Source organism: Homo sapiens, chromosome 5 (assembly GCF_000001405.40).
Source record: "Homo sapiens chromosome 5, GRCh38.p14 Primary Assembly".
Classification (NCBI taxonomy): domain Eukaryota; kingdom Metazoa; phylum Chordata; class Mammalia; order Primates; family Hominidae; genus Homo; species Homo sapiens.
Window position 1 is genome coordinate 124906049 of NC_000005.10, and position 567242 is coordinate 125473290.

Consider the following 567242-nt stretch of genomic DNA (forward strand, 5'->3'; position numbering starts at 1 on the left):
ACCATGGATTAGAGTTTATGATAGTAATAACCTCCCTGAAAAAACATTTGTTACTATACTTAATGACCAGATTTTAGTGCATTAACCTTCCTTGGGAGGTCAACTAACAAAATGGATGTTAACTGCTTGTAACAACCAATTCCTCTGAAATTAATATTTAGATGCCTTTGGTGTCAAAAAACCTTCCTTCCATATCAGGGCATTAAAAACACTTCTAAATTATTAATAGCAGGCAGAATTCAATGCCTGAAAGATTTCCATTCCAGTGTTCTTTATCCTCAGCCTCTTCCCATTTTCTCTAACAAAGTTCTCTTATGCAGGAACAAGGAAGGCATTCAGGAAAATTAGGTCTCAAAAATGCATGTGGGTCAACAATGCACTGCAGTTTTGAAAAGGTCACTCTTTAAGTTCAACAGAAATAAACATAATAGGAGTGTGAAGGCAGCCCTGAGAGCACACTGAGAACCTGACAGGGACAAACTCCCTGCCAGGCCTCGGGCTGCACTGCCACAGCCCTATCACCACCTGTCAGGAACTCCTTAACGACATTTTTGCATCCCTTCTGCAACTGACCTCCTGGCTTGGCTCTCCAGCCCCTCCCCCTCCCTTTAAATTGGAAACAAACCACACTTATGTCAAAACGGCTTCTGAACTAGTTCCTTCCTGAGCAATCCCAGAATATAAAACATGTTCTGAAAAGCTGCACCATTCCCTGGAGAAACTTTATGATTTGGTTACTGCAGCAGGGCGCGCTGCTCCTTGGCTGTGGTAGCCTTGAGTCAGTGCCAAACAATGAAGCAATGCTATTATTAGCCTTTCCATTCAATGGCGACAAAACAGTCCATGTTTCTATTTTCAGACTGTTCTCTTCTGGTGCAATAGATTTGCCAGAAACCTAAGCCTCAGGGCTAGCACTGGACCAACAGGGCAAAGTAGGCACCTGAAGCCAAAACATGCACAGTGGCACAAATGTGAAAATGCTTTAATGGTAGTATTTTTAGGCAGAGGCAAAATACAGAGCTGGCCAAAGTTCTGTCTGCTGAAACCTGTGCTGGTTTTTACGGAAAGTTACTGCTGGGGTTGGGATAGAATACCTGGGATCTCTACCATGAAGTTGCCCAATTTAATAATTTTCCCAAATTGCAACTGTGTAGTAACATTTGTGACTCAGTCATTTAAACTGGCCTGTTGGCCAGGCTCAGTGGCTCATGTCTGTAATCCCAGCACTTGGGGAGGCCTAGGCGGGCAGATCCCTGAGCTCAGGAGTTCGAGACCAGCCTGAGCAACACGGTGAAACCCGTCTGTATTAAAAAATACAAAAATTAGCCAGGCTTGGCGGCGGGCACCTGTAGTCCCAGGTACTAGGAAGGCTGAGGTGGGAGAATCTCTTGAGCGTGGGAGGCTACAGTGAGGTGTGAACACGCCGCTGCACTCCAGCCTGGGCAACAGAGGGAGACCCTGTCGTGAAAATAAATGAAAATAAATAAATAAAAAAATAAACCAGCTTGTGTGCTGGCACAGAACGATAGACCAATATTGCACAGAGTTGTGACTTGGATGATAAAGGTGACAAAGTAAAATGCCTGTAAGAAAGGGTGATTTCCTTATGACATGATCAGTTAGTTACAAGCCCACCAGGATGTTTCCAGAAGAGTCGGGCAACTTGTAGGCATTCTTTTTGATTGTTACTTACTCTTTTTTTTTTGAGACGGAGTCTCGCTCTGTCGCCCAGGTTGGAGTGCAGTAGCGTGATCTCGGCTCACTGCAAGCTCTGCCTCCCGGGTTCACGCCATTCTCCTGCTTCAGCCTCCTGAGTAGCTGGGACTACAGGCGCCCGCCACCACGCCTGGCTAATTTTTTTTTGTATTTTTAGTAGAGATGGGGTTTCACTGTGTTAGCCAGGATGGTCTCGATATCCTGACCTCACGATCCGCCCATCTCGGCCTCCTAAAGTGCTGGGATTACAGGCGCGAGCCACCGCTCCCGGCCTGATTGTTACTTTCTGATGGATTACTTTTGTAATACTGGAAATTTCGTGTATATAGAGGTCCATAACATTTTTGGCCTGTTTCCACTTGTAAATAAGATTTGCAATCTGACCATTCAAGCCGTGCAAATTCTGTATAATAATGATTTTAATTTAATGCCCAGATTCTTCATTGCTTTGGGAATACTGTTCTTGCTAATTGGAAGGTCATTATACCATTACATATATATTATTCCTCTTTCCTATTGTAGCTGATTCTCTCCTTGTGTATATTATTTTAGGAAAGAAACACTTGCAAGCAGGAAGTAAGCAATTATTTCTTTTAAACTGTGACAGATTTTGTATATTTAATTGTTAAAATTTCAGATAATGGTATTTCTTTTAAGGTTTGGTGTTTTATTTTTGCATTTAAAAATAAAAATAAGACAATTAGGCTAAGTTTATAAAAGGAAAAAATGTGATATCTTGCTTTCTCAAATCTCTTTTGCTAGAAATTATTTTTAACAGAGACATTTGGAGAAAGAGCTCTTCCCAAATATAAAACTAAAATATGAACTGTTGACATTTCCTCCACTCCTCCTCCCCCATTTTCTACGGAAATATCATTTATAGGCTGCTGGAAGCCAGCTTTTAGTCACAGTGTTTTCAATAGTAGGAATGATTAAAACACACTTATTGCCTTGGTCTGCTTTATCTCTAAACTGATAAGATTTCTGAAAGCTATTTAACTGTCATGTGAATCATTAACTTCATTATGTTTACGGAGAATATGTTATCTCCCCTGCTTCTTGGGGACATGGATCCTTCATCAGCGACCTGGATGGCGCTGAGTGTGATGCAGGTAATGTACCTGCACAATTTACTAGTAGCCGGTAAGAGTTTCAAATCAGGATGTTGATTATAGTGTTGTTCACTTAATGAACTTCCATGCACTGCTTCCTGAAAACCCTTTTATGGTTTCTGTTGGCTCCATATGGCATTCTGATGAGCTTACACTTCTCCTTAAGTGCTTCTGTATCAGAAAACAAGAGCAAAGCTGAAACAAAGTGAGTCATCTGGTTTTGTCTTTGCTTTCACTGCATGAGATAATGTGGAGGTGTTAATTACAAGACTTCACTGAGTCTTGACTAATAACAGTGTGCAAACAAATGTATGTCAGGCTCAGCCACAGAAAAGCTTCTACTAATAAGGTAAAACTAGCAATTAGAGCTGACAATGAAGTAATACTTTCCGTTGAATATTCATTAATGACGTTCTTGTTTGGGAGAAGGGAGGCTTCTGATTGTTCAGATGGAAACCTAGAATAGGTCATTTCTTTTAAATGAATTAAACACTGTGTGGTGAGCCAGTGTACTGGATTAATTCCCTTTTGTACTAATGCACTGACCCTTTGCTTCAAAGGCAGAGCCTGGATGGCCACTAAGATTCTTCAATCTGTGACCTTGGCTTAATAGGGACAAATTGAATTTCCCACAAAGAGAAAAATGATAGTGACCATAGAACATCACTAACAATGTGCTGGAAATACTACATGTTTTATTGAAATTCTTCACTGCAGCTCCTAGGGTTGTAAGAATAAAGACTGTGATAACCTCACCTAACCTAACTCATATCACTTAGTCTACTGTTCTCTTTCCACTCCCCTCCCCTTCCTTTCCTTCTCTTCCCTTTCCCCTTCCATTCCCTTCTTTATTTTTCTTCCAGAAAGCAGTTTGACATACATGGTATAATATGAAATACATTTGGTCTGTGTCCCTGGTTTCTGCCTAGAGCTCCTAATCCCCCTGGCATTTCCTGATAGGAGTATCTTTCGTTGTTCATAATAAGCCCCTTTGATACTTCCTGAGTTTATGCTAATGATTACTTAGGGTAGGGCCCCTAGATGGCCTCAGGATGGGGCCAGATACCAGAAAGACCAGGTGATTAGATAATTAGGGGTTTGGAACTCTCAGCCCCACTCATGTATTATGTATCTCTGGGAAGGAGAGGGCTTGAGGTCAAGTTCTATAAAAACTCTTGAACAACACGATTTGATGAACTTCCAGGTTGCTAAACACGTGGAGGTGTTCATGGAAGCTCCATGCCGCTTCCCCCGTACCTCGCCCTATGGATCTCTTCATCTGTCATTTCATCTGTATCCATTATAATAGCCTTTATAATAAACCAGCAAATATAAGTGTTTCCCTGAGTTCTGTGAGCCATCCTAGCAAATTCATTGAACCCAAGCAAGGGGTTGTGGCTATAGCCAGTTGGTCAGAACTATGAGTGGCCTGGACTGCTGATTGGCATCTGAAGTTGGGGGCAGTCTTGTGGGACTGATCCTTTAACCTGTGGGATGTGACATTGTCTCCAGTTAGATAGTGTCAGAATTGACTTGAATTAATAGAACTTCCAGTTGGTGTCCAGTGGAGAACTGCTTGGTGTGGGGAAAAATCCTCACATATCCAGTCACAGAAGAGTTCTGTGTTGAATGTGTTAAAGTGTACCCGCAGCTGACAGACAAAATGGACTCCCTATAGCTAACTGAGGTGCTCAAAATTAAAACAGAATCAAGGGGCCATTGCTGGGTGAGGGTCACATACTCTGTGTTCTTAGAAAGATGTTGTGAAAGTGTCATAGGACCTCCTTTTCTACAATCAAAACAAACCAGTTACTGTTGTCCTGTATTCCATGCCAAGATAAACTGTGGCTGGAACCCTCTCCACCCCAACCTCCCATAGCTAGAAATATCTGACAGAGACTTCTTTGGGGCTTGGAAACCACACCATCAGGGCTTGAATATTTTGACCAGTCAGAACTGAACAAGTTTGAATCCTTCATTTGCATAAAATAGACCTGATTGAGAACCAGGGTGAGAACGTTCCCTGTTGAAGCCGGACCTTCCCTTTGATCTTTGGAGAGCACACTCTCACTTGTACTGAAGGCTGTGCCTCCCCAATCTGCAGATTATTGTTATAGAAGGTACAGCTTACCCTTTTCCTCCAAAGATCTCATGATCCTTTGTTAACAAGTGTGAGGTTAGAGTAAGGAAAAATGGTTTGTGTTTTTTCTTTTACAATGTTTCTTTGAGCACATGAGAGCCTCTGCTTTCAGACCAAAAAGAAGCCTTCCAGACAAGGGAATGTTAGGCATCTGTGGCTCTTTCATACGTGACATTGTTTCTGAAACGTGATCACAAACAAGTTATACTATCTGAATAATGTATGTCGTTTTAGCGTGTCAGTGAAGATGCCAAATGAGAGATTCTACTGATAAAAGCATTTCATTTAGTTGGTCTTTAATTGCTCTGTATGTATGTGGCAAAATATAAAGGGAATGTATTTTTTGGATGGGGCCAATACAAAATCTTCCATAAGAATAAATCCTCAAAATGTCTGAATTTTAGAATGGATCATGACCTAGGTGAAATAAAACAATCTTCTGTTACACTCTCTTGACAGCCAAAATCCTGATTTGGTGGAAGTGGCCCTATGCCCAGATTAAAAAGCCACAGTCTCAGACTTCTTTGTAGTTAGAGATGGGCACATAACACACATCTGGCCAATAGTATATAAGAGTAGGTTACTTAGAGCTAGTAGAAATAGGACAGAAGAAGCTATAGGTGCACATTTTGCTCTTGTGTGTTCTCCTGTAGTCGCTGGAACCAATTGGCAATGGATCATGAGAGAAAGGTGAAGATAATTAGCAAGTTAGCAGTGATGGTCCTCTGGGGCTGTCTTTATGTAAGCCGCCCACCCCCTATTCCAACACACACACACACACACACACACACACACACACACACACACACACTGTGCAAGCCACTAATTTTCAGTTTTGTGTTTTGCACAGACAAATGTAATTTCTAACCGAAATAGAATATGGTATCACAGCTGATGAGAACTGTGGGAAGAGGTTCTTCAAGTAATGGAATATAAAATGTCTCATTTCCACAATGGAAGAGGTGGAATAGTGAAGGCAGTTATTGCAGGCAGGCAGGTAAAAGAATGTGATCATATTAAATGGGGCCAAACATTTTTGTAGACTCTAGGAAAACAGTGCACTGACGCACACACAGAATGCTGGCATTTGCTGGACTTTCTTGTTTCTTTTAATAAAGCCCTCAGACAGAGTACCTTATTCAAGAGACACACAGTATAAAAACAGATATGGAATAAAACATACTACTGAGATAGGTACTTTTGCTCAAGTCCTGCAATCTAAGTTGTTCGAGAATTCCGAAAGTTGGAGCCTTTTATTTGCTGGTATATATGTTTGACCATTGGAAAAGAAACCCAAAATACCATGTACAGGAAAATAGAAGCTTAGTTCTCTCTTAGTAATAGTCTAGGTATAAGCAGGTCAGGCCTGGTATATGGCTTCATGTTGGCTTTCTATCTTACTGCTTCTCAGTCTCCAAAGTATTGTCCTTATCTTAAAGATCCCAGATGGCTCTAAACCATAGGAAGGGAAAGAGGGAAAGAAAGGACACATCTTTCCCTCTATAGCCATAATCTCAAAGTTGCACACATTATTTCTGCAGACACCTCTTTAGACATAATTTAGTAATAGGACCATCCCTTACTGTAAAGTTTTTTATCGGGGCTCCTATATTCTCAGCTAAAAAATCACGAATTCTATTTCTGTGGAAGATAAGAAGAACTGAAATTGGCTCCTTTGGTGTTGAAATGCCAACAGTTCTTCTACCCCAAATGGAAACTGAAATGGGAAAAGTTCCCTTGTCCCCCTCACACAGCGGGCGATGGGGGAGTGGCTCACTTCCTCAGTGCCCCACTGCTCAAACCTCTAGGGAAGCATACAGACGGGCAGGCTGTGGGGCTCCAACCCCACGGCAGCGTCTAGGGCTGGTTTTTTACAGCTCAAGCCCCAGTGGGCGTGTGTTATATGGTGCTCTTTTAGTTTAGCTGTCCGTAGGCGGCTGTTAGCTCAATTGGACCCTGCCTTATCGGAAGACAGAGGGCATTCTGTATCCCAGGGTTCTTGCCTTGGTATACCGCAAGAATCAGATCATGTGGGCTTGGAGAATGAGTGCAAGGTTTGATTGAGTGGAAGTGTAGCTCTCAGCAGATGAGGGAGCCAGAGGGAGATGGTTTTACCCTGGAGTCAGGCCGCTCAGCAGCCTGGGCTCTCCAACTGTCCCGGCCAAACTGTGTGTCATTCTGCCAGTCGGTGGCCTGCCAACATGCCAGTGCCTGTCGGTGCGTTCCTCTAGTCATCCAGCCGCCCGCATGTTCCTCCACTGATGTGCTCCTCTTGACGTCCAACCGCCTGTGTGTCTGCCTGCTAGGGTCTTGGGGGTTTTTACAGGCATTTCCAGGGAAATGCAACATTTGGGCAGGAAAACAAAAATGCCTGTCCTCACCTTGATCCGCGGGTACAGGCCTGGCAGTGGAGCCCTAGCCAGGGACCATGCCCTCCTCTACCCAGCACTTCCCTTCCCCCATTCTGTATCATTTAAAGGGACCATGCCCTTCCCTTCCCAGCACTTCCCTTCTGTATCAAAACCATTATAAGTTTAGGACCATACCATGCTTTCTTTTTCTGTTCTAAAAGAAACAAACAAATGGGCTTAAAAAGCTCTATGTACTGTTCTTGTTCCCTTTGGCTTTATATTCAAAATTATAATGAAACTTTAATAAGATCACAATACATGATATTTGTATTTTGTGTTTCCATTTGGGGAAAAAAGTGATGGTGTTGGAATGTTCTTTGGCAATTCCAATGAAGAAAAACAGCAACACCTAAAACATCTTTCGAAGAAATTGAAGACTGGAAATGTCTCAAGGTTTAGTTCTAATTAGCATCTAAAATTGCTCTTCCTTGAGCACAAACTGAGCTGAGACCTTGCACTCTGAGACATTGCATTTTGTCTTGAATGAGATGGATTAATAATTCTCTACTCAATGAGTGAAAATTAGGTTTGTCAAACAGCATAATTGTTCTTAAATATAATTCATAGGTAATTGTTAAAGAATAATTTACTATTACTGGACTGGATGTTAATTATATTCCTTGACTTGTAGAAGCATCCTATTAAATAGTGGAAAAACCTTTCTAAAACCTACATTTTGAGGAAAATAGGTAATATCCATTTTAGAAACCACACATTGGACAAATCAGTTGATTGAAACATTATGTAAGCAAATATGTTTCTACAGGTATGTCCACTGAGGCGTTATTTACAGTTCCAAAAACTTTCAAGCAACTTAAATATCCATCAAAAGAGGAATGGTTAAATACAATATTGTATAGTTATCAAAAAATACAATGTAACCCTCAAAAGAAAACAAATCTGCAGAGTAGGACTGAAGGAGATAGAGACATGAAAAGCCCTTAAAAGTATTCAATGAATCCAGGAGCTGGTTTTTTGAAAAGATTAACAAAATAGATAGACTACAAGCCAGACTAATAAAGAAGAAAAGAGAGAAGAATCAAACACAATAGAAAATGATAAAGGGGATATCACCACTGATCCCACAGAAATACAAACTACCATCAGAGAATACTATAAACACCTCTATGCAAATAAACTAGAAAATCTAGAAGAAATGGATAAATTCCTGAACACATACCCCCTCCCAAGACTAAACCAGGAAGAAGCTGAATCCCTGAATAGACCAGTAACAATTTCTGAAATTGAGGCAGTAATTAATAGCCGACCAACCAGAAAAAGCCCAGGACCAGACAGATTCACAGCCTAATTCTACCAGAGGTAAAAAGAGGAGCTAGTGCCATTCCTTCTGAAACTATTCCAAACAATAGAAAAAGAGGGACTCCTCCCTAACTCATTTTATGAGGCCAGCATCATCCTGTTACCTGGCAGAGACACAACAAAACAAGAAAATTTCAGGCCAATATCCCTGATGAACATCGATGCAAAAATCCTCAATAAAATACTGGCAAAGCGAATCCAGCAGCACATCAAAAAGCTTATCCATCATGATCAAGTCAGCTTCATCTCTGGGATGCAAGACTGGTTCAACATACACAAGTCAATAAACGTAATCCATCACATAAACAGAACCAAAGACAAAAACCACCTGATTATCTCAATAGATGCAGAAAAGGCCTCTGATAAAATTCAACACCGCTTCATACTAAAAACTCTCAATAAACTAGGTATTGATGGAACATATTTCAAAATAATAAGAGCTATTTATGGCAAACAAACAGCCAATATCATACTGAATGGGCAAAAGCTGGAAGCATTCCCTTTGAAAACTGGCACAAGACAGGGATGCCCTCTCTCACCGCTCCTATTCAACATAGTGTTGGAAGTTCTGGCCAAGGCAATCAGGCAAGAAAAAGAAATAAAGGGTATTCAGATAGGAAGAGGGGTAGCCAAATTGTCTCTGTTTGCAGATGACATGATTGTATATTTAGAAAACCCCATTATCTCAGCCCAAAATACCCTTTAGCTGTTAAGCAATTTCAGCAGTCTCAGGATATGAAATCAATGTGCAAAAATCACAAGCATTCCTATATACCAATAACAGACAAACAGAGAGCCAAATCACGAGTGAACTCCATTCACAATTGCTACAAAAAGAATAAAATACCTAGGAATACAACTTATAAGGGATGTGAAGGACCTCTTCAAGAAGAACTACCAACCACTGCTCAAGGAAATAAGAGAGGACACAAACAAATGGAAAAACATTCCATGCTCATGGATAGGAAGAATCAATATTGTGAAAATAGCCATATTGCCCAAAGTAATTTATAGATTCAGTCCTATTCCCATCATGCTACCATTGACTTTTTTCATAGAATTAAAAAAAAATACCTTAAATTTCATATGGAACCAAAATAGAGCCCGTATAGCCAAGACAATCCTAAGCAAAAAGAACAAAGCTGGAGGCATCACGCTACCTGACTTCAAGCTATACTCCAAGGCTACAGTAACCAAAATAGCATGGTACTGGTACCAAAACAGACAGACCAATGGAACAGAACAGAGACCTTAGAAATAACGCCACACATCTATAACCATCTCATCTTTGACAATCCTGACAAAAACAAGCAATGGGGAAAGGATTCCCTATTTAACAAATGGTGTTGGGAAAACTGGCTAGCCATATGCAGAAAACGGAAACTGGACTGCTTGCTTACACCTTATACAAAAATTAACCCAAGATGGATTAAAGATTTAAACGTAAGACCCCAAACCATAAAAATCCTCAAAGAAAACATAGGCAATACCATTCAGGACATAGGCATGGACAAAGACTTCATGACTAAAACACCAGAAGCAATGGCAACAAAAGCCAAAATTGACAAATCAGATCTAATTAAAGAGCTTCTGCACAGGAAAAGAAACTATCATCAGAGTGAACAGGCAACCTGCAAAATGGGAAAAATTTTTTGCAATCTGTCCATCTGACAAAGGGCTAATATACAGAATCTACAAAGAACTTAAACAAATTTACAACCAAAAAACAACCCCATCAAAAAGTGGATGAAGGATATGAACAGACGCTTCTCAAAAGAAGACATTTATGCAGCCGACAAACATAGGAAAAAAATCTCATCATCACTGGTCGTTAGAGAAATGCAAATCAAAACCACAATGAGATACCATCACATGCCAGTTAGAATGGTGATCGTTAAAAAGTCAGGAAACAACAGATGCTGGCGAGATGTGGAGAAATAGGAACTCTTTTACACTGTTGGTGGGAGTGTAAATTAGTTCAACCATTGTAAAAGACAGTGTGGTAATTTCTCAAGGATCTAGAACCAGAAATATCATTTGACCCAGTAATCCCATTACTGGGTTTATACCCAAAGGATTATAAATCATTCTACTCTAAAGACGCATCCACATATATGTTTATTGCAGCATTGTTCACAATAGCAAAGACTTGGAACCAACCCAAATGCCCACCAGTGATAGACTGGATAAAGAAAATGTGACACATATACACCATGGGATACTATGCAGCTGTAAGAAAGGATGAGTTCATGTCCTTTGCAGGGACATGGTTGAAGCTGGAAACCATCATTCTCAGCAAACTAACACAGGAACAGAAAACCAAACACCACATGTTCTCACTCATAAGTGGGAGTTGAACAATGAGAACACATGGACACAGGGAGGGGAACATCACACACGGGGGCCTGTCTGCGGGTGGGGGGCTAGAGGAGAGATAGCATTAGGTAGGAGAAATACCTAATGTAGATGACGGGTTGATGGGTGCAGCAAACCATCATGACACATGTATACCTATGTAATAAACCAGCACGTTCTGCACATGTATCCCAGAACTTAAAGCATAATTAAAAAGAAAAGAAAACATCTATATGGAAAGATCTACAAGATATAATTTTAAGTTTTAAAAAATTATAAAACAGTATGTTAAGTTTAAGTTCCTTTGTGTAAAATAAAACAGAAATCATAGATATAGTTGCATGCAATCGTATGTATATGATATATGGAAGATTCTGGAAAGGTAAAGTGACAGTCTCCAACTTACAATGGTTTGACAGCCATTGCTAGATGATTTTGCCCAATTATAAGCGAATGTAAGTGTTCTAAGCACATTTAAGGTAGGTTAGGCTCAGTTATGATGCATTAAATACATTTTTAGGTCAGGCACAGTGGCTTATACCTGTAATCTCAGCACTTTGGGAGGCCAAGGCGGATAAATCACTTGAGGCCAGAAGTGACACCAGCCTGGCCAATATGGTAAAACCCCGTCTCTACTAAAAAATACAAAAATTAGCCGGGCGTGGTGGTGTGCGCCTGTAATCCCAGCTGCTCTCAGGAGGCTGAGGCAGAAGAATCGCTTGAACCCGGGAGGCGGAGGTTGCAGTGAGCAGAGATCATGCCGCTGCACTCCGGCCTGGGCCACAGAGTGAGACTGCGTCTCAAAAAAAAGCGTTTTTGACTTACGATATTTTCAGTTTACGGCGGGTTTATCAGGATGTACGCTTATCATAAGTCAAGGAGCATCTGTACAAGAAACTATTAATAATGCGTACAACCAGATAGTGGGATTGGTTGTACTGTTATGAAAAATGAAGGACTTTTCTTACCTTTTACTGTATGACCTTATGTACTCTTTAGACTTTTAATCTTTTTTTTTTTTTTTTTTTTGAGACGGAGTCTCACCCTGTCCCTCAGGCTGGAGTGCAGTGGCGTGATCTTGGCTCACTGCAACCTCCTCCTCCCAGGTTCAAGCAATTCTCGCGCCTCAGCCTCCTGAATAGCTGGGACTACAGGTGCCCGCCACCATGCTCGGCTAATTTTTGTATTTTTAGTAGAGATGGGGTTTCACCATGTTGGCCAGGCTGGTCTCAGACCCCTGACGTCAAGTGATTCACCTGCCTCCCACTCCCGAAGTGGTGGGATTACAGGCGTGAACCACTGTGCCTGGCCTAGACTTTTAATCTTAGATTTGCTCTAGTTTTCAATAGAAAAAAATTAATGAAAATCTATAAAAACAACTGTGCTGCAATGTATATTGTCTTTAAATACTGTTATTGTGCAGGGAGTAAATAGCGTAAGGAATTACTGAAGTAGGGACTACTTTGAATCCTGCTTCTTTTTGCTTGTTATTGACTAAGAGTCTGCTGTAGGACAAAACACTGTATTTGCATATGTGCTTAGATAACATTATGACTTGAGACTGATTTGTTCAATTGATACTGTTGTCCTGGAAGCACAGCCATTGCAAAAGGGCACCATGCTATCTCTTAGTAATGCATTTAATATCTCACAAATTATTTTCCTTTCTTCTAAATTTTACTTGCAGAAAGAATTTGGGCTTAGTGAAATGCGTCCTACTCATCAGTTTTGGAACACATGGAGAAAAACAAGAAGTGCTTTTTCTCTTAAGCCAAATCTAATACTATTCCTTATAATGGTGCAGCCTTGGCCGGAACCTGCCAAGGAAGAAAACATCAGTAATTCCTTTATCTGTAAAGTAAAGAGCATATAAGGGACCTGATATTCATTTTGACAACCCAGAAACTTTTTTTCAAAAAATTCTTATTTTATCAAAGGAGAAGTACCCAAAAACCAGAGTTCAAATTTGAAATGAGTGAGTGGTAAATACCATTTCTGCTAATTTTATGAAAGGAAGTATATTCCTCTTATGAGAGCATGTGGCTGGAATCTGAAGAAGCATGAATTTGAATCTGCTGTATAAAATCAAGAAGGCCCAACTTACCTAGCCTCTGTATGCTTTAGAGCCTCATAGGGCACAACAGAGAAGTGTTTATTTCACGAGAGGTTACATAATAGCCACACTTCTCATTCTGGTAGAAAAACAGTTACTGGCATCTACTATGTTGTAGGTCTACTGGAGGAAGGGAAAAGACAGAAAACCTACTGTCTGAGATTTTATAATCTAGCAGTGGGGAAGACAGCACTTTTGCTGTGGAAATAATTCATAATCAAAAAGTTTTATGTCCATAGAATACATTATTCATTTGAGTCCTTAAGAAATTGAGAGCTGGTTGTGTTATTATAAAGACCCTCCATGCTAATGTGGTAAAATGATTTTAAAGATCTAATTTGCAAACAGAAGAGCAAGAATTGCTGAATAATAATGACACTTATCATTGATGAAAAACCCACTCTGAGTTTCTTACTTTACAGATATCTTTTCTAAACTTCCTATGGACCCTGCACAAACGGAATTATTATTTTCATTTTGCAGAGGGAGCAACTGAGGCTGTATAAAGTTAGTGACTGAGTCAGGAATCAGACCTATGTCTCCCAGACCCCAAGCACAAGTCCTTTGAACCTCTGAGCTATAAGGCTTTGTAATCCTGATGAAGGGAAATGGAGATGGGGAGGGGGTGAAGAAAATCTTTAAATTCTTTTTTTTTTTTTTTCCTCTGCAACACTTTAAAAAGAGACAGGACAAAAGAAGAATGCATGTTCTATATGCACATTTCTTTGCAGCCCTCTGATGAAGTACCTCAAAAGCTAAGCTCCCATCAATCCTGGAGAGATAGAATCAGCAGAGCATAGTGGCAGAATGAATGGTTTAAAAGGAACAGCAGCGACCAAAGAACTTTTTATGCAGAGAAACCCCAAATCTGGGGCAAAGCCCTCCTGTTCATTTTATCTCACACAAGGTAGGTAGTGCTGCCTGTCAAGGTAATGCATTACTACACTATTTGGAAAAACTACAGTTCTAATTAGATGAGCAAATAAATGTTCATTTCAATTTATTAATATAGCTGTAGGCCTTGTTACAATTTATCTCCCGGTTTTGAGACCAATCCATCTCGAGCTGGGAATCATTGTGGTGAAGTAACGGGTTTTAATAATGGATACAGGCAGTGAATTATTCAGGCAGAAGGGAGCAAGCCTTGATGCCTTCACTCACTTCTTTAATTAACTGTGAGATGCTGACGAGTCTGGGCTGTCTCGAGGCTTTCTAAGTTTGTCTGCATCAGAACTGTGAATTTTTCTTGGGCCATAGATATGTTGTGCTTTCAGGTCTATGCATAGCCAAGAAGTGACACCAGCTATCATATTCTCATTTTGTCTTCTTATATTCTCAATTCTGTGTCTGCTTAAATATTATTTTCCTGCAACTTCTTGAGCAACGAACATTTTTCTTGACAAAATGAACATCTTTGCTCTACTGCACTTCTGGATAAGACTTCAACACATGAAAATCCAAGATATTTCAATTCTCATATAAGTTTGGGAACTAATCAATAAACCACAAAATCCAGTTCTAGTCACTTCAGTCCATTTAGCTTGTTTTAAAGCCATTTATTTTCATGGCTTAGAAATAAATAAGCTGCTAGAAAAGAATTTTTCCTCTCCATTTGACATAGCATCAAACAAATAAACAAAACTAAAACTCTTACTAAAGGCAGGTTCCATTATTTGTGGAGCTTTGCAGTCTGCCCAAGTGGTTTCTGTAAACAAAACCTTTTAGGGCTTGTCACTAAACAAATGGCAGAATATGGCTGTGTACGTTGAATTTTCTTCTTTGCCTAACACAGATCTTCTAAGTAGAAAGTGCATCTAGCTCACAGTCTTTGCTCCAGTGTTAATCAATGGTTTTTGCTGTGAACACATTAATAACATGCTTAGATAATTGATTCCCCTTAATCTGGACGTTCTACTTTGCTATTACCTGTGACCATGAAAGTTAAAAGAAAAGTGCACATAAGCTGTTTGACAGCAATTTATTTATGCTGTGACAAGATAGTTCCTCTTTCAATTTTGTCACATCAGAGAGAAAGTAAGAATCTGGGGGAGGTCTGAGCTCACCACTTCTTGGTAGAAATTGAATCACTTTTTTCTATAAATCAAAAGTCATGTTAAAAGCTCTGTGAAGTAAACAATGATGTATATGAATTAGCAGCACAACCATAGTCAATACAAATCAAAGTGGCTTTATGAAGGTATTGATGTTTTCAGCTCTTCCTAAGGTTGAATACATTTAAGCGTTTATTCCCCAGGGCATTGTTGATCCAGATGAATGTATTCACTTTGAAACGAGACCATAGTCGCCGCTAGAGACAAAACTACATACACTGACCCAGATACGGTTCTTCCCCAGACCAAGTGACCCCAGCTGCAGCCGGAGTGCTCACAGTAAACTGAAATTACATGAATGACACCCAGGGAAAGACGCTTGTATTATAAAGAGGCTACATTTCTATTTGGTTTACTGATGTATTAATTTTTCAAAGTTTGGAATCTCTTCAAATACAAGGTAAATGCATTTTCTAAGAATTTGGCCCAGTGGCACTCGTCTGGATGTGATAACCTGTTTTTCCTGTATCATGATTTAACTTAAACTACTCTTGTAAGTGACTGATTCTGTATCTTCAAGTTACATTCATACATCCTGTGACTGGATATTGACGAATTCAGTAGGTGCCACAGGCATATCTTGCTTGTCTGAAAGGAAAGTTAATTTTATACTAAGATGCCACCATTAAAATAGATAATGAAAGCATTGTTAGGATTTACCAGATTAGCTAAAGCAACAAAACATCAGATTGTAACTAGATGACCTCGGGGAAAAACACAGGATGTATATTTCCACAAAACATCCCGCATCATTTGACATATTCAAAGTAAAGGTAAGCCATGTATTTTGGCCTTTATGTTGTTCACAGAAGAGTTCTTTGCACACTGGATATACATTGGAATTCATCTTCCTTTTCTTCTTAGTATGTTAGAATATCTATGTCTTCAAAAGGGTCAGCCTCAAATGAGTGAGCCAAAGGCACTTACATGCAGACCAGTACTTATTAGAAAGAACTGAGAAATGAAACATAAACTGATAAGTGAGTGCAAGTCATTCATCTTTTTAAAGCCCATAAAAAGAGAATTGTAAATTAAAATGTCTACAATAGGTTCAACACCTCTCTCTCAGCCCCTCCCTTTCCTTTGTCATGCTACAGCATTCAAGTGTGGGAATGTTTCTCTGAAACGTGTAAATCACACATTTAGTCATGCCATACCCAGGAGCACCGTACCGGGAGGAACGGGGAGGAAGGCCAAGGAAATTAAATATGAGTCCAGCAGTTTGTTAATGAAACATTTACACAAGCAGTTTATATGGTTGTAATAAAAAAGGGGGGCCTCTTTCATCGCACCTTTTCATTACTTAGCACAGTCTTTAAGAGGATTAATGTGGAAGGGGGGAAAAGAATGTGCTTATCAGTTGAGTCTCAGGATTGGTAATGCTGAGTTCTTAATAGATTGCCTCTGGATTTAGGATTACTGTGGTGCAAATTCTTCCAGGCTTTCAATAGAATAGAAAGCAGTTTGTTTTCCCCCCTTCAACGAGAAGGGCTATTGACTTGGTGATGAAATGACCTAGGACTCAGAGTTTATTCAAACCACTGCCTCCTGTTTCTGTCACTTCAGGGAGATTTATTTATTTGTTTGGGCTACTGGTAGCCAATGCATCAAAATATGCACTAATTCCACCACTACTGTGATTAAGAAGCAGCTAACAATGCAAGTTTAACAGCAACCAGCTGACTTTTATGATGCTTGTATTAAGGATCTAGTTTTCAAAAGGAAACAGCAGAGAAGACAAATCTATTTTTTGGACACTGTCAATTCCCTGCACCTCATTTTCTGACAGGTTTCCTAACAGCTCAGATAAACTACATATTTTGGAGGACAACTGAAGTGAATAAGTGGCCCTTTTAGTTTTCTGGGGAGTTAGAGGCAGCTTTTGTTGGCAATCTTGTGAAAGAGTACAGTACTGATGGATCATGCTGCTTGAGGTCCCGTGACTTCACACTATTTTTAGCACAAGGAAGATGTTAGTTGTAACAGTGTACAATGGGCTAATCAGCCATAATAGAACTCACACTGTTTTTCACTTCACATTGCACTTATTATGTGCCTTGAATGTAAACAGCTCTTTGCTTCTGACAAAGATGGCAGTTTGCCATGGTGGGATTCAGCCTTCTCTAAAGCTCAGCAAACATTGAATAGAGCAAGCCAGAAGACTGAAAAAGCAATTGTTTGAATTTATGTCACTTGCAACCTTAGACAAAATTATTTTTGTTACTTCCATCCTTTCCTTCCTACCTCCCTCAAATTAGCAAGCATTCACATATGTCAGTTATCAGCATATGAAAAATTATTTCCATTATTTCTCCACCCACATTTAGAGAATCAATAAATCATGTTTTATATAAAGTCTTGAATAATGACATCCCTGTGCATTTTATACCCATTGTGAAATATTTGGAACTTAACATAATAATATGAAGCTTGATCATATAAATAGATTGAAGTTGCTTTAAAGCATGATAAAAGATACTCTTTAAAATTACACCCAACACCCAAAAGAAGTTTATTGTTTTGCACCATCTGTATGTACCATTAGCAGATTCAATAGTTTGCTCTCAAAACAGATTTAGAGCAATTTACTATAAAGCAAATTGTTGTTGGCTAGGCTTCCTGCATTGTTATCCTATGATTTTTCCAGGCACAGGGGCATATTCAAAAGTTTTTTGAAATTTTATCACAGTAATACATGCACATGATAAAAACCATCAAGTAGTATAAGAAAGTACTTTATAAAGAAAAGTACCCTCCTCCACACTCAGGCCTATTACTAGCAGCAAAGACCTTTTTATTTTTTAGTTCTTCTTCTGGAGATTACTTCCTAACCCTAAATAAAAGGCTTATAATAGTATTTCTAAAGAATTTTTTTAAATTATTATTATTTTTTTTAGAGTTGGGGTCTTGCTCACTGCAGCCTCGAACTCCAGGGCTCAAGTGATTCTCCTGTCTCAGCCCCTCAGCCTCCTGAGTAGCTATGACTATAGGCATGTGCCACTGTGCCCAGCTAATTTTTATTTTTACTTTTGTAGAGTCAGGATCTTGCATTGTTGCCTAGGCTGGCCTTAAACCCCTAGCTTCAAACAATACTCTCACCTTGACCTCGCGAAGTGCTGATATTACAGGTGTGAGCCACTGCACCTGGCCTTATAATAGTATTTATTGATTGATTCATTCATTGATTCAGCAGATATTCACTGAGTGACTACTGTTTGCCACATACTGTTCTAAAACTGAGATACAACAGTGAACGAAACAGACAAAAGTCCCTGCCCCCTTGAAGCTGAACATTCCACTGGAGTGGAAATGAGGAGAGGCAGATAATAAATATCAATGAATAATTTATATCACATATCAAAAAGTGAAAAGGGGTATAGAATAAAAGAAATGAGAAAGGTGGGCAAGAGGGGTACTGAAGGTGGAAGGTGGTGTGAAGTTCGAAACACAGAGGTTAGGGATGGCCTAACTAAGAGTGTGATATTTCAGCAAAGACATGAAAGAAGTAATAGAGTAACCCATGAAAACATCTCAAAGGAGAGAGGCCAGAGTGGAAGGAACAGCCAGTGCAAAGGCCCTGAGGCAGGAGCATGGCTGGTTGGCTTAAGGAACAGTGAGGAGGTCAACTTGGCTGATGTGGAATGAGCAAAGGAAAGTGCAGTAGGAGATGGGGCTTGTGAAATGATGGGAGGAGGAGGTCCATGGGAGTGTAGGAAGGATTTGAACAGAGAATTAATTCAGTCCTGTTTAAGTTTTTACTTTCTTGAGGAAAGGATGTGTGAATGGAAGAAGGAAGTTATTTTGGAGTCTCTGCGGTGATCCAAGTGAGACAAGGAAACTCCCAACAGGTTGATGCCTCAGAGGAGTTAAGAAGTAGTCAGATTCTGGGTATACAGTGAGGCTTACTTGCTTTTCTGATAGATTGCATTTATAGAATATGAGAGAAAGAAGATTTGGCTTCAGCTACTGTAAGAATGGAGTGGCCCTTAATGGAGATAAGATAGACTGCTGGTTGAATGGGATTTGGAAGGAAGATTTAGTTATGGATATGTTGAGTTTGAGATGCCTTTAGACATCAAAGTGGTGATAACAGATAGATAAGTGGATATGAGAGGCTGGAGTTCTGGGGAGAGGTACAGACCTCGTATTTACATTTTTGGTCGTTAGCATATACATGGTATTTAAGGTCACATGCCTAGGTAAGCCCACTAGGGAATGAAGCTAAAAGAAGTCCAAGGACTTATCCTTGGGACATTCTCACATTAAAAGATTGGATAAGAAACTTGCAAAAGGAACTGAAAAGAAGTGAGGTCAGAAGCTACTGGAAGAAAGAGAGTTACAAAAGTAGGCTAACAAATGCATGTCAAGTTTACATGACCCACAGTGATATTCTCAGGTTAGAGAAAGAGTTATGAAGACAATGGTGATCCTGCAGCAAAGTAGAAGAGAGCACTTAAATTATAGAATGATGAAACATTAGAAGCATTTCCTTTAGAATTTAGAGTAATTTAGAAGTGTCTAGAATAAAGGAAAATATGTATTAAATAGCAGTGCTATATACTAGTAATAATCACTTTTTTAGTAGTATGAAACTTGGTGTCAACAGAAACTTTATATACCAATGAATAGCTTTAACAAAAAACGTGATAGACATGTATGAATACTTACAGTATATTCTGAGAGGTGTAAAAATGTAAAAGATTTCATGCAGATACATAATTGTTGATGTACAGGTGGACTGAGTATTGCAAAAGTGTTAATTTTTTTCTTGAATATATGAGTTTATCGTAGTTCAAAACAGAGTTCTGATGGGCAAATTTTTGGTACAGTAATGATCATAGCAGCACTATTTTTAATAGCCAACAACTAGAAACAATCAAATGTCCATAAATGAGTAAATAAACTGTATATTCATTCAATGAAATAATATACAGCAAGAGGATGATTGAACTACAACTACAGCATCAACATAGGTGAATCTCGCAAACATAATAATGAACAAAGAAGGCAGACACTAAAGAGTATATACTTTGTGATTCCACTCGTATAAAGTTCCAAAACAGATCCAAATGATCTATGATGCCTGGAAGGGATGCAAGGGAGACTTTTGTTCTGGTAATGCTTCTTTTCTTTTTTCTTTTGAGAGGGAATCTGGCTCTGTTGCCCAGGCTGGAGTGCGGTAGTGCAATCTCGGCTCACTGCAACCTCTGCCTCCCGGGCTCAAGTGGTTCTCCTGCCTCAGCCTCCCAAGTAGCTAGGATTACAGGTGCCCATCACCACACCCAGCAAATTTTTGTATTTTTAGTAGAGATGGGGTTTCACTTTCACCAGTTGGCCAGGCTGGTCTTGAACTCCTGACCTCAGGTGATCTGCCTGCCTTGGGCTTATTTCTTGATTTGAGTGCTAATTGCATGTATTCATTTTCCAAAAATTCTTAGAAATTACATGTATGGGCCAGGCGCGGTGGCTCACGCCTGTAATCCCAGCACTTTGGGAGGCTGAGGTGGGCAGATCACGAGGTCAGGAGATTGAGACCTTCCTGGCTAACACAGTGAAACCCCGTCTCTACAAAAACTACAAAAAATTAGCTGGGCGTGGTGGCATGCGCCTGTAATCCCAGCTACTCGGGAGGCTGAGGCAGGAGAATCGCCTGAACCTGGGTAGCGGAGGTTGCAGTGAGCCAAGATCGCACCGCTGCACTTCAGTCTGGGCGACAGGGTGAGACTCTGTCTCAAACAAACAAACAAACAAACAAAAAAGAAATTACATGTATGATTTGTGCCCTTTTCTATATGAATGTTTGATAAAAATTTAATTTAAAAATATCAATTGTTTTTTAAAAATGTGGACATACTAATTTAACCTTTCATCTGCAAACTAGACAGTAACAAATTAGCTTAGAGACTATTCAAAAAGAAAAGTAATGAAAACTGGCTGTATCATATATAAAATGTATAAGAAAGCAGGAATGAGTGAAATGCTCTGGCAATAGCAGGGGATCATTGGATAGAATACAATGTATGATAGAGATGAAAGGATAACTCAGTGGGGGGAAAGGAATGAATGATCAATAAGTGATGTTGTATTTTCAAATCCTCCATGCAGCTGGGTACACCCATGTGACCACATTTTGGCTAATGAGATGTCAACAAAATTGATAAATGCCACTTCCAAGTCTTGCTCCTTAATGAATTAGGGTTGTGTACCTTCCAGCCTCACTCTGCTGTCCTTTTAGTTTGGAGAAAATGAGATTTAGAACAATTGCCCGAGACCCAGAGACGGGAGCCACTTGTCAAGGATGGCAGAACCACCTTGTCAGGCCCACACCATTAACTGTGAGAGAGTTGATCTTTTAGCTTAAACAAGCCCTCACTCAAGGAGAGAGGATTACATAGAGGCATGAAGGTCTGGAGGTAGAGATATTAGAGGTTGCCTACCACAGGAAAAAAATCAATTTAGATCCTCACTTAACACTATCTCACTTAACACTGTACCAGAATAATTTGCAGATGAGTAACACATTAAAATGTAAAAACTCAAGTAATTCCTAAAAATAGATGAAAGTATATGTGTGTGGGTATTTTTTTTTATCAGATTGGAATGTTCTAAGCTTAAAACAATGGAAGCTCTCGCTCACAGGCTGGGTTCTCCAGGGAGCAGACACTGCAGTTGTCCTAGTATGTGAGGCTTATTGGTGAGTCATGCCTGTGAAGGGAGAAAGGGAGGAAGCAGGAATGGGCAGGGAAAGGTGAATCTGAAAAAAGTCGAGTAGTCCAATGAGGAGCTCTAGAACAAAGATTTCCCGTTAGAGGAGTCCCAGGTTGGGCGACATAGCTGAGCCTTGAACCAGTTTCTTGCTCCGTGAGTGGCTAAGGGCTGCCCTGAGTATTAGAGCAGCCTCTTTTTGAAAGCTGAGGAGAACCCTGAGGAACTAATAGCTAGAGGTTGTCTGCTGTCCACACCCTTTACCTGGGCTGCAGGCCTATTTTTGAGAGTGGATCTGAGCAGAGTGTTTCCGTCCCTGCCACAGTCTACCCCTTGCAATCTATGAATCCACTTTTCTGTACACACATAGGGAGTAGCTCCTGTGGGGCTCTTATAGGCTCCCTCCCCGAGGAGAAACTGAGAAGTGAGAAGTCAGTGGGAAGAACTGCACCCCCATCGCTGCAGTTGCTCTTCAGGACGCAACCGGCGCTCATCCTCTCTCTCCTCCATCATCCATTCTAAAACCCCTGCCACTCAATTACCACCTCTGCTGGTCTTGGTGGCTTATCTGAGGTGGGACTCTAACCCTCATCTGAAGGTTCGGAGCCCTGATAACCGAAATCTTCAGGCTGGGCTTCAGTGATCAAGTGATCCTCCTGCCTCAGCCTTTCAAAACACTGGAATTACAGCACCTGCCTATTCAGACAAGAAAGTATCTTAAGAGACACCTCAGTGGGTCACCTGCGTTCCATACATGGAGTGACAGCGGTTGGACCTCCTCCAGATGATGGCAGATGACTAGTAGCTGACTTTCTTTTTGCCTGTTGTTTCCTGGACAAAAGGAGCCCTAAGTGACTTGGTGGCAGTCATAGCTATTAGCTCAATGGGATCTGGATTCTCCTGTTAAGAGTGCTTCATTTGGGATCAGGTCCTCTAACTCTGGAGCTCAGAGTTATGGGGAACAGGAAGTAAAGATTTTTACAGATGGTCACTGGTGGTAATGGTAAGCAGAGCTATTCCTGCTTCCGCCTCTTGGTTTCCCCAAGTATTCGTCTCACTGCGGACACAGAATTATATACATGTCTCTGATTCAATGCACATACCCTGAAGGATGGCATTTCATCCTCACAGAGTGCTGCCTCGGATCTGGCACTTCAGCAGGCCACTCCAATGCTCTGTCAGGTTGGCAGCCTCTGGGTGGTGATTCAGCCTGTGGATGCTGTGGGCATGGGCTCACGCCTTCACCTCTTCTGTTTTAAAATGGGTTCCCTGGTTAGATGTTCTTTGTGTGGGATTTACTGTGTATTAACCATTCCATAACCCTTGAATAGCAGTGCTGGCTGAGGCTGTGTGGTAGGAAAAGGCAAACCCATATTCAGAATAGGTTTCTGTTCTTGTGAGAACACACTGTTAGTTGGCCCCTCTGGGATGGAATGGGTCCACTGTAGTCAGCTTGCCACCAGATCACCCATTCGTCCGTTCAAGAAATAATGCCATGTTTTAGGTTCAGCACTGGTTTCTGTTGTTGGCGGATTGAACATTCAGAGGTGGCAGTAGCTACAGAGGCCTTGGTGAATAGGAGTCCATGCTGATGGGAATATGCAGGGCCTCCCTCTCTGCCACCACTTCATTTATGTGCCCATTGTTTTATCACTGGGGTGCCTGCATGAAAGATGGCTATCATCAACTGGCTGCATCATTTTTCTTCCTTTCTTTTAGAGACAGGGTCTCACTGTTGCCCAGGCTGCAGTGAAATGATGTAATTATGGCTCACTGCAGCCTCCAACTCCCAGACTCAGGTAATCTCCCTCCTCAGCCTCCTGAGTAGTTGGGACTACAGGTGCTCACCACCATGCCCAGCAAATTTGTTAATTTTTTTTTTTTTTATTTGAGATGAAGTCTCGCTCTTGTCCCCCAGGCTGGAGTGCGATGGCACGATCTCGGCTCACTGCAATCTCTGCCTCCTGGGTTCAAGTGATTCTCCTGCCTCGCCCCACCACCACCCCCCAGCCACCGCCCCAATAGCTGGGATTACAGGTGCCTGTCACCACACCCCGCTAATTTTTGTTTTTTTAGTAGAGACAGGGTTTCACCATGTTGGCCAGGCTGGTCTAGAACTCCTGACCTCAGGTGATCCGCCCGCCTTAGCCTCCCAAAGTGCTGGGATTACAGGCGTGAGCCACCACGCCCGGCCTGTTAATTTTTTTATAGAAACGGGCTTTTTTTGCTGTGTTTCCCAGGCTGGTCTTGAACTCTTAGCCTCAAGAGAGCCTCCTGCCTCAGCTTCCCAAAGAGCTGGAATTACAAGCATGAGCCACCATTCCTGGCTCATGTTTTTTCATGGTTGTTTAGTGCCTCTTCTATAGTGGGTGCTTTCTGGTGGGCACTGATCTTGACACTCTGTATTCACATTGTGTGCATCTGCAGACTCCTAGCCTAAATCTCCTTGTCCATGATCTTTCCATCTTTTTTCTTTAGCTCTCTGACCAGCCAGCCATCCTATTCCTTCTTGTTTAATTTTTCCACCTTAAGCTCCTCATGTGGGACCACCATATGGCCATAGGTGTGAACTGACAGAGGGGTGCTGGTACATTGGTCGAGGGTGATGGGAATCTGGCTACTCATCCATACAGTTTGCTCATGCCCTCATGACTTGCTCTTGCTTGGTACTGGATGTATCATATCCATCTTATGATGGAATACTGGCATTTATGATAGTAGTCCATCATAAGATAGATATGATACATCCAGGACTTACTTATGACTTGGTGGGTCCAAGAAGGTCCCAGCTCATTTTCTGATACACAGTCACTTAGTGTTTTATGGTCAAGCATTTTTGTCTCTACCAGGACCCAGTAGCATGCTAGGAAGTGTTTTTCAACAAGTTTTTTTTTTGTTTTTTTTTTTTTGTTTTTTTTAGCAACAGATAACATGGGCTTGCTCTAGAACCCCAGGGACCTGAATTGTGATTCTACTGTTGAGGTTTGCTATAAACTCTGCACTACATCATCTTCCATCATTGACACTGACATTACCTAAGGTCTGCCAGGTTGTAAGGCCCAAGTGACAGGGATACTGCATCACATCCTGGAACTGCTGTGTAGTCTTCTCTGGCTTTGGGTCCCACTTAAAGCTAGAAGTCTTCTATGCTACTTGGTATATAGGTCAGAACAGTATTTCTAGGTGATGTTGAAACCAATGATCAGTAAGACATCATCATGTAATGGATCAATCTGATGTTTTGTGGGATGTCCAAACAGTTCATATCTTTTCAGGCTCTATTATGAGAGAGGGCAGAGGAGACAGTATAGTTCTAGGCAATAATGTAATTGTATAATGTTGTCCTTTCCAAGAAAATGTAAACTGTTTTTAATCCTTTCTCTTCATTGGGATAGAAAGTAATGAATTCTTGGCTGGGTGTGGTGGCTTATGCCTGTAATCCCAGCACTTTGGGAGGCCAAGGCAGTTGGATCCCCTGAGGTTGGGAGTTCGAGACCAACCTGGCCAACAGGGTGAAACCCCATCTCTATGAAAACAAAACAAAACAAAACAAAAAACTTAGCTAGGGGTGGTGGTTCACGTCTGTAATCCCAGCCATTTGGGAGGCTGAGGCACGAGAATCACTTGAACCCCAGGGAGTGGATGTTGCAGTGAGCCAAGATTGTGCCACTGCACTCGAGTCTGGGTGACAGAGTGAAACTCCATCTCAAAAAAAAAAAAAAAAAAGAAAGTAATGCATTGTCTATATCAGCGGCCATATACCACACAAGAGGCTATATTAATATCCTTTAACAATGATACCACACATGGTACAGCAGTTGTGACTGGGCAACAGCTTGGTTGATCTTACTGAAGTCTCAGTCATTCTCCAAAACCAATTTACTTTCTGCAGGAACTGGACTGGTGAATTAAATAGAGATATGCTAGGTACCACCATCCCTGGACCCTTTAGTCCTTTAAAAATGACACTAAGGGCTGGGCGCAGTGGCTCACACCTGTAATCCCGGCAGTTTGGGAGGCCGAGGTGGGCAGATCACCTGAGGTCAGAAGTTCAAGACCAGCCTGGTCAACATGGTGAAACCCCGTCTCTATTAAAAATACAAAAATTAGTGGGCACCTGTAATTCCAGCTACTCGGGAAGCTGAGGCAGGAGAATCTCTTGAGCCCGCGAGGCAGGTGTTACAGTGAGCCGAGATTGTGCCATTGCACTCCAGCCTGGGCAAAAAGAGTGAAACTGCATTGCAAAAAACAAAAAACAAAACAAAACAAAAGCACTAGTCTTTGGTGCTCCTCATTTTCTTACCTGGGATGCAGTAATGTTTTTGATTTGCTATGCTGACTGGAGAGTGGTGGTGGATTATTTCATAGCCTCCAATTTGGCTTTCCACACTCTGATAACTATTACTCCTATAAGCCAATGTCTCAATATAGATGGTTTTCTAATTTTCAAGTGTGTTAAATCTAATTATACATTCAGGGACTAGGGAACTGACCACCAGGAGGGTTTGTGAACCTAGAGGACATATTATTATTACTCTAGGCCTTGAAATTTCTTCATTCTTGTTTCTTTTTTTTAAATAGGGTCTCTGTCACCCAGGCTGGAATGCAGTGGTGTGATCACTGCTTACTGCAGCCTCGACCTTTCCAGCTCAAGTGATCCTCCCACCTCAGCCTCCCAAGTAGCTGGGACTACAGGCACGTGCCACCATGCCTAGCTGATGTTTTTTTTTTTTTTTTTAAAGAAATGTGTTGCCCAGGCTGGTCTCAAACTTTTAGGCTCAAGCAATCTTCCCACTTCCGTTTCCCGAAGTGCTAGGTTTACAGGCATGAGTCACTGTGCCTGGCCTCATTATTTCTTGATTCCTATGTGACCCCACTCTAAGAAGAGAGGCCATGATGACATTCCATGTCCCCGAGTTTCAGTGACCACTTGGACTCTTTATCTAATACCCCTTAAAGGGTCTGGTCATTCTTACCATATTATGTATTCACTTGAATAAATGGCCATAAATGCCTTTAGAGAAGAACTTGGAGTGTCAGTGCTCTGTATATTTGTCTCAGTGTTGGCAGGGTTTTCCCCCTGGGAACCCAGCCACTTCTTTGGTTAATAGATTCCAGGTCTGGAATTGCTCAGGTTCAGGAACTGGGCAAATGATCATGACATTTTTATTGGAGCAATTGCATTCAAGCTCCAGTGCTGGGTAAAAAAATATTAAAAATGCCCGTTAGAGGGGTCCTGTGTTTGGTGAAGATGGGTAGGCCCTTAAACAACTGCCTGGCTCAGTCATTGGTTGAGGACCACCCCCAAAATAATGTGCCCTCAGCTCAAAAGCTGAGGCAAAACCTGAAGGAACTGATAACTAGAGGCCATCAGCTAAACACACTCCTACTCACTGGACAGGAGTTCTTTCTGGAAAGGCAATCTGAGCAGGTCACCTCAATGTCTGTCACACAATCATGAACAAAAATATCCCAAAAAATTTTTTTCCACAAAAAGTAAAATTCTCAAAACTCAACAATTTGAAACAAAAGCTATTAAAAATAATATGAAGGGTTAACTTCCTAACTAACTTCATAAAGGATTAACACCCTTACATCATAGCATCACTCTTTAGGAAAAATCTATAGTACATGAACTTTATATGATATATTTAACAAATAGTTAAAGCTAAACACTTAAGATTCCAATAAATACTTAGAACAAGTACTAAGACAGAATAAATAGGAATAACCAATGGACATGAAAAAATACAGTCTTACAAGTAGTTGAATGCACATTAAAACAAATACATTTGAAGGACCTATCAAACTTCTAAATTTTTTTTTTTTTTTTATTAGATGGCGTCTCGCTCTGTCGCCCAGGCTGGAGTGCAGTGGCACGATCTCAGCTCACTGCAAGCTCCACCTCCTGGGTTCAGGCCATTCTCCTGCCTCAGCCTCCCGAGTAGCTGGGACTACAGGTGCCTGCCACCACACCCGGCTAATTTTTTGTATTTTTAGTAGAGATGGGGTTTCACCGTGTTAGCCAGGATGGTCTCGATCTCCTTACCTTGTGACCGCCTGCCTCGGCCTCCCAAAGTGCTGGGATTACAGATGTGAGTCACTGCGCCTGGCCCAAACTTCTAAATTTTTAAAGTTAACAATTTAATTTTGACTGGTGAGTGTTAAGTTAGAGGCGTCTCACACATGCTTAGCAGGAAGGTAAATTTATATTTCTATAAATAAATTTGGCACCAGGCTTCAGGAGGTGCACAAATTTATTTTCTTTCTTTTTTTTTCTTTTTGAGATGGAGTCTTGCTTTGTTGCCCAGGCTGGAGTGCAGTGGCGCTATCTTGGCTCACTGCACCCTCCACCTCCTGGGTTCAAGTGATTCTCCTGCGTCAGCCTCCCAAGTAGCGGGGATTACAGGCACGTGCCACCATGCCCGGCTAATTTTTGTATTTTTAGTAGAGACAGGGTTTCACCATCTTGGCCATGCTGGTCTCAAACTTCTGGCCTCAATTGATCCGCCCACCTTGGCCTCCCAGCATGCTGGGATTACAGTCGTTGAGCCACTGTGCTCAGCACAAACAAATCTTTTACTCAGTAACTCTACTTTGAGAGTCTATCCTAAGGAAATAATCAGAAATGTGGACAAAGATATATGTGTAAAGATATTTATCCTAGCACTATTTGTTATATTAAAACCCACAAGCAGCCTTAATGCCCCAAATTAGGAAAACAGTTATATAAATTACATTGAATGTATGTGATAGCGTAGCGTATAGCCATTAAATGAAAATGTGTGATAAGCCTTTCATGCCAAGAGGTTACGCTTAGGAAATGTTCAATGAAAGTGAAAATAATCATACATCGAGTAGTACCTCAAATATGTAAAAATCCATAGAAATATGTGTAGAAGAAAATATGACAGAAACATAAATATTGATTTGATGATCCTTGGTTGGGTGATTTATGTTCTTCTTTTAACTTTTGAATTTTACAAAGCAAACATTCTCGGAGTCATCTCAAGTAACATTGCTGAAAGGTTTTGTTGACTTCAGGGAAGGTGCTGGGTTATGGGCTTCTCTCTGTGTGCTCACTGCATTTTCTCAGTGCCTGCCTATCTCATCACATTTATTGCATCGTGCTCGACTTTCTCTGTGTATGTATCTGCAATGCCATTCTGACACTAACTACCTGGAATTAGGTCAAATTGCGGAAGTTGAGGGTGTAGTCCACCACGAGACTTCTCTCACTTCAGACACCAGCCACAGGCTCTGGGCTTTCCAGCCACCTGCACTTCTAACCAACTGGTGACAAATTTAGGCATTTCCACTACTTCCTCAGGCTCTATACTTTCCTAGAATAACTCACAGAATTCCAGAAAGTGTTACACTTAGGATTACAATTTTATTATAAAGGACATGAGTTGCCAGGCACAGTTGCTCATACCTGTAATCCCATCACTTTGGGAGGCTGAGGCGGGTGGATCACTTGAGGCCAGGAGTTTGAGACCAGCCTGGGCAACATGGTGAAACCTCATTGCTACTAAAAATACAAAAATTAGCCAGGTGTGATGGCACACACCTGTAATCCCAGCTACTAGGGAGGCTGAAACAAGAATCTCTTGAACCCAGGAAGCAGAGGTTGCAGGGAGCTGAGATGCGCCATTGCACACCAGCCTGGGTGACAGAGTGAGACTCCATATCAAAAAAAAAAAAATATATATATATATATATATATAAAGTCAAGACTAGCCAAATGAGAAGAACATATGTTGAGATCTTAGAGGGTCCCCAACACAGAGCTTCCATGTCTTCAGGATGTATCACCCTCCTGGCACATCAATATGTGTCACTCACCTGGAAGCTCACTTAAGCTTTGGGTGTCCAGAGCTCTTACTGGGGTTTCATTCTATAGGCTTGATTGGCTGAATCACTGGCCACATGATTGAACTCAATCCCTAGACCCCCCCTTCCCTCCCCAGAGGCTGGGAAGTCACGTTGATAACATATGGCTTGAAGCCCCAACCCTCTAACCACATAATTTTTCTCTCCAGCATGGAAAGCCCCCATGCTGAAAATACCTAGAACTATGAGTCACATCATTAGCATAAACTCCAGTGTGGTCAGAGAGGTCTACCATGAATAATAAAGACGCTTCTATCACTTGGGAAATTCCAAGAGTTTAGAGGCTCTGTCACAGGAACCAGGGGCACAAGCCAGCCAAATCCTCCATTATACAACAGTGTATGTTTCATCCATTGGCTGTGCCCCCAAAATGGAGAAACCATGCCTGGTACCCCAGCAGATCTTTTCTTTCAGTTAATTTGGCAACATAAAAAACTTTGCCTAGGCCAGGCACAGTAGTTCACGCCTGTAATCTCAGCACTTTGGGAGGCCGAGGTGGGCAGATCACGAAGTCAGGAGATCGAGACTATCCTGGCTAACAAGGTGAAACCCTGTCTCTACTAAAAATACAAAAAATTAGCCCAGCGTGGTGGCGGGTGCCTGTAGTCCCAGCTACTCGGGAGGCTGAGGTAGGAGAATCGCTTGAACCTGGGAGGCAGAGCTTGCAGTTAGCCGAGATCGCGCCGCTGCACTCCAGCCTGGGCGACAGAGAGAAACTCCATCTCAAAAAATAAAAATAAAAATAAACAATAATTTGCCTAAAGTCTATTAGTGTGACTTTCACTCTGAGTCCTAATGTGGCACTTTTCAGCTTCAGTGGCCTTAGAAGGTCACGTTGTAGGACTTAGCAATGCACCAACATTCTGGTCCTTTTAAAATGTAATCCATCACTGAGAAGAACAATAAAACAACAGCAAAAACCACAAAAACGTTTTTGCGTTTATCATCTTTCTTTTCCCTTGATTATATCTATCAAAACCATTAGCTAATTTTGAATTAATAAGGAAATTAATAGAAAAAAATATTAGCTTAGTGCAAGGAAAGGCCACAAAGAGAAATGCACGGATGGCAGTGGCATGGCTGTGTTTATGAATGTCTAATTCTGTCAATATTTTGTTGTCAATCTCAGGATGGCCCAAGAATTAGTTTTTATAACATCAATATAGTATTTGGTGAATCTGACAAATTAGTTGATTATATTTATGCTTACTCTTTTATTCCAAAAGCTAATTGCGTCTAGTAGGTGATATGATTAACGTTTAGGATCGCCTATTTAACCTAGTCCTTCAAGTCTTTGTTAATTTGTATTTCATAATTTATTAGATTAAAACCAGGATGGCTGCCTAGAGATATTATTTTTCAACTTCATAGGACTATGTATTAAAATTTTAGCCACTCAAAATTGAGTCAACTTTTTTTGAGACAAAATATTTTATAGACAGGCATACCTCATTTGATTGGGCTTTGCTTTATTTTGCTCCACAGATACTGTGTTTTTTTGACAAATTAAAGGTTTGTGGCAACCCTGTGTTGAACAAGTCTATGAGCGCCATTTTTCTAACACCATATGCTCACTTTGTTAGCATTTTTAGCAATAAACCATTTTAAAATTAAAATATGTACATTGTTTTTTAGACATAATGCTATGGCACACTTAATAGACTGCAGTATAGTGTAAACAACCTTAATACGCACTGGCACCCAAAAAATTCATGTGGTTGGATTTATTTTGAATTAATTAATTTATTGAGACAGGGTCTCAGTGTGTCACTCAGGGTGGAGTGCAGTGATGCGATCACAGCTTACTGCAGCCTCAACCTCCCAGGGCTCAGGTAATTCTCCCACCTCATCCTCCCGAGTAGCTAGCCTACAGATGTGTGCCACCAGCTTGGCTAATTTTTCTATTTAATAGAGACAGGGTTTTGCCATGTTGCCCAGGCTGGTCTCGAACTCCTGGGTTCATAAGATCCGCACGTCTCAGCACCACAAAGTGCTGGGATTGCAGGTGTGAGCCACCATGCCCTGCCAACTTGATGTATTTTGATGCTTATTTTATTGTAGTGGTCTGGAACTGAACCTGCAATATCTCTGAGGTATGCCTGTGTATGTGTGTATGTATATATATATATATGGTCAAGTGCTGCATAACAACATTTTGGTCAAAGACAGACTGCATATATGATGGTGGTCCCATAAAATTCTAATACTGTATTTCTACTGTATGTTTTTTCTATGTTTAGATATGTAAGACACCATTGTGTTGCAAATGCCTGTAGTACTCAGTACAATAAATGTTGCACAGGTTTGTAACCTAGGAGCAACTGGCTATTTGATACAGCCTAGGTGTGAAGTAGGCTACACCACCTAGTTTTGTGTAAGAACACTCTATGATAGTTGTACAGCACCATATTTGCTTATTGACACATTTCTCAGAATGTACCCCTGTTGTTAAGCAACATATATAATATATAATGATATACAGAGTGTAATATATGTGGACCAGTTTTACATGTTTGATCCAAGGACAACATCCGAAGTTCTCAAGCATCACTGATTCACTAGATCTCACTGCCAGGCATATGGAGATGCCTTTCTGATGAGAGCTGTCTCTGTGGGCTTGTTGCTACACTGTCTCTAGGTGTTGGAGACAGATCTGATATGGAGACTGGTCTGAATCCGTACCTTTTCTCCTCCTTTCTGAGCAGGCTTGACCCTAGGCTTGTGGGAGAAGACAGGGTTTTCAACAAGCAGGATGAATAGAATGCCTTCTGTGTGCGTTGTATTTGCGTGGTCTCCTATCTTTCCTGAGGGTGAGGGTCTCCTGTGACTAGAGTCACAGTAATTCCTAGGTACCATTGAATGCCTAATACATATTTAAATTTTCCTTATAAAATCAAAGGTTGGCCGGGCGTGGTGGCTCACACCTGTAATCCCAGCAGTTTGGGAGGTTGAGGCGGGTGGATCACGAGGTCAGGAGTTCGAGACCAGCCTGGCCAACATGGCAAAACCCCATCTCTACTAAAAATACAAAAATTAGCCAGGCACTGTGGCGGGCACCTGTAATCCCAGATACTCGGGAGGCTGAGGCAAAAGAATCGCTTGAACCCAGGAAGTGGAGGTTGCAGTGAGACAAGATCATGCCACTGCACTCCAGCCTGGGTGACAGAGCAAGACTCCGCCTCAAAAAAAAAAAAAAGGCTGTTTTGTATATAACAGGATGTATATACGTTTGTATATAACAGGATGATGCAGTTGAGAAGAAAAAGCTGATGATTCAGAACTGAGCAGAGACATTTACCAGAGTGATGTCCTTGAGCAGGGCCTTACACCATGCTCAGTATAAAGATAATGTCCCAGGGAGACGTCACGTGCTCTTTTGTATGAAAGGTGCCTCGTGAGTAATGCATCATGGGGGCCTGTCTGCACAGGCCGAAGGGGTTAGATTGAAGGAATTAGCTGCCCACCAAAGTGCTATGAAGACTATTTTAAACTGAAAACATCTGAACAGGCAGCAGCCACAGAAAGAAACATTATTTACACTTGAGTAGAACCCTCCCAAAATACAGCTGCTGTTGACCCCCATCTGAGGGAGTTTACCATTTGAAGAAAGGTTAACCCTTAGCACTGGGAACTATGAATTCAGCTGCCATAACACCCATCGCCTCCGTGGGAAAATTTCCAGCCAGGAAAGAGATAGACTGCCTATTCCCATTAACAACAAAAAGCCCAATAGAACCCTTTATACCTTCGCAGTGAAACCCTCCCCTCCTTTTGTGAAATCGTTATATAAACCTCTTGTCTCTGGCTATTCAGTGAGTTACTCGTGACTGAGCAACTCTTGCATGCACGTGAAAATAAACTTTTATCTTTTCTTCAATTAATCTGCCTATGGCTGGATAATTTGCAGGTCCTGGGACTATTCAGACCTAAGTTGACAGAGGAGAAGTTTTTCCTCACAACAAGATCCTGGGTACAAGTGGAGAGTTGGTCTTAGTAGGAGCAGAGACACTTCATCCATACTAACAGGATGGAAGGCGGAGGCATTTGCATATATTCAACATCTCTCTCATTCTCAAACCTCCTGGAAGTGTTGTCTACTCTTAATGATTCATGTCCTCACTTTCCTTCACTCTTCTACCTATTCCAATTTGGCTTCCAGGCTCAACACACATTCAATCATTCACCCATTCATCTAAAAATTCTTTAATCCTACTATATGGTCTAGGCCCTGGGGAGTATATCATTAAACAAAATCCAAAAATAGCTGTCTTTATGGAGCTGACTATCTAGTAGGGAAAACATATCTAAAGCAAATAAATAACACCATGCATTCACTGGTGATAAGTGTAATGGACAAAAACCAAACACACACAAAGCAGGCAGGAAAGTGAGGTTCTTAGTTCACTCATGCTGCTGTAACAACAAAATACCTTAGACTGGGTAACTGACAAACAACCGAAATTTATTGCTCACAGTTCTGGGCAGAGTCAGTGTCTGGTGAGGCCCTGTTCCTCATAAATGGTGCCTTCTATGTCCCCTCACATGGTGGAAGGGGCAAACAGGCTCCCTTAAGTCTCTTTCATAAGGGCACTAATCCCATTCAGGAGGGTGGAGCCCTCATGAGTTAATGACTCCCCAAAGGCCCCACCCCGTAATACCATTGCATTGGGGTTAGGTTCAACATAAGAATTTTGGAGTGACACAAACATTCAGACAATAGCAGGGAGCTGGAGAGTGTTGATGGCCTCACTAAGAAGGAGATAATTTGAACAAAGATGTGAGGAGGTAGGGAAAAAACCCTATGGATCTAGCTGAAAGTCTCTTCCAGAAAGGAGCAGATAAGCAAGAGAGTGTACCTGATAGAGTCAAGGAAAAGCAAGGAGGCCACTGTGGACTGAGCAAGTGCGAAAGGCAGAGCAGCAGGTAAAACCAGCAAGGTCATATGTGGCTAGATTGTGTGGGAGCATGTAGTAATTGCCACATATTTTGACTTTACTCTGAGTGAGATGAGGACGCACCGGAGGAATTTGAACAGACAAATGATGTGTTGAAAATGGATTGGGAGAGCAAGGGTGGAAGTAGGGGAAGCAGGACCAATGCTGATCCTATCAAAAGATAATGGGCGATGCTTTGGAAAACAGTCTTGCATTCCTCAAAAGGTTAAGTATTGAGTTACCACATGAAACCAGCAATTACATTCCTAAATACATACCCAAGAGAAATGAAAACATGTCTAAACAAAACATGAATATTCATGGCATCGTTATTAAAAGCCAAAAAGTGGAAACAACACAAATAAATGTCCATCAGCTGATGAATGGATACAAAAATTGTGGTATATCCATATAATGGAATGTTATTTAGTCATAAAAATGAAGGAAGTATGGATACATGCGACAAAATGGATACACCTTGAAAACAGTATTCTACGTGAATGAGGCCATTCGGAAAAGACCACAAAGTGTATGATTCCATTTATATGGAAAGCCCAGAATAAGCAGTTCTGTAGAAAAAGAAAGTAGTTTAGTGATTGTCAGGAGCTAGTGGGAGGAGGGATGAAGAGTAAATTCTCTTTGGGGCGAAGAAAATGTTTTAAAATGAACTGTGGCAATGGTTGCACAACTCTGCGGTTTTTAGTAAAAAAAAACCATTGAGTTGCACACTTTAAATGGATGAATTATGTGATATGCCAATTATATCAATAAAGCTGTTAGTAAAAATAAAAAGAGGTAATGAGGCTTGGCACGGGAAAGTTGGAGTGGAGATGGTGAGACATAATCAGAGGTGAGAATACTTTGAAGGTAGAACTAATAGAACTTGCTGAAAACTGGGTGAGAGGCTATGAGAGAAAGCAAGGAGTCAAGAATAATGCCACATTTTTTTTTTTTGACTGAGTGACTTAAAGGGTGGAGCGCTGACATTACGTGAGGTGAGGAAGAATGCTGGAGGAACAAGTTTCGAGAACTCTTTGGAACATGTTAAGCTAGAGATGTCTAGTTGACATTCAATATGCAACTGAAGGTATGGGTTTGGTGCTCAGGAAAGAACTGGACTAGAGTTTTACATTTGGGAGTTGTCAGCATAGGAATGGTATTTAACTGGCTAAGTTATCAGTGAACTCCCTGTAGCCAAATCTTCATCTAACTTGACTTTTCAATAATATTGGACACTACTGACTACTGCCTTCATTTAAAACCGTCCCTTCTCTTACTTTCAGCAGAGAAAACTTGTTTTCCTTCTTCCTTTCTGGCCTCTCCCAATCTGTATTGTTTGTAGGCTCATTCTCTTCCATTTCATCTTCTTTGTTCCTTTTATTATTATCATTATTATTTTTTTGCTGGGACAGGGTCTTGCTGTTGCCCAGGGTGGCCTCAACCGATCCTCCCACCTTGGACTTCCAAAGTGCTGAGATTACTGATGTGAGCCACTGTGCCTAGCCACCTAATCTTCAATTCATAAGTCTTTAAGTTTTGTTCCTAAAGTTTTTTGCTCATCTTACTCTACACTCTTTCTTTCTTTAAGAGATCTTATCCACATTCCTAATTTTAATTACTCCCTTACACAAAGACTCGCAGGTGATCTTCAGGTCTTTTAGATAAACACTATTGGATAAATCAAAAGCATCTCAAATTCAACCTGTACAACATTGAACTCATGACGTCTTCTTCCTTAAACCTGCTCCTCTTCCAACATCCTTTTTGTTCAGTAAATAAGTTATTAATACTTATTTTATTTATGCAAACCACAAACCAGAACCCCTTCTTGGTATCTCTCTTTCCTAGGATATCTAACCTTCATCACCAAATTCTGAGAATTGCATCTCTTAAAATATCCTCTGTCTCTACTTCTTTCTTTTTACTGGTGAACAATGCACATCTATTTCCATTGTATAATTTCTTTACATAACAATCCATGTTCACAGTCAATATTTCTACTATTCTTAAGCTTTAGAGGCAGACTATTACAGTGTTGTGGATTAAAAAAAGGGAGGCAATGGGTTCCCTACACAAGTTGAGGATTTTCATTCCAAAATGTTCTCTACAGTTTTTCCTTTTTTTTTCTACCTCTTGTCTCTTTTAAATCCAAATTATCCTACCAGTTGTCACCATACTAATTCTCTTAACATGTAGTTCAGTTCATTTTCTAGGTCAAAAACCTTCAAGAACTGCATTTTACCTGGGAATTTAAGAACAAACTCCAAATCTTAAAACTCTAGGTTCATGATAACAAATTCCAAACCCCCTTTCCTATGTTCCAGTGTTATGAGTAAAACAGCACTAGTTGCTAATAGAAGACAAATGATGCTGCTTGAAATTGTGACTTGAAAAGCAAGTAAACCATGAATCATCCTAATGTATAAGCTTGTAATCAGAACAATAGAGAACTGATATATGAATAGTTTCCATTTACTCTGTTCTTAGCAAAACATTGACCAATTCATGGCTATGCATGTTAAATGTTGTAACATGAACATAATTCATGTTATCCGAAACAGGGAACACTTCTGTTTCCAATTTGCTTTAAAAAAAAAAAAAAAAAAACAAACACACATATTTTGAAAAAAAGAGATACCCTAAATTAGCCTAAGGCTATCAAAGTACATCATGCTTCTCCATAGAAAGCCACCATATTAACAGTAATTGTACTAAGTATGTATAGTATTGTATAGTACTTTAAGATGTACAAAATACATCTTAATATCTAACCTTCCTCACCAAATTCAAATACATTCTCACTTTAAATAAAATATTTAAAACATTCTTGTGAGTTAAATATTTTCATTACCCCACATTTATGAATGAGGAATTATCCTTGGTAAGACGAAATGATTTACTTGTGGATATGTCCAGGTAGTATATGGCAAGGAGCCAGTACACACACCCAAGTCTTCACCTTCATACTTTAAACTCTGTATGGTCGTAATTCAAATGTGAAGTATAGCACAAGTAACTGAGGCTTCTCTATTTAACAATGATGCTGAAGATGTAATAAAAAATAATAACAATAGTAAAATTATTTATGTATTTGTCCCTATTAGAATGTGAGCTTGATGAGGACAGATGTTTTGTTCACTGCTGCTCCTAAGTACCTAGAACAGTGCCTGTCACACAATGGCCTCTCAGTGAAGACTTCCTTATAAATCAAAGAATGATACATTACATTTTCAAAGACATTTCACAAACATTATTTTATTAATTGTCACAGCAATTTCCAGGTTTTCTGACTCAGACTCTAATATTCTTTTTATTACTCCATGTTGTATAAAATAAGACTTAAAGGACTACTTAAAATTGGTGCTGAGGCTAGGTGCGGTGGCTCACGCCTGTAATCCTAGCACTTTGGGAGATGGGTGGATCACCTGAGGTCAAGAGTTTGAGACCAGCCTGGCCAACATTGTGAAACCTCATCTCTACTAAAAATACAAAAATTAGCCAGGCGTAGTGGCAGGCACCTGTAATCCCAGCTACTCAGGAGGTTGAGGCAGGAGAATCACTTGAACCCAGAAGGCAGAGGTTGCAGTGGGCAAAGATTGCACCATTGCACTCCAGCCTGGGCAACAGAGCAAAAACTCCACCTCAAAAAAAAAAAAATTGGTACTGAGAGATAAAAATAAGATATATTCATTCCTTGAGACCAGGACTATAGTAGGAGCTCAGTAGACCTAATGGACACTAAGTATTAACTTGAATATGTTGGCTTCTCCATGGATAGAAGGTATTGAAAGGCATGTAGAGAAATTCACTGTTGAGAAACATACACATTTATCAAGATTATAAAAGAAGTCAAACTTCCTCTATACAATTCCGGAATATGGGAGAAGTGGGAAGTTTGCCTTCTTTTCATGAGGAAATACAGATTGAAGGTCATCCCCTATTAGAGATACCACAATCCCTTTATTTACTACTATCTTACTTTTTGTTTTTGGGGTTTTTTGCCTTTATGGAGAATCAAAAAGTATTTGAGTTTGAAAAATTAGCAAACATTTTGTTCTGGTGTAAGGGGGTAACAAGACCTGGGCTCTGTGGTCACTCTTTTGGTGGCCTATTTTGGGGAGAAGGAGATGATGAATAGGTGGGATGCATCTCCGCTTCAATTTCTTGCTGTCAAACAAATTTGAAAACTGCTTCTGGCCGAACGCGGTGGCTCACACCTGTAATCCCAGCACTTTGGGAGGCTAAGGTAGGTGGATAACGAGGTCAGGAGTTCTAGACCAGCTTGGCCAACAGAGTGAAACTCTGTCTACTAAAAATACAAAAACTAGCCGTGTGTGGGGCACACGCCTGTAGTCCCAGCTACTCGGGAGGCAGAGGCGGGAGAATCACTTGAACCCAGGAGGCGGAGGCTGCAGTGAGCCGAGACCATGCCATTGCACTCCATCCTGGGTGACCGAGTGAGACTCCATCTCAAAAAAACAAAAACCTATTTCTATTTAAAGTACAATGCGAAAACTTTACGTAATTTAGGAAGGTCTTCTTTGTTTTTTACTGTCCATTTTGAAGCCACGTTCCTTCAAAGGTACAGTAGAGTATTAGTATTCCAGAGGTTGCTTATCTTGCTATCTCAGCTAACTGGAACTCATTTAAGAAATGGGAAAGAGGGAAAAGAGGAGGACTCACAGTTGGCATAGGCCTCACAAATACCACGGTAATACCATTCTCTTCATAATTAAGTTCTGTACTCACAGATAAGTTCTCCGTTTTCGTTAGGTCCAGCTCATTCCCAGTTTACCCAGAACACTATAGCCTCATCTCTCTGGGTTCTCTGGCCATAATAGCAGTATTGGGCTGCTATGGTTTGAATCTTTGTCCCCTCCAAAACTCATTTAATTTGAAACTTATTGTAGTAACAGTATTAAGAGGTAGGACCTTCTTCTTTTTTATGTTATTATTATTTTTTTTTTAAGAAACACTGTCTTGCCGTCACTCAGGCTGGAGTGCAGTGGTGCAGTCATGGCTCACTGCAGCCTTGAACTCCTGGGCTCAAGTAACTCTCCCACCTAAGCCTCCCGAGGAGCTGGGACTACAGGTACATGCCACTATGCCTGGCTAATTTTTAAATTTTTGTGTAGAGACAGGGTCTTGCTATGTTGCCTTTGCTGGTCTAGAACTCCTGGCCTCAAGTGACCCTCCCACTTTGGCCTCCCAAAGAGCTAGGATTACAGGCATGAGGCACTATGCCCAAAGAAGGTATGACCTTTAAGAGGTGATTAGGCCATGAGGGCTCCATTCTCATGGGTGGGATTGGTGCTGGGATTGGAAGCCTCCCAGGTTCAAGCAATTCTCCTGCCTCAGCCTCCTGAGTAGCTGGGATTACAGGTGCCCACCACCATGCCCAGCTAATTTTTGTATTTTTAGTAGAGACGTGGTTTCACCATATTGGCCAGGCTGGTCTTGAACTCCTGACCTCAAGTGATCTGCCCGCCTTCAGTCACCTGTTGTATTAAAGGGCTTTGTTATTATTAATATTATTTATAACCTTAGTTCACCTAAAAATTTATTATCCCAATTTATTAGAGGAATAATGCATTCAATATGTTCATTCATGAGTGAACAGAACTAATTCGGTATATATAGGTGCACACACACACACACGGACACACACATACACCCCTGTGACACTATCCAAAACCCACAGCAACTAAGATGCCAGCCCAGAAGTAGCAACAGCGATTGAGCAACACAATTAGAAACATGTTCTTTTGAAGAAATATTCCTTGTTTTTTTTTGAGATGGAGTCTCGTTCTGTTGCTCAGGCTGGAGTGCAGTGGCGCAATCTCGGCTCACTGCAAGCTCTGCCTCCCGGGTTCATGTCATTCTCCTGCCTTAGCCTCCTGAGTAGCTGGGACTACAGGCGCCCGCCACCACACCTGGCTAATTTTTGTATTTTTTTAGTAGAGATGGGGTTTCACCTTGTTAGCCAGGATGGTCTCGATCTCCTGACTTCGTGACCTGCCTGCCTCAGCCTCCCAAAGTGCTGGGGTTACAGGTGTGAGCCACTGCGCCTGGCCATTTGAAGAAATATTTCTTTCGCTTCCATCTTACCTCTCTTTTTTAAAAAACCACCTCTTCCTTGTGAAAAATGAAATCAAAAGAGGTATCCTAGAAAAACTCAAGCCTCAGTACACTCTGTATGCAGGAACTAAGTCAGAACACATGAAAAAGGCTAGATGTGCTATGATTTAATGCAATTGGAAAAAGAATGACTTTTTTCTCCACTTTTTGATGGAGAATTCTATGAAAGAGTGTGCTGGCAAGAACAAGTTCCTCTAAGTGACATTTCATTTCTTAGCAGCTAGATAGATTAATGCTTGCTTCTTGCAGCTCATGCATTACTAGCCCTAGTACTCCTGAAATGAAAAATCATGTACTCAATTCATTCTTTATTGCATAAATGTTATACAAAGAGAATGGAAATTTGCATTTGGGTGTTCACTCCTGTTAAAATATTGCAGTCTTGATAACAGGTTGAGAAATACTATAGTGCCACTGCCCTATCATATTTAGCCTCTATAAAATAGCTTAATGGATTATATGTATAAGGTGAGGAGAAATGAAAGAGTAGAATTATGTTAAATTGCGTGGCTTCTAAATAGATTACAAAAACTTTATCCCCTTTTTAGGGCATGACTAAAGAGACCCACCTGTAAATCTACTTAATAGCCAGATCACAGGGAACTAGAGACGTCTTCAAATTATCAGCAACAGAACTCAGCCAAGGGGCCAGTGAGGTGCAAAATTCAAAAGAAAGGCAAACTCTAAAGAAATATGTAGTGAAGAATTGAGAGAGTACTGAACAGAATATTTGAAAGCAGATCTAAGAGCCACATCTGATCTCTTCTCGTCCAGACGAGAGAAAGCAATTTTCACCCAAGCAAGTCAAAGAAGCCATCTTGGATTTTCATTTGTGAAAGTGAACAATTTCTGCCTTTTTAAGTTTTCCTGACCCATGAGGTTTAGGCCTAACTTCTAGGCTTAGTACTTTGGTTAAGCTGAAGCTTTTGTTCTTCAGATATGTATTTTTTGCCTTAATTAGGACACGAGGGCTAGAGTTGGGCTGGTGTGGAAATGGGAGAGGACTGGTTTGGAGAGAAGGTGGGGAAAAGTTGTTAAGCTGCCACTGCCTTCCTACAATTGTGGAAGTTACCTGCAAGAAATCTTAAATACTTTGTAGAAACATGGTTTGAAAAGTTAAATAATGGAATTAAAATAGTTAGGGCTGGTATGCTACTCTACATGAGACAGACCATAAAATTGTATGGTTAGGAATATATTTGGAGCGTGAAATAAGTTCTGGGAGAGTGTAGGTATTTCCAACTTAATGGGTGCACACGTAGTCTTGATTTATGAGTCATTTCTTTAATATATTTGATCTGATTGTGGTTTTATCCTGCGATAAATTTTTGACTAATAATTTCACATTCCTGCCCAGCCACACGAAACTTTGGGAAACAGAACCTCTCTGTCTCCCACAATCTTCATCTGCAACCTCTTCTTTCTACAAACACTCTGGCCTCCAATGTGTCCCTCACATTGAGCTGGACACTGGAGATTCAACGACAGCTGGATTGAACACATAAAACAAGACAAAAGTTTTAATTTCTGTTGTCTTGTGGCCTCATACGCTGCTCTGGAAGCTTGCTGAGTTAGACTAAATCTGCCACTCAGAGGAAGGAATTGTTTGTGGTGATAACAAAGAGAAAGGGAAACACTTGAGGGTTTAATTGAAAGTAATTATGGCATTGGCCCGCTGCCAATGGAAAATTTTCAGAAAACGCATCTTTTGCAAGGAAGTAAACTCCCAAATAGTTGCGAAAGGAAAACCTTTTTTGAAAAAAAGCTCCAAACCCAGGTAATTGTTTTTAGCAGTTTCCCTCCCATGGGTAAAATCTTTGTATTTTCCAAAACTTTCCTGAAACACAATGTAGAACAATAATAAAATACAAGGAAATGTAATACAACTAAAAATTCAGTCTTTTCCTTAGAGAAGTCATAGCTATTTACATAGTTCCATGGGCCTCTACCGTGAAGAAAATCATAGAAATGTGGCAGAAGCCTGAAGGAAATGAAACATCCTCTGTAACTCCATTCTGTTCTATTTCTGTTGGCTTTCCCGGGAATTCAGGTAGTCAGACAGAGAAACTGAATACCCTTCTTGTGGTTGTCTGAACGTTCAAGATCTCTGAATCGGCATGGGAGCAGTAAAACAAAGTTAGGATGTGTTGGTCAGAGGAACAAGGGGAAACTTAAAATGAGTTTGAAAACTATTTGTTAAAAAATGTAAAAGCCTTTTGCCTGTCTGGTACATAAATTTGCTGAAAGGCAAATTAATTTCTAATGACCTTTCTTAAATTATACAGTGTTTGAATTTGAATGTTTAGAGACCAATGGTTTGGTCAGGTAGGCACAGTGGGTTTGTTGTTGTTGTTACTGTTATTTGTAATTGTTTTGCTGTTTTTTGTTTTTGAATGCCTTCAGGTACATTATGTATTTTTCCGTTGGCCATAGGCCCAACTGCTCCCTGTTATTTTATACATATTCAAAGTTAGTATATTTATCTTTGCAAATCTTTAGTTAGCAATTTTAGAGAAAGCCTGTTGTTGTCAGGTAATAACAAAAGCCGCCTTTGTATAAGTGCCTACAGTTTGTTAGGCACTTAATCACCATTTACCATAACAGCAATCCCATTGGTAGATACTATTATCCCACTTAAAAAGATGTGGAGCCCACTAAGTAGTAATGCTGGAATTTGAACCCAGGTAAGTCGAGCTCCAACACCTGTCCTCTTTCCGTTATGCCTCAACTTCCTTTAGATTCAGGAATCAGAGAAATCACATTATATACCAACTTTAAAATATGTCTCTTGACACAATGTACAGGATAAATGACATCTGTACGTTGTTAAGTTCCAAGATAAAAAAGTGCAAGAACCTTGAACCTCAACTAAGATTCATAAAAGAAAGAATGAGGCATTTGTTCTGGAGAAGACCAGCAACTAGGAAGAACAGATTTTTTTTCTTTTTCTTTTGGTAATACTGCCTGAGGGCCCAAAGTGGTCAACCTTTGTCATAATTCATTTGGCAGGCCCGTAAAGATAGCTCAGTCATTTAGTCTAACAAAATATTTTTTAGCAGTCAGGGTACATACTTGATTTGGATCCAGGGACAAATGGCTCTCCAAGGGCTTGCTGGCAGGTTGATGACGCGATGCATCAACTGGATGTATCAGGACTTAATAGTACTGAACCATGGAGCACATTTAAAAAGCTCACATACGTTCTCAAATATCATAGAATATAACAAATTTCATTGCCTTCAACTCAAATGATATTTAGAATATGTGCTACATCAGTCTTTCTGCTCCGGGATTCAGTAATGGTCCAAGGTTGTTGTCTTCTTTTCAAATGTAAAAAGCTTAACTTGAAATATGGGTCATTTATCTTGGGCATGGTTTGAAATGGCATATATTCGATCATGTTGTAATACATAATATCTTACAATTTAACCATAAAGGAAGTTACAGCCACACATCATTTTGTCCAAAATCACTGAGAATGGAGATGCGCTACTTAAACACATTTTCTTGAATACCTTTCTTTTACTTTGAAATCCTCCAAAATTATAAAACTAACTTTTACTCATTCAGGCTTGATTTAAACAGAATCAGCTCCACAATTGAGCTTCCTAATGACTTAAAGTTTTTGTGTAATTAGCTTTTTTATTACTAAAGTCGGGGAAAGGAGCACTAAAGACAGTCTTACGGATTTGTCTGGACCTACCTTCAACCTTCAGCACTTCAGAGTCAGAAGGTGTTGCTTTTGCCCTGCCTTCTTGTCAGTGATTATGCTTTCTTCTTTTTTGCTTACTCTGATTTTTATCTCAGAAAATAGATATTAAACTTCTAAATCTAAAATTCCAAAAACAGAAATACCAATCCCATTTATGCTTTCTTCTTGAGTTATGTCTCTTGTGGAGATGGTTAATTGGTGACCCTTCTCCTTTGCCCCCATTCCCAAAAGATATGTCTACCTCTCAACCTGCAGAGCCTATGAATATTGCCTTATCCAGAAAAAGGGTCTTTGGAGATATAATTATGTTTCTTCAGAAGAGGAGCTTATCTTGGATTATTCAAGTAGCTTCCAAATGCAATGACAGATCTTTGTAAGAGATGCATAGAGGAGACAGATGTACAGGAGGAAGCCAAGTGAAGACAGAGGCAAAGATGAGTGATCCAGTCACAAGCTTCTGACTGCCATCAGAAGCTGGAAGAGGTGAGGAACAGAATCTCCCCTAGAGCCTCTGCCTACACACTGATTTAGTTTTTTTGTTTTGTTTTTAACTGTTTTGTTCTTTTTCTGTTTAGAGATGGGGTCTCGCTATGTTGCCCAGTCTGGTCTCAAACTCCTAGCCTCAAGTGATCCTTCTCCCTTGGCCTCCCAAAGTGCTGGGATTACAAGCATGAGCCACGATGGCTGGCCCTGAATTTGGACTTCCGGCCAAAAAACTGTGAGAAAATACATTTCTTCCATTTTAAGCCACCAAGTTGGTGCTAATTTGTTACAGCAGCCACAGGAAACTAATACAGGAGGTTTCTGTCTTTTCCAGACTGTGTAGAAGAGCTACATATTATTGGCTTTGCTTTTTTTAACAAGTAAATTTATATGTTTTGTTAAATTGTTCTTTGCTCAAACTCTGTAAACTTCAGACAAATTAAGTTTAACAGAGGTGAATTGAGCAAAGAACAATTTATGAATTGGGCAACACATGCCACATCCTCCCCTCACCCACCAGAATAAATTCAGAGTGATTTCCCTCCTGCCATGTGATCAGAGAGGATTTGTGGACAGAAAAAGGAAAGTGAAGTAGAGAAAATGGAAGTGAGGTACAGAAACACCCTGATTGGTTACAGCTTGGCGTTTGCTTTACTTGAACACTGAAAAGTTGGCTGCTTGTGTGTGGTTAAAGTAGCGCTTCTGTGATTGGCTGTGACTTGGCTACTTGTTACAAGAGTAGGTTGCAGTCCGTTTACACATCCAGCTAGGTTACAGCTCACTGCAGTATGGAGAAACCTCTAGACCAAACTTAAAATATGTAAGGAGGCAGCTTTGGGTTAAACTTTTTTTTTTTTTTTTTTTGAGACAGAGTTTTACTCTGTCACCTGGGCTAGGAGGCAGTGGTGTGATCACGGCTCCCCGCAGCCTCAGCTTTCCAGGCCCAGGTGATCCTCCCACCCCAGCCTCCTGAGTAGCTGGGACTACAGGTGTGTGCCACCAAACCCGGCTAATTTTTGTATAATATTTTTTGTAGAGATGGGGTTTCTCCTGTTGTCCAGGCTGATGTCAAACTCATGAGCTCAAGCAGTTCACCCGGCCTTGGCCTCTCAAAGTGTTGGGATTACTGGTGTGAGTCACTGCACCTGGCCTGGGCTAAACTTAACAGTTTTCAGTTTCACTTGTGCAGAGACACTTTTCAGTAGCAGTGTTCGCTGGCGCCCACATATACTCTTAAAGCGAACACACTAACACCTACTTAATACCCTTCATCTATTTGCTTGTTTTATTTATTTATTTTTTTTTAAGAATTAAGGTGAAATGGCTTTAAAGCAAAAGATTATTGCCAGAATTAGAAAGCACTCAGGATAAAAGTGTCTCTCTGATAAAGTCCATCCTAAAAGTATGTCTTCAAACTCTGTATGGCAGCAAAACTGCTCGTGATTTAACTTGCTTTGTCTCCACTTTCTACATCAGTTTCTTTCTCTCTTCATGTAGTTTCTGAAATATTTTTGTGGTAGACTTTACAAATCTTAACCAATGTATCTAGTTCAAATGTCCAATGGAAGATGTGCTCCCTTAAATGTAGGCATGGCTATCTATCTTGCTTTAGCCAATCATATATGAGCATCACTTGGCGTCAGAGTATTTACTTCCTAATGCTCAACCCTCAATTTCTTTCTTCCTCTGCCATTTCAGTTATGGAGGCTTGTGTTGATGTGGAGGTGCAGTGATGTGGAAGTGGCCTGAGATGCTGAGCTCACAGGTAGAGGACCGCACCCCCAAGAAATCTCAGCAGGCTAGTAATAAACAAGAAGTACACCTTTGTTGTTTGAAGCCACTGGGGCTTTGCCGTAGTTTGCTATTGTTGCATAACCTAGACTATTGTGAATGATACATTTTCTTAAGTTTAAGTTTGGTGATTAATTTTAAATTCTGGGATCTGCTCTACTGTTTTTTTGGAATTATTTCAATGACATAAATATTTTCTGAGATATATTACCTTGCAATGAGATGACCTTAGGGACTTGCACAAACTTAAAGTACAAAATGAGAACTCAGTATTGTGAATTCAGCGGCCTTGGTCTGGCAAAAAGACTAGCAAGTATTAAAATGCAGATTCTGGGCTGGGCACAGTGGCTCATGCCTGTAATCCCAGCACTTTGGGAGGCCGAGGCAGGTGGATCACTTGAGGTCAGGAGTTTGAGACCAGCCTAGCCAACATAGTGAAACCTCGTCTCTGCTAAAAATACAAAAATTATCCGGGCATGGTGGCGCGTGCCTATAATTCCAGCTACTCGGGAGGCAGAGACAGAAGAATTGCTTGAACCCGGGAGGCAGAGGTTGCAGTGAGCTGAGATTGCACCACTGCACTCCAGCCTGGGAGACAGAGTGAGACTCCTTCTCCAAAAAAAAAAAAAAAAAAAAAAAAAAAAAAAATGCAGATTCTGAGTTAAAAGTCTCCTCTGTTCCTTGTTGTGAAAACTGCTTGTTAATTGAAAAACAGTGACAAGGTCCTATAAGGTATTTTACTTTAAAATTATATACAATAAAAATGTTTGCTAAATGAAGAATCATCATAAAACCAATTTGTTTTACAGCTAGGAGAGACTTTTGTGTTTATCAAACCTGTTATTTTTACTTTCTTTGGCAAGTGGTTGATTCTTTTTCGGGGCAAAAAAAATGTACACTATGTACCAGGAACAACTTATCATATCAAGAAATCTAGGTAGTTACTAAAGACTACTGGTTAGGTCTAAAGGGCCTGGGGGCGTAACTAAAGATGCTGTCCCTGTCCAAATTAGGATAATGTTAGCATCAAGTTTTCAATCAATAGCTTGATCATATCAAATATACTTAAAATCAGGAGTTCATAACAGTATATAACAAAAAAGGCTGGACTCAGTGGCTCATGCCTGTAATCTCACAACTTTGGGAGCCTGAAGTGGAAGGGTCACCTGAGGCCAGGAGTCTCATGTCAGACTGGGCAACAAAGCAAGACCCCATCTCTAAATTTAAAAAAAAATAGAGAAAGAAAAAGAAAGTAACCTCATTGCTCCATTTTGAAGGATGCTGAGGAAGCAACTCACTATTTTGAAAATTTGTAAAAATGCAGGGATATATCCTGTCTTTCCAAAATGACTTGTACCTCAGGGCAATCCAGTAGTTAGCAAAGGGGCACTTCTCTTTCTTTTTTCTTAAAGACAGGTCTCACTCTGTCACCCACAATGGGAGTGCAGTGGCTCAATCTTGTCTGCAACCTCTGCCCCCTGGGCTCAAGCAATCCTCCCACCTCGGCCTCCCAAGTAGCTGCGACTACAGGCACGCGCCACCATGTCCAGCTAATTTTTAATTTTTTTTTAGAGAAAGTGTTTTGCCATGTTGCCTCAGCTGGTCTCAAACTCCTAAATTCTCTCTCCTCAGCCTCTCAAAGTGCTGAGAGCGATCCTCTCTCCTCAGCCTCTCAAAGCGCTGGGATTACAGGCACAAGCCACTGCACCCGGCCCGGGACATTTTTCTTTATAAACACATTTAGTTAAGAAGTGAAGAAGAAATGATATAACTACAGCATTACTGTTTTGCAACTCATAATACAAACATAGGCCTAGGCATTGATGATTAATGACTGCTAATTTTACAAAACAGAGATAGCCAGATACTATGGCCTCCTAATTCAAGTACATACCATCTAACAAGTGTTATTGTAGAAAAAAAAAAAAAGAAAAAATCCTGAATCTGATTGAACTCCAGATCTAACTACTAACTTTCTTGATTGCATCATAAGAATTAGTGTTGCTGAGAGCTGTATAATTAAACTAGGGACAGAGGAGCATGTTAAGCAACACTGTGAATATGCAATTAACAAAATCTAGATCGTGGAAATTCTACAGGTCTAAAGACTTACTTCGTTTAACAAATATCAGGAAAATTTGAATACTGTCTTGGATATTTGATGATATTAAGGAACTGTTAATTTATCTAGGTATGATAATGGAATTGTGGTTATATTTAAAGAAAATGGTACTGATCTTTCAGATATACATCAAAATATCTTGAGATGAAATAATATGATATCTGAGATTCGCATGAAATAATTCAGTGGGAAATGGTACAGTGGTGGATGAAAAGTAGCTGTGAATATAGATAAAACAAAATTTACTTGAGGTTTTAATTGTTGAAGCTGGGTGATGCATAGATAATAAGTAGTTCATTATGCCATTTTCTTTACTTTTGCATATATTCACAATTTTTAATAAGGAAAATTAGAAATAAATTCTCATTTTGAATATGTAAAAACCATGTCTAAAGCAGGATTCCTTGGAAAAATGCAGATTTGGGGAACTGTACAAAGATTTTATCATTCCAGAAATGAAGAAAGTTATTGAAGACTTTAGGGGTCATGTTGCAGGGACTAAGTAGCCTAATTGAAGAGGTTTCCACTAATGAAAATAATGGATCTAGACAATGATTATCAATGGCAGCTAACAACTCAAAAGGAGAAATAACTAGACATTAAATGCATCATAACGGAAGTACACAATACCACCTAAGAAGCATTCTTACAAAAATTTAATACCTGAAATGATCAAGCTTCTAGATCTAACTATAGAAAGTACAAGAGACAGAGGAATATATTCAATATCATTACAAGGAAGCAATTAGAAAAGTCCAGACTGAGAAACTCTATTGACAAATGACCTAGGCTCTTCTCCTCAAATGAACTGAAGGAGAGAAGAGGGGAAGGGGTGAAGAAAGAATAAGAGAGAGTGAGAGCAGAAGAGAAAGAGGGAATCTATAGTTTACAGGAGTCTTAAGAGACATTTTTAACAATTAAATGTTACGGACATCTTTTAGATTTTATTCAAAAAGTATTTTGAAAATTTGACAGGGAAATTTCAACACTGGATATGTGAAAATAATAATTATTGTTAATTTTTTAGTATTTAATGTTATTTTGGCTTTTTAAAAGCAAAGTAGTCCTAATCTTTCAGTAATATACTATGAAATATTTATGGATATAATGATATGAACTGTGACTTATTTTATAATAACCCAGAAGTTGAGTTACAGCATAATAAAAATTGACCACAAGTTGATAATTGTTGAAACTAGACAATAAGTAATCGAATGAGCTATTCTATTCTTTCTACCTTTGTACATTTGAAAGTCACATTATAAAATGTTAATAACAACAAAACTCCAAAAGCCAAGGCCCAAAGACATTTAGTGACTTGCCCGATACTATGTATGTAATTAGGAGCAGTTCAGACCTGAAACTGGACTCTTGACTTCCAATCAAATACTCTTTCCCTTATAACAAGCTGTTTTGCAGGGAAGCCAAACTTCTGGGATACCAGATACCTGCCCAAAGCTTGACAAGTCAATGGGTGAACTGGGAAATACACTATGGTGCTATCAAATACTCATACAAGCAGCTCATCAGCAAGCAGCCAAGTGGCAAATTGGGATTGCCTGGGAGTGCACAGCAGCTGTTGACTTTTGAAGTATTGCCCGGAGCTCTTGGCTTTTCCCCATTTGGTCTTTAAGAGAGCCATTTGAAAAACAGGCTAGCCTTCAGAATGCCCAAACATAGTTGAAAGGCTGCTTAGTTTGTACCTAGACTTTTCTTGATTGCATCATAACAATGTTTTTGCTGAGATTTATATAGTAAGACCAACATGATGTCTCATGATGATAGCTAAGGTTACAGGGCCTGGACATCAGAGATTAGAGGATAGTCAGGTTGGAGTTTATTTATTTATTTAATTTTTGAAATGGAGTTTCACTGTTATCACCCAGGCTGGAGTGCAATGGTGTGATCTTGGCTCATTGCAACCTCCACCTCCCGGGTTCAAGCAATTCTCCTGCCTCAGCCTCCGGAGTAGCTGGGATTACAGGCGCCTGCCACCACGCCTGGTTGATTTTTGTATTTTTAGTACAGATGGGGTTTCACCATGTTGGCCAGGCAAGTCTCGAATTCCTGACCTCAGGTAATCTGCTTATTTCCACATTTACTAAGTTGGCTGATTCACTGGACACTAAAGCTAAGTAACCTTTGATGTGGGTCTGGCATTGTTGAGACACCTGAGCTGGTGAGAAGGTCTGTGGGCAGATGAATAATGAAGATCATACCGAAATTCAGAAAGGTGACAAAATAGCAGTGGCAGCAGTACCCAATCAGGAAAAAGGCAGGCAAATCCTTCAAAGTCAGCAAATACTGAACCAATATTTAAATGCAGCTAGCTAGGCACATGCTCATTGCCATTACATATCATCCTTATTTCTGGGTTTTCTTACAATGTATTCAGAGGTAGACGATCTCTGTGGAGGGGATTTGTGGGAAAGAAAGGCAAGGTCATATTTTTCTATTGTCAGTGCTAATATTAATACTCTCAGCTTTTCAAAGTCGGTATTCAGGTGGTTGCTCCTGGTGGAGATCTATTGCTTTCTCCTGTCCAGTGTCCCGTTTGTTTTTCCAGCAACATCCCATACTTTCTTTGAAAAACAATCACTTCCCCATCATGTGCAGTGTTGGTAAAATTGTTAATCAAATGGGCACCTCAGTGAAGTTTTGCTAATCTGACTCTTTCTAGAGGAAGTTTGGATATTGCAGTTATGATTCACCCCAGCAGTGGCATCCTATAAGAGAGTGGCTATTGGATCATGCTCCTGGAGCTCCAGAACTTAGCTACTCAGAAACTTACCTTTAATTTTGTTATTTGTTCCCTATGATCTATAAGATTCTCTTTTTGCTTAAGTCAGAATTGGTTTATGTTGCTTAAAACCAAATCTAAATGACATACCATTCACAAATCATAGCCAGCTACTAAAGGAACAAATCAAGAATATTTAATATTCCTCTAGTATGAGGTAAGGCAGTACTTTGAGCCATACTTAACACAGGTTTTTGGCATCTAGTAGAATAAAATCTTTTTTTTTTTCTGAGACGGAGTCTCGCTCGGTCACCCAGGCTGGAGTGCAGTGGCGTGATCTCGGCTCACTGCAAGCTCCGCCTCCTGGGTTCACGCCATTCTCCTGCCTCAGCCTCCCGAGTAGCTGGGACTACAGGCGCCCGCCACTATGCTCAGCTACTTTTTTTGTATTTTAAGTAGAGATGGGATTTCACTGTGTTAGCCAGGATGGTCTCGATCTCCTGACCTTGTGATCCGCCTGCCTTAGCCTCCCAAAGTGCTGGGATTACAGGCGTGAGCCACCACGCCTGGCCTAGAATCAAATCTTTTTTGCTCTTTGACTTATTCTTAGAGAAAAATCAATTAGGATACTGAAATTTTGGTGCATTTTTGGTTTTCCTTTTTCTCTTGAAAAAAAATTCATTGAAAAGTCATATTTATATGAGCTCACAGTGCAATATACCAATTTCACACTCATATTTTTCTTTCTTTCTTTTTCTTTTTTTTTCTTTTTTTTGAGACAGGGTCTCTCCCTGTTGCCTAGGCTGGAGTGCAGTGGCACAATAACAACTCACCGCAGCCTCGACCTCCTGGACGCAAGTGATCATAGTTTTATTTCTATGCCTTCTGAAGGACTAGATACAGAAGACAGTAATAGCTTGAGCCTGAGATGGGAAAAAACTTTCTTAAAATCAAAGAAAATTCATGATGGCCAGAATTTACACACTGCTTCAATTCTTTTCATCTATATTTTCAAAAAGATACTTGGTCATACTTTGCAAAACTTGTCACAGAAAAGAAATTATAGTCTGGATAAACAAAGAGTAAATGTAAGTGATAAATACTTTTAGTTAAATATTCATTTGACTACAGAGTGAATCAAGACCATTTTTTGGAAACCTTGAGAGACAGGAATGGGCTTCTTACCAGATAAGAAATGCAATAAGCCTTTCTTATTTACAGGTCATGTGCAATCCCTTGAAGATGGATGATTATCTTTAGCCTTCGGGTAGGGACAAAGTAGAACTCTGGAGCATTTTTCATTTCTTAGGTTCATTCATGAAGGTCCATTGTGGCTCCCTGTTATAAACTGAATTGTGTCTCCACCAAATTCATATGTTGAAGCTCTAACCACCAATGTGGAGATAGGACTTTTTTTTGTTTGAGATGGAGTCTTGCACCATCGCCTGGGCTGGAGTGCAATGGTGCCATCTCAGCTCACTGCAACCTCTGCCTGCCTGGTTCACGCAATTCTCCTGCCTCAGCCTCCCGAGTATCTGGGACTGCAGGCGTGCACCACCACACCTGGCTAATTTCTTGTATTTTTAGTAGAGATGGGGTTTCACTATGTTGGCCAGACAGGTCTTGAACTCCTGACCCAGTGATCCTCCCACCCTGGCCTCCCAAAGTGCTGGGATTACAGGCGTGAGCCACTGCCACCGGCCAGAGATAGGAGTTTTAAGGAGGCATTTAAAATTAAATGAGGTCACCAAGGTGGGGCCCTAATCCAATAGGATGGGTGTTCATATAAGAGGAGGAAGGGACACTAGAGATTCCTCTCTTTCCGTGCTCACATGGCGGAAAGGGCACGTGAGTACACAGTGAGAAGGCTGAGGGCATCTTGATTCTGAACTTCTAACCTCCAGATCTGTGAAAAAATAAATTTCTATAGCTTTAAGCCATCCAGTTTGTGGTATTTCCTTATGGCAGTCCTAGAAGACTAATACATTCCCTGACGTGTTCTAACAACACATGGTATCGCCATATACAAACTGCCCTTAGGCCGCAACACTGTGATTTGTAGGTAAAGTCAATTTAACGATTTTTTTTTTTTTGAGATGGAGTCTCCCTCTGTTGCCCAGCCTGGAGTGCAGTGGTGTGATCTCGGCTCACTGCAAGCTCTGCCTCCCGGGTTCACGCCAATCTCCTGCCTCACCCTCCCGAGTAGCTGGGACTACAGGCGCCCGCCACCACGCCTGGCTAATTTTTTGTATTTTTAGTAGAGATGGGGTTTCACCATGTTTACCAGGATGGTCTCGATCTCCTGACCTCGTGATGTGACCGCCTCAGCCTCCCAAAGTGCTGGGATTACAGGCATGAGCCACCGTGCCCAGCCAATTTAAGGTTTTTATCAATAACTCCAACTTGACAGATTCTCCGTTTCTTCTTTCTCTATTATGTGCCATTCCCTGCACCCTGCAATTCCTGAGCTCTGTTGCTGCTCAGTGTGACCCGGTGATGCTTCTGGTACTGTGGCAGCAGATCACCACTGCTGTGTTCATGATGCTTAGCTCAGGAAGGTTCCTGGCTTCACCCAGGAAATAATTCAAGGGTGAGCCAGTGGTATTAAACCACAACTTCTCCTGAAGCGGCAGTGCGGTGGCAGCAGAGGTACTGCTCCTTGCAGAGCAGGGCTACCTGGTAGGCAGCATGCCCAGAGTGGCAGCTCAGATGTAGTTCCACACTCATATTTATACCGAATTTTAATTATATGCAAATTAAGGAGTGGTTTATGCAGAAATTTCTAGAATAAGGGTAACTTCTGGGCTGTTGGGTTTTTGCCATGAAAAGGAGCTATAACTTCTGGGTGTTGCCATGGAAATGATAAACTGATAAGGCACACTGGTGGATGTTTTATGGGAAGGTGCTTCCTCTCCCACTTGTTTTAGCTGGTCCTCAACTTGGTCGGGTCCCTGAGCCCCACCTCCTACTTCATTCTGGCCACGTGAATGGTGGTGCTTACCTGCTCTTAAACTCCCAAACTTTAGGAGTTCTGATACCAGTGCTTGACAGAGTTCCTTCACATTTTTTCCATAGTTTTGGGCTTTCGGGCCTTTATTCTGTCAGTTCACCTTCCTATTCTCATTTTCTTTTTTGAGACAGAGCCTCACTCTATCCCCCAGGCTGGAGTTCAGTGGCAGGAACTTGGCTCACTTCAACCTCCACCTCCCAGGTTTAAGCAATTCTCATGCCTCAGCCTCCTGAGTAGCTAGGATTACAGGCGCCCACCACCACGCCTGGCTAATTTTTAGTAGAGACGGGTTTCGCCATGTTGGCCAGGCTGGTCTTGAACTCCTGACCTCAGGTGATCTGCCCACCTCGGCCTCCCAAAGTGCTGGGATTATAGGCATGAGCCACCACACCCAGCCTTTCATTTTATTATTTCACAACCACATATAGCTTTTTTTTTTTTTTTTCTCGGCTTACACAAACAATCTCTGAGGGTAGGTCAAAATGTATCCAACTCCAGACTTCGTTTTGTATCTGGTCCGCTATGCAGAACTCCTTTCTCATCGTGGGTTTTATTCTACAGGATTTTATTGTTTCTTCTGCAATCTAACCTCCATTGCCCTCATTTGCACCAATCAGTATATGTCTAAACCCAGATCGTGAACAGGGTTCAAGATCTTGCCCTTGAGTTTGCTGTAACCTGTACAAATCAGTGGATATATGCCATAAACTGAACGTCCCCCCTTAAATTCATCTCCAGTGTGATGGTATTTGGCTGATGCCTTTGAAAGGTGATTAGGTCATGAGGTCAGAGCCCTCATGAATGAGATCAGTGCCCTTATAAAAAAGATCCCAGGGAACTCCGTGGCTACTTCCTCTATGCTGGGTGAGGAGTCAGCAAGACAACTACATAAGGAAGCGGACCCTTGACAGAGACGCTGAAGCTGCTGGCACCTTAGTCTTGGACTTTGTAGCCTCCAGAAGTATGAGAAATAAATTCCTCTTGTTCATAAGCCACCTAGTCTATGGCATTCTGTTATAACAGCCCAACCAAGGTAATACAATAGTTCTCCCTTATCCATAGGTGATATGTTCCAAGACTCCCCAGGGGACGCCTGAAACTCTGGATAGCATTGAACCCCATATATACTCTGTTTTTTCCTATACATACATAACTATGATAAGGTTAATTTATAAATTAGGCACTGCAGGAGGTTCACAACAATACCTAATTACAAAATGGAAGAATTGTAACATAATACTTTAATAACAGTTATATAAATGTGGTCTCACTCACAAAATATCTTCTTGTAGTGTATTCACCTCTTTTTGGACTATGGTTGACTGGATAAATGAGACCACAGGAAACAAAACTGCGGAGAAAGGGGACTTCTTTCTGTCTAGACAGAAGCTGAAGGATTGCCGAAGTTTTGAAGCTATCACAGCCAAGCCTCATCTCCAGCCAAGTGGTTAGCAGACTCCCTTGTGGCAGTTTTACCAATTGGATTTTTAATGTTTCATTCCATTTTAGCTCAGCTTCTAGGACAGAATCTGTGATATAGAGGTGAATAATATATTCAAATGAATGAGGACGACAGCTCTGTCAACAGTTCAGAGAGTCCCAGAAAGGGCCTACTGTCTTCTCATGGTTTTACATTTTCCTGCCTGCCACCCATCCTGCAGCGTCTTCCCTGACACAGCCTGAGCTTCTTTAGCACTCCCACCCAAATTTCCTTTTATTTCTGTGCCTTTGGCAATTGCTTTTCCTCTACTTGCCTCCAATATGAGGCAGAAATGTTAATATGATCTCTTACTCTCCTCTCCAGTTCTCTTTGTTTCTCAGAACATTCTAGAGAGCATCTAGTAATAGTGACAGCCCATGTCTCTGTATTCCTTGCTTTCCTTCATCTGATTAAATAATACTGAGGAACAGAATCTTGGTCCCTCTTGAGTTTGTCCAAATACCATGTACAGGCCAGCATGGCAGCTTCCACCCTTTCTTTGAGGCAGTCAGGTTGGAGGGGGTCCCCTGGAGAAACTCCAACCAGCCTGCCAATGCGGTGGAGCCTCCAGAAGTCGTACCGTTTGCAGCGGGGAGGAGCTTGGCCCTGCCTCTTCCTGTGGAACCTGGGATTCAAAGGGTGGGCCGGAAGTGCTCTAGCCAGGGGACTCTGGCCTTATGGAGGATCCCTGTTTCCTCCTTTTTTTTTTTTAAACCCTTTTCACCTAATAAAACCCTGCTTTTCTCACCCTTTAAACTGTCTATGAGCCTAAATTTTCATGGCCGTGGGACAGACAAGAACCCCATCTTTGCTAAACCAAGGAAAAGTCCTGCAACATTTTTGGCACGCAGAGTGGGGGCTGGAGAGGAGGTGAGTGAAATGGGGATTCAAAACCTCTCACTGTTGCTCCTAAGCATGTTCATCCTTGGACTTCTGAATGTGGGAGAAAGGCCCCCAAACCCTGTCGCTCCCAGGGGTCAAGGGAAAGGCCCTTCCCTTCTTTTTTGGGGACCGACAGGCGATGGGTTGGGCGGGGGCGGCCCTCCTCGCTCCCCTGTCCTCTCCCTGCCAGGCAGGGAGGCATAGGCCCAGGGTCCGCACAGCGGGCTGGCTGGTTGCCAGCCGCAACTGCTGCAGCCTTTCCCTTCCCCAGCCAAGGGGTTTTACTCCATCTTTCAGTAATTGAACTAATCTCCCTGGTAGAGGAAGCACTTGCATAAGAAGAGGTTTCTCCCCAGGCGTTTTTAAACTTTTTTTTTTTCTTTCCTCTTCTCCACCTTGACAGCAGCTAACTTTTAATTTTTTTTTTTTTTTCCTTTTAGAGGATGTTTTTACTAGGCCAGGCCCCACAACTACCACTGTTTATATTTTCTGCAAAGATTTGGTTGTGAAATCACGCCTCCATCTTTTTTTACATCCTGGGGGCATGGCCATAACCGCTTAGCAAAGCTTTGTTTCGCAATCCTGCCTTAGGGAGTAAGTTTCTCCCTGGTTTAATATCTGCCTGTTCTCCCAGCCCTGTCTCATGAAGAACCCCATCCGGGGACTGGGTTTTCTCCTGCCTGTCCATGTAGTTATATGTGTGTTTGTATATGACGTCTGTTAAAAGAGTTCTAATTAATTTGGCCTAAAGAAGGACAAGTGCTTGAATTTAGTTTTTTTTAATGGGAAGTGAAAAGCTGTGGTACCTTTCGGTTCATGTGACTTTAATCTTTGAGAAATAAAAACAGCCCTAAAGAAATATTGGTAAAATGCAGGTCAGATGCAAGGTTTGCTAAGTGTTGTGAGGTTACAAACAGCTTTTTGGGTTTTGAGAACTATTTGACTTGCCGGCTTCACAACTGGTATGGCCTGGGGATGTATGGAACTAACCACGCCCTTAATTAAGAAGGCAAACCTTGGTTGCAGTTAGCACACAAAGCAACCTACAAAGTTTTACCTTAAAGTTAAAAATTGCTAGGAGTTACCATTGTAACATATAATTGAGACTACTGAAAGTAGATTTACATGCAAGGTGTGTAAGAAAAGTAAAATGTGTTTTTTAGTAAAAGGGTATAAGAAGGCATGGAAATGCAAACTTTTGCCTAGGGTTAAAGGATTGTTTTGATTTAAATTAGGAAAAAGTTGAAGGTTCAATGAAGTGGTGGAAGAATTTTGGAAATTAATCTTGCAGAAGAGGTTCTTTGTGTGAACACATTAAATTCACAGGGGTTGTAAAAGGTTTTTGCTTCTTTACATTTCTAAGTCATCATTTTGGCAAAATAAATAATTTATGGTAATCTGGAACTCTATTTCATGTAATCTGGAACTCTACTTCATAATATCAAGTGTTTTAAACCTTGAACATTTAACAGCTTTCCCGAAATCAAACTTCAGTTTCAAAATTGTCTTCCCTGGCACCTGGCTTTTCGAATACTTCAGAGGGCCCCTGAAATATCCAGAAAAGAGAGGTAAATGGGATTATTTGACAGGTACATGGGATTGCCAAAATGATGTTCAATCTTTAGGTTATATTTTTGGTAAATAGTGCTAATATATATTCCAAGATTGTATGGGATTTCTAGAATTCTAATGTCTGAGTATATGCTATCAATCACGATTAAGGTTGTTATGTTAAGTTATTGTAAACTACAGAGATAACCAAACTTCTTTGTCAATTGTGTTTCTAACTGTAACTACCTTGGACATTTGCTATTCACCAACAATTGTCTTGTTTTAATCCTTTTCAAAAGATGGTTTATAATGAGGTATAGAACTTTAACAGGTGCTCTCAAATGTAGGCTTCTGATAACTTTAGAGATTGTAACATTGGAATAAAAGAAAATGTACAGGACTCATAAAGAGCTGAAATGCTCATGAATAGCAAGCAAACAAAACAATAGTTCACTAAATATAGACTGAACTCAGAAAGCTGAAGCAACCTTTTTGACTTTTGGTTGGAATATTGCTGATCCATGTTTTGTTTTTCAGAGTCAAGGAAACTTATTTTGAACTGTTTACAGCCTTTAATAATTAAGGTATATACTCCTGTGATCAAAATTTGGAGCATGTTTGTTTCTCTCTGCCTGGTTCCTCTAGAATTTGGTAACTATGAGTATTCTTAAGGCAGTATAGTTGTTTGCATCAGTGCAATAAGAATCCATTTTTCTTTTGCAAAAGGACACAAGTGGAGAAAGTAGTTATTTTACTAAGGCTTTGACTAGAAGGGTATGCTTCCCTTTAAGGAGTCAAGCGCGACTTGCAGAGCCAATAAAAGGCCCATGGGGAAACTGGCCTCATACCCTTGTCTATGCAGTCCCTGTACAGGGTTCCTGACCTGTGGTCAGTAAAGAATGTCACTTTCTAGCAGGTCCAGGAGCTCCAAGTTTATCTTGGGACCTTAAGAGGGAGGATCACCCAACTCGCAGGTATTTGAGGATACAAACCCATGGCTGGGCTGGGCTTTAAAAGGTCTTATCTGTGATTCCTCGTGGATCACACTTCCATCAAAGCCAATCCAAAAGGCCTATGTAGAAATAATTATTCTTGCTGCATTTTATGCAAATAATCAGGCCAAGTATAAGACTAAAGTCTATTTAAATAACTCGGTCCTATGATCATTTGTTTCTTAACAAAAATGAGGACTGGAGAGAGAGAAATTATGTTTCAAAACTTATATATTTGTCATTAAATTCTAAACTCACAAGTTGTTTTTAAGTTTTTGCCTACCGTTTAGACTAACCCTGCTTGTTCCTGTGAACCTACCAGTAATTTCTGGCTGCAGCTCAGAAAGAATGAAAGGGATGGGTAATGTGGAAATCTGGATCAGTATTTTAGTTCTGAGCAATTATTCTGCAAATCCTGCCAGGTGTTGGAATAAATAGGGTTCCCATGATGTGAAGGTTTCCTTTTGGGGAAAGTAAGACCAAGGGAACTAACCAAAGTCAAGCGCCATACACCCAAATCCTAGCAAGCATAACTATAGCTGCCAGCTAGCAGGGTGTGCCACAAGACATCCCCTTTCCTCTCCCTTGTTGGAGGAGGAATCAGTTCCACAGCTTCACCTTAGCATTTAGCTTATGATAAGGAGTCCATGCAACACCCCCAGAGACACATTTTTGTCCCAGATCCAATTCCAAGCTTTGGGTTAAAGATCTAGAAAGAAAACTGGATTTAAGGGATCCAGAAGTAGACAGCAATAGAGGTTAAAAGGCACAGCGCAGGTGAGTGTGGCTGATTCCTGCTGATTAAGCCAACCCCAAGCTTCCTGTTTCATGGATAAAGGCACGTTAGTATCCATAGCATAAATGAGGTCTAGGGAACTCCAATGCTACTGACAGTAGGAGGAATAGAGGCATATGTTAGAGCAGTTTCACTCGTATGCCTGTCAATAGACCACCAAACAGGCTTTGTGTGAGCAACAAGGCTGTTTATTTCACCTGGGTGCAGGCAGGCGGAGTCCGAAAAGAGAGTCAGTGAAGGGAGATAGGGGTGGGGCCGTTTTATAAGATTTGGGTAGGTAAAGGAAAATTACAGTCAAAGGGGGTTTGTTCTCTGGTGGGCAGGGGTTGGGGGGGTGGTCACAAGGTGCTCAGCAGGGGGTCTTTTGAGCCGGGATGAGCCAGGAGAAGGAATTTCACAAGGTAATGTCATCAGTTAAGGCAGGGACTGGCCATTTTCACTTTTGTCATTCTTCAGCTACTTCAGGCCATCTGGATGTATACATGCAGGTCACAGGGGATACGATGGCTTAGCTTGGGCTCAGAGGCCCTGACATTCCTATCTTCTTATAGTAATAAGAAAAAATAAAACAAAATAGTGGTAAAGTGTTGGGGTGGCGAAAATTTTGGAGGGTGGTATGGAGAGATAATGGGCGATGTTTCTCAGGGCTGCTTCGAGCGAGATTTGGGGCAGCGTGGGAACCTAAAGTGGGAGAGATTAAGCTGAAGGAAGATTTTGTGGTAAGGGGTGATAGTGTGGGGTTGTTAGAAGAAACATTTGTCATGTAGAATTATTGGTGATGGCCTGGATGTGGTTTTGTATGAATTGAAAACGTAAACAGAATAAGAGGAGGAGAAAAACAGGTATTAAAGGACTAAGAATTGGGAGGACCCAGGACATCCAATTAGAGAGTGTCCAAGGGGGTTCAGTGTAATTAGTTGCTTGGTTGGTGAGTTTTTGGCTCTATTCTTGACAGAGTCTTTTTTTTAAGTTGGAGGCTGAGCTTAGTGAGTTGTGTTTTTAAAAGACCATTTGTCCGTTCTACCTTTCCTGAAGATGGAGGACGGTAAGGGATATGAAGGTTCCACTGAATACCAAGAGCCTGAGAAACTGCTTGGGTGATTTGACCTAGTAAAGGCCGGTTCATTACCAGACTGTATAGAGGTGGGAAGGCCAATCCGAGGAATTATGTCTGACAGAAGGGAAGAAATGACTGTGGTGGCCTTCTCAGACCCTGTGGGAAAGGCCTCTAGCATCTTGTGAAAGTGTCTTCCCAGACCCAGAGGTATTTTAGTTTCCTGACTGGAGGCATGTGAGTAAAGTCAATTTGCCAGTCCTGGGCAGGGGAAAATCCCCGAGCTTGATGTGTAGGGAAGGTGGGGGGCCTGAACAATCCCTGAGGAGTAGGAGAATAGCAGATGGAACACTAAGAAGTGATTTCCTTAAGAACAGATTTCCATGATGGAAAGGAAATGAGAGGTTCTAAGAGGCGGGCTAGTGGCTTGTAACCTACATGGAAGAGGTTATGAAATGATGACAGAATAGAATGGGCCTGTGAGGCTGGAAGGAGATATTTTCCTTGGTCTAAGAACCATTTGCCTTGTGTGGGATGAGATTGATAGATGGAAGTTTTAGTGGGGGAGTAGGTGGGAGTGGCCAGATGAGAAGGAGAAAAACTGCCATGAGGGATAGAAGTTGGAATACTAGCTGCTTTTTTTTTTAGCTACTTTATCAGTATAGGCATTGTCCTGAGCGATGGGATCTGATGCCTTTTGATGGCTCTTGCAGTGAATGACTCCAGCTTCCTTTGGAAGTAAAGTGGCTTTGAGAAGAGTTTTTATTAAAGAGGCATTAATGATGGAGGACCCTTGCATAGTGAGAAAATCTCTTTCTGCCTGTATAACAGCATGGTGGTGCAGGATATGGAAGGCATATTTGGAGTCAGTATAAATATTGACGCATAGTCCCTTTGCAAGAGTGAGGGTTCAAGTTAAGGCAATGAGTTCAGTTTGCTGAGGGGTAGTGGACGGGGGCAGAAAATATATGCGTCAGGTGTGAGGAAGAAAATAGATTTTGGAAGTTATGAGAACTGTAGAGAGTGAGTTGAGCATAGTTTGTGATTTTGAGGGCCTGTGAAAGTATTAAGACAGCAGCAGCCACTGCACGCAGACATGAGGGCTAGGCTAAAACACTAATGTCAAGTTGTTTGGACAGAATGGCTACAGGGCATGGTCCTGGCTCTTGTGTAAGAATTCTGACCGAACTAACCATGCCTAGGAAGGAAAGGAGTTGGTGTTTTGTAGAAGGGATTGGGATTTGGGAGATTAGTTGGACACGATCAGCAGGGAGAGCACGAGTGTTTTTATGAGAATTATGCTGAGATGGCAACAGATGAGGAAGAAATTTGGGCTTGACTGAAGTAATGGGGGCTGTCTGTGAAGCCTTGCGGTAGTACACGCCAGGCAATTTGCTGAGCCTGATGGGTGTCAGGGTCAGTCCAAGTGAAAGCAAAGAGAGGCTGGGATGAAGGGTGCAAAGGAATAGTAAAGAAAGCATCTTTGAGTTCCAGAACAGAGTAATGGGTACGGAGGGAGGTATTGAGGATAGGAGAGTTATATGGGTGGCACCATGGGGTGGATAGGCAAAACAATTTGGTTGATAAGGCACAGATCCTGAACTAACCTGTAAGCCTTGTCTGGTTTTAGGACTGGCAAAATGGGGGAATTGTAAGGGGAGTTTAAAGGCTTTAAAAGGCCATGCTGTAGCAGGCGAGTGATAACAGGCTTTAATCCTTTTAAAGCATGCTGTGGGATATGATATTGGCGTTGAGTGGGGTAAGGGTGATTAGGTTTTAATGGGATGGTAAGGGGTGCATGATCAGTCGCCAAGGAGGGAGTAGAGTTGTACTAGTAGATTAAGGTGGGGAGATACAAGGGGAGGATGTGAAGGAGGCTTTGAACTGGGGAAAAGGGCAGCAATGAGGTGTGGCTGTAGCCTAGGAATAGTCAGGGAAGCAGATAATTTAGTTAAAATGCTCGGCCTAATAAGGGAACTGGGCAGGGGGAGATAACTAAAAAGGAGTACATAAAAGAATATTGTCCAAGTTGGCACCAGAGGTGGGGAGTTTTAAGGGGTTTAGAAGCCTGGCCATCAATACCCACAACAGTTATGGAGGCAAGGGAAACAGGCCCTTGAAAAGAAGGCAATGTGGAGTGGGTAGCCTCCATATTGATTAAGAAGGGGATGGACTTACCCTTCACTGTAAGAGTTATCCAAAGCTCAGCATCCATGATGGTCCAGGGGGCTTCTGAGGTGATCGGGCAGCGTCAGTCTTCAGCCGCTAAGCCAAGAAGATCTGGGAAGGAGTCAGAGAGCCTTGGGCCAGAGTTCCAGGGGCTCTGGGAGTGGCTGCCAGGTGAGTTGACAGTCCGATTTTCAGTGGGGTCCTGCAGAGATGGGACACGGCTTAGGAGGAATCCTGGGCTGTGGGCATTCCTTGGCCCAGTGGCCAGATTTCTGGCACTTGTAGCAAGCTGGGGGAGGAGGTTCTGGGGGAACCTCTGGCAGCTGCGGTTCAGGCATTTGGAGTTCTTGTGTGCTGGAGATGTGGCTGGGGTTTGTCTCACAGTGGAGGCAAGGAATTGGCAACTCAGAAATGCGTTGCTGCCTGGTGCCTCCTCTCTATTATTGTACACCTTGAAGGTGAGGTTAATTAAGTCCTGTTTTGGGGTTTGAGGGCTGGAATTTAATTTTTGGAGCTTTATTTAATGTTGGGAGCAGATTGGGTAATAAAATGCATATTGAGAATAAGATGGCCTTCTGACCTTTCAGGGTCTAGGGTTGTAAAGCGTCTCAGGGTTGCTGCCAAACAAGTGATGAACTGGGCTGGATTTTTATATTTGATGAAAAAGAGCCTAAACGTTAACTGATTTGGGAGAGGTTGGATAAAGAAAAAGGAGTATTAACCTTGACTATGCCTTTAGCTCCTGCCACCTTTTTAAGAGGAAATTGCTGGGCAGGTGGGGGAGGGCTAGTTGAGGAACAAAACTGTAAGCAGGACTGGGTGTCAGGAGGGGAGGTGATAAAAGGATTATAGGGTGGGGGAGTGGAGGCTGAGGAAGAATTGGGACCTAGCTCGGCCTGGCGAAGAGCAGCCTGGGGAGGAGGGGAGAGGTCAGATGGGTCTGTAGAAAAGGAAGATTAGAAAGACTCAGCGACACTTGGGGTTGGGACTGAGGGGATAGGCAGGAGCGAAAGAAGGAGGATTTGGGACGAGTTGCCTTGGGAACAGACTGGGGAGGGACCTATGTGTAAAAGAATGCCTGGACGTCAGGTACCTCAGACCATTTGCCCATTTTACGACAAGAATTATCTAGATCTTGTAGGATGGAAAAAATCAAAAGTGCCATTTTCTGGCTATTTGGAACCATTGTCGAGTTTGTATTGGGGTCAAGCGGCATTGTAGAAGAAAATAAGGCGTTTAGGTTTTAGGTCAGGTGTGAGTTGAAGAGGTTTTAAGTTTTTGAGAACACAGGCTAAGGGAGAAGGAGGAATGGAGGGTAGAAGGTTGACTGTAGTGAAGGAGGCAAGTCCAGAGAAAAGAGAGGGTAGAGACATGGAGAGAAGTGTTGGGGGGTGCTTGCCCCCCAGGAAAGTGGAAAAGGGGTAGAGACATGGAGAGAAGGGGTCGGGGGGTGCTTGCCCCCCAGAAAAGTGGTGCTTGCTGCTAAGGGTGAAGGACCAAGGCAGGTGTCCCCACTTGTGCAGACCCCTCTGAAACGTGGGTGAATAATCAGGCAGGCATCCCTGCACGATTAAACACCAAGGGAAGACTGTCTTCCTGAGTCCATGACCGGTGCCAGAGTTTTGGGTTCATGGATAAAACGCGTCTCCTTAGTGTCTACCAGAAAAGGAAAGAAACTCCCCTCTGTCTTTGCTCTCCCCTCTGTCTTTGCCCTCCCCTCAGTCTTTGCTCTTGCTCCTGGTGGTCTGCCTGACATCTGAGCTTCAGCCTCCATTTATGCACTGACAACTCCCAAATTAAGAGAAGGGAGAAATTTAAGTGTGGCGCCAAGATTGAAAGGAGAAAGAGGTTGAGGGATAGTGAGAGAGGTTGGAGAAGAGAGTAAAGAGAGGCTGCTTAGCAGTGTTAAAGTTGGTGAGATGTTCCTTGGGCTGGTCAGTCTGAGGACCCGAGGTCGTAGGTGGATCTTTCTCGTGGAGCAAAGAGCAGGAGGACAGGGGATTGATCTCTCAAGGGAGGTCCGCTGATCTGAGTCACGGCACCAAAATTTCACTCACGTCCGTGTGAAGAGACCACCAAACAGGCTTTGTGTGAGCAACAAGGCTGTTTATTTCACCTGGGTGCAGGCAGGCTGAGTCTGAAAAGAGTCAGTGAAGGGAGATAGGGGTGGGGCCGTTTCATAAGATTTGGGTAGGTAAAGGAAAATTACAGTCAAAGAGGGGTTGTTCTCTGGCGGGCAGGGGTGGGGGGTCACAAGGTGCTCAGCAGGGGAGCTTTTGAGCCAGGATGAGCCAGGAGCAGGAATTTCACAAGGTAATGTCATCAGTTAGGGAAGGAACAGGCCATTTTCACTTCTTTTGTCATTCTTCAGTTACTTCAGGCCATCTGGATGTATACGTGCAGGTCACAGGGGATATGAAGGCTTAGCTTGGGCTCAGAGGCCTGACAAGCAGATAATTCCTATTCTCCAGGCCCTCCCTGCTTCATGGGTGCAAGCCACTTTGGCACACGTGGCGGTGCCTGCCAAGGTTGCCAGGACTCGGGGATGCAAGGATGGAAGAGGGAAAAAGGATGCTTTTTCCTCTCTCCCTCATGTATCTTGGGTATCAGCTAGGATGAGAAGGGAACCAGGGATCCCTGCTTCCCTCTTTCTAGATGCGTGGCCAACCACTGGGACTCCTTTGAAAAGTGCCTTCTTTTCCCTTTCTCCTCCTTTGTTCAGTTAGGTAATTTTGTTTCCATACTGCAGGACACTCCCTTCAGATGCATCCTCCAAACTGGAAAGAGTTAATTTCCTAAACCTTCAACTGGTTGGCTTAGGATTGGGCTCAGGGGAAGGGAACCCAGAAACTCAACATGCCGGCAAAAGGGTAAAGATTTTTTGCCAATTGGTCTTTTGGCCTGTCTCTCCCTGTGCAAACTGGTAAAAGGCCTTGGAATTTTTTAGCTGTCCTTACCCCTCCCCCTTGTTTCATTTTGATGCATGTCTTCTAATAACCCTGTTTTTCTGTTCTTGCCTTCAGGCCATCAAATTCCAAACAGGCAACCAGAGCCTCTGAAGATGGCCCCTTCTTCTGGGGATCCTCACATAGGCCTCGGAGGAAGCTCTGACTGCCGTTTCCCCAAAACAGCGCCCCCGTCTGCAGAAAGTGGTTAAGATTGGTCTTAGTCCTTATCCTTAATCTAACGGGAGTTAGATATACTTCTTTAGACGGGGGAATGAGACAGCCAGGTGGGAGGGGGTCCCTGGAGAAACTCCAACCAGCCTGTCTACTGAGGTGGAGCCTGGGAAGTTTGAGCCCTTTGCAGTAGGGAGGAGCTGGCCTTGCCTCTTCCTGTGTGGAACCTGGGATTCGGACGTCGGGCGGGAAGTGCTCTAGCAGGGGACTCTGGACTTGCGGAGGACCCCTGTTCCCCCCCTCATTTTTCCCTGTTTCACCCAATAAAACCCTGCTTTACTCACCCTTTAAACCATCTGCGAACCTAAATTTTTGTTGTCGCGGGATGGACAAGAACGCTGTCTTTAGCTAAACTAAGGAAAAGACCTGTAACACCTTACAGGGAGCAAGTTTGTTTTCCAGATGGAAAACACTGTGCACAATTGCGTGCCTCACACAGGTGTCTCGTCTTCTCTTTATAGGTTAACACCTAAAGGAGATAATTACTTAAAATCCATCATTCATTCGTGATGTTCCTTCTCATTTTATTATTTATTTATTTATTGACATGGATTCTTGCTCTGTCGCTCTGTCTGGAGTGCAGTGACTCGATCTCAGCTCACTGCAACGTCTGCCTCCCAGGTTCAAGCGAGTCTCCTGCCTCAGACTCCTGAGTAGCTGGGACTACAGCCACCATGCCCTGCTAATTTTTGTATTATTTTTTGGTAGAGATGGAATTTCATTATGTTGGCCACGCTGGTCTCGAACTCCTGACCTCAGGTGATCTGTCTGCCTCAGCCTCCCAAAGTGCTGGGATTACTGATGTAAGCCACTGCGCATGGCCGCCTTCCCATTTTAGAGAACAGATAACATCACTGAAGAATGCTGACAGTACAGGGAAGGAAAAAAACCTTTCCCCCTACCGCCTAAGTCAGGCCCTGTAAATCTGACTCACAAAAGACAGATTAACATGAGAAAAAAATAAGTTTATTTAATGTAAGTTTTATATGACACGGGTCTTTATAAGGAAATGAAGACTTGAAGAAACAGTTAAGCCTTCTCACTTTCATACTAGATTTGATGTGCAGAAAGTCATGGAAAAACATGACAGGACAAAAGCTTTTGGGCTAAGGTTAATAACCTGGTGGAAACTTAGCAAGGCCTGTTCATTACTTTCCTCGTGGCATCCCTCCATCTTCAGAGATAGGAGTGCTCATTTTCTGGGAGTACAGGGAGGGCTCCTCTCACAGGAGGGTTCTGTGATCTGCTTCAGGGAAAAGAGGGAGGTCAGTCCTTTCAACACCTGCCATTTCTCAAATTCTGTTTAGAATATGCAGTATGTCAAGTTACCAAATTTGGGGGCAACATATTCTGAACCTCATCAACAGATAAAGCAGAAGTTACTTAAAGTGACTCTCCCAGCTTACTTTAGCTTTGTCTTAAGAATCAGCTGCAAAGACATCATCAACCGAAAAGCAAATATTCAATCAATAAGTTTCAAAGAAGTTTAAAACAAGAAAAAAATAATGGTGAGGGTGTTCCCTAAATAAACAGGAGTTTCCCATTTGCCTAATTTGTTTCAAATTCTCTAAGGTGAGAATATAAGTTTCCCCCTCACTGCTTCATTATGCGGGTTACTACAGGAAGTGCTGCATCTTACTGTTAATTTGCTGATGTTAAATTAGCACTTATATGTCTCTTTCTTTGTAACTTTAACAGAAATAATCATCACGTGGAATTTTAGGTCATTGTTGTTTGAACTGTTTGTTTAAATTTAGGAATATTTTACCTTAAACTCTGGTCCTACTAGTGGGCCTATTCTTAGTATCGTTTGGCTTTTGTGTGTTGACCAAACCTGTATAAACTAAGTAAGTTTTATAGCTGAAAGTGTGCTTTCCAAAGTCAATTACTCTAGATTTTTCCCTACTAATATTTATATGACTTTGGAAATTTTACTCTTCAAAAGTACAGATTCATAAAAGAATCCCAGGGTTTGTTCTGGGAGACATGGCACGTCAAAACCTGTCTCGTCAAGTTACCCACTTACCTGTTACCCCATATATTGCCCACAGAAATATGCCATGTGAAGCCACTAGGATTATTTTTACTTTAGGTCTTCAAGACAAATTTATATTTTGTGGCTATGAAGAAAGTTAATGTTCCATCCATCTGTTCTTCCTGGCTAACCTGCTGTTCCTTCCCAAATACCTATGCCTGATTTTCAAGAGCCTTTACTACAAGTGCTCAGTTTTTGTGGGGAAAATAGCTTTTCAGAGAGTGGTGGAACAAAAAGATAATGTATTAATCATTACAAAGTAGTTCTCCTTAACTTTGTCCAGGTTAACATCAGATTTGTCTTTTGAAAGAGCATCTCTCAACCTAGTGTGTCTGGAATTGGTGGGTTCTTGGTCTCGCTGACTTCAAGAATGAAGCCGCGGACTCTCGCAGTGAGTGTTACAGTTCTTAAAGATGGTGTGTCCGTAGGTTCTTCCTTCTGGTGGGCTCGTGGTCTCGCTGGCTTCAGGAGTGAAGCTGCATACCTTCGCGGTGAGTGTTACAGTTCTTAAAGGCGGCGTGGACCCAAAAAGTGAGCAGCAGCAAAATTTATTGGGAAGAGCGAAAGAACAAAACAAAGCTTCCACAGTGTGGAAAGGGACCCGAGTGGGTTGCCGCTGCTGGCTTGGGCAGCCTGCTTTTATTCCCTTATCTGACCCCACCCACATCCTGCTGATTGGTCCATTTTACAGAGAGCTGATTGGCCCATTTTACAGAGAGCTGATTGGTCCATTTTCACAGGGTGCTGATTGGTGCATTTACAAACCTTGAGCTAGACACAGAGTGCTGATTGATGCATTTACAGTCCTTTAGCTAGACACAAAAGTTCTCCAAGTCCCCACTAGATTAGCTAGACACAGCACTGATTGGCGCATTTACAATCCCTTAGCTAGACACAAAAGTTATCCAAGTCCCCACTACATTAGCTAGACACAGAGCACTGATTGGTGTGTTTACAAACTTTGAGCTAGACACAGAGTGCTGATTGGTGCATTTACAAACCTTTAGCTAGACATAAAAGTTCTCCAAGTCCCCACCCAACTCAGGAGCCCAGCTGACTTCACCTAGTGGATCCCACACTGGGGCCACGGGTGGAGCTGCCCGCCAGTCCTGCGCCACGCGCTCACACTCCTCAGCCCTTGGGCGGTTGATGGGACCGGGCGCTCTGGAGTATGGGGCGGCGCCCATTGGGGAGGCTCGGGCCATGTGGGGGCCCACGGGGTAGGGGTATAGGGCATGGCGGGCTGCAGGTCCTGAGCCCTGGCCCATGGGGAAGCAGCTGAGGCCTGGCAAGAATTCAAGCACGGCGCACGTGGGCTGGCAGTGCTGGGGGACCTGGTGCAACCTCCGCAGCTGCTGGCCCGGGTGCTAAGCCCCTCACTGCCCAGGGCCGCTCTGAGTGTGGGGCCTGCCGAGTCCACCACCACCAGGAACTCATGCTGGCCTGTGAGCGCCGGGCAGAGCCCCGGTTCCTGTCCGCCCCTCTCCCTCCACACCTTCCTGCAAGCAGAGGGAGGCTGGCTCCGGCCTCAGCCAGCCCAGAGTGGGGCTCCTACAGTGCGGCGGTAGGCTGAAGGGCTCCTCAAGTGCGGCCAGAGTGGATGCCGAGGCCAAGGAGGTGCCGAGAGTGAGCGAGGGCTGCTAGCACATTGTCACCTCTCACTAGGGGAGTTGGGCCAAATTGACAATGGGGGTGGGCAAGCAAAAAATGAACATATTAATGTTGGGTTTTTTATTTGTCTGTTTGTTTTTGAGGTAGGGTCTCACTCTGTCAGCCAGGCTGGAGTGGATAGTAGCATGATCATAGCTCACTGCAGCCTCGACCTCCCAGGCTCAAGTGATCCTTCCACCTCAGTCTCCCGAGTAGCTGGGACTACAAGCATGCACCACAATGCCTATCTAATTTCTGTATTTTTTGGGAAGACAGGGTTTCACCATGTTGCCCAGACTGGTCTCAAACTCCCAGGCTCAAGTGATCCTCCTGCCTTGGCCTCCCAAAGTGCTGGGGCTACAGGCATGAGCCACTGTACCTGGTGTGTTGTTAATTGGAACGCCATTAGGCTGAGATGCCTTCTGTACCTTGGGTTCCTAGGTAAAAAAACCAAAACCCAATTCAACGTAAACAATAAATGAAACTTAAACCTAACCAATCAAAAACTGCCAACTAACCTCTAACTAGGATTCCAAATAAGGCAAATGCCTACCTGTAGCCAATCAAATAATTTGTTTACTCTGCCTCTGAGCTCAGCCTATAAAATCCTGCCACTCATGTTGCTGAAGCAGAGCTCTCTGAACCTCTTCCAGGTTTGAGTGGTGTCTGGTTCATAAATCTTTAATGTTCATATAAACTGTGTTAAATGTATTTTGTCTAAAGTTTTTCTTTTAAGAGTGCTAAAGAAAAAAGTATTGTGACTTGTTAAAACAATAAGGTAGACTTTAGTCAGGACTATTGCAATAGATGTAGGGATTATTGCAATAGATGTAGGGACTGCTATGGGGTTTTGCAGTGGGGAAATGAGATTGGCTTCAACTCCACATACAACAAAACAGAGTGGGAATTTACAGCGAAGGAGTAGAGGTAGGGGAGGAAGGGGTTCTGTATAGAAAATTGTTATGAGGGTAGGCTAATTTTTGCTAAACTGCCCTAACAGGATTCTTGCTGAAGTCAGGCCAGGGTGATCAGACACCATCTGGAAAATGATGGGGAATGAGGAATTTGGTCAGATTATAGAGGGTTATCAGATATCAAGGGTGAAAGATTCTGGCTGAACTGACTTGATAGAATTCTTGCTAAAACTGGGCTCCTGAGGGCATGCCCAGCGACAGGGCCTAATTGAAAAATAGAGCTCAAAGGAGCCACACTTGGTCAAGGAGGTAGTCTTTGTCATTAGCACATTTTGAAATACCAATTTGCCTGTTATGTCAATGATAAATGTGGTGTCTTTCTCAGAAACTGGAGCAATATAAAGAAACATGAGCAGGTGCTGTAGCTCATGCCTGTAATCCTAGCATTTTGGGAAGCTGAGGCAGGGTGATTTCTTGAGCCCAGGAGTTCGAGAGCAGCCAGAGCAACATAGTGAGACCTTGTCTCTACAAAAAAATTAAAAATTAGCTGGGTGTGGTGGTGCACACCTGTAATCCCAGCTACTCAGGAGGCTGAAGCAGGAGGATCACTTGAGCCCAGAAGTTTGAGGCTGCAGTGTGGTGTAATCACACTACTGCACTCTATCCTGTGCAACAGAGTGAGATCCTGTCTCAAAAAACAAAAACAAAAGCAAAAAAACAAAGAAATATAAATGGCTCTTACCCCTTTTTAAAAATGAGTTTTGGAATTTTCTCATTTTAATACAATGAACACACATTACTCTCACAATAGCAAATGTTAGGAACAATCTTTTTTCTTCACAAATGGAAAGCTTTTGTCAAAGAACCATCTTTAAAAGCAAAATATGTTTAAGAAAAACAGCAACAACTTCCCAAGAAAAGCTTTCGGTCTTCAATTCTACGTCTCATCCCATTTCTCTTATAATTTTTGCACATTGATAGGAATAATTTTTGAAAGGTGATAGGATGAGAAAGTGGATAAGAGTATGAAAATTCTGGAAGATATGTATTTACTTTTTTAAAGAAAAAAATAGTATGGAATATAGGTGGGGCACGGTGGCTCATGCCTATAATCTCAGCACTTTGGGAAGCCAAGGTGGGAGCATCACTTGAGCCTACAAGTTTGAGAACAACCTGGGCAACATGGCGGAAACCCCATCTCTCCAAAAAATACAAAAATTAGCCGGGCGTGGTGGCATGCGCCTGTCGTCCCAGCTACTTGAAGGGCTGAGGTAGGAGGATCCTTTGAGCCTGGGAAGCGAACGTTGCAGTGAGCCATTTTGCCACATGCACTCCAGCCTGGGTGACAGAGTGAGACCCTGTCTCAAAAAAGAAAAAAAGGAAAGAAAAAAGAAATAAAATAGTATGGAATAGAGCCTCAAGTGTTCGCAGGGGACCATCTCTCTAACTGACGTGCAGAACAGGCTTAGCCATGCGAAATAGATGTGAGTTCAGATCCCAGACAAGACATCAAGGTTAGTTACAGGAGAGTGTCGGGAGGAGGATTCAAGGAAGAACTCAGAGTGGCCAGAATGCTTGTTTAAAGAGGAGCAGAAATTATCTGATAAACTGCGTAAACTGCTTGTCAGCTTTACAATGTAAATGAAACTATTAGCAAGGTGAAAAGCTGACATCTGCTTGCAGGACAAATCAAGTCAAATAATTATTTTTTAGATTCACTTATGCTAGAAAGCAGACGTTTACTTCCTAGTCTCTAATACTGACCAAGTCACCACACCCTCTTGGAATGTTTACTGGGGCTGAGTGAGTGGAAAGTGAGGGATGGGAGGAGGAAGGGGGATGGGAGGCTGACAGTCTCTCAGCATTGCCTTCAGGCTTTCTGTTAGTATTACCAGACATTTGAAATGGGTGACACAATGAGGATTTACACAGAAGGAAGAACTGTTTGCTTCTCTCTAGGCCGCAGAAGCTTCTGTATCTCAAAATTATTATTCCAAAATGATTTTGCTTTCCATTTACCCACAAGGACCTGACCCAAAAGGTATTTAGTTTTCAAATGAGCATACAAATAATTCAAAACAAAACAAGCTCTTAACAACAACAACAAAACCTTATTTAAAATCCCTGGAAGGCATCTAGTGAGAGCAGTATGTGACTGACGTGGTAAATTAGGCCTGCTGGAGAAAAAATCAAGACAAAATATGGATTCATTGTTATTTTGAAAGGCAGCCATCTTTCCAAGAGAATGTGTACACCACATTTTATTAAGAAATTACATCTTTCCCCATATTTTCCTTTTCTCTTTCACATGCTGGCAATGGCAAGCAGGTTGAGCAGATGTGATAAAAGAATTAATACCAGTCTTGGGAACACGTAGACGAAATATTTCTTTTGAAATACCTACCTTTAAATTCCATTAGTTCAATCTGATACTGAAAGAGCCTGGATTAGGGAAATGATTTACACAGCACAGGTTGTTTGTCCAGACTTAGAGCCCTTTTGTAATATGAAAAACGTGAAGATGAATTTAATATTTCTCCAATGAATTGGCACAGGGTTTAAAATCTTGCTTTGACTGAGATAATTGCGTTTGTTTTAGTGTTAATAAATTCACCTCGGTGAGAATTTTTCTTTTTTTTTCTTCTAGATTCATTCATAGCTGCTACACATTCATCTCTATATAAAACCTACTCTCCCCTCTGAAAAAGCAGCATAACCAGTCAACGAACAAGTATATAGGATTAGCACATTATGAAGAATAAAGAGAAGCTTTCAGCTCTCCGTCATGGATGATATTTATCACATTTTCCACGACTGGCTCTAATAACAGTGCAGAGATAAAATAGGCTTGATGCATCTTTCCTGTACAGAGAATTTTACAACAGCAACTGTAAGAAATTCAGGAGATGAAACACTTCTCCCCTCTTGCAGTTTTTATTAGTCTTAAAAATGGGAGGTGGGTGTGTGGGGGAGACTGTTTCTACAAAAGTGGGCTTGAATTTTCTGTCTGTTATGCTAATGTATTCATAGAAAAAGCTGGTGCTGAGGGCGGTTCTCCAATTAAGACAAATGAGGCACATTGAATTTCTCCCCCAGGGCACAGCAGGGGTGCTGGCAAAATCTACTTTATTCTTTTCTGTCAGGACTGAACTGGAAACAAAAGCATGAAAATTCAACACATCCACTTACAGAATAATAAAGGCTGTTGTTTAAAGCGTGAAGAGTTTTGGCACCCTTCTGGGGCCTTATGCAAATCGCTCTTCCTCTCAACTGCTACCACACCATCGGTCTTGGAAATTAAAGATGTACTTGGTCGGTTAACAGCTGAAAGGAGAAGAGCAGCCTGAAACTCAATTAGATTTGTATTAAGCAAATAAATCAGGACTGACTGATATTGGCTAAACTAAAATGCATTATGGGCTGACAGTAATTCTAATTTGATGGACAAATATATGTAGTGTGTTATTAACCTAAATGAAAGATGAGAATCCTTTTTTTTTCTTTTTAAAGGATTTTGTTCTAGTAAACAATCCGCTCTCCCTCTGAACTTACACAAAACAATAAACAGAGACTACTGGTATGGTTCTGTTTACAATCCATGCTCAAGAACACAGGAAATCTATTTTCTATTACGTGGTTAGAGTTTGAGACAAAATTATTGTGCTGAAAGACATTTGTTTTTATCGATTTATTTGGTGTAATGTAACATCTCAACACATTATTTATTTGGTACACCAAGCACGCTATTTTTATTATGGTGAGTAACACAAAAGCATAGACCTGGTATATGTCTCATTATTTATTCGGAACCCTGTAGTATAGGAGGCTTTTCCACACCAGGGCACATACAAAGGGGCCTCAAATATGGTTCAAAGTCATAAATGAAGATTTCAATAAAATCCTCCAAAGCTTTGAGGAAAACAAAAAACACTCAACAAATAGCATAAACGTGTTGGTGTGTGTGGTTGGATAAGACATTTCCTTTGAAAGAAGAGTTTTGGGAGTTTCAACTTACTTCCTTGTCTTTGCTGTTTACACCTTTAGAACTTACAGAAATGGCCAGGTGTGGTGGCTCACACCTGTAATCACAGCACTTTGAGAGGCTGAGGCAGGAGGATGGGTTGAACACAGGAGTTTGAGATCAGTCTGGGCAACATGGAGAAATCCTCATCTTTAAAACATACTTTTTGACAAACTTAGCCACGCTTGGTGGCACATGCCTGTGGTCCCAGCCACTCAGGAGGTTGAGGCAGAGGATTGCTTGAGCTTAGCAGTTCGAGGTCGCAGTCAACTATGATCACACCACTGCAATCTAGCCTGGGCAACAGAATGAGACCCTGTCTCAAAAACAACAACGAGAAAAACCTTACAGAGATTTAGGTCATTACATTTAACATCCTGCTAAATTAATAATTAACTAGTAACTTAATACTTTTGCTTTGGTTGTAACTATGTTCTATTTTCGTCACCTTTTCCTTCTGGCTATCAGATTAAAGACTCATTGACTCACTGTTGTCTTTCAATTATCTTTCCTTCTACATTTCCTACCTGGCTCTTCTTGCCAAATCCTGCTGCGTTTTGCTCTGCATAGGTGCCAGAAATTGTCTATTTCTCCCCTTCAAAACTTGTCCAAACCTTTGCCCCTGTGTGGGCAGCTTCCTGCCGCAGCTCTTGCCAGTACCTGTTCTCATATCTCCTTGTTGGGGCTCAGAAAGCAACACCCCAAAACATGGTGCTTTGGCACTGCTGAGCACTTTGAACTGGAGATCAGAAGGCCTTAGAAGCTGCTTCAGAAGCAAAATCTCTGACCTTCTCCTGTTCTCTCGTCCTCTCCCTCTCCTTCTCCTCCAAAACAAGTTATAGAGTCTAGAATTTCTCTTCCCCAAGGCAGGTTATAGAAACTAGATCTCCTCTCCCCAAAAAGCAAGCCATAAAGAAGACCCTCATTCCAAAGGAGTCCTTCCCTGTAGCCAGGAGGAAGGAATGCCACACAGAGAGGCCAAGGTGAATTGGAACAGACAGGGATTGCTGGGTTTTCACCCCTACAGTCTATTACCACTAGATCATTCCCTTTGTCCAGTCACATTTCTACGTGGCTGTCTATTCTTCATTGAATCTAAGCATAAAAACAGACAATTTTCCCTCAGTCTTTGACTCCTCATATCTCAAAGTTTGAGATATGAAGACTCAATCTTTGTCATGTAAAACTTGATTATATCAAGTAACTTTGTTATGCCTTTTTTTTTTGAGTTGGAGTCTCGCTGTGTCGCCCAGGCTGGAGTGCTGTGGCGCGATCTCGGCTCACTGCAAGCCTCGCCTCCCAGGTTCACGCCATTCTCCTGCCTCACCTCCCGAGTAGCTGGGACTACAGGCACCCGCCACCACACCTGGCTAATTTTTTTGTATTTTTAGTAGAGACGGGGTTTCACTGTGTTAGCCAGTGTGGTCTCGATCTCCTGACCTCATGATCCGCCCGCCTTGGCCACCCAAAGTGCTGGGATTACAGGTGTGAGCCACTGTGCCCAGCCTGTTACGCCTTTTTCTGGTTAAGCTTCCCCCACTCCCCACCTTTTTTTTTGTTTCAGAGGGTATATGTGCAGATGTATTACATGGGTATATTGTGTGATGCTGAGATTTAGGGTACAGATGGTCTTGTCACCCAGGCAGTGAGCATAGTACCCAATAGGTGGTTTTTCAGCCCACGCCCCCTTCCCTTCTCCTTCTAGTAGTCCTCAGTGTCTATTGTTCCCTTCTTTGTGTCCATGTGTACTCAATGTTTAGCTCCTACTTGTGAGAACACACAGTATTTGTTTTTCTGTTCCTGTGTTAATTCATTAATTCACATAGGATAATGGCCTTCAGCTGTATCCATGTTGCAAACGACATGATTTTTTTCTTTCTTATGGCTGTGTAGTATTCCATGGTATATATGTACTGTCTTTTGTTATAGGAGTGTTGGCCATGACCCTTATGATGGATGAGGAAAGGGATCATACCTTTCTGTCCCACATCCTCTACTGAACATATCAAAGATTCTTGGCCAAAACCAATTTTCCCTGACACTCTGTCTCAACTGTTCTTTCCCATTATAATTGGTGTTGATATGGACAGGAGGCAGAGAAATACTAGGTAGAAAAGGGTGGGGCTTCTGGCAAGTGTTCTACCCCCAAGCCTGGACCCACGTCCCTAAATGAGAACTTCACATCCCTGTTTTTCTGCGCAAATATTACCTTATGTGCTGCCACCCTCACATCCTGTGTCCATAAAAACTCCAAGCTCCACTGGCAGAGGAGCCCAGTGGTGTGGCAGAAAAGGAGAGAAGAGAAGAGGCAGCTGGACATTGGAGACTACAGTCAGAGAGGAGTTTGGCTGTCTCCAGCTGAACTCCAGGGGAAGATTATCTTCCTACTCCATCCCCTTTCCAGCTCCCCATCCTACTGAGAGCCACTTCCACTGCTCAATAAAATCTCCACATTGATTATCCTTCAAGTCTGTGTGAACTGATTCTTCCTGGATGCTGGACAAGAACCCAGGTACCAAGAGGGCAGGGTGTAAAAGCCTGTCACCCTGATCCTCCACTGACCTGGTTTAACACTTAGCCATCTGTGGATGGCAAATGCTAAAAGATCATTGTAAGACATGCCCTCTGGGGCTCTAGAGGTCACTAGCAACCCCTAGACACTGCCATGGGCCAGTACCAGGTTCGTTCCTTGCTCCTGCACCTGCCAACCTGCAAGCTTCCCCTCCTGTAAGGAGTTTGAGTGCGGTGGCCGAGCAAAGGAGACACCCCTGTTGCAAGTCCCATGAGGGGGTCAAGGGAACTCTCCCGTCTCAATATTCCTCACTGATAATGAGAGCAAAGAACACCATAGAATGAGACTTCATGAATTGCCATCAAGTTTTGCACACAGTTACTTTCATCCCAGATTAAAGTCTCTCTTTTTAGCTTTTCCAACAGTTGTCATCTCAGACCACTCAACTGCTGCTCTCACTTCTCTCTTCTCCTTCCTCTGCAGAGCTGGCCATACTCTTTTTTTTTTTGTCACTCTTTTTTTGTTACATTTTTGCTTGCTTTCTTGTCATTTCCTTTAAAATTCATCAACAAAATTAGTTTATTAAACTTTGATATCCATCCCAGTACTCATATATAATTTGATAGTGACAATCCTTCCACTTATTGTGAGTTTAGAATAACTTTGTTCTATAATATTGATTAGGTTCAGGGCACACTAACCCAAAATATGGCACCTTGGCATATTGAATATTTTAAGCTGAAAGAATCTGAGAAATTCCCTATGCTGGAAGGACTTTCTGACTTTCCCTAAAGCAGGTCATGTGAGAGGTGCCCTCCTTATACCTGGAGGAAAGGAGCATCCATATCTCCAAAGACACAGGGATGCTGAGAGGAATCTGAATGGACAAGCCTTGTCGTTTCTCCTAGTTTATTATAATTAGCACATGCCCATTTTATGCTATCATATTTCCCCATGACCGTCTACTCTTCATCAAACCTAGCATAAAGCAACCCAGTTTTAAGCACTTCTTTGGGTCTTCATTTCCTATTGAAGGCTCCAGTGTCACGCAAAACATACACATTTCTATGATTCTTTCTTTCTGTCTTTTGTTCCAGGGGCCCCAGCCAATGAACCTAAAATGAGTAAAAGATAAAGATGTTTTTCTCCTCCCCAACAATATTTGATTAATGCTTTTTCAGGTTTCAGACTTTTAGTTAACATTCTGTATTGTGAGATTACTTTTAAAAAATGAGATTCAATCTAATTTCTTAAATAAACTTGTGTATACCTCTTTGGTTGTTCATTTTGGTTTTTTATTCCATTTAGGAACAGTAATGTCATAGACTTTTGACATTCACTGGATGCCCATTCAATGGGCCTTCATAAATCTCAATAATTTTTTTTCATTTTAAAAAATCATGATAAAACACATACGACGTAAACTTTACCATTGTAACCATTTTTAAGTATACAATTCAGTGGCATTAAGAACATTCACAATGTTGTATGATGTGGTTCAGAACACACTGCCCCAAAATATGGCACTTTGGCATATTGAGTATTTTAAACTGAAGGAATTTGAGAAATAGGTGCTAGAAGGACTCTCTGACCTCCTGTTTTTCCCTTGAAGCAGATCCCAAGACCCTCATGTAAGAGGTGCCCTTGCTATACTCAGAGGAAAAGAGCATCCCTACCTCTGAAGAGGGAGGGATGCCGAGAGGAATCTGAATGAACAGGGCTTGTTGTTTTCCCCAGATTACTACCCTTAGCTCATAGCCTTTGTCCTATTACATTTTTCCATGACTTTTTACTCTTCCTCAAATCTAGTAGAAAAATGCACAGGCTTAACTGTTGCTTTGTCTTCATTTCCTTATAAAGTTTCCTTGGCCACATAAAACTTACATTAAATAAATTTTTACATATTTTTTCTTGTTAATCTGTCTTTCGTTAGTCTAATTTACAGGGTCCCAGTCAGATAACCTAAAAGGATAGAGACAAAGGATATTTTTTTTCTCTCCTACATGTGCAAGTATCACTGTTATTTCCAGAGCTTTTTTAAAATCTCAAATCATAACACTACCCATTAAACAATACCTCCCCATTCTTTCCTCCCAGCCTCTGGTAATCACGATTCCACTTCTTGTCTCTGTGAACTTGACTATTCTAGATATATAAGTGGAATCATACAATGTTGATTCTGTTGTGGCTGGCTTATTTACTTAGCGTAACAATAATGTTTTCAGGCTTCATCCCGTTTGCAGCATGTATCAGAATTTCCTTCCTTTTTTAAGGCTGAATAATATTCCATTACATGTATATACTGCATTTTGTTTATCCATTCATCTGTTGGTGGACATTTGGTTTGCTCCTATCATTTGGCTATTATAATAGTGCTGCTATGAACATGGGTGTACAAGTATCAGTTTGGGTTCTTGCTTTCAGTTCTTTTGGATATTGAATCTCAAGATTTGATAAGAAGTGCAGCATATGATTTTTCCAATAAAACTTACATTTTCCTTTTTCGACCCTTTCGTGTCTTCTTTCCAGTCATAACCCTTGTAGTTCATTTCCTCTGTGTGGCTATTTTCTGCCAAGAAATGCAGCTTTATATCCATTTGCGGGCAAAGGTAAGTCAAAACCAGCAAGGTGATAATTATTGTTCCCTTCCCACCACTGTGTACCTGTGCAACTAGTCTGCAAAGAGGAACATTGCCAAATTCTAGATCTGTGATCAATTACGCAATTTAAACCAAACTGTATCCTGCGGGGCATAAATTTCATACCTCAGACTCATACTCAAAGTATTTTTCTGCTTCTTACATTGCTAGGGAAGGGAGGGAAAGTAACACAGGAAGCCAGATGTGAGAGGACTAGATTGACACCTGGGTAATTAGAAGGCTTTGTTCCCTAAACCCCAGTTAAATAGTGTTGAACTATCACTCAGTACTAGCAGAAACAGTTTCCTTTTGCTTTTTTCTAAAACCAACTACTAAATAATATTAGGGTATCTTTGAAGCAATAATGTGTAATCACTTACAGTTCTTTTGAAGGGAATGTATTTAAGATTAAAAAAAAAAAAAAAAGCCCAAAGGCAGAGAGCTTTAAATAGTACCCATTTGGTAATAAATACCATTACTTCCCCTCTCCAACCTGCCCTACTCCCTCCCCCATAACGCTTAACACAAAGCTTCAGATTTAGTTTTGGAGAGAGTGAGTCTACATTCACTTGAAGAAAACTCTTGTTTTTCATTTGTTCTGTTGACTTCACTATATTTTAAAATATAAGTGTGTTGTGGAGAACATACTGAATTCTGAATTACTAAGTTGCATATCCATTTGTTGTAGAAGAGGATTTCAGTCCAACAGTAAAAGATTTTAGCTTGTCTCTATAGCAGGGGTTCTTGATCCCTAAGACAGGTAAAGATGAGATGAGAGGGAGAGAAGAGACACACACAGAGAGGCTTGTGATTCCTTGAGGGGCACTACTACTCACATCTCCTTTTGTTTTTCTTGCAGACATAGAGAAGGGATGGTGATGGTGATGGAGGGTCTCCAGGGGATTCACACGAGTTGTGGTGGCATCTCACTAGGCATTGACAAGGGAAAAAAATCCCACCCACATGCTTGGCACGCCTGGGCGAAGCCAGCAAGGACAGTCTCTAAAGTACCCTCAGATGGAAGTGTCCATGGAGCAGTTGTGATATGGTTTGGTTGTGTCCCTACCCAAATCTCATCTTGAATTGTAGTTCCCATAATCCCTATGTGTCATGGGAGGGACCTGGTGGGAGGTGATTGGATCATGGGGGTGGTTACCCCCATGCTGTTCTTATGATACTGAGTGAATTCTCACGAGATCTGATGGTCTTATGAGGGGCTTTCCCCCTTTGCTCGGAACTTCTGTCTCACCTGCCGCTATGTGAAGAAGGATGTGCCTACTTTCCCTTGCACTATGATTGTCAGTTTCCTGAGGCCTCTCCAGCTATGTGAAACTGTGAGTCAATTAAACCTCTTTCCCTTATAAATTACCCAGTCTCAGGCTGCTCTTTATAGCAGCATGAGAATGGACTAATACAAGTTGTCATCTAGACTAGTCTGCTCAAAGCTTGTCTTCAGTCAACTAGGTATAGTCCTGATTCCAAGTAGAAATAGCCAGGAGGTGGCCTAAGGGGCAAGGCATAGGGGCTATCTCTTCGGGCAGGTGGGAGTTCTGCCTCTTTCTAGTACCTCATGGGGCAGCTCTCCCAGCTCCTCTGTACCCTGAGGCCCCCAAATTGGCAGGTTGTTTTTTCTTAGTTCTCAACATCACATTTCTTTATTTCATTTCCCAAGATATACCTCAAATATAGACATTTTAAAAAGTGAATGCCCTCTCTGTGCATCTTAAGGGATTTTTCAGAGGTGTGCTCATACCCTTACTTCACACACACACACACACACACACACACACACACACAGTTCTATCAATCTATCTATCTACCTACCTGCCTATTGATCTACCTACCATCTATCGCCTCTCTATTGTCTACTTTTATCTAGGGAGAGCCCTGGCAGTGGTCAGTTAGTCAAAAATATTGCCAAGGTAGGAAAACGTGAAAAATGATATATATATACATTACACATCCATCCATCAATCTTTTTATGAAGGGATAAGGGCTATTCAACCTATTGAGAAATACAGCATAGTTTTTCTTGCACATACTTACAAATTAATGGTCTATAGTTTGCAGTTTTTGTTTCTTTCAAGTGAGGTGAGAGTGTATAGACAATGTGCAAGTAGAATCTTTCCAGATAAGTGATTCTCAAATGTTGGCATCTGGATTTCTTAGCTTCATCCCCAGAGTTTTAGGTTCAATAGATCTGGAGTGGGGCCTGAGAATTTGCATTTCTCACAAGTTTTCAGATGATGCTGATGCTGCTGGCCCAGGGATCACTCTGAAAACCACCATGGATTTTCATTATACTTTACAGAAAGCAAATATGTAACGTTTTATAGGGAGAAGAAAGAACATTGATTAATAGGAAAGTTGGTTAAGAGAAAGTAGGTTGAGAATGAATATAATTCTATCCCTATTTTATACACTTGATATACAGCAATCCTTGTTCACATACATTTTTTCCAGAACACTCTTAAATCTCACATAGGATATTGATAATGTGTTATAAATAGTTGAGTTTGCAGGGGGTAAAAGGAGATTCTTCCCGGAAATAAGAATGTTCTTTAAAACTTTTTCTCTCCACAATGATGGAAGTTAACTTCTCAGTGCTTCTTTACTTACCTGTAAATTGGCATGAACACAATTACATCATAGAGCTCTCCAGAAGACAAAAGGGGATAATATATAGTAGTTTTTCTCAGATGTTTTCACCATGATCTTTCGTGATAGGCGAGGGATTGGGAGAAACCCAAAGAACATATTAGAGAACAATTTCATTGAGGTCTTCTCTTTTGTATATTAAAAATGAATCTACAGGAGCCAAAAAAAGGAGAATACATATTTTGCCTTTTTTATCCATCAAAGATCCATTTGTTTTCATATAAAAATATTTCACACAACTTGACACTTAACCATGTTTATGTTTTGATTTCTGCTATGAAGAACAAGTACCTTAGTTTGAGAAACTTAGGGAAATGCTTTATAAACAGTAATGCATTACATAAAGTTTTTCTATTATTAGATTTTGTTTTATTTTGGCAAACGTGAGACACCCATAAGCAGATATACAGGCTTTGACATCTCATTAACAGATTCCTTATGCTGATGTTTGGATTTTAAATGATCAGACATATGATAAAGTCTTTTTCCCCCCAGATGTTGTCTACAGTGTTACAAATTTGCTTCTAAATTGTATTTCAGAGATACAACAAAGTCAAAGCCATTTTAAAAAGTGCAGTTGGCCCATGGATTTATTTATCTCTTAATAAAGTAATAGATGGTGGGGGCACGGGACTGTGAATTTGTAAAACAGGTAGCTAATGATTTCTGTGTTACATCATTGTTTAATCACTAGCATATTCAAAAATTTTAACTGTATATCTTATATTTACACATATGTACTGTTTTAATGCCATTTCTAACTAAAGCAAGCTGAAAAAATATATTCCCATTTATGGATGATCCATTTAACCATTATTTCTTGAACACTTACAGTATTAACATTTAGCTAGTTTCCATAAGGGATGCAGAGATATCTAAGACCCAATCCTCCATTTCTGCCCAGGCATGGTGGTTCACGCCTGTAATCCCAGCATTTTGGGAGGCCAAAGAGGGAGGATTGCTTGAGCCTAGGAGTTCCAGACCAGCTAGGGCAATAGAGCAAGACCCCCATGTCAAAAAAAAGAAAAAAAAATTCTCAATTTTTGAGAATTTCAGGAATTTTCCATTCTGTCAATTGACTGGATAGGTGCTGCACTTTTCCCACTTGCAAGTAGTAATCTACTTACAGCTAATAATCTTTAGCAGCATGGACAAAATAATTAGCTGGGCAGCTGTGGAGTCAAACAGTGAATCCCTACTCAGCCACTCCTTGGGTAGATGATATTGGGAAGATTATCTAACTCTTTCTGCTTGTCAGTGTTTCAATCATAAAACAGCATGGGGTCTTGTGAGAAGTGAAAATAATATATTTAAAGTATGAAACTCAGTGATCAACACTTAGGTCTTCCATCTCTGCTTCTTCCTACTTTCTTATCTACTAGCTTGAGTGCATGTGCTGGTCTGATTCCAGGACTGCTGGACATGTGAAGATGTCTGTCTTGGTTCAGGCCCAGATCACCATTCAGGGAGCTGTGACCATGAGGGCAGGAGTCACATAAATTGTCAAGGAAGAATTGCCTGTGGTGGTTCTTGTGGGAAGAGAGCAATGGACTTAGCTCCCATTTATGGTGCCACACCCTGCCCTGCTCACTGGTGAAAACTGAAAAGGGAAGACGGTCCATTTGTAGTTGAATAGAGCTCTAGGTTAACTTTATGATTTACCTGGGGACATACCATAGTTCTAGAGTTGGAAATCCACAGTAAGACTTTTTCCGTCATGAAATTTCCCCTTTGGATATTAGAAATGTTTCTCTATAAGAGAAAGCAAAGCATTAAACTAAATTTCTTTTCTGTTTTAATTTTTGAAAGACTCCAAAAGGCAGATGGGTAATTGACATATGCTTAGGAGGAGTTTATATGTACATTTTTTTGGGAAAAAATATCAATCTGAAGTGCTAATACTACACTTAAAGACATATAAATTATGCATTGATCCATAAAGATTATATTCTCAATGGCAGCTCCTCAGAAATGCATGGCCAAACCAAAGGCTCATACATATTTCAACCTATATAAATTAGATAATGTTACAAAAAGATTAGTGCTTAACATATACTTTGATTGTAGCCGTATTTCTTTCATACTCTTCAGAGACAAATGAGAAGCGTTAGGTTTGCCTGTATATGTTTTTGTGTGATATGTACATATAGATATATACACACATATATGCATATCAAATAGATACATATATTGATCTAACAATATACATACTAATTCAATAATTTCTCTTTTGTATTATTGGTACCAAAAATACCAGGAAACATTTATAAATTTACCAACATCTAAAAGTAGAGTGAGTGTTTTGAAATACATTTTTTATATATTGTTTTTACTTTATTTTCTTTACATTTGAAAGTCAGTATGAATAATAGCAATAGATTTTGACTTGCAGCCATTCACACCCAAAGCTCTTTGCCTAGAGCACCCCATTGCTATGATTTGGGTGTGATTCATCTCTGCCAAAACTCATGTTGAAATGTAATTGTCAGTGTAGTGCTATTTAGGGGTGGTAGGGCCTTTAAGAGGTGTTTGGGTCATGGGGGATCTGTCCACGTGAAGAGATTAATGCATTTCTTGCAGTATTGGGTTAATTCTCATGGGAATGTATTGGTTCCCACCAGAGTGGGTTGTTACAAAGCAAGTTTGCCTTTTGTGCTTTGCCCTCTCTTTGCACACACCTTCTCCTCTTCTGCTTCTCTGCCATGTTGTGATGCAGCATGAGGCCCTCACCAGAAGCTATGCAGATGCCAGTGCTGTGCTTTTTGGTCTTAGCCTTCAGAAGTCTATTAACCTATTTTCTTTATAAATTACCCAGTCTCAGATATTCTGTTATAGCAACACAAAATGGACGAAGACACCTATGTAATTATGGAACTGAAAGCAGGAAGGTCACAAATTACATTTATCAGTTGGCTTCCCTCTTGTGTGAGGCATAATAATACTCTTCCTCCCTCTTCTCTACTTGCCTGGCCTAAGTCTTGCTGGAATTTTGACTGATAAACTCAGATATAATTCCTGTTCTAATATCTCTTTTAAATAAAATATTAGGATTGGCTAGTCTATAAACCTGATTATATTGTACAGAATATAAACAAATTGTTTATCATTATTTAAATGTAAAACTTTTGGTCCTTTTTTTTTCTAAACAGTTTGTCATCAAAGTCTTTTTAAAACTTTTATTTTTTAAATTGACAAGTAAAAATTGTGTATATTTATGATGTACAACATGATGTTTTGATATACATTGTGGAATGGTTAAGTGAAGCTATTTAACATATGCATTACCTCACACACTTTTCATTTTATCTTTTTTTTGTGTGGTGAGAACACTTAAAATCTACTGTCTTAGCAATTTTCAAGTATACACTATATTGCTACTAACTATATTCACCATGAGGTACAGTAGGTCTCTTGAACTTACTCCTTTGGTCTAACTGAAATTTTGTGTTCTTTGACCGACAGCTCCCCATTGCCCCCACCCCCTAGCCTCTGGCGATCCATTTTACTCTCTGTTTTTACAAGTTCAGTTTTTTCTTAGATTCAGTATGTAAGTGAAGTCATATGGTATTTGTCTTTCTAAGCCTGGCTTATTTCCCTTAACATAATATTCTCCAGGTTCATCCATGTGTTGTTGCAAAAGACAGGATTATCTTCTTTTTCTTTCAAGGCTGAATAGTATTCCATTATGTATGTGTAACACATTTGCTTTATTCATTCATCCATTGTTGGGCACTTAGGTTGATTTGCTATATTGGCTATTGTAAATAGTACTGAGATAAACATGAGAGTGTAGATACTTCTTCAAAATACTGATTTCATACTTTTTGGATATATACCCAGCAGTGGGATTGCTGGATCATGTGGTAGTTTTGTTTTTAATATTTTGAGCAACCTTCATATTCTTTTTCATAATGGCTGTGCTAATTTACATTCCCAACAAGTGTATAAGGGTTCCCTTTTCTCCACATCCTAACCAACACTTGCTATCTTTTTTCCTTTTTGGTAATAGTCATTTTAACAGTTATGAGGTCAAATTTATTGTTGTTTTAATTTGCATTTGCTGAATGATTAGTGATGTTGAGCATTTTTTTCATATGCCTGTTGGTCATTTCTTTGTCCTCTTTTGAGAAGTGTATATTACCTGGGCCTGGTGGGGTTGAGAGAGGTGACAGCTCTGTTCCTGAAGTGGCTCAACAGTGGCTGCTTCTTGGGAGGGAGAAGAATATACATCTGGTTCTCCCTCCCTGAGGTTCCCCAGCAGGAATGGTTGTTTGATACCTCAGTAGCAAAAGATGCTGGTGTCCTCTCTGGAGCAGGCTGCTGGGGACCAGAGTAGTTCCTGTTACACGATTGGTATTGATAGCCTCTACCTCTTTGTTCCTAGCTGACTCCTGGTATCTCACGTATGCTAATGTCACCAGCAATCATTTCCTTTTTGTTTGTTTGTTTGTTTTTGAGACAGAGTCTCGCACTGTCGCCCAGGCTGGAGTGCAGTGGCGTGATCTCGGCTCACTGCAAGCTCTGCCTCCCGGGTTCACACCATTTTCCCGCCTCAGACTCCCAAGTAGCTGGGACTACAGGCGCCTGCCACCACGCCCGGCTAATTTTTTGTATTTTTAGTAGAGATGGGATTTCACCGTGTTAGCCAAGATGGTCTCGATCTCCTGACCTCGTGATGTGCCCGCCTTGGCCTCCCAAAGTGCTGGGATTACAGGCGTGAGCCACCGTGCCCAGCCTACCAGCAATCATTTCTATGTGAATATTCTCTATTTTTTTTCACTCTACTGTGTTGCTGCAGATTCTTTAGTAGGCCCTTGAGCCCTCTCAGTGCTATTTACGCTTGTGGATGGCTGTCTGCATTTCTTTTTTTGTGGGAGGATGAAGGCTGGTATCTCCTCCTTTACCATCCTGGTGGCGTCTCCTGTCATCAAGGTCCTGATGGGGATATAACATTACATTACATCTATGGGAAAATCAGATTTGATTTATAGATTTTTTTTCTCTATGGACGTAATATACCAATCTGCCTTTAGTTAAGAATTGTTTTGTTGGCTGATAATCAAGGGATTTCTGTTATCCACCAACAGCTAGTCTTTAAATGTAGACCTAAAAACATCTAAATATTCTTTTCACGATAATCTGAAATCTGGTAGGCAATGCACTAAATCTAATTATTTACAAATAAGGAGAAGTTACTTGCCAAATTTACAGTTTCCCATGTATGAAATTAATTTATATATGCCAAAACAGTTCTCCATATTGATTCTGGCATAAATGTTGCTGGCATAGCATTGGAATGCATGCATGAATATAAGAAAAAATTGATCATTAAAATCTAAGTTAAAAACAAAAATCTAGTGCACTCATTCTATTAAAGAACTTTCTTCTTTTTTTTTTCTTGGCAAGAAAAGTGTTTCTGAGAAGTTTTCTAAAAGCAGTAAGATACTCTCATTAGATAAAACAAGGTGCTGTGGTCTGGGGTAGCAATTTTGAATTTTTATCAAATGCAAGACTCATGTAATCCTTCCACAAAATGAACCACCGGGATAATTGGCTTAAAAGGTGATTCTCTTGCATTTCTTATGCAGACAAAAAATAGAGTGAACACTCAAAACATAAAAATAAATACTTGGCTGGGTGTGGTGGCTCACACCCAATATGTTGGAGGCTGAGGTGGGAGGATCACTTGAGTCCAGGAGTTTGAGACCAGACTGGGCAACAAAATGAAACCCTGTCTCTACCAAAAAAAATTAGCTGTGCTCAGTGGCATGTGCCTGTAGTCCCAGCTCGTGGGGAGGCTGAGGCAGGAGGATCCCTTGAGCCCAAAAGTTCCAGATTGCTGTAAGCTACAATTGAGACAGTGCATTTCAGCCTGGGTGACAGAGTGAGACCCTGTTTCAAAATAAAAACAAAAGCAAAAAAATGTTTGCCATGGATTTTATAATAAGGAAAGACTGAATCCCAGAAGCTATTTGTAAGGTTTTGAATATGTAGAACCCCCACAAATAATAGTGGTCAAATTCTTCAAATAGAATATGTATTCTTAATTATTGTGTCTGCTTAGATTCAGTTTAAATTGTTCCCACGTCATTAGAAAATGCCATGTTTACACAACAATGTAAGTTTTATTTATTTTTTTCCGTGTTGAACTGAAATTACTCACAGGTCACAGTTAGGAGAAAGAAAGAAACATCCAGATGGACTATCCTTTATTTTCTCAGCTGGACATTGTGTATGTCTATGGAATGTATCTGTGCAAATAGCATACTTCTACGTTCAGGAAGTGATATTTCAGAATAAGCTCTTGTAAAACAGTACTTTTTGTAGTTTGGGGTGAAGCCAAGGCAAAATTTAGATTTCTTCTGTTTCATAGATGAACTCTATAATAAACAAAACGAAGTCTATAAAGTCAATTTACAATATGGTTATTGTATGAGATTTGACATCACTGTAAAATATTACATTGGACAAAAATAATGCTGCTGAAAATACTTGCTGCCAGCAGCTCTTATAACTATAAGATAAGGCAACTGATAATGAATTCTTTTAACTTGGAATTCAAATCTCGGGACTGAATGTTACCCATTATTGGAGTTCAAAGGCAACTATCTCTAGAATTGTTCTTTTAATGCTTGTTGGATGGTTTTAGTTGTTCTTTTCTTGTAGGCACACAATTGTTGTCTTGATCTTTGTGATAAAAAGCGTTCTCTGGGTCTTTGTAGTGAACCCAGTTGGCTTGGTAACATGCCTGTAGTCAGAATTCCAAAGTGGGGAAACAAAGGCTTAGAAATTATTGGCTGAGAACTGTTTGTTCAGAACTGTGGGAATCTTACCCTGGCCTGTGGAACCAATGGTCTGTCTTCATTAGATCCACATTCATCCAGAAACTCCCCAATTCCTTGCCCTTTTGTCTTTTCCCAAACTAGAGCTTTAACCACAATAAAAACAAATGTGGCAACTTCTTTTGTAAATCAATTCCTACCAAAATTCCCAGTGTGCTGTAATTCTTCCCCTTCATGTCATCATTCCAAAAGCATGGCATTAGCTTATTCAATGTTACATTTATTTCCATAATAAGGATGTGTCAAGGGGCAAGACATTTAAAGGCAAAGCAAAAAAAAAAAAAAGCTTGCCTTTAGGCCTAATTGAATGGTGATGAGTTCGCGTCCCCCTGTCCATTGGCGTTCATTTTCCAGGGTTAATTAAACAAACAAATATAGTCCAGCAAGACTATTTTAGACTACATAGTTTAAAACATTCAATACAAGTTGAAGTACAATCCAGTAAAGTAAATTTCACCAACAAATGCCATATAATTGAAAGAGAAAACATAGCAATTTTACATTTTTTTTTTCTGAGTGTAAAGGTATTCTTAAACCAACTGACACTATGTCATCTGATTACACAATTGTGACTTGGAAATGCGAAGAATTTTCTTTTGTGTGTCTAAATAATGCGAGTTGAATTCCTCAGTGTTCTTATAAATACTTTAATTACACTGAAGCTTTATCAGCAGGGAGCCATGGGAAGTATGTAGGGCCCTGGATAAACATTTTTAAAAGCAAGAACTATTCAAGTTACACAAAAGACAGGACAGTCATAACAACAGCAGCAACGACAACCACAACAAACTGGGGAAGCTGTACTTTTTAGGAGAGGAGGATTGAATTGTTTTTCTTTTCTTTTTATGTCCCACTGTTGTTTTGGGGAAAATACCTAAAAAATGGGAAAGATGAAGCCTGAGCAACCGAAGGTACCGAAGAATTTTAAGTAGTGTCTTAGGAGAAAATTAAAAGGAAACCTGATTAACAGTGGTTCAGAGACATTGAAACTCCGTATATTCAGGCTTGGCTATTAGATCTAAAAAATAGAACAAGGGTAAGCATAACTCCTTTTAGGACAGCTTTAATCATCTTTGTTCAACTGTGATGGAATGCCTTACCAATGTGATAGTACATACTCACAGCCATAGGTCATTTTGTTTTCTCCATAATCCTAGTTACCATCTACATTTCCTCCTGAAATTTGCAGGTCCTGAGTAATATGGAATAAAAGTTTAATGTGGTTTGGCTTCAGGATTACAGGTCATAGCTATTAATTATTGACTGAGCAGTGCATGGCTTAATACAAGAAGGAAAATAATCAGAAAGAAATCATGCCACGTACCTTCACTGAAGCTTATGGTCTAGTTGTCTCTTTTTGCTCTGACTCTCAAGGGCTTAGCACCATTTCAACTGCATCGCTGCAAAGTTGATGAATTGTCATTGCCATATTTACCTTCCCTTTTCTTTGGCCTCCCTTCCTCCCTCCCTCCCTTCCTTCCTCCCTCCCTCCCTTTTTTCTTTTTTCTTTTGTATGTGTATTTGCTGTGTATGTATATGTATTTGTTGTATATGTATCTGTAGATGCTGTTTTGATTACATTCTGAAAATAGGTAGAAATTGGATAAATAGAAACATAGTAAGGAAAACACATTACATGTGGAAAATATTCAAACACATTCTTCAAGTAATGTCCAGATGGAATGCAGGCAGTGTGGTGAGGAAAGTGTAGGAGAATTGGGCTTTCTGTGGATAATGGGCACTTTCTGGGCCTTGGTTGTTTCATCTGTTTATTTTCTTTTTGACGAGATAATCTTTCAGCACCAACATTCTATCATTCAATAAAATGAGTAGCACTATGTGTCCCAAATAAGCAAACAAAACTTCATTTTCAGATTCTGTCTTTGAGTAGGTGAATTTTGAAAATTTTTCAGGTGCAGATTGTGGCTTAACTTACAGGTCCCCATAGTGGATGATCATCAAAATTGTAAAGTACAGATGTCCAGGTATCAACCCAAATGTGTTGAATGAAAACGTCTTGCAGTGGGGTCTGGAAATTTATGGTTTCGACAAAAATTTTAGTAAAAATTCTCCAGAGGATTATGATGAACTTCCAAAACTATGCTCCATCCAGCTAGATTCCTTTTGGTTTGGGGTTTTATTGTCATTGCAATAAGGAACAGTTCTCTTGGCAAACACTAAACTCTAAATTGGTGACACAGAGCTTCCATTTTCTTTCTTGTTTTCTTTTTTTGTAGTTTTAAGGAGCAGGGAGTCTAATAGGCAATAAAGAAGGGGGAAGAAAGATAGAAGAAGCTCCTCTGTACAGAGACAGAGGGAGGGCACTCCAAAGCCAAGAGACAGAACCCCCAGAGCTTCCATTTTCTATAACTGCATACTGAATACTGATCTCAGTTACTTGATAAAATTGTGTGACTTTTGTGATAAGCACAATTCTTACTTGATACACAACTGCTTAAGCAAACTTCTTCTTTTTTTTTTTTTTTTTTTGAGATAGGATCTTGCTCTGTCACCACCCAGGCTGGAGGGCAGTGGCACAGTCATATCTTACTGCAGTCTCGACTTCCTGGGCTCAAGTGATCTTCCCACCTCAGCTTCCCAAGTAGCTGGGACTACAGGTGCATGCCACTACACCTGGATAATTTTGTTTTTATTTTTATTTTTTGAGATGGAGTGTTGCTCTTGTTGCCCAAGCTGGAGTGCAATGGCATGATCTTAGCTCACCGGAACCGGCGCCTCTCCGGTTCAAGCAATTCTCCTGCCTCAGCCTCCCAAGTAGCTGGGATTACAGGTGCCTGCTACCACGCCTGGCTAATTTTTGTATTTTTACTAGAGGTGGGGTTTCACCTCGTTGGTCAGGCTGCTCTCAAACTCCTGACCTCAGGTGATCCACCCTCCTTGGCCTCCCAAAGTGCTGGGGTTACAAGCATGAGCCACTGCACCTGGCCTGTTTTTATTTTTCATAGAGACGAGGTCTCCTGGCTATGCTGCTCAGGCTGGTTTTGAACTCCTGGGCTCAAGTCGGGCTCCCACCTTGGCCTCCTAAAGTGCTAGGGTTGGAGGCCTGAGCCACTGCACCCAGCTCATAAGCATACATTTTATTTTTGTGTCTTATATACATTAATTCATTTAATTTATTTAATTAAATTGATTTTCTTTTTAAGATTTTTATTATTGTATATAAAACACTTATTTTCATATTCATCTCTGAACGTTATCAGGGTGTGCCACCCCAAAATATGCTACATTGGTATAAGAATTACTTTTGAGCCAAAGGCATTTGAGTTTCTGAAATAAATATCTCATCTATCTAAATGCAGAGCATACCAAAAGGAACTCAAAAGAATGAAATTGTCAGAAATCCCCTTAGTGGGAGCATCTCTAATCTTTTCTTCCCGGAGAGGAGAAGTCAGCACTACACCCAAACAGGACATTTTCACAAGACCATCATGATATCTCCCATCTAGTCACCTGTGGCTCCTTTGGCTTTCCAAAATGTCATTGCTTTTCTCTAAGTGCTCTTTCTCTCTTCCCTTTTAAGTAAGTTAGGTGTATAGACTTCAAATTCTAACTAACTTTTTGACACATATGAGAGGTGAACTTGTCAATACAATTCTGTTTTCGATTATTAATTTGTCATTTGTCAGTACAATTTGTAGGGCTCCAGGCAGAGACCCAAGAAGGGCAGAGGAAAAAAGGTTTTCTTCCTCTACCTCTCCCATGGAAAAATCTAGGAAACATATTTCCCTGCCCATTTAAAAAGCTTGATTCCATTTGCCATAGATTCCATAACTGAATGATATTCTTTCAATCGCCCTTTTATGTGTAACACAAAATAAAGCTCTTTGGTTTGCAAACGAGCACCTGTGTTACGGACTTAGTAAAAAAGAAAAAAAAGGCACAGACAGGTTAATTTTCTACACGCTTCATGAGAGATGATAAAAATAATCTTCTGGGGCTGGGCACAGTGGCTCACGCCTGTAATCCCAGCACTTTAGCAGGCCAAGGTGGGCATATCACCTGGGGTCAGCAGTTCTAGACCAGCCTGGCTAACATGGCGAGACCCCGTCTCTACTAAAAATAGAAAAATTAGCCAGGTATGGTTGTGGGCGCCTGTAATCCCAGCTACTTGGGAGGCTGAGGCAGGAGAATCCCTTGAACCCAGGAGGCAGAGGTTGCAGTGAGCCGAGATCGAGCCATTGCATTCCAGCCTGGGCAACAAGAGCGAAACCCTGTCTCAAGAAAAAAAAAAATCGTCTGGGAATATTTTTGCATTTCAACAAATTTGTTTCTTTGAAGTAGGAAATAATTTTGAAGAGTAAAAGGTGGGCTCTGTGTGTGTGTGTGTGTGTGTGTGTGTGTGTGTGTGTTGCAAAGCTATTTCCTATTCTTGCTGGTTGGAGCAGAAATTTCTCTGCTGGCCTCACCTTTAAAATATTCAGCTAAACGTCTGGGCCCGGTGGCTCATGCCTATAATCCAAGCATTTTGGGAGGCCAAGGCAGACAGATCATTTGAGCCCAGGAGTTGGGACCAGCCTGGCCAACATGGTGAAACCCTGTCTCTACAAAAAGAAAAAAGCAATAAACAAAACAAAACAAAACATAAAAAATTAACCAGGCATGCACCTCTAGTCCCAGCTATGGGGAGGCTAAGGTAGGAGACTCGCTTGAACCCGGAAGGTTGAGGCTGCAGTGAGCTGTGATCACACCACTGCACTCCAGCCCGGGCAACAAAGCAACACTGTATCTCAAAACAAACAAACAAACCCAAACACACACAAAAAGAAAAAAAAATAGCTAAAAAGAGTGCACTTCTCATATTTCCGCAGCTACATTCTACTCCAAGCCACTGTAATCTCTCATAAGATTGTGAGAGCCCCCCTAACTAATCTTCAATAAATCTTGGCCCCATTTCCCACAGCAGCCAGTGAAAAGCATAATCCCCTCTCCTCCCGTCTCCTCTGCTACCACCACTCTCAGGACCCAAACCTTCCACTTGCCTCCTGTAACACTTCGAAACACTAAGTCTTTATCATGGCCTTCAAGGGCTTCCATCTTTCTATCTCTGCCTGTTTCTGTTGCCCTGTCCCTTCTGACTGCAGGCTCACTCTGCCCCATCATGCTGGCCTCCTTGCTGGCCCTACATACGTGAATCTTCTACTGTCTCAGGCTTTGCACTTGCTCTTCTCTCTGCCTAGAAAGCTCTTTTTCCAGCAATTTGTACAACTCTGACCCTCACTTCCTTCATGTCTCTGCTCAAGTAGCTCCACATCAGTGTAATTTTTCCTAAACATCTTCTTTAAAACAGTACCTTTCCCTGTATTATCCCCATTCTATCTACCTTGTTTTGCTTTATTTTCCTCCATAGCACTAATACCATTTAATATATATTTATAATTTATTTATTTACTTATGTTCTATTTTTCCCCGTTAGGATATAAGACAAAAATATTTCTGTTTTATTAACCGTACTGTCTCCCCCACCTAGAACATGGACTGGTATAGTAAGTAAGAAACAGTATGTGTTGAATGAATGAATAATTAATCCTAAATACAATAATCAAGGGTGTTTATTCATTCATTTGTTGAATCAAAGAGAATCAAACAAATCTTGTTTCTGTCTCCAACAAATGCTGGAACCTCCAGGATTACTTGGTCCTTTATAGGATATGTGTCATTTTACAACGGTGTAAAGTTAAAAGTAATTTGTAGAAAACTGGTAGTAATGCAAATGATGTTTTTCTTCAACATGCAAATCAATTCTGTCTTGTGAAGATTCAACTTGTCTTCCCCATTGTCGAAGAAACCAGTTTTTTACACATTTGTGAATTTATTTCACTATTCTTCATCTATATATGTGTCTGTTCTGTGGATTTTCCTTTGAACTAGCAATCGCTTATCAGTTCTCTCAATGAGCTAAATACAATCTTTGACATGTGTTTATTTTATATTTGTATGAGAGTCATGATTTTATCTTTTTGGAAATTTGTTTTTTAACAAATTTGGAAATATACCTTATGCTTGAATGTGACCTATTTTGTCAAAGTGTATCTTTGGTGAAGTCATTTTAGAGCTAGGTGCTTGATGTTTTTGAGTTGGTTTGCTCATCTGTGATGACTAAGTGAACTAATATATTGGAAGTATAAAGGCATGTTGGTAAAGGAGACATAGAAGAAATAGATTGGAAGGCCAGGTTGAGTAAAAATGTGGGAGGATACTGGATGTTAAATTCTAAAAGCTGGGAGGAGATGTTGCCTTTGAAGAGGGTATGTATTTGTTGATTAGAAATCAGTTACTTCTTTGAGATCCTTTCAGGTTTCACAGACAGAGGCCAGTTAGTAGGTCTGATGCTGAATCAGGACTCTCAGAGCATGAAAATCTTTAGATTTAGGGCACTTTTTATGATTGCAATAGTTGATTCAAACATTGGAATTAGTTAAAGAAAGATAAAATCATATCCAAAGAAAATGAAATATAAAAGTAAAAAAAGTGGACAAGAAAAAATATTTAGAAGGGCAAACAGTTTTTGAAGATCCAGAGAGTGATGAGAAGCAGATACATAATGTTTTATGCTGTATGCATTAAAGCTAATGGGAGGGGGTGTGGGTATGCCTATTCATAAGAATAATGTGGTAATAGTCCAATGAAACTTCTGCTTTCTCTGATACCACAGATCTGAGATTTGAGATCTGATACCACAAATGCCTTAATGTGGCTGGCATTCATGAGAAGGTATGCAACTATTGTTGAAATATGAAGAACTCAGAATGTCAAGAGAGAAGAGGGTAAGTTCAAAATCTGAGTCATCAACCAAATTTCTTGACACTGACTGCCGCAGCCATTAGTGCTAAATAGATTTGAACCACTACCACCAGCCATAAAGGACAGATACAACCAGTAGTCCCTAGCAAAGAACACAACCTCAAGGACCAGTGGCCACAGCAGGGAATTATACTAACAATAGATCTATAATAGCCCTTTCCTCTCTTATTCATTGCCTCTGTAGATATTTTTTGTTCCTCTCTGGTGAGAAGGAACTGGCTAATGTGGGACTCTGGGGTGGGAATAGATTCTTTCCTTGTTGCTTTGAAAAAGTGCTGCTCATGCAGCTGTTATTTCTATGAAGACATCCAGTTGATAAAAGAATCAAGGGGCCAAACATAATAATTTAAGTATAATTGGCAACCAGATTCTCATAGCCTGAAAAAAGGAAAAATGTTTTGTTAATGAGAATATAGATCAAAGTCTTTTGTAGGAACATATGCTACATTTCTTTAGTATGTTTCTTGACAGAGCCCATTAGTCTGTCAATTTCTGAGTCCCAAATTGCAAATTTGAAATTGATGTAGACCCAAGCTTGGCATCAAAAATATTCTAGTTGAGTAACAAATCAGTTTTCACATTACTGTTATGTTTTATTTGCTTGATAGAGGCTATATAAGCAATAGGACTGGGATATGTGTGCATTCCGAGTGCCTGGAGTGGCGAAGATGGGGAAGAGAAAGGATACAGATGGAGTTCGAATGGATCTGGGTATATTAGTTATAGCATATGATTGCTGTATATCTGGAAATCCAGAAATACATATTTAGGAACAAACCCTATATATAATTGTTTACATCCACATCAGTTTGGTATTTGACATTTACTTACGTTACACACACACACACACACACACAAACAAACACACTGCATAGTTTATTTATTACATAATTCATTGGACCGAATTTATTAAATCATACCAGGGCTTAGCCTTGTATGGTCTATTGATTTCTAGTTTAGTCCTAGATTATAACTTGACCTACTCTTCTGCTAGATGGTTTACAAAAACCGCGAACAAAATTTCACAATGCTAAAGACATAAAAAGCAAATAAAAATCCACCATGCTAAATGCTCTCAAGAAGGTCACCTTTCTAATCCAGCTACTGTTACCAGAGAATACCTACAACAAAGACAAGTTTGTTTATGACTGTGGTCCGCTGCTTATCTGCACAATTTATTGGTCACATAAAATATTTTGTAATTTCGTACTACAGTGGGTTTGACAGAAATGTCCACATATCTTACGTAATACTTTGACTGGTTCTATCTATTTAAATTTAAATCTAAGTATATTATTTGTAAAGTTTCTAGGTTGAGTGTAAACATTGCACTGTATGCATAAATGGTTAAACCTAACCTAAACATAACCATCACATTTCTAAGAAAAGTATTTTTCTTCCTATATTTTCTTTGAGTAAGCAGAAAAAAATCCATCAGTACTTACATTTAGGCACATATCAAGCTCCATTGTTTACTTTAAGAATTAGAGTATAAATGAACTTCTTTCTTTTATATAAATGCACATATTTTTACACTGAAATCTCTCAGCTAACTCGTGACACTTGACATTAATCACATACATAGATCAACAAAGACTTTGCTTTCATATAGAAAGTAATTTCAAACATATTTCTAAATTATGACTTGTTATTGCAGTCAATTTAATTATCTAGCTAATGACAATGTATGTTCATAATCAAAGTAGTCAAAAATACCAAGTTTAGTAATTAGACCATATAATTCCTTAACAACTCAATTTATAATGGAAAAGTACAATGCTTTTAGACAATGTTCTTCAAATACTCCTCTATATTCAGAATTAGGAATTCCACAGTGTATTCTTTTGACATTTAAAGCTGGAGATGGAGTGTTTAGGTTAGAAGCGTAGCTCCCTCCTGTATTCTACCTGAAATTGCTTGTAAGTCACATTACATTCTAAATCCATTTCCCCTCAAACCATGCTGAGGGTATAACATTTACTCTCTGTCATTAATGTTCTTTTCTGTAAGACATACCAATATGAATTGTAACACAATGAAACAATTAATCTTTCTTGGGCAATTTTAATGATTCTATAATTATAGAAAACTATAGAAAATCATGTTTTCCCGTTTATCAACTCAGATACTCAGTGACATTTCAATGCCAAAGACAAAAAAAAAAAAAAAAAAAAAAAAGGCGGGGTGGGGGGGGGAAGGGGAGAATCTCCTGTATTTTCATTTTAAGAGTATCATACTAACGGAAATCTATAAACTAAACATAGATAGTGTCACAAATGCAAACTGACACATGGCATAACTGGTGGCTGTGCAAAAATCCAGCCGGAAAAGTACTAAAATAGGCTAATTTCATTTCTGCCAGCTGCCTGCCTTTCCATTCTTTATCTCAGCTATTAGGTTTGAATAAATTTCATCTCCCACACTACAAGTAATGAGCAGGCAATGACTTATGAAGCACCGAGACCAAGTTAAGACAGAATTAGAATACAATTTTAATGAGACGGAGCTGAGAAAGTGGAAGTGTTACTCCTTTGACAGACTTGGCAAAATACCCAATATTATTTCAAATGCTCTTTCCTTTTTACAAAGAAACTGTCAAATATTAAAATAAAAATTATAAAAAATAAGACTGAGGAATTCTTTAGGGGCAGATTGTTAATGTGATTGTAAGCTAAAAATAGTTATTAGAGAAGTCATTTAAGGAAGAGAGCAAATGTGACTTCAATGTAAACATATTAAATATAAATACTCCTCTGAAAACAAACAACATGCTTTGGTTTCTCTGGGAAAAAAAAAAAGCAATTAACATTCAGGTAACATGCATCTCTTTGAAATGAGGTCCAGAAATTGTTGGGGGAATGGAGAGTAGACAAATATTTTCTTTGTTAGCACTTAATTGGAAGTCTATAAAATAATGTTATTATATGGCTTTGAAATACACTCAAAATAAACTGGTGTAAAAACAAGATAAACTCAAGCATGATTTTTTTTTAACATCCAACGTTCAGTACACCAGGTGGTGGGGGCAGTCCCCTGGAAGCATAAAGGGAAGTGGTCTTTGGCTAATAAGGAAGGTTTGCACCACAATAAAAGCATTTATTTTCACACTTAAAATCATGGGGAAGGTGTTCAATGGAAAAACCCAAATGCCACAAAATAACAAGAACAACTAAAATTGTTAAGGACTTCAAACTACCAAAACTAATGAAAGGGATTTTCCAGCCTGATGCCCCCACTCATATTAGGTAACGACGTCCCATCCTCCTTAGATGCCCTGTGCCTTCTCAGCTAAGCTGAGCTGAGGTCTGGGCCAAATTGAGCAGCACAGCAAGGCTACTTATACTCTACACTTTAAATTAATTCCTCCAAACATCCCCCAAACAGTTACTGGAGGCTTTTTTTCTCCCCCTCCCCCCACATACCCCTTACTGTTTCTGTCTTTCGTTTAGTGATTACTTCCTGTCGGTTTTTCTAGTGCCTAAAACATATGTGATTTGCTGCAGGCAGTCAGTATTTATAAGGAGAGCCTCACAGCAGGTGCCACTTACAAAAAAAGGCCCCTGTGAGCATGAGTGCACAAGTGTTATCCCATGACCCAAGGGTCATGCTGCTGTTCCTACACAATGTTTAGCAAAGGAAGGTTCTTTCCATCAACAACTGATAAACAGTATTCGTCTGATCGGCCAGATTTTTTATGAAATGATAAAGCGAATGAATATATCTATGCGTCTTTAAAAAGATACATGCATGCTTTCAAAATTATATGTAGCTATTCTGACTCTGCGGTCAACAAATGACCAGAAAAAAAAATCTAGTAATTTTTTAATGCTGATGGGTAATTTCACTCGGTGCCCCCAGTCTTCCATGCCCCAAATTCACTTCCTTGACTTTGAAGTCTGGGTCCCTTAAAGCTGTGAAATTTCCTGGATAACAAACAATGCTAAGAAAACTTTGTTTTGAGAAAATAGATTTGATAGCCATGGGACCTGTAAATGTAGTTTGCTTTTTACATCCAATAACAGTGACCAAAAAGGGGTGTGCTACCTTTTCCCATAAATGTTTCCATTCTTTAAACAGCATGTTAGAAATTCAGTTAAAGGGATTTAATGGAGCTAATTATAGTTGGTGAACCTCTCTAGCTTTCTTCTTGTTTTTCCCCCTGAGAGTTGTTCAGCATCACCCACTTGCAATGCAAGCTTTCCTTAGCCTGGATCTGTCCAGTGATGCTCCCTATTCCACGGGCCCCCATCAGCATATCTATTGTAACTTATTGTGAAAATCAGACCCAAGAAATCCAAAGAAAGCCCAAGGCAATACGGGGAGTTTTAAAACTGTTCTCCCAAGTATGATCAACAAATCACATTTTGGTGTATTTAAGGTAATCCTTTTGGGAGGCCTAATTAAGTTGGTAGGAAAATTATGTGATATCTATTTTATATTATAATATTATATAAAATATAGGTTATATATTCCAAGGTTATATATTATATAGGTTATATATTACAAGGTTTGTCATGTTTTATATATGAAACATGATACAAAATTGGAAGATGTATTTCCAATTCATGAAAGAATAATGAAAGAAGACAAAAGAATGAAGCTTTAGTTGTCTACCATGTTATACATTTACAGTATGCATAGGGGAAAGGTCACATTGTCAGTTTATATCCAACAAAGATTACTTAAGAAATTTGGATTTTCACAAATAATAGAGTCTTATGCTCCCATCTCCCTGTTACCAGCCACCACCTCCCCACCCCTCAACAACCTGATTTCTAAGTAAGAACCCTATTTAGTCCTCAATAACAGAATAAGAAATATTCTTGGTCTGTCATTTGGTCAGTGTCAGATACTAATATGGCAAAAATTAAAATGCTAAGTACTGCTTAATTTCCAAAAAATTTTATGAATCTTGCTCACAAAATTCAGAGGTGGACCTCGGATATGGCCTTGGACTTGGAAGATGGAAAACACACTTGTAATTCTCATTGCCCCTGGTTGTAGGTACTATATCCCATCTATTCCTTCTCCTTTAACTCCTTCCTCCATTTTGGTGTTTTAATTTTTCCCACATGGAACCTTGGGCATACTCCCATTGTGACAGGTACCTTTGTATACAGGCAGCTTTCTCACTAGACTGTTAGATTCTTTTCTGTGCCTAAGAATTAGGATATTGATGATTGGTTGCTGAAAGGATGGATTATAAGATAATGACTAATGCAGTTCAGTGATGGGTAGATGGTCACTCAAGAAGGCTGGCTTAGAGTCCTGGGGACCGGGGTTCATAGAGAGTCGTCATAGAGTATGACAACCATCATAGAGTATGAAAGCTGGCAGGAGAAACTAGTTATACTTCTCTCCTTCAATTTCACTTTTGACTTTCCAGAATGGTGTAACAAATTAAGATTAGACTGAAAATTAAGATTGAACTGAATCAGACTCTTTAAATTGGAGTTCCATTTCTAATGATGTCAGTTCTCTCTTGGTGAAATAGGACAAGTTTCTTAACCTCCCAGATCCAATTTCCTCTTTTGGAAATATGGGAATTAACAGTACCTACCTCACAAGATTAAATGAAATATCACGTGTAAAGCACTCAGTGCAAGCTCAACAAGTCATCTTTCCCTCTCTTGTACTTTCATCCAAGCAGTCCTTGTTGCATATCTGACATTTAGAAACTTGGCCTTGTCAATGTTTAAGCAATGATGGTGTTGAGAATCAATAAGCCTTGTTAGGGAGTAATGTTTTTCATAGATTCTCCAGCCATATTTTTCATGATAAGAGGTTTTTCTGAGAGGTGATTTCTGACATTCTGCACAAATCAAAATTATTCAAGGAGACAAAGGCATTGATCATCTTCTCGTTGCTTGTTTTCCTTGACCCCTCTGGCAGCTTTACCAGCATTCTCTATAAATGCCACATATAAATTAAAACTGGCTTTTGCAAGTAGATAATTCACCCCACCTAGCCCATTTGCCTAGTTCCAGGGAAATTTGCCCCTTGATAGTATTTTTTAAATATTGACAAAATTTTAATTGTGTTAAAAAACATATAACATGAAATTTAACATCTTAACCATTTTAAAACATACAGTTCAGTAGTTCTGTTGTACAACAGATCTCCAGAACTTTTTTTACCTTGCGAAGCTGAAATGCTATCCCCATTGTACAACTACTTCCCATTTTTCCCTCCCCCAGCACCTCTGGTGATATTTTTAATTGTTGGTTTTGGTCAAATTTCAGATGTGGTGACATAAGAATACATATCTGGTCATTATTAGAGTAACCTTACAAAATAGCTTTTTTTCATTGAAAAACATCTATGTTCACAAATGCGGTATTTAAAATGCTCATTTTCTGCTACACATAACATTAATAATAAGAGTAATTACCCAAGAAATATGGGACTTTAAAGCTCATTCTCACCCTGAAGACACCGAGAGATTATGTTTTTAACCTTGGGCTCTGATTTGGTTGTGAATGGAAGATGGTATAATGTATAAAGATGGTTTTCCATAGAAGATGGTGATTATGCTGAAGACAACTAGATTACACGCTCTTTGGCCATGCAAAGTGATTCTTGAAATACTACCTGGATAATTGAGGTCAAAGTGATTTTTTGGCATCTAATCTACCACTTCTCTGCCTCATTTGGCATATTTAGATTCAGCCTATACCAGTATTTGAGGGAGGCTTAATTTCTTTGAATGCGTTACAACTTAGAACATTAATTGCTAAACAAATACTATAGTAAAGCCACAAAATGTGAAAAAAATAGTTAACAGCAAAGGAAGGAGAATTTTACTTCAGATCCTTAATTCTTATTATGTATGATTGTATTCCAATTCAGTTTTCTGATTTGCCTACTAACTTTCAATGTTGATTTCAGATAATAATATAAATCCTGAAATCACATCTGTCTAGCATTGCTAGGCTTTTCTTCCTACCTGGTCACTAAATATTTTTCTTTCATTCTCATCCCCCATGTATAAATAAAACACTTTTTAAGCATTGAGAATATTATCTTAAACAGATTCTCTGAAAATGATTTACAACAAATTCCACATTGTACATTGGGGAAGAATATTAATTCCATTATATGAGCATATTTCTTTTATAAAACCTCCACTCATTCATATCGGCACATTTAGTCATGATAACCATAATTAAAATGTCCTTAAATTTATTACTATGGCAGATTTTAAAATCACAATAGAAAACAGGATTCACTGTTGCGTTTCTTAAAGTCAAATCATCTTGACAAGCTAAGGTCACTTCAGTTCAAACCCCAAAATGTTCCTGTCCCTTAGGAGGCTGGGACATTATTAATATTTTTGTCAAGAAGGACTTGTGAAGGATGCAGTCTTTCTCAGGGATGAAATGAAAGGCGTATTCCACTGTGTGCCATGAAAGAGATTATATATCTTCCGCAGAGTTGGTTGGGGATCAACTGCCAGCTTCTTCATGGTGTGAACTCGTGATTGAAGCACCAGCTGTGATCCAGGGTTTGAAAGAGACCTTGAAAATGGCAAAGCAAGACCCTGTGTTCAGAACTGACAAAACCAAGCTGACGAGAGAAGCAAACGCTATTCTTTTGGAATGCTCATCGCAGGGAATGTCATTGACAAAAAGAAAAGCGTGGGAGAGAGAGGGGGAAAGGAGGCTTTTGTGTGATATAAACTGACAGACCTGAAATCAAATGATAATGCTGCAAAAATGGGGATTTTCTTGTTTATCCATTACATTGTAGATAAATAATGTCATTACAGGCAAAATACGTAGTCAGAAGAATACTTCTTTCTAAAGTTGCTTCATCAATGTAATTGGATTTTATTTGGCTTATAATATTAATTAGAAATATCTGTGTAGCATTTCTTGGCCTGATAGGAGTAAGGAGATTCCAGAGAGTTCTAAATTATACACAACTGGCACCTCATGTAGCTCCAGAGGGTCCTAAATTATACACAGACTATCACCTCATGTAACTCCAAGTTAGAATTAAAATGCCTTTGTTAACTACCCAGAAGTGGAAGGCAGTCATTTCTTCCCTGGGAGATTGGCTTCTTTGTTATTTTTAGCTTCTGAACACTTAAACGTATTTCTTTCATTTTTACTAACCCAGGCCATTAAGACAAAATGTGTATAAGGTAGTTTTTTGTTTTGTTTTGTTTTGCAGCACAACTGTTGGTATGCCCATTAGTGTCCAGTGGAAACTTTCACTTTCAGATGTGGAGGCCGTCTTCATGACCACATGGTTCTGAGTTGACCTCCTTGATGGTGCCTGAGTTGATCCTTGGAAATCAGCTACGTCCTAGTAGCTGACCACGAGGCAGCACTCTGCCTAGCAGGCACTAGACCAGCGTTATAAGTAGTGTGCCACACAGTATCTAGCCATTAACAGAATAGCAATGCTCCATCTTTGCTAGAGGACCACTTGGGAGAAACATATTATCCTTAGCCATTAAGTACAGACACAAAGAGGTGGTCCCCAGAGGGCTCCAGGACAAGTTGGAAAAGCCTTTGCTGAAGACAGAACCAGCTGCACTGAAAACCTGTTTTGCTAAATTTAGTGCACTTTGGACCTTCCTTTTAACTTCAGAGTTACCTCTCTAGACGCTGGTCAGTCCAACAATGTTTATTTAGTGACATGAGGCTGAGAAGATGAATATCCTCACGCTCAGTTATTTACATAAAGCTAAGTAGCAAAGCCTGTAATGTTATAATCAGGTACCTATCTGCAAGACAGTTTTGAATGACACAGGGTATGAAAAACATTTACTCTAGTTTACACTGTTTTTGAATACTGTTTAGTCTCTATGGTGAAAATATTAATACTTTTTAATGATGTATGTGATCAAACTTTTATTTGATTGGCTTCTTATGGCACAACTCTTACAAAAAGATGGGATGTCATCATGTGCATTCTCTGCCTTTGAGCCTCTGATGATTCCAGTCATCTCAGAAAGATAGGGCTCTGCCCTCTTGCTTCTGATTTGCTGGCAATAGACCTTCAACTAATAGTATATCTGCTCAGCTGAAGATGGAGTGCTAATCTAGGGGGACTCGAAATGGCTCTGTCATTTTCTAGATGACAGCTCCTATTTTCCACTGGCTTCTGGCACATGCGCTATCATCCGTCTATGTCAAGAAGACACTTGCTTATCTGGTTGCTAGAAATGCTTTTGTTAAAAACACGTAACTGCAGTTCATCAGTCTTGTGAGGAAGTTGTTGATTTTGCTAAACTAAGTTTAAACTCCACTGTGGTTTTCTGATATGACATCTATTTTTATTAGATATTGTCATGATTATTTATAGTGTCTTAGAAGCATACTAGAATTTTTTTTTTAATGGCAATTTAGTCAGCTGATTGAATGGTGCAAAACAAAAGTTTCAGGACCAGGTACGCCCATATCAGATTTGATTCTTCATTTTTTGGCAACCATTAATTAAGAAATCACTGGCTAAAGAAGAGATAGAAGTTGAATTAGGGCCATAAAAAATCAAAATTCAATGCAAATAATGTATGTCTCACAACAAACAATGGCAAGTATTTAAAAATAAAACCAGTCATCTAGTTGTAACTTATGAAATACTATCAAACACCAAAGAATATCATCTGAAAATATTCTTGATCAATTTGTAGAAGTAAAATTTCTATTTACACTGGAAAATATTTCCTTTTCTGGTTTTCTTTTTGTTTTGACCAGTCTGCTCTCATTCTTCTGGTTTGATTAAGACTTGATCAGTCAGAACTTGTGCAAACCCTGTCTGACTGATCCCAACTAGCCCTAAGTATTCAGGAAGCGGCTGAAGAGTTCCCGTTCAGGACAACCAGCTAATATTGGCTCAAATCCTTTTGTCAAATATTAACTCACAGCCAATAAGGTCGTTAACAGTGCCCAAGGCAAGGACATGCCTCCTAATCTTTGAAGCGCAGTACCCAAATGTCAAAGCCAAGTGCTGTTTCCAGCTGTCCTTTCTCATACTTGCCTGTCTGAAATATACCCTTGTGTTCTTTTCTCTTTCCTTCTTTTTCTTCATACAAATACAAACTCACAACCCTTTCTACTAGCTGCTGGGTCTATCATGTGGCCTTTTCATAACGTGGATTGGGGAGTACCAGATAGGGCACATTTTGTGGCAGCCATCTACTTTCTTTCAGCCTTTTAAAAACAATGGCTATGACTATTACCAGAGAGATGGTTGGTAAGAGCTGCTTTGAGATTTGCTGCACCTCTGAAGCCTGTGTCTGATGGAGGAGAAACGAAGCCAGGAGCTGAAGCTAGTACAATAAAGCTTTCCTGAGAGGTTTTGTGGATGGGAAGTTATGACTCCTGGGCGTGGAAACAGCCCCAGAACTCTGTTCTTGGGTCCATTTTCTTTACTTTTCACTTAAACTGATGAAAGGGACACCGATGAAAGGATAAGGGCCTGAACGTTTTTAACATCTGAAATATGTGCATAACATTGGATGTGTAAATAAATTTAAAAAGTGAGCACAGCAATTAAACTGAAAAACGATGAGGCATCTCTCATAAACAGAAGCTCTGTATTTCTTGAAAGGAAAAATACATCGAAAAATGAAGACAGAGAAAACAGAAAATCTGGAATTTATTTTCTTTTTAGCACAACAAGACCATGTTGGAATAGATTTGTCTAAAATGGGTAATGACATCAATTTTGTGATAAATAATTATATTTCTAATAAGAAAAAAGTGCTTCTAATTAGTTATATTGATATTCAAGTAATTGTAAATTAAGGGAAAAATATTTGATATTAAGTTATTTGCTTTTTAAAAGAAACTTGCAGAAAAGATGCTCATTTTTAAAAAACCAAATTTTATGTTGATTATTTTGCAACTTTATGAGCACATATACACCCAAATATTTTTAAAAGCATAGCAAGTGCTTCGTTTTCTCCTCGCATCTCTGACTCTTCTAAAAATAGATGAATCCATTCCTATAAAGCAGAACAAAACCAAATAAAATGCATATGAACTTCAGCCCCATAAATTTGAGAAAACTTTCAAACAATGGATACTTTGGATATTTTATACTAATCCTATTTAACTATTTTTTCATGTCATTTCTTCAGCTATATACATCAGTAAGAAATTAACTGCCTCTAAAAATTTGACAGTTATATCCTAGATTTTCAGAGTGGTATAGGTCAATATTTTCAATTTAAAAAATTTATCTTACAATTTATGCCTTTATAAGGGAGTGATAACAATGTTTTACTTATGCAGCTGTGACATATTGAATGAGGAAAGAGCTTTGCCATCTGCAGGTGAGGGCTAATACCTAGCATATGTCAAACGTGCTGGCAGTGGTATTCCAACTGTATTCTGACAACAGAATCAGAAGAAATAGTGTTAAGCTGAGGAGAAAAGATTTGGGGCAAGGAACAGTTTTCCAGATGAGGAGTTAAGAAACATTGCTTACTATAATAAGACAATTTTAATTCATTTTTAAGCACCACCATGGGGTGACCTCCAGAGACCAGCTTTTACAGAGAGGCTTGACACTCAGTTGCATTTTTCCTTGTAAGTAAGAAGCAAATTAGGTTACCTGTCCATCCAGGGTGCATGGAGAAAAAGACAGAGCTGGAAGAGAGATTGCTGACCTAGTGTTTCAGTCTACAGAGAAGGAAATCCACACCTCTCTAGCATTTATCATTAGCCAGTTGACAAGTTCAATGCAATGCTGAACTCATCCTAGGTTTCCTAGCTTTTAGTAGACCTACTGTTATTTAGAAAAACTCTTTTTTTAAAAAATAAAAGAACTTATAAAGTAAAATAGTAGACGCTACAAAATCTAATAGTTCATACTTAGAATATGCAGGATTATTTGAAAAATGGAGAAATATCAAATAACAAAAAAAAAGAGGAAAATATTTTGATAATGCCCTTTATGTAAGCTACAAGTTAGAGCATCCTACCTAGAAATGTAAAGACCCAGGGGAAGTGAATAAACAAAACCCACATAAATATGGGATGAGAGTGGGGAATAAATACTATGCAGTTTTATTATTTTAAGTTCTGTGCCAAATAGAATTCAGTACATACAGCAAACTAACAAAGTACCATCAAATGCCAGTGGTAGAAGTACAATCAAATATCAATGGTCACTTCCTAGCAATGTGTCTTTGGGCAAGTAACAAGTGCTCTAAACTCCAGCTTTCCTCTCTGTAAAACTTGAGTCATGTTTACCTCCCAGAGCTATTGTGATGATGCCACACCAGGTGACCTAGTGCACCTGTAGCCAGTGCCCCCACGCCTCCCCAGTGCTTTGTGGCCATACCCCCAGGTACTCCAGAAGGGCCATGCAGCCAGCGTCCAGGAAAATAAATTACAAGGCATTTCTCACTTTAGGAAAATCCCATGTTTATTTTATTACGTTGTTGCAGAAATCAGCAAGACTGGGAATAAGTTTAATTTTGAAAAGCTGCATCAAAGGCTGGGCACAGTGGCTGATGGCTGTAATCCCAGCACTTTGGGAGGCTAAGGTGGGAGGATGGCTTGAGGCCAGGAGTTTGAGACCAGCCTGGGCAATATGGCGAAAATACAAAAAATTAGCAGGGCATGGTGGTACATGCTTGTTATCCCAGCTACTTGGGAGGCTGAGGCATGAGAATCCCTTGAATCTCGGATGCGGAGGTTGCAGTGAACCGAGATCACACTACTGCACTCCAGCCTGGGGGACAGAGTGAGACTGTTTCGAAAGGGGGAAAAACTGCATCAAAATATATACTTTGAGCTCACTTGCCGTGAGTTTTTGTTTGCTTGAGCTCCTGTTCCTTTCTCCTCAGATAGGAGGTGTCCTAGTTGGAATATGTTGTCATTCATTTCATGTTGTATTGCCTATTTTTTCCATATTTGGTAGGCAGCAAATGCCTATTATGGAGTTAAAAATTTACTGCCATCCTCCCAAGTAATGTAAGTAGGGGACTGTTGAAAGTCACAGGAGAGGAACATGTACTCACCTGGGATTGTCTAGTGAGGCTAAGCACCACAGATTTTAAAGTTTTGAGTTTTAAGAATATATTGTTTAGGGTAAGCCTAAGTTGATATTTTTCATAGCCAACGCTAGATACTTAGGAGCCTTTTGGTGAAAAGTAGCTAGTATTTTAATTATTATTACTTTTTTTCCAGCCAGGCTTTTTTTTTTCCTACTTGATTTAAGCTTGCCTAGGGAAGCTGGCCCTGCCATGTCTTCCAAGGAAAATTTGGATCTGGCTAACTCAGCAAGATATTGCCAGTGTTCTGTTCCCTCCACACACACACAAGATTCTGCCCCTGCTAGACCTGTGCCTGCCACAGTGGACCACCCATTCTTCCCTGTGTAATTCTCTGCATATAACCTCCTTTGTATAGATTTTTTGTCATTTGCATATGCTAAAAATGTATGTTCCTAGGCATGGAAAGGTTTCTCAGGCACATATTGAGCTCATATTCTCATGCTGGCTGAACATAAAGCATCCCTCCCAAGCAGTTTGGTTATAATTCAGTCCTCTGAATCAACATCAGGCCTGATGTGAGTTGTGTACTTCATTGTTATACTCAGTTAAATGTCATCAAACACCCAACTTGGCAAACTTGCCAAACTCACTAATTTACCAAAAGTTACTTTTTTTTTTTTTTTTTTTTTTTTTTACCTATTTACAAAGTTTTAGGCAATTCTTATGGAAAAAAATGGTTTTAACAATTTTTGAAGATTTCTGTGAAATTATATTTGGCTATGATGAAGTTTTAGTGTAGTTTGATTTCGGTGGCAAACATTTTACTGTGGTCAGGCAAAGTTTATTAATGTCTGGATTTTTCTGTACTTTCTGTCTCAGGCTTTTGGAAATGCCTATTTGTAGTGTGTTTTGAATTACAAGTATGCATATCTTGATGTCAAGAATTTTATAAACAATTGAGGGGATTTTGTTAAAACATATACAATATTCTGTTGCCTTTTTACCACTTAGAATTCACAGATTTTTTTTTTTTTTTTTTTTTTGGTCTGGCTCAATTCAAGGAATGTTTTTCATGTGTTTCAAAAGTTTGAGAAGTGCCTAATGTCTGAGATGTGAACCATGCACAAAGTTGACATCCGACTTTGAGAGACTAACAAATTTATTGTTTAATTAACTGGATAAAATGGCTACAAGTGAAAGAAAAACTTACATTAAATCTAAAACTAAGGACAAGCTAAAATAAACTAAAAATTCAAAACAAAGCCTTAAAGACTGTTGAAATTTCCCAAACAACTTTGCTATAAACTTTAAGTAGATAACAAGTATTTGGGAAATCTGTAATTTGGCTATTTTTTTTCTTTTGGTCAATAGACTTTCAGCAAAAAGGCCTTGGATGAATTGATTTTTGGTGAACTGGTTTCTGAAAAATAAGCTTTTGGTAAATGTGTGAATTTGAAAAATTTGGCAAGTTGGTCATTTAGTCAATTGGCTTTTAGAAAATTGATTTTTCAAGGAATTAGTTTCTTCCACAATTTCCCAGAAAAGATAAATGGAACAAAACCAAGATGGTGTATGGGAATATGAATGAGGGGTACAATAAGACATCAAGTATATATTTTTTCTGGGGTCTAAGAGTTGTATATTGACTAAAGTTGAGGACAAAAGCCTTAATTTCCACAACTTATAAAGAACTACAAGCTATTGAGCTTATTAGAGAGCATAACAAAATCAAAACTAGTCCTACCAAAAACTCCTTTCTTACCCTCCCATATGCCAAGAGTAATAGGGCACAGTCTGGGTGCTGTTTGGAGTTCAGCATTCTTGGAGAAAGGCTGCTCCCTTCCCAAAGCCAAGGGGAGGGGCTACAAGAGAATCACTCTTAAATATTGACACTGTACACAAGAAAGGAAGACTGACATTTGTTTCCCCTTTGAAAGTCTTCTAGGTCTTTTTGGCCTTTGACCTTGCTGACTCAGTCCTGTGCCATTTGGTTGAAAAAGAATTAAAGAGAGACAGTGTGAAGGACAGACATTGGAATGGGCTTAGCACATTCCCTGAGGTAAGAATGATAGCACCTGCTCATGCCAGCAGGTCCTAGAATTGGCCGTGTTGTGAAGATGAGATCAGAGGCCACCATGCTGATTGGCTCACTGGCATGCAGGGAGCAAAGATGTAGACACATTGGAGGAACGTAGCAAGTACAGCACCTGCTTGGAGTCCAGTGGGGGGGCTGACTGAATCTCACAAAAGACCATTACTGTTTAGTGTTGGGCTCTCCATCCATTCTTATTGAACCCATAGATACCAGCGGTTGCCACCAACTAAGGAGAGGACTGTACTCTTGCCCAGCTTAATAAAGAGATGTTTGTGTTTTCCCTTGTTCTCCCCCTGAGCCTAGCACACTTATAAAGCTCATTATTAAAGGGAAGAATGAGAGTGAGGAGTAGATGCCTCCATATCTCCCACCCCTCCTCTAAGCTTCTGGAACTACCGATCCATGCGTCAATGATGGTGAACAGGTGATGAACCCTGCCTGGAGTCGGAGATGTTAAAAATGAACAAAATTGAACCTTACATAGAAAATAACATTATTTTTGTAATGAATAATCAGGAAAGTCATGGAAGTCTTATATAAAAAGGGTTTTTCAATGGGGGGGACAGTTAATAAAAGAAACCAAAACCTTTTAGGTTTAAACTCCAGTAAATTGAACTCTCCAATAATCAGATTATGGAAGTCCATGTAATCAGTCAACTCAAAATTGATAGAACCAGAATTAAAGTGTCTCAAAGGGGATGGAGAAAAGGGACTGGGCTCAAAAGAAACTTAGGGGTTAAGATTTGCAAGATTCGGCAACAGAGTGGATATGGAAAGTGAGAGAGTAGGGTGACTTGTAGGTTTCTAATTTGGGTGCCTAGTATTGAAGTTAACAGAGATGGGGAATACAGGTGGAGTAGAAGAGGATAAGAGACATGTAGGATTGGAGTTTGAAGTGCTTGTGGAGAATCCTGGAGGAGATGGTCAGAAGGGAGAGTGAATGGATGTTTTTTCTCCCCAATCACACTTAAAGGTATAGTTAGGAAAATCACACATATATGCAGGCATACAAATGTATAGTATTATATACATATCTACACACACATGCATGTATACATATATATATACATCATGCATGTATACAGATATATACACATCATACAAAAATAAATGTGTATAATGCACATTTGTGTTATATATTATGTATACCTATATAATACATATATATAAATTTATATGTGTATATATGTATTATATATGTAATAGATATAATATGTATACAAAACAACATGAAGATTTAAGAAGTATATAAGCACTTGTAAATTATAAGGTACAAATGGATGTGTAGGTGTTTAAAGAAGTAGTAGAGGCCAGGCACGGTGGCTCACGCCTGTAATCCCAGCACTTTGGGAGGCCAAGGTGTGTGGATCACTTAAGGTCAGGAGCTCGAGACCAGCCTGGCCAACATGGTGAAACCCCGTCTCCACAAAAATACAAAAATTAGCCAGGCGTGGTGGCGGGTGCCTGTAGTCCCAGCTACTCAGGAGGCTGAGGCACAAGAATCGCTTGAACCCAGGAGGTGGAGGTTGCAGTGAGCCTAGATAGCGCCACTGCACTCCAGCCTGGGCGACAGAGCAAGACTCAGTCTCAAAAAAAAAAAAACAAAACAAAAAAGAAAGAATTAGTAGAAAGTACTGTTAAGAGTGGGATGTTCCTAATCAGGGAAGATATTGTAAAAGATATATCCATTTTGAATATCGTTTTCTAATTTGTTGAAAGTCCCTCTTTTACTATGACTTTCCCCTTCAATTTAAAGATAAAGAATTTACACTGTTTTATCTTTAAAAATGTTACATTTTTCCATTTAGAAGACTAATACCTACTCACAGTAGAAAATTTGGAAAAATATAGGCAAGAATGATGATGTTACTTTCCATTATAGAGACATTTTATTGTGTCTGCTTGAGTAAAAATGTCACTTTTTATCCAGATTATAAGATTCAAAACTGGTTGAAATGAGCTAGGGAAGTTGCTGATTTTTGCAGAACATTCCAAGTATAGAGTAATATCAGTTTGTGAGTATGCAGTGTGAGTGTCCGTGTGCTGAAGGTGGTGTTGGCGGCAGTAAGTTACATCAAGTTAATAATGACAGTTTTTGTGTTGCTAACATGAAAATAGAAAGTGTGAGTATGTCCCAGATACATGACAGCGTATTATTTTTGTTCAATGGAAACAGATGTTGTGAAGAAATTGAATCAGAAGTAATTTTGATGGAAATATTTTTACTATGTTATACACTGTGTAAGATGCAAATTCCTTTTCTTTTTAGCTGTAACCTCAACTCCTCTGGGGAAATACAAATGAAATATATATATTTTGAAACAATAAATAATCTAAAAACAGGAAAGTAAAATTTAGTGATAAAAATCTGGCATCCATCTACATAACTGTAGTCAACTGATCTTTGACAAAGAAAAAAAGGCAATATAATGGGGCAAAGAAAGTCTTTTCATAAAAATGATATTGGAGCAACTGGATATTCGAATGCAAAAAAGAATGTAGAAATAGACCTTATACCATTCACAAAAATTAACTAAAAATGGATCATAGACCTGAATATAAAATGCAAAATTATAAAAATCCTGGAGTAGAAAACAGGAGAAAACCTAAATAGCTTTGGGTACGGTAATGACTTTTTAGATATAACACCATTAGTGTGATACATTAAAGAAAGAATTGATAAGCTGGACTTCATTAAAATGGAAACTTCTGTTCTATAAAAGAAAAAATGTCAAGAGAATGAAAAGACAAGCTACAGACAGGGAGAAAATATTTGCCAAAGACACATCCGATAAAGAGCTGTTATCCAAAATACACAAAGATCTCTGAAAACTAAACAACAAATTAAAAATAACCCAATTGAAAATGGACTAATGACCTTAACAGGCACCTTCTGAAGAAAGATATGCAGATAGCACATAAGAATATGAAAGATGCTCTACATCATATGTCGTCAGGGGAATGCAAATTAAAACAACAATGAAATGCTACCACATAACTGTTAGAATGTCCAAAATGCAGAACACTGGCAAAGCCAAATGCTGGCAAGGATGAGGAACATCGGGAGCTCTCATTCACTGATGGTGGAAATGCAAAATGGTAGAGCCGCTTTGGAAAATAGTTTGGTAGTTTCTTAAAAAAATAAATATGTGTATGTAAAACCATATGATTTGGCAATCTCACTCCTTGGTATTTACCCAGGGGAGTTGGAAACTTTATGCTTATACAAAAACCTGCAAATAGATGGATACAGCTGCTTTATTTGTAAAACCATTGAGGCAATTAAGATGTCCTGCAGTAGGTGAAAGGATAAACTGTGTTACTTCCAGACAATTGAATATTATTTGGCACACAAAAGAAATGAGCTATCAAGCCATGAAAAGACATGGAGGATAATACTAAATGAAAGATGCCAATCTGAAAGGCTAGGTATTGTATGATTCTAACTATATAACATTCTGGAAAAGGCGAAACTATGGAGACAGTGAAAGGATCAGTGGTTGCCAGAGGTTAGGGGCGGGAGGGAATGAATAGGTGGGGCACAAAGGATTTTTAGGGCAGTGAAAATACTCTGAATGATACTACAATGATAGATACATGTCATTCTACATTTGTCCAAATACATAGAATGTAGGGCACGGTGATGTAAACTATAAATTTTGGGTGCTAGTGATGTGTCAATATAGATTCATAAATTAACAAATTTACCCTCTGGTGGAGGATATTGATAATGGGGGAGGCTATGCATGTTTAGAGGGAAGGGGATATGGGAAATCTCTGTACCTTCTCAATTTTGCTGTGAATGTAAAACTTCTAGAAAAAAATTAAGTCTTAAAAAATCTGGCATTCTGGGTACTTTCTACATAAGCCATTTTATTCCATTTACATTGTTTCCTTCCTCACTCAATGTCTGGAACACAAAAATGAAGGTAGAACCAGCCAAGAGTAAACTAAAGCGACAGTAGAATCTTAGGTTGTTGTGAAACTGTGTTTTTTCCTTCCTTCTAATATCTTCTGTAAAATTTCCAGGAGACTTACTGTTTTCACTTTTCTCATTTCGGGATATTTAGACAAATACAGACTCTACCTATAATATTTTCTTCCTCATTATTTAGTCATTACTTTTTCAAAGTTTTCAAGTCTTAAGCCCTCATGCTTGGCAATTCAATGTAGTTTAAATCAATTCAATAATATATCATTCATGTCTCAGTCAGAAAAGCAGAATCATTTTGATGAATGTTATATACTGTATATGAATCTCTTATCTATCTATCATCTATCTATCTATCTATCTATCTATCTATCTATCTGATGTTTTAGTTTTTTTTGTTTAAATCTTAAACTAATTCACTGTTCATTTTGGTCTTGGGAGTGGCAAAGGTAGGAATCCAGCTTTAAAATACTAAGTTTTAAACATTAATATTTCAATTTCCTCTTCCACTTATTATAAGATTCAATAGTTTACAGGGTATTCTGAAAATTACATTCTGAATGAGAACTTTGCGGCTTTCCATTGATCTGTGATAATCTCTCTCAGTTGCAGCTTCACCTTCTATTTCTTTTTATACAAAAAGGTACATGTTATTCATCTCTTAATGTCTTTTCACTTTTACCTGTCTTAGATAAGCTTCCTGGAAGTGGACTGTGAGTGGAGAGTTGCCTACAGAAAGTTTATTGAGTTCTTTTATGAAATATACCTATAATGAAGTGAATGAGCAAACATAGAAAAAGCAGTTGCAATTGAGGTCTCAGGCATTCCTTTGGGGACCCCTGGAATTGAGATATCCTTTCAGAATCATCCAAATTGAGGCAAGAAGCTTGGCCCTTTAAGAGGCATATCAGCCAATCAATGTTCCTTGAGGGGAGGTGTAATCTTGAGTGAGGCAGCTCCCTGTGGTGAGACACAATTTCCAGTAAGGGTCTCAGCTGTGGTCCATCAGCAAATGATATTCCCAGCAGCTGAGGGATTTATGGTTGTCTCTGAAAGGTGCTCTAGGTGGGACACGACAGTATCCACTACACTGCCAGACAGAAAGCAGTCGTTCATTAATTTTATCGTCATTCTTATTCTTTGTCCTGACGTAGTTCCACTTTAGAACTCCCATTCTTGTTGGATTTTAATATTGTAATAGGAATTTATGCAACCAATAGTTATTTTTGGCTATGTTAAGGTTAGCTGTCAGTTTCAAAGTTTTTTCTTCATCTCTCTTTGTGCATGTATGAAGAAAGCAAAAATGAATTTGAATATTTTATTTTCTCTGTCTATAGATAAGTATACATCTCAAATAAATTAATCTGGAATGAAGAATAAGAGGCCAAAGGAAGGTCAGTTTCTGGAAATTTGTCAGATTTCCCTGTAAGATAATTTATGCATATATTGAGTATCTTCCATGGAGCAGTCAGGTGCTTGATGAGGTGGTATAAGGCAAGGACACTCTCCCTAAGGAGCCTGAAATTGCGTTAGAATGTAAAACAGAACTTGCTCAGCTGTATGTGACAGAAAACCAAACCAAATTGGCTAGGCAAAATATCTATTGACTAATTTAACTAAAAAGTCTATGGCTGGCTGGATTCAGGGATTCGAATAATATCACCTGGATCTAGTATCTCTTCCTCTCCCTACTTGGCTTTTATCTATGTCAGGTCTAAACCTCAGACAAGCCCTCCCATGATGACCGAGGTTTCTGCCAGGCTTGCTTCCTCAACCATGAAAAATTCAAGATGCAGGGCTCCTTTTCACGAACAATTTCTAGACAACATCTGGGTCTGACTCTCATTGAGTAAATAATAGAACACGATGATTAATTGCCTTAAGACTCATGCTCAACAGTGAAGCATGTGATGCATCTGCATGGCCTGAGAGTCAGAAAAGAGTGATTTTATTAATGGAAATTGGGGCATGATTGACGAAAGAGAAGAATTGGATGCCAGGTAACAAAAAGAACAAATCGCTTCTAAAAAGATCCAGGCTATATATTTACATTTTCTTTTGATTAGTATTGATTGAATATCCCGGGAAGTGTATTAGATGCTGCAACACTGAGGTGAACAAGGTAAAGTGCCTGTTCTCATAGAGCTTGTATTCTAGTGTGCTAGAAACAGAAAATAGATAAATAGAAAAAGTGTTGTGTCAGCTATCAATTTATTATTTCTTTGAATCCTTATTTTTTTGTCCTGCTTTAAATACTGGAGCTGGATCCTATGAATACTTCTCTTTTGTCCATTGGCAGAATGTTAAGTTTCAAAAGGAGTCACAAGGCCAGGCAGTAGTGGCAGGAAGATACTTCCTTTCAAAGATCTGATCTGCTGCGCTTCCTCTCTAAATATTAAAGGTGAAGGACCAGATCCTTGAAAGGAAGTGTCCACAGGTTACATTTATTTTTTCTATTTCTCCTTAATCCAGCTTGAGTAGGACTTTCACTTATAGTATAATAAAATTTAATAAATGCTTGTGAGTAAAGTAGAAACTCTGCTAGGCATGGGGGATGTAGAAGAGAAGACCTATGGTCTCAGTTTATATAATCTTCTAGTGGGGAAGGTAGATAATATTTGCATGATTAATGTAATTTCAGATAGTAATAAATGCTTTGAAAAAATTTAGAAAGGTTATTGGAGAAGGAAGTATATATATGTGTGCATGTGTAAGTGTGTAGAGACAACTTTATTTAGAATGTCAAAGAAAGTCTCTAAGGAATTGACATTGAGATGAGATCTGGGTTGTCAGGAAGCCAGCCATGTGAAAATCTGGGGCATGAGTTTCCCAGTAGGAGAAAATACATGTACAAATTCTCTGAAATCCAAATGAGCTTGTGTTCAAGTCTGTAAAGAAGGTCACAGTGAACAAAATTGGTGGGCTAAGCATGATCCGTTCATGTAGGATCTCTTAGAACTTGCCGAGTAGTTTTGATTTTATTATAATGGTATTAGGAAACCATTGGTGGCTTTATAGCACAACTATAAAAGTTATTTGAGTTATATTCCAAAGCAATACTTTTGTATGGACTGTTATAGCAAGAATGGGCAGCTGTGGGATAAGAGGAGAAGCGATAGGGAAACCAGGTAAAAGTGTATTAATCCACGTGAGATGTTCCTGCTTGGACTAAGGTGGTTATGGTGAAGATAGGGGAAGTGGTTGGAAGCAGGAAATGTTCTCAGGCAGAGCAAGCAGGACCCCCTGATGGATTGGATATACGAGTGGAGGGTGGGAGAGATGAAGAGTGAGTATAACCAACTGGATGAATAGTAGTGCCAGTAAAAGAGATGGAGAAGATCTGTCAAAGACAAGGTTGGCAGTATGGAGGATGGGATGAGTGGACAGATGTCACAATTTTAATATTGGACATACTAAGTTTGAACTGTCTCTTATTTATAAAAGAGCAGATTCTGAGTGGATATTGGGCTTGCCAATACAGAGCTTGGAAAAGTGATCTGGACTGGAGATGTGAATGTATATTCTATTTGAAGCTGTGAAATATGATGGAATCTCCCAAGGGGCAGGGATAGATATAGAATAGGGGTAAGGACAGAGCCCTTCAATATGCCAACATTTAGAATCAGGCAGGAAAAGAGGAATCACAGGAAGGGATAGAAGTCGTCATTATTCAGGTGATATAAAATCTAGGCAATTGTGATATTAAGGGAGTTAAGAAAAGAAAGTATTTCACAAGGAAATAATGTGCTCAGTCATGTCCATGGAGGACTAGCTACTGAGAGTCTAGCAAGATGAGAACTTAATTAAATATTGGTTTTCTAAGTTGACCTTGAAAAGAGCAGTTACAATGGAGTGGTAGTAGAAACAGGAGCTTACTAGTGGTGGGCTGAAGAGAGGTGGAGAAATCAGGACTTAGAGACAGGGTGTGGACAATTCTTTCAAAGGAGCAGAGAAAACAGAGCAGTCATTAGAAGGGAATATGGAGTCAAGGAAAAGTCACTTGCCATTGAGCAATACGGTATCATTACCTTCATTATACAGATGAGGGACTTGGGTATCAGAGAATGTATATAACCTGCTCAATGATAGACAGGTAATATGTGGCAGTAAGTTTTGCAATTCAAAGTCAGGGCTTTGTTGCTGAATTCCACACTCTTTCATACTATATGGTAGGCTCTGCATACAGTATCTAGCACAAACGGGCAATATTATCATAAATAATATTTGTAGACACAATGGGTCATTATATTATTATCGCTGTTATTATTCTGATTTCCAGGAGTCTTGCACAATTTTGCTACAGTGACCATTATAATTGCTGTCCATATAAAGTAGAAAAGTGGCAGCAAGTGACATGTCTCTTCTTAGACTAGAGTCTGGAGCACAATGAATTTAATGATTTAGCTGATGATAGAAATTTTTGAAACTTAGAATTCTCTATTTTATTATCTATTCAAGGCACAAAGTTCAAAAGTAATCTCTAGGTTCCAGATGTGTAAAGCAAGTTAATTTTTTTTCTAAGAGTCATAAAAGCTGTGTTTTTATCTACTTTCTGGAATTTTATAGTTTTAAATTGTCAACATTATTTGCTATAGCTGGTATAGATACACACCAAAATAAGAATTCATGGGCTAGTCCTCTTATAATTCATTGCATAGTCACTTGTCATTTGCATTTATATTTTGAATTTCCTCATTAATGACTAACCTTTAAATTCAATGCCCTGTGTGCCTGTTTTCTGAGATACATTTTCTTCCTTGATACCATTAATTTGAATATTTATGACTCTTTCTTTATACCTTTCCTTCACATTATTTGTTGCATGTAGATGACCTTGAATTTGTCAGGGATCCTTAACTCTTGTGCAGAATTTTGGCTGAATTACTGTGGTCAAACTGCTTTTTGGTCTAAGCACAGCAAGGGGCGTGAATAAAGTAAAATCGAAATGCTGTCCTGCTGCTGATTTCTTTTGTGACACTAGAGAAATTGCTGGCCTGCTCAACTCCCTTCCCCTCTCATGACTGAGCTGGTAATCAACAATCTTCTCTTCCCAGACTATTAGGTTCTGGGCTTTTTGTGATGTGTCAAATGTTGCAATGGTTTATGCTGTTTTTATTTCAGGGGAGGAGTAGCACTTACTAATCTTACAAAAGTGTTGTGAAAATTAATTAGTTAATGTTCACGAATACTTTGAAGATTAAACACCCAGTGTAAATACTTATTATTGTTTTATGCACACCAAGAGCCTAGCTAGGCAGGCGAATGTGTTTCCCAGAGATGAAAGGATTATGCAACATAGAAAATTGTGGTTTAGTGCTTTAAGTTTGGCAGACAGGTTATTCAGGATTGCATATGTGGGAATTGCTCTCACCAGAGCACAAAGGTCCCAACAAGGCCTGGAATAAAGCCATTTGTTATAACTACTGTTGACTTCCAAAGTATTCAAGCCAAGATGAATTTATTGCATGATATTGAGTGTGATGATAAGGTTGATGAGTTTCTCAGGTAGAGATGAAAGCAAAAGGAAGGGTAGTTCCAGGACTCTGAGGAGCTAATGCTATTGAAGAACCCTCACAACACTATTCAGTGATAAGATGGAGTGCTAATTGACTGGAACCAGGCGTGGTCAATCTCAACACGTTCAGCATGACCCCAGCTGAGGTCAGAGCCATTAAGTAGAGTCTGCAGATCTGGAAATATTATCTTAATCTTGAGCACGGGTAGTGAAGTTTAAATAGGTACAGCTTTTTTGGAGAAGTTGATAACACGTACCTACAGCATTAAAAGGATACAAACATTTAAGTCAGAAATTTCTCTCTTAGGAATTAATTATCATTAGGGATATTTATTTGTTTACTTTTAAAAGTAAAAAACAGGAGCTTACTAGTGGTGGGCTGAAGAGAGGTGGGGAACTCAGGACTTAGAGACAGAGTGTGGACAATTGTTAAAAATTGTAAAAATTTTTAACAATATAAATGTCCAATAATGAAGGATTGATGAAATAAATTATAGTTCCAGCATAAAGTGAAATATTGTAAAGCCATTAGAGATGAGATTCTAGACAGTTGTTTATTAACAAGAAGAGATATCCAAAGTACATTGTTTAAAAAAATCCAGATGGCCGGGCGCGGTGGCTCACGCCTGTAATCCCAGCACTTTGGGAGGCCGAGGCGGGCGGATCACGAGGTCAGGAGATCGAGACCATCCTGGCTAACACGGTGAAACCCCGTCTCTACTAAAAATACAAAAAATTAGCCGGGCGTAGTGGCGGGCGCCTGTAGTCCCAGCTACTCGGGAGGCTGAGGCAGGAGAATGGCGTGAACCCGGGAGGCGGAGCTTGCAGTGAGCCGAGATCGCGCCACTGCACTCCAGCCTGGGCGACAGAGCGAGACTCCGTCTCAAAAAAAAAAAAAAAAAAAAAAAAAAAAAAAAAAAAAATCCAGATAAGAAAAAAATATACCATGATGAAGAGATTTTTGGAGATTTTGAAGTGTATTTTTAATTTTTATTTGTTAGACAGGGTCTCACTCCATCTCCCAGGCTGGATTGCAATGGGTCAGTTTTGGCTCACTGCAACCTCTGCCTCCCAGGTTCAAGCAATTCTCATGCCTCAGCCTCCTGAATAGCTGGGATTACAGCTGTGCGCCAACATGCCCTGCTAATTTTTGTATTTTTAGTAGAGACAGGGTTTTGCCATGTTGGCCAGGCTTGTCTCGAACCCTTGGCCTCAAGTGATCCGCCCACCTTCGCCTCCCAAAGTGCTAGGATTATAGGCGTGAGCCCTGCCTGAAGTATCTTTTTTTTTTTTTTTTTTTTTTTTTTTAAAGGAATACCCAGAATTGCCCAGGCTGGACTTGAATTCCTGGGCTCAGGTAGTCCTCCCACCTCAGCCTCCTGGGTATCTGGGACTATAGGTGTGTGCCACCATGCCTGGCTTTGAAGTATTTTTGTTGTCTTATCCGTTTATCCCTATTTTATAATTTCTCTACACTGAATGTTTATTGCTATTGTAATTAAAAAGAAGTTATTTATAAAAAAAGAAAATATACATTCTCAGCATTCATGGGGAAGGGAATATACAAAATAATAAGGCCATAAGATTTCTACAAAACCTTTGGAAAAAATCCAAAACAAATATATGGGGGAGAAATGAATGATAAAGTAGTTCAGTTGTCTGATCGTTTATCTGGCTTCTTGGCCTTAAGTTTTCCTGAAACCTTGGCTCCGGGTTTTGCCCCTGCTGGCCTTCATGACCAACTCTTCCTGGGCTCAGGGTCACAACCCAGTAGGGCCTCTCCTTAGGCCGGTATGTACTCTTGTCTTCCATGCAAGCTGAGGCTTCAGATACTGGGGATCTACTCTGCACCCACCAGAAGCACAAATTAGCAGTACAGGGGACTTAGTGCCCTGTGGGAAGAGCCTTTGAAGACAGGGGTCAATGGATGTAGTTTCCTTCCTTCCTCTCCCGGCCTCACTGTCCTGAGATGCAGTAGCTCATATGTCTCTCTGAAGACTCTACTGCAAGAATTAGCAATTGGTACCACTCCATACACGGAGGCAGCCAGCTCTCTAAGGCACTTGGGCTCTTCCCTCCTCTGCCCTTTTTCCCATTTCACTTCTTCCCTGCATTGCCTTCTCCAGTAAAGTGGTCTGAAGATCTGCCTCAAGCTCTGCTTTCTGGGGAGCACCAAGCTAAGACACATTTTGTGAGACACAGGCAAAAAAGCACTGGATTTCATAGGTACCATTCATTCAATCAAGTATAAAATAAAAACTAGCATTTACTGAATGGTTTCTGTGTACCAGCTGTAGATATTATATAATTAAATCTCCATAACAATATTTACATTTATAATTGAAGAAACTTTGGACTAGAGAGATTAAGAAACATACCCAAGGTCCCAGAGTGCGGGGTTTGAACTTAGGTGTGTCTAATACCAAATTTGGTGTCCCTCATACCACAGGGTGTACATGGTTTAGAAACATGATCTAAAGAAGAATCTTAAGAGATATTTCCTACTTCAAAAATTGTATAGTTAGGGTAAGCAGCTACAACTAGGACACATAAAGCAATAATAAAGAATGGAAGGTGTTTAATTAAATGTTAAATTGTATGACACAGACTGCAGTTGCTATCAAATTTAGAAATACAAGAGAAATTCACAAGGCCTGAAGGAATCCTTATTGTTACGCATGTCCGTATAAGAGACCACCTGAGCAGGCTTAGTGTGAGTAAAAAATGCAGGTGCGCTGAGTCCGAGAAAGGAGTCGGCGAAGGGTGGTGGGATTATCATTGGTTGTTATAGGTTTGGGATGGGTGGTGGAGTTAGGAGCAATTTTTTGCAGGCAGGGGATGGATGTTACAAAGCACATTCTTAAGGGCGGGAAGAATATAACAAAGTACATTCACAGAGGCAGGAAGGGTGCACTGTCACAAGGGCGGGGAGGAATGTTACAAAGTACATTCACAAGGATGGGGAATATCACAAAGTACATTATCACAAGGGCGGGGGAATGTCACGATGGCTTGACCATGGTGCAGCCAGCTCCGAGGATTTTACACTTACCAGGAAGGATGCTGAACTAAAGCTGAATCTTAAAAGATAGAGGAGACAATCTTTTCTTAAATGATTGAGAAGACAGAGGGAAAAGTGCGTAAAGCCAGAGGTTCATAACTGAGACTACAGAGGAGAGGGTTAGCATGACATGTTTGTGAAATAGAGAGAGAAGTCAGAATAAAAGAAAAATTACCTGTGTGGGACTTAGGCTCAGTTCCTGGGGAGCTGGATTATCATGGTCCTTGAATACAAGCAGAAGCATTTATGTGTGTTTTGTGGGAAGAAGAAGACATTCAAACCTTCTGAGCAGGAGAAAGATATGATAAATCAATGGATAGAATGATTTTTTAGGGAGGAAGGATGTGAAGACAGGGAAATTTCGCTATTGTGTTGAAGTCATGAAATACTATAATATTTTGCCTGGTAGGTGTTGTAAGACTATTGTGTTTATAAAGTAAATGCAGACACAGATCTGATGCAGCAATTATAAAATGGCATATCATGAGTCTTCATTTTATGAAAATATGAGTTAGAAGTCTCTAGAGTCATCTGTTCCAAAGATGTAAGCTCCTGTAACAGTAACATCATATTTAATACTTCTTATGTGCTGGGCACTGTGCTAAGTTCTTAACATGTCATTATTCTTTAAAATTCCTTTATTATCTCCCATTTACACTTGAGGAAACTCATGTTGAAAGAAGTTCAGTAAGTCATTCAAGTTTTGTGGATAGTGAACAGTAAGAGTCTGAATTCCAATCTTGATCTGTTTGACTCTGGTTAGAGTCCTCTCTCTTCTGACTCTTTTGGAAGTCATCCTCCCAAAGCCCTTCCCCTGGGAAGGTGCAAGAGTGCCACTTGTTCTTTACATGCATCTATACCAATTACTTAAAATTTAAGAACTTCTCAGGTTATAAGGATCTCAAAAACCTTTGCATCAACGTAGCCAGCTGACAAATTCTCCAGGTAAGTTGATTTGGCATTGAGAGAATTTAATTCAGAGCAGTTTCCTATCACTCATAGACTATAGCAAAATTAAATAAATACATTTGCCAGCATACTTATGTTGACATACCTGTTCATGATTAAAAAAAAAAAGCCAAAAATCCCCATGGGAAAAAAATTCTAGCAATTAGAGAGAGGAAGTAGTGACATCTTTTAAGAAAATCAATATGAGTTTTTCCACAGGGAGAGCTTGTTGGACTGACAAAAATAAGTGCAAGCAAAACAAGTAAAAATTGGAGATTTTTTTTTTAAAATAGTAAGATCAAGTCCTCCAGTGAGTGCATTTCAGTAGGGTAGGTTTTGTATTCAGGTAAGCTGGGTGGCAGCCTCCCTGCTGCAATCTGAGGGGTTCTGAAAGAGATTTCTCAATCTAATAGAACTGCACATTCATAATTACAGGTGCTTGCAATTTCAGCAATTAGGTATTCCTTTCTGTCTTCAAATAAAGGCTTTGGGGCCTTCTGAGTTACTTATTAAAATGCAAATACTCCTGGGAAGCATAACACCTTGGATTCTTTTCTGGTAATGTGTGGAAGATTTAATTTAATTCAGTTCATTTCAGTTCACTTGACGTCGATTTAATTCATTTGAGTTCCTACTAAGTGCAAAGCTCTTTGCTGGATCTTCACTGTGGGAAGAAAAGAGAAATTTCAATCTTTCATCAACTTCTTAAAGGGACAGATAGTAAATATGTTTGTCTTTGTGGGCTATATGATCTCTTTTGTAATACTCAACTCTGTCATTGTAACCAGAAAGCAACATGTACATCGATGATCATGGCTATGTTCCAGTAGAACCTTATTTACCAGACAGGCTGTGAGCTGGATGCTGACCCCTGCTCTAGATGCTTATAATCAGGAAGGGATTTACTTAAGCTTATTCTCTGATGAAATAAAACCCCAAGAGGAATTTGTAGGACATTTGACTTAACTGGAAAATCACTGGAATCACTTGGAGAAGCTTCTAAAATAGGCATGTATGAGTCACCCGCTCAGGCCTAGAGATTCACAGGGAATTGGTCTGGGGGTGTGACCTGGGCATGGGGATTTTCAAAGCTCTCCAGTATTAGGGTTGCTAATACGCAATAAAGTTTGAAAAGCACTATTGAGGGCAATATCTCGAAATATTGTCAGATGCAAGGAGGCTCCAGCAGGCAGTATAGGGCTGGGGAATGGGGATTAACAAAGGCTTGCCGTGTTTTTCACTCTTTTGGGAAAAGAACAATTAGGATGGAAATTTTTCCATCACACTGCGGAACTCAAAAGAAGTTTAAGAAACTTTATTTGCAGAGAGTTCAGCAACTCGTGATGTGTGGTTTTAAAAAATCAGAACAGACTGAACATGGGAAATACTGCAGCCCCAATCCCTTCCGTTGGCCTGGCTCTGGAACACCTGTATTCAGATGCTCCCTGTGTTAGTTTCCAAGTGCTGCTGTAACAAAGTCCTACAAACTGTGGGACTTAAAACAATAGAACTTTACTATCTTATGGTTCTGGAGGCTAGGAGCCTAAAGTCAGGGTGTCAGCAGGGCCATGATCTCTCAGGGACGGAGGGGAGGATCTCTTCTATCCCTTTCTCCTAGCTTTGGTGGTTATTGGCAGTCAATCCTTAGTGTTCCTTGCCATCTAGATGCAGCACTCTAATCTCTGCCTCCATCATCATGTGCTGTTCTCCTCTATGTGTGTCTATCTCTGTGTCTTCTCTCCTCTTCTTATAAAGACACCAGTCATCTTGGGTTAAGGGCTCACCCTACTCTACAATGACCTCATTTTAACTTACGTTGAATTAGATCTGCAAAGACCCTATTTCCAAATCAGGTCACATTCACTAGTACTGGGTGTTAAGACTTCTACATATCTTTCTGGAGGACAAAATTCAACCCCAAACACTACTTCATGAGGATTTTCTTAATCCTAGTTTTTGAAGAACAGAAATAACATGGAATAGTGAAGGAGCTTGAATCCTGAGGCAGAATTTGTGGCCTCATCTGTAAAATGTGACTAAGAATCAGGAAAAATGATATTCAGGAGACATGCGAAGATGCTTTTCAAAAGAAAAAGCTCTATAAAATTTAAAGTATGAAATATAAGGGTACCTAAGTAAATCAATTAAAAATGTGTATATTATGTAATTAGACAGTCTGGGTTGAATTAAGAAGGAAGCTCAAGGCCACATTCATGGTCTCTGCGGTGGTAGTGAAGTCTTGGTGTACAGGGCAAGTTTTAACCACAAACCACTAGAGCTTAGGGTGTACCCTAATCACTCCTGGGGAAGATTGTGCTTTGGAAAGATGTTGTCCCTTTAATTTCTAGGAAGCAATAAACACAGCTTGTTCTCATTTTGCCAGTTTGTCACAAAGAAGGGTGGCTCCTCTGGATAAATCACCTACCTCCTTATTTTCTCAATGGAAAGAACACATCTGAGTTGCCACTTCAAGCACTGAGTAGACTCAGCACCAAGTGAGAAATTGCATGGCATTGTAGAAAATTGAGAGAACTCGTGCCTTAAGTTGGGCGAGACATTGTGCCTCAGTGTCTTTCTTCTGTAAAATGGAGAAAAGAGACCAGTACCAGAGATTTGCTGTGAGTGTTCATTGAAATAAGAGGTAAGCTTCATGGCAAGTGGTTGGTGGTCAATACGTTAATAAGGCATAGGGACAGAAGACTGGCATTTTAATTCTTTGCAATTCAAAGCCAGCATTAGGATAAGACTGTATTAGCAGAGTTGAAGGGACAAAAGATGCCCTGTAGAATGCTAAAATGGCTACTCAGGAAGATCAGTAGTGCTCAGGATGGACCGAAAAAAGTTTTGCCAAGAGAGATGAAGTCTCTCTTCGAAGCCTGTGTCTTCATGTGTGCAGGATTGAGGGAGGGCCACGGCCCCAGCAGGCAGCTTGAGCTGGATGGCCAGAGTCCAGTTGGCACTGTGTCTGCCCAGGTGAATACTCACCCAGAGGACTGCCAATCAACAGCAGCAGGTGCCAGCCACAGCCAAAGGCCGGCTTCTACAGGGCAGGTGGGTAAAAAGCGCTGCTCCATTCCCCCACCCCTCCCATGACCCAGAGCTTAATTTTCATTTGCAGAGTTTCCATTTGGCATACTGATCTTCCTTTAGTGGGGAATACCAATAAAGCTGGGGTCAGCTGGGGCCTTGAGTCTTCCTCTATGAAGAATTTAAAATTACTCCAATGGTCGTTGTGGGCATCCACAGGGCAAAGAAAAGTCTGTTTATTCATTTTCCCCCCTTTCCTCCTTCTCCCAACTTCTTCAGAACTTTTGCCCTCTTTGTCACTTTGTTGGGTTGCCAATCGACCTTCCCTTCTCCTCCCACTTAGAGATGGGGTTCCTAGCTTCAGGCAGTGAGGTTGAGGGAGAATTGGTCAGAGGCACAGATTTTGAAGAGAAATGAGAACTGATGATTCTGTTCGAGGAGATGATGTCTCATTTATTAGCATCTGTGTGTGCGTGTGTGTGTTTGTGTTGGGGATGGTGGTGAGAGTGTTTTCAGGCCTGTTATTAAAATGAATCAAGAATAGAGACTTTCACCCAGGGACCAAAAAAGAGGGGTATCTGGACGATAAATTACCATCAAGCCAGTCTCTCTCCTCACCCTCCTCCCATCCCACTCTTCCATGTGGGTAAAATCAGGAGTATATTAATTGTAGGGTAATTAAAATGCTGTGGGTGAAAGGGTGAGATTAAAGGTTGGAAAGTTGAATTAGCAGGTGCCTGTTCTAAAATGCAGGTGAGCTGTTAGCCCTGAAGCAATCAAGAAAAGAAAACCAAACTACTGCCAACTAATAATGCATGTCAAGTCTCATCTCCTTGTTGTCTCCTCACATTTGGATGCAAACCCAGCCTAATTTATAGCAGGAGACAACATGGCAAAAGGGGGTTATTTTGGTTTTCTTTTGTTTTGGAATTCTGAATATGCAACTTTGGATTTGGTAGCCTAAGCCTGAAAAGCGACTAGTTGTCAGTGAGAAGTAAAGCAAATGTACCCAGAGTTGATTCAGATCTTAAAATGATTAGGGGTGAGTGTTTACTCTCAGAACAATTCATGACTTGGGAAGATCAGAATATGTTTACTTGACTTGCTGGGTGAATCTCTCATTAAAAGCATTACACAACCATTGCAAAAATTAAAAATCACGTTTTGATTTTTCAAATTTTCATTTAACACCACAACACAAAATTTTATGCTAAATCAAGTATGAGAAAGGTGCTTGGAAAAGCACCTGAGGAAAGAGGGGCTTCAGCAATACAAGAATAATGTGAGAAGCGAGACAGATGAGCAGCATCAGAAGCGGAGGGGCATGAGCGAGATGGTCCTACATTTCAGGGATGGTGAGAATACTGTTCACTGGAGATCAGGGAAGGCTTCTCAAGAAAGAGGCATTGGGGGTTAGGTGTCAAAGAGGAGAAGTGGAGATTAAGGGGAGGACTGTGGCTTTAGATAAGGAATAGAGATATAAAAAGAACATGCATGGACTCTGTTGTAATAGTCCCATAGTCCATTTCGGACAAAACACAGGCAAAGACAGATTTTCTGTGTCAGTGTTTCTCAGCCCTGGTTGTGCATTATAGAAACCCTAGGGAGCTTCTAAAAACCCCAATGCCCAGGCCACATCCTAGATCGACTGAATCAGAAAACCGAGGAGCGGGATCCAGGTGATTCCAGTGTGCTGGCAAAGTGAGAAAGAGCCTGGCTTTAGCTGATCATTACAAATGAGTTCTTGGTCCTATTCTCAATTAAGGTAGCCTGGAGAATAAAAGGTACATTAAAAAAAAAAAGCCCATTGATCTAGTTTGACTAAATTATCTAGAGGAGCATTATTAAATAGCTTTCTTATTCACTTCAGAAATGAATATGGGAATAGCGGTAGAGGAAGATGGGACTAGAAAAAGAGTGTGGCTAAGTCACGGACGACCTTAATACCAGGCCAAGAGTTTTATTCATTAGGAAATTCTGTTCATTAGGAAATAGGCAACAGGCAACACTGACAGTTTTAAGTTGTGGCGTGATCAAAAGTCACAGCTGTGGTTAGGGATATTTATACGTTGGGTATTAGTAGGATGGAAGTGATGAAGGGAGAGAGGCCAATTAGGCCATGATTGCTCTGAGGATGGGAAGTACGTGAATGTGGAATCTTGGGGCAATAGAACGGACAGAACGTAGTGTAGCAAAGCTTCTCTCCATAACGTTCCTCTGGCCAAGTGAGAAACATGAAGATTAGAAGTGCAGCACATGCCTTCTGAAGAAGCCAGGGTGAGTGGGGCACATGCCACTTTAGCCTGGGTTGGAGATATGCTACAAGGGGCAGGAATAGAGATGTAGGGATGAGAGGATACAGATTCTGAATAGAGACAAGATAGTTTGGTCTTCTGAAGGGTTTCCATTTTGGGGATGTGTGTTTGTATTTGATTTCAGATTCACTGAGGGAAAGGGGAAAGAGTTATAGTTTGGGGTCACCCACCTCCCTCAGTCCCTAACCATGGGACTGCCCTCATAATCCCCTTTTCTGACACAAAAGGGAAGAAATAGTTTCATGGTATAGCATGGTATGAAAATCACAAAAGGTATAAAATTCAGAAAGAGGATGTGGTCAGAGTATTAAAGGCTACAAAGAAGTCACAGTGGGTGAAGACCCTGAATAGTCCTGAATGACAGCAAAGTTTCCCATGAGTGTGCAGAGAAAAGTTAACATGGCAGGCCTGAGACAGCTCTCTTAGGCCTGCTTGTAAGGGTGGCGCCAGGCTAGCATCTGAAATCTTAAATTTCAGGAAGGTTTCCACAGTTGCCTAACTGATGAGTGGCTCACTGTGCCTGAACTGTGCGATTGACTTACGCTGAACACCTGCATTTCTTCTTGGAGTACGACATTTTGGCAAGTGCTAGGCAGAGAGTGCCTAAGTGACCAGCCTCCAGCATAAGCCTTGGGCACTGAGTCTTTAATAAACTTCCCTCGTAGACAACATTTCCATGTGTTGTTGCAACTCGTTGCTGAAGGAATTTAGTGTGTTCTGTGAGAATCCACTGGGAGCGGACCCTTAGAAGCTTGTGCCTGGTTTCCTCTGGGCCTCACCCGATGCTCCTTTTTCCATTTAATTTTGCCTTGCCTCCTTTTGCTCTAATAAATCATAGCTGTGACTATATGCTGAGTCCCGTGAACCCTAGTGAATCACTGAACACGAGAGTGGTGCTGGGAACCCTTGACAATCAGAATGAGGAAAATTTAAGAGCATTAATTTGGTCAGAAAAACCGGGAGATCTTGAATGCAGAAATTTCTAATAGCTGAATTAAGTGAGCCTATGTGCTTTGGAAAGTAATAAGGGAGAAAAATTTGGCTTTACTTTTTTGTTTGTTTTTGATGGAGTCTCGCTCTGTCGCCCAGGCTGGAGTGCAATGGTGCGATCTCGGCTCACTGCAACCTCTGCCTCCCAGGTTCAAGCAATTCTCCTACCTCAGCCTCCTGAGTAGCTGGGATTACAGGCTCCTGCCACCATGCCCAGCTAATTTTTGTATTTTTAGTAGAGACGGGGTTTCACAAGTTAGCCAGGCTGCTGTCAAACTCCTGACCTCAGGTGATCCACCTGCCTCGGCCTCCCGAATTGCTGGGATTATAGTCATGAGCCACCGTGCCCGGCCTGGATTTACATGGTTTATCTAAGCTTTCTGCTCATGATTAAAGCTGAAAGCTGGTGTTTTCTCCTTTAAAGAAGTAAAGCGTGAACATAGTGAAAAGAGCATGTTATGAAAACAAACTTTGAGAGGAACAATTACTGAGTCTTTATAGCTGTATTGTGAATTTAAAAAATTTTTAAACTTCCTATTTTGTTTCCTGCTGCCTCTTGTTGAGCTGTGAGCACCTTGCCCAGGTGTCCAGGCACACTAATGTGATAACGCTGGTCCCTATCACAAGTTTCCCATCACTGCCCTCCCTCAACCGTGACTTAGTAACATTCAAATGCACCAGTGAAATCCCTTTTCCTGTGTACTCCACCCTGACTGCCAGTGAAGGCACCTGACCACAGGTCCTCACTCTCTCTCGGCTCTCCCCACTGCTTGGCTGAGCCCGCTTCCTTGGCACTCCTCCCATATGGCCCCCTCTCAGCATGCAGTAACTGGCTCTCCAGGACTTGCAAGTATCACACATCTTGTTTCCTGGAGGCTCTCCTGTGTCTTCTTTTGTGGCTGTACTTGACTGACCTTTTCCTAAAGGAACACAGAACAACAATACCACTCAGTGACATCTATTTTCCCATGTCGAATTTCAACATAATAAAAAAAGTACATGATAAATGCTTAGCAAAGTAGCGAGAAAGGCTAATGAGGTAAATGTGCATGTTTTACCTGCATTAGTCAACTTGGGCTGCCATAGCAAAATACCATAGACTGGGTAACTTAAACAACAGAATTTGTTTTTTCACAGTTCTGGAGGCTGGAAGTCCAAGATCAAAGTGTCAGGATGGTCCCATTCTAGTGGGGACCCTCTTCCTGGCCTGTAGATGGCCACCTTCTTGCTATGTCCTCACATGGCCTTTCCTCTGTGTGCATGACGAGAGAAATCTCTAGTTTCTCTTGTTCTTCTTACAAGGCCAACAGGTCTATTGGATCAGGGCTCCACTCTTATACCTCATTTCACTTTAATCACCTCCTTAAAGGCCCTTTCTCCAATGCAATCACATGGAGGGGGCTTAGGGCTTCACGACATTAATTTAGAGGGAACACAATTCAGTCCATAGCACTACACATCTTGCCAAACCTTCACTTGACCTCCAACCACCATCTTTTTTCATAACCATCTTCCTCAAATGAGAGGGTATAGCTATGTACATTTCTTCACCAGACATCATGCTTTGAACGCTTCATAATCTGTTTTACTCTCTCAAAACTCCACTGAAATTTCTTTCTTTTCTTGGTTTTCACACTCCTTTACTTCTCTGTTGTATCCATGGTGTTTTCTGTCCCTGCGTCTCACAATTCCTTGCTCTTGTGGCTTTTCAGTGTATTCATCCGGTTTGTAATAATTTATTTGCCCTCTTTTTTTCTTCCAACTGCTTTTTGAAAACGTTTAATTTGAAAAAATACAAAATTGGAGAGAATAGTGTACTAAGCTCTCATGTATCCACCTCATCATACTATGGCAAATCTATTTTTATTGATATCCCCCTCCCCAGGATTATTTTGAAACAAATCCTAGATAACATATTATTCATACAAAAATGCTTCAGAAAGTATTTCTTATATATTTACAAAATTACAACCACAATACTATCGCATCTAAAGAAATTAACAGTAATTCTTTAAATATCATCAAATATCCTGAAAGTGTTCAAAGATTCCTGATTGTCTCATAAATATTTTTTCATAGTTAATTTGCTCAAATTAGAATCCAAATAAAACTCAAACACTGGCCAGGTGCGGTGGCTCAGGCCTCTAATCCCAGCACTTTGGGAAGCCAAGGCGGGTGGATCACCTGAGGTCAGGAATTTGAGACCAGGCCAGCCAACATGGTGTAACCTTGTCTCTACTAAAAATACAAAATAATAATAATAATTAGCTTGGCGTGGTGATGAGCGCCTGTAATCCCGGTTATTTGGGAGGCTGAGGCAAGAGAACCACTTGAGCCTGGGAGGCGGAGGTTGCAGTGAGCCGACATTGTGCAGCTGCACTCCAGCTTGGGTGATGGAGTGAGACTCTGTCTCAAAAAAACAAAACAAAAACAAAAAAACTCAAACACCACAAGGTTGATGTGCCTCTTCAGTATCTTTTAATCTACAGATAACACCTCCCTTTTATGTTTAATTTTTTGAGACAGAGTCTTGCTCTTCACCCAGGCAGGACTGCAGTGGCGCAATGTTGGCTCACTGCAAGCTCCACCTTCCGGGTTCACACCATTCTCCTGCCTCAGCCTCCCGAGTAGCTGGGACTATAGGCGCCTGCCACCACGCCCAGTTAATTTTTTGTATTTTTAGTAGAGACGGGGTTTCACCGTGTTAGCCAGGATGGTCTCGATCTCCTGACCTCGTGATCTGCCCGCCTCAGCCTCCCAAAGTGTTGGGATTACAGGCGTGAGCCACCGCGCCCGGCCTCCCTTTATGTTTTGTTTTTTAATTTATTTTTTGAAGGCAGCAGGTTATGCATCCTCTGGAGTTTCTCAAGTTGAGATTTTGTTGATTGCATTCCATGGTGTCATCGCTGTAAATGGTGGTAAAATCTAGTAAGGCTTGATCAGATTCAAGTTCAATTTTTTTCCCCAATAATATTTTAATTTTAGGCTGTGATACCAAGTGCTGTTTCTCATCCTTGGTCTTCAGGGTGGACTCTTGCTAAGCTTCAATCTTTAGAACTCAGTTCTTACGTTCTTTAGGAGTAGTAATATGTACCCAAATTTTAGCTATGATTTCTAAAAAGTGAGAGAATGTTGGCCTAAGATGATAACAGAATTTAGCACTGAAAGAAAAGTTAGACAGCAGTCAACGCAGGGCTCTGAGAATGGTGTTTTCTAATCTACTTTGTGAATAATGAGCTCATAGGCAAATAATTTTGGGAAAACCCCGAGTAAGTAAACTAACACAATTTTCTTTACAATATAAAGGTACATTGCAAATCTAAGGAGGGAGATATGGTAATTAGTGTTTCCTAAACTTATTTCACCATACAACTACCCTTCGCATGATGATATTTATTGAAGTTCTCTTATAAACAGTGTTTTACACTGAGAATGCTGAATAATTGGGTCACAGTGAAGGTCTAGGACTCTCAACACTGTTTATAATGTAGTAAGCAGATAAGCAGATGTTTTATCTGAACTGCTTTGTACAGAATAAGACAATTTACTTAAAAAAAAAAAAAAAAGAATCTCCCGCCTTCACCTAAGTTTGAGCGCTTCCCACCACCCCCCACCCCGCCCCCGCCCCCAGCAAGCCTGCCTTTCCCCTTGGGAATACACTGTCAACAAAACACAGCAATGAAATCAGCTTCATCACTCTTAGTATCTCTTCTCCCTTTCTTCTGCAGTAAGATAATACCTGCTTTTTAACAATGGACTTCCAGACTAAAGGTTATATATTCTAGCATAGTAGCTGTTGTTTCTCAGTGTGTAGTACAATTAAGGGCAGAAAAATTCAAATTGGTTCTTAGGAATATGAAGAGATGCCTTATTAGCAGAATAAAAAATATTAACACTTGATAATTCCCAGAAACATAATGGGCTCATGTTTGACTGCATTTTGAATCCCTACAGCTCTCACATCTCTTTAATTTTTTCTACTGTTGTTTCCTGCATTCACTGAGTTAGCATTTCTCGAATATGCTTTGGGCTCTGTGTTTACTATGACAGATATGCCATGCTTCTTGTTGGGGGCTGGACATGGTGGATGACATCAGTCACACAAACTGTTGATTATAACGAGTAGTATGTGCAGTGATGCTTTATGCAGGGTACTATGGGAGCACAGTGGCACTCTTATTCTGATTAACCTTGTCACTAGTAAGTCATTTTAAATTCTCAAGACTTAGGACAGTGTTTCCTACTTTTGTTTCCTCCACACAGCATGGAACAGTTCTGGGAACACAGCACTGATAAAACTCTTAGGGATGAATTTACCTATACCTGTGTTTCAGCCTTGTGATCTGGTGAGTATTCAGCTAATTTTCTTGTGGTCTTTTCCTCCCTTTGTTAGGCAAAAATTATACAAATGTAAACCAGCTGAGTTTTACAGTGTGGTTTGATGGCAGCAAGTTTGAGAGGGACAAAATACCATTATGACCACCTGCCAAAATTTCCCTTTGCAACCAGGAAAGCCAGACCCTGACATGCAAAGCCTCTTGGACATCTGGAATGAATTCCTTTTGTTATGTGTGTATGGGTGCTTTCCAAGAAAGGGAAGTTCCAGATTTAAGAAAGGAGTGAGAAACTTTTATCAGGAAAAATTATTCACAATTAAGAGGTACTTTGCTCTAGCTGTGGGTCACAGGAAAAGTTTACAAATGTCCAGTGAATCTGCTTCTTGACTTCTCTGAGTTCTGCAGTCATAATGAATTGTGTTCTTCCTTAGCTCTTGACAGAAGTCACCCTCTAAAGTTAGATCTGAGCAAAGAGTCTTAATTGGCCGATAGATCCCAAGTGACTTTTGGTTCACATATGGAGAGCAGTTTTGTTATGTCAAATCCCAGCAGTTTAGCTTTGTGTCTAACTCTGGATAAAAATGTTGATATTAAACTGGTAGCAAGTAAAAGCAATTCTAATTTTATGTTGCATAAACTAAAGCTCCTTCTTTTGACAAAAACTAAAGGATTTAAAATTACTTCTTGTTGATGTCTCTATAAAACTATGAACCTTCTAGAGGCTCCAATATATCGAATTACATACACATGTACATTCACACCTACAGAAGTCACCTATCTCCCTGAATGAATTTATGTTTATGTAACTACTTACATACTTGTGCCCAAAGGCTTATATTCATGAATGGAAATGGACCCTAGCTGATGGTATTGAGCAGTAAAATTTTATGTGAGAGTTTTGGGTCTTTGCTGCTGAGATAGGAATCTTGCTGAATTTTAAAGGTGACTAGTTAAAAGAAATAAAACATAGTTCACCCTTTCAGTTGGAGGAGAACAGAGTATTTAACAATAGGTTTCCTCTTTGAACTGATGTTCCATGGGAAGAATGGCTGATAATAAATGGAAATGGTGGCTCGAAGAATGTTGTAAGTTTACTTCCTGAGAGAAGTCATTTAGAATCTATCATTTCTGAGGCAGATATAATTTCACTGATCCTTTTGTCTCTTTATATTCTTTTGTCTCTCTATATTCTTTATATCCTGCAGATTTGGCACTAGTTACTATATTTCTTTGTGTTGACCCTGGTCAAATGAGCTTGAGCTACATTATTGTTGTTTCTTGTTTTTCTCTTCTTTTTTCAATGACTCACATTTTCACTAGATTAAGAATAATATTAACCTCTTTTTGGTGTAAAGTATAGCACTGTGACATGTAATATCTCATTGTAACTGAGCTTTGCAATATATTTGCAAGGAAAGTAGAGGTGGTAGCAATATCTCTGTTTGGCATATGAGGAAACTGAGGCTTAGAGAGCCTAAGTGAATTTCCTAAGCTTTCACTGCCAGGACCAAAAAGAGCTCCAGCTTGGTTCTCAGTCTCATATTTCAGATGCTTTTTCCAACATACTTCATTGCTTTTACTGGGCAACTGGCTTTCAAACATGTGGTGTGCACAGTTGGTATGTGTGGGACATTCAAGTGAACTTACCTAAAGGCAACAGAATAATCATTTGGAAGGACTGACCCAAATAGACACAGCTCTCTACCCGTGTGAGCAGCAGGTTAGAATGTGGGCAGGCAGCCCAGAATGTGTCTCCTCCCGGGCAGACAGACAGGAATCTCTCTGGAGACTGGCCAGGAGGCCAGAAGGTCTCCCAGAGACTCAAGAGGGCTGCCAGGAGGAATCTATAATGATTCCATTTTAGGTTTAAAGGACATTATAGTCACAGCAGGCGTATCTAGTACTATACATGATGCTGACACAAATGCACATATATTGGCGTCTGATGTAGATAGATGATATCTTGCTGTGAAGGGTGAACGAACAGGCAGTTTTCTACTTTTAACTTTCAGTCAAACCAATCAACATAAACCAGCCAGCAGCGTATGTGGGATGACAGATACTTCCAGATCTTTGCTGATTGCACTAGCCGGATAATTAATTTGGGCATAAGTCATGGTTGGACTCCTCTGCCACTGCATGTTCAGATTTTTCCCACGACTGATTGTGGCAGAGGCTGCTAATTTTCTACCCAACATCCACTTCGTTCTCCTTTTTCAGTAATAGGACTCTGTTTTTGTAGAGGACAGCCAGAGTATAATTAAAAGACCATTTTCTACATTTCCACTTTGCAGCCAGGAGTGGCTGTGTGGGTATGTTTTAGTCAGTGAAAGGTTAGCAGAAATATGTAGGACTTTTGGGAGATTTTCTTAAAGAGAAGTGGATTGACCTCCCTTCTTGCTGCCTGGAATGTGGGTGTGCTCTAGAAGCTATCTTGTAAGTGTGGTGACCAGGCTGCCATCGTAGGAATCTAAGAGTAGGGGACAGGCAGGAGCTTGAGTCATCCAAAACTCCATGAAGCTGCTTTGACAGTCTTGGCCTGCTGACCTCCAGACTTATTTTGTGTGTAGGGAAATATGCTTCTAGCTTGCTTAATACGCTGTGGTTGTTCGTTATATTGCAGTGGGGACCTTACACCAAGTGATGCCTAGATGGGCACATGGTGCTAGAAGAGATCTAAAATGCGATAAAAATACAGGTGAAAAAAGATTTTAAAATATAAAGGAAGAAATAATTTGGGGTCTAATAAGAAAAGAAGCGAGTGATTGTAGCTGGGTGATATTTAACTCCGCTGTTTTCCAATTCTTTCTGCTCCTGCCCTTTGCCCTACTCTTTAGGCACCACTGCCCTGATGGCAGAAATGATACAGAGAGCAAAGTGTCAAATTACTGGCTTCCAAAGGTCTGTGTAGGCTCTTAATAGTCTATAGAAAATATCATAATGTTTTTAACTTACGTGACTTTATTATGGAGAATTTACAACTCACTCAAGAGTAGGTGGAGTTGTATAGTAATCCTCTATACTCGCCATCCAGTTTCAACAACCATTCATCCTTGGTGAATCCTGTCCCATCTACACCTGCATCCACTTCTCTCTTCTCATTGCTTTTAAAATAAATTTCATATTTTGGCATAATTTTAGATTTATGGAAAAGTTGCAAAGATAGGACAATTTTCACATACTCTTTACCTATGTCTCCCTATCTTACGATTCCATGGTACGTTTGTCAGAATGAATATGTTAGTATTGATGTGAAACTATTAATTAAATCTAGACTTTATTCCTATTTCACCAGTTTTACCACTAAAATTCTTTCTCTTTTCTAGAATTCAATCCAAGATACTACATTGCATTTAGCCCCTTGTTATTTTGAAGCATATCCCAGGTATCAAGTAGTTTTACCTTTAAGTATAGTTGGCCCTCCATATCCATCAGTTCCACATCTGTGGATTCAACCAACCGCAGATTCATTTTTTTTTTTTGTTAAAGATGGTTGCATTTATACTGAACGTGTGCAGATTTTTTTTCTTGTCATTCCCTAAACAATACAACTATTTACATAGCATTTACATTGTATTAAATGTAAATCATCAAGAGATGACTCAATGTATGCAGCAGGATGTGAGTAAGTTATATGCAAATACTACACTATTTTATATCAGGAACTTGAGCATTTGTAGATTTTGGTATCTGTGGGCGTCTTGGAATGAATTCTCCAGGGACAACAAGGGACAACTGTATTTTAGTATACATCTCTAAAAGACAAGGACTCTTTTGCTTTAATGCAAATACAAAGTAATCATCACACCCCCAAAATAGCAACGATTCCTTAATATCGTCAACATCAAATCAAATATTTTCTTGTAAATGTCATGTCCTTCTTACACCTTTTTTTTTTTTTTTCTAATCCTGGATCCAAACATGACCTGAACAATAAGATTAGCAAATATGTCTTTTAAATATCTTTTATTCTATAGATTTCCCCTCCATTTCTCTCTTTTTTTCTTTGCAATTTATTTGTTGAAGAAACAAGTTTGTCCTGCAGTTTTGCCATCCAGGTTTTTCTGATCATATCCTTGAAGAGTAGGTACCTGTGTTACACTATGCTTTGCATTTTCATAAATTGACTGTAGAGATTGATCGGATTTATTCATTTACTTATTCAGTGAGTTTTGGCAATAATATAGGAAGTGGTGGGTTTTTCCAACAATAGGCACATACCATACTGTCTGGTTTTCTCTCTTTTTGGTGTTTGTGGCTGTTAATGTCCTCTGTTATAGAGGTTGCAAACTGGTGATATTGTAATTCTAACATTTCTTCTTCATTTATAAGCTGGAATATTTTTTATAAAGATCATGTTTTCTCCATCCACTTATCATTTGGTTATTGTGGTGCACACCATAGAAGAAGGCAAAATAAATGCTGATTTTTTATATACCTTATTTGTCACTTCTAAAAATAATGAGTTGGTTCACTATTAGCATCCTCCAATGTTGACCAGATAATTTAGAGTTCATAGTCAAGAAAATAAAGTGTTTCGTATGTGAAAGAGCAGGTGCTTGAGACAGAGTGTTTAGTATTCCCAAAATTTGTAGCTTGAGAGAGCAGACACCAAAACCCAGAGAGCTGTGAGCATGGAGAGAGAGACAGAGAGAGACAGAGAGAAGGAAACACCTAGATACATTTGGTAGAATCTGAGAGCTACAGACTTGGTGCCCCTGCTCTAAGCTATCCTCAAGGCCAATCTGGTACTGGAGCAGCTGGTATTGTCATGACAGTAGCCAATGACTAAGGCAGGCACTTAGTCAGGGAGTCCCAAGGACAGCCTCACTATGAGCCCAGAGCAGTGCAGAGAAGGTGGGTGCAAGCTCCTGAGTCCCAGTGGGGGCTCAGAAGTGCTGAGAGGACCAGCAGGCTGTAGGAGGCCTGTGGTTGTATGCGAACAACAGAGTTTGATGAATACCAGGTTGAGAGAATTTCACATCTAAGTCCAGGTGGGCAACCTATACCTGCACAGAAGCTGATGGGACACAGAGTGGCATGCGAACCAGACACTAGAAAATAGAGGCCCAGAGGAGAAAGAAAGATGGGCCTGGGGATAGGCCAGCCCTGAATTTGATCCGTTATTGCCCAGAAGAGATTATTTTCATTTTTTCAGAATTGAAAAAACTTAGCTCAGGGTTTCCATTTCCACACATTAGCAGAAAAACTATCTTTCCAATTCAAAGTTACATTCTAGTAAACTGATTTCACTTACATAGACATAAAGAGAGTAAGATGACTGCCCATCTAGGACTGTAAATTTAAAACTCTAGATAAGTATAAGCTCTTTAATGTTTGAAAGAAAGGGAGTCATCGGGGTGCTTGAACTAGTCACTCTGCCCTCAGGGAAGGAGGCAGAGAATGGGCTGGCCCCAGGGTTATGAAGTGGGGTAGAGATGGAGGGTGGAATAGGAGGGGCATCCGTTTAGGGTTCTGGCTGCTTTTCTCTTCAAAGGTTTGCTTCAAACACACTGGAATGTCATGGGGACTTAACTTGGTAAAGTAGTGCTCACCTAAGAAACCTCTGGAGAAAGTTCTTAACTGGCATTGTTAGACCTCACCTCAAATCATACCTCCCTAAATCCTGTATTCGTGTGTTGGGAGGAGCGTCAGTTCACCCTGCAATGTGTGTAGGGGGCAGTTGGATTTATTACTGTTATTTGCAAGATTCAGGTGTGTAAATTACCTTATATTTTTCTCAGCTCTATCTCCCCATCTGTAGAATGAAGGGAATTTGGCCTAAGAACTGGACAGGGTTCACCATGAGTCCATAAGTCTCAGGTAGCTGCCTCATCTACAGCTGTCATATTAAGTAACGTAGCCCAGGGGCACTCTTTCTTGCACAGATACTACAGCTACTGCCACATTGTATTTAGTGATATAAAACTTTCCCCCCAGGGGAGTAGAGAACTATTGCCTGTAGCATTTACTCCTTGTTCAAAGGAATTCTTTTTGCCCCTCACTCCAGCCATGGAAGTTTCACTGGACCGGATACTCTCAGTGCTTGGTCACATGATCCTTCCAAACAAATAAGAATTTTTTCTTGAGGCTTTTTTGTTTATTTTGTTTTCTTATTTACAACAGTGGGGACAGAATATTTTTCTCTGTTGATAGAACTGGGAAAATGTAAGATATTGGTAGTAGTGGGTATAGCCTTGAGGAAAAATTTCTCATGCAGAGAACCACAGTAAAGAGAAACCTAGAGAACCCTGTTTCATCAGAGTCCTGGTTCCTGTTAACTTCAGGCCTTTACCACCACCTTTACTGAGATTGGGAGATGCCAGACAACAAAGACCTCTTTTCATATGAACTAGATATAACTTACTTTCATTTGTAGTCAAAACAGTATTAATTAAACTAGTTAATGGGATCCAAAAAGCCAGTCACACATGGGGTAGAAACTGGGGAGGCCTGTAGAGTGGCTTAGTGTGAATTCCTGGCTCACCGCAGTGCTCCTTACTGAATGGCAGAATACTGGCCCTACTTTCACTTGGGAAAAAAATGAATTCTAGATAAACAAAAGAAGTGGGCCAATTGAGTTCAGGTTCCTTCCACAAATATTTTGAGCTACTGTTCTGTTTTTCCACGAAGTCCACTGTGTATCCCAGTCCTCTCAAAGCTCTATGACTAAGTAAGATTGCATTACGTAGAATTCCTTTTATATTCTTTTTTTTTTTTAGACAAGGTCTCTCTCTGTTGCCCAAGCTGGGGTTCAGTGGCTTGATCAGGGCTTACTGCAGCCTCAACCTCCCAGGCTCAGGTGATCTTCCCAGCCTCTTGAGTAGCTGGGACTACAGGTGTACACCACCATGCCCAGCTATTTTTTGTAGAGATGGGGTTTTGCCATGTTGCTCAGGCTGGGCTCAAACTCCTGGGCTCAAGAGATCCACCTGCCTTGGCCTCCCGAATTGCTGGGATTACAGGCATAAGCCACCACGCCAATTCTGTATATTCTTTTAATAATCCTCAATATGAAGGTAATTTTTGCATATGTCCTCTGGGCAACTACAAACCAACAAATATAACCACGATCAGCGATTCTCAGTGGGTACCATGGAGTCACTGTAAACCTTTTAAAAGACAGAATTTTGATATAAGTGGGTTTGAAAACTCCACAGGTGATGTACAAAATGCATCCTGATTAAGATTCCCATTCCTGGATTTTCTTTCAAATTCCATGATTGTGGAAAAGTTGCTTAGATGGACATTAGGTATTGATGAGTGGGCAGTGAGCTGTATCAATCTATAACTATGTTAAAATCCCAGAAAAGTGATCAGCCTATAAACAGCTATCCACATCTCCAGTTTTACCAGGTGAAAAGAGCTACTGTCAGCTTGGCTTCCTCCTTCTAGAAATAGAGTCATACTTTGGATTTAATATAGTTTTTGGTTATTATGAGACTTAAACATGACATTTCTTTGTATTTTCCTCTCTGCCTGTTTCTCTCACACTCTCATATTCTTCTGGTTGTAATTTAGCAGCCCTACATTCCCGACATCAAATGGAGGTTAAGTACCGTGTTATTTAAACAAGATGAATGTATTTGATAATGACTGAGTAAGGAAAGTGGAGGAGGAATAAAGTAGGGAGGAACAACTCCCAGCAGCAGGGCGTGAGGAGAAATGTCTCAGCAACACCACATTCATGGATCTGCTCGGTAAAAATACTGCTGACATAACATTATAATTCATCTCCCTAAAGTTTTATGTTTCCCACTTTGGAAAACAACTATGTCTGGTATATAATTTCACTCTTGTATTATGACATTTGAGAAAGTAGCCAGGACTGGTTAAGTTTAACTCCCCCCATGAAGTTATTTTAGATGTCAGTTTCTACAAGTGATTCACAAACGGGCAGATTAGCAGAAACATGTTATTCCAGAATGGTCAGGATTGGGGAGAGCTAGAGAAAAACACTGACTTTATTCTTTGATGTTTGTGGTGGTGTGAATATTTGTCTTGTATTTGCTTTGGTGATCTCATTGTATGATTTTAGAAGAACTATCAACTGATCTATTTTCTCTTTCTTTGAATAAACTTAAAAATGTGACCCAATTGTTTTCAGTCAGAGATAATAAAATAATGGATGTTATCATTGTTTTGAAATAATCATTTACTGTTGTTACTTTCTTCATGGTGTTCTTGAACTTAGGTTTGAAATAATTAATTAATTTTGATTCCATGATCTCATCTGAATGTGGCAGAAGGAGAAATGGAATTTGTACTCTGAAAATCTGTGTTCTGCGGTGTTCTTAGCTTAGGTAATGATAAATCCTTGGACTGTGGATGTGTTCAAAATGTGCCACATTTAGACATCTCTGGTCACTGGCATAAACCTTTAGTTATTGCTTAAATATAGATAAGTGTCTTTCTTTTTTAAAAAGTCATATTGTGTGTAAAGAATAAAATAAGTATATATATTGAATGGCCTGAGAGCAAAACAAAACACTGAAAAACTTATGAAAGTAGAAAAATGAGTATTCTTATGACTCTATTAAATTATATTTTGTAAGATGAAATACTTTGACTACATATTGGGTACAGTATACACTGCTTGGGTGATGGGTGCACCTAAATCTCAGAAATCACCACTAAAGAACTTATCCATGTAACCAAAAACCACTTCTTGCCCCAAAACTATTGAAATAAAATAAAATAAGACATATAAATAAATACTTTGCTTTATTTAGTTTATTGGTAATATATTAAATAAGGTGTGAAAGTTCTGAGATTTTTATCCTCCTTGCAAGCTAACAAGTTATCCTGCCACAGTGTCATGGATGTTGGCAGAAAACATGAGACTCTTGGGTCAGAGACAAAGAACCATTTATTAGTCACAGCAATAGCAGTAGCCAGAGTATCAGTGATTGTCCCAGCTGCCTAAGCCCTGATTCCTACAGGGCTGCACAGCTGATTCCTGGACTCACAGTGGGTTGTGTTACAGGAGAGAAATCTTGAATTCAGGGGACCTGAACCTTTTATAACAGGTAGCCTGCCTAACTTTGCCCTGAAGAGAGATGTTACCGTCAATTTACTGGACAGAACCAAACATGCCTTATTTTCTTTGGAGGGAAACACTATATCTATCTTCCAGGGCCTTTTACTGTATAGACATCCTTGAAAATATAGTCTGGACAAAAGGCAGGCAGTGGCTCTACTCCCAAGATGTGTACAAATAGGGGGAAGCCAAGAAGAATTGTCTCCCAGTTGATGCAATGTATAGAAATGTACGTTTGTTTCTCTGTAATTAAGCTGAACTTAGCTTTGAAATCTCTATTTTTTAAGGTGAAAAAGATATGCTCATCAAGGCAAATTCAGTCACCTTAAGCTTAAAATGTATTTTCATTTGTTGTAAATTTAAATTAATTTGGGATTCTCATACTGTTTTTTTCTGCATTCCTCTTAGAAGTAACAATATAGTAGCAAACACTTAAAATAGTACTTATAACCACGATGTAATATAATATTCTAAACCCTTTGCATAAGTTAAGTTAATTTATTCAATCTTATACGTAGACTGTTTTCTTTTTTGAGACGGAGATTTATTCTTGTTGCCCAGGCTGGAGTACAGTGGCATGATCTTGGCTCACTGCATCCTCTGCCTCCCAGGTTCAAGCGATTCTCCTGCTTCAGCCTCCTGGGTAGCTGAGATTACAGGCATGTGCGACGCCTGGCTAATTTTATATTTTTAGTAGAGACGGGGTTTGACTGTGTTGACCAGGCTGATCTCGAACTGCTGACCTCAGGTAATCCGCCTGCCTCGGCCTCCCAAAATGCTGGGATTACAGGCGTGAGCCACTGCGCCCGGCCTTGTAGACTGTGTTTTTATCTCTACTTTATATGTAAAGAATTTGAGGCACAGAGAGGTCACTTTGCCCCAAATTACCAAAGCAGCAGAACTGAGATTCTAACCAAGAGGACTCTAGAGTAGGTTCTCCTCGCCTAAATGCGACTTCTCTGCTTTCTAAGAGCTCTGTGGTCTCTATGATCTTGGGGGCTTCTATATCATATTTTTTTTTTTTTTTTTTTTTTTTGAGACGGAGTCTTGCTCTGTCACCCAGGCTGGAGTGCAGTGGCATGATCTTGGCTCATTGCAAACTCTGCCTCCTGGCTTCAAGCGATTCTCCTGCGTCAGCCTCCCAAATAGCTAGGACTACAGGTGTGTGCCACCATGCCTGGCTAATTTTTTGTATTTTTATTAGAGACAGGGTTTCACAGTATTAGCCAGGATGGTCTCGATCTCCTGACCTCATGATCTACCTGCCTCGGCCTCCCAAAGTGCTGGGATTATAGGCGTGAGCCACTGTGCCCAGACTCTATATTATATTTGCATGGAATCCAGATTTAGTCCAGTCCTCTCTTGCTTCCGCTGTGGTATCTTGTCCCATAGCATAGTCTCTGTCTTTGTCAGTTCAACCGCTGGGCTCTGGGAGACTCTGCTTACTCCCATCTACTTAAAAGCTTCTCTGCAGGGATTTAGAGCTCCATGCCGGCGTGGGGGAGATAGCTCTGTGATGTCTCCCTTGAGCCCTTCCACCAACACCACCCCTCAGTTACAGCTTTTCCGTTACTTAGAGGCCCTGCCAAAAACATCGTTTGAATCTCAGCTCTGCCACTTGCTAACGTGACATCTCTCTAACAATTTCTACACCTCTGAAGTGGAGACAATGATACTGTATTGCTCAGAGGTAAAGGTTAAATGAGTTAATTTATACTTGGGAGGTAAAAGTGCTATGTTAAGTGTCTGTTAATACATTATTACAACTGAGGGAAATGGGAGGAAAGAGTTTTAGAGTGCGGAATTGACAGAAATGTATAACAACTAAAACATGTTTTAGGTTAGATGTGGCTGAGTTTACCTTGACAAGTTTAAATTTTCCACCATAAATATGGAGGCTCCAAAGTTTGAATCAGTTACAGAGAAATAAAGGAAGTTTCATGTCTGCACACAGGTCTGTGAGTTGTTGTCACTGTGAAGTTTGCTTTGTGGTGTAAAATCTCTCAACCTCTTTGCTTCTGGTATTCTGGTGTGACCTTAGCATATCTACATTTGTGCAAGGGTTTGATCCATTAAGGGGTCAGGTACAAGACCCTTTCTCATGCACTTGTTGATATCTGCACTTTTATCACATTCCCTAAAATTCCTCTTTTACCATCTACTAGTTGAATTCTTATTTAATTTCAGGTGGGACTAGTTGAATTCTTATTTAATTTCAGGTGGGACTAGTTGAATTCTTATTTAATTTCAGGTGGGAAAATGGTAAGTCCTTATGGCATCCCACGTTCTCCCCATTGTGTCAGTTAAGGTATAAACACTATGAAGTGTTTAAAGTTTTGGTTTTTAATCTTATTTTAAAAACTTTTGGAACTGAGAAAAATCTCTCCCCTCTCAATCACTTGGCTCTTGGAATTGAATCCTATAGCTTTTCAGACTTTCTCTGCTATGTATTTATACAATATATGCAGCCACTTAATTCACTTCTTTCTTCTGGGCATATGCCCCCTCTGTGAGGCAACAAATATCACAGACTAAATAGGTGGAGTGCTACCAGCAACAAGTAAGTGGTAGGAAAGAAAAATCTCTAGATATCATCTCAAAATACAGTCGCATGTCACTTGCTTGATGGGGGATACATTCTGAGAAATGCATCATTAGGTAATTTCATTGTTGTGTGCACCCAGAGTGTACTTACACAAACCTTGATGGAACACCCTACTACGCACCTAGGCTATATGGTATAGTCTGTTGCTCCTAGCCTACAAACCCATACAGCATGTTTCTGTGCTGAACACTCTAGGCAATTGTAATGGAATGACATTTGTGTGTCTAAACACATGTAAACATAAACAAGGTAAAGTAAAAATATGGTATAAAAGATAAAAAATGGTTCACCTGTATAGAGTACTTATGAATAGATATGGCAAGAGGTTGATCTGGATGAGTCAGTGAGTGAGTAATGAGTGAATGTGAAGGCCTAGTACAGGGGTCCACAGTCCCTGGGTCCATGGCTTATTAAGAACCAGGCTGCACAGCAGGAAATGATGGGCCAGTGAGTGAGTGAAGCTTCATCTGTATTTATAGCCGCTCCCCATTGCTCACATTACTGCCTGAGCTCCGCCTCCTGTCAGATCAGTGGCGGCATTAGATTCTCCTAGAAGCGCAAACCCTATTGTGAACTGCAAATGCAAGAGATACAGGCTGTGCACTCCTTATGAGAATTGAATGCCTGATGATCTGTCAGTGTCTCCCATTACCCCCAGGTGGAACCCTCTAGTTGTAGGAAAACCAGCTCAGGGCTCTCACTGACTCTACATTATATGAGTTGTATAATTATTTCGTTATACATTGCAATATAATAATAATAGAAATAAAGTACACAGTACATGTAATGTGCTCGAGTCATCCTGAAACCGCCCCCTCACCACAACCTCCACCCCATTTTGTGGAAAAAATTGGAAATTGGTCCTTGGTGCCAAAAATGTTGGGAACTGCTGGCTTAGGACATTACTGTATACTATTGTAGATTTTATAAACACTGTACAATTAGGCTACACTAAATTTATACATTTTTTTTCAAGAATACGTTCACCTTAGCTTACTGTGATTTTTTAATTTTATGGACTCTTAAATTTTTAAAAACTTGTTGAGCCTTTTGTAATAATGCTTAGCTCAAAACACAAACACATTGTACAGCTGTACAAAAGTATTTTCTTTCTCTATATTCTTATTCTATAAGCTTTTTCTACTTTTGAATTTTTTTTGTTTTTTACTTTTTACTTTTTAAACTCTTTTGTTAAAAATAGGGACACCAATGCACATATTAGCCTAGGCCTACACAGAGTCGGGATCATCAATATCACTGTCTTCCACCTCCACATCTTGTCCCACAGGAAGGTCTCCAGGTGCAGTAACACTCATGGAGTTATTTGTGTTATCATGAATAACTATGCTAACAAGGCCTTCTTTTGGAATACCTCTTGAAGAACTAGCCTGAGGCTGTTTTCTAGTTGACTGTATTTTTTATAAATAGTATGAAAAATAACAATAAAAAGTATAGTGTAGTCAATACATAAAGCAGTAACAGTAAACCATGCACTGTACATGATTGTATGTGCTATACTTTTATACAACTGGCAGCACAATAGGTTTGTTTATACCAGTATCATCACAAACATGTGAGTAATGTATTGCACTACCGTGTTAAAATGGCTACCACATCACTAGGCCATAGGAGTTCTCCAGCTTTGTTATAATCCTAAGGGGCCACCATTGTCTTATATGCAGTCCTCCTTGTTAACTGAAACATTATATGCCCATGATTGTAAGTCACCTAATTTACATAAGATATTCCAACTTTTAAGAACTTTGGCATGTGTTTTAGAAAACAAGTGTTGGTGATTCCAACAATTAAAAACTAGTCTTCAGTTTTTATATCCATTTGAACTTGCTAAGTGTAAGAAAATCATGTGATGTTAGTGCTTCCATTTTCTGTCTTATTTTTCCTTGACAACAGGGCAGAGACTAGGTTGAAGGAAGAGAAGCTGGTTAGGCATTTGCCTTGGGTGCAAAATTTAGAGGGTGTCGAAAATTCAGTGATCAAGGTAAATCATATTTTAATGCAAGATTTAAGAAAACCCAAAATTAATGCAAAAAACTCATGATGAACAAAATGTCAAAATTTTAAATAAAATCGCATCAGTATTCCTGATTCTTCCTTTTGCCTCAGGCTCCAATGTGGCTGGTCTTAGTGTTACTACTGACCTTGGGGCTCTTTTTTTTCTTCCTTTTGTCAGGCCACTGAGAGAGTTCTTAATGCATGTGGTGGCAGGATCAGCAGTGAGAAGCCTCCTAATGTTGATATTTGAGTGCATCTAATCCTTTTCTTTCTAGGTATTTCTATGGCTTGATTAGTTAATATTCTTTGTAACTACTTGAGAAACAAATGTTTCATGGTGTTGTTTTTCTTTTGCTAAAATTGTGTATCTGCTTTGTTCGTTCTCTTTGTCTTATGAACATTAAGCAATTAAAGATGTTTTCTTATAAGCATTTCTCTCTTTTTCTCACTATTACATAATATGTGTTGGTTTTTGTTTTTTCCTTCTCTCTGGTAACAGGAAAAAAAATGGCCTACCTTTTAAAAGAGAGTAACATTTTCATAATTTTCTTGCCAAGCTAGAAAAAATAAAACAAACAATTCATTACATTTTAATATTGAGAGCCAGTGGGGTAGATAATATATTGGGGACAATCATGTTGACATTACACTATTACTTCAAAACTGAAACTAACCTCAGTGTAAGCTATAAAAATGGTTTTAAAACTTGAAAATGGTCCACCATTTCTTTCCTGAGCTTGGGTCACCCAAGAGTATTGAGGATGATGTTTGGGGTTGGGTCAGATTAAGACCAATGAGGCCAGAAATACTGAGACCAGAAAAAAGACTGTCATGATCAACAGGAAATGACATTTCCCCTTCTGTGACTTTGACTCCATGGGCCAAGCCTGAGAGCATCAGAAGTTGGATTGGGGGAAGGGTAGAGAAAGAGAACCTCTTCACTGGGAGTCACGTTCTTGGTGCAACCCTATTAATCTAAAGGGTCTCTAACGCCCAGTCTGACAGACAGCTGGGTGCAAGGAGGCTCCTCCCACCTCACAGTTGTCATTACAGCCTTTTTATTCCAGCATCATCAGAGACTGCTTTTAAGAGCATTTTGATAGATGGCATTTTCTGCAGTGTTAGTAGTGGGAGGAGAATCTATTTGCTGCACAGGCAGTTTTTGTGATTTTTAACAAGACTCCTCCACCCCCTTCAAACCTGTACAACACAATACACACACTGGCTTGTTACCACTTGCCTTCCCTGGCCTCTGGGATTCCTTTCTCTTTGGCTGCGTTTCTCTATCCTTTGCATCTCTCCAAGGCAGAAGTGGCAAAAGCAGTGGGTAAATGGTGAAGGAATACAAGCCTGTGCTGTTTCTGGAACACACTAAGCTGATGTCTGCTCTTTGGAAGTAGAAATTCCGCCTTAAGAAAAATATTTCACTACAGGGCTCTTTGTCTGTTTTCCAAAGCATACAGAAGTGGATTAACTTGCAGTGTAGGCACCCAAATGCCTGACATGTAGATGACCCTGACAAAAATGACTACCCGCAGAGTCAGAATATAGAGATGGTCCTCATGATGCCAAGAACAGTGGTTTTTCCACCGCCTCCGCTAGGGCATACAAAACACATGATTATATTCCCTAAGTTTATATAAAAATTTCTGCATCTTCTAGGTATAACTCCTCCCTCTTTTCTCCCACTCATGAAAGCATTTCAGAGTATAAGTAATAGAGATTGGTATTTTTTATGAATATATACTTGATCTGGTCAAATTTGTTTTAAAGAAGTAAATCATTCGCAAAGTTCAGTATTTTCACTATTTGCACACACAAATCTCTTTAGCACATCTTGCAGCTAATTAACTTTATTATGTTGATATATGTTGTCTTAGGTCGTTCAGAAATAGGAATAGCTACCTAATGAAGAGGGAGGGATGGGTGGTGCATAACAATTGCTGAGAATGGATGAAGCTTTCTATTGGCCTACTTGGAATTCTTTTGATTTGCAGATGGAACCAAGTGAGTTTTATTCAAGGTAGTAGTGGATTTTCTCTAAGATGCAAAGCACAACAAACAATTACAAATTATCCAAATGAAAATTTGTATGACCCTTAGCAAAGGTACTACAAAGGATTTCCAAGAATATTACAAGAAATTCACTGAGAATGACTAGCCTAATCATGTGGTCATCATCCGCTCAGTATTTTTTTTTTCCAGGAAGAGATTGATACTCGTAGTATGATGCTTGCTAGAGCAATAGGTTGGAAAGGAAATCGTTTCCTTTCCTATATTTTAAGAATGTTCTCTTTTGGCAGTACATATCTTAAAAATGATCTTGCTTTCAGACAGCTACAAATATATCATTTAGTGCTTTTTGTATGAATGTGGGGCTGATAGATTTAGATACCGGGGATGGATTGCAGGTTTTTCATTACCATAAATCCCATGTCACATCAGCAGCATGATGGAAGCATTTTGATAGATAACATAAACTCATTAATCACCACTCTCTTAAACTAAGTACCATAGAATTTTAAATGTTCCATATTCCAGCATTTGTGAATGCCTCCCCTTTTAAAAATGTCATCCTTTATTAGTTCATGCTGTTTAAGATAGCTTGAGTTAACTCCATGAAAAGAGACTGTGTACTAAGGGAAGAAAGGACTGGAAAGGGGGAGGAGGGGAAGGAAAGGAGGCAAGAAGATTAAATTCTGTCTTAAATCCAAACACGGCTAGATTGCATGCTAGCATTAATGTCCTCGTCCTCTTCCCAGATAATGTTGGCAGACTTCCAGTTTATTAAAACAACAATCCAACGCTGATCTTGTCTCTGCATACACGATTCAAGGATGGATCATTTACTCAAACAGAGCTGTTGACTAGGGTAGAAAAGCAAAAACGCATTTTAGGAGAGGTTGTTTATGACTGTTGCATAAAGCACTGTACTGTGTGTTTTATACAAGTAGTCCTGATCATTATTAAGTGAAAAGAGAAAGCCAGATTGTTATTCTAAAAGCAATAAGCACAAGTTTTGTCCAGATATTTAATAATGCTGCTTAAACTTGTGAAACCATACTTGTGTGTTCCTCTTAAAAAATATTCTTACCTCCCAAACAATGCATTCTGGAATAAATGTGCTCTTATAAAATATTTTTTTCCTCTGAAACGAAATAGTGCATCACAGGATTTATTTCACTGATGTATTTTCCTTCTGCATTTAACACTTAGAGTATCTATGAATATTCAACTTTCTTGGCACATATTTAATGATTAAAATGAAGTTTATCTGTTCACACATTAATTGCCAATATATGGGTGTTTGTAGAAGAAAAGCTCAGACTTACATCTTGGAGTAAGAATGCTGTTGTATTTCTTAAGGCACATAAAATGGTATAATTCAACCAGCAATTTTCAGGGTTAAAAGTTCTGCTGAGTATCCAAAGGTCAGTGACAAATGTCAGACAAACAGACTTCACACTAGAAGACTCATCTCAGGCGGCAGAGCCAGCCTTGGGGAGAACAGCCTGTTAAGTGTGCTTTGTTTCCAGGTAGCATTTTGTAAATCCAAGTCTTTGATAATGACACAGTATATTGAATGGTGACTGTGACTGAATGGTTGTTGAACTTTGAAGATATGATTCAGCACACCACTGTGAGAACAGAGCACAATAACATTAAACACCAGATGGTATTTCAAAGCCCATCAGATACACAGATTCCTTTTTCTTCTTAACAAAAGATCGGCAAGGCTTCATGTTAAAAAAGAGAAAGAAAGAAAAGAGAAAAGAAAAAGAAAGAAATAAGGAAAGAAAAAAAAAGCCCATTAAGATAAATGGGGTGATTTGGTTTTGTCTTGCTTGACTATAATAGGGAAGCCATCTGAATGGGTCAAATTACAAACTAGACTCCAGATCAAAGGATAACGACTGCAGTGGTGGGTCAAACTCATCTGAACTGTGTCGACCAGATCAGCATGAAATCCTAAACTGTGAGCCAAGAAAACATGTCTCTCTCAAACTGAGACTTGACCACACCAATTAACTAAAGCATTTGCCTCTTTGCTTCAGAGGAGATCTGAGAGTTTCATTGGTCAGGCCAATGTGGACACACAAGAGAGAATGGGATTCCTGTAGCATAGCTTAGACAGTTGAATTCACAAGTAAAATTAAACTGTCCACCAGAAAAGTCACCCAAAAGCTGCTGCTCCACTAGCGGCTTCTGGGTAAATAAAGTGGTGAATGAAACATGGTTTGTGCACATGTGATGCTAGAGAATACTCACATACGGGAAATCAGAGTTCCAGTGACTCTGAATGTGGATATGTGGATGATGGTATAGAAGGGCAGTGTGATAGTTAATTTTATGTGTCAAACTGGCTGCACCATGGTGCTCAGATATTTGGTCAAACATGATTCTAGATGTTTCTGTGAAGGCATTTTTTTGGATGAGATTAAAATTTAAATCTATGTACTTTGAATGAAAAAGATACCCTAAATGTGGGTGGATCTCATCCAATCAACTGAAAGCTTTAAATGAAACAAAGACTGACCTGAACAAGAAGGAATTCTGCCAGCAGATTGCTTATGGACTTGAACTGCAATTTTTCCCTGAGCTTCCAGCCTGCTACCTACTCTATTTTGGACCCACCAAGCCTCTGTAATTATGTGAGCCAATTCCTTAAAATAAATCTATCTACCTCTCTCTCTACATAGATGTATATGTACGTGTACGTATACGTATGTGTACATGTACGTGTACGTGTACGTATGTGTATGTGTACGTGTACGTGTACGTATGTGTATGTATATGTGTATGTATATGCATGTGTATGTATATGTATATGCATGTATATGTATACGTATATGTATATGTATACATATATGTATATGCATGTATATGTATATGTATACATATATGTATATGCATGTCTATGTATACGTATATGTATATGTATACATATATGTATATGCATGTCTATACGTATATGTATATGCATACATATATGTATATGCATGTCTATGTATACATATATGTATATGTATACATATATGCATATGCATGTATATGTATACATATATGCATATGCATGTATATGTATACGTATACATATATGCATATGCATGTATATGTATACATATATGCATATGCATGTATATGTCTATGTATACATATATGCATATGCATGTCTATGTATACATATATGCATATGCATGTCTATGTATACATATATGCATATGCATGTCTATGTATACATATATGCATATGCATGTCTATGTATACATATATATGCACATATTGTTGGTTCTGTTTCTCTAGAGGACACTAATACTGAGAGGTACTTAAAAAAATGAGTGTTCACAACACTTTCGTATTTGAGAAATGAATTAGTTGGGCTTCATGGTCTCAGCTGTCTGCTTTAGGGTTAGGGTTCTGGAATAGCTGATTGATTGGAGTAGTGTAGTGTAGTGATTAAGGGTTCAAGCTCTGAAAGGAGACAGATCTGGGTTGGAATTTTGGCTCTGCTGCCTACTAGCTAAAGCACTTTGCACAAGTTCCTTAAGATTTTTACGTCTCAGTTTCTTTAGTTGTAACATGGAGCTGTAATACTTACCATCTGGAATTTCTAAAAGGAGGTAGATGCAAAAAAGAACAAAGTTTAAAAAATTATAAAAATTGCCAAATATGTGCAATCATAAATGTTACCCCAAAATTTATTTGTGAGAGGAAGGTGGTTATAAATCTTAAGTCATTCAAAGCTAATAGAGATTATCCTAAATTTATAGTCATCTGAGAGATACAAAGTCCTTTCAATGCAATGGCCTCTCTGGACCTGTCTTACTGTAAACTCCCACCACCAAACCTAGGGATGTTGTGAGAATCTCTACAAAGAAACTGGGTTTTTCTTAGAGAACCCAGGCTTAGAAGGGAAGAAAGTATCATGGCATAAGGACACCGATCCAAGAAACACTGAGAAAACTGGTCTACTCATGAAGAGTCCTTTTGTTCTTAAGAATACATTACTGACATTCCATAAATTGGCCATTAATTTGGGTTGCCAAATCTGTCATTTTCACAATGGAGATATCTGTTTTAAGCTTAAGGGACTCTGGAATTCACTGATGTGAGGGCTCTGAGGAATTGGAACTTTTGACTGAGAGATACGGTATCTTCAGAGGATAGAGCACTTTGCAGGACAGGAGAGTGGGCTTTGAGTGGAGAATGGAAAAGGAGGGTGGGTTTTGAGGGGAGAACAGAAAAGGAGGGAGCCTCTGATAGCTCCAGGGTGTGGTGGGCATAAAGGTGCAAGGAGAAGGGCCCTGGATGGCAGGAAAGGTATATGGAAAAGGATATGGGGAATGCCAAAGATGCCCTTTATTTGAAAATTCTGCCCAGGCCCAGCCTTATACCCTCCTCTTCCTCCTGGCTTCAGATGCTCACTGCTCCTGAGATCCAGGATGAGGATGATGCCTATAATTCTATATCTCAGTCTATCACAGGTTCTGGAGGCTTAGTGGGCCCATGTGGGACTCTAACCACTACATTTAGATCATGTCAATGGAAACACATTCTGAGTTAAAAACACAACTTGGGAAAAACGTAGCCTGATATAAACTCTACATGAAAATTAAGATTTACTTAATAGAAAACCCAGAAGGTTAATTACAAAAGGGTACTTCTATACAGGATTAGATTCATCATAAAATCCTTTTAAAAAGCAGATTTCTTATAGATTTAAAAAGTAAATGATTTTCATAGAAGTTTCCATGTGGCCATATTTATTGTGTAGAGAAGAGCAAAAATTATTTTGTAGAGTAGCTCCTAAGGGATCTCAAGTTTTATGTTAATTTGATCCTCACAACAATCTTATGATAGTGGCATTGTCATTTCCATTTTACAGACAAGAAAATTGAGGTTCAGAGAGGGTAAGTCACTTATTTAAGGTCACATTAGCAGAAAGTAAGGAGCACTCTGCTCTGTCTCCAAAGCCTACACTTTCCCCATTTTACCGTCAAATTTATATCAGAGCTGTCTTCTATTGTAGGAAACTTGATATTCCTCATCACCACAGGTTCTGATTACTTTTTGGTTTTATTCCTCAGGGCAGGTGGATGTGGTTATCCATCCCACTCAACGACCTAAAATCTGATGGCATACCACTCAACAACAAAAGACAACCTAATTTAAAATGGGGACAAATAACTTTAGTACTTTGGACAAATATATATATTTGTCCAAATGAGATATGCAAATGGTCAACAAACATATGAAAAGATGCTCAGCTTCATTAGTCATTAGGGAAATGCAAATCAAATCCATAATGAGGTGACACTTCGTACCCACTAAGATAACTATAAAAAATAAAAAGGAATGAGAAATAACAAGTATTGGCAAGGATGTGGAGAAATCAAAACTCTTGTACATTGCTAATGGGAATATAAAATGGTTGAACTGCTAAGGAAAACATTTTGGTGGTTCTTCAAAAGGTTAAATATAGAATTGCTATATGACCCAGCAATTCCTCTCCTAGGTATATAACCCAAAGAATTGAAAACAGGTATTCAAACAAATACTTGCATATGCATATTCATAGTGATTTGGCCTCATTGTCTGTGGTGACACCTAAGGTTCGTTATTTCATGGCCACGGAGATCAAGGATGTGGACATACAAGGAGGTTAAGAGTGGAGGTTTAATAGGTGAAAGAAAGAGAATAGCTTTCTGCTACAGAGAGGAGTCCTGGAAAAATGGGTTGCTGATCCACTGGTGAGATGCAGGGGATTTTATCGATGAGCTTGTGGGGAGGCGGTGTCTGATTTACATAGGGCGCAAAAAATTGGTTAGAACCAGGTGAACCATCTGCATAGGGCGCAAGTCTCTGGCAGCCCTCATCCCAATTTTTTATTATGCAGCTGGATCCTCTGCCAAGTTTTTTCATGTTGCTCAGTTCATTCTTACTATACATGTGCTAATAAAAAAGGAAGGCTTCCATGGTGGACATGCCTGTTCCCCAGGTAGCCCTTTTCTATTGGTGCAGCTCCTGGCATTTCCCCGTGCAAGCTTCCAGCTTTTTTATCCATATTTGTAGTTTGATTTTTCAGGCTTTCCATCAGTTTTTAGAAAAAAAAAATGGTTTCTAGGGCTGTTTTTTTTGTTAGAAGGGAAGTTCTGCTGAGGACTCTCTTGCTCTCACTATCTGCCTAAATAATTTCTTTCTATCTCCTGTATCAATAGCAGCACTATTCACAATAGCCAAAAGGTGGAAACAAGCCAAATGTCAATTAATGGATGAATTGATAGACAGTTTGTATCTATCCATATAATGGGTTATTACTCAGCCGTAAAAAGGAATGAAGTACTGATACATGCTACAACATGGATGAAACTTGAAAACATACTAAGCGAAAGAAGCCACATATATGATTCCATTTATATGAAATACTCAGAATAGGTAAATCCATAGAGACAGAATGCAGATTGGTGGTTACCAGAGCTTGGAGGGAGGGAGAATGAGGAGTTAACTGCTTAATGGGTATGGAATTTCCTTTTGAGGTGATGAAAATATTTTCATACTAGGTAGTGGTGGCAGTTATACAACATTCTGAATATAGTAAATGCCATTGAATTGTTCACTTTAAAATAATTCATTTTATGTTACATGAATTTGACCTCAATTAAAAAAAACTATTGAATGTCCTGGTTATACCAGGCACAGAATTTGGAAAAGATATACTCAATCATGTGTCCAGACAGATGACCATGGATGTAAGCCACAGCAAATCTGATAAATTCCCCAGGCATGTGAACAAAAGACTGTCTCCATCTATCCTACCAGAAACCCTGTTTCCACATGATTCACTGTGGATACTCCTAAGTAACACCCTGGGATAAAGCAGCTATGAATTATGAAGTCCCCACCTAACAACGGCCGCTGCATGTTTCTCCCCAGCACAGCTTATCATGGGAAAACTGGACCAGCCTTCTTTGTTGACCACTCCCTTCATTCGTTAACATTCTCTCATCACTAAGCTGCTTAATTTGGTTATACTGAGAGCCTGGTTAGAATGCAAGAGATGCCTGCTTTTATGTTTGATTTCAGCAGGGCCTGCAGGCACTGAAGGTTTTCTGTGGGAGCCAATGGCCTAGTTTGAGGTGAATAATCAGCTTTTTACTTAATGCTGTATCTCTCTTTTCAGCTGCGAACACTCTCTGTCCTTTTTTCTTCCCAGGGTTTGGCACGATGAAATGCTACTTTCAGAAAGATGAGTATGTCAGAATCCCTGGTGATTTCTAACGCTTATGGAACACATCACATAGGAGCAATTTAGATGACAAAAAAGAGCACTCTTCAGTCTGGATTTACACTGTGTTCCTATTCACCGACACATCAGCAAACATTATAAATGCCTTGCCTGAGTAATGAATGGTTTCTGAGTGAGTTCCTGGGCTGGCAGCAGGTTTGAAATTCTATAGAGTCAGGCAAGGGAGAAGGTGACTAGTGTAGAATTACGGGAAAGGATTAATGAAGGGGTGCTGACTACACATACTGCTCCACTGTTCTCTCAGTCACTAGACTGAGAAGTCACTGATTTTTGCCTCTAGGACTGGACTTTTATAACTTCAAAAAAGCCTCTTTAAACAAATCTGCATCAGCCAATGTGTCAACACTTCATTGGTTTCAATAGAATTAGTTTTCTAAATGCTCTTTTCTGAAGCAATTTTTGTACTTGAAAATGCATTATAAGGAACATTTACTATAACTACAGTACAACGATATAGAATATGACAAGTAGGGTTTTAATCGCTGCAAGCTGCAACACTGAACACGGTCTACATTGATCCTCCCCCTTCTCCTTCAGCATCAATGTTAATAAACCGAGGAACTTAAGGTTTTACTGGTATTTGCTGTAAATAATAGCCAAGACTTCAATTGTATTTGCCCAGAATGAACCAGGCTAACAGTCTTCCAAAGATGCCTAGACAGGTTCTGATTTAATAGCCTTACATAACTCAGGCCCTTTATGTACCATGCCAAATAAACCATAAGATCATTCTGCCAGCTGAGAGATAACACACCAAAGCATGAACAAAGTGGAGGAAACCACATGTCAGCACTGTGTATTAGACTTGCCTGGGTCAAACTCAAAGCACAGCTAGAAGCAGCCAAGAGTGGCTGAAAATTCATCGTCTCTAATTCTGACATGTTCTGCAGGACATCCTCTCTGGTAAGATGTATCATAAATACAAGCAGTGTGAGGGTTTGCAAAATGGAAAAATATTTCCTTTATACATTCTTCTTCTTAACTTCAGTGTGTGCTTTGCTTACTGTTAGGGGGGCTTTGAAAGTTTTTCTAAAAGGGAAATAGAGAAAGAATAGAGTTGTTCAAGTGCTCTAAAACGAAGAGAATGTGGGTCCTTTTATAAGAAGCCATTTAACCTCATTCTACTTCAATTTCACCTCTTTCTAAATGTGTCTGGAATAGGGGTGAAAGGGCAACGGCCCCTGTGCTTGTGATGCATTAAAGTTTGGAAAGGGAGAGAGAGCTGCGGTGGTAGATGAATCCTACATTAATGTGTGTTAGAATGTCCCAAGTATGTTCCCTTAGTCTTTTTGAAAACAGCAGGTAGAAGCAAATGGCCTCCCTCCTCCTTTCGACACTTCTCACAAATTTTTCTTTAAGAGATTCAGAGGATGTAATGCAAAGTATCAGCATGGGTTTTGGGTCACACATGCCCAGGGTGGGATTCTAGTCCTTCAGTTTGCTAGCTGTATGCAGTTAGCCAAATGACACAATTCCTCTGAACTTCAGTTTTCTTATTGGTAAAATGTACAGAAGACCTAACTTTTCCATTTGCTACAAGGATTACAGAAAGTGATGCCAGTTGCCTAGAATAGTAGGTGCTCAACAAATACTAACTGATGTTATTGTTCTTGTGATGAGTTCAGATGGGAAACATACTATGAAATCAAGATTTATTCAGGACCAAGTAGTTGGGGGGCGTTGTGCAAAGGCCAAGATTTTATTCCTCTCTAAAAGGATCTTACAGGCTGGGCACGGTGTATCATGCCCATAATCCCAGCATTTTGGGAGGCCGAGGCGGGTGGATCTCCTGAGGTCAGGAGTTCAAGACCAGCCTGGCCAACATGGTGAAACTCCATCTCTACTAAAAATACAAAAATTAGCCAGGTGTGGTGGCAATCACCTGTAGTCCCAGCTACTCAGGAGGCTGAGGCAGGTGAATCGCTTGAACCCAGGAGGCAAAGGTTGCAGGGAGCCGAGATCATGCCACTGTACTCCAGCCTGGGCGACAGAGCAGGACTCCATCTCCAAAATAAATAAATAAATAAATAAATAAATAAATAAAAGGCTGTGAGAACAGCCTTGTTGGGAAAGTAGGCAAGTGTGCATGTGATTCCTGTCCAAAGTGGTGAGTGCCATAATCAAGATATATATACTGTATCCTAGTGGAGTCAGGGAATCTGCCCATATTCAACATCAAAGACTGCTACAATGGAAAACAGGAGTTTCAACTTAAGGTAGGTAAACTTGCAGGACTTCTTCAAATCAATAGTCTTAAAAAGGACCTTTTCCCCAAATTAGATTTTAGCAAATTCAGAAGATTGAGTGGATCTTTTCTCCTACCATTTTATTTTTATAGTAGCTTTCTGGTCAAAGAATTTATTGTACAAGTGTACAACATGATATGCTTTGTCACATTTCTAGTAATATAGGAGAGAAAAACCCTGTCTCAACCACATAATACAACATCTGACATGCCTGGATCAATTTTTGATTATTTTATCAAATGTTTTGGATCACTGCATGTTTGATCACTAGATTTCTATAAAATTATTTTTGCAAAAATGAAAATGTCAGTCAATTTTGGTGGGGAGGTATTATGATCAAAGACTGGACAGAGAAGTCACAAGCCTTTAATATCTTCTTCCCTTCTTTGTCATTCCATGACACCATGGACAGGATGTGGTCAGTGAAGCCAGACTTCATTTCATGTTGCTTGTTGTTTTGTATGTTTGAAGCCTGATCCCAGCTGTATTTGAAACAGAGATTTCAAAGTGTTTCTAATCAAATATTTTGGGAGGGCCGGGTGCGGTGGCTCATGCCTGTAATCCCAGCACTTTGGGAGGCCGAGGCGGATGGATCACGAGGTCAGGAGATCGAGACTATGCTGGCTAACATGGTGAAACCCTGTCTCTACTAAAAAATACAAAAAATTAGCCGGGCGTGGTGGCGGGTGTCTGTAGTCCCAGCTACTCAGGAGGCTGAGGCAGGAGAATGGCGTGAACCCGGGAGGCGGAGCTTGCAGTGAGCCGAGATCGCGCCACTGCACTTCAGCCTGGGCGACAGAGTGAGACTCCGTCTCAAAAAAAAAATATTTTGGGAGATCATTTGCATATTTGGGAGATCATTTCCTTTAAGAGGAAAACAAAAATACATAAATTCTCCTGTGCCAAGAACAAACACACTGCATGAGCAAGCAATTTTTCCTCTTTTTCTCTCATTCACTATTCAAACCAGATTTAAAAGAAAAATTTTAGATCACTATTCCCAATTGTAGAAGTAATAGATATTTGTTGCAAAATATATAAAAATTGGAAAATAAAAATCACTGTATTTAAAAATCACTAACCAGAAGTAACTACTTTTGGCATTTTAATTTTAGTAGAATAAAAATTTACTTTCCAGAAGTATTGGCGTAAACTGTGGGTACTCTTCATGACTAAAGTGTGAAAAGGTACACTAAAAAGAAACCTGGAGGGTATGCATGTGTGGGGGCAGTGCGTATATGGGAAATTTGTTACTTCTCTTCAATTGTGCTGTGAACCTAAAACTGTTCTAAAAAATAAAGTCTATTAGAATCCAATGACTTTGGCTTTTTTTTTTTTTTTAATACTCACATACATAGGTTTTTTCCATGACATCGTGTGAAAGAAAGTATATGTGCATGTGTGTCTGTGTAAAATTATATTTTTAGTTTTACTTATCTGAAAATTGAGCTGTTAATGTGCCTGGTAAGAAGGCAAACAGGCTAGTTGCTATGGCGAAAGCACTAGTAAGAAAAGACAGAAGATCTTCACAAAAGTACACGTGGTTACCAAAACACTGAAGTTTCCACCCTCTTATACAAAAATCTCACTTGATTTGATATCCCAAGTACCAGAGGGCCTAGGAGGGGTCAGCTGTCTCCTGGACAGTTTTGTCTCCTGGACAGTTTTGTGACCTGATTTTGATTACACCCTTAAGAACCTTTGCTCATTAAACATCCCTGACCCTTGTTGAAAAGACCTTTTTAAATTGGACCCAAATAATTAAGGTAGATATTTAGAAGTCAGAAATGTGAAGTTGAATGATCTAGTTTGATACTCTGTCCTCCTTTGCTCTGTGGTCCCTTTCTCACTGAAGCCTTCCTTGACCTCTCTATTAAAAATTATAATCCCCTTCCACTCTCTTTCCTGTTTTAATTTTTTCCGTAACATCTTACATATTTATTTATTTTACATATTCTTTTTTCACAATTTCAACTTTTATTTTAGATTCAGGGTGTGTGTGTGTAGATTTGTTACATGGGTATATTGTGTGATTCTGAGGTTTGAGGTATGCTTGATCCCATCACCCAGACAGTGAGCACAGTACCCAAAAGTTTTTCAGTCTTTGCCCTTCCTTCTCTCTTCCTCCTTTGTTACTCCCTAGTGTCTGATGTTGTCATTTCTATGTCCATGAGTATGCAATGTTTATCTCCCACTTACAGTATTTGGTTTGCTGTTCCTGCGTTAATTTGCTTAGGATAAAGGCCTGTAGCTGCATCCATGTTGCTACAAAGAACAGGATTTTATTCTTTTTAATGGCTGCATAGTATTCCAATATTTTACATATCTTCTATTTCTCTCACTGGAATGCGAGTGCCATGAGGGTAAACACTTTTGTCTGTTCTTTTCTGCTGAATCTCTAGCTCCTGGAACAGGAGCACTTGGGCACACTGAACACTTGAGTGTCAGGGTTTGTTGGGTGTCTTAGTAAATTAGAGATTTATGTTATGCTTATAAAAGACAAGTCTCAGAGAATGGTCCTGAATGGGGAGGTTGAAATAAAACAGTTTAAATTGCTCTGCACATTTAAGCAATGGAGAGGTTTTAGTTTGTTTTCTTTTGGCAGTTCAAGAGGGTAAGAGAAGAATGAAGAGACTGGATTCATGGAAGAGCAATATGGGAAAAACAGTCTATAAGGTCTATCTTTACCTCCAGTCTCTTGCTAACCTGAGAAAACCTGGGGGTTCCCTATCCTTAGTGTTCCTGTTTTACAGCATGTGACCCCATCATGCAGTCTCTGTCCTTTCTTATTAGACCCACCTGACCTGGGACAGTTAAGAGATTTCCTGGGGTGGCGAATAGCCAGCGAAGACTATTTTCAGTTTGAAGCTGGTTTTCAATTTGAAATTGTATCTTGTGCTGTGAAGTAATTAGCTTGTTATCTTTATACCTCATTAAATCTAGTGACACAACATAGCACATTAAAGTTTGAGAAAATTAAAAAACTGTACACTTAGAGATAATAGAACATAAATTTGAGGGAAAAGAATAAACAGCAAAATTAAACAAAATATGAAAGAAAAGTTGAGACCTAGAAAATAAATTCAGAAGGTCCAATAGTTGATTATTAGATAGTATGAAAAAGGGCAAGAGAGAATTGTCATATAATGATGAGAGACAATTTATTATTGTTGAGAAAATACAAGTTTTTATTTTAGATAGATTCAAGTGTGGCCAAACAATCTAGACATTGACTTACAAAATATCAATAAAGCAAAGGTAATGACAAGACTCTGATAGCTCTCAGGAAAAAAAAGTTATGTAAAGTTGGATAACAAACAGATTGATATAAGATTTCTCTTTGGTAACAATGGGTATATAACACAATATCTTCAAAATGCTGAGGGAAATATTTTTTGAAGCTAGAATTATATATATAAACCATTTTAGTCCAGTATAAAGGTATAAATGAAGACATTTTAGAGAAGGTCACATAATGTTTCCCTTTTACATAGCCAATCTGAAGAAAATATTTGACAACATGGCTTACAGAAATGTAACGTGAAGCAAAAAACAATAGGAAGTCAAGAAATAAATGATGGAATTAACCCAAAGATATAAAGACTGGAATACAGGAATGCTAGCTAAGTAGTATGGAAAACAAGTCAAAACTAGCAGAAAATGCAAAGTACTCCAAGAATGACATCAGGAAGAGTGGAATGGATTAACTCAATTGCTACGAAAAGCTGGAAGATCTTATTGGCAAAATGAGGAAAACATGCAAATACTGATAAAGGGAAAAAATCTGTAAGGAAAGATTTGGCCAAGTATGAAGAAAACTGGGATATGGCATAATTTTGAGAAGTTGATGGACTCTAAGAAAACATATGTTCCCTTCAGTTCCCCTAGGATTCATCACATTGGATCGATAGATATGGAAATATAGTCTTACCATACAATGTGGCTTTTCCTAAGAAAATAGTTTTCTGACATTGGCACAATGTTTTTTATGCTTCAAATATCAGAATCAGCCTATAAATAAAGCACCAATGAATTATGTACAATTATGAAACAGCTTAAGTGTAATCAGATAATATTGTCTTAAAGAAAAGGGCAGGGGAAAACACCTGTAGCTGACAGAAGAAAGCAGGTTGTCATGAGGTAAGAATGTGGAGAATAGGATGGAGTAACCATAACTTTTATATTACATATTGAGATTAAGACATGCAATTAAAAGTTAATGGAAAGAGATATCGAGTTTTTGGTATATGAACTCTTAACTATAATAGGTAGATAGAATCTCTTTCTCTCAAATGAAAGAATGATCACAAATTGGGAAAATGAGAAGAAGCAGACTGCAAATGGGGGATGTGAAAGTGAGTGAATTCTCATTTTTCATAGCAGAGTATATATAGAATGTTCAGGATTAATAAGACATATAAATATTTATTTACAACTACATAACAAATCACTCCAAAGCTTTGTATTTTATTGTATTGTATTTTATTTATTTTTATTTTTGAGATGGGGTTTTGCTCTTGTTGCCCAGACTGGAGTGCAATGGTGCAATCTCGGCTCACCGCAACCTCCACCTCCCGGGTTCAAGCAATTCTCCTGCCTCAGCCTCCCAGTAGCTGCGATTACAGGCATGAGCCACCATGCCTGGCTAATTTTGTATTTTTAGTGGAGAGGGGGTTTCTCCACGTTGGTCAGCCTGGTCTCGAACTCTTGACCTTACGTGATCTGTCCACCTCAGCCTCGCAAAGTGAGCTTTGTATTTTAAAACAACAATAAACAAGGAATTTGCTGTGGCTTGGTTGGGGAGTTCTGGCTCAGTTTCTCAAGGAATTGCAGTCATCTAAAGGCTTGACTAGGATTATAAAATTTACTACCAAGATTGCTCACCATCCAACTTGATAACAGGAGACCTCAGCTGCTTTCTCCCAAGTGAGTAATCTAAGAAACCTGTTATTACCTAGCCCCAGAAGTCATACACTGTCACTTCTTTAATATCCTATTGATCACATAGGTCAGCTCTCTTCATTCCAGAAGTAGACTTCACAAGGGTGTGAATAACAGGAAGTGGGAATCATAGGGGGTCATCTTAGGAGCTTGGTACCATAAGCGGTATGCCTCTATTGTTTAGAGTTACGGAATAATGTTAGAGGTCTGAAAAACAATAAAGAAATGCCAATAAGAAGTTTTTTTTGGTACAATTTGCTTTTTTTCTGTAGGCACCTATTAGTTTGATTAAACTTAATCATTTTAAAGAAGCTCAGTGAGCTACAGGAGAACACAGACAACGAAATGAAATCAGGGAAATAATACACAAATCAAAGGAGATGTTCACCACAGAAATAGAAACCATATAAAGGAACCAAAAAGGAAATTCTAAAGCTAAAATGCACAATGACTGAACTAAAAAAAAAAATAAATCCACAGACAGCTACAACAGAAGACTTTATCAAGCAGAAGAAAGAATTAATGAGCTCAAAGACAGGGCATTTGAGTTCGTTCAAGTTAGAGGAACAACAACAAAAAAAGAATGAAAAATGTGAAAAAAGTCTCAAACTTATAGGACACTATCATATAAACCAATATATACATTATAGAAGTCTTAGAAAAAAACACACAAAGAGAAAGGGGCCAAAAGCTTATTTAAAGAAATAATGATAGAAAGTTTTCCAAGTCTGGAGAGGGAAATGAACACCCAGATACACGAAGTCCAAAGAACCCCAAATAGATTAAAGAGATCTTTGCCAAGACACATTGTACTCAAATTCTCAAAACTCAAAGAGAGAATTGTAAAAGCAAGAGAAAAGAAACTCATCACCTACAAGAGATTCCTCATAAGACTGTCAGTAGATTTCTCAGCAGAAACCTTTCATGCTGAAAGACAGATAATATATACAAAGTGCTAGAACAAACCCCTGACAACCAAGAATATCTGACAAGACTGTGATTCAGAAATAAAAGAGTGATAAGGACTTGCAAAGACAAACAAAAGCTATGGAAGCTCATCATCACTAGACTTGTCTTATAGGAAATGCTAAAGGAAGTTCTCCAAGTTGAAATAAAGGAACACTAACAGAGTGAAGACAATAAAACTACAAAACTCACTGTAAGAATAAGAATATATTCAAATTCACAGTATTTTAATACAGTAATGGTAAATTTTAAGACACTTCTAACTCTATAGAAGTTAAATGTCTAAACTATTAAAAATAACTATAGCTGCAATGATTTGTTAATATATGATCCATAAAAGATGAAAATTGTGACATCAATAACATAAAATGTGGGAAGAGAAGTGAAAATGTAGAGTTTTTGTATGCAGGTGAAGTTAAGTTGTTTTCAGCCTAAAATAGACTGTTATAAGACATTTTATGTAAGCCTCATGGTAGCAACGAAGAAAAAGCCTGTGTTAAAACCACAAGAGGTAAAGAGAAAGGAATCAAAGCATCCAATGACAAAAATCATCAAACTGTGAAGAAAGACAACACGAGAAGAATGAAAGAGACTACAGGCAGTCAGAAAATGATCAGCAAAAACCACAGTAATTACTTTCCTATCAATAATTTAAATTTAAGTGGATTAAATTCTCTAATCAAAAGACATAGACTGGGTGAGTGTATTAAAAGAAATCCAATAATATGCTACCTACAAGAGACTCATTTTAGCTTTAAGGACAAACCCAGGCTGAAAGTAAAGAGATGGAAGAAGAGTCCATGTAAAAGAGAGTGGGGTGGTTGTACTTAACATCAGACAAAATGATTTTAAGTCAAAAACTTCCTTAAGAGACAAAGAAGGTCATTATATAATGATAAAAGGGTTAATTTGTCAGTTGTTACAAATTGATCCTGTTATAAATATGTTACAAATATTGTTATGTCATATGTTATAAACATTGTAACAAAAATTAATATAAATTGATTATCTGTTAGACCACAAAAAATCTTGACAAATTCAAGAAAATTGAAATCATACCAAGTATTTTTTTTTCTGAAAACAACAGTATGAAACTAGAAATCAATAACACAAGGAATGTTTGAAAATTCACAAATACATGGAAGTTAAATAACATATTCCTGAATAACCAGTGGGTCATAGAGGAAATCAAAATAGAACTTACAAAACATTTTGAAACAAATTACAATGTAAACACAACACATCAAAACTTGTGGGGTATAGCAAAAGCTGTCCTAAGGGAGAACTTTATAGGAATAAATGCCTATATTAAGACAGAAGAGATTCCTGTAATGGCGGCTTCCTGGAAGGTAGTGTCATGTGGAACCTCTTAATCTCAGCACCTGGAGCTCCAGGAAGGGGAATTTCAAGTCAGATAGAATTCTATATATACCATTTCTTTGGAACCTTCAGCCCTCAAGATTCCAACATCATTACCTCAGTTTCAACACAGTTGTCCTTAGTCCTCATATCACTGCTTTTGGTGCTGCCTGTTGTCAAAGTGGTAGAAGCCAGTGATGCAATTGTCCTCTTGTTAGGTGTGGTTCTCAGCATTACAGGCATTTGTGCCTGCTTGGGGGTACATGCACGAAAAAGAAAATGGACAGATGTGACCTTGAAAGGCCTACTGAATCAAACCTCACCCTGAAAACCTTTGTGCTATAGAGGCTAAACCTGAGCTTTGGTATCTGAAAGTTTCCAAGAATCAGTAAATAAGGGAATTTTACATTTTTCATTGTTTCCATGAAATGGTAACAAACATACATAAATAAATTGAAAAAAATGTTTTCTTTACAATAAATAATGCACTGAAAAATACAGCCTATAATTTGTATTTGCTAGTTAGAAAGGAGGTCAAAGAAGTAAGATGGCTGAAATTTACGTAAGTAATATTTCATAGTTTTAGAATTCTCCAAGCATGCAAAATAGCAAGAAGGAAGTTCTTGCCCAGAATCTTAGGAAATCACCAATGTTCAGTTATAATCACTGTCTCCTGGATCATTGAAGAGTCTTTTCTGCATCTTTTTATAAGGTTTTTGTTTTGTTGTCTCCCAGGTTAATATTGTATTTAGATATCAGAGAGTCAGCCAAAAAGGGAAGCTTTTATCTCTGGGGAAAAATGTTTAGAAAAATGTATTCGGTGTATCTGATACTGAAATGCAGAAAAAAATTTAATGTTAAAAAAAACTATAGACATTGACATGGAAAAGAGATTTAATGTTAAGAAAAAAACTATATTAACTGAGTAACATCCTCCTAATGAGAAGTACTATATTAAATATAAACCCATTATATTGTAAAAAAAAAAAAAAATCTCAAGTAGAAACCTGACTTTATACCCCAAGGAACTAGAAAATAAAGAACAAATTAAGTGCAATGTCAGCAGAAGGAAGGAAATAATAAAATCAGAGCAGAAATAAACGAAATAGAGACTAGAAAAACAATAGAAAAGAATAATGAAACTGAATTGGTTTTTCGAAAAGGTAAACAAATTTATCAATATTTGGCTAGATTAATTAAGGAAAAAAAGAAGACAAATAAGAGATGTTACAACTGATGCTACAGAAATCCAAAGGATCATAAAAGACTACTATGAACAATTATACACTGACAAATTAGACAATCTAGAATAAATGAATACATTCCTAGAAACGTACAACCACCATGACAGAATCATGAAGAAAGGAAATGTGAACAGACCAGTAACAAGTAAGTATATTGAAAGAGTATTCACAAACTCCCGTCAAAGAAGACTCCAAGACCTCACGGCTTCACTGGTAACATCTAATAAACATTTAAAGAAAAATTAATGCTAATTCTTTTCAAACTCTACCTAAAAATTGAAGAAGAGGAAGCACTATCAGGTTCATGTTATAAGGCAAATGTTACCCTGATACCAAAGCCAAACAAGGGCACTGTAAAAAAGAAAATTACAGTCCACTATCCTTGATGATTATAGATGCAAAAGTCCTCAGGAAAATACTAGCAAGCCGAATTAAATAGCACAGACAAGGATCACACACTATAACAAATAGGATTTACCCTTGGGTGCAAGAGTGGTGTGACAAATGCAAATCAATAAATATGATGCATTATGTTAACAGAATGAAAAAAGCCAAATGATCATCTCAATAGATGCAGAAAAAGCAACTGACAAAATTCAACATATTTTCATGATAAATATTCTCAACACATTAAGGGTAGAAGAAATTGGTCACAACATAATAAACACCATATATGACAAGTCCACAGCAAACATTATACTCAACGTTGAACAGCAGAAAGCTTTTCCTTTGAAACCAGGAATAAGACAAAAATGCCCATTCTCACTACTTCTATTCAGTATAGTACTGGAATCCTAGCCAGATGAAGTAAGCAAGAAAAAGAAATGAAAGATACTCACATCAGAAAGGAAGAAGTAAAATTGCTTTTGTTTACAAATGATGTAATCTTATATATAGAAAACTGGTAAGATTTCACCAAAAACCTGTTAGAACTAATCAACATATTCAGTAAAGTTTCAGAATACAAAATCAACATACAAAAATCAGTAGAGTTTATACACACTAACAAGGAACTATTCAAGAAATGAAGAAAACAATCCCTTTTACAATAGCATTAAAAAAAACTCAGAAATAAATTTAACCAAAAGGTGAAATATATATACTCTGAAAATGATAAAATATTGATGAAAGAAATAAAAGACACAAATAAATGAGAAGATATTCTGTGTTCATGGATTGAAACAATTAATATAGTTAAAATGCCCATACTATCCAAAATATTCCACAGACTGAATGCAATCCCTATCAAAATTCCAATGACATTTTTCACAAACATAGAAAAGAAATCCTAAAATACATATAGAACCAAAGAAAATCCCAAATAGCCAAAGCAATTTTGAGCAAAAGGGACAAAGTTGGAGGCATCACACTATCTGATTTCAAAATATACTACAAACCTATACAAATCAAAACCACATGGTACTGGCATGAAAACAGACACATAGGCCATTGGAACAGGATAGGGAGCCCCAAAATAAATCCACACATTTGCAGTTAATTGACCTTTGACAAAGGTACCAAGGACATAAAATGGAGAAAGAACAGCACCTTCAGTTAATTGTATGGGAAAAACTGAATATCCATGTCAAAATGAATGAAACTGGACTCTTATCTCGCATCTTATACAAAAATGAACTCAAAATGGATTAAAGAGTTAAACATAAGACCTGAGCCTCCGAAACTATCTGAGTCTGTAAGACTACTAGAAGAAAACAGGAAAAAAGCTACTTGGTATTAATCTGGGCAATGATTTTTTTTGCCTCTAAAAGCACAGACAATAAAAGCAAAAATAGAGAAATGGGATTGCCTTAAAATAGAAAACTTTTATGCAGCAAAGGAAACAGTTAACAGAGTGAAGGAACAACCTACTGAATGGGAGGAAATATTTTCAAACTATGCATCTGATAACAGGTTAATATACAAAATATATCAGGCACTCAATAAGAAAAGAAATAAGATTTTAAAAATGGGCAAAGGGTCTGAGTAGACATTTTTCAAAAAAAGACATAAAAATGGCCAACAGGCATATGGAAAAAATGTTCAACATCACTAGTCAGCAAGAAATGTAAATCAAAGCCACAAAGACATATCACCTCACACCTGGGAGAATGGCTATCATCAAAAAGACAAAAGATAATAAGTGTTGGCGAGGCTGTTGGTGGGAATGTAGATTAGTATAGTCATTATGGAAAACAGTAAAACAGCATAAGCCTCCTCAAAAAATTAAAAGTAGAACCACCATATAATCTAGCAACCCCACTACTGGGTGTATATGCAAAGGAAATGAAATTAATGTCAAAATTTATTTGCACTATTACATTCATTGCAGCATTATTCACAATAGCCAGCCAATTCTAGATACGGATTTAACTTAAGTGTTTATGGATGAATGAATGGATACAGTAAATGTAGTATAGGTAATGGAATACTATCGAGCCTTAAAAAAGAGGGAAATCCTGTCATTTGTGAAAACACACATAATCCTGGAGAACATTATGCTAAGTTAAATAAGCAGGCACAGAAAGACAAATGCTACATGATCTCACTTTTATGTGGAAGCTAAAAAAGTTGAACTCACAGAAGCAGGGAATAGGAAGTTGGAGGCCAGGGTTTGGGGGAATGGGGAGATGTGGTTTGAAGGACACAAAGCTTCAGTTAGACTAAGTGAGTAAGATTTGGAGATTTATTGTATAGCATGGTGACTATAGTTATAAATAATATATACTCAAACTTTCTAAGAGATTAGATCTTAAATGTTCTCACAGCAAAAGATAAGTATGTGAGGTGATGGATCTATTAATTAGCTTTATTTAGTCATTTTACAATGTATACGTATATCAAAACATCATGTTGTATACTGTAAATATATATCATTTTAATTTGTCAATTATGCATTATTAAAGCTGGGGAAACATAAATTGAATAATTAAAAAAGTCAATTTGAGGAAGTTTGGAAAATATAGAGTAATAAATATTACCAATAACTATTTAACCCAGATACTATTTACATTTTATTGTTTTCAGTCCTTATTCTCTTTGTATTAAAACATGTATTTTTCATGAAAATAGAATTATTGCATGTACCGCTTAGTATCTGGCTCTTCCCTTCAAAATAATCTTTAAGATTACTAATTCCATTAAATAGTTTCTCAAACAGGAGTCCCCAACCCTTGGGGAATGGACCAGCACCGGTTTGTGGCCGGTTAGGAACCAGGCTTCATGGCAGGATGTGAGTGAGTGAGTGAAGCTTCATCTGTATTTATAGCCGCTCCCCAGCTCTCACATTACCACCTGGGCTCCTCCTCCTGTCAGATCAGCAGTGGCATTAGATTCTTATAGGAGCTCAAACACTACTGTAAACTGTGCATGCAAGGGATCTAGGTTGCGTGCTCCTTATGAGAATCTAATGCCTGATGATCTGTCACTGTCTCCCATCACCCCCAGATGGGACCATCTAGTTGCAGGAAAACAAGCTCAGGGCTTCCACTGCTTCTACATTATGGTGAGTTGTATAATTTTTCATTATATATGACAATGTAATAATAATAGAAATAAAGTACACAATAAATGTAATATGCTTAACTCATCCTGAAACCATCTCCCCAGATTTGGTCCATGGAAAAATTGTCTTCCATGAAATTGGTCTCCAGTGCCAGAAAGGTTGGGGACTGCTGCTCTAAATACAATTTTAAAAAAATTATTGCTTTCTTTTGGATTACAAAAGTAATACGTCTATTCTGAAACATTTATAAAGCCACCGATAACCCCATCATTTATCTAGACCTAGACATGTTAACTTTCTGGAAAATGTCTTCTATTTTCTCTCTCTCTTTTTTTTTTTTTTTTTTTGAGACAGAGTCTCACTCTGTCGCCCAGGCTGGGGTGCAGTGGCATGATCTTGGCTCACTGAAGCCTTGACCTCCCAGGCTCAAGCAATCCCCTCACTTCCCCTTCCCAAGTATCTGGGACTATGGGATGGACCACCACACCTGGCTAATTTTTGTAATTTTTTTTTTTGTTAGAGATGGGGTTTCGTTATGTTGCTCAGGCTGGTCTCAACCTTCTGGGCTCAAGTGATCTGCCTGCCTTGGCCTCCCAAACTGCTATGATTACAGGCCTGAGCCACTGTGATTGGCCTCATATTCTCTCTTAATCCAGATATATATATAAATTCAGATATATATATAATCCAGACTATATATATATATAGTCATGCACTACATAATGGCATTTCAGTAAACAAGGGACAGTGATCCCATATTATTATAGTACCATATTTTTACTGTAACTTCTATGTTTATATAAGTTTAAATATACAAATACCATTTTGTTATAATTGCATGGCAATTTATAGCTTTATTGCATAGGAATTTTAACAAAATATTTGATATCTTGATTGTCAAAATAATTGACAATCTTGACATAAGGGACAAGAATATGTTTTAAGAACTGTTCCATATAGCAATTGGCTATACCATATATTTTAGATGTGTAGTGGGCCATACCATCTAGGTGTATGATTGTACAACAACAAAATCGCTAATGATGCTTTTCTCGGAACGTATCCCTATGATGCATGACTAACTTGATTAAAAGATGGGAGCATCCTGGAAAACCTGATTGTAATTGTTGCATTTTATTCCATTATAAAGGCATATTATCATTTAACTGTTCTCCTGTTATGGGACATTGTTTTCAATTGTTATGACAACAAGTCCTTTATAGAAATCATTAGCGCATCCCTTGCTTTTTTGTAGGTAAATTCTTAAAGGTGGAAACACCAGGACAAAATTTATGAGTCTTTTCAAGACCCTTGAAAAAACAGAGGAAACTTTCCTCTTGAAAGCTAGAACTGACACCTCTATGGCAGCATAGAGAATGCTTGTCTCTTTGAGCTTTTGCTGTCCTGCGTGCTGCTATCAGTATGTATTGATTGCAAAAATTGATAATTCTCTAGGGAGAACTTGGACCAAAAGAAAGGAATTAGTTTCCAGCTCTGAGGTTTAGTTTAAAGAGAAAAACCCAAGCAAACTAATAAAGAACAAAACTCTTATTCCCTTTGGTTGCCCCAAAGGAATTGACCAGAAGTACATACATTTGGGCATTATTTGAAGTTTTCTGTGTAATTATTTCACAAATCCTCTTTTGCACAGTGGATGCTTTTCTTTTTCCCTAGTCCCATGCTCACAAACTCTTAAATTATATTTTCCTTTACTGGGTTATAAAGGTCAGATTTAATTTACCTAATAGAACCAATTGATGGAAATCTATACAGTAAAAGAGATACTAGGCTTGAGAAGCTAAGAACATTTTGTTCCTGCCTCTGTGCTGCTCTCAGCATGTTTTAAATATGACCCAACATTTGTTAACGGATACCACATGTCACCATCTTTAAATGACCTTATCCATCTTATCACCACAACTTCAAACTAAGAAAGAAAGAAAAAAGAAACCCACCACCAAATGATCCTGAATGAAGCTGCCTGTTACGTCCAAATGATCTCGAAGTTGCCTGTTAACTGTCAGCAACCTTGACAGTCAGTAATTCTCAACAATATTTTATCATTTACCAAATTATATAGAAAATTAAAATCTCTTGAAAAACATCTCTTTTAAATTTTGTCTTTTAGGCTGCCTAATGATAGTGAAAGGAAAGAAACTATTTGATTAATTTGATCCTTCTAGATAAGCAAACCCAGTAATTCAAGTCTGAGAATGAATCAAGAGCACTGCATTCACCTTCTCAGCCCTACAATTCATGGCTTTGCCACTCTAGAGGGACTCACAGCTCCTCCTTCCTGCTCTCAATTCGGTCCTTTATCAAATGGGGCAGATAACATCTTTCTTAGATAGTTTTTGGAGTTTCTTTAAGAATAAAATATATTTTAAAAATCTCAAGTGCTATGTCAGTGTTCAGAGTCAGAACCACAATTTAGGCCTTACCGTGTTTTTAAATTTTCTATATTTTTTTTAAAAAAGCTTGGATTAGCTCAATTGCCTTTAATTATTAGTAACAGGTCAATAGGGTTAGTCAACTGGTTTATAATAATTGACCTTTGTAGTTTGATGTCTGTTTTCTTTTTCATAATTTGTATACCAATTTGACTAAGTGCTAAAATAATTAAATTTATAGTATTTTATGAATGCTAATCTTTTTTTTTTCGGTTTCATAAGTGGTTGTCTCACAGCCTTTCTCCATAGTTTATTTTATCTACATTTGAACAACTAAGAACTTTTTAACCAGTGTGACAAGGGGACATTAACAATTCTTTTTGTTTCTAATAATTGGTGTTTATTGTATCTCAGCACTACCTCCAGAAGAGGTAATTTTTCCAGCTAACTTACAGAGCAATACTAAACAATGAAACCCCAAATTATATACCATTATGAGCATTGTTCATAAACAATACTATAACATGACCTCCTAGAAGTTTGTCATTTCCTTTCTTTCAAGGATAAATTCCAGCAATCTAAGCATATGGTTGTCAGATGAAAATATCACTGATTTCATTGTGTGACAACATTGATACTGTCTTCAGCACCTCTTCGAATGTCATTAAGAAAGCCAAAAGGCTCCAAAAGCATTGGTTACCTGTGTGTAATTTATTGGAGATTCTGTAGGGTAGATCCAGTGAAGTAAAACCATGTGCCCTGCAGGTAACAAAACCAACCTCCTTAAAGGATAATTTTGCTATCTTCTGTTTCTAGAGTTGACCTTTGTTGGTCTTACCTGCCTGTTCAAGGGACTTATATTCTTCCTTCCAAAATCATACAGTGCTTTCTCGGAAAAGGGTCCTTCTTTTAGGTTTATTTAGCACCTGATGGGAAAAGTGCAGTCATGCTATTTCTTGTGGGCCAAGGTCAGAGCAAGGACATTCCAGAGCTTCTAATTTTAAGGCCTTTACCCTCTGTGTCTTTCTGACCCAGCTTTGACATCAAAACTGAGCAGTGACTCTTTCTCTTTACAGTTCTGCTGTAGTTATCTGAATCCTCTCCCTGATTATGAATGCTTCTTCTCAATAAGTAATTACACTAGATAGAAAAAAAAAAGAGACAAGAATATATTTTAAGAACTATTATCAAGTCAGACATAGTGGCTCATGCCTGTAATCCTAGCACTTTGGGAGTCCGAGGCAGGTGGATTGCTTGACAAGCCCAGGAGTTTGATACCAGCCTGGGCAATATAGCAAAACCGTGTCTACCAAAAATTAAAAAAATTAGCTGGGTGTGGTGGCACACACCTGTAGTTCCAGCTACTTAGTAGGCTGAGGTGGGAAGATCACCCCAGCTTGGGAAGTCAAGGCTGCAGTGAGCTGAGATCACACCAGTGCACTCCAGCCTGGCAACAAGAATATGAGAGTAAGACCTTGAATCAAAAAAAAAAAAAAAAAAACCATTATTATCATGCCAAGATATGAATGTGAATACATTCATTTTGGAGGTGGTTAAGGTGCTTATCCAGGCATATGAGAAATAAGGATCAGGCCACATTTCAAGATTTGTCTTTGAGCTTTAGGCATTGGTGCTCAATTCCATCTGTGATCTGAATTTCACTGGGGACAGACATTGAGTCTTCTTGAGCACAGTTTTACAAAGATTAGTTTTGCCAACCAGGAGGATTTATTGGCAAAGTGGTATGAACTGGAATGTGGGGAGCAGATAGAGTGGTTAGGAAAAGCTTGTGGCGGTCTGGGATACAGGCAGCATGCAGTCAGCAAGGAGAGTAGCAGTAATACTGTGAAAAGGGAGCCAGAAATGAGATAGGGATAGAAATTAACAGGCTTCAACAAATGACTAGATGTAGGAAAGGGGCTTAAAAAGGAAGAAAGCGTCAAAAATGATTCCTGAGTTTTGAACCTGGCTACTGGTGAGAACAGCAATGAAGATTGGCAAATCACATGGAACAGGATTGTGGGAAATGTAATGTTTTGGGTTCAGGCAAATTGAGTTTGATGTGTCAGTAGGTTATCAAATATCTGTAGACTATAGATCAAAACCACATAATTAGTATTTAGATCTAACTTTTTGCATTAAGATATTCCACTATTGCATGCTAGAAATGTTCTGATTTTTTATTTCCTCTTGTGCTTTTTCCTGTGCTTATTAGGTTTTCTTGCCAAGATGAGGCATCTGTAGCTTAAGGATACAAGTTACTCATCCAAAATAATGTCAGACTTAGGAATGTATGATTTCCAGAACTGGAGTACTAACATTGCCCAGATGTTTTTAAGCTGTGGTGGTAAATCCACCCAGATGTCTCTGATTGCATCTAGTTTGTCTTGAGTTCTTTGCTCATCTTGTGTGGTTCTCTTCCTTTAATCTGCTATAAATCAGTATCACTTTGAATTTTTTTATAGGAAGTTTGTGGAGGTCCAATGATATGAACATGGAGAAAGCAGGCTTTATAAAGCTATTCTTAGATCTAATAATAAATCAGTGAATATTAGAGAATACAGAACTTTGGGACTGAGAGGATACTTAAGGATAGTCTAGTTCAGTTCTTTCATTTTATATTTTTGAGGATTTGGGAGACTTTATGAAGACACAGAACAAGATAGTGGCAGAGCTAGGATTAGACACCAGCAATATTTGGCTTAATATTACATAAGAGGATTTTGAAAGGCATGCTTCTTTTTTTGGCATTTTAATGAAAACAAAATGTATGGAAAATAGAATAATTCTTTATCTCTCTTCATTTTTCTGCATTATCCATTTTTTCCCCTTGTATGGGGACATTTCCATCAGCCTACAAACACTCTTATTTCCTCCATTAAAAAGTAAAATAAAACACCCTCACTTGACCCCACATCCCTCTAGCTTACTTTTTGATTTCCCTTACAGTAAATCTCTTATAAGGAGCCTGTCTATACTCACTCTCTCCAGCTTCACTCCATTCATTCTCTCTTTCTTATTTTTACTGAAGTGAAATTCACTTAATATAAATTAACTATTTTAAAGTGAACAATTTTGTGGCATTTACTGCATTCAGAATATTATGCAACCACCACCTCTGTCTAGTTCCAAAAACATTTTTATCAGCCCCAAAGAAAATTCTAGGTCCTTCTTAATGAAGTGGCTCTCCATTACCTCTTTTCCTAGACCCTGGAAACCACTAATCTGTATTCCCTCTTTATATGTTTACCAATTCTGTATATTTCACATAAATGGAACCATATAATATGTGACCTTTTTGTGTGTGACATCTTTCACTTAGCATAATATTTTCAATTTTCAGCTATGTTGCAGCATGCATTAATACTTCATTTCTTTTTAATGGCTGAATAATAATGAATTGTTTCATCATTCTCTTAAACCTACTCCAATTTTTTTTTTTTTTTTTTTTTTTGACAGAGTCTCACTCTGTATCCCAGGCTGGAGTGCGGTGGCGTGATCTTGGCTTGCTGCAACCTCCGCCTCCTGGGTTCAAGCAATTCTCCTGTCTCAGCCTCCCGAGTAGCTGGGACTACAGGTGTGTGCCACCATGCCAGGCTAATTTTGTGGTATTTTTTGTAGAGACGTGGTTTCACCCCATTGGCCAGGCTGGTCTCGAACTCCTGACCTCAAGTAATCTGCCTGCCTCAGCCTCCCAAAGTGTTGGGATTACAGGTGTGAGCTACTGTGCCCAGCCCAAATGTTCTTTACCTCCCCATTTTCAAAAGTGTTCTTTTCATGATCACCAGTGACCATTAAGTTGCCAAATCCAATGAGGATGTTTCAGTCTTCATTTAACTAGATGTATCAGCAGCATTCAACATAGCTGATCATTCATTTCTATGAACTACATTCTTTGCTTGGGTTCCAGCTGTGCACATTCTCTTGGTTTTCTTCCTGGGTCATGACGACTTTGCTGATTGCCTCTTATCTCTTAAATCTTAATTTGGGGTGCTGAAGGGTCATTCATCGGACCATCTCTCTTCTTGATTTACTCTGTTGGTTATCTCATTTAATGCTACTGTTAATGTTTAATTTTCAAAAACTCATGAGTTTATGCAAATATATAATGAATACATCTTCAACATTTATCACCCTTATTAATGAGGGAACCAGTAAGATGTTAAAGCTAGTTCAATAAATATTTGAAGAGCTATATATTTTAGCAATTTAATATGGGATATGTTGCATAATAAAGAATTCATCTGATATTTGTCCCTGGTTCCTGAGAGAGCTTATAAACCCTGGAAACTCCTGAATGGCAAGAGAGTCTTTATTATTCACGGTGAGCCTCTAGGGCCACACCTGAATTTATGCAAATGAAGTGACTCATGGTGTACCCCTAGACATTTATGGTACAGGGGCTGGTCATTCTACAAAGACACACCCCATAATTAGAAGGTTGGGGCTTTGAGCCAGATGACATCAACCTGACCTCTGAAGAGTGGAAGGAAGCTAGAGACTGAGTTCATGGTTAATGATTCAATCAACAATGCCTGTGTAATGAAATCCCAATAAAAATTCTGGACATCAAAACTTGGGTGGGCTTCCCTGATTGATGATACACAATTATGTGCCAGGAGGGTGATGCATCCTGAGGACAAAGAAATTTTGTGTTTGTGTTTGCCTATGTGTCTCTTCATTTAGATGGTCCTGACCTGTATCCATTATAGTGAACTGTAATTGTAAATATAGTGCTTTTCTGAGTTTTGTGAGTCATTCTAGCAATTATCAAATCTTATGAGATAGTGGGAACCTCCACACTTGTAGCCAGCTGGTCATAAGTGAGGGTGACCTGGCAACCTTGGAGAATGCAGCAAGTGTCTGAAGTAAAAAGAGTCTAATGGAGGACTGTGCCCTCAACCTGTGAAGTCTACACTAGCTCCAGATTTAGCATCAGATTTACATTGCAAAATAAGTTTCAGGGTTAGAAACAAAACGGGTTAATATTTTGCAGGATAATAGACCAAGTTTTCTATTGAACAGAAATTGTATCACTATTAGACTAAATTCTGTAAGTTAGTTGATAACTTACAGAATTTAAGTCTGGGACATAAAATCAAAATCTGAATATTTTATAGAATATTTATAGAATCATGGCTCCCAAAATTTTTAGTTTGTAGCTCAATCCTGATTTTTAGACTAATACTACTTGATTGTCTACTAAGTATGAAAACTTAATGTATCCAGAATTTAAATCCCAATCTTCTTGCCCCAGATATGCTTGACGTGGACTCTTACTCATCTGTAAATGGATTATTGATCCTTTCCAGCCACTTGGCTTTCTTGCTGCCCAAAATGTAACACATGTCCACTCTTACTGATCTCTTTCTAAAATACTCTTCATGGTTTTTAATCCTCATCTCTTTTATCTCTTTGTTCAGATGTCACTGTGATGAGACATCCTCTATTTAGACCTTCGTCTCTTGTCCCGACTCCTCTAACCTTGCTCCTTGCTCTGAATCATTTTTCTCCATCGCACTTAACAACATGCAACATGATATATGATTTGATTATTTTGTTTTTTGTTGTTGCCATCCATGGAAATGTAAGCTCCATGAGGGCAAGCATTTTTTGTTTATTTGTTTTCTTGTTTTATTCATCAAAGTCTCCCTAGTGCCCGGAATAGTTTCTGGCACATAGGAATTCAACAAACATTTGTTGAATAGTGAGTGAGATGTGACATTATGCAACTATTGAAAAGAAAAGGAGCATAAGCATATCACCTGCAATTTTATATTCAAATAAAATCTATTGATTTTAGTAGTTTTAGGTAGCTATATAATTATTTCCATGGTTTGGAATTGATTTAAGAGGCAGCTTGCAAGTCATTATTAATGTCAGTTTAATTACTTTAGAGTTACAGCTCATTTTGGACCCCAAACAGAATTACCCGTCTTGAACCCCACTTTGTTCATCAGACTTGACTCTGGTAATGGTGCGGTGAAAACTGCCATTAGTTATTTTCAATAATCTTTTCCCTTAGTCAATAATTTTTCATTTGCAAGTAACAGATATATACTTAAACTATCAAAGTTATATAGTTTGTTGATAGTAATTCACATTGTTTTCTATTTTTCCCCTTGCCAATCCTGAAAATAGTTGCATTTTGTCTTCCCTGCCTTAGCATGGTTTAGTTGCAGGGTCAAAGCAGAAACAGCCTGAGGTCAGTTCTCTTCCTGTTTTTTTTTTGTTTTTTTTTTGTTTTTTTTTGTTTTTTTTTTTTCAGTTTAGAAAGCTTAGGCATTTGAGAGGTTCATGGTAGGGTGACCTAGAATGGGAAGAGAGAAGTTGGTATTATTGAGGAGACAGTGATGACAGAAGAGATGAGAAAGGGAACAGATATTTTTTTCTGAAGACTAAGAAATGGCCATACTTGAAATTCCCTGAGCACATAATTACGGCTGCTGTGTTGTCTCCCAAGAATGTGACAGAGCTTGGAAGAAAATGGCTGTATGTTGCTTCTAGGGCTAGTCTTCACAGAAGAGGGGTACTACAAGGTGTCTCATTGAATCCAATGGAAGTAAACAAAGTTGAGCTTCATGAGAGACTGAGATTGGAAAGCATAAAATCTGTCAGGGAAGCCAAGGAAAATGGCAATACCATCTCTCTTAGTTCATTTGATGCTGCTACAACAGAATCCAGTTGTACTGAGAGGTGACAGTGTGCTGGCAGCCCTCACTCGCTCTCAGTGCCTCCTCTCCCTGGGCTCCCTCTTTGGCGGCACTCGAGCCCTTCAGCCTACCGCTGCACTGTGGGAGCCCCTTTCTGGGTTGGCCAAGGCCGGAGCCAGCTCCCTCAGCTTGTGGGGAGGTGTGGGGGTAGAGGCGCCCATGGGAACTGGGGCTGCGCACGGTGCTTGTGGGCCAGCGCGAGTTCCGGGTGGGCGTGGGCTCGGCGGGCCAGCACTCGGAGGGGCGGGCTGGCCCCACTGGCCCTGGGCAGTGAGAGACTTAGCACCTGTTCCAGCAGCTGCTGTGCTCAATTTCTCGCTGGGCCTTAGCTGCCTTCCCGTGGGGCAGGGCTCGGGACTTGCAGCCCACCATGCCTGAGCCTCCCCCGCCCTCCGCTCCTGTGCAGTGGAGCCTCCCCGACAAGCTCCGCCCCCTGCTCCACAGTGCCCAGTCCCATCCACCACCCAACGGCTGAGGAGCGTGGGTGGGCGCATGGCGTGGGACTGGCAGGCAGCTCCACCAGCAGCCCTGGTGCAGGATCCACTGAGTGAAGCCAGCTGGGCTCCTGAGTCTGGTGGGGACTTGGAGAACCTTTATGTCTAGCTAAGGGATTGTAAATACACCAATCGGCACTCCGAATCTAGCTCAAGGTTTGTAAACACACCAATCAGCACTCTGTGTCTAGCTCAGGGTTTGTGAATGCACCAATCGACAGTCTGTATCTAGCTACTCTGGTGGGGACTTAGAGAACCTTTGTGTGGACACTGTATCTAGCTAATCTAGTGGGGTCGGAGAACCTCTGTGTCTAGCTCAGGGATTATAAACGCACCAATCATCACCCTGTCAAAACAGACCACTCGGTTCTCTGTAAAATGGACCAATCAGCAGGATGTGGGTGGGGCCAGATAAGAGAATAAAATCAGGCTGCCAGAGCCAGCAGTGGCAACCCACTGGGGTCCCCTTCCACACTGCGGAAGCTTTGTTCTTTTGCTCTTTGCAATAAATCTTGCTGCTGCTCACTCTTTGGGTCCACACTGCCTTTATGAGCTGTAACACTCACCGTGAAGGTCTGCAGCTTCACTCTTGAAGCCAGCGAGACCACGAACCCACCAGGAGGAAGGAACAACTCCAGACGTGCTGCCTTAAGAGCTGTAACACTCACTGCCAAGGTCCGCAGCTTAACTCCTGAGCCAGTGAGACCTCGAACCCACCAGAAGGAAGAAACTCCGAACACATCCGAACATCAGAAGGAACAAACTCCAGAGGCGCCACCTTAAGAGCTGTAACACTCACTGCGAGGGTCCGCGGCTTCATTCTTGAAGTCAATGAGACCAAGAACCCACCATTTCCGGACACAGTACCTCCTTATTCATGGTTTCAGTTATCCATGATAAACCACAGTCTGGAAATATTAAATTGACAATTCCAGAAATAAACAATTCATAAACTTTAAGTTGCATGCCATCCTGAGTAGTGTGATGAAATCTCATGCCGTTCTGTTTCATCCCACTCTGAACGTGAAGCATCCCTTTCTGCAGCACGTCCATGCCGTCTATGCTGCCTGCCTGTTAGTTACTTAGTAGCCATCTTCTTATCACATCAACTGTCACAGTATCCCAGTGCTTGTGTTTAAGTCATACTTATTTTACTTAATAATGGCCCCAAAGTGCAAAAGTAGTAAGCTAGAAATTAGGATTTGCTAAAGAGAAGCCATATAGTGCTTCCTTTAAGTGAAAAGATGAAAGTTCTTAATATGCTGAGCTTGCTAAGATCTACAGTAAGAATGAATCTTCTATTGGTGAAATTATATTCTTATAATTTTTCTACTTTATTATTATTTATTGTTAATCTCTTACTGTGCCTAATTTATGAATTAAACTTTAACATGTATGTATAGAGAGGAAAAAACAGTATATAAAGTTCGGTACTATTTGTGGTTTCAGGCATCCACTGGGGGTCTTGGAATGTATCACTTGTGGATGAGGAAGGGACTACTGTACTATTGAGTGGGTAATTTATAAAGAGCAGACATTTATTTCTCACACTTCTGGGGCCTGGAAATCCAAGACCAAGGCACCACCATTTGGTGTCTGGTGAAAGCTGCATCCTTTGGAGGAGGGGAATGCTGTGTCCTCACATGGCAGAAATGGGGAAGAGAAAAGTAGGTGAACACTGTGCTGCATGAAGCCTCTTTTAAAAGAAACTTAATTCCGTTAATGAGGGAGCAGCCCTCATGGCCAAATTACTTCTTAAAGGCCAGACTTCTTGGTACTACCACATTGGCAACACCAGAATGTTGGAGGGATTAAGTTTCAACATCAATTTTTGAGTGAACAAACCATTTAATCCATAGCACTATCTCTCTGAAGCTGAGTCTTCTTTCCCTCTTTGAAGGCTAGCTTTGCCTGCTTCAAAAATGGCTTCCCCCAAACTGGATTTATCTCACTTCCGATTCCAAGAAGGACACTGGCAAGAGTCAGTCAAGTTTTGTCTAGCATTAGGACATTGGAAATTGCTGTTACCAATCTCTAGGAGCATTGTGAGCAGGAGCTGAGAAGAAAGATGGGAAAGTTAGTGAATTTATTAGTCCCTATACTTTAAAAGTCTAGTACCCAGAACTTTGTTATGGCTATTTCCTGGTTTCTGGGACAGAAGCATTTTGGTATTCAAGATAAAACTCCTGTCCAAGAAAGCCCATTTGGATGGAAGAGCAAAAAGCTTCTTAACTGAACTGAAAGGTGGGGTTGGTTCTTCTTTACCAAAAGAAAAATATAATCATCTACTGATGAGATTGTTAAAAAAAAAGAAAAAAAAAAAAAAAAGAAGAGTCAATTGACTTGTAGATCATGAATGGGTAGATGTGGGGCCAATTTACTGTTATGTGTGAAAGGCTGCATGGAGCAATCAGGGCAATAGCATCTTCAGCATTAGATCTTTAGGTAGTTAAAACCAAGATACTGTTCCAGGACCCTAAATACTCTTACAGGTTGGTGAGAAAAGAAAGGGAAGAATAGACTGCTTCTTTCTTCCTTATTTCTAAAAACCTGGCTTTCAATTATATTAAAATGTTAATCTGCCTCCATTGCCATAGTCAATACTTTAATTACATAAAAATAAATTGTAAATGAAGGAAGAGCATATGCTAGAATTATAACAAATGAGTAGTACATATTTTCAAATAATGTAGTAGGTTGGAATTTTGCAGATGACTGGTAAATTGTTAAATACAATGAATAAATAAAACAATGTGTACAGTTTTACATTCTGATTGCAGAAAATATTTTAGTAAACTTACAGAAATTTACTCTGAAAGTTCATACTTGAGTATGAACTCTAGAACACCTTATGTAACAGAAAATAAAATACCTTAGGAATCTAAAGCCAAAAAAACTTAAGAATAGAATGTAAGAAAGTTTATCATAGATTGTTAAGAAAATAAAGAGCTGTAGTGAACATATGCATGCATATATCTTTATAACGGAATGATTTATAATTCTTTGGGTATGTACCCTGTAATGGAACTGCTGGGTCAAATGGTATTTCTGCCTCTAGGTCTTTGGGGAATACCACACTGTCTTCCACAAGGGTTAAACTAATTTACACTCCACCAACAGTATAAAGCATTCCTTTTTCTCCTTATCCTCACCAGAATCTGTTGTTTTCTGACTTTTTAATAATTGCCGTTCTGACTGGAGTGAGATCGTATCTCATTGTGGTTTTTTATTTGCATTTCTCTAATGATCAGTGATGTTGAGCTTTTTTTCATATGTTTTTTGGCCACATGAATGTCTTCTTTTGAGACGTGTGTGTTCATATCCTTTGCCCACTTTTTAATGGGGTTGTTTGTTTTTGTGTGTGTGTAAATTTAAGTTTCTTGTAGACTCTGGATATTAAACCCTTGTCAGATGGATAGATTGCAAAAATTTTCTCCCATTCTGTAGGATGTCTGTTCACTCTGATGATAGTTTATTTTGCTGTGCAGAAGCTCTTTAGTTTAATAACAAACACATGGAATCAACTAACCCAATTGCCCATCAAGATAGACTGAATAAAGAAAATGTGGTACATATATACCATGGAATACTATGCTGCCACAAAAAGGAATGAGATCATGTCCTTTGCAGGAACATGGATGGATCTGGAAGCTGTTTTTCCTCAGCAAACTAACCCAGGAACAGAAAACCAAACACCATATGTCCTCACTTATAAAAGGGAGCTGAATGATGACAACACCTGGACACACTGGGGGAAACAATACACACTGGGGCCTGTCAGTGGGGGAGGGGGGAAGGAGAGCACCAGGAAGAATAGCGAATGGATGCTGGGCTTAATTCCTGGGTGATGGGTTGATCTGTGTAGCAAACTACCATGGCACACACTTACCTATGTAGCAAGCCTGCGCATCATGCACATGTACCCTGTAATTTAAAGTAAAAGTTGAGGAAAAAAAATAAAGAGCTCAGCCGCGCGTGGTGGCTCACGCCTGCAATCCCAGCACTTTGGGAGGCCGAGGTGGGCGGATCACGAGGTCAGGAGATTGAGACCATCCTGGCTAACATGGTGAAACCCCGTCTCTACTAAAAAATACAAAAAATTAGCCGGGTGTGGTAGCGGGCGCCTGTAGTCCCAGCTACTTGGGAGGCTGAGGCAGGAGAATGGCGTGAACCCGGGAGGCAGAGCTTGCGGTGAGCAGAGAGGCGCCACCGCACTGCAGCCTGGGAGACAGAGCGAGACTCTGTCTCAAAAAAAAAAAAAAAAAAAAAGATCTCAAGGAAGGCAAACACAAATTGTTCAGGCAATACTTAATAGGGAAACATAGTAATGTTTTCTAAAATCTTCAGACTCTTAAAATTAATTTCTATTTTATTAATAGCCTCGCATCTTTTATGTATATGTGAATGAAAAAAAGAATAAATTGAATGATACTCTCTAGTTTGCAGATCAGGCTTTTGTTCTGTTGTTGTTTAGACCTGTTAATTCATTTATAAAACTCTCATTTTGGAAGTATGGAGTTATTTTTGTATGGAAGTTAATTGTTTTTAAATGGTATGACTTTTTTTTTTTTTTTTTTTTTTTTCTTCCGTGAGCATTTCGATGCCTGGAAGCGGGAAACCTGATTTAGCTATCTGTTGCCGTCTTGGTCTTTATTTTAGCTAGGAAGACTAAAGGGCTGCATGTTAACCTCTCCTTGAACTCAGGGATTAAATCTAGTTGGTTATCTTAAGTTTAATAAGTAGTATCCATGAGCACAATGATTCCTTTAAGTGACTTTATTAATTAAACAGCTTAAAACAATTGCTTGAGACATGGCTATGGCAAGAAGCCTTGGGAGTACTGAGGTACTTCTGAGAAAGGGAGTAGGGCACTCTGTCAAAGACTCTGGAAGGTTCAATTGTGTCTTTTGTTTTATACTTGAAATGCTGGACCCGCTCAATGAATTAGCAGGAAGTGACACATACTGAGTCGTGGACACGCATTCACATGCTAGAAGACATTATTAATGCCTCAGGAATGGTGGAAAATTCTTTCTTCTACTTATTTTTATAAATTATTGTTTCTCCCTCCATTGTACCTAGAGCTAGAGGGAATTGTCATAATAATGTTAGAGGAGGATGATTTTGTATGACGTTTGTGAATCCACATTATACCTATTTGAGAATAAGTGCCCTCAGTGTTCTTGGTACTCAATGCACTGTGGAAGTGAAATAATGCCTGCTTGCTCTTCCAGAGTTTGCAGTTTAGCACAGGAAAGAGGGAGACAACGATTGAAAACCAGAAGTAGCTGAAAAATGAGAAAAAAGATCTGTAAACACTAGGCTGGGAGGTTTACTATAGCAGAAAGCTCATGTACACCTGAGAAAATGTTCACCTAAGCTTGGCAACGATTTTGAAGAAGCACAAGTTATGGTACATTTTAAAGGAAGAGTAGTACCAATCTTAATGTCTTAACTAGGCTAAGATCTATGACCCTTAATTAACAAAAACTATCTACAACTGAATTACAAAATATTTCTGAAAGTCAATAAATGAATCTATATTAGTCAAAAAATACGTTAACCGGTGGATAACATGATTACAGTAGTGTCGAAGGAAAGGAAACAACGTTTATCAGTTGGCTTACTTATTTTTCAGTTTCATCTATTTCCTAAAATTATATTTGTGACTTAGAACAAAGTAAGCATCCTAAGAATGTAGTACATGGGCTTTGCATAAATACAGCCACATGTGCTATAAAATAGATGTGAAACATCAAACTCACTCTCCCTCCAATCATGTGGCTTAAATAGCCAAAGGTGTACTATACACTTGTGTAATATTTTCTCTCTTTAATTCTTCCTTTTATCATTAAAAAGGCATGAATTATCGTGCTGTATAAATAGAAAAATATGATAATGTGTGTGCATCTTGAAGAAGAAGGCTCTCATTCCATTTAAAAAATAAATTCCAGATTAGGAGGAGCCAGATTGTAACATTTTGGATCTACGACCGCTATTTGCTTTGCCACCTGAATGACACAAAGAACACTGTTTGTGCAGTGTTGTGTGTGCCTCTTTATAGAACTTGCATGTTTTCCAATTTGTATACATGCATACTTTGTTTTATTGTACTTTATTGCACTTCTCAGATTTTACAAAGATTTGAAGGTTTGTAGCAACCCTGCATAGATCAAATCTGTTGGCCTAATTTTTCCAACAGCATTTTCTCATTTTATGTCACATATTGATAATTATTGCAATATTTCAAGTTTTTCATCATTATTTTATCTGTTATGGTGATTCATAATCAATAATCTTTGATATTACTATTGTAATTGTCATGGGGCCCACAAACCACACCCATATAAGATGGCAAACTTAATAAATGTGTGTCTTCTGACTGCTCCACTCACCAACTGATCCTCATCTCCCTCCTACTTAGGGCCTCCTTATTCCCTGAGACACAATAATATTAAAACTAGGCCAATTAATAACCTGAAAATGACCTCTAAGTGTCCAAGTGAAAGGAAGAGTTGCATGCCTCCCACTTTAAATCAGAAGTTAAAAATAATAAAGCTTAGTGACCAAGGCATGTCAAAAGCTGAGATAGGCCAAAAGCTGGGCCTCTTAAACCAGTTAGCCAAGCTGTGAATGCAAAGGAATAGTTTCTTAAGGAAATTCAAAATGCTACTCCAGTGAACTCATGAATGATAAGAAAGTGAAACAGCCTTATTGCTGATATGAAGTTTTGAGTGGTCTGAATAGAAGACCAAACCAGCCACAACATTCCCTTAAGCCAAAGCCTAATCCAGAGGAAGTCCCTAACTCTCTTTAATTCTATGAAGGCTGAGAGAGATGAGGAACATTCAGATTTGAAAAGATCTGAAGCTAGGAGAGGTTGGTTCATGAAATTTGAATAAAGAAGCTGTCTCCATAACATATGAAAGTAACCATGCAAGGTGAAGCAATAAGTTATCCAGAAGATCTAGCTAAAATCATTGATGAAGGTGGCTACACTAGTCAGATTTTCAGTGTAGATGAAACAGCCTACTATTGGAAGAAGATGCCATCTAGGACTTTCACAGCTAGAGAAAAGGCAATGCCTGGCTTCAAATCCTCAAAGGACAAGTGACTCTCTTGTTAGGGTTTATGCAGCTGCTGACTTTAAGTTGAAGCCAATGCTCATTTACCATTCTGAAAATCCTAAGGCCCTTAAGAATTTGCTAAATCTACTCTGCCTGTGCTCTATAAATGAAGCCAGAGAGCCTGGATGACATCATATCTGTTTATACATGGTTTACTGAATATTTTAAGCTCACTGTTGAGACCTACTGCTTAGACGAAAATATTTCTTTCAAAATATTGCTGCTCATTGACAACGTATCTCATTTCCCAAGAGTCCTGATGGAGTTGTATAAGGAAATTAACAATTAATGTTGTTTTCCTGCCTACTAACACAACATCTATTCTGTAGTCCATGGATCAAGGAATGCTTTCAACTTTCAAGACTTATTTAAGAAATACATTTTTTTTAAGGCTATAGCTGCTGTAGATAATGATTCCTCTGATGGATCTGGGCAAAGTAAATTGAAAAACTTCCGGAAAGTATACATTCTAAATGTCATTAAGAAAATTTGTGATTCATGAGGGGAGGTGAAAGTATCAGCATTAATGGCGGTTTGGAAGATGTTGATTCCAATTCAAATGTATGACTTTGAGGGCTTCAAGGCTTCAGTGGAGGAAGTAACTGCAGATGTGGTGGAAATAGCAAGAGGCCAGAAGTGGAAACTGAAGATGTGACTGAATTACTGAAATCTCATAATCAAACCTGAACAGATGAAAAATTTGCTTCTAATGAATGGGCAAAGAAAGTGGTTTCTTGAGTTGGAATCTACTCTGGGTGAAGATGCTGTGAACATCATTGATATGATAACAAAGGATTTAGAATATTACATAAACTTAGTTGATAAAACAGCTGCAGGTTTTGAAACATATGACTACAATCTTGAAAGAAGTTCTACTGTGGGTAAAACGCTATAAACAACATTGCATGCTACAGAGAAATCTTTTGGGAAAGAAAGGGTCCATTGATGTGGCAAACTTCATTGCCATCTTATTTTAAGAAATTGCCACAGCTACTCCACCTTTCAGCAACCACCACCTTGATCAGTCAGCAGCCATCAACATGGAGGCAAGACCCTCTACCAGCAAAAAGGTTATGGCTTGCAGAAGACTCCGATGATCATTGTTTTTTTTTTTTAGCAATAAATTATTTTTAAATTAAGGTATACATATATATTTTAAGACACAATGCTATTGCACAGTGCATTTGTATCAACATAGCTTTCATATACATTAGGAACCCAAAACAATTTGGGTGACTCACTTTATTGCTACGTTCGTTTTATTGTTGTCTGGAACCAAACCTGCAATATCTCTGAGGTATACCTGTATATGTCAAGGTTTTTGGGTTTTTTTTGTTTTTTTTTAAACCAGACTTTAAATTTCCTAATAGTGCTCTCTGTCTTTTGTTCACTTAGCTGAATTCCTTGAAAACAGAGCCACACAAATGTGGTCATAAAGGGAATTAAATTAAGAGCAAGTATCCATGGTACATGATAAAAGGAACAAGACCCTTCTTGTTCAGAAAGTTTTTCTTCTTAATCTGAAGATATTGAAATAAAAGTATAGCCAAGCTTTTGAAGAAAAGTTCCTAGTTTTTGCTTTGAACTTAGACAAGCTTTCCACAAAAAGCTGACAAAGAGTGCTTCAGGTGCTCAAGTAATACACGTAAGGAGGTGGGCAGTATTAGAGCCCTTAGAATGGGCAAATGTGGAAGGGGAGGAGGAGATGAGAGTGCTACCCTGCACAGTGAAATATGAAAGTCAGGCTTAATATCCATCCTTGCTCAAAACTGGATCTGTTTTAGCAAAATAATAAGATATTTAATTTATTGGATAGTTTCACATTTTGTGGCTGATTCTGTTTTCTACTCTCTTACTCACCTTTCCTCTGAGTAATCCCACCTATTGCCATAAATTTCTTAAAAAATTATTTAGTCACTTAACTTCAGCTTTTGTCAGCTCACTTCTAGTATTTTTAGGGTCAAACCTAAGGTTTACAGCTAATAAAGCCATTTTCTTTAACAGTATCAAAATAGATCTTTTCAAATGTGTAAGAAATGTCACCTGAAAGGCACTTGAAAAAATTTTAACTGTCCAAAAGAAATATTAGACGTTAATAATATTTTATGTCCTAATTAAGATGTACATGTGTCTTTGTAGTGAAAAATTCTGGCCAAATGTTAATTAGAAATGATAAAGATAGCTGTCATATTCTCTTTTTAAAAATTCATCATTCTTAACCATTCCTTGTCCAACAATTCTGAATCTTAAAGAATAAAGCATATAGTTATTGCACTAAGAATGATCCAAGCAACTCTTAATGCCACGTGTCACTATTCTATGTGTTTGAAATAAATAACTAAAATATGGTCTTTGCTTTGAGAAATGCAAGCAAAAATCTTTGGGAAGCTTAACTGCTTATCCCCTCCAATTCAGCTGAGTTACATGTCTTCTGAAAAAATCTTGTTTGAAATAGAAAAAGGCATTTGACTGGGTTAAATGATGTTATTTGGGAATTTTGTAAGTGCTGCAGGGTGAGAACACACATTGTTGATTTTAAATGAAGAGAGCATTTTCCAAACCACAGCCTAGTTCTGGCCCCTACCCCGCCCCTTTCTGGGTCAATCAATTGCCCCCAGGCTGCTTATAGTAAAAATCATGTGTTAAGAGTAGGTGAATTTCAGTGGCTCTCATAATTACATTTCTGTGTTTCTTCAAAATATCTGATGGATTGAAACTTTACCCTCCCTCTGCAAAGAGATTATGTATTTGCATGCTCCATCTCAACTCCATTTGAGTGCACGGTCATCATCAATACATTTTCTGGACTGGTGTCTCAGCTTATTTGGGGGAAATAATGCCATCCTTCAGGCTTTTGTTCTCCTATGTGCTTGGATCTATAAGTAAATATAATGGTGCAGCAGTCAGGAGGAGGAACCCCTTATTAGATTGCTGTTGCTCTGTTCAGGAGAACCCACTGGAAACTCTACTGGGCAATCTCACAGGAAGCTCTCTGTGTGCCAGGGCTTCTCAGCTAGATTTTGTTTAACAGCTTTGTGGAATATTAGAATTCTTTTCATTTTTGGTAATAGAAAACTGGCTCAGAATACACACTATTGGGCCACATGTGGGCTTTTATCTATATAACCTGATCTAAAGTCTTAAAACCAATGCTAAAAGATGGGGATAGAAGAAAACATTTTGCATTTATTTTAGGTAAATGAGACTTGAGACATTTTTCTTCCCATGCATTTATTTGCTGTATATCCAAGTATAAAAATCTAAGGTTATTTTTGATATTTAAACTTTGCTTGAGAAGATTTAAGAAAATATACCTATATTTAAAAATAAACCAATGACTACACCTATGCATTTTAACCATTTTTAGAGAGAAAGTTTTCTGTGCATAATAGCTTATCATGATGTGGGTTCTTTGCTGAGGCTTCAGAAATTGTTAGTGCCAATTCCAATTTGCTTAGTTCATTTACTTTGCACCTAAGTTGTAAATTAATCATTGCTGGTAACATCAATTTAGTTGTAATTAATCATAGAGGGAGGAGTAAAGCAGTCGGGTTGCTGCCAGCCATATTAACTGCCTTATGTGATTGCTCTTGTGTAATTTTCCAGCACTTTGATGAATATACAGGCAAGAAATACTTTGGGAGCTTGCAAGAATATTCATATTATATTTGGAAATATACTTGAAAGCACTATAAATAGTTGATTGCTGCTTTACCTGAAGATTTTTTTTTGTGGCCATTAGATAAATAACTTTTACACACACACCACGTGCACACACACACACACACACACACATACACACTACGCCCTTGCTTTGGATAAACGATATGTTGATGCTTTCAGAGCCGGTGAAGCTAAAAATGGAGATTTAATTGAAGTCTTGGCTGGATGTTCAAGGTTAGAGAAGAGCGGATACCAACAAATACAAGTATTGATGTTTCCTATGCAGTTTCCTCCTAGCAAATAAATATTTAGGGGGAAATACCATTCTCATTTGCAAATATATAATATTTCCTATTCATTGACCAAATATATTGATTTTTACACTATTATAATAAGAGTATACACATAACTTTATTGATAACTAATAGAATTTTAGGTGATTTACAACAGACAAATGACACACTGATATAAAAGGAATAATATATTAAAAATAACATATTTTACAATTTCCATAAATTATGTCTTATAACTGCCTATCCATTGTATGAAGCCATTCATTGCTTTGAATTGAGGACAAATTCCACCTACAACATAGAAGTCATTGCTTAGCATGGAGTTTCAAGCTATACTTTTCAGGCCACAGCAAAACGATAGTTCTGAAAGCTGGCCTTTGCATGCATTCTTGTGAAAGCAGGGGCAAAGTCTATGAAATCCTGTCTTCTGGCTCCTCACTAGTCTCCATGGCAGGGTGGCTGAAATGGTCTTGTGCTGGGTGTTCTGGGCTAGTGCTCCCTGCAGGTGACTAGTCTTGCTGGGTCCCCTTTGGGTATAGCACTGGCATATACTTCTGAAGTTCAAGGTTCTCATCTTGACTCTGGTCATAAGATCCCTGTACTTTGTAGCCTCCTTAGCACTACCTCAGTCTTTTCCAGGTCCACAAGTTTTCTCTGTACTTTTCTTTCCTCCCATTGAAACATGTAGGATGATCTGAATCCCCAGCCTGCAATAAACAGGCCGGAAGATATGGTGCTACCTTAAGTCCACTGCTGAGACAGATTCCTGTTGTTCAGGCATTATGACGCACATGGGAACTCTCTAAGAGATGTAAATGTTCTCGGGCTATGCCCAAAGAAATGAACCAAATGAGAAAATCTGCCCTGGAATTTCCTTCGAGTTTTGACCTCCCAGAGCAGAGAGGACACTCACCTCTAAAATCTCACTCTTCTGTTTATTTTCTTTTTTTCCTTGGCTCTTCCTAGTCCCCAGAGTGTCTTCCTCCTTTCACTTCCTGTTTTATAGGAATTTCCCCTTGGTCATATTCTCCCATTGTCTCTAGGCTATGGATGGTAGTAAAACTTTATGATCCGAGTTTCCCCAGTTTGGCATTTACTACGTAGACCAATATTTTAGTATTTAGAAAAGCTTTCTTTCTCTTACTCCTCTGCATCCAGTCAATAACTGGAGTAGGAGTGGGAGGGAGTACCCTTGAATTGCAGCAAAACCCCTTCTAGGAATACTTCCCTAGGGAAAGGATACACTTCAAAATATGACAAAGGTATACAGTAAAAGACAAGCCTTTATCTGCCCACGTCCCTTAGGCAGTCAGCTACTCTTGACAGAAATAATCCCTTCTTGTGTCTTAGATCTTCACTTCCCAGGGGTGCTCTATGCCTTTACATGTTCATATATGTATTTTTTATTTTTAAGACAGTTTGTAACATACTGTGCACACTCTTCTGTATCTTCCATTTTTTACTTAATATTTATTTATCAGTATGTATCACTACCCATAGAGCAGTCTCATCCCTTGTAATGGCTGCATAGTATTCAAATATAATGAAGTAAGATGATTTACTTAACCGGACCCCAACTGGTTGTTTCTAGTTTTGTTTTTTTTTTTTTTTCTCGCAAACAATGCTGTAATGAATATCCTTCAATATAAGTTATTTTGAATATGTTCAGGTTAATCTGTAGAACAAATTTTTAGAAGTAAAATTGCTGGGTCAAATATATTTTTTATTATGATAGATATGGCCAAATTCTTTGCAACAGAATTTTTCTTACAGTCTTATCAACATAAACATGAATGTCTGTTTCCCTTTGCCTTTACTAAGAGATTGTAACTTTATTTTTGAGAGTGAGAGGTAAAAGATGGTGTCTCACAGCTTTCATTTGCATCTGTCTTGTTATGAGTGAAGTTGAACGTTGTATAAGTTTTTAAGAGCCTTTTGAATTTTCATTTGTTCTTATTCTCTTTTTATCAATCTGTTGATTTAGTAATTTTTTTTTTTTTTTTCTTGAGACAGAGTCTTGCTCTATCGCTCAGGCTGGAATGCAGTAGCAAGATCTCGGTTCACTGCAACCTCCACCTCCCGGGTTCAAGCCATTATCATGCCTCAGCCTCCAGAGTAACTGGGACTATAGGCACCCACCACCATGGCCGGCTAATTTTTGTATTTTTGATAGAGTCGAGGTTTCACCATGTTGGGCAGGATGATCTCGAACTCCTGACCTCAAGTGATCTGCCCACCTCTGCCTCCCAAAGTGCTAGGATTACAGGCCTGAGCCACTGTGTCCGGATGATTTAGTAATTTTTTAGGAACTCTTTATGAATTAAGAATATTGGCTCTTAATTTTGGGCATGCCATTTTACTTTTGAAAATTAGTTCGTCATTTGTTTATAATGTATTTTTATATGCAGAAAAGTTTTGTTATGTAGTCTGATTAATCAATTATCTATTCTTTCTTAGTTTTTGTGGCATATTAGAAAAGACTATACAACTCTGAGACTATAAAAATAATTCTCCTGGCTGGGCGCGGTGGCTCACGCCTGTAATCCCAGCACTTTGGGAGGCCGAGGCGGGCGGATCACGAGGTCAGGAGATAAAGACTATCTTGGCGAACACGGTGAAACCCAGTCTCTACTAAAAATACAAAAAAATTAGCCGGGCGTGGTGGCGGGCGCCTGTAGTCCCAGCTACTCGGGAGGCTGAGGCAGGAGAATGGCGTGAACCCGGGAGGTGGAGCTTGCAGTGAGCCGACATCACGCCACTGCACTCCAGCCTGGGTGACAGAGCGAGACTCCGTCTCAAAAAAAATAAATTAAAAAAAAATAATTCTCTCAAGCTATTTATTTACACTTCCATAGTATCATTTTTTATGTTTAAATATTTAATTCATCTGGTCTTTATTTTTGTGTAAGGGGCAAGATAGGGATTGAATTTTTTTCTAGATGGTTACCTAGTTGTATCACACCATTCATTGAATAATCCATCCTTTACCTTATTTGAAAAATAAATTTTATTATATATGCTATTATGTAATATAGTAACATGTCATATATTATATGGTATAATAAGATATAATATAACGTTTATTTTTGACTTTCTAGTCATTTTTTGATCTGTCTATATATTCATTTACCAGTATGACATAACTTTAAATATTTGTGTAATTTGTTGAAGAAAGTATAAAGTTGTGTTTTTTTTGGTTTATGATATTGTGTTTTGAACTTAAGTGATTAAAATTATTAACTAGAGCAAATCATACTTCACCTGGTAAGAAAATTACGAATGACAATAATGTTCTCAAAGAATAAAATTATAACACAGAACCAACTTAGAAATTAGTCTCATACATACATGTCATTGCTAAACAGTGAGCACGTGGCCCATGTCAAAAGTTGTCAGAGAGGTCTGACAAATATTAGTGTCTAAAGTGGCATTTAAGAGAACAGCAACTTGGCAATTGAAATGCTGTTTTAACAGGTACAATCTTTCCACTTGGAAGCATACTCCTGATGTTGATTTTCTTACCTGAGTAATGTGACTTACACTAGTGGCTCTTAATTAGATTGAGTCAGGGACTAAGTAACCAGAAGAATTTAGCACAGACATTAATCCTTTCTGGAGAATATTAGCCTGAGGCTGACAGTTTTTAGAAACAAGGTCAAATTCAGTAAAACATATTAGTACTACCAAGGTAAGAAAATAGAGAGGTTTCACTTTCTGGAGAAAACAGTATTACCACTGTATGCCATCAGCTCGTTTTTTTTTAATCAATTAAAGTTTTTATATCACATTTAGGTACAAAATAGTATACACATACAAATGTACACAGTACAACTCTATATTTGGAGTGAAATGTGAAAGTCCTCCCCTCCAGAGAGAGTGCCCAGAAAGAGTACCATGAGCACTGTTTGAGAATTCATCTATGAGAAATTTTTTATTTTTTATTTCATTAGTTTTGTTTTGCATCTTGATTATATTACTTAGTTTGTGGTGGATTTCTTCCCATGTCAACACATGGCTTTTTCATTTGTGTTAAATTTTGCATTAACAATTTTCTCTTTATAAAATTCATTATCAGTATTATAATTTTAAATTATAGAAATAAATTCTTATCACTAATTCAGCAAAACAAAACTACAATTAATGAAATAGAAAATACCTCTGAAAATTTTTATTTTCATTCATCAAATCTGCAAAAATAAATATGGAGAAATGGACATGGTAATACATTTCTGCATTTCTTTTTGGATAGTAATATAGTTAGCCCTTTTATAAAATAGAGAGCTGCCTGTTATTTGGCTGAGCCATCCCATTTTTGAGCATCAGCGCTGCATAGATCAAAGCCCCAGAATTCAAGGCCATACGTTGCAAGGCTTTGTATAGCAAAACTCTTCAGTGTAGCAAAAAACTGGAAATGATCTGAGGGTCCATTCATTATGTAATGATTGAATATATCACAGTCAACAATGATATAAAATACTAAACTGACATTTGAAAAGATATGTTTGTGCTATAGCTATTGAACTAGGTAGATTTTTAGGATGGACTTTTGAGAATAGTAAAAAACATGTAGTATAGTATGAACTTATTTTTTATTTCCCATGACAAACATCAAGAAACACTCATACACACACACACACACACACACACACAAATAATGTATTAGCCTAGTAAAATTGCCTATATCAATAGTGATATGACTATTATTAGTGATATGATTTGGTGATGTGATTACATTTTCCTTTACAATAATTTATGTACCATGATAAACAATTATGTATTACTGTTATTATTTTTAAAAGTGAACAAAGGACACTTAGTATGGAAAAATAAATGATTGGGATAACCAAGTTTTATAGAAAATACCTTTCTCTCTATTGTCATTTAAAGTTTAATAATTTTAAAAGGAGAAACTTTGAATGTTGGTAATAATATTCTAAGTGTCAGAAGTAATAATAATGGGGTACTATATAATGCTCACTAATACATTGCTTTTTTTGTTTAGGGATCTAGAATCTTATTTTGGTTTCTTTTTTTAATTATTTATTTATTTTTTATTATTATACTTTAAGTTCTAGGGTACATGTGCGCAACGTGCAGGTTTGTTACATATGTATACGTGTGCCATGTTGGTGTGCTGCACGTATTAGGAGATATACCTAATGTCAATGACGAGTTAATGGGTGCAGCACATTGGTTTCTTTATCACTTCTTTCCATAAAATCCCTGGAAGAGAGAGATGTTCAAAGAAGGCTAAGAAAAATATCTCCTGAGTTCACCTTACCACCCATAGCCTTCCTTTTGCCTGATCCAATGGAAGCCTAGAGAGCAGAGTCAAAGCAGCCTTAACACAGGCCATTATGACTTTTCTTTTTTTTTTTCTTTTTAATCTCTTTGAGAGATGGGATCTCATTTTGTCACCCAGGCTGCAGTGCAGTGGCGATCATAGCTCATTGTAACCTTGAATTCCTGGGCTCAAGGGATCCTCCTGCCGTAGCCTCCTGAGGAGCTAGGATTACAGGCATGCACCACCGTGCTCAGCTAATTAATAATTTTTTTTTTTTTTGTAAGAGATGGAGTCTCGCTATGTTGCCCAGGCTGACCTTGAATGCCTGGGCTCAGGCAGTGCTCCCATCTCAACCTCTCAAAGTGTTGGGATTACAGGCGTGAGCCACCTATTATGACATTTCTAAGTCTACAAGAGAGCATCAAGACTTAGCACTGTAATAGTACAAAAATGTGTCTTTGCCAGAATAAAGGAAACAGGACTAGAGAAGAGCACCATATAGGTTTATTTATACTTCTAGTGTTTCATCCACTGGAAAGCATGGCTGAACAGTGTCTCGATATTTACTTTATCAGATTAGTACTCTCACCTTTTGGAAGATGAGTTTCTTGCCCTTGATGCCCATCCATGCTTGAGCAAGAAAGAGGAAAAGAAAGGTAGGACTTTTGTTGCTTAGATGATTCAGGTTAAAAACTACACATAAAAGGATATAATCTATTAAAAATCGAAAGCAACGATTGATAAGAGATGGAAATTAATCTTCAGCTACTTTTTCAAACTTTGGGAGTTCATAAAAATAAAAGCCATATTTTTTTCCAGGCACTTTTTGGTTTCTCAAATCATCTGTGCTTCAAGGAGAATTTAGTTCATATGTCTTTAATTAATTTACACTTAACTCATCAAAATGTTGACTTGTTATTCCAGCTATTTGATGTCTCAGAAATCATACACACATTTTAATGTATGTTCAAAGGTCTTTCCCCCTTTTGGATAAGGCAGTCATCATTAGCTAGCAGTAAACAGAACCTGGAAGAGCTTAAGCCTGGTTCCAAATGAAAAACTAAGGAAATTCCAAGGGGTTTGAAACTTGGCAAATTACTTTTTACACACATGGTTACAAAATCATTAAAGTGATAAACATGAGAAATGACCAAAATACATCAAAATCATCACAAGCATAAATAGAGTCTCTAGAAAGCGAAGACATTACTCAGGAGATTAAAATACATATCATATTGAGTCTATGTGCCTTAAAGGAAAGAATGTCAAGGTCAGCACAAACAGCCCCACAACAACCAATCTGTATCAATTATTGTGCAGAAACCAGTAGGCTAATATTTCCATGAAAAAGGGCAAATGATATTCTGCAGAAGTTTTGGTGACCTTATGACCTTCTTTCCTTTTAGGTAAAACATACTAAACACACATATCCCTTAAAAAGCTCCTACATGTTTACATATGTAGGCTGGAGGTAACTTTTCTTTTCCCCTGGATTGGATATGTTTTTAGACCAGAATATTTGAATAAAATCTATCATGGATTAATGTTTGATTGTCTAGTTTTACACTTAGCTTAGAGCTTAAAGCATGAATTAAATCTGAGCCAATTCTCATGATACATAAGCACAGACTTTTACAGCCATTTGATCCAGGAACCAGGTGTTTCCTTACTGAAGAGAGGAAGGAGTTCAGAAACTGCAAACTACATAAGGTATTCTGGGGCCAAATCCCATGCTAGGACCAAAGGAACCAATTCATGTCCAAGAATGGACTGTAGAGCAAAGCAGAGGATTCAAGATTCAGAGAAATGGATCAATAGAAATAAGAAATAGAAATGAATCACCAGGCACATGAGATAGAAGTGGATCAATAGGAACATGAAGCTGGAGGAATTGGAGCACACAAGAGTTAGGAAAATGTTCTGTGGTCCTGTGGGGAGTGGAGAGGGCAGAGACCTAACTAGAGGTAGAAGAAAGTCCACTTTGGGGTAATCCTCACGATTGCTAAACTCCTTGAATACTTTGATTTGCTTTATGTCCAGGGATAAACCCAGAAAGTAACAGAATTATCAGGGACAGAAGGAAACATAGTAGTCATCTCAACCATGTTTGTAAATTCTGATCCTTCTCATTTTTATGAATATGAATGTTTGTGGCGCAGCCTGGATGGGTAACATTTTTACCTAGCTATATACCCTAGCTAGTGTCTGAGCTGGGAAGAGCAGCCAGAGGGTGTCTCCTTATTTCTGGTCCACTATTCTTTTTACTTCATCCCATCCCAAGCTAACTAATCATTTCCTTTTGCTTTTCTTTCTCTTCCTACCCCTCCTCCTTCTCCTCCTTCTAGTTTCTTTTCTCTTCCTTTTTTTTTCTTTCATTGCCTCATTTACTCCCACTCTAACTCAAGATTGAAGAGTAGAAGTGACAAAATGTCATGCCCAAAGCTCAACTGGAATTATTTTCAGAGGGGTCACAGCGAAGCATGTTTGTTTCGTGAAGTTCAAGCTTATTTTCAGCATATGGGTTCAAAGCTGTAAACCAATCTTGAACCTTGGGAGCTGTGAGTTGACAAGATGGGACAGTATGTCAAAGAAAATAGGTTCAGAAGACTTGTAGGATGTCAGTTCTCTTTTTAAAAAGAACATTTTGGTGAATTAAGTGTAAATGAGTCAGGAAACACACGGATTTTATTTCCCTTGCCATATGCGTGGGTTTAAAAATTAATGGAAAAAATTTCTTGGCACAACATATTTTGAATTTTATTTGCCTTTTTTCTCTTATGATCTCTGGAAGATGGAAGCTGAGGAATGATGAAGACAATGGAATCAAAGGCAATTGTGAGTTTTACATGTTTATATAACACATGACACTTAGATTGAGCGGTAAGAACATCTAGTCTGAGAGCTTCCATTTTGAAAGCATTATATTTTTAGTGTTTGACCTCATTACATTACTGAAAGAAATATCCTAACAGGTATTTATCTGAATTAATTTTGTGGAAATCAGGGGCTGGACTGTGAGGAATCCATTTTACTGTAGGGAGTGTGATGCTTGAGTAAAGGTATGTAATTGGGCAATTAGAATAAAAGAGATAGTGAACTGCTTTAAATTTTTAAGGCTTTCAAAAAAATAAAACAATCTACTGGATGGTCTTTCATATGTAACATTTTATCTGTCTCAGACATTTTACCTTGCAAAGTATAACTAGGATCTTTGTAGAATTTTGATTATTTCTATCAAGAAAAACAAAAAAATATGTCAGGATTCTCTGAGTCTTTTTAATTTTTTTCTTTTTGGCCAACTCGATGGGGGGACATTTGACAATTATTCCATTGGCATTTTGGAGTACTTAGTCAAATTATCCTATTTGTTGTAGAAATACTTGTAATTAGCTAAATAAATCTCAAATGTTTTCTACAGGCAGTTTCTACAATCATCTCTTTTTTCAAACTTGTATTTGTTCCCTGATTTGCCCAGGAACTTCCAAGAGAATATACAAGTTTAAGTAAATTGTCTCTAGTTAGTTTGTGGTTTGGCTTTTAAAAACCCTAAAATGATTTAAATCAAACCATTTCAGACACTAGAATTGGAAGAAATCAGAACAAAGATATGCTTGTAATTTTATTAAAATGATAGGTTGGTCAGGACAAAAATACTCAACACTATTGAGTGCCAAGATGGAGTGTACTTAGAATAGCCTGCCTATTGATGGGGCCAGGCCATGTCACACAGCAAGAGCACTTTACATGGCATCAGCACATCTGTCCTTAAATATGTGACTTTTTTGTGTGTTGTTCTATGTATTCTAAATAGAAGGAAAACTGGGCTACATTTCAAAATTTAAATATGGTACATGAAAGGCTTTGTTCACATTTAATTAATTTACTGTTTATGTGCCATATGTTTAATCAGACACTGCTTCTATCCTACATGGAGGTAATGGGTAGGAATGAGGCATAAAGTTTTTTTTCCCCTCTTCTAAAAGTAAAAGGTACAAATTGAGATGATTTTCTAAGAAATGCCATTCACAATGACAAACTCATATGGCCACTGCTGTGACACAAGCCCTTAAATGATCACTTCATGGCTCATTAACTCTCAGAACTGTAAAGATAGGTAGGACCTTCAGCTCCAGAAGACAATACTTCAATTATTTTCAAGTGCAACTTTCCTCAGATATACTGCCACACTGCCTTGCCAACACTGTTTTGTTTAGAATTTCAGATCAGGTTTATTTTTAAAGTTATTAATAAAAAAATAAGAGACACTCTTAATTTAAACATGCAAACTTAAATCATGAAAATGTAGATTCGATAATTTTTAATGCAACTTGATCTATAGATAAGTAGACACCTTTTAGGATCACTCTGTTCAGGGGAAATAAAATTCACTTTGCGCATATGCCAAGTGTATGTGCCTTTGGGAGAGGAAGGAAGAGCCATTTTTACCATATGAAGTGAGCATGTGTTTTTCTTACTTTTGCTGCTCTGCTGTTTTTGCCATATTTTCTGAGTTCAAGTCTCTAATCAGTTGGTGGAAGTGTAGATTTAAAGACATTTATTTTGGAAAACATGTTCTGCTAAAAGTTTGTAGTAATGTAAGCCATTTAATTCTAAAATTGGCAGCTGAAACTAACACTGTGCTCACATAAGCAACTACTCAAGTGTTTTAGTCTAAAGCATTTTGGAACACCAAAGGCCAGGACATAATTTTTGGGTCTGCACACTTCTGAAAGTGAAAGCACCACAGCCAGGGGCTTATCTCCAATGCCGCAAAATTGGAGCCTGAGGAAAACTCTTATGTGCCTCTCCTATTTGCAGTATATCCCACCTATACGAAAAGAGAGCTCCTCTCCTTTCACTTTTAAGGAAAATAAGAGGAAATATAAGAGCGTAATTCTTGGCCTCAGCAGTTGTCTTGGTGTGGTATGTGTGTGTGGGGAGGCGGGGGCAGGGAGTGATGTATTTTGTAGAGGGGACAGGCCAAGCCGTAGGTGAGAGAGGTAAAGAGGCCTCCCTTTGAATGGGATACACATAGTGGGCTCAAAGTAGGATGGGATCCCTCCTCAATTCTCCCCAAAGGGTGGGGCAAAGGAGTTACATCTACTCCTTTGCCCCTGGTTTGTTCAGTGAAAAGATGTCAGGATAATGGTTAAAAAAACTCTGAAACTATAGGGAATTAGCCATTTTTAAAAAAGCATCTACCATAAACTAGGTACTGTACCAGGCCTTTTAGATTGATTTCCCATTGCACAAAATTCCTCAAGTAGGTATTGTGTTGGGTGCATAATATAATGGATGAAAAAACATGCCGAGAATTTGGCCAACTTGTCAGTCATGCAACAAGGTGGTAGCACCTGGATTTGTGCAATGGAGTCTGACCCCATTCACCATCCCTCTCTCTATCATGATCCAGATAAAATGATGACACAAATTGTGGAGAAGCAAATCTGAGAGAGGAGAGAGGTGGGCCACGGGAAGAGAGAGAGTAAATGAACAAAGTTATATTCTAGTTGAGGGGTGAATATTGCCATGCTACTAATTAGATTATATTTGTCCTAAATCCTTGATGTATGGTAGAGTAATGAATGCACACCATTTTTAAAACAATATTGCCATATTTCACAATGGCTGAAAGTCTACCCTCCCCCAACAGGCATAGGCACATATTCATAGAGTCTTTTCTGCCAACTAAGTGCAACGGTTGTCCAGGTTAGACAATTTTGAGTCATGCTCAATGTCACCCTCTCCTTGACTTGTTGTGGCTCATTTTGCCCCAGTTCCACCTGACCCTTTCCTGTTTTCCCCCATTTCAGTGCAGGGTCCCACCAACCATTCTGTCGCACAAGCCAGGAACCTAGAATTTATCAGATTCTCCCTTTCCTTTCATGCTCAATCCTTTACCCACTTCTGTCCATTTTCTCTCCAGAATATCTCTTGAATCTGTCAGCTTTTTTCCATCTTTACCATACCACCATTATCTGGACTTCTATGATAACTCTGTACCTCTGACTTCGAATCCATTTTCCTCAAAGCAGGCATAAAATTCTGTTAGTAATGCAAATCTTATCTCATCAGTCTCTGCTCGAAATCCTTCAGAGACGGTTAGGATCAAGACAAGAATCCTTATTCACACAGCCTGGGAGGCTTTGCACAGGCTGGCCTCATTTCTCTTTCCATTCTCATTTCAAAGGACTTTCTCTTCCTCTCTTTGGTTCAGCCATCTTGACCTTGGAGTTGCTCAGACAAGCCGTGCTCTTTCCTTGCCTCATGGCCTTTGGAAATGCTTTCCAGGCTGGTTTAAATGGTCTCTCCCAAATCCCTCTCTTCTCCCATGTCACTTTGAGCTTACCCTTTAGCTAGCTCAGCTGCCTCTTCCCAGTCAACGAGCTATCTTTCTATACATCCTCGCATAGAACCTGTTCTTCCCCTTTAACACACCTAACAATGGTGATGAAATTCTTGCTTTATCCCTTAAGGTAAACTCTATGAGAGCAAAGGCCAAATCTGCCTTGTTTAGTACTCTATATATAGCACATAGCAAAAGTGTCTTTAATATATTAGGTAGCCAATACATTTTGTTGAATGACAAGATGAATGAATACCTCCTCTATCACCCTCAAGTAAAGCAGAGCATGGGTCATCTTAGAACCAGATCTGACAGTGGGTTCATTGAAGGCAGCCACTATGTCTTTTTTCTCATTATCCTTAGTGGCTAGCATGATTTCTGGTAGATTCTCAACAGTAAGCTTACTGAATGCACAAACTACATATTTGCTGGGGAGGCAGAATGTTGTTTTACCATGTGAGACCTGTTTTATCTTCTAGGCAAATTAGGAAGCTCCATGACATAGCTTTATATTAAGCAGATTCCTCTTGTATGAGTCAGGGTTCTTAAGAGAAACAGAATCAATAGAAGATATAGATGTGTGTGTGTATCCTAAGGAATTGGCTCTCGTGGTTATAGAGGCTAAGTCCCATGATATGCCATCTGCAAGCTCTTTAGCTCTCAGGCCTTTGAACTACACCACAAGCTTCCCTGAAAGAGTCAGTGATATAGATTTCACTCAGAATCTGAAGGCCTGAAAACCAAGAGTGTCAAGAGCAGAAGAACAATGTCTCAGTTCAAGCAGTCAGGCAGAGAGTAAATTCGACCTTCCTCTGCCTTTAGGTCCTTCACAGATTGAAGGATGTCCAGCCACACTGGGGAGTGTGACCTGGTTTACTCAGTTTAACAATTCAAACGCTAACCTCTTCTAGAAACACCCTCAGAGACACATCCCATAATAATGTTTAACCAGATATCTGGGCATCCTGTGGCTCAGTCAAGTTGACACATACAATTATTCATTGTATCTCTATAGTCAAATATGCATCTCATACTATTGAATCTGAATATTTGACTTTCACTGTATCTCAGAAACCTTTCAGGATTCTAGCAATTGAGATTCTTGTCTACTCCAAATCTTATAGATCATTTGTGATCTTACAGTTGTGGGAAAGCTCATGGAGGCAGTTCAGTGACTCCAATAAATATCACCCATAAATTCTCCATAACATAGTTCACATTGCCCAACTTAAAATTACTGCAGAGATGCTTAGAGGTATATAAAACTCAAAGATGCATAGATAGAAAGATATGGCAGGCTTTGTAAAATGTAATAACATAACCTAAAGACTTTAAAAAAACAGTTATGGTTAAATTCAATAAGCTTGATATATTTCTTTTACCTACCTATGAACTATTTATATATTTATGTAATTATTTTTTGCCTTGAACTTTTAAAGTGAAAGCTGTGCTCAATTAGTATTAGTTATGTGACATTCTAATTCTTCAATATGACATCCAAAGCCAGTGTGTTTTCCAGAGATAGCAAATACACTTAGCAATTACCCTGATCAATGGAAGTACTCTAGTTAAAAATGTTCCATAATAAAAGACAAATTACACACAAAGATAAATGATTCGTATGAAATGAGAGTTATGTCTTAAAGTCATGTGCCTCTTCTGTAAATTATTTGCCAAGTTGTTGGTGTTTAGAAAGTTAAAGCATGATGTTCGATTCTGGTGGTTTGCTGTGTCATCCCAAAGTTAGCATGTTCCTAAAGAAGATAGACTGAGTCACTTTGTTAAGTGCCCTTAAGTTTCTGTTCCTCAATTTGCTCTTTTATGTGGTACTGATAAAAAACTCTTTGGACATATTTCATTGACCAGTTATGCCCAGCACTCTATCACTTACTGTAGTCTAGCACAATGACTATTTGAGAGAAGTGCAATACAAAAAATATGAGTATCTCCTCATGTAGCATTATGCATACAATCTCATTACTATTATTTTAAGTGCAAGTAAGAAAAAAGAAAATAGACACTTCAACTTGATCAAATCTATTAGTTAATTACAGTGAAAGAAAAAGAGGAAGGAATCAGTGCAAGAAAGAAAGACATTATTTCAGTGGAGTCAATATAATGAATTGAAGGTACTAGCTACGTTTAAAATGCCATAGAGTCGGCCCTGAAATAAAAGCCAAAATATTTGCTTAACAGAATTAAAACTATTGAATAACAGTGCTCCCATTTTTGTTCTTGAATGACAGAGTATTGTTTGAGACCTACATAAGTTGCCATTGGCAATCATCATTTGTGCAGTTTAAAATCTGAGGACTCTAGCGGCAGATACCATGGTAAACAATAAAATTTTTTTTCATGATACATTTTTATATTTGAAACAATTTCTGTGTTATCTGTTTTATTTTATCAAGAATCATATTTCTTTATTCAGCCTTCAAATTTAATTATTAAGTACTTACTGGATTATAAAGATTTTAAGGTTAAAAAGCCAGCAGACTTTATAGATTCTATACATCATGCTTCTTATTTGTAAAACTCAGGACACTGGTTGACCTGACTTATTGCAATTTGGCATTAATTTCATCTTTGTGCCATTACTTGAGTTGTGGTTTCGAATGACTGCTTAACTGTTTTTTTTTTTTTTTTTTTTGAGGTGTGGGGAGTCTTGCTCTGTGGCCAAGGCTGGAGTGCAATGGCACAATCTTGGCTCACTGCAACCCTCACCTCCTGGGTTCAAGTGATTCTCCTGCCTCAGCCTCCCAAGTAGCTGGGATTACAGGCACCCACCACCACACCCAGCTTATTTTTGTATTTTTAGTAGAGGCAGGGGTTTCACCATGTTGACCAGGCTGGTCTTGAACTCCTGATCTCAGGTGATTCGTCTGCCTAGTTTCCCAAAGTGCTGAGATTACAGGCATGAGCCACTGTGCCCGACCATTAACGATTAACTTTCTGTGTGTATCTTGTATCCCCAGAAAAAATCAAGCTCTTTGTAGTTTCCAGCACGTGAAAAACAGCAAAATTTGAAGGAATCTATTTAGTGGGTTCTATTACTGCCATTATATCCTTTGAGATTTTTGATTCTGATCTTTTTTATCTGAAAAATAAAGATATAAAAATCTTTGTCATTGCTTTAGACAGGTTTTGTATATTTGCTGCTAATATAAACTCTCTGTGCACATTTTATGGGCTAGTGACGCCCAGTGCTCTACCATTTACTCTATTCTTGTACAATGACAATTCGAGAGAGATGACACAATATGAGTAAATATTTGTAAGTTCTATGTGAGTTCAAAGATTGAGAAGTATTTTCTCCTGAGTCAAGTTCAAGGGCAACCACTTTTTTGCATTCTTAGGATCAGGACCAGGTTTTGCAGCTGACTTTTCAGACAGAGGATCATTAAACAAGAGATTCCTCATGGTGGATCTTTGCGGTTCAAATACATGATTGGTTTCAAGCATTCGTGTTCCAGAGGTGAACCTTCTTCATGGCAGATGCAGACTGGCTTCCATGTGCCTGTTTCCCTCAGCTGCTGTTCTCTGATCTGTGGCTGTGCTTCTCTTCTGTCATTATTTTCCTGGCTCTGACAAAATGACAACCACTCTTTTGGATTCCTCCACATGCTCAACCACCGTGTCCAAATTCTGCTGCTTCAACACTGCTGCCTGATATGCCGTGTCCGGAACTGCATGCAGGCTAATGTCATTTTGCATTTGGCGTCTTTGGGAAATTTCAAAGTCACTGATCTCTTCTGCAAACATGTCTCTAATTATTTCTTTGTGGCTTGCTCTAAAATTACATTTCACAGCCAGTGCATGATCACGATTCAGAAAAGTTTCCATTTTCTCTTCCCAGCCTGGTTTCGTTGGAGAAATCTGGCCTTTTTGAATGCCTTTGGCAAGGAAACCTTTTTTAGATTTCCCATAATCATCAGGTTCCTTTTCTCTTCTAAAGGTGAAAGAATTTATGCTGGCCCTAGGCTTGTTAACATAAAGTAAATACAGCAGATCTTTTCAGAGGTCTTTGTGATTGTTCTGCATGAAATTCTTGCCTCTACCTGGACACCAGTGGAAACTGGAGAAGTGCAGATGGGCGAGGGGATAGGAGGGAATTCTTAGCCCATGGAAGAAATGTCCAGGAGGCATGGGCTCTTTCCCTGTCTTTTCACAACAAGGTACTGTCTGTCCTTTATCTCTCTTTTCTCCTCCTACTTTTCTTCCCTCCTTTCCTCAATGTTTATTTTTCTTTTGATTTTTTTTTTCTTTTTCACAAATCTGGGTATGGGCATCTTCCTCTGATGAAACAGGGCTCCTCTCAGGAGGTTGAGTTGCGGTCACCCAGGTTGAGGTCTCCACAAGAATTAGAAATGGCATCCTCACAAAGGAGATACAATTTTCCTTGAATTAGGACAAGTGAATTGATCCTGAGTTTCAAAATTAATATGGTATGTGACAACAAACTTTTATTAGACAAACAACGTGGTTTTCATAAGACAAATAGGGGCTTCTTTAGTTTGCAAACTGTTTCATTATAAAGAACTAAACCCCCAAACCCTGGTAATTCACTGAGCATGGGTTAAAGACGTTGTATCCAAACTTTTTCTTTTTCCTGGAAAAAAATATCTTGTTTTGTGTAATTAAAATCCAAGTCATAGACCTTGTTTCCATTTTTAGATGAATGCCCACTTATGCTACATGTCCATGTGTGTAGACCCATCACATTTTAAAAGATTACGAATAGAACTCAGGTCTAAAAGTAATTACAGCAATAAACATAGCAGGAATTCAAGACTCCCTGTTTACCAAAACACTTCTTATAATCTCAAATTTGTGTTTCTGTATGTGTACCAGTTCCAGCTGGCAATCTCTTATACAGGTGTTTGCCTCTGGCTTTTGTACCTGAAGATCTCAAATCACATTCACAACCAAACCTTATTTGACTTCCTGTTATATTCTGAAAAAATAATTATATATCAACTTCTATAAATTTTTGTAAAATATTTCTATGCTATTTAAAAAATAAAAATATATTAACCTTCATATGCTTAACGAAGTAATTATATCTAGAAAAAATTAGCTATGGAGATGTTCATATATTTCATAAGGCATGTTCATAACTCTTACAGAATTAAATGGTCTTATTTATGGAGTAAAGATATTGTGATTGGCAGATACATATATAGCTCTAATATGTGTATAGCTCAGTAAATGCTATATATATAAGTGCTATAATACATGTATAGTTCAGTCGCTACAAATGTAGTTTATTACATTTTCTCCAATACTTTTCCACATTTAAATATTAGGCAATCTATCATGACAGATCAGTAATACTGTCTGGTATATAAAATTTGCCATCAGTATCTTATTTCAACCAGAAAAATTCATCCACTATTATTAACTCACCACAATTACTTAGAGGTGGTCTTTTATCAAAAGATTAAATGCATGTTTCCTTAAGTACTTAGCATAGCGCCTTGTACTTAGTAAATTCTCTATTTGTGTCAGTTTTTATTATTTTTATTTAAGTCAGTTGATCTCTATTGACAGTAAATGACAGAAACCAAATCAAACTAGCTTAAGGATTACAAGGCTTTTATTGGCTTATGAAAAGTTTTGGGCACTGGCTTCAGGCACAGCCAAATTCAGGTGGTCAGTAATGGCAATCTGTTTTTTTCCATGTCTCTACTCTTCTTTCCTCTGGGTTGACATGTTTCTGAGGCAGGCTTTCTCTGCTAAGATGTCTGCCAGTACTTCCAGGTAAATATCCAATGATCTTCAAGAACAGTAGGTAGAGAGTTTCTTTTTTCTTATAGTTCTGGTAAGGGCTTCAAATGTGAGTCTCATTAGTACTACTTAGACTGGCTTATACACTTAATCATCCATGAGTGCTGAGTGATCATGGATGACCAGGGCAGCCGGAATTTCGGTTAGCCAGGCCTGGGCCACATTTCCCAGCAGCACCAGAACCATAAGGAGAGAGAGCATGGGAATCAGAAAGCGGATGCATGCCAGCCTGGCAAAAAGAAAACAACAGATGTCCCCAGTCTTACTTCACGCATCCCCCAAACATTTCCTGAGTCTCTGCTGCATTCTCTGCACTGACTGTGGACGAGCAAGAGAGGGTGTGCGTGACTGGGAATGGGGAACAGGCACAGCAGGACAGGAGAGATCCAAAAGTAAAAGACCTCATTTCTCTCCTCAATGGAGAGACATCTGTAGACTCTAAAAACAATCAGCAAAAAGGACTCTGTGATGAACTCATTGATATAGGTGGTCAAAATTCAGAGCAGGAGGAAACACTATAATTGGAGAACTAAGAGAAAGTGCTTCAAGCGAGGGTCTTGGTTGATGACCAAATGTAAATGGGTGGAGGAGAGGGCAGAGTCTTCCAAGAAGTTGGTGGAATGTTTGCAAAGGCCCATGGCTTTGATGGATGGAGTGTGTTGGTGAAACAGGAGAGAGCTAGGCTAGTAGCCTGGATATGTTGTGCTGTGGGGGAAAGGCAGGTCATGGTGGATGTGAGAAGGAAGCAGTCCATGAGGTGCCTGAATGGCAGATGGAGCAGTGCAGGCAGGAACCAATAAAGAGAGGCAAAGTTGTGATGGTAGATTTCACATATATTAGGAAGCTGAATCTGATAACAAGCTGCAGGATGTCTTAGAAGGAAGGAAGACAGCAGCTCACTAGAGTCGTGTGGAGGCTACTGCAGAAAGTGTGCAATAAAGTGACGGACTGAGAGGGGCATGAGGCTGTGGGGAAAGAGAAGAAATGATACTGTTGAGAGAAATTTCAAAGGGAGAATCAGGAGGCATTTGAGGAGCTAGGGGGAAATAGAGGAGACAAGGGAAAATGACTCTTAAATTGTCAAGCCCAGGCTCCAGGAAATGGAGGAATCATTACAATGTAGTGATAACAGCAATCATTTCATAGTATTTATGGTGCTTTTCTTAGTGGTATTCCCCATCACTGTACTATAGCTATTTACATGCATGACTTTTTTTTAAGAATGATGTCTAATTCATCTTTGTCTCTTTAACATGAAGTTTGGTGTTTTACATATGAGTGAGTCAATGCATATCTAAAAAAGGAGAAACTGATTCCTTAGGAGGTAAAAACTTTTTCATCAAGTAAGTTAGTGATAGCACGGCAACGAGGGTCGTCTTCTCAGTAACTACCCGGTATTCTCTTCTCTGTAATCGTATACTGCTATGGTTCCTCTTCTTCGGGTAGAAGCGTATTTCTCCAGTATGAACAGCCTGGCAAAAAGTTGAAGTAGGCGTCCATGTTCTGTCACACATAAGCTTACTGTGTATTTCCAGATTATACAATTTGCCTAGGATCTCTTTCAAAGTTAGAGCATCAGAAGCAAGTCTCCTTTCTGACTCCTTGAAATTTTTGATGTTTTCCGCTTAGTTCAGTAATTTTTAAAAATTTCTGAGACTGAAATTTTTCAAACCAAACAAAACCTAACAGGTAGACCTAGGGTAGTGCTACAACAGATGGCAAATAAGTAAATGGTGAAACTTTCTGCAGTGTTTCTCAAGGTGTGGTTCCGAGACCAGCAGCATCAGCATCACTTGGGAACTTAGTGATGCAAATTCTTGGGCAGTATCCCAGATCTCCTGACTTAGAAATGTGAAGATGGGGCCCAGCAATCAGCATCTTAATAAGTCCTCCAAGTGATTCTGATTCATTGAAGTTTGAGAATCATTGGTCTATGGCAGCATCCCCTCAATGACGTCTTCAAACCTTTGATTTTTATACTCGATCTTGTATCAGAATCATTGGGAGGGTTTGTTAAAGCACTGATTGCTGGCTTACTCTTCAACATTCTGATTCAGGAGTCCTGAGAATTTGCATTTTTAACAAGTTCCCAAGTGATGTTTATGCCGCTCACCTGGGAACCATGCTTTGGGAACCACTGTATTTGGTGTCAGATCACAATAGGAAACCTCTTGGGAAGCTCGTGTTTTTTAAACAAAGATCCCTCCTAAATGCCCTTGAAATTGGCTTTTGAAAGAGCTGTAAATTTTTTGTTGAATATATGTGTATGTAGAACACAGTGACTCTGCCTGATCTAATGTGTATTGCTGTGAAATATCAAAGCCATTTGCTGGGTAGTCCCAGTGAAATTAACGAAGAAGGCACAACATTGAAGATTCATACTTCTTCCCTATAAGCACTGATGTGTGGTAAGTTGCAAAATTAAGGTTGAAGCATTACTGAAAAAACCCAGGGCTGAAAACTCCCTTCTGATTTCAGATTCAGTTTAATAGAATGCTGCCTCGGCACAAACCTATAATCTGTTTCCGAACACCAATTTGTGTATAGCAGGAGATCACATCGGTGAAGAAGCACCGCATCTCCTTATCAGGAGAGACTAATTGAAAGCTACAATTAGCTGGATAGTAAACGCCAGGAATTCTGAATCACAATCACAAGGTAGCTTGCATTTGGCACCCTAATGTATGGGGGCAGTGACGGTCACTGAGGGAAAGAGATGAGATTCTCTGCCTGCAGGAATTGAGGCTCTTGAATGTAAATGGGTAAGTGCTGCAGATTTTCTTTTCCTGTACTCACACACCCCCATACTCAAATTTAAATTCAAGATTGCTGAGATGGAAGATGGGGAAGGAAAATTGGCAATGTAGGAATGGCCAGGATGTTTGATGAGTGTGCAACTCTGGGTTCGGTTTTGCTTCTTTCATCATTGGGATGCAGGCTCAGTGTATGATTAGTATATCTCCAGGGTAATTTGAATTTCCTAGAATGATTTTGTGAAGCAATGTCCTCTCCTGACCTCCAATCCTAAACTGCCTTTGAAAGCTTTATTTCTTTGGGGAAAGGCATTAGCTCTTCAGGAATTTCATGAACATTCTCACACATGGCTTTTTTACATCATTAGAATGTTATTCATTTGTGTATTTGTTTGTTTATTCATTTGCCCACTCATTTATTTAGTAAATATTTATGAAACATTCATTACATTTCTGGCGTCATTCTGGGAATATGAGGAATGGTTTCCACCTCTGGGCCTCACTATCTCATCACCATATATGGCTTTTTTAAAAAAAAAACTACTTTCTTCATTGTGTATTCCTGGTCAACAACCTACAGTATTAAATATATTAATATAACATGCCTGAAGAGATGAAATTTTACCTTTAAAAGTTGGAGAGAAATAATTTGAAAATTGCTACTAGTTTTCTGCTTCTAAAGATGATAACATGAACTTCCTTTTATAATAGGTTGTCTTTTTTTTGCAAAAGTATCCCACAGTCTGATTTTTTTCATTCATTGATTTTAAAAAAATGTATTGAGCAACTATTCTATGTTGAGCATTGTTCTAGATCCTTGGAATTCATTAGTGAACAAAACAGACAAGATCTCTGCCCTTGTGGAGGTCACATTTAGATGGGGGAGAGAGACAATGCTGTAATAATTAAGTTATGTGATGTCTTAGACAGCGATATGTGCCCAGGGAAGGATGTTCAGGTAAGGGAGGGGACAGGGAGCACCAGGGTGTCCTGTAGATCTGAATACATAGCATATATGCCCATGCTGTTTTTGAACAAAATATTTATTTATTCTTATTTTAGGTTTGGGGGTATATGAGAAGGTTTGTTATAGGTAAACTTGTTTCTTGGAGATTTGTTGTACAGATTATTTCATCACCCAGTTATTAAGCCCAGTACCCAATAGTTATATTTTCTGCTCCTCTCCCTCCTCCCAACCTCTACCCTCAAGTAGACTCCAGTGTCTGTTGTTCCCCTCTTTCTGTTGAACAAAATCTTTAAACTCATCATCACCCTGAAAGCAGCTGGTTACCTTGAAATGTTATTTGTAGTATTGCAAAGTGGATGTTTCTTTAAATTTAGACACCATTTCCTTTTAAAATATATATTTAGACTGGACTCACCTTAAACTTGTTTGTTTTTGGGAGATGTGTGTGAGGCCCCAGCACTCCAGCAGGAAATGTAACCTGTATTATTTCATTTATAGACAGGATTGTGAGAAGGATCCAAGGTGGACTTGGTAGAGAGTCCTGTCTGGATGGGGCACCAGGCCTGGTGAAATTCAGCATAGACGATTCCAGAGCTTGGGAATGTGGTACTGTGGAGACCTATCTCATCCTTTTGATTTAAGTAGGGACGAATTTTCCCTCTGAAAAAACTGAAAATTCCTACCTTGGTCAGGAAATGGGAGGGCCTTTTATGGAGAGGTAGGAAGAACCACTTTTCTTCCGCGGCAGCATGTATCAGGGGCCTTCATTGTGAGGTTCAATGATACCTTGTTTTACATGATGGTGATGTCTGAGCACAAATGTAGGTGATAGAATGGTAGAATTTTTCTTTTACATGAGAATCTATTTCTAACCAATAGCCATTATAATATCTAAATATTAAACACTTGAGGCATTTCCTCAAACTGGAGTAAAATAAGGCTGCTCATTTTCGTCAGTATTCCTTGTTACAGTTCTAGAAGTTTTGACCTACACAATAAGACATGAAACAAAGATAAAAAGTATAACTAATACAAAAGAGGATTATTACCTAGAAATGTCAAAAATAATTAGCTGAAAGATCTTTGTGATTTGTAAGACTCAGCTAAGTGCCTAAATACAAGGTAAATATCTAAATACCTAGAGAATTCTATTACACAAATATTATGCAGTTAGAAAATATAGTGAGAAAAAAGAAATTTCATTGATAATAAAATGAAAACCACAGATCTTCTGGGAATTGCATTTCTAAGAAACTTCTATCCAGAAAGTGATAAAAAAAAAAACTATTCTAAGTAATATGAAATAATTGAATAGATAGAAAGCCAAACAGTAGTTCAGGATTAGGGGAAGCAGAGTTGCTAAATGATGCAGATTCATTAGTTTATCTCACATTAAGGTATAGGTTTAATGCAATTACATTCAGGAGATTGCAGTATAAACCTTTTGTTATTTCTATAGCACTCAGAACAGTGCAGGATGCAATATAAGAACTTAATTCAACACAAATTAATCACATTTTCATGAAGCAGGAAATAGACAACGAAGTGAATGCATGATCTATATTTCTACACTTGTGCCTCTGCTCCCATTTTTCCTCCATTTGGAATGCCATCCACCATCCACCTTGGCCATCTCAAACTCACTTCCACTAAAGGCCCAGCACAACACATCTTCCCTGAACTACTAAGCCTACAACACTTTGGAGCTTCTTAGTACAATGGTACTGAACTAAGTGGTACTGTGAGTACCATTCTTCTGATGCATCTGAAAACTGGGTGCCCTGTCTTGTATTACTTACTATCATGGTATTTGTAAAAAGCATCATGTAGTATATAAGAAGTATTAAAGCGTGCGTGATGATGATATAACCAGCTTCAGGATAGCGTTTACAAATGGTGAGGGAGAAAAGAGATTTGAATTAACTACGGCAAAACGTCAATCTGGATGTGGGCACATGGATGAGTGTAAATATTCAATACATAGCTGTTGATTATTAAACTATCATTGGCAAGAGCAGTGATATACATCATTTGTAGGTGGACAGTCATTAGCTTTAAATATGAAAAACTCTCTTCAAATATAACCAAAGCAAAATGTAGAATTGATCATCAAATGGTTTTAAAAATCTATTGAAAATAAAGGCTGGCATAAAATATGTGTTAAGAAGAACTCATAGCCAATAGATTAATCTCTTTCAAATGTCAGCTAATATTGAGAGGACTAAAGAAACATTCAAAAGTTTCTGGAAAAATCAGACTTTGATGTGGCAAGTATATTATAGGGGTTAAATAATTTTATCTTCAGGAGGCTATTATTTTCTCTCCATCTGACAGTACATATGGAAAGTAAGATTCTTTACTTTTGTTGCAGAAGATGAAAAACTTGTAGGCAATTTAACATTCAGGTTTGATCTTTTGAGTACTACAAGGCATGAGCTTCCAGCAGGGAAGACATTAGAAAACTTCCATTTATTCAGGAGCCCAATGATAATAATCTAGGAAGGAGTAAAACCATTAAACAGAAAAGAGACCACTTATTAAGGTGAAAGGGAATCCTAAAGTTAATGTGTCATCCATTCAAAACGGCAGTGACTGACATTTATTGAGCACTTTCTGTTTACGGGGTCCTAGTTAGGCTCTTTCTTCATATTAGCACATTTGCCTTTAATAAGAACTCTGTGAGATATTAGAATCCCCATTTGGCAGAAAAGGAGACTGTGGTCTAGAGAAATTGAGTACAGCTGGTTGGGTACAGTGGCTCACACCTGTAATTCCATCACTTTGGGAGGCCAAGGCGGGCATATCACTTGAGGTCAGGAGTTCAAGACCAGCCTGGCCAACATGGTGAAACTCCATCTCTACTAAAAACACAAAAAATTAGCTGGGCTTGGTGGTGCTTGCCTGTAATTCCAGCTACTCAGGAGGCTGAGGCACAATAACCGCTTGAACCCAGGAGGCGGAGGTTACAGTTGATATTGTACCACTGCACTCCAGACTGGGCAACAGAGGCGGACCCTGTCTCAAAAACAAAAGAAAAAAAGAAGTTGAGTGCACTTTTAAACTCAGAGAGACCCACCAGATTTCAGAAATGTGTTTACAAGGGTTCTTTTTCTTTTTTTCTCCACAGTAGGGGCAAGTATATCTTTAACCGTGTAGATTTATTACCTATTTCAGAGTGAATGCCAAAGTTTTCTGAATGAGAGCTTTACTTGATCCTGGAAGAATTCCATGCCAATTGAACACTGGTTGCATTCCATAAAATGATAGGAGCAAGTCAGGAGGAAAGACAGCTGTAATATTCAATTGTCTGTAACCAATGTGTTAGGAGTCACCGTCTTTCATCTAGACGGTACAGTTGCATTTTTAAAATGACATCTATTACCACATTAGAGGCAACCCATAACAATCCCTTATAGAATGTTTGTCTCAATTTTGGTTATTTAATGTCATTATACCCAATTTCAAAGAGCTCTTATGATAAACAGGCATAGTGAAATACCAGATGAATAAGAGCTCATTTTCAAATTCTCAGAAGTCAGCACTTCATTTTCTATTTTTAAAATTTATTTTTTAAAGTCTCTAATTTCCTGGTCTTATGAGTTAGAATTTTCTCTTTAAAGGAAAGGCTTTCTTAAATTATATTATTAATGTAGTTGTAAAAGTCAACCAACTTCAGAGCAAATTCTCCAAAATTTTTGTCATTGCTCTGAAACAGTGAAGTTGTCATGCACATATATATTGTTAGTAAATTTATTGTAAAGAGGAAAAAATATAAATATGATCACAGACATGTAAAGTCATGCTGTGTTTCTCAGGTTAAAACTCTATATCAAGTTCTAGCTCAGGGCAAGTTTAAGCAGCTGAGTTACAAACCCAAGAATAAAGAGGTCAGACTGGGGATGCTGACAGACTCTTAACTCCAGCAGTACCAGCAGGCGCAACTCTCAAAGTGGAGCAAACCACAGGAGGCAGCAACATGGATCCTGGACCAGGTCCTAAGCAGTTAGGAAGAGCTGGGGATTATTTTATTCCAAACTGTGGTTACATTTGTGGCTTCTAACTATTAGCTCCTTTTCTATAGGCACAAGGCACAGTTATATGCAAACAAAATACAAAATAATCAGCAATATCTTTTATTGCCCTAATTTAACATTATTAAAACAACACAATACTGCTTTGGAAGAAAGTGGTAGAAAGCAAAAGCTCCTAAACAGAAATTAAGTCCCAATATGCTGGCATATTATCTACACAACATGGCTAGATTACTTTCTGTTTTCCTGCCGTGAGTAAGCCATGTATACAAGGAAATAAAGGAATCCAGAAAGATGTTTGACATTCCCAGAACGGCTTTGACACTTTTAAGAACTGAAGGCAGAAGAATTTCAAGCACATCGAGCTTTTCACAAAGCAGGCATTCAACGTTTGTTGCAAGCGGTTCAAAGTAGGTGAACAAATAAAAACACTGAAGTGCTTTCTTAAGAGACACATTCAGAAAAACAACTAATTCTAAATATTGACACATATTGACTCTACTTTTAGTCTCAAAAACATGTCACCAACTTCAACAAAAAGAAAAAAGGATAGACACAGTAAGTGCAACAAAATCTTGAATAATTGTTGGATCTGGGTGCTGGGACCATGGAGGTTGATTGTATTATTATTTCTATATGTGTACTTTTGAAATTTTTAATAAACATTTATTTTAAAAAATCGTCACCTAAAGAATGCATTGTTTGATGATCTGTTCACTTCCTATTTGTTTGGAGGTATGTATTATACCCAGTTCAAATAGAGTTACAAATACCTTCAACAAAATGTCCAAAATTTTTCATTGCACTTGAGTTTTACTGCATGAAACATTGTTTGAAGTGAGTGCTTTTGGGATTCTTTTTATAACTGTAGTATTTGTGTAGTACTGGGATTTGCCAAGTTTTGATTATGGCTTATGCAAGGAAAACTACTTTCTAGAATTGCCATCCATAAATGACCAACTGGGTCCTTTCTTAGAGTGGCAAACCCTTAAAGCTGTCAACACACTTTGAAAGCAGTCTTGGAGCACTGCAAACATTGAGTTACCTCAGATGTGACCTAAGCAGAATGGTTAACACAGTGGACAGATTTAAAGAAGTTGGGGGAGAGATGAAGATTTGAAGATGTCTTTGTAAAAGCTATTGAGCCCGCAATTCTACCTGGCATGACCTCGTTTTTAATCTTCTTAACTCAGAATAAATTATCTTCAAAGTCTGTAGTCATCTTTTTTTTTTTTTTTCTGTGCTTGGCAGACCCTATCTGATCCAAGTCTAGCTCATGTAAATCAAATTTAAGGGTCTAGCAAGTTTCTTTGCTCCACACCTAGACCAGGGAGAAGGCAGCTGACCCTATACCAAGAGCACTTTTTCTTCAGTTGTTCTTCTTCCCCTCTGCACTTGAGAGACAGCTGCTTCCTGTCTCTTCTAGATGCCAGTTTCTCTCATTTCTATTCCTTACACGCTCTGTCTCACGGAATCTCTCCAGGAGCCACCTGATTTCCTGGCACTAGCAGCCCACTTTGTTCTGCTCAAACCCTGCCCTGGATGTTCTTTTTCTATTGGAATAGATTTCCTGGAATAACCAGGCACCTCCCCGTATCCACTCTGTATATCTGAAACCACAATCTAGTTTTGTTCCTCTAGATTGGAATCCGCCTTTGTATCCTCCCAAACAGGCCTGGTCCTGGGTGGGTTTTGCCACACTTATGATACCACCTTCTCCTCCCTGGGTTTGGTCCTTTTCCATTCCCAGCCTGCCCTTGGGGGTACTTTAACATTCTACCAGTGGGTAAACTCAAATAGAACCCATCTAGCTATAATGTGTCCTAAATGGAAAAAGTCAGTTTAAAAAAATGGGAGTTATGATGTCTATAAATCACTAAAGAGTTGTAAGTGCTTTCACTCTCCTCAGAACCAATGTATACCAGGAACTTAGCTAATTAGCATAATGAAAGTTGGAAATTGGTTATCAATGATAAAAATTAGTGGATTGTTATTAGGTTGCTGCAAAAGTAATTAAGGATTTGCCATTACTTTTAATGGCAAAAACTGCAATTATTTTTGCACCAACCTACTAATTAGCAAACTGGGTATCTGAAATAATCTCTCATTGGTGAATTTAGCAGTATTCAAGATAATGTAGAAACACCTATCCCCATTACCCCCACCCTTGCCCCAGGCATAATTTTGTCATGCAAATCGGTTGGTCACCTTGATTTTCAAATAATCCTGTGTCCCACCACTGATTTGGAGGGTTTTTGGTCTCCTAACTCTAATAGATGATCATTTGCATCCTGCAGCTGTAAAATTATCACATTTGCTTCAGGTGAAGTCTTCAGAATATTTCTTTCTTTTTATTGAGTGCCAAAATGACATAGACGTTGGATTTTGTCAAGGTTGCATGTGCCTACTTGCTAATAAATCTGAGTGTGACAGAATGTAGTAAGAGATTTGTTTTTGTTACAGTCTTAATTGAGAGCAGTGGGGTAAACGTCACGGCATACCCCCCACCCCATAACCATATACAACTACTCACATCCATCAGGGTGGCTCAGGTCACAAGGTGTAATAAATACATCTTGTATATTTACATAATTATATGTCTACCTACGTATCTGTTGAACCAAGGTTTTTGGTTTCTAAAGTCTTCTTGCTCAGGAGTTGGCAAACCATAACCCATAGGCCAAATCTGGAACGCTGATTTTGTAAATGAAATTTTACTGGAACAAAGTCATGTCTCTATGTCTCTTTATTGACATATTATCTGTGGCTGCTTTCATGCTACAGGTAGTTGTGACAGAACTGTATGGCCTGCAAAGATAAAAATATACTTATTGTCTGGCCCTTTGCAGAAAACGTTTATTGACCCCTATTGTAGCCCATCGGGGTTTCTCACCCTTCTGGATGAATATTTAAATGCAATTAAGAAAAATTTCTTGCCAGTTTTATCCAGAAAGAACAAAAGTTCTCAGCACATTATGAAGTGATTAAGGGAGAAGGCATGATCATGTGTTAAAGGCTTGCCTGATGGGAATGGAAAGTAGAGGCAGGATCCTTAAGTAGATGTCTGTTTACCAAGACATGCAGATCAGAATGAAGAAAATAAAGATCTTTGAAACTGAGACCTTTGAAACTGAGAATTGTCATGGGTCTCTCTCATTGTTTTGAGTCTATTTTGATTTAGTTTTCAAGTCAGGCCTTTAAAGCACTCTTGGCTTTACTTTGTGAAGGTTCAGGAAAAGTTAAGGCAGTTTTTGCTGGTCAATGACCAAGAGGGGACAGAAACCATCCAACCTCTTGAAGTTGGGAATTGAAACTGAAGGCAGAGTTGCTTTGATCCCCTTCAGGAGGCCACCAATTGTTGGTCAAAGAGTATACCTATGGAAGGTTCCTTCCTATGAGCTTGTGATATATAGACCATCCTCCCCCCGCATATTACTCTGACATATTAAGTAACACTTTTAATATATCTGCTGCATTTTCACCAATAAACTTATGAGAAGAAGTAAGCAACCCTATGTTCATATTAAAGTTTCAGAATATAAGTATTTGGTGGATTTGATAGCTTTTAAATATTGAATTAAAAGTGATTATGGCTAGGCTTTTCTTTAACTGTTAATAATATTTTGATTTATTTTTATATGTATTTGCTACATTAACTGAACATTCACAAATTTATTTCAGAAACTTTTCATGAACTCACTTGCCATATTCTAGAAATCATTATACAATCTTCCATATCTAATAACTGGTGTTGGCAGAAAAACAAATTGGTAGTAACGTGTCTTACTTCATTGGTGCTGCTGTAACAAAATACGTTAAGCTGGGCAATTTATAAATAACAGAAATAAATATTCTCATGGATTTGAAGGCAGGGAAGCCCAAATCAAGGTGCTAGCAGTTTCAGTGTCTGGTGAGGGCCCTGTCGCTCTGCTTCATCCAACAAGATTGCGCTTTGTTGCTCCGTTTTCTAGAGGAGAGAAAGGCTGTGTTCTCACATGGTGGAAGGGCAAAAGAGGCCCTAAGCTAGTTCCCTCCAGCCCTTTTAAGGCAGTAATCCATTCATGAGGGTGGAACCCTTATGACTCAATCCCTTCCCCAAAGGGCCCCCCCTCTTTCTACCACCACAATGGGGATTAAATTTCAACATGAATTTTGGAAGGGACACATTCAGACTCTAACACAATGTTAACATTTATTCATCCAGTCTTAAAATAGTGTTAAATGGTTACTGTGTGCCAAGCTCCGTGCTGGGGCAGATCTAGAGAATTTAACATGGGAAGCATATAATAAACTAACAATGACTGGAATGAGTCACATCAGAGAGAAGCTAAGGAGAACAAGGAAATTCCATTTGTAGTAATGGGGATGGCTGATAGAATCTGAGATTGAATTCCTGACACAGGGAGTAATCAATATACAATGATGTGAAGTGGAATGTGCATCAGGTAAGAAAGAATGGGTGAAATGTCTCAAGTGAAAAATTCAATGTGTGACTTGTGTGAATTCTGCAGGTAATAGGTGGAAGATACTCCAATTGATTTCAACCAACCATGATAGACCATAAAATAGGAAAAATATGTAAGCCAGCAAGGTTAAACAGATCCCCTGTGCCCTACCTTCAGGCAGTTACTTTATTTTTAGAATTAAGAAAAGTCTTTGTACATTTTGTAGCATCACTTAAGTAATTTGTTACTGAAGGAAACTGTACAATTCTGTGAAAAGAGGATTTTCAGAAAAAGAAAATCATGACTGTCATACAGACACAAAAATAAATGTGTGAATTGAGGCAAATGTTATAATTAACTCAACACAGAAACTGCAATGGAAAATAAGTATATATATAAATATATATGTAAATATATATAAATATATAAATTATGTAAATATATAAAAAAATAAATATATATGTAAATATATACAAATATATAAATATATATGAATATATACAAATATATAAATATATATGAATATATACAAATATATAAATATATATAAATATATATATCAATATATATAAATATATATAAAAATATATATATCAATATATATAAATATATAAATATACATCAATATATCAATATATAAATATATAAAAATATATATAAATATATAAATAAATATATTAAAAAATATAAATATATAAATATAAAAATATATAAATATATATAAATAAATATATAAATATATAAATATAAATATATAAATATATAAATATAATTAAATATATAAATATATAAAAATATAAATATATAAATATAAATATATATAAATATATAAATATAAATATATATAAATATATATAAATATATAAATATAAATATATATGTATATGGAGAGAGAAGTTATTTGTTTATCTCCAGTAGGACAGAATTTGCACGTCTATAGATTAGATTTTTTTTTTTTGCTGTAAGTTTCTTACAATTTATAGAGTTGTAAAATCATGTCTGTGGAATCTCGATCAGATAGCCCTGTGGGGTATCCTTTAGGGTCTAGACAATGTAGTTTTTTCACTGAACCACAAATTCCTTTCTACAATTCTAAATATGGAAGCACAACATTTTTTTTCTTTACCACATTTAAGGATCATTAAAAACAAAGTGAATGGTTCATTTATATAGTGAAAAAAGTATTACAGAGATTTAAGATAATATTGTGTACTAGATATTTAGAGTGAATGAGTAATATTCATTTAGAATATGTAGTACAGAATGAGGAAAATAATAGGTACCTGAAAAATGCTTGTTGAATATGTATTTCCATAGAAATACTGTAATTAGGTAAACCGTCAGTTAAAAACAGTAGGTACAACAATGGAATTCTATACCGTAATAGAAAGAAATCAACTGCAACCTCACACAGCAACTAGATAAACTCACAAACAAAATATCGAGCAAAGAAAAAAGTGAGGTATGTAAGAATACACAGTGCACGATTCCAACTGTACAAAAGTCTGAAACACACAAAGGAAATTTATGATGTTACATATTTGGTTGAGGACTACTCTTGGGGGAGGGTAGTAACGGAGAGTAGGCCTGCCAGGGCTTCATGGATACTGGCAGTGTTCTGTTTCTTGAAATATACATGGGTATGTTTACTTCGAATTGTACACTTTTTTGTATGTATGTCAATACTTCAATAAAAAGTTTACAAAAAAGGCATTGATAAACGTCTAAAACCAGCATCTATGTAAGATTGTTTCCATTAAAGATGTATATGTATCGGTGTTAGTATAAAAACAACATGTTAATAAATGTTACCTCCAGACGGTGGGATTATGAGTTTTTACTTTCTGCTTTTTGTATTAAGAAAAAAGTATACTTTTTTTGTATTAGGAAAAAGTGCATTAATTAAAATGAAAGTGAACTACTTATTAGTTAACTATGAAGTTAAAAGTTGGAACTATTAGATATAATAAGTAGACCTTATTATAAGTAACTGGCTCACATAATTATGGAGGCTGAGAAGTCCCAAACTCTGCTGTCTGCAAGATGGGGACCCAGGAAAACCTGGGAACCAGGAGTGCTGATGGTGTAAACCCTCTCCAGATCCAAAGGCCTGAGAACCAGGAGTGCTGATGGTGTAAGCTCTGTCCAAATCCAAAGACCTGGGAACGAGGAGTGCTGATGGTGTAAACCGTGTCCAAATCCTAAGGCGTGGGAACCAGGAGTGCTGATGGTGTAAGCTCTGTCCAAATCCAAAGACCTGGGAACCAGGAGTGCTGATGGTGTAAACCCTCTCCAGATCCAAAGGCCTGAGAACCAGGAGTGCTGATGGTGTAAGCTCTGTCCAAATCCAAAGACCTGGGAACAAGGAGTGCTGATGGTGTAAACCGTGTCCAAATCCTAAGGCGTGGGAACCAGGAGTGCTGATGGTATAAACCCCGTCCAAATCCTAAGGCCTGGGAATCAGGAGTGCTGATGGTATAAACCCTGTCCAAATCCGAAGGCCTGGGAACCAGGAGTGCTGATGGTATAAACCCTGTTCAAATCCAAAGGCCTGGGAACCAGGAGTGCTGATGGTGTAAGCCCTGTCCAAATCCAAAGGCCTGGGAACCAAGAGTGCTGATGGCATAAACACTGTCCAGATCCGAAGACCTGGGAACCAGGAGTGCTGATGGTGTAAATCCAGTCCAAGGGCAGGAAAAGACTGATGTTCCAGCTCAAACAGTCAGGTAGTGAAAACAAATTGTGTCTTTCTCTGCCTTTTTGTTCGATTCATACCCACCCGCATTAGGGAGGGCAGTCTGCTGTACTCACAGACTCAAATGCTCATCTAGAAACACAGTCACAGACATACCCAGAAATAATGTTTCACCAAATATCTGCGTGCCCCATGGCTGTTCAAGTCGACCCAGAAAATTAACCATCACATCAATCTTGTTGAGTTTGTTGAATTTATTTGATTCATTCTGATAAATTCCAGTGAATATCTAGAAAAGTTTTTAAAGAAGTTAAGCTTAAATATCACAGTTAATTTCATGGCATTCTTTATTTTAACTAGAGGTGATTAATATTCGTCATTGTCCTGTGATGATACTTCACAAAATCATTTCAGCCTAAAACGAATCCTTGGCACATTGGTTGAGAACCCACAGTTACCAAGGTTAAGTATTTATAATACCCCTCATGTAATCCTGAGAAAAGAAAACAACCTGGTTTTGTTTTTAAAATGTCCTGCCCTAAAATGCACAGTATAAAAATCCCGAGTGATTGAAAAAGTACAAACTCTTGGAGGCAGCATTTTGGCTGTGACCACGGAGCTTTTCAAACCCTCCCACCTCATTCATTGCCAAGGTGACATTTTAGACTAAATGAGTTTGCCAATCTGGGGGGAGAGAAGTAATTAGGGATATAAAGTAGAACCTACAATCTCAGCCTAATTCTAAACAACCAGCTGTGTAGGTCTAGGCATACAAGGCATATCTAGAGTTAGCCAGTATGCCGGTTAAAAATGCACTTGTAATGTCAATGTTATCTTTGGAGTGTTTTCCATTTCAGGTCTTCATAAAATAAAAAAATGTTGCAAAATGCTACAATTTAAAAAAGCAGGCCGAGCGCAGTGGCTCACGCCTGTAATCCCAGCATTTTGGGAGGCCGAGGCAGATCACGAGGTCAGGAGATTGAGACAATCCTGGCCAACATGGTGAAACCCCATCTCTACTAAAATACAAAAAATTAGCTGGGCGTGGTGGTGCACACCTGTAGTTCCAGTTACTTGGGAGGCTGAGGCAGGGGAATCACTTGAACCTGGGAGGCAGAGGTTGCAGTTAGCCAAGATTGCGCCACTGCATTCCAGCCTGGTGACAGAGCGAGATTCCGTCTCAAAAAAAAAAAAAAAAGCAATTAACATATCTTGCTTAGAAAACATTTGGCAAGCTGGGCACTGTGGCTCACACCTGTAATCCCAGCACTTTGGGAGGCTGAGGCAGGTGGATCACCTGAGGTCAGGAGTCTGGCCAACATGGTGAAACCCCATCTCTACTAAAAATAGAATATTAGCCTTCCGTGGTGGCCCATGCCTGTAATCCCAGCTACTCGGGAGGCTGAGGCAGTAGAATCTCTTGAGCCTGGGAGGCGGAGGTTGCAGAGAGCTGAGATCGTGCCATTGTACTCCAGCCTGGGCGACAAGAGTGAAACTCTGTCTCCAAAAAAAAAAAAAAAAAAAAAAAAAATTGGCAAAAAGAAACATCTAGATCTACAACTATAAAGAAAATCTGTGATTCTATATTTAAAACATAAAAGAGTATTCTAGTACAGTTCCTCAAAAGCAATTAATTTCAGATAAGCTAATTTAGTTGTTCACATTTTTTTAAACATTATATACTATACTCATTCTTGAGTATATGGTGATTAATATACAAGTTTTGCTCTGACACTTATCATTTTTGTTAAAAGTCAGACTCTTCTAAAAATGTTCTAAAAGTGACAGAACTTCTCAGAGAATATTTGTCCAAAAACTTTTTAAAATGCATGCCAACTGTATATTTTTCAAATTATTTTTACCATGACAATGAGCAATGAGAAAAGAACAAAAACCATAATACACACACATTGGTTACTATCTGTGAGTCAGTTACTGGGTTAAGTGGGGCTTAAAGGCATTTTGTAGTTTACTCAGAGTCACTTGTGTATGTGGAGCTCACATGTCCAGGGTGTTGCTAATCACACTGAATAGATATCAGTTTGGTTTTCAGATAAGCAGATAATGTGCAATTAAATAAAACCTAAATGGTTGGTTATGTATACACCTAAACTCTCAATTTGCTGTTGTTCTATGTAATATTAAGTATTAAAAAGAGTGTTTACTTCTCATAATTTCAGCGTGAAAATGGAAAGGATGAAAAAGTAAGAAGAGTACAACTTTAGCCAAAATAATTATATAGCTCACAGAGGAGACATCTGCAAAGTATAAAGAAAATAGACTGCAGGGTCCTGATTGCATGAAATGGGACTCAAACTCTGTCCTTTCTTAGTTTATGATGTCATGCGATCCCTTGACTAATTTCTCTGGAATTCACAGTTACCCATCATTTGTAGAGTAGTCACATAATTTCCTTCAAGCTATCCAGAGGAGCTACAGAAAATAAAACAATGACTTTATGTCATTGCTTTGCTAATGCCCTGGGAACTATTCAGCCCACCCACATTCTATCAAGATGCCATTATAGGAAGAATGAGCTCTTTGTAACACAAGGCAATATAATTTCAAGAATTTGGTGTTGTGTATGCCTGTAATTATTATAAAAATATCTATTCAAGTAACCCACGGCTGTCTCATGATTCATTACTTTCATCTAATTCTGCATCAGATCATTTAAATATAAAATTATCAAAAGAAGTTCTTCCGTTAATTGAAGGGTCTAGTTTGCTTAAGAATTCTACCCTCCACACCTCTCAGCTTGACACCCTAGAGTAAGGCCAGAGCAATCAGGTCATAGGGTGGCCAGGTTATTACTATTTACCCCTTTCTTAATAATTAACATGGATCATGTTTATGATGGCAACGAATAGGATCAATAGTGAAATATGGATACAGAAAATGGTACTGTTTTTTTCTACTTTAGTCTGATTTTCTACCCAGTCCATTATTTTTCTTTTTTATGATGGAGAGAAGTATAATACATTCTCTCTTAATTTGTTTTATTTAGGCTTCTCTGTGTTTACTGGGAGGCAGTTTAGCAAACTGATTAAATGAACAGGCTGTGGAAATGAGACAACCTGTGTTCAAATCCAATTGCTACTTGGGGCAGTGGTTCTTAAACTTGTTAGTGTATTAGAATCACCTGGAAGGCTTGCTGAACCATGGATTACAAGGCGCTGTTCTCAAAGATTGTGATTAAGTGGGTCTGAGATAGAGCCCCAAATTTGCATTTTTAATGTTTCCAGATGGTGTTAATACTGTTGATCCAGAGACCATACTTTGAGAATCACAAATGTCAGTTTATCTGAGCCTAAATTTTCTCATCTGTGGAGTGTTAACAGTTTCTAATTAATAAGGTTGTTAATTGCCAAGGGATAATTTAGAGGAAAAATTCCCAAAGTTTGTTACTTTGATGTAGATTGTAACCAACTGAATAAATTGTGCTTTTTTAGTTGTGCTTTTTAAATAAATCTTATATATGATGATCTGGGTTTATATTAAGGACACATGATTAATGAAATAGTTCTTTGCTTTATTAAGGATTTTCAGTTTGATCATGGGAATACTCCTCTGTACTGTTGAGAGCCAAATTTGATTTACACCTAGGAACATGCTCCAGCTGTGACAGGCACTACTGGTTGCTTTCCAATTATTTCTTCTTCTTTCCCTTTCATCCTTGACTCTTAATTCCTGCAGGTATCCACATTTCTAAGAGTGGCCATATACTTTAGGGGAAGCTGGACACATTTCTTTGTCTAATGTCCTGATTAAGCCTCTTATGGGTGTCCTGTTCCATGAGCACCGGATGTAGCTCTGGTCAACAAGAAACTCAGGTGAGTCTTCTGGATGTACTTCCAGGAAACAGCCTTTGTTCTCGTAAAGCAACACTTAGAGTTGCCTTCTTTTTGTGCTAGCTCTTGAGGTGCCTGTACGTACTGCTGCAGTTGTCCCATGACCATAAGGGGAGTCATCTAAGGACAGCCTGAGGATGAGAGAACAGAAAGATGGAAAGAAATCCAGGCCTTTGATGATGTGATTGAACCATAGAGTTAACTAACCCTGGAATTACTATACCTTCATGCTCCCTGTTATTCAAGATAATACATTTTCCTTATCATTTAACCATTTTCAATTGCATTTTTAGTTATTTGCTGCTTAAGGTGTCTTAACTGATATACCAATTTATGAAGCATATTAACCTTGAAATTAATTAAAGTTATCAGAGCAGTGCTATTCCAGGGGTCTCATTTTAGCTGCAGCATTAATGGAGACAATGTGACTGTGTAGATTATTTAACTTCTCTTGGCTTCAGCTCAATCATTTGTGTAAGGATATTGTTGAGCTGGATCATTTCTAGAGTTGTTCCAAGTTTTAAATGCTGGGACTATTTGATTCCATGCATCTGAAACATATTGATGCTATATACATTACACAATGGGATTACACATGTGTATAACCTAGTAACTACATAATGCAAGGACAGATATGTAACAAGATAACCACATATATACTTTTATAATAATTTAATATCACACTAATTATATGGTCTGATTTACCCAGCATGAGTATCCAGTCACTACTATGGTAGAGTTAGTTGGAAATTATAGCTCTTTAAATGGTACTGTAGCAAGAAATAATAGATTCCTCATAATATTTCTAATTTGGAGGAGGAATAAAAATAATACTTTTCAAATGTTTTCACATGGCATGTTTAAATATGTAAATATGGACATGGGTGAGCATTTTAAGTTAAAAGTTTTCCGTTAAAATGGTAAGAAATGAGAGCACCTTTTTTTTTTCTCTTGAAGTGTACACACATGGTATATCCTTTATATATCTACAAGAGGGTAGCCACATGGGTTGGAAATACATAAATTCCACCTGTGTCCAACCAAAGTACTGCTATTATGGTAGGGCATATTTCATAAATTGTGTGACTCAGGCATGCAAAAATATGATAGAAAAGTTTCTCTATAGGTGCACTAAAGTTGCCTTTTGGCCCCATACCCTCTCATGGCAAAAAAATAAAAATAAAAAAAATAAAACAACATGAAGCATGTCACTTTCTGTTTTTTGTTAGTTCCTTTTGGGAAAATATTTATCTATTCAAGATACCCTCATGGATACCTTCTGCCTCCCTTTGCTTTGGTTCCAGGATGGTTATATGACACTGGGGAAGGGACATGTGGTTCACGTCATTGGCGTCCAATCCCAATGGTTTCCACTGATATGCAAACATTTCTTTGCTCTTAGATCATGTATCCCTGTTATGTCTACAGCTGATCTGTCCATGGTTACCATTCTTCTCTAGTCACTGGACCGTGAAATTCCTTTCATGTACTGCTTGTCTTGACTATGAATGTGTTCATGTCAGGTCCACCAACTGCTCAGCTAATTCCTTGTTCTTCTTGGAAACTGAGGAAAAGAAGAGACACTCTCTTACTGCCCACTAGGTGGGTGAACAATTCAGGGTGAGTGGCTACTTTCTTAGGCCCTCTCTTTTTTTTTTCCTTTTTGATTCGAATATCTCTATATCTTTGTAGCTGTATGTATGTCTAAATATGCTGTCTCCTCTATTACTGTCATATCTTTGTGTCATTGGAAGCATTTATGAGCTATGCCTAATTAGGTTCCCACCTTGTCTCCTCTCTGAAGGCCAGCATGATGTTGAAATGGGGGCTTTTGAGTGGGTGTCACCACCATCTTAAATCTCACCCGAGAAGCAAGATACAAGTCTGTTCTCTGGTGGCCACCCCCAAACCTCTTTTGGTTCTTTATGGAACCCTTTGTTCTGGGGCTCAACTTTGGGGAGAGAGCAGCAGAGATCTAGGCTCCCAGCTTCTGATCCCCAGGCCTGCCCTCTGAGTATTCCCTTCACAGCTGGCTGAATGTTTATATCTGTTCAGGTTAGAACACTGTACTCATGTCATCTTACATTCTCTCAAGTCGTTTATGGCCTGACTCTTGTTCTGTGAGTCCCTTAGGTGCCTAATCTTGATGTGCAAAGGCACATGTTTGGACAAAATGATATCTTAATGAGCTTGATCTTTGATACTCAAGGCCACTGCCTCTGCTATGAGTTCAGAAAGCAAGAAACCAGAAAGGAAAGGAATGCCTGAAGGAAACACTGTGCAATTACTTGAGAATTTCATCTTGCCACACTTTAAAAACCAAGCAACAAGATTTTCCCTTTTTCTTGAAATTATATGTGTGTACATGCCTTTTTTTTTTTTTTTTTTTTTTTTGAGACAGAGTCTCCCCACTCTGTTGCCCAGGCTGGAGTGGAGTGGCGCAATCTCGGCTCACTGCAAGCTCTGCCTCCCGGGTTCACGCCATTCTCTTGCCTCAGCCTCCCAAGTAGCTGGGACTACAGGCGCCCGCCACCACGCCCGGCTAATTGTTTTTTTGTATTTTTAGTAGAGATGGGCTTTCACCGTGTTAGCCAGGATAGTCTCGATCACCTCATGATCCACCCGCCTCAGCCTCGCCTATTTTCTTTTAAAATATATCAGTGCAATGAACCGTCTTCTCTAGCTCTCCTTTTCTCTCTCTCCATTCTCTGTAACTTCCGGCTTCCATCATGTCTGCCTGGCCACAACTTACTTCTCTTCTCACGGCCATCCCATCATTTATTGCAGGCTTTTATTGCTTTTCTCTTTCACTACTACAAAAATCTACTGATTAGTTTCTATGTTTTCCCCTATTATAACCCCACCCCACATGGAGACTGTCCATTCATTCATTCATTCAAAAAATATTTACTCAGTATCAAAAAGTACCTAGTCCTGGGCTAGATGCTTTTGATCTAACATTGAGAGAGGGGACAGACAATCTCTCCTTAAAGGACTTGGAGTCTTTTAAGAGCGAGACTGAAAACTAAAGGATTAAAGAAGTATGGCAATAGTTATGATGGCAGAAGTACAAGGAGCAATGAGCGAACATAGCAAGGTCATCTAATCTTATCGGGGAGGCCAGGGAACACTTCCTCCAGGCAGTGATTTTTAAATATAAGCACTAAAGGATGAAGAGGATTTAGGCAGAAAGAATATTCTTGGCAGGAAATTTTTTTTGTGAAAAGGATCAGAAATGAGAGGGCATGTGTAAGAGAAATTCCAGGTGGCGAGAGCCTAGAGCTTGAGTGTCTGGGAGTGGGACAAAGCAGAATAGGTCTGGAGAGATATCAAAGAGATTATCAAGAGTCATGCTAAGGAAATCTAGTTGTCATCTTAAGGGCAATGGAAAGTGATTGGTGGGCTTTCAATAGGAAAATAATTTAATCATTTTGGGGGTGTAGACACATTTAGGTAGGTAGTAGATTAGAAAAAACTGAATGCAAGAAAAAGCTGAGGTCATCAAAATGAGAAATAATAACTAACTGGATTAGGGTATGGCGGTGGAAGCGAGAGATGTGGAAAGATTTGAGGCACTACTAGGTGAATAGGCAAGGGAGTTGCCTTATCATCTCACCATAATAGATTATGAACTTTTTGAGGACTGTTGATTTGTTTGACTTGTATTCATTTATTCATCCAGCAAATATTATTCATAACACTGTTAGATGGAGAGCTTATAAGGCATTGATCTCCTAGTAGGGGGGACAGAAAAGGATCTAGGAAAGTATGAAGCAGAGTAAGAGTTCTTATAGGGAGGTAAAGCAGAATCTGATGGGCTCCAGAGAGAGCCTGAGTCCAGTGGTGATGAGAAGTTTACAGCACAAAACCAGTGTTTTTCAGAAATAATGGTACATATTTACTAAATTAATTGTTCTACTTTTACAGTTCAGAACTCTCGTTCTTTTCTCAGATATTAGAAACCTTAATAAATGTTGTTTTTTCTTTTATTCTTAAAACCTATATTCTTGGTTTTTCTCCCTATTTTTGCTTACTGCTGGCAGATTTAGAGCTCGTATATATTGGGCAAGATGATGTGCTGAAGAAAGTATGTGGTTTAACCATGAAGGACTGAGTGATTTCTGTAAATTACATAAAAAAACAAAAATGGTAACTTGCTGCAGTGTCCTCACATGACTGAAGGGCAAGGGAAAGTGAAGGGGACCGAACCTGCTCTTTCATAATAAACACACTCCCATGATAACAGCATTACACCGTCCATGAGGACAGAGGCCTCATGGCCTAATCACTGCTTAAAGGTCTCACCTCTTAATTCTGTTACAATTGCAATTAAATTTCAACATGAATTTTGGAGTGGACAAACATTTATACCATAGCACCATCATAACCCTGGATTAAATTCATTCGATCCACATATCTAGGAAAAGTGAGTTATTGCTGCAAAAAGTGGAGAGAAAAAACATTGCTGGGGAAAGTATCTGCCAATGTTCACCATGTTCTGGAAGAATGTTGCACTTTTAAAATGTTTTATTCAATTCTCTTATATAGTGCTCTAAAAATCAATTTAGAGATTTATAATCAAAAGCAAAGTAAGATTTTAGAGAATTGGCTTTCTCCATTGTGCACCCTTCCTTTTGAACCACTCCTAAGCTAGAGCGAATTGAGTGAACTTTGAAACCGATTTGTATTGACACAGTAATCCCCCTGTGAGGTAATTGGCTTTCCAGACTCTGCAAGTTGGAGTCAGAGATGCTGCTTAGGAACTTCTGGGCACTGACTCTGCATTTTTTCCACAGGAAATGATGCTATCATATGACCATGTCACTGTTGAATGGGTCCAATATTTGTAAACATCTCCTTAAGTGGAAGCATTCATTGTAGAGGATGCATAAAAGCCTTCTGAATAGTAATGTGGCTCCATTTAGAAATGTTTCTCAAATCTCTTATGACCCTACCTAGTTTAGTCAACATTACTAGCAGATGCACACACTCCATAAAGATTTCAAGGAACCAAGGAACATTGCATGGACATATGTTGCAGTTACTTCTTTTTGTGGTTGTTGCTTTTCCCCAGGTTTCTCTATTCATTACTCTAATTGTCTCTGATGGAGTCTAGATTCAGCTATACAGAAGGCCCTGTTGTGCTGAATCCCTTGATAGATTTGGATATGCAGCTCTGTGGATACAAGCTGGGGGCACTGAATTGCTTTGCATAATGGAGGAAAAAGTATGTGGACCAGAGGATCCAACAGGAAGGGAGTAGAGCCTGGGTAATGGTAAACCACGTTCTCCATAATGTTTTTCTCTTTGTGGCCCACCAATCTTCAGCAACATTGATTAAAACTCATGAAATCACTGGTGAGAGTGGATTGCTTTTGGAACCCAGAAAATAGGTTGCATTTCCCCTCTAGTTTTATCCAATACAGTAGAGAAAAAAGCATCCAGTGAATAAAATGCTTAGAAAGCAGAGCTGTGGAATTTGCAGCAAATCTTGGGAATGAGCTTGTTGAACTTGGACAGACCTAGGAGTCCTAAGGACTGTACAAACGGTGCCAGGCTACCTAGGGGGCAGTGGTCTCACCCAGGCTGTATATGTATATAAATGAAGTTCAAGTGTTTCCATTTATTTTTGTAAGAAGATGAAGCATTTTCTCCACAATCTTGTAGAGACTATGAATTTACTTAACAAACCATTTATACAAAGTTGAGCTCCACTAATTCTGGAGTTAAACCTGATCAAAACACTGGAAACACTGTGATAAGTTTAACCTCAGAGGGGTTTTTTGGGGACTTCAGTAGATATTAGCTAATGACTCTGAGAGTTTAAGTTTCAGCGCTGCCCTAATTACAACCACTATGGAAAATTGGTTGCAAAGCAAAACATATACATATTCTACAATTCAACAATTTCACTCTTGGGTGTATACTCAACAGAAACGTTTGTATACATTTACCAAAAGACATGTTAGAATATAATTATTTTAGAAAAATCTTCTAGAATAATATACTCTAGAAAAATCTTCTGGAATAATATAGTTACTCTAGAATAATCTTCTAGACTAATATCCTCTAGAATAATCTTCTAGACTAATATAGTTAAGCTAGAATAATCTTGTAGAATAATATAGTTACTCTAGAATAATCTTCTAGAATAATATAGTTATTCTAGAAATATTATTTATAGAAGTATTATTCTTAATTGCAAAAACTAGAAACAATACTAATGTGCATTTTCAATAGATGGACAAATGAGCTGTGATATTGTTATACAATGAAGTACCACAAAGCAATGACAAAGAATGATCTATATCTACATGAATCTTACAATGATGAATGACTCACAATGTGATCTCACAATGACTTCATGTATATAAATTTCTGAAACTGGCAAAACTAATAGTTATCCTAGAAGTGGTAGCTGTGATAAGAAGAGGCATGTGGGGACTTCTGGGCTGCTGCTAATTTCTTGATTTAGGGGATGGCTATTTCACTTTAGGAAAATGCACTGAACTATATACTTATGACACATACACTGTAGTGAATTGAATGTTGGTCCCTATAAATATATAGGTCCATGTCATATCTTGGAATCTGTGAACATTACCCCATTGGGAAAAAGAGTCTTTGCAGATGTAATCATATTAAAGATCTTCAGATGAGGAGATCATTTTGTATTATTTGGGTGGGCCCTAAGTTCAGTGATAATTGTCCTTATAAAAGACACAAAGAGGAGAGACACACAGATAGAATAGGAGGCAGAGTGGAGGGTCCACAGGCTAAATACACAGAGAAGACAGCAGTGTGAAGATGGAGGCGGAGATTGGAGTGAGGTGCCCACAAACGAAGGAATGCTTGGAACCACCAGAAGCCAGGAGAGAGGCATGAAATGAATTCTCATTGGGAAAGCATCTTGAGGGACTGTGGCAATGCCAGGTCCTTGATTTAGAACTTCTGGCCTCCAGCAGTGTGAGGGAATACATTTCTATAGCTTTAAGTCACCAAGTTTGTGGTAACTTGTTTCAGCAGCCCTAGGAAACTAAGACATACACATTTCTGTATATGTTCTATATTTCAGTAGAGTTTACATGAGAGGGCTACCCTGCATCTAACAAGTGGTTGACAATGATATAAAGATCATTTTAACTTGATCTATTTTAGATATTTTACTTACCTACAATAAAGAAGCATAGGAGCTTAAACTTGTGTACATGCATATGCATTTTCTGTCCTTTTGGGAAGAAGAATCCAGTCTTGCTTACCCAAGGCCTGTTGGCAAGTGCCACACTGGATTCTGCCCTCCGTGTGGAACTGGCTTGCCCTAGCCTCTCTTGGTCTCCACTTATTATGTGTAATGTTCTTAACAAAACTACATATAACTTTCTGTATGCCACTTGCAGTCTCTTTCATTATTAATTCCTGTATAAAGGGCAAGTTTAATTTTTAGAAACTCCTGAAAAAAGCCTAGGGCACTAGGAGACCCAGCTTTTACATGGTATTGTACATAAAGATGTGTAGATCAGCATCCCCAAATGACTAAACATACCTGCAATCTTTACTTAAATTTGTTGGAAAACATTTAAATATATCAAATTTTTAACTCATTGCAATCGCTTTTTAAAAATCTTTCCTCTTTTTCTAACTTATCTCTTACACTTAGGCACCCAGAAGCTTCTCTCTAGGCAACATTCTTCATCAAATCTCTACCCAACACCCTTTTCCAAATTTAGCTCAAAAGACTTACTTTCCTTCCTCTTTGCTTTTGCCTATGATTTCTCTATTCTCCCCTGAACTAACCTTGATTTTTTCCTTTGCAAATTTCCTTCTTTGCTTCTCCAGTTCTTGCTTTCTCTCTTGTCTTCCCCATCAAGCTTCAAGACTTGAATTCACAAATTCAGCTTCTGTCTTGGGAGGCAAAGATGAGGGCAGTGGAAAAAGTGGAAAAAGAAAGCTTTTATTTAGGTGGTGAAGGTGGGGAGACAGTTGGGGAGAAATGAGAAAGAGATTGCAAAGACTTAAAAACTTCTAACTTAATTCACATCATATTAATATCACTTAAGATGACAAAGACTTGTGGTGGCTAAGGCTCAAACTGGCCCAGGACAATTCTTTCATTGATTTTAACATTTTTTTTCCTCTAGAGTGCACGCAAGATGAAACTCAGCTTCTATCTTGATAGAAGTGAACAGGAACATAAATACTGTTTTTCAAGAAGCAGGCACTGCCATGGATATTTTACCTATTTAATAGTCACAGCAACCTGGTGGTTATGAAATTCTTAATTTCAGTTTTACAAATAAGGATCCAAAGTAACAGAAAATTTAAGGTCACGTGGCTAAAATTTATCAGGCCGAGACTCCACACAAGATTGTCTGCCTTCAAAGCCCAAGGCTGCTCAGGGGTTTAATCATGATTCAGTAATATCTTTGAGCACCCACTGGGTCATCAGGCACAGTGTTGGATGTAGAAACATAGAGATAGAAGATATAGTTTCTGGCTTGAAGGAACTGCAGTGCTCAAATTTCCACTACAGCTCCCAGATTCTACTACATGGTTCTACTTCTTTTTCAAAGGATCACATTTGGAATTGTACCTTATGGTTTTGCATATTTCCTTTCGTGACTTGTAATAAATCACAGGAATAGAAATTTCTTCTATAGTTGCTCTGTTTAACACATAGCATTTAAAAATCAATTGGATATTTCATAAACAATAATATTGAAGAGCTTTTTATTGACTCATCACTGAGCTAGATGTTGTGCCATGGTTAATCCAGGGGAGAATTAGACACACTCTGACCCTTAAGCTGTTTGCTGTCTAGGGAGGAAGATAGCTGTGATGGAGTTCTGACAGCTAAAAGTAGTTAGAAGCTTAGAGCAGATGTAAATATCTTGCTCCAAGGAACCAGGTGTGATGAACAGGGAAACTATTGAATAATTTCATATTTGTTCTGTTGGTAGCATTTATAGACAGTAGGTAGCTTATATTGTAGTTATATAGACTAATTTGGAGAGAAAACAGAGTATTCATTGAGATTTGGGTGGTAAATATCTATTTCTCATGTTGGAAAAAACCATGAATTTTGATCTATTTTTATTTGCAATTTTCGCCTTGAAAAGTAAGTTTGCCTTAAATGTGGAAACTGGCCTTTCATGAAGCCATCCTTTCATATCCAATTTTCCAGTTGAACTGATCGTTTATGTTTCAGACCTTTTACATGAGTTTGAGGGGAAGCAATGATCATAAAAAGGATACCAAGACAGAAACCATAAGAAGGTCACGCTAAAAACTAAAAGCAGACAACAGAGATAGATGGGTTTATTTCTCCTCATTTTTTCAAACACCTGGTCCACTATTGCTTAGAGTTTCAGGCAAACAAGGCTTGATTTTCTGAGAACGTGATCACAACAAGGACGATATTGTGTGTTCTTATGAAATGGTTTTGTGCACTAGGTACTTGATCGAGAATGGTTCAATGAATAGAAACATTCTCTATATTTTTTAACACAAGTAATACATGAATAAGTTCTTGATGAAAAAGTTTGTAATTTTCTTTTTAATAGCCTCTTCTCTACCTGTATATTCTCTTCCTTGTATTCATATAAATATAAAGAGTCTCATCCTTCTGAACTTTTTTATATAGATTGATTTATTTATAGATACATACCTACATAGTATATAGTTTTAAATTATTTTTGTATACATAGGATTAAGCTGTTTTCTACTTGCTTTTTTTTCTGTTAACAGTATGACCTGGAAAAGTTTTCATGACTGTTTATAGATTTTCCATGCTCCTTTAAACTACTGGGTAATATTCTATACTATGCATATAACATAATTATTTTTAACCATGCCTTACAGATGAACAACTGAGGTTCTAATTTTTTGATGTTATACACTGTTTGATAATGGGTTTTCTCATATGTGCCTCTTTAGGAACAAGTGGAAGTATTTCTGTAAGATAGCACTTCATTGCAGAATTGTAATAAATACCAGCAAATTTCACTCTTGAATGCTGAACTAATTTCACGCCTCTTAATAATGTATTAGTGTCTCTATTACCTAGATCTTTTCCAACACTATGTATTATTATTTAAAAATTTGTCAAGGTGATAAGTGAAAAATAATCCCTTATGTTTTAATTTGAATTTCTCTGCTTACTAAAAGTTTGAGGGAAATTCTCATATGTATATTAGCTATTTTGCCTTTTATTCAGGAATTACCAGTGTCTGGCTTGGGGGAAAGCCCTGCTCAGATTTCTATATAAAATTCTTGAGAAGACTATATCCAAATTGTGAGAAGACTGAATGCTAATGTGATTAAATTTCAGCTTTACTTGGTAATTTCTAAATTTTGAAATAAGTTATTTGTTGATATCCAAGGCTGTTTATCAGAATCACCACTTTTTCTTTGACTTTGCTTCTTTGGGGACCATTCTCACATATTCACCTTCACATCTGAAAATTTTTTTTGTGCCTAGAATCTGATTCATTTGCAGTAGAAGACACACATCGATAACTACCAGCTCTCCTAGTTCGTAACCCATGTCTGTCACAGGCTTTCTTGATACAAATTTAAGATCTATCCTCTCCTTTATTCCCTAGACATCTAGCGGGAGAAGGAGCTAGCCCAAACTGCTTCCCTGCTTCTCCCTGCTTCTCCCTGCTTCTTCCTGCCACCTGGCTCCTCGTCTCACCTCTGAGAAGCTCCACCTGGGATCTCTACCATTTCCTGGGTGTCCAGCAGTTAGAACTCCAGGCCTAGCAGGGCATGGTGGTATGTGCCTGTAGCCCCAGCTACTCGGCTGGCTAAGCTGGAGGATCACTTGAGCCCAGGAGTTCAAGGCTGCAGTGAGCTCAGGCACTGCACTCCAGCCTGGGAGACAGAGTGAGATTCTGTTTCTAAAATATAAAAAAAAAAAAAATTTAAAGAAAAAAAAAAGAACTCCAGGCCTAGGTTCTCCCAATGGGACGATGTTGCCAACACAAAAGTGGTTTCATGGAGGCAAATTAAAGGAAATTATCAACCTAAAACTGGACCTTGAATAAGACTTTGAAGGTTCCAAGGGGAAAAAGAAAGAAAATTTGAACTTTTCATCCAAAGATACCCAAGTTCCTAGTATTGCCTCTCTCGTGCTCCTCCCTTCCTCCCCGGCCACAGGGAAAAGGCATCTCTCCAGCCATGAAGTGACGTTGTAGAGTGGTGAAGAGCAGGAACTATGGAGCCAGATGTCTGGGGTGGCTTAGCGCTTCTGTCACATTTTAGCTGTGGGCATGGCAGCTCCAACGTGGCACCCACTGATCCTCCAGCCCCAGTTAAGTGTTCCAGTGGCTACAGCTCTAGGTGATATCTGACATCTTATGAGAGATTCTGACTCAGGATCCCCTAGCCACACTGCTCTCGAATATCCAACCCACAGAAACCATGAAATATATAAATAAATTATTATTATTGGTTTAAGCGACTACGTTTTGAGGGATTTGTTTTGTAACATTCAATAGTCACTACCAGCCATGTGACCTTGGGCAGCATCCACATGGGCAAGGTGGTGATAATAGCACCTTCTTTATAGGATTGTTGAGAGGATTAAATGAGTCATATATGTCATGTGCATACGTTTGTATTGATACATAGAAAGGCTACGTATTTGCTAACTATTAGCTATTTTTTGGCATGTCAGTCTACACCATATCAGACCTTTTTAAGGAAATCTAATTCCCAGGTCTGGCCCAGGAACCCAGTCCTTCCATCTCCTTTGACCAGGACACTATAGACCACAGCAGCTCATTCCCTGGAGTTTGAGTCAAGTGGACTAGAAAAGGACCATGCTTATTTGTCTGAAAAATATATATATATAATTTATCCCTAAAGATATTACAGTGTAAATCCCCATTTTCCAAAAGACAATTTATCTACTGTGAATTCTAGTACTTCACAGCACTCAACAGGTCCCCGTTTCTCATCTGTTTACTTTGTTCAAGTGCTTTCCCAAACAGAAGAGCTTCCTATTCCTAATCCTCACCTATGAAATGTGCATCCTGAGCTTTCAAGGTTTAGATGTGGAAAAGAGAAGATGACAAGCTCTCAACTGGCAGAAGAATGTTATGGAGAGGTGGTTGGTTCTTTTTTGTTCTTGATATCCATTTGTCTCACTTTTAGAGATATTGGGCCCCTGCCTGTTTGACAGAGGATGAGATCATAAAGGTCATTTAGCCCAGCCTCTCATTTTGGAGATGCAGCTCTCAAGTTATCTGTTCTCTGTGGTAGTTACTGAATATCAAGTCCGAAAAAGTCCCTTGAGCCTGAGTTCCTTTGAGCACACACTAAACCTTTCCTTTTGTACTGTGCAGTGAGTGGACAAGAAGAGTTTCCATTGATCATTGTACCTTGGATATCTTCTCCATTCTTTACAAGAAGAGTTTCCATTGATCATTGTACCTTGGATATCTTCTCCATTCTTTGCACAACAGCTTTCTTGTCTATTCCATCCCTAGACTCAGGAAAGAGTTAGGAAAAAGGTTGGCGTCTCCATCTCTCCTATTTCCTAGAAGTATTGTTGACTCATAGGATGCTTTCCAATTTTATGTCCAGTGTATTTTGAAATACTTCAAAGCCAAAGAGGCTCTTGTTGCTAACTTATTTCTGGAATAGCCCTTCGTGGTTATGGAATGTTCCCTGGACTTGAAAATATTGCCTTACCCAGAGACTTCTTTTCTTCCATTTGTAAACACTGGTGGAAAAGGTGATTTGTCACATAACCCTACAATTTCCAGGTGTTTTGTCTTCCGATTTATGGGCAAGTTCTCAAAGTGGCTAATTAGTGGATCCTCCATCCTGTGGCTCTGCTTGGTGTGTAAAAACATAAGGCATAGTTACTAGGTTCCAAATGGGATTTCCACAATTATTAGGGGGACTGTAAGGAAACATCTCTCTGAGAAAACTAGCAGAAACTTGTCTTTGCTGGAAACAATAGTCTTCATCTGGCCTCAGATTTTTCAGCCAAAGAAAAAAGATGGGAGTTGGATATGCTGGGGTGGAAGGGGAGAAGCATTTAGACAGTCCATTAACAATCAGAGCCGCAGTACAAACACGGGAGGTTTGCCTGAGTGTAGGGAAGCAGCAAATGTAAGAAGCAATGAAACAAATTAGCAACAGAAGCACCAGCTCTGTCTCTCCTTTGTGGCATTATTATTTAAAGTTCAAATGTCTTTGATACGATTAAATTAATCTTTTTTTAGGATCCCGCCACATTTGAAGAACCACAAAAGGAGGCTGAGTGAGCTGAAAGAAATACACAAGTGGATCAGCAACATGACAGCTGCTGCAGTGAAATCTGGATTGTAATATGTCAGTTTCCAACCCATCACATACAATCCAGACAGAGACATAGCTTTTTGTCTGCCTCGTTGTGATTTCCCTGTCTGGTGCGGTTTGGGTCACATCTGTTGGCTGCATTCTCATCTTCATGAGATCTGCATTGACTGATAGTTTAAACCCCATGTTTATCTATGTCTGCGGCTCTTATTTCTCTCACAGGGAAGTCTCCAGAGAAGCCCAGTATCCCCTGATGTGAGAATCTTGCTTGGTTTTATTAATCAACAGCCAGTGCCCACATTCAGGCAGTTCTGTATGTTTCATGCTAGGATATTGGGTGTGTTTGTTACATATGTCTTTCAACATTTATTATATCAGAAAAAATTTGATAAAAACATAAACCTACTTCCTGAATATATCACACTGATTTAAAACAGAACTTCTCACGATGAACAACCCAAGCTCACTGTTTCTTTGACTTTTGCATATTTTCTACTCGTGCATTATTCTGTCATTTCATGATAAAATGATTGAAAAACACTGCTTTAACCCTCCAAACTTGGCTAGTGGCTATATAAGGATTTAAACTTCAGCATGCCTGTCTATGCTCAAGCCTTGGAAATCCTTTTGCATTTCAACCATTGCTAATGTTTCATATCTGCACATTGAATCTAACCCTTGATTTCTTTTGTAGACATATGTAATCTGAAGGCATGCAACATTTTGCAAATGTTGGCCCATATTTTTATTTCATAAGGTCTTATTTGGTCTGTCGACCAAGTTTTGATTACTTCCATATTGCTCTTAATTGCCTTAATATCCCCAAAGACTTTCCTATTCTGTGCATCCCTTTATCTTTGCTTCTTTTATCTCTTGCTGTGAGAGTACAAAATTGCTGACATATTCAATGTATTTAAATTCTGAGTGTTGCAGAAGAGTTTTCAAATCTGTTTTAATTTTCTGATACTCAGCTGAGGACCATTACACATTCTGTTCAGCTAATCTGTTTTTAATCATATCTGTAAATGCTAAAGTTGTACATGAGAGAAATGATGCATAAAGTAAAACCAGACCAAGTGTACTTTCGCATATGTAAAACTAAATTCTTACTTTCTTCCACTTACAAGTTTTATTTTCCTATAGTCGTGTAGTCTTGACTTACACCAGAATTTATCTGCCAAGAGTTTATGGTACTGTAGTGAAAAAATCCCGACTTTTTCATGTTTAAAATATTTATCGATTAGTACTTATCCCCTTGCTATCATAATAAAATTTGATGAACGTAAATGTACTTTTAATTCCATTTCATAATGTATCAGCTAAGATATATTCAGTCATAAATAACTAATAATTGCATTAATAGTGGTATTGGCCATAAAGACAGTTGCTAACTTAACATAAATTCCAGAAGAGCCAGGTTCCTTCCATTCATTTACTTTTCCATCCTTGGGTAGTAGTCTATGACATCTTTCTTACAGTCATACCTACAGGCTTCCCAGCAGGCATGAATCTCACCTTTTTTTGGGAGAATCTTGGAAAACCTCACAGTCTTCTTCTGTCTTATCTAGGCTGGAATTGGACCACAGGGTCGCCCTTAGACCAATCATTGGCAAAAAGGCAAGAACTCATCATGACTGGCTTATGTGAACCACAATTATCCTGGCTTTCTGCTTAATACTGCTTGTACAAAGAGATTTGTTAGTAAGGAATAATGAGGCTGGATGGGGGATGGGAGGGTCGGAGAAAGGGATAGCTGTTTGCCACACTTAATAACTGTTCAAAGCTTAAGTCATGTTTACAGAGGTCACTACTGCTGTGTTTAGACCTATGAAGTCAGCTGAAATGTTCTCAAATATTGATACATTATTCTTTATATTTTAAAATAGCACATTTTATTGCAATATTTTCTTCCTGAGTACAGTGAGCACTATGAAATATACTATTCTACACATGCAAAAGGGAAAACAGCAAAAGCTTAGAAGCAAGGAGAAGAAATTAAAAAGAGGGAAGGAAAAGGACAAAGACCAAATTGTAATGCATTTCACTTGCAAAATCTCTTTTCTTGTATAACAAATGCACTGCTTTGTGTTTTGACCTACTGATGGTGAATTATTTCCTCAGACTAAAACTCCAGAGCTCAGTGGGTGAAGGGTGAGAGTCAGTAGAGTATAATTCTGCAGAATCTAGCCAGTTAGCTAAATGAGTAAATATAGGAATGGAGAAAGCCCGTGTCTTTAGCCGTTAATCTTCTCACTCCTCTTACTCTTTGTGTAAGTTTGGTCCTCTATTTGTTCTGAGGTAGACCAAAAGTAAGCAGAAAAAGGTAATATAGAGAAGTAACTCTTTTATTCCAAGGGCAGCCTCTCAGTTGACAATTAACTCTTAGCTGCCAGTTCAAGCCTGGGGAAAATAATTATCCAAGACACTTCCTAGTTTACTTTGAAATTTAAAGGAAGCATAACTACCTGTTTTAGGGTTCTCTTGGGTACAAGTGACAGAAATTCATTTCAAACTGATTTAAACAAAACAGGATTTGTGGGAGGGGAGGAATATTGGAGCAACACAGAGACTCACAGGGAGAACTCAGTAACCCAGACTTGACCTGAGCCAGGGACCGTGAGTGGCCCTGCAAATCTACTCATGTTTCTGCCTCTTTATGAGTTTTCACTTCTTCTTTTTTTTTTTTTTTTTTTTTTTGGGACAAAGTCTCCCTGTGTTGCCCAGGCTGGCGTGCAGTGGTACAATCTCAGCTCACTGCAACCTCTGCCTCCTGGGTTCAAGCCATTCTCCTGCATCAGCTTCCTGAGTAGCTAAGACTACAGGCATGCGCCACCACGCCTGGCTAATTTTTGTATTTTTAGTAGAGATGGGGTTTTACCATATTGGCCAGTCTGGTCTCAAACTCCTGACCGCAAGGGATCTGCCTGCCTCAGCCTCCCAAAGTGCTGGGATTACAGGCGTAAGCCACTGTGCCCAGCCTCTTAACAGCGTTCTGTATGTGATGGGAGCCAGGGCCATGGGCAGTCTCTGAATCACATCCTTATTGCAACGTGATCAGAGAGGAAAGCACTATTTTCTCCAGGAAACGCTTGAAACATTCGGAGAAAGCACTCTCATTTCTCTGGCTTGGGTTATATGAGCATGTGTGGAGCAGCTACTATCAACCTCAGGTAGGATTTGGAGGGGTGACAAACAGTAGGGTGAGGAGCCCTGGGGTTGGTCCATCTCGGATTATGTTTTGCCATCATGGTTAGGAGTACCAGGATGGCACACACACTCCCCGACCAACACCCGCTAGGGCTGTGGCTGTGAAGAAATATTTCCGGGAGAAGGGAGTTGTGAGTGGTAAATGTCCACAATGACACAGGCGTCCCTCTTAGCATTCCTGAGGTAATAGTGTGTGTGGTTCTGACACGGAAAATGAGTGAACAGTGCTCCCCTGTTTTGTAATGAGCTGATGTGGACTCCACACAGTAAGAAAAAAAAAAACTCCATGGTGTGCGTGATGCAAGACCACCTTTGAGAACCAGTTTAAGATCTCTCTTAGGCCCTACACAACTGTACTGAAACTGTTCCCCTAGAAGTTATTAGGTCCTCCTAAATGCCGCTGCTCCTTTGTAGCCACACTTCCCCCGCTCATTCTGGTTAAACTCGCTGCAGCACTCTCATTTTCATTTATTCTGTCATTCAACAATATTATTTGATGCATCCTAGCGATTTGTTCAAAAGACAAGTTCCCTCTTCTCAGCAATACTTTCTGAGAGAAACAGGAAATGAAGTAAAGCAGAGATGGATCATTTAATTGCCACTTACAATAAGTACTATGAAGGAAATAAACAGGATACCGTGACAGAGAGTAAGTGTTTATGAAAGATCTGCCTACGTAGGATTTATTTGTCCATAATTCTTCTTAAGGAAAAGAAAGAAAGAAAAACAAAAAACGATAACAACAAAAAACAAACCTCTCCTCATGCATGGCTTTGGTAGTAGTCTCTCTCCTGGTCTGCCTTCAAGTTCTTTGATCTATCTTTCTCTGGACCGGCTTTCTCCTCTCTCTTTCTTTGTGACATAGGCAAATCCTGAGACCAAATAACGAATGAAGTGACTTCCCTTCTCTTAGTCCCTCTTTCTTACTCTGAGGGCCTTTCCTCATTTATCTTCTGCTTCCTGTTATTTCTCTTACTATGCATGAAAAGTAAATTACTGATCTTCTTTAAACCTCCTCTCCTAAGAGAAATGACTAAGAAAAAGCAAAGATTCTTGTTGGAAGACAACTGGTTAGGGAGAAGGAGGATTGTTTGGGGAGAGGTCTTTCCTACAGTTTTCATGTTGCCAAAGCAACACCTTAGTCCAACTTTTCTGAGTAGACATGCAACATATCAGAGTAAGACAGTCTTTATTTTTCCATTTGTATCCACTTTTACATTTTTCCATCTGTATTAGTTATTCCTGGTTCTGAACCTATTGATATGCTTATAAACGAATATTGTCATTACATTTCATCAATATATAACAGCAGGTGAGTAATGGTGTTAAAGAAACCTCAGTGCTGTTTGGGCTTGAGACACTTTTCTCTATCACTGGACATTATTAGTATCCTTTCTAACTTTCCTCAGCTTTCCATGCGGCTGAATGCCAGGCTACATATGCTCACCAGGCAACCAAAGTCCAGGATAAAGACCAAGCTCGTCATGTCTCAGCTGTCATGTTTTCTCTTGGGATGAGTTGGTCTTCATCTCATTTTCAAGCTGGCCCCATTGTTTTGTAGTGATGGAAATCTGTCACCAAAATCTTGGTGGGCCTTCCCAGAATCCAGGCTGTGCTGATGTAAGTTATGGGGCCAAAAGGAGTTGTGGCTTGGCAAAGTGACATTTTATTTAAAATATTCTGGTAATGTTTATAAAGCACATTAAGCACTTTTACAATATTTTAAAAATCAAGGAAAGTTACTTGGTATTATCACATGTCTTCCAAGGAAATTGTTTTGAAAGTTGTGGTCCAACATTCCTAAAAACAAATAATTAGATTCCTAGCCTTATAGCAATGGTGTGATCAGTCTCTCAGAGAGTGAGCATTTATTGGTCCCTCCCTCCCCTTTCTTACTCAGGCTACTCTCTAATCATATTTTGTTTTCTTTTCTAGTCTTCCCTCTGTTGCCACAATATTTTTTTGCTAGCAGCCTCAATTTTTCCAGCTGTTAGCTACTGGAGCTTTTTTTATTATGATACATTTTTCTGAAATCCCTAGACTCCTCTATTTCTTAGATCTGTCTTATAAGACAGCTCATGAAACAGACAATGGAGAGAATTTATTGAATGTTCACTGCGTGAACAGGAAAGGCCAAGGTAAGATGCAGAAATACTTATGGTCCAGTTGGGAGACACAATATAAATGCATGAAAATGACAAGCAGAGATGAAGCAAACAGTGCCAGTAAGTAGCTCCAGATGGATAATTGAGGGATATCCAGTGGGATCAGGTTCATTAGGGGAGATATTCTGGAAGAGAAAAATTGAGAGTGGAGGACAAAAGGAAGGACTGGAGCAAGACTACTGGGAACAGGAGAGAATGCTCTCATTATTGCCTCACAGAGAGTTATATGGCGATTCACCTGTGGAGCTTTGCTTCTAACAGTCACTTTAACAATAGCCTGCATAGCACTTGGACTCCTGAGTGCTAGACTGGCTTCCTAGCTCTGTGTGTGTATTAGTCTGTTCTTACACTGCTAATGAAGACATACCTGAGACTGGATAATTATAAAGGAAAGAAGTTTAATTGACTCACAGTGCCACATGGCTGGGGAGGCCTCACAATTATGGTGGAAGGCAAGGAGGAGCAAGTCACATCTTATATGGCAGCAGGCAGGAGAAGAATGAGAGTGAAGCAAAAAGGGAAACCCCTTATACAACCATCAGACCTCGTGAGATTTATTCACTGCCATGAGAACAGTATGGGTGAAACTGGCCCCATGATTCTATTATCTCTCACCAGGCCCGTCCCATAAAACGTGGGAATTATGGGAGCTGCATTTCAAGAGATTTGGGTGGGGACACAGCCAAAGCATATCAGTGGGTGAGTGAGAACCAGTGTCGTTAACTGTGCACTCCCACAACTGTTCATTAAGTCCTTTCAACTGGACATTTCTAAGGAAACTACGAGGTTAAGAGGTGGGTGTATATATTCATTTGCCTAGGGAGTTTGGTGAAATGGTAACTTTGAAAATGTTTTCTTTGCTAAAAAGATTTTGTTCCTGAAGCCTGTTCTTTGTGAAAAATATCATATCTCCCCATTTGGAAAATCACGTTGAATACAGAAAGTGGCAGCTTGTGAAAACACACACTCAACGTGTTTCTTACTTTCTCAAGGCGATAAACTATAGTTGATGAACTGCAAACCTCTCTGAATTATAGAACCTCTCTGCTAACCCGGGGGATTTTAACAGATTTTTAAACTTCTGTCTCTTAATTTTGTTTTTCTTCCCTTGGTAAGTGAATAAGTAGAGTTAACCTTACAATCAGATCAAACACTTCATTCTGATCCCAGGAAGCTTGGGTCCTTAGCACCTGGATTTTTAGCAGTTTATAGAATGTGCCAGGTGTTTACATGCATTCTTGCTTTTGCCTATGCTGCAATCTTGGCCTTGAATTTTGTTATCCTCTCTGCGTTATCTCATGGGCAAACATCTCCTGCTTATACTCCAAAAGTCACCTAATCTCACAACAGTCTCTTCTTTTAGAACTAAGCACTCTTTCCATTGTATTCTGGAAAACACATTGATCAGATCTCCTCTGTGGCCTTGGGGAACCATATTATCACGTGATGAGGGCGTGACTTTACGTCTCACCCTATTTGAACTCCTCAGAGATAGGAGTGTGTTTTATTATATTAATATTTCCTATCGTTAGCATTAAAAAAGGCAGATAGTGTTATGTCACGCTTACTAAACATGAACCAATAACCTGCTTTTTGTGAATCCTATGTTTCTTTAAGACCCATTTCACCTTTTGTAGGTTCTTGACAATAAGGGAGATTTCACCTAAATGTGTGTGACAATGCACAGAATTTCAAAATTTCCAATGAACTTGAGGTTATTGTTGCTCTCAGATTCTCTGGACACTTCTTTACCAAATTTGCCTTGACGTTTAAACACACAAAAGTCTGTGTTAACGTTGCCTCAATGCTCATAGCAGACTTTATTATTTCTTTTGCATGTTCATAAAAATCTCCAAAAATATGGGGGTTGTGGTAGATATTTAAAATAAAAAATAGTGAATGAGTTTGATATTGCAAAGTAATATATGGGAAAGTTGTTTATTTTGTGTAGTGCTTTCTAGTAAATATCTATTTTACTGTTTTACTTTCTCAAGGATACATACAATCAGTATTCTGCATTCTTTATTTTTGCTTCTCTTGGGTATTTTATTTGCATTTTATATTTATTTCCTAAAAGTCCTAAGTATCAGCATTCTTGCAGATTGTTGATGAACCAATGGAAAGGATTGAAATGTAGATAATGTTTATGCACATGTGTATATTTATGTACCTATTTAGCATTTATATAGAATCGAATTCATTGTAATTAAAAGGTTTTAGAGCTAAATACTTTGAGATCTGCTTTCAAGGGTTTAGTAATCTAGTGGTGAAAATAAGAATTGTTCAGAGAAAAAAATGATGTGGGAGTTCAGAGGGTGATATTTCTGTCACTCTGGGAAACAGTGGGACATTGAGAGACTTGACTTCCTTACTTCTACTTGAAAAAGAAAGGGACAGGATATTTTAAGTGCAGGAAAGTGTGCAAAGGCAAGGAGATGACTGATCTTTGGAACTGTAAGTCATTCAGTTTAGTTGGGGCTCAGAGTATAGTGGATTTTTCTCTAGCCAGGATGTTACCTGTTCAGCCACTTTAATTCATAAAACGGAATCTAAATTAAATTGAGAAAAGTAGTCAGATATTCTCCATTTTAAAGTGTAGACTTTGGTTGTTCACCCCTTGCTTTTGAAAAACAAACACCACAGATGAATCAATACGTAGAACATACACCAAATGCAAACCTGGCTTTAGTACAACTATAGAGGCACATTCCCTCCTTACTAATAACACATTCCTAAGGTAGCCAGTTTATAGGGATGCAATTCACAGCAAGAAATATAGGCTGTAGAAGAGCTGATTTCAGTGTTTATCCTAAAACAGTCAGGTATACACTCAGAACATTGAAATAGGGCAAGTTCTCCCTAGTTCTGCACCTTTGAATAATCAGAGTTGGGAGAAATGGATGTTGAGTGGCAATGGGAATTGAGGCTCTACCCTCATGTGCTTATAGCAGTATAGGTCTGAGGATAGTTGTGGTAGGAAGCACGGAAAACTAGATCAGAGGAAGAAGGGACACAAAAAACGGTAGCAGCAGGGTTAGCTCCAGGGCAGACCACAGAGTTGGCAAAGTCAAGCTTTGATAACCTTGCCTTTTTTCCTCTATCCCATATCACAATGGGTCAATGCTAACATCTCTTTCTGCAGGTTTTTATTTAAAGTTGGCTATTTAATAAGACCCAGGAGGCAGCTGGGAACCCAAGAATGAGCACTAGAATGAAAGACCTGTTTATTCCTCACTTTGCCACCGGCTGGTCACATGATCAGAACCCTTATTGTTAATTTTACCTTCATCCTAAATAGCCCTCCTCTGTGCTCCCACAGCAGGCTCACAAGCATACCTTTTTCATTATATCCCAAAGACTGTATTGACTATGCCACAGGAGTCCTTCCAGAAGCACTTTTACTGTAAGATAAGTTTTTCTTTTTAAGGGTGAAAAAGCCCTTGAGGTCACAAGGGATTCATTGATAAAGGTGTATTGATAGATGGTGTGAATGATGTTTGAGCATCTTACCTTGTGACACAACAAACTAATATTTGTGGGTAATTGCCTTCTTCACTCATCTACCCTAGACCAGTCCTCCCTCCCTCCCTCCCTCCCTTCCTTTCCTTCCCCTTCCCCTTCCTTCCTTCTTTCCTTCCTTCCATCCTTCCTTCCTTTTTTTCTTTAATTCTTGTCAGAAAAATAGTTGCAATGTGAATCTAAGAAAATAAAGATGTGGAGTACACAGAGCTTTGCTTCAGATTCTCTGGACTAAAGACTGACACTCATCTAGATGCCAAAGATCCCATCAGTCACCACATTTTTTAGACTTCTGACTGCTAAGAAATATTTTGGATCTTCAGAATAGGTATCCTTTGGGGGAAAGAAAGGGATATATATTTTTTTGTTGACCCTTGCTACTTAAGTCTAGAAATTATGAAAGGGAAAAATTTGAAAACTGTTACTATGGTAGGACAGTATGCCTATTCCTTTCGTCTTCTGTTCTGTACATCTTCCCTCTGTTAAAATGAGATTTGGCTACTAATGTTAAGAAAAATATTTCTGGCCGGGCACGGTGGCTAACACCTGTAATCCCAGAACTTTGGGAGGCAGAGGCAGTCAGATCACCTGAGGTCAGGAGTTCAAGACCAGCTTGGCCAACATGGTGAAATCCCGTCTCTACTAAAAATACAGCCAAGTGTGGTGGCGGGCACCTGTAATACCAGCTACTCGGGAGGCTAAGGAAGGAGAACTGCTTGAACCTGGGAGGTGGAGGTTGCAGTGAGACAAGATTGTGTCATTGCACTCTAGCCTGAGCAATAAAAGTGAAGCTCCATCTCAAAAACAAACAAACAAACACACACACACACACACACACACACACAACAAGAAAAATGTTTCTGTCTTTTAGAAGCTGCACTCTCAAGACCAAGTACACTTTCAAAAGAGAAGACTGAAGAAATCTGAGTTCATCATCCCAGGACCCTGGAAATAGCGTAGGGTTAGGGTAAGTGCAGAGTTGTAGGAAAAATAGTCTAAACAAAGACATGGAGCAAGAAGAGGAAAGAGAATAAGACAGCAAAGAAAACCATCATCATTGCTTCTCACAGGATGGCTGTGTTTGGATTAAAGACTGCCAGGCTGGACAAAGCCAGTAAACATACTACAGTGTTTTCTAGTCTACATCTATGTTTGTGAATGGCTAATAGCAAGATGACTATTATTAGACTGTTCCTATATACTCTTGCAAACTTTGTGGTGCACAATAGGCAATGTGTAATAAGAAATAATCCATTAAGTGAGAAGAATGGAAAATTTATTTGTAGCCTTTTAACCTAATGAAAGGATAGAACATTAAAATTAATTAATTATCATTGGAAAAAAGCATACCATGGGCTGAAATCAATGAATTTAAAAACAGAAAATCAATAGAGAAAATCAACAAAACCAAAAGCTGGTTTTTTGAAAAGACCAATGAAATCAATAAATCTCTAGTCTGGCTAAGAAAAAAGAGGAAAGACCCAAATTACTAATATCAGAAATAAAAGAGGGGCCATCACTCCAGATCCTCTGGACATTAAAGGAATTATAAACGAATAGTATAAATAATAACCATGTCTACAAACTTCATAACCTAAGTGAAATGGACAAATTTCTTGAAAGACACAATCTGCCAAAACTCACACAAGAAAGACTAGGCAGTCTGAGTAGGCCTGTACCTATTAAAGAAATTGAATCAATAATTAATAACCTTTCAAAGAAAGCACAAGGTCCAGATGGATTTAGTGGTGTATTCTATGAAAACTTTAAGGAAGAAATTATCCTAATTATCTATAATGTCTTCCAGAAAATACAAGGAGAGGGACTATATCCTAACTCTTTCTAAGAAGCCAGATTAATACCAAAACTAGACAAAGACACTGTGAGAAAATAACCCGGTGGAAGGGCCAAGATGGGTGAATAGAAACAGCTCCGGTCTGCAGCTCCCAGCAAGACCGATGCAGAAGGTGGGGGATTTCTGCATTTCCAACTGAGGTACCCAGTTCATCTCATTGCGACTGGTTAGGCAGTGGGTGCAACCCACAGAGAGTGAACAGAAGCAGGGTGGGGCATTGCTTCACCTGGGAAGTGCACAGAGCTGGGGGACCTCCACCTCCCCAAGCCAAGGGAAGCAGTGAGGGACTGTGCTACCCGCCCTGGGGTACTATGCTTTTTCCATGGATTTTTGTAATCCGTTGCTCAGGAAATTCCCTCATGAGCCTACACCACCAGGTCCCTGGGTTTCGAGTACAAAACTGAGTGGCTGTTGGGCAGGCACTGAGCTGTAGGGTTTTTTTTTTTCTCCATACTCGAGTAGCACCCGGAACTCCAGTGAGACAGGAGAATCGTCCACTCCCTTGGAAAGGGGGCTGAAGCCAGGGAGCCAAGAGGTCTCGCTTAGCATGTCTCACTCCCATGGAGCCCAGCAAGCTAAGAAGCTCTGGCTTGAAATTCCCACTGCCAGCACAGCAGTCTGGAGTCGGCCTGAGTTTGGTGAGGGGAGGGGCGACCACCATTACTGTGCCTTTAGTAGGTGGTTTTCCCCTGACAGTGCTAAAGAGACTGGGAGGTTGGGACTGGGTGGAACTCAGCACAGTGCAGCAAAGTAGCTGTGCCAGACTGCCTCTCTAGATTCCTCCTCACTGGGCAGGGCATTTCTGAAGGAAACCCAGCAGCTCCAGTCAGAGGCTTACAGACAAAACTCTCATCTCCCTGGGACAGAGCACCTAGGGGGAGGGGTAGCTGCGGTCACGGCTTCAGCCAGGCTTAATCTTTCCTGCCTGCTGGCTCTGAAGAGAGTGGCTGATCCTGACAAGGGCGATTCTTCCAGCTCAGCACACCAGCTCTACTAAGGGACAGACTGCTTTCTCAAGTGGGTCCCTGCCATCGCCATGCCTCCTGACTGGGAGAGACCTCCCAACAGGTGTTGATAGACACCTCATACAGGAGACCTCTGGCTGGCATCAGGCCAGTGCCCCTCTGGGATGAAGCTTCCAAAGGAAGGAGCAGGCAGCAATCTTTGCTATTCTGCAGCCTCCACTGGTGATACCCAGGCAAACAGGGTCTAGAGTGGACCTCCAGCTAACTGCAGCAGTCCTGCCGAAGAGGGGCCTGTTAGAAGAAAAAAATTAACAAACAGAAAGCAACAACAACATCAACAAAAAAGAGTGCCCCACAAAAACCCCATCCAACAGTCAACAGCCTCAAAGATAAAAAGTAGATAAATCCATGAAGATGAGGAAAAAACAGCACAAAAACGCTGAAAATTCCAAAAGCCAGAATGCCTTTTCTCCTCCAAATGATCACAACTCCTCTCCAGCAAGGGCATGAAACTGGAGGGAGAGTGAGATTGATGAATTGACAGAAGTAGGCTTCAGAAGATGGGTAATAAAAAACACCTCTGAGCTAAAGGAGCATGTTCTAACCCAATGCAAAGAAGCTAAAAACATTGATAAAAGGTTACAGGAGTTGTTAACTAGAATAACCAGTTTAGAAAGGAACATAAATGACCTTATGGAGCTGAAAAACACAGCACAAAAACTTTGTGAAGCATACACAAATATTGATAGCCAAATCGATCAAGCAGTAGAAAGGATATAAGAGTTTGAAGACCATCCTGCTGAAATAAGGCATGCAGACAAGATTAGAGAAAAAAAGAATGAAAAGGAACAAACAAAGCCTCCAAGAAATATGGTACTATGTGAAAAGACTGAACCTATGATTGATTGGAGTACCTGAAAGAGATGAGAATGGAACCAAATTGGAAAACACACTTCAGGATATTATCCAGGAGGACTTCCCAACCTAGCAGGACGGGCCAACATTCAAATTCAGGAAATACAGAGAACACCACTAAGATACTCCATGAGAAGATCAACCCCAAGACACATAATCATCAGATTCTCCAAGGTCAAAATGAAGAAAAAAAATGTTAAGGGCAGCCAGAGAGAAAGGCCAGGTCACCTACAAAGGGAAGCCCATCAGACTAACAGTGGATCTCTCAGCAGAAACCCTACAAATCAGAAGAGAGAGGGGGCCAATATTCGACATTGTTAAAGAGACAATTTTCAACCCAGAATTTCATATCCAGCCAAATTAGGCTTCATGAGCAAAGCAGAAATACAGTCCTTTCTATATAAGCAAATGCTGAGGGATTTCATCACCACCAGGCCTGCCTTGCAAGAGCTCCTGAGGGAAGTACTAAATACGGAAAAGAAAAACAGGTACCAGACACTGTAAAAACACACCAAAATATAAAGACCAGTGACACTATGACGGAACTGTATCAACTAGTGTGCAAAATAACCAGATAGCATAATTATGACAGCATCAAATTCACACATAACAATATTAACCTCAAATGTAAATGGGCTAAATGCCCAAATTGAGAGACTGGGAAATTGGATAAAGAGCCAAGACCCATTGGTATGCTGTATTCAGGAGTCCTATCTCACATGCAAAGACACACATTGGCTCAAAATAAAAGGATGGAGGAAAATTTACCAAGCAAATGGAAAGCAAAAAAGTAGGGGTTGTAATCCTAGTCTCTGATAAAACAGACTTTAAGCCAACACAGATAAAAAAAAAGGACAAAGAAGGGCATTACATAATGATAAAGGAATCAATGCAACAAGAAGAGCTAACTATGCTAAATATATATGCACCCAATACAGGAGCACCCAGATTCATAAAACAAGTTCTTAGAGATCTATTAAGAGACTTAGACTCCCACACAATAATAGTGGGAAAGTTTAATACCACTGTAAATATTGGACAGATCAATGAGACAGAAAATTAACAAGGATATTCAGGACTTAAATTCAGCTCTTGATCAAGTGTACCTAATAGACATCTACAGAACTCTGCATCCTATATCAACAGAATATACATTCTTCTCAGTGCCACATGGCACTTATTCTAAAATCAACCACATAGTTGGAAGTAAAACACTCCTCAGCAAATGCAGAAGAATGGAAATCGTAACAAACAGGCTCTCAGACCACAGTGCAATCAAATTAGAACTCAGGATTAAGGAACTCACTTAAAACCACACAACTACATGGAAATTGAACAACCTGCTCCTGAGCGAATCCTGGGCAAATAAAGAAATTAAGGCAGAAATCAAGATGCTCTTTGAAAACAATGAGAACAAAGAGACAATGTACCAGAATCTCTAGGACACAGCTAAAGCAGTGTTAAGAGGGAAATTTATAGCACTAAATGCCGGCATCAGAAAGCTGGAAAGATTTCAAATTGACACCGTAACATCACAATTAAATGAACCAGAGAAGCAAGAGCATACTAACCTAAAAACTACCAGAAGATAAGAAATAACTAAACTCAGAGCAGAAATGAAGGAGATAGAGACATGAAAAACCCTTGAAAAAATCGATCAATCCAGGAGCTAGCTGGCTTTTTGAAGAAATTAACAAAATAGATAGACGCTAGCTAGACTAATAAAGAAGAAAAGAGAGAAGAATCAAACAGATAATAAAAAATGATAAAGGGGATATCACCACTGACCCCACAGAAATACAAACTACCACAACAGCATGCTATGAACACCCCTACAGAAATAAACTAGAAAATCTAGAAGAAATGGATAAATTCCTGGACACATACATCCTCCCAAGACTAAACCAGGAAAAAGTTGAATCCCTGAAATGACAAATAACAAGTTCTGAAATTGAGGCAGTAATTAATAGCCTACCAACCAAAAAAAGCTCAGGACCAGATGGATTCACAGACGAATTCTACCAGAGGTACAAAGAGGAGCTAGTACCATTCCTTCTGAAACTATTCCAAACAATTGAAAAGGAGGGACTCCTCCCTAACTCATTTGATGAGGCCTGCATCATTCTGATACCAAAACCTGTTAGAGACACAACAAAAAAAGAAAACTTCATGCCAATATCCTCCATGAACATCGATGCAAAAATAAAATACTGGCAAACCAAATCCAGCAGCACATCAAAAAGGTTATCCAACATGATCAAGTTGGCTTCATCTGTGGGATGCAAGGCTGGTTCAACATACACAGATCAATAAACATAACCCAACACATAACATCAGTCATAACAGAACTGATGACAAAAACCACATGATTATCTCAATAGATGCAGAAAAAGGCTTTGATAAAATTCAACATCCCTTTATGTTAAAAACTCTCAATAAATTAGGTATTGATGGAATGTATCTCAAAATAATAAGAGCTATTTATGACAAACCCATAGACAATATCATACTGAATGGGCAAAAGCTGGAAGCATTCCCTTTGAAAACCAGCTCAAGACAAGGATGCCCTCTCTCACCACTCCTTTTCAACATAGTGTTGAAAGTTCTGGCCAGGGCAGTCAGGCAAGAGAAAGAAATAAAGTAAGGGTATTCAAATAGGAATAGAAGAAGTCAAATTGTCTCTGTTTGCAGATGACATGATTGTATATATAGTTATCCCCATTGTGTCGCTGCCAAAACTCCTTAAGCTGATAAGCATAGTCTCAGGATACAAAATCAGTGTGCAAAAATCACAAGCATTCCTGTACACCAACATGACAAGCAGACAGCCAAATCATGAATGAACTCCCATTCACAATTGTTACAAAGAGAATAAAATACCTAGGAATACAGCTGACAAAAGATGTGAAGGACCACTTCAAGGAGGTCTACAAACCACTGCTCAAGGAAATAAGAGAGGACACAAACAAATGGGAAAACATTCCATCCTCTTGGATAGGAAGAATCAATATCATGAAAATGGCCATACTGCCCAAAGTAATTTATAGATACAATGCTATTTCCATCAAGCTACCTGACATTCTTCACAGAATTAGAAAAAATTACTTTAAATTTCATATGGAACCAAAAAAGAGCCCATATAGCCAAGACAATGCTAAGCAAAACAAACAAAGCTGGAGGTATCACGCTACCTGACTTCAAACTATGTTACAAGGCTACAGTAACCAAAACAGCATGGTACTGGTACCAAAACAGACATAATAGACCAATGTAACAGAACAGGCACCTCAGAAATACCACCACACAACTACAACCATCTGATCTTCAACAAACCTGACAAAAACAAGCAATGGGGAAAGGATTCCCTATTTAATAAATGGTGCTGGGAAAACTGGCTAGCCATATGCAGAAATCTGAAACTTGACCCCTTCCTTACACTTTATACCAAAATACCTCAGATGCATTAAAGACTTAAATGTAAAACTCAAAACCATAAAAACCCTGGAAGATAACCTAGGCAATACCATTCAGGACATAGGCGTGGGCAAAGACTTATGACAAAAACACCAAAAGCAATTGCAACAAAAGCCAAAATTGACAAATGGGTTCTAATTAAACTAAAGAGCTTCTGCACGGCAAAAGAAAAGATCATTAGAGTGAACTGGCAACCTATAGAATGGGAGAAAAGTTTTGCAATCTACTCATCTGACAAAGGTCTAATATCCAGAATTTACAGGGGACTTAAACAAATTTACAAGAAAAAAAAAACATCAAAAAGTGGGTGAAGGATATGAACAGACACTTCTCAAAAGAAGACATTTATGTGGCCAAAAAACATATGAAAAAAAGCTCATCATCACTGGTCATTAGAGAAATGCAAATCAAAACCACTATGAGACACCATCTCATGCCAATCAGAATGACGATCATTAAAAAGTTAAGAAACAATAGATGCTGGTGAGGCTGTGGAGAAATAGGAATGCTTTTACACTGTTGGTGGGAATGTAAATTAGTTCAACCATTGTGGAAGACAGCGTGGTGATTCCTCAAGGATCTAGAACCAGAAATACCATTTGACCCAGCAATCCCATTACTGGGTATATACCCAAAGGAATATAAATCATTCTAAAGACACATGCACACGTATGTTTATTGCAGCACTATTTACAATAGCAAAGACATGGATCCAAACAAAATGCCCATCAATGATAGATAGATAAAGAAAATGTGATACATATATACCTTGTGATACTATACAGCCATAAAAAAGGAAGAGTTCATGTCCTTTGCAGGTATATGGATGAAGCTGGAAGCCATCATCCTCAGCAAACTAACACAGGAACAGAAAACCAAACACTGCATGTTCTCACTCATAATTGGGAGTTGAACAATGAGAACACATGGACTCAGGGAGGGGAACAACACACACTGGGACCTGTTGGGGAGTCAGGGGGGAAGTGGGGAAGAGCATTAGGACAAATACCTAATGCATGCAGGGCTTAAAACCTAGATGAGGGGTTGTTACGTGCAGCAAACCACCATGGCACATGTGTACCTATGTAACAAACCTGCATGTTCTGCACATGTATCCCAGAACATAAAGCAAAATAAAAATAAAAAATAAAAACAAACTTTTAATTTCCAAAAAAGAGAAAATAACCCTACAGACCAATATCTTTCATGTACATAGATCCAAAATTCTCAACAAAATATTAGCAAATTGAACCCACCAAGGTTAAAAAAAAAAAAAAGAATTATACACCCCAATCAAGTGTGATTTATTCCAAGTATGCATGGCTGATTCAACATTCAAAAATCAATTAATGTAGATTAATCACATCAAGAAGTCAAAGAAGAAAGATTATATGAACGTAACAATAGATGGAGAAAATTATTTGACAAAGTTCAATAATCTTCATGATAAAATCTCTTACCAAATTAGGAATAGAGAGAATTTCCTCAACTAAATAACACCTACAAAAAACCACCTAAAGCTAACATACTTAATGATGAGAAACTCAATGCTTTCCCTCTAATGTCAGGAACAAGTTGAGAAGGCCCCCTCTCACCACTGCTTTTCAACATCGTACTGGAAATTCCTAGCTAATGCAATAAGACAAGAAATTGAAATAAAGACATGTGGATTGGAATGGAATAAGTAAATATATCTTTGTTTACAGATAACATTTGTCTGTGAAGATAATCCAAAAGATACAACAACAACAACAACCCCCATATCCAAAACAAAAACAAAAATCTCTTCTGGAATGAATAAGTAATTCTAACAAGGCTGCAGGATATGGGGTTAATATACAAGAGACAACTGCTTTTCTATATACCAGCAATAAACAAATGAAACTCAAAATTAAAAATACATTACCATTTACAACACCCTCCCAAAATAACATACTTTGGTATAACCCAATATGTACAAATTCTATTTGAAGGAAACAATAAAACTCTCTGAAAGATATCAAGGAACTAACTAAATGGAGAGCTATTCCATGTTCATGGAGGGAAAGATTTAATATTGTCAGGATGCCAGTCTTCCCAACTTGATCTACAGATTCAATGCAATCACAATCAAAATCACAATAATTTTTTAGAAATAATCAAACTGATTCTAAACTTTATATGGAGAGACAAAAGACCCAAAATAACCAAATCAATAATGAAGGAGAGGAACAAAGTTAGAGGAGTAACACTAATTGTCTTCCAGTCTTACTACAAAGCTACAATAATCAAGTTAGTGTTGTGTTGCCAAAAGAATAGATACTGGGGGAATTGAGATACCAGTGGAAATAGGGAAACTGAGATATCACTGGAATTTTTTCTTGAAAAAACATTTCTAAATGGGTTTGATTTTTGAATCACATAAAAGTTTGAAGTATTCAAATATTTATGAAAAATGGTGAAAAACATAAACTCTTTGATTACAAATATTAAGAAATGGACCTAATGTATACCAAGTTATTCTGTAAACACATAGGGAAAATGATGTATTTAAGTTACTTTTCCTATAATATTACATAAATCCTTAGCGAAATATGGTCATAGGAAAGAACCACGCAATCAAATCTTGCACCTTACTTTGTAGTTTAGCTATTATTAATGGTGTTTATGTTGCATTGATGCAATGTGTAAATACATTAATGTTGCTGGAAACCAGACTGTCTGCTGTGGAAGCAGAGAGAAACAAATATAAAACAGGGAATGTGAAGAAGAATCTGTGGTGGTAGACTTGAATTAGAGGCATCGATATGAGTACTTACAAACTTGTGATTTAAACATTTTATAGTAATTTTAAAGTTTTATGCCATTTGCTTCTGTGATTGCTTGAAACTTAGGAATATATTCCCCTACCTCCTGGCCTCCCACCCTGATGCAGTTCTGTCTATTAAAATGCCTGGCGTCAGTTACACCCAAGTAGCCACGAGCACACTTAGAACCCAGATCTTGGGCCAGGAGCAGTGGCTCATGCCTGTAATCCCAGCACTTTGGGAGGCTGAGGCGGGCAGATGGCCCGAGCTCAGGGGTTCACGACCAGCCTGGGCAACATGGTGAAACCCCGTCTCTACTAAAATACAAAAAATTAGCCGGGCGTGGCAGCGTGTGCCTGTAGTCCCAGCTACTTGGGAGGCTGAGGCAGGAGAATTGCTTGATCCTGGGAGGCAGAGGTTGCAGTGAGCTGAAATCGTGCCACTGCATTCCAGCCTGGGCAACACAGCAAGACTCCATCTCAAAAACTTAAAACAAAACAAACAACAACAACAACAACAACAAAACCCCCAGATCTTCATTGCTAAATAGCATTGTCTACTAAAGGGAACCAGCATTTTTGGGGAAAGGTGGATTCTTCCAGGGGCAGGGAATGTACCTGGTAAGCCTCAGACACCACGTGCCAGAAATCAAGGAAGTGATCAAATCCAAATGGGGCTAAGTCAAAAGAATAAAAGGGCTAGCTTGAAGGCCTCCAATAGGAAAATGATGTACAATTTGGAATTTAAATAATAATATTAACAACAATGGATTAAAATGCCAATAAATCATAGTGAAAGAGAGAGAGAGAGAAGGGAAAAGATTTTTCTCTACAGATGAATGCCAGAAAATAAATCTAAAATAAATGATAGAATTAGAAAATCACCATTTTACATGTCCCCAATGTAATAAGTGATTCAGGCAAAGATTATCAATAGATAATAATACTATTGGATGAATATTACTAAGGAATAAGATAGTCATGCAATCTCGAAGTATCATTTGTCAATTACTTATTAACTACAAAGAGAAAATTGTACCTTGTTACAGAGACATCTGGCAGTCACCAGCTGAACAAAATCTTCAAACTTTGCACCACCATCATGGGACAGCCTGACATATGTGCACCTTGAGATAAGGTAGTAAAAAGAACACAGTCTAATTCTGTAATGTTCCAGGCAAAAGTCTTTAACCTGAGTCTTATGAGGAATACATGAAACTAATCCAAAGTGTGTGATATATTCTTTATGATAACTACCTGGAATCTTCAAAAACTGTTCTAAAATCAGAGAAGGTAAAGGCAATGTTATAGATCAGAAATCAGTAAACTTTTTCTGTGAAGGGCAGATAGCAAATGTGTCATGCTTTGTGGGTCACATAGAAGTCTCTGTTGTATATTCTTCTTTCTTTTTTCTTCTTCTTTGTTTTTTGTCCGTGTAGTTTGGCTTTACAACTCTTAAGAAATGTAAAGATCCTTCTTAGCTTGAGATACAAGAACAGACCATGCAGGATTGGTCTGTGAGCCACAGTTTACTTACTAACTGTTGTCCTAGAGTAAAAGAAAATGACAAGACATAACAACCAAATGTAATTTGTGAACCTTGATTAAAAAACAAAACACCTATAAAAGTCATTTTTGAACTAGCAGGAGAAATTCAAATGTGTTCTGTATATTAGAAGATATTTTTGAATTATTGCTTCTTTTCTATATGATCATAGTGTTATGATTATATTGGAAGATGTCCTTCTTAAGCAATGCCTGCCAAAATATTCTGAAGGGAAGCATCATAATGGCCACAATTTACTTTGAAATTTTTCAGGGAAGAAAATAGAAATAAAAGATACTAGGAGTCAATAAGTGTTCTTAAATGATTGAATGGATGTACATCCAATTTACCCATTCTTTTGCAAATATACTTGGAGAGCTAAAAGATCATAAAAAATCAATTGCCAGATTCTATGCAGAAATGGATGAAATCAAACCTTTGGAATTGAGTTTAGATTTGATTTATTAGTATGGGAAGATTTGGGTCATACTTGAATGGTCAGAGAGGAAGAAAAAATTGATCAGCTTTAGAGTAAAAAGAAGGTATTAAGAGAAATCATAATGACAAATTATTTTTTAAGTTTCTAATCAGAATGCTGGATCTATAAATTCCACAGAGACTATTACTCAAACGTGTTCATTTTGCAGATAAGGAAACCACTGCCTAGACAGGCTTTGCTGTGTGTCAAAATTTATCAAACAGTTAGTGTAAGAACAGGGACTATAATGTACCGTATGTCTGTCTTTTCACTATACTATAGCTACTTAATACAGCCCAAAGGTATAGATGTGATAAAGCCCTCATTGACCTTAATTTATAAGATTGGCTTTCCTAGCAATCCCTTCAAATACAGCAAAATGTTCAATACATTTTTTTTTCTATATGTGACTATCACTAGATAAAGACAGAATAAATAACAAGTTGAATAATTTACTAATTTGCTGGAAATTATCCAGTAAATTCAGGCTATGTGTGCAAACGTTAGGGCAAAAATGTTATTAAATATACTGCCTTCTGCCTCTCAAATAAACAAACTCAGAGGGCACTCAACTTTGTGAGGTTAGAGAAAAGAACTCTGGTGTTGTTTGTTTGTGATTTACGTTGTAAAGCACAGAAGTACTTAGACAGGAGATCTATTTGCAAAAGTCTGATTATCTTGTAGAGGCTCCTTCCTAGGTCAGAAGAGCTTTTCCTTGCTGTCACAATGAAAGTGGAACTTGATGGCATCTAATGAACGATTTAAAGATATCACATTCAAAGCTAAGGGGAATGAGAGTTAGGATCCTGGGAGAGGGAGGAATTGGAGGGATGTGAGGTACAGAAATCCATAGTAGAAAGAAACTCAGCAGAGAAGATGTGAAGTGGAGGAGTTTTCCTCCCTTCCAGAGACAAAAGGGATAATTTTATGGTTTGCTTTGAGAGACAGAGTGAAGAATCCAGGTGCTCTGAAGATTCACTTGCATTTGATGGATGTGAATTCCTTCCAGTTTTATATTCAAAAGTACTTCTTTATTTTTAAAAAAAAAAGAATTGTGAGGATTTGTGTGTCGATAGTAACCTTAAATCTCTAGTAGCTAGAATTAGTAAAGTTCTAATTATCTTATATTGGAGTTTTACATCCAAGGACACCTCTATTAAAAGGAGGTTTCTGTGTGGTCTGTTGTAAAGATGGCTTTGATGTCTTTACCAAAAGGTGTCTTTTCACTGTAAAAAGAATGGAGCAGTGGCTGCCCGTGGCTGCCTTCAGTGTGAGAATGTGCTGGAATATTTTATTGTTGGGGTGGCATTGAAGTTCTGCTGTGAAATGATTTTTATGAATGCTATTCCCTGGGAGGCTCACAGAACTGAGAATTTCATGTCATGAGGCCATGATCCCAGGGAGCAGAAATCAAATAAATAAAGGTCTTGGGGAATTATGGTCTATGGGATATATTTTCTTCTCAAAATGAGTCCATAGTTCACTTTGATGGTAAGTTTAAATGGATCATATGAGAGCAGAAAAACACATCTATCTTTAAGTGGTAACAAACTTCCATTTAAGAATTTCCCCTGTAAAAATAATATCTGAGGTCTAAAATTCAAGAAAAAACATAAGACAAGAAAAGAGAATAGTTATTATCGTAAAGGAAGATGGTTTAGGATACAGCTTTAAAGCTTTTGATTTAATGATATTTATATTTAGGAAATGGAAAGTGGCAATTTGGAGCATCGTATTCCATAAGGTTATATGCTTGAGGGCTCTTTTCTAACAGCCATATTAAAAGGGTTTCTCCTTAAGGAGAAGTAGGTTAATTTCAAGAAAGAAGAGCCAAAAATAGGTTGCCTATAGCTGAAGACCAAGGAACCAACTTTAACTTGAAGCAGAATGGAGAGAACTGCTGGTTATGTTCTGTATCAATGCAATTATCTCTATAGCAGAATAATTTGAAAATATTTTTTAAAATATGAATTATTACATCCTGACCCCACAAAAATTCTGAGCAAATGTTTAGTAGGTCCGGCTCAAGGAAACTGTATCATTATCTTCTAGGAAGTGATAGGGAGGACGTTTTAGAACACAGTGGGAGAACAATAATTAACAAAAGCTTCATATTCAAATTTGAGACACAGACCGCCTTCAAACATTCCTATTCTGAAAGACTATTAGGCTGACTTATCCATTGATAATAACAATGATTTGGACAACTTTTGTAATATGGATCGAAACTCTAAATAATTGAGACCATTTGTAGTCATTAGCAGAACCCAAGTCATTGAAATATAAGAGTAATACATAGCGGATTTTTCAATCTGTAGTAAAAGGAAAAGAAAGTTTTGGAGTATGTTTTTCCTGCCAGAGTGTTATGAGAGTCAAATGTGAGATATTTGGTAAGAGAACACTGAAAAACTCTACTCTACACAAATGTTAGAAAAAATTAATGCCAAGCACTAGTGAATGCCCAATGTATGTGATTTTAGTGGATTTTAAGCATTTAAAATTGTCTGCTTGTAATTTTTCCATCCTATTGTATAGATAGTCTAAAAATCCACCATTAAAATGAGGTAAATAATAGCAAACACAAACACTGCAGGTCATGATGTTGAATGCCAATATTCAAGTGAATCAGGAATATTACGGTAGAGCTAATAAACTAGGATAATGATAAAATATACAGGTTGATATAATTCTATATGTCTCTTTTAAGAAATAACTCTTTATAATACATTCTAAATTCAGATTGCAGTTTCCCATCTAGCATGTAAGGCCATGATTTTGGAGCCTTCAGTATCAAAAATAAGAAGACCAGAACAATGACTACCCTAAGAATAATAATGACTATATGAAGGCAATACAAAATGGTTTATCTGCTTTAGCTCCTGTCATTCCCACAGTTTTGTGGGTACATTTTTTTTTTTTCATTAAAAGCAAGGCTAAGTAACTTGCCCAAGGTCATGCAGATAATAGCTAACAGAGTTAACGCTAATTCCACTCAGTAATCTTAATCAGCACTCTAGCATTGTAGCTCAAATTAGAGAACACATAAGCTCCTCTTTTCTATGTGGCCATGGGGTAGTCACTAAATTCGACATGTCAACTACCCCTGGTTCAGTGCTGCTTTGAGGGGACAGTGAGTCTTTGGAGTCCCTTTGTTTTCTGTTGACTGTGAGAGCAGGGACTCGGATTTCAGGGGACTTCGGTTTTACCACCCTCTTCCAGTAGGTCAATGTTGGAGGTGGATAGGGAAGAGGAAAAGTTCAGATCCTTGCACAAGACAGATATGTAGGTACCTCAGTCAGTCTGGCAACATGGGCTTCCAGAAAGACCTTCAAAGTGGCCGAAATGATTGCCTCCCTGTTCTGTGTCCAATTTGCTGAATTGTGTGCATCCAGAGAATACATATGTGGACAAAAGAAATTGACTTCCTGATTCAAAGGAAGATGAACAAGACAGATGCTAAGGAATGTTCTCCCCATTTTTTCTGTAATTGAACATTTTAGTAATCTATCCAGAAGTATTTTTAAAAGTCTTCAGAATCAAAGGCCCCACAAAAATATTTAAAGGAGTTCCAAGTAATTATATCAGTAATCTTCCTGTCCACACAATTCCCAGCTGAGCAAAATTATGATATAAAGTTTGGAGAGCAGAGTTGTGATTTACTGTAGTAGTTACCAAAGAGATCCATCAGGTAAATTGGTAATACAAACAGCCAAATGCTCATCTGGAATTTTATTGTGAATTGACATTTATACAGAATATGTACTCACTTTTTTATTGGGGTACTCTTGAAGTCTAATAGGAAATTGCAAGAAAGCAAGATTTAAAAAAACAACACCCAACAGACACAGCAATGTATTTTATTTTATTTCTGCTGTGGATATTTTAACAGATACCTCAAGCTATTTAAACCTAAGCTTACTTCTCACTCAAGTTTCCTTCCATCTCTCACTTCAATTACCAACTTGCAAAGTTTCATCTCTTCTTCACTCCATTTAAAAATGGTTTGGACATTCAGTTTGAGAAAGAATGCACCAGACAATTAAGGAGATCATTCTTTTCCTGCCCTCTAAGATCTATATCTATTCAGTCAAAAATAGTACTGGCAATTCTACATTCTAAAAGCCTCTCAAATCCATCATTCCTTCCTCATTCTCATTGCCACTGGCTACTTAACTCAGGCCCCAAACACCATTGGCTTGGACTTTTATAACAGTCTCCTATGTCCCTCACTGCTTACATATCTTGAATTTATGTCTTAAATTGCTGCTCCAATTATTTTTCCAAAATCACATATCTAATTATTATAGTTTCCTAGTTACCACACTTTAATGTATTCCCATGACCTAGAGGATAGTCTTAACTTTTAAGCAAGGTATTTAGGCTTCTTTACACTTTGTAACTCTATAGTCCTCATCTTCTGTGGCCCTCTTCAACTACTTGTCCCCAAAAGCCCACTCCTTAGATACCAGCTGTGTTGGGCTGTGCATCTCTCTCTAAATTGGTGACTCTCAAAGTTAAGGGTGCATCAGAATGATGAAGAGAGCTACTAAAACACATCCCCAGAACATCAGATTCAAGAGGCCTGAATTGGGGCCTGACTCTGCATTTCTAACAAGTTTCCATGCAGTGCTGAAGATATTGGTCGGGGGACCACATTTTATGAATCAGTTCTCTAAAGCAAGCCAGATTTTCTATCAGGTGACACTATTTAATTCAGCTCAAAAATCAGAGCTGGGTGTGGTGGCACATGCCTGTAATCCCAGCACTTTGGGAGGCCAAGGCTGGTGAATCTTTTGAGCTCAAGAGTTTGAGACCAGCCTGGGCAATGTGGGGAAACTCCTTCTTTTGTACTTTTGTGCCAGAAGTACAAAAAAAAATTAGCCAGGTGTGGTGGCATGTACTGGTTGTCCCAGCTACTCAGGAGCCTGAGGTGGGATGATCACTTGAGCCTGGGAGCCTGGGAGGCAGAGGTTGCAGTGAGCTGAGATCTCTCCACTGTACTCCACCTTGGATGACAGAGTGAGACACCGTCACACTCACACACACACACACACACACACACAAATGGTTTTTTTTTTTTTTTTTTTTTTTTTTTTGGTGGATCCTGTCTTGACCAGTCCCTAAGTGTACATAGAACTTATTTTTCTTAAGCATTATTTAAAGTACACAAAGTTATGGTTTGTTAATCTGGCTGTCTTCTTCCTTTGAACCCCTTAAGGATAGAGAGTTTATTATATTCACTTTAATATTCCCAGACTTAGCACAGTAGAGAGGAAGTAAATTTCCTTTGCTGAATGAATGAATATTGGCTGTATTATATCTGCATTCCTGACTGGGCCGTTTTCCAGATGTAGAATTGGCCATGCTGTCTGTTAATTTTGAAAGCTGCTGGTACATGTATTTCAGTGACCTTTTGATAACATTTCACATCGCATAACAATTCACCAAAGGGAATTTCAAAGCAATTCGAATCTTACATTCTAATGAACAAAGGAAACATACATGACAGGTAGTCAGAAATCAGTCTGATGAAATTCAATACAACATGAAACAAAAGACTTTAAAATTATGTTGGAAGTTTTATGGGCCCCTGTCTAACATCATTTATTTGCTAAAGGTGTGGCTACCCGATGAAAACATAACTGGGATATTGTGTCAGTTAAGTGAAAAGCATCAGGTGAACGAAAAAGCAGTCAGAACAGTGGCTTGGCAATGTGTTGACTGTAGCTGATTTATTGTTTCACCTTCCACTGGTTTTTCTTTCATTGTGTCAACACAGTTTACAGGGCACATATGGATTTATATGATCCACAGAGATAAGGAAAGAATTCTTAGGGAAGGCTGAACTCTTTTCTTGCTTTTAACTCACAAAAGTCACTGATCCAAAGTCACTGATTGGGCAACAAAGTGCCAAGTAAGGAGTCGGGGCCAAAAATCTTCCATTTGATTGTGTACGTAATAACTGGAACTCTTGCTCAGATTTTCAGAAGAACGTTTCACAACACAGACAGCAAGACCCAGAGGTGTGAAAGAGTGGGACAGACTGGAATGGACTGAGGGTGGGAGATGGAACTGGGTAGGAAAGCTGGTTCCAAATTGTGAGCGGCCTTGCGTGTCATGCCAAGGAGTCTGAATTTGATTCTGCAGGCATTTGGGAGCCACTGACCTAATTCCAGTTTGAGAATTAGAGAAGCTAGGAGCAGAAAGACTAATTATAAGGCTACTGCAAGAGACTGGAACTTGAGCCAATGCAGGGAATTGAGGATGGTCAGAGAAAGAATTTATAAAACTTAATGACCATGTTAGTCAGGGTTCTCCAGAGACACAGAACAAATAGAATGTGTGTGTGTGGGTGAGTGTGTGCGTGTGTGTGTGTGTGTGCGTGTGCACACGTGCATCTGAATTGGTTTACTTGATTATGGAGGCTGGAAAGTCCAAAATTAGCAGGGTAGGCTAACAAACTGGAGACCCAGGGAAGAGTTGATGTTGCAGTTCAAACCTGAACTCTGTCTGCTGGCAGAATTTCTACTTTCCCCTGGGGAGGTCAGTCTGTTGTTCTATTAAGGCTTTTAACTGATTAAATGAGGCCCACCCATATTAGAGAAAGTAATCTGCTTTACTAAAAGCCCACCAATTTAAATGTCAATCTCATCCAAAAAACACCCTCATAGAAACATCCAGAATAGTACTTGACCAAATATCTAGGGCCTGTGGCCCATCCCAACTGACATGTAAAATTAAGCATCACAGTGACCGATTGGATGAAGGGCTTAAGAGTGAAGAAAATAAATAATAGATGGTTCTGCAGTTTTCAGCTTGGATAAATTGAGTGAATGGTGATGCTTTTAACTAAGACAGGATTCCTGAGAAGAGGGCGAAATTTTGGTTAGAGAAGACTTTTTCTTATTCAAGAAGCATTTATTGATCATCAACCTTGCACCAAGCACTAAGTTAAATATTTCTTCTTTTGGTGTAGGAGAGGGAATAAGTACGTAGAAAATACCGTATGAAGAGAAGCCATTGCGTAATGATTCAGCTGTGCTTTAGAGGCAGAGACACTTAAGCTCTGTAACTTGGACCACCTGCTTAACCTGTCCTAGTGTCATTTGCATATATAGTACCTGGCACATAGTAGTTTATCAAGAAATATCTCCAGAATGCTTAGCTATGTTTTTACTGTATTGATTGTTGAAATTAATGTAGAATGCTAAACAAATATGAGACAGATTTTTCCCTGGTGCCATGACAGTGTCAGAGGACATGGTTCCTGGGAGGGTACTAAGTGACTCTGTCTTGTGTTATAGTATGCTTTAGATCCATAGTGGCTTGAAGCAGATAACTCCCAAAGGAACTCTGTTAGAACCAGAGAATAACTCAGGCACTGGTCTCACTAGGGCATATTATTCACTTGTGTAAACAACATTTAAAATACCTAGCAGTGGATATATAATATTTTATTAAAGTTCATAAAGGTCATAAATGAGTTTAAAATCTAGAAAACAAATTCAGTCTTCTTTAAAATTATTTAATTATAGCTGCTAAAATTACATACCGATATCCACATTTATATATATATGAACTCAGCTAATCAGTATGGAAGTAGATTTTACCAGTTGGTGTAATAATTTAGTATACTTTGACTACTCCTTATATGAATAGACACTATAAACTGGATAGATGATGGATGTTTCAAAATAGAGGTAATGTTCTAAAATAAGGGTCAGAAAACTGTGGCCCATGGGCCAAATATGTTTTATCGCCTGTTTTTATCAATAAAGTTTTATTGGAAAACTGCCACACTCATTTGTTTAGTCTTGTCATCTATGGTTGTATTTGCTCTACAATGGTAGAATTGAGTAATAAGAGACCATATGGACGGCAAAGGCTTTACAGAAAATGTTTGCTGACCCCTGCTCTGAAAGGATTTTGGAAAGTTGGCTTTACACTAGAGTTCAAAAAAGTACAGATGCTATAAAGGCCAAGCATAAGGGCAACTGTACATGTTTTATGCTGGTAAGATGGAAAGGAGAATTGGAGGAATGGTGAGACCAGGCAATATAGTTTGGAAGTTTGTCCCTTTGAAATCTCATGTTGAAATGTGATTTCCAATGTTGGAGGTGGGGCCTGGTGGGAGATAATTAGATCATGGAGGTGTATCTCTCAGGAATGGTTTTGCACCATCCTCTTGGTGATAAATGAGTTCAGTTTGTGTAAGATCCGGTTATTTAAAAGAGTCTGGGACCTCCTGCTTTGTTCTCTTTGCTTCCTCTCTCATCATATGATGTGCTGCCTTCCCCTTTGCCTTCCACCATGACTGTAAGCTTCCTGAGGCCTCACCAGAAGCAGATGCCAGCACCCTACTTCCTGTACAGCTTGCAGAACTGTGAGTCAATTAAACATCTTTTCTTTATAAATTACCCAGCCCCAGGTATTACTTTATAGCAAAGCAAGAATGGCCTAATACACTGGGGAAAACTAGAATGTATGAATGGCATCAAAGGACTGTAGCTGATAATCCATTCTTGCTTGTTTTTGCCAAAGAGAAAGGGAAATACAAGCCCCAGCATACCACTTCTTCCAAATTGAGAAAGGAAGCCAGGTTTCCATTTCTTTAATAAAATTTTCAGGTTCGTGTCATTTTCAGAATAAGCCAAAGAGGTCTGGCCGCCACCATTTTGCCACCTTTGGCAGTGGGTCACCTGAGGTCAGGAGTTCGAGACCAGCCTGACCAACATGGTGAAACCCCGTCTCTACTAAAAATACAAAAAATAGCCAGGTGTGGTGGCAGGCACCTGTAATCCCAGCTACTTGGGAGGCTGAGGCAGGAGAATCACTTGAACCCGGGATGCGGACGTTACAGTAAGCCAAGATCACACCATTGCACTCCAACCTGGGCTACAAGAATGAAACTCCATCTCAAAAAAGAAAAAAAAAAAAGAAACTTGGGGAAATACTATTGTGAAACAATAGATAATAGATGGAATGAAAAAAATGATACAGCTGATTCTGATTTTACAGATTTTTTCTTCTTTATGCACAGGCCTCAGTGGCCAGATTGAAACTAGGCAATGTAAAGAATGACAGACAGCATGGAAGGAAAAAAGCACCAGGCACATCCATCAATTTCAACATAAACCCTATCACTTCCAAGGAGATGATGTCTGAAAAGAGGGAGGACAGACATGGCAATGCCTGCAGGAGGCTGAGCAACTGAAAGAAGCAGAAAAAGTGCATTTACCTGAGCTGCCAAATCACAGCAGATGGTGAGATCTGAAGGGAGATAAACATTAAGGCCTGGAAAGCAAGCAATTCATCCTGTCAGCTTTCAAGGGCTGGTACAGCTGAAAGATCAGCCCAAGAACTAGATGGAAACTGTACAACAGTGGTGTTTGACAACAGTGAAGCCTGTCTATCAGATGGATGATGGAGAGGTAACCTGCTGAGGGGAGTGGAATCCCTTTAGCAATGGGAAGCACCCCCAAAACTGCTTGGGGTTAAAGAGCAGAAATTAACCAGATGTGAGAAATTGAAAGAAAATAGGGCGTGCTGTACAGCAAAAACAAATTGGCAGACAAATGAAGTGATAGCTCTCTTCAGGTAGAATACAGAGGAGTGAGATAGGCTTGAGCTAAGAGAGAACCTGTAGGTTCTGGTTTGGTTTGTCTGGTTTCTAGCTCCCAAGGTGACATGGAGGATCTTTAGTTGCTGCCTGAAGCAGCAGGATGATGGAGCTGGGATAGCTGGTTCTGCAGTGTAATTTTGAGAGGCTGCCTCAGTCCTGCCCCGTATTCATTCATTTATTTATTGGTGTGCCCATTGATTCATTTATTTATTGGAGTGATGCTTCTTGCATTTGTTTCATAAATGTCTACTTAGATGAGTGCCTTATTGTGTGTCAGACACTGTCCTTGGTGCTGGAGATAGCACACTGAACAAGACGAATTTCCTTCCTCCTGGAGCATATATATTCTACTAGGGAAGACACCATTTAATAGCTATGTGTTCATTTCTTCATTTTTCTCTTTTATAAAAAGGACATAATCATATTTATATTTACTTATAGGGCACTGTGAGAATTATTGAGAAATTTCTATAAGGCATAGCAGAGAGTCTGTCTGAATTACCATAATTAACATTTTTATATCTGTTTCCCAGGCTCTGTTGATATTATCTTATAAACAGATTTGATGATGCCACTCCCTTCTTTGAAGTCTTTTTATTGTCTAGAGCAGGAGTCAACAAACTTTTTCTGTAAAGGTTTAAATAGTAAATATGTTAGGTTTTGTGGGCCATGCAGTCTCAGTCACAAGTCTTTAATTCTGCCACTGTAGTGCAAAAGCAGCTATAGTCATATGTAAATGAATGTGAGTGACTGTGTTCTAATAAAGCTTAATTACAAAAACAGGTGGTGGGCCAGGATCAGCCCACTGCTGTAGTTGGTCATTCTGATCTAGCCCAGAGCATGAGATTCCAAGTCTTTAGGACTGTATAGCATAAAATCTCATTCCCAGTTATAATTCCATCTAATGATCCTCTATCCCTGTGATTAAAGTAAATAGCTTGATATTTTCTGATTTCATAACATACTTTCTTATCTATCTTTTAATAGTTAATAATGTGCTTATTATAGATAAATAATGCAGAGGTACTTAAAATTGAATGAGAACCTCCTATGCATACTATTGTGTCACTCTAATTTTTCATTCATAAAGATTTCATCTAATACATCATTTCTATATCATTCTTTTAAACGGTTGCTTATTAACCCCTGTACAGATGAATCAGAATTTATTTAACCAGTCACTCTGCCCTTCAAGCTTGCTCACCCTGCACATGTTGCATCTTCTGCCTTAAGAAACTTAATTTGCCTATTTGGCAATCTTCCTGGGCTCAAGAATGAGGTTAAATGTAAGTTTCTCTGTGAAACCTGCCCTTCACTCTCTGGGTAAAATTTACTCTGCTCTCATTTACTTTATATATAATTCCACTATGGCCCTTTAAGAGTCTGGAGTGGAGGGCCATGTGCTAGCTAATAGTGATACATAAAATTTAAATAGTGTTTACTAGGTGCCAGGTGCTTTTTTTTTTTTTCAGTTGGGGGTCTCACTCTGTCACCCAGGCTGGAGAGCAGTAGTGCCATCAAATCTCACTGCAGCCTCGAACTTCTGGGCTCAAGAGATCCTCCTGCCTCAGCCTCTTAAGTAGCTGGGACTACAGTCATGTGGTATCCCATCTGGCTACGTTTTAAATCTTTTTGTAGAGATGGGAGCTCACTGTGTTGCCCAGGCTGGTCTTTAACTCCTGGGCTCATGCAATCCTCCTACCTCAGCCTCCTGAAGTGTGGAGATTACAGGTGTGAACCATCATGCTTAGCTGCCGGGTACTGTTAAAAGCACTTGATCTGCATTAACTACTCCTAAGGAATCTGTTTTCTTGATGCCATGATTGAAGCACCGGTTATGATGTGTTTTACTTTAGTATTCTAAATTTTAAAGAAAGTAAGTTGGTTTTTTTTTTCTGTTACTTGAAAGCAAAGGAATCCTACCTTACACAGTATTCAGGATCTCCCAGCACTGTGCATTGACTCTGGCAGGTGCAATGTAAAAGCTGCCTTGTGGCTTCTTTAGAGAATGAAGCTTCCTGACTGTGGTCATCAGGCCTTAATACTTTCCTATCACCAGGGGCCAGGATAATAATTTGCTCATGGTGGAATCTCAGTAACTATCTTCCTTGTGAGTTAATGACTCAGCTACAGAGATGAGATAATTTACTGAATGGAAAGGGAGTTGGACAACTCAATATCTTTTCTGAGCTCAGTTTCTTTGTCTTCTAAGGGTTTATTGTTTTAACTGCTTTGTTGATGCAAAAGATTAGGGGTGAAGGACATGGTGACATTACAGACTTGAGCACTAACAATTCAAGTTCTAGCCTAAGTTGCAATTTTTCAGAACTCAAGTGCTTAGGAGAGCCTTAATTTAGAATGCAGTTATAATCTACATTATATGAAATTTTAAAAATCTACAGTGATTTTTAAATATTTTTTTTAAAAAGACACCTGGCTTAGGATGTATCCAAGATATTCATAGGTGATAAAGCTCTGTAGAGACCTGGTTTCCTGGCAGCTCATCAATGCCTATTGGCATCCTCCTTTGAACTCCAGTATTCAAATGAACAAAGGTGGCATCCACCACCAAAGAAGTGAAGTCAAATTGAGTATCTCACAGCACCACACATTTCCATGTTGGCGAGAGTGGAGAGTAGTCATTGACTTCTGATTTATTGATAGCTATAGCAATGGATCTCACACAGGCAGTAAGTTAAGGGCAATCCTGCACTCACAACATTGTATTTTATGGCTTCCTTGGCGTGACAGGATAAGCTGATAATAACAACTATTATTCATAAAGCCAGGTACTATGCAAAATGCATTACAAATATTTTCTCCTTTAATCCTGATAACAACACTAGGATGTAGGTATTTTTATCCCTATGTTACAGATGAGTAAATTGAGACCTAGGTTAAGTCTCTTAATTTACTAACGGTCATACTAATAGTGATAGAGTTGCATTTGAGTCTCTCTGACTCCAGGCCCATGTCGTTTCACTGAAGCCATCATGACATGGGAATTCAAATAGAAAAGTTGTTTATGACTCTTTCTGTTTTCTTAAGAGAATCTGGATTCAGTTTCAACTTATACATCATTTAGGAAGGGAATCAGAAACTCCAAGTTGTTATTCTTCAACCCTGTAACCCAAAGCGTTCGATTAATAGAACTAGTGAACATTTTGAGCTATTTATAATAGTATAAACCCTTCTCTCTTCAAGAGCCTGAGGATATGGGAGATTATTGCCTTGTTGAGAAATTCCAGGAATGGGAACAAATAGAGAAAAAGGCAGAAAAAGGAGAACTGCTGAGATATATATTCATTTTCCTCAGTATGAAGGCAATTCACATAATGACTCAGTTATATAACTGATACTGCTTTTGTATGACTTGAGGTCAAATGAATGGTATCCCTAACAATTGCCCGTGTCCCTACAGCCAAGGAGATGCCCCCAGATGCCTAGATATGCATGCCTCAAGAGCACAGTGGAACTTGTAGGGACACATTATGTTTACTGGCTGCCACCCTGGAATTGCCCCAGTGGGTGGAAGAGAGCACGACTTATACTGTCAGTAGCCTCTGTTAGTATAAGGCTTTCAGGAGACAATTCTCCATAGGTGTCTCATGCTTCGGCATACCTTGCCAGCAGAGGCACTATCTTTTCAGGGACACCTGCATAACAAACAGCCATGGAAGATAGAGATGGCATCTCTCTTGAGCTGACGACTGGTTTGCTTATTGTCCAGTATAATATAATGTTTCCCTTGGGGGAAAGGCCCAGGCAGGTTTGCTTGTAGCACATTATAAAAAATATACGAGTTCCCTACACTTAATGTCCCTCAGCCGGGATGCAAACCAACTGTATTCTTATCCCCCTGAAGCAATGTGTCACCTCATGGGCCTTGGAGTGCAAGGGGAATGGCTATGAACAAGAAGCTCATGTGGTTTGCTGTGCTGTGAGTAATGAAGTCCTTTGTTTCTGCCCCAGGAGTCTCATGTCTTTTGCCAGGTTAACTTGTTAGCTTTCAAGCAGGGTAAAATCTCAGGTCCTTCACAGTTCTCAACAAAAGCCTACCAATCTAAAACTCTATAGAGTCCAAGACTGTCTTAGTGTTACATTTAGATAAACACAGCCCAGTAAAGAGCCTTATTCTTTATTATATATCTTGAACAAACTTAAAAAAAATGGTGGTAGTAGTGGTGCATTGCTCATAGCAACTTTTATTAAAACTCTCCTAACTCTTGAAATTCCTGAAGCTTCTCATTTTCCTGGCCTCAAACAAAATCTTTCTTATTCATGTGCCATGTGAGAAGGTAGAGCAAGATGGCAGAATAGGAAGTCCCCTGGATGTCTGCCTTCCACCCCCCACCTGCGAGGACACCAAGTTAACAACTAGCTACACAGAAGAAACACCTTTTATAAGTACTGCAATCTGGCAGTACTCCTCGTGGCCTGGGGTGGTGGTGATTTTTTAAGAATGAAAAATCAGTACTCCTAGTACCTGGTTTTAACTTCATATCATTGAAAGGGGCAATGAGGAGATAAAAAACAGTCCTGAATCACTGATGCGATCCCTCTCCCACCCTGGCAGCCCCTGCATGGTACAGAGATCACCCTGTGTCTCTAAGTAAGCTTGAAAGGCAGTCTAGGCCATAAGGACTGCAACTCTTAGGTGAGTCCTAGGGCTGAATTAGGCCCAATGACAGTGGACTAGGCGGGCACGCGGCATACTGGGACACCAACTGGAGCAGCCAAGGGAGTGCTTGCATCACCCCTCTCCTAACCCCAGGCTGTACAGCTCAGGGCTCCGAAAGAGACTCCTTCCTTCTACATGAGAGAAAGAGCAGGAAAAGTGGGGAGGACTTTGTCTTGCGTATTGGATACCAGCTCAGCCACAGCAGGATAGGACACTGGTCAGAGCTGGGAGGCCCACATTCCAGGCCCTAACTCCCAGACGAGATTTCTAGACACACCCTGAGCCAGAAGGAAATCTGCTGCCTTGAAGGAAAGGACTCAGTCCTGGCAGCATTCATCAACTGCTAACTGAAGAGCCCTGGGTCTTGAATAACCAGCAGCGATATGTCAGGGTACTATGTCAAGGGGCTTGGGTGAGCCTCTGAGACTTGCTGGTTTCAGTTGAGACTCAGCATATTACCAGCTGTGGTGGCTATGGGGCAAAACCTCTTCTGCTTCAGAAAAGCAGAGTGAAAGGTAAAGGAGATTTTGTCTTGCACCTTACATGCCTGCACAGCCACAGCGCAGTAGGGCACCAAGCAAGTGGGCTCTTGGGGTCCTTGATTCCAGGACTTGCCTCTTGGATGGCATTTCTAGACCTGCCCTGGACAGAGGGGAGCTCACTGCCCTGGTGGACTCACCTTAGGGTGAGTCCTAGGCCAGGCAGCATTCATGACAAGATGACTTAAGAGCCCTTGGACTTTGAGGGAACATTGGCAATCTGGCAGTACTCCTCGTGGCCTGGGGTGGTGGTGACTATGGGGTGAGGCCCTTTTGCCTTTGGAAAGGGGAGGGAAGAATGGGAAGGACTGAATCGTGTAGCTTGGGTGCCAGCTCAGCTGCAATACAATAAAACACCAGGTAAACTTCTAAGGTTTTTGACTCTAGTCCCTGACTCCTGGATGGCACTTCTGAACCCATTAGGGGTCTGTGGGACCTTGCTACCCTGAAGGGAAGGACACAGGCCTGGCTGGCTTTGCTACCTGCTGATTGCAGAGCCCCAGGGCCTTGAGTGAATATAGGCAGTAGCCAGGGAATGGTTACAGCAGGACTTGGGCGAGACATAGCACTGTGCTGGCTTCAGGCCTGACCCAGTGCAGTCACAGTGGTGGTGGCCACAGGAGTGCTTGTATCACTCCACCCCCCATGTTAGGTGGGGGGGGGGGGGAGAGAGAGAGAGAGAGAGAGACAGAGAGACTCTGTATGTTTGGGAGAATGTAAGGGAAGGGAACAAGAGTTTTTATCCAATAATCCAGAGAATTCTCCTGGATGTTATCCAAGACCATCTAGGTGGTACCTCTACAGCTCTGCAAGAACCACAGCGTAACTGGACTTGGGGTGCCCCCTAAGGCACATACAGCCTAGATCACAGCACCCAAGTCCTTTCAAATATCTGAAAAGCCTTCCCAAGAAGGACAGCTACAAATAAGCCCAGTGAAGACGACAATACATACCTAACCCTTCAATCCCCAGACAATGAAGAACATCTACTAGCATCAACACCATCCAGGAAAACATGACTTCATCAAACAAACTAAATAAGGTACCAAGAACCAACTCTGGAGAAACAGAGATATGTGACCTTTCAGATAGAGAATTCAAAATAGCTGGGTTGAGGAACTCGAAAAAGTTCAAGATGACACAGAGAAGGAATTCAAAATTTTATCAGATGAATTTAACAAAGAGATTGAAGTAATGAAAAAGAATAATGTGTCACGTTACATACACCTTTTCAGGCATTTGACCCTAATTGTCTATCCTGCATGACACCTACGATTTCATCATATTCCCAGAACAACCCTCCCCACTCTTGCCCCACCCCATACACATCTCAAGCAGCCCCTTAGAGATTGTAGCCTTTCTTATGTTGCACTGGTTTTTCCCTTGAGAATGTGCCTTTGGATTTTGAGTACTTTCTCTCTTGGATTGTGAGAACTTTCTCTCTTCTGAGATGCTAAGTTAGCTATTCCCAAAAGCTTTGTTGTAAACAGAAGAAGAAATGGCCTTGAACTATTTACGTGTAATTAATTTTTATTCTGTCATACCAGCCTGGTATTCAACTCTGCTAACTCTCTAACATCTTGTAACTGATGATGTTATCACCTGATGGTTAAGGGCAACTGTTCTGTGTTTTGATTCTATATTTGGGTTTGCTCCCTAGTTCCACTGGATAGAATTTCTTTCTAATAGCTCATATTCCCATGGAGTTTCTACAAGCTTTCTCAGCTGGTTCGGCAGGACAGTTAATTAGCACAGCCACCTCAGCTGTGCTGACATTGGTTGATGATACCAGTGTAAAACCAGAAATGTTTTGGAATGATAGGCTGTACGAACGGATGCCAAAAGAGCCCTGCTGCCTTTTTCTCTTCTGTTCAAAATATGTTTAATTGTAGCTCTTCTTCCAAAGTACAGATAACGCTAGTGATTAAAAAGAAAAAAAAACAAAACTGGTATGATAGCAAGGCAGATAGGAGATAATCACTGGTCATTAAACAAAATTTATTTCCAAAGAAACAATATAAAGTTGTATGGGTTTGAAAGCACAAAATAATGTTATTTTTATCTTGCATCCAGTTCCACATATGGCAGTCCTGCTGAGCATTGTGACCAGGCAAAGTTGAGGGACTTGTTACAGTGAGTTTATTAGCTGCAATGGGAACTTGTTTTATTTAATCTGTGCCAGGAGGCTATTATATGCAAATCACTAACATGGTACAGAGTTGGTTACAAAGAAAATATCAGGACAGAATGGGGAGATGTCCCCATATTCTACTGGAAGTATCTCAATGGTATCATTTCACACTATTAATTTTTGAAGACATGTTAAAAATTAGCTTTCATAATCTCTCACTAAAAAAATTTTTTGACCGTTTAGATGAAATTAAAGTCATAATGTTTAACTTTCTGGGGAATGTATGCAAGATGTCATTTTGAGAAGTCTCAAAATGGGACCTTTTCCTTAACTAAGCAGTGGGTGATCCCTTGCCCTTAGTCTGGTTTGTTTTGCATTCCTTGGCTTCAGTATATTGGACAAGAGACTGGCACCTGTCCTAAGGGCACCTGACATATGGGCTTTGGCAGAGCACAAGGACAGTAATCAATAGGGGTAGTTTTTGGCAAAAGATGACTGGCCAAATCAGGCATATGATCTCTTTGGACTTTTGAAGGTGATACATTTTGAAAGAATCAGCAGATAGCAGAGTAGCCTAGAAGATGAGTGACACACAGGAAAAAAAGTAAAGCAGCAAAAGCTTTAAGTGCAAGAAATAAAGTCATGTGTGAGAGAAGAAAGTAGAGGGAACTTGACTGATGGTATTAGCAGCAGTGGGTACCTAATTGTAGACAGCTGTCCTCCCATGATGGTGAAGCTCTAGACTAGTAAGCTGTGCACTGACTGGACTGAAAGATTATCAGGAGACCCAGTCACTGTCAGTGTACTTTGCTCAGGGGTTTACTTATGTGACTTTTAGTCCCTACCTCTTTCATGAGGCTTCCTGAGATGTTTTGCCATGTTCCTTTCTTTCTCTCAGTGTTCACAGACTAAACTCCCATGAACTCTGGGTGCCTGAGAATGTCTCTTCTTAGTAATTCAAGAATGCCTGATGAACACAGACCCAGGTCTTTCAAACCACTAATTTGAATCTTAGCTCTACCTTAACTAACAATTATTTTTTGGGTAATTTAGGTAATCACAGAAGCAAGGCAGTCAGCTAAAAATGGATTGGTTTCTACATCTGAGACTGAAGAAGATCAGGCAGAGAGCTATACGCAATTAAATAGTTAAAATAGGACCTATATTTCTCTGGACTTCCAGTGCCAGTTTGGAATTCATGATCATATTTACATGTTTCTAGACAGATGTGTCATGGAATAATTGAAATAGTCCTAAGACGTATTACTAAACTTTAGTTAGGAAGGCCATGCCTTCAGCCTGACATGTGCAAGTACAAATAGTCCATTCAGGGTTGTCATTACAGGGTCTTGCTCTGCTGGTCACATTCAGGTACCACCCATGTCTTGGAGGAAACATGGCTCATTTGTTCTGGGGAAAATGTTACTGCCATTCTCATCAATTCCTCTGTATTCCAAAAAGAAATGAAAGCAGTATTCTGAGTTGAGAAAGCTTTGATGATTTATGATTTAAAGAGGTCAACTAAAAAGACAGTTACGTGTGCATGGAGGTGGGGGAAATAAAGGAGGTGGGACGAGGCCTGGTAAATACGTGTGTATATAAGGTCAAGTCACATTTTCCAGGCCAAGTAGAAATTTTGCAAAGCCAGTGAGCTTTGAAAACTGTGAAGATATTTTTAATAGTTCCCCATGTTTTGCAAACTTTTAAATATCTCAATTACTTAGTCAACTCCAATTAAGTGTACAGAATCCAAATTTTTAATAATTTGTCTCCCAAAGTGTGACATTCATTTTCACCTCATTGATAGATTAATGCCCAATAAATTACCTAAAATTAGAAACCAAACAATATGTAGACATGGCCTGAAAATTGTACTCCTGCCTTACTTTTACAAAATTGTCCAGAAAGTATCCATTAAATGCCTACTATGTACCAGGTGCTGTGCTCCATGCCTTGTGAAGCAAAACTGTAGGAGAAAATCAGGTACCTGCACAGATACAGCAAAGTTTTATTTATCTGCATATTAGTTGTTAATTGTTTGATGAAGAAAGAATCTTTCCAAGTCATTGTGACACACTGCTTTCTGTAACAGCATGGTAGGAGGTCCAGTGGAAAATGAGTCAGACACAATCTCTGACCTCATGGATCTTTTATTCTATTTTCCCTATAACAATAATGACATAACACTGATGATATTGATGAGTCAGAGCTTGCCAAAAAATGGCCTTATTGACTGAGCAGATGAGGAAAATAATGCAACACAGAATGTAGAAGAGTTCTTTGATATGTCTCTCTTTGTTTGGCAAAGGGAGCTATGGAAACTCTGCTTCTGTTCCTGGCATCTACATGTCATTGTGAGTGAGGGTTTTAAAGACCTCTTGCTTCAAAACAACATGCTGACGGCTCAAAGATGGCATGCATATTACCATGTCAAAGACCATTTCATGTTTTCAATGTCTGCTTAAAGACAAACTTTGGCTGACTTCTTATTGAAATTTACTTTTGATCAAAACTTAGATGGATACAATTTTGCATATTTTGGACTGATTTAAATTAACTTTAGAAAGTTGCCATAAATATTTACATGCAGAAAGTCTAGCAACATACACATTTTTAGAAATATTGTTTTTCTATTTTGACTTGGTGAAGGAAAAGTCAGTACTAATGTACAATTAGTCTTACGTGCATTTATCATGGAAGAGGATACATATTTTTAAAAAATCAGATTCCCAGAGGAATCCATGACTCAATGAAAGGTTAAGCTCCTCTGTATGAAATTGGGGACTTTGGAAGACTATTTTGTTTAAAGAAACGTGTTCTCCTATATTTTTCTGTGAGAACTGGCTGTTCAACAAATGTTGACTGAGTGAAAACCACTGTCTCAGAGTAATTACCTAAGGCTTTGCACTTAGAGAACGCATTTCCTTTCATGGACCCAAACTGTTCTACAATGTGACAGGTAATTTGGCGTCGAAACAAAGTGGCAGACCTGTATAAGGCTAGAATGAAGAGAGAGGACTAACTAGTTTATTACAAAACCAGTAAATAAAACTCACTCCATCTGTGAACATTGTAGACATGTGTCTCCTAGTATTGCAAAGTCCTGCTTCAAGAGTATTTATTTATGTGTTGCTTGTTTATTTACTTACCTTTTATGAGACGAGGCATAGCATGCAAGGATGATACTGTTGTGTAAAATTACCACTTGTGAAAGGATGCAAGGCATGCATTTGAGGAAGGTGGGGGATACGGCTCCCCTTACTGGTTTATGCCCTCCTGGGTCTCCTGTTGTTGTCTCAGCCACTCTCTCTTCCACTCTCTTTCTTTCCCTGTGTCCACTGTCTGTTCCTCCTGCTTCTCCCTCCTTCCCTGACTGAGCCCTGTTTTTCTGTTTTCACGTGTTACCACTCTGCCTCCACCTCAGATTACAGGAAAGCCACAGCTCTGGAAATGGCCTGAGGGAGGCACAGGCTCACATTTCATTCGCCTGGAAAGTTAGAATTACAAATTAATCTACAGGAAACAATTGTTTGAGCAATTGAAAACTGATGTGGACAACAGTCCATGCTGTCCTCTTCCAGCGGAGTGATGGAAGGGCTGAAGGCTGCAGTGTGCTCTTTCGAGCACGACCTCACGGAGAACATTCTCCAGTTAGCTTTTTAAAGGGGTTAAGTGAGGTAATTGAAAATGTTTACAGCATTATGCTTCTAATATAGTTACATTCATTTTGGATTTGATGAAATTATCAGCTATTTAACAGCCTTTGGGTTGTTTTGACTGCAACATTTTCATTTATACTTTAATGCAAAAATGCCAACTATAGAATTCCTTTTTGCTAGTGGGGGTGGGGTGGTAAAAAGAAGCTCAGACAACATGATTTATACAAGGCCTGTTCTCGTAAGACACATGCTACTTCTGAGGCTTTAGAAATTAATACTGCATTTAAATTAATTCCTTCCTCCCTCCCACCCTCCCTCCCTCCTCTCAATCCGCTTCCTCTTTCTCTTTCTTCCTTTCACATCTGCTAAAAATATTTGGTCACTTAAAAAAATATCTCAAATCCAATGTATCTTACATCAAAAGAAATAGTTGTCAGTGCAGGCTAATGAGCATTTTTACACCCTTTTGGTCTATTTTGTGTTATTATGTATGACATATCAGCAAGATTTCAAAAAGTGAGGTAAAACTAGTGATTTTATACCAAAAATAGCTTTCCTCATTTTGAGAACATTGAAACTAGGAGTAACAGTTTCTTTCGTAGTTTCCTCAGGGTCCCATTGGAGGGTAGGGCCAGCTCTAGATATGGTGAATTCTAAATTTTGCATCATTAGACTTGATTATGCATTTCATATTTTAGGTAACTTTCATATTAATTTTTTAGTAGCAGCATGTTATTGCTGTTATTACTCTTGGTGATAATTAGCTTCATTTCAATTCTTAATTCAATGCATGGTTAAAAACTGTCTACCATGATATAGAGGGTGCTGTGCTAGATATTATAGTAGTTGGTGGATGAGGAAGACCCAGTCTTGGCCTTGGAAGAGTCATTAGACATAATGTCGAATGTGTAAAATATTCACTCATCCATTTGTTCAGTCAAAATTTACTGAGGGTCCATATGTGAATGACACTGCTCCACGCTGTATATGGAGCACAGATGGTTGAGAAACAACTCTTGCCTTTATAGAGAAAGTGTAAAAGAAAAAAAAAAAAAGCAAACGATTAAATATTTAAAAGAGTAAATAGACACTTGTAAATAGAGTCTGAGTGAAGTGGAGCACTGAGGAAGGAGAGATTATTTACAACAGAAAGATCAGGGAACGTTTCTGTCATAGCCCTGGGAGTAGGGGAACCAGCAGGAGACCAGTGGGTATGGAAGACCACTCCGCTCTCCCCTTAGCATCATGGTGCCATTAGCATGGCCAAACTTGTGTGGAATCCAGTTCCAATATTCTTAGACCTGAAGATGCTCTTGTTTGGCTAGAAGTGAGACAATGTAACTTAGCCTAAGTTCATTATCACCAAACAGCTATTTTTGTTTTTTGCATAGCTCAGTAACTCTGTGGTTCTAATCTTCTCATTCTCCCTGGTAATTCTGACGCCCCCAGTTTAAGGAGCACTGATCTGAACAGATGGGACACTGGCCCTTTCAAGTAACCTATATTATTACATGCTTATGATAGGAAATTAATAGCTCTAATCTTATTTTCTAATGAAACTGACAGCTTATGGGACTCATTAGTTAACAAGCCCCTTTAATGACTGAGAGCTTACCAAAGAGTACAGGAATTTTAGTTTTAAGTTCAAAGTTGTGTTTCAAAATAGCAGGAAGATGTTTGCTGAATTGGCTAGCTTATCTTCAGCCATTTGTAAATCTTTAATTCAAAAAATATTCTTGCTTTTCTCGCATTGTTATTTGTCCACTGATGAATTCCCTGCTACACACTTTCCTTCCATGGGCAACTAACCAATATACTTAGTCTCTTTTTCCTGGAAAGAACATAAAACATAACATGACTTTTATACAGAATTTTTATTTATAAAATTGACCTTTTCTTGAATGGACAGTTTTCCTCTTTATATTTGATGCATACACCTGGGAATACAATCAGAAGATTCCTATTGATTGTTCTGAAGCAATTTCATTCTGGTCATGGTTGTTCTGGATTTGCAATTATACTGAGGAGAGGTATTATTGACTGGTCCTGGTAATTACCACACTGACATCAGATTCAGCTGGAGGTGAAACCAACCTACATCTCCATGTTGGTGTTCTCGTTATAAAAGATTTGCACTGATACTTCCAATCTAGCGATGAACAACACATGATGTTACGTTTTAGTCATAGCAATTTATTTCACTATGCAGTTCATTTATTTTTGAGTATAAGCAGCTTAAGGTACTGACTTAGGAAATGTATACATTGGGGAAGTTAATTATCGACCTACACCACGTATACTTTTGTCTAGCAGAACAAATAGGTCATCTTTTGTATTAAAACAATGGCTTTTAGACAGATCTTATAAGTAGATGGATTACTCTTGCATGTGTTTAATCAGATCAAAGGTAGCCTTATAAATAGTGAATCTACTTTTAATATAAATTTGAATTTCTTAGATTATATGAAATAAATATTTATGTATAGTCTCAAAGCAACAACAGTATAATTATCCTTAGAAAATAGAACTCTTTTATGAATGCCAAACTCAGTTTACTCCATTGGGTAAATTCAATGGAACACGTATGTAAATAAAGGTTATATAGAACTAGCATTGTGTAATACTTAATCCCAAGCCTGAATATACAGAAAAAGTGTACTGGTGTAACAACCCATCAGGCCATGTACAGAGAAGCTTAGCTTAACCTATAGACTGCAATGTATGCTCATAAATGTTAGGAAATGAAAAATATATTGGTTATACTTGGTATACAATTAAAAAAATCTATATGTAATTTGTTCAAAGTAATTTTCAAATATGTGTATTGCTTTTGCATTTTTCATAAAATACTTTAATTTTCTAATTGATATTAACATAATCAAAAATTCTTATCAGTATAAGAATTTTTTAAATGGGACTCTTCATGTGTAGAACATAGGCAATTCTCTATTAACCACTGATGCAATAGGCACTCCAGCTTTATTTGTGTAAAAAAGCAAATCATTATGATTATAATGTGAAAGTTCAATAAGAAAACATCATTTGCTACTTCTACCTATAGAAAAAATATGTCATTTAATTTGCAAAATCCAAACTTTTAATTTCCAAAATCCATTTTTATTTGCTTCAGCTCACTTTTGGCTAACATATTTAGACCAAAATCCAAACTTTTAATTTATAATATCCATTTTTTTTTGGTTCAGCTCACTTTTGGCTAACATGTTTAGACCCAGTGTACTTGCATCAGAAAATTATTTATTTCAACAAAGACTCAGTTTATATTATGAAAGACTGTAGCTTTTTTATTGTTTTATGAAGTACAATAATTCTAGGATCAATATAATACCCTTAAAGAGGTTTTATTCATATTTTTCTGGACAGACTGTTATTATTGCAGAGTTTAGACAGGATATTTCTATGGTGAGAGACCCACCCAACAACTGAGAAATTCCGTATGCAATTTGCAGATCTTGATCACATGACATTTCTGATTTTCTCTAGATAGCTAGAGAGGCACAAGTTTAGGAATAGGCCTGTTATAGAAGATGTTGCCTGTGTCCAATCCCTCACACTCTCAGGTGAACTAAACTATTGAGAAGTCTGCATTTGCTACCTTCTGACAGTACAGTATTTTAGAATATTAGCTTTGAGGAGATGGATGAATTAGTCAGAGGTAAAGCTGATTACTATTATTTCAGTGTGGTCCTATTAATGCAGGGAAGAGAAATACTCAATTTTGTGGTCATAGAACGCACACAGATCTCTCCACGGTCATCTTACCAAGCTGCCTCAGTCTCCCAGGGTGCTTTATAACAGAGTACAGATGTTTTAGTACAAATCCATCACCACCACTCAGAAAAACCATGTTAATCAGAAGAAACATCAAAAGCATCAGCTTGGAATCCCAAAGGAGCGGTGGCAGGTGCAGGTAGTGTCACTGCCTCTGACGTGCTGGGGCCGCATTCAGAAGGGATGCTGTCTCTACTGGCAGGCAGAAAGCACTGAGGCCTGAATCACTTGAGTGAGCAAAAGTTTTATCCGAAATATTCAGATAACTTGGGCAAAAGCAAATGTTTGGTTTAAATAGAGTAGATAAGAGACTCAATTTTTCATTTTGCTTTTGTAGATAGGACTGGGTTGATCAACTCAGGAAGAAAGGGAACAAGTATATCCTATTTAAGACTCTAAAATATTTGCCGAGATTTACTGCTATTTCCAAAGAGTCACATAAAGACATGTTGGATATAAAATATTTTATATCTTTAATTGGACTCTAAATTCCTACCATGTGGGGATTATCATTTTTTAAAATTCATTCTATACCTAGCATATTATGGATCACATAGGGACCAACCCGGAATTGTCTGTGAAATAGAATTATTGAATAATTGCATTTACGAACGTCGTCTTCTTTTGGAAGAATATTTCACCTCCTCCATGTCTGCAGATAAAATGCTGATGTGCTTTTTTCTCTTGACATCCAAAATTACAAGTTAAACAAAACAAAACAAAAGTTTGAATGGAGTCAACACATCCAAGTGAATTGAAAAAAGAGATGATATTGAAGTCAGAACAAAAAATGTTTTGTAATTTTAAAGAAAACATAAAGCTGAAGCAAAGCAGCAATAGAAAATGCAACAAATAATCAATTTTTCCCCCACTGAATCTAGGTGCCTTTAACATTGTCAAAAATCACACCAACACCAGTGATACACACAATTTGGATATATTTTGTTTCAATGATCTTTCAGCAAATATTGTCTTGAGATAACTCCATGCCTTGTGACAGTTCTATGATCATTTAAAACATTAAGCTTCAACCAAGGTCAGAGAACAAAGAGAAATGCAAATGCACATATTTAAAACTAACAATGAATCTCACCTTCCAGGAAAAGGATTGCACTTCTACTAGTATAATGGAAAAGTATAGACAGGAAAATATGGTAGAAGCTCCTCTGTTCTCTCTCTCTCTCTCTCTCTCACTCTCTGTCTGTCTCTGTCTCTGTCTCTCTCTCTCTCTCTCTCTCTCTCTCTCTCACACACACACACACACACACACACACACACACACACACACGCCATACTTTATTTTAAAAATATACAGTGAATTGGCTGTTTGGAAGTAACAGGCATCTTAATCTGATTTCACCAGAGTTTTAGGGAATGATTAACTCTTACATTTGCAAAATTGAGTTAGAATGTTTAATACAATGTAATATGAAATTGAAACAGATGAGACTTCTTCATAAATTAAGTGCCTGGAAGATTTGGAAAACTTCTGAGAGAGACATCGTGTGAATTTTTCCTCCCTGCATGTCCGCACTGCAGGTGCAGAGTGGGCAGATAACACATGGAAGCCAGTGTGGCCCTATTTCCCCAGTGTTCACAGGACATGGGGCACAAAGGGCCAGCATCTTTTCGCTGTTGCTGCTTGCCATATTTAGTCACTGAGATCTGGAACGGGCCTGAGGAATGCTGAACTGAACTGTTGCTTATGTCATTAAAAACTCAACTAGGCAGAAAGCTAGGAATGGAGCAGTTGACAAAGATAAAGCCGAGAGCTCTGTGGCTTATCCTTAATTAGGTGTTGGCATTGGTTCTTGTCAAACAAGGGGAAAGAGAGTGTGCTGTAGCACACGGACGCACACAGACAGCCCTAGTCACAGTTGGAGAGAACACAAAGTGCATTCAAGCTGGCATTGAAAGGGATTTAGATAAGTACTCGAGGTAACAAAAATCGAAAAAGGAGGATGATAGCAATGGAAGCTTTAGATGAATTGCAACTGAGTGCACCTTTATTACAGCTTATCAGTCTCCAGACAGCTACAAACCAACCTTCCTAGTGCATTTCTCTTCGTGCTCTCCTGGATTAAAGGTCAAAGTAACTCAGATTTATATGTTCTGTCGCGCGGTCTCAGTCTCTCCCGTTGCTCACGTATATGGAGCCCATATCCCAGGGATTTGGTATCCCTGGCATGAAACTTTGCTCCTTGAATGAAGCAAAAGCCTTTCCTCATTGAAAAGGGTCCATTTTTCTAAAATAACTATCTCATAGGAAGAGGTTGCAAATAATGCAATATTAAAAGATCTCAAAGATGCTACTGGCATAAATACACACATGGCAACGTGCCAGCTCTAATCGTTCTTGTCCATAATTATGGTTATATTTTGCATCGATCTGACATATTCAAAAGCTAATATTCTGGTTTATTAGAACAGAGTCTATATGTATTCTCAACATACACAAAAGCTGTGTGTTTTCATAATATGTATAAGCACTTCAGACGGTAAGCTGTGCACATTGCAGCTAGCAGATGGTAGCTCTTATCACAGATAAAAGCACATATATATGTTTCTGTAACTACACCCTCAGAGAGAACGGATAAGAGAAGAATTCTCTCCACATCACAGCTTACATTACCCATCTACTTAGGCAGCAAACAGCATATGTTTTACTGCTGTGGAAAGGCAGTACTTGAGAGGAAAATATGATTAAAATAAACTTAGAGATAACCTGATGAATAAATACAAAAAACCCCTCTGTGTTAATTGAAAGTTAGGGTGTGTGTGTGCATGTGTGTGTGTGAAGGAAAGGATGTCTTAGTACATTCAGGAAGTAAGAAAATAAAGAGTACATCTTTCAGTGTTGCCGGGTAGAATGCAGGATTCCCAATTAAGTCAACTTTCAAATGAAAAATGAATAATATTTTAGTATAAGTATATTCCAAATTGTGCATGCTCCATATTCCATGCAATATTTGAGACATTCTTATACTAAAATATCATGAGTTGTTTATCTGAAATTCAAATTGGAGCCCCCTAGTCCCCCACACATCATAATTTATTTATTTATTTTGCTAAATCTGACAACCATAGTTTTCAGCTGCTGTTATTAATGGTTTTAATCAGTGTTCCCAGTGTTCCAGGTGAAAGGACAGCTATCAACAGGCAAATCTATTTTGGAAGATATGATTTCAAATATTTGTATGCTTTTTCTGTTCATACAAATCCAGCAAGGATTTTGAACATTTATCTGAATGATGCAGTCAATAATAAAGCTAGTATGGATAACTTAGGAAATAGATCTCCCCGCCCCACATCCCCAGTTTTAGATTCTGGTTTGGAACTATTTGGATAATTATTTCACTTCGGCTATACAAGCTTATCTTTTTTCCCCCATTTATGAATTTGATCTATTATTTTAGACTAAGATCTATTTGCAGTCATAAAATAGGAGACAGGCTTTAAACACTCTACAAGTACACATTTGTATTCTTATGGTGAGATAGGCATTCAACTGGAAGGTTAAATGGAGTTCAGATAATTTCTTTTTTTATTCTTTGCTCTGGCTTTTGTCTCATGTCTTTCAGCAAAAGTGAATAAAGATGTCTCCATTTTACACCAAAAGATTCAATTACTTTTCAAATGCTGGGTCAACATCTGCAGATGAACAATCTTAACCAACGTATTTTGATTCTACACAAACTTATGTGACACTTTTGTTTTCTCTCCAAGAGCAGAGAATAGATTCAAGCCTGCTATTCTGAGCTGGAGCTTCCACTGCCACTAGCACTGAACTTTTGGCAGGCAGCCAACCAATCTCTGTAGCCCAGTGAAACTGATTCCATCTGCTCCAGCAGTGCAATATATTCCACTTCAGGTCAAAAGCGGGGAGCCAGCAGTATTAACATTACACTAATCTGTAAAGACATTTTCACTGGGCTAGATAGGCTAATGTTACACAGGCTTTCAAAGCTTCAAGGGTAAGGAGCAACAGTAATTGTCAGGGGAAGATACAGTAGGCAGTGGATTCTTGCTGAGAATATTCCAAGATAGTCTAGATGAATGGTTCTAAAGAATGAAGAAAGAAAGAAAGAAATACCTTTTAAAAGAGACAAGTCATTTGCTATCTTGTTAAGCAGGTATTTCAAACACAGCTTTGGATCATATGTTTAGCAATTATAAACTCTATTGTCCTTTTTTTTTTCTCATTTACTCCTGTATCCCCAAAACTTCTTAAGCACACACGTTTACACACACACAACCTCAAAGCCTATTAAATAATTGATGAGAAGTACAATCTCTATTTAATCTCTATTTAAAAAACCTAGCTGGAAATAAATTGCTTAGTATAACCTTGGTGTTATAAAATGAGAACTATTTCCAAGCTCTTAACAGATTTGTTAAATAAAAGTGAGCATGTGGCTAACCCCTCCTCCATCTTCTCCTCCCCCTCTACTTCATCCCAGCTACCCCTCCCTGCTTTTCTGTGGTTTGTAGAAAATATGCATAGTTTGGGGATACACAGCTCTATAATCAATTGCTCTTTAAACATAAGATACCAAGGACTTTATTATAGGCCCTTAATGGAAAATACACTGAAGGAGAATACTCTGAAAGCAGATTAATGTATACGATGGAAATTTAATACCAGTAGCAGAAAGGGTCTTTTTCATTTCCCTAGTTCTTTGGTTGGGGGGAGAAAGGTAGTTTAAGATTCATGCCTTCAGGCACATCAGAAGGCATTAACAACTACATTTCAGGAAATTGTAATGTATAAAAATTCAATTTAGCCTGCTTGATTTTCTTTTAGTAGAAGAGGAAAAATGTTTGGCTGGAAATAAACCGTATGAAAATTCCCACAATTAGGAAGTATACAGCTATGTTTTTGCTATAATTTGATGTTATGCACAGTTGACGTGAAAAATTACTTTTGTGCTAGAATGATAGATTTCCCTCTAGATGGAAATATGCTATCTCTGTAATTTAAAAAGTAACAAAACCCACACATAATTTCAGTTTTCTTTCCTTACAGAGTAAGTGAAAATCTAGGGTTATACAAAGTTTTCACTTATCTTCCTCTTTTTTAAACTTAAATATGAAAGCTGTTTGGAAATTTGTAAAACTATTGGGCTTTTCAATCTCAGAAAATAATGAAGTAAATTTGGCAAGCATTTTTATTGTACATATTTAACACTTACTCCCTCCATTTATTCCTTGTCATAAAAATTTGGCTATAAAAGGAACTAAACTTACATAGAATTGAAGACCTCCCCTTCTTTTTTTTTTTTTTTTTTTTTTTTTTTACAGTTCTCCATCTAAATGGAAAATTCACACAGGGTACAGGCTAATGAATATGCATGAGTCTTCATGCATTGATATACATATGATTTCTCGTCTATAAAGAACGGTTTGGAAGACTTGTTATCTGACCAGAAAAGCCTGTAGTAAGTTGAGATAAAGGATGCTGACTCCAATCCCCTCAGCCTTTGCAACTGCTTTATATTCTAATCACTGCGCTAAGCATCTGTCCCCGGCAGGCAGCTTGTTCAATCTAGCAGATAACGAATGCAGCCCAATGGTGGCTGTGCTGGCCCTTCCCCACGCACGCGAGGAGCTAGTGTTCCATTCCTCTGATTACACAGGCAGCGGGAAAGCACTCTCAGAGCTGTAATTGCCTCCGTTTTGAAACATCTTCACCTGTTAGCCAAAGCTAAGTTGAATCACAGCAGAAATTATTAACAGTGGCTGTTTTCAAGCCAGCTTAATTTGAGCTGATGCTGCTGTTCACTTAACCCAGATGAATAGGTGTGCAGGACGAGAGTCTAAGCAGAGATGACACCCCAATGAATATTCGCTCGCAGCCCTGCTGCGGGGAGCTGGCTTGCACAACAACAGACGATTGTTAAAAAGCTAAGGGGGACTGGGGCGTTGGACGGGACTGGCTCCTCTTCAGGCACCTCTGTGCTCGTGAGAACTTCCTGACTGATGGCTGCTTTTAACAGCTAAATCATTTTTTCAATTAGTTTCCACAAATGTTGGCAAACACAGACTGTTTTTGGGGTTGTGCACAATGGTGTGAGAAACACTACCCTGCTTCCAGAGTGGCCAGAAACACTCTTTTTCAGAGAGCTGAACAGGCATTAAAATTTAATGGTCTGCTTTCATTTTCTCCGCAGTGTGCTTCAAGATGATTATAAATTACAGCATTCTGCTTACTTTTGACGGAATAAGTCATGTATCAGCATTTGATTTAGAAGCTATGTGTGCTTGACATATGAAACACATCTTGCAGATGTGATTTATCACAGAGCTCTTTTTTTTTGTTTCAGGACAAAATAGCTGAACAGGAGGCTCACCATTGTGACAGTGACCGCCATCCCCACAGTGGGGGTATGGCTGTGGCTTCCGAAGATTGAATCTTAGGAGTCTGAAAAATCTGAATTTATCTCTATTTTTCAAGTTGAGGAATTCTTTTGTTTTTCAAAGCTCAACATGATTCCTAAAGATCTCACTCTTTAAAAAAAAAAAAAACAAAACTGCTGGGAAAAGATGGGCAAGGCATTACTAAATATGGGAATTTTCTCCCAAAGTTAGATGGGGTGTCACAGAGCAAGACATCCCCCTGTAATGCCAGGGCAATTTGGGAAGCTGCTGGCTTATAGGGCCTCTGATGCAATATGACTGGCTCAGGAGGCAGGTTGAGAGCAGATGGGGGATTTGTCATTTGGATGGGTATGAGACTAGAGGGATGGTCTATAAAGGCAAAGCCTGATTCTGCTGTCAGCTAGTATATTTCTTTGCCTCTGAATCTATATCTGCTGGTGAACTGAGCTGCAACATGGCCAATCCATTCATTTCAGCATCTCTTTAGCAACAGCTCTGATGACTGTCGCCAAAATAGTTGTGTGAGGACCCACACTGATCATGAAATGATTTAACCAAACAATCAGCTGGGCCATGCTTTATTTACCAAGTCTGACTAATAACTATAACAAAGCTGCAGAAATCCTAAATATTATTTCAGAATCACATTTCCCGTAGAAGGTGTAACTTGGAAGTATATTCCCCTTCTTTGTCTCCTACTGCATCCTTTGCATCCTTATAAAACCAAATTCACGTTTCACCTTACCTCTTCTGTGTAGCTTTATCAGCACCTCCTGTTAGTTATTCATGGCCTCTTCTCTTTGGACAGTCTATTCCAGTACTTGTGACACCGTACTGTAATTATCTGTGATCTTTCTTCCTCCCCCTATGTTATTCTGTAAGACCTAACTCTTAATCATCTTCCTCTCCTCAGTCCCTAGTATACAGCCTGACATAAAATAGGCTCTCAATAACATTTTTAGGTGAATTAATGTTGAATGAATATATAAATGAATGATTATTTCAGTCAAAGGAATATGTGAGAGTATATAGCAGGCCTGGTAATAGTCCCTTAACATCTCTTTCTCCTTTTCATATGGGAAAAGAAATCTCAGTTTTTAGCTGGGCACGTGGCTTCCTGGAATTAAGACTTTGTTTCTCAGCCTCACCTGCAGCTAGGCATGATTATTTTCTAGAATGGGTCAATGGGATGTAGGTGGAAGTGGTATGGTAATTTAGGCAGTGTTCTTGAGCACAGCTGGACAGAGACTGTAATGGCTGCAGCTCTAGCAGTCAGTTTATACTCCAGGGTGTTCTTGGGATTGAAAGCCCTGTACTGCAGAACAAGATTGAAGGAATTGGGGGTTCTGGTACCACAGAGAGCACACTAACCCTGGCCTGATTACTTACAGGTTTCTTGAATGTGAGAGGAGAAAAACAAAAGCAAAAAAAAAAAAAAAAAAACTCACCCTCATAAACTGTGTGAATTGAAATCCTTGCTATGATTTACCAGCAGGACCAGCTACATAATTTGTAGGCTTTGGTGCAAAATAAAAATGAGATATCCTTTGTTCAAACATGATTAACAATCCCAAGACAGCAACAGCACAGATTAAAGCAGATGCATAGAACCCTGTGTGATGAAGCTGACCTTGCTTACAAGGCCTGATATTACTTGATTCCTGCCAAAACTTCTTGAAACTCACTTTGTATCAATGCCATCATCACTTACTGCATTTTAGCCACAGAGGCCTTGTTTCCTGGACAAACTAAACTCTTTCCTGCCGTAAGACATTTGGACTTGGCTTTTCCAAGCTGAGAACACTCTCTCACAGGTAATTGCTGTGCTCATGATTCTCGTGCTGGCTTCTTCTCCATCTTTATGAAACAAGCCAGCATAACCTCCATAGAAGAGTCTTTTTTTAGCACCTCTTCACTTGCAGTATTATAGTGCCTTCTTGTTTCTTCTGAGTCACACCTCTACTGATTTCTTATTATATTGCTTCCTTTTAGAAATTACTAGAATGTAAACTTCTGAAGGGCAGATTCTTTTTGTGTTTTGTTCATTGATATATTATTCATACAGTACACTGCTTGCTTAGAATATAGTAGGAACTCACTGAATATTTGACATGTGGTAAATGAGCACAACTTCAAGAATTTGGGCATTTAACCTGAATCATTTGGGTTCAAGGGTAGATTTCTTTTTTTTCTTTTTTTTTTTTTTGAGATGGAGTCTTACTCTGTCACCCAGGCTGGGGTGCAGTGGCATGATCATGGCTCACTGCAACCTCCACCTCCCGGGTTCAAGCGATTCTCCTGCCTCAGCCTCCCAAGTAGCTGGGAGTACAGGCGCACACCACCATGCCCGGCTAATTTTTGTATTTTCAGTAGAGACGAGGTTTCACCATATTGGCCAGGCTGGTCTCGAACTCCTAACCTCATGATCCACCCGCCTCCCAAAGTGCTGAGATTACAGGTATGAGCCACTGTGCCTGGCCAGATTTCTTGAGCTTTCTCAAAAACACTTTGCCTGATTTTACCAATTTATTCTATAAACACTTGATTCTCTATATTTGGTTATGTGGAAGTAGCCATGCAAAGGTAAAACTCACTTGTTTAAATATTTCCCAGAGTTGTTAGATGTGTGAAAAAGGAGGAATTTTCTCTCTGCTGGACATCTGTTTATATTGTCATTCATAGACACATGCCACCCTTAGAATCAAAACTACTTACTTCCTTCTCCTACAGCTTACTGTCTACATCAACATGTCTACATTCAGTATTCGTTATTTTCATTAGCATAACTTTACTATTCCAGGAGAGTCTTGCCCAGGCAAATAACTTGATTGTTCATTACTGGAACTCCCTGGAATATCCATCAACCCTTCAACAGAAAACATCAACAGGGAGTTGTTTCCATAGATTCTTTGAATCCTTTGCCTCACTTCCGTTCCACCAATCCTAAACTGATATATTACAATCCTTACCCAATCCTAATCAAGTCCTTGTGTTGGAAGAACCACTTCACACCAAACTTTTGAAGCAGGAAAATAGGGTCAGGAGGCAGGGAACATAAGGCCAATTCACACTTTAGCTATGACAGGAAATATCCTCTCCTAAGGGCATAGGCCAAGTAAATAATTTTGTAACTTTAATTCTTCCTCTCCATTTACATAGGGCATATGGAAGTAACCATGGAATCCTCTAGAGGTTACTTAAACTCCCCCAAATTCTGTACTGGGGCCCTTGGGCCCTTATGCTCAGCCCGCTCCCACACTGTGGAGTATACTTTCATTTTCAATAAATCCTTCATTCCTTCCTTGATTTGTTTGTGTCTTTTGTCCAATTCTTTGTTCAAGATGCAAAGAACATGGACAACCTCCAACAGTGACACTTTCAATGCTCAATAAATTTTGACTTTGCCTTCCCATCCCCAAGGGGTTATGAAAGGTAAGGTGGTGTTCTCCATTGCTACATTGAGTGATACAATGAGTTTCGTCTTCTCAACAGGTTGTGTTGCTGATATTTGGGGAGCTGGTGTTCAATAATTTTAATACCTTAAAAAAATAAAATGTCTGAGCTTATAAACTTGATTATTCAGAATAATCAGTTGCAATATATTAAGAGAAAAAAATAATGAACCCTATCTCTCAAGAGAAGCATTTTTCCTTACAGGCATGTCCAGGTCAAAAGTTTACATAAATGATGGTACATAATGATACCCATGTAAATCAGAGAGTATACAAGCATATTTCTATGCTGGCACTGTTCAGTATGGCAGACACTAGACATATGTGACTATTAAGCACATGCTATGTAACTAGTCCAAATTGAGATGTGCTGTAAGTGTAAGATATATCCCAGATTCAATGACTTAGTATAAGAAAATAATGTAAAATATCTAAAATCTTTATATTGATTACATGTTTAAACATATTATTTTGCTTGGATCATAATATTTTAGATATGGGTTTTGGATATAATATATATGGATTAGACATACTATATTATATATAACATATTATTAAAGTTAACTTTATGCATCTCTTTGCATTTAAAAAAACAAAGGTTTGAATTAATGACATACATGGCTTGCATTATATTTCTATTGAGGAACATCATTCTCTCTACTTAAATAATACAAAAAACAAAAATAAAACCCCCAAACCTTGGCAAATTGCACTGTCAATAGGGAGGACATGATATATACATTTCTCCCTTGTGATGTCTTACTTCTCTAACTTTTTTTAAAAGATCTTCACTAACATAACCATACACAATATTTTTAAGATGTAAAATATCATTGGTAAGTGGGCACTCTTAATGTACTTGAAAGCATTAAAGATAATTACCCTTAAAAGTTGAGAAGCATCTAGAAGTCATTTTGCTTATGACTAAACTGTTAGAAAAAATTTTTTCCACATTTGGCTTAGCAAGAGACATTTCAACGAACAGGAAAAGCAAAAAGGCCCAAGTGTTAATCTGTGTTTGTGGTAAATGGCGAGGTAGATCTGAGACTGCAAAGTGTAATTCAATTGTAGTAAGAGGAAGATATAATCTGTAATTTTTTTTCTACAACTGGTTCTTTCTTTTTTTCCTGAAGAATGATGACAGCTATCATGCTTAATATGACAGAAGAGGGATATCCGTATTTTCACCTCCCTTCTGTCGTATTGTTTGATTAGAGATACTCTAAACTTGTAGTGTTAGAATATGAGGGGTGGTATACCATTTCTCCTTGAAAGACACTTTTGATGAGAACAAGACAGAGATGAGATAATCTCGGGCCGCTGACTCAAGCTAAAAACAGGAACAAGGCAGGGGCTGGGACAAAGGTTCCTGACCTGAGGTGAAAGAAGAGAGAGAAGCTTGTTAGGACAAGGGGTGAATAAATAAAATGTCCCAGTGCCCTGGGAGGAGGTAACTTTATTCTTCACCGTCGGGGACAAGAAAACTCCACTTCATTGTCATTCACTCTTCTGAAACACAAGACCCAAGCATAAATCCAGAGGGCCTCCTTCCTGATCAGGCGATTGAGATGTTTGTTTTCACTGCAATGTGAGTTGTGTCCTCCTTTGAGTCCCTTGTCCTTTGAAGTTGTTTACATGTTTGACAAGTTTGACAGAAGTTTCTAATGTTTAAGTTCTCATACATTGATAATGGAATGTTAAACTGTAATTTCAAAAATATGTCTTTATTTCTGAGCTTCTCTCACATACAATTTTCCTGATGTTTTAAGCAGAGAAATAGAAAATGTTTTGACAACTGTCTGATCTTTGACAAACCTGACAAAAACAAGCAATGGGGAAAGGATTCCCTATTTAATAAACGGTGTTGGGAAAACTGGCTAGTCATATGCAGACAACTGAAAGTGGAGTCCTTCCTTACACCTTGTACAAAAATTAACTCATGATGGATTAAAGGCTTAAATGTAAGACCTAAAACCATAAAAACCCTAGAAGAAAACCTAGGCAATACCATTCAGGACATAGACATGGGCAAGGACTTCATGACTAAAACACCAAAAGCAATGGCAGCAAAAGCCAAAATTGACAAATGGGATCTAATAAAACTAAAGAGCTTCTGCACAGCAAAAGAAAGTATCATCAGAGTGAACAGGAAACCTAAAGAATGGGAGAAAATTTTTGCAATCTATTCATCTGACAAAGGGCTAATATCCAGAAACTACAAGGAACTTAAATTTACAAGCAAAAAACAAACAACCCTATCAAGAAGTGGACCAAGGATATGAACATACACTTCTCAAAGGAAGACATTTGTGTGGCCAACAAGCATATGAAAAAAAGCTCGTCATCACTGGTCATTAGAGAAATGCAAATCAAAACCACAATGAGATACCATCTCATGCCGATTAGAATGGTGATCATTAAAAAGTCAGGAAACAACAGATGCTGGTGAGGATGTGGAGAAATATGAACGCTTTTACACTGTTGGTGGGAGTGTAAATTAGTTCAACCATTGTGGAAGACAGTGTGGTGAGTCCTCAAGGATCTAGAACCAGAAATACCATTTGATCCAGCAATCCCATTACTGGGTATATACTCAAAGGATTATAAATCATTCTGTTCTAAAGACACATGCATATGTATGTTTACTGCAGCACTCTTCACAATAGCAAATACTTGGAACCAACCCAAATGCCCATCAATGATAGACTGGATAAAGAAAATGTGGCAGATATACACCATGGAATACTATGCAGCCCTATAAAGGATGAGTTCATGTCCTTTGCAGGGACATAGATGAAGCTGTAAACCATCATTCTCAGCAAACTAACACAGGAACAGAGAACAAAGCACCGCGTGTTTTCACTCATAAGTGGGAGTTGAACGATGAGAACACATGGTTACAGGGAGGGGAACATCACACACTCGGGCCTGTTAGGGGGTGGGGGGGCTAAGGGAAGGATAGCATTAGGAGAAATACCTAATGTAGATGATGGGTTGATGGCTGCAGCAAACCACCATGGCACGTGAATACCTATGTAACAAACCTGCACATTCTGCACATGTATCCCAGAACTTAAAGTATAATTTTAAAAAAAAGGAAATGTTTTGAGACAAGATGATATTGTATCTCTGAACTTTGACTCTTCAGCTCTGCTATTTTGGCAGCATAATAACTCTTTCCTTGAGGAAACTTCCTTAGCACTGTTTTCCTGGCATACAGAATCAATAAAAGAATGCTTTAGTATTTTATAAGAACATGATTTTCCCAATTTCTTTCAAGGAGGAAGAAACACTGGAAATCATTCAGAAAATCTTGTTCTTTTGAGTTTTCTTGGCAACTGAAGTATGTAGCATAGAAAGCTAGGAGAAAATTGAAATACAAATAAAACCTGAAGTAATGATTACTTAAATACCATGACATGAATCTCTAGAGTTGGCCCTTATCATGAAAGATAAATAGCTGTTACTTCCTAATTCTGATTGTTTTGCTGAGAAGATCTATTATATATAGTCACCACGGACCCATGCTTTCGATATGCATCTCTCTCTTCAGTGATTGAGTTTCTCAGGCATACAAATTGTGTGTACAGCCAAGGAAGTGTTTGGGCTTATTTCAAAGGAGGGGAGACTAAGACTAGGGTTATGTGCCGAAACCAAACAGCTACTTTTATGGAAAAAAATTAAAAGCTGTTGCTGTAACTGGTGGTGGAAATTAGAAATTTTTGTTCTCAATTGCGTGGTTAATCCCTTGTCTAGATGACTATTTTGGTGCTTTCTTTAGAAGAAATAAAAAGTGTATTTCCACTTGTGCTACATTTATATTTTATCTCTGTGTCCTATTGCTATCTGGGGATCTTGACTCATTTGAGATTATAAGGGAGACAGACCTCAGTTGGTGGTACAGGGAAAAATGGTATTTAGACTTTAAATATAACCTCTATATTAATATTTTAAATCACTGAACTCACTCTAGGCTTTAACTGTAAAAAAAAATTAAAGTGATTAAAAAAAAAAACTAGACCAAAATGGGTGTAAGTACAAAAGGAATTTATTGATCTGAGTAACTGAAAAGCTCTGTTTGTCTCAGCAGGTGGGTTTTGATACAGCAGCTCAGAAGTTGTCACTGAAGACCTTCCATGGTCCTTCCAGGTCAGGGAATTGCTACTGACATTCTCACAGCAAAATTTCCATCTTAGGATAGAGATACATCCTAAGGAATCTTTTAGGATGGTTCCCCAGGAAAATTGGTCTTTGTCCCAGTGTTATGGGCTGAGATATGTGCCCCTAAGTTTATATGTTGAAGTCCTATCCCCCAGTGACTTAGAATGTGACTATATTTGGAGACAGAGTCTTTAAAAAGGTAACCAAGTTCAAATGAAGTCACTGGGGAGGACCCTAATCCGGTAGGATTGGTATTCTTTTAACAAAAGGATTTTGGGACACAGAACCACACAGAGGGAAGATCATGTGAAGACAGGAAGACAATCATCTACAAGCCAAGGAAAGAGGCCTCAATAAAAAAGGATAAAAACCTATTCCTAACTGGCGATCTCGACTTGCCAACACCTTGTTCTCAGACTTCTAGCCTCTAGAACTGTCAGAAAATAAATTTCTGTTTATGCTACCCAGTTTGTGGTACTTTGTTATGGCAGATATCTTGGCACAAGTCAGAGAAGATATGCAAATATTTGGAATGAACCACTGTTATAACAAATAATAACAAATAATAACATTAGAAATGATAAATACTAAAACAATAACTATTTCTTTAACCTGTATCATTTGCTAGTACTTTAATCAAAAATTTCCAACTTATCAGAGGCCAGATATTATTCTATCTAGGTATCATTATATCTGATTTTTCTGCTGAGAACTCCAGGGATCATTAAGGTTAAGAACCTTGATCAAGTTCACATGGCTGATTGGGTGCCTAAGATGGGATTTAAGCAAATTGTACTATTCCTTGTTTACAGGCAAGAGCTAGTGTTGATATTTCTGACAGGCCAAGGTAATTGATTTGGCCACTCCAATGTCTGTGCTGGGATCTGTAAAACCCTGAAGAGCAAGCTGACGCAATAAAACAGATGGCCTTGTGCCGAAATCTCAGAAGGGCTGATGTGGCCAAAGCAGAGGCTGCTTTGGGCTACAGTTGCAGGGGAGAAGAAAAAGACCTAAGAGAAGCTGGGACAAGGTTTGGGGGCAGTTTTTCTCACCAAGAACATCTGTTCTCTGGGAATGGCTGGGTAATACACAACAGCTTTGAAAGCCTTTGGCATGACCTGGGGTAGAGATGATAATGAGAGAGCTTTCTACTGACATGTCAGATGACATGCTGGCTTTCTAAATTAATGAATCAATTTCTTAAATTTTCTCTTACCTTTTTTTTTCTTCTTTTACCTTGATTAGATTTTATTTCTGATCTCATTTGTGGTGGCTCTGGGGCCAACTGTTCAAAGAAGCCTGTAGGGAAAACCCATGCTTTGGTTTAGATACCTAGAACTTGGGTTATAGAAGAGGAAGATTTTTTTCAGAGTTGCTAGGCAGCCTTCTGCTCATCTTGCCCTGTTACCTCCCAAAATTCCAATATGACTCAAAAGCAGGATCAAAGCTACAGAGTAAGGACTACTCTTCACTCTGGTAAACAAAAGAGGCTGCAGTGAATTAACAGGTTAGGAGCCATGGAGACCTGGATGTTCCCAGGAAACAAACTGAGACAAGTTAAGGCAGCTGGACCTGGTGACTCAACTCCACAAGCTTAGACTTTGAAATTATCATATTCGTTCATTCATTCATTTATGTGTCAAATGTATAGTAGAGGAGGAAAAAATGAACACTGAATGAGAAGAGATAGGGAGTAGAGATCAGAATAGGTTTAGGGTGAAAAAGAAAAACAAAGCAGTAGCTTATGGGGCACATGGGGTAACAGGAAGGGTTTTCCATTTGTTTGGTATGGTTAGGCTGAGGACAATAAGTAAGTGGAGAGACTGAGCAGTCAGGAGTGACTAATAGAATAATGCCCAGAAAGTGTGTTAAGATTACATCCTTGCATGGAGGAGTTGGATTTGACAAACCATAGCATGCTTCTTTCTTTGAGATGGAGACAGGAGATGCTGTTATCTGTTTACCTCATTTAGGAATTCCTTCTCCAGAAGACCCAAAGTATGTTTCTTATTAAATCATGGAAAACACTAATTAGCCTCAGATAAAGTCATAGATTACTTGTAGAATGTTTGTCGTGTAATAGGTAGATTATAAATTATTTACTCTTTCAACAGGTTTACTTTGTATTAAGATTTTGGAGTACAAAGTAGAGTAAGACCTAACCTTTTTCCTCAATGGACTAGCATTATAGTAAGAGTAACAAGTATATAAACAGATCTTTACAAGTATCTTTAATGCAATGATCAAGGTACTCGGAGGCAATGTCACCCAGTAGTGGCATATGTATTCACATATGTGTTGGGGTACACATGTTAATATCAGAAAAGGTGCCCTGGAAGCAATAATGCATGAGGTGAACATATTTTAAATTTTATAACATGCTTTAAAAATTAACATGTGTATAGTACATTTATTATAGAAAATATTTTAAAAAGAAATTAAAATGAGTACATTTTCTTCATAATATGGCATCACCAAAGGAAAGACTACTACTAGATTTAAGCCAAACTTTTATTCTTGTGTGTGTGTGTGTGACTTTGACACTGGACAAATTTTATCGCATCTCTGGGTATCAGTTTCCTCATCTGAAAAATGAAGAGGTTGGCCTCCAAGGCTGCTTCTAGGTATGATAATCTGAGTCTTTGATCTAAGAACAAATTAATATAGCACTGAGAGCATAAGTGATTTCTAATTGCTAAAGTGTGACAATTTAAAATAAGAAGCCAAAATGGTCTCCATAATTAGCTCTGACACATGCCCCCTCTATGACAAAGGTCAGCCATTTTAATTTCCTGTCTTGCTTGCTATATCCCCCAAAAGGGGGATAACATTTCTGATACCTGCCTTTTTTCATGAATCTCTTGTCCAGATTAATAAAGACCTTACTTCTCTGAAGGAAATAGCTCACATATTGAAGGTATATTAATTCCTTCAGGCCATTAGGGCATCATTTGCTTAATTTGATTCCAAGTGACAGCCATGCACCCCATTTTCTTTGGTAAGCTCTTGGTTTCAGCTTGTAAAACAGAAAAGCTATTTAGAAGAAAGAGGATCAATGATCATAGAGTCTCCTTAATATCTGCTGATTATTTTTTTTCCAGGTAGTATTTTCTTTAAAATGTTATCATGCTGTTTCTTAAATAAGCATTTATGGGTTTTTTTCCACTTACCATCTACCAGATGAGAGCTATATCACATGCTGAGAAAGCTGTGGATTTTTACAAAAGTTAAATCTCACAAGGATTGATTCACACTCATTTGAGGATCTAGGGTGCTACTTTCAACCTTAGGGTTTTTGCATTAGGAGATACACATGACTCAAAAACCTTTGTTAGCAACCTCTTCTTTACTAGCAAAGAGTCAGAAATTGGGCCCTGTAATTTAGTTATGTCACTTGGAGTTGTGATATTTGCTGAATGGTTTCAAGTCGAAGAGCAACAATTTATTGCAAACTACCTGCAAGGCCTTGTGTTAGGGGATGTAAAGATTCTCTGAAAAGGTCTACAATTTAGCAGGATAGAAATCTGCAGCATCCTTCTAACTCTGATAAGTGTCTTGATAGTGGTACAAAGAGCTGTGGGAATTCAGAACAGAGGCAGAAATAATGGAGAAATACCAGCCTTTAGTGGGCCTTCACTCAGCCAAAATAAAGCATTCCCATAAGAGTATGAAGGGGGAAAAAGCCCCTTGGCTTTTTCTTCCACTGGTTGAAAGAAGGAGACCTTAGCCATTGACAGAATGATGTGCCTGTAGCTGACTTCTCAAATAATGTCCTAGAGACAAACTATAATTACTGCAGTTAACTGCAGACTGAGGCACTGACACATCCCCACTCTCTCCTTTCAATAGTTTCTCCAATTTGTGCCCAGTTCAGGATTGCAAGAGGGGAAATATTATTTCCAGGCACTTTCAGATTAGATTGTAGAGCCTTGCATGGAAAATAGCGATTTCCTTTTCCTTCCCTTTTCTCTTCCTTCATATGTCAGTCTCTTGATGAGGAACTAAAGGCTGGTAGGAGAATGGATAGTGAATTGAAGAATTGAACCATTTGAAGTCTTAGAAGGCTTTTTTGGATGATTTTCATTTGTTCTTTCTGCTTTTTTCAAATGATTGAAAAAACAATAATAAAAATAGTTGAAAAATTGTTGAGAAATAGGGCAATTATGCTATATGTCAAATAACATCAAATGATTTTCCAAAGAAATTCTACCTATTTGCAAGCCAAATTGTATGCTATGATTCCTAGTCTATATCCTTGCCAATATTTGATAATATCTGACTTGTAAATTTTTGCTAATCTGGTATGTGTAAAATGATTTCTTGGTATAAATTTGTGTTTTTCTTATTACAAGTAAAATTGAGCATCTTTAATGTGTATTTTTCTCTCCTATTAAGTGCCTATTTATTATTTCTTCTCCTGCTAAGTGGGTTTCTTTTTTAATTGGTTTGTTTTCTTTTTTACTGAAGAGTAGGAGTTATTTCTGTATTCTCAATTTTAATTTTTTGTGTTATTTGTGCTGTTAACTTTCTTCTCTAAATTTATGGTTTGCCTTTTCATTTTCTTTATATTTTGATAAACTAGAATTTTTAATCTTAATAAAATTAAATTCATCAATCTTGTTCTTTATGTGTTGGGCTTATTGTATCTTGTTTAAATAACTTATCTGGAGATCATAAAAATATTCTATATTGTCTTCTAACATTTTTATAGTTTTACTTTCTGCACATAAGTCTTTAATATCCTTTGAAATTGATTATCGTACATGGTAGACATGGGCCCAAGTTTTCAGTTTTCTATAATGATGAAATTAATTATTTCAGCACTTTGTATTGAAAGTCAATAATTTTGTTCCTCACTGATCTTCTGCTCCAGCTCTGACATAAATTAAGTTTCTGTATAAATGTACATGTTGTTTAAATTGGCCTCCTCCGGTATTACCAAGAGACAAAGTTGAGTTTATTGCATAGTGTGTTAAAAGAGAACATAACTTCACAAAATACTGGCAACATCCTAGAGTGGGGAAAGTAAGGTCAAAATTTATTGAGAAATGGAAGTGTGATTTAAGACTTGCCTTTTACTGTGAGGACTTGTTTAGTAGTAGGTAAGAATCATGACACTTGAGGACTGGTGGGAAAAGTAAAGAGGGGATTTTGAGGTCAGGAATTCAACGCATCTCAGGGTGTAAACTGCTGATGTTTTCCATGGAAGAGTTGTTGAGTCTTTTGTAACATTCTTGTGATAAACAATAAAACCATTTGCTTTGACAGGACAGTCATGGAATAGTAAAGAAATGCTACGAAAATAGTGAAATAGCACAGTCATATTCATATGGGCAATAAGGTGTGGTTTCAGTTCTCAGTGTCCACACTTCATGCTTGAAGCATGAAAGTAAAAGGTTTTGGTTCTCAACATATTTCTGGATTGTCTGTTCTGTTCAATTGGTCATTTTTTTTTTAAATTCCTGCTCTGATATAATCCTTTCCTAATTAATAGCATTCTAGTAATGCAGAATATCTTGTAAGATAAGGGCCTCCCATCTCGTTTCCTTTGATGAGTTTCTTGGCTATTCTTGGCTCTTTCCATATCAATTTTAAATCAGCTTCCCAAGTTACTTACACATACACATGCACATACACAAAGCTTGTCAGAATTTGATTGCGATTTTAGTGAGTTATCAGTAAGTTGTGCCAGAATTGACTTACAATATTTAGTCTTCTAATCAATGAACATGGTATATCTCTCCATTTATATATGTTTTTCTTAATTTCCTTCACTAAAATTATAGAAATTACTACAAAGACCTTATACGTTTTTTGTTGTTTGTCTTAGCCATTTTATTAACTTTTTAGATGCTATTTTTGATGTTACTCATTAAAATTATCTATTTTAAACATTTATTTCTGGTATATACAAATGTAATTAATTTCAATGTACTGATTTTTTGACCTAGCAATTTAATTTACTTTCCAATTAATTTTAATAATTTCCTTGTATATTCTTTCCTATTTTTTAATGTGGACACTCATATTGTCTACGACTAATGACAGTTTTTATTTTCTTCCATTCTTGTTTTCATGCCTTTTATTTATTATTCTTGCTTTGCAATGCTGGATAGGATCCATATTGAATAGAAATCTATTTCTTTTTTTTTTGTTTGAAAGTAAGGTGAGTGCTTGCAGTGTTTTATCATTAAGTAGGATGTTTATAGATTTTTCTATAGATGCTCTTTGATAAATTAGGAAAGTTTTCCATTATTCTTGGTTTGCTTAGAGGTTTTTTTTCAATCATAATTGCAAGTTAAATTGTATCAAATATTTTTCTTTTTTCTATCAGGATAATTATATAACATATAATTAATGTAATTAATTATTTTTCTAATATTAAATTAATATGTACTTCTGGATAAATCCAGTGCAGCTATGTTGTGTTGTATTTTCATTTATTGCTGAATTTTGATTGCCAGTATTTTGTGGTTGTCTTTTTTCTTTTTTTTTTTTTGAGACAGAGTCTTTCTCTGTCACCTAGGCTGGAGTGTAGTGGCGCAATCTCGGCTCACTGCAACTTCCACCTCCTGGATTGAAGCGATTCTCATGCCTCGGCTTCCTGAGTAATTGAGACTACAGGGGCATGCCACCATGCCTGGCTAATTTTTGTATTTTTAGTAGAGAGGGGCTTTCGCCATGTTGTCCAGGCTGGTCTCAAACTCCTGAGAGCAAGCAATTTGCCCACCACAGCCTCCCAAAGTGCTGGAGTTACAGGCATGAGCCACCTCACCTGGCCTTTGTATTTAGATATTTACTCTTATCTAGTATCCCTCATGCTCCCTGGCTCACTGTAGCATATGCTGCTTGTTCCAACAAGCCAGGCTTATAGGGCATACTATTGAAATTTATGTGTCAGCACAATTGCCAGTTACTTCAAGTCACAGAATTTAGGGCTTGTTTCAAAAGTTAACACAACAAATATTACATCTACATATGCTGAGTGTTTAAGATATAACCCTGCATTTTTCACTAAGATTTTATGAAAATTGCATAAATCAATAAGTGGAAATAATAAATGCAAATGGTATTATGATCATTATAAAGAAAAACTTTACATCTCTCTATGGATTGCTTGGAATTCTATTTGACTGCTAATTGGGTATTGTTAACTATATATATTCAGTATGTAAGTGGCTATTACACAGAAGCAAATACTACAAATTATCTTATTCCTCCTTCTAGAAAATGGACACTGAAAATTATATGTCTCATATTCTTTAATTTAGAAACAGAAAACCATAAGCTCATAAGCTCTGATAAAACTCTAGCTCTCAAAAATCATGCTGTAGCCAGAGACCATGGGTCTTTAGTTAGTGGGTAGCAAATAATCTGGACAGGATAAGAAACTGTTGATTCAGAGGTGATAATGAGACTAGGATCTGAACCATGGAGCCACTTAGAACAAGACAGACAAAGATGAAGCAGGGATTGTTTCTTTTAGGTATATTACAAATATCTAGGAGAAATAATATTAGAGGAGAAGGTTCCTTTGTAAAGATTTACAGCTTTTGTCATAAAATCCCAGGGCTAGGTATACTAAATTTACTTGTCTATAAGGTGCCTGAATTTTCACATTACTTGGATAGTATCAAAACTCTTTGTATCTCTTTTTTATTTTGGGCATGCTCTAATAACTATCTCTAACAGAACTATTTCTTTAACAAAAAATTACATGAAATGGAAATTAAACATCCAATTTGTCAAGGAAGAATTCATAAGGGAAATTAGAAATATCTTGAGAACAAATGAAAATGAAAACACAACACACCAATATTTATGGGATGCAACAAAAATAGTACTAAAAGTGAGGTTTATATTTTCATTTGATAAATGAGTACGTTTCATGTAATAAATGAGTACGTTGAAAAAAGAAAAGATCTCAGATCAGCCACCTAACTTTATGCCTCAAAGGATAGAAAAATATCAACAAACTAAACCCAAAATTAACAGAAGAAAGGAAATAAAAAAGATTAAAGCAGAAAAAACGAAGTAGAGAATGAAAAAACATTAGATAAAATTAAAAAAAAAAAAAACCTAAGACTTTTTTTTTTTAAGTTGACCAAATTGAGAAATCCTTGGCTAGATTAAGAAAAATAGAGAAAAGATTCATATAACAAAAATTAGAAAGGAAAGAGGAGACATTATAACTGAAGCCATAAAAATAAAATGGATCACAAGAAACTAATATAAACAGATATATTCTAACAAATTGGATAAGCTAAAAAAAGATAATAGGACCATACAATTTACCAAGTCTGAGTCATGAAGAAATAAAAATCTAAACAGATCTATAACTAATAAGATCAGATCAGTAATCAGAAACCTCCCAACAAAGAAAGACTCAGCACCAGAGGGCTTTGCTACAGAATTCCACCAAACATTTAAAAAAGGAATTAACACCAGTCCTTCCCAAACTATTCCAAGAAATGGAACACTTCTTAATTCATTTTATGAGGCCAGTATTCCTCTGATACCAAAATCAGACAAAGATACTGCAAGAAAGGAAAACTACAGACCAATATCGCTGTGATAGATATTAATGCAAAAATCCTCAACAAAATACTAGCAAACAGAATTCGACAACACATTAAAAGGATTATACACCATGGCCTAATGGAATTTATTACTGGAATACAAGGGTGGTTTCACACATGAAAATAAATCAGTGTAATGCACCATGTTAACAGAATGAAAGACACAATTATGTGATTATCTCAATTGATGCAGGAAAAGCATTTGACAAAATTAACATCCACTCATGATGAAAACAGTTAACAAACTAGGAATGAAAGGAAATTACCTAAAGATAATAAAGGCCATATATGAAAAGCCCACAGCTAACATCATACACCAATGGTAACAAAACTTAGAGGTGCACTTACCTCTAAGTTCAGGAACAAGGCAAAAATGCCTACTCTCACCACTTCTGTTCAATGTAGTATTGGAAGCCTTCACCAGAGCAATTGGGCAGGAAAAAGAAATGGAAGAAATCCAAACTAGAAAAGAAGAAGTAAAATGATCTCTGTTCATAGAAGACATGATTTTACATGTAGAGAACCCTAAAGATTTCCCTAAGAAACCTGTTAGAATAAACCAGTTCAGTAAAGTTGCAGGATACAAAATCAGTACGCAAAAATCAGTTGCGTTTCTACATACCCACAATGAAAAAAATGAAAAGCAAACTAAGTAAATAACCCCATTTACAAACATCAAAAAGAATGAAATACTTAGGAATATACTTAGCCAAGGGGGAAGAAAGCAGGTACTCTGAAAAGTATAAAACGTTGCAGAATAAATTAAATAATGCACAAATAAATGAAAATTATATCTTGTTTCCATGAATTGGAAGAGTTAATATTGCTTAAATGTCCATACTACCCAAAGTGATTTACAGACTTAATGCAATCCCTATCAAAATCCCAACCACTTTTTTTTTTGGTAGGAATAGCGAAAACTATCCTAAAATTTTAACGGAATTGCAAAGGACCACAAATAAATGAAACAATATTGTGAAAGAAAAACGAAGGGGGAAGCCTCAAACTTTCTGATTTCAAAACATATTATAAGTCCACAGTAATTAAAACAGTATGGTACTGGTATAAAGACAGAGGTATAGACCAAAGGAACATAATAGATAGCCTAGAAATAAACCCTCACATTTATCATCAAATTATCTTCAAAAGGGTACACAGTGGGGAAAGTATAATCTCTTCAACAAATGGTGTTGGGAAAACTGGATATCTACCTACAAAAAATAAAGTCAGGCTCTTAACTATATACTATATACAAACATTACCTAAAATGAATTAGAGACCTAAACATGAGACCTGAAACTACAAAACTCCTGGAAAAAAATACAGAGGAAATGCTTCTAATGTTGGATTTGGCAATTTTTTTTTGCATATCACACCAAAAGCACAGGCAACAAAAGTAAAAATAGACAAATGGGACTACATCAAACTCAAAAACTTCTGTGCAGCAAAGGAAACAGTAAACAGAGTGAAAAAAAGCAACTGAATGAGAGAAAATATTTGCAAACTGCACATCTGATATATTAAATTAATATTCAGACTATGTAAAGAACTCCTACAACTCAACAACAACAGGAAACAATCCAATTAAAAATGGGCAAAGGACTTCAATAGACATTTCTCCAAAGAAGGTCTACAAATGGACAACAGCATGTGAAAAGATACTCATCACTTTTCATCAGGGAAACACAAATTAAAACCACAATGAGATATCACCTCATATTCGTTAGGATGGCCACTATAAAAAAAAGAGAAGGCTGGGCATGGTGGCTCACGCCTGTAATCTCAGCACTTTGGGAGGCCAAGGCGGGTGGATCACGAGGTCAGGAGTTCAAGACCAGCCTGGCCAAGATGGTGAAACCCTGTCTCTACTAAAAATACAAAAAAATTAGCTGGGCATGGTGGCGGGTACCTGTAACCCCAGCCACTAAACCTGAAAATTGTTGGTGAGGATATGGAGAAATTGAAAACCTTATGCACTGTTAGTGGGCGTGTAAAATGGTGCGGCTACTATGGAAAATATTATTGAAGTTCCTCAAAATATTAAAACTAGGATTAACATATAATCTAGAAATCCTTCTGGGTATTTATCCAAAATAATTGAAAACAGTATCTTAAAGAGATATTTGCACATTGATGCAGCATTATTCATAATAGCCAAGTGGTGTAAGCAAACTAGATGTATACTGAAAGATTAATGGATAAAGAAAATGTGGTAGACACATACAATGGAATATTACTCAACCTTAATAAAGGACATCCTATCATATGGTATAACATGAATGAACCTTAAGGATATTATGCTACACAAAAGAAGCCAGTCACAAAATGACAAATACTATATGATTCTACTTACATGAGGTATCTATAGTAGTCAAACTCTTAGAAACAGAAAGTTGAATGGTGGTTGCCAGTGGTTGAGGGAGGGAGAAGAGGGGAGTTGTTCAATGGGTATACAGTTTCAGTTTTGCAAGATGGAAAAAAAGTACATGAATGTGCATTTAATTTGGCAATTATAAACCTTTGATTGTGGGAACTGCCCAGAGTGTCTAGTACAGTGGCTTGCATAAATAGGTTTAAGTAATGTTTATTAGACCAAATTATATTTATTGGCCAAGGTAGAAGAAGTTATTTATGAATTTATAGACTAGGGCAGTGTTTCTCAGAATTTTAAAATGCATTGCCTTCTTTCATCAAGCACAAAAGCTCTTATCTTTTTTCGTGTTATTTGTAATTTCAAAATAAATTATACAGCATGATTAAAAATTTATACAATAGCAATTTTTGAATATATCTTGTCACACTGATCATAGGCCCATCCCTCACTGATTTCTGCAGCACACCCCTAGTTAGTATGTTTCCAAGCTTGAAATTGCTGCTGGAATCTAAAACAGAGATGGCAAATAAAGGCACATATGCTTGTCACTGTCCCCTTTTTTTATACATGGCAGAAATGAATCATATTACTTTCTTTTCCAATGCACCCAGGCATAGCATCTGAACTCCTCTTAACACAACCCACATGGCAGCCACACCAATGGATTGGTGTTAGTTGCAAGATGAGGTCAACTTTCCATCCTTGGCTTAGGGTGTAATTTTCAGGTGCTTGAATTTATGTATAAGGGTCTGTGGATCAAAATAATGTACACGCTGATGTTGCACATAGAACAACTGGAAAGAACTCTGAATGCAGGAGCTGCTCATCTAGCTGTGCCCATTCTGAGTACTCAAAAGTCTACCTAGTTTGAGCATCTACGTACAATAACATGAATATCTGTCCCTTCAAAACATCTTTAAAAGATGGTGAAATTATATTTAGAGAATAGCTGAATATATACTTTACAATGTAAACTCTATCATTTACCATAAATATAATATATATGTAAACTCTATCATTTACCATATATAATATATGTATATATGGTACTATGGTATATATATGGTACTATGGTATATATATGGTAATATATATAATAATATATGTAATATACCATATATAATATATGGAATATTATTCAACATTAATAAAGGACATCCTGTCATATGTTATAACATGCTGTTATAACATGAATGAATAATACATGTAATTTGCCATATATAACATATGGTGTATATATATGCTAAATGGTATATATATATTTATGTATATATGCAATAGATTATGCTGTCTACCTCTGTTTTCTTCCAGTGTGGGACTATAGTTACTGAATCTACTGAAATGCTTGTGGGGCACATTCCGTGTTCATGTTCTCCACAATGGTGGTATATCACAAGACAAGTATACTAGGCATCTTATTTGGGAGCTCAAGAGTTTATTGTTTTTGTTTATTTTTGCTATGAAGAAGTGCTTCTATCTTTTGCATCACAGTTTCTTATGTCTGTGGTCTGTCTGGCAATACAAACTCATTCAGGTGGATACATGTGTGTGCATGAGTGTGTGTCTTTGTGTGTGTTGACAGAGTTAAGAATATGCCACCTCAAAATATGCTGCCCTGGCATATTAGCTACTTAGAGTTAAAGGCACTTGGAAAACAGCAGCTACAAGAAGATTACTCTGACCTTCCTTCTGTTTCTTAAAAGCAGGGAATGAAATTCCCAGGTGAAAGATATCCTCCGTGTACCATAAGGAAAGTATCATTCTCATCATCAAGGATGGGAAGCTGGGACCAAGGGAAATCTATACCAACAAACCTTGTTAAACTACCCTCATCCCCCTCATCACTTCTCTACCCAATTAACTACCCTAGCCCGACCCCCTCTGCCTTGTCACATTTTTATAATTTGCTGCTCTTTGTCCAACTCAGTATGTAAGTATTCAATTCTAACCTCATCTTTGGGTCTTCATTTCCTAGTGAAGGCTCCTATGCTACATAAAACTTATACTAAACAAATCTATATCTTTTTCTCCTGTTGATTGATCAGTCTTGTATCAATTTAATTCTCAGGCCCAGCCAAAAACCCTAGGAGGGTAGAGGTAAAATGTCACCTCTGCTACATTGTGTATGTGTTTCCCTTTCTTGGAGTTTTAGTTGAAAGCCAGTTCTTCCATTTGTGCAGTTTCAGGTCACTTTCTGCATATTATCTTCAAACATTCTACCAGAAGCAGGAGTTCTGTTGGTTTCCTTTTTATAATGGTCATGCCCAATGCCAAGTTGGATACATAGAGAGTGCCTTATTATGAAGGTGGATAAGTAGTTTTCAGGTATTAAGTGCAGACTTTCCCCTTCACATACATGTACAGGTCATTGGCTGTCATCTCTAAGGTGGAGAACCTCAGGAGGGAATGATGAGTTGTGTTATCTTAGAGGGTGAGATACTGGGCTCCAGGGCTCCAGGCATGCCAAACATTCCCATGGCCCAAGTATTGCATGATGTCACAAAGCTGCCAGGCTTTGTGGAACAATTTGGGCTTGAACACTGTTCATTCAGCAGTATTGAATGAAAGATTGAAAGAGACTCTGACTGTTTCACATGACCCTAGGGGTCAAAGAGTAAAAAATACAGAAAATCAACTCAATTTGATAGTTTATTAAGTTGTCCTTCCAAATTCTGCACCTATTATGTTTTTACTTCCCTAGAAAGAAAAAAAATTGACTCCCACTTTCAGGATCTAAGGTCCGAGGAGGAAATACGTACCTCTCCTAAGGGACTATTCACTTATCCCTCTACGGTTTGCTAAGCCAATCCCACCCCCACCTCCCATCCCTGGCAAGGTTATTCTGAAAGTAGACTAAGGGGAGGCCCTTTTAGCATGATTGGAACTCTCACCTTGGCAGCCACCTCTCAGACAGCCTGCTGAATGGCTTCTCATAAACCCAACAAAGTGTTAAATACTGCGAAAAAACCTTCCATCTTCCCTGTCCAGCCGGGGTTGAGCTGGTGCTACTGAAGTGGACCCATTTGTGTCTGTGTCCGTTTGATGAGGAAGGTGCAATTGATTCATCCTCAGTGCCTTCTGTCATCAGCTCCTCTTAATGGGAGAAGTTGTGAGTAGTTTGGAGGCAAGTCAGACTAAGCTTGGAACAGAGCAGGCCATTCAGCCTTGACCTTGTCATGCCAGCAGCGCTTTAAATGGGTTATATTTGTGTGTGCTTTTTGAGTCTGAATATCCTGGGTCAGTGCCCTCTGTGCCAATTTCTAACCTCAGAATAAATGCAGACCTATTTTCTGGGGACTATTTAAGAACTTAGCTTGCCATATGAACTTGATTTTAGTAAGCTCAAAAGCCTGGATATTCAGCCCTAGTGACTAAAGCCCTGATGTTTGACAATGTCCACACTCTCAAAAGCTAGACTCCTCAGGTGTTCTGAAATTCACGACCTTTTCTTGGCCTCAGGTATCTGACACCGATGTGTAGCATTTCAGAAGTGTGTCATAACCAGGATTCACATGCATATTTTCTGGGGACTGGAGTTTCATGCCTTGGAAACAACTTCAGTTTTTGGTGGGAAGTTATTTTTATCAAAGGAAAAACAAACATTTTATAGCCTATCCTGGTACGGTAGCCTGCCTTTGGTGACAGAACCAGAATCTGGGCAACAAGAAATGTTCTTATGCTTTAGACTCTGCAAGATCAATTGCTGGATACTACCCTATCCTTTCCATGAAAAGGATCAGTGTTTGTGGAAACCCAGAGTTTGGGATATGTTTTTAATATTTTCTCTTCAGTGTCTTTTTTTGGTAGATATCCCTAAGCTAGGTTGATTCGGGTGGGTATTATCTACTAAAAATTAATCTTATTAGCAAATACCTATAATATTGTATTTACTAATAAGATTAGCAATAATAAAAGAATAATTATTCTTTTATTCATACTTTTTATCACCATCCTGTATTCAACCCCTTAGTAGTTTGAAAGTGCTGATATTACTCTTTCAAACTCAGTCCTTCACCAAGTCACTCCATTCCCTCAATCAACACACTGTTCTCCAGGAGGATCATAGCTATTTTTCCATTGTTTTGAAACATGGGTCACAGTTTTAGGCATTTCATAAGTCTTAGGTGATGCAGTATATCAGCAATCCTGGATGAAAGCTACACCTGTGGATATACATTTGTAGCCACATCTTAAATATTCAAGAAATGTTGCTGTTCTTTATTTTCTTCAAGTCAACTTAAGTCAGATTCAGCAAAGAACCCCAACCCCCATTCCCCACCCATTCCTGGCAGACCATGAAGGTCAGGCAATTTGATGTCAATCACAATTGGGACTCTAAATCACTTCTGTGAGTTAAATTAATCTGCTCCAATTTTATGAGTTAAATTAGTCTGCAGCAGAATTTTTTCAAACTTGACACATCAGGCTGAATAATTCTTTATTGTCAGAGCATCCCGTGCATTGTAGAATGCTTAGTAGCATCTTTGGCCTCTACCTGCTAAATGCCACATTTAAGAGAGTCCCTCATTAGCCATGATAATCAAAGTATCTTCTTTGCTGAATGGCTGGCTATGTAATTTGTGGGTCACAGGAAAAAATGAAAACATGGAGCTTTTTAAAAATAACTTTTGCTTATAAAACATAATGGGGGACTAGTAATATATGAGTAAACAACATAAAGTTATAAGTTACAAAAAAAACTATGGGATTACAATTTTATATAACAGAATAAAGATGTGTGATTAACATGATGTCTCAATCATAAGATTGTTCTGACTTACCTTTCTACAGATTTATTCATTAGATCTCTAAATTTATACTTTAGCTACTGTATTTTCAATTGATATAATTGAAAGCAATGTCAGTTGCTCCTGGAAAGTGTGATATTGCAAGTAATTTTTAATTTTGAGAAGTATCTTTCTGCTGATGCAACCATTACTAAAGCTGTTAAGAGTATTTTAAAGGCTATGATGACATTGGGATAAGTTTCTGGTAAATTATTTCAAAATATACATTTTAGTATGTTTACAGCATTGACGATTCTTATGTACCCATTTTTTTAAATAAAAAATTTAACTCTTCATATAAGTCAGTTTTCAGTTGTCTGAATTTAATTTTAAATGTAAGTTTACATAATGGCATTTTGATATTTTCTCTGACATTTCTTGTGACTTGAGGAGGTCATATAACAAACCTAAAGTGGTTTTGTGATTTGTCTCTAATTCAAAGAGCCTGTTTATATATTCTATCATCGTCTCTTCAATTACAAGAAAAACTTAATTTTAAAATTGTCTCCCTCATTAATAATTGATTCATCCAACGCTTCATATGAAAAGAGTGTACTCTTCTGTCAAATGTGACAATGGTTAAATTCAATCTCTATTTCTAATTCTGTGGATGTTTGCTCTTTAATGTTGCAGCAGTTTTTGAAACCAGAGATTCTAGCTCTTTGAAGAATCCTAATAACTCCCTGATATGCTTTATTGCCATGTCCATGAGTACACTTTTATTTTGTAAGAATTTACTGACAAGGTTTTCTGTCTGAGCACCACACTTCCTGTCCTGGTTTTCAGACCATCGATTTAATATTCATGCAGATGCTATAGAGATGGGCTCTGGGAATTGACAGACACCCCAGGTCCCCTCACTGGCACAGGCAGAGCCCCTCCTCTCTCACGGGTCAGTGGATGCTGCCACCATTCTTGCAGCTTCTGCCATTGCTGCCACTACTGTCACCAGCAATGTGGGCCCAGGACCTGGCTCTGGCCATCCACTTGGGGCTCAGGCTGCCTGTTGCACCTGCAGGACTGAGCACCAGCATGGGCACCAAGAGTGTTTCCCCCTGCTCACCTGGGGCTCCATTGTCTAGTCAGACTTACTCACAAAACACAACTTCACAGGCACAATAAAACATTTCAAGAGGCTGATACCAGAGCATTAAGCCAAGTGTAGCTGAGAAGGGCCCTGTGTGACCTTATAGTCTGCAAGACCATGTAGCCAGCCAACCCAGCCAAGGATTCTCATCTAGTCTGGAAGGGCTTCCTGCACAGGGGTGGATGTGCAGTCTTGGTGTTCAGTAATGTCATATTTCTTTATTGACTTTAAACCAACCCACATTCAGTCAGGGTCCCTTTAAACCTAACATCAAAAATTACCCTTACCCTTTTGGAGGCCTCCTCCCATGAATAACGGTCCCGTGGATGTTACACAGAACAAACATCAAGGGGGGCTGCTGCGTTTCTGTTCACCATCTTGGGGGTGGGTACTCTGCAGCTTCCCTGTCCTAGAGGGTCTTCGGCTGCATAAGGATCAGTTGTCTTCCCAGATGCCCCCATAGCCAATGCACTGTGAGGTTCTGCTCCTCTGCCGGTGACTGCTGGGACTGTGGGTCCTGAGTCCGAAGATCTGGAAATCCACAGAACAGTCTCCTTTCCCAGCTATGGGAGTATAGACTCTTCTCTCTTCTTCACCTAAAGTTCTCAAGAAGCTCAGGCTTCCAGAAAGCAAAATCCAGAAAGTGGGGTGCTTCTATCTGGTAACACAGTTGTCTCCCAGGCAAGGGATCTTCTGGGCTGTCGTTTTGGAGAGTGTGTGTGTGTGTGTTTGGTGTGTGTGTGTGTGTGTGTGTGTGTGTGTGTGTCTGTATGTGTGTGTGTGATGGGAGAGAGGATGAAGGGGGAAATAGGGTAGCAAAAAATGCAGAGCAATAACACACGTTGAGACTCATTCTCTTAGGTGAATGAGTGTCACTGAGCACCCAGTCTGTGTCAGGTACTTTCAAGTTTCTAGGAATAAAGCAGTCAACAAAACAAACTCCCCATCCTCATGCAGTTGACATTTTTATTAGAAGAGATAAGAGTGGGCAAATAAGTACATAAAATATGCTGTGCATTCAGGGGGAATGTTATTTAGAAAAACAAAGCAGTACAGGGGATAGGCTATGTCTAGTGGGGGTTGTTATCTGCTAGAGAGAGGTCCCTAATGTCAGTGATGATGTGTGAGCTGAGACCTGGAGGGGTTTTGGGAAGAAACCCCTTCACCCGTGTGGGTGAACATTTGAGGGCAGAGCATTGCAAGTAGAGGCTGTGGACTGGAGCAAGCTCCGCACATGTGAGGGAGGGCGAGGGGCCACTGGGATTGTGTGGAGGTGAGATCAGAGGTCGAACAGTTGGGAGGAGCAGAGCTGTTCACCTGTAGGTCACTCTACAACCTTGCTTTTTTTCTGAGAGAGTTGAAAAGATGGGTTTGAGAAGAGGAGGGGCATGGCAAGAGTTCTGTGTTAAACACAAGGATCCCTCTGGCTGTTATATCAATGAAGCATCCTGCCATGGAAGGCCCTTAAATGCCATTAAACCCCACTGTGCTAGCACAAGTTGCCCTTTGGAAGCTTCTCTGGGTTTATTTTTGGGGCACAGAGGGATAATGGGAATGAGGTCCAGCTGCTGCAATGTGATGGTTACTCCTTGGGACATATTTGTGCTCCTGAGGGATCTTCCTAGATGCCTCAGGTTTCCCAGGGGTAGCAAAATGTGGCTGCTTGAAGCCATCCCCGAATTATTCCAATACCTTCAAAAATCAAGTTGTTGAAAGTGTGAACAGCAATTCCGGAGCACTCTCTTTCCATTTCTGGCCACAAGGGGCCTCCTTTCCAAGTGGTCTGGCTGTCAGGGCAGCTCCTCTGCCTGGAGGTTGGTGTTGCCTGGCACTTTGCATGGCTGAAAGACCACCACCATATAAACAATAACAAGGCCTGTTGGCTTTGAAATTGGTTATGGAGGCATGAGAGGCTCTGCCCTGCTCAGCTCTCATCAAGATGAAATCGGCCAGGTCAATTTGGAAAAGACATTTCCTCTTTCTCCAGGCTGGCTTTACTGTAAGAAATGGCCTCTGACTTTGAAGATGGTCATGAATGGTCCACTTTTTGGGAGAGGTCAATGTTTCTTTTATTTTTTCCGTTGAAACTGAGGTCAGCAAGCGATAGAAAAAGCAGATCCCTGTTTTTCAGCTGACTTCATCACCCGTCTACAAGGTCATGCTTAATGAGTCACATCACTGTTCATATCACTTGTTAAAATGTACAGAATTTTCTACGGCCTGTCTCTTTCATTTTAAGTGTAGGCTCAAGGGCTTAGATTCAGAAAAATCTGGGGAAATCTGACAGGCTTTAATTCCAAAAATGAGAATCTCTGATATTTCTGTTGTTCTTCCTTTTAAGTAGCTCACTGAAACATTATACATTTTACAGATTGAGAAGTGTGGATTTTAGTGTTAACTGTGTTCTCTTTCCCCATGCACACATCTTTACACCACCTTTTCAATGTAACTGAAGATAGAAGAGCAAGACAGAGAGAGATTAGAACTGTCAGAACTTTAAAATGGGAAGCACCCTGACAGACTAGAAGAAAAAAAAATAAACCAAGACTTGTTAACGCTATAATTTCACTGAGGGTAGGTATCTTGTTGTTGTTGTTGTTGTTTTTTTTTTTTCATTTGGTTGTTTTGCAAGCTTAGCACTGTGGAAGAAAAATAGAATGTCAATAAATTCAACATCGAACATCTATTCAATGAGTTATTTCCTAGTAGGAGGAAAAAAAATTGAACCAGTCTAGGCAGTCTAGAGGGAAACTGTGTAAATGACTTGTAACTAAGAGGATATGACCCTCTGCATAATTCATAATCATTAGTCTAAGTGACACTTCTGCAATCACTCTGCCAGGGCACTCTAATATGGTGGGGCTGGAACCCAAACAGTCCACTCAGCAGCAGTCCCTATATGATCAGATTTCTCTGAAAGACAACTCCCTGGAAGGCTATATTTGGGCTGCAGGACATATATATATATATATATATATATATATATTTTTTTTTTTTTTTTAACAGAAGATGCTGGCTCAGCTTCATCATGTGTGCAATTTAAGGGTTGCTCAAGTGATTCTTTAAAACTGCATAAAAGCAATTCTGCTGTGCCTGGGAGACAGTGTTGCTACAATGTTCTGTGCATACATCTGCATGATTTCTCAGAGCTAATTCAAATTTAATGCATTGGTAATTCCTTTTTCGCCGAAGCCACCCAGCAGTAATCTGAAGGTCACAGAATGATCTTTCGGCTCAAATAACACTTTTAGACTAGCATAAATGGAGAGGCAGAAATATAATGGGCAGAATTAGGCTTGCAATGATACATTCACCCTCATTACTACCCTGAGTGAGGCTGACCAGAGTTTAGAGTGTTTTTAAAAGGATAATCATAATAGAGTGTTAATAAAACTGAGAGTCAAACTATAGCAGTCTTTTATCAGAAATGGTGTAATAACCAAAATGACAGCATGTGAACAACTTAGAAAATATTTTCCTAACAATTGAAAAGACTATTCTCAGGGTAAAATTAAGGCTTTGATTGAAGCACTTAGAAGAACCAACTCAATCTGTGGGGCATCAGAGACTAACAATTTAGGTTGGTTGTCATAAAAATACTGACATCCAATTAAAGTCCAGATGAATAATAAAAAGAGTAAACTGGGGAGTATTTTAAATGAATTTAAATAAGCTTTTTAAATTTTATAATAAAATTATATTTTTATAAAAAATTGTGAAGATAGTTCAAAGAATTCCCATAGGTCCCACATGCAATTTTCCTAATTATTAACATTTTATATTGCTGTGGTTGATTTGCCATAATGGAAGAACCAATGCTGATACATGATTATTAAATAAAGTCCACACTTTACTCAGATTTCCTTAGTTTTTACCTACTGTCCTTTTTTCTGTCCCAGGATTTTATCGAAGATATCTCATGATATGTAGTTAGTTGTCATGTCTCCTTTGGCACTTCTTCCCTGTGACAGTTTCTCAAACTTTCCTTGTTTTGATGACCTTGACAGTTTTGAGGAGAACTAATCAAGTGTCTTCTTGACTGTCCCTCAATTTGGGATTTGTCTAATGGTTTCCTCGTAATTAGACTCAGGTTGCGGTTTTTGGAAGACCACAGAGGAGAATGCCATTTGTATCACATTATATCAAGGGTTCATGCTATCACCATGACGTCTCACTGTTGATGTTAACCTTGACCACCTGGCTGACATAGTGTTTGTCGGGTTACATTTTTCCCCCTTTCCATATCACATCCATTGGAAAGAGGTCACCGTGCAGCCCACGCTTAAACAGTGCAGTCTTGCACTACCTCCTTGAGGATGGGATATCTACCTGAATTATACAGAATCTTCTACATGGGAGATTTGTCTAGTCTTCCCCATATAGTTTTTAACCATATATTTATATCAATATAAACTCATGGATGTTTATTTTCTACTTTGGGTATAATATACCATGTTATTTTATTGCTCAAATTGTTTCAACTTTGGCCATTTGAAATTTTTTGATTGATCTGAAAGTGTCTCCATTGTTGTGGGGCTTTCTGAAAAAAAAAAAAAAAAAAAAAAAAAAAGACTTTTTTTACTTTCTGGGACTACAAGATGATTAAGCCTCATTTTTTTTTTTTAACTTTTAGATTCAGAGAGTACATGTGCAGGCTTGTTACAAGGGTATATTGTGTGATGCTGAGGTTTAGGGTACAATTGAACTTGTCACCTAAGTAGTGAGCATAGTGCCCAATAGGTAGTTTTTCAGTCCTTTCCCAGTCCCTCCCTCCCCCTTCTTGTAGTTCTTAGTGTCTATTGTTTCCATCTTTACGCCCACGTGTACCCAATGTTTAGCTTCCACTTATAAGTGAGAATGTGTAGTATTTGGTTTTCCATTTCTGCATTAATTTGCTTAGGATGATGGCCTCTGGCTACATGCATGTTGCTGCAAAGGAAATGATTTTGTCCCTTTCTGTGGCTACATAGTATTCCATGGTGTATATGTACCACACTACTGTTGATAGCACCTAGATTGAGTTCATGGCTTTGCTATTGTGAATAGTGCTGTGATGAACATACAAGTGCACGTGTCTTTTTGGTAAAATGACTTATTTTCCTTTGGATATATATCTAGTAATGGGATTGCTCAGTCAAATGGTAGTTTTAAGTTCTTTGAGAAATCTCCAAACTGCTTTCCACAGTGGCTAAACTAATTTACCTTCCCATCAACAGTGTATAAATGTTCCCTTTTCTCAACACAGCCTCACCAACATCTGTTTTTTTGTTTTGTTTTGTTTTGTTTTTTGTTTTTAACTGTTTAAGAATAGCCATTCTGGGCTGGGCGCGGTGGCTCACACCTGTAATCCCAGCACTTTGGGAGGCCGAGGCAGGTGGATCATGAGATCAAGAGATCAAGACCATCCTGGCCCACATGTTGAAAACGCATCTCTACTAAAAATACAAAAAAGCCAGGTGTGGTGGCGGGCGCCCGTAGTCTCAGCTACTCGGGAGGCTGAGGCAGGAGAATCACTTGAACCTGGGAGGCAGAGTTTGCAGTGAGCCAAGATCACGCCACTGCACTCCAGCCTGGGCAACAGAGCAAGACTCAGTCTCAAAAAAAACGAAAACAAACAAACAAAAAGAATAGCCATTCTGAATGGTGTGAGATGGTATCTTACTGTGTTTTGATTTGCATTTCTCTGATGACTAGTGATGTTGAGCATTTTTGCTTTTTTTTTGGCTTCTATGTTTTCTTTTGAGAAGTGTTCATGTCCTTTGCCGATTTTTTAATGGGGTTATTTGGTTTTTGCTTGTTGATTTGTTCAAGTTCCTTATAGATTCTGGCTATTAAGACTTTTGTTGGATGTATAGTTTGTGAATATTTTCTCCCATTCTGTAGGTTGTCTGTTTACTCTGTTGATAGTTTCTTTTGCCATGCAGAAACTATTTAGTTTAATTAGGTCCCATTTGTCAATTTTTGTTTTTGTTGCAATTGCTTTTGAGAACTTGGTCATAGATTCTTTGCCAAGGCAGATGTCAAGAAGGGTGTTTCCTAGGGTTCCTTCTAGTAATTTTATAGTTTTAGGTCTTACATTCCAGTCTTTTGCTCATCTTGAGTTAATTTTTGTATGTGGTGATAGGTAGGGGTCCACTTTCATTCTTCTGCATGTGGCTAGCCAATTTTCCCAGCACCATATATTGAATAGAGTGCTCTTTCCCCATTTTTGTTGTCAACTTTGTCAAAAGTCAGTTTATTTTAGGTATGTGGCTTTTTTTCTGGGTTCTCTCTTCTGTTGCATTGGTCTATGTGTCTATTTTTCTAGCAGTATCACGCTGTTCTGGTTACTGTAGCCTTGTAGTATGGTGTAAAGTCAGGTAATGTGATGGCTCCAGCTTTGTGCTTTTTACTTAGTATTACTTTGGCTGTTTGGTGAGCCTCATTTTGTATGTTTACCACCCCAGTTTTAGGATCAGCCATTTCTCCAAGGAGCCCTGGTTTCTTTTATTGGAGAATGGATTTAGAGAACAAGATCTGGTGCGAGGTATGTTGGTTGCTACTGAAGTATCATTGTTCTATGTCCTCTCAGCTGACAGAGTAAGGAAATATATGTATGTATAACCCATGTATTAATATATTCACGTATCTATAAATATTAACCTATGTAACACTATGTATTTATAGTAAGCGAAACATGAGTTTATACCAGGGTCTCCAGGTCAAATCTTCATAGATCATACTAGACTCTTCTTTGCTTATTTGTAACTTTCAACTCCAACAGTGAGAAACTTGGTCAATTTGGGAACCCCTTCTACATTTCTTTTGACATCTAGCTAGCATAGTTAGTAACTCAGTCATTTCTATCTGCCCATGATTGTAGAATAGAATATATTTCCACTTCCTACTCAACAGATTGATATTACCTTAAACTATACAGGCAATTAATTAATTCAATGATAATTTCTGAACTAAGTCCTTGCCAGGAACTGAATAGGATTCTTCTTATCCTTAAACATGATTCCCTCAGGCTTAAAAAAACTGTGAGAGAGATTGCATGGCCATTTCTTGTTCTATGGTGGTTAAACAAAAGCATTTGGCTTCAAGTTTTGGCAACCTCGTGAACGTCATAGGAACAAAATCACTAAAAGCTGTTCTTTCCTGAAACCAAGTATTACTCATTGGCAGATGTTATCTGTTAGTAAAAGGTTTGCAACCAGTAAATGCTAGGGATCAAGGTCCTACTTAATACAAAAACCTGACATCATCTGTGTCACTTACAAATCTGGTATTAATTATTTGATAAGCTTGGGGCTGATTTTGTAACACAGACATTTTGTTGTATGAATGGTGAATGTCAAGGATGACTTATTACCCTGAACACATTTAAAAGGAAGGCTAATATAATTTCTTGTAAGAAATACCCAATGGCAGCTGCACGAGAGAGTCAATTACAGTGTTGTATGTGCTACACAGACTTATTTTTCACAGTCAGAGAGAAGGAAGAATAAGGCACATGAGAATCTCTATAGTGATGATGCTCTTGCATCCGTGATTTTTGGATTACAAATATAAGGAAAGAAAAAGAAAACAGGAAAGGGAGGGATATTGCTGAGCAATATGAAAGTGATCTCTTTCGGCCTCCATAATGAATTTATGAGGAGGTTTAAAAGGACCATAAAATAACCCTTTAATAGAATATCAGGTTGAGGGATCATGGAGAGGGATATCAACATTATTATAATTTAATGCAGTAGGATTTTCTATCCTAACAGTTTTATTTAAAAAATATTAAAATAGAAGTTGTTCAGTTTATTGTTTTTTGTAAATACAAAACATGTTGAATGTGTGGCTCATTATGGAAAAAAAAAACCTAAAGCTGAAACCAAACTTCATGAGATTGACTAGATAATATGGCACAGAAGTATTTCCTTAAAGCTCAGTTTAAGTTATGGTTATTTATCCCAAAAGGAGAAGTTTAATTCTGTTTAATATTTGGATTAAACGGAAGGTAAACTGAAGGCAAGCATGGGGTCCCTGCCTCCCTATAAAAGCAGCAATTTATAGAAGGACATGGTGACTCTGACAGAAACAGTTCCTTTCTGCTCCTGACTGATTTGTCCTCTGAAAAATTGCCCACATCCTATGTTGACAATTTGCTGACAACATTACTGAGAATGGAGTTTAGTTTCTAGTAGAGTCACATATCACATAGGCAAACTGGGTACCTGGTTTTTGAACATAAATACATGTTTTCATGGTGGTAGGGGGGTCAACAAGGCAGAGTGTTAAAAGCATATACCCCAAGTACTTCATAAAATATGCTGAAGTTCAGTCTGCCTCTGAGACCTGGTGTTAGAAATACCGATGAAGTCATGTGCATAATAATAAAGTGGCATACAAAGGCCAGAGACTGCTATGGATTCTATTATATGTGGTGTAGCAAGGCTGACCTCTCCAGATACATGCAATGAGGATTCTAGTGTCCCTTTGAAAATGTTACTTAGTCTTTCTGGGTTTCTATTACCACTCAGTGCAGTGATAACAAAGTAAAAGCCCGTATCATTGCTGTTGAATCAGAATGTGATAAGGATTTGAATAAATGACTTAAAAGTTAACCACTGTTCTTGTTCTGATCTTTTTAAAACCTGTTCATGCAATGAGATTGATTTAATCAGAATAAAAAAGAATCAATATTTGTTGAGAAGTCAATGATAAATACATTGATTTCAGTGAGTTTATATCATTAAATACACATGGCAGTGCCTTTCCCACCATGGTTACTCCATGCATGAGAGCTTCCATTCCTATTCCTCTTGCTTCTCTTCAGTAGGTTAATACTAAAGCTTGAAGGAAGGGCTCCTCCTCTAGTTACTTTTTATTCCACATACCTCAAGAGTAAACTTGACATTTTTATATTTATAATGTAGTAATTAAGAATACTTAAAGTAAAATAAAATGACAAGAATCATAAAGTAGAATTTAGTTACTTCCCTTACCATTTTATCAGCTAGATTTTATCAAGTTAACTTTTAAAGACACAAAAATTCTCAAAGCTAGAATAACGTCCAAATCTATTAGAGTGGAATAAAAATTTCTTCAAAATCTGTGTCCAAAAATAGCTAACTAAATTATGGAAAGATTGTCAGTGATGGTTTTTAAAAAAGAAATATAGGTAAAATGATCAAGACATGAAATTTCCACCTATTACATAATTAAATTTAGGAGGTTTGATGATACTGATGGCTGGCAGGTCTGTGGATAGAAGAGCATGTTGGATAAACTGTTGATGAAAGGATAGAATGGAGAGTCTAGAGATCTATTTGGCCAAGACATTTATTTACCAAGGTATTTATGTAAAATGGTAATTACAAAAAAACTCAGAAAACTACCTAGTCATCAATCAAATCAGTTAAGTTGTTTTAATGCTACAATAAGTTATTATGGTGCTAATAATATTGAGTTAGGACTTTGTATATTACCAGGAGAGGATCCTACAAATATATCACAATTCCTCCAAAAAACTAGCAAGATGCAGAACAGCTCATATAACATGACTTCTCATATGAAAATTTGTATTGTTCAAAATACTTCTTCCTTTAAGAAAACTCGAGAAACAATTAGTAGAAATTTCCTTGGGGAGAGACATCAGAGAGAAGGGCTTTTACCTTCTTCCTGTATTTTTATGGATAATTTTAATAACCCATATGTATTTATGGTTTTGTTTAGAAAGTTACCAACAAGGTGAATTGGGTATTGAGATTATGATTTTTTTCTTATTCATAATTTACTAAAGAATTTCAAATACTTGCTATTTAAAATTAACAACCAGTAAGGCCTAACCTGCCTTTTTAGCTCCATTTCTTCCTATGTTTTTCCTTTTCCCATTCCTTAACTGGCTACTTTCAGAATGGGTCATATATTTTCATTTCTCTGGGTTTTCTGCTGGGAATATCTTCCTCCTCCTTTGCCAATCTGGTAAACTCCCCTTTTACTATTTTACACCAACTCAAATACTGTAAGTCCATTGTACTCTTTGTATTTTTAGTGTTTAACCTTGTGCTTAGAAAATGTTACTTGGTATTAAGATTTTTCTTAAAATGTTCTAAGTATTATGGCATCTTTGAAAAATAAGCTTAATACTAGAGGAGATGAAGAGAGTTGTTTTTTACATGCTTCTATATGTGAAGTTTAGAATAGGAACTTTAGCTTATATAGTAAGTCTGTGATATTCAGAATTTTGAAGACACATAATAGCAATAGCATAACAATACTCATGTGCCTATTCAGAAACACCTTGCAGAGCAATGTGGCTACACACCAACCCTTCATGCCCGACCTCCCCTGTGTGAAATATCTCTCCCTACTTTTAGCAGACATTGAACGTGCCAGTGAGAGGTTAGGAATTTTTTTTTTTTTTAATCCTGCAGGGGAGAGGAGCATAGCAGCAGAGCTGAGGGAGAAGTAATCAAGTGCACTGCATGAGAAATTTGCATTATTATCCAGTAGTAGATTGCTTTGCTTGCCTTGTTTTCACCAGCCCTGTCCCTTGACAATCACCTTCACACTCAGCTGCACTTCATAGCTTGTTTACCATGTTGCAATGATGTTTACTCCCTAAGTTTATTTGATGTTGGCCATTTGAAAAAATTATCATTTAAATTGGTTCCTGTAACTAATGAGCATATGTTTCATGTGTGTTTCACAGGAATGAGCCGGTGGAAGTATGAGTGTGTGAAGACTCTTTTTGTAGTTATTTTAGCCACAGTAGAATGTCAGATTTTAAACTATTTAGGTGCCAAGGGGGAGATCTCCCCTGGCATGACATAATAAAAAGAATTTTGTGGAGATGACAAGAAAACTGAAACCAAAGCTGAGATAATTATAAGCTAACTTAAAAAAAATTAAGTCTGAAATGTTTTGAACTTGCTTTGGGACATTTTGAATCTATTGAATGAAGTAATTATTCCCTTCAGACTTGCTAGAGGGAGACTGCAGGAATGTCAGATTCGTCTCTACAGCTACAGATTGCTGTAGTGAGTTACACTGAATGAAAGTGTGCAGAATATATTATAATTCTCTGTAATGATACTGTGGAGGGTGACGCTTGGTACCCAAATCAATGTGATTTGCATATCCCACTCAACTTTGAGAACATGAAATAACTCTACTGAAAGCAAAGCAGAAAGAGAAGGGTAATTAGGAATGAGTTATGGAATCTGAAATGAAATTCTGCAGAAACAGAGGGAAAAAAACCTTGAAGTGAAAATCAGCCACTTAGCATCTTTTCAACACTCTTCTGTGGCTCAGCTGAGTGTTTTGGATAAAGATGACTTGTTCTCTCACTAGAGGTAGGCAAGTGAGGAGGGCCTGACTAATCAGAACCTTGCATTCTCTTGGCTACAATGACTGACTCCTGGATGGGCATGTGACCTGGTAAGACAGCCAGTGAAATGCGGGATACTTGGCAGGAATTGCTGAGAGAAATGCATGCTTATTATTCTCTCCAGCCCTAAATTTGCAATTGTGTAGCTCTGACAGCCAACAACAATGAATGAAGCCAAGATCAGAAGAAGGACCAAGTCCTCAGCCATTGAGATGCTGAGTCAAGCCACAGCTAGAGCTAGAGCTATCCAAGACTTCTTAATAACGTGACCTAATAAATTGCCCTTTTGCTTAGAGATTTAGGTTGGGCTTTCTGTCATTTGCAATGGAAAGAGTTCTGATATATGATCATTAGATTGTTTTATCTGAAAATGTACATGTCTTAAAAACATTGAACAAGGCAATCACTAAAGTTCTTTCCTAAAGATACTGAAATTAGAACCCATAATATCAATGAACTATAAAGGAAGAGATTAGACTGTGGCTGTAAACAATATACCTGACATCACCTCTGGTTTCTTATCACCTTTTCCAGCTTTGAATGATATTTTCATTACCTGTTCATATGTATATTTTAAATATCACTTTTACTTCTTTTGCTAGAATGAGTATGGCAATAGACTCACTAAGCAAGCCTGTGTTTAACACTTTTAATAGCCCTTTAAACAAACAAACTGTTTTAGCCCTCTTATTTGGTCAGAAAGACTACAAAAGCACAAATGGTATTATGGGCATTTTTCAACTCTGTTATTTCATTATAAATGTATTTTATTTAAATAATTTCTTGGCAAATATTCATGACTAAAAGGTACCTGCTTCTGGCCTTTATATATACTCACAGTAAACAGAATACACATTTAATGACAAAATGTCTTTTTTATTATACAAGACAACTTTGCAAGCATTTGCTGTAATAAGAAAACAACACTCAAAAGTGTATTAGTCCGTTCTCATGCTGCTATGAAGAAATACTCAAGACTGGGTAATTTATAAGGAAAGAGGTTTAATTGACTCACAGTTCTGCAGGGCTGGGGAGGCCTCAGGAAACTTACAACCATGGCGGAAAGGGAAGCAGTCACATCCTTCTCCACATGGTAGGAGGAAAGAGAAGTGCCAAATAAAGGGTGAAAAGCCCTTGATAAAACCATTGGATCTCATGATCACTCACTCACTATCACAAGAACAGATGCGGGTAACCATCCCCATGATTCAATAAACTTCCACCGGGTCCCTCCCATGACACGTGGGGATGGTGGGAAGTACAACTCAAGATGAGATTTGGGTGGGGATGCAGCCAAACCATGTCAACAAGTCTTAGCTTGAGAACTTGATTTTAAGAAAGAGCTTCCAAATGTTGCTCTAGAATTATGGCTATCCTCAATCTAGAGATAATCTTGGAAAGGAGATATGTATAATTCTCTTTCATATGGTCATTTTTTATAAGGGCAACAACAGAAAATAACTTTAATGCCCATTGCCAAGAGAATTGATAAAAAGTGGTATATTAATAAAAGGGAATGTTATATTTGTACAAAACAAATGAAACGCAGCTATACAATAATAACAATTTTATGAAACAGTGAGTGAACAAGTCCATATAGACTATCTATGTATACACTGTGATACCATTCTAGAAAGCTAAAAAATTTGCAAAACTAATCAGTATGTTGCTTAGAAATGTATACCCATGTGATATGATTGTTTTGAAAAATCAAGGGAGTTCATGCTTATAATCTCAGCACTGTGTGAGGCAGAGGCTTGAGGACAGCTTGAGGCCAGGGGTATAAGACCAGCCTGGGCAACATAGTGAGACTTCAACTCTACAAATTTTTTTTTTAATTTAAAAAAGCTACAAAAAGCAAGAGAATGATAAAACCAAATTGAGGATGGCAGTTACCTCCTTTTGGGCAAGAAGTTGGAAAAGGCATTAGTTAAGGGCCATGTAGCTAGCTACCTATGGTATTAGTTTGCTGGTGACATCACTGATGTTTATTTAAATTTTATGCGTCATAGTTTATATACAAGAGAACTTCAAAAAGTTTATGGAATTAAAGATAAAAACAAAAAATATAAACTTTATTTCTCAAGATAAGCTTCATCAAGTTCAAGACACATTTGCAAGTGAGGATAGCAGCCATTTAGTCCATTCCTAAAGAACCAAGGGTCTTGGGAATTTAACCTTGTCAATGCACTCTCTTTTACATTATTAACTGAAGAAAAATGGGTGCCCTTTAAGGGTTTTTTAAGATTAGGAAACTAAAAGAAGTCAGAAGGAGCCAAATCAGGACTCTAAGGTGGATGTCTAGTGATTTCTCATGAAAACTCTCACAAAATTGCCCTTGTTTGATGACAGGAATGAGCAGGAGCATTGTCATGGTGGAGAAGCATTCTCTGGTTAAGCTTTCCTGGGTGTTTTTCTGATAAAGCTTTGGCTGACCTCAGAACTCTCTCATAATAATCAGATGTTATCGTTCTTTGGTGCTCCAGAGTCAACAAGCAATATGCTTTAAGCACCCTAAAAATCTGTTGCCATGACCTTTCTTCTTGACCAGTCTGCTATACCTTTGACTAGACCACTTCCCCCTCTTGGTAGCCATTGCTTTGATTGTGTTTTGTAAAGCTTCACGATCATACTGGTAAAGCCACGTTCCATCTTCTGTTACAATTCTTCAAAGAAATGCTTCAGGATCTTGATCCCACTTGTCTAATTTTGCCATTGAAAGCTCTGATCCTACCTGCAGCTGATCTGGGTGCAATGGTTTTAGGACTCAATGCCAAAGTTTTCCACGGAGTTGAAAGTTTGCTCAACTTTAATTTTGCAGTCAGAATTGTGTAAGCTGAACCAATTGAGATGTCTATAGTGTTGACTGTATTTGCGCTGTTAATCACTGATACTCTTCAGTTAGGGCACAAACAGAGTTATTATTCTTTTCTCTCAAATTGATATAGATGGTCTGCCAATGTGGGCTTCTACAATGTTGTCTCATCCCTTCTTAAAATGTGTCCATTTGTAAACTGCTGATTTCTTTGGGGGCATTGTCCCTCTGAACTTTTTGTAAAGCATCAACAATTTCACTATTCTTCCACCCAAGCTTCACCATAAATTTCATGTTTGTTCTTACTTCAATTTTAGCAGAATTCATGTTGCTCTGAAAAGGACTTTTTTCAAACTGAGGTCTGATCTTTCCTATTGCCTCAAACTAGGTCCTGGTTGGGCATGTTATAATAAGTTAGTATAAGTTTCTTTGGGTACAAAAACATTTTGAATTAATGCATAATTTTTTCATAGTACACATTTTCCATGAACTTTTTAAAGACCTCTTATATTTGTCATGTATATTCTTTTGTATGTATCAAATATTACATAATAAAAATTTAAAGATGCTCAATTAACAATGTATATCTGCAAACAGCTTTAACTATGTATGCCTAATAGTTAAGGTATTGTTTGCTGACATACATGCAATTATGTACTTTGAAAATTTATAGGCAAAATTTCTTCCTGCCATTCAAAACATACTAAAATGAAAGATTTAATTTGGATAAAAATGGATAGTTCTCAAAATCTGGAGAGTCCTCAACATCTCTAGTGCTTCTCTTCCCGTTTTTCAACATATATCTAACTAGTGGTGAAAGACAGAATGTTGAAAAAGTATGTGAAAAAACTTACTAGCCATGTTTTTCTTTCTAAAGTTTTTTTAAACTGAACCTGATGAACATGAAATTGCCAAAGTTAACAACCTCCTTTTTTAGTTTGTAAAGAATTATTTTCTTCTTTTTGTTAGTACATATAGATTTATTTCACTTATTTAATGACTACACATCATTATATCACATCTGATTTCTTTTTGATGAACATTTAATCCATTTCCATTTTATTTTATAATTACAAAAGTGTCACAATCAACATTCTTTTTATTTTTAACTTTGATTTTAGCTTCAGTGGTATACCTGTGGATTGTTATATAGGTAAATTGTGTGTTGTGGGTGTTTGGTATATTAATTATTTTGTCAACCAGGTAACTAGTACAGTACCAGATAGGTAACTTTTATTTTCTTTTTCTTTCTTTTCTTCTCTTTCTTTCTTTTTTTTTTTTTTTTTTTTGAGACAGGGTCTCCCTCTGTCACCTAGGCTGGAGTGCAGTGGCACAATCATGGCTCACTGCAGCCTCAACCTGCAAGGCTCAGGTGATCCTCCCACCTCAGCCTCCGAAGTAGCTGGGACTATAGGCACATGCCATCATACCCAGCCAATGTTTGAATTTTTTGTAGAGATGGGTTTTGCCATGTTGTCCAGGCTGGTCTCAAACTCCTGGGCTCAAGCCATCCACCCACCTTGGCTTCCCAAAGTGCTGGGGTTATAGGTGTGAGCCACCACACCCAGCGGTAGTTTTTTGATACTCACCCTTCTTCCACCACCCACCCTCAAGTAGGCCCTGGGTCTGTTGTTCCCTTCTCTGTGTCTGTATGAACTCAGTGTTTAGCTACCACTTATAAGTGAGAACATGCAGTATTTGGTTTTCTGTTCCTGTGTTAGTTTGCACAGGATAATGGCCTCCAGCTGCATCCATGTTCCTGTAAAGAACATGATTTCATTCCTTTTTATGGCCGCATAGTATTTCACGGTGTATATGTACCACATTTTCTTTAACAAGTCCACTGTTGATGGGCTTTTAGGTTGATTCCATGTCTTTGTTATTGTGAATAGTGCTGCAATAAACATATGCATGCATGTGTCTTTATTGTAGAATGGTTTATGTATTTTCTGGTATAAACCCAACTATGGGATTGCTGGGTCAAATGGTAACTCTGTTTTACTTTGTTTCAGAAATCACCAACTGCTTTCTACAATGGCTGAACTGATTTATGTTCCCACCAGCAGTGTATATAAGTGTTTCCTTTTCTAGATAACCTCACTATCATGTGTTATTTTTTTCTTTTCAGTAATAGCCATTCTGACTGGTGTGAGATGGTGTCTCACTGTAGTTCTGACTTGCATTTTTCTAATGATTAGTGATGTTGAGCATTTTCTCATATGCTTACGGCTGCATGCATGTCTTCTTTTGAATAGTGTCTGTTGATGTTCTTTGAATACTTTTTAATGGGGTTGTATTTTGCTTGTAAATTTGTTTAACTTCCTTACAGATGTTGGATATTAGACCTTTGTTGGACGCATAGTTTGTGAAAATTTTCTCCCGTTCTCTAGGTTGTCTGTTTGCTCTGTTGATAGTTTCTTTTGCTGTGCAGAAGCTCTTTAGGTTAATTAGGTCCAATTTGTCAATTTTTGTTTTTGTTGCAATTGCTTTTGGCATCTGCATCATGAAATCTTTGCCAGTTCACAGTTCCTATGTTCAGAAGGGTATTTCCTAGGTTATACTTCCTAGGTTTTTATAGCATTGTGATTTATAGTATTAGCATTTACATTTAAGTCTTTAGTCTATCTTGAGTTTAATTTTTTTATATGGTGTAAGGAAAGGGTCCAGTTTAAATCTTTGGCATATGGCTAGCCAGGTGGCCCAGCAGCATTTATTGAATAGGAAATCCTTTCCCCATTGCTTGTTTTTGTTTAAGATCAGATGGTTGTAGGTGTGTGGCATTATTTCTGGGCTCTCTGTTCTCTTCCATTGGTCTATGTGTCTGTTTTTGCACTAGTACCATGCTGTTTTGTTTACTGTAGCCTTTTAGTGTAGCTTGAAGTCGGGTAATGTGATGCCTCCAGCTTTATTCTTTTAGCTTAAAATTGCTTTGGCTATTCGGGTCTTTTTTGATTCCATATGAATTTTCCAATAGTTCTTTTTTTAATTCCATAAAGAATGTTACTGGTAGTTTGATAGGAATAGCACTGAATCTGTAAGTTTCTTTGGGCAGTATGGCCATTTTAACAATATTGATTCTTCTTATTTATGAGCATGAAATGTTTATTCCTTTGTTTGTGTTGTATCTGAATTCTTTGAGCAGTGTCTTGTAATTCTCATTGTAGAGATCTTTCACCTACCTGGTTAGCTGTGTTTCTAAGTATTTTATTCCTTTGGTAGCTATTGTGAATAGGATTGTCTTCTTGATTTGGCTCTCAGCTTGGATGTTGTTGGTATATAGGAATACTACTGATTTTTGTACCTTGATTTGTATCCTGAAACTTTGCTAAAGTTGTTTATCGGGTCAAGGAGCCTTTGGGCAGATACTATGGGGTTTTCTAGGTATAGAATCATGTTATCTGCATACAAGGGTAGTTTGACTTCCTCTCTTCCTGTTTGGATGCCTTTTATTTCTTTCTCTTGTCTGATTACTCTGGCTGGGACTTCCAGGACTATGTTGAATAGAAGTGATGAAAGAGGGCATCCTTGTCTTGCGCCAGTTTTCAAGGGGAATGCTTCCAGCTTTTGCCCATTCAGTATGATGTTGGCTGTGGATTTTTTCATAGATCACTCTTATTATTTTGAGATATGTTCCTTCAATGCCTAGCTGAGGGTTTTTAACATGAAGGGATATTGAATTTTATCGAAAGCCTTTTCTGCGTCTATTGAGATGGTCATGTGATTTTTGTGTTTAGGTCTGTTTATGTGGTGAGTCACATTTATTGATTTGTGTATATTGAACCAATCTTGCATCCCGGGGATAAAGCCTGCTTGAAAATGGTGGCTTAGGGTTTTGATGTGATGCTGACTTTGGTTTGCTAGTATTTTGTTGAGTATTTTTGCATCTATGTTCATCGAGGATACCAACCCGAAGTTTTCTTTTTTTGTCATGCCTCTGCCAGGTTTTGGCATCAGGATGATGCTGGACTCATAGAATGAGTTAGGGAGGAGTCCCTCTTCTTCAGTTTTTTGATGTAACTTCAGTAGAAATGGAACCAGCTTTTCCTTATCCATCTGGTAGAAATTGGCTATGAATCCGTCTGATTCTGGGCTTTTACTGGTTGGTACACTTTTTATTACCAACTCAATTTTGGAACTCATTATTGGTCTCTTCAGGGGTTTAATGTCTTTCTGGTTCAGTCTTTCTGGTTCAGTTTTACGAGGTTGTATGTTTCCAGGGCTCCACATATTTCTTCTAGGTTTTCTAGCTTGTATGCATAGAGATGTACATGATAGTCTCTGAGAGTCTTTTTTATTGGCAGTGGGGGGCAAGTGTCAGTGGGAATGTCCTCTGAGTCATTTCTGATCATGTTTTTTGAAACTTCTCTCTTTTTCTTTATTAGTCTAGCTAGTGCTCTATTGATCTTATTAATTCTTTCAAAGACCAGGCTCATTGACTAATTGATCTTTTGTATGGTTTTTCACTTCTCAGTTTCCTTCAGTTCAGCTCTGATTTTGGTTATTTCTTTGGGATTGGTTTGCCTGTGTTTCCATAGTTCCTCTAGGTGTGATATTGGTTTGTTAATTTGAGGTATTTCTAACTTTTTGATGTGGGCATTTGGTGCTATAAAATTCCTTCTTAACACTATTTTGGCTGTGTCCCGGAGATTCTGTTATGTTGCATCATTTTTCTCATTATTTTCAGAAAATGTCTTGATTTATGCCTTAACTTTATTATTTACCCAGAAGTCATTCAGGAGGAGGTTGTTTACTTTCTATGTAATCATATGGTTTTGAGCAATTTTCTTAACACTGATGTTTTTTCTCTGTGGTCTGAGAGTACAGTTGTTATCATTTCGTGTGTGTATGTTTTAAATTGCTGAGGATTGTTTTAAGATTGTGTGGTCTATTTTTAGAGTATGTGCCATGTGCAGATGAGAAATATGTATATTCTGTTGTTTTTACCTGAAGAGTTCTATAGATGTCTATTAGGTCCATTTGGTCAAGTGTTGAGTTGAGGTCCCGAATATCTTTTTTTTTTCTGCCCTAATTATCTATGTATTAATGTCAGTGGGATGTTAAATTCTCCCACTATTATTGTATGGTTATCTAAGTCTCTTGGTAGATCTCTAAGGACTTGTTTTATGAATCTGGGTCATCCTGTGTTGGATGTTCGTATAGTTAGGACACTAAGGTCTTCTTGTTGAATTGAGCCCTTTACCATTATTTCATGCCATTATTTGCCTTCTTTGATTTTTGTTAGTTTAAGTCTGTTTCCAGGGCAACAATAGGCTGCACCCCTTGGCAAATTCAGGCAAAAGTAGGACCACTGGACTGGAAACATGAGCAGGTATGGCTCACCTGGGGATACCCGCCCTGCTGTCTGGTGTATCTCAGGACAAAAGAAGGCTGAACCCTTCAGCTGAGTTCACACAGAAGCAAGACTGCTGGGCGGGAAGCTCTAGCAGGTGTTGCCCTTCTGCCTATCAGTGGCAGGGGTGGGTGGGGTCACATGCCTTACCTTCAGGGTGCTTCCCGGGACAACAGGAAGCTGTGCTAGCTGGCTGAGTTCACATAAAGGCAGGACTGCTGGGCTGGAAGCTCTAGCAAGCACTGTCCGCCTGCTACCAGTGATGGGAGTGGGTGGAGCAGCCCAGCTGAGTTCAGGCCTAAGTGAGACTGCTGGGCTGGAAGCTAGTGCCAACTCCTGACCAACAAGGGGGCATGGAGCAATCTAACAGTTGCCAGGCACTGCAACTACAATGTCTACTGGGTCTGTTGCACCAGTACTGGTCCTCTCCGGGGCCCAAGGCTTATAGCAGGTCCCTGGACTCGAGAGTTGCCCCCATAAAATATTTAGGTGGCTCTTCAGCTGTCTAGAAATGTTCGGGTGTCTCTTTGCTGGTCAGTGGGGCATTCAGGAGGGCCAGGGGATTCTTTCATTCCCAGTCTTGCACATGTCCCTGTGGAAAGTGTGAATCCCCCTGGGGGTTCTCAGTCACTCACCATCTTCTGCATTGGAGAAGTTCTCCAGGCTCCATGCTGAGTCCAGACAGACTGGTGCCCAGCTCCGCTCCCCTGCTGACTTGATGGATCCTGACATGGTTTCTCCAGGAATAATTTTCTTAAGCAGGATATTATGGGGGTTAGGAACAAAGTCTTCAAATCAGCCTGCCAATGTTCCAATAAATGCTGTGCTGTTTATTGGTTGTATGATTTTGTGGCAAGTTACTTAACCTCTTTAAACTTCACTTTCTTCATCTGTAAAATGAGGTTAATAATAGTACCTACCTTGCTGAGTTTGAAGATTAAATGAAACAAATGACTATAATAAAAACAAATGTCTATAATAAACTTGGTCACAGGCCTGGCAGCTAGTAAACATTCAATAGATGTTAATTATTATAATTATTATGTCAGCAAGCATACTAGGAAAAGGTGGTAAAAAAGTATTCTTAAATATCAGAGAGAAAAAAAATCACTTGCTCTCTCTAGATTAAGACCTTGGATGTACACTTACATTTGAGTGGTAGAAAGTGCAAAAAGAGAGCCAAACACCCCTATTGCAGAGTTTTCTCTCTTAGCTTGCAATACTTGAAGTTAATGTGTGTTCTATGAAGGAAGAGAAAGAAGTTTGATAAATCTGTCTACACTTATTATTCATAATTCAGGACATATGACAGCTTAAACAAAAAACTGATAACAGAACTGTATTGTACTTTGAAATTCTATACTAGTCCTTAAAATCTACTATATGAAAATATTAATGAGGAAACCCCTCAACTCAACTTTGTAAGCCTAGCATACATGTATATACAATCATGTTTTTCTTTTAACATTGCACACATTCCATTATCTGCTTCAGCAAACAGCTTATAGAGTGAATTAAAATAAGTCAATAGTCAGAAAACAACAAAAATACCAATGTAATAATGGCCTTGGTCACACACAAAAAAGATACATTTTGACAATTTAACAATATCCTGTACTTGACAAAATTCATTCTTAATGATTTTTATTTTTAATTGATACATAATAATTGCACATCTAAATGGAATACATGTGATATTTTGATATAAGCATACAATGTGGAATGACTAAATCAGGTTAACTGGCATATCCATAAATCATTTATCATTTCTTTGTGTTAGGAATATTCAAAATCCTCTCTTCCAGCTATTTTGAAATATATAATAAACTAGTATTAATTATAGTCACCTTATTGTGCTATAGAATACTAGAATTTATATCTCCTATCTGATGGTAACTTTACCCATTAACTAACCTCCTTCTGTCCCCCACTTACTACTACCCTTCCCAACTTCCAGTGACCACCATTCTGTCTACTTCTGTAGGATCAACATTTTCAGCTCCTATATGTGAGTGATAACATGTTTTTTGTCTTTCTGTGACTAGCCTATTTCACCTAACATAATGTTCCCCAGGCTTATCCATGTTGCCACAAATAACAGGATTTCATTATTATTGTGGCTGAATAATATTCTATTGTGCATATATACCACATTTTCTTTATCCATTCTTCCATTGATGGGCACTTAACGTTTATTCTATCTCTTGATTATTGCGAATAGTGCTGCAATAAACATGGGCATACAAATATCTCTTCAACATACTGATTTCTTCAAAATATACTTAGTAGTGGGATTACTAGATCATATGATATTTCTTTTTTTAGATTTTTGAGGAAATGCCATGCTGTTTTTCATGTCTGCACTAATTTACATTCTTATCTACGGTATATAAGAGTTCTCTTTTCTCTGCATCCTCACCAGCACTTGCTATATTTTGTCTTTTGGGTCATAATCATTTTAATTGGGGTCAGATAATGTCTCATTGTGGTTTTGATTTGCATTTCTCTGATGATTAATGATCTTGAGCATTTTGTTGTAAACCAGTTAGTCATTTTGTATGTTGTCTTTTGAGAAAAGCCTATTAAAATCATTTTCCCAGTTTTAATCAGATTATTATTATTATTATTGCTGGTGCTGTTACTTGTTTGAGTTCTTTATATATTTTGGATATTAATTTCTCATCAGATGGATAGTTTGAAAATACTTTCTTCCATTCTGCAGATTGTCTCCTCACTCCATTGATTGTTTCCTTTGCTGCACAGAAACTGTTTAGTTTTGTGTAATCTCATTTGTCTATTTTTGTTCTTGTTGCCTGTGGGCTTCAGAGGTCTTATCCAAAAAATCTTTGTCTAGACCAATTTCTTGAAGTGTTTTCCCTGTGTTTTCTTCGAGTAGTTTTATTGTTTTGGGTCTTTCATTTAAGTCTTTAATCCATTTTGAGCTGATTTTCATATGTGGTGAGAGATAGGGGTCTAATTTGCATCTTCTGCATATGGATATCTGGTTTTCCAAGCACCATTTGTTAAGGAGGCTGTCCTTCCTTCAGTGTTTGTTTACATGTACCCCATTTATATGTGGAAATAAATCCACAAATGTTGGCACCTTTGTGGATTTATTTCTCTGTTCTCTGTTCTGTTGCATTGGTCTATGTGTCTGTTTTTATGCCAGTGCCATGATGTTTTGGTTACTATAGCTTTGAAGTATATTTTGAAGTCAGGTAGTGTGATGCCTCCAGATTTGTTCTTTTTACTCAAGATTGCTTTGGCTATGTGAGCTTTTTGTGTGTGATTAAGTACAAATTTTAGGATTGTTTTATCTATTTCTGTGAAGGGATTGCACTGAATCTGTAGATTGCTTCGGATAGTAAGAAATTCATTCTGACTGTGGGCATCACATAAAATAGAAAGACACAAAATACTATTTTGACATTATATTCTATCATTGTAAATATTCAAATACAAATTTAATCGATTAACATTTTTAAACATTCGCCACTTCTACTATCAAACATAGATATTTTCTCTGTGTTTTAAATGCATAATTTTGTAATGAGCAGCTGTGAGTTATCTGAAATTTGCCTCTGGGAAAAGTGTAACCACTCAATAAAGAAACATTTAGTTGTAGTTGCAACTAAGTTGTTCTTCTTCCAGAGAAGTGACTCTTCTATTTACATGAAAGTCAAGATTTAAAAAAAAAGCTTTAAAAATATCCAATGCATAGTTCTGCACAGTGCCTTTTATTGCAGTAGCATATTTGTTTCTTTTATTCACTAGATAATGTGTTTGGAATTTTTCTACTATGTTACCGTTAAATTGTTGCATTAAGTTGTCTACAGAAAAAAAAAAGAGATTAAGCCAGATTTTTCAGGTGTTTCATCCGTCAGTATGCTGCAGAGAAGCAACATTTGTGTGAAGTGTCCTACCAAAGCTTTGCAAGGATCAGTCTCACTTCTATAATTTAGCACTTGAAAACAAACTTTGTGAGCTCTTCTGATAGTTGGTGCATTTCTTGAGGTTGGAAACTCATCTTATGCATCATGTATCTCCCACATACAGCATAATGCCTGGTACTAGTCCTCAAACATTTGCTGCCTTATAAATCGGAAGAGAACAAATAAAAAAACAGAGTAAAGCAGTGTTACAGATTTTTTTTTATATATATTGAAACCAGTTATCTGCAGTTACTTAAAGGCAGAAAAGAGACCTAGAACTGTGGGTCATCTGGATAAAAGTTACACTCCATTCAAACACCTTTGTTGCATGCCTGCTGCAGTCCAGGCACAGAGCTGGCTACCCACACAAGTACATCATTTCTGAATCACATGCACTTGGGCCTTGCTTTGCGCTGTGAAGACCTATTTGTGGTCTTGATGAAGAAGCAAATAAAAATGTATTTGATCTTCTTTCTCGAGGGTCATTATGAACCAAATTGAAATACCTCTAAAGTTCAGAAAAGTTCACCCAAGCTTTCCTTTGTTTGCTGTAATTCCTGTTTCTTTCTGACCTTCCTGAGTTCACAAAACTTTTGTTCCAAATAGACTCAATGATGTAACAAAAAGTCTTTAATCTAATTTCAAGATGGATAAGTTCCTGAGTGTGCTGCAGTTTGGGAGGGTAGGTTTTAGTGTGATTTACAGTGTGAAATCTACCTCAAACATCATAAAAGTGAATTTGTCCCATGATTGATTCAGAATTAAGTTGCAGTTGCATATTTTAACTTTTGGGCTTCTAGTAAAAGAATTAGTTTCTCTTTCCCATTTTCACAAACTGCATGAAAGCGTTTTATTTCTCTTTGGCTTCCTGAAGGGTACAATTGGAATAGATCTTCATTTGCTTGGCTTTCTCTACTTATGTTTGACATTTTGAGCTTTACCTATTGGTTATTTCATTCACTTGAGAAGCAATCTCAAGCAATATCAGTGTGTGTTTATGTTTCTTTGTGCATGTACCTGTGTGTGCGTGTACATGTGTGTAAACTGATGGACATTCTGAGCAGGTAGGGTCTATACTGTTTGGTATTCTGTTTCACTATTGTGTTTTGAAACTCCAATTCAAGACAATAGGGAAAACCTCACCAATATGAAAGCATGGATCACCACTATCTGAACCAGTTTGAGTTATCTGATGCTTTAATTAAATAATAAGGGAGCATCTATTTGGCTGAGGAATCAGAGCTATTTAGAATTGGGGGCCATTTTTACTAGACCCATATTGACTTAATGAGGTTTATCTGTGTGTTTCCCCAAAGAATAAAATCGAGTGAAAAAGCATTGTTTACATCAAGCGTAGCTCGTCTCTTACCACCTCCACCACCCCCCAGTTCCAATTCCAAGTCCAATTTCTAGTTTCATCTCCTATAATGAGGTCCAAGAAGATCTATATACTGAGCCCAACTTGACCATTTTTTCATTACTGTGTGAACAGTATCTTTACACTCTAATGTCTAATTTGGAATCCCAATAAGATTCATAAATTTGAGTCTAAGTAAAATGATAGGATTTCAAACAAGTATTTATTTTTTGAGCCACATCATCACAGGCTTATACAAAAAAAGTTTTTATGTGTTTAAGTGTGTATATAGGTAATCATGGGTAGATTACACAAGGACCTTATTTAAGATCTTAGAGAAATTTCTGCTTATGTTTACATAAGTAGGGCTTCCCTATGAATGCTTGTCTTCTCTAGAAGAAGAATTGATCCACTCATGAGATCCTCTCAGGTGCTGCCTAGGATATCAACACAGGCTTTGCCAAGCTACCAATGCAAATTTGGATTTTAGAAAACTTGAGGTTGTGGGGTGAAATAATGTCTTTCCTGGCTAAGAATGCATTAATGTAATTTCTTGCTTTGAAGTAATCTCTGGTAAATTTATTTTTGTAGTAGCAAGTACTTCTTAAAAATGGGTTCTTTTTTTTTTGCTATGTCCATGTGAATTTTTTTTGAGTCCCAAGACCAGAAGCCAAGGCAAGGGATCTTTCTTGAATGTCAACCACAGGCGTTTTGCACTTGCTGTCTCTTCAAGTCCCCCAGACAGTTCTGGAGGGCAAGAAGACTTCTCACTGATAAAGTTGCTGAAGATCTAGAGATAAGGCACCTATCTGAAGACACCCAGGTGTTAAATGAAGGTGTGGAATATGAACCCAAATCTAATTTTTGAGCTGTTTGTTTTCCACTGCACTGTCTGAAGGTCTCTGCTGGGATTTGGGGGATGTGATCTCAGTATGAAGAGGTAGTATGTGAAAAAGAGATTATTTGAGGATGATGGTTGGCCAAAATTTGTAAGGTGGTGAGAAAGGATGCTTTTCTGACTTAAAAATGAATCCATGCTGATGCTAAGCAGAATCTTTGATAGGAAATTTTGTTCCTTCTACTCACAGGGTTGGTTTTGCAATCAATCTATAAAGAAGTCAGTAAGTAGTCATAGGTGATGTGTTGTAAACCATAAATCAAACTGCAAATGACCATGTGATTTTCTCTTTGCTTCTTCTTCCTATGGGAGTCATTTTGGTTTTGTAGGGTGTGCTCTTCACTGCAAAGTAGTTATTCTCCTCTTCCTTGTTCTTGTGTAATCTCTCTCTCTCTCTCTCTCTCTCTCTGTCTTTCTCTCATTTTTGGACTTCACTTTTAAAAGGCACACTGGGATGTGCTAGGAGAGCCAAGCAGCAGAAGCATCAGGCTGATTAAGGATGATGAGAAAGGACAGAATCAGGTCAGTAAGCTCAGGATCAGAAACATGATAGGCATAATTGTTAAACACCTGACACACTCTTATAATTATTATAGTAGGGTATGGAAAATTCATACAAAACCAGAATGAAATTTTTCTAATGGATCTTTAAATAACCTATAGTTCTTCTGATCAGAAAGTAATATATATTTATTTGGAAAAATATCTACAAGAAGAAAACAAAAATCACATAATCCTGCTACTCTGAGATGATACTGTTAAGACTGTTGTATATTTTGGAATTTCACACCATCATTGAGAGGTAAAAAAAAAAAAAAAAACACTAAGAACTCACATATTCCTCCTGTAGGCTCTGTCCTTTGAATGCTTGTTCTTTCCTTTGTTTACCTTTACCTGGTCTCAGTGTGAGTAAAATCACTCTTTATAGGGAGGCATGAAAGCAGGTAAGATGCTGTCTTCATTTGAGTCCAAACCCATTGAGTACAATCCCACTGCCTCACATGGCCTGTGCGTGTAGAAAACCAAGGTGATAATAAATCCTGCACCCTATAATTTGTAACAGATAACACTACTGAAGTTGGAAGTTTTGGCAGTGTATTTGTTCATTTTCACACTGCTGATAAAGATATACTAAAGATATAAAGAGGTTTATTGGACTTACAGTTCTGCATGGCTGAGTAGGCCTCACAATCATGGCAGAAGGAAAGGAGGAGCAAGTCGCATCTTACGTGGATGGCGTCAGGCAAAGAAAAAGCTTGCGCAGAGAAACTCCCATTTTTAAAACTATCTGATCTCATGAGACCCATTTACTATCACGAGAACAGCATGGGGAAGACCCACCCCCATGACTCAATCAGCTCCCACCAGGTCCCACTCACAACACATGGGAATTATGGGATCTACAAGATGAGATTTGTGTGGGGACACAGAGCCAAACCAAGTCATTTCTCCTCTGGTTCCTCCCAAATCTCATGTCCTCATATTTCAAAACCAATAACACCTTTCCAACAGTCCCCCAAAGTCTTAACTCATTTCAGCATTAACTCAAAAGTCCAGAGTCCAAAGTCTTATTTGAGACAAGGCAAGTCCCTTCTGCCTATGAGCCTGTAAAATTAAAAGCAAATTAGTTACTTCCTAGATACAATGGGGGTATAGACATTGGATCAATACAGCCATTCCAAATGGGAGAAATTCGCCAAAACAAAGGGGCTATAAGCCCCGTGCAAGTCTGAAATATATCAGGGCAGTCACATTTTAAAGCTCCAAAATGATCTCCTTTCACTCCATGTCTTATATCCAGGTCATGCTGATGCAAGAGGTGGGTTCTCATGGTCTTGGGTAGCTCTGTCCCTGTGGCTTTGCAGGGTACAGGCTCCTCCTGGCTGCTTTCATGGGCTGGCATTGAGTGTCTGTGCCTTTTCCAGGCACATGGTGTAAGCTGTCAGTGTCTACCATTGTGGGGTCTGGAGGACAGTGGACCCCCTCTCACAGCTCCACTAGGCAGTGCCCCAGTAGGAACTCTGTGTGAGAGCTACAACTCCACCTTTCCCTTCTGCACTGCCCTAGCAGAGGTTCTCCATGAGAGCCCTGGTCCTGCACCAAACTTCTGCCTGGGCATCCAGGAATTTTCATACACCTTCTGAATTCTAGGCAGAGGTTCCCAAACCTCAATTCTTGACTTCTGTGTACTCGCAGGCGCAACACAATGAGGAAGCTGCCAAGGCTTGAGGCTTGCCCCCTCTGAAGCCACAGCCTGAGCCCTACGTTGGCCCCTTTCAGCAATGGCTGGAGTGGCTGGGACACAGGACACCAAGTCCCTAGGCTGCACACAGAACAGGGACCCTGGGCCTGGCCCATGAAACCACTTTTTCCTCCTAGGCCTCTGGGCCTGTGATGGGAGGGGCCGCCGTGAAGACCTCTGACATACCCTGTGACATTTTCCCCATTGTCTTAGGGATTAACATTAGGCTCCTCGTTACTTATGCAAATTTCTGTAGACGGCTTGAGTTTCTCCTCAGAAAATAGGACTTTCTTTCCTATCACATTGTCAGCCTGCAAATCTTCCAAACTTTTATATTCTGCTTCTGTTATAAAACTGAATGCCTTTATCAGCACCAAAGTCACATCTTGAATGCTTTCCTGCTTAGAAATTTCTTCTGCCAGATAGCCTAAATAATCCCTCTGAAGTTCAAAGTTCCATAAATCTCTAGGGCAGGAGCAAAATGCTGCCAGTCTCTTTGCTAAAATATAACAACAGTCACCTTTGCTCCAGTTCCCAACAAGCTCCTCATCTCCATTTGAGACTACCTCGGCCTGGACCATATTCTCCATATTGCTATCAGGCTTTTGGTCAGAGCCACTCATCAAGTCTCTAGGAAGTTCCAAACTTTTACATTTTCCTGTCTTTTTCTGAGCTCTCCAAACTGTTCCAACTTCTGCCTATTACCCAATTCCAAAGTCACTGCCACGTTTTTGGGTATCTTTTCAGCAACACCCCACTCTTGGTACCAATTTACTGTATTAGTTTTTTTCCTCACTGCTGTTAAATACCTACTTGAGACTGCGCAATTTACAAAAGAAAGAGGTTAATTGGATTTACAGTTCCACATGGCTGGGCAGGCCTCACAATCATGATGGAAGGCCAGGAGGAGCAGGTCACATCTTACATGGATGGGAGCTGGCAAAGAGAGAGCTTGTGCTCTCTCCCAGTTTTAAAACCATCAGATCTCATGAGACCCATTCACCATCATGAGAACAGCACGGGAAAGACCCACCCCCATGATTCAATCATATCCCACCAGGTCCCTCCCAAAACACATGGAAATTATGGGAACTACAAGATGAGATTTGGGTGCAGACACAGAGACAAACCATATCAGGCAGTTTGTAATTTACCCTGGTTCATTTCTGAGGTTAGACACTGGCAAAACAGAAGATATTTATTGGACTGACCTCAATACTGGCTCTGAGTACCAAGCCATGGTTCTTCAGTTCATCTTCTTTTCTTATACTCTGTGGAGACTAGAAAGCTCATGCTAGGCTGAAATGTTAAATTTGTAATTAATGACATTTAACCTCTTATTCAAATGGAATTCATAGTAACTGAAAAGTACAGGGAATGTTAGAAAAGAAGAAAAACTCTCAGTAGACATTCAAACACATTTACTGTGCAAATATATTTGATTTTTAACTCACATTATTCCCAATGCTACAAAAAAGTCTTATTGCTGATTATTTTACATTTGATCATTTTTTCCTAACTATAATATAAAACAAACTCCCATGTCAACTAGTATGCCTGCCCTCCATTAACTTACCCAAGATGCTGCTTAATGCATAAGGAAAATATAAAGCTACTCTGGTGCAGAACAACATCCATTCCCTCAATTCCAGTGGCTTTCTTGAAAATTGGTTCTTTACTCATTGAGTTTTTAATTTAATGTCGTATTTCAGTATAAGTAATTCAATCACAGGTTACAAATGTCAAAATATTAGAGTGGTTTATTGAGAAATCACATTCCCACCCTTGACATGCTCCAGCTTTTTATGCCTATTTATTCCTTACAGGGAATCACACTTTAATTAGCTTATTATGCTCTTTTGTTTGTTGATAGATATAAATACAGTCTCTCTCTCTATAATATATGTATATAGACTGTATATGTGTATATAAATTTGTATATGGACTGTCATTATGGATAAACAACTATAAATACAGTATATAGTGAATATATGAAGATTTAGGTTAGGCAATTTTTTACAAGGCTATGAATATTCAGTTCACTAACTAAAAGTAGCATACGAAATATATTTTATATAAATTTGCTTTTTCTAGAGATCTTTCTATAACAATACAAAGTTTATTCATACTATTTTAGGTCTGCATTAAGAGGATATACCATAGTTTAATCAGTGCCTAACTGGTAGATACTTGGGATTTTTCTATTCTTTTGTATGACAAGCTATACTACAAAGAATAAATTAGTACATAGGCCATTTTGTTTGTGCAAACCTATATATGTAGAATAAATTTCCAAAAGTGAGATTACTGAGTTAAGGATAAACATATTAGGTTGGTGCAAAAGTAATTCCACCAATTTAATATTTGTAATAAGGTAGGTACTGACAGATTGCCATCTGTGGTAGGCAGAATAACATCCCCTCAAAGATGTCCAGAACCTAATCCTTGGAACCTGTGAATATATTACCTTCCATGGCAAAGGATGCTTTAAACATGTGATTACAATTCAGGATTTTGAAATGAGGAAGTCATCTTGGATTATCTGGGCCCAGTCTAATTACATGAGTGCTTTAAAGTGTAAGAAGCCAGAAGAGTTGTTGAGCGATATGTTTTGAAAAAGATTCAGTCTGCCTTTGCTATCTTTGAAGATGGAAGAAGTAGGTTATGAGCCAAAGAATTCAGGCCGCCTTGGGAGGCTAGGAATGGCTCTCAGCTGATAGCCACAGCACACAGAATTCTGCCAACAACCTGGATGAGTGAGAAAACAAGGGCATTGTCCTGTAACTTCAAAGAAATGAATTCTCCTCTGGAGTCTCCAGTGAGGAAAGCAGCCCTGCCCAGCAAGACCTGTGTTGGACTTTTGATACACAGAACTACAAGATTATAAGTTGGTCTTGTTTCAAGCCTCTGAAGTTGTGGTCATTTATTACAGCGGCAACAGAAAACAAATACACCCTTTCTAGGGACCATTTTGCACTGTCATCACATCAGCAATTGACGAGATTGTTCCCCCACATCTTCACAAACAGAATGTGTTGCTAGTCTTTGAGATTTTTGCCAATCTGATGATTGGTGAGAAAGAGTATCTCAGTGCAACTATAATTTGCACTATTCTTTTTATGAATGAGATTGAACATCTTAACATTTATATTTATTTGTATTAAAGGAATGTTTGTTCATGTTTGTTGCCCATATTTCTATTGGATTGTTGATATTTTTTAAATCAAGTTCTAAGAGTTTATTCATGTGATGAAGACCTTATATATGATAGCAGTTGCAACTATTTTTCCTAAATCATTTACTTTCTATGTGAATTTAAGGGTGGGTGTTGACCTATTCGTCATTATTTTCTCTAGTTTCTACAAATTTTCATCAGATTGTTGTAGGTCTCTGGATAACACAAACTAAAATATCACCAAGAGAACATATTTTTGAGGGAAGAAATAAAAAAGAGGAAAAAAAAAGAAGAGCTGTTAAATAAACTCTTGCTTTCTTTACCTTCTCACCTTTAGTCTGAATCATTCTTCTCATGGCTCCTTTCTAAAATCCTGGCCTTAAGTACAGGAGTAGCTTCCAGTTCTAGAGAGAGACAAACAAACAAACAAAAAAAACCCTGTACCTTATAATAGCATCGCCGCAGCAAGTAGAGCATTTTGTAGCACATTCTTCAATTAAAACTTTCATTCTTAGACTTAAAGCTGTCTGAGAACCAAAGCACTAACGCTTGGCATTTCATGTCAGCAGAGGCATGGGTATGATTATTCACAGTGAAATGCTGACAGGCCCTTCTCTTCAATGACACCAGCTAGCTCAGGTTATAATTACCCTTGTTACATCATCCCTTTCCCTGCTATACACACAGCAAGTGAGCTCTTGCTTGGAAGACAGATTTGTGTTTATAGCCAAAGAGTTTTTCCTTTCTAATTTAAACCAGGTTTGCTGATAGCTGGGAGGGGGCAAGAAAGAAAAACAGTTATAATTAGAGTATCACAAGGAGAAACAATAAACACTTAAATGATGAGGAAGTGATCATCATCCAGTCTGAAACAGATCAGGGTTTAAGCCAGGCATTTCTGACAAGGATATCAGGACTAGGTTCATTAACTGCCCTCGCTGCTTTCAGAATATCTTAAATGTGGCAATTTACATTAAAATGGATTTAGTGACACCATCTTCTCATTACTGTCAGTTTACATTTGGGTTTATAAACTATAATTGTAAATAAAATATGCTTTTCATTACAATGTCTATTTAGTAGAATATGGTAGGAAATTAGAGGCATAATCATGACTTAAATTATTAATTCAGTGATATTTTTCAGGTGTCATATGTAGATACTCCACTGTGCATAATGAATATGCATGTAGTAGTTGAATTAGGTCTAGATCTCAGTGCTCTGCCTCCCCTCTGTCCACTCATCTTATTTTGTTTTTGCTTCTTAACTTCTTTGCAATGGTACATGGTAAAAGGAGGTTTCACAAGTAGTCAGCTGCAATTATCTATGCCATTATTTTCATTTCATTTCCCCTATTCAGTTTCAAGGGGGCCTCCAATACATAGCACCCCTTTTCTCTGTTCATGTTCTGAATATGCTGACAAATAAGGATGAACAGATTGATAAATCAAAATATCAGCTTTATCATGGACAGAGTTTAAGTTGGGGGATGTAACTTGGTCTGTGGGCCAAATAGAGCAGCATTTGGGAGATTCCTGGTCTGTCATAATTATACAGACAAGGCAGACTTCCCCCTCTAATGGCATCCAAAGATATTAGGTCCTGATTCTTGTAACTTGTGGGTGTGATTAAATACATATTCTTGAAGTGAGGAGATTTTCCTGGTTTATCAAGGTGGACCTTAAATACTTGCAGAAGTGTCCTTATGAGAGAGGCAGGTGGAGATTAGACAGACAAGAAGTGAAGGCAATGCAAATGCAGAGGCAGAGATTGAAATGATGCAGCCTCACAAACCAAGGAACACAGGCAGCCACCAGAAGCTGGAATAAGCAAGGAATGAACTTCTTCTCCCTTCTCCTGAGATAGCACAGCCACTGGACACCTTGATCTCCACCCAGTGAAGCTGAATGCAGACTTTGGACCTCTGGAACAGTGAGAGAATAAATTCCTATTGTTTTAAGCCACTAAATGTGATGCAATTTGTTAAAACAGTCTCAGGAAACTAACATGCTCCCCAGCCATCATCCGTGGTAGATAGCCTCAGGAGGTGCTAAGGGTTCAGGCTCTCAAGAGGCAGAAGGGCTGAGAGAGCTGCGCATGCCCAGATCTGGCTTTCAGACTCACCTTTCAGGCAGATCACTCCACTTTTTGTGGGACAGAGTGACTAAAGAGCAGGGAGAGCCAAGGATACGTTTAGAGTAAATTCCTCTTCATAGAGACTTCTTTTTAAAAAGTTATTATTCATAAGCATCCCTAAATTCTAGCTATTGCAATGTTGAAATAATTTTTAATATTTAAATATTATGGTCATTGTTAATGCTGGACAAAGGCTGAAGCTGACATTAACTTATACATCAGAGAGCTTTGAAGGCCAATATTGAGATTTTATGTTTGTTTTTTTGTTCAATAACAAAGGTTATCCATAAAGTTGAAATTTACTTATCTCTCTGCCTCAAAACCACCTTCTTTGTTGCATGTCCTCAGCAAAGAAGGCAGGGGCAGGGGTTGTTATCTTTTATCCTGTTTAAAGAAAGAAGCAAGTTAACTGATACAAACATTATCAAATTCCTTGCTCATCTTCATCCAATAAAATGGTACCATCTACTTGTAAATGTCCAAGTGTGTAATGTTTTAAACTATTTTCCCTCAATATTGAATAATGGTGAGGAGAAATCACTATATTTATAGATTTGAAATCTCTTCTTATAAAATGTTATACCCTCGTCAAAAAACTGACAAACCAGGGAAAGATGTATCAAAAATCTAAGGATGTGTATAACGAAACAATAATATCACTTACAAGCCTTGCTTCAAAGGAGCATGATTCACATAGCCTAACCATGTGTTCACTATTACAGCCTACTCTTGTATGTGCCCTTCCTACTAATATGTGCCAAATATTATTTTCTGTGACAGGTCTAAATAAACCACTGTTTATTCAACAAGTATTTATTGAGTACCCACTACATGCAAAATATTATTTAATGAACAAACAGAAACCCTTACCATGCAGAACTTTACTTTGTAGAGATTGGTTTAACCCAATGGGAGCAACATTTTGCCCAACATGGGCACATTTAAGCAATAAACAATGTGTACTCCAGAAGCTTAGATATGATGCAGTAATCACACAAGCAATGGAGAATGGTCATTTTTCTTCTTGCAAATGCAAGCTAAGTGTCGGGCAAAATATTTGAGTAGGTCATTCCCTATTACTGAAGGGAGAATAAAAGGAAGCAGTAATGTACTACTGAATCCTTCATATTAACTCTTTAGCTTTCTATGCAGGTGCTCTAGGCCTAAAAAAAAACTGGCATAGACATTCAGAGAAGTTAGACACCAGACTTTAGGAAAATAGAAATATTCTTTCTATTTCCTTTTAGTTTATATTTCATAGACCTCCGTGGGAAAATCTAAGTTTTTCTTTCTTTTTTGTTTTGTTTTCTAGCGGACAAATACTTGTGTTTTGAAATCTGTTGTCTATGTTATGCATATTTGGTCACTAATTAGTACATATTGATATTTCTTACCTTCACAAAAATATTTTAAGTTCCTTCTTGGGGTTTGATAATTATCTTAGTCCTATATATTCTTTAAAGTTAGCACAGTGCTATTGAGTAGTCATTTAATAAAGTTGTCATGGTTATGGGCATTAAGAAAAAATGAGAATGGCTAGAAAAGAGAGACTGTATATAATAAAGCAAGCATGGTCAGTAGAATTTCAGGGGTAAAAAAGAATTTGTGTTAATTATTGTGTTTCTTTCTTTTTTTTTTTTTTTTTGAGACAGAGTCTCGCTCTGTCACCCAGGCTGGAGTGCAGTGGTGCGATCTCCGCTTACTGCAAGCTCCGCCTCCTGGGTTCACACCATTCTCCTGCCTCAGCCTCACGAGTAGCTGGGTCTACAGGTGCCCGTCACCACGCCCGGCTAATTTTTTTTTTTTTTTTTGTATTTTTAGTAGAGACAGGGTTTCACCGTGTTAGCCAGGATGGTCTCGATCTCCCGACCTCGTGATCCACCCGCCTCAGCCTCCCAAAGTGCTGGGATTACAGGCGTGAGCCACCGTGTCCGGCCTGTATTTGTTTTCTAAACCCACATTTCTTCTAAGACCCTCTCCTTTCACTGTTCACTATAATATCATTAGTAAATTTGCAATGTGAACATCTTTACAAAGAAATGAGTTGGGACAAGTGTTCCTGATTTTTGAGTGCAACCGAAGAGGAGATAATTTTCTTTAATCAACAGATTATGTCGTGATTCTGAAAGTTAAAAACTCAACTAGCAAAAAAATTCTTAAAGTGTTACTCCCTTGAACGATTATCATTACTCTTATACAGACTTTTAATGGCATACTACTATTTGAATAATTTAATTCTCTTTCCTTTCAAATGTATATTTTTGACCTCTTTTCAACTGGATACTGCCAGTTTACTCTTTCAAAGTTTGTTTACTTGTAATAAGAAGGAAACTTCCCTTCTGTGGATCACTAAGACATTCTTGGAAGTAAGGTTGATCAGGTATATGCAGATATAAAGAGAAAGGCTGTTATTTTTATATGTGAAGACTCTGGCTGGTAAACTCTTTCTTTCTTCCTTCCCAGAATCCAGTTCTTATAAATTTTGAGTGTGTGGTATTTGTTGCTACAATTCTATCCAAAAAGTTGGTTAATGTTTCCTACATAAGAAAAAGGTAGTTAGAAAATAAAAGCCTTTTGTAACTAAAAATAAGTCTTAAAAAGGATATTTTGCAAGTTACATAAAAATTATAAAATATTATTGAAGAAAATTATAGAAAACCAGAATAAGTGAATTGCTATACCATGTTCATGGAGGAGAATATTCAGTTTTGAAAAGATATTAATTCTCCACAAATATACTTATAACTTCCTTTTCTTATTACAAGTTTTCTTTTGTGGAACAGAAAAAATAGATTTTTCTGAGACTTTATGAAAATGCAAAGACCCCTAAATAGTTACAAAACTCTGAAGAAGACTATCATGGAGGAACTTAGCTTATCATGTATCAAAACTTATTATAAAGCAATGGTAATTAAGATATTGTGACATTTGTTCAGGGATAGACAACTAAACCAGTGGAACAGAGAGCCCAGTAATAGCTAAGTTCATAGGAGAATTTACCGCATAGCAGCTGTAGCGTTGCTAATCAGTGGGAAATAGAGGGACTTTTAAGCAAATGGTATTCAAACAATTCACTGTCCATCTGAAAGAGGGCTAATAATAGTACCCTCAAGTCATGCAGTTGTTATAAGGATTATTTTAGTTTGTGACTTAATTATGAATGTAGGGAAGAATCTTTATATTTATTTTACTAACCAATAATATTTCTTATGCTATGAAGCCTCTGCTCATATTTCTTGCCATTTTTTAATGGTTTATTTCGCTTTTTCTGAATGTATTATGTGAACTCTTTGGAAATTAAGAAAATTAACTCCTTATCATAACCATTGCAAGTACTTCTTTTGTATTTGTCACTCAGCTTACAGTAATTGTTTTATTATACAGTGTTTTAAATTTTTATCTGGTCAGACATTATCAATTCTGGGTTTTATATGCTGTTTGAAACAAAGTATTACCTATTCTATGATTATAAATAAATTTCTGTCTTTTTTCTTCTTGCTTTTGTGTGGTTCTATTGTTCATCTTTGTATTCTTGGTCTATCTGAAATTCATTTAGTATGAGGAAGAAATGTACTTTGATTTTCTTTATAAAATTTTGTGATAGTTTTCATACATTTTTTCCAGGTTGGTTATCAATTTATTATCATTTTGCTGAATATACTAACACATGCTCCAAAAATATTTGGGATTTTGATTGGCTTCATGTTAAAATCATGGAAAAATTCAAAAAGATTAAAACATTTTAATTTATTATTGGAGAGACTCAATCGTCTTGATAACTAAAGACTATACCTCCAAAAATGAACATCTTATTGCGCTAGTGGGAAATGGTGTTAAGGTTTTCTGAGTTTAGAATAAGGCATTTCTATACCCCAGCTAGTTTTTAAGAGTTTAACAAAGAATGGCAGTATGGATTTTCAACTAATTTCCCTGACCTAAGTGCTCTTTTTAGTTTGCGGACAAAAGAGCAGGAGGAAACGAGTCAGGAAGGGAGGAAATGGGTGTGAATCATATATTTGTATATTTGAATTGGTCTTGAATTCCTTTCTACCACTATTTTTTATATAGTTAAAAAAGTCTCACAACTTTGCAGAATATTAATCTTATAATTTGCATGCTTGATTATTGTGCATTTACTAATTCACTTTTGTTCTTTATTTTGCTAACCTTCAAATATCCTGAAATTTTTTTTCTTCTGGAAGCCAAAGAATTGTTATTGTCATAGGCTAGGTTTTGGGACCATTTTACAAATAATTCTATTTTTGTTCTTCCTGGTTCCAGGGACTTGAAAGTATGTTAGTTCTTTCAAAATCTATAACTTTGTTTGTTAGAGTTCAAAATTAAATTTTCACTTATTGATAGAAGTGTAGCATCACTGAGGTTATACAACTCAAAGGTAAGTGGCAGAGAGAGGCCATACAGGGTTTTGTTCCTTTCTCTGCTTTATGGCCATGTAGAAAGGGTAAATCACATTTCCTGTTTCTACTTTCTTATCTCCCACTAATTCTGAGGAATTCTGAGGAATTCTGAGGAATGATTACACGTTTTCTGAAAGCAGGGATTTTTGTTTGTCTTATTCTCTGCTACATCCCATTGCCTAACACAAAGAAGGCCCTCTAAAAATATTGCTATATGAATGAATTGTGACTACATCTTTTTGAAATCCTGCTCTTAGGCTTTACTGACAAAGCTCTTGGCTTTCTTTCTTTTTATTCTCCTGAGGGTCTTCTGTCACCTGTCTCTTAGATGTCAAGTTTCCCCAAGGTAATGTTCTAAGCCTCTCCTTCCTCTATGTACTATCTCCACATAGTTGCATCCATGTCCCTGGTTTTAATGCTATGTATCATGAATGACTTCTAAATATCTCCAGTCCTGATCTGGACAAGTATTCCTTCAGGTGAGATTGACAAGCCACCATGATCTGAATCACCTGGAGTATTTGTATTGAAATGCAGATTTCTTCCTCACCCTACTGAGTAAGGATACTGAGTAAGAACTATGGCCAGGCATGCTGGCTCATGCCTGTAATCCCAGCACTTTGGGAGGCCGAGGCAGGCGGATCACCTGAGGTCAGGAGTTTGAGAGCAGCCTGGCCAAAATGGTGAAACCCCGTCTCTACTGAAAATACAAAAAGTAGCCGGGCATGGTGGTGGGTGCCTGTAGTCCCAGCTACTCAGGAGGCTGAGGCTAGAGAATCACTTGAACCCAGGAGGCAGAGGTTGCAGTAAGTGGAGATCGCATCATTGCACTCCACCCTGGGCAACAAGAGTGAAACTGTCTCAACAATGTTTACAAATGCTTTCTTTTGCTGAATGAGTTTTAGACACAGAATTGGCTAGAAGAAGACTCAAGAAGATACGGTCCATAATAGCCAAATGACTGTTACTGTAGGTATACTGAGGAAGAAGTGATGGTTGTAGGGGAAATGTCACCACAGATTTGGGACAATCTGGGCCTCAAAAGATAAGTAGGAACTGCAAACCATTTTCCAAATTCATCCACTTTCCTTCATCTCCAGCAATAACCTCCTAGTTCAAGCCCATTATCACTTTCCAGGTTAACTATGAAAGTAATAGTAATGATAATTAGGATTATCTTTATCATCATCAGGAGAACCAGAAGGAAAATGAAAAGAAGGAAGAAGACAAATTACACTGATGCCTAGCATTCATTAAATACTGAAAATATGTAAGACTCCTCTATGTGCCTCATAACTATCCCACAAGGAAGACAACAGTCTCCCATGTCTTTCTTCTACTATTGCTCCCTGCAATCCAACTTCCATGACGTAGCCAGTTTTGAAAATATAAGTCAGACGATACTTCTCAGGGCTGTCTACTACAGGTAGACTAGTCCTTCACAGCTCACTGGGGCACTTAGAATAATATCCAACCTTTTTGCTGTGGTTTACACTTCCCTCTCTGATCTCTTTCTCTTTTCTCCATCTTGCTGATACAACTGGCCTTTTGTTCTTCAAGAACACGATGTTTGTGGCTGCCTTGGGGCCTCAGCCCTTGGATTCTCTTTCTTCATCTCACCTGCTGGTTTTCCTTTTCCTATTAAGGTTCAACTTAAATTGCTGCCTCCTCAGCACAGCTTTTCTTCACTTCTCAATCTAAAGTAATCCTCCAGGCATCTGTCTCCCACTCTCAGAGCCACTGCTGTCCATTGAGCTCCATAGAGACAGCACTCAGGCAAGTAAGAGGCACTGTGCCTTGCTGAGGCAAAAGAACCAAACACAGGAGAAAGAGATCCTAAGAAGCCAAGAGGCAAAATATCATCATACATATTCTTTGTATAAACTTGTCAGGAACAGCACAAGAAGAGAACTCAGACGGTTCAATCAGCTTCTCAGAATTTTCTAAGAAGTGCTGAGAGGGGTGGAAGACCGTGTCTGCTAAAGAGAAAGGAAAAATGTGAAGACATGGCCATGGCATATGAGGCCCATTACAAAAGAGGAATGAAAACCTATATCCCTCCTAAAAGGGAAACAAAAAAGTTCAAGGATTGCTCAAAAATCAAAGGAGAACATCCTGGTCTATCCATTGGTGATGTAGCAACAAAATTGGGAGAGATGTGCAATAGCACTGCTGCAGATGACAAGCAGCCTTATGAAAAGAAGGCTGCAAAGCTGATGGGAAAATATGAAAAGCGTGCTACTGCCTACCTGATGCAGTAAAAAAGGGAATTGTCAAGGCTGAAAAAAGCAAGAAAAAGAAGGAAGATGAGAAGCATGAAGATGATGATGATGAAAAAGTTGGTTCTAGCAAAGTGTTTTTTTCTTTTCTTTTTTTTTTTTTTTGAGACGGAGTCCCGCTCTTTCGCCCAGGCCGGACTGCAATGGCGCTATCTCGGCTCACTGCAAGCTCCGCCTCCCGGGTTCACGCCATTCTCCTGCCTCAGCCTCCCGAGTAGCTGGGACTACAGGTGCCCGCCACCACGCCCTGCTAATTTTTTTTTTTTTTTGTATTTTTAGTAGAGACGGGGTTTCACCATGTTAGCCAAGATGGTCTCGATCTCCTGACCTCGTGATCCGCCCGCCTCGGCCTTCCAAAGTGCTGGGATTACAAGCGTGAGCCACCGCGCCTGGCCCAAAGTGTTTTTTTCTGTTCTAAAAAGCACTTACCCTGCCCCATACACAACTCACTCCTTTGAATTCAAACAAAAATGGAAACGTAAGACTGGATGACTTGTTTTAAAACTGTAGTGTCTTTTTTATATAGTTAACATACTACCACATGTGTCTTTAAATAGCCCATGCTGCTGGCATTTTCCAAAGCCATTAACCTTGCCTGGTACAGTACAGAGGTTGTAAATTGGCTTGGAAATATAAAGCACGTTCTTTGTGGTACACAGCACAAATTAGTTATATATAAGGATGGTGGTTTTTCTCATCTTTAGTCATCTCTGATGCAGCTTATATGAAATAATGGTTGTTCTGTTAACTGAATCTCACTCTGTAATTGAAAAAAAAGTTGCAGCTGTTTTGCTGATATTCTGAATGCTACTAAGTAAATGCAGTTTTTTATTAGTAAACAAAAAATTAATCCCCTAGCTTACATCTATCACATTGCCCCTTCTTTTCTTTCTTAGCATTTAATACTCTCCAAAATATATCTTTTTTACTCATTTATTTACTTATTTTTATTGGTATTCTTTGAGCCATAGGGATGGTTTCTCCTTGCAAACTGCTCACTGTAGAGTACTATAGTTACAGCCGTGTAGAGTACTTATCCATAGTAGAAACTCACAGGATGTTTTTGTTGAATGCATGGATGAAGAGTGGGTCAATGTTTGGAAACGTGGGGAGAATGTATGATAATCTGGGTTATTGACTCGTGTGAAGCACAGAGCACTGCCACTTTGGGGTACAAATAAAGACTAGATATTTTTCCTTTCCTCAATGGCTTACTATCCTCAGGAAATGAGCATGCTATAGAAAACAGATTTTCTTCCTTCTTTACAAGAAAGCAGCTCGGAAGGATTCTAAAAACCAAAGTAGGTGGCATATATTTAAACTCAGAAAGGGCTGTTAGGTCCACTAAAATCTACCCATCCAAGCCTTACTCATTTCCATATTCAAGAAATTGTAGGCATTTCTAAATGAAAGTGATAATTCAACTTACATACTTTGTGCCACAGATGCACAAATAAGCAGATCTTACTGTGAATCACATATTTGCATATTATACATATAGTATGATGTGTTAGTATTTAACTAGTGTTGTTGATATGTGTATAGAATATTTTTAACAGAAATTGTTTTAGTAGAAAAATTATTTATAGCCCAAATGTCCAGACGCAAACAATGAAGACAAACTAAGTCAATGGTAGCTTAAGAATGATTTGGCGAAGAAAAAAAAAATGTACTTCTCTATGTGTAATCTCTATGGATGGCTATAAAATCACATGTAAAGGACAGGCATTATCAAGTGTGGTATGGATCAGTCAATGGAGTGGAAATTTTGCGTGACTGCAAAGGTGCTTAAAAATCACTGGTCTATATCTCCCAAGAAGTGCCCAATTGTGATTTCACCATGGGAGGAGAGACTAAAGCATATTTGTAGATTAGGAACATATGGATCTCATTTGAGGGCTAGTGAGACTAAAGAGTTAATTGTGTATACATGTCAGTCATCATCAGTCAGTTAATTAGGCAACTAATACCTTTAGGGGTCATGAATCTAACAGGACTGAAGTTGACGGGGCGAGCTGACAGTCCAAGGCCTGCTACCTAGATAGCAGGTTGTGTGAACTAAGCCATTACTTGCTAGAGCAGATGGCACAGAGGAAGCTTAGCTCCTGGGTATTCCTGACTTGATAGCTACAGCGGCCCTCTGGAAAGCAGCAAAGGCAACCTCTCATGCACTTGTTATTTCTGTTAGCAACTGCCAGTCCATTTCACACAGGATCAGAGTGTAAATGGGATCACATATGCTGAATCCGAACAGGATCTCAGGCCACACCTAAACCAACCCCACATTTAACCAATGCAGATACTGAGCTCTAAGTTAGTGGCATGGTTGTGTTTAGAACCCACATTTCTGACTCATACTCCAATCTTTTGTTTACTCTACGGTGTGTAATTTTAAAGTTAAGCATTTGACAACAGGAATTTATATGTCTGTTCTCTAATCGATGAAATTGAGAAATCTAATTTTGCTGACTAAAATGAATACAGCAATCAGGATCTTAGCATGCAACTTAATGGAGTGGATCTTGAAAAAATTGTACCATGGAAATATAGATACCATGTATAAGACATTTAAACAGTATCCAGGAGATTCTTTTTAAAGCGGATAGTAGAGTTCCATGAGCTGGCTCAAGCCTGTAATCCCAGCACTTTGGAAGGCTGAGGCAGGCGGGTTGCTTAAGTCCAGGAGTAAGAGACTGGCCTGTGCAACATGGCAAAATCCTGTCTCTACAAAAAATATAAGAAATTAGCAGGATGTGGTGGCGCACACCTGTAGTCCCAGCTACTTAGTAGGCTGAGGTGGGAGAATCTCTTGAGCCCAAGAAGCAGAGGTTGAAGTGAGCCGAGATCCTGGCCCTGCACTCCAGCCTGGGCAACAGAATGAGACCTTGTCTTAAAAATAATAACAAAAAAAAACACAAACAAAAAATAAAATAAAATATATAGTGGAGATGTAGCTTAAAATTTTTTAAATGTCATTTTAAAAAAGTATGCAAAATAAATCTTTACACCATTGGTTTTCACTTAGTGGTCTAGTTGAGAAGCACCTAGAAAGTTTTAAAAAGCATACATGCTTCATCCCCAACACAGACAACTAAATCAGAATCCTAGGCGTGGATACTGCATATGTATGCTTTGAAACAACATCTTCATATGATTTTAATATATAAATTATGTCAACAATGGGGAAAATTGTACTCTTCTATAAACACTGGATAGAAAAATAAGAATTACAACATCTATGGTTTAGACAAGTGTCAAAACCCCTGTTTCCTACCAGATGTTCTACTATTCCAAACATCATATTACATCAATGGACTTTGCTGTGTTCAAATGCTGATACATAAAACAGTGATATTTCAATTATGTTTCGATTGGAGATGTTGAGACCAAAGAAAACCAAAAAATACATGGAAAACTCTAAAAATTTATTCGAGCTAGGAATTCCCAGTACTTCCTCACCCATGATATTCTTTGCCAAACTTGTTTCCAGGGAGCCATGCTGGCTGGTGTGACTCCTATATCCTTGAGTTCCCTTTGGCACAGAGTGAATAGTCATGTCATGATAATGCAGCAGGAGAGAGAAAGAAAAGGAAAAAAAAGGTCCAGAAAATTGACCAAGTGAATAATTATCTGTAAAGATACCAGAGTTGCCTAATATGAGGGAAAAAATTCACCCTCAGAAAATTGAAATGGCTGCTTGAAAAGGTGGTGAATGGTACCTGCCCATATCATCCGTAAGGTCAATAGTTCAAAGTTTCTTTTATACTGAGCTTAAGAATAGCATACACTTAAGAAAAGTTATTATTTCAGAAAAAAGCAGATCATAAAGAAATCTCCGATTTTTTTAATGGAGGCATATACATCCCTAAACAGAGGAACTGCTTTTATTTTATGTTAAAGTAAGAGTAAGCCAAGTAACTACCAACTCAAAGTCTGAGCTAGGAGTTGTGGGTTAGAATTTCACCAGAAATTTAAAAAGTCTTCGACACCATCTTTTCTCAGTTTGGCCTTCTACCTTCGAGTTTTATCTACAGGGATAAAGTTCTTTTCCTTGTGGCAACAGAACAAAAAGAGGAAACACACCTATGATGCCATGACATAATTGCTTTTTTATCATGGTTTGGGTTTCTGGCAGCTATCAATGCCTTTTGTTCTGGCGTGCCATTGGTACTTTCGGAGTAATCCAACCCAGCCATGACAGTTGTTATTGGATGGAATGTCTTCCTATTGGAGAGAATGCAGTGGGAGTCCACTGTTTTGTGTTTGGTTTCCCTTCTAGCAGCCTTGCCTTTCAATGACATCACTCACAGCACTGATATATGACTGCACTTCCCCAGCTGCCTGTTAGTGAAGCAAAGGTTACGTTCTATCTGGAGGCAGTGTTGTCATCAAAGAGCTCTATTTCACAGGTGTGACATTGCAATGAATAAAATTTTCTCCAAGTGTGCGAAAAGGCCAGAGCAACCTTTATAACAAGGAAACCAATGAAGCAGCAGGATTCCAATAGCCTCCCTAACAGATAACCGGTTTGGCTGCCTCTGATATCATCCCACTCTTCGGCAAAGAGTGACTGCTTTGTGTTCACCTTTATCTTTGTCTTGTTCTTTGGGACTCAAAACAAAACAAAGAAAAAGGCCCATATATACTCAATGAATGGACAGAATATTGATGTCCACTAGCCATTTATAAATAGTCTTTGTCTTCTTAATGACTTGTATTTCACAGAGACCGAGAAAGGTAGTTTGATAGAATCTTTAAGACAATTATTGTGAGAGTTTTAAAAATTAAAGAGAAACAGGCTGGGAAACACTCATAAACCCTCATGAAAATGTTCTTCTGTGTGTCATTGTATTTTTAGTAGTTTGGCAAAATGTTAATTACTGATTAGAGTAAATGATTAGAATCAAGTTTTTCATTTGCTGAGAAGATCTTTTGTCCCTCAAGCAACGACAATGATTTCATAATGGAAAATAGAGTTCTGTATGAAATTGCTTAACTAGAAGCAAGGTGTCTAAGTGGCTCAAACGAAATAAGCTGAGAAGTGTTGCAGTGGGCAGAAAATATTCACTTCTGTTTCCTTGGTCCATTTCAGCAAATGCTTATTTCATGGAGAAAGAACACTATTTCTCAGCACTCTCAAAATCCCTTTGCAAATTGAAAAGAAAAGAAAAGAAAAACATCCCAAAGCTCTTTTTTTCTATATTACCATAAATGAATAAGCTCCAACATAAAATAAACATACAAGAAGGCAGGAAGTGTTCTTGAATATGATAGTTTTACAAAGGAAAAGCGGGAAAAGTGACATTTGAAAGTAGGTCTCTGTGAAATGCTTTTCTGGGATAGGTGAGGAGGAAGAAAAGAGTCTCCCACCTCACAAGGCAAACCATTGGCAATTGGTGCTATGAGTCCCAGGTGGCTCTCTCTTCTTCCATCCCTCATTTTGCTGACTCTCTTGTCCATGCCATATTCTTAGCCTGGGGTCCCTTAACATTCCATGTTAAATTCCTACCTGGAATTATTCCTGTCTCTGTGCCAGAAAGGAGGGAGCAGAGACACTACATCAGGGATTCCAGGCAGAAATTTGTCCCCCTTCAACTTCTTAATTTTGGCATTTGTCTGTCTTCGGCTTCTTAATTTTGTACATTTTTCAGTATCTTCCTGATTTCCAATTTGCCTAGTTTCTTCAGTCCCTTTGCCCCACCTTATCTTGGCTGAAGAAGCATAGCATAATGAAGAATATGGGTTTTGGAGCTCTGAACACTTCTCTCCTGCTTTCTAGATGTGGGATCTTAATAAAATCACTTAATACTTGAAGCCTCAGTTTAAACAACTGTGAAATACAAGTGATGCTAACAAGGGGTTATTTTTATGATAAATGGGAAAATTTGGGGACTGTCCCTCACAATGCTTGATACATAGTAGGAAAGCAGTGCCTGCCATTGCCTCTCCCTCTCCTGAATTCTCCAGAACTCTGCTCTTCTGCATCATTTCCTGATTAATGTTTATTTTTTGGAAGATGAAGGTGTTTGAGCCAGATGGTTGGAAGGCAAGAGAGAACTTCCCTTTTGATATTTATTTGGGTGCATGTTTCCTTTCAAGATTTGAGTATGTAAGTGGCAGTCTTTTGGAAAGAGATCTCACATCATTCCACTTTAGATTTGTATTTTAAATTGTGTAAGTGTAAAGTAGAGCCAGTTGCTTTTAAATAGTCACTTCCAGAAATCTAGTATTTGAGACAGCTTACATTTCTTTTTTGAGATAGCTTAGATCTAGACTTAGCTAAGTCTCTGAGTTCTGGAACTACTCCCTTTTTTTGCTGTTTGGTCTCTGTATTGCCGAATTAACTTTCCACCTGCATCCTTCATGGAAAAAAAAATAGTGTTGCTCTTCCTCATTTCAGGCTCAAGGGTGAGAAGGTCTTGCTGCTATTGCTCCGTATATCATTTTTCCTTTCTTTCTGGCTAAATGCCCGTGCATTTAGAAGCATAAGAAGCATAATTTCAACCATGGTTATACATTAAAATTATTTGGGTAGATTTAAAAAGACTACAATAATACAGTTCTGCCATAGACCAGTGAAATCAGAAACTCTTGGAATTGAACCTAGGCATAGGTATTTTTAAAAGTCCTTTAGGTGACACCAAAATGCCTCCAGGACTTAGAACCAATTTAGAAAAGGGATATTTAGCCCTGTAAGGTGTTAAAAGAAAAATTTCAGTCACATTAAATTTAAGAGTTTAATTGAGCAATGAACAATTCGCAAATCGGGCAGCCTCTCAAGCCAGAGTAGGCTCAGAGACTCCAGGGCAGCCACATAGTGGAAGATTTATGGACAGAAAGAGGAAGTGATGTACAGAAAACTAAAGTGAGGTACAGAAACAGCTGGATTGGTTAAAGTTCGACATTTGTCTTATTTGAACACAGTTTGACCATTTGGCCACATTTGATTGGTCAAAACTTGGCGATTGGCACAAGTGTAGACTATAGTCTGTTTACACTCCCATTTAGGTTATAGTTCATGCTGTACAGAGAAACATTTAAGCCAGACTTACAATAGGTAAGGAGGCAGCTTTAAGCTAAACTTGATTTAACAAAGGCTAATAAGCCCAGTGTGAAATCTAATCTCAAACTCAAAATTGAATCTGGTATGTACCAGGATTATTTTTCCTTTGTCTTGCTGCTCTGTTTTGGATGCCTTGTGTTCCTTAAATTACCTTTTGAATTATTCTGGTATAGACACCATGATATGATATGTTGTTAATAAATAGTGATCGAGAACTAATTCAAAGAAAACCAAACACAAGCTTTCAGAGATGGAAGTTGGGTCTTGGACTGGTAAGTGGTGGTTAAGTCAGGAAGTCTGGGCTGGGGTGCAGGGATAAGATTTTAAAATAAATAAAAATGAAAACACAAAGGAGAAACCTCATCTTGGGAAGTGTGCACTCAGATTTGGGGAGAGAGGCATTCAGCCTTGTAACTGGTCTCTTGCATGTACTTTTGTTTCCTTACAATCTTATTTTCATATGAAAGCCTGCATGATCTTTTAAAAATGCAAATCACTCCTCTGCTTAAAACATTCCAATAGCTTCTCATTACCCAAAGATAATATCTAACTTCCATTTCATGGACAACTAGGGCCCCTGCTTACCTCTTTGTCCCCAACTTGTACCCTTCTCTGTGTTTCTCACTCTGCTCCAAGTAACATGGGCTGTCGTCTGTCCTTAGTAACACACACTCCCTTTTCACCCTGGGCACTTGCTCTTGTTCTCTCTGTTTGGAGTGCACTTTACACAGACCACAGAGACCAGTCCTGAACTCCTGCCCCAAAGCAGTACCCCTCCCACCACCTCCATCTCTCTCTCACATCTTGGTGGCTTTGCTTCAAGGTGCGGTCACATTCTGAAATTATCATGTTCATTTTCTTCCCGCTCTGGAAGGTGAGCTCTGCAGACAGGACTTTGTCTGGCTTGCACACTCCTGTGCCTTCAGCACATGCACAGCATTCAGCACCCACCGTTTGTCCAGAATGTCCCTTTAAGTAAATAAGAAAAAGCACCCCTCTTGACAGACACCAAGACAGACTGCACCCTACAAGCCCATAGTTCCGTGAATCTCTTTGAGAGATTTAGAACAATGTGTTTTCACATTTTTCACAATCTTAAGACTCCTTTGAGGTGTGCAGGCAGATAGTGGGCTGAATTTCAGCCCTTACTTGTTCTACACAATGGTAGGAGGTGGCCGAAGTATCTGAAATCAGGTAGGCATTCATTAAATATTTGTTTAATAAATGAACTTCAGGGGGTTGGTTGTGTCCATTTTCATCAGTGGAGCACGCTCTCCCTGGTCTGGATGCAGCAAAGAGACTCAGCAGTGAACCGGTGGTATGCTGGTAAATGGGTAACAACTGGATCTTCAGAAGAAACAACAACAGCAACAACAACAACCCTGATTTGTGGTTTTTGTCCATTTGTAGTGTTTGTGGTATAAATAATCAATTGAATACTACTAACATGATGTTAATTGATCACAAAATTCCTGAAACTTTAACAATTGTCTCTTAAGAGCTGGTACAAGCCAGTTACAACCAATCAAACTCTACCCCAGTGTTGAACCCTGGGCACCTCAGATTCTCAGTCAGAGGGAATGACAAATGCTAAAATTCCTTGCAGCAGAGGCAAAGATTGTTTATATACTGTCTGTTGGCATCTTATCGGTCTGAGGATCAGGAAATGGCTTATCTTCCAAGTGGAGGAGGGAGCTCCAACATGTTTTAGAAAATAGGAAGAAAACAAAATTAAGGCTGATACCAGTAAACTAATTCATTGAATCTCATTTTTGTCATCTACAAAATAAACAATTTGGACTGAATTCTCTCTATTTCAATTAAATAGGCTAGTATTCCCTATGCTGTATGAAGATTAAAGTGAGGATTGGGGAAAAGTAAAAACTCTGTGGTTTCCATGTGTGAATGAGTTTGTGGTATGCATGTAAGTATTATATTAATCTTTCTAAGCTAGTTAATAGTATATGTTTTTTTTCCTAGTTGGAATAAAATGATTTAGGTTAAATTTGCCCTGAAACTAAATTGAGACTTAAGAACTTTTCCAAATGCTAAGAACACTGTTTCAATTAATACCTGTCATACTTTTTATTTCTACCAGAGCCTGTAGACTGATTCTCCTCTTCACTTCTCCACATATTCCATTTTACATCCTTTGTTTAATTCTGGACTTCAGGCAAAAGTTAAACACATGCCCAGTATCTCAGACAAACAGAAACCCAAAGTGTCAAGTTGGAGGAGCATAAACCACTGTCATCAGGGGCTTAGTAACAGTTTTAAGAGTTATAATTTCTGACGTTGAGCTATCACTTTTCTGAGCAAACACTAGTGTTGAAATATATTATTACTAGCCCTCTCCCCACTCCAACCACCAGAACAAACATCCAGCTTCCCAGAGAAATTTAAGTGTGCACAGATAAGACAGCAACCCTTTGTAGCAGCCTTTAGACAGGGGACACCAAGCTCTAATAGAGGCTGTCATCCTCACATGAGCCACTGAATCATGTTTATATATAACTTGCATATTAAAAAGCAACAGCCAATGTCAATGGTGCTGATATAAAAATATCTTAATAGCCAGTAACTGACTAATGAATACTACTGTAATAACAGTTTAATTTGAAGAATTCTGACAGCTGGTTGCTTTGTTGAGAGTGGTTTCCAAGGAGTCCTAGTCCCATGCTGAGAACATCTCTAGCCTGCTGATTTATAGCAGCAGTGCAGAACTGTTTAATGTCACCACCTCTCAGCTAAAGTAATAATAAACAGGAATGTTATGGTTTATTTTTCTGTATGAATTGTTCAGGCTCTGTGTGGTAAGTACCAACTCAATAGGAAATAATAGCTGTCATTCTCCTGGGAGTTGTAACTGGAGGTGAGCCTTTCTTCTTTTTATTCCCTTTATTTTTTTTTCTTTTTTATCAACAAGGTTTATATATCAGAATGAATGTAGAAGTTCTTGGTTTTGTGGTGGATTTATTTTATTCTTTTACATAGCTCTTGCTCATCCCATTCTGCTTAGCAAATGTAATTACTCTGGTTAAGATGTAGCTTCCCTATTATTTCTGAACTTCCCAAGATAGTTTAAAGCAGACAGCTAGGGCATGAAATATATGGTTCTACAACTATCTTAATTATACTGCGTGACTCTGTGTTTGATATGAAATAGCAATGTCTGGGAAGTGAACTTAATCTCTACAGATTTAGGACGATTGCCAAAAAGATTCATTGATTTTTTTTTCTTTTGCAGAGCGCAATCTTTTATTGTATAAATGTCAGAAGCTTCAAATTATTAGGAAATGTGTCAAGAAGCTCAAGGTATAATAACATTCTTTAGAGAGCTTGATTCTGAAGACAGTGCAATGAAATGTTCAAAAAGAAAACATGTCTTATGTTCTTAGAGAATAAAGCTCTGGGATTCATTTTAATTTGTCATTTTGAACAGGATGAGGCCTCCACTGGGTCCTTTGATGTGAAAACCCTGGGGATGATATACAGCTATTCCTCGGTCACCCCAGTGTCTTTATAAGCTCCAGATTGCAGAGATGTCAGCAGTCCTGCGAAAGATGATACTGACTTGGGATTTGAGGCTTCAGGGCTGAACTGTAAAAAATCACTGGGATTTGTCCAGGTGATGTCCTGAAGAGCAGGTCATGAAAAGAAGGAGACAATATTATGAGCTGTGTCACCCAGCTCAGAGAGAGCTTCTAGTTGTCCTAAAATCAAGGTGAAATCCTTATCATGAAGCAGTGTATTACTTACTATTTTATTGTAGTAATAGATAACCTACTCAAACCTGCTTAAATAACAAAGAGAATATAGTGGTTCACTTTTCTGAAAAGTTCAGAAGTTGGGTGGGCTTCAGGCATGTGGGATTCATAGATCAATGATATCATGAGAGTCTGAGCTCCATTTCTCATTGTTGTGCTCTACCCTGTGAGTCGGGTTTATTCCTGGCCTAGCTCCTCTGGCCTTATATTCTTACTCTCAACCCCATTGTTTGTCTAAACACCTCAAGGAAAAGTCTGAAGGTAATGCAGATTTGACTATCTCTTTTGTCAGAGAGCCCAGAGTCTCTGATTGGCTTAGCCTCATTCACCCTCTCCAGCTATGGAGCCTGATGGATGCCCACATGGAAATCAGGGCTGTTAGGAAGAGGGCAAGGGATGGCTGTGAGGCAGCCAAAGCAGAATGTTCAGAGATGGGCATGCTCTTCTTTCTGGAAAAGTAAAGTTGCCTCAAAGGCCAGAAGGCACAGATTCTATTGCATACCTCTGCACATCACTGTATTAACATATTTAAACTTGGCTGAACTCTCATTAATCAGTCTCTACTAGTTATTCAGTTTATCTTTCAAGGCTTCATAGCATCAGTTCATCTGAACTTTCCAGATCAGACTTCTGCTATTGCTCAGCTGTAATCCTACTGATATGGATTAGGTGTGTATCCACACCCAAATCTCATGTTCCATTGTAATCCCCAATGTTGGAGAGGGGGTCTGGTGGGAGGTGGTTGGATCACGGGGGCAGATTTCTCATGAATGGTTTAGCGCCATCCTCTTGGTACTGTCATCCCAATAGTGAGTGAGTGCTCATGAGATCTGGTTGTTGAAACGTGTATAGCTCCGACCCCGTTGCTCCTGTGCTAGCCATGTGATGTGCCTGTTTCCCCTTCATCTTCTACCCTTATTGTAGTTTCCTGAGGCCTCCCCAGCAGCTGAGCAGATGCCAGCACCATGCTTCCTATACAAACTGCAGAACCAAGAGCCAATTAGACCTCCTTTCTTTATAAATTACCCAGTCTTTGGTATTTCTTTATAGCAGTGCAAGAATGGCCTAATACACCTACATTCTGACTGGGCTATTCTTATCCTACCTCCATGCCTTTGCTCTTACTCACTCTTCCCCCATTCTTATTTGTTTTTCTCTGACTAATCACATCTGACTCAGCCCTGAAGGTTTATTGGAGGAGGCATATTATAGTGATTTAGAGTGTAGGTGCTGGAGTGAGACTGCGTAGGTTCAGATTTAGCTCTATTGCTATGGAAATTTGCAAGTTACTAAGCCACAGTCAGCCATGATTTCCTTGAATTTAAAATGAGAATATAATGGTACCTAAGTCAAGTGTTGTTGTGAGCATTAAATGAGTTAATATGTATAAAAGAGTTAGGCCAATGCCTGGCACTTGGCAAGAAGTCAATAAACATTGGCTATTATTTTAATGCACCATGAAATCATTCCCCAACTAGCCCATGTCTTTCCTTCCTTTAAACTACTGTACTGTTTTGGCCTGAACTCCTCATTGCACTCTTGAACACTCGTTAATTTGAATGGCCAGATAACTTTATACGGATAGGAGGCTTCAATTAAATACTTCTTGTTTCTCTGCACAGAACATAGTTAAATGCCATAAACCTATATTGTAGATATCTAACAACTGTGCATTGAAGAAATGGAATGTGGCTGAGAGTACTCCTATGCATGTTCAAAAAGGATCAAAGCTGGCCAAAACTACCATGTAAGAAAAGCCACTGGAAATTAATCTCTTCAATCAAATATTGCTTTGTGTACAATTAAAATATTATGTCTCCAGAGCTAGTAAAATGCTGACCCGTTTAAACCCATATAATTCAGGTTTAAAACCTTCATTCTTTAGTCAGACTAGATTTACTGAGAACTATGTCGGTTCCTCCCCTCTAGCATATTCCCAGGCAGTTTACTAGGTGCAGGGAATATGGTAGTGAATAATACAATCTCAGACCTAACAGAGAAAGTGAACATTAACTATTACAGGTATGAAGAACTATAAAGGAAATGTACAGAACCTATGTACTGAACAGACATGGGGTTTATCAGTTTGGGAAACAGCACATGCTCCCTTCATTCCCTTGGCATATAGATGGATGTGTGCATTATTTCTGCACAGACGGGGCTGTTATATGTACCCTATATATAGATAGTAATATCTTATATCTGTAGAATGCTGTACACTTTCTATATTACTTCCTTATTTCTCATTTGTTACTCTTCATTATGTTGTCAAGAAGTAAAGATATTGTTCTGTCCCAATGAAAAGCTGAGCGGACTGAAGTGCAGAGGGGTTCAATGCTATTTTCAAGATCAGAGACTGGGAGACGGTTGGAGCTGTGGGTGGGCTTTAGACTGCTGACTTCATGCTCAGTCATCTCTCCATTGTACTCCCCTTTGTGTCCTTCCCCCATCTCTTCCACTATCAGCTGCTGATTATGTGTGTTTGGTGAGGAAAAAGTGGTAAATAGAGCAAGTGTGGCAAATAATAATACCTTTTGGAATTATCCAATTGGACATAAAAAGGGAGCAGGCTTAGAACTCTGTAGCTGGATTCTTTAGTACAGAGGACATCATTGCAATTTCCTTACCTTGTTTTGGGAGTTGAAAAACATTGCCTAAAATTTATAAATTTTTGTTCATTGCAGTTCCAAGAACAGGAAGGACATTTATTGTCATAACATCAGTTTGTTGTAAATGATATTCATCGACCTAGATTTCTCTTCTATCTTTTACATGCTAACCCCTATTCATCCTTAGAGGCAGTTTAACTGTGACATCCTTCAGGAATCATTCCTGATAATTTTTAAAGTCCCCTTTCTCCTCTGCTAAGTGATATGCTCCACTGCTGAGCTCATACATTATCTGGGCTTACTTCTCCATCGTCCTAAAGAAGCATGAGTTCCTCAAAGCAGAATCTGTGCCTCATCCACCTTTGTATCATTAATGTCTAGTACAGTACCTGGCACAGAGTAGTTCCTTGAATAGTTAATGAATGGACGATGTTCTATCTGCAAAACTCTGAAAGATGCATAGTTTGGCATTTCACTAGATCCTGAATCACATCATCTTTTGTCTCAGCTCCTCAAGATTGGCTAATAACACCTTATTGAAAAAATATATGAATTAGCAAGGGAAAACTGAATGTGTCATGCCAGAGTGGTAGCATACTTCCAGTACTTCCATCTCACCACATCTTTCAGAAAATAACACATGATTCTGTTGCTGTCACCAGTGTACAAACTGCTGCTTAGTAGGGTTTTTACACAAATGAAGAAGCAATACAATTCAAAAGTCGTAAGTATAATGGCTCATTACAATCAGCTGTGAACTAAAACAGGAACAAAACTTGTTGCACTAACTTTTGCGATCAAATTTTAGAAGGTTTTGGAAAGAGGGGTGGGGGAAGTGGGGACAGGGAAAGACAAAAGGGGAGTAGAGAGAGATGAGAGGAGGCAAGGGAGCAAAGAAAGGGGGAAGGGACAGAAAGAGCAGAGAAAGAGAGACAGAATGAGACAGTGCCATTCAAATAACTTTAAAAAGTTTAGCTCCCAAGCTATATTCTTGGACTCCAGGAGAAAAATTAATTGCAAGGAAATTGTTCAAAATTCAAGTGTACATAACCCTTTTACCTACAGGAAATTAATAGTTGCCTTACCTATGGACTAAAGCCAGAAGTTGAGGAATAAGAATAGTTTGAGATTATACACAGGCCTACAAAAAGAGCTAGATGGGAAGTCAGGATATGTGGGTTTCAGGTATGACTTCATGGCTCTATTACTCTTTCTTTGTAATGAGAAAAAAGAATTTTGGGTTTTGGTCTAGGTGCCTCAAAGGCCTCTTCTAGTTTTAAAATGTCATGTTAGAGAAAAAATATTTTTATAGGAGTATAAAATTTACAAAAATAGGTAACATATGCTATGGACAAAGAGAATTCAGATTATGATAAAACAGAGAAAACTGAGGTCCCTAATATACCAAATATTACAGAAAAGAAAGACTCTTTACTCCAGATGGCTAATTGAATAGAAGATTTCTGTGAATGCACATGAAAATGGCAAGAGTAGACATAAACTTGGTGTGAAATAAATCAGAACAACCATGCATTTTTTTACAGTGTAGAAACTTGTATTTATAAACAAGGAAACAAGAAAAGTGAAGGACAGAATAAGATAAAGGAGCACATGTAACTCATATATTCTAGGTTCAATGCATTAGTGAAAATGACAGATAAAAAGAAATTTTTTCTCCTTCTTGGATCCATTACAAGGTATTTGTAGAGACTGAATACTATTTCAGCTAATGTGTGTAGAAGCTCTGGATTTTCCTACTAAAAACAGCACTTTTTTTTTTTAACAGTCTGACTTTTAACAATCAGAGATTAAATGGAGCATGTGTTGAGACTCTCCATCTTTGGCATTCCAACTGTTTTTTCATAAAAATGAAAAATAAAAAACACAAAATGCAAAAAACACTGTATCACATAAATAACACATTAGTTGCTATTTCTTCTGCTTGATGAGACTTTTTCTTGATTCAGTCAGCTCTATATCTCTGGCACAGAAAACCTGGGGAAAGGGGATGAAGGGATAGCAAACATGAAATCAATTCTTGTTCTCATTAAGTGAATTCTTTCACATTAAGTGAAAGAAAGAAAAAGATAACAGATTAGTTGTCCACCACCAAATTGCCTGGATGGTAATGGACAGAAAAAAAATGAAATGGCATAAATTGATATGATTATCAGTAGATTTACATCCAATTTCTGAGCTCTCGATGAGTGTGTAGCTAACTTAGTATCACGAAGCCATGGCAAAACTACTGCACATTATTTACATCAACAACAAGCCAGCACAAACTGAGGGCACAGATTCCAGTTGCTGCTAAAATTGCTCCATCCTTGACTTGCAGGGCAGAGTTTCAGCTATGGAACAGCCAAGGAGGCTTTAAGGTCTGAGACAACATTGTGCAAACATTTTATATCCTATAAAACAATACGGAAAGATCCTGTGTTCAGCAACAGAGAAATCTAGATCAAAAGAAACATTTAGAATGAGCAGTTTATGTTGAATTCGACTCACAATGAACAATGTCTTGAGAGAGTTGTCATTCTTGTCACAAACTTTGCAAATATGTGACTCTGCTGTCCATTATCCCAAAACCCACATACTGTCCTTCATTTTCTAAAAGCAAGGAAAATTGCAGATGGCAACAACCTGCAGAAAACTAAATAGCAACTTAGTAATGAGATGTTTGAAGGAATCATGTTGAGACAAACCAGACTCTAGATAAATCAGCCTAAGTATTTTTCACTTATTGTTGAGGATCTCCATGACCACAGTTTTTGACATGGAAAGAACCTGTGAGAGTTCTGGATGACTGTTTCCAAGAGTAACTAAAAAGTTGTTGTTTGTTTTTCCCCCCCAGAAAGTCAAACACCATTTTTAGCTAAAAGCCAAACAATAAGCATATTAGTAACCATTAGGTGATTTCTAGAACTAAGAATGTTTTCATTTCTTTTTGGTTTCTAATTTAAAAAAATAACATCATCAGTTAGTAGGGTGTACTTTAAAATAAAAAATAAAAATCAAAGGATATGTTTGTATTGTATAGAAAAATGACTTTCTGGAATTTTATTTAGCTCAGTAAGGCTCACAATGAAGATATACACGATAAGAAACTCAGTATTCCTCAGATGAATATTGAGACTTGAATGCTGTTTTGTGATGTCTTCATATATTTAAATATATAAAATGGCACATCAGCAGACTAAGATTTCTTGACAAAATCACCATTAGATTATAGATATCTTTCTTTCAAGGTTGACCCTTCTCTCCTATTTTAAAAAATTTTGATTATGAAAAATTTCAAACATGCCGCGAAGTTAAAATAGTATTGTAGTGAACATCTGTATACTCATCACCTAGATTCTACCATTAACATTTTACTGTATTGCTTTATTCTCTATTCATTTGTCTGTCCATCCTCCTAGGTATCAATCAATCCATCTTATTTCTTGATGCATTTCAAAGTACGTTGCAGACTTCAGTACATTTCCCCCAATTCTCCATTAGGTGTATTAGCTAGAATTCAACATTTCTTTACAGTTTTATTCTTATGATTAAAATTGATGATCAATAAAAGACACATATCTTAAATGTGAATTCTGTGTTTTGAAAAATGTATGCATCAGTGTTACCAGAACTATCACAATATTAAATATTACCATCACTCCAGAAAGTTCCCTACACCCCTTCCCAGTCAGTACCTACTTTCTGCCCCTCAGAAGCAATCATTGTTCTTATTTTTGTTCCCACCAAAGATTAGTTTTCTTTAGAGCATCCTTTGAATGGAATTATACACCCTTTGAATGGAATTATATGTATTACCTTAACTCTGCCTACTGCCCAAGTCAACCTGCATTCTGAAACTTATCTGAGTTTACATAGAAAACATGCAATTCATTAATTCTAATTCTGCTCTTGCATAAGTCGTCTTTCAGTTGGCATGTTGTTTGGTGTATCAGTAGTTTGATATTTTTTATTGCAGAGGGAGATTCTGTTATGATTATACCAAAATTTGTTTATTCATTCTATTTATGAACACCAGCACTGTTTCCAATTTTTGGCTATTATGGATAATGTTGCTGTGGACATTTCTATATAGATCTTTAGATCCTGCATCTTATTTCAGGTTCCCAGTCTCTCCCCACAAAACTGACAGTCCATTGGGTTTATGTAGACAACTGTGTACTTCAGACTACCAAATAAGTTTCCATTTCAGGCCCTGCTTGGGCTTGATAAATTCAGTGTAGCACTTTTTTTTTTTTTCATCAAGCATTTGAGCACAGATGGAAAGAATAAAAAAAGAAGAAGTAATGACCTTAGGCATATTCTTGAAGTGTGAATGCACTGTTTTCGTCAAATAACTTCTATGTGAAATATCAGTTTGCAATTCTAGGAGGAAAAAAAAATAAAAGAATTGTTGTATAATCTCTGTACTTCTTCCATAAAGATTGACTGTGACTTAAAATAGCCTGGAGTTATTAATGCTGTAAATCTTTCTGAAAGAGATTTCAGTGCTTGTTCTTCTTGCTCTCAAAAAACAAAACAAAACAAAAGTATAGCTCTCATATAAGTGACACAATTTCGAACTCTATCAAGATTAGTCTGTTTCTAATGCCCAGGGCTAAAATAAATTGTGAAATTCTTAAATATTTATTTAAATAACTGAAAGTATTGTAACAAAGTTTGCTGGTTTAGATAGACCGTTTCAAATGGGCCACCTGAATATTTGAAACTTTGACTTCTGTAAGACTATACAAGGATGATGACCATATTATTGAATCAAATTCTTCAAAGAAATTAGAAACAACTACTTATGTGTAATTATAAGTTGCAAGGGGGTAGTTGGGTAGGAGTAAACAGAAGGGTTTCTCCTAATTTATGCAGTTTTATGCCAAAGGTTATTAAAATGTCATCTAAATTCTTTTTTCTGGAAACCTATGACTATATGATCACACAATTGAAAATCCTGCATAAATGTCATAGAATGAGTCTTCTAAAATATGGAATAATTTTTAAATTATGAAATGTCTAGAGAGATTACATATTTATTCCATGTATTTAAAAAATAAATGTAGTTATCTTTCTATTTTGTCTCTATCAATTCACCTACAATATTTCACTTCTAACACTTCTATTTTTCAGGAAGAAAAATGGACGCTATAAGCTATTACAAGCAAAAAGAGATAAAGTTGTTTCATTAGATTAATATCAAGAAAGGGAAGTGCATGCACAATGCATGAGATCTATAGAATGATACAAATTATTACTAATCTTACTGAAATGAATATTATATCAGCATTTGAAGTGACAGTAATAGCAGATCCTTTAAAATTTTTGTTTTTATTATTATTTTTTTTTAAATAGATGAGAACAGAAAACAGGGTATGGGTCAGGTGAGCCATCTGGCACTAATTTTAACCACCATGGAGGAACCAATAAACCCTGTACTAATATTCCAATCTCTTCACTAATGGTGATAATCAGAACATCTGGTTAGGGTTTTCCTTTACTAGGGTCTCCTGCAAAGATTGTATTAGGTAGAGAAGTTCCTGTTGAGCTGTGTTGACTATCAACAACAGCTTCCTCCACCCTGTCTCTGTCTAACTCTAGCCAGACATATTACCTTACCTCTGCCTACAGCCCAAACCAACCCACATTCTGAATCTCATCTGAGCTTACATAGAAGGCATGCAATTCATTAATTCTAAGAGCAAAACACAGTTTCTACTAATTTTGTGCCTGTTCTTAAACTTTTTGTCTAAACTCTGATTTCTTGTTTTCTAGACTCTATCTTGGGTTTCTGCTACCATATTGCTCAGAATCTACTTTGGGAGCTGACCCTTGGTTCTTCACCCTCCTCAATATTTCTTCTCTGTGTTCTCAGACATTCTAGATTTAGTTCTTGTTTCTCTAGCGACCCTTGATTGCTTCTTTTTCTCTACACCTCTTAACCTGCTTGGATTGCACCCAAGAGTTTAAAATAGATGATAGATAGATAGATAGATGGATAGATAGACAGACAGACAGATAGATAGATATCTCTCCTTTGGCCAATCCAAATTATAAGTCTAATTAAGTATAGCAGAATTCTCAGAGCAGAATTCTGAGGTATGTGGATTCTACTTTGGACTTACCATAATTAGAATTCTGATCTGGGATTTCTGTTCGTCTATACAATGGGAAAGCCATATAGCCAATTTTGTTTCCAGTTATGGCATTCTGTAATAGTATATATATCTTTATGGGAATAACAATTATAACCCACTGTGTGCTACTAAGTAGGTTCAAATATATTCAAAGTTCTCCAGTTACAATGACTATCCCCAAATAAGTGAGAATATCTAGTCAATAGACATTTGCAGTAATCTCAACCTGGCTGCACATAAGAAATATATGGGGAACTTTTACAGAATGTATTGCCTGGGTTCCATTCAAACCAGTTAAATTTAGACCCTGGGAGCAGATATATATATTTTGTAAAATCTCCCACATGTGATTCTAATGTACAGCAAAGATTGTGAACTACTGCAGCAGTCAACATGAGTCAGCTTATTGGACACAGATATTTTTTAAATGACCATTTAAGGAGTAAATCAGACAACATATTTCCTGGAACAATATGGAATATTAATAAATGCATGAATTCATGAAGTAAAATGTCCTATCAGTGCGGACAAAGCTTACCTTTTAGAAAATATAAACATAATGATTTTTGGCCCTAAACTTTATTTGACTCTTATATACATACTGGTTTATCTAAAAGATAATAACTCATCGATCTTTGAAATATGATAGAGATTCTAGTCTTTGGGAAATTTTTCCATTTCTCCTAATAATTTAGTTATATACATTATTTTTAGTCAATAAGTCAGTAGGGTTGTGAATGGGGTGCTAATATCACAGACCTGCAAAGAGCGTTGATCAGGAAAATCACCTGGATTTACTTGATTGATAATGAATTGATCTCATTACCTTTCCACACTCTTGCTCTTAATAAAATTTCACACATATTCACACAAGTATAAAATAATAAGAGCAGAGGACAAAGCCCATGAGTAAGATAAAATGCATAACAGAAGTAATCACTGTGTATTACTACTGCAAAAATCAATAAAGCAAATATGTTATTCTTTTTAAGTGTCATATTACAATAATGTTTTTCTGAAGACTGTTGTCTGCATCCAGTTTAAAAAGGCATCTGCTTGTGTTTGCTTAAAACAAAAGGGTGGTTGATTTAATGAATTATTTACAGGCATGCAATATGGCAACAATGTCATTATGAACTCTCTTCTAAGGTCTCCTCTGGCTACTCCTGGCAGGGTGTCAATTTGCTTGTTTTTATGGTAGGTGCACGAAATTGTAAAGCTATTCAGAGAAATGAGATTTTACCATCGGACTTACTAATGCACACAAACCCAGTAAGAAAGCCCCGGTGACAAGAATGGCAAAACATTTATTCGGCATTAACAATGTGTAATGTGGAGTTTGAGTAAAGAAAGAACCATTAGAATTACATAAAGCTGAAAGCAGCGTTGAAAATGGGCTTAAAAAAAATCAGGACAGACCTATGAGAGGAGCTGAAGAGGAAAAAAAAGTACACTCTGTGACCTCTTTCTTCTTCCTGCCATATATACTACCTATCAGTATCTATATGATAAGGAATTATTGGGAGTGTTTATGTATTTGCACCCGGTGATGAAATATAAGAAATTAAATGAACTTTGCTGTTCATAAAAAATGAAACAAAAGGCTTACAAAGAAAAGTCATAAATACGAAGTAATTTGACAGATTTAAAATCTAATTATTTTATTTGGCATCATCCTACCAATCCCAAATTTTCTAAAACCGCCTTCTATTAAGCCAGTGTACCTAGAGTCTAAACAGACAATGTATGAAGGCAAGTGGCTGTTAGTCGGAAGCATGTCAGAATCCAGTGGAGGCCAAAAAACCAAAATCCCATAGAGATTTTAAACTACTTTCACATAAAAACCACATGTAATTTGGAACAATTTCTTTACTCTAATCAGTGATCAATGATATTGTCTGACAGAGTGATTTGATTGTACTAAAATTTCGTTTTTATAAAAAAATGAAGAGAAGATGTTTGTAAACTAAAACCAGATACTACTGGTAATTTCTTCTGCACGAGCCTACAATGCCAGTCCTAGAATACAGGGAAGGAGCTCTGAAGAGAGCGAGTAGGAGTTGTAGCTCTGTATTCATTCTTCCGAAACTATTTGGCGATCATCTCTGCTAGGCCTGGGAAATGCAGTGGTGAAAGACATCAATATTTTCCTTGTTCAAGAGCATTATAATATGATGGGGAATTTTCATTTGAAGATTTGATGGGCTTTCTATGTTAGAGGTTTTGGTAGAGAACCAGTATTTTTAGCTTAAAATGTTTATTACACTCTGAGGGTCATAATAGTTTAAAGCTATCATTTCATATTTGAATCAAAGACACCAAAAGATAATTATAGTAGATTTTCATATTAACTGTTTCAAAGACAAACTCTTAAATGCTAACGAGAAGTGAACAAAGTGTAAAAGAGTATGATTTATGCTTAATGCTTGAGCTACATACCCTCTCTTGATGGTCTGAATAACAGTGGTATGATTTTATTGTGAAAATCATAGCCAAGGAAAAGGTGCCTCTGGTGAATTCGCAGGGCCAGCATATAAATGCAAATTGTAGCTGCAGCATTTTCCATTTTGAAGATGGAAGAAAATCAGGAAAATCATCCCCTTTCCCACAGCGAGTAATGCCGTCTCTGACTGACATGGCTTTGAGACTCTGATCAAAGAAAGTAAGAAATTAGCAACCATCAGACCACTGGGTAGGACTGATTAATTTTCTCTGGCTCTAGTCACAGATCAAATTCACCAGAATATTGCCAAAATACATTTGCCCTTCCTTAGTCCTAGATAAAAATTTGACACCGGGGTTGCCAAATCTAGTGGGCTTATCTTTTTATGGTTCCTGTAGTCATGTTACTTTTGTACTCTGAGAGCAGCAGGGTAGAAAGGGCTAAGAGCATGGGCTCTGACTTCCAGAAGTCCGGGGTGTGAGTCTTGACCCTTGCCATGTATGAACTATACAGCTTTGGACAAGCTGTTTAATATTTCTGAGCTCCTGTGTTTTCATTAGGAAATTTGGAAAATAGCAATTACTATTATAAAAATACCTAAATAATAGATTGACATTAAGTTTAACTAAGATAATTAATGTAACAACTCTTAGTCTAAAAAGTGTAATACAAGCTCACAAATATTAGACTTTTATTTTTATTTTAAATGTTCTAGTTTCCCTACCAATATCCAACCCCTGGCAATCTTTTAATACTGAGTCACCATAGCAATTTGTAAGTAAGCCATATGAGACCCCAAGTCTACCAGTTGCATGCCTGGGAACCATCACACAAGAGAAAGGCAGAAGAATGGCATTTGAAAATTAAATCAAATTTTCATGTGCTGACTATAAACTCTAACTTCTATGAAGAACTGAAGGATTTATCCCTCTATTTGCATTAATTCCACCCCCAACCAGTGAGAACTGTGATATATGCATCAAGGGCAAGGGCAACAGGGCCACCCCACTCCAGGGCACCTCGCAAAGAAAGAGGTCAAGGGCTCTTCCTGCTGGAAGAGTACTCTTTAGACTGGTTTCCTTCAGGATTTATTTTCTCTTTGGAATATGTGCATTTTCTTCTTCAAATTTCTTCATGTTAGTTTGTCCCTCCTTCTCTCCTAAGCTACAAGTAAGGGACTTAACATTGTCTCTTGTTTGGGAAGAGTTTCTGAAATGGGAGATTCACAACTCAGATGGGATCCACGGGAAAGAAACAAGGGAAGCTGTGCTCTAGGGGGAAGGACTTTTCCATGCATAGGATTTTCACTTTACTATGTGGTTATGGCTCAAGGACAAAAACCAAGGAAGAGAGGCCAATGGGATCTGTGTTCCTTTAGCCAGCAAGGTAGGAGACCACAAAGGGTCCAGAGACTCTAGAATTAATTAAGAGTTCACTCACTGAGAGGATCTCTTCTGCAGTAGCTATTTTTCAGAAATATCTGGGTGTGGTATTCAGTGATGAAGGGTTCCAGGATTCTAATTCTTTTAACATACTCTGGAGTATGAGGGAACAGAATTGATGTTTATTATCAATAGTAAGAAATGCCATTTAATTAAACTCTTTTTGGAAAATCAAATTTGACTTATATCTTGCTCATTTAACTTCACTGTTTTTACTGGCTTGACAAAACAATGCTATTAATAATACCTGTCATATAAGGCCTATAATCAGCAAAAAAACAAGAAGTGAGGAATCAAATATACATTTTTTCTGACTCCCTTATAGTTAATCTCAATTTCATATTTATTTTATATTTTTGAAAGAAATAAATTTCAAAACAACCTATTCAAAATGTTTTATAAACCATTGTAATGCTTTTTATTTATATAGGTTATACATTATTATTTTTAAAGGATTATACTTTAAAGTATGAAGTAAAAACAAATATATTATTGTATACAATTAAAACAATAATAATCCCAAGTTATTATTATTTCAATTTAACAGATAAATGAGCTGATACTTGGAGAAGTTTTAGCTTGTGTAAGATCCCAAAGTTAATAAGTGATAGAATTAGGAAATGAACCCAGGTGCCCTGAGACAAAGTTTTCAATATTTTTTGATTACACTGCAGTTGACTTTTTGCTATAGGATCCAGGTAGTGAGGAATATTGTATCCCAAAATAGAAAAATAAGTTTGTATCAACTAATTTTTAGCAGTAGAATGCAGTCCTCATGTGAAATATCATGCATAAAATGAATAAAATTATGTGGGTGAGCATCTGCTTGATCCCCTCATCTTGCAGAGGCTCTGAGATGCTTCAACTAAATCCAACGGGCTTCCTGCAATGTGGTTTGAAGACATTTAGTGCCTAGCTCTATCTCATCACCTTTGTGCATACTCATGTGTGGGCAGGCTGGCTATATAGTTTGTGAGGTCCACTGTGAAATGGAAATGTGGGGCCCCATGTTTGAAATTATTAAGAATTTCAAGATGATGACAACAGAACCAAGCGTGGGCCTTTGTGAGCGCAAGGCTCTGTGCAATTGGATCGGTCACATGCCTGTGAAGCTGGACCTGTTTGTGGACCAGGATTTACCTTCAAACCCCTTTGCTAAATAGTGCCTAGACCAGGATCTTCATCTTTTATCAGTGATCCTTACCTTTCCCTAATTCATTCTCCTATTCATATGTATATTGGGGAAAAGTCACTGAAACAGTTAAAATTATATTGTGATAGAGGCGGCAGAAAGGAGAGTTATATGTGTTCATATCCATGTCTTCTGAGTTTCATTCTCTGGGGGTCATTTTGGAGAAGAGGAGTAACTTTAAATAACTTGAAAGGACTGTTGCAGGTAGTCATTTCTTCCCTTTATTTGTATTTGGGATTCTAGGAGGACACTTTCTTATTTCATTCAAGGATAGATCACATCAACCCGGTGCTGCACCAAGTCCAGGCAGGGGGAGTCCTTAACATTTAGTTTTCCGCTGCTTCTCTTGGTTTCTAAGTTGTGTAGACAGAACATATAGTAGCAGAGAGAGAGAGTTTGATTGAAGAAGGGGCTAGAGGGATTGCTGGTGTGGGGTAAGATGGCTCTCTGGCAAGGGCAACTGTGGGAATAACCAAGACTGGGCTGAATAGAAGTCATAGCCACACCTTACAGAAGTCTGTGGAAAATGCACAAACCCAAATAAGATCAAAACCACCAGAGAGTGGTAATAGGCCCCGACTGAACTAAGTCAAGGTGGTAAGTTACCCCAGCCACAGAATTCAGCTGTGAACACCTTCAGGACCAGCAGCACATGGATGCACAAGTGACAAATTGCTTGGGGACAAGGGCTCTGCTTCTTTCCCACTCACTCCTGGAAGCTCTCAGAGGCTGTACCTGTCAGCGAAGGGCGGGGGTTGGGGTGGTGGTGGAAACAACCTCTGAGCAAAACATGCTGACTCCAAAGACTAAACTCTGTGCAAATGGGCTGTTTAAATGATCAGAATAGATTGTACTTTAGACAGGATTTGACGTTCAGCAAGTTTTTTTCCTGTTGAACATTAGGCTGGAGTTGGGAAGTTGGTGAGCAGAGTGTGCATAGTGACAGGGCCGAAAGCTTAAATAGTTTAAGACAAAATGAAGTATTTATGTTTTCTTTGCATATCTGAGTTTTGCTATGAGTTAAATTTGGTGAGTCGGCTACATGTGATTAAAAGAAAAATAAAGCAAACAATTTCAAACTGTCTGCTAAAATTCCATACACCCCAGGACTCTCTCATGTGGGAAAATCTGGCGAGGAAAGATTTTTCAAGATTTGATATTACTCCCTATATTTATCCAGTGGCACCCTGTTTTTTCAAAGTATAATTTTCCCACCTCTCTTCTTGCGAAATATAACACATAAGACAGCAAAGTGCATTAAACAGTGCCAGGTTTTTCGTGTTTTCTTCCCAGCAGTGCCCTGGAAAACTGAGCCTGCCAAGAACAATGTCAGAAACATCAATTGACTACAGTGACAACAACATACCCAGAAGGCAGGTTGTCTGACAATAAAGTTGCCAAAAAAGAAATTGCTGTACCTGTGGAGACTTTTAGTAGTTCCACGGAGGTGGTCCATAACCAATAATAAAGGCAGCACAGAGCAGCCAGGCATTCTTTTTTAACCCATTGGGAGCTTCCTGAGGATTCTCAGACATTTGGCTTTGCTGGGTCATCAGGAAAGATACAAGTCTTACCTATAGAACAATGAACATTTTACTGAGAAAACAACGATAGCCATGAAGCACTTCCTTCCTCAGCCCATCTTTAAATTTCATTTTGGCCAATGATTGCAACTCAATCTTTTCCGGTAAATTGGCTACCAGATATAATTGCATAAGTAGAAAACAGCTAAGCATAAGTAGGAGAGCTGTCGGTGGCTCTCCCTTCGTGTAGTAGTTTTGCATTTATGCTAGATTGCTTTAACCATCTTTTCTAACCAATGCTTGAGTGCAGCAAAATGGCCAACCATGTAAGCAGTAGTAAGAGGGTCTAAGCTTGAATATTTCAGAGCTTAACTGTAAAATGAGTGTGTAGTTTCTGGATGGGCTAGAAAATTTAAGTCATAGATTACATCTGTGTCCAGGGGACTTGCCAAAGTATTCTTTGTATTAGGCTGAGTTGGGAAGTTGGTGAGCAGAGTGTGCATAGTGACAGGGCCGAAAGCTTAAATAGTTTAAGACAAAATGAAGTATTTATGTTTTCTTTGCATATCTGAGTTTTGCTATGAGTTAAATTTGGTGAGTCGGCTACTTGTGATTAAAAGAAAAATAAAGCAAAGCTGGGGAAAGGCTGAAAGCATGGAAGGCAAGAATAGAGATGAGATGTAAAGGTCCTGAGATAGATGATAAAAGTTTGGGTGAGACCCTGTCCAGCTCTTGAGGTGATGCTGACTTGCAGATTTTTTTTCTTTTTCTTTATCTTTGAAGTCTACTTGTACAAGAGAGGAAATGAGGAGAAAATGGCATAGACTTCATGATCTTATCACCTGGTGAAGTATCAAGATCTGTGTGTGTTCAAGTGTGCTACACACTTGCAAATAACCCAGGGCTTGATCTGCTATTATACTGATGATGCAGTAGTTTTTCCTACCAGACAACCTATATAAGCTCATTTTAGGCAGAAATATGGTTTAAGTTAGGGCCCTAACAGGATGGCACATGCAAACTAGGATTGTTCAAGGAGGGTCAAATAAAGGAAGTGTACAGAAAAGGGCAGGCAAGGTGAAAGAAGACTGGAGGGGGTGGTGCAGCACCCCGGGATAAATAGAGGGGCTGTTACCACCCTAAGCTCGAAGAAAGCCTGAGGAGGAAAATCCTGCAGAGAGGCTTAGTGGCCCCTCACAGACACTAGACAGAGGAGGGTGGGCCAAAGAAGGAGAGACAGTTCTCTTTTCCCTTCCTTGGCTCTTCTGCCAGGCGTCCCCATGGGCAGAGTTCAATAGGAAGCCAGAGGGCTCAGGAGTCCTGAGTGCCTCGCTGAGCTGAGAGCAGGGTTGAGAAGGGCTGAGAGTGGATCTAGGAGTAGCAAACTGAGGATTCCTAGCATAGATATGTCACACTTTTTCTTTTAAATCCATAGCACCTGGCTTGATGGGTATCAGCAACCAGCTGTTTGATTAAGAGAATGCTCTTGGCAGCTCAGTGTCCCTTCTTCCTTATATGTATAGTAGTGATGCACTGGCCTACTTCCAGTCCCCACAGGAAGGGAGTGGTTTATATCTGTTTGAGGTGCCCTAAAAGTACCTGACTACAGGAATGATTTTAAAATATAATTTAAACTGAAGCAATAATAGATCCCTAAAAGCTCTGATCAAGAGTCCTAAATAAATTCACCTTCTGTAATTGCCAGTACATGTCTATGTCCTAAACTTTATGGACCAACTCCAGCATCCTGGAGTTTACATCCCTCCTTGATCAATCTTCAGTAAGGAATTTACTTCTCTAATAACATACTTCTCAACATCAGGCAGGTCCCGGAATGACCATCAAACAGAGGCAATGTGAACAGCTGGGAGTATCTGATGGTAGTAAACACAGATGTGCCTGCCAGGACATTAACTGCTTAGCAGGTTGACGTAACTGACTTCCCTATGTTCAACAAAGCTTTGTAGTCCCTGAGATGCTACTGCCTGGGTTTAATGATTGCCATGTTCCCCATCCACTCTTTGGCGAAGGAGTTTCTGCAGCATTTGATGCAGTGCTTCAGCTCAGTGTTAATTATGAGATCAGCTCAATGCCTGTGATTTAGAGGCTAGACTCAGAACCCTTTCAGTAATTCAGTTCCCGTAAGTCTGTGTTATTGGCTCCTGAATGCACTTGCTTAAGCTAATTAAAAAATAAGCTGAAGAAATTCATTTCTTATGCAAAATTAAATCTGGTGTACACGCTGAATATTGCACCTTGTCATGTTCATTTCTAGCTCAATTCTGCCTTTTACTGCACACTTTGCAGCTTGAGAATTACCATTTAAAGCAAATGTTTGGATTTTGAAGAAACAGATTTGGCCCTTTTGAAAATGTTTGGCTGTAAAACAACTTTGATATAAAGTATCAAAATAAAAAAATATTCTTAATGTTTCTTTTGTGGCATTATCAGTCAACCGACATCATCATGAGGCTGACATATTGATAGTCTAATGGTGAAATGGGAATCATCCTTCAAATAACATGTCCTTTGCATTAGAAAATAGCATTGGTGGACCTGATAGGCATGAGATATCAGCATTGATAACTTGATGAATGGGGACTGTGATCTCTACCCTGTCCTCCCCAGTCTACCTAATACCAACGTCATGGATATATTTGCAGTGCAGGTTGATAAAATTAAGAGCAGGCTTTTGCAAGAAACAAAGCTTTGTTAGCTTTTTAATCCGATCAAACAAATACATAAAACAAATAAACAAAAAAGCCACCCAGTTTCAGACTATATGTGTCTGTTTATATGTAGGATTCCAGATTTGATGAAGAAAAATCTTAGGGCGTGGTCTATCACTAACATCTGTAATCTGCACCAACTGTCTTGCAAATGCATTCTTCAAACAGGGGGTATGCTGATCAGTGAAATATATCACTGCTCCAGAAAATTTTCTGAATAGCCTCAAGTGACTGTTGGTGGGTGAAGAGTGCCACTGCCATATAAAGCACTTGGCAAAGACCTTGAACAACTTGAGCACTACTAGAGAATTGCTACAGTCAGGAAGGCAAGTTGGTTTTATCTCTTGGCTATTCTGATTATTCAAAGCAGTTATCTGGAGCAATGTTCTGACAAGGACTGTCAGATAAGCCCCAGGTTCATGGAAAGAGGGAGGGTTGGCTTGGTGATGCTGGAGGTTGGAATATTGTGTCATCCTTTCATCTGTCAGCCTTTACTCTGCTTTCCAGGCACCGAGGTGAGCCAGTGTATCTTAAAGTGTAATTGTGTGCCTCACAGATTGCATATGTGATGATTTTATTACAATGATTGTTTACGTATAATATATGTGTCTATATAATTGATTTATACAGAGTAAAATTTAACAAGCACACAAAATTCTGAAGGAATTCACAGGATTTGGCTAAGTACAATAAACAATTTAACTTAATGTCTATTTAAAGAAAAATATCTAAGTTCATAGGAGAGATGATAAATAACTGGCAAAAATCCTACAGTTAGAACGTAGGTTGGTGCAAAAGCAATTGTGGTTTTTGCTATTGCTTTTGATGGCAAAAACCGCAATTAATTTTGCACCAACCTAATAAATTAGTTTAGGAAAATTATGTTAAATTATAGGGATGCAGAGATAAATATATACTGGTCTCTACCCTTGAAAAAACTTGCATTCTTTTTCTTGTTCTTCTTGGATTCCATCCAAGTTTCACTCTTACATTAATGTCAGCTATAGTTTTGAGATGAGTCAGCTTAATCAACTACTGGCTTTCTTTGGATGTGAATGATATGGTAGCTCTTTAAATCCTGAATGTTGTGAGTACCTTGGAAGAGAAGCAAGGTAACTTCTGCACCTCGTCCAATAATCAGTTTACTTGGGGGATTTGTCATCAGTCCTCAGAGAAGTGAGTCACAGCAGTTACCATCTTCGGGCACTTTCAGCAGGCCACAGCAATAAGTTACTGATACACACTGGAAATTTTAACTATTTACTAGTTTGGAATACTTCAGTCAACCCATCAAGTTACTCCTCCCATTGGGGAAAGTAAATTAAGATCAGAAGTTTGGGACGAAATTGTGGCTTATGCCTGTAATTCTAGCACTTTGGGATGCCGAGGCAGGAGGATTACTTGAGTCCAGGAATTCAAAGCCAGCCTAGGCAACGTAGCAAGACCCTGTCTCTAAAAAATAAAAATAAAAAAGTTAGCCAGGCATAGTGGTATATGCTTGTAGTCCCAGCTACTCAGCAGGCTGAGGTGGGAGGTGGAACCTGGGAGGTGGACGTTGCAGTGAGCCGTGATAGCACTGCTACACTTCAGCCTAAGTGATAGAGTGAGATCCTGTCTCTGAAAAAAGAAAAAAAAAAAAAACAGATAGGTGCCCGCTTGGTGATTAATGTATCAAACCCAAAGGAGATGAATGATTTACAAGTTTGGTTCCAAAACCTCTTTTAGAAGTCAATCAGTTGTTTAATTTGAAATTCTCATTCTCTCTCTTTATATATATATATATACTTTTTTCTCTCCTACCAACTGGAGTTTATGATATAGTTATTTACTCAGGTTAAACTAAAAAATAATTCCTTCTTTTTGGGAAAGAAATATAGTTGTACATAGAGAGTTTAACCTCTGTTGTTTATTCTACCAAAGTAATTCTTTAAAAATAATAGTAGTTAGTAATGGTGATGTGCTTAAATGATAAGAGTTAACTCAATTTCAGCTGCTCCTCCAGACCTTGGCTATTGTGGGTATGCTGGTCCAAAAGGGAAGGTATGTGGTCCATAGGTAGAGGTTGGTGAAAAGATGGGCTGGGATGCTACTAATGAGACCAGTGTGGAGGAGGGGATGGAGGGGCAGTTATAGTGCAGTTATAGTGCTGAAGGTCCAAGCCCTAACCCTTCTTTGATCTCTTAGAAGCCAGCAATTGGGTGGGAGATAAGGATGCAAAGGATGCTGACCTAGGCATTAAGAGGTCATTTTGAAAGGAAAAACAAACAGGCAGGATATCCTAGTGAAGGAAATCTGGGCCAAGACGTCAGTTCCTGGGGCTAGATAAAGATATTCTGAGTCTTTAAACACAAAAGTAAGCACTTGCCCCTTCACTCCGAAACATACGATGTGTTCTTCAACATAAGGGCAAGAGTAATGTGTACAACATATTATTTAGGTTGGTGCGAAAGTAATTGTGGTCTTTGCCATTAAAAGTAATGGCAAAAAATGCAATTACTTTTGCACCAACCCAATACATACTACAGTTCCCAAAAAGTTGTTTTTTTTATGATTACTACATCAATTTTTAAAAATATATAGATATATAAATGATTTTCCAAAAACACATATGCTTAGTTTGACTCTTAGGTATTCAATAATGCTAGTCTGTAAGTATTTGAGATAGCTGTGAGCATTCAGAATTCAGGTGATTCAGCTCTGTGAGGATAAGGTCTGCCCACTGGTCATCACGGCATGCCAACCTGGCACGGTGTTCTCAGCATTGATGGAACTAATAAATATGTGTAGACGGACAGATTGACAGATGAAATAGATCTTGTATAGAGAACTTTTACTGACTCATATCTGTTAGGTTGGGAGTGGAGATGGAAGGGGATATGCTGTCCAATTCACTGCTAGGGCCAGAAGGTCAGTAATGCATCCTATTTTCCATAGCTTTTGATTTTGTTTAGGTTTCCCGCTTTAGGAATATCTATATTATTTTCTGATATCAGTCCCTAATTGCCAGGTGGCTACCTTTTCTTAAAGTAATTTTAATTGGGCTGTGTCTGGTATTTACTTTCTCTTTTGCCTCTTTCTCTTCCCAGTTACTTGGCTGGCTCTGTGAGGAGGGCAGATACGGCTAATTTACAGCTGCGTTACCAGAGCCTGATCCAGAGAGTAGATGGTCAATATATATTTGTTGCATAAATGGATAGTGGCTGTCTCCTTATTTCTTTCTCTTTTTTTCTTCATCAGAGCTCTCTAAATAAGGTGACCATAAAGTTTGTCCTTGAAACCAGGACTTTACAGTGAAAGGAAGTGCTGTTGACTGTTATGCCAGGACAAGGGCATAATCTGGGATTCTTCCACCCAAGCTGAGGGATATCATCATTTATCACTAAAGATTTTTTTTTCCCCTGGGGCTTTCTTAAAGATTGATGGAAATGGGCAAACCAATTTTAGATAATAGGTATTAGGGATCTTGCAAATTTTGTTCTTGCCTTTATAGCAAATAGCTAATGAGTTGTTAATGATTCTTGCCTGTCTCCTCAGAACTCTGTAACAAGTTCTCTCTCTGGTAATTTATTCCTGGTTTTGCTAGTTTGTTTTCATTGCTCTTAAGGATTCCTTGTTATTAGAACTGGCTTTCTGGATGACTTAGAATTTCCTGATCCTAACAATTTTGCTACCTGGTTCTCATTTCCTCATCATCCTGCCTACTTATTGTTGACTTTCTGTCTCAGGCTCTTGTCTGAGTTTATTATTTGGCTTCTGCCATTCTCTTCAGCTCCTCTTTGAAGCTCCTGCTGGTAACTTCCAGCCTGCTCTTAAGAAACACCAGGCATCATCAATGTAGATGAGTCAGCCTGCATTTTGGCTGTCACTCTCACCTTTCAGAAGTGACATGAAGGCCTCCTAGCTGCCCTTTCTGCCTTATACCTGCACTTAATCTGGACTTGAACTTAGGGATCCTCACCCTAGCCTTCAAAAGGAATGCAGCCCCATACTTATCAGGTAAGGTGGCTTTCTTTGTCTTTGCTACACATTGTGCACCAGAAACAGGAAAAAAAATTCCACTGTATTGTGCAGTATGGATTATTAGGGAAATTTGTAAGCAAGGATCATGAAGAAGAGAAAAGCCCTACAGTCTCCTCCCTCTCAGCAGTTTATTGAGTGCTCTAGACAGCCCAGGCAATCTGTTGGGTGCACAGGGACTTACTCCAGTTGTTCTCTATCCTTACAGGATAGGCATGAGAGTATCATTATCAGTGTGGGTACAAAAAGAGTAGGAATGTGCCAGGCGGTTTGAGTTTACATCACAGCTATTTACAGGAGTTGTCTGGGAGAGCTAGCTTCTAGACCTAGGGATCTCTGTGGCCATGAGAAGTTGCCATCAATCCTGCTGGGAAGTGGAATCCCTTGGATCTGTGGGATGTTGAGTTGTGAGCACTGCTTAAAACAAAACAAAACAAACAAACCAAAACAAAACAGCTGTAGATGCTGTGTTATTCACATTCTATTTCCATCATGCTATTCACAGAATCAGTCAGCATGACTATAACTCATCAGTGTCAAATAAAAATGCAAGTAAATCTAAATGATTTCAATCTGAAAAACACATTCAGGAGATAGGCCTTCTTATTGTTTTATTGAAAGGAAACTCCATTGCTTTCTTGATTCTCTTTTATTGGAGGTGGTGATAAAAGTAAAATGGAAGTGAAAGATGCTAAATAGATTAGAGGTACCTTACTCAATGACAAAAAACAAGACATATAAATAGAAATATTAATCAATGCTCTGAGCTTAGTTCAGGTACTAAGCTGTGTAATACATCCCACAGCTTAATTATTATTTTTATGGACATAGTGGCCCAGTGTACCCCAGGCAGTTGCATCAATAAAATCTGCTTGAGTGGGTTCAGCACAGGGCTGTGCTACTTTTCTGCCAGGAGAACAGCTTTGGATTTATGTTAGATTCATGCTAACAGTTTGAGCAGTGTGTCCTGGATCTTCTTTGTTTTAAACACACAGTTGAAGACACCTGCATTCAGTTTCAAGTAGGACCTTAGTTTTGTTCTGGAGATGTACCTGTTCACAACGACAAAAAAAAAAAAAAAAAAAAGGATTCAATTGAAGTGAGCCATGCGATGCTACATAAAAATCAAACTTGCTGCAAAAATAAATTGCCTGAAACAAATGCTTTCATCAGAAATGTCACTACTGAACAAGAAATAAAAAGAGATTTTTTTTTCTCTTGGCAGAGAGTAGCAGATTACAAAGATTTTTTTTGTATCCTCATATTAAATTTTAAATACATCTTTTTTACAGAGAATTAGCATTTTTTAGGGCACATAAAGAAAGCAGATCAAGATCTCTCTCTTCTGGCAATGAATCTTTACAAAAATAACTTACTTTAATGTAGCCATACTTCGGAGGAAAAAAAAATTATGGGGCGATCATGCTAGAGAGTTTCTTTTTCCCTCTGGGTTGTCGTATTATAATATTACTAATTATATTATAGTCTCCTACTTGGTGAAATTGGCTACTTCACGTTCCAAACATGATAAAGTAAATGTCCATAGGTCTTCAAGAACTTAAGAAGAATAGAGAAAAGCCAAGGAACTCTGACCTCAACCTTCTCTAAAATATTCTTTCTATGTACACCCCAAAGACATGATCACATTTATTTCCCTGAAACAGAATTCTGGCTGTAATTGCCATTTATTTCCCTGAAACAGAATTCTGGCTGTAATTGCCAGGTTCGAAATACCAACACAACCAGGGAAACAAGTTTGAAAAAAAATTTTAACCCTACATTCAGTATTGTTTTACCATTTCCTTTCTATAAATGTTTAATCAAATTTATTCAGAGAGACAGAAGATTTTGATTTTCATCCCTCCAGCTTTTCTCTGATATGTGTTTCTACACATACAGGGTTTCAGTAGATGCGATTTTAAAAATATAATATCAAGTGAACTATACATGAAAAAATTTTACAAAGAAATGCGGTGGTAATTTTGTGCCAGAGCCATATCTGTGAAAAATGTTCAACCATACAAATGTTAACTCTGAAAAAATTTTAAATATTGGGATGTTTTGTCTATACTGTGCTAACCAGCCCCATGGTTTGAGTATATGGCTATTCACCCTGTGGAGACAAAGCAGATGGATAATTGGCAGCATCATTCATTTTTCTTTAATCTGGATATTCTGCCATCCTGTTGGCAACACCTTTCACCAGCATTTAACAGTCGATACTGGATATAAACTTTAGATCAATATAGTTACATTTGGTAGTTTTCTCTGAAAAACTCCTGTTTTTTTTTTTTTTTTTTTTTTTTTTTGACACAGGGTCTCACTCTGTGGCTCAGGCTGGAGTGCAGGGCCGTGATCATGGCTCACAGCCTTAACCTCCCGGGCTCAAGTGATTCTCCTACTTTAGCCTCCCAAGTAGCTGGGATTACAGGTGCACGCCACCACACTGAGCTAATTTTGTATTTTTTGTAGAAACGGGGTTTTGCCATGTTGCCCAGGCTGGTCTTGAACTCCTGAGCACAAGCAATCCACCCACCTTGGCCTCCCAAAGTGCTGGGATTACAGGCATGAGCCACCACACCTGGTACTGATTTTTAAACTTCCTGAATATTTACCCATAAGTATTCTGAATAAGTAACTATTCTGACATTGTTGAGTAGCTTATGATGTACTGCTAATATGCTGTTAATAGAGAAAGCAAGCTATAATGCACATACATACATATGTATGCCTACATAGAACACTGTGGGTTTTTTCATTTCATATATAAATCTTATTCCATTAATTAGCTTATATATTAATAACTGATGAGTCTTTGACATGTAAATAAATAAATAGGTAAATACATACATACATGCATAGCCTAAAATTTCACTGTGATACAATTTAATTTCGAGTGTTCTTTTTGGAGTATACAAAAAAATTCCATACCTCAGGCTTATTTGAAATGTACTATTTGTTAGGTGACAGTATCTTCATATAATTTTCAAATTCTGAAGAATTATAGCTTGAGAGATTCTTTTATTCTTCCACAGTAATGACATGCATCACTTAACAGCAGGAATTTTAAACTACGTGTATTTCTTTGCATTTCTTCACAAGCTCCAACTTAAAATATTATTGTGACAATAAATATCTTTGCTTCAAGGATCCTGCATAAAATGTAAGAGCTTTTAACATGGAATAAATAAATGCATTGTTCTCTGAGATTAGGTCAGTGTCTTTGAAATACACTGTATTAGAATGTTAATTGAGTTTGACATAAGCATGGATATAAAATGCATCATGCCACTCAACTTACCAGCAGTGAAACTGATTACCAATTCTAATCGTTGTCTGCATGGTGACAGCATACTGAGATGGAGATGTTGAATATTTTAGTTTGTGATATTATCATGGTTGTTTAAAGTACTGACTACGTGTTTTGAAACCAATAGAAGTAATTGGTATGCATGTAGGAACTAGCAGGCTGAGCACATCATTTATTTATAGAGCCTTTTGATGTAACTCTTTGGGGGAAAAAGTTAATAAAACATGGCTCAAAGATAAATTTACACTCACCACTATAATGTGACATACAGCACAAATTATTGTACAAAAAACCCTGTTTTCTGGTGAGGCATGTTCTTTATCTCTTTTTAAGCCATTTTGCCAAGGCAAGAAGGAAAGGACTGGAGGAAATAAGAGGTATACCGGTATTATTAATTATTTTAAATTTTTCTGAAGCAACTTGTGACAATAAAAATCCATGTGCCAACAGAGGGAAGTCATGGGTATGATATAGCCTTCCTATTTTCTCACGTAAAACAGGTTATGTTCTCAAAGGGTGGGTGACTTGTTCACCAACAAGTAGGTATTAGAAGCTGAGAAGGACTAGCAACATATTTGGGAACCAACATGGTGGCCTCCTTTGAAAAGCCAGATGTACAGGAAGGTCCTCCTGTACACACCCCTCTGCAGGGAGGACACTGACATGCTCGGTCTCTATTCAAAACGGAGAACCATGTATTTTTACAACAATATTGACTCAATGTCTAATTGTGGTCAGAGAACTGCTAACTCCCAACTTGATTTGCCTCAGGCAGAATCAAATCTTAAAACAGTAAGCTGGAGAAATATTAAACTGCTGACAAGATGAAAAATGTGCCAAGAGTGGTGATGTGGGCAGAGGTGGAAAGAGCATGAAGGAGCAAAGATGCTATACACACACAATTATCTATGTCATGTGACTGCCTGTCTCCAGTGCGTATACACTTGCTCATAATCATTGGAGACCAAATAAAGCAATGGTTATGGGACTGGCCCGAAAATCAAGAGCTGGGTTTTGACTTTTTTTTAACTGACAACTGTGCAATCTTAGGTAGGGATTTTAATCCTTCCAGGCCTACTTTTCCGTATCTTGAACAGTTTCTCACTCTCTTTTTAAGTCAGTGGTTTCACAATGCCTTCTCTTAGGAATGTTTTTGAAAGGGGAAATTTTAGACCTAAAAAGTAGAAACAATTCATTAGAACTTTTATGAAGGAGCTATTTTTATAAACAAGCACAGTTTTTCATCAAATTTTGCCATTAATATTTTGTTATCAATATTTATTGACCACAATTATCTTTCTTCAAATGGGAACCTGTATTCCAGTTGGTGGATTTTCATAGGTGTAAAAATATCTTTTATTGATTTATTTTCCCTAGAGGGCACTTTGAAAATTTATTTTGGGCCAGGCACAGTGGCTCATGCCTGTAATCCTAGCACTTTGGGAGGCCAAGATGGGTGGATCACCTGAGGTCAGGAGTTAGAGACCAGCCTGGCCAATATGGCAAAATCCTGTCTCTACTAAAAATACAAAAATTAGCCAGGTGTGGTGGTGCATGCCTGTAATCCCAGCTACTTGGGAGGCTGAGGAAGGAGAATCACTTGAACCTGGGAGGTGGAGGTTGCAGTGAACCGAGATCACACCACTGCCCTCCAGCCTACATGACGGGAGTGACACTCCTTCTCAAAAAAAATAATTAGAAAAAAAGGAAAAGAAAATTTAATCTGAACAATAAGCACTGTTTATGGATAGTTGATAAGACATGACCAGACTCGCTTAGACCCAATGATGATGAAGGAAATAGAACACAGAAATATGTAAGCAGGTACATCAAGAACTTCTTTTTATGGTATTACGTCCTCCTCTAGAGTAGTAAACCCACAGCTCAAGACTCCTAAGACTGGTGATTTATTTACTCCTTCTGGGCTCCATTGACCAAAGAACTTTTGAGTGTGTTTTTCTGTAAGTAATGAAGAAAGTAATGGGCAGCTGAGTCTACTCATTTGTATTCACATCTGGTATAAATCCTTTCTACTGCTCATTGCTGTCGGTTGTATATCTATGAAAGAGCAACAATGAACAAAATCTGAGTCTTGGTCCTTGTATTATTTATCTAATGCTATGTAGAAAAATACTGTTGTCTAAATAATAATTTGCACAGAGCCTACCTGGGATGACTTGTCTCTGGTCGAAGAGGGGTTGGCTAGGCTTATACATACATTTGCAGTCCTACCAGTTACATTAGCTGGTAACTGACTGGTCCCAGATGGCCTCATTTGTATGTTTGGCAGTTATTAGAGCTGTTTTCCAGAGTGAGTCTACTCTTTTCTACATGGCTTCTCTAGCAGGCTACCATGGGCTTCCTCACGTGGCCACTAGATTTTAAGGAGATGAGAGCAGAAACTATTAAGACATTCTAAGACCTGAGCAAAAATTGCACAATATCACTTCTGCCACATACTATTGATGAATGTAAATCACAAAGACAGCCCAGGTCCAATTGGTGGGAAAGGAGGCTCTATCTCTCAACGGGATGAGCTGTATAGTCTGTTTACCTTGCCTGGACTTTACCCACGGAGCTCCATTGTTAATGCTTCAGGTATTTATTTTAGCACACTCCACTTCTGATTACAATTTCTGTGTAAGGAGTCTATCGTGATATAAAGAAATACCCAAAGACTTAGTGGAAAAATATAATATTCATTTATTTTTGTCATAATTGATTGACCATTGAGAAGGCCTATATATATATATACACACACACATGTATGTATAATATACACACATACGTATAATTGGCTGAGTTTACATATGCAGTTATGGTCAGTTGCCAGGTAGATGGGAGGGGGCTGTCCTGGATGGTCTTGCTCATATCTAGCTAGTGGCTGGACTGTTAAACAGGGTACCTTGATTTTCTCCTTGTAGGTTAGCTCAGCTTCTTCATACAGTAACTAATTTTTATTTTGTAAATTTAATTTTATTTTAGACTCTGGGTACATGTGCAGGTTTGTTACATGAACATATTGTGTAATGGTGGAGTTTGGGCTTCTAGTGTGCACATAACCCAAACGGCGACTTTTGTACCCAATAGGTAATTTTTCAACCCTCACCTCCCTCTCAATCTGCCCCTTTTTGGAATCCCCAGTCTCTATTGTTTCCATATTTATGTCCATATATTTCCATTGTTGAGCTCCCACTTTTTTTTATTATACTTTATGTTCTAGGGTACATGTGCACAACGTGCAGGTTTGTTACATATGTATACATGTGCCATGTTGGTGTACTGCACGCATTAACTCGTCATTTACATTAGGTTTATCTCCTAATGCTATCCCTCCCCCCTCCCCCAACCCCACAACAGGCCCCGGTGTGTGATGTTCCCCTTCCTGTGTCCAAGTGTTCTCATTGTTCAGTTCCCACCTATGAGTGAGAACATGCGGTGTTTGGTTTTTTGTCCTTGTGATAGGTTGCTGAGAATGATGGTTTCCAGCTTCATCCATGTCCCTACAAAGGACATGACATCATCATTTTTTTATGGCTGCATAGTATTCCATGGCGTATATGTGCCACATTTTCTTAATCCAGTCTATCATTGATGGACATTTGGGTTGGTTCCAAGTCTTTGCTATTGTGAATAGTGCCGCAATAAACATATGTGTGCACGTGTCTTTATAGCAGTATGATTTATAATCCTTTGGGTATATATCCAGTAATAGAATGACTGGATCAAATGGTATTTCTAGTTCTAGATCCTTGAGGAATCGTCACACTCTCTTCCACAATGCTTGAACTAGTTTACAGTCCCACCAACAGTGTAAAAGTGTTCCTATTTCTCCACATCCTCTCCAGCACCTGTTGTTTCCTGACTTTTTAGGGATCGCCATTGTAACTGGTGTGAGATGGTATCTCATTGTGGTTTTGACTTGTATTTCTCTGATGGCCAGTGATGATGAGCATTTTTTCGTGTGTCTTTTGGCTGCATAAATGTCTTCTTTTGAGAAGTGTCTGTTCATATCCTTCGCCCAATTTTTAATGGGGTTGTTTGTTTTTTTCTTGTAAATTTGTTTGAGTTCTTTGTAGATTCTGGATATTAGCCCTTTGTCAGATGAGTAGGTTGCAAAAATTTTCTCCCATTCTTAGGTTGCCTGTTCACTCTGATGGTAGTTTCTTTTGCTGTGCAAAAGCTCTTTAGTTTAATTAGATCCCGTTTGTCAATTTTGGCTTTTGTTGCCATTGTTTTTGGTGTTTCAGACATGAAGTCCTTGCCCATGCCTATATCCTGAATGGCATTGCCTAGGTTTTCTTCTAGGGTTTTAATGGTTTTAGGTCTAACATGTAAGTCTTTAATCCATCTTGAATTAATTTTTGTGTAAGGTGTAAGGAAGGGATCCAGTTTCAGCTTTCTACTTAGGGCTAGCCAGTTTTCCCAGCACCATTTATTAAATAGGGAATCCTTTCCCCATTTCTTGTTTTTGTCAGCTTTGTCAAAGATCAGATGGTTGTAGATGTGTGGTATTATTTCTGAGGGCTCTGTTCTGTTCCATTGGTCTATATGTCTGCTTTGGTACTGGTACCATTACCATGCTGTTTTGGTTACTGCAGCCTTGTAGTATAGTTTGAAGTCAGGTAGCATGATGCCTCCAGCTTTGCTCTTTTGGCTTAGGATTGTCTTGGCAATGCAGGCTCTTTTTTGGTTACAAGTGAACTTTAAAGTACTTTTTTCTAATTCTGTGAAGAAAGTCTTTGGTAGCTTGATGGGGATGGCATTGAATCTATAAATTACCTTGGGCAGTATGGCCATTTTCATGATATTGATTCTTCCTATCCATGTAGCTCACACTTTATAAATGAGAAGATGTAGTATTTGATTGTCTGTTTCTGAGTTAACTCACTTAGGATGATAGCCTCCAGCTCCATTCATGTTGCTGCAAAGGACATGATTTTGTTCTTTTTCATGGCTGCATAGTATCCCGTGGTGTATACATACCACATTTAGTTTAATCAACTGTCGATGGACACTTGGGTTGATTCTGTGTCTTTGCTATTGTGACTAGTGGGTGTATTTTTAATATAATGATTTCTGTTCCTTTTTTTGTTGTTATTGTGAATAGTGCTGCAATACTAGCTCAGGCATATTTTTAATATAATGAGCTCTGTTCTTTTTTTTTTTTAGATGGAGTCTCGCTCTGTCACCCAAGCTGGAGTGCAGTGGCGCGATCTTGGCTTACTGCCAGCTCTGCCTCCTGGGTTCATGCCATTCTCCTGCCTCAGCCTCCAAGTAGCTGGAACTACAGGCGTCTGCCACCACGCCTAGCTAATTTTTTGTATTTTTTTAGTAGAGACAGGGTTTCACCATGTTAGCCAGGCTGGTCTTGATCTTCTGACCTCGTGGTCCGCCTGCCTTGGCCTCTGAAAGTGCTGGGAATATAGGCATGAGCCACCGTGCCTGGAAGATTTCTGTTCCTTTTAGTAGATAGCCAGCAATGGGATTGCTGGGTATAATGGTAGTTTTATTTTTACTTCTTTGAGAAATCTCTTTACTGTTTTCTGTAGAGGTGTTACTAATTAACATTCCTACCAACGGTGTATAAGCATACCCTTTTCTCAGTATCCACACTAACGTCTGTTGTTTTTTGACTTTTTGATAATAGTCATTCTGACTGGTATAAGTTGATATCCCATTTCTCTGATGATTAGTGATGTTGAGCCTTTTAAATGTTTCTTGGCTACTTGTATGTCTTCCTCTGGGAAAGGTCTTTCTCAGTCTTCCTCTCAGAAATTCTGTTCATGTTCTTTGCCCACTTTTTAATAGGGTTTTTTTTTTTTCTTGTTGAAATGTTTGAGTTTGTTGTAGATTCTGGCTATTAACCCTTTGTTGAAGCATAATTTGCAAATATTTTCTCCCATTCTCTAGATTGTCCATTTATCCTGTTACTTCTTTAGCTGTGCAGAACTTTTGAAAATTTAATTATGTCCCATTTGTCTGTTATTGTTTTTTGTTGAATTTTCTTTGGGGGTCTTAGTCATAAATACTTTGCCTAGGCCAGAAGAGTTTTTCTTAGGACTTTTATAGTCTCAGGTTTTAAAATTTAAGTCTTTAATCCATCTTGAGTTAATTTTTGTATATCGTGAGAAATAGAGGTCCAGTTTCATTCTTCTGCATGTGGCTAGCCATTTTTCCCCACTGTTTATTTTTGTTGGCTTTGTCAAAGATCAGTTCGTTGGAAGTATATGGTTTTATTTCTAGGTTCTCTATTCTGTTCCATTCACCTATGTGTCTATTTTTGTACCAGTACCATGCTGTTTTAGTTATTATAGCCTTGTACTATAATTTGAAGTTGGGTACTGTGATGCCTCTGGCTTCATTCTTTTTGTTTAGGATTGCTTTGGCTACTGGGCTTTTGTTTTGTTTTGTTTTGTTTTTTGGTTTCATATGAACTTTAGGAATTTTTTTCTAATTCTGTGAAGAATAATATTGGTAGTTTGATAGGAATTTCATTGAATCTATAGATTTCTTTGGGCAGTATGATCATTTAAGAAATATTGATTCTTCTGATTTGTGAGAATGTGATGTTCTTCCATCTGTTTGTGTCATCTATAATTTCTTTCATCAGTGTTTTGTAGCTCTCCTTGTAGAGATAACTTACCTCTTTGGTTGAATTTATTCCTAGACATTTTATTTTTATCTTGGCTATTGTAAATGTAATTGAGTTCCTGATTTGGTTCTCAGCTTGAAAATTATTTGTGTATAGAAATGAGTAGTTAGATTTCAAGAGCACAACAATTAAAAAAAGTTTTCAAGTTTTCATATCTAGCTAACAGACATGTATAGAGAGCAAATTAATGACTAAACCCTAGAAAAGAAATTGTGTGAAGGTAGGTAGAGAATAAATAATATAAAAGGACAATAGGGTGAATGTCTCAAAAATGATGTGCACCACATGAATGTTATTGACAATTCAAACCTAAATACCCAATTGATGAAATGATACACACTTTATTATTAGAATTGCATTTAAAATATTGATGAATAATTTTTATGTTGTAGTTAAATTAAGATCAGAAAGTTTGACCACGAAACCTAAATATAAATAATATTTATCAAAATGTTTTTCTCCAACTCCCTAAATAAGTCTACAATTTTCTCTGGTGTCGAAGTAATCTTTTGGTAAAATATTAAACATCCTTGAAGGGGTTGTAATTCTTTCAGACCATGCTTGTATTAAGTAGTATATTTATAACTGCTCAAGTTATTTATTCTGACTAAATTATATCCTACTACCAAGAGTTGACTTAGTGACTGGTAACTACTGTGAATAGCACCCATTTTATGTATAACAGCTTTCTAAACGCTTCATATCAACAAGCTTCCCAATAATAATAAATATTCAGGAATCACCCATATCCATCTTTCTCCAGCTTCATTGATGGAAGACTCATATGAGGTATTTGCTAAACAAACAAATTCTCAAGCCTCAACCTGGACCTTCTGAATAATAATCTTATGTGTAAATTGATGATCTCCATGTTTAATGATCACCTCTGGGAATTCTTTTTTTTTTTTTTTTTTTTTTTTTTGGAGATGGAGTCTTACTCTGTCACCCAGGCTGGAGTGCCATGGTGCAATCTCAGCTCACTGCAACCTCCACCTTCTGGGTTCAAGCAATTCCCCTGCCTCAGCCTCCCAAGTAGCTGGGACTACAGGCACATGCCACCACGTCTGGCCAATTTTTGCATTTTTACTAGAGATAGGGTTTCACCATGTTGGCCAGGCTGGTCTTGAACTCTTGACCTCAGGTGATCCACCCGTCTCGGCCTCTCAAAGTGCTGGGAATACAGGTATGAGCCACTGCGCCCGGCCAGAATTCTTATGATTAGGGGAGTATGGGAAGTCCTAACCTAGGTAATACATTTGAGATTCGTGGAGTACGTATCTTTATATTCTCCCACCACATATAATAAAGAGTCTTGCAAATATTTTAGTTATGTTTGAGACTATTAAAAACAACCTAATTAATACTCGTGAGTATATAGTAAACACTCATAAATACACATCTCCATAAGTCAAGATTATGTTGCTCTCCAGGGAAATATATCAGAAATTTAAACCACTGCAAGATTCTGATGACAGTTTGCTCAATTTAGAAAGAGAAAGGCTATTTGGAATAAAAACAGCTTTTACAAAAGAATTTCAAAAATGTGATGCTATATCCTCTTAAAGTCATTGTAACTATATTAAAGATACAAGCTGATACATTGTATATATAACATTTCCCCCATTTTTACCATGACTTACACTTCCATGAAGATTCATTTGAAATGTGAATTTTGATTACTTGCTTTGCACGGAAATTCACTTAGCAAAACTTCAGCAGGTTGAAGCACAAGTAAATATGATGAACTACAGTACAAGAATAGTCTTATGATTTTAATAAAAATTACACAAATATATTATTTGAATAATTACTACCAAGTAGTCAAAAATAGCTGCCTATATCAAAAAATACATTAGAGTATTAATTTGCTGAACAATTCTGGTGGGCAGGTGTACTGTTCGCAGATTTAAGAAAAAATGCACACACACACACAGACACACACACACACACGCCCTCAGACACAGATGCTCCTTGACTTACAATGAAGTTAAATCCTGGTAAAGCCATTGTAAGCTGACAATATCAACTTGAAATGCATTTATTTAATACAACCAAACTACTAAACATTATAGCTTAACCTAGCCTAACTTCAGTAGGCTCAGAGCAGCTACATTAGACTATAGTTGAACAGAATCATCTAACAGAAACCTACTTTATAATAGAGTTTGAATAACTCATTTAATTTATTGAATATTATACTGAAAGTGAAAAACACAATAGTTGTATGGGTACTTGAAGTATGGTTTCTACTGAGCATATATCACCTGCTTACCATTGTAAAGTTGAAACATTGTAAGTCAAACCATTGTTAAGTCAGTGACTCACTCTCTCTCTCTCTCTCTCTGTCTCTTTGTGTATGTGTGTGTGTATGTGTGTATTACCTGCTTGCAAGAACTAGCTAATAGTCTAACTCAGGGGTTGGCAAACTTCTGAAAATAGCCAGATAATACATATTTTAGGTTTTGCTGGCCACAAAGTCTGTCACAACCACTCTACTCTGCCATTGTAGCCTGAAAGCTGCTACAGTCAATATGTAAACAAACAAATGTGTATTCCAATAAAATTTTATTTATAAAACAGGCATTCAGCTGGATTTGGCTCACAGGCCATAGTTTGCCAACCTCTGATCTAATGGGGTAAAAAATTAAAAAGTACCAGATGAAGCTTACATAATATCTATCTTGTAAGTTTATTCTCCTCCCTGTCTGTACATACCGTTTCTCAGATCAAAAGGTAGAGCTCACTTTCCTTCTCTTTGAATTCTGACTTATAACTGAATATGACCACGAGAATAGCAATTTCAGAAGAAGAAATGATGTTCTGAGACCTTGAAGTCCAGGCTTTAAGAGGAATGGAAGTTTCTACTTTTGGCCTTTTGGAACGCAGTCACCATGCTGTGAGGATCCCAGATCATATGGAAAGACCACGTAGAGGAGAACAGAGGTGCTCCAGTTGGCAGCCCTAATTAAGCTCCTAGTGGACAGTCAGAACCAACTGTAAGCCATTTTGGATGTTCTGGATGTCCAGGTTGAACCCCCCCCAGTGACTGCAGCCCCAGGGAGTATCACATGGAGCAGAAGAACTGACTGAGCCTAGCCAACTTGCAGTGTCATGAGAGATAATATAGTCATTGTTTTAAGTAACTACATTTTGGGATGGCTTGTGATACAGTAGTAGATACTTAAAACATCTCACTATTGGTATTATTTGTGTCCAGTTATTCATGCCTACCAATGACATGGAATCATAACTATAAGAACAAACTAGTAGTGTTAGTGAATCACTAAACAGCTCATGAATTTTTGTCCTCACATTTCCTAGTCTGAGTCATATTATTCAAAATTCCATTCTGGATATCTTGTATAACACATTCCAGGAATATGTGTAATATATTCCAAGATTCTCTGAATGTGTAACTGGAGGATTGTTTAAGAAACTAAGATTACATTTTTTAAGAGTTGGAAAGTCAGAGAATCTATGATCTGGTATGTCTGGGTCTCTCCCCATCCGCAGAAGACACAAATGAAAGCTAGACAATCTGAAATTATCCTCCTCTCTCTTACATCAAGAAGCCTAGAAAGTATAATAAAAAGACACTAATAATTAAAAATTTTGGTTGTGATCAAAAAGATACAACATATTTATTATAGGCTTACTATGTCCTGTTTGTGATTCAAGGATTTATCTGGAATATCTCATTTAATTCTCCCAACAACCTTGAGAGATATTATATTCCCATTTTTCTGATGATGAAGTCAAGATTTGGTCATTGTATACAACTATAATGAACACTGCCAAGATTCAAACCTAGACTGTTTTTTTCCAGAGTACAGGTACGTATTAGTCCATTTTCACACTGCTATAAAGATACTACCTGAGACTGGGAAATTTATTTTTTTAAAAAAGATTTAATTCACTCAAAGTTTCACATGGCTGGGAAGGCCTCAGGAAACTTACAATCATGGCAGAAGGTGAAGGGGTTACAATCATGGCAGAAGGGGAAAGGGAAGAAAGGTACATCTTACATGGCATTGGTAGAAAGAGAGAATGTGCAGGGGAAACTCAACAAGATCTTCTGAGAACTCCCTCACTATCATGACAGCAGCATGGGGGAAACTGCCACCATGATCCAATCACCAGTTCCCTGCCTTGATATGTGGGGGTTACAGTTAGAGATGAGATTTGAGTGGGGATGCAGAGCCAAACCACATCATTCTGCCCCGGCCCCTCCCAAATCTCATGTCCTTTTCATATTTCAAAACCAATCTCATTCCTTCCCAACAGTCCCCCAAGGTCTTAACTCATTCCAACATTAACTCAAATGTCCTAGTCCAAAGTCTTATCTGAGACAAAGCAAGTCCCTTTTGCCTATGAGCCTCTAAAATCAGAAACAAATTAGTTACTTCCAAGATAAAATGGGGGTACAGGATTTGCCTATGAGACTCTAAATCAGAAACGAGTTAGTTACTTCCAAGATAAAATGGGGGTACATTCACATGATAAATGTTCCTATTGAAAAGGGAGCAATTGGCCAAAACAAAGGGCCTGCAGGCCCCATGCAAGTGTGAAACCCAGCCAGGGTTCTTAAAACTCCAAAATCTCTTTTGACTATATGTCTCACATCCAGGGCATGCTGATGCAAGGGATGGGCTTCCAAGGCCTTGGGCAGCTCTATCCCTGTGGCTCTACAGGGTACAACCCCTTTGGCTGCTTTCAGGGACTGGTGTTTAGTGCTTGCTGTTTTTCCAGGTACATGGTGCAAGCTGTTAATGGATCTACTATTCTGGAGTCTGGGGGATGGTGGCCCTCTTCCACTAGGCAGTGCCCCAGTGGGGACTCTGTGTGGGGGCTCCAATCCCACATTTTCCTTCTGCACTGCCCTAGCAGAGGTTCTCTATGAGGACTCTGCCCCTGCTGCAGACTTCTGCCTGGACATCCAATCCATACCTCCTCTGAAATCTCGGCAGAAGCTCCCAAAGCTCAACTCTTGTCTTCTGTGCACCCGCAGGCCAAACACCATGTGGAAGCTGCCAAGGTTTGGGGCTTGCACTCTCTGAAGCAATGGCCTGAGCTGTACGTTGGCACATTTTAGCCAGGCAGGAGCTGGAGCAGCTGGGACATAGAGCACCACATCCCAAGGCTGCACAGAGCAGTGGGATCCTGGGCCCGGATCATGAAACCATTTTCCTCTCTTAGACCTCCAGGCCTGTGATGGGAGGGGCTGCCATGAAGGTCTTTGACATGCCCTGGAGACATTTTTCCCCATTGTCTTGGCTATTAACATTTGGCTCCTTTTAACTTATGCAAATTTCTGCAGCTGGCTTAAATTTTTCCCCCCAAAATGGGCTTTTCTTTTCTACCACATGGTTAGGCTGCAAATTTTCCAACCTTTTACACTCTGCTTCCCCTTTAATCATAAGTTTCAATTTCAAACCATCTCTTTGTGAGTGTATATAACTGTATGCTTTCAGGAAAAATCAGGTCACCTCTTGAATGCTTTGCTGCTTAGAAATTTCTTCTGCCAGGTACTCTAAATCATCTCTCTCAAGTTCAAAGTTCCACACATCTCTAGGGCAGGGGGCAAAATGCCACCAGTCTCTTTGCTAAAGTATAGCAAGAGTCACTTTTATTCCAGTTCCCAACAAGTTCCTTATCTCCATCTGAGACCACCTCAGCCTGGACTTCATTGTCCATATCACTATCAGCATTTTGGTCAAAACCTTTCAACAAGTATCTAGGAGTTCCAAACTTTCCCACATCTTTCTGTCTGTTTCTGAGCACTCCAAACTGTTCCAACCTCTGCCTGTTACCCAGTTCCAAAGTTGTTTCCACATTTTCAGGTTATTTTTATAGGAGTATGCCACTATTCTGGTACCAATTATCTGTATTAGTCCATTTTCACACTGCTATAAAGAACTACCTGAGACTGGATAATTTATGAAGAAAAGGGGTTTAATTGACTCACAGTTCCACATGGCTGGGGAGGCCTCAGGAAACTTACAATCACGGCAGAAGGCAAAGGGGAAGCAAGGCACATCTTACATGGCAGCAGGAGAGAAAGAGAGAGCACAGGGGAAACTGCCACACACTTATCAAACAACCAGATCTTATGAGAACTCCCTCACTGTCACGAGAGCAGCATGGGGGAAACAACCTCCATGATCCAATCACCTCCCACCAGGTCCCTCCCTCAATATGTGGGGATTACAATTTGAGATGAGATTTAGGTGGGGACACAGAGGAAAACCATATCAAGGTGCCTAGCATCAGACCAATAATACCACAATGCATATCTGTTCTTAGCCCAAACTTTTCTGCTGAATGTGACCCCTGCATTTTGTGACCAAATGACTAGCCACGGTGGTTGGCTAGCACAGCAGAATGGCTAGAATCAGCCTAAGAAGAGCTCACTTTCATCCATACACTCACTGTTTCTAACTTGGAACCCTGATTTACAGGACAGTTAAAATGAGAATTCCTATCTTTAGATAAACTGAGTGGGGAAGGAGAAGAGGTGCTTTTCTGGGTGCCTCCGCTTCTGACTATTTCATCTTTGTACTTGGGCTTCAGTATTCAAACTGTCTACGTGAACAGCCGTTAATTCAGTCAACCTCAACACTCATCAAGTAGTGTATTATAAAACCCAGTTTATGTTGAAAATCCTATTCATGTGAATTTTTGAAAATGGAACATTGGAGTTTCAGAATGGCCACTTTTGGCAAAAATAGGGCTAAACAATGAAAGCAAATGAGAAAAATGTTTGACATTTTCCCTTCATATCTGAATTTGTGTGTTCCCACTGATGCCACATTCCTGAATATGAACTCAAACTCCTGCATTACACACAGCATGCTTCTGCCGGGCCCCATTATCTTTTCAGGCCCATTCATAATTTTAGTTATTGCTTTCTTGCCATTACAAAGGTTAGTGCAAAGTACACATCTCACAGGTCTATGGCTATAGCAAAGCTAAACAACTAATGTTCAGCTTTCATTGAATACTGAATATTAAGGGGCACAATGAAAAATTCTCATCTTTTCATCCTCTGGATGGAAACAACACCAGTGTATATAGAAAGCTATCTTTTCTTGCCTTTCCTATTTGACTTTCATCACTTCTTGATGTTTGGTAATTATTTCTCTACAAGTGCATTTTGCATGGTTCCCAGGTCCCTCCCTCAATCTGTGGCTAATACAGATTAATGTTGTCTCAGTCTAGCTTCAAATTGCATGCTGGTGTGATTTTCAGATTCTCACTCTTAACTAAAAGAACAAGTTTCAGAAAATTTCTTAACATGTTTATATATTTCTTGATTTGTGGCTAGTTCATCACAGGAGAGGCATAAAATTTAATATTTAAGAAAGGGTAATTTCACTAAGCCACAAAAAAATAAAACTTACACTCTCGTAAGGTAGAAATACAGGTTTACAATAAATATATATTTATTGATTGAATAAGTGTGAAAATACTTCAGTTAGCTAAAGAATTTCAAAAGTCTCCTTCTAGGCTTATGGAAAGTACATGCATGACATGATACATAGAAGTTAGAGAAGTCCTCATTTTGCCCCTTTCTTTTCTTTCTTCTTTGTGGTCACAGTTTATTGACTCTTTAAAATGATGGGATTTTACAGAATTCATACTATTACCTTTTTGCCTATGTTGTATAATATAGACAAAAGCTAAATAGTAAGTGAAGCGAAAGGCTGAGGATAGAAAGGAAACCTCATTCTTTCACTGATATTTTTTCCTCATGTTTGTGTTTTTCTTGTCTACCAATATAGGTCCACAACGTAAAATCAATAATTGGTCAGTTTTTTTAGAAACAGGTGGTTGAATCAAGGCTAGAGCAATATGAATAGAAAAAAAAATCAGAGATGTTACCTTTATAGATAGAGCATTTCCTAGTTGTTTTAAACTGTGGTAAGTTGCAAAATCTGTTCAAGACATTTCTCATAAAAACTGCTGTAAATGTGGAATGTTTACTATGTGCCAGATATTACACTAAGCACTCACAGACATATTTCATTTAAAACACAGGACCTCCTGAATCTATTTCTCAAATGGAGAGTCCAGATCCATTTGTTAAAACAGTTTAGTGGATCACGACTAGCATTAAAAAAAATAAATTAGATTGGAAAATAACATCGTGCATCATATATAATAATAGCAAATACTGCTTCTTAAAATGTTTGTTTCAGTGTATGTGCGTGTATGTGTGTGTGTACATGTGTATGCATGTGTGCACATGTACTGAGTCCTAATGTAAAATGTACTTTTTACTGATAGACACAATTGAAAAACTTCAGAAGTCCTGCGCTATAATGTCATAGTATTATATTAATTTTTACAGGAAAAATAAGAACAAAATAAAAAAATCCAGCTTTATAATTCGAACTTCCAAAGTTCCCCAATGAATTAGTTTCCACAGAGTTTTTAATGGAGACTAAGATAATGTTATCATTGCACGTTGCTTCCTGTCTCTCTCATGGTTTGCATTTATTTAGCATCCAGGCAGGCCTAACACGGGGTGATTAAATCTCCTCCTCAGATCAGGCCATCTGTGCCATTGAGTAAGTGAGATACTTCAAATAAGTGAATGATGAATTCTGTTCCAGACTGTCCCATAAAATTATAATAAAAATAATAATGAAGTGCTCTATAATAAAAAGAAAGTCATTACAAATACCGTGCTATTGATTTCAAAGGGCAGTAATTTTAGAGGAGCTCTTTCATCTGTGTTATAAATCTCGGCAACCAGCGGAGAAAATGTCAGGATTTTAAAAGCAAACAAATAGAAAAAAAAAATGCCTTCCTGCTCATCTTTCATGCTGTTTTGAGTAAAACTAAGGTAGCACAAATATTTAAACAGATGGCTCAATGATATGCTTTTTTCTTTACTAATCATAGTTATTAAAGCACTCACTTCATTTTTATTGTGTTTTAAACGGGCAGAGAAAATCTGAGTCTGATAATGACCTTTGTACATCATGCTGCAAATTGATTTTGATGACCTTTCACTCTCCGATAATTAGGCTGGCTTCATCTCCCTCCCTCCCTCCACTCTCCAAGTGCGTGGTGCGGTGTTTTTCCTGCCTGCCCCTCCAAACCCTATTCCCCTCCCCCTAGCTTTGTCTCTCCCATTGCTGGATTGGGTTTCTTTCTCCTCTCTGAAAGCCACAGATTCTTGAATAAAGAATGAATAGAGGTATTTAGAGGCTGACAAAAAAGAAGAATAGTTATTTTACTGATGTTTTGAATGATCAAATATCTGAATTGTCATGTAATTATGACCATTACAATGATGTCATTGCCATAGTCATTTGGCGATTGTGTACATTGTGTTGAAGACATTACCACATTGAATTATACCTCAGTAGTTTAATGAATTTTATAAGGGTGTTTCTTTGTGACTAATGTGAACAGATGGTAGAAGTGGAAAAGAAATAAACTATGCCTCATTTTCCTTTACATTTTCTTTGTATTATGCTCTGAAATTAAGAACACTAGACTAACACACATTTATACACATATTTTAAAATTATAACCTTTAAAAATGCACTTCATCAGATACCTCTAAACCCCATATTTACTTTCTTTAGTGTTTTTTGTTTTTGCTTTTTTATTGTGGTAAAAATATAATATTATTTATTATTTAAGCCATTTTTAAATTCACAATTCAGTGGCATTAAGTACATTCACAATATTATACAGCCATCACCACTCTCCGTTTCCAGAACTCTTCATCATTCCAAACTTTTAGACATATTTTTAAACAACCACACATTTTTAGTCCATTAGGAAACATTTCTGTCTTTCTTACATGAGGTTCATTAAATCATATTCTTAATATAATTGTTTATGTATGAATCCCTAAGCCTGAGGTTCATTATGAATGTATTTTCTTCAGGATTCAAGATTTCAGAGGACAGTTTATTGAGGACTAGTAAATCCAAGAAACTTTATAAGTGATAATAATATCTAACATTTATTTCTTCTGAGAGAAGCACTAAGCTAATTACTGCACATGTTAAGGGGAAAAATTAGATAATAAAAGGTCTCGTAAAACATTCTGTAAGGCAAAGTTGCTGTTATTATTATTATTATTAATTTGATGTTTCCTACAAGTATATATTGTGAACGTGAACCAAACCACAATAGTAAGATCATAACCAGACCTAGTCTTAAGGGTTTGCAGTTCCCTAAGTTAACTCTGTTTTTTCCCCTTGACTATTAGGATTGAACCCGGGAAACTGAAATCATACTATGATTTTTAAATGGAGGGAAGCCAGTGCAGGAAGTTGGGCATACAAGTGATAGAAATCCTGAAAACCTGTCAGGAGACCCTGAGGCAACCCAAGTATGAGCAACAACAGGAAGCCACTACAAGGCTGAAGGACCAAAGTGGTGGTGCTGTGTTATGGGAGCCCAGGAGTGGAAGTCACTTCATGCAAACTGAGGCCCTGAGGGAGGCGTAACCGTAATGAGAAATGCTTCCACAGAGAGACAGGAAGAGAAATAATCCTGACTTCTCTCTCTGCCTCATATGTTTTAATCTTCCTATGATTTTTTTCCATTGGCCAGACCTAACCAGAAGCCTTGTGATGAGGTAGCCTGGGACACACAGTCTAGAGGGAGGAGCAACTCTTTCCTTCCCGGTGTCACAAAGAGCAGAGCTGGAGAAGGGCAAGGAACAGATACTCGGTCGAAGACCAGCACTAAATTTCCAACTCAGGAAATACCCTCCTTTAACAAAGGCGAAAAGAGGAAAATGTAGAACGATTGTTGGAGGAGATGATGAGCCGTGCTTTGAGAAAGCTTCTCAGGGAAGATGACACCTGTCAACTTTCTTATCTGTGAATCTTTTCTTTTCCTCCTTCCTGACATCCAATCCATAGATAAGTCTTATCTGTACACTCCAAAACATGTTTCACAGCCAACTACTTCACCACTTCCATTGCTACCATGGTCCTCTCTTACTTGGATTTTTGCAATCATCTCCTAAATGTTTTTATTGCTATTGTTCTCTTTTTAAAATTGAAGTAAAATTTACATACAATGATATGCACAGATTTTAAGTGAGTTTTGACAAACCTATCTGCCCATGTAACCAACACCTTGATCTCCTGTGTCCATTCATTTCAGTCAAATTCCACCCATTATGTGCAACCACCATTCCAATTTCTAACACCACAGATTTATTGTATCTGTTATTAAATTTCACATAAATAGAATCGTACAGTATGTATCTTTGCACATCTGGCTTTTTTACTCATTATAATGTTTTTGAGATTCATCCAGGTTGTTATATGCATTATTAGTCATGTTTTTGTCAATTTCTGATTAGAATTCCATTTTATGAATATACTGTAATATGTTTATCCATTCTCCTGTTGATAGACATTTGGATTGTTTCCTACTTTTTGCTATGAGTAAAGCTATTATAAACTTTCAAGTACAAGTGTTTTGGGGCAATTAGATAAATCCTTAAGAGTGAAATTCACTGACCGTATGATAAATGTAGCATATAATAAAATGCTCAACTGTATTCTGAAATGCTTGTACCATTTTACACTCTCACCATCATCAATATTTGAGCATTCAGGTTGCTCCACTATCTTGACAACATGGTATTACCAGTATTTTAAATGTAGCTATTTTAGAGGGTGTGAAGTGGTATCTTATTGAAGGTTTAATTTTCATTTATCTGACAATAAATAATTTTGAGATTTTTATGTGCTTTATGGCCATTCATATATTTTCTTTTGTGAAAGGTCTGTTCAAGTTTTTCTTTCTTATGTATTTGTCATTTAAGTGAGTTTTAGTAGTTCTTCATATATTCTGAATATAAGTCCTTTATCATTTATATATATATAACAAATATTTCTTCTAGTCTGAGCCTTGTATTTTTATCTTATTAAAGCTGGGTTGTTAGGTTTAATTTTGCTGAAATCAAATTTTTCTTTTTTTTTCTTTCTTTTTTCTTTTGTCTTTTATGGTTGGTGCTTACCATTTTCTTTCTTTCTTTCTTTCTTTTTGAGACAGAAGCTAGCTCTGTTACCCAGGGTGGAATGCGATGGAGCGATCTTGTCTCACTGCAACGTCCGCCTCCGAGGTTCAAACAATTTTTCTGCCTCAGCTTCCCGAGTAACTGGGATTACAGGTGCCCGCCACCTTGCCCAGCTAGTTTTTGTATTTTTAATAGAGACGGGGTTTTATCATGTTGGCCAGGCTGATCTTGAACCTCTGACATCAAGTGATCCACCCTCCTTGGCCTCACAAAGTGCTGGGATTACAGGCGTGAGCCACCGTGCCTGGCCCTATTTTCTCTTTAAGAAACCATTGCCTACCCCAAGGCCATAAGGATATTCTGTTATATTTTCCTCTAGAATTTTAAGACTTTAGCTTTTACATTTAGGTCTATGATTCATCTTTATTTAATTTTTGTGTATTATTTGAGACAGGGGTCAGGATTCATGTTTCTTTCATACATTTATCCAGTTGTTGCAATGCTACTTGCTGAAAAACCTTTTTTTCATATTAAATTCCCTCGATCTTTTGTTGAATAAAAAATAGACCTGTACGTATACACATCTATTTTTGGACTCTGCTGTTTTATTGAACTATATCTCTGTCCTTATTTGTCTGTAACTTTCTTGTTGCTGTACTGTAGCTTTGTAATAAGTCTTGAAGTAAGATAGTGAATGTTCTCCAACTATCTTCCTCTTTTTCAAAGATATTTTAGATTTTTTGCATTTCCCTGTATATTCTAGAATCAGCTTGTCAATTTCTACATAAAGGCCTAGTTAGATTTCTGATTAGACTTGTATCACACGTTAATTTGGGGAGTAATTGACACCTTTTCATCATTGAGTCTTCAAATCCATTAACACAGCATATGTCTTAGCTAGCTTGGGCCGCTACAACAAAATACAATAAACTGGGTGGCTTATAAACTATGAAATTTATTTCTCACAGGTCTGCTGGCAACAGGTTCTTTCAGCTTTTGTTTATCTAAAAATGCCTATTTCATGTTACATTTAAAAAAATGTTTTATTTGGAATACTTTGTACTATTTATTTGTATTTTCTCACATTAGAATGTGAGCAGTAGGAGGTTGGAAGCCTTATCTTGTTTACTTCTCTATTCACTTTACCTGGAATTGTGACTGCCATGCAGTATTGGCCAATTTGTTGGAAGAAAAGAAGGAAGGAAGAAAAAGAAAAAAAGAATGGAAAAATGAGTAGGGAGGAAAAGAAGGAAGAAAGGACAGAAGAAGAGAAGAAGGAAGAAAGAAAGGAAAACGGAAGGCAAGAAAATTAATTGGCATTGCTATTTATGGCCTCTGTGAAAATGTTTGTGTTTGGCAGTTTCTTGAAACATCAGTTGTATTCATCTGGTGTTTGAGTGCCACAAATTAGTTTGCTTAAAATAGCAATAAAAAATATCTGGCAATTGCTGGGCACTGTGGCTTAAGTCTATGTAATCACATTGGGAGACTGAGGCGGGAGGATCCCTTGAGCCCAAGAGCTCAAGACCAGCGTGGGCCACATGGCGAAACTCCAAGTCTACAAAAAATACAAAAATTAGCTGGGCATGGTGGTGCCTGTAGCTCCAGCTATTAGGGAGGCTGAGGTGGGAGAATCACTTGAGCCCAGGAGATGGAGGTTGCAGTGAGCAGAGATGGCGCACTACACTCCAGCCTGGGTACAAAGCAAGACCTGTCTTAAAAAAAAAATTATATATATATGTATACACATATGGCAAAAAAGAGGTAAAGGAAAATGCCAAATATATATAAGCTTTTAAAATTTATAATTCATTTTAAACTACAAAAAGACAATTTATGTCAACTGATCTGTGACAAAGGTGCCAAGGTCACATAATGGAGAAAGCAATCTCAAATAAGTGGTGCCAGGAAAATGGAATATCCACATGTAGAAAAATGAAATTGGGCCTTATCTCACCCCATATACAAAAATCAGCTTAAAAATGGGTTAAAGACTTAAACACAAGACCTGAAAGTATAAAACGACTGGAAGAAAACATAGAGGGAAAGCTTCTTTGACATTGGTCTTGGCAAAATATTTTTTAAAATATGACCTGAAAATATGACCTAAATAGACAAGTGAGATAACATCAAACTAAAAAGCTTGACAGAAACAATCAACAGAGTCAAGAGACAACCTACAGAATGGGAGAAAATATTGCAAATCATACATCTGATTTGGAGTTAAGATCCGAAATATATATGGAACTTAATATAAAAAAAATTAGGAAATGGTCAAATAACCTGCACAGACATTTCTCAAAGGAAGACACAAATGGCTAGCAGGTAATGGAAAAAAAATGCTTAACATCACTAATCAAAAGAGAAACACAAGTTACAACCACAATGAAATATTACCTCACACCTGTAAGAATGGCTTTTGTAAAAGTGTGAAATACAATTTCCTTCTTTTCTCTCCAATTTTCTTTAAAATCTCTTTACTCTCTAAGAGTCACCTTTTTTGAATGTTTATAGCTAGAAATAATCTACCATTAGCACCTTTTCGCTTTATGGTTCTTATCACTCTTTAAAATGATTTAAATATTTGGTTAAGTGATAAAATGTTTCATATTACCCGGATCTAGTCAAATTTTTTAATTGGCTGGGCTGTACATTATTACACTATTTAGATATACCATGACTTAAAACATCTGAGTGATATTTAAGTTATTCCCCATTTTAAAATTATCATGTTTTAATATAATTATGTATCATTATGTTTTTATGTAATTTGTGTTTGTTTTTAATTTGTATTTGTTTCAGGGTCAGGAAAGTTAAGACTTTTTCATATGCTGACTAGCTATTTGTTTCTTTTCTTATAAAGTGCCCTCTTTTGTTCATTGATGTTTCTTGTTGTTTGTTTTTTGTGAGTTTGCTCTCTGTTTTAAAAATCAATTTGTAAAGCTTTTTCTCTAAATTTAGGTAATTAGCTGTGGGTCCTGTGTTTCTTGTTTGTTAAATGCTTTTTCCTTTTGTAATGTTTTAAGCTTTGCTGAAAGAGTGTTTTTTTTTTAGTGTTGTCTAAATTATCAAATTTATGGTTTCTGAATTTTGTGTCTGCTTAGAAAGACCATCTCCACCCTAAGTTATAAATAAATTCAGTCACGTTTTCATCCAGTTCTTTAATGGCTTCATTGTTTACTTTAAATCTTTGCTCCATCTGGAGTTTATTTTTATCTAAGTAGTGATTTGGAGATGTGGTTTTACTTTTTCCAAATGACTATATAGTTATCACAGATTTATTGAAAATTTTATCTTTACCCACACTGGTTTGAAATGCTCTCTTTATGGTAATTTCCGTATGTATTTGGGTGTGTTTCTGGACTTTCTTTTCCATTGATGCTTTTGTGTATTCCTGGCCTATTACTGAAGTGATATGAACTGCAGCTTTACCGTATGTTTTATTATCTGGTACAACTCCTTATTCTTCCTCTTTATAATCCAGCTAGTTTTATATATTTACTTTTCAGGCTACTGTAGTGACAGTTTTATTTTGTAGATTTTAGAGTGTTCTTTTTTTTCCCCAAAAGAAATGATGATTTAACATTGAGCTCTTATTTCTAAGAACAAGATAAATTGCAATTTATTGAAGGCATACAGTATGTCTTTCCATAGATTCTGAAAAATGTTCACCTTGTAATGTCCTACACATTCCATATAAAGTTTGTTTTTATAAAGATCTTTCTGTTTGGGACTGTGATTGAGATCTTTTCTTCCATTATATTTTTAAAGTGGTTATTATTTATATATGAGAGTTTATATTTATTAACTATATAAATATCATAATGTCTTCATTTGTAACAAATTTCTAGTTCATTCTATTTTTTCACATATGCAATTATATTATCTGTAAACAACACTTTATCTTTTATTTTTAAATATTTATAATCTGTTTCAGATTAGTATAATTGTTGGTAGTACTGCTCATCTGGGTCCAAAATCAGATATTGCCAAGTTAGTGAAACGTTCTGATCCTCAGTTTTCTCATCTGTAAAATGCTGAGAAGGGCAGCACTTACCCCAAAGGGATAATATAATGATCCAGTTAGTAAGTGTACAAAGCAATTAGCAAAATGCCGAGAACATAATAAGCATTTACAAATGTTAATCATTGTTTTATTTTTTCTCAAAGTTAATTACAGAGTCTAGTCTTTTATTATCATCATTAAATAATATTAATAGCAATTTTAAATGACTTTTAATGTTGATATGTGGAATGGCCTAATGGTCTATGTGCAGAGTATTGATTATAGTATAGTGAACATAGAGTCTAGATTTTCTAGAGCTACCACAGCGTGCAATTTTATTATTTTAAATAAAGGCAATAAATTATTATGAATCTAGATGGCACTTAATTTTATGTTTCTGTGAGATATAAATATAAGTGAATTCACAAAGTGGAAAAAGAATGATGATAGTAGGAAGCTTTGATTAATATTTCATTCTTTAATGGAAATATTTATTACTTTGTATTTATATCCTAAATATTTATTTACGCTTTATCTTTCCTGATTTTAAAAAAGTAGGCATCATACTTAGTTGACTGATCTGCAGCGTCAGTTGAGAAAATTGACAGAACCTTATATGGCGTGTTGCCCCAAAAAGACATTCAATAAATATTGTTTGAGTAAAGGCACAAATAAATAAATCTAACGATTAAGAAATAAATGGACTCAGAGAGTATATATTTTTTTCCAGATTCCACAGGATGCGAGCATATGCAGTGGAAACATTGTGTTATTCCATCCTCAGAAGAAAAGAGACAGTATTATACTTCGTCTCTTGCTAGTACAGGTAACATTCTTTATTAAGAGAAATATATTTAATCAGGAGTCACTATGTGCAAAAACATTAAGTAGAGGCTTAAAATGTTAAATACTCTTTCATCAAGGAAGGTTTTGTTTTTTTTTTTCCTTAATGCACATGTGTTAAATCTTACTCTAATCAGCTAGTTTTTTTCTTTTACTCAGAGTGGAAATTGCGGGTATCTTGTTTTTACTGTAAAACCTGATTTATATGCCTCAGCTAAATGCAGAGATTTCATTTGTGAATGCTAGTCAGTGATTTATTTCATTGTTTTCTTTTTTGGACAAGTCACAGCAAAATATTTTTTTTTCAAGCAGGATGGCATTAACCTTTTCTGATTGCAAAGCCACTCTCCTAGCAATATCAATAATACTTTGTCATTTCGGTCAGTTACTTTACTACATTTGGTAAACAAATAAATACAGCCCTACATATCAAAAAACTAAAATGACCAGTTTGAGAATCAGCCCTTTGATAATCATCTACAACAGATTTTGGAGCCTCCGTAATATTTCAAAGAATTGGCCTTTTTCCAGTTGCTGCTGATATTGGGATTTGAGTTAATTGCCGATGCATCTCAAACAACAGAGCAGGTGCTAGTGGAAAGAACATTCCCTGTATTTTCTTTGTTATTTATAGTCAGAGCTCTTCTCCACTAAACCCTTGAGCTGGCTTTTTAGAGCCCACTGTATAACAATTTCATTCACTTTCATGTCAACAAGCTTTGGCTTGATAAATTAAAATGGAAAAATGCTGGCTAAAGCACCACAGCCCTACATGATTCATTTTGCTGCAAGTTTCTGGCAGCTGCCCAAGAATGACCTACTATCTTTCTAGTGTCCTTATCATTTTCCCATCTGGAAAGGGCTAAACCTTACTGTACACTGGGGAGTTAAGGGCCTGTGCAGGCTGCATTTGAAGGCCATTAACAATCATAACTCTACAAATCATCACCCTCTTCCAGGCAAGGTTAGGACTACTCTATAGGATAGTTAGGAAGGTCAATATTTTACTTTTATTTAAATAAATACAAAAAAGGGCACAATGTCTTTAATTACCTAGGACTGCATGCTAACTCGAACCGTTATATTTTTAAACATTTTGATCTGTCTTATAATTAACCAAAGGTAATTTAGAGGAGCCCATCCTAAATTATGTAACTTCTGATATTAGCTGTGAATTTACTATTAAGCTAAGTTATTTATTTATTCACTTAATCTTCCTTTATACAAATGGATTTTCTTTATGGAGTCATAGGTAGGATGGCTATTTTAGTGATTATTTTAACAATTAACTATCAAGTTGCAAAAGCTATTAGGGAAAAATACCTTATTTTTGAAAAGAGAGGCTAAATGATGGAAGAATCATTATAAACTCTAGTTACAAGCTTGTCCAACCCATGACCCACAGGCTGCATGCAGCCCAGGATGGCTTCGAATGCAGTCCAACACAAATTCGTAAACTTTCTTAAAACATTATGAGACTTTTTTTTTTTTGCTCATCAGCTATCATTATTGTAAGTGTATTGTATGTGTGGCCCAAGGCAATTCTTCTTCCTTCCACACTCCTGCTAATTATAGCAAAGTTTTATCATTTATAAGTAGGGTTTCTTAACTAATACTATGTGTAGATTATAAGTAAATTAAGTTTAAAACCTGATACTAACTGAGGATTTATCACCCAAGAAATTGTCGAAGCATAAATATGAGGCTGTGAATTCTAAACAATTACAACTTTTAGGAAATGAAAGCTCCCTTGTTACTCGATATTTAAACTAACAATTTAAGGCTTTCAGCAGTGAACTTATAATGCACGTTGGTAATTGTTAGTCTTGTCTCTAAAGTGGAAAAAGATGTAGAGATGGCCAGGATCTTTGACCAGCCATCATTGCTAGGGTAATGAGGAAGAGCTAAACACAGAGGGCAAAGCCAAGCAAAATGCTCACTCTTTTTTTTTTTTTTTTTTTTTTTTGAGATGGAGCCTCGCTCTATCACCCAGGCTGGAGCGCAGTGGCGCGCAAATTATCTCCCTGCTTGCCACCCCAAACTGGTCATTTGTTTAGGAAATGTAACCACTTGCAGGGGCTGCTGGGTGGTTAGAAAAGTCCAGAAACTTGAATCTTGAATCCTGTCTGGCAACTGAAACACTGGAAGGCTGCGGAGAAAAGGAAGGGAAGAAAATGCAGTTTCAAAATTAGTGTTGCTGGTATTGAATTCTGCCTAGAAAGATGCTTATTTGGGGGTGGGGTGGAGGAGGTGGCAAAAAAACTTCCAATGGGATTTTGTTTTTATAAAGGTAAACTCAAGATATAATCCTGGAATGGAAACTGAGAGTTAAATGTCTGTGAATAATAATGAAAGAGGTAAACGTCACGGTGAATAGAATTGAGACAGTAGGGTAATTCTATACCTGTGTGGCAGATCTGAGAATGGCCTGTCAGCACCTCTGTGAGGCTTGAGACTCAGGGTCGGGGCAGTAACTCCAGGCTAAGAAGAATATAGTCAAAGACTCTCCCACTGCAAGGGAATTTTCAACTTTTCATTCAGTCATTTAACTAATATTCATTCACTGGGCACCTACCTTATGCTGACATTGTCTAACTGGGCAATGGTCATAAAGAATCCTTGGGATTGGGTATGGCCCTGAGAGTGTAAGAGCAGGAATGCTTACCTAATTTATTTCTGTTTGTTTCTTTTCCTTTTCTTTTTTTCATGTCACTTCTATACTCTTGAGCTGTTACTAAAGTTTTATTAAACCCCACAGCCTTGTTGTAGATTGTGGTTAAGAATTTAAGAGAGGAATGTTTTTTAGCTTAAAAGCAAAGTGACATGACAATATAAAATTGCCGATATTAAGAGAAAAAAGAGAATCGTTTTATGTGATAGCAATAGATGGCCAGAAAGAATGGGGCAAGACAGCAGCTTGCTAGAGTAACCAACAACCACAGAATAAAGCTGTGGCCCATATCAACCCTCCTCAAAAGAGTCTCAGAAATGCTTCTAAGGAGTGCCTAAATGGCCAATACTGCCCTCAGATTTAAGCAAGTGAGGTCTTTTTGGTGCCTGGGCTTGGTTAGGCCAACCGTTCCTTTGGGATAAGGTGACCTGAATCTGCACCAGGGATGCATGAGCCCTGGTCCATGTTTTTTCCTTTCAGGGTATTCTCCCACCATTTTACCCCCACCCCACCTTTAACAAGGGTTGATCAGATGCTTCTAAGGAGCATCAAGACCCTCATCTATGGGACATCCCAGGGGCCTGTGTCCAGGACCTTGTTTCCGGATGGTGGAGCTATGCAGAGTGCTTTTTTTTTTTTACTGGCCAGCCTGCTTTTTCCAGGCAGGATCATGCAGAGTTGGGCCTAGAGAATGGTATTGACAAGCTGACACATCCTCATTCACATGAGGCGCAGAACGATTTCAGCATTCTGTCTTGCCTACCATCTACCGTTGACTTTTAAGTTTCAAATGCATGTGAAGGCCATGTGTTGGCTCTTTGAGTTTTCACCACAGCATCACCTCAAGTCCAGCACACAAAGGTGGTGAGGGGCTGCCATGGTGTTATTTACTCTGTATGTACCCTCAGTGGCACCTAGGATTGTCAGTCCACCCCCTCACCAGGCAGTCTTAGGGGAGCGGACTTATCTCTTCAGAGGACAGACAAGTGCTATGCAAAGCCAACAGGCCCTTCATTTGATATCCTCTTTTGCTTCTTACTGATGCAGTGATGTTTTACTCACCCTGGTCTGTCTTTAGCTGTACCACATGAGGAACAGACATTTCTTGTGAGAATGAGACTGTTCTGTCCACCCTACCTAAGGGCTTTTGCCTATTGTCCCTGCTGGTTGTGGTATATGGAAGTCGAGAGAGCAGTCAACATTGAAACCAATCAGATTATAGGAGTGCTATGATTATGACCTACTCAGTTGGGAGATGTGTAGTTCTATGTTTTTACAATGTAAATTTTTGTATGGTACATTTAACATGCCCAGAAAACAAAACGTGGTTCGCATTTTTTTCTGCATACCCTGGATATTCTTGTATTGTGGTCGTCATCAACAAAGCTCAGTAACGACTGTTGAAAGGGTCATTGGAAGCCATTATCCACAGAGAGCAGGAGGGATAATGCAGTGGTATGACTAATGATGGAACCAGCAGTAAGTGAATGGTATTAGATAATTACAGAGGCAAGAAGGTCTATATTGTTTCAATACAAACAGTTTCTAAAGAGCGTGGCATTATTGGTAATAATGTTGTTGCTACCTCTTTTCTCCCAGTGGGAGATATGAAATTAGACAGGGATGGCACACTTGGCAATAAAGGGACACAAGAGATGGTTCTTGTGTCCTGGCTCATCTTGGACAGCTATTATGGCTGAGGATTCTTTTAGTTTGAGCAAATGGGCCTAAAATCTTTGATTTCAAGTCAGTCTCATGTGTACCTTTTCCTCAGGTCTAATTCTTGACCATGGTGCTTGAGGCTATCCAGTGGTCAGAATAGATGAAGAAGGAGGAAAAGAAAGAAGAAGAAGGAAGAAGAAGGGAAAAAATTAAAAGAAGGAGGAGGAACAGATAAAGGATATACCAAGGGGGAAAAAAATGGTTCTTCTCAAGACAAAGGTCAAACATTTGAGAACTTTTAGGGGCCTCTGCAGGCTGCATAAATGAGTGTACAGCAGATGGGCTGAGATAATAAGGAGCGGTAGGAATTCTGGCTTAGTTTACATTGAGCTCCAAACAGTTATTACTATGAAAGATGCTGGGCCCAATTTTGCTAAATCTTTCAAATTTTCAAGAGAAGCTAAAATCAAATTGTTAGGTGAAATACTACTAGTTTTAAATACTGGTAACTAATTAAGACACTAAAAGTTCTGTGTGAACTTTAGGAGGTGTCTGGCTCACCTACATTCAGTTTGCCAGCTTAGCCCCAAGACCTGGAGAACAGTATAGGTTGGCAAGCCAATGACACCCAAGCCTTCCAAGAACAGGGAAATCCCTGTCAAGCAGGAGATACGGCAACTTTTGGGAAAGGAAATAGGAAATGATATCAAGAAATACAATCCAAAGAGAGTTGAAAATCAAGCATTCTTGATTAATTCTGTTATCCCTTCTAAATCCCTGCTCCCCAGCACTATGGCCCTGGATAGCTTTTTGCTTCTTCCTGGATGTAAAGTGGGAGAAGGGAATGTTGGAGTTTGGTGCCTTTCTGGGATAGTGAAAGACGGCCTGTGACCTTCAGGATGTTGTGTTAGAGACAGGGATTGAATCTAATTGCAAAGACATAATTTTTGAGGTTTTGGATGAAGAAGGATTTGGGGGAAAGTCCCCAAGGCAACTGGCCTGATGTGGACAGAAACCATTTTAAAAGCACCTCTCTTCAAGCACATGCGCTCATTGGGGCTCTGGGAAGGGTGAGGGATCAGGTTACATTGCTCAGACTAAACCAGCCATCTTAACTACACGTCAGTAGTTGGAGATATATATATATATATATATATATGTGTATATACACATCTCCAAATACACGCACACACACACACACACACACATATACATATATGCATGAAAATTAACTATGAAATAGGTTTAATAGAGACCCTTGGGAAATCATAGCCAAAATTGATGCGGCATTTACTATAGGCTCTAAGGTCTTTTGCATGTATTAACTCATTTAAATTTCACTATAGCCCTAAGGGGTTGGTGGTATTTTTATACTCCTTTTTCCAGGTGAAAATACTGATGAAAAGAGAAATTAATCACTTGCCCATGGTCACACAGCCAACAAACAGGGAACCCAGAAAAGCCAGGCAGGTTGGCTGCAAAGTCTGGGTCCATAACTAGATGATTTATCTGTAAGAGTGTATCTGTCTTTTCCCCGTCGATTTACTTAAGTTGTAAAATAAAAATCAACTGCTAATCAAGGGTGAAGAATATTAACTAGGGTTGGTAAATCAGAAGAAAAGTAAGATCACCAAGTGCTCTTTCTCAGGTTCAGATTGTTTTTTTAGCCAGGAGGCAGAGGCACTCTAGGGGAGCAGAGAGCAAAAGGACAAGTGAAATTCTTGCTATGGGAAATAATTCAGTCTTTCCTGTGTTGAGGGAACAGTTCAGGGAAACTCTTGGTCACTGTGGAAGTGGTAAATTGGCCGGGAAAATTAAGCTCTTCCCTCTTATGAACAAAGAAGAAGAAGCTAGTAAATTGGGGCTGAGTTAAAGTTTGGGGTAATACTGAGGGAGAGAGAAAGTCAATTTTAGATTAGCAGATGTCATATTGGTTGAATTTAATATTTTCCTCTTTGAACTCTTCTCTTTCATAGCACACTGTGATAAACATTAAACAAAATGTAGTTTTTCAGAAAAACTGTTTATTGGGCAACTCCGTTTGCCAGTCTCTGCGCTGGCTTTGCAGGTGTGCTGTGAATCCTCATACGTTATTATTATTCATTTTACTGAGGATGAAGATGAGACTAAATTTAAATGACTTGCTTAAGACCACAGCTAATAAGGAGCTGAGTCAGAATTTGCAACTGTTTATTGCTACAAAATCTGCACTATTTTCATTGAATTAATTTGACTTACTCAATCCTTATTTATATGAAATATAAAATGCTCTCCAAAGCTATTCTCTAGTTTCCCCTTCTTATGCCTCTAGCTACTGAGCCCATACACTTTTGTTATAACCCTGAATTTTCTAAGTGATAAGGATGGTTTCCCAGCAAAATAACAGTGTTTTTTTTTCAATTAGGAATGAGTTTACAATTACCAGACCTTCACTAGACTAATTATCTTCTATTTAACAGGCTGTATCACAGTTTTTGTAGTGGGAAATGATGGCAGATTTTAAAAGATTATCTTAAAATTGCAATTCCTCTTTTTCTCTCTATAGAGCATGGCAACTGGCAACTAATCAGCTCACTAAACATGTGGCACTCAGATTCTGCCTTCTTTAGACATTGGCCACCATCCAAAGCAATGAATAGGAAGATTTTTCTTACAAGTGACAGAATGCGTATTTAAAAAGTATCCATAAAAACTTTATCCAGAAAAGTAACTTGCTGAATTGATAATATTTTTTATAGTCATGCAGTGAAGTGTATTACACAGAGTATTTGTACATTTTGATAAGATTGTTCTATACCATGTCTTTTTAATGATTCTTCCAAGTGCATCAGTCTGGTTGCAAAGCTAATGGGTTGAGGTTGTCTGTGAAGAACTGGTCCAAACCCCTGGAGAAATTCTCTGACAGCACATAGTTGAAATCCTATTATGGCTGCTCCATAGCCAAATATTTGAGGCACCGATCAATGCTGGAAGTATAAGACAGAAAGAGGTGCAGAATGAGATTGAGGGCTCTTCATACAGCCTGTTGCTCTTTCACTTTTATTTGGTTGTATAAGCATTAAATAAAATTTTAAAAAGAGGAAAAGAAAACCTTGAGCCTCAAATTGAAAAAAAAAAAAAAGTGTTTCCTCATAGGACTACTTCATCTGTCAGCATCTCTTTTATTTCCCCTTAGTAAACCAAAACATTAGCACAGTCTTGTAGATACAAGCTACAGATTCCTCGGGGCAAATTGCACACCTTTAACTCTTTAAGGAAAAAGAATTCTGTCCCGTAATTATTATTATGTGTCAAATTTGTTATGAAGGAACATGAACTGTGTAGCTTCTCATGAGGCACTTGAAGATTAAGGCCCTCAGTCAAAAGGGAAGAGAAGAAAAGAATCAGAGTTTGCAAACTTTAAACAAAATAGAGACATCAGTATTTATTATCTGTGCATCAGTGAGATTCACAATTCTTAAAATATGCAAGCTAAACAGTTGTGAAGCAGATAAAAAAGACTACAAAACATCCAAAGAGATCGCTTATATTTACATATAAAAGAAATATCACATTGATGCATGTTAGCACTAATGATTTAAAATACTGAGCACATATTTTCTCAAAACTAAGAACAATTGTCATAAATTTTTAAAGTCCTTTAAAATATACAGTGTCAAGGGTTATGGAAACAGCACCATAAAAGTTAATATCTTGCATATATTCAAGGATTAAATTTAAAATATTTGGTATTTGGAATGAGGCTAATATAACATGAAGCTTAGGAAAAGTATGTTTGAATACATGAAAAATGAATGTAGAAATGAAGCCAGTGGAGGTGGAAAAAAGCCAGGGCACAGGAAAAAGAAAACAAAATAGGAGAAGTGTATCACATAAAAACATAAATCCTCCTGTATTATTTGGCAGATACATAATTCACATTCGTTTCATTTTTTGCAAGCCAAAATATGAATATTTTGATTTTACTGAAGGAGATGCTGGTAGAGCAGTTATAAATAAGAAAACCGTTTAGAGACTTTATAGTCCATGTAAAACCTTACTGAACTTTTAAATACCGTTTTTAAAGGACTCAGTCAACCTCTGATTGTTCTTGTTCCAATTTTACCCAATCATGTAACCAGTGGCTTTGGGAGAAACTCCTTTAGAGATGTATATTTTGCAGATCAGTGACAGAAAACAAACTGCTTTTCTTTCTTGTGGTCTGCTACTACTCCTCGTGTTGTATTAGGCAGGGTTCTCTAGAGGGATAGAACTAATGGAATATACATGTATGAGTTTATTAAGTATGAATAAATATATATGAGTTTATTAAGTATTTACATACATATCAGTTTATTAAGTATGAAGTCACACAATCGCAAGGTCCCACAATAGACTGCAGGCTGAGGAGCAAAGAGAGCCAGTCCAAGTTCCAAAACCGAGGAACTTGGAGTCCGATGTTCAAGGGTAGGAAGCATCCAGCACAGGAGAAAGATGTAGGCTGGGAGGCTAGGCCAGTCTCTCTTTTTACATTTTTCTGCCTGCTTTACATTCTAGGCATGCTGGCAACTGATTAGATGGTGCCCACCCAGATTAAGGGTGGGTCTGCCTTTCCCAGCCCACTCATTCAAATGTTAATCTTCTTTGGCAACACCCTCACAAACACACCCAGGATCAATAATTTGTATCCTTCAATCCAATCAGGTTGACACAGTATTAACCATCACATATGTGTTAGAGGACTCTGCAGTTATCCAAAACACGGAATGAGAAAGCAGTGTTGCAGATGGCGGCATACAGAAGGGGCAGCATGTAAGAGCAATGAATATAGACTGTACTTATTGCAGGTTCGCTTTCAGGGCTGAATTTCCAAGAAAGATGTGGATATTATTCTCTACTTTGGGGACTGTTATTTTCCCACTTTTTTCAGAGGTTCTTCATTGTTGTCCAGATTCAGGTTATTAAGGTCAGGACTCTTCTCCTTGACTGTGAACACCACTTCGTAGCCAAGCAAGGTTTGAGGAAGACATTGACAGGCATTGTTTGTAGGGAGAGACTCATTTCTTAGGAGCCAGACATGCCAGGGACTTTACATGTTGTAGCAGTCAGGATCCTAGAAAGAAACAGATGGCACACTCAAACAGGGGTAAGTGAGGAGAATTTAATAAAGACATGCTTTACAAAGGTGTGTGCAGGGTTGTTTTAGGGAAACTGGCAAAGGCAGTGCAGAACTAGCAAAGGTAGGGAAGCCTTGAGCACCAAAGCACCAGGAGATGGAGCAGCTGGAGTACTCCAGAGAGAGAAGGGGCTTCTTAACAAAAGCTATGACCTTCAATAGGTTGGCACAGTTTACCTAGAGAAGACCAAGCAAAAGAACGGGGGAAATCAATATCCTGACTACGCTTTTCTGTCTTCTCAAAATCCTTTTGGTCTCTTCCATCTGCCACTCCAAGCTAGAAGCCAGAGGGCAAGGTTGCCCATTGATTTAGTTGATAAATGTCAGCTATCTAGAGCACAGAAGAGTGTAGAAGATGGGCAAGTAGAATTGGAGAAGGAAATGAAGAATATCTAGAATAAGTGTTGCACAGGGGACATAACATCTCACTCACCCTTTACCATATCCTAATAAGAAACACATTACTAATATCTGCAGTTTATGCTTAGGAAAACTTAAATCCAGAAGGTCAAGGAATTTTTACAAGAACACACAGGTAATAAGTGACAGCACCAATATTGAAATCTAGGTCTTCTCAATCTAAACCTTTTTTTTTCCTTTTTTAAAGAAAAAACTATATGAAGTTTCTCACAGGAAAGTGAGAGGGTTGGTGGGGGTCGGAAATAAAAGCACAAGAAATGGGAGAAAAACAAGACTAGGGAACAAATGTAACTATATTTACTGAGCACTGGCTATGCCCCAGGCACTGGTTTAAGCTTTTTATATTCAGCATCCCATAGATCTTCTCAACTCTATGAACCAGGTACTGGTATCCCTGTTTAGAGAGGAGGAAGCAGACCCTTAGAAGACTCAGTAAGTCAACAGGGTCACTCAGGCAGAAAGCAGTAGACTCAGAACTGGAACCTATGTAGATTCTAGAATTCATACTCCTAACAATTAAATTATAGAGAATGTGGATGGGAAAAAAGAAAAAAAAAAGTCTGAGTGTCTGGCAAAATTGTCCCAAACTCTCAGGTATCCTAAATGCTTTTTCTTAATATAGTAAGATCACTCTTTTCTTTCTGTTTCCGTTCTGTTCACTTTGCTATTTATGTGTTATAACATCGAAGGTGATGATGGTGGCAGAAAGAAGGACATAAATGCAACTTGGGCCATTTTTTTATTTTGGGAAAAACTGTGCATATCCGAAAGGAATATTCAAATCTGAATTCACCATATTCCCTCTTAAATGTACTCCTCTTTATATATGCTCCCTCAATTAATGGCACAATCTACATTTTATTCTTACCAAAAACCTGGGACTTTCTCATATTATTATATTGCTATTATTATTTACTAGATTCCTCTGAATGATTCTTTAAAATCACTTTCTATTATTCTGAAAGCACTGCAGCCCTTTTTAGAATATGTGTTGTGCTTCTTTGAAATTGTTTAGTTATATATGTCTATTATCAGGCACTGTGTCTTTTGCAGCTACTTTTCAGTCCCCAGTATGATGCCTGGTACATAGTAGTGCTTCAATAAGTGGTTTTTGAATGACCAAATGGAAATCGGGCCTCTGTAACTTCTCTGTGTAATAGAAAGCATCTGACTTGCAGTGAGCATATTGAGAAATGGATGTCTCAGATTTTCCAGCCTTTCTCTCCTAGCAAAGGCCAGATAAGGCTGTGATAGTCTGACTTCCTTTTTGTTGCTTTTGATGTCTCACCTGATGTAAGCCCTGCTGCTTTTTAAAATGTCAGACTGACTTGGAGTCAACTCTTTGATTTGCTGTTTCGTGGGGTTTGCAGATCCTGAGTTAGGTGCATTTTGATTCTCTCTGTTTTTATTTCCATGAACTCTTCCAGAGGACATGGGTCAGGAAGACTTCAAGGTTAACTGATGACTAACTGGCATTTTCAACCAACAAGACTATGTTTTTAAACTTGCAAATACATTGGACAGCTAGTCAAATGTTTTGGCACTTGTCCCTATTATTAGTAATGACTTAAAACCAGAGGTGTTGGCGAAGAATTCTTGAATTGAAGGTACCAAAGTAGAGTTTCTTTAAGGTCAATGAACGTAAAGGAAAAGGCTTTTGCTTCCAATGGAGGTGTGCACAGCTTGCACTGAAGAAAGAAGCATGTGAGGCTACACTCTCCAGGCTTTTAATGCTACTTAAAATGTCTTTTCTGCCACAGAGGTAGATGCATTCCAAATCTCTCTCTGTTTCTCTCTCTTTCCTACAATGATAATTTTCACTGGTGCTCAACTTATCTTTCTGCCAGCCATCTTGCTGAGAAAAGAGCCCAGCCCCTCAGCACCGCCTGGGCACTGTAGCTTTTGTTTCTAGTGGATTGTTTTCTCTGATGGCAACCTCTTGTCTTGAACTGACATTCTGCCCTGCTCACTGCTCCCAGTGTCCTCTGTTATATCAACATCTGCAGCAGCTGCTGCTTCTTTGGCTGAAAAGTCTCAATGTTTGCCTTTAAAATGTCATTCCTTCACCTCTCTCAGTACTCAGACTTACTCATCAGTTTGTTTCCAGTTGTCCTCAAATGTGTTCAGAATAAATGATGCACAAAGGACAGTTTAAACATAGCAAAGCAGCTGTAGGCAAGGCATCTCCAGCTCACCGGGCTATTCTTTCATAATAAAATGTGTCACATTGTCATTCGAATGTGTCTCTGGCACAGAAGACACTGGCTGTGTATCAGCTGTGGCAATAACAACATGTTTAGTGGTTGCCAAGCCAAGAGGGAAAAAAGATTAAATGAAGAAGGTGTAGAAAGATCAGTTAATGTGAGTTGCCTTCCTTTGCTTTTTCCTAAATTTAACTTTCAAAAATGTTGTTTATAACTGACACATGATAATTTATTCATCTTATTTTATTATTTTATTTTATTTTTATTTTACTTTAAGTTCTGGGATATATGTGCAGAATGTGCAGGTTTGTTCCAGAGATATACTTGTGCCATGGTGGTTTGCTGCACCTATCAACCTATCACCTGGGTTTTAAGCCCTGCATGCATTAGGTATTTGTCCTAATGCTCTCCCTCCCCTTGTCTCCCACTCGCTGACTGGCCTTGGTGTGTAATGTTCCCCTCCCTGTGATAATTTTACATGTTTACATTTTTTACATGATAATTTTACATGTTTATGGGGTACAATGTGATGTTTTAATACCCCTGTATATTGTATAATGATTGAGTTTGGGTAGATAGCATAGCCATCACTTCAAACATTTATAATTTCTTTGTAGTGATGACATTCAAGATCCTCTTTGTTAGCTGCCTTGAAAAATATAATAGATTTTTATTAACTATAGTCACCCTACTATGTAATAGAACACTGGAATATATTCTTCCTACCTAACTGTAACTTTGTACTTAATCACTCTTTCCTCCACCCCTCCTAAGCCTCTGGTAATCACTCTTCTATAATCTCTACTTGCATGAGATCAACTTTTTAAGATTCCGTTTATTAGTGAGATCATGTGGTATTTGTTTTTCTGGCTTATTTCACTTAACATAATGTCCTCCAGGTTCATCCATGTTGCCACAGATGGAAGGATTTCATTCTTTTTAATGGTTAAACAGTATTCCATTGTGCATATAGACCACATTTGCTTTATCCTTTCTTCTGCTGAAGAATATTTGGTTCCATCTCTTGGCTATTGTGAGTAGTGCTGCAATAAACACGGGGGTACAGATCTCTCTTTGACATGCTGATTTCATTTCCTTTGCATATATACCCAGAAATGGGATTGCTACATCATATGGTAGTTCTATTTTTAATGTTTTCAGGAAGCCCTATTCTGTTTTCCATAATAGCTATACTAATTTACACTAACACAAAAATGTATAAGAGTTCTCCTTTCTCTGTACCCTTGCCAGCATTTTTTTTTTTTTTGTCTTATTGTAGTAGCCCTTCTAACTTTGAGAACTTGGAGTTTGATGTTCAAGGATAGGAAGCATCCAGCACAGGAGAAAGACAGGCTGAGAGGCTAGGCCAGTCTCTCTTCTCATGTAGTAAGATGATATTACTATCTCACTGTGGTTTTGATTTGCATTTGCCTGATGATTAATGATGCTGAGCATTTTTATGTGTGCTGGCCTTTTTATTCTTCTGAGAAATTTCTATTCAGATCATTTGCCCATTTTTAGATTAGTTGTTTCAGTTCCTTATATATTTTGGATATTAACCCCTAATTAGATGTATGACTTCGAAGTATTTTTTCCCATTCTGTAGGTTGTCTTTTCACTCTGTTGATTACTATTTTTGCTGTGCAGAAGCTTTTTAGTTTGATGTAATCCCATTTGTCTATGTTTGCTTTTGTTGCCTGTGCTTTTGAAGTTGTATCCAAGAAATCCTTTTCCAGTCCCATATCACAAAGTGTTTCCTCTGTGTTTTCTTCCAGTAGCTTCTAGCAGTTGTAGTTTCAGTTCTTTCTCACTGTCCTCATTATCAAGTTGGCCTTAACCATGGCAAAAAGCTAGTAATTTATCTCTTGCCTGCCAATACTTTGACCATTTCTCTCCATGGCATCTTTGCACCTTAACCACATTGAAGGCTTGCTTAGACTTCTCAAGTTCAGTGTTTTACCATCTTGGAAATTAGAATATGGTAAGACCAATGGAAACTTTTTTTGTGAAATATCAATTACCATACATATATGAGGTATTATCATGCAGTAAGCATGCTGAAACCTCACTCAGAATTCAAACATGGTCTCTTCTTCGGGCATAAGAACAACGTAGCTCAATTTATATTTTTTAAAGCATTAAGTTAACTTATTAAAGTGACATTGCTACCTCACTGCCACTAGGGCATGATTTTGATTATTTTTCTAGTGGCTAATTGATGAGTAAAATAGATACATTTCCACTGTGTGGTCTGCCTCTTCCATGATCTATTTGCCTCATGGTTAGCTAGGGTTAAGGGTTCAGTCTGTGGCCAAGAGTAGGGTGAAGCCATATGACCCATTTAGGTTTTAAATCTATCACTTCAACGTCATAAAAAATAACTAACCACAAACACAGGCATTAGAAAGTAAAATTCCCATCCTGGCATGTTCAGTCTTAACTTTTGAGATCAAAGGAGTTGCAAAATAATTATATTTTTACGCCTGTATCACTCCACAAAAGTCGTCTCGTGCTCTTTGTTAATATGCTTCAAATAAGAAAACATCAGCCTGCCTTTTATTGCTATAGAGCAAACATTGTGTACTTCTTTCTATGTACTAAAAGCTTTACTTAAATGCCCTGTGTTAAATTGGTTATTCCCTACAAAGCTCTACGAAATAGCTATTATTCCAGTATTACAGATGGATAAACTGAGGCATATAGAGATTAAATAACATGATAAGTGGTAGAACTGGTATTTAAGCTGAAGCTGTAGCTGCAAAGACTATGACCACTATGCAATCCTGCTCTCTACCCCCAGTGATCTTGAGCTACTGCCATCTGCAACAAGCACAGACTTGCTTTCTCCTTTTATTTTTCCTTTTTTGTCATGATTCTATGTATTCATGGTCCAATTCAAATGTCAGCTCTCTCAATCACTTTGCCTGGCACCTTCACCCAAATAGTAATTATAATAGTTTATCAGTATTCCCATAGTACTTTATTCTTTCTTTTATCTTGACACCATATACTAATGCAGATATTCATCTATGTCTCTTTCTTTCCTAGCAGGCTGGGAACAACAGAGTTGTTACATCTTATATTTCCAGAATCTATATAACATCTGGCCTATAGTAAGAACTCAATAATGATTTATTACATTAAATTGAAATAAAATAGTTGATACTGGGCCTTAGTATGAATCTGAAACATAACTGAAACATATCTGAAACATAATTGTAACATATCTGAAAACTTCATTAAATGTTCTTTCATTTTACTTTGCCAAATGCCAGTCTGGTTACAAGCTGACACAGTTATACCATAGAGTTTAAAGTTGAAAGCAAAATGATTTTGTGTCTTCCTTGATTATGGCTTCCTCAGTGCACTGTTATGAAAAAAGTCGATTGTATGTTTCCTGCTAGCCTTTTTCCTTCAGTGTAGCTCCCTATGTGCATGGAGTGGGTCACATATGTTTTCTCCATGTTGCTGGTATGCTTTGGACATGGACATCACCATGAGTAGTATCTGTCTCTCTAACTATCCATCATCATGTCACATTAGACTTTAGTAAGTCCTCGTAAAGGCATAGAAAAGAAAAAAAAAAGCAATCCCATCTCCTTGAAGAGAAGATTTCATTTATGCTTGAAGATGTAATTGACAGTTACCCTATATTGGTCAATGATGGGCATTCAACTTCCTCTCTTTTAATCATTTTCCACAACCATTCCATCACCAAGATATGTCAGCAAAACCTTCATGATATATCTTAAACCTGACCAATTTTGTACTACTACCACTCTAGTCCCTCTCTTGTCTGAACTCATATTTGTTATAGAATAACTTTCCTAACTTGCTGTCTGGTTTTCATTCTTGATGAAATAGTCTCCACCTGCAATCACAGTGAGAACTTGAAATTGTAAATTAAAGCATGTCACTCCTCTGTTTTCAAACCTCCATTGGCTTCCTTCCTCCCTCCCTCCCTCCCTTCCTTCCTTCCTTTCTTCCTTCCTTCCTCTCTTTCCTTCTTTCCTTCCTTCCCTCCTTCCTCTCTCTTTCCTTCCTTCCTTCCTCTCTGTCTTTCCTTCCTTCCTTCCTTTCTTCCTTCCTTCCTCTCTGTCTTTCCTTCCTTTCTTCCCTTCTTCCTTCCTTCCTTTCTTCCTTCCTATCCTTCATTCGTTCCTTCATTCTTTCTTCTTTCTTTTTTTTGAGATGGAATCTTGCTCTGTCACCCAGGCTGGAGTGCAGTGGCACAGTCTTGGCTCACTGCAACCTCCACCTCCCAGGTTCAAGCAGTTCTGCCTCAGCCTCCTGAATAGCTGGAATTATAGGCAAGTGCCGCCATGCCCAGCTAATTTTATATTTTTAGTAGAGATGGGGTTTCACCATGTTGGCCAGGCTGGTCTTGAATTCCTGACTTCAGGTGATCCACCCAACTTGGCCCCTCAAAATGTTGGGATTACAGGTGTGAGCCACCACCCCTGGCCTCAACCTCCATTGGCTTTCATCACACTTAGAATAATGTCCAAAGTCATTACCATAGCTCTACATGACTTGACCCTGGCTGTCCCTTCAAACTCACTTTCTACCACTCTACTACTTCCTCACACCACGAAACGTAAACTGACTTCTCTGATGTTCCTAGAACTTGTCAAAGACATTCTTAACCCAGGGCCTTTGTACCTGCCATTAGGACCCTCTGCCTGGGATACTCTTGCCCCGCATATTCAGTGTTCACTTCTGTTTAATTTGTCAATTTGTCCCTATGCCAGAAAGTAGCTTGTCTAAAAATATTTATCTCAGACATACTCTATTCCCTTACTTACTTTATCTTTCTTCACAGCATTTTGATTTGTTTATTATGCGTTTTCTACTAGAATGTAAATGCTCTGAGATCAAGGACTGCTTTGTTCATAATTTTATTCCTAGCAGATACATATGGTACATAGTAGATAGTCAATAAATATGTGTTGAATAAGTGAAATTTAATTTAGTTCTAGACCTAACATATGGGCTCTTAATAGCATCTTTGCTTAAGTGTTGGAAAATTTGAGTTGCTCAATTTCAACAACTACTAGTAACCTTTCAGGAAAATTGTTGCAAATACTTAGTTCTTTAGATTTTGAAGAATGTTACTGATATAGGAATAAAACAAAAGATTTACAGACAGAGCAATGGAGAGAGTAATTGGAAAAGAGAAAGATGGAGTTCTTATTGTTTTCAACAATTTAAAGTGTGAATACTGTGTTGAACCACTTTGCATATAAAGATCCACTGAAACCTTGTTAATATGACTGATAAAAATGATAGGAATAGATATTTAGATCTTTTTAAGCCTCAGTTAGTAGCCAGTAGATTTGAGGTAATGCCTTAGACTTTACACTTTGCCAAGGTTTGCCAAATTTGCAATCCTTTTGGAAAATGTTATCTGAGCCTGGCTGGGTACCTGGGAAAGATTTATGGAAGGAGATAAACGTTACAAATAGGAGGAGGAATTCATTGCATTCTTTGTGGGTTGCAGTTGAAGCATACTGGAAGTTACAAGCCTCTGTGTCTTTCACTTTGGATACTTGGCTGCATTTAAACTCCATAAGCAAAAATTTGTATAAAAGTAGCATCAGCTGATAAAGCCTAGACTCACATAGCTCAAACATTTAGTTTGAATGACTCAATTGCACTCTTACTCGGTGAATTTCTAAAGGAAACTATTTAATATGCTTAGTATATCATAATACTTCCCATGTCATCTATTTTAAAACACAGCTCATATATAAGTTGACAGCATCCCACAGCTCTGACCCCAGTGGTGGTGCTGACAATAACTGGGCAATTCACTGAAAACCACAAGATACAGTTTGCACTGTGGATTTGATAATGGGTTGTATGTAGCCTTTCACTATTGGAGAAACAAAGTTACATAATTTTGGAGAAGTAAGAGACTTTACATGGCATCTGCTCAGACTCTTGCTCTTTACAATTACCAGAAACTAGTCCCCAAGCAGGAACGTGGCAAGCCATTTTCATCAACAAATGAGCTGGCCGTAGAGCTGAAACTGGAATATGGTCTTCTGATTGCTAGTCGAGAGATCTTTTATTTTGGTGGGGTTGGGGAGCATACTTTATTGTAAGTTTCACCAGTGTGGGACGCATAATTTTGGCCCCCATGACCTTCAGCTCTTGATGTTATATCTATAAATATGGTTTCTCACATGCTGAATGGGACTTTCCAGATGTAAGTAAGGTTACTAATCAGCTGACATTAGCGTAGAGAAATTATCCTGGATTATCTGGTTGCAACCAATGTAATCACATAAACTCTTAAAAGGAGACAAGAGAACAGCAAGATAGGAAGTAGAAGAAGGATCAGACATGCCACTGATAGCTTAGAAATGGAGAGTTCAGGAGCCAAGGAATGTGGGCAGCCATGAGAAGCTTCAACTAACAGCCAACAAGGAAATGAAAACCTTAGTCCCGCAGCCATGTGGAACTAAACCTGCCAACAACTTGAATGAGCCTTGAAGTGGATCTTTCCCAGAGCCTCCATAAGAGAATGTAGTCTCAATAATACCTTGATTTCAATTTCAGAATTCAGCTGAATCATGAAAGAAACCATGGGTGTTGTTTTAAGCCACTAAGTTTTTGGTATTTATTTTTTTACAGCAGCAATAGAAAAAGGAAGTAACCAATTTGTTAAAATGCTTCTCCCATCTTTTCTTAACCTTTGACAAGTATCCTTACAAGAGTGGCAACATTTCCTTCCCTACATAGGGAAATGTTTATGAAAATATCAAATTGCATATAACCTTCACTCGTGCACTAACAGGGCTTCACCCATCTGGGGAAAGTGTCCTTCAGATCTTTCTGGAGGTCTCCAGTGGGATGGATTACTTATGTCCTCTCACCAGTTGCCCCTTTCTCTCCTTCTCTGGCCCCTCTTGCCCATTTCCAGTGCTTCGTCAATGTCCCAGTACATCATGAGGTGACTGACATGCACGATAAGGGAGATGCTGCAGGATGCTCCCCAAGCTTTGAATTCCAAGGAGCAGGAGCTTGGTTGGTTCTGCACAGAGGCAGGGAGAACAGCCTTTCCTGTCTCAGAGCCACTCATAGTCACTGGGCTCCAAAGCGGCTCTCCTGGTGCCTGGGGGCCTCATGAGGTCTTTTCTGTTTTCTGTGAAGAACCTCACGAGATTCCTTCATTGCCTTCCACTTTGTAGCATCTCCTTCTAGAAGGAGAATGAAAACCACTTTATAAGACATGATATAGGAATACTGCCCTCCTCTTTCCCTTGGCTCCTCACCCACTGAAACATCTCTTCTCTCAGTTGTAAAACAAAAACTCTCAACTACTCTAATGAATACAAGCCAGAGAGTAGGCATGAGTGTATGTGTGTTTGTGTGTGTGTGTGTAATTACTAGTGCTAATCAGCAGAAATGTTCCCTATACATCTATGAATATGAGTCATTGCCACCTGATTAAAATAAATCAGACAACCTTTACAGTGTCTCCCAATATATATTGATAATAGGCATTGTAGTCGACTGAGGGGTGTTCCTCAAAAAGATATGTCCACCTGCCAATCACCAGAACCAGTGAACATTGCTTTATAAGGCAAAAAGATGAAATTAAGTTAAAGATTTTGAGAGGAGGAGTTTGTCCTGGATTATTTGATGGGCCCCAGATCCAATGACAAGTGTTCTTCTAAGAGTGAGGCAGAGTGGGGATTTTGACAGACACACCAGGAGGAAGACAGACAGAAGAGGAGGCAACATGGCCTTGGAGGCAGAGATTGAAGTGATCCACCCTCAAGCCAAAAAAAAAAAAAAAAAATGCCTGTAGACAGCAGACACTGGAAGACAGAAGTACATGATTCTCCCCAGGTGTCTCTGACTGGAGGGAGTGTAGTCCTCCTGAGTCCTTGATTTCAGACTCCTGGCCTCCAGTATGATGAGAAAATAAATTTCTCTTGTCTTAAGCCAAGGTTACAGTAATTTGTTATGGCAGCTGCAGAATACTAATATAGACAACACACTGTTAGCTTTTAAAATTGTGTAAAACACACAAAACTCCATCTGTTCTAGACACTTGTTTGTAAACAGAGGAACTTTACTACACGCAAATTAGTGTTAATACTATCAGAAGTTGAACTTAGAATATTAGGTGTAAGTATTTGTCAATGTGATCGCTCCCCTTAAAAGCCTGTAACGTTGTTGTACTGGATATTGCTAATCAATTTATATTATTGAAAGCTTACTCTGAGTAGATCAAATCAATATGCCAGAAACCATAAGGGAGGGGGGAAACAGTGAATACGATGAAATAGTAATAGTAATAATAATAATAATATCTGGCACTATTCTAAGTGCTTTGCATATAATACACTTCACCTTTACAACATCCCTGTGAGGCTGGAACTTTTATTATCCCACTCTACAGAACACCGAGTCACTGAGAGGTTAGGCAACTTGCCCAGGGTCCTAGAGATGGTAAGTCGCAGAGCTGAGATTCAGTTTGTACTCATTTGACTGCCACTAACCTTGGGTGATGGCGAGAAGTAGACCTCAGAGGATAGAGAAACTTTCAATTGCTGTCATGCCCAGCTGCAAATAAACTTCAAAAAAGTCACCACCATCTGATAATGTACTTCCTATGTAGGATAATTTCTGCAGAGTGTGTCCAGATTCTTAGCAGACCTGTGATAATATTAATACCTTGTTCTAAGTATCCAGTTTTCTCCTTAGGGCTGGATTCACTCGTGGAGGATTGATGAGAGAGTGGGAGAATATTGCACCTAAGCTCTGTTTTTTCTTTCCTCTAATTTAGATATATGCAGATCTCAAAGTCTCTGACAATCAAGGCTCTGTTCCTACATAGGGCTTATGGGAAAGAATCGCACACCAGAACAAGATCCTTTTCACTGGAAGGATCGCTTGTCGGGGAGGCGAAGGGGGAAAGACATGGTAATGCCTGTTTGTTTGACTTCTCTCAGCCCCTTCTTTGGAGCAGTTTTGAATTTTTTGGCTCGGCTGCCCCATCACAGGCAGATGTTTGAAGCTCTTGTGCTCCATGAAGGTGAAAGAAGCAGACAACTGCCTCTTTTGTTTCTCTTTGTTAAGTGTTTTTTTTCTGACAGTCTCACTCTGTTGCCCAGGCTAGAGTGCAGTGGTAAGATCTTGGCTCACTGCAAACTCTGCCTCCCAGGTTCAAGGGATTCTCTTGCCTCCGCCTCCCGAATAGCTGGGATTACAGGTGCGTGCCACTATGTCCAGCTAATTTTTGTATTTTTAGTAGAGATGGGATTTTGCCACGTTAGCCAGGCTGGTCTCGAACTCCTGACCTTAGGTGATCCTCCCACCTCGGCCTCCCAAAGGGCTGGGATTACAGGTGTGAGCCACTGCGCCTGGCCTCTTACTTCTCTTTTTCACCAAGCTGATGGACAAGAGGCTGTGAACTTTGATATACCAAAGAATCATGGGGTATGTGAGGGTTGAAACTGCAGCAAACAGATGCCTTCTTTATAGCTGGAGAGGCTGTGAGAAGAGACTGTCCTGTGGGCAAGAACTCTGGATGTATGAGACAGTGTGCCAAAACAGTTAACAGAAATTATGAAGCAATTTCGATTTATGTTGCAGCAAAAAGAAGAAGGAACAGAGGAAATTGAACTTCCAGTGAGGTCTGATAATTAAACTCAGGCATACTGACAGGGTAGGTGAACACAACAGATAAATAACTACTTTCCGGTAATTATAAGGCAGGATGGTAACATATTAGACAAGCTGGCTTGCTCGGTATTTTCAAGGCTGACATTTCGATTCTAGGGGATATTTGGATCTGTGCTAACAGATTTCTTTCTTTTTCCACACTTGCTTTTCCTTTTCCACTCCCTATTGCTTGCTGAAAATAAAATGTGATTTTAAAGTGCCACTGTTCAGCATGTTTCATGCGTCTGCTTCGCCTCACATAGCCGACCTCAAAACCCACTGCTGCTGGACGCAGTTGCTGAAGTGGTGTCTGCTTTTCTAAAAACTGTAATTATTTAAAAGATTTTAATCAGATGTCCCCTATTAGAAGAAAATGGTGCAAATCACATAGTCCATTTACAATCCTTCCTTGGCCATAGACTGCTAAAGCTTTTAACAAATCATTTCATAGCACAAACACTTCTTTTCACAAGAAGGAAATGGAGGCAATGGGTTCTTGTCTAAGACGCACTGTTTTCAACAGAAATAAAGCAGACACTTAAGTCAAGGGAACAAAACCACTCTCTTTTGTGAATGGGGATCACTCTCAGACACCCAATTTTCCTTCTGTCTTTAAGAATAATGTTACAATACTTTTAAAAGGGGAATTTACATAATAGAATACAGATGTTGCCCTTTTCTATGTGATGTGTAGACTGTAGATTGTGTGCTATATAGACTTGATTTTCAGGCAGAAATTTTAAAATGAGTGTTTTTTTCATGGTCTGTCCTATAATCAAACCATCTCATGAAGAATGAAGATCTGTCCCTGTGGGTCTCTAGCCTCAAGGATCTGCTGTGTCGTGACTCAAATTCCAGATGGTGTAGATTTACTTTGTTGACCCAAACCCCATGTTTTCTTTCTTTTTTTTCTTTTAATTTAAAAAAACAGTATCATAATTTATTGATTGCTCTTGGGGAATGAACTTCCAATGCCCATCTTGTGGCCTGGCAGGGAGAAATTTCCCAGTTCTGTTTGAGCGAGCTGTCCACTCCACTTGGCACTTGAACAGGCTAAAACGGAATGTCTTTTGTTGTAAACACCTAATTTGTTCATTTTGAACTGTCTGAGTAACTAGATCAAAGACCAGTGTCAAATGCCCAAAGCAGTGTTTGTCAGCAGTGGACTTTTTATTCTTCTTGTTCTATAGCAACTGAAAGAGAAAAAGACTCGTACTGTATTTCCACAAAAGCGTAGGGAAGCTCGCGTTGGCAGCCTCTTGCGACAGAATGAATACATGCTACTGAGTACAGACCATTTGTCTCCTGATTACAACAGACCCCAGGGGAACTGGTGTTGGCTTTGAATTCCACCTCTCTTTTACTGAGCGCCTCCTCGCCGTGATGGTTCCACCCCCAATCCTCACAGCACAGAGCGTCAGGGACTCAGATCTCCTCTCTGCTGTGGGTTTTAGTCAGCTTTCTAAATTCAAACAGGGCCCTCTTGTTTGAAATGTGTTGACTTGTCTTGAACAGTAACATATATTTTTAAACTATTCTCATTTGGAATTCAGCAGTGGCCATAATGAATGCCTTTAGTGCTCCTGTGTGTTTCATATGCATGATAACAAGGGCTTCGGTGTAGAGGAAGGAAACAGAGAATGACGACCTAAAAAGTCACCCAGTTCCTAATATTAAAAATGGTACAAAAATGGTAGAGCATATGATGGTCTTACTAGTTATGTGTGAACCCACCTGATCATTTTTCCCATTGATTTATAAGGGCTCACGTTGTTTTTCTCCGTGCAGAATTGTTGTTTGGAAATGGACAAGAATGTGTCTTTATTATGCTAAGAGTACAGCTTTATTATTAGGCAGTCTTGAGGGCTGCTGGGATGCATTCTCCTTAATTACACCTATTTTCACTGATATTCCCTAAGAACTGCTCTGCTCATATTTCCATTGGAAGGCCAAGTTCAGCCTGAAAGGTTCACTTCCTACTTAACAGCAGTTGCAGTCATTAACATTTTTTTTTCTTGTTTAGTTTTGCTTTACTGTTCATTTCCTTTAAAGGAAAGTAGATCATAAAACATTCGTGAAAGTTTCCTTTATTTCAGATTAGCTGAATTTATTTTACACATTTGTCTCTGTTTTTTCTTATATTCTTATTCACTTTATTGTCTACCTTTGCAGTTATTTTTTTCTTATATTAAGAAAGAGAAAAGAAGCGAGCTGTCATTTGGCAGTCTCTTTTCCATTATGTTTGCACTGCTGGGAAACGCTGGAACAAAGGCATTCAAAGTGTTACTGAATGGGGCTCAGCATTCAGCCCTGCTGGTGAGGCTGCAATCAGTCCGACTAGGATGAAAATGCGTGCTTTTCAACACTGGTTGGAGATGTTTGTATTTATCTTTGGAATGCATGCCTGGTCCATGCAGTCATGTGATGTGTTTTTGCCATGTCCTTATGTGTCCCAGCTTTTTCTGTGGTAGGATGGAAGAAATGGAATGTGACCCATTAACCCTTAGTCGGTATGAAGTAGTCCAACAGATACTTCTCAAACACAAAGAGTCCCTGCTCACGTCAAAGTCAATTTCTAAAACACGTTTTTATCCGGGATTTAGTTCCTGTCCTGTTCTAGCCAGATGTGCATGTGGACAAGCTATGCCACTTCTGCTGACACGTTGGTAGTGAACAGTTCTGGGGTCATAAATAGCAATAATGGGATGAACCAAACAGGCAGTAGGTGTCCTCAGGCCTGGAAAAGGCATAGGAGGGTTAAAGTGGTTACTTAAGTCACACTGTTTATGTCTCCCATGTGCTAATGAAGATATAGAACATTTCTACCACCCCAAAAATTTTATTGTGCCATCTCACTGTCAGTTTCATCCCCAGCCTACAAGTATCCCTGTAGATTAATTTTTCTGTGAACACATTTTCTTTTGAATTGCCAAACCATGTCATATAATGTGTATGGCACATCAGAAAAACGGATAGTACTGCTTTTGGACTTGAGGTCTTAGGTTTAATTTCTATTAACACTTGAATTCATCTGACAATATCAAACGCAATCTCTGTGTGTTAAAGATTTGTTGCAAACTGTTCTTTAATTTTCCCCCCTAAACTATTTAGTACTAATGACAATTCCTGAAAAATAAAGAGACTCAGTGGATGTTATAGGTATCTGGTTTATAAACTACTAAGCAAAGGTCTTTCAAGTTAAAGTTTGAAATGGGCACAAAGGCTCCAAGAGTCCTTAGAATGAAAGTGTCATGGCACATTTGCAACTCTTTTAAAAACCTCTTTGAGGCTGAGTGCGTTTACGCCTGTAATCCCAGCAATTTGGGAGGCCGAGACGGGCAGATCATTTGAGGTCAGGAGTTCGAGACCGGCCTGGCCAACGTGGTGAAACCCTGTCTCTACTATACATACAGAAAAATTAGCTGGGTGTGGTGGTGTATGCCCGTAATCCCAGCTACTCAGGAGGCTGAGGCAGAAGAATTGTTTGAAGCTGGGAGACGGAGGATGCAAGGATGCAGTGAGCCGAGATCACGCCACTGCACTCCAGCCTGGGCAACAGAGTGAGACTCCATCTCAAAAGGAAAAGAAAAAACAATAACAAAACAACAAGAGCAAAATAAAAAAAAAAATTCCACCTCTTTGAGAGCTCGTTTGAAGTTTCTAGCAGGGGAGGGTAGCTACCCGTATACCCTTGATGGAAGGCCGGCCCTCCTCTATGAGGGATGGTTATCCTCTTTGAGCATGCAGCTTCGGGAGGGACGCACGAGGAGCGGTAAGGAAGGGAGGGGACACCTGCCCAGCCAACCGGATCAGCCAAATCAACCTTGGCGATCAATGGGGTGACATGTGTCGCAGCCAGATCACCCTCACATCCATTAACTCTTAAAACACTTCTTTGGATTCGCTAAAACTCTCCTTCTCTCTGTAGAACACAGTGACTAATGTCCATCATTCTCTCTCTGCAATCATCTAGCTAGCGGGCTGTTCTCAGGGGGGTTGTGCATTTGCCTCACCTGTTGAATTGGTGCCTACCAAGCATTTATTATGTTTATACTACACAAGTTTTACTTCCTGTTGTTATTATTTAATTTAATAAATATTACACCAAGTGGCAAAATACGAATGTCAGGAAAACAGTTTTGGGTTTCTCTGGAGAGAAATTTAATGCCAAGGAAAGACAAAGTTTTTTTTTGTTTTTTTTTTTGTTTGTTTGTTTTTTAAAGAAACCCCAAAACTTGCTATCAAATTAAGTGGATAAGACAACTATTAAAAAAAAAAAAGAGGAAAGAATGGCTCTTTAAATTCTAAGACATCTAAAGAAACAATCGGAATTCAAAGCTGATGCATCATGGAAGTCTTTCTTTTCTTTCTTTCTTTCTTTCTTTCTTTCTTTCTTTCTTTCTTTCTTTTTCTTTCTTCCTTTCCTTCTTTCTTTCTTTCTTTCTTTCTCTTTCTTTCTTTCTTTCTTTTTTCTTTCTTTATTTCTTTCTTTGTTTCTTTCTTTCTTTCTTTTCTCTCTCTCTCTCTCTTCCTTTCCTTCCTTTCTTTCTTTTTTTTTCGGTTCTCCCTTTGTCGCCCAGGCTGGAGTGCTGCAGTGTCGTAATCATGGGTTACTGCAACCTTTGCCTCCCAGGCTCAGATGATTCTTCCACCTCAGCCTCCCAAGTTGCTGGGACTACAGGCATGCAGCACCACACCTGGCTAATTTTTGTGTTCTTGGTAGAGATGGGGTTTCGCCATGTTGCCCAGGCTGGTCTTGAACTCCTGGCCTCAAGCAATCAGCCCACCTTGGCCTCCCAATGTGCTGGCTGGGACTACAGGCATGAGTCACTGTGCCTGGCCTGTTTATTTCTATTTAATAAACAACTATCTGGCACTTTCAATGAGCCAGTGCTGTTCTAAGGATTTTTCATCCTCCTAACTACTGTGTATGGTAGGTAATATCCCTTTTGACATATAAGGAAACTGAGGCACAGAGCAGCTATGCAACTTCCTGAAAGTCACACAGGTAGCAAGTGGCAGAGCTGAGATTCAGAACACAGGAGCTTTGTCCAAAGCCTCTTTGCTTCCCACTGTCTTATCCTGCCTCTTTTTATCCACCACAGTTTATGGAACTGTCCAACTAGCACATCTACTTGCGAGGTGGGGAAGGCTGTGGTCCTTCATCAAAAGACTAAAAATAAATGAATGTCTAAACCAAATTTACATTTTAGTTAAGCTAAAATGTTTACCTTTCTTCCTTTTTAAAAATAATTTCAACAGTTTTTGGGGAACAGGTGGTGTCTGGTTACATGAATAAGTTCTTTAGTGGTGATTTCTGAGATTTTGGTGCACCCATCACCCGAGCAGTGTACTCTATACCCAATGTGTAGTCCTTCATATCTCGCCCCCTCCCCACCCTCCCCCCAAGTCCCCAAAGTCCATTAGATTATTACACCTTTGTGTACTCATAGCTTAGCTCACACTTTTAAGTGAGAACCTATGATGTTTGGTTTTTCATTTCTGAATTACTTCACTTAGAATAATGAATGGTCTCCAACTCCATCCAGGTTGCTACAAATGCCGTTATTTCATTCCTTCTTGTGGCTGAGCAGTACTACTTTTTCATGGGATTTTTTTTTTCTTTTCTTGCTGGTTTGTCAGAGTTCCTTGTAGATTCTGGATACTAGTCCTTTGTGGATGCATAGTTAGCGAAGATTTTCTTCCATGCTGTGGGTTGTCTGTTTACTCTGCTGATTTTCTTTTGCTGTGCAGAAGCTTTTGAGGTTGATTAAGTCCCACCAATTTATCTTTGTTTATGCTGTATTTGCTTTTGGGTTCTTGTTCGTTAACTCTGCCTGAGTCAATGTCTAGAAGAGTTTTTCCAACGTTATCTTCTAGAATTTTTTTGGTTTCAGGTCTTATATTTCAGTCTTTGATCCACCTTGTGTTGATTTTTGCATCAGGTGACAGATGAGGATTCAGTCTCATCCTTCTACACGTGGCTTGCCAATAATGCCAGCACCATTTGTTGAATAGGGTGTCCTTTCTCCACTTTATGTTTTTGTTTGCTTTGTCAAAGATCCATTCGCTATAAGTATTTGGCTTTATTTCTGGTTTCTCTATTTTGTTTCATTGGTCTAGATGCCTACTTTTATACCAGTACCATGCTGTTTGGTAACTATAGCCTTGTGGTATAGTTTCATGTCGGTTAATGTGATGCCTCCAGATTGTTTTTTTTGCTTAGTCTTGCTTTGGCTATGTGGGCTCTTTTTTTGGTTTCATATGGATTTCAGGATTGTTTTTTCTAGTTCTGTGAAGAATGATGATGGTATTTTGATGGGAATTGCATTAAATTTATACATTGCTTTTGGCAGTATGGTCATTTTCACAATATTGATTCTACCCATCCATGAGCATGGGATGTGTTTCCATTTGTGTCATCTATGACTTCTTTCAGCAGTGTTTTGTAGTTTTCCTTGTAGAGATCTTTCACCTCCTTGGTAAGGTATATTCCTATGTATTTTATTTTTCTTGGAGCTGTGGTATAAGGGGTTGAGTTATTGATTTGATTCTCACCTTGGTCGTTGGTGGTGTATAGCAGTGCTACTGATTTGTATACATTGATTTTGTAAAGTGGGCATCCTTGTCTTGTTCCAGTTCTCAGCAGAAATGCTTTCAAATTTTCCCCATTCAGTATACTGCTGGCTGTGGGTTTGTCATAGATGGCTTTTATTACTTTAAGATATGTCCCTTTTATGCTCATCTTGCTGAGGGTTTTAATCATAAAGCAATGCTGGATTTTGTCAAATGCTTTTTCTGCACCTGTTGAGATGATCATATGATTTTTCTTTTTACTTCTCTTTATATAGTGTATCACATTTATTGACTTGCATATGTTAAACCATCCCTGCATCCCTGGTATAAAACCCACTTGATCATGGTGTATTATTTTTTTTTTTTTGACATGCTATTAGATTCTGTTACCTAGTATTTTGTTGAGGATTTTTGCATCTGTATTTGTGAGGGATATTGGTCTGTAGTTTTCTTTTTTGTTATGTCCTTTCCTGGCTTTGGTATTAAGGTGATACTGGCTTCATAGAATGATTTATGGAGGATTTTCTCTTCCTCTATCTTTTGAAATAGTTTCAGTAGAAATTGGTACCAATTCCTCTTTGAATGTCCAATAGAATTCAGTTGTGAATCCATCTAGTCCTGGACCTATTTGTTGGCAACGTTTTTATTACTGTTCCAATCTCACTATTTGTTATTGGTCTGTTCAGAGTTTCTGTTTCTTCCTGGTTTCATCTAGGAGGGTTGTATATTTCCAGTAGTTTATCCATCTCCTCTAGGTTTTCTAGTTTGTGTGCAAAAAGGTGTTCACAGTAGTCCTGAATGATCTTTTGTTTCTGTGGTATCAGTTGTAATACCTCATTTCATTTCTAATTGAACTTATTTGGATCCTCTCTCTTGTTTAATTATTGATGTTTTAAAATCTTTTCAAAGAAACAGTTTTCTGTTTCATTTATCTTTTGTATTTTTTTTTTTTTTGCTTCAGTTTCATTTAGTTCTGCTCTGATCTTTGTTATGTCTTTTCTTTTGCTGGGTTTGTGTTTGATTTGTTCTTGTTTGTTTACTTCATTGAGATGTGAGCTTAGATTATCTATTTGTGCTCTTTCAGGCTTTTGATGTAGGCATTTAATGCTATGAACTTTCTTAGCACAGCTTTTGCTGTATCCCAGAGGTTTTGATAGGTTGTGTCACTATTATCATTCAGTTCAAAGAATTTTTAAATTTTCATCTTGATTTCATTGTTGTCCCAAAATTCATTCAGGAGTCAATTATTTAATTTCCATGTATTTGTATAGTTTTGAGGATTCCTTTTGTAGTTAATTTTCAGTTTTATTCCACTGTGGTCTGACAGAGTGCTTGATATAACTTCAGTTTTCTTAAATTTATTGAGACTTTTTTGTGGCCTATCATATGATCTATCTTGGAGAATGATCTAGGTGATGATGAATAGAATGTATATTCTACAGTTGTTGGGTAGAATGTTCTGTAAATATCTGTTAAGTCCAATTGTTCTATGTTATAGTTTAAATCCATTGTTTCTTTGTTGACTTTCTGTCTTGATGACCTGTCTAGTGTTGTCAATGCAGTATTGAAATCCCCCACTATTATTGTGTTGCCGTCTACCTCATTCCTTAGGTTTAGTAGTAATTGTTTTATAAATTTGGGAGCTTCACTCTTAGGTGTGTAAATATTTGGGATATTTTCATGTTGGACTAATCCTTTTATAATTGTATAATGTTCTTCTTTGTCCTTTTTCACTGTTATTGCATTAAAGTCCATTTTGTCTCACATAAGAATAGCTACTCCTCCTCACTTTTGGTTTCCATTTGCGTGAAATATCTTTCTCCATCCCTTTACCTTAAGTCTATGTGAGTCCTTATGCGTTAGGTGAGTCCCTTCAAGATAGCAGATACTTGGTTGGTAGAATTTATCCACTCTGCCATTCTGTATCTTTTAAGTGGGGCATTTAGGTCATTTACATTCAATGTTACTACTGAGATAGGAGGTACTGTTCTATTCATGCTAGTTATTGCCTGAACATCTTTTTTTTTCCCCATTGTGTTACTGTTTCATAGGCCCTGTGAAATTTATGCTTTCAGGAGGTCCTATTTTGGTGTATTTCCAGGTTTTGTTTCAAGATTTAGGACCCGTTTTAGCATTGCTTGTAGTGCTGGCCTGGTAGTGGCAAAGTCTCTCAGCATTTGTTTGTCTGAAAAAGACTTTATCTCTCCTTCATTTGTGAAGTGTAATTTTTCTGGATACAAAATTCTTGGCTGGCAATTATTTTGTTTGAGGAGGCTAAAGATTGGACTCCAATCCCTTCTGGCTTGAGGGTTTCTACTGAGAAATATGCTGTTAATCAGATAAGTTTTCCTTTAGAAGTTACCTTTTGCCTCACAGATCTTACGATTCTTTCCTTTGTCTTGACTTTAGATAACCTGATGACTGTGTGCCCAGGCAATGATCTTTTTGTGGTGAATTTCCCGGGTATTCTTTGAGCTTCTGGTATTTGGATGTCTAGATCTCTAGCAAGCCCAGCGAAGTTTTCCTTGATTATTTCCTCAAATAAGTTTTCTGAACTTGTAGATATTTCTTTTTCTTCCTCATGAACACCAATTATTCTTATGTTTGGTCATTTGACATAATCTCAAATTTATGGAGGCTTTGTTCATTTTCTAAAAATTTAGTTTTCTTTGTCTGTGTTGGATTGGGTTAATTCAAAAGGCTTGTCTTCGAGCTCTGAAGTTCTTTCTTCCACTTGTTTGATTCTATTGTTGAAATTTTCCAGTGTATTTTGTATTTCTCTAAGTGTGTCTTTCATTTCTAGAAGTTGTGATTGTCTTTTCTTTATGTCTATTTCTCTAAAGACTTTTTCAATCATATCCTATATTGTTTTTTGAAGTTAAGTTGATTTTCACCTTTCTCTAGTAACTCCTTGAGTAGCTTAATAAACCTGCTGAATTCTTCATCTGGCAATTCAGAGAGTTCTTCTTGGTTTAGCTAGTGTGATCTTTTGGGGTGTTATAGAACCTTTTTTTTTTTTTCATGTTATCAGAATTACTTTTCTGGTTCCTTCTCATTTGGGTCGACTCTTTCAATGGAAAGATTTGGAACTCAAGGGCTGCTGTTCAGATTTTTATGTCCCAAGTGGTGATCCCTTAATGTGGTGCTCTCTCCCTTCCCCTAGGGATGGTGCTTCCTGAGAGCTGGACTGCAGTGGTTGTTACTGTGCTTCTGAGTCTACCCACCCAGTGGGGCTACTGGGCTCTGGATTGTTGTTGCAGAATGTCTGCAAAGAATCCTGTTATATGATTCATATTCGGATCTCCCAGCCATGGATACCAGCACCTACTCCAGTGGAGGTGGCAGGGGAGTGAAGTTGACTTTTTGGAATTCCTTGATTGTAGTTTTGTTCAGTGTGCTGGTTTTTCTCAAATGCTGGTTATGCTAGCAGTCAAATTGTCACATGGACAGACTCAGGACCTCTGATAAGCCAGGATGTTGCAGGCAGTGAAATTAGCTGTTGTTTTCTTCTTCCTTGGGGCAGGGTTGTTCTTGTATGAGTTGCTGTAATGGCTTGAGTTGGTTAGCCTCCAGCCAGGAGGTGGTGCTTTCAAGAGAGCACCAGCTGTGATAGTAGAAAGGAGATACAAGCTTACCCTATGTTGGCTAGAATAAGTATTTGGGTTTCTCAGGTGATGGGCAGGGCCATAGAGCTCCCAAGAGTTTATGTCTTTTGTCTTTGTCTACTAGGGCAGTAAACCATCAGGTTGGGGCAGGGTTAGGTGGGTCTGAACAAAAACTCACCTTAGGCAGTGCTTGCTGTGGCCACTGTGGGGGATGGGAGGTGCTTCTCAGGCCAATGAAGTTATGTTCCAAGGGGGTTATAGCTGCCTCTGCTGCATCATACAAGTCACCAGGGATGTGTGGGAAAGCCAGCAGTGACAGGCCTCACCCTGCTCCCACACAGCCAGCAAGGCCAGTCTTTCTCCTGCTGTGCCCTACCAGGAAGCTGTGCAGGGCTGAAATCTTGCCCCAGGCTACAAGCTTCCCCACTGAGAAAGCAAGTAGGGCTCTCAGGCCTCTCCCCTCCCTAACTTCCCACACTGTCAGCTGTGGCTTCTGCACTCCTATCTGCACTTCCCATTCACTCCCCTGGATTCTGCTTAGAAAAATTTGTGCTCAGTCAAAAATTATTAAAGCTCAGCTAGAAGTTTCCTTCACCCTGTGGCCCCTCCCCTGTTCTGCTGGCTTCCTCCCCAAGGGCTGCTCTGAGATAAAGCCAGGGATGGCTTCCCTGGGCTCAAGCTCAGGACCAGGAGTGCCTACAGGGCTCTTCCCGCTGCTTCTTCTACTTTCATATTTTGCTTGGCTCCCTGAATCTGTTTCAGCTCTAGGTAAGGTTACATCTTTCTCTCATGATCTGGATTTTTAGGTTCCCCTGTGGGGATGTGTGTTCAGATACAGACTTTTCCCTCTCTTCACACTTTGAGAACTCACAGTTTTTCAGCTGTCTTGAAGTTTGCAGCAGCAAGCCTCTTCTTTCAAAGGGTCTGTGAATTCTTTCAGTTTTCCTGTTATGTTCCTGCTGTAGTTCTTGGAGCAAAGGTTCATGATGTGAGTCTCCACATGCTGTTCTATTTGTCCAAGTGGGAGCTGCACATTAGTCCTGTCTCCTATCTGCCATTTTCCTCTCTTCCTTTTTGAATACCAGCTTTAACTCATTCTTATGTACTGATCTAATTCTGTTGGATAAGTGAGCTTCTACTCTACAAATAATGGCTCAACATCTTCAGTTACCATCAAGTTTTTTAAAAGCACCACTGTTTATTAAATTTGTTAGCAAGGCCAATGTTATCTACAAAATAAAAAAATTTGGATTAGATAATTTATCAGACCCTTTTTAATTCATATGTTTTGTGGTCACATAAGTTTAGCTTCTGAGTGGCTTTGTTAGCTTTACTTTGTTTTATGACCACAGATGTACATACCATTGACTTTGCCCATCCATTTCATAATTGGAAAACAGAGAAAGAGGTAAGTTAAATAGACCGAAACCAGCTCCACTATTGGCAAACCAACTATTGATAAGTCATTTTCTCTTGTGAAGGAGAAAAATCTCTTTTTTATTCTTATATTTTTTTTAAATTAAGAAGTAATTTATTTATTTATTTATTTTTATTCTTTATTTTTTATTTTTTTTAATTATACTTTAAGTTTTAGGGTACATGTGCACATTGTGCAGGTTAGTTACATATGTATACATGTGCCATGCTGGTGCGCTGCACCCACTAACTCGTCATCTAGCATTAGGTATATCTCCCAATGCTATCCCTCCCCCTTCCCCCCTCCCCACCACAGTCCCCAGAGTGTGATATTCCCCTTCCTGTGTCCATGTGATCTCATTGTTCAATTCCCACCTATGAGTGAGAATATGCGGTGTTTGGTTTTTTGTTCTTGTGATAGTTTACTGAGAATGATGGTTTCCAATTTCATCCATGTCCCTACAAAGGACATGAACTCATTATTTTTTGTGGCTGCATAGTATTCCATGGTGTATATGTGCCACATTTTCTTAATCCAGTCTATCATTGTTGGACATTTGGGTTGGTTCCAAGTCTTTGCTATTGTGAATAATGCCGCAATAAACATACGTGTGCATGTGTCTTTATAGCAGCATGATTTATAGTCATTTGGGTATATACCCAGTAATGGGATGGCTGGGTCAAATGGTATTTCTAGTTCTAGATCCCTGAGGAATCGCCACACTGACTTCCACAATGGTTGAACTAGTTTACAGTCCCACCAACAGTGTAAAAGTGTTCCTATTTCTCCACATCCTCTCCAGCACCTGTTGTTTCCTGACTTTTTAATGATTGTCATTCTAACTGGTGTGAGATGATATCTCATAGTGGTTTTGATTTGCATTTCTCTGATGGCCAGTGATGATGAGCATTTTTTCATGTGTTTTTTGGCTGCATAAATGTCTTCTTTTGAGAAGTGTCTGTTCATGTCCTTCGCCCACTTTTTGATGGGGTTGTTTGTTTTTTTCTTGTAAATTTGTTTGAGTTCATTGGAGATTCTGGATATTCAGCCCTTTGTCAGATGAGTAGGTTGTGAAAATTTTCTCCCCTGTTGTAGGTTGCTTGTTCACTCTGATGGTAGTTTCTTTTGCTGTGCAGAAGCTCTTTAGTTTAATTAGATCCCATTTGTCAATTTTGGCTTTTGTTGCCATTGCTTTTGGTGTTTTGGACATGAAGTCCTTGCCCACGCCTATGTCCTGAATGGTAATGCCTAGGTTTTCTTCTAGGGTTTTTATGGTTTTAGGTCTAACGTTTAAATCTTTAATCCATCTTGAATTGATTTTTGTATAAGGTGTAAGGAAGGGATCCAGTTTCAGCTTTCTACATATGGCTAGCCAGTTTTCCCAGCACCATTTATTAAATAGGGAATCCTTTCCCCATTGCTTGTTTTTCTCAGGTTTGTCAAAGATCAGATAGTTGTAGGTAAGCGGCATTATTTCTGAAGGCTCTGTTCTGTTCCATTGATCTATATCTCTGTTTTGGTACCCGTACCATGCTGTTTTGGTTACTGTAGCCTTGTAGTATAGTTTGAAGTCAGGTAGTGTGATGCCTCCAGCTTTGCTCTTTTGGCTTAGGATTGACTTGGCGATGCGGGCTCTTTTTTGGTTCCATATGAACTTTAAAGTAGTTTTTTCCAATTCTGTGAAGAAAGTCATTGGTAGCTTGATGGGGATGGCATTGAATCTGTAAATTACCTTGGGCAGTATGGCCATTTTCACGATATTGATTCTTCCTACCCATGAGCATGGAATGTTCTTCCATTTGTTTGTATCCTCTTTTATTTCCTTGAGCAGTGGTTTGTAGTTCTCCTTGAAGAGGTCCTTCACATCCCTTGTAAGTTGGATTCCTAGGTATTTTATTCTCTTTGAAGCAATTGTGAATGGGAGTTCACTCATGATTTGGCTCTCTGTTTGTCTGTTGTTGGTGTATAGGAATGCTTGTGATTTTTGTACATTGATTTTGTATCCTGAGACTTTGCTGAAGTTGCTTATCAGCTTAAGGAGATTTTGGGCTGAGACGATGGGGTTTTCTAGATAAACAATCATGTCGTCTGCAAACAGGGACAATTTGACTTCCTCTTTTCCTAATTGAATACCCTTTATTTCCTTCTCCTGCCTGATTGCCCTGGCCAGAACTTCCAACACTATGTTGAATAGGAGTGGTGAGAGAGGGCATCCCTGTCTTGTGCCAGTTTTCAAAGGGAATGCTTCCAGTTTTTGCCCATTCAGTATGATATTGGCTGTGGGTTTGTCATAGATAGCTCTTATTATTTTGAAATACGTCCCATCAATACCTAATTTATTGAGAGTTTTTAGCATGAAGGGTTGTTGAACTTTGTCAAAGGCTTTTTCTGCACCTATTGAGATAATCATGTGGTTTTTGTCTTTGGCTCTGTTTATATGCTGGATTACATTTATTGATTTGCGTATATTGAACCAGCCTTGCATCCCAGGGATGAAGCCCACTTGATCATGGTGGATAAGCTTTTTGATGTGCTGCTGGATTCAGTTTGCCAGTATTTTATTGAGGATTTTTGCATCAATGTTCATCAAGGATATTGGTCTAAAATTCTCTTTTTTGGTTGTGTCTCTGCCTGGCTTTGGTATCAGGATGATGCTGGCCTCATAAAATGAGTTAGGGAGGATTCCCTCTTTTTCTATTGATTGGAATAGTTTCAGAAGGAATGGTACCAGTTCCTCCTTGTACCTCTGGTAGAATTCGGCTGTGAATCCATCTGGTCCTGGACTCTTTTTGGTTGGTAAACTATTGATTATTGCCACAATTTCAGCTCCTGTTATTGGTCCATTCAGAGATTCAACTTCTTCCTGGTTTAGTCTTGGGAGAGTCTATGTGTCGAGGAATGTATCCATTTCTTCTAGATTTTCTAGTTTATTTGCGTAGAGGTGTTTGTAGTATTCTCTGATGGTAGTTTGTATTTCTGTGGGATCGGTGGTGATATCCCCTTTATCATTTTTTATTGTGTCTATTTGATTCTTCTCTCTTTTTTTCTTTATTAGTCTTGCTAGTGGTCTATCAATTTTGTTGATCCTTTCAAAAAACCAGCTCCTGGATTCATTGATTTTTTGAAGGGTTTTTTGTGTCTCTATTTCCTTCAGTTCTGCTCTGATTTTAGTTATTTCTTGCCTTCTGCTAGCTTTTGAATGTGTTTGCTCTTGCTTTTCTAGTTCTTTTAATTGTGATGTTAGGGTGTCAATTTTGGATCTTTCCTGCTTTCTCTTGTGGGCATTTAGTGCTATAAATTTCCCTCTACACACTGCTTTGAATGCGTCCCAGAGATTCTGGTATGTTGTGTCTTTGTTCTCGTTGGTTTCAAAGAACATCTTTATTTCTGCCTCCATTTCGTTATGTAGCCAGTAGTCATTCAGGAGCAGGTTGTTCAGTTTCCATGTAGTTGAGCGGCTTTGAGTGAGATTCTTAATCCTGAGTTCTAGTTTGATTGCACTGTGGTCTGAGAGATAGTTTGTTATAATTTCTGTTCTTTTACATTTGCTGAGGAGAGCTTTACTTCCAACTTTGTGGTCAATTTTGGAATAGGTGTGGTGTGGTGCTGAAAAAAATGTATATTCTGTTGATTTGGGGTGGAGAGTTCTGTAGATGTCTATTAGGTCCGCTTGGTGCAGAGCTGAGTTCAATTCCTGGGTATCCTTGTTGACTTTCTGTCTCGTTGATCTGTCTAATGTTGACAGTGGGGTGTTAAAGTCTCCCATTATTAATGTGTGGGAGTCTAAGTCTCTTTGTATGTCACTCAGGACTTGCTTTATGAATCTGGGTGCTCCTGTATTGGGTGCATATATATTTAGGATAGTTATCTCCTCTTGTTGAATTGATCCCTTTACCATTATGTAATGGCCTTCTTTGTCTCTTTTGATCTTTGTTGGTTTAAAGTCTGTTTTATCAGAGACTAGGATTGCAACCCCTGCCTTTTTTTGTTTTCCATTTGCTTGGTAGATCTTCCTCCATCCTTTTATTTTGAGCCTATGTGTGACTCTGCACGTGAGATGGGTTTCCTGAATAGAGCACACTGATGGGTCTTGACTCTTTATCCAGCTTGCCAGTCTGTGTCTTTTAATTGGAGAATTTAGTCCATTTCCATTTAAAGTTAATATTGTTATGTGTGAATTTGATCCTGTCATTATGATGTTAGCTGGTTATTTTGCTCGTTAGTTGATGCAGTTTCTTCCTAGTCTCGATGGTCTTTACATTTTGGCATGATTTTGCAGCGGCTGGTACTGGTTGTTCCTTACCATGTTTAGCGCTTCCTTCAGGAGCTCTTTTAGGGCAGGCCTGGTGGTGACAAAATCGGTCAGCATTTGCTTGTCTGTAAAGTATTCTATTTCTCCTTCACTTATGAAGCTTAGTTTGGCTGGATATGAAATTCTGGGTTGAAAATTCTTTTCTCTAAGAATGTTGAATTTTGGCCCCCACTCTCTTCTGGCTTGTAGGGTTTCTGCTGAGAGATCCGCTGTTAGTCTAATGGGCTTCCCTTTGAGGGTAACCCGACCTTTCTCTCTGGCTGCCCTTAACATTTTTTCCTTCATTTCAACTTTGGTGAATCTGACAATTACGTGTCTTGGAGTTGCTCTTCTCGAGGAGTATCTTTGTGGTGTTCTCTGTATTTCCTGAATCTGAACGTTGGCCTGACTTGCTAGATTGGGGAAGTTCTCCTGGATAATATCCTGCAGAGTGTTTTCCAACTTGGTTCCATTCTCCGCATCACTTTCGGGTACACCAATCAGGCATAGATTTGGTCTAATAGTCCCATATTTCTTGGAGGCTTTGCACATTTCTTTTTATTCTTTTTTCTCTAAACTTCCCTTCTCGCTTCATTTCATTCATTTCATCTTCCATTGCTGATATCCTTTCTTCCAGTTGATCGCATCGGCTCCTGAGGCTTCTGCGTTCTTCACGTAGTTCTCGAGCCTTGGTTTTCAGCTCCATCAGCTCCTTTAAGCACTTCTCTGTATTGGTTATTCTAGTTATACATTCTTCTAAATTTTTTTCAAAGTTTTCAACTTCTTTGCCTTTGGTTTGAATGTCCTCCCGTAGCTCAGAGTAATTTGATCGTCTGAAGCCTTCTTCTCTCAGCTCGTCAAAATCATTCTCCATCCAGCTTTGTTCTGTTGCTGGTGAGGAACTGCGTTCCTTTGGAGGAGGAGAGGCGCTCTGCGTTTTAGAGTTTCCAGTTTTTCTGTTCTGTTTTTTCCCCATCTTTGTGGTTTTATCTACTTTTGGTCTTTGATGATGGTGATGTACAGATGGGTTTTCGGTGTGGATGTCCTTTCTGTTTGTTAGTTTTCCTTCTAACAGACAGGACCCTCAGCTGCAGGTCTGTTGGAATACCTTGCTGTGTGAGGTGTCAGTGTGCCCCTGCTGGGGGATGCCTCCCCGTTAGGCTGCTCGGGGGTCGGGGGTCAGGGGTCAGGGACCCACTTGAGGAGGCAGTCTGCCCGTTCTCAGATCTCCAGCTGCGTGCTGGGAGAACCACTGCTCTCTTCAAGGCTGTCAGACAGGGACATTTAAGTCTGCAGAGGTTACTGCTGTCTTTTTGTTTGTCTGTGCCCTGCCCCCAGAGGTGGAGCCTACAGAGGCAGGCAGGCCTCCTTGAGCTGTGGTGGGCTCCACCCAGTTGGAGCTTCCCGGCTGCTTTGTTTGCCTAAGCAAGCCTGGGCAATGGCGGGCGCCCCTCCCCCAGCCTCGCTGCCGCCTTGCAGTTTGATCTCAGACTACTGTGCTAGCAATCAGCGAGATTCCGTGGGCATAGGACCCTCCGAGCCAGGTGTGGGATATAGTCTCGTGGTGCGCCGTTTTTTAAGCCGGTCTGAAAAGCGCAATATTCGGGTGGGAGTGACCCGATTTTCCAGGTGCGTCCGTCACCCCTTTCTTTGACTCAGAAAGGAAACTCCCCGACCCCTTGCGCTTCCCAGGTGAGGCAATGCCTCGCCCTGCTTCGGCTCGCGCACGGTGCGCGCACCCACTGGCCTGCGCCCACTGTCTGGCACTCCCTAGTGAGATGAACCCGGTACCTCAGATAGAAATGCAGAAATCACCCGTCTTCTGCGTCACTCACGCTGGGAGCTGTAGACCGGAGCTGTTCCTATTCGGCCATCTTGGCTCCTCCAAGAAGTAATTTATATACAGTGAAATACTCAGATCTTAAGAAAACAGTTCCATGAGTTTTGTAAATATATACACCCATGTAATCTATACTTCAATTAAAATACATGTATCATTTTCATCACCTTAGAAAGTACTTTTGTGCCCATCTAGTCAATTTCCATTCCACCATACAGGCAACCAATTTTCTGATTTTTTTTCCTATTGAGGAGTTTTTTTCTAAACACATTTGTTTTTAAATTGCCATGCAATATTGTACAGAACATCAGAAAAACAAATGGTATTGCTTTTGGAGTTGAAGATTTAGGTCTAATTTTATAATGCTTGGATTCATCTAACAATATAAAATTTCATTACTAAGCAAATAATACTATGCCAATTTCATTCATCTATTGAATACTGATTTTTAAAATGTCTTCTGAGAGAGGAAAGTATGAGTCCAAAGGCCTTGGGTTTTTCACAAGGTTTGCATGAATTTCCGTAAATAATGGAATTTTTCATGCTCTCTCTCTCTCTCTCCCTCTCTCTGTCTCTCATTCCTCATATGCAAATTGAGAGAATCAGACTAATGGTTTTCTAAGAAAGGCATCTTACAGATTTAACATTCTTTGATGCTGTATTGTTTCCTCAGAGCACTACATCTAAAACACCTTATAAATCCAAAATAAGTCATTACTTTTTTTAATATCCTTTGAATTATGTGGATGTTTATGTGGTTGTTGTAGAATGTGATACCTATGAAAGAAAAAAAATAATTTCAAAGTCCTTTGTTCAGTTAGTATCCATTTATTTACGTTTTTAATGCTATTGCATGCCTTCCCCCAAACTTGATGGCATCAAACAATAATTTATTACTATCTCAGTTCTGTGGCTTGACCGGATCCAGCAGGGTGGTTTTCACTAGGGATTTCTTATGTGGTTGCCATGAAATAGCAGCTAGAGGTGGCTGAATCTAGAGTAATCTGAAGGTGTCTTCACTCATATGTATTGGGTTGGGGCTTGGCATGGCTGGAATAGCTGGAAAAAGTTGGATATTTGTCATCATGCAGCTTCCCCACATGGCTCATTGATCTTCTTCATGGCATGGGGATTTCAAAATGCTCAGACTTTTCTTTTCCCTTTTTTTTTTTTTTTTTTTTTTTTTTTTTTTTTTTTTTACATAGTGGCTAGCTTTTCCCCAGAGTGAGTGATGTTACCTAGAGAGACAGAATCCTGCTGCTAGGCTTCTGTGGGTCTAGCCTATGAAGAAGCCTAATCATAAAGTATATCTTATCACCATCTCAATCTTTCATTTGTAATTTAGTAACTACACCTACCCAGATACAAAAGGATGGGAATTAGACTTCACTCCTGGATAGAAGGCCTGGTGCCATGGCTCACGCCTGTAATCCCAGCACTTTGGGAGGCCAAGGCGGGCAGATCACAAGGTCAGGAGTTCAAGATCAGCCTGGCCAGCATGGTGAAACCGCGTCTCTACTAAAAATACAAAAATTATCTGGGCATGGTGGTGCGTGCCTGTAATCCCAGCTACTTGGGAAGCTGAGGCAGGAGAATTGCTTGAACCCGTGAGGCAGAGGTTGCAGTGAGATGAGATTGCACCACTGCACTCTAGCCTGGGTGACAGAGCAAGACTGTCTCAAAAAAAAAAAAAAAAAATTGCAGCCATCTTTAATCTAACATAAAGAAGTTTATATTTTTAGATCTGTAGCCTGAGTCTCTCTCTTTTCTATGCTTAACAAACTTTAATGTATAATTAATCATTTAATAGTTAACTCATCTATAAGTCAAAAGATCTCATAATTTTTAATTATGGAATCTTGACCAAATTACCCCACCTATTTTAAATTTGGACTTTTTATCTGTAAAACCTGTCCTCTCTCCCTTTCAAAAGGATTATATGAGTCAGATGTGATAACATATGTAAAAGTATAAAACTATGAAAATCATGGAAATGTAAGTTATCATCTTGGTTATTAAAATAATTTTGACTCCATTTTTTTTTCCTGCAAAACAGTGAAACAAAATAAATGTCTTCTTAAAGTAGTTGAATTTCCCAAGTTGGTTCTACATACATCACCTTTTTCCTTTGCCATGAACGGCCATGCTCACAGAGCCCTTTCCTGAGCTCTGTACTTAAAATGGCCTCTGAGGCCAGGTTCAGTGGCTTACCCCTGTAATCCAAGCACTTTGGGAGGCTGAAGCAGAAGGATCACTTGAGGCCAGAAGTTCAAGATCAACCTGAGCAACATAATGAGACCCCATCTCTAAAAATTTTTTTTTTAAAAAACTAGTCAGGTGTGGTGGCATGAGTCTGTAGTTTCAGCTACTTGGGAGGCTGAGGTGGGAGGATGGCTTGAGCCCAGGAGGTTGAGGCTTCAGTGAGCCATGATCATGCCACTGCACTTGAGCCTCGTGACAGTACAAGAGCCTGTCTCAAAAAAAAAAAAAAAATTAAAATAGCTTCTGACTATTGAGCTTACCATACTTTTAAAAAATAACACTAACTCTAATCTCCACCTAAAAAAAATTGCATATTCATTCATCTACCTATTTGTTTTCCGTCTCTTCTAGAACATGAGATCTTGTGGACAGAGACTCAGAGTTTCCTCAGTGCTGATAAGAAACTGGCAATTACCAGACAATTAACAAACATTTTTGAATAAATGAATGACTGAATAAATGACTGGTGTTATTACCGTTGACCCATCTGGCATCCTAGTTTTGAAGTTTCTTTCCCTTTATAGCTCTTACAGCTTTCACTTACTTTTGCCTTCAACAATATATTATAGTTCATCTTGAAACTAGTCACTTCCTAGAGTGACTCCTTTTCTCAGTCTTCCCTGTCTAATTTTGGCCTCTTACAGCTATGATAAAATCTTGGCAATCCTTTTTGTGGCATGTCTCTGAAATATGTCTCATTCTTTCCATTTTTACTACCATTGTCTCAGGCCAGGGATTTATCATAGTCTCTTATCTAAATTGTTACAAAAATACCCTAGGTAGTTTTCTTCTTCACTGTTTTCTAAAAGCATTAGCATCCTAAAACATTGATTTTTGTAATATTATTCTGCTCTTCACAAAACTTTGGGTGGTTTACCCATGGCTATGGGATGAACTTCAGGCTTCTAAATATTGTAGTCTTGTTGTGTCCTTATCTAGTTTCTGTCCACCTTTTCCAGCTGCATGGACTTCCAACACTCCAACAACGAAAGCCCTCTAAACTGGTGTGTTTTCATCTCAAGTGGGCATACAAATCACCTAGAAATATCGTTAAAATGTAGATTCTGATTCAGAAGTCCAAGGATGGAGCTTGAGATTCTGCATTTCTAGCAAGCTCCCAGGCGATGCCAATGCCTCCACTCAAGCCTCTGTTGGAGTAGGAAGGCTCCGTCATTGAGCGTAGATGCCACGTGCTTCTGCCTGTCTGCCTTATGCTGTTTCCAGGCTTGAAGGTTCTTCATTCACCTCTCTGTCTGGTGAATTCCTATAGTCTGAAGATCTAAATCAAACATCATCTTCTTAAAACCTTTTTTTTTTTTAACCTTTTTCAGGAAGAATTGATCATGTGTTTTCTTTTTTTCTTTTAATATTTTTAATTTTTGTGGGTACATAGTAGATGTATATATTTATGGGGTACATGAAATATTTTGATACAGTCATGCAATGTGAAATAAGCACATCATGGAGAATGGGGCATCTATCCCCTCAAGCATTTATCCTTTGTATTACAAACAATCCAATTACACTCTTTTAGTTATTATTGACTATAGTCACCCAGTGGAATCATCTGTCTTTTTACAGTACTTTGTCGATATTTAGTTGTATATATGGTTTTCTTTTTAAATTGTGCATTCCTTAGAGGCAGTGATGGTGCCATCACAGTTGGGAATAAAAACGTCATACCCAAAGAAATTATTATATCATGCATAGAGTGTATATTATATAAAGTATAAAGTATATCCACAAAATCCCCTGGAAATACAGGAGTACCTGAAACAATTGCCATATGTCTATTATGTGCTAGTTTACCACACTATATTTAGTGCATAGCAGGTGTGCAATACCGATTTGTTGAAACTGTTTTGAAGAATTAAGTCCAAAAATTGACTACAAAAAATGCTAGTCTGGTTGTCCGACTTTGGGATTTTCTGTTGGAAAATTTGTTAGGCCATAAATTATTTTCCTGAAAAATGTATAATATTTACTATCGTACTTAATGATCCAAAAATCTGTACTGAATCAGAAGTAGAAATGTTAAAGTAATTACATTGAGAAGTCAATTTAACGAATACCTGGTATGTGACAGCATTATTTCTATAATTTTTTATTGCCCAATTTATCACTTTTATTGTTCATTTACTTATGTTATATAGTTTCAGAATGAATTATAATATCTATTCCTCTCCCCCATTTTTTTCCAATATGAGCCCTTACAAAGCCACAGAAAGCTTTTATGTGAACAGAGTTTTTATATTTGTTAAAGTGAGTCTATTTGATTCTTATGTGCTTTGGATAATTTCCCTAGAGTCTTTCCTTAATTATATCATACATGTGTTAAACAAGCACTTGCTTTCTTGCAGTCCAACTCAACTTGATCATCCAGAGTGGCCACAGGACTCAAACTGTGCTGTTTATTATCACTTAATGTCTGTGGTCTTCTAAGCACAGAATTCTGAGTAGAAAAGCAAAGCCTTTGCATGATATAAATATTTGTATCTCACAAAAAGCAGGAGAAATGTACAACACGGCTGGCACAGGTCATGACATGATGTTGGCCACCCCCACCCCCTCTTCAGATGCAAAACGGGAAATAACAAATATCATTTGTTACTATCACAATGAGGTAATTTTTCCTGTTGGGATATACAGAGAAAACTCTGTAAGTATGATTAAAACAACAAGAAATCTGATTTAGCTTTAGCTTCATACCCTGTTAAGAACTCCCTGCACAATTTTGGCCTAAATTTTAGTACATTATATACTTGTTATGAAAACCTTTAACTGAAGCTTTGCAAAATGCTTCCAAAATAGGCTTAGATCACCTAACAAATCATACATGCCAACAGAATAATGTTACTTCCTAGTTCCAAGTTTATTGTGTTACAGAACTTTAAGGATCAAATGAATATAAATTTACAAAGACACTACCGATTTTCCACTTGGAGCATGAACTGAATAATTTAAAAAGAAATGTAATAGTAATCCAAATATTGCCCAAGTTGTTCTTAAACCTATTAAACAGAGATGAGTAGGAAAGATTGATAATGTTGAAGGGAAAGGGAGGCTTTTAAAGTAAACTCCAGCAAAGAGTGAAACATTAATGTATCGGTTTGGTTGGAAGAGATCTGGAATATCAAGCAAACTCTACTTTGTAAGCTTATATTATATCATGATGGCAACTGCAAATTATAAATCAGACAGGTTTGTATTTCCATAGGCAAATGGAAATTTTCCTTCATGAATTTGGACAGTGTGAACCAGAGTCAATTCAACCCTGTCTGTGAATAAGTAGCTCAGTTTATTGAAGCATGATTCTTTAGTTTAAGCATAGAGATGGCTACTATCTATGCTGTGTGGGTAGCTAGCTAGCTTTGGTGTTTTTCATGGTAATGGGACACCCCATTCATGAAAAGCCATCCTAAAATTGTCCACAGTTGTTCTTTGCAAGGAACCAACAAAGAGGACTGTGGTCTGATTAGCATAACACATCTAGGCTTCTGTCTCTTGAGAATAAAAGCATGTGCCCCTTTTAGATGGTGAATCAGAGGCTTTATCTTTGCATCTAAGGGATGGTAATAGTGAATATTATTATTATACATGGAAATCATTGGATTTTGTCTCTCTTGCTTAGATTTTTATTTGGATAATATATTGAGGGTAAAGTACCCTGAAGCAAAGAAGAATGTCTGTTCCTGCTCCCCAGCCAAAGGGTGGTAAAGAGAAGGGCTTCCAGATCTGAAATACAAATAACTAGAAAATTGCAGTTTCCCTTGGGACTGGGGGTGGTGATTAGCCCATGAGACTAGTAACAAGAAGATGGCAAAAGAGAAAAATGCCCTGCTTGGGAGTGGTTTTGTTTTTTGTTTGTTTAATTAATTCATTTATTAATGTAACTGCAGTATAGGAAATAAAGAGCTATTTCCTTTGCTAAGATTAAAAGTTTTAAATGAAAACTCTGCAGCCATCTAAGAAAGTAAAAGGAGGGGAGTAAGAAATGACCACCACATGGCCATCTAAGGCACCAGGAGAGTTTTCTATGTCAGCAGGTAGAAGAAAGTGTCACACAGCAGAGGCATTACTAATGTAGGGAGAAGAATGTTCTGTCACCTCTAGTCATTTACAGACCCAAGAGATTGAGGCATTGTGAGATATTTACACAGCATATTTGGATTGTATGGTTAATGCTTGTTGCTTTCAGTTAAATTTCTTCCTAAAGTACTACATAGTGTTCTTTTCAGTAGGAAGCTTTGACCTATCCTATAGAAATTGTTTTGCAGTTGCTGAGTGGGGGCTTCATGTGAAAATAAAAGCCCCTTAAAAAAATCACCCAGTCCTTTGGGCCAAGGTCATCTTAACACTAGAATTAAATTATGCTAATATTAATTGAAATTCAAGGTGTTTGCCCTATATAATCCACTCATCTCTCCACTTCACTTTGCCTGCAGAAACAGTCAGACAGTAATTTTTATTAAAGCACAAACTCAAATGTAGGGTTCACTATAAAATAATTCAATGAGATTACAGAAGATATGACTAATACAAACGAGTTGGTCTTTGAACTTGTTTGATTATGAATAGAAATGCTGACTTCAAATTCCCTTGAGATGAAAGTTTGCTAGATTGATCTGTTTTCTTTATTTCTTTTGTCTTCTCTTTCTTTTCCTTTCAGTTCCTTTTTTCTTCCTTTTTCTCCCTCTTTTTTTTTTTTTTTTCTATTTTTTTTTTTTTTTGAGACGGAGTCTCACTCTGTCACCAGGCTGGAGTGCAGTGGCAGAATCTTGGCTCACTGCAACCTCCGCCTCCCAGGTTCAAGTGAGTCTCCTGCCTCAGCCTCCTGAGTAGCTGGGACTACAGGCGTCCGCCACCTTGCCCGGCTAATTTTTTTGTATTTTTAGTAGAGACGGGGTTTCACCTTATTGGCCAGGGTGGCCTCAATCTCTTGACCTCGTGGTCCACCCACCTCGGCCTCCCAAAGTGCTGGGATTACAGGTATGAGCCACTGTGCCCAGCGCTTTCTCTCCCTTTTTATTTTTCATTTTCATTCTCTTTATTCTAATGTCAAGGTAAACACCAGTTCTTGGTGACTTTTTTTTAAATAAAGTTTTTTTTTGCCTAAATAAGACATAAGCAACTTGATCCCTCACACTTAATACATCCAGTCCTAACTTGTATTGGAAAGCTAGTTCCAAGGCTGGTGTTTTGTATATATGGTGAGCCTAATACCACAGATGGCCTCTGTGTGGATGCAGGGACCCTACATTGTAGATTATTCTGAAAGTTCTACTATTAATAGCCAGTGTAATAATTGAACACTTTCTTGATTAGCTTATTTTGTGGAGTGGGGGGAGTGGAACAGAGGACAAAATGATTTCTTATGCTTACCCAGAGTATGGAATAACTGCGAGGCATTGCTTAAAGCTATTTAATTAAAATATTAAAATGACCAAAAAACACAGGAATCGCCAGCAATGTTACGAGTCAGCAGTGGAAATGTTCCTTGTCAATCATGGGAAGAATGCTGAGCTTCAACCATCTCAAGCGCATATAACCCCATTGGTTTTTCTTTTTGGCAGTCTTGGTCCAAAAAAAAAAAAAAAAAAACCACACCAAAAAAACCTCAAAACATTGATCATGCCAGGTTAGATTTTACCAGGGATTTAAAGTCACCACCACCCTCCACAGCCCTCATTCATGCTCAGCTGCTACAAATAATGGCCTAGCACGAATTGGTTTACAATCCTGGTGGACTCCTACAGAGCTAATAAATCCAGAAATATTACTTGGATGGAAACATATGATAATCACATGATGACTTTTTAAATACATTCCGTAGTCTCATGTATAAAAATAAAAAACGTGCAGGGCTTAGATATCCCTTCATTGTATCAAATTAAATTGGATTTAATGCCTGGTGGTGTGTCATCCAGCTCAGACCCATTTGCACAAGGCTGTGGAGTACAGAGCTGGTTCAGATGAATGAATAGCTTTCTCATGACTTCACCCCCACTCTGCTGTCTCTTTTCCTGTCCTTTGTATTGTAATGGAGGACAGCTGTGGCAGTGAAGTGAATATTAACTAACCCCAGTGCCTCAGCAGATTGTGACTTTAATCCTGGCAAATACCACTAAAATCAAAATTTAATTACACTCAGAGTAGCTCTGTTAATGCCTAAAAAATATTTAACAATTAGTGGTTGGCTTAATTAAGCAAACTGCCTTTCACAAAGCAACCTGAAAAGTCCTCCCAAGCCCTTCCCCCACCCCCACCCCCTTTTTTTTAATCCCTTAGACTAATTAGTCTGATGTAAACTCACAGCACTTCATTTACTGTTACTGAGTCTGCTGTTTAGCTGATCTAGGCTCTGAGCTTAACAGCTTGTAATAGAAGGGAAGTTGTAAAAAGAAAGAAATTAGGTTCACTGCACACAGCTAGTTAATAAAAAAAAATCCTTTTAATAAACCACCAATCATCGCTAGTCATTTCCTCATTCATATACATATATATGTATATATCAGAATGGCTTATTTCAGTTACAATATTAGTTACAGGAGATTCAGGAAAGCCAAATAACAAATATATTAGTGAAGAATCACTTCTATCAAAATAATTATTCTGTGTCCATATAGATTGAAAAATACTATTTACATATAAATTTGGAAGAGACAGATCCTTTTTTGTAAACTAAACAACCAAAGAAATAAAATAAAAAACAAATGAAGAATGATGGAAAAATCATTAAAATTTAAATCCCATTCTCTGATTGATGCGTGATACTACCTGACCTGTTACATGTTCATTCACTCATCCAAACATCAAACATTTATTAATGATATAATGTGACTCGATGGGATGATACAAATACATTATTGTAAATCTGTACATTGACACCTATAGAATGTTTTAAAATGCCACAACAGAAAAGTTTATATGACCTATCTACTGAGTATCATTTTCTACTTGGATTCTTAGAAAAGACCTTGCCATTAATAATTGCGAGAATAAAACACAGTAACACTTCAAAAGGTCTCTTATTCAGCAAGCTAAGAAAAGAAACAAGAATCATAAAATAACAACAAAAATATTGCCATTGAGAACCAAAACAAGTCCCAGAGCTATTAAAGGAGCTTAAAGACCACTGAGTCCAGCTCCATATTTTACAGAAGAAAAAAACTGAAATTCAGAGAGTTTAAGTGATTTTCCAGGGCTATATGAAGAACTATTATCAAGTTCATCAGAAGGTCACCTGAGGCCCCTCTAGGCCCCCATTCCAGGCATGTTCCCTTTTATCTGATATTGGATACAATTATAGCAAGATGCATTATTTGATTTCCCAAACTGCAGCAGATTAGAAGTCACAAATTAGAGGCTGAAAGAGAATTTCTAGAGGCTTAGTGTTCAGATGCTGTGAAACATGAGAACACATGATAAAATTTGGAACCTGCTAAGCAAAAATTAATCTGGACAAGATGGTCTCTTGGTAACACTCAAATCTAGGGGACAAATAAATGTCAGAAAAAAATTCTTAATTTTACAATGCAGAACTGTGCTGCCTTTGATCATCCTATTTGATTGTGTATGCATAGTATTTGTGTGTGTGGGTGTGTGTGTGAGAGAGAGAGAGAGAGAGAGAGAGAGGAAGGAGAGAGAGAGATTCTCTCCTTCAGGGCTTTTAAGATAATACTGAAAAAGATTGAGATAATAAGCTAATTTAGTGATTTTCTTTTTGAGACTATCAAAAGAAAAATATTTTTCTCTGCTCCTAGAAAGTGCCTACTGAGGGTTTTAGTGTAAGTGATATGTTCATTTTTCAATCTAGGAAATAAAAACCTGTAATCTCCCCCATATGAGATGGTTTCACCTGTATGGATTTCTTTAGGCCTTCCTTTTGTTTCATATTTAAAACTAGTTTTTGAGAATTTTGGTTGTTGCTTTAATTCAACAATTAGGAGACAGAAATGAAGACAGCAAGTATCATTCATGTGTATGTGTCTAAAAGGATGTTAGGTACACCACACCTAACTGCAAGCACTCTGCAACCCGGTACAATTCTGTACATTTCCATTTAATTGGCAGGCTGTGTTTCAAGTCTCATGGTTGGTTGAGGATGAAGATGAATTTGCAGTTCATAGTACAGAAGAGGAAGTACATATGGTTTGTGATTGAGATACTTATGTTTTGACTGAAGAATTGTGCAGCATCTGGCAAGTGTATAAATCCTTCAGTGGCAGCTATTTAACTTTTTAATACCAGAGGAAACAGCATATTATATTTCAAAATTGATAGCTTTGAAAAATGGGTATTAACATGATGATATAAGTGGATACAAAATCTTCTTATGGGTTTTCCATGAATAATTGTACCTTAATGGTATATGCAACTTATGTTTCAAATTCTTTTGTCTATTAGTCGCATACATATATCTTTATTTCTTCTTGAATGTATGCTGCATAACTATTAACCAAATGTTCATTCACCATCAAGTTCTGTTTCTTCAGTGTGTTTTCTCATTCAAAAGCATATAACAATTCTCCTTAATGATACAAATAACCCACTTCTAATGGACTATTATGCCTCTTTTCCATTCTTGAAAAGCATTATTGCTTTCAGGTTTTTAGTTAAATGCTATACAATTTCAAAATAGTATAATACACTTAAATGATCTTTAAGTTTCTCTTTAAAAGAGCAGTAAGTATTAAAAGCCAAACAGAAAAATTGCCAAAGTCAGTTCACCTCAATTCAACTGTCAAAACTTTTCATGTGAAAAATAAATGGAAATGTTTTTCTATTTCAAGTAAGCAAATTTGTGGGTACAGCATTCTCTTTTGACTCTGAAAATCATTTGAAAACCAAAAAGCTTGTCCATGTTTGTTTTCAATTTGCAAAAAGTCAGCTGCATCCGTGAAACAGGCACTGAGCCTCATTATCTTGGCTAATAGAGAAAGAACTGCCCTCTCTTGAAAGGTGCAATAAATCTTTCATGTTCTTAAGTATTGCTTCATGTTCATCAGCAAGAATTTATCTAACAGTGTGCGACTAACATAAACATGTAACATCACCTCTTTCCTACTTCATACGTTGCCTACCCACGCAAACACACACACACTCACATTCAAACTAACGTGCGCACATACACTATCCCTCCCCCAAGCCTCTACCACTAATGCCCTAAGAATGAGAAGAGAGGCCGGGCGCAGTGGCTCACGCCTGTAATCCCAGAACTGCGGGAGACTAAGGCAGGTGGATCACTTGAGGTCAGGAGTTCCAGACCAGCCTGGCTAACATGGTGAAACCCCATCTCTACCAAAAATATAAAAAAATTAGCCAGGTATGGTGGCATGCGCCTGCAATTCCCAGCTACTTGGGAGGCTGAGGCAGGAGAATAGCTTGAACCCGGGAGACAGAGGTTGCAGCAGTGAGCCGAGATTGTGCCATTGCATTCCAGCCTGGGCAACAAGAGCGAGCCTCTATCTCACAAAAAAAAAAAAAAAAAAAAAAAAGGAAAAAAAAAAAAAAGGAATGAGAAGAGAAATATACCCAACTAAATTCAATATTTGTTTTGATTTAGATTGCAAGATGATCTGTGTTTCACTGTATGGATTTATTTAATATTTGATCATGGCACAGGGAAAAAAACTTAATAGATGCTTGTAGTTGCCTGAAGTAAATAAAACTTTAACTTGTGCTTAAGATCTGTAGAAAAATAACTTTGGAAGGACACAAGGATCTCAACCTTTGTACTTCAGATGAATTTTACCATTCAGAACCAGTAATTTTCAACCTTTCTTAAACAGTTAACATCATAGTGATACTTAGTTGTTTCTTGTGTCCACTTGCAACTGTTTCTATTTCCTTCTATGAGATTGTCCATGGTAGTCAAGAACAGCTTGACACTCCCTATACAATAGTGATTGAGTTACCCCTTCTGTCTTGCAGGGTGAATGGCCAGGGTTCATGTAATTCTTCCTTTTGGGACTTAAATGCTTTCCAAATCAGATGTCCCCAACTGTTCTTTTAGGAGTCATCTTTCCCCATAATGATCAAATAGTGTTTTCAGCACCGATTCCACAGAATACAGGATGTCTGCTCTTTACCAAGTCTCCTTCCCTGCTGAGTTTCTGGCTGTCTCTGAGGAATAGTTCCATTAACTAAGTCTGAATGATTACTTGTAATTTTTAAAAGCTTCCTAGCTCAGGCCACTGCCTTCTGGAGCACAGCAGCCTACCTCTTCCAGGCTGCTAGTCTTCATCCAATAACTTTTCAGTCTCTAAGTAGAATTTAGGTAGTATTTCCAAATTCCTGACATCATAATCTTCAGGATTCTGGAACTAGAAATAGAAATTCCTGGAAATTCTAAGACAGCCCTGAAATAATATGTTTTTTTCCATTTTTCATAATACTTTTCCTGTGTTCATGAGTGGTAACGATAAACTATGAACCATTTTTATATAAAAATTTAAGAGGTTTTATGTAAAATATAATAATAAAAGCATGATTTTCACAGCATTGTATCTTTCAGTAACATATAAAAATGATCTCCACCTGGTATGGAAATTGGATAATAAAACATTAAAGAAAATGACATTTATATGAAATAAGTGACAAAAGCCAGTTAAATAATTGAAATGCCACATATATTTAATAATTAGAAGTTATATTTAAGATGAAATTTTAAAACTCACAAAGCATTAATTGCCTACTTATAGTCTTGGTCTTTTTTTCATTTTTCCATTGTCAGTTTTCACAAATATTCCAGTCCAGAAAAGTTTCATGTATTTTTCAAAGACGCTGATCAAATTTGTTAAGAATATGTCCACAAGCTTCTTAACATTATGCATTAGGATATATGTTGCTTCATGAATCTCATTTTTTTAATAATGCAAACATTTTGTTTGCTTGACATTGATTTGGATATTGTCACTTAAATTAATACTGCTTTTGTTAATAGAGATTTTAGATCAATTTCTGAATTCCTGTTGTAATATTCCACAATAACATCTTTTTCTATTTGCATGTTTTTTCTGTTTAAGTATTTACAAGAAACTCTACCATAGCACTTACCCTATTTCTGGGGAATGCCAGAGAATATGATTAACTAGCATTCAAATAACATAACATTTAGATCTTCTAGCAAGGCTAATAGCAACACATAGAATGGTATATCAAAATTACCAGTTTAAGGACTTATTTTGGTTCTAAAGCTTATTTCTTGGACCACCATTGATAGGATTGGTATAAAGTATATTATGTGAATAAGCTCATTAATATTTATATTATTTGTGAAAATGACTCACTGTTTGCAGCAGTCAGAGCCAAGAACACATCCAACTACAAGTAAGAGTGGCTAGATGAGAACTACTTCTCTCTTATGTGCTCTTCTCCTATTCATGAAAATGTCAGCCTTAACCCTTGACTCCCATGTCAGCATTCCCGGCTCTTGCTTTCAACTTGACATCAGTGATTTCTTCTAATCATACAGTCCTTATGTTGATTGTCAAGCTCCAAATCTTGTAGGAGCATTGAAATGCTTGTCTCCTGTTTTCCTGATTTTTTCGACTATTTGTTTTTCACAATTTAGGAGTGGAAAAACATATACATATTCTGAGATATACTGAGAAAGCATTTCTACATGGGAAAAGTAAACCCGAGTCATTTACATTCTTATTCCAAAGCTGTAAAATAGTGATGTTGTACCTGATTGTTCAACTTTTTATTTTTTTATTTTTATATATTTAAAGTGTCAAATATATAAAAATTAGAATAGTGTAATGAACCTCTGTGCATATATCATCCAGTTTCAACAATTACCAAAACATGGCCAATCTTTTTAAACTTACATATTTACTCACTCCTCCGCCCCCATTATTTATAACCCATTATGGGTTATTTTAAAGTAAATCCTATACGTTGTTTCATAGGTGCTAAATATATGAAAATCCACATACAAAAGATTGAAGTTGGACCCCTACCACACACCATATATAAAACATTACTCACAATGTATCAAAGACCTAAGCATAAGAGCAAAACTCTAAAATGCTTAGAGAAAAATTTTGTGACTTGGATTAGGTAACAGTTTTTTCAGATGAGACATCTGAAATACAAGCAACAAAAGAAATAAGAGATAAAAATTGGACTTCATCACAATTAAACATTTTTGTTCTTTAAAGGACACCATCAAAATAGTGAAAAAAACACAGAGAATGGGAAAATATTTGCAACACATATATCTGATAAGGGTATAGTAACCAGACTATATAAAGAACTCTTCCACTTTGACAATAAAAAGACAAATATCCCAATTAAAAGTGGAGAAAAGGATTTGAATAGGCACATCTCCAAAAAAGACATATAAGTGACCAATGAGCTCATGAAAAGATGCTGAAAGTTATTAGTTATTAGATAGATACAAATCAAAACCACAATAAGATACCATTTCATACCCACTAGGATGTCTATAATGAAAAAGATGAACAAGTATTGACAAGGATGTGGAGAAATCAAAACTCTCGTACATTTCGGGTAAAGATGTAAAATAGTTCAACTGCTTTGGAAAACATTTTGTCAGTTCCTCAAAAGATAAACATAGTATTACCGTACAACCCAGAAATTCCACTCCTAGGTATATGGTCAAGAAAATGGAAAACATATGTGCACACATAAACTTGTACATGAATGTTCATAGAAGCATTATTCATAATAGCCAAAAAGTGGAAACAACCCAGATGTCAATCAACTGATAAATGAACCAACAAAACTTGGCACAACCATGCAACATTATTCATCCATAAAAAGAAATGAAGTATTGATACATGCTACAACATGGACAACATTTCCAAATATTATACTAAGTGAAAGAAGGCAGAATAAAAGGCCATGTGTTGTGTGATTCCATTTACGTGAAATACCCAGAATATGTAAATCTCCATAGAGATAGGAAGTAGATTAATGGTCACCAGAGCCTGTGAGGAGGAAGGAATGAAGAGTGACAGCTGTTGTGATGAGAATATTCTGGATTATATCTTTTACAATGTTACAAACTATAAGTTAGTACTATATATACAGGGTTGAGATTATATATGTGTGCACACACACACACATACACACTTACACATACATGGTTAAGCCTTGAACAACATGCGGGTTAAGAATGCTGACCCTCCACATAGTCAAAAATTTCTGTATAATTTTGACTTTCCAGAAACTTAACTTATAGCCTCCTGTTGATCAGCAGAAGCCTTACCGATAACCTAAACAATTAACACATAATTTGTATGTTGTATGTATTATATGCTGTATTCTTATAATAAAGTAATCTAGAGAAAAGAAAATGTTATTAAGAAAGTCATAAGGAAGAGAAAATATATTTACTATTCATTAAACAGAAGTGAATCATCATAAAGACCTTCAGGCCAGGCACACTGGCTCAAATCTGTAATCCCAGCACTTTGGGAGGCTGAGATGGGAGAATTGTCTGAGGCCAGGAGTTCAGGACCAGCCTGGGCAACATAGTGTGACTCCTTCTCTACAATTTTTTTTTAATTAAAAAAAGAAAAAGATCTTTATCCTCATCATCTTCATATTGAGTGTGTTGAGGAGATGGAGGAAGAAGAGGGGTTGGTCTTGCTATCTCAAGGGTGGGAGAGGTGGAAGAAAATCCACGTGTAAGTGGACCTGTGCAGTTCAAACCTATGTTGTTCAGGGGTCAACTATATATTTATAAATAATTTATGGGCTAACACAGTGAAACCCCATCTCTACTAAAAGAAAATACAAAAAAAATTAGCCAGGCCTGGTGGTGGGCGCCTGTAGACCCAGCTACTCGGGAGGCTGAGGCAGGAGAATGGCGTGAACCTGGGAGGTGGAGCTTGCAGTGAGCCGAGATTGCGCCACTGCACTCCAGACTAGGCGACAGAGTGAGACTCCATCTCAAAAAAAAAAAAAAAAAAGAATTTATGTTACATATACATATATATTCTAGTTTTTCATCTCTGTTCACTTATTCATACAAATTAATGAATTATATAAATATGTACTGGGTGCTTATCCTATGTGACATGTGTCCATCAATATGGAAATCTGGTATATATAATTCTTCATAAAATATCCAGTCTTGAGTATTTTGTTAGAACAGAAGAAATTGACTCAGAGAGAAACTGATACTAGAAAAATGATGCTGTTGCTATAACAAATACCTGAAAATGTGGATGTGGCTTTGGAACTTGGTAATAGGTAGTGGCTGAAACAGTTTTAAAGTGAATGGTAGAAAAAGCCTGCACTGCCATTAACAGAGCATTAAGTGTGATTCTGGTGACGTCTCAGAAGGAGAGGAGAACTGCAGAAAAAGCCTCAGTCTTAGAGATAACTAAGTGGTTGTGAACAGAATGTTAGTAGAAATATGGACAGTAAAGATCATTCACGGCCGGGCGCGGTGGCTCACGCCTGTAATCCCAGCACTTTGGGAGGCCGAGGCGGGCGGATCACGAAGTCAGGAGATCGAGACTCATCCTGGCTAACATGGTGAAACCCTGTCTCTACTAAAAATACTAAAACAAAATTAGCCGGGCGTGGTGGCGGGCGCCTGTAGTCCCAGCTACTCGGGAGGCTGAGGCGGGAGAATGGCGTGAACCTGGGAGGCGGAGCTTGCAGTGAGCCGAGATTGCGCCACTGCACTCCAGCCTGGGTGACAGAGTGAGACTCCGTCTCAAAAAAAAAAAAAAAAAAAAAAAAAAGATCATTCACATGGTGTTTTAAATGAAAATGAGGGACATTTTGCTGGAAACTGGAGGAAAGACCATCCTTGCTACAAAGTGGCAAAGAAGATGGCTGAATTGTGTCCATGTCCTAATGTTTTGTGGAATGCCGAATTTAAGGGCAATCAACTAGGATATTTAGCAAAAAAAATCTCTAAGCAAAGTATTCAAGGTGCTGCATGCTTTCTCTCAACTGCTTATTGTAAAATGCAAGAGAGAAGTAAGTTAAAGACAGAATTTGAAACGAAAAGGAAAGCAGAATGTGAAGATTTGGAAAACTCTCAGCCTGGCCATGTAAAGCCTAAAAGAACGTGTTAAGGAAAGTAAACCAAGGTTGTGTCCAACAATCCGCTGATAAGATTAGTATGGAGAGAGGGAAGCCCTGGAAGACCTTTTGGAGATCTTTGAGGCTGCCAGTCTTATCACAGGCCCAGAGTGCTAGGACTTTTAGGGCAGAATTGTTATAAACAATGGGCTCAGGGAGTTTGTAGAACCTCAGAGCTCAATGCCCAGGACTGTCTTAAGTCTCTGCTCCCTGCAGTCTGGTACAGGGCTCCTTGGCTGCCCAAGTTGTGGCTTAAGTGGGCCCAGGGGTATAGAGGCCATAAATTATGGTGGTGTTCACCTAGTGCTGACTCTGCATGCTCACAGAGTGCAAGAGCTGGGCAGGCATGGCTACCTTCACCTAGGTTCCAAAGATGCCACAGAGAGCTGTTAGTAGGGCAATGCTTAGTGGAGCTGTGGGGGAAGGGCCTCTCCCAAGACTTCAGAACTGTAGAGCCACCAGTCAGCAACTCCAGCCTGGGAGAGCTGAAGGTGCAAGACTCCAACCAGTATGAGCTGTGGCATGGGCTGTTCCTAGCAAAGTCCTGGGGATGGGACCCCCTAGGGATGTGGGTATCCAACCCAGAAGATGGGACATGGAGTTAAAAAAGATTATTCTCAAACTTTGAGATTTAATGTTTGCCCTGTTGAGTTTTGAACTTTATAGGGATCTATTACTGATTTCTTTTTCCAATTTCTCCTTTTGGGAATGGAAATGGCTATCCTATGCCTGTCCCTCTATTGTATTTTGGAAGCACACAACTTGCTTGATTTAACAGGCTCTCAGCTAGATAGCAATTTGCCTTGTGGTGAATGACACAAAGCTTTGAGTCTCACCCATAACTGATTTAGATGGTGTGCAGATGAGACTTTGGACTCATTAATTAATTTTGGATTAATTCATCCAATTAATTAATTAAACTAATTTGGGGATCCAGGGGAAGAGTGCTATGGTTAGAATGTTTTTATCCCCTTTAAAATTCATGTTTGAACTTAATCCCCAATGTAACAGTTCTAAGTGGTGTGGCCTTTAGGAGGTGATTGGGTCATGTAGGTTTTGCTCTCATGAATGGGATTAGATGCTCTTCTAAATGGGCTTGATGGAAGGAGTTTGCCATTTCTTTAAATCCCTTCTGCTATGTGAGGACACCTACTTGGCACCATCTGTAAGGAACAAGACTTCACCAGACACTGAACCCGCTGGCACCTTTATCTTGCACTTCCCACCCTCCGGATCTGTGAGAAATAAACTTCTATTTTTTAAAAAATAGATTACCCAGTCTCAAGTCTCTTGTTATAGTAGCATAAACAGATGAAGACAATAGTTAAAGATGGGACTGTGATCTTTTTGTATAGGAGTATAAGTTCAGCAAGGAACTCACCACAAAGGTTTGTACTTTATAGGATCACTAAGTCACTGTTGAATAATTAAAGGCAGTATCTGAGTAGCCAATTTCCTGTGTCATCACGAAGATAAGGCTTAGCTGTCACCATGGCATCTTGCACTTGCCCATATTATGGAGACTATTGGCTACTGAACAAACTGTGCTATTGGTAAAGTCCCTTTATAGCAGGCAAATACTCTTTCATTTGTGAATTTATTCACTCCATATTTACCTCCTCCAACTTTGGCTTCTATTTGTTCAAAATTGGTAGACAAAAGTTGATATGACTTATTCTGTCACCTTTTCTGGAGATATTATTTACAGTTCATTAGTAGATTTGTAGATGACACAAGTTTGACATACTAAGATATAAATTCCCAGTAGTAGTATTATAGACATTTGATTGAGTAGTGTTTAGGTTACTTTCCTCAAAATCATTATCTCTGATGTTTTCTCAAAATCACACTTCAAAGAGGATGATTTACTTCTGGGGCAACACTGCAGGTAGTTCTGCCCTATCTCAACAATAAATACAAAAGAGAAACAACAACAACAGACTCCAAAATTACCAATATTGCATCATCAGTAAAAGTCACTGTTTGTGGAGTTAAACTGCCTTTGTTAAATTCTAGCTTCTACAAAAATGGAAAAATTATCCAGGTGTGGTGATGTGTGCCTGTAGTCTCAGCTACTTGGGAGGCTGAGGTGGGAGGATTGCTTGAGCCAGAGAGACTGAGGCTGCAGTGAACCATGATCGTGCCATACACTCCAGCCTGAGTGATAGAGGAGACCCCCATCTCAAAAAAAAAAAAAAGAAAAAAAGAAAAAAAAATTTCTGGCCTCCATTACCTTCTTGCTTATGCCTCCTTCAAGTTACTTAACCTCTTCATGCCACAGTTTCCTCATCTATAAAGTGAAAATAATAGTAACATCAATTTCGTAGTGTTGGGAGGATTTAACTAGTTAATAAAGTTAATATACCAAGCATTTAGAAGTGTCTAGCCTATATATACAAAGTGCACAATAAATACTGGTTTTGTTATGGTTCTTTCTCTCTTTATTTTCATTTAGGAATTAATATCTTTCTCATAAAAAAGGTTTATTTCACTCTGCTCACATATTTAGGACACTTTGAAATTCTTACTTCTCTGAAAATGATTCCAATCTTTGCTTCTTGCAGTGACCAGCATTTTGAGTGAGAGTCCATTCTGTATTTAATAAAATAAAGTATTTTTATGAAATAGAAATCAGAATACTTTGTATATTTATTTCCAGAAATTATTTTTTAGGTCACAAAAGTGTAAAGTCACAGAGAGAATTCAATACAACTATGGTGTTAGGGTTAAAAATATGATGTTTGATTTGAGTTGATCATAATATAAAGATGAAATTCTACTACACATGTAAAAAGAGTGTCTTCTTGGAATAGTCCACAAATAGTGTATGCAAAATAAGTTTAAGAAATCTAAAAGAAAATGAAACATAATAACTTTTATAGCAATTTATCTTCAAAATTAATTTTAGTAGCTCTATAGGAAAATGGAAGTTGTTTAGTTATCACTAATTGCTTACCATGTATCAGGCAATGTGCTAAGCACTTCACATGGATTATTTTATTTAATCATCAGAATGAGCCTTTGAAGTAGATGTTATTAAAGCCCTATTATATGTGGAAAGGGGGCCTCAAAGGGATAAAGTCTCAGCCAAGATTCTAAGCAGAGTCATTGACTCCTGCTTCTGGCTTCTGAAGCAGTTTGCTATAGTGTCCTGACATTTTTTTTTTTTTTTTTGCTTATTGCAATGTAGTCAAATGTATCCATTTTTTCTTTTATACCTATATTTTGTTTCTTGTTTAATAAGACCTTTTTGATCCAAAGATTATACATGTGTTCACTTTTGCTTACTTTAAAAAATTCTTATTTTATATTTAGATCAGAAATCCATCAAGAATTTTGTATGTGTGTTTGTAGTGTGTTATAAGGATCTATTTTTTTTCCTTCAGTGAAGAACCAATTGTCCCAACAAGATTTTTTGAATTGTTAACCCATTTGTCAAATTCATTTAAAATGCCATTTTAATCTTAAATGTGTATATGTGTTCGTGTGTGTGTGTGTGTGTGTGTGTGTGTGTGTTTCTGGACTTCTTCCATGACTCTAGCTGTCTGTCAATAAGCTTTTATTGTACTATTTTAACAGTAGTTTTTAAATATAATTTGCTATCAAGTAGAGGAAATCCTTAGCATTGTTCTTTTCACATTTGTCTGGACTGTTCTCACACGTTACAACCAGATATATTTTGAGAATCTACTCCTTGAAGGCAAGAGGCCAGTCAGATTCCTCTTTGGATTTACCCACAGTGCTTGTTACTTATCTGTTGTTTCTCTGCTTAAGCCCATCCTTTTATATTTTGTGCTGTGAGGTAAAATACATTTTCTAGACTCTATATGAGCTTAGTTTTCTCCCTGTTTGTGGCCATGAGGCACTGGAGGGTCATTTTCCACTTGTGTTTCCAGAGACAAAAGACAGTGAAGGCTCTCATTTCCTATTTCACCTGGTGCTCCCATCATGATCTGGTCCATGCCATTCAGTGAGCTGAGCACCAACTATGCCATACCTGCTCAGTGGCTGATGTACCATTTGTGCCTCCAACCATCCCACTCTCTGCCTTCTGAACACCAGCTGTGTCCTATTATGTTGCAGACTGAGCATCCATGTGGGGGGGTCTCTCTTAGACATCACCATCCCCACTGCAGGCATTTTCCTCAGAAGTAGCCATGAGTCCACTCTCAGAGTTTCAAGCACCAATCCTATAGGGGCTTCCCCTTTAATCTTCTGCTTTCTGGTAACACCTTCCATTTCATTTCCCCAGCCTAAAAGTTGCTGACAGCTTCCTATACATTCAATCTCTTGTCACTTTTCTTCTTTGCTTTTTCAGAATTCCAATACCCATGTAACTAATTATCCCTAATGAACGTTCTCTCTCAGTAATACCTAGTGTGGTTTTTGCTTTACTGCCTTGTCTTTGACCTATTTACCTACAGTTCCTATTTCAATGCATATTAGCAGTAAATCTGATATGTTTAAATTGAATCCTAAATCTAATTATCTATTGTAATTTTTCCTTGGTTCAGTATTTTGGTTAACATTTTGAATACTCAAACACTTTCATTTCATTATTTTTAATGTAATAATTCAAATAATTACAAAAGCCTTTTTTTTCTTCCCTCCCTAAATTTTAATGATTCTGGATAGACTTTTTTTTTTTTTTGCAGTATAACCAGGCCAAAAGTTAAAATGGAAAATATTTGTTATTCAAAAGTATTTTTTATGAATGTCAAAGTTAATTTTGTATCTCATCTTAGAATAAGACAACATAAAAAATGTTTATTCCTTTTTTAGATAATGGTTCAAAAAAATCTTTTTGGTAGTACCTACAAACCAGACCAATTAAACTTTGGCTTATGTATATTTATGAGGCAGGCACTTTAAAAAAAAGAAAATAAGATACCTGTATGACTTAATGGGATTTAAATACCATTAAGGAAAACTGCTTTTAAGTTTAAAAAAGAACAGATGAGAAAATTCACATGGTATTTTGGATATAATTCCAGCACAAAGCAGAAATGTAAAAACAGAAAACAGGCCAAAAATTGGACTGAAATGTTAAAAAACAATTATGTGTACTGCACAAATTCCAGTAGTTTTACAAAAGTAAATAGTGTGGTATTAAAGGGTGCATACTATCATATAATACATATTTGTATGTTTTATCTATATCTTAAAAAGATATATATTTGCATATATACATAGCCAATCACCCACTCGACAGATGTGTTAGCAGGTTTTGATGACTTGTGCAAAACATTAAGAAGTAATTAGGAAAGCATCCAAAGCTAGTCAGCACATTAATAGGTACAGAAAGTTCATATTGGATTTCCTTATATTTGCTAGGTACTCTCATTTTCTGAGAATGGGTCAATTCTTTCAACAGTTACAAATCAGCTTAATGTGTAAAATAATCACACAGTGTCACGGATTCATGCAAAAAAGCCCTTCCTTCACTCTTTTGCTTCTTATTTGTAGACTATTTTGGGTGTGGTGATTGCATGCCATTTAGTATTTTTCATAAATTTGCACATTCAAAAAAGCAGGTGATTAACCTCCTTTTAACTGTTTGAGTCCCAGAGTGTCCAAAATGATGTATACCCAAATCTTTTCCCTGACACTAAATGTAATAAAATCTTGTGGCTTAAGCCAAGTGAGTTGACATATTTTTTTGAATGAAAAACATTATTTTACCTATGAAAATGTAGTTATTAATAGAATAATAGTAGATTCTTCATTACATAATCATTTGCACTTGCTCACAGCACAAAACATGGTCTTATGATACAGGATATTATGAAGAAACAGAACGAACAAGAGACACAGGGTGACTTCTTGAATATGGTTAGTATTTCAAAACCCTTATGAATGGAATGGAGCAATTTCTGGTTACTGTTATAGCTGTAAAATCAGGTCAACATTTTAAATTGATTTGCCGTTCATTTCTTTAAATTTCTACTAAAATTTTAAACAAGGTAAAGTTTAAAAATGGGTAAAAGAGATGTTTCCAAAAATTAACATGTAAATCTCTGCATTTGGAAATGCTAAAGTCAAAATTGTATATGATTATAAACGTGATCTAAAACATTCATATTACTTGGCATATTCTTATAGTCAAAGTCAAATTGTTTATTAATTAGCTATAATTCAGTTATAGCACACATTTTTTTGAAATTGCTTTACTTCTCCACTGATCACTAGTGGTAGAGAAAGGGTCACAATTTGAGAAAACCTGTCATGTCTACCAATGGCTCATAACACCACAGAGCACAAGTAGCAATGAGATGGGGTGATTGTCTGGCTAATTGTATCAATGTAGTCTGCAGACAGTAATTCAGAAGAGGAAAAAACCTTTAGGATTTAACATATTGAGTTTGTCTCTCTATTGATCAAATTTATTGGATGATTTCCAAATCTCCACTTTACTGAGTATTTTATTGACACAACCTTTGACCGAGAAGCATAGAGATTTCAAAATGCCTGTTCTTATAGACAGAAAATCAATTTAGTTATTTTAATAAATATAATTGTTTGAGCAAAATAGTTGGCTGAACAATTAAAGGATAGCTGCTATCATTACTTGGTATGTATAGGACAGGAAACTGGAATTGAACATGGAGGAAACAGATTTTCAAGACTGACGGTGCCATGAGGGAATAGTATTAAAGCAAAAGAACCAATATAATAATTTTGCATTTATTCAGGAATATTACATTAGAAAAACAGAGTAGACTTCAGATGTTTATTGTACATTTTTATGTAATTCAGTAACAGATAAGACAAAATATGAATTTTATACTCTTACTTCAAAGAAACATTTTCTTGAGAAGACAATGATTAAGTTGTCATTAGAAGACTATCAAGGCTATGCTGACTTTTTCAAGATGGCATGGGTTAGTCATAGAGAGCCAGACTTCTTACGCTGGAACCTCAGCTTTACCTCTTACTGCTCATTTAGCTTCTCTGTGTCTCAGTTTCCTCTTTTGCAAAATTAGAAAAATAATGGCACTTGTCTTATAAAGTGGCCGTGATGATGTAGTAAGTTAACAGATAGAGAAGTAAGTTAACGCATTGAAATGAACACTTAGAGGAGAAAGCACTCAATAAATTTTAGTGATTTTTATGTTCTCATCTTGAAAGAACAAATATATACTGTATTCATTTCCTAGTGAATTATCATAATGTCCTAAAAGCAACTTTCTAGGACATAATTTTAAGTTAAAAATGTTCATTTGATAGTTTTGATCATTTTAGCTTTCATTTCTTTTACTTGATTAGAAAAATATTATTACTATACTTCCATTAATGGCATGATTAGAAGTGAGAAAAATATACATAAACATCTCTACATTAGGACAAAGGAGTAATGCAAAAAAAGTAAGTTTAACTTATGCTATTATAATCCCTGAAACTACACTGTACACAGATGACAACCATTAAGTATGAGCTTATCCAAAGATCTAACTTTAAATCTTTTAAAAGCACTCTGAAAAGATTAAATGAATTTTCTGACTACTTCTCTTATGGTAGATCTGATTCAACTACATTCAAGTGCAATAAAAAAAGCATATTTCAAAAGTAACCTTTTGAGCAATATCTGGAAATACTTGCTTTTGAGTGTAATCTGAGCATTCCTGAAATCCACAATCTGAACAGTCATATAAATGTGAACATTTATTTGAAAGCTTGGTTAATTAAGAACAATAACATTAGAACTAAGCCAATGCTTTTAAATTCCATGTCTCCTCAAAAATAAGCATATATGTTCCAATGATATTTGTTCTGGGCACTGGTAATTCAGATCATCATGTAATCTTTTTTAATGCCCATATGCAGATATAATATAAACTATTTGCTATTTAGTAATGCTATTTTACATAATTAAGTCATCATGGCTTTATTTTTTCAACAGAAGAATGAAAGCATATCTACACGCTATAACATGACCAAACTGTATCAAATTTTGTCTCCAAATGGGGACAGAAGCATTGGTATGTGTGCATTTTTATTAGAGCAGAAGTCAATCCAAAATATAATCTCTTGAGTTCAATTATAAAAGCCATATGCTTGAGTGAATGCATGGTAAAAATGTGCAACTTCATTACACATTAGAGGCACTACAAATTTCGGCTTTGATTCAAAAACACTCAGACTGCTAATGTGGCATATACTACTAAAAGGCTAATATCATTGCTGTGTGGAGTGATGTAAATGGGGAAGTGGAAACATCTGTATTTTCTCTGCTTTAAGGACATGTTCTTTTCATCCAAGGGCATATCTGTGTAGAGGATAAAGCCTATAATAACAAAGAATGCTTATATTTTGATTCCTAGTGAAGAATGATAACGAAGAAAAAATACACAGGGCCATTGGAATTAGAAAAGTTATAGCTTAACCACTAGTGCCAATATAAACTTATTCTTATGGTCTGAAGTGTTCTTACTGCTTTTCTCAGATGAACTAAAGATGAACATCTTTAGGCGGGTCTTTAGAAAACTGAGATGAGTACTAAGTGAGGAGAGCAGCCTCAAGTACCTGTAAAAGAAAAATGGAAAAAATTCTACAAAATCTTTGGGTTGATAAATCTGAAGACTCAGTGAGACATCAAGAAATGTCAAGATGAAAATGTATTTTAATGGTATACAAATGGTAACTAGAGGACTAGTTAATTCTCAATAATTAGCTTATGCTTAAAAGATGTGTATTCAGTAGTTCCTGTACTTAAAAACTATCTCCAAGAACAAAAGTTTCAACTTTCGTTCTTTTGTATTTCTAGAGGAAGCTAATATGAAGCAATAAACTAGAAGATGAAGTTTGAGAAATCCAAGTTCCAGCTCAACTAGCTGGCTTGGGAATCTGAAAAAGTTGAAATTCTCATTTGCCTATGTAGAAAGCAGACATACACTACCTCATAGAACCATTGAAACTTATTGATATGTGCAAATCATTTTGAACTCATTAAAATGATTTTTTAATATGTCATGTATCGCTTTATATTTTTTCTATATTTATTCTTTAAGAGACTGTGGTGGACAGACTTGAAAGCAGCCCCATGATCATCACCTCCCAGTGTTCATGCATTTGTATAATTCCCTCCCCTTCATATGGGCAGGACATGTGACTTGCTTCTAACCAATGGATTACAAAAAAGGGCAATGGAATAAAAGTGATTACGTGTATGTGATTCCACAAGAGTGTAACATTTGTCTGCTAGAGACTCTACATGACTGTCTTTGAAGAGGCAGACTGCCATGAATCCTACAGCTGCAAGGAAATAAATTCTGCCCACAATCTGAGGGTTCTTGAAAGTAGGCTTTTCCCCTGGTGAGCCTCTGATGAGACCACAGTCTTGGATAACATTTTGAGTGGAGCCTTTTGAGACCCTAAGCAGAGGAGGACCCAGCTAAGTTGTGCCCAGGTTCCCGACCCATGGAAACCTTGAGATTATAATTGTATGTCATTTTAACCTGCTAAGTTTGTGGTCATTTGTTACACAGCAATAAAAACCTAATATGCAGATATTGCATGCATATGTTTATTGGAATATAGCACATTTGTGTATTAATTTATACATTTAGTTGGATAAGTTTATGTAGCTCACAACCCCTTTCCTGTGTAATTGAGTTATTGCTGCCATCCCAGCATAGGAATGGCCTCCAGGAATGTCCTGGCGCCTGCTGTACCAACTCACTCAGCAGCTGGACTACGGTGGGAAGAATTGTAGTGGAGGAGAAATAAAGTGTGAAATGTATGGAGCCAATGTTAGTCTGTGGAAATTCATCAAAACCTTATATCTCATATATGAAATAAACCTGAAAAAAATTTCCCCAAATTTGACAATTCTAACAAGTTGTGAAGCTGAGAGTATATTTCCTGAGGTAAAAATAAAAAGGATTTTTTGGTCAACCATTTCAGGGGAGAAGTTGGATATCTTTCTATTCTCGTTATAGAAAACAATATATCAAGATCATTGTTATGTTAAGAGGCAATAAAAAATTATGTAGTCAAAACTGTAAGAGAACAAAATTATGGAGGAGTTGTATTGTTTTCTGTCCTTTGTTGATATTGGCGGTATTTTTGAGCTTTCAATATTGGTAATATTTTATAATTTATTTTGCATCCTAAATAATATTTACTTTCTTTTTTTATTTTATTATTATTATACTTTAAGTTTTAGGGTACATGTGCACAATGTGCAGGTTTGTTATGTATGTATACATGTGCCATGTTGGTGTGCTGCACCCATTAACTCGTCATTTAGCATTAGGTATATTCCCTAATGCTATCCCTCCCCCCTCCCCCCACCCCACAACAGTCCCTGGTGTGTGATGTTCCCCTTCCTGTGTCCATGTGTTCTCATTGTTCAATTCCCACCTATGAGTGAGAACATGCGGTGTTTGGTTTTTTGTACTTGCGATAGTTCGCTGAGAATGATGGTTTCCAGTTTCATCCATGTCCCTACAAAGCACATGAACTCTTCATTTTTTATGGCTGCATAGTATTCCATGGTGTATATGTGCCACATTTTCTTAATCCAGTCTATCGTTGTTGGACATTTGGGTTGGTTCCAAGTCTTTGCTATTATGAATAGTGCCGCAATAAACAGACGTGTGCATGTGTCTTTATAGCAGCATGATTTATAATCCTGTGGGTATATACCCCGTAATGGGATGGCTGGGTCAAATAGTATTTCTAGTTCTAGATCCCTGAGGAATCGCCACACTGACTTCCACAATGGTTGAACTAGTTTACAGTCCCACCAACAGTGTAAAAGTGTTCCTATTCATATCTAATTATAATTATACTCCTTTTTCAATGGGGATCCAAAATTGTATAAGCTTCAAGTTCCATAAAACCTAAATTCATCTCCACATGCAAAGAAAGAGAATATTTTTAAATGATACTAGCAGCTACAGTAAGATGAAGGCAGATAATGGTCCACTAGAATAGGCAACATAAAATCACTATTTGTTAGACAAGAATGATTTTAGAGGGGTGGTATGGCCAGAAAACAGAGGAAGAGAATGGAAAATGATGAGAAGTGCTGTAGCATGGTGACAGTGGGTATCCACAAGTTCTGTGAACAGTTTGGCACTGAGATTTGGCAAATAGAGTAGGTGGCAGATGGAAGTGAATGTGAGGCCATTGGAGTTTTCTGTTAGAAGTCTAACTTTGTATGCTGCTAGGAATGCTCCAATAGAAAGGGAGAAATTTATAATTTAGGTTACACAGAGGTAGCTGCATATGGTAGCCATCCTCCAAGATGACTCACTCCCAAGGATCCAATCTCTTGGCATTCACAACCTTGTGTGGACCTCTTCCAGTTCCATCAGGGTTGGTTTGTGTGACTAAGACTATACAACAGAAATGATGGGGTAGTAGCTTCCAAAATTGGGTTATACTAGAATACAGCTCCCACTTGGTCTCTCTCTCTCTCTCTCTATTTTTCTCTCTCTCTCATTATTTGTTCTGGGGAAAGTAAGCTTCTATCTTGTGAGCAACCCTGTGGAGAGGCTTAAGGGGTGGAGAATTGAGAACTGAGACCTCCAATGAGAAACTGACCAATGGTCATGTGCATGAGCTTGGAAGTGGATCCTCAGTCCCAGCCCATCAGTGCTACGATGGAAGTCCTAGCTGATAACTTGGCTGCAAACTTGTGAGAGATCTCACCCAGATTCATTCCAATTAAGCCACTCTTGGATTCTTGACCCTTAGATACTGGAGATAGCAAATGTTTGTTATTTTGAGCTGTGGTATTGCAGAATAATCATTTATGCAGCAATAGATAACTAATGCACCACAAGAGTGAAGTCCTTGAGAAGACAAACTAGGAAGTGATATATAGTATAACTGGATACATTGGATGTTAATAGAGACAGGGATCTGTCTTTCTGTTTAACAGGAGAGAAGATAGAGCATATGGGTATGGATATACCTAAGTTGGTAGATGTGTCTGCTACATTACTAGAAAATTTTATTTTTATCAATTTCATTTTCTCAAGTATGAGGCAAGATTTTAAATTGTGAGTACCTTGAAGGGGAGGCAGAAGGGATTATATGCTTAAGAACTGTAGAGGAAAAAAAAAGAAATAGTCACCTTGGAGAATGAGAAAGAATACTAAGCAGAAAAATATAATAGGGTGAGGTTAGTGTTGAATTCTGTTCTGAGGTTTGTGTGTTGTATTTAAAACAATTTCAGTCAACCAATTTTGTGATTTTTTCCCCCAGCAATATGTAGTTGCTTGGAGAAAGCATAGAGTACATCTGGGTTTAACTGAAGTCACTGTTTGCTAAATGAATGCAATGAAAGAAGAGAGGACAGGGAATTGAGGGTATTTTGCAAAGAAAGAACTTCAATGTTGGCTCTTGGAATCTCACCCAGGAAAGAGAAGGAAGAACAAGAGGATGAGCAACAGTGAAAGAGTGGTGGTGTAGATTATGAATTGGAGCTCTTGCTAAGTGTGGTTGAACAAGGTAGTACCTGAGAGGAGGAAATAAAATGAGCTAAGCTAATGAAGGGGTGACTAATTTGAAGACAAGAATTCAGGATGTGGTAATGGAATGTGTGGCTAAGGTGGAGTAGGGCAGGGTGGGGAAATGTATTGAGGTTTTGATTAGGAGAGACTGATTAGTGGAATTAAATTAATAAGTTCAAGAGAAAAAAAAAGCAACGGTGAATTCTTGAGCAGAGAATACTTGCAGAAATGTGGGATGATAGACATTAGTTAACCACAAGAGTGAGAGGGCCAAGGCTATTGTAGTGGTCTGAGGAAATGGAATTCAGAGTCTCAGTGGATGCCAAACCATCTAGAAAATGGTTCTTGTTACCTTGGCAATGGAAGTCAAACCTTAACTAATGATCTTTTACTGAGAAAACTCACAAGCAAATGAAGTGAAGAGTAATTGGAGTCAGGCTATACATTGCTTCCTTAGTTTCACCTTGCATGACAGCTTGGAAAGCAGTTTGGACATAAAAAATGATTATCTCAAGCCTCCATGCTTGAGAGTTCTGGGGGCTGCTGACCAGAGGTTTTCCTTATTATTATTATTTTGGATTTTTTTTTTTTTTTTTGAGACGGAATCTCTGTTGCCTGGGCTGGAGTGCAGTTGTGCGACCTCAGCTCACTGCAACCTCTGCCTCCTGGGTGCAAGCAGTTCTCCTGTCTCAGCCTCCAGAGTAACTGGGACTAAAAGTGCATGCCACCATGCCCAGCTAATTTTTGTATTTTTAATAGAGGTGGGGTTTCACCATATTGGTCAGACTGGTCTTGAACTCCTGACCTCAGGTGATCCACCTGCCTCAGCATCCCAAAGTGCTGGGATTACAGGCGTGAGACACCGTGCCTGGCCATTATTATTATTTTGAGTAAGCCAGTGCCATTGCATTCAGCAGCAGCCCTGAGCAGAGCATAAATTTGTTGAGGTTTGTAAAATCTAGCCAGAAGCTAATTAAAATGCTGCCTCTCCTAGCCTTTACTATTTCCCAACAAGTTTGGGCTCTCCTAGAGGTGGGAGTGAACACAGTGGTCAACAATATAATTCAGCACTTGTTTAAGCCCATAGTAGGCACTTAAAATGTTGTTGGATAATTAAGTCAATAGTAAGTGTGGATTGACAAAGCAGATTTTCCTTCTCACTGGGGACATATCAGAAGAGTCTAGGGATAAGAATACATACAATTTGAAAAAACACTTTGAATCTCATAATATAATTTTACATTTAGAAAATAGAAATGTGTCCATTTTTATTATAAAATAATGTGATGCACAAAGTACCAAAATAATATAACAAATAACCATGTATATATTGCCCACTTAAGAATTAAGGAAAACAGACATAATTGAAACACTCTGAGCTTGAATCCAATCACTTCTTTCCAAGAAGTAGTAGTTTTCTCAGTCTTACTTATTATCCTCCAATCTCTTTTTATAAGTTTTTAAATTATATATCTAAAAACAAAATATTCTCTGGCTTTACATGTTTCTAAACTATGCAAATGGCTTCATACAGTATGCACCATTCTGCAACTTGTTTTCATTGCCCTCATTATTATGTTTTTAGATTTATTCATGCTGTTGCATATAGCTCTGGCTCATTCATATTGATTGATGAATAGCTGCTATGGTTTGAATATGTCCCCCAAAATTCATGTGTTGAAAACTTGATCCCCATTGTGGAGGTGTTAGGTGAGGTCTTTAAGAGGTGTTTAGGTCAAGAGGTCTCTACCCTCACAAATAGATTAATGCTGCTGTCAAGGAAATGTGTTTGTTGTAAAAAGATGAGTTCGGCCTCTGCTTTCTCTTTTGCCCTCTTTTTGCCCTTCTGACTTCCACCAGTGATGATGCAACAGGAGGGCTCTCACAAGATGCAACTGTTTGTTCTTGGACTTCCCAGCCTCCAGAACTGTGAAAATAAATTTCTGTTCACTATCCCATCTGTGATATTCTGATATGGCAGCATGAAATGGACTAAAATAATAAAATTCCACCCTCTGCATCTATCATAATGAATATATCTGCTCTCCTGTTGATGAATATTTATTTATAGTTTTTCAATACTGATGGAGAGGCTGCAATGAGCACTTTTAGAATTTATCTGAATGAACATGACTGATCGTGAAATTGCTGGGTCCTAGTTCATGCATATCTTAAACTTTCTGATATTTGGTAAACTGTTCACTAAAGTGGTTGTATCACTTTACACTCCCCTCCATAACAGTCTTTGTTTCTAGATATCCTCTCCAGTATTTTACAAATTTTAGTCTGATGGTTCTGAGATGGAACTTCATTATTTTAATTTAAAGTTCCCTGACAACATGTAATTTTAATAAAAACAAACTCTAGAGTGCCAAGTTCAACAAACATTTTTTTATTTTTATTTTATTTTTTAGCTGGTAGGGTAACTCAATAGGCTGTCTCTGAGGTTCTTCCTGTATGAGTGAAGTTGACATGCTCCCCTAGGGAGATGTATGGAATCTCCTAAGGTGAAACATGAGGTGCTTTGATAGCTAAAGATATCTTGGTTTTAAAAGGTAGAGAAATGCTGGGTAGGAAAAGCAAGGCCAAATGGAATCATATTACTTCTATCAGTACAGGATAAAACAAAGGCAAGATTGGGGCAATTAAAAAGTAAGAAGTGATTTAAGATGAAGGGGAGAGAATGAGAATAAAACGAGCTTCTTGAAATTATGAGTGTTACCTTGGTTTCTTTTGAGTCTGCCTATTTACATCTTATTCTTAGTTTACCCTTTAAAGTCACTGGATTATGCAATTATATCTTACTTAGGGCAAGTGGCTGCTGATAATAATCACAGAATCATAGAATTGTAGAATGGGTAGAAATCTTAGGCGTTGTTTCATTTTATAAGTGAGAAACTGAAGTACAAAGAACAGTTGCACAGTCATAAGAAACAGGTTTTAAAGAAAATTATTGGAGGAAGAGACAACTAGGGCTCTCTACTTATTGGTCCATGTTTATTGTGGAATTAGCCTGATTACCAATATTGATGAAAGAAACCCCTTCTACAACTATAAAATGATGGTTGAGAGCACAGGCTTAAGATCACAGATGCCTGAGCTTGACTCCCAGCTCAGCAAATACAAAATGTATAATCTTGATCAAGTAACTTGACTTCCCCAGCCTCAGTCATCTCATTTGAAAAACAGGGAAAATTTTCATTCCTACTTTTTCTGGTATCATGAAGAGCAGATGAGATAATATCTCACCTTCTGGTACATAGTAAACAATGAACAAAGGGTAGATATTATATTTTTATTTTAACACCTGAGTGTTTGAGACGTAATTTAGTCATTTAATGTCCTGACATGAACTGCCAAGGGCACAAGGGGGAAGGTTTCACTAGAGCTAAACAGGTCAGCAATGGCTAGTCTCCGTCATACAATAGCATGGGATGTCTTTAACTATATTTTTAACCCGAATTTAGTAAGTTTTTAAATGTAATCCTCTGAAAGGTTCTCTATTTGCTTAGCTATGTGTTCCTTTTCTAGTGAAGCTATCTATTATACAATACTTTGGAGTCTTTGGAGGAAATGGAAGCAGAGTAGTTTGTCTCCCTATGTCTCTAGTGTATTTCTTTATGGCTGGATTTAGATGATTGAATTTATCTGTTTCCTTTCTACTCAAACCTTTTATTTCTAAACTCTAAAATACACCTACCTCAAATTGTTCCATTATTTTTGAAAATAGAATGGTAGCCACTTAAAAATAATGCTGAATATTTTTACGTATGCCATCTCTTTTATGTACCCCCAAATGCCTTAAATTTTAATAATTCATCTTACCATTATTTTGTCTTGCTTTTATGTCTATTGCTGGCTTCTGTTTCAAGATAGCTGACTAAGCACATGTATACACATAAGTTAACCTTTTCTCTCTCTCAAAATCCTACTGAAACAAAAACATGAAAAATAATAAGAAGTCTATAATCGGTGCAGAAAAAAATGAAATATTTCATCAGTGGACAACTACACTGAGAAAGCTGTAAAAGCTCTAAAGCTGACAGATGAGATTTTTCCCTTGTCCCAACAAAGCTAAAGAACCACTCGTATGGTACAAATATAATGTAGTACTGCTAAAATGGTAGGTTTTCTCAGGAGGACATTGAGCCAGAGCCAGGACTGGGGTGAGCTGAATGAAGTGAACTGAATATAAAATTTGAGAGGGTGTCCCCCAAAAACTTGAAAATATTTTGAAAAATCAAAAGTAAGACCAAAAAATCTGTACTACTGATTTTTTGTTTTGCCTCATGCTCTGCTGTGGCTTGGCACAGTACCATCAGTGATTTTTGTCTTTATATAAGGTTTTGATATTTTGTCTATTATGGAATTTTGCATTACTTTTGGATCTTTTAAAGAATTGCACCAGAATATTATTTATGTTGATTACTGTGTGTTTTAGCTTAAGTTTTGTGCCTGAGGCAAGAACCTCACTCGCCTCATGAATCTCTCCTTGGTCTGGGCTATATCAGGAGTCCCCTTAAGATCAGAGGCAGCAGAAGTGGGCTCTGAGGCCATCTTTGGATATTTATTTAAAGGTTTGTAAGTCTCTTTATCAGAGCCCACTCTTAATGTGACTGACTCTGATGTTTGACTTCAGGATAAAGCTTGGAGATAAGTTATTTAAATAACGTGACAACTTGTCCATGGGGAACTTACAGAATGGGCTTCGAGCTTAGGAAGAGAAACAGAGGAGGGGTCTAAATACCTTTTGTAATATATGAGAATCACCTGTATGCCAAAGAAAATATCCCAAGTCCCTTAAGAGAAAATCAACTGAAAATATGCTCCCATCCACCAGGCCCTTTCCTGCTTATTTGCTACTGATTATTTGCTACAATCAGATGGCCTGTGAACAGAACCCACATACCTTGCCTGGGGAACAGTGATATTTACTTGAACTGGGGAAGCCTTATTTAGTCCTTGGTATAGATCAATCATCATGAACATGAGAAAAGTCAACATATCATAAAGATATACCTATTATTCATTTTATATATATATATATATATATACCTATATATATAATTTATTATATAAAATGATAAACTCTCACCTTACAAAGTGAAGTTGATACCAGAAATAGAAGAAAAATTTAAAATAGATGTTCATATCCTCAGAGATTCGAGAGGATACGCAATTCATAAAATAAGAATAGGCTGCTGCATGCAAATGAGTTAGTCAATGTTTGGAAAAGCTTAGTGCAAATTCCAGATAATTTCAATACAAAGCCAGAAGAGCAGTGAAATAGGTGAATCACAACCTGAGTTTAAGTTTCATAAAAAAAGGATAGCTTTATTCCTTATAGTATCTCTAACACTTAGATGAGCTCAGTACGTTTTGATCTTATCTTGTCAGAGCAACAGGATAGAGTTACTGTAGTACATAGTGCCATCATTTTCAGTTATTCTCTACCCTCTCTGTTGCCATGTGACATAAAGCACCATCTTATAGGGGGAGCTTATGTCCCAACCCCTTTGATATTAGGCTTGGCCATGTGACTTGCTTTGGCTAATGGGCAGTGAGTAAACATGAAATATACCACATTCAATCAGAAGTTTTGAGAATCTCGAGTGCCTTAGTCTGGTATTTTTCTGTTGCAAAAGAATGGCATGTCCTTTTCAGATCTGCTCCTGCAGCCTAGATTCTGGAATGAAAAAAATATATATATGTCATAGAGCCACAGTCAACCCGTTAAAATTGACATAAAACCTAAGAGAGAAATGGGCTTTTTGTGGTAACCCACTGAGGCCTGGAGGTTATTTGTCATGAAGCAAAGCTGATTAATAAAGTTACTGATTGATTTTGATGTTGTTAGGAAAATTTATCCAGAACTTTTAAAATTTATAATATATGGTACTAGCTAGAAAAAATATAGTTAGAATTATGTATTTCAAAAAAACAAGAATGAAATAAAATGTGACCAAACAATAATTAGGAAAGGAAAAGCTAAAGAAGCAAAATGATAAGAAACAGAAAACGGAATAAGAGAAAAATAAGGGAAGCTAGTAGAAATAAGAATGCATTTTAGAAATAATATAAATGCATTAAAATTCCTTATTTAGGTTATTGAGAAATAAAAATTAAAATCTGGTAATGTAAGCACTGAATTTGTTGGTTTCAGATTGTAACTCTTAGCATTCCAAAATTAAGTTTTAATGAAGATTTAAACATATTTATGCAACATTTGAATGCTTTAAAAAGTGCTCAACAGTAGTCATTTTCATTATCCCAATCAATTTGCTTAAGAAAAAAAAAAAAGCCAGGTGTGGTAGCTCATGCCTATAATCCCAGTACTTTGGGAGGCTGAGGCAGGAGGATTTCTTGAGGCCAGGAGTTTGAGACCAGCATGGGCCAAAAGCAAGACCCCATCTGTACAAAAAGTAAATTTGCCAGGTGCGGTGGTACACACCTGTAGTCTTAGCTGCTTGGGAGGCTGAGATGGGAGGATCACTTGAGTCCCGGAGTTCAAGGCTGCAGTGAACTATGATCATGCTACTGCACTCCAGCCTGAGTGACAGAGTGAGAAGTCATGTCCAAAAAAAAAAAAAAAAAAAAAAAGACCAAAAAACATGTGTACAAATACACATACATAAATTTATATCCTGGAAAATCTCTGAAGATGGAACATTTTCTCTATGATTATCTTTCATACTATTTAATTGAATGTGGCTGATTAACCAGAATAATGCTTTCAGAGAAATTGAGAAGTAAAGAGGAAAAAAGTGCTTTGTCTTGGTTAAGAATGAAATTATGTTCCTCAAACACCTCTTACTCTGGCAAAAACAAAACACAAGCAAAATTCACATATGCATAAGAAAAGGAATCTCACTCTTCTGGGAAAACAAAACAAAAAGAAATATACACAATTGTTTTTTTCTCAACAGTTTTCCCATGTCTCCTTATATTTACAGTCACTACATAAGGTCCTGACATAATCATTAGTAGCGTCCCCGTTCACTCTCAAAACTGCCCTGGTTAGGTTGATAAATTCCTACAATTCATGTGCCAGCCATACAATGATTTATTACCCCATATGCAATATGTGGCAATATAACCACAGAGATTTTAGCCAGAGAACTTTACTCTTATTCATAATAGTGCGCTATAGAATCCTGGAGGATACAGAGAGGAAAATGGTAGGTACACAAAATGAGTCATTCATTGACCTATAATCTAAATCTATTACTGTCATTACGTTTCTGTTTTAGTTTAGTCATCTATAAAAGAGAGATAATACATAATTTTAGTAACTTCCTAATGTTCCACTAAAAGTTGGGTAATATAGAAAAGAGACCATTTTGAGTATTATGTAGTGCTTTAAGCATGTTAAGTACATTATAATTGTCTGATAAGCATTTTTTATGCAGCTGTAAGGTACCATTATGTTCCCTGACCATCCAAACATTATTTAGAGCATTTGGAGTATTTAGCATTGTCTTTTTTCTCTTTGATAACCCTGTATATAGATTCATCAAGATAATAATGTCTTGAGGCAATAATGTAATCTACCATTTACATAAGGTAATATTATCTTTAGAACTAATTTTTGAGCTTAATTTTTATAAAAGGAGAAATCACGTGACATTATTTCATTCCTATGATTTCCTTACAACATCTTTCTTCAGATATAACCTGCAAAAAAGTCAGTCAGACCATTTTACTCTCTTTAAAGTCTGTCTGTTTCTCCCAACATAGATATAGCCTACAAAGAGCTCAAAGTTTAGTTGCCAACAAAAGACATCATGAGAAATTTCTCTGTTTTCCTAGAAATGAATTATTTATGCTATTCAATAAGTTCTTACAATGATGAAATATACTCCATCTTTATTAATGACTTTTAAATTAGAAATATGCAATAAAAGTCACAGTGAGGATCAGATTTTAATTTCAATTTCCCTACTATGCCTAATCTTCAAAGTCTTAAATTTTTACAGTCTAACTTTCCACCTACCCACATAACATGGCTCTATAAACTTAATGAACAGCCTGTTTTAACATGAGTTTTAAATTGTTTACATTTTAAACCCAGAATATTAGCATCTGAAGTGAGAGTTGATTTCACCGGACTCTGTCTTTGGTAAGGCCATTTCTTCTCTTATTTGAAGAGTATAGTTCTTTCAGTTTCGTCTCATCCTGAATACTTTCGGAAGAAAGTAAACAGGGCATAAATATGCAGAGATAAGTCATGTTTACCTTGTTCTTACCCTGCACAGATCACTGGTTTTACTAGTTACAAAAAACTACTTGTATTATATGAATAGGGATACTACTTTTTCAACATAATTTTTGAGACTGCTATACAACAGGGCACTTTAAAGAATACCGTTGTGTGCAATGATAGCTATTGGCATTGATAAGACTCTCCAGAAAGTCTGAAATAACCATCTTAATTGTTGATGTATAAAGAGAAAGAGAAGAATCTTTCCATGTGGCATCAGCTCAAAGGAGCACAGAGCCAGATGGAAATATTTCTATCATAAGATAGGCATTTCACCATTTAGGAAGGCTGAAGAAAAGGCAACAAATCAGCCACCAACAGCAAGACAATTTTTCAAAAGTAGTTAGTCCTCAAGAATAACAATATTGAGCAAATTGTCTACAAAACTCGAGCTCTTCTCTGGTAACTCTATGGCTGAGAACAATATCTATGAACTGTCTCTGGTGCACTAGAGACTTCTTTAAAGTATGGCAACCTTAACAATAAAGGGTGTTATTGCATCATTATTGCTGCAGTGCAGCTAATGAGAGGAAGGTAAATGTTGCTCCTGAAAGTGTTAATTCTGCATCTCTCCTTGCACCTGATTAACACCAAGAAGGCCTTAGGCAAAAGGGAAAGTAGGACTCTTGGGATTAAGTAATCTCATCTCTGACTCCAAGTAAACCCAAAGATTACCTGTCAACCAGATAGAAGAAAGTAGCAGTTAGGATTTGCAATCTGATATTTAAGCCCTTCTGTGGGGAAATAGATGTAAAGGTAGAAGAAAAGGAATTTGCTTCAGTTAAGCTTCATATTTCTAGAGGGCTGCTAAATCAAATTCACAACCTCTAAGACATCTAACAAGTATTCGCTTTTGCATTTAGTAAAATTCACACTTGGACTAAGAAAAAATAACATAAATTTTGAATTAAACAATATCTGCAAAAAAAAAAAGTGAAGACTTACAACCAGATAAATAGAATGTAGCCTCAGGGGATTTAAATAATAATGGCTTATAGATAGTTAGAATCTCAATTTATGGTAAATTTATTACTTGTTTATAAAGGCAAGAAATGACAGCTTATCTTCAGCTTTGAAAAGGGCTATCATGCAGAAAAGAGAGCCAACCTGTTTTACACGGCTCCAGAAGGCACCATTAAAATCCTTGAGTTGAGGTTTCAGCGAACTGATGATTTTGGCTCTATACTGAATATGAATTTACTGTTTCCCACGAAGAAAAGAGCCTCCTGTCATGAAAAGTAGTCCAACTACCCATTGACCATCTGTAAGGGATGCTGTGTAAAGAATTCTTTCATTTGGTAAGATTCTGAATTAAATCGGTACTTTTAACTTTTTGGCAACAGAAATTTTGAAAAATTGATATCTTTCTCAGATGAAAAAGATGAAATGATTCCTTGGCGAGTAAGAATTTTCACTGTTTGGGAAGAATATATTTCCACTTCAGCACCTACTGGGGCCCTTATGCTTCACTCAGAGCAGAGTGTAAGCTTACTCTCTGATTGAAAATAATGGTCTCAAAGTACTAGAGAAGATTATTTAGTTGAAAACAAACAAAAAACCCAAAAACCTTAGACTTACTGAAAATTTCCTTCATAAACTTATAGATTCATTCTTCAAAGCAAAAAAGCTGTCAACTTCAGGTTATTATGAAACTAAGTGAGCATTTTGAACTGATGATTATGTCACAAACTGGATTCCCGGATGTAGAGATTTTCTGAACAAAGGCTTGGTCTTCGTGGCAGTCAGCTCCAAGGCTGTCCCCAGTGATTTTCACCATCTGATATTTATGCCCTAGCTTGGTCTTCACCATTGAATCAAAGCTTATCAAGTAGAATACTATGGGTGAGTTCCTGTGTTTTTTTCTGAGGCTAGGTCATAAAAGGAGCCACAGCTTCCAACTTGGCCTGTTGGATCATTTGCTCTGGGGAAAACCAGTGCCATGCCATGAGGCCACTTACGCAGCTGTGTGGAGAAGTGCACCAGCAAGGAGCTGAGGCCTCCCACAAACAGCCTTGTGTCTGCGTGTCCTTGGAAGCAGATCCTCTAGTGTGGCCTAACCTTCAAAAAGATTACACTCAGCCAAAATTTGACCAAAACTTCATGAGACCCCCAGCCAAAATAGCCCAGCTAAGCTGCTCTGAAATTCCTGACCCACAGAAACTGTGAGATAATAAGTAATTATTATTTTAAGACACTATGTTTTGTGATGATTTGTTATGCAGAAATAAAAACCCAAACACTAATATATGAGTTTCACTTGGAAATTTTCTTCTAGACACATTCACCACGTTCATGATGATTGAGGAGAGATGGCCTCAAAGATTTATAAGCTCCATGACAGCATGAGGTTACATTTGTTTTTTCACCCTTATATTCACAGTAGCTACCATAGTTCTTAGGAAAAGTTTATGTAGATTCAATAAAATTTTGTTGGATAGATGAACAAATAAACAAGATGTATATTTTGAAGAATTTAAAATGAATGAGGTCAAATTGAGTCATTTATTAGTTGTTTTATTATAAATATCAAATTTCCATTTGTAAAAAACAAATACTTTTTTGAGGAAAGAGGTAGAGAATTTTCCTAAATTATTAATTGTTTCTATAAAATATAAATAACATTTGTATTATAGTCAAGGAAGGCCTTTTTAACAGGATGTGATTTAAACCCAAAGCTGTATATCAACATATGCTTTTCCCTCTGCCTGAAATGAACATTGCTTCCTTTCTCCAGGCTAAATTCCCTTATCCTTCAAGACTTAGTGTGGTTGTAACATCCATCTGCAGACTTTCCTGATTCCTTTTGACTGTATTTTGTATCATACTGCATTTGAAAGAATGGCATACTCAACTTTCTTTTTCAAAATAGCTTTATTATTTTTATAAAAATAATATATGCTTACTTAAGAAGAGTGAAATAATATGTTATATGACAATGACTATTGTATTAGTCCGTTCTCCTGCTGCTATAAAGGACTGCCAGATACTGGGTAATTTATAAAGGAAAGAGATTTAATTGACTAAAAGTTCAGCATGGCTGGGGAGGCCTCAGGAAACTTACAATCATGGTAGAATGGGAAGCAAACACATCCTTCTTCACATGATGGCAGGAAGGAGAAGTATAAGCAGGGGAATGCCAGATGCTTATAAAACCATCAGGTCTCCTGAGAACTCACACAGTATCACGAGAACACCATGGGGTAAAGTGCTCCCATGATTCAATTATCTCCACCTGGTCCATCTCATGACAGATGAGGATTATGGGAACTCCAATTCAAGATGAGATTTGGGTGGGACACAACCAAACCATATCAACTATTAAATTATTTCTTTCTGTTACTAAAGTACTTAAATAAGTGATTGTCAAATTTGAGTCTCACTCCAACAGGTCTAAAAGCAGAAGAAGGTGCAGCTACAGGTTCTTGCAAACATTTATGCAAAAAAAAAAACCACGTTCTAAATACATAATAATAGAAGACATTTTTAAGATGAGGACTCACCTAAATACAAAGATTTGTTTCTTTATTTGTGCCTTGTAATCTTCCCTTCTACTGCTGGTATATTGATTTAATTCTAATAGGTGTATTATTTTAATCATATTTTAGGGAAATCTTCATTTTTGCAATATGAATGACATTTCTGCCTCTGAACCTGTGTCTAGCCTTAGGTGAATTCACAAACTGGACATTCTGTAAGTAGGAATGACTATTTTCCTATACATGTAAGTTGTACACATTGATTACATGACTCATCTCTCTACTACCATGGAGTAAAGAATGAATATTCAGGATGCCATAATTATTTAGGTCAACAAACATTTATTGGACATTTGCTAAATGTGAGGCATTGCGCTAGGTAGTCAGATTGGAAAGATGAATAAGATAAATTCCTTACTGCCAAAGAACTTAGAATTTAAGTAACTGAAGAGGAACATATCAACCAAGGCTGCTTGGCCTTTATTTTAAAGATTCTTTAGATTACCTGCACATTCTCTAAGATATAAGTCCAGGACAGGAATTCTGTCTGCTCAGGAAAATGCTCAGAATATTTTTCAGCTAGATTATATGGACTCATTGACAACAGCAGAAAAGTCTCGACTTGGGCATAGTAGACTATTTGAATGCTTTGCACTCGTTCCACATACTGATGTAAAAACTTACTTGAACTCTTTCAGGTATTTAAGTGACCATTTATTGAAATAAACGTGAAAGTTTGATAGCAAAAACCAGTCAGACGAAGTCTGTCCTTGTATAATATAAATAGCCAAGACCATAATAAAGACCAGAAACACTTGTACATCCTTAATGTGTTTCTAAGAAGGTCATTGTGAGCAACCCTGCACACTTTTCAATTCTGAATGGACTTTATCAATATTCCACACATTTGGCCTGAATCAGTGGCTCCTTCTTTTAACTGGGGCATTCCTAGACATGGTGTTATAAAGTAGAGAGTGGAAAGGTAAAGTCATCATAGCATGGTTATCTGTCTGGACAAGGTCAGAAGTCAGAAATAGGCAAAGAAAATGTTAGAACTGTGAGCAGTGTGAAATGTGTATTTCTCTTGGAAGCACTGGATGAAAGGCAGGGCAGATAGGGAAGCAGGTAAAATAAAGCACTGCTAATATTTCAATTTGGTGTAACATCTACATTTTAAAATAAACCAACTACCAGGACTCAGGACTATTACAAACTACAATTTAAAAAAATTCCAAGTGTGTTTCTAACTAAAACATATGTAATTAAAAAATATTTCCATTTGTTCTGTGGAACTGCCTATCGAACACATATATATAGGTAAGAGAAATGCTACAGGAGACTGACTGTTTCTTCTTTAGAAAACTGTGTTTAGCAGAGGAAAAGAAATCAATGCCTGTATTTTCCATTATGACAAAGCTCATAATTGTCCTTAAATGGACTTTTTGTACTCAAGGCTTATGATTCCAATTTGTCATTAGTGATAACTTGCATCAGTATCTAGAAAAGAGAAAGTTTCAGAGAAGACAAAAAAGTCTTCTATCTTAATTTTCACAGCCATTTATTGATGTGCACATTACTTTCATTCTTTCAACCTAAATTGAATGTAATATGCAAAATAGACTATCTGAATAAGTAGATTATTAGGAAGAAAAAGGTAGCATGAGTCCTGTTCACTATAAGGGAAAGTATATTAAACAAATTATAAATAATATAATTACAAACCATTGTAGATCTACAAAGTATTTCTTGTGTGGTTTACTTAAGGATAGTATAGTCATTTAAGTTGCAAAGAATAGCCACAGAAGGAAGCATACCTATTCTACCTGAATTCTACAGAATTTTCAGTAACAAAAAAAACTGCAGATCCCCTTTCTAATGTTCAATGTGGAAATAAAAAGCCTCGTCCTTTTAGCTATTAAACACCATATCTTTTGATCACTGAGTCTTCCTCTTTTATTTATTTATAGATGTGAAAGAGCAGGTAGAATTATGCACTGCAGGTATCTGAGAATTTCAGTTTCAGAAGGAACAATAAGGATGGTGCCATCCAACCCGGCTATGCCACAGGCAAGACTCACAGAGGTAAAATGAGTGTGCAAAGTCAGGAGCAAATCCAGGGCTGGAATCTGGGGCTTTTCCCATTATCCTAGGCTTGATCTAAGGTCAGCACTGTCTAAGTTAATGAACATACAGTTTTGCAGTTCTAGCAACAGAGCTCAATAAAACTACACTTGTTCTGGTGCACACCAATGAGATCATCCAAGGTCATTATTTCTGTCTTCCAAGCTCTGCAGATCAGCACACTACTGAAACCCAATTAAACCACAAGAGGTGGGGAAACATTAAAAATGAATCATTGACTGTTTAGGGGGAAATAAAAAGACAAGGCTTTCTGAGTCAGCTGAAACTTTCATCAGCCACTGGGCGTACCCTGTGAGCAAAGGAAGTCACAGGGGCCCAATGAGATACCTCTGTCATATTTTTTTCTCCAGATTGTGCTTTCTTGAAGAGATACTGAATTTAAAATGGAGCTATTTGGCAATGACAGGAGTTTAAAGGAGAGAGTTGGGAATTAGACCTTGCACCAAATAATCTACATCCCTGCAAGTGAGTGCGCCGTATTTCAAGCTATTCTGGTTGGCTGAGCAAAGCCCTGCATTTTTGTTAACTCCCTTTAATTAATCTTGTCATAAGTCCTATAGTGAGGTGGATGAACTTTCAAACATTAAACAGTGGAATTACTCACCGGGTGGCTTTTCCCAAACACTCCAACCCCAATTAAAGAGCTGTATTTGGTTTGGGTTTCCTCAAATGGCGCTCCTGTTAACACTCATCAAACACAGGAAAAATAAAACAGCAATTTAACTGTGCCCGCAGTGTGAAAGGCTTGTGCAAATAATCAGCACATTTCTAACCGGTTAGTAATAGGCAGAGTGCAAAAAACAAATGACCAGATTTATACCACTGGGCAGGTCTGAAAGCAATGTTACAGCTGAAATATATTCATTTACAATTTAAAGCAAGGCTTTCAGTGAATAATTGTTTACATAATAGTGAACAGTGCTTGTGCTGCACAACTGGGATCCATTTACAATGTGTTAACCAAATAATGCATGTTTACAAAAGATTTAGAGTTTGTTTTTGGAGAAAAGAATCGTGGTACCCTTGCCAACAAAAGCAGAGCAGTATGTACAGTTAGTAAATCTTTTCTTAGCTGCAAAATTAGCGTCAAGTTGCTTGAGCCCGTAAACTACGTCAGCATAAGTCACTCTCATTAAATTGATGTGTGAAGGTAGTATTCTTAAACAGCAGGTTGCTCCATTCTGATTTTTTTTTTTAATCAGTCAAATAATGAGGTGGGGGTAGAGTTGCTTAACCAGGCCAAGGGAAAAAGAAAGCGGAATCATCTTAAAACGGCCATCCCGGATTTAATAGCCTACAACAAAACCCTAAGCAGGTCAACTTCATGGTTCAGCAATTCCTAAAAGCCTTGTCTACTTCTCCAAAGCTTATCGGTGACGGCTGGTGTATAAGAGCTCCCAATGAGGACTGATTTACAGCACTGAAGGGCTTTGCAGTGACAAAGGAGGGCCAGGGTCCTCGAGTGCTTTCTGTATTTTTAAGATCCCAGAAGATGATGTGGTTCTGTGATAGGAATCTCTTAAACTTTACCATTGACATAAACAGGTCACAGTGCCTGCAAAAGCTTAAGCAGGAGTCAGGAGCAGTCTCTCTCTCTCCTTTTTTTCTGGGTCAGAGTCAGATTTTATCGAGTCAAGCTATCTAATTGAACACAAACCATGTGATAGGACCCAAACAGAGTGTATTAAAAATGAAACAGAAGGAGCCAGGTTTGTCTCAGGCTAGTGCTGTTACACGCGTAAGTTTCAGACATCCCCTGAATACAAAATGATTTTTTTTCCCCCTGCATTGACAAAAGTCCGTCTTGCAGGGGGAAAAAACAGTAGAGAATAAAACAAACAAATCCACACAAACACACAAATCTAGTTTCATGCTAGATGTATCTGTTGTGAAGCAATATGTTGGCTGAATAGGGAAAGTCAGGTGAGTTAAAGTCTTGTGGCAGCCTGATTTAAACCATGGCTACACAAACCAGAGCCCTGTCCAGATCTCAGGAAAGTGAATTATATATAATAACACTTACAGTTTCCTACTACTATTAGATTTGCCTTCTTACATAAATGCTTAAGTTATGATAAAAAACAGGGCCATGTCAGTTCCTTTCAGTCTCAGCACATTTGCTATTAGCATAAGAAATGCTGCTTATGGCAGAGCTAGTCGGGCTTGAAATTTCTGAATTAATGGATTTGATTTCCTCTTGAGACAAACCATCAGCCTTGCAGTAATGGAAATAGATATAGTTGGTAAAACAAATAAAAAGCTGGCATGCAGATAAAATGGGTTTCGGTTTAAAATAGTAATGTTGTAATTGAAGTGAACAATTACAGGGTTGCTCCTAGGCACAAAAGAAATACCATGAAAATGAAGTAATGTTTTTGTTAAGTATAGTCATTTCATGAAAATGTAGAGCTGCAGATGTCATTGTCTGCCAAAGGGAAAACTATACTTATTCTTCTATACAAAGATCATTTAATAACATTTGGCTAATTTTAATAATAATTGCTAATATTAACCCTATATTTCACTGGGAGTTTGAGGACAAAGGCTCCCTCCCCCGCCCTGTTCTTTCCCTGTCTTGGTAGTGAGCCAGGGAGAGCAAGTTCCTGTAAAAAGCCATTGGCAATGTGCTATCAAATCCCCACCCCCAGCAGCAGTCTACTCTTTTTTAATGTCTTATTTCTCTTTCTTTGTCAAGCATCTGTTATCAGGAATGGAGCCTGTTAGCTGGCAATTGGAGGTGCAGGAGGAACTGGAATAAAGAGGGGAAGGAGAGTGGGAACGCCAGGCAGGACAGGAAAGTGGGCTCTGGAATGTTCACATTTGATCCCCTGCACATTCTTTCTTTTTTTTTTTTCCTTTGGTCTGTTGCAACTTGTCTGTGAACCATACGAAATTCAGAATAGAAACTTCCATTTTTAGAACTTGAAATCTTTTCATTTTCATACACACACAAACGGAGGCAGCCAAGGCCACAGGATATCACAAGAAACATAAGTGTCTCATTGACTCTGAAAAGACAGTGACACAAATACACTTTCACAAAATGCTCAGCTGGGTCCCAGCCTGCCACTTGGCCCTTTCTCCCACTCCTCCGTTTCATTGCATTGAAGGAAGAGACATGCACTGTGTTTCCTCCTCAGGTTTTAGTAATTAAAACAATATTGTAGCTCTTTGAAGTTTTATTTGGAAATATACTGCGCTTTGTTCCCTCCAATGCTGCCTGGCTCACACAGCCTATTTGGCGCATTTGGCATCTCTTTATCCAAGGGAAGCGCTTTTCCCGGGGTTGGTATTTTTTTTTTTTTCTTGGCATCACAGCATTGAAGAAGGCACAGAGGAGTGAGAAAATGAAAGTCCCCCTTAACAAAGGATTGAGCTGTGACTTCTTAAGAGAAAAGGTTAAATTGACTGGCTGCGTGTCTTGGAGTGAAACAGGAGAAGGGCTGCTTCCCTTTTTACTCACCGCCAGTCAGAATAATTCATTTCCTAAGGCAGCCTACCTGTGACAGTCACAGGTGACCTCCCAGCCTGCTAAGCTCGGATGATTTCCCCTTCCCATTGCCCGAGTGCAGCTCCTGCCAGAAGACAAATGTACTGCAAGTCGAAGACATATCTGTAGTGCGGAGGAAAAGCAGCCTGTCTACATATGTCATTTTAAAGCCTCGCACGGAGATTTTACTGCTTTCTTCACACTCTCACACTTACATAAATACACCCACACAGTACAGGCAAGTTCCCCAGACTCCCAAGCGTTTCTCTCCCATTAGGAGACATTTTAAAACAAATTAGCACCCTCCCCAAAAGCCTATTGGCCTAAATGTGTTTATTACTTTGTTTGCTGTTTTAAAAACTCTTCCTAAAGGCGTCAAACGAGGCTGGGGAGTTCCTACAGAATTAAGCACACCCTTCGTCTGTTGAGGAATATACACATTCGACAAAGACTGAAATCTCTCTTTTTTTTTTTCCTCTTGACACAGCGGCTGGTGACACATAAATGTACTTTTTTTCCTTTGACAGAGTAATAAAAATCTCATTATCTCTGAATAGGCAGCAATTTCGTTATCTAATCTTTTTACCAAAAGGTTAGTTAATTAATCAGAAACAAATCCTGATGATTATTTCAATAGAATTAGAAAGACAAATCACCAGAGTACAGCTAAATAGGGCAGGCCTGCGGTTTCACCTGCTCATTGCCATGCAGGCCCCGTGACTGTCAGGGCTCCTCCAGGCAGACAGCCTCCGGAACAGCAGCCAGCAGATGGCTGCGCCGAGCGGCCAGCCTGCCTCCGCTCCAATGCCTGTGATCCCATTACCTCACTGAATCCGTTACCAGGGTAACTGTTAAATTGCTGTGAAAGGCATGGTAATAAAGTAACCTGTCACATTGGCAATAAAAGGAGCAGAATTTTCCTGTTCACTGAACTTTGCAGCTCATCAATACTCACTTGATGGAGAAATTCACCACTACTCCTGGGTCAGCCACAGGAATCTTTCCATAAGGCTTCTGAAATGCAAACGAAAGTTTATGTAAACACAAGAAAAGATAGAATTAAAAGCTGGATTCTTAGCTGCACAGAGCAAATGCTTCTTTTTCTGTGCAAGGGCTCTGGGAGCTTGAAGAACATCAGATTGCTCCCTTTGTTTTTGTTGTTTTTTAATTTAAAGCATGCTAGATAAAAATAACCTTTGCTGGGGAAAGACAGCTGTGATTAATTCAAGACTGGGAAAACAAAGCACGAGGAAAAAAATCCTTTGTTCCTAAAATCTGTCTTTCTTTTTTTCAGATGCTATCTTACTGGCTCTTTTTATTAAAGGGTCAGGGTGCTTTAAAAAATGATTTGGATTTGAGAGTTTTTTTTTTTTTTGTTTTTTTTTTTAAGAATGGAGAGCCTTGGTTTTCATAAGCATAAGGAGTTGAAAACAGCAAGCCCCCTTCTTCCAGCCCACCCCAACAGTTAGGGCTCATCAGTTCTAACTGCAAAGAGATGAATGTGTTCTGAATGTATGGTGTGGTTCTGTCTCCCCCTCCTTCTATAAATGCCCTTCAAAGATTTCTATGTCATGGACTCTAGTGGTGACGCTACCAGGTATAAGATTTACTAGAGTTAATTGAGTGGGGTTCTTTGAAGTAAGAAAAGAGAATAGCCAAATGCTTTCTCAGTATTAAAGAATAAGCAATAAGTTGAAAACCCTATTTACCTCAATTACATTTTGCAGCCAGACCTACAAACATACATGGAAAGTGGGAGTGGGGTATATCTATGCTGCCCTCATTACTAGGCATTTGCAGACTTCACGCTTTTGGCTCCATTTGGTGCTGTCATTAATTAGTCAGTATTAACCTTAGAATACTTTAGAGCTTGCCTATTGAAATAACTTTGGGCACACTCCTTTTTCTCCCTCCCTCCCTTTCACTTGCAAGTGCTTACAGCTTGTTAATAAAAAACTGACAGTATTTCTTTGACCAGCCAGCAGCAGACATAAATCGTACTTCTAGTTGTAGCTGCAACCCATGAAAAGAAATGCCTCCAAACAGGAATTGTCCTCATTACAGGCTGCCCAGCATGGAATTACTGCAGAGCCTCACTGGCTGGCCACATCAGATAGAGCCTTCGACTGGCATCTTAGACAGGATAGAGCTTTTAGGAATGAGGTGGCAATGTGCTACACATTAAAAAGTAGATGAGCTAGTTTTCAGTTAAAATCAGGAAAATGAAGGCTATGGCTTCATGGTATCCAAATTTGTTTAAAAATGGAAAATATTTTCTATCCTGTTGAAAGCAATTCTTAAATATAAAGTCACAACACACACATATATGCATATACAAACACACAATGTGAATTGAATTGTAAAATGTGTATTCTACTACTGATATTTAAAGTGTTCCCTGTAATTATACTTCTCACCCTTCTGCATTTTCATACGGTTCCAAGGAGAGAAAGAAGTAGAATTACAGAGGTAATTACTTGTGAACAACCTCTCCTCCCCCCAGTCATATGCTGCCATCACTATGAAGGTTTTCCATGGGTGTCAGGGAAGGAGGCTGTCTTTTTCTACACCAGAGATGGTCCAGCTAAATTTGGAAGAATAAGAACTAGTTTATATAATAGCTAAAAATGAGCTAGATCTTTAGATCAGGTGCTGTAAATACCAATGGTGCCACGAGAATTACATAAATGTGTGAGGTCGGTTGGATGTGAGAAAATGGAAGATGGTGGGCTTGTCATCCACTGGATAATCTATTCCTTCTTTAAAGGGGACAGTATTATTTAACTGCCATCTACTCTTTCCATGTAGCTAAGGAGAGTCTCCTGTCATCACATCTCCCGACTTTTCAAGAGAGTCAGCCCCAGATAAAAACTTGAATCGAATTATATTAGTTTGCTGGAGCAGCAATAACAAAGTATTAAAACTGAGTAGCTTAAACCAGTGGTCTCCAACTTTTTTAGCACCAAGGACTGGTTTTGTGGAAGATAATATTTTCATGGCCAAGGTGGGGGCTGGCAGGTGGTTTTGGAATGAAAGTGCTCCACCTCAGATCATCAGGTATTAGATTCCCACAAGGAGCACACAACTTAGATCCCTCGCATGCACAGTTCACAGTGAGAATTTAATGCCCCTGCTGATCTGACAGGAGACAGAGCTCAGGTGGTAATGCTTGCTCCCCTGCCGCTCACCTCTTGCTGTGCAGCCAGTTCCTAACAGGTCATGGGGACTGGTTCAGGTCCACGGCCCGGAAGTGGGGACCCCTGCCTTAAACAACAGAAATTTATTTTCTCACAATTTTGGACCCTGGAAGTTCGACATCAAGGTGTCAGCTGGGTTGGTTTCTTCTGAGGCCTCTCCCTGGCGTGCAGACGTCTTCTCTCTGTGTTTTCACATGGGTTTCCTTCTGTGTCTTTTCCCTGATCTCCTCTTATAAAAACACCAGGCATTTTGGATTAGAGCCCACCGTAATGACCTCATTTTAACTTAATTAATTCTTTAAAGACCCTATCTCCAAATACAATAATGTTCTGAGGTACCGAAGGTTAGAACTTCCTATAAATTTTAGGAGAACACACAATTCAACCCATAACATCAGTGTAGGCCAGGCAAAACTTTGTTCCAAGGTAAATCTTGGCAATGATAATAATTACACAGTGCTTACAGTGTGAAAGGCATGGTTGTGGGCCTTTTAAAGGTATTAACTTACTGAATTCTCACAGCATCCTTATGAGGTAGGAAATATTATTATTCCTATTTTATGGTGATACATTAAGGCACAGGGAGATTAAATAATTCACTCATGCAGCATCTGGTGATGCTGGGATTGAAGTCCAAGCAGTATCTAGTTTGTAGTTTGTGTTTTAGCTGGGTCAGAGCTTTCATGGTGACAAATGACCTACTATGACCTTGAGGCTGTAGAGTAGAGGCACTTAAGAGCTAAAAGTTAGAGTTTTGTAATTGCCAGAAATGCAGATAATCCTTATCAAATCAGGTTTACATAAGGGTTCTGTGGATGCACACCTATTCTCACAGAATGGGTTTGGCCATTCTGATGAATCAACTGGATTTCTGCTGAATCAACTGGATTTGAAGTAACAAAGTACTCTTTATCGTCTAGAGAAGGTTCAGAGACTGAAAGAAAGCAAAGTTCCTTAAATTAATGCTTTGGAGCCAAAGATATCAACAAGAGTCTCTGAGTATCTGAGATAATTACTAGGACAAAGTTTGGAAATTTCGGGAAATGCTGTAATTTGTGTTTGTTTTGGTAAGTGTTGTTGCTACTTATCTTTTCAGCCACCATTAGTATAAAAATTAAAACTGAAAAAAGGTTTTAATCTATTTTCCAGATCTATAAACTAAGAATAATCTGGAGAGGTCAATTCCTAATTAGAACCTAGTATGGAAGACTAGGATCCTAAAACTCAGTGGTAACTCCGAAGAGTAAAAATCTACCCCAGAGCTATACGTGAAAGATTGGAATTTTACAAGGAGGTTTGCATTTTAAAACTGGTTGCTGAGATTTCACCAGGTGAGGACATCTCTGTGCATCTTTCCGACATCTTTCTATTTATTTTTCCTCTATCACCTTTTTCTCTCTCCTTTTTTTTCTCTCTCTCTCTCTCTCATAGTTACGTGGAAGGGTAAAGCAATAAGAAAAAAATGGATTTATTCACATTTTCTCTTCCTCTTCCAATGAAATGAAGTAATTTCTCCACAGGGCCGATTATGCCCAGTTAATTGATTTTCTTAATCAGATATTTTGGAAAAACAATTGAGCTTTGTGAACTTCTGGATGTTTTTCTCACTGGAGATTTGAGAGGCACACACCCACTGTTCTTTGTATTTCTAGACTACGTAATTGGAGCATATATCAAGGCAATTTTTTCATACCTTCTATTTTCATGTAATTTTCCTCCTTGAGTGATTTTTTTTTTCTCACTTCTCGTGTGCTTACACTAAGGCATTACAGGGAATGACAATTCTGCTTGGAGCCTGTGAAACACAGCAATTTGAGGCTGTAATGCCTAAAACTGTTATTGCAGGTCCAAATGGGACTATATTATATAATTGTGATGTCTACCAACTTAGAGCAAACTCTCTTTTTCTTAATGTAAAAAAAGACATTTGATTTGCTAACCAATTATGCGATCATCATAATCAGCATTTATTTTAACTTGGCTGAAATCATGTCCAAAACTGAAGAGAAGCAAGTATGAAGAGAGTGGGGATAATGAAGGGAATAAATAAAACAATTTTGATATGATGTATTAACCTAAGAAATACAGAGATGTTTTTGAATTACATTTTTCCTTCAAATTCTCTTTGAATCATGATGTGATTTAAAAAAACTATCTACTAGCACTTAACATATTTAAATTTTCAAGAGTATTCTCCTAGTCTATTCTTTTTCCTCCTAGTTACTATTACTACAATTTGGTGGCAATTACAAGGTGACAAATTAACTCTAGTGCTTTGGAACAATGGTGATGCTAAAACATCTCAGCTTCCCTCTTACCAATTTTCAAAATAAAATAGTTATGCTATGCAAGGAAGTGGCTGAAAGAGCACATTTATGTATGTATTTGTGTATGATAAAAAGATTGGGGCATGTGTTATATTATTCGATTAGTTATGGGTAGCAGGATCCTGGGTAATTTTTTAAAACTCTGTTTATTTGTTATTTTCAATCACTAGATATAGACACATATATAGATGACTACTCCATCTCTGTCTCCAGCTTCAACATCTTGAAGCCATCAGCTCTTACCATCTCTCATCTAGATATTCTTAAATGGGAGTTTAGGTAAACTAAAAGATTCCAATCTGAACTGATTATAATATCCCCAGATTCTTCTAGTTCCCATATTTCTACTCACATAATTATTTTCCTTTCAGCTACCCAAATCTAAAGCCTGGCAAATCTAACTCTCGGTTTCTGGTCTCTTGTTTCTCACAAGTAATCAGTCAACTCTAATGGGTACCATCACCTCACAGTCTATAGATCACAGACTTCCCCTCTGTTATCTGTAGGACTAATACCCAGTTCTCTGTTATTTCTTATGCTAACTGTCACAATAAGCAATCAATTAATCAGTCAGCTAGCTCTTAAAACATATTTTCCCTCTCAAGTTAAGACATTTGTAAAGTTTTAGACACAGTTCTGTCACAACCTCAATTGAGGGTAAACATATTATCAGATAGAGGATTTTTCTTAGATGTGCTAACTAATGGTAAATAATTCTCCAATCTGTAAATTATTTTTGTGGGAACTATAGGCATTTTGAGCCATGATCTTCATCCATGATGATTAAGCCTGCATAAAAATTCCAAGTAGTGCCAATTTGCCGTACCTGGTACTCTAAACAAGCTTTTTTTTTTTTTTGGTTTTCATACCATTCACTAAAATGTAAGATAATTGAGTGAAAGATTAAAAGAATTATTTTATAAAGCCTATCAATACAGCCAGATCTAGTAAGTATTGTAATGGAAATCATTTTGATGTTCAATGGGCTTGATAAAGGAAGATGAATTTGTTGAAACTCAACCATGGATGAAAAATGAATTGTGACATGGCAAACATTGCCCACATGAATTTCTAGGGTCAGCTTTGTAGCTGACTACCTGATCAATGAAAGTTTTACTGTAAAGAGCCAAATGGATCGAGTCATGGATAGCTTTCTTCACCTCTAAGCAGTTGCACGACAAGGTATTTTTAAAAAAATTTATTTTATATGAAAGACGCAATCTTTCTATTAAGAAGAAAATTGGGGGCCGGGCGCGGTGGCTCACGCCTGTAATCCCAGCACTTTGGGAGGCCGAGGCGGGTGGATCATGAGGTCAGGAGATCGAGACCATCCTGGCTAACAAGGTGAAACCCCGTCTCTACTAAAAATACAAAAAATTAGCCGGGCGCGGTGGCGGGCGCCTGTAGTCCCAGCTACTCGGGAGGCTGAGGCAGGAGAATGGCGTGAACCCGGGAAGCGGAGCTTGCAGTGAGCCGAGATTGCGCCACTGCAGTCCGCAGTCCGGCCTGGGCGACAGAGCGAGACTCCGTCTCAAAAAAAAAAAAAAAAAAAAAAAAAAATTGGGTCATTGAATTATTCAGAAACTGAATGGTTATATAATAATCAATCAAATGTAGATATTCTGGTCACTTCCTGTGTCTCTAGTGGCTATTAAGAAGGCAAGGAGAAACTTATTTTTCCTATGGGATGCACTTCCAACTTTCTTAAGAAAAACATCAAAGAAACATATACCTATTTTTCTGCTTCAGAATCCACCAACATCATCTGAACTCAGCAAAGCCACAAAGCATAGGATCTTCCACACTGATTAAAACTTAGCTAAGGAGGTTATCACTACTGAATTCCATTCTACCTGAAATTCTCTACATTTTGCATTCAAATTTAAACATAAATATTATTTACAAAGCCATTAAAATATTCAAATGCTATTTATGTTCTCTTTTTCTCCTTCTAACATAGAAACAAAAATATTTAAAGTTTTTGAAATTCAATCCAGTGGTGATTATTGAATTAAAACCATATTTAGAACTTTTAAAAAATTTAGTAACATTTTCTATTTCTGTTTTACAATCAAGAAGTCCAGAATGGGAAAATAAGTTTTTTTTTTTTTTTTTTTTTTCTTAAAGAAAAAAACCAACAAAGCATATATGGGCCTTCGGAGAAAACAGCCTTAGTGTCCTTATTTATGAAGAATTTTTTTGAAAGAAAATGGTAGGAAACCCTAAATGATAATTTGATCTTCAGGCTGTCAACTAACTCTGCCCAGACTATCTTTCATTTATATATGTGTGTATATATATGAAATGTATATATGTATATATGAAATATATATGTGTATATATGAAATATATATGTGTATATATGAAATATATATGTGTATATATGCATATATGAAATACATATGTGTATATATAAGTGTATATATGTGTGTATATGTGTGTGTGTGTATGTGTGTGTGTGTGTGTGTGTGTGTATATATATATATATATATATATATATACACACTCAGCCTCCTGAGTAGCTGGGACTACAGGCACGTGCCACCACGCCCGGCTAATTTTTGAATTTTTAGTAGAGATGGGGTTTCACCATGTTGGCCAAGATGGTCTCAATCTCTTGAACTCATGATCCACCTGCCTCAGCCTCCCAAAATGTTGGGATTACAGGCATGAGCCACCGCGCCTGGCCTCCATTAACATATATTGTTAAGTTTACATTGTAAGGATGCTGACAACAAAGCTTTTTATCTTGAAATATAATGTTCTCTCATAGAAACCTAACTTGAAAATTTATGGAGACTTTGGCTGTGTTCAAGTGGTTCTTTCTCTGTGTTAGCTTTTGAAAATATTGGTTGGCAGCTATATTTTTACAGTCTTATTTATATGTAATAGAGCAAGTAGAAGGTCATAGAAATCTAAGCTTGGAGCCATCTCTACCTGTATGGAGGTATCTCATATATCCCTTGAATTAAGGTAAGTATTATGTATTCTATATGTGTTAGTTCTATATGTGTTAGTAAAGCAATTAAAAACATCATTTTTCTACTTTTGACTTTTTATTTAAAAAGATGGTTAAGGAAATAATCAATAGCAAGATCACAGAAGGAAAAAAGTCAATAAAGCCTCTAATGATTTGCAATAAGTGGTGTAATTTTGAGTGTAAATACAAAATACATTTTAAAATCACATACTTGGAAAAGTGTCCATATTTCATATTTACTATACTGTGTTAATTTATAGTTGTGTTTTCATTCTAGGAATGAAAGTACATACAAAGCCTCAGGCTGAAAAGTTCTGATTATTAGCAATGATAGTAAGGATTGTTCATAATATACAGTATTGAACAGAGAAAAAGATCTTAGATTTTTATTGGCTCTGCTGTTTTGCAATACAAATGCAAACTCCCTAAAGAAATGAGATGTGTCAAGTAGTGCTTGAAACACGGCCTCTTACAAACATAGGGAATGATTATTTCTGCAAGTTTCAGTTTGCAGCAGCACCATATGCAGTGGCAGCTGAGCACTGGGAGCTTGGAGACCAGGGATCTTTTGGAACCCAATAAAGAAATTGTGACTTGCATGCAAAGTGCTAAAGAATCACTTTTCCGTAGTTCTAAATTATGCTGAGACTTCAAGGGGATAAAAAAGAACAAAGAAACATATTGCATTTCCAACCTGATGATCTTTAACAGAGAGCTAAGCAAATTAAGATGAAATTAATTATATGTAAAATATCCCCCCACCCCAAATTTTTCAAATAATATTGAAAAATCCTTTTCTGCAGCAGGCAGTGTAGTGTCAGCTACATGTCTTTGCTCATTAAAAATAATATCATTTTTATTGTGTCTTCTCAACATTATCAAAAGATTCAAAACCATGGTGAAAGATCAAGGAGAAAATTTATTCCTCAGGTGTTGACTCTGTTCCCAAGTCACTCAAGCATTGCTCCATTGCTCTGTGTCAGCCTCAGAACACTCAATTCAATTATAAGCTGCAGCCATGAGGGATCATGTTTTAATCTGTGTATAAACAAAGGAATAAAATAAAAACATCACATTTACAAATTCTAAAGATGCTGCTTTTTATAATCTGAAACCAGGAATTATTGCAATCATATTACTTGATTCCCATAATGGGAAGAAATAGGGCACATCTGCATGTAAAGCCAGGCATCCCTACTACAAATGACATACAATTAATGTGAAAATCATCACCCACTAGAAGCAAAAGGAAGACATCTAAGAATGCCATACAGTCGTGTATTTAACAATAGCTGTCATGTATTAAAAGACGCACATTTTCACATTATTGCTTTTCTAAAGAACCTGATTCATTTAGTTTCCCGAAAATAGGAAAAGAATCAGAAAAAGTAAGCTCAGTTTTCTAGCCATGGTCTAGCCCCTTTTAGGTAGGTTTCTGGAATCTAAATGCAGGACCATAATTCTGCATGATTTTTTTTTTTTTTTGAAAATGAAAACTGCTTTGGGGAAGAGTGGTTACCACCGTCAGTGTGCTAGTTATCTAGATGTAAACAAGAACCCATAAAATCCTCTCACAATCTAATGACTTGTTGTAACCCACCTGCCACCTACCTGAATCATTTAGTATACCTCAATAAAAACTGTATTACTTTAACACTAAATGTGATGAAGACTTTATGCTGGCACTTAATTATAGCTCTCTGCACTTTGTTTTTGTTGCATTTCCTTTGAGCATCAGTTTTGCATATTTTGAAAAACAACAAGCTAACATCCAGGAAGAGATATTAGAAATATTATAACATAGCCCAGGGGTCCCCAGTCCCAGTGGGCTGGTAAGAACCGGGGCCGCACAGCAGGAGGTGAGCAGCGGGTGAGCATTACTGCCTGAGCAACGCTTCCTGTCAGATCAACACTGGCATTAGATTCTCATAGGAGTACCAAACCTATTGTGAGCTGTGCACGCAAGAGTTGCCTGCTCCTTGTGAGAATCTAAACTAATGCTTGATGATCTGAGTATCTGAGGTGAAACAGTTTCATCTCTAAAGTATCCAACACCCAGCCCCCACCTCCCACCCCCACCTCCCTCTGCCTTCCATGGAAAAAACGTCTTCTACGAAACCATTCCCTCACGCCAAAAAGGTTGGGGACCACTGACATAGTCTATACATAATGAGGATTTTTTTTTTTCAAATTGTAGGACAAGCACAAAACTCTCACTGGCTTCTATTTCCCTGCAACATTCCAAGTGAAGGAGAATTCTTCTATCAGAAAATGATCAGTCTGCAGTGTTGGCATACTGGTATTTGACCATAGAGGACTGAGGAGTCTCATTTTTACATGACCTTTATTTCCAGGAGGGGTATATTTATTTAATTTCTCATAGAAAAAAGTCTATATAACCAGATAGCTGCATAGCCAGATGACCTTTTATTGCTCCTTCAAATAGGTCAAAATGAGCAGTGATTCCTGTTATTGGGAAATAATCAATCAGTGTTTTTTTTCTTTTTTTTTTTTAAAGAATAGAATGTTATTGTGAACTTTTGTGTGTAACAGAGAAGTGATAATTTGTTCATGTTTGAAAGATATTCCCTCAATGTTTAAATCAATAATCAGCCAAATGGGAAGATTGCAGCCGTGCTTGGTGCAGACTTCCTACCATTAGTGCCTATCTTTTTGGACCCGAAGAACTTAACTGTGTTGGTCATGGGTCTTACTTAGGGTTGGTCAAACCATTTAGCTGGGCTGTATTTACTAAAGTCTAATAGGCAATAGAACGAGACCAATACATGTCAAAAATTCACATTTGAAGTGAATCTCAACCACGGCTGAGGCTTACATTTGGTTTCTTCTCAACTGTAAAGAAATGGAACATCTGGGGAGATTATTCAGATACACATTTTGATATTCCACCGCAACGTAAGGTATTAAAGGAATGCACTTTAAACAACTGTGTTTAAAAGGGGGGACAATTCAGTTCTATTCACTCTGTAGAAACGGAAAATATTTCATCTCAGTATTTCTCTTATATGTGTATGAGATAATGCTAATACTTATACTCAATAAATAATATGAGTGACATAAATTAATATGGGCATAAATGAATACTAATGCCTAGACAAAATGAGTGATTTGCCTTGCTTTATTGATTGGTTTACAAATTATGTTTACTGTCATATAGAAATTGTAGCTGCCTTGAACATGGCTAGTTAATTTGCTACATTAATCTGATGGTAACAGAGCTTAATTTCTCTGAGTCTTATCCAAAATAAACACGCCTGAATTTCACCATGGTGGTAGTTCTGAAATGTTCCCACTTCAGCAAAACTATTAATATCTACTGCCCAAAAACATAATTGTAGCAATAACTCTCCACTAAGAAATTGAATTAGTACTTCTAGGTAGAGGAGAGTACAATTTTAAGCATAACTTAAACTTTCAACATGGCTCAAAAATGTCAAAAATCACTGCTTAAAGAAAACCATATAACTCAAAAGCACTCATTCATGATATTGCTATAAATAAGTGCTCTATATCTGCCTTATCACCAAATAGAGTTAGGATAGAGGTGTGTTGTTGTTGAAGTGTGGTATCAAATTGACTCTAGTATTTGAAAGGCAACTTTTATTGAAAATTGAAGATAACCTCTGAAAATCTTGAGTTATAAACAATCTGAGACCTCTGCCCTTTTTGTTGAAAACTTCTGTATTATATGCACCACAAGAGACATATTTACATCAAAAATGGAAACCCTTGAGCCTTGCTCAGTTAGTACAGAAAATGCAATCTAACTTCCTTTGGTTGATGTTTTATTAATAAAAATTGAAAAGAAACCTTCCATGAACTTGTAATTAGTTTACCATGCAAAGTGTTGACAAAAGCTCAAGTTCAGCACTCTGGATTTCCCCCATGCTTGGCTGAATGAGAACAGTTCCTGGGCAATCATGCTGGGTCATGAAACTAATTGTGCTTTGTGAGGGTGAAAATTCTCAATTTCCGAGCAGGGGACACTGCTGCATGACGGATGAATGTTAGAAATGTGGGATGCTGTGCTCTTTCATCTCTGTCACTGGATATTTATTCTGACTCGGCTTCTAAATTATTCATTTTCTTTAAGCAATCAATATTAATAATCTGATTTGCTCCCTGGCATTTTTAGTCACACTTCTGTTTAACTGACTGTAAATAAAGGTCACTTGGAGGCTTCCTGCTGCTGTTCAGAAGGTCCTTGCCTAATTAATTCCCGACACTTTTTTCCCTATGACTGTGATTAGCAGCTGCAATCAGGTTGAGCAATTAGCTGCCTCCTTGCACTGTGATTTGCTCAGTACAGCCCCCAAGATGAGGCTCCATTCGGTCATTCAGTCTTTACTCTTAAAAAGTAGCTTGAGTAGGGAGGATTTATTTTTCACTTCGAGGTTTACAAATTTGCAGATAATTACAGAGGAGATTATTAAACCCATCTGCCAGCTGCTTTAGTCATCTCCCTGTTTAAGGTCCTCAAATCCTGAGCACCTTGGGAAGAGCACAGCTTGCTGGTGTTCTGGAACCAGAAAGGTTGGGGTTGCAATCCAGGCCTCCCTACTTACAAGCTCTTTGACCTTGGGCAAGTTATTTACTATCTCTGTCAATTAAAAGAAGCCCTCCCTCAGGGTTTGTAGTGAATATTAAATGATGCTAAATTCACAAATGGATTCAACAAATGTTTATTAAGAACTAGAAAGTTCTGGGTACAGGCTGTTTTGTAGAAACATGGTATGATGGTGGTAGAGAAAGAGAATGAATATGTAAGCAAACAAGTATATCCATAAATTGTGACTAACCTTGTGAAGGAAAAGAACTGAATGCTATGAGAGAGAGAATGTAACTTTAGATTGGGTGGTTCAGGAAAGCCTTGCTGAGGAATAACATTAAGTTGTATGTGTTCCAGGGTAGAAAGAGTGTGTATGTCTGCAGTGCAGTGAACTCTAGCTCAGCAGGTGGAGGGCACGGTAGGAGACAGAATTGAGATGGTATCTTTGGCCAGCTCACTCATTCAGGGGACAGAATGGCAGAGTGGTTGTGACTGGATTCAAATCCCAGCTCTGCCATTTATTAAATTCATGACACTGAGCAAATCATTTATCCTCTTTATGTCTGCTTTTCCTACCTCATAGGATTGTTGAAGGCACTAAACAGGATTATATGAAATATTCAAACAAGCTTTGAAAACAGTAAGCACCTAGTGATGCTAAATATTATCACTGGATACTGATAAAAAGTTTGTATTATGTTGAGTATGATGAGAGGGCTCTGGCGTGTCTTTAAATTTTTTTAAAAGTCAGGGTGACTATAGCATGAAAAATTATATTGAAAGAGAACAAGGTGAAAATGAAGATTCTGATTGGAAGGCTATATTCTTGCTCTAAGTTGACAAAGTGGAAATGGAAAGATGCAAAAAGAGATAACACAGTCGATGTGTCCAATATACAGTAAGAGCTCAATAAATATTAGTTATCATCACTCTGATAATTTACTCACCCACTAATTGCCATTTATGTTCTTGTACCAGGTGATGATAGGTACTTAACTTTTACTTAGATTATACATTGCTTAATATATGAGAAGTGTAATCATTCATCTAAATTATTCATTTTTAGTTATCCTAGTAGTGTCAGATATATGTGAGCAAATGGGTTATATGAGCATTCATTTTGGGCATGTTTCTAAAAATATGAAGAAGCTGGGAGGCAGCCTAAAAGGACTATTCCATGTGTTATGCCAAGTTGTGGCTGGCAATGTAGTAGCTCAAAACCGGCAGAACGGGAAGTGGGCGATAAGTAGGGGTGAGAAGCGTGAGGTCTGAAGCAGTGAAGGACAGTGATCCAGGTTAGGATGGAGGCAGGACACACTATGGTTGGGAGCAGGTAAGATTCAGAAATCAGGAGGATGCAAATGAGGAGCAACCCGGGTTAAAGCAGTCAAGAAGTAGGATGCACTGATTAATATATTCATTTATTTAACAGTTATTTGTTAAATGCTTACTCTATGTCTATTCACTTTTCTGGGACCTGGGGATTCAGACACAAAGGACAAAAATCTGTGGCCTCATGAAGCTTACATTCCTGAAAGTGAAAGCAGATAACAGGAGGTAAATTAGTAAATTGCTATGTAAAAAATGATAAGAAAAATACAGTGGAAATAGACTACTATTTGATGGCTTTCACATACGCTGATGAGATAGAAGCTAATGGAGGGTTCTGAGAGGAGGAGTGACATGATTTATGTTTTAAAATGATCCCTTTGGCTCAGAATAGACTGTAGGGTCAAAGATCAGTTAGGAGGTTGTTCTAAAACTCTGATGAGAGAAGATAGTGACTTGAACATGAATGGTAGCAGCAGAGGGGCTGAGAAGTGGCAGGATTCTGGATATAGTTTGAAGATAGAGCCAATTGGATTTACTGCTGAATGGGATGTAGGATGTGAGAGAAAGATGCAAGTCTTCGGCAATGTGCTAGAACCAGCTCACACCAGTTAAGAAGAGCTGATTGTGCCATCTCTTCTTAATGCTACTCACAGTGAAGTCATAGTTAGCTTAAAAACATAAAATGAGAGAACATTTACACTATGGAAACCAGTAAGTACTCTCTCTCTCTCTCTCTCTTTTCATATGTGTGTGTATATATATAAATACACATAGTTGACCCTTTAATAACATGGATTTGAATCATGCATGTCCACTTATATGTGGATTTTTTTTTCAGTAAATATATTGGAACATTTTTTGGAGATTTGCAACAATTTGAAACAACTTACAAATGAATTGTGTATCCTAGAAATATCAAAAATTAAGAAGGTAGGTATATCATGAGTGCATAAAATATATATAGGCATTTTTCTATCTTTTACTATCATAAAATATACACAAATCTATTTTTAAAAGTTGCATTTTATCAAGAATTACACACACACAGACTTTACCTGGTGCTATTTAGTCAAGAGAAATGTAAACAAAGATAAAGAGGCACTACTGAATTATAACTGCATAAAATTAACTGTAGTACATACTGTACTACTGTAATAATTTTGTAGCTATCTCCTGGTGCTATTGTGGAGAACTCAAGTGTTATAATATCTGCTTAAAATACCCTGTAATGCTAATAATCTCCACATGAGCAGTTTGTCTCTCCGGTAAATTGCTTATTGCAATAAAAAGTGATTCTCGTGGTTCTCACATATTTTTCACTGTATTTAGTGCAATACTGTAAACCTTAAATAACACCATAGGACCCACATGGAGTGCCACTAGTGTTGCTGAAAGTGCTCCCAAGAAGCAGAGAAGAGTCATGACATTACAATAAAAAAGTTGAATTGCTTGATAATGCACCACAGATTGAGATCTATAGCTGTGATTGCCCACTATTTCAAGATAAATGCACCCAGCATATGGGCCACTGTAAAAACAGAAAAGGAAATTCATGAAGTCGCCATTGCATCCATACCACCATATAGGAAAACTTTTGCACCTTTTGTGAAATATCATTTTATCTCATAATGACAATGCAGCTTTTATGTGGGTACAGGAATGCTATAAGAAAGGCATATATATAGACTCCAATATTATGTGAAAAAAGCAAAGTCATTATATGACAACTTAAAGCAAAAGGAAGGAGAAGAATCTAAAGCTAGAGAATTTAATGCCAGCAAAGGATGGTTTGATAATTTTAGAAAGAGGTTTGTCTTAAGTAATGTTAAGATAACAAGAAAAGAAGCTTCTGCCAACCAAGAGGCTGCAGACAAATTTTTAGACACCACTAGGAAAATCATTAAGAAGAAAGGATATCTGCCCGAACAGGTTTTTAACACAGACAGGAGTGTTCTATTTTGGAAAGAAAGTGCCACAAAATACATTTATTTTTAAGAAAAAAAATCAAGCATCAAGATTTAAGCAGGAAGGGATAGGCTAACTATACTCTTCGGTGTAAATACGGTTGGCTTTATTATCAGAACTGCCCTATTTACAAAGCTGCTAACTCCTGAGTTTTGAAGGGAAAGATGAACATCAGATGCCAGTCTTTGATTGTACAACAAGAAGTCTGAACAATGAGAATACCTTTTCTGGATGGGTTGTGTTGATGCTTTGTCCCTAATGTCAGGAAGCACCTTGCCAGAAAGGGTCTGTCTTTTAAAGTTCTTCTGATATTGAACGATGGCCCTGGCCATCCAGAACACCATGAGTTCAAGACTAAAGGTGTTGAAGTGCTCTATTTACCCCCAAAGACAATATCTCAAATTTAGCCCCTAGATCAGGGGCCACGGATTTTTAAGGCTCGTTACACAGGGTACCTATGGAAAGTATTGTCAATGCTATGGAAAAGAACCCTGATAGAAAAAAAATCATGAAAGTCTGGAAGGGTTACACCACTGAAGATGCCATCCTTGTTATAGAAAAAGCCGTGAAAGCCATCAAGCCTGAAACAATAAATTCCTGCTGGAGAAAACTGTATCCAGATGTAGTGCATGACTTCACAGGATTTATGACAGAGCCAGTGAAGAAAATCATGAAAGAGATATGGCAAAACAGGTGAGAGATGAAGGGTTTCAGGCTATGGATCTTGGAGAAATTTAAGATCAAATAGACACCACACCCAGGGGAATGAACAGAAAGTGGCTTGAGTGACTTGAGAAAATTGTACTTTTCTAAGAAAATCTTATCATTAAATGGCTGAAGAAGGAACCCATTTTTACTTATGGCATTGGAGCTTCCTCTTTTCCTGACAGCTACAAGCCGAAGTATGTGTCCCTCTGCAAGAGCAGATTTTCTTTTGCCTTTCTGTTCTGTTGAGCTGTTCGTTTAATCTTGCAGGGGATCTGACAGCTTTCTCTAGCTCCACAGCACTCACTGAGAAGCACCGAAAGAGAGAAGAAAGAATGCTGATGGCAGCTCCCATGAAGAGATCTGTTATGGGCTATGTGAGCAAAGTCTGCCTGTTTCCCAAGTGTCCAACACTCAGAATTTAGGACTAGAAGTAGCAATTCCAACACTCTGTCTTTATGACAGTTTAGCTAATGAATGTAAGTGTTCAGCATAACCCATTTACTGGACAGTGGATGATTCATATTGAGATGTGCTATAGAAAATGTCAAGTGCTTTTAATTTATGGACTGCATATATAGTTCATGTGGCTAAATTCTCTTCTTCTTGACACAGAGAACAGGTGATGGGTATTCTCAATATACCCTATGTGAATAAGAAAAACATTTTGACAATATACACAATATTGCCCTCAAATGAACTGATTTTTGTGCACATTAGATAAAAGATTCTATTCACTCAATTGGACTTCTTCTCTAGTGACAACACAAGACAGAAGACCTGCTGGAGAAGTTGCTTCCACGTGAGACCCTGTCACTAATGGAACTTATCACCACTTCCTCACAAACACTGTTCTTAGAGCTCATTTCCAGAGGGCCCTCCTCTTCTGTTCCGAACTCTCAGGCATTGACCACTCAATCCTGTCCATTTCAGGTCTCTACCGTTGGCAGACATCTGCTTGGCCTCTCTAACGATACCCACAAATATCCTATAATCACAGGAAAATAAGAGGCTAATGTAGATTCTGGATTCCAGGACTAATAGGAGTTCTTTGTCCCACAGTATTTTCTTTCTTTTTTTTTTTTAAAAACATAATTTTTTTATTTTATTTTATTATTATTATACTTTAAGTTTTAGGGTACATGTGCACAACGTGCAGGTTTGTTACATATGAATACATGTGCCATGTTGGTGTACTGCACCCATTAACTCATCATTTAGCATTAGGTATATCTCCTAATGCTATCCCTCCCCCCACCCCACAACAGTCCCCAGAGTGTGATGTTCCCCTTCCTGTGTCCATGTGTTCTCATTGTTCATTTCCCACCTATGAGTGAGAACATGCAGTGTTTGGTTTTTTGTCCTTGTGATAGTTTGCTGAGAACGATGATTTCCAGTTTCATCCATGTCCCTACAAGGATATGAACTCATCATTTTTTATGGCTGCATAGTATTCCATGGTGTATATGTGCCACATTTTCTTAATCCAGTCTATCGTTGTTGGACATTTGGGTTGGTTCCAAGTCTTTGCTATTGTGAATAGTGCCGCAATAGACATATGTGTGCATGTGTCTTTATAGCAGCATGATTTATAGTCCTTTGGGTATATACCCAGTAATGGGATGGCTGGGTCAAATGGTATTTCTAGTTCTAGATCCCTGAGGAATCGCCACACTGACTTCCACAATGGTTGAACTAGTTTACAGTCCCACCAGCAGTGTAAAAGTGTTCCTATTTCTCCACATCCTCTCCAGCACCTGTTGTTTCCTGACTTTTTAATGACTGCCATTCTAACTGGTGTGAGATGGCATTTATACCATTTTTCTTCCTCCTCCTTGAGGTAACTAACTATCATTATGAAGTTGGTGAATATCCTGCCCGTCAAAAGTCTCAGGCTTTCATGAGGCAGTATAGCATGGCATTGAAGATCGTAGATGCTGGGGCCAGTGCTGCCACTTTTTAATCATGTGACTTTGAGCAAATTCCATTCCTTAACTTCTCAGTTCCTTCATGTGAAAAATGGAAATAATAGAGTCTAGTCCATCTGGTTATTGTGAGGATAAAATTTATTCATGTTTCTAAAAGTTCGTATTAAGCTCTGCGTGAATGTTAGCTATCATTATTATTATTAATATTACAAATATTTGTCCATGTGTATGGTCTATGTTTATATAAAAGGTAGCAATGTAGTTTTTTTTCAGTCAACATTACATCTTTGTGATGTACCCATGTTGATATATTCAAACAGAGTGAATTAATCTTTACTCACTCATTTATAGCATATTCTACTAAATGTTTATATCATAGCTTAGATTCTTTTCTCACTGACTGATAATTTTACTGTGTCTAGTGTTTCCATTATTATATCTGGAGAACCCTTGTATATAGTTCCTGGGATATATACACATCCTATTCATCTTTGTATTGCAGAAATTAGTGTCTTTCCAGACATAGTAGGTGTGGATGAGTCATTGTTAAAGTTAATTGACTTTTTATGTATTTACATCTTGGCTAAGCCCATGGTGAGTTCTCTGAGATAGGAATGATGGGCACAAACTGGATGCTCAATAAACTGCTGAGATCTGGGACACATGAGGTCAGGCACGTGGCTGGCACAGCCAATCTTCCATATGTGAGAGGTTAACATGCTGAGTGAAGGACGTATGTCAATTATTTGAGGAGCATGCGACACTGAAAGTCTACTTGAGCAAAAGAGGGTTGTTTTTAAAAGAGAACCTGTAGGTGACACTCATATTGACATGCCATCGTTCTTGGCCTTCTTTAAAGTAGATTTTGATTCTTCAGCTTGGAAAGACAGGGATATTACTCTAATTTTCATGATGAATTGGAATCGGCAAGCCTCAAAGTTCTAACAAAAGAGGGATGCAGAAAGAACTCTTTGCAGTTTCCCAGTGATATCATGCCAGTCTATGCCTCCAAGGCTTTGCCCAATTCCTTCTGCTTAAAATGCCCTTCCTCCCTGGTGAGCCTCTAATAAACATCTGTAAGAAGGCTTCCAGCCTGCCCTTAGGTTTCTTCATATCATACCGTACTTTTCATATTAATAGTTAAATATTGAAAGTAATTCTGCCTCTAGAATTGATGACTAGCTTATATTGAGCCAACTGTTCTATCAAGAATAACTGGAAGAGTTAGATTAAAAAAATACCTTTTGTTCTAAGACACTGTGGAGCCAGGCAGCAAGGACTGGCAGGGTAAAGGGACTCTGGAGAAGGAAAACCCATTAAGGTGAACATGACATTTTGCACTGCTTTTCCCTTTGGAACATTTGCCAATTTATAGGTAATAAAGCTCTACAAAAAGTAAGGAGATTATAAATACAAAATTAATGCTATTGGTTACCCTTGAGGAAAAGGCAGGGTGTCTTGAGATAGGGCATAAAGGAGGTTTTTAAAGAACAGACTGTATTTTATTTTTTAAACTGGATTGTGATTAGATTGCTAATTGGTTCACTATTTTTCTTTAAATTCTCATATTTACATAATATATATGTGCATATATACAAGTATATAATATATTCTGCATCTGCATTTAGCAAAAAGAAAAGAAAGAAAGTAAAAGAAAGCAGGCCCTCAACTAATAGCTGTTATCCACAGAGAACATATTCCAGACCCCAGCACAATTGTGTACGTCAGCAATTGCCTCTGAGAGCTGCTAGAAAGCCTGCTTCTCACACCCATCTTTAGTAACTTCTGTTATTCCCCAGTGGTAATAGAAATCTCTAGGGCTGGAAGCTCCAAGTTGCTAATTTGTAGGGTTCTCATCCTTAAAATCTGTTAATCAGAAGCACACGTATTAAAATTGCATGTGTGGGCTCATTTAGGGGAGATTACGATATAATATGAAGAAGGTAATGATTAGGTATGGAAATAGAAGAAAGCATGAAGAGTCCAATTGTTCAGAGTCACCAGCATATAAAAATTCTTACATCCATATAGCTTTCTACATATACACAGATAATGATGTGTACATACATAAAGGGATTGTGGGTGTGAAAGTTAGGAAGGATAGATAGATAAGAATAAAATTTGATTAGGAAAGGGTATGGAGATGCTCATTAAGTTTATGAAGAGATAGATATACTTTGTGAGTTAAAGACAACATAAAGAAGTAAACAACAATGAGTAGGGAATAAAATGTAGAGAAGGAAGGAATCAAATAATCAATAAAGCTAACATTGCTTTAGGGGAAAAACTCTACATGAAACAGATTTCTTTTGGAAATCAAAATAGAAGAGGCTGTGGTTTAAACTACAAATTACATCTTGCTTCCAGATTTCCAAGAGTTTTTCCTTCATACCCTGTGATATGGTTTGACTGTGTCCCCACCCAAATCTCATATTGAATTGTAGTTCTCCACGTGCTGTAGGAGGGACTCAGTGGGAGGTAATTGAATCATGGGGGTGGTTATGCTCATGCTGTTCTCATGATAGTGAGGTAATTGAATCATGGGGTCAGTTATCTTCATGCTGTTCTCATGATAGTGAGTTCTCATGAGATCAGATGGTTTTATAAGGGGCTTTTCTTACTTTGCTTGGCACTTCTCTCTCCTGCTGCCACGTGAAGAAGGATGTGTTTCCTTCTCCTTCTCCTCCTGCTATGATGTTTCCTGAGGCCTCCCCAGCCATGTGGAACTGTGAGTCAATTTAACCTTTTTCCTTTAAAAGTTACCCAGTCTCGGGCACACTTTATAGCAGCATGAGAATAGCCTAACACATCCTACCTTAAGAAATAGATAAAGAATGGCCTTGGGAGAAAACTGTTGCCACCAGGCAATTGCCTTTTGACTGGGCACACAGCTTTGTTGTCTCTATGGTTCCTTAATGTCAATATTACTTAATATATAATGCTTCAACTCAGAGAATGAGTAACTCCAAGTGTAACCACATGGCAGAGTTATGGATATTACCTTCAACAACTGAATTGTTAAGAAGGAAGAATGCTTGATCTTAAATCCCTAGAAAAAAACATAATATCTAATATTTCAGATATTTGTCAGTAACCCCTAGTTAATTTGATATTTAACTTTGGTGAAATATTATTCTTGGAATAATATTGGAATAAATACTTCTACTGAATCTGAGAAATACAATCGAAATCACCCAAACTAAATGTCTTTTTCTTAAAAAAAAAGTGGAGGAGGGGGCTCCTAAATGAAAATGATGTACTAAAGATTACATAAAATACAACATAAACATTTTATAAGGGGTAGACAGGAAAGTAATGAGCCTTTTGGGTCAGTAGTAAAAATGCAAGCACCCATTATGCATACAAAGAATCTATCCACATAATAAATAAATATATAAAAATGGACATGTGCATGCAAAGGAGGAGCTTTGACAACTAATTTCTAAACAGAGAGATTCACATCAGAAAATCATTCTTATTATGTTTCTCTCATCAGAACGTTGCTGGCATTTTCTAGCTGAAGGATTTATTTTTACACATTATCATGTATGTTCTCTCCTTGTTTTCTTAGAGACCTTAGGCAAGGTCAAAGAATTAGCATTACTCACTAAAATTTGGTAATTCCTTACCGTGTGAATGATTTCAAGAGGTGCTGCAAATTTTTTAGCAATTTGAAACAAAATTAATTAATTAGCATCTACTTTAATTTTTACAAGCACTTAAAATATTTGCCATATAATTTTTTAGGCAGAAAATGAGTTGTGCTATTAATTTTAAAGGTAAAAAGAGCCTGTTGCAACCCATTAAACCACCCTCCCATCTCCATTTAACAGCAACTTCAAAAGCTAGGGCTAACAGAAATATCCTGTGTCCATCTGATATTTCCACTTCTTCCCTAAAACATAGTGGCTTCACAAAAGTATTTATTATCTCACAGTCTCTGTTGATCAGAAATTTGCGGGTGATTGTTAGGGTGGCTCTGGCTTGGAATCTCTCATGGTGTTGCAATTAAGATGCTCACTGAGATTCCAGTGGCCTTTTGAACCTGTAAGATCCACTTCCAAGACTGTTCACTCCTATAGCTATTGATAGCAGGCCTTTCAGTTCCTCCCTGATTGTTGATAGAAGGCTTATGTTCCTTGCCACACTGCCTTCCTCATAAGGCTTCTAAGGCCTCTTGAGTAGTTTCATGTCATGGCAGCTGGCTTCTTCAGGGGCAGGTGATCCAAGAGAACAAGACAAAAACTACAGTGGCTTTTATAATCTAGCCTCCGTACTCATGCAGTATCATCTCCACAATATCCTATTGACTACTGTATTAGTCTGTTCTTGCACTGCTATAAAGAAGTATCTGAGATAGGGTAATTAATAAAGAAAAGAGATTTAATTGGCTTATGCTTCTGCAGGCTGTAAATGAAGCATAGAGGTTTCTGCTTTTGAGGAGGCCCCAGGAAACTTCCGGTCATGGCGGAAGGCGATTGGGGAATGAGGCATCTCACATGGTGGGAGCATGAGCAAGAGAGAGTAGCGGGTGGGTGCTACACACTTTTAAACAACCAGATCTCATAAGAACTCTATCATGAGAACAGCACCAAGAGGATGGTGCTAAACCATTTATGAGAAATCTCCCCTATGATTCAATCACTTCCCTCCAGACCCCACCTCCAACACAGGGGATGACAATTTGACATGAAGTTTGGGTGGGGACACAGATCCAAATCATATCAACTACAAAATCAGTTTTACTCAATGTGGGAAGGTACTACCCTTTTTGGATAAATTAGGGGTCATCTTGGAGGCTGCGTTGCACAGTGTGCCCTCTGTCTCACAATGACTCACATATTTCCTACATCCAGTATCCACTGAACCCATGGTCAAGACCCCCCTGAAAGCCCCATTTTATTATACCACCAGCTCAAATTCCAGAATCTGTCATCTAAATAAAGACCTCATAACTAACGATACTTCTCAGATATAATTCCTTGAATACAGCTCCCTCTAGTATGGTTTCTTTTGATCATAAGATCTATGAACTATAGAAATAAGTTATCTGTCTCCCTGTACACCCAGCAGATAATGATCATGGGATAGTCCTAGGATAACGATTAAATATACTTTCATTCAAAAAGGGGAAAAATGAGAGGCACACGGGTGTCACTGAAATCCCAACAAACCAATGTTGGAAGTTCCTTCATTAGGACTCAGTTGTATTCCTGTCTGGGAATAACTGTATGGCCCTTCGCTCTGCTCTCTGGGCTCTTGGTTCCATCCCCTCAATTATCCTTCTTCTTCCATGAAAAATAGTCTATATTTACAGCTGCAGTGCTTTCTCAGCCTTCTAGTCAACAGAATCTTGAGTCTAGATGCATTTTAAAAAATTTTATCTTATCTCTATTCCTTCCAGTCCAAGCTGGCAGTGTTTCTGCCAATCTAATAATTAAAAAACAAAACTCTGTGGGCCCATTATGAATCATTTGGAATTTAATCTTTTTATAAAAGCCACACCCACAAACCTATTTACTATCTCAGCCTTTTCTTGAGACTGTGGAGGGGCAACACTTTCAAACTTCTTACAAGTCTTACTGTTTGATTGAAGGTTCTCTGAGGTGCCACCTTAACTCTTCCAAAGGTGTTAATAATGATTTTTACTGCTGCCCCCTTGGCTTTATCCTTAGATCACGTTTGCCTGGCAGGCCATTGGGTTTCATCTTTGCATGGAAATCATTTCTTAATTTTAGTATTTTTGCCATCTGGAAAAATTTTCAGGACCACCAAGTCTTGTCTGTTTTTTGTTTAACAATTTTTTTAGGTTATCTCTTACCTCTTTCATTTTGCTGTAATCAGGAAGAAGTTTGGGAAAACTCCATAGCAGATCATTTTCAATTCATTAATCACATTTCTCTTTTCCACATGACTGCAGGTAATAGTGTTGGTAAACTTTCTACCAATTCATAACAAGAATTCCTTTACCCTCATTCTCCTTTAATGCCTCATAATCAGCCTCCTCAAAAGCCCTCAGGCTTCCCCCCCTACAGTCTGCTCAAGGACCGTTAGGTTTTCACTCTCCTCCCTTCAAAGTTCTTCCACATTCTTCCCACTGCCTGGATTCAGAGCCACTTCCACATATTTAGGTATTTGTTACAGCATTAGGTAGCTATTGTTGCTTAACAAATTATCACAAACTTATGGGTTTAAAAATAATAAACACTATTTCTGATTTTCTGTCATCATGAATTTAGAAGTGACTTAGCTGGTTAGGTCTGGCTTGATGTCTGTCTCATAGTTGCTGTCAAGGTGTTAGTGTGGGCTACAGTCATCTGGTGCTAGAGGGTTCATTTCCAAGATGGTTGATTCACATGATGATTGGGCAGGAGGAATCTGTTTCTTCTTGACTCTTTTCAGGAGGTTTTAATTCCTCACCATATGGCCCTACCCATGGGATTTCCACAGGATTTCTTGAGTTTCTAGCAATACGGAAAGTGTCTTCATCAACAATGATGGTCAAGGAGAGTAAGATAGATGCCTCGATATCTTTTATGACATAGCTTCATAAATTACACATCATCATTTCTTCATTGGCCTGCTGGTTACACAAGTTAGCAATGTTCAACATGGTAGGATACTTCACAGGCTTAGGTCTCAAGATGAAGGAATCATTGCAAGCACAAGGATATTGTTAGCACAAGGATATTTGCATTTGCTTTTGCCTCAACTTGGGCCACCTTTTCATCAGATCTTTGCAAAGGTGACACCTCACCATTTAGGTCGCTGATCAAATGTCACCTCTCAAGACATTCTTTCTTTCCCACCGTATCTTATATTTTCTCAATGCTTCTTTTATATTATACTATTTTACTTTACTTTCTTCATAGCTTTTATTGTTGAGATAATGGCTCAAACGTTTCTGATTACTTTTTTCTTTTCTTTTTTTTTTTTTTTTTTGGTTTGTTGTCTGCCAATAGAACTGTAAGCTTCTGGAGTGAAGGAACTTGTCTATCTTTCTCACTGTTCTATCATCAGTGCTTAGAATAAGGCTAAGAGTTAATAAATATGTGTTCAGTGAATGAAGAAATGCACTCCACATGAATTATAAATTACATTTCTCTTTATAATAGTCTATTTCAAGAAATAATTTAAGCCAATGCAGAAAGACGATGGCATTATCCAATATGGAACAATATACCATTAACAAGGAGCAAGTTCTGAGCTGCTTGGGCAGCTCAATGGAATGTTTTATAATTATTTAGATTCTTTTAACGTTTTCAAAGTGGAGCCACATAAGAATGAATTTTTTTAACTGAGCAAGATTTGAAAGGCCCTGCCTGTTTCTGCAAGAACCTGAGACTCATGCTAGAATATTAAGGCACAGACTACACAGGTTACAAATCAATGTAGAATACCATGGGCATAGTGATGTGGACATGGTAGAGAGCGAATACTTTTCAGAAAATATTAAGAGACCATCTGGCAGAGTCTCATAGAATGTCTAGCAATTGGGAATGTAAAGGAAAGTAAAACACTGCAAACCACTGAATAGCTATGTAATAACATCAAGAATCTATGGATGAGAATCAACAAAATTGAGCAATATGAGGATAGAAAAACTTAAAATTGTCTACTTGTTATTTCTTCGCCCTGCATTCTGTTAGATAATTTTATCAACATAGAAGTTGAGTTTTACATATTAGTCAGGATGTGTTAAATGGAAACCACAGATACACAACTAAAACTAGATTAAACACATACAATTGTTTTTTCTATGTAGCACATCAATCTTCATAATAAAAACAACTGAGAAAAACTGGAGAAAACACAATAACCATCTGTTGGAAATATTGTTAAGCCATCAAAACAGCCAGCCCTTGATGGGCCAACATCTTAGTGAGAAGAGGAATTCACTGAAGTGAACATGACATTCTATGCTGGGTTATTTTGTTGCTTCAATCTATGTGCTGATTCATAAACAGCATTGCTGACAACTAATAAATCGAGCAGAAAGAGTCTACTGAGAAGTATAGAAGCTGAACATAGCCTTCAGCAGTCTCATGGGCTTAGGGAGAAAAATTTTGTCATTCAGGGCTAGCAAGGCAGCTCAAGGTTGGGAGGGGGGTCACAATTTTGAAGAGCAGAGAAACTCAGAGAAGTAAACCTGACAGTGTGAGATGCTGTTCCCTTAAAGAATCTGTCATTCATAAGTGAAACAGACTGAACATCTGGGGAACTGAGCAGATAACAGTTGCTAAGTGCCTAAAGATCTAAGTATACTTATCAGTAGTCCAACTGTGATGAGAGATAAAAATTGGAACTAAAAGCCTACCCAAATTAGAAGACCCTAGTAAACAGTCCAGCCTTCCATTGAGACATCTGAGCTATAAATAGATCAATCCTTTAAAAGTTAATTGTAATATGCTGTGGGTCTCTTTGGATTTATCCTATTAGGTGTCCATTGAGCTTCCTGGATCTGAATTTCTATTTCCTTCCCCAGACATGGACAGTTTTTTGCCATTATGTCTTTGAATGTATTTTCTGTTCCTTTCTCTCTGTCTTTTTAGTAGTCCAAAAATATATGCATTATTTAGCTTGATGGTGTCCCACAAGTCCCTCAAGCTATCTTCACTCTTTTATATATTTTTCTTTTTACTCTTCAGATTGAATTATTTCCATTGATCTGTCTTCAAGTTTTCCTGTATTTTATTCTGCTTGATTTAGTTTGATTTAGAATCCCTCTGTGGAATTTTTGAGTTCAGCTATTATATTTTTCAGCTTTATGATTTCTATTTAGTACTTTTAAATATTTTCTTTTTGTTGAAATTCTGTTTTTTAAGCATTGCTCTTTATACCTCAGTGGCCATCTATATGACTGATTTTTGAATTCCCTGTTAAGTAAATCACATTCTCCTTTTCACTACAGTTGGTTTCTAGAGATTTACTTTGTTCTTTTATTTGGAACACATTACCTTGTTTCTTAATTTTTTTTTTGATTTTCTGGGTTGGTGTCTGCACATTAGATAAGACAACCACCTCTCCCAGAATGAAATATGATCCCAAATCAACTTAGGGTAAGCCTGGATAAAGTTGATTTATTCTGACATCCTGGGTGAAGCTAAAAAGAATCTTCTCCTGGAGGAAAGCCACATTTCCCAAGAATTTTAACTTTTCTTTAAAAAAAAAATCTCACAAGGCATAAAATTCATTAAAAATTCACAAGGCATACCAAGAGATAGAAACAAGCGGAAAAGCAGACAACAGAAACAGTCACATAGCTGATCCAGGCATTAAAATTATATTGACTGTATTTTAAAATAACTGACTATTATGTTCAATAAAGAGATAAAAAGAGAGAGAAAAATGGTGAAGAGGCGGCAAGATTAACTTGCAGCTCCTACTTGGACAGGCAGAGCAGCATGTGGAGACTCAAATTATGAAATTTTTTTCCCAGAACTACCACAGAAACATACCAGGAAAGCTGAGAGAATCCACAGATCCTTTGAAGGAAGTGGCTTGCTGTTGCAGGCTCCTTGAGACAGCCAAAAACTGTGAGTACTCAAAGTGTGAGAGGGGGAATGTCTACCCCAAACACACATTCTCACTGGGGAACCTGAAGGTCCAGATCATGGGAGAAGGATTTGACCTTACCTGGAGTTGAGATGAATTTAGAGAGCTGAGCGAAATGTAGGGGTACAAGAAGCAGCAGGAAGAGCTCTGTAGACACTATTGGTCCCCAGGGAAACAATTCCTGACTTTCAGGGGTCCTTGGGGAGGGCTGCCAGTGGAACTGTGGAAAAACCACAGGGAGAAGGAAACTTTCACATAAACTTTGTAACAATTTTGACCAAATGCATGGTGTCCTGGACAGCATCCGGGGTGGGGGGAGGGGTGAATGGGGAGTGCAGATACAAGCACAGAAACTGCTGCAGGTGGGAGGTGTGAAATCTGAAAGCCCTGCTTACTTTCTCAGTCAGGAGGCTTGTAACCTGGGGCAAGTTCTCAGCCCTGCTCACCAGTTGCCTGGAAATGAACTCAATGCTATTGAGGGGGGACAGTGGGAGTGAGACTGGCCTTTTGGGCTACGTGGGAGCTGGATGAGGCCTGTCGCTTCTGGCTTTCCCCCATTTCCCTGGTGACTGCTACAATGCAGCAGAGGCAGCCATAATCTCCCTGGGGATGTAACTCCATTGGCCTAAGAACCACACCCGCTTCCCCCATAGCAGCTACAGCAAGCCCCGCTCAAGGAGAGTCTGAGCTCAGACACACCTAACCCTGCTGCAACCTGATGGTCTTTCTCCACCCACCCTTGTAGCTGAAGACAAGGGAAATAATTTCTTGGGAGGTCTGTGGTCCCACCTACTACCTGAGAAACCCAAATACTTATCCAGGCAACCCTAGGGCAAACTTGCATCTTCCCTATACTACTGCAGCTGATGCTCTATTGAAAGTGCCACCTCCTGGCTGGAGGCAAACCAACACAAAACCAGCACAGTAAACAAAACTACCACCAAGGACCTTCACGGAGTCCAGTTCACTCTCCTGCTACCTCCACCAGAGCAGGTGCTGGTGTCCATAGCTGAGAGACCTGAAGATGGATCACATCACAGGACTCTGCAGACACTTCCCAGTACCAGCCTGGAGCCTGGGAGCCCCACTGGGTGGCTAGACCCAGAAGACAAATAACAATCACTGAAGTTAGACTCTCAGGAAGCCCCATCACTAGGGAAAGGAAGAGAGCACCACATTAAGGGAGCACCCCATGGGAAAAAGGAATCTGAACAAAGCCCTTGAGCCCTGGATCTGCTCTCTGACATAGTGTATCCAAGTAAGAAAGACTCAGGAAAACAATCCTGGTAATATGACAAAACAAGGGTATGAAACACCCCCAAAAGATCACACTGTCTCACCAGCAATGGAGGCAAAATGAGAATAAATCTCTGAATTGCCAAAAAAAAAAGAGAATTTAGAAGGTTGATTATTAAGCTGCTTACGGAGGCACCAGAGAAAGGTGAATACAAACTTAAATAAATTTTTAAAAAGATACAGAATATGGACAGAAAATTATCCAGAGAAATAGATAGCATAAATAAAACACAATCACAACTCCTGGAAATAAAGGACACACTTAAAGAAATGCAAAATACACTGGAAAGTCTCAGCAATAGAACTGAACAAATAGAAGATAGAACTTTAGAGCTTGAAGACAAGGCTTTTGAATTAACCCAATGAGGCAGAGACAAAGAAAAAAGGATTAGTCCAACAGCAAAATATGACAATCCTAAATATATATGCCCTTAATGCTGGAGCTCCAAAATTTATAGGAGAATAACTACTAGACCTAAGAAAGGAGATAGACAGCAACACAACAATAGTGGGGGATTTCATTACTCTCTCAACAAAGAAACAATGGACTTAAACTATACCCTAGAGCAAATGGACTTAACAGATATTAACAGAACATTCTACCTAACAACTGTAGAATATACATTCTATTCATCAACACATGGAACATTCTCCAAGATAGAACATATGATAGGCCACAAAACAAGTTTTAATAAATTTAAAAAAGTAAACATTATATCAAGCACTCTCTCAGACCACACTGGAATAAAATTGAAAGTCAAATTGAAGAGGAAGTCTTAAAACCATGCAAATACATGGAAATTAAATAACCTGTTTCTGAATGACCATTGGGTAAACAATGAAATCAAGATAGAAATTAAAAAATTCTTTGAATTGAATAATAGTGACACAACCTATCAAAACCTCTGGGATACAACAAAAGCACTGCTAATATGAGAATTCACAGCATTGAAGGCCTACACTGAAAAGTCTAAAAGAGCACAAATAGACAATCTAAGCTCACACTTCAAGGGACTAGAGAAACGAAAACAAACTAAACCCAGATCCAGCAGAAGCAAATTAACAACAATCAGAGCAGGACTAAATGAAATTGAAACAAACAAAAATACAAAAGATAAATGAGACAAAAAGCTGATTCTTTGAAAACTTAAAATTGATAGACCACCAGCAAGATTAACCATAAAAAGGAGAAGAAGACCCAAATAAGCTCGATTAGAAACAAAATGGGAGATATTGTAACTGATATCACAGAATACAAAAGATCATTGAAGGCTACTATGAACACCTTTATGCACACAAACTAGAAAACCTAGAGGAGATGGATAAATTCCTGGTAATATACAACACTCCTATATTAAACTGGGAAGGAACAGACAAATAACAATGGTGATTAAAAAAATTGCCAACAAAAAGTCCAGAACCAGTCAGATTCACAGCTGAATTCTATCAGACCTTTAAAGAATTGGTACCAATCCTATCGACACTATTCCAAAAGATAGAGAAAGAGGGAATTCTCCCTAAATCATTCTATGAAGCCAATGTCACCGTAATACCAAAACCAGGAAAAGACATAACAAAAAAAGAAAACTATAGACTAATATCCCTGATAAATATAGATGCAAAAATCCTCAACAAAATACTAGCTAATCAAATCCAACAGCATATCGAAAAGATAATCCACCATGATCAAGTGGGTTTCATACCAGGGATGCAGGGATGGTTTAAAATATGCAAGTCAATAAATGTGATATACCACATAAACAGAATTAAACCAAAAAATCACACGATCATCTCAATAGACACAGAAAAAGCATTTCACAAAATCCAGCACTTCTTTATGATTAAAACCCTCAGCAAAATTGGCACAGAAGGGACACACCTTAAGGTAATAAAAGCCATCTATGACAAACCCACAGCCAACATTTCACTGAACAAGGAAAAGTTGAAAGCATTCCCTCTGAGAACTGGAACAAGACAGGTATGTCCACTTTCACCACTTCTATCCAACATAGTACTGGAAGACCTAACCAGAGCAATCAAATAAGAGAAAGACATAAAGGGCATCCAAATCAGTAAAGAGGAAGTCAAACTGTCACTGTTCACTGATGATAAGATTGTATACCTAGAAAACCCTAAAGACTCATACCAAAATGCTCCTAGAACTCGTAAATGAATTCAGTAATCTTTCAGGATACAAAAATCAATGTATACAAATCAGTAGCACTGCTATACACTAACAGCAACCAAGCTGAGATTCAAGTCAAGAACTCCTTTTACAATAGCTGCAAAAAAAAAAAAAAAAAAAAAAGAACTTAGGGATATACCTAACAAAGGAGATGAAAGACCTCTTCAAGGAAAACTACTATTAAAAAAAAAAAAAAACTGCTGAAAGAAATCATAGACAACTAATTGTTTGGCTCTGTGTCCCTACTCAAATCTCACCTTGAATTGTAATCCCCATAATCTCCATGTGTCAAGGGTAGGACCAGGTGGAGGTAATTGAATCATGGTGGTGGTTTCCCCCATGCTGTTCTTGTGATAATGAGTGAGTCCCATGAGATCTGATGGTTTTATAAGTGTCTGCCATTTCCCTTGCTTGCACTGCTCCTTCCTGTCACCTTGCTTCCTCTTTGCCTTCCATCATGACTATAAATTTTCTGAGGCCTCTGCAGCCATGTAGAACTGTGAGTCAATTAAACAACCTCTTTTCTTTATAAATTACCCAGTCTCAGGCAGTTCTTTATAGCAGTATAAAAATGAACAAATGCAATGACACCAGAAAATGGAAACGCATCCCATGCTCATGGATTGGTAGAGTAAATATTGTGAAAATGACCATATTGCCAAAAGCAATCTACACATTCAATACAATTTCCATCAAAATGCCACTACCATTCTTCACATAACTAGCAAAAACAATCATAAAATTCATATGGAACAACAAAAAAAGCCCACACAGTCAAAGCAAGACTGAGCAAAAAGAAATCACATTACCCAACTTCAAACTATATTATAAGGGTACAGTCGACAAAACAGCATGGTACTGGTATAAAAATAGGCACATACCAGGCATTGTGGTGGGCACCTGTAATCCCAGCTACTCGGGAGGCTGAGGCAGGAGAATCTCTTGAACCTGGGAGGCGGAGGTTGCAGTGAGCCAAGATCGCGCCACTGTACTCCAACCCGGGCAACAGTGCAAGATGCTGTCTCAAAAAAAAAAAAAAAAAAAAAAAAAAAAAAGGCACATAGACCAATGAAACAGAATAGGGAACCCAGAAATAAAGCCAAATAATTACAGCCAAATGATCTTTGACAAAGCAAACAAAAATGTAAAGTGGGAAAAGGACACCCTGTTCAACAAATGGTGCTGGGATAATTGGCAAGCCACATGTACAAGAATGAAACTAGATCCTCATCTCTCACCTTATACATAAATCAACTCAAAATGGATCAAAGACTTAGATTTAAGACCCGAAACCTTAAAAATCATAGAAGATAACATCGGAAAAATTCTTCCAGACATTGGCTTAGGCAAAGACTTCATGAACAAGAACCCAAAAGCAAATACAACAAAAACCAAAATGTATAGATGGGACCTAATTAAACTAAAAAGCTTCTGCACAGCAAAAGAAATAATTACAGAGTAAACTGACAATCCACAGAGTGGGAGAAAAAACTTCGCAAAATATGCATCTGACAAAGGACTATTATCCAGAATCTATAAGAAACTCAAACAAATCAGCAAGAAAAAAACAAACAATCCCATCAAGAAGTGGGCTAAGGACATGAATAGACAATTCTCAAAAGAAGACATACAAATGGCCAACAAACATATTTTTAAAAGCTCAACATCCCTAATTATCAGGGAAATGCAAATCAAAACCACAATGTGATACCACGTTACTCCTGTAAGAATGATAATAATAAAAAAAAAAATAGATGTTGGTGTGGATATGATGAAAAGGGAACACTTTTACACTGCTGGTGAGAATGTAAACTAGTACAATTACTATGGAAAGCAGTGTAGAGATTTCTTAAATAAATGAAAGTCAATCCACTATTTGATTCAACAATCTCACTTTTGGGTATCTACCCAGAGGAAAAGAAGTCATTATACAAAAAAGATACTTGCACATGAGTGTTTATAGCAGCACAATTCACAGCTGCAAAAATATGGAACCAGCCAAAATGCCCACTGATCAATGAGTGGATAACTACTACTCAGCCATAAAAAGGAACAAAATTATGGCATTCACAGCAACCTGGGTGGAACTGGAGAGCATTATTTTAAGTAAAGTAACTCAGGGATGGAAAACCAAACATCATATGGTTCTCATTTATAATTATAAGTGGGAGCTAGGCTATGAGGATGCAAAGGCATGAGAATGATATAATGGACTTTGGAGACTCTGTGCCAAGGGTAGGAGCAGGGTGAGGGATAAAAGACTACACATTGTGCACAGTATACACTGCTAGGTTGATGGGTGCACCAAAATCTCAGAAATCAGCACTAAAGAACTTATTCATATAACCAAATATCACCTGTTCCCCAAGAATCTATTGAAATAAAAAATTTAAATAAAAAAGCAAACAAGATGAAGGCTTTCTGCAAAGACAGATCTATTTTTAAAAGAAGAAAATTCCAGATTTAAAAAATGCTATAATTAATGCATTTTAAATTTCATCCATTATTAATCTTATTCTGGATATATACTACTATAATGTAATATGATTTCCTATTATAGTAACAACTTGTGGTTTTAATTTTCATTTAGCTCACGGCATTGGGAGACTATGGAACATTTGGAGAAGCCATACATTGTTTGTATATCCACTTTGGAAATTTCTGGGGTATTTTGTACATTTTATTTTTTTAATTTTTAATTAAAAATTTTTTTGTAGATACATAGTGGGTGTATATATTTATAGGGTACATGAGATGCTTTGATACAGGCATGCAATGTGAAGTAATCACATCATGGAGAATGGTGTATCCATCCCCTCAAGCATTTATCCTTTGTACTACAAACAATCCAATTACATTTTTAAAGTTATATTAAAATATACAATTAAGTTATCATTGACTATAGTCATGCTTTGGAAATGTGTCCAGAAGTATCTATTAAGCACTTATGTACATAACCTATGACCAAAGATTTCTGCTCCCAGGCATTCATCCAACAGAAATGCACAAACACATGCATCAGAGGGAAGCTCAAGAATGTACATAGAAACACTTTTTTATTGCCAAATGAAAAACAAGCTAAATTCTCAACCACAGTAGAATAGATAAATCGTGGTATATTTACACAAAGGAATACTACGTATGAAAACAAATAAAACTACACATACCTTTACGGATAAATCTCAAATAATATTGAGTGACAGAGGCAAGGCATAAATGACTATGTATTATATAATTTCATTTACATTTAAATGTATTTCCAAAATGGGCAGAACTAAGCTATGATGGAAGAAGTCTACCTGTAAGGAGCAGAGGGCCAATGACTGGGAAAAGCTATAGTGGGGCTTCTGGCCATGGGTACTGCTCTATTCATCAATCTGTGTAACGATTTCACTGGTAAATTCATTTTGTAAAAACTCATTGAACTGTACACTTATGACTTTTATATATATGGAAAACTATCTAGGGAGAAAAAAGGATGAGTGGAGTGTGACAAGAGAAGCAAAGATTCAAACCCAAGAAAGTCCGGATAAGATCTAGATGCGATTCTTGGCTCCTACTGTCTCCCTTGTCTTTGCTTTCGTTTCTCTGGAGCCTAGTTGTTTCTCTTGCCTTTGGTTTTGTGAGATATTTTCCAATAATCTCCCTGCCCCCTGTATTTCTGTTGTTGTTGCTGTTATACTATCTAAACAAATCTGGAAGGTGTTTCCTTAACTTGGGGCTTTTCGAAAGAAAAAAAATAAACAAGGATTTGCTAAGAATAATCTGAACCCACACACTGAAATAGAGTTATGCATTTTTTATTCTACCTACTAGTTACCAGAAGTGACAAACTCTGTCATCAAACTCTGACACATAATCCCTGAACAAAACAATTTATGAGAAACTTGAATGGAAACATAGCACCAAAACGAAATTTTCACAGATACTTTTAAGAGCAATTTGATTACTTTTTAAGGGCAGATTAACTAAAGTATATTTAACTAAAATTACTATATTATCTGAGCTTTTTTTCATTCAGAGAATCAATTCAAAATAAGCAAATGTTCCATTGTCCAACCCCTAGAAAGGACCTCTGGAGATTTTGTTTTAAAATGAAACAATGAGGCTGATGAGAAAACAGATAAATTAGGTATATACTAAAGTGGCTAGGTGTATGTGTTTATGATGCAAGGCTGTTAACAGTGACATTTGAATAGTTCATGGTTTGGGATGATTTTCAGAGTCAAATGATCAGCTACATTCAACTACCTTTGGCCCCACATGTATTTAAAATAATTTAATTTCAAAGAAGCTTTCAATGGATTAAGTTTATCTGAGAGAGTCTTATGTGGCTTTAATACAGGTGACTTTGTTGGCAAACCTCAGTTGTTTTGTCTGTAATAGATCATTTACAGCAAGGCACTAACCCCAGTAAAAAAAAAAAAACAAAGATTTGCAAAAGCATTGCTACCTTGAAATTCTTCAATACTAGGTCTTTTACTTTGTAAAGGGATTAGTCTGCTGAGTTGTAAGAGGCTTATTTTGGCTTGTTATTAATTTAACATTTCAAAGCATCTATTCACAAGATTATATTTAATTAAATATTAACGTGCAAAAGTTTAAGCCACGTCCACATATAATATCTCTATCAATCCTCAAAAATTGCTACACAAAAGGAAGAATGGATGTTACGCTTACTTTTTCAGAAAGAAAAAAGTGAACACTTGAAAAAATTTGGGTACTTGGTTTACGGACATGTTTTTTGTAATGGGCAGGACCAGGGATCAACTGCAGGTTTCTTCCCTTCTAATAAAGTACTCTTGTCAGTAGATAGTTTTGCTATATATTAGATAGATAAATATTGTACAAATTGATTTAGATCCAGTCTCTTTACAAGAATGGCCTTTTCTCTATGTAACCCACATCTGTTATTAAAAACATTTTAATACAAAATTCATGCACGAATTTTATTCATATTCTTTTTTTATTATTAGAATTTATAAACTCATGTCAACAAGTAACTTATGTCATTTATCTTTCCACCCAGAAATAGGGCAACTTAATATTTTCTATATCAATGGCACACAAATTTTCTATTTGTCTGCTTTATTGGTCCCAAAGAAGACCACTAAACTGTGAAACTTCTATTGTGTGCAGAATGAAAGGACCGTAGGATATCCCTACTATAATAATGATTCATGGAGTGAAGAGTATTAGAATGTGAAATGTTGGTTATTTCCTTCACACATTTTCTTTTTCCTCTTTATTCTTTTTCTTTTTTTTCCAACCCACTGGATCATTTGAAGCTTCTATTTTCAACTGTTAATTTGTAGTTGATTTTATTGGATCCCTGAGTTTCACCTTTCCCTACTTACTTTTTACTGAACGCTTTCTTCCTTCCCTGGTCTATGTTGCACCCAGTACACAAGGACAGGGGAAAGAGTCAAAACAACCACCTCGATAATAAGTTAATACTCTCTCTTTACGGCAAACAGCCCAGTTTTGAAACAATTGTCTTGCTAACCCTTTCTTCCAATTTCCCACCCCTGTGAAGAAGCTTTCCCAACATTAATAGTGTGACACTCTCTTGGTTAGGTTTGGTCTACCTTCTATTTCACTTACTTATATTTCCCATCTCATTCTCTTGGTGATTCAGCACCTGAAGGCAGAGTTCTTTTCTTGCTGTACATCTAGCAGAGTACCTAAGAGAGAAACTTGAATGAAAGCTTCTTCTTTAAACCTAATTGTTCAAGTCCTGATGAGCCAGTTTTTGCTTTCTCCAAATAAATATTTGTCATCGTTGCTCGCTTTCTCTCAACTCCTTTTCAAGTGTCTGGCTCAGTGTTTCTTACTGGTCAATGAGAGTGGCTTGAACTCTTACTATGTAATTCTTCTCTACCAAAGAATTTTATTCTGGGATTTGGAGGTGCGGTGGGGAAGAAGGCAGACTAGACAGAAATCATGCACCCAAAAATGTTTAAAGGCTTGTTGCTGAGAGAAAATTGTAACTATGTCATATTCAAGTGTATTTTTAACCTCCTAAAATGTGTTTCTCCTTTTTCTAATCACAAAAGCCAGTGTAAACTATTTAATTCCACAATTACAGGATGAAGAACTAAAAACAGCATAGCCTGAGGCAAGAAGTGAGCATCCTCACACTCCATCCTCATTAGTGAGGATAAATGTGTCGTCACTGGGCAGCCCGTTATGTATCCCTCATTTGTGTATTAATTAAAAAGAAAGCTTGGTGGTAACATGAATCTATATGACAGAAAACCATACAGTTGTCTAACTTCAAAAACAGTGGTAAGAAAGCGGTTTTATGTTCTAATTAAAAAGGCCTGTATTTTACTATTACACGCCATCGCACATATGTTCATGGCTCTCCGTCTCCCATGCTACCTCTGAACCACGTTACTACTGTTAGAACACTGGTTTTTGGATAGGAATTGAAGAGCAGAGGGAGGAAGGGAAGTTTTTCAAGAAGAAAAGGGATTTCCATTGTTTCCAGGAAACTGCTAAAATATGTATATGTGTGTGTTTTCTGAGCATTTCTCACACGTTTTCAAGGCTCAGTTTCCCACCTCTGATTTTTTTCTCCATTTTCTGCCTAGCCTGCTCATTGCTAGCATCAACAGATGGGATCCCCCAAATGTGAGAAAGTGTGATTAGACAGTGACTTCATGGGACAAATGGAGGACTTCTTTGCAAATGGGAGAGGAAAGTATTCCTATATCCATTTCAGAATGCGAAAGCAGAGTTTTTGCTCAGATTTTTTTCTCCAAAGTTATGGGAACTGATTCAAATGTAAAACTTGGCAACATCTTGTTCTTAAGATGATGCATAAACATTGATTGCCTCATATGCTTAAAGGAGACGTTAGGACTTTTTTCCTTAGGACAATTAGAAGCTAACCAAAAGGCAATGTGTTGGAAATGTACATGTTAACTTTCCATGGTACCAGAAAGGAAGACATATAGAATATTGGCTACTGCCCAGTGACTCTCTTTCACATGCTTTCTGCTCCTTGTTGTGAATTTAGAAAAGGTTTTCGTTTTTGTGTGGTGCATAGTTGGGCTCTGCCATACATATGATTTGAGACATAAAGGACAAAGGGGGTTCTCCCTTTATATAAGATACATTTTAAAATAAGAGAAAGTGTGAAGTATTGTTCTCTTATTCTTCCTGGACCATTACTTACTTCCATCAGTACAGCAATTTTGATTGTGTCAGGATATGAACCATTTTGGCAAATGGGAGCTAAGTGCTTTTTAGGTTTAAATATTTATATAAATAAATGGAAATCAGGAAAAAGTCATAGTTTCCAAGTGAGTAAGATCATTTCTTTAAAAAATGTAGAGCTCCTTAGAACTACAGCTGTAAAACTCAGGCATTTTCATATTTATGGCATCTTTTGAGTCAAATATTTTCGTTTTACTGTGAAATTTGTACAGATAATTAAAACTTCATGAAGAAACAGTGATTTCTATCCAAGTTCTCATACTTAGACATGGAATTGTCCCCTCACCTCCATTCTTACTCCATTCACTCTAGAGCAGAAGTGAAACTAGTACTGCCAGCCATCTTTGACATACAGAATTCCTGGAAATCAGCTTAGCTTTCAGTCTACACATGACTGAAGATCTTAGCCAATAAAATTGCATGTATAATTGAGTGTTGTGACTTGTGAAAGTCATTTTTTATGGCCTTTAAACTATATTCATGGTATCCCTAGAACAATACTTCTTTCAGACTAGATATGCATGAATCAGCAAAGTAGACAAGGTAGGATATTAAGTAAGTTTAAAAATAAATGTAAGGCTAGAGGGAAAATATTTCTCTTCCCACAGAATTAGTGACCTTTACAGTCATCATCTCCATCTATTTGCACCTATCCTTCACCCCACTTTTGCCTAAGGTGTCTTCATTTGATCTTTGTTGTACGTGCTACTCAAAGCCCTCAGATGATGACAATAATCAAGACAAATGAGAGAAAATCTGAAGCCATAGTGGGCTCTTACTGTCCCTCCACCTGTGTGAAGAAAAGAAATGTGGTTGAAAATGTTCTATTAGTCTTTCATATTTTCTTTTCTTTAAAACCCACCCCACTCCCTTCCTGGGAATTCATTTGTCGGAAAAATACTGTATCTTCTAAGTTATTGTTTTTAGATAAACTGTTTTTTTTTTAATACAGCTATTAAAAAGAAATTCCGGCCGGGCGCGGTGGCTCACGCCTGTAATCCCAGCACTTTGGGAGGCCGAGGCGGGCGGATCGCGAGGTCAGGAGATCGAGACCATCCCGGCTGAAACGGTGAAACCCCGTCTCTACTAAAAATACAAAAAATTAGCCGGGCGTAGTGGCGGGCGCCTGTAGTCCCAGCTACTCGGGAGGCTGAGGCAGGAGAATGGCGTGAACCCGGGAGGCGGAGCTTGCAGTGAGCCGAGATCCCGCCACTGCGCTCCAGCCTGGGCGACAGAGCGAGACTCCGTCTCAAAAAAAAAAAAAAAAAAAAGAAATTCCACTCCCCTTCTATCCTAGAGAAATGATTGTTGAATTTGAGTAGTCACACTGGGTACATTTAAATGGAGGCTTCCAATTCAAAATATTGTTTTTCTTCAAAACATATTAAAATTACTTGCTACAGACTATATGTTATAAAAGAAAAGTTAATCAATAAAAATGGCCCCTTTCATTTCAAAGCAAAGCTTGCTATTCTGGAAAAAAACCTCTCAGTGAGAAGTAACACACTGCCAAATGGAAAGCATGAGAATCATTATTGTCATTTTACCATCTCTCCACTCTTAAAGATTCTCTGAAACAACAGGCAAACCTCATTTACTTTTGTATCTGTGTCCACAGAACTATGGGGAAGAACTAAACTCAACTACAGTCTGTTCTTTGCCTTATGTAAGCTGTTTTACTCCCATCATAATCACCGATAGTGACCCTCTTTCCCATCTGTTGATTTTTTTTTTTCCTTTGCTGAAACAGTGCTTTGGTTTCAAAAATACAGATCTCAAAATCATTAACCTAGAAAGAACCTGGCCTTCATTCACTTCGTTTATGAGATGTTAAAGCAGTCTCAAGGGTTTGCTAAAATAAACTAACGGGCTGTAGAGGAGAACAACACACCATCTGGCCAAGGCAGTGAGGCTGAGAATGCATAGCCTAGGTAATTACTTTAGGTGAATCTATTACAACACATGGAAATGACAGAAAGCTTGGATATTTTCTTTCTTTGCCCTGTGAATCTTCCTATGGTCTTAACGATGGAACAGTCAGCTGGAACAAAGAGGAATCCAGGGATAATGTACAGAAATGATAGTATGAGTGATGGGACCACTAGTAAGAGACATCAATGACTTACAATTCCACTAGACCTCTGCTGTTCAATGAAGACGGAAATTTTCTGTTTATGGAAAAGACTCACGGAAAGAACTTTGTGTAAATATGCCTATATACATTGAATTACTCAGTACACTAAAGAATCCAGTTAATGTAAAAGGAAAACTGTATTGGAATAGATTTATGCCCCATTAATTTAGATTTTATAAACATGGATACCTTAACTGCCTCTGAGATCTCTTCAGAAAGAACTTTCCTTGACTCAGACCTACGTTTCAATTAAAAAATACCTCTTGAGGCAAACCTGCTTATAAATGGGCCACCTGATCTCCATCTTTCAGAATTAGGACATATCTCTATCCATACTACCTCCATCTTCTATTTCCCCCCACTTATCAGCCCACTGTGACAGAGCTTCTGCCCCAGTCATTCTACGCAAATAATTGCTTCCTGTTTGCCAAATACACAGTCAGGCAATGTTACTTCATACTACTTGACTTCTCAGGATCTTCCAACGCAATCATCTCCTCCTTCTCAGGTATTCTCTTATGTTTGCTTTCAGGGTGCTGTACCTTTCTGTAACAGCTTTTCCAGGCATTTCCCCCCTTTCCATCCCCTAAATATCGATTTTCACAGAACTCAGTTTATAGGCCCTCTCTGCACTCTCACTAGGTAATCATCTTTTCTGGTGACATTAGAAACCATCATTATACAACATTGAAGAGGTTAAGTAAATACCCTAGGGTCCTGAACTGAAAAGGGAAACAGCAGGATGAAGGTGTGATGCATCCTCTAGCTGTAGCCACTGACAAGACCTAGCACCAGAGATCAACCCAAAATCAACGAGTAGCCAGATTGTATTTAATACAATACCATTTTTCTTTCTTTAAATACCATTTTTCTACTAAAAAAAACTAGGGTTCCCAAGAGAAATGGTTGACTGTAGGTATAAGGCTGGAAATGTGTCAAAATTGTCCAGAAACTAAATTAAGAGGCTTTTTGAAACACCAAATGAAATAATAGACCTAAGCAATGATCCTCAATGGCTGCTAATGTCAGAAAAAGCAAGAAAACTACACATTTTGTGCCAATATGAATGTTTGTGACCAAAAATAATTAAATCTGAGCCTGCTAAAAATCTATAGATGTAAGTACAGTGGTTCTGCCTTATCTGTGGTTTTGCTTCCTGAGGTTTCAGTTACCTGTGGTCAACTGAGTTCTGAAAATATGGAATAGGAAATTCCAGAAATAAACAATTCATAGGTTTTAAGTTGCACATCATTCTGAGTACCGTAATGAAATCTCACACCATCCTGCTCTATCTCCATCCAGGACACAAACTGCTCCTTTGTCCAACGGATCCACACTGTAGATGCTACTTGCCTATTAGTTACTTAGTAGCCTTCTCGATTCTCAGATTGTCACAGAATCACAGTGCTTGTGTTCAAGTCAACCTTATTTTACTTTATAATGGCCCCCAAGGCATGAGAACCCTGTAGCTGATGTCTAAATGAAACCTTATCATACATATGCATGTGTAGAAAAAAAACACAGTGTCTACATGGTTCTGTACTATCTGTCATTTCAGGTATCTACTGGGGGTCTTGGAATGTATTCCCCACAGATAAGAAGGAACTACTGTACTAATTTACAGAAGGAAATGGAGAAAGAAAAAATAATGGGAAAAATAACTCTATGGTGATGCAATCAGAAAAAAATCCAGTTTGTAAGACTCTCTACCAGACCAAGAATTTAGTTTATCCACAAATAAATTGCGAGAGAGAGAGAGAGAGGGAAGCAAAAGCCTACAGATTAAAAGAAATGTAAGAAAAAAATTAACTATAATGTAAGCACTTTATTCCAACCCTGATTCAAAAACAATCTGTAACTAATAATTTATGAATAGTTAAGGGAATTGTGACACTGACAGAATATATAATATTAAATAATTGTTACTTTAGTTGTTATAATGATATTGTGACTATATTTTTATAGAGTGCTCAACTTTTAGAAATCCATACAGACTTACGATGCAAATTATATATCCAGGAGTTTATTCAAAATAATCTAGTAGTGTCAGCAGCAGTGGTGGGGAAGAGGGGATAGGGAATGGAGGGTGTAGTTAAAACAAGACTGGCCATAAATGAATAATTATTTAAACTGGGTGAAGGGCACATTGTATTGGTGTCTTTTGTGTGCCTTTTAATCTATAAAAAAAGTTTTTTAAAAGACCATATGCTCATGTTAACTGAACTTGTATAATTAGTCCTGCTCTCCTCTGACCACAGAAGTTGTATATGCTTATACCTTGACATCTCAGTATCACTGGTTTATAGAAATCTCAAACTTACTATATGCAAAACGCAACCCAAATTCTCCAAGGTCCACTAAAATAACAAGAGCAATAAAACCTGTGTTTGTGTGTGTGTGCAGAACATACAGGTCTATGACATAGATATATGGGTGTCATGGTGGTTTGCTGCACCTATTGACCCATACTATAAGTTCCCTCGCGTCACTCTCCACTCCCCCCCACCAACAGACCCTGGTGTGTGTCATTCTCCTCTCTGTGTCCATGTGTTCTCATTGTTCAACTCCCACTTATGATTGAGAACATCCAGTGTTTGGTTTCCAGTTCCTGTATTAGTTTGCTGAGGATGATGGCTTCCAGCTTCATTCATGTTCCTGCAAAGGACATTATTGCATTACTTTTTATGGCTGCATAGTATTCCATGGTGTATATGTACCATATTTTCTTTATCCAGTCTAACATCGATGGGCATTTGGGTTGGTTCCATGTCTGCTCTTGTAAATAGTGCTGCAATAAACATACGTGTACATGTGTCTTTATAGTAGAATGATTTATATTCCTTTGGGTATATACCCAGTAATGTGATTGCTGAGTCAAATGTTATTTCTGGTTCAAGATCCTTGAAGAATCTCCATACTGCCTTCCACAGTGGTTGGACTAATTTATATTCCCACCAGCAGTGTAAACGCATTCCTATTTCTCCACATCCTCACAAGCATCTATTGTTTCCTGACTTTTTAATAATCGCCATTCTGACTGGCATGAAAGGGTATCTCATTGTGGTCTTTATTTGCATTTCTCTGATGATCAGTGATGTTTAGCAATTTTAAATATGTTTGTTGGCTGCATAAATGTCTTCTTTTGAGGAGTGTCTCTTCATATCCTTTGCCCATTTTTTGATGGGGTTTTTTCTTGTAAATTTATTTAAGTTCCTTTTAAATTCTGGATATTAGACCTTTGTCAGATGGGTGGTAATATGGTTTGGCTGTGTCCCCACTGAAATCTCAACTTGAATTTTATCTCCCAGAATTCCCACATGTTGTTGGAGGGACCCAGGGGGAGGTAATTGAATCATGGGGGGTCAGTCTTTCCTGTGCTATTCTTGTGATAGTGAATAAGTCTCACAAGATCTGATAGGTTTATTAGGGGTTTCTGCTGTTGCTTCTTCCGCATTTTCTCTCACTACTGCCACGTAAGAAGTGCCTTTCACCTACTGCCATGATTCTGAGGCCTACTCAGCCATGTGGAGCTGTAAGTCCAATTAAACCTCTTTTTCTTCCAAGTCTTGGGTATGTCTTGAATATGGACTTATACAGTATATTTGTACCAGGAAAGTGGGGTGCTGCTGAAAATATTCCTGAAAATGTGGAAGCAACTTTGGAACTGAATAAAATGTTTGGAACAGAATAAGAGGTTGGAACAGTTTGGAGTGCTCAGAAGAAGACAGGAAAATGTGGGAAAGTTCGGAACTTCCTAGAAACTTGTTGAATGGCTTTGAACAAAATGCTGATGGTGATATGGACAATGAAATCCAGTTGGTCTCAGATGGAGCTGAGGAACTTGTTGGGAACTGGAACAAAGATGACTCATGGTATGTTTTAGCAAAGACACTAGTGGCATTTTTCCTCTGCCCCTAGTGATTTGTGGAACTTTGAACTTGAGAGAGATGATTTAGGGTATCTGGTGGAAGAAATTTCTAAGCAGCAAAGCATCCAAGAGGTGACTTGGGTGCTGTTAAAGGATAAGGGAAGGAGAGAATAAAAGTTTGAAAAATTTGCAGCCTGACTATGTGATAGAAAAGAAAAACCCATTTTCTGGGGAGAAATTCAAGCTAGATGCAGAAATTTGCACAAGTAGCAAAGAGCCTAATGTTCATCCCCAAGACCATGGGGAAAATGTCTCCAAGCCATGTCAGAGACCTTCATGGCAACCCCGCTCATCACAGGCCCAGAGGCCCAGGAGGAAAAAGTGGTTTCGTAGGCTGGGCCCATGGTCCCCGTGCTGTGTGCAGCCTTAGGGACTTGGTGCTCTGTGTCCCAGCTGCTCCAGCCTTGGCTGAAAGTGGCCAATGTATAGCTCGAGCTGTGGCTTTAGAGGGTGGAAGCCCTAAGCCTTGGCATCTTCCAATGCTATTGAGCCTGTGGGTACACAGAAGTCAAGAATTGAGGTTTGGGAACCTCCACCTAGATTTCAGAAGATATATGGAAACGCCTGGATGCCCATACAAAAGTTTGCTGCAGGGCTGGGGCCCTCATGGAGATTCTCTGCTAGGGCAGTGTGGAAGGGAAATGAGGGGTTGGAGCCCCAACACAGAGTCCCTTCTGGGGCACTACCTAGTGGAACTGTGAGAAGAAGGTCACAGTCCTCCAAACCCCAGAATGGTAGATCCACCGACAGCTTGGACTGTGCACCTGGAAAAGCCACACACACTCAAAAGCCAGCCCATGAAAGCAGCCAGGAGGGAGGCTATACCCTGCAAAGCCACAGGGGCAGAGCTGTCCAAGACAATGGGAACCCACATTTTGCATCAGCGTGACCTGGATGTGAGACCTGGAGTCAAAGGAGATTATTTTGGAGCTTTAAAGTTTGACTGTCCCATGGGGTTTCAGACTTGCATGGGGCCTGTAGCCCCTTTGTTTTGGCCAAACTCTCCCATTTGGAATGGCTATATTTACCAAATACCTGTTATCCCATTGTATCTAGCTTGCTTTTGATTCTACAGGCTTATAGGTGAAAAGGACTTGCCTTGTCTCAGATGAGAATTTGGACTGTGGACTTTTGGGTTAATGCTGAAATAAGTCTTTGAGGGACTGTTGGGAAGGCATGATTGGTTTTGAAATGTGAGGACTTGAGATTTGGAGGGGTCAGGGGTGGAATGATATGGTTTGGCTGTGTCCCCACCAAAATCTCAACTTATATTGTATCTCCCTGAATTAGCACCTGTTGTGGGAGGGACCCAGGGGGAGGTAATTGAATCATGGGGTCCCATCTTTCCTGTGCTATTCTCGTGACAGTGAATAAGTCTTACGAGATCTGATAGGCTTATCGGGGGTTTCCACTTTTGCTTCTTCCCGATTTTCTCTTGCTGCCACCAAATAAGAAGGCCTTTTACCTCCAGCCATGATTCTGAGGCCTTCTCAGACATGTGGAACTGTAAGTAAGTCCAATTAAACCTCTTTTTCTTCCCAGTCTCAAGTGTGTCTTGAAAATGTACTAATACAGGTAGATTACAAAAATGTTCTCCCATTTGGTAAGTTGCCTGTTCACGCTGATGATGTTTCTTTTGCCGTGCAGAAGCTCTTTAGTTTAATTAGATCCCATTTGTCAAGTTTGGCTTTTGTTGCTTTTGGCATTTTGTCAGGAAGTCTTTGTCCATGCCTATGTCCTGAATGGTGTTGCCTAAGTTTTCTTCTAGAGTTTTTATGGTTTTGGGTTTTACATTTAAGTCTTTAATCCATCTTGAGTTAATTTTTGTATAAGGTATAAGGAAGGGGTCCAGTTTCAGTTTTCTGCATATGGCTAGCCAGTTTTCCCAGCACCATTTGCTGAGTTGAAGATCCTTTCCCCATTGCTTGTTTTTGTCAGAATAAAACCTGTTTTTTTCCTAGTCTCTCCCCACTCGTACTTTTTGCAGCATACACTCAGTTGCTGTGTGTCATCCTTAATTCTTCCCTCTTCCAAGCCTCTCCACCCAATCCAACATCATGATTGTTAGCTCCCCCATCAGCAATCATTAAAATAAGACCAAATCCATCTCTTCTGCCCCTTTATAATCTAGGCTACCATCATCTCTCGCATAGACTACTGCCATAGCCTATTAATTCATCTCTCTTTTCTATGCTGGCCTTAAATATAATCATTTTCCACATAACAGACATAATGATACTTTAAAAGTGTGAATTGGATCATGCTTAAAATCTCTTAATTGCTTCCCATTACATTTAGAATAATCTCTAAATGTACCCTGTCCTCCAAGGCCATACTTACCTCTTATACCTCACTCACTGGCAGCTCAATGAGCTCCAGCCATGTGAACTTGAATGCTCCAAGTTCCCTCACATATGGAAGCTTTCAGCACATGCTATTTCCACTGCTAAGAATGCCACTTCTATGATCTGTTCACCCTGGGACTTTTAATTCACAAGACCCTAAAATCCTTCCTCTTCACCCTTTATTTGCCATCAGAGCACATATTTCATTTTTCATTGTACTTATCTTGATTTATAATTACACATTTATTTGCTTATATTTTAATTACCTGTGTCCCACTGAACCATGAATTCCACAAGAGAATCCAATTTCAGTTTAGTGCATCAGTACTGAGTGTTGTCTAGCACACAGTAGGAACTCAATAAATATTTGTTAAATAAAAACAGAAAGATGGATAAGTCCTATTACAAATTGAATATGATGCTTGTGTTCCAAGTTTTAGAAAGCAGACCATTTGGAAATGTAAATATTTAAGTATTAATGTTCATTTTAAATGTGGTGAGAATTTTAAAGAACAATCTAATTGGTACATGAAGTTAAGTCTAATACTCATAGTAACTCACAATTTAATAATTCTGCTCAGGTATGCTCAGGTTGAAATTGACATCTTATTTCCCATGTTCATTTTTAAAATCTCGCCTGCACCTCAAGGAAATAGTTATAAGAGAAAAGAAGCTCAATGCTATTTGAAGCTTAACAATTTGCTTTTTTTCAGATTTTGTGTAAAACTGCCTCAGGGAAAATGGAAAATGTTTGTTTCCTCATCTTAAGTCGTAGCTCTACATTATTTAAGTGTGTTTGAAGTGTAATTTAATCTATATTTTGAAATAAGATTTGTACATATTTACCATAAGAAGCAGCACAGTTCTGAGAATGTGGGTTCAGTAGAAAGCAGTATGTGTGGTCATAGAATCATCATCTTAAGGACCCTTACTTCAATTCTTTCTGTGACATAAAGGAAGGAGCCTCTCATAGACATCTGAAATTCCTGGCACAGGCCACGTGAAGTAGGACTATACATCCTAAGAGCAGAGGTGCAACTCCATGGAGATAGTGATCTAGAATTGGGGGGCAGAGGGTAGAATCTAGTAAAGGTCTTGAGCAGCTCTATCTCAGAGACTTGTACTGGAAGAGGATGGAAAAACAAGCAAAAAGTAAAGTTCACTTGAAGAGTTTAAACTCCAAATGCAATGCATATATTTATAGCACATTTAATAAGGAAAGATAATATATTTTTCTGTCTCCTTTTAAGTTATACCATTTTGTTCTAGGCCAGTAGTTCTTAATGTTGAACACGCAATTGAGTTACCTAGGCCGTTTTAAAATTCCCAATGCACAGACCATATTCTAGACCTATCAAATCAGATTCTTTGGAAGTGGTAAAAAAATTTTTAAACTACCCAGCTGATTCCAACGCGTAGTCAAGATACACTGTTCCAGGGTTTTCTCAGAGAAGGGGACGATGTAGGTGATTATAAAATTCACACACACACAGACATTTGCTCACACGATTGTATATTGAGAATACATTTGTTATTGTGTGTGCAAAGCCAGATGCAGAATATTAGCTGATATATATTCTTTTGTTATCATGCACCAAAATCCTAAAGAATTATAAATCTTTATCTCCCTCAACATACCTCCCTAATGAGAGAAAAGTAGAACAAGTTGTACTAAAATGTTTTAAATATGTATATTTATCTTCCCAAATTTAAACATCCAAGTACATAGATATAGATACATTGATACATAAGTCCAGTGTACCTCTCCTGGCAATAGGGAAATCTCCCCACTTTGAAATGTCTTCATCTCCCCCTTTCCCTTGAGGCCTCTGAAGTTCTTTGACGCAGCTCCCCATCTGATGGGGGAGTAGGAGAAGGGGGATAGGTTTGGATTCCACTGTGTAGCAACAGAGGTTAAGCAAGGGCCACTCTGTGGTTTCGCCTCCATGTGGTATGATTTCAAGACAATAAAAATCCTACACACTGACAAGATTCATTGCCTTCGGCCTCTCTATATGTTCTGGGTTTTGTTCGTGCCAGATCTGAGGACAGAGAGAGTGTGAAAAAGGTAAAAAAAATCTTAGGCCACCACACTCAGAGGTGTAATTATGTATTTAATTTCTGCCCTTTTCACTTGTTTGTGAGTTCATGAAAGGAAAGATCATATCTGGTTCACCATTGTACCCTGCAGCTGTGTGAGAGATTGGCAGATAGCAGGTCCTCGATGAATAATTGCTGACTGAGTAAATGGAGGAATAATTGAGACCAAAAGAATTCCAATTTAAAAAAGGAAGTGCCATATTGAATACTACCAGTGCATTATGTAATAATTCAAACACAATTCATGCTGTTCAATATATGAATTGGTACATAACTGCATTTCCACCTTTCTGGTAATATGTCATCACTTTGATGATCTTTTTATACAAATCTAATTTGTATTATAGTTTCGGTACATATTTAAAAATTTGGTTCATTTTTGTGTCTAGTAAATATGCATAACTTCGTTTCTCTATTTTTTCTTTTTGTATTTCTGAAAAAATAAGTTTTCTGACTCATTTGTGTGGTCATTTTTGCTACATTCTTTAATCCAAATTTGTGTTATATATTCCTTTGGTCTTCCAGTGACACATTATACTTTTAAATATTGTTATGTGGTTGAATTAGATTAAGAAACTCTAGGTTAAATATATTATGGCACATTAAGTGAGCAAATATGCAATAGTCATTAATTTTGTTAACTTATGGCCATGTAATGACATAGAAAAATGTTCATTACCTCAAATTAAATGAAAAAAGAAAAATGAAAGAACAGCATCTAGAATATAATAGTATTTCTATAAATAAATATATTCTTATGGAGAATTAAATGACTATAAAAATATACAGCAAAATTCTAAAAGTAATAGTTTTTAATTTTCATCATTTTATCAATCTTATCTGTAAGTCATCTGTATCACTTTTCAATAATAAAGAGAAAAATCAAACTATTAATTTAAAATTTGTCGAGGCACAGTGACTCATGCCTGTAATCCGAGCACTTGGGAGGCAGAGGAAGGTGGATCACCTGAGGTCAGGAGTTCGAGACCAGCCTGGCCAATGTGGTGAAACCCCCGTCTCTACTAAAAATACAAAATTTAGCCAGGTGTAGTGGCGCTTGCCTGTTATCCCAGCTACTCAGGAGGCTGAAGCATGAGAATCTTTTGAACCTGGGAGGCGGAGGTTGCAGTGAGCTGAGATTGCACCACTGCACTCCAGCCTGGTGACAAAGTGAGACCCTGTCTCAATAAATAAATAAATAACAATAAGTAAAATGTATTGCAGATATTATAGTTCATTCCACCATGCTAAAAGTAATAAAACCTCATAATTAGTCATTTAAAATAAATGACATACCTATATGACATAAGGCAGTTAAAAAAGTTGAGTAAAAGGAGATTATCAAAATCACCATATTAAAAATGGAGAATGCTCTGCAATCCATTGCCAATACTGCATAATTTGTCCACTGACAATGCAGATTTAAAAAATAAAAATATATTGGCAAAATATGGGCAGATTTCTCTCTACAGGCGTTCCTGTATGCAAAGAATTAGGTGGCTTCTCTTAGATTAAGTATATTGAAGAGCTGTTGTCACCTAAGGAGATACATAACAAATTAGGTTATTTCTGAAAATGTCTACACACACACACACACACACACACACACAATTGATTTAAAAAGAAAAAGCCCTATAGGAGAAGTGGGCAGAATGACAAGGGAACCAGGCTTTCTGCCAGCATTTCCTAGACAGGAAAAATACCTCTTGAAATATTCATGAAACACTTTTTATCCAAGCAATTGGAAAAGATTATAATACATGTTTTAGAACAAGAGTCTTTCAAAATGAACCTTTACTCCACAGAATGAGGATCAGCAACTTGCAAAACATTCCAAAGATAACACATGCTTTGATTTTCTTGGGCTGTCTGCTGCTACCGTGTTTTCTCACTTAAGCAGACCCCAAGACACCTACCATGGCTGTCATCCAGTACAACCACTGGCTTGCAGTCATTCCTCTTATCCCCAAGCTCCCAGTAATCATTCATCAATATTTTGTCAGCACTTCTGTGCCTGATCCACAAGGATGAATGAAGCCCTTGACACATCTCCCTGGAAAAGTCTCATCCCTAGACCGTGGCACCTTTCCTTTGTAATACTGAACACAATTACAACTTTACATAAACGTGTCTAATTGTTGATGTAATGTTTATCTTTCCCTCTAGACTATAAACTCCATGAGGGGCAGTGTTGTGCCCAATTTTGTTTATCATTATGTAATGATATCCTTCATAGGGCTCAACCTACAGGAGTCACTCCATAAGTGTTTGTTGAATAGTTAAATAAATAAATCATTCTGAATGAAGGGGGAAAATGTGGCCCCCCAAGGAGTGCCAGAGTAAATTATATTTATGATATTTGTAACTGTCAAGAATGAGAGACCACCAAAAGAAATTATCACGTTTTTATGAAATTATCTGAGCAGTGAATATTTTTTATCATACAAGACAAATTATGAGAATATATAGCAAGGTTATGAGAGGATTCTAATAAAAGGCATTAGGGCTTTGAAGTGAGCAAGGATGAAGTAATGCATCTGGGGGGAAAATTCTAAATTTTATAAATAATGGACTGCAAATTATTGATTAAGTCCAGGAAAGAAACTATGTGTTAAGAACTGTTTTATAAAGATGAGAGGGCCATAGTATATGACTACCAATCAGGTCAAAGGAGGCTGGACTAATAGATGAATTATACTTCCTTAAATACTAATAGATGAATTATACTTCCTTAAATATAAGAGCTATCAACAAATGTCAAACTATCAAAGATATCATCAACAAATGAAATGCAATATATAAAATGGGAAAATATATTTGTAGTACATGTAATTGACAACAGACTCATAGCCAAGAGTACATATATAACTCCTATAAATCAATAAAGAAAATGCAGAAAATACAATTAAAAACTGAGATAAGACCCGAACAGGTAGTTCACAAACACACACAAAGCTCTCCCTATAATAGATAAGCATCGGCTATCTAGGGGGAGCTTTTAGAATGGATAAAGTTGAAAAGATTGACAATGCCAAATGTTGACAAGTATGCAGAGCAACTGGCATTCTTATACCTTTTTTTGGAAACGTATCTGAACCTAGTCATACCCCATGACTCAGCAATTCTACTTCAAGGTATACACCCAACAAAAATGAGTACACGTGTACAACAAAATGCAGATACAATAAACTTTATGGTAGCTTTGTTTGTATTAGCCCTAAACTAAAAATAACCCAAAAGTCTATAAACAGAATGGATATATAAACCATGTTATAGTCATACAATGAAATACTATGCAGCCATGTAAAAGAAGTTTCTGCTACATGTAATAATATGGAGGAATTTCGAAAGCATAACATAGATCAAAGGAGCTAGACACAAAGAGTACATGCTACATTAGTCCATTCATGCCAAGCTAAGAAACAGTTGAAAATAACCTCTGTCTTCTGTGTTAGAAATTAGGGTAGTTGTTCCCTGTATGGGGTAGTGTCTGGAGAAAAGGATAAGAAGAAGCTTCTGATGTTTTATTGGTGTTTTTTCCTTGATTTGGATGGTGGTTACACAAGGATGTTCACTTTATGAAAATCAATTGAGCTGCACACTCATGATGCTACAGCTTTCTGTGGATTTATTATAGTTCATTAAAATGTTTATATTAACAAATAATATGCTAGACTGTATCACAGATGCCATAAGGTAGTGCTTCTCCAGCTATGCTTCAAAAATAAGCTGCAAGACAGAAAAGAACAAACAAGTTGGGAAAATTGTCTTACTAAAAATCCTGTGGCTTATTCAAATCATCTTTTTTCACACTCACTTTATCACAGATCCTTAATAACAACTATTTACATTTCTCAGAGTTATTGTTCTCTGAAATACACTTAGGAAATCGTGACTATAAATACACCAGAATTTGCAAGGTTTCTACAAGAATGGGCAGGCTAGAAACTAGGACCGAAGACTTCAGTGAAACTAGCAGTCAGGAGAGAGCAGCCAGCTGAGTAATTTAAATGCCAAAACTCAAAATATAACAGGGACAGTGCAGCTTATCAGGTGTGACTGCAAGCAGCTCAAGTAGCAGAGAATTAGAAAAATGGAGCAAAAAAAAAATTACTTCATTTGAAAATTCCTCTGGATCATTAGGCAAGGCTAAAGGCTATGGCCAATATTTTCACCAACAAGAAACTTAAACATTGAAGCAGTGCCCATTACTCCATGCCAGTTTGTCTTTGAATTCTTTGATGAACTTCAATAAATCCACAGTCCACTGGAACCCTAACAGAGATGATAAACCAAGACCTGCAAATAAAAATCACAAAACCCTATGATGAATCAGGGCCTGTAAATATCAGAATGACAGTTATTCCTTTATTTATTTTTCAATTGACAAGTAGTCATTGAATGCCTACTCTGTGCCAGACATGGAGTGTGCAGTAATAAGCCAGAAAACTTGGTTCCTTGTCTTTATAGAGTTTTGCAGCAGTAATGCATATTAACAGAATAATTGCAAATATACATTAGCAAAAAGAAATCCTGGATGCTATGGAAGCCTCGAGTAGTTACTGATGTCTAATTTGTTGTCAGGATAAAAGTGGGACAAATAATTGTATTATACTATGCATTGCAGAAATTTCAGAGAATAACACAAATTATACAATGAAATAAAAGCTAAGCTTTTAGGACCTTGGGAATACATTTCTATGTGATTAGTGACTGTTCTGTATTTCAAAGCGATGTTGCTCTGCACTAAAGGATTTGGTTTTTTGTATGCTAACACATATTTTTACCTTGGGGTCAAGAGAAAGAAAAATCTGCATTAAATTATTGAAAAAGTGAGGAGTGTGTATGGGTACTCTTAATCCCAGATAACAACGTCTGTGCTGGCCTCTTTCAGATCAGAAGCAGCACCAAGGAGGACAGGGGTTTTGTAGATGACACGGGATACACACTGAAGTAAGAAGGGACAGAAAATGGCCTAGCTGGTGCATAACAGGTTTGGGGGAGCCTTGGAACATGAGTTAGAATACTCTAGCTCCAGTGTCCCAGTAAGCGTCAGAAGAAGATGTTCTTCTGAGACAGCTTCTCTGGTCTGTGTCTCTTGGCTTTTTCTATCCTGCTCCTACTGTGTTAGTTGCTATGACTTTCACTCTCCACCTCGTGGCATTTACTCCCTCATTGCTATTTTCTCATGTCTTCTACTTACTACTTTCTATCTGCTTCTCATTCATTTTCCATTCCGCTCTACCCTATCATCAGATCCCTTCTTCTTTGTGTTTCACATTCAAACATACCAAGAAAGAATTGTACTGGGACAGTTCTTCACTCTCCAGAAGAAAATTTACCTGTTGACCAAGTTCTCCAGCCAGATTACCTCTCTGATGCTAGTTCAGTTCAGCCCAAACAAATAGGAGGAGGGGAACTGTTGCCCAAGGACAATGCATGGTGGTGCCTGCTGGAGGAAGTACTAGTGTTAGGCTCTGCCTTCAGAAGGGAGTAGCAGTGTGGCACACAATCAGAGCATTCAGGCTTGCCCAGGAAAATGCCATTGTTCACCAATTAGGTAATAAAAACCTGATTTCTGTTACTATAGCCATTGGTCTGGAGAGACCTGAGTCAGGACTCAGCAGGGATGAATTGCAAATAAACATGGCAATCAGCCTGTGTGACCCCTTTAGAGTGACTTTACCTTTCGCCTTGGGGAAAATGAGGCTGCTTAGCAAAACAACGTAACTGACAATCTCTGGATTAAATGGGTAAATGTGTTAAGTCTATTATGTAAATCTATTTACTGTAACTTCTATGATAAAATATGTAATCCGTAAGAAAATCACAAAAGGTCATAAAATGAGTAGAGGCAACGTATGCTTAGAAATGACTTGGATGTAGCAGTTTTAGGAAAATATGAAGGCCTCCCACTGCAATGAATAGTACAGAAGTATGGAATTCTTGGAAGTAGCAAAATTTGTACATATAGGTAAATTCAATAAATTTCCAAGTTAGCTTGAGGAATTAGGATAAGAGCTAGAACTATCCTAACCTGTTCATGAAATTTTATTTATTTTTTGAAAAGGTGACTTATAAGTTGGTTGTAATGAACAGAGAAGTAGATGGATGAAAATGAAAAAAACTGGCTCATTCTCCATCCCTTGTCCTAAAACAGGATAGACTCCTTGTCCTGGCATTCTTCATGGTGGAGGTGGCTGGCATTAGAGTCTGTGTTATAATCTTTGTTAGCCCCTAATTTCTCCAGTCTGGTCCACATCACTAATTGGTTCTTTCAATAAGAGAAGACAAGGATGCTGGGTCAGGGCTCAAATATAATCTGAGCAAATACTTCTGTGGTTCCATAATTTGACCAGGGTTCAGGGTTTTTACAATACTCAGTTCCTGCTCCTTTCTATCGGAGTAGATCTTCACCAGTCCTTCCTCTAGAGTTTTATATTCTCAGAAACAGAAATCCTAATCTTATTGTTTCCGCTGCTTTATCTTGCTTAAGCAAAATTTTGCTTAACTAATGTTGAATGCCAAAAATACTCATGGCCAAATTATAAACCAGTAAAAAGCGTATCTAAGTCCTTTTGCTCAAAAGAGCATATTAAAAACCCTCACCTACTCAGTATCTTGACATGTACAAATTTAATATGACTCATCTTGCCTTTCTTCACAAGAAATGATCACATTCTTCATTAGGGAACTGCTTATACAAAGAATCAGTTAGTTAGAATTATGTGCCACAAATCCTTAAAGGGTCACCATGAGATATTGAGAAGTCTAATATTATAATCCTTAGGACATGGGATCCTACTCCAGCTCTACCAATTATAGCTCGATGCATTTAGACAAGTTATATAAATACTCTTTGCCTCTATTTTCCCAATCATAAAGTGAAAATAATAATAAGGCCAATTCTCAGGTTTATAGCAAGTATTAATTAATAAAGGTAGAATGCTCACACCAGTGCCTATCATCTAGTAAGCACCCAGTAAGTGTTTTATGAGTTGGAGTACAACCTTAAAAGTATTTAAGAAATTTATTAGAGAACAAACATGACAGTTCATGAACCATCTCTGTTATCATCAGAGACAAAATAATTGATTGGACCCAAGGCCTGATATGGTACAGTGACTCATGCACTATTAAGTTTCCAGACCAGAGGCTTAACATAATTCGAGTTGTCTATGCATTCTTGTCAAAGAAGAACCTAGCACTGTCCACCTGTCTCAGCAGCAGATACAAAAGGACCCCCTACAGGGAAGACACGATTTGGTGTTTTCAGAGGTGAATAAAGACAGCATTGCTTATATCTCCACAGAGACATGAATTCTCCTTTTGGGCCACCCCAAAGATGAAATGACATGTACAAAGCACGTTGCATAGCTTCTCATGTACAGTAGGTGCAGAATACAATGAGGGAACCATCATTTTCCCATTCACTTACATTTTCTGAAGTAAATGCATGAAGAGACTAAATACACATCTTGTAGCATTTTTCAAAACATGTTCTAAGAAACATTTTCCTCTAACCCCTCAACCTCCACCTCAACCCTTACCCTCACTGGCAAAGATTTCAAAGTTTACTTAGTTTGGGAAAAGTTATGTTTTCCTGTGTAGGATGGAGGAGTTTACAATGCTCAGAAGCATCTTAAAAGAAAGCCTGGAGAAAGAAAGCTATTTTAATCTTGCTTAGATTATCTGTTTATCTGTTGGCTTCCAGCAGCATTCACTGCTTTGCTGGGAACTGCATTGCTGGGAACTGCATTTACCTGGCTTTCTTGCCAAAGGAAGGAACTATCGAAAACTGGAAGGTACAAAGAGAGAGGAATCCAGTATGTTCTTATTTCACTTTCAGTGGTGTCTCTTTCAGGGACTGTATCTCCACAGTGGTCTCCTCTGGTTCTGAGACCACTGGAAAACTCTTCCCTCCATGGTCCTGGCTCCCAAAAGACAGCCTCAGAAGGGGTCTACTATCTCCTTCTGAAAGCCTGTGGCTCTGGAAATACCATTTGGTGGTAGAGGCAGTTTTTGCTTTTGCCCATCTCTGGGGTGCTCCACAGGTCTGTCTGTCTCTTCAGCTCTTGTCAACTTGCGTTAACAACTTCCTAGGTTAAAATCCCTCCAGTTTTTCCTGTGATCATATTAGAACTCTGATAACACCATGAGTATTGTTCAACATATATAACAATGCAGAAGGTTTTGTAACAAAAAACTATTGTCATCCTTACTGGGGATATTTTGAGCTGTTGGGACATGTCTAAGCCACTCAACAGACAAAGCAGATTTGGATGGGTCAGACAATTTGAAAAAATACATACTTTATATTTACATGATTTTTTTTTTGGTTGACTATTTCCCTTGATGAAATTAAGCAGTTGTTAAATAGATGCCATCCCACTTTGTCCTATGTAGTCTGAGCCTTCATCTTATTTCAAATAATGGCTTTTCCCAAAGGAAGTGTCTCCTTTCAGGATATCATAATAAGCTAATGGACATAGTGATCAATATTGTGTGTGGTGGAACATTAGAAATGTGCCATAAAATATGGAAAACAATTTAGCCACTCTCTAATGCAGGCAGTTCTTGTAAAAACTATACATGAAAAACATGTACCCAACCATTTTTTTCATGCCTTACGACAAGATTAGATGCAATAAAAACCTTGTCTTAGCAAATCAGCATGTTAGAGGATGCTGTCAGCAATAACTTTGCAAAGACATGTCCATTACCAAAGAGGGGCATTATCCTAAATTTACTCTCATTGAAGATTGATGTCTGCTATAAGCCACCATCTGTCTCTAGATTCCATGGGATTATAATGCTGCCACTCTGCACAGTGGGGGTGGTTTGTGGCTTCTTTTCTTTCTGCTTTTGCTTTTCAGATTTGAAGATGGACAGGCAATTGTCAGAACCAAACGACAAAGTATGACTGACCATGTGAAGTGTAAGGATCAAGCCCAGAAAAACATTTTTTCCCCTTAAGATGCAGAATGCATCAAATGAGTTTTTGAATGTGACTACCTCACAGTGATTTATCCTAGTGAATTATCAGCTATTTTGTAATGAGAAGGTATATTTCAGCACATCTGATCAATTTCACAAACTCCCCAAACTAAATAGCTTAGTGACATTTTTAGCAAGCAAATAAAGATTTTCTTGTTCTGAGTATCTTGTTGTTGTTGTTAAAGGAATAAAACTTGTTAAAGCTTTGTATCAAAGCTACTTATCTATTGAATAGGAGCCTCCAACTTTCTCAATTACTCTCCTTTATCAGTAACGTTTAACTATTCAGTTCTAATAAATGTTTACTAATAAATTATACATAAACTATATACATATATATGCTATAATACCTATGTTATATACATTATAAAATATATGCAGCAATAAAAATACAGAACAATGAAATACAAATAAATGTACATAGAAGTTTGAATATTTTTACCCATAACCCGTGAGCCATCTCTACCAGACTGCTGGGTTAGAGCTCACAGCAGGCAGGCCATGTTGAGAATTCAGTTTTGATGCAGAGGTCCATTTAACTTGTATCTTTTGGGGTTAGGGTTACCACATAAAAATACAGAACACCCAGTTATATGTGACATACTTAGACTACAATTTTATTTATTTTTCACCTGAAATTCAAACCTAATTGAGCATCCTGCGTTGTTTATTTATTGACACCAACTCTAGTCACTGTCCAAATGCCTGTGTTTCCTCCTAATCCTTCCTGCCTATTCCTTTCCCCAACTCCCTCACCAGGTCTGCAATTGTTGTCTATTGGCACAGGGCTGACAGGTATAAGCCATGTGCTTTAGTATAATAATTTCTTTAAATGATATTGTCTGCAATGGGTTCTGTTTTGAGGTCTATCTCACCTGGTACCTCCCTAAACAGGACATTGCAAAGCCAGTCTTTGTATATCATCTAAGTTGATTGTGTGCATGCACATGTAATGCTGCCTGAATTGGTTCATTTATCAATTATTTATTCAAAGCCTAATATGTTTTAGGCAATGAGCCCAGTACTTGTGGCATTAAGAAGCATAGGGCATGATTCTGTTTCCCTCAGAATAAAATCCAACATCCTAAAAATGATCTATGTGGCCCTACATGTCTGGCCCTGTCATGGCCATGAAAATGCACCTCTCAACTCTCAGGCCATATCTGCATGGCCCATCTCCTCACCTCCTTCCGATCTTATTCTCAAATCCCAGTTTTTAAAAATGGCACTTCAATTGGTTACATTTCTAAAATGATACTACTTCTTATACTTAACATTTCTTTTTATTATTTTATTTTCTCATTAGCATTTACCATTAACCACCTCTATATTCACCTGCTTACTGTCTTTCTACCCTACTGGAATATAGATCCCATGAGGACAGAAAGTTTCCATTTTATTCATGGCTGTAGAATAATGCCTGGGAACAGCTTAGTTAGAACAGTGCCTGGAGCAGAGTAAATGCCCAATAAATACTTGTCAAATAAATGAATCTCTGTCCTCAAAGAGTTAGAGGTCTTATGGAGGAGACGCACAGCCATGAGATATTAATACCTTACTCCAGCATTTTAAGGATGGGAGGGCAGAAATACGAGGCAAGGATGATGCTTACGCCGAGTCATAAAAGTTCAGTCAGACAGAACTTGGGGGCATGCCATTCAGCAAACAGGTCACAACAAGGGGGCCAAAGACAGAGGTAGGGAGTGTCAAGAATGGAAAAAGAATGAAAGTGAGGAGAAAAAGGAGAGTTTTTCAAAAGAGGAGATAGGAAAGTCTCCAAGAACAAACTGCCTACTGAATAAATTAATCTAGAACCAATCTAGTTCTCATGGCTTCTGAAGGTAATAATAATAATAATTTAAATAATTATAATTTATTTAATGTTTATTATATATCAGATTTATTACTCTCACGATTTTGAAAAATTTATCCCCCATATAGAGTAGGTAATTCCACATTTAGAGGTGAGAAAATTGAGATTTGACAAACCTCAGAATAACTTGCAAATAAATATTAATGAGTGACATAGTAGGATTCAGAACCTGAGAACTTTGTGTGTTTTCCTTTATGCTACGCATTTTTCCCCCACTGGATTCCCAAAGCACCCTATCTGTATCTTGCTAAACACAGTGTGTAACCTCTTTCTTATTTATTTGTCCTCTTTTTACACAAAGATGAATTGCATAAATTCTGATTTTGATATTATAAAAGGGTTAGTATGCTTCAACACAGGTCACCAAAATTGGATGAATAAAGCATGCTTCTGTATCCCAACTTTCTGGCTTAATTCTAAAAACAAATTGAGGTTGAGTCTCCAGCACTTGTATTCAGACATTGTTTTATTAACCTCCCTAAGGTCCTGACTAT

General features: G+C 38.3%; 4 long non-coding RNA genes and 2 pseudogenes across 5 annotated transcripts, besides 24 other annotated features; 4 read left to right on the top strand and 2 right to left on the bottom strand.

The window, feature by feature from the left end:
* Nucleotides 259-1043: an enhancer, noted in NCBI's record as "NANOG-H3K4me1 hESC enhancer chr5:124242000-124242784 (GRCh37/hg19 assembly coordinates)". NCBI's record gives its function as "activates a minimal SCP1, AML or CMV promoter by ChIP-STARR-seq in naive H9 embryonic stem cells {active_cell/tissue: H9 hESC(naive)}" and the evidence as "EXISTENCE:reporter gene assay evidence [ECO:0000049][PMID:30033119]".
* Nucleotides 4928-4977: an enhancer, noted in NCBI's record as "active region_23018". NCBI's record gives its function as "activates an Ori minimal core promoter by ATAC-STARR-seq in GM12878 lymphoblastoid cells {active_cell/tissue: GM12878}" and the evidence as "EXISTENCE:reporter gene assay evidence [ECO:0000049][PMID:35858748]".
* Nucleotides 7044-7544: an enhancer, noted in NCBI's record as "H3K4me1 hESC enhancer chr5:124248785-124249285 (GRCh37/hg19 assembly coordinates)". NCBI's record gives its function as "activates a minimal SCP1, AML or CMV promoter by ChIP-STARR-seq in primed H9 embryonic stem cells {active_cell/tissue: H9 hESC(primed)}" and the evidence as "EXISTENCE:reporter gene assay evidence [ECO:0000049][PMID:30033119]".
* Nucleotides 15368-15457: an enhancer, noted in NCBI's record as "active region_23019". NCBI's record gives its function as "activates an Ori minimal core promoter by ATAC-STARR-seq in GM12878 lymphoblastoid cells {active_cell/tissue: GM12878}" and the evidence as "EXISTENCE:reporter gene assay evidence [ECO:0000049][PMID:35858748]".
* Nucleotides 17133-17242: an enhancer, noted in NCBI's record as "active region_23020". NCBI's record gives its function as "activates an Ori minimal core promoter by ATAC-STARR-seq in GM12878 lymphoblastoid cells {active_cell/tissue: GM12878}" and the evidence as "EXISTENCE:reporter gene assay evidence [ECO:0000049][PMID:35858748]".
* Nucleotides 29862-30261: an enhancer, noted in NCBI's record as "active region_23021". NCBI's record gives its function as "activates an Ori minimal core promoter by ATAC-STARR-seq in GM12878 lymphoblastoid cells {active_cell/tissue: GM12878}" and the evidence as "EXISTENCE:reporter gene assay evidence [ECO:0000049][PMID:35858748]".
* LOC107986391 (uncharacterized) lies at nucleotides 44804-56854 on the top strand. Its single transcript, XR_001742528.2, has 5 exons — nucleotides 44804-45143; nucleotides 45236-45378; nucleotides 46842-46908; nucleotides 52579-52884; nucleotides 56099-56854. It is a non-coding gene; the product is annotated as an uncharacterized LOC107986391 (long non-coding RNA).
* Nucleotides 46794-46913: an enhancer, noted in NCBI's record as "active region_23022". NCBI's record gives its function as "activates an Ori minimal core promoter by ATAC-STARR-seq in GM12878 lymphoblastoid cells {active_cell/tissue: GM12878}" and the evidence as "EXISTENCE:reporter gene assay evidence [ECO:0000049][PMID:35858748]".
* Nucleotides 65163-66103: an enhancer, noted in NCBI's record as "NANOG-H3K27ac hESC enhancer chr5:124306904-124307844 (GRCh37/hg19 assembly coordinates)". NCBI's record gives its function as "activates a minimal SCP1, AML or CMV promoter by ChIP-STARR-seq in naive H9 embryonic stem cells {active_cell/tissue: H9 hESC(naive)}" and the evidence as "EXISTENCE:reporter gene assay evidence [ECO:0000049][PMID:30033119]".
* Nucleotides 66104-67043: an enhancer, noted in NCBI's record as "NANOG-H3K27ac hESC enhancer chr5:124307845-124308784 (GRCh37/hg19 assembly coordinates)". NCBI's record gives its function as "activates a minimal SCP1, AML or CMV promoter by ChIP-STARR-seq in naive H9 embryonic stem cells {active_cell/tissue: H9 hESC(naive)}" and the evidence as "EXISTENCE:reporter gene assay evidence [ECO:0000049][PMID:30033119]".
* On the top strand, nucleotides 66232-67201 carry LOC124901055 (uncharacterized). Its single transcript, XR_007058918.1, has 2 exons — nucleotides 66232-66600; nucleotides 66754-67201. It is a non-coding gene; the product is annotated as an uncharacterized LOC124901055 (long non-coding RNA).
* Nucleotides 73809-74463: an enhancer, noted in NCBI's record as "OCT4-NANOG-H3K27ac hESC enhancer chr5:124315550-124316204 (GRCh37/hg19 assembly coordinates)". NCBI's record gives its function as "activates a minimal SCP1, AML or CMV promoter by ChIP-STARR-seq in naive H9 embryonic stem cells {active_cell/tissue: H9 hESC(naive)}" and the evidence as "EXISTENCE:reporter gene assay evidence [ECO:0000049][PMID:30033119]".
* Nucleotides 74464-75117: an enhancer, noted in NCBI's record as "OCT4-NANOG-H3K27ac hESC enhancer chr5:124316205-124316858 (GRCh37/hg19 assembly coordinates)". NCBI's record gives its function as "activates a minimal SCP1, AML or CMV promoter by ChIP-STARR-seq in naive H9 embryonic stem cells {active_cell/tissue: H9 hESC(naive)}" and the evidence as "EXISTENCE:reporter gene assay evidence [ECO:0000049][PMID:30033119]".
* LOC105379158 (uncharacterized) lies at nucleotides 81517-90090 on the bottom strand. Of its 2 annotated transcripts, none has more exons than XR_948728.4 (7): nucleotides 89921-90048; nucleotides 89502-89718; nucleotides 87480-87658; nucleotides 85013-85090; nucleotides 83300-83488; nucleotides 82727-82955; nucleotides 81517-81609 (listed from the first exon to the last, which is right to left on the bottom strand). It is a non-coding gene; the product is annotated as an uncharacterized LOC105379158 (long non-coding RNA). The 2 variants fall into 2 exon arrangements; XR_001742529.2 differs by having other exon boundaries at nucleotides 81522-81609; nucleotides 87480-87655; nucleotides 89921-90090.
* Nucleotides 88908-91189: an enhancer, noted in NCBI's record as "VISTA enhancer hs1375". NCBI's record gives its function as "enhancer in: neural tube[5/5] | midbrain (mesencephalon)[5/5]" and the evidence as "EXISTENCE:transgenic organism evidence [ECO:0001131][PMID:17130149]".
* Nucleotides 92555-92755: a silencer, noted in NCBI's record as "peak5451 fragment used in MPRA reporter construct". NCBI's record gives its function as "represses an SCP1 promoter by STARR-seq MPRAs in K562 erythroleukemia cells {active_cell/tissue: K562}" and the evidence as "EXISTENCE:reporter gene assay evidence [ECO:0000049][PMID:32103011]".
* Nucleotides 96801-97559: an enhancer, noted in NCBI's record as "OCT4-NANOG hESC enhancer chr5:124338542-124339300 (GRCh37/hg19 assembly coordinates)". NCBI's record gives its function as "activates a minimal SCP1, AML or CMV promoter by ChIP-STARR-seq in naive H9 embryonic stem cells {active_cell/tissue: H9 hESC(naive)}" and the evidence as "EXISTENCE:reporter gene assay evidence [ECO:0000049][PMID:30033119]".
* Nucleotides 100524-100573: a silencer, noted in NCBI's record as "silent region_16280". NCBI's record gives its function as "represses an Ori minimal core promoter by ATAC-STARR-seq in GM12878 lymphoblastoid cells {active_cell/tissue: GM12878}" and the evidence as "EXISTENCE:reporter gene assay evidence [ECO:0000049][PMID:35858748]".
* Nucleotides 106035-106235: a silencer, noted in NCBI's record as "peak5452 fragment used in MPRA reporter construct". NCBI's record gives its function as "represses an SCP1 promoter by STARR-seq MPRAs in K562 erythroleukemia cells {active_cell/tissue: K562}" and the evidence as "EXISTENCE:reporter gene assay evidence [ECO:0000049][PMID:32103011]".
* On the top strand, nucleotides 130783-461686 carry LOC101927421 (uncharacterized). The gene is made up of 6 exons (NR_109882.1): nucleotides 130783-130817; nucleotides 136109-136191; nucleotides 252605-252774; nucleotides 263490-263578; nucleotides 419304-419399; nucleotides 461552-461686. It is a non-coding gene; the product is annotated as an uncharacterized LOC101927421 (long non-coding RNA).
* Nucleotides 272623-272840: a silencer, noted in NCBI's record as "fragment chr5:124514364-124514581 (GRCh37/hg19 assembly coordinates)". NCBI's record gives its function as "represses an EF-1alpha promoter that drives an FKBP-Casp9 reporter gene in an ReSE screen in K562 erythroleukemia cells {active_cell/tissue: K562}" and the evidence as "EXISTENCE:reporter gene assay evidence [ECO:0000049][PMID:32094911]".
* Nucleotides 359215-359754, top strand: HMGB1P22 (high mobility group box 1 pseudogene 22; annotated as a pseudogene).
* Nucleotides 409422-412446: an enhancer, noted in NCBI's record as "VISTA enhancer hs1643". NCBI's record gives its function as "enhancer in: forebrain[4/4] | other[3/4]" and the evidence as "EXISTENCE:transgenic organism evidence [ECO:0001131][PMID:17130149]".
* Nucleotides 442237-442802: an enhancer, noted in NCBI's record as "OCT4-NANOG hESC enhancer chr5:124683978-124684543 (GRCh37/hg19 assembly coordinates)". NCBI's record gives its function as "activates a minimal SCP1, AML or CMV promoter by ChIP-STARR-seq in primed H9 embryonic stem cells {active_cell/tissue: H9 hESC(primed)}" and the evidence as "EXISTENCE:reporter gene assay evidence [ECO:0000049][PMID:30033119]".
* Nucleotides 443217-443732: an enhancer, noted in NCBI's record as "NANOG hESC enhancer chr5:124684958-124685473 (GRCh37/hg19 assembly coordinates)". NCBI's record gives its function as "activates a minimal SCP1, AML or CMV promoter by ChIP-STARR-seq in naive H9 embryonic stem cells {active_cell/tissue: H9 hESC(naive)}" and the evidence as "EXISTENCE:reporter gene assay evidence [ECO:0000049][PMID:30033119]".
* On the bottom strand, nucleotides 444820-445083 carry RN7SKP117 (RN7SK pseudogene 117; annotated as a pseudogene).
* Nucleotides 458098-458665: an enhancer, noted in NCBI's record as "H3K27ac-H3K4me1 hESC enhancer chr5:124699839-124700406 (GRCh37/hg19 assembly coordinates)". NCBI's record gives its function as "activates a minimal SCP1, AML or CMV promoter by ChIP-STARR-seq in naive H9 embryonic stem cells {active_cell/tissue: H9 hESC(naive)}" and the evidence as "EXISTENCE:reporter gene assay evidence [ECO:0000049][PMID:30033119]".
* Nucleotides 458666-459232: an enhancer, noted in NCBI's record as "H3K27ac-H3K4me1 hESC enhancer chr5:124700407-124700973 (GRCh37/hg19 assembly coordinates)". NCBI's record gives its function as "activates a minimal SCP1, AML or CMV promoter by ChIP-STARR-seq in naive H9 embryonic stem cells {active_cell/tissue: H9 hESC(naive)}" and the evidence as "EXISTENCE:reporter gene assay evidence [ECO:0000049][PMID:30033119]".
* Nucleotides 466594-468651: an enhancer, noted in NCBI's record as "VISTA enhancer hs1371". NCBI's record gives its function as "enhancer in: midbrain (mesencephalon)[7/8] | forebrain[8/8] | limb[6/8]" and the evidence as "EXISTENCE:transgenic organism evidence [ECO:0001131][PMID:17130149]".
* Nucleotides 505618-506117: an enhancer, noted in NCBI's record as "H3K27ac hESC enhancer chr5:124747359-124747858 (GRCh37/hg19 assembly coordinates)". NCBI's record gives its function as "activates a minimal SCP1, AML or CMV promoter by ChIP-STARR-seq in primed H9 embryonic stem cells {active_cell/tissue: H9 hESC(primed)}" and the evidence as "EXISTENCE:reporter gene assay evidence [ECO:0000049][PMID:30033119]".